The 576,716-nt window shown below is 28.2% G+C and overlaps 35 protein-coding genes, 2 non-coding genes and 1 pseudogene across 77 annotated transcripts in view; 18 read left to right on the forward strand and 20 right to left on the reverse strand.

Moving 5' to 3' along the window:
- Positions 1 to 1,853: 1,853 nt before the first annotated feature.
- Positions 1,854 to 3,966, reverse strand: LOC141528370 (heat shock protein 68-like; annotated as a pseudogene).
- Positions 3,967 to 5,017: 1,051 nt separating this feature from the next.
- On the forward strand, positions 5,018 to 89,737 carry LOC141528372 (guided entry of tail-anchored proteins factor 1). Of its 4 annotated transcripts, XR_012479362.1 has the most exons (6): positions 5,018 to 5,259; positions 5,664 to 5,847; positions 6,074 to 6,126; positions 47,156 to 47,210; positions 85,382 to 85,603; positions 89,602 to 89,737. XR_012479362.1 is itself a non-coding variant. In XM_074244402.1 (4 exons), the coding sequence occupies exons 3-4, from the start codon at positions 6,074 to 6,076 to the stop codon at positions 79,218 to 79,220; spliced, it is 555 nt and encodes a 184-aa protein (XP_074100503.1). In that variant the 5' UTR covers positions 5,028 to 5,259; positions 5,664 to 5,847; the 3' UTR covers positions 79,221 to 79,255. The 4 variants fall into 4 exon arrangements, 3 of the variants coding, with proteins under 3 accessions (XP_074100503.1, XP_074100505.1, XP_074100504.1); XM_074244402.1 differs by lacking the exons at positions 47,156 to 47,210; positions 85,382 to 85,603; positions 89,602 to 89,737 and adding an exon at positions 78,719 to 79,255 and having other exon boundaries at positions 5,028 to 5,259; XM_074244404.1 differs by lacking the exons at positions 47,156 to 47,210; positions 85,382 to 85,603; positions 89,602 to 89,737 and adding an exon at positions 78,719 to 79,255 and having other exon boundaries at positions 5,028 to 5,259; positions 5,718 to 5,847.
- Positions 6,312 to 36,293, reverse strand: LOC141528259 (fibroblast growth factor receptor homolog 1). 4 transcript variants are annotated; one of them, XM_074244211.1, is made up of 10 exons: positions 35,911 to 36,293; positions 19,514 to 19,662; positions 12,434 to 12,787; positions 11,976 to 12,353; positions 10,687 to 10,874; positions 10,314 to 10,446; positions 8,581 to 9,586; positions 7,747 to 7,887; positions 7,565 to 7,670; positions 6,312 to 7,477 (listed from the first exon to the last, which is right to left on the reverse strand). In XM_074244211.1, exons 2-10 carry the CDS (start codon positions 19,599 to 19,601, stop codon positions 7,373 to 7,375), a joined length of 2,499 nt encoding a protein of 832 aa, XP_074100312.1. In that variant the 5' UTR covers positions 19,602 to 19,662; positions 35,911 to 36,293; the 3' UTR covers positions 6,312 to 7,372. The 4 variants fall into 4 exon arrangements, with proteins under 4 accessions (XP_074100312.1, XP_074100315.1, XP_074100314.1 ...); XM_074244214.1 differs by lacking the exon at positions 10,687 to 10,874 and adding an exon at positions 11,670 to 11,851; XM_074244213.1 differs by lacking the exon at positions 35,911 to 36,293 and adding an exon at positions 19,800 to 20,058.
- Positions 60,293 to 60,364, reverse strand: Trnah-gug (transfer RNA histidin (anticodon GUG)). The gene has a single exon. It is a non-coding gene; the product is annotated as a tRNA-His (tRNA).
- Positions 64,088 to 81,386, reverse strand: LOC141528371 (E3 ubiquitin-protein ligase MARCHF2). 4 transcript variants are annotated; one of them, XM_074244400.1, is made up of 7 exons: positions 80,956 to 81,386; positions 65,850 to 65,931; positions 65,696 to 65,767; positions 65,419 to 65,608; positions 64,726 to 64,900; positions 64,444 to 64,646; positions 64,088 to 64,358 (listed from the first exon to the last, which is right to left on the reverse strand). In XM_074244400.1, the coding sequence occupies exons 2-7, from the start codon at positions 65,893 to 65,895 to the stop codon at positions 64,175 to 64,177; spliced, it is 870 nt and encodes a 289-aa protein (XP_074100501.1). In that variant the 5' UTR covers positions 65,896 to 65,931; positions 80,956 to 81,386; the 3' UTR covers positions 64,088 to 64,174. The 4 variants fall into 4 exon arrangements, with proteins under 4 accessions (XP_074100501.1, XP_074100502.1, XP_074100500.1 ...); XM_074244401.1 differs by lacking the exon at positions 80,956 to 81,386 and adding an exon at positions 75,819 to 75,963; XM_074244399.1 differs by lacking the exon at positions 80,956 to 81,386 and adding an exon at positions 72,107 to 72,129 and having other exon boundaries at positions 64,456 to 64,646.
- On the reverse strand, positions 81,788 to 92,448 carry LOC141528369 (uncharacterized). 3 transcript variants are annotated; one of them, XM_074244394.1, is made up of 8 exons: positions 92,314 to 92,448; positions 91,698 to 92,023; positions 91,301 to 91,455; positions 90,968 to 91,144; positions 89,584 to 89,723; positions 85,370 to 88,897; positions 83,733 to 84,557; positions 81,788 to 82,622 (listed from the first exon to the last, which is right to left on the reverse strand). In XM_074244394.1, exons 2-8 carry the CDS (start codon positions 92,019 to 92,021, stop codon positions 82,357 to 82,359), a joined length of 5,415 nt encoding a protein of 1,804 aa, XP_074100495.1. In that variant the 5' UTR covers positions 92,022 to 92,023; positions 92,314 to 92,448; the 3' UTR covers positions 81,788 to 82,356. The 3 variants fall into 3 exon arrangements, with proteins under 3 accessions (XP_074100495.1, XP_074100496.1, XP_074100497.1); XM_074244396.1 differs by lacking the exon at positions 81,788 to 82,622 and adding an exon at positions 82,635 to 83,626; XM_074244395.1 differs by lacking the exon at positions 92,314 to 92,448 and having other exon boundaries at positions 91,698 to 92,256.
- A 1,171-nt stretch (positions 92,449 to 93,619) lies between these two features.
- Positions 93,620 to 227,512, reverse strand: Kdm3 (Lysine demethylase 3). Of its 4 annotated transcripts, none has more exons than XM_074244322.1 (18): positions 226,976 to 227,512; positions 226,194 to 226,904; positions 204,803 to 205,048; positions 204,226 to 204,339; positions 201,135 to 201,332; positions 200,933 to 201,017; positions 200,746 to 200,837; positions 188,164 to 188,248; positions 145,822 to 147,844; positions 116,384 to 116,531; positions 107,535 to 107,987; positions 104,442 to 106,946; positions 102,556 to 102,844; positions 100,268 to 100,716; positions 99,908 to 100,115; positions 99,156 to 99,286; positions 97,259 to 98,934; positions 93,620 to 96,673 (listed from the first exon to the last, which is right to left on the reverse strand). In XM_074244322.1, the coding sequence occupies exons 2-18, from the start codon at positions 226,350 to 226,352 to the stop codon at positions 96,289 to 96,291; spliced, it is 9,246 nt and encodes a 3,081-aa protein (XP_074100423.1). In that variant the 5' UTR covers positions 226,353 to 226,904; positions 226,976 to 227,512; the 3' UTR covers positions 93,620 to 96,288. The 4 variants fall into 4 exon arrangements, with proteins under 4 accessions (XP_074100423.1, XP_074100421.1, XP_074100420.1 ...); XM_074244320.1 differs by having other exon boundaries at positions 99,156 to 99,304; positions 201,135 to 201,329; positions 226,976 to 227,510; XM_074244319.1 differs by having other exon boundaries at positions 99,156 to 99,304; positions 226,976 to 227,510.
- LOC141528492 (small nucleolar RNA SNORD36) lies at positions 99,025 to 99,103 on the reverse strand. The gene has a single exon (XR_012479384.1). It is a non-coding gene; the product is annotated as a small nucleolar RNA SNORD36 (small nucleolar RNA).
- Positions 178,034 to 179,194, forward strand: LOC141528326 (uncharacterized). Its single transcript, XM_074244327.1, has 2 exons — positions 178,034 to 178,979; positions 179,062 to 179,194. Exon 1 carries the CDS (start codon positions 178,067 to 178,069, stop codon positions 178,946 to 178,948), a length of 882 nt encoding a protein of 293 aa, XP_074100428.1. The 5' UTR covers positions 178,034 to 178,066; the 3' UTR covers positions 178,949 to 178,979; positions 179,062 to 179,194.
- A 1,732-nt stretch (positions 227,513 to 229,244) lies between the features above and the next one.
- On the forward strand, positions 229,245 to 250,549 carry LOC141528324 (uncharacterized). Of its 4 annotated transcripts, XM_074244325.1 has the most exons (9): positions 229,245 to 229,419; positions 239,504 to 239,576; positions 239,636 to 239,715; positions 241,149 to 241,383; positions 245,165 to 245,282; positions 246,026 to 246,173; positions 246,249 to 246,411; positions 246,592 to 248,219; positions 249,338 to 250,549. In XM_074244325.1, exons 1-8 carry the CDS (start codon positions 229,388 to 229,390, stop codon positions 248,155 to 248,157), a joined length of 2,415 nt encoding a protein of 804 aa, XP_074100426.1. In that variant the 5' UTR covers positions 229,245 to 229,387; the 3' UTR covers positions 248,158 to 248,219; positions 249,338 to 250,549. The 4 variants fall into 4 exon arrangements, with proteins under 4 accessions (XP_074100426.1, XP_074100424.1, XP_074100427.1 ...); XM_074244323.1 differs by lacking the exon at positions 229,245 to 229,419 and having other exon boundaries at positions 238,785 to 239,576; XM_074244326.1 differs by lacking the exon at positions 229,245 to 229,419 and having other exon boundaries at positions 238,785 to 239,576; positions 246,592 to 247,708.
- A 1,196-nt stretch (positions 250,550 to 251,745) lies between these two features.
- Positions 251,746 to 254,568, forward strand: LOC141528490 (putative cytochrome P450 6a13). The gene is made up of 4 exons (XM_074244564.1): positions 251,746 to 252,896; positions 253,660 to 253,878; positions 253,973 to 254,218; positions 254,319 to 254,568. Exons 1-4 carry the CDS (start codon positions 252,002 to 252,004, stop codon positions 254,483 to 254,485), a joined length of 1,527 nt encoding a protein of 508 aa, XP_074100665.1. The 5' UTR covers positions 251,746 to 252,001; the 3' UTR covers positions 254,486 to 254,568.
- A 137-nt stretch (positions 254,569 to 254,705) lies between these two features.
- On the reverse strand, positions 254,706 to 259,326 carry LOC141528489 (uncharacterized). The gene is made up of 3 exons (XM_074244562.1): positions 259,093 to 259,326; positions 255,540 to 258,589; positions 254,706 to 254,952 (listed from the first exon to the last, which is right to left on the reverse strand). Exons 1-3 carry the CDS (start codon positions 259,222 to 259,224, stop codon positions 254,853 to 254,855), a joined length of 3,282 nt encoding a protein of 1,093 aa, XP_074100663.1. The 5' UTR covers positions 259,225 to 259,326; the 3' UTR covers positions 254,706 to 254,852.
- Positions 259,327 to 259,658: 332 nt separating this feature from the next.
- LOC141528227 (uncharacterized) lies at positions 259,659 to 261,898 on the reverse strand. 2 transcript variants are annotated; one of them, XM_074244164.1, is made up of 5 exons: positions 261,790 to 261,898; positions 261,235 to 261,496; positions 260,954 to 261,057; positions 260,338 to 260,663; positions 259,659 to 260,236 (listed from the first exon to the last, which is right to left on the reverse strand). In XM_074244164.1, the coding sequence occupies exons 2-5, from the start codon at positions 261,475 to 261,477 to the stop codon at positions 260,187 to 260,189; spliced, it is 723 nt and encodes a 240-aa protein (XP_074100265.1). In that variant the 5' UTR covers positions 261,478 to 261,496; positions 261,790 to 261,898; the 3' UTR covers positions 259,659 to 260,186. The 2 variants fall into 2 exon arrangements, with proteins under 2 accessions (XP_074100265.1, XP_074100266.1); XM_074244165.1 differs by lacking the exon at positions 261,790 to 261,898 and having other exon boundaries at positions 261,235 to 261,566.
- Positions 261,899 to 262,125: 227 nt separating this feature from the next.
- LOC141528211 (uncharacterized) lies at positions 262,126 to 264,514 on the forward strand. Of its 2 annotated transcripts, XM_074244143.1 has the most exons (5): positions 262,126 to 262,279; positions 262,378 to 262,653; positions 262,949 to 263,052; positions 263,128 to 263,468; positions 264,019 to 264,514. In XM_074244143.1, exons 2-5 carry the CDS (start codon positions 262,444 to 262,446, stop codon positions 264,450 to 264,452), a joined length of 1,089 nt encoding a protein of 362 aa, XP_074100244.1. In that variant the 5' UTR covers positions 262,126 to 262,279; positions 262,378 to 262,443; the 3' UTR covers positions 264,453 to 264,514. The 2 variants fall into 2 exon arrangements, with proteins under 2 accessions (XP_074100244.1, XP_074100243.1); XM_074244142.1 differs by having other exon boundaries at positions 262,127 to 262,653.
- On the reverse strand, positions 264,441 to 270,741 carry Sra-1 (Cytoplasmic FMR1-interacting protein Sra-1). The gene is made up of 6 exons (XM_074244141.1): positions 270,551 to 270,741; positions 266,252 to 269,455; positions 266,076 to 266,170; positions 265,297 to 265,535; positions 265,009 to 265,156; positions 264,441 to 264,914 (listed from the first exon to the last, which is right to left on the reverse strand). Exons 2-6 carry the CDS (start codon positions 269,430 to 269,432, stop codon positions 264,699 to 264,701), a joined length of 3,879 nt encoding a protein of 1,292 aa, XP_074100242.1. The 5' UTR covers positions 269,433 to 269,455; positions 270,551 to 270,741; the 3' UTR covers positions 264,441 to 264,698.
- Positions 270,742 to 272,234: 1,493 nt separating this feature from the next.
- Spt5 (Transcription elongation factor subunit Spt5) lies at positions 272,235 to 276,132 on the forward strand. The gene is made up of 3 exons (XM_074244406.1): positions 272,235 to 275,177; positions 275,255 to 275,430; positions 275,834 to 276,132. Exons 1-3 carry the CDS (start codon positions 272,243 to 272,245, stop codon positions 276,065 to 276,067), a joined length of 3,345 nt encoding a protein of 1,114 aa, XP_074100507.1. The 5' UTR covers positions 272,235 to 272,242; the 3' UTR covers positions 276,068 to 276,132.
- A 143-nt stretch (positions 276,133 to 276,275) lies between these two features.
- Positions 276,276 to 279,226, forward strand: Coprox (oxygen-dependent coproporphyrinogen-III oxidase). Of its 2 annotated transcripts, XM_074244413.1 has the most exons (3): positions 276,276 to 276,600; positions 277,574 to 277,702; positions 277,757 to 279,226. In XM_074244413.1, the coding sequence occupies exons 1-3, from the start codon at positions 276,486 to 276,488 to the stop codon at positions 278,620 to 278,622; spliced, it is 1,110 nt and encodes a 369-aa protein (XP_074100514.1). In that variant the 5' UTR covers positions 276,276 to 276,485; the 3' UTR covers positions 278,623 to 279,226. The 2 variants fall into 2 exon arrangements, with proteins under 2 accessions (XP_074100514.1, XP_074100513.1); XM_074244412.1 differs by having other exon boundaries at positions 277,574 to 279,226.
- Positions 279,187 to 345,905, reverse strand: LOC141528374 (putative helicase mov-10-B.1). Of its 5 annotated transcripts, none has more exons than XM_074244411.1 (3): positions 345,819 to 345,905; positions 282,617 to 282,697; positions 279,187 to 281,734 (listed from the first exon to the last, which is right to left on the reverse strand). In XM_074244411.1, exons 2-3 carry the CDS (start codon positions 282,682 to 282,684, stop codon positions 279,298 to 279,300), a joined length of 2,505 nt encoding a protein of 834 aa, XP_074100512.1. In that variant the 5' UTR covers positions 282,685 to 282,697; positions 345,819 to 345,905; the 3' UTR covers positions 279,187 to 279,297. The 5 variants fall into 5 exon arrangements, with proteins under 5 accessions (XP_074100512.1, XP_074100510.1, XP_074100508.1 ...); XM_074244409.1 differs by lacking the exon at positions 345,819 to 345,905 and adding an exon at positions 283,170 to 283,188; XM_074244407.1 differs by lacking the exon at positions 345,819 to 345,905 and adding an exon at positions 283,010 to 283,142.
- On the forward strand, positions 283,337 to 293,441 carry Mxd (MAX dimerization protein). 2 transcript variants are annotated; one of them, XM_074244414.1, is made up of 9 exons: positions 283,337 to 283,856; positions 283,947 to 284,038; positions 285,477 to 286,597; positions 286,683 to 286,776; positions 286,917 to 286,946; positions 290,729 to 290,843; positions 290,976 to 291,324; positions 291,798 to 291,934; positions 292,016 to 293,441. In XM_074244414.1, the coding sequence occupies exons 3-8, from the start codon at positions 286,543 to 286,545 to the stop codon at positions 291,932 to 291,934; spliced, it is 780 nt and encodes a 259-aa protein (XP_074100515.1). In that variant the 5' UTR covers positions 283,337 to 283,856; positions 283,947 to 284,038; positions 285,477 to 286,542; the 3' UTR covers positions 292,016 to 293,441. The 2 variants fall into 2 exon arrangements, with proteins under 2 accessions (XP_074100515.1, XP_074100516.1); XM_074244415.1 differs by lacking the exons at positions 283,337 to 283,856; positions 283,947 to 284,038 and adding an exon at positions 284,937 to 285,107.
- On the forward strand, positions 297,633 to 316,766 carry Nmnat (nicotinamide mononucleotide adenylyltransferase). Of its 4 annotated transcripts, XR_012479355.1 has the most exons (6): positions 297,790 to 298,030; positions 298,148 to 298,560; positions 299,328 to 299,429; positions 299,981 to 300,141; positions 309,808 to 309,946; positions 316,631 to 316,766. XR_012479355.1 is itself a non-coding variant. In XM_074244364.1 (5 exons), the coding sequence occupies exons 1-5, from the start codon at positions 297,955 to 297,957 to the stop codon at positions 302,476 to 302,478; spliced, it is 2,943 nt and encodes a 980-aa protein (XP_074100465.1). In that variant the 5' UTR covers positions 297,633 to 297,954; the 3' UTR covers positions 302,479 to 303,104. The 4 variants fall into 4 exon arrangements, 3 of the variants coding, with proteins under 3 accessions (XP_074100465.1, XP_074100466.1, XP_074100467.1); XM_074244364.1 differs by lacking the exons at positions 309,808 to 309,946; positions 316,631 to 316,766 and adding an exon at positions 300,288 to 303,104 and having other exon boundaries at positions 297,633 to 298,030; XM_074244365.1 differs by lacking the exons at positions 309,808 to 309,946; positions 316,631 to 316,766 and adding an exon at positions 305,640 to 305,779.
- On the reverse strand, positions 305,648 to 312,008 carry LOC141528353 (ABC transporter G family member 20). Of its 4 annotated transcripts, XM_074244372.1 has the most exons (4): positions 310,686 to 312,008; positions 308,338 to 308,520; positions 307,800 to 307,935; positions 305,648 to 307,703 (listed from the first exon to the last, which is right to left on the reverse strand). In XM_074244372.1, the coding sequence occupies exons 2-4, from the start codon at positions 308,399 to 308,401 to the stop codon at positions 305,648 to 305,650; spliced, it is 2,256 nt and encodes a 751-aa protein (XP_074100473.1). In that variant the 5' UTR covers positions 308,402 to 308,520; positions 310,686 to 312,008. The 4 variants fall into 4 exon arrangements, with proteins under 4 accessions (XP_074100473.1, XP_074100475.1, XP_074100472.1 ...); XM_074244374.1 differs by lacking the exon at positions 308,338 to 308,520 and having other exon boundaries at positions 310,686 to 312,005; XM_074244371.1 differs by lacking the exon at positions 310,686 to 312,008 and having other exon boundaries at positions 308,338 to 308,851.
- LOC141528352 (ABC transporter G family member 23) lies at positions 306,200 to 320,725 on the forward strand. Of its 3 annotated transcripts, none has more exons than XM_074244367.1 (9): positions 306,200 to 306,291; positions 316,631 to 316,845; positions 316,940 to 317,030; positions 317,675 to 317,854; positions 317,922 to 318,936; positions 319,020 to 319,135; positions 319,837 to 319,907; positions 319,985 to 320,250; positions 320,317 to 320,725. In XM_074244367.1, the coding sequence occupies exons 1-9, from the start codon at positions 306,247 to 306,249 to the stop codon at positions 320,616 to 320,618; spliced, it is 2,301 nt and encodes a 766-aa protein (XP_074100468.1). In that variant the 5' UTR covers positions 306,200 to 306,246; the 3' UTR covers positions 320,619 to 320,725. The 3 variants fall into 3 exon arrangements, with proteins under 3 accessions (XP_074100468.1, XP_074100470.1, XP_074100469.1); XM_074244369.1 differs by lacking the exon at positions 306,200 to 306,291 and adding an exon at positions 315,172 to 315,718 and having other exon boundaries at positions 316,617 to 316,845; XM_074244368.1 differs by lacking the exon at positions 306,200 to 306,291 and adding an exon at positions 315,174 to 315,718.
- On the forward strand, positions 322,337 to 324,225 carry LOC141528149 (speckle-type POZ protein-like). Its single transcript, XM_074244050.1, has 2 exons — positions 322,337 to 322,390; positions 322,468 to 324,225. Exon 2 carries the CDS (start codon positions 322,745 to 322,747, stop codon positions 323,582 to 323,584), a length of 840 nt encoding a protein of 279 aa, XP_074100151.1. The 5' UTR covers positions 322,337 to 322,390; positions 322,468 to 322,744; the 3' UTR covers positions 323,585 to 324,225.
- On the forward strand, positions 324,935 to 329,734 carry LOC141528484 (uncharacterized). 2 transcript variants are annotated; one of them, XM_074244555.1, is made up of 5 exons: positions 324,935 to 325,584; positions 326,340 to 326,769; positions 326,843 to 327,095; positions 327,667 to 327,861; positions 327,941 to 329,734. In XM_074244555.1, exons 1-5 carry the CDS (start codon positions 325,256 to 325,258, stop codon positions 328,789 to 328,791), a joined length of 2,058 nt encoding a protein of 685 aa, XP_074100656.1. In that variant the 5' UTR covers positions 324,935 to 325,255; the 3' UTR covers positions 328,792 to 329,734. The 2 variants fall into 2 exon arrangements, with proteins under 2 accessions (XP_074100656.1, XP_074100658.1); XM_074244557.1 differs by having other exon boundaries at positions 325,397 to 325,584; positions 326,369 to 326,769; positions 327,941 to 329,733.
- Positions 330,613 to 341,836, forward strand: LOC141528486 (alpha-crystallin A chain). 3 transcript variants are annotated; one of them, XM_074244559.1, is made up of 4 exons: positions 330,613 to 331,003; positions 335,456 to 335,575; positions 337,066 to 337,258; positions 341,043 to 341,836. In XM_074244559.1, exons 1-4 carry the CDS (start codon positions 330,816 to 330,818, stop codon positions 341,235 to 341,237), a joined length of 696 nt encoding a protein of 231 aa, XP_074100660.1. In that variant the 5' UTR covers positions 330,613 to 330,815; the 3' UTR covers positions 341,238 to 341,836. The 3 variants fall into 3 exon arrangements, with proteins under 3 accessions (XP_074100660.1, XP_074100661.1, XP_074100662.1); XM_074244561.1 differs by lacking the exon at positions 330,613 to 331,003 and adding an exon at positions 333,302 to 333,372; XM_074244560.1 differs by lacking the exon at positions 335,456 to 335,575 and having other exon boundaries at positions 330,621 to 331,003.
- LOC141528485 (nischarin) lies at positions 341,983 to 345,594 on the reverse strand. The gene is made up of 2 exons (XM_074244558.1): positions 344,862 to 345,594; positions 341,983 to 344,007 (listed from the first exon to the last, which is right to left on the reverse strand). The coding sequence occupies exons 1-2, from the start codon at positions 345,297 to 345,299 to the stop codon at positions 343,042 to 343,044; spliced, it is 1,404 nt and encodes a 467-aa protein (XP_074100659.1). The 5' UTR covers positions 345,300 to 345,594; the 3' UTR covers positions 341,983 to 343,041.
- A 1,677-nt stretch (positions 345,906 to 347,582) lies between the features above and the next one.
- Cpsf6 (cleavage and polyadenylation specificity factor subunit 6) lies at positions 347,583 to 354,167 on the forward strand. Of its 3 annotated transcripts, none has more exons than XM_074244189.1 (10): positions 347,583 to 347,692; positions 348,263 to 348,499; positions 349,295 to 349,522; positions 349,618 to 350,085; positions 350,408 to 350,531; positions 350,588 to 350,955; positions 351,041 to 351,338; positions 351,872 to 352,133; positions 352,650 to 352,730; positions 353,145 to 354,167. In XM_074244189.1, the coding sequence occupies exons 1-10, from the start codon at positions 347,636 to 347,638 to the stop codon at positions 353,311 to 353,313; spliced, it is 2,292 nt and encodes a 763-aa protein (XP_074100290.1). In that variant the 5' UTR covers positions 347,583 to 347,635; the 3' UTR covers positions 353,314 to 354,167. The 3 variants fall into 3 exon arrangements, with proteins under 3 accessions (XP_074100290.1, XP_074100292.1, XP_074100291.1); XM_074244191.1 differs by having other exon boundaries at positions 353,166 to 354,167; XM_074244190.1 differs by having other exon boundaries at positions 350,609 to 350,955.
- A 2,988-nt stretch (positions 354,168 to 357,155) lies between these two features.
- On the reverse strand, positions 357,156 to 361,838 carry Pink (WD40 repeat domain-containing protein pink). The gene is made up of 6 exons (XM_074244036.1): positions 361,606 to 361,838; positions 361,428 to 361,538; positions 361,096 to 361,329; positions 358,738 to 360,575; positions 358,495 to 358,609; positions 357,156 to 357,573 (listed from the first exon to the last, which is right to left on the reverse strand). The coding sequence occupies exons 1-6, from the start codon at positions 361,687 to 361,689 to the stop codon at positions 357,319 to 357,321; spliced, it is 2,637 nt and encodes an 878-aa protein (XP_074100137.1). The 5' UTR covers positions 361,690 to 361,838; the 3' UTR covers positions 357,156 to 357,318.
- Positions 361,839 to 363,055: 1,217 nt separating this feature from the next.
- On the forward strand, positions 363,056 to 364,664 carry Iscu (Iron-sulfur cluster assembly enzyme). The gene is made up of 4 exons (XM_074244554.1): positions 363,056 to 363,213; positions 363,914 to 364,138; positions 364,219 to 364,297; positions 364,388 to 364,664. Exons 1-4 carry the CDS (start codon positions 363,124 to 363,126, stop codon positions 364,459 to 364,461), a joined length of 468 nt encoding a protein of 155 aa, XP_074100655.1. The 5' UTR covers positions 363,056 to 363,123; the 3' UTR covers positions 364,462 to 364,664.
- Positions 364,665 to 373,759: 9,095 nt separating this feature from the next.
- Positions 373,760 to 375,131, forward strand: LOC141528404 (uncharacterized). Its single transcript, XM_074244453.1, has 2 exons — positions 373,760 to 374,141; positions 374,226 to 375,131. Exon 2 carries the CDS (start codon positions 374,454 to 374,456, stop codon positions 375,129 to 375,131), a length of 678 nt encoding a protein of 225 aa, XP_074100554.1. The 5' UTR covers positions 373,760 to 374,141; positions 374,226 to 374,453.
- Positions 375,132 to 376,022: 891 nt separating this feature from the next.
- LOC141528481 (cytotoxic granule associated RNA binding protein TIA1-like) lies at positions 376,023 to 423,933 on the reverse strand. Of its 3 annotated transcripts, none has more exons than XM_074244551.1 (9): positions 423,185 to 423,933; positions 406,662 to 406,749; positions 393,042 to 393,117; positions 389,060 to 389,162; positions 384,556 to 384,736; positions 381,447 to 381,576; positions 379,736 to 379,983; positions 378,840 to 379,020; positions 376,023 to 376,160 (listed from the first exon to the last, which is right to left on the reverse strand). In XM_074244551.1, exons 1-9 carry the CDS (start codon positions 423,339 to 423,341, stop codon positions 376,119 to 376,121), a joined length of 1,206 nt encoding a protein of 401 aa, XP_074100652.1. In that variant the 5' UTR covers positions 423,342 to 423,933; the 3' UTR covers positions 376,023 to 376,118. The 3 variants fall into 3 exon arrangements, with proteins under 3 accessions (XP_074100652.1, XP_074100653.1, XP_074100654.1); XM_074244552.1 differs by having other exon boundaries at positions 376,100 to 376,182; XM_074244553.1 differs by lacking the exon at positions 376,023 to 376,160 and adding an exon at positions 376,425 to 376,512.
- A 20,724-nt stretch (positions 423,934 to 444,657) lies between these two features.
- On the reverse strand, positions 444,658 to 527,102 carry LOC141528405 (uncharacterized). The gene is made up of 6 exons (XM_074244454.1): positions 527,094 to 527,102; positions 525,306 to 525,459; positions 524,638 to 525,037; positions 522,940 to 523,333; positions 467,762 to 467,819; positions 444,658 to 445,043 (listed from the first exon to the last, which is right to left on the reverse strand). Exons 1-6 carry the CDS (start codon positions 527,100 to 527,102, stop codon positions 444,988 to 444,990), a joined length of 1,071 nt encoding a protein of 356 aa, XP_074100555.1. The 3' UTR covers positions 444,658 to 444,987.
- On the reverse strand, positions 446,292 to 447,543 carry LOC141528232 (uncharacterized). The gene is made up of 2 exons (XM_074244171.1): positions 446,791 to 447,543; positions 446,292 to 446,417 (listed from the first exon to the last, which is right to left on the reverse strand). Exons 1-2 carry the CDS (start codon positions 447,537 to 447,539, stop codon positions 446,414 to 446,416), a joined length of 753 nt encoding a protein of 250 aa, XP_074100272.1. The 5' UTR covers positions 447,540 to 447,543; the 3' UTR covers positions 446,292 to 446,413.
- LOC141528144 (torso-like protein) lies at positions 496,072 to 498,124 on the forward strand. Its single transcript, XM_074244041.1, has 2 exons — positions 496,072 to 496,821; positions 497,063 to 498,124. Exons 1-2 carry the CDS (start codon positions 496,135 to 496,137, stop codon positions 497,456 to 497,458), a joined length of 1,083 nt encoding a protein of 360 aa, XP_074100142.1. The 5' UTR covers positions 496,072 to 496,134; the 3' UTR covers positions 497,459 to 498,124.
- Positions 527,103 to 540,670: 13,568 nt separating the features above from the next.
- On the reverse strand, positions 540,671 to 541,296 carry LOC141528310 (peritrophin-1-like). Its single transcript, XM_074244294.1, has 2 exons — positions 541,261 to 541,296; positions 540,671 to 541,118 (listed from the first exon to the last, which is right to left on the reverse strand). The coding sequence occupies exons 1-2, from the start codon at positions 541,265 to 541,267 to the stop codon at positions 540,793 to 540,795; spliced, it is 333 nt and encodes a 110-aa protein (XP_074100395.1). The 5' UTR covers positions 541,268 to 541,296; the 3' UTR covers positions 540,671 to 540,792.
- Positions 541,297 to 557,474: 16,178 nt separating this feature from the next.
- LOC141528406 (uncharacterized) lies at positions 557,475 to 559,822 on the reverse strand. Its single transcript, XM_074244455.1, has 2 exons — positions 559,817 to 559,822; positions 557,475 to 559,758 (listed from the first exon to the last, which is right to left on the reverse strand). The coding sequence occupies exons 1-2, from the start codon at positions 559,820 to 559,822 to the stop codon at positions 557,764 to 557,766; spliced, it is 2,001 nt and encodes a 666-aa protein (XP_074100556.1). The 3' UTR covers positions 557,475 to 557,763.
- Positions 559,823 to 565,865: 6,043 nt separating this feature from the next.
- Positions 565,866 to 576,716, reverse strand: part of LOC141528479 (triacylglycerol hydrolase DDHD2) — a 15,323-nt gene continuing 4,472 nt past the window's right edge. Inside the window, exons 2-9 of the mRNA XM_074244549.1 lie at positions 574,254 to 574,286; positions 573,953 to 574,150; positions 571,385 to 572,697; positions 570,315 to 570,465; positions 569,788 to 570,227; positions 568,358 to 568,727; positions 567,001 to 567,400; positions 565,866 to 566,820 (exon numbers count right to left, since the gene is read on the reverse strand). Coding sequence (XP_074100650.1) covers positions 566,538 to 566,820; positions 567,001 to 567,400; positions 568,358 to 568,727; positions 569,788 to 570,227; positions 570,315 to 570,465; positions 571,385 to 572,697; positions 573,953 to 574,150; positions 574,254 to 574,286 — 3,188 coding nt within the window. The 3' untranslated portion in view covers positions 565,866 to 566,537. The remainder of the gene's footprint in view (positions 566,821 to 567,000; positions 567,401 to 568,357; positions 568,728 to 569,787; positions 570,228 to 570,314; positions 570,466 to 571,384; positions 572,698 to 573,952; positions 574,151 to 574,253; positions 574,287 to 576,716) is intronic.
- Positions 574,922 to 576,716, forward strand: part of LOC141528480 (uncharacterized) — a 5,856-nt gene continuing 4,061 nt past the window's right edge. The window contains exons 1-2 of the mRNA XM_074244550.1: positions 574,922 to 576,044; positions 576,172 to 576,242. Coding sequence (XP_074100651.1) covers positions 575,917 to 576,044; positions 576,172 to 576,242 — 199 coding nt within the window. The 5' untranslated portion in view covers positions 574,922 to 575,916. The remainder of the gene's footprint in view (positions 576,045 to 576,171; positions 576,243 to 576,716) is intronic.

Raw genomic sequence — 576,716 nt, forward strand, 5'->3', positions numbered from 1 at the left:
GTTGACAAATATTTAATTTTTATTAAAAAATTTTTTTTACTTTTATTATCTTATTGTCAATTTTTTTAATCAACAGCAATCCAAAAAATATTACGATGTTCTTCAGAAAATTCAGAATATTATAAAAAAAAATTTTTTTAATTTTTCTTCAAAGACTATTTTTATATTTCTTCTAAATGTTAAAATAAATAAATTAAAAAAAGTTTTCTTTAATTTAATTAATATTTACTGAAATTTGAAATAAATTTATTGTAATTCTTACAAACTAGCGTTTGCATTTCGGAGTGTAGGACTTGAGTATTTCTTCTTATTTCTTCTTCATGATAAATAATTCAGCTTATACTTCTGTAATAAAAAATAATTTTGGTAATTTTTTTTATATAAATAAAAATACAAACCTTCCTCAATTTTTTTTTAAATATAATACAAATCAAGATCAAAGTATGATGCATTGATGTCATAAGCATTTCTCGTACTTTCCGGCATTTTTTACTTATACTGTAGTCTTCCTTAATTATTATTAATTTTTAAGGTAATTTTTTCTAATTAAAATACAATAGACTAAAATGTTGTGACAGTCTAAAAATCATCACTCCAGGTTTCAATATTGACAGATACTTATGGAGAGTTGAGGTAAATTACCTCTAACCTCTACTTTGTATACAAACACTGCCGAGAGGAAGGAGTGTCTCCATCTAGCGGATAAATCTTCAACTACTGCTTACTAGCCATTGATATTGTCAACCTCTATTTTATCTAACTCAATATAGAAAATATTTGATACTACTGAAGTTAGCAGTCAGCTGTCACTTTTAAAAATTTTAATAACAAGTTAATTACAATAAAAAATTTTCACTTGTAATTTTTATTAATTTTCACATGTGAAATTTTTTTATTTAATTTTTTTTTTATGATAATTGTATTATTATAAAATTTTAAAATAATTTTTAATGTCTGCCAACTTCAGTATCATATTTAATTATAATTAAAGTGAAAGTTGGAAAATTTTCTGAAGTTATAAAAATTTTAATAATATTTATTTTGTAAGTTTAAGGTGCTGATTTCGAAGTTGTTATTAAAAAATAACAATAATGTTCATTTACTCCTAATTTATAAACTAAATAAACTTAATGTCACTTATTAAAATAATAACTCAGGAGAGTAGGTTTGTTGTTGTTTTGATAATACTGAAGTTAGCAGTCAGCTGTTAATTTTATATAAAAATTTTTTTAATGAATCAATTACAATAAAAGAATGCTTCTAAAAATTTATGACATTAAAGTTAACTGTCACTTGAAAATTTTTTAATTTTTTATAAACAAATAAATTTAAAGAAATAAATCATACTTACTGTTGAATATTATTGTAAATAACTTATAATAATAGAATTAAGGACTATTGTTAAATTAATTATAATTTTTTATTGAACTATGGAATAGGAGGGATAGGTGGTTTTTTGAAATAATTACTCAGTAATTAAAAAAAAATAAATTAATTTATTTTTATTTTCTTATTATATGAATCAATGATGGTCTTTGATTCTTTTATTCACAACGTACGTTATATTTTAGAAAAATAAAAAAATAAATTTACAAATAAAATTATTAAAAACTAAAAGTAGGGTGAATATGATAACGAGTGAATAATAATTTAATAAAGTGATAATTGAAAACATCTGTACTCACGGATAAATTTGCTGAACAACTATTAAAGTCAAAAATTATTACAGAAACCTGCAATAAATTTTTGACAGAAAACAGCAATCAAACAAATTTACCAATGAATAAAGTAAGATACCCATTCACTTGCTGTCATATTCATCCTAGCACCAGTCTTGGGAGTTTCAATATCACTTTTTGTTTTTTGTTTATTTACATTTGTTTGCTCTGGCTTGGTTTTTTTTTTTTTTTTTTTTTTTTTATTTTGTTCAGGAATGTAGAGATCACGATGTTGTTTAGTCAACTTCTTCAACCGTTGGCCCGGAGTAGCTGTTGTTGTTGTTTCCTGGGCGTACTGTGCTCCACAGTTCTGGAAATCTGCAGGGTTAGCGCCTCCACCACCTTGATGGAGTTTGGTCATGATTGGAGAGCACTGCTTCTGAAGCTCGTCTAACTTGTGTTTGTATTCTTCCTGGTCGGCTAAGGTGTTGTTGTCTAGCCACTGGACGGTTTCGTCGCAAAGCTGAGTGACCCGGTCTTTGTCAGACTGGGTCATTCGTGATCCGTTGTCCTGGACAGCTTGCTTGACCGAGAAGACGTAGCTCTCAAGTTGGTTACGAGCTACTACTTTGTCCCGCTGTTGTTGATCTTGTTCGCGGTACCGTTCAGCATCAGAGAGCATGCGGCTGATTTCCTCCTTGGAAAGACGTCCCTTGTCGTTGGTGATTCGGACGTCACTGCTACGACCACTGGCGGTATCCTTGGCGGTAACGTGCAGAATTCCGTTGGCGTCCATGTCGAAGGTGACATCGATCTTTGGTACACCACGTGGAGCAGGTGCTATTCCACTGAGCTCGAACTTGCCGAGCAGATTGTTGTCCTTGGTCATTGCTCGTTCACCCTCGTAGACTTGGATGGACACGCCGGGCTGGTTGTCAGCGTACGTGGTGAATGTCTGGGATTGTTTGCAGGGAATTCGGGCATTGCGCTCGATGATGTTGGTCATCATTCCACCTGCTGTTTCGATACCCAGAGATAGGGGAGCAACGTCCACAAGGAGAACATCCTGGAGGGCGGAGTTCTTGTCGCCCTCTCCGGTTAGGATGGCGGCTTGCACGGCTGCACCATAAGCCACGGCCTCGTCGGGATTGATGGACAAGTTGAGTGCTTTTCCACAGAAGAAGTTCTGGAGCATCGACTGGATCTTGGGGATGCGAGTAGAACCTCCTACGAGGACGACATCATGAATGGATCTTTTGTCGAGCTTGGCGTCAGCCAGTGCTTTTTCCACAGGCTCCAGAGTCGACCGGAAGAGATCAGCGCAGAGTTCTTCGAAACGTGCCCTCGAGACTTTGGTGTAAAAGTCAATGCCCTCGAAGAGAGCATCGATCTCGATGTTGGCTTCGGTACTGGATGACAAAGTACGTTTGGCACGTTCAGCAGCTGTTCTCAATCTTCGAAGAGCTCTGGGGTTGGTCTTAAGATTCTTCCTGTATTTCCGTTCGAACTCCTTGCAAAGATGGTCAACTAATCTCGAGTCGAAGTCTTCTCCTCCAAGATGTGTGTCACCGGCAGTTGATTTGACCTCGAAGAGTGATCCCTCGTCGATTGACAGGATGGAAACGTCAAAGGTACCACCACCGAGATCAAATATTAGCACATTTTTCTCACCTTTCAGGTTTTTGTCCAGCCCGTAGGCTAGAGCAGCAGCGGTGGGCTCATTGATAATTCTGAGGACGTTCAGTCCAGCAATCGCACCCGCGTCTTTGGTGGCTTGACGCTGCGAATCGTTGAAGTATGCTGGCACTGTGATGACTGCGTCTCTCACTTTTGTCCCAGGTAAGCCTCGGCGGTTTCCTTCATCTTGACGAGGACCATCGAACTGATTTCCTCCGGATTGAACCTCTTGACTTCTCCTTTGAACTCCACCTGGATCTTCGGCTTACCAGCCTCGCTGATGACCTTGAAAGGCCAGTGCTTCATGTCACTTTGAACTTTAGGATCGTCGAACTTTCTGCCGATGAGTCGTTTGGCGTCGAATACTGTGTTGGATGGATTCATCGCCACCTGGTTCTTAGCTGCGTCTCCAATGAGTCGCTCGGTGTCCGTAAAGGCAACATAGCTGGGTGTTGTTCTGTTACCTTGGTCGTTGGCGATGATTTCGACTTTCCCTTGCTGCCACACTCCCACACAGGAGTATGTTGTTCCAAGATCAATACCAATGGCAGGCATTGTGTTTAACTTAACTTTTAACTCCTCACTTAACGTCTTATTAGTTTGCTTTATTTTTGTGTACTGGTACCGGTAGCAGTCAGTGCGACTGCTTATATACTCTCGTCCCCAGTCACCTGAGTGGGGCGTGAATATTCTCGACGGATCGCGCACATTCTCGTTATATCCATGTACTCCAAATAATTTTATTTATCAATTTGATTTCTTTTTCTTATTTTTATCATAATTGATCCCAAAAAAAAGTTTACCTAGCTGATTAAAAATGCCTATCATCAATTGTTTAATTTGTCTGCTCATTTTTAATTATCTAGCACATTCAGAGTAATGTAGAAGAATATTCGAGATCTCATTAAATAATTCCATTATTTATTTAATTTATTATTTATTAATTATTATTTTTAATTTATAATCATAAAATGTTTTTAAAAAAACATTGTCAATATATATATTTTCCAAGATAATTACTGCTATTTTAGATTTTATTGATCTGGGCGTTTTCTCCCAAATATTCGAGACTGTTCTAAATTTATCAGATGTAAAAATATATTTGCTGAATATACGTCATTTTTGCTGAAAATAAACTTTTTTTGGAATAAATTATTATTATCACATGACTCAAACTAAAATCTTGATTAATTAATTCTAAAAAACTTTAAAGTTAACCTTTAATATTTACTTATTACCTTAAAAAAAATATCATAATTACTCTGCAATTTATTGTTATTTTCATAAATCATAACTTCAATTATAAAAACAAAAGATTTTCTCTGTGGAACTCATTGAACGTTTCAAGAAAATTCTCGACGCTGTCATATTTACTAGCTGTTTACTACCTCATACAATCAATACTGTCTCGCGAATATTCTCAGACATTCTCAAATGTCAACGGACTCGAAGTTTCTAGACTGTACACATTACCTACAATTTTCATTATCTTCTCAAGATAAAATCAAAAAATGTTTTTTCATAAGATACTTACATCACAATCTCTGCAGATGTCGCTAGGGTGGCTGTTTTGCAACAATGTGACAAATAGAATTCGAATTTGCCGCGACAACTAAATCTGCGCGCGCATCTAGATCCAGCAGCCAATCAGAGGTCAGTTTAGTACGTTACTAGTTTAGTGCGCATTACGTTTATTTCCCTCGAAAACAGAACGACCTATGTCGGCTCCAACCACCAATTTTTTTTACTTTTCATAATTAAATTGTTTTTATTACCGTTGTAGATATTTTTTGAGTTTTTTCGGGGCTAGAATATTTTTAATTTGTTCGAAAAATAATAATTTTTACTAACAATAGCGTGACACAAAATGGCGGTTATATTTTTTGGAATTTTAGGTTGTAGACGGTTTAGGCATGACATTAAAGTTAGATGAAAATTAATTTACCTGATATTTAATAATTTTTTTATCAAATAAATTATGGCAAAAAAAATGATAAAAAAAAAGTTGTCATCTAAAAATTTTTTATAATAAAAAATGCAATTTTTTTAATATAATTTTTTATAATAAATTTAATTGTTAAAAAAAATTAAAATTGGTCAAATGACAGCTAACTTCAATGTCATAAAAGTTAGCTTTCACTTGACAATTTTTTAATTTTTTTTAACAAAAAAATTTTTTTCTAAAAAATTATTTAAAAAAAAATTGCATTTTTAATTTATTAAAATTTCTACAAGTCCATTTTTTAAATAATTTTTTTTTGCTATAATTTATTTGTTAAAAAGAAATTAAAACAATTTTTAAATTTAATGTCATTGTTTATGCTGCAGTTTTACTAATTAATTTTTCTTGTTAAATAATTAATCGAATGTTATCAACTCAAGTACTGTAGTTAAAATTCAAATACTATTTTGTAGTGTAGTGTTGAAATTATTTTATTTAACCAAAAGTGAAAAAGTGCTTAGTGATTTCTTCTATGACTATCACCTGCTGATGATTCAATAATTCTAAACGGTATTTATCATGAAATAAATTTTTCATCAAAAAAATTAAATTAATTTTAATTTTTTAATGCTTAAGTTAGCCGACATTTTTAATTTTTTTTTATTTATTAAATTGGAACGAAAAAAAATTTTTTTTTAATTGCACTTGAATTTTTTCAAGTTTTCTACAAATGATAATTTTTTTCTTATTTTTTTGTAACAATTTTTTCAATAAAAAAAATTGTAAAAATTTTCAGATGCTCCCGTTGCCGATAAGACTGTCAAGAATGTCAATCCTCCTATCCTGTCGGTGAGTAAATTTATCATCCTATATAACTATTAAAATTTACGAGCTACTTTATGATTAATCGACTGTTAATCTTACAAAAAATAATTGAAGATGTAATATTTAAAAACAAATTTCACTTGTAATTTTTTGCACGCCATTTATTAGGAATAATGTTTGGTCGGGTGATGAATGAAAAAAGCTTTGAATTATTGAGTATATAATTTATTGCATTAGAAAAAATATTACAAATTAATAATGATTAACTTTTAAACTTTATACAATATTAAAATTTTAAAAATTATTTTCTGTCATTTGATATGGTTAATTATATGATGTGATGTAGCTTAAATTAGTAACTAGTCTTGCACGATTATTTTTCAGTTATTTAAATAATATAATCTCATATTTATATTTACAATCTTACTAGAATCATATTTTCTGAAACTTCTAATTTATATTTAATACAATAATTCTACATCTTTTCACTTTTTACACTTATAAATCGTAACATTGAAATACCATTAAAATATTATGAATATTAAAATCATAACTTCATAAAATAATGTTTAAAAAATACATATACGTTATTCACATTCAATAAATTACTTAATTTATCTAGATCTTACAATTTTAAGTAGTATTTAATCCCTTAAAAATTTTTATTTTCAACCCTAAGGCCACCGTGGTATTTAAAATAATTAGCATACACAATTTATCTTACAAATATTTTTAAAAAGTTATTACATTAATAAATTGACTAGTTAAAACACAACATTATGCCCGTGTTTGACATTTTAAAATAATTCGTGTAATATTAACGAACCATAAATATTTTCCTAGAAGTCTTAAAAAAAATATATATATATTTATAAATTTCTAAAATTCAAAAAGCTTTACTGGTTTAAATTTAAATATTCTATAATTTCATTTAAAGGCACTTTGAATGGCACTTTTATTTGTTTCATTAATCTATTTATTAAAAAATAATAAATATTGTAAAAAAATCCTACATCTGAATGTAAAACATTCCTAAATTATTATTAAAAATGATAATAATAATAATCTTAATAATCTACACAAATATACACTCAATACTGATTTATAATATTTATCGTGCATTTATCGTTATCAAATAATTAATTAATTATCAATGATTTTGATAATAATTTGTTCTATGATAAAATCACGCAATAAAAATTTTCTTTATATTCACTTTTATCTAATTGTTTAATTTTATTCGATTAGTTTTTTTAAATTGTCGTTTTTATTAGAGCAGGTACGGAAATTTTTCTTCATCATCATCTTCAGCGTCACTTGATTCTTGACTTGATGGTGGTGTATCTAATTGCGGTAGACCGAGGTCCAAATATTCCTGAATTAAAAAGTAAAAATATTTAGTAAAAAAAATTTACATAAGCGAAATTTTTTTTATTGAATAAATATTTATGAGTCAACATACCTCGTTCGCAGTTATCGTTAGTATCCTATCTAAATCCTCGACAAGTTCTCCAAACATAGGTCGTTCGTTAGGCTGATAACTCCAGCAATCTCGCATAAGCATATATCTAAATAAAGAAATAAATAAAAAATTAGATTTATTTAGGCTATTTGCCAATTTAATTATATCAATATAATATTTACATTTCAATCGAGCAGCAGGGTGGTTTCTCCATTCTGTGTCCAGTTCTCAGAAGTTGGAATAATTTTTCTACTGATGGTACTGACGGATATGGTGTACCCCCTAATGTCATTATTTCCCACAACAGAATTCCGTACGACCATCTAAAAATATATTAAATCTATATTATTAAGAGAATAGGCAAAATTTATTACCGATATTTATTTAGACTGCATTCGAAAATGATTTATCTCTAGATATATAATTAAAAAATGACCTTGTATCTTGTGAACTATTGACATTTTTAAAGATATAAGCTCATCCCGAGATTACATGCATCGAGACCTTTCATTTGAGTACCCACATCAATTTTTCATATATTTATATATGTATATATGAAAAATATATATAAAATGCATGTGGGTACTCAAATGAAAGCTCTTGATGAGTGTAACATCGGGATGAGCTTATATTTTTAAAAACGTCAGTAGTTAAAAAAGTACGGTGCAATTTAACAAAAGTCATTATTAAACAAAGCAAAATTTTATTTATTTATAGTTCACATAGTGACTGCAAAGTTGCTAGTAATTAATTATTTTTCCAAAGTGATAATAATTAATTTTGAAAATTTTTACCAATTAAAAATTTAATTTAATAATTTCTTTAAACATATATAAAAAAATTTTCTGCTTCTTCTCGAGTTTTAAGTTGTTGATTCACGAATTAATTTTTTAAATCAGAGAAAATTATATCTTGCAACAAAAGTGAAATTTTGAAAAAAATATATATTTTTTTTTAATGATTTATACAATTATAAATAAAATAATAAATTTGAAAGTAATAGCTATAAAACTTACACGTCGGACTGAGTGGTGTAAACACGATGAAAGAGTGCTTCAGGAGCCATCCATTTAACAGGTAATCTACCATCTGTTGTTTTTCTGTAATAATCATGACAGTGTATATCTCTAGCAAGACCAAAGTCTGCAATCTTGAGTACATATTCATCGCTAACAAGTACATTTCTCGCAGCTAAATCTCTGTGTATACAACGCCTGCTTGCTAGATACTCCATTCCACGTGCAACTTGATAAGCAAATGACACAAGATCTTTTTGCGTTAACGTTTTCTTTTCTTTGGCATCATTCTCTCCATTACCACCAATTGCTAGTTCATAACCACCGGATGAGGGTCGGTGATCGCGCAAAAAATCGCGTAAATTACCGTGTGGTGCAAACTCGACAACAACATAAAGTGGACCACCTTGTGTGCAAGCTCCGAGTAAATTAATAATGTTAACGTGTTTCCCAATCATCTTCATCATTTCCATTTCCGATACCAAGTCCATCATTTCAGCGTCTGTGTGTCCTTCTTTCAACATTTTCACTGCTACGACATTTGGAATTCCAGGTTTTCCTGTGTTTGTTTGTGCTCTTACTACTTTACCAAATGCACCCTCACCCAGAGTATTACCCAGTGCCAAGTGGTGACGTGATAATTCCCAAGCGCTATCTAGGGGTAACTCGTACTCCGAAATACTTCCGCCATTACTGTCTTCAGAAGTAACTGTTGATTTTTGCTTTTCTATTTTAACCACCGGCAGGAGTAGAGTTTCTTGAACATTTTGATCATTTACTAAATTTTGTTTTTCAACAATTACTTTCTTCGTCCACTGAGTGACAACTGCGGCACGCGCTGTTTCAATTGCCAGTAGTTTTTTCATTTTTTCACGCTTCAAACGTTGGAATATGTAAATTACTACGACAACTCCTACCGCGAAGAAAACGAATAATACCGCAGCGAGTATATTCATTAACAGCAATTGCGGTCGGGCTATTATTGGTACTCGTGGTGGTTCAATACCTGTAATAATAAAATAGTGAAATCAATTAGATAAATCTTTAAGAAATCTTCAATAAGAAACTCATAAATTAATATAAAAGTCAAAAAAATTTTTTATTATGTTTAAAAAATTGATAATTTTTGGTCTGGTGTTCAAATTTAAAAAATCACACTTTGGATGTATCATTTAAAATTTTTTACTAATTTTTGTAACATAAGATAAAGAATAAAATAAAATTTTAATCTTTTGTAAAAAAAATACTTGCAAAAAATTTAAAATCAAAATTGATAAAATATTTAAGTTTAGAAAATTTAGTTTCTTATTGCTTTTCTCTTATTGTAGACAAAGTTCAAGTCAAAAGCTATAAAAAAAAATTTTTATTTCATGATGAGTTAAAAAACATAATTTTTTTAAATTTAAAATAAATATTGTGAACAAACTATGAAAGATATCAAAAATAAGATTTATTTTTAATCGAAAATTTATTTTAAAATAGAAATTAATATTGTGCATACTTAAAATATATTTGCAAGTATGTAATTTTAATTTTAAATTTTATATTGAAGTAATTTTGAACTTTCAAAATATGTCAAATTTATTCTATAAAATTTTTAGAGACCATTGTTGCATAAAAAATTTTTAATCGTAAATTAATTAGAATTTTAGATAATTATTAAAAAAGTTTTTTTTTTATTTGAAATTTTTTATAAATTAAATTAAGAAATCAAAAAAAAAAAAAAAACTTACTTTCAACAACAGAAAGATAAGCACTGCTAAATGTCTCTCCCAAGGTATTTTGGGCAATACATGTGTACCATCCTTCATCTTTCTCCGTAACATTAACAAGTGTCAAAACGTCTGGATGATCAACTCCACTAGCCTGTGAATAAATTTAAAAATTAAATACTTTCCAAAGAAAGATCGTTAAAAAAAACCAGAAACTAAAAAATTAATGTATCTATCAAACTACGTACAAGAGCATGCTGTTATCCACAAATGATATATTCGTAGTTATCGTTCTTAACAAGTTAGTAAACCCAACGAGGTAGATTAGTAGAAGATATTAGCAGTCATGCAAATTTTGGGATGTTTGTATTTGATAAAATACTCCATGGCCCACCTTAACCTCGACCCTTAAGCTTGAATTTGTTACGTTGATAGTTTTAAAAGTTTTATGACGGCCGTGATACCACTCGAGGTGACGATGTGCGTTTGACAGTACTTCGCAGATAAGACTTGCGTTGCTCCCAATCAGGACTGTAGTATTTTCCGGTGCTCGAGTCAGAATTGGACGGTGTTGGACGCTTTCTATATCAGGAAAGATAAACCCAACCACCGATATTACGACATAGTTTACAGAGATAAATAATAATAGAAATTAATAAATATCTAATTAAATTTAACACATAAAAGTAACCCTTATAGAAACCAATTCCGTTCACCAGACACAAATAAAGAAAAACATTTATTTACAAGATATATAATTCGCTTTTTAGACACAGAATATTTTACAGCTGAAAGAACTATTTTTTAAAACATATAATACATTTATATTTTAAATTAGGACAGTCTCAAAAGTATAAGCATATATTCTAAAGTGATTTGGATACTTTCCAGATTAGTTAATCAAGAAATCAATTTTGCTAACTAAAGATAGACATTTTTACATTTATAATATTATTTTTTAGTTTTATTTCATACCTGAATCGAATTATCTAGCATTTATTGAGTTTTAATGACGTTAAATAGGCTTTGATTAAATTTGACTGGGATGAAAAAGCAACAAAAGAGTTTGAATGAGCTTTAAAGGAAACTAATTGACATTAAATGAGTCTTAAATCAAAATAGTTAAGATTAGACCGATTTTTTGAAATTTTTCGATGTTAGAAAAAGTTTGAAAAATTTAATTTGTGTTTATTTATGTAATATTTTTAAAATTTATCATAAACTCGGCAAAAATGAAAAAATTTTGAGACTGTCTAAATTGAGTATCTAACCACCCACCAAGCGATAGAAAATTTGTGCTGGCAAGACATAAAATTTGTGTTTAACAATGAGTTTGATGAGGTACCTCCACCGCGTGGGACATAATTGCGGTAGTACCTGTAATAAGTTTCCTTTTGGTGATTTTTCATGATCATCTGGATACTCGTTGACTTTTAGCCATTGAATAAAAGGTTCCAAGTCGGATACAATTGGGCATCGGAAGGTGATTGAATCGTTTATTGCAACAGTGGCATTTTTCGGAAAGCCTTCGTTGATGTAAGGTTTGTGCGGGAAACGTTCTGAACGCATTTTATTTTATTTCTTAATTTTTTTTGTTACGATAATTTGGATTCTTATATTGTAGATTGTGTTATTTTTCATACTAAAATTAAATTTTGTAAAAATGATGAAAGTTAAGCTTACCGATAACGTCAACTTTGAAGGTATGATTGATGCATCCAAGAATATTGCAAACAATGCACGTGTAATTGCCGCCATCCGAAACAACAAGATCTTCAACTCTGAGTGTCCATTTGTTGATAAGAACAGGTCCAACAGCGCGTTCAGGTGTTTTATTGTCTTTCAACCATGTGATGTTAGGCTGAGGATTTCCAACATAAGGACAACGTAGTCTTAGCATATTTCCAGCTGGTTTCACGATTGAATTATGCATTTCATCGATCTTGTTGAACATCGGGAGACTTGCGGGTACAGTGTGATTATGATCCCCAGCATTTCTGTTCTCGGATTTATCGTTGTCTAGATCGGTGTCCAGATGTAGCGAACGAGTCTCCGGTAAGCCTGCAATTAATTTATTATGTTAATTGAGCAACAGGTGTTGAGAAATAAATACGTTTTATAAGTGAATAGGCTTCAACTACCTCGCGATCGGATTTCTAGTTCATTGGTTTCGTCTTCGGGTCTTAAGGCGCCTAAAACGCTTCCCAATTCCCCGCTGTCACTGGAAAATCCATCGTTTTGAGCAAGTTCAACTTGAATAGTAATGTTTCGCCACTGAATTGTCGACGAATTCTCCAGTCGACATCCATAATTTCCACTGTCGTCCACCTCAACATGCTTGAATTTTATCGATTGCTTTTGAGTACGAATTCGTGGTAAAATACCTCGTAATTCGGTTGCGTCTTTGTACCATTTTACATCGGATTCATAATCCGTTGGGCAACGTAACATCAATTTTTCTCCTTCGGCCACAATTACATCGGAGTTAGTAGATTCTGAAATTATAAAATAAAATGTTAGTTCAAAATTAAGCAGAATTAAATATTTCTATAATCGCAAGACTTTATGCTAATTCATAAATTCTACTTGAATAGTTAAATTTTTTTTAAATTTACTAAAATATCAATTGGCCAAAAATGGTCCAAAGATGACCAAAACCGGTACTTTTACTCTAATTTTTTTAATTGAAAAAACCGAATACTTTAAAACAAAAGTGAAATTTTGCCAAAAATGTTTTCCTTGAAAAACGGTTTTTTTTTTTTTAGTACATCCTCAAAATTCATGGGTTTTCACGCTATTATTATTGTATCGGTCATCAAAATTTATATATTTAACAAATTCTATGAATAATTTGAAATATAACTGTTGTTAGCTTCGGCGCCAGCGAGAGTACAGAATTTAGAATTTATAAGCAATTCTAGTCTATGAAATTCAGCCGCCTACACAATGCTAATAAAAATCAAGCTCCAACGTTAATTTAAACTAACATACTGATTTCATGACACGAGTTACCAATTACAAGGCTAGAGATAAAACCATTTTGTTCGTAAATCTAATTAAAATTGATTAATTATCCAGTAGATCTTGTCCAACAAAAAGTATTTCCTTAAAAATAAAATTTCTCATTTATACAGACAAAATCTCAATCCATCACTCACAGCAATGAACTATTGCTAAATGTCTGAATGATAAATGAGAGGAGTGAAGGTGTCACATGACACATCATAAACATATCTCACTGATCAGCATGACAATTTTCTAATCCCATTGAGTCTCAAGCTTGCCTAAGCTTAATTCACTTGACCGATATGCTATACTGCCGACAAATTCTCCTAATATATCCATCTACACTCCCCGCGTTGGTGTTCATATATAAATATATAATTTATCGTATAAATCATTGAGGAAGTTGTCGAGCATTTTCCGTACTCGAACAATTGGACAGTGCAATAAATAATAAAAATCCATAATAATATAATGAACATACAAGCCAAAACTTTGAAAGTCTCATTCATGAGCAGTAGGACTCGTATATACATGTGGTGTTTGGATTACAGCCAGACCGTTAAATCGCGACACTCCAATGTTCCATTGGACGTCTGTCTCCATTTTTCCCTTGTCACTCTTCATCCCCCTTGCCACCTATTCGATTTATTTTATTTATTTTATTTATTAACTTGCTGTTTTATTTCATTTTATTTAACTTAGCGCTGAAATGTACGACTAATTATAAACCTCGGCCTGCTGTTACCGTCTTCTTGTGTAAGCTATATGATCGCGTGTCTCACCTCCTCGTCAATCTTATTCACATTCGCAATTTTACATCATCAATAAATTTCGCTTTCAATTCAAATTGCCAGAACATTCAATGACTATTGTATTTTATTGTCTTATAAGTGAAAACACTTCTTTGCTATTTTTTACTTTAATGGCTTGGCTGTGTGCTGTACATTGTAACACGTTTATTTATTATTAAACTCTATTCTCTGACTTTGTTACGAAACTTTACAAACATCCTGTGCTTCAGCTTCAGATGCTAAACAGTAAGTTTCGTTGTTAAAAAAGACCCTCGAGTTTCTCAAATCGATTGGGTTTATTTGCTTGTATAGTATTTAGTATATACTACTACTGTTTAACTCTGCGTCTGGATCACATGTGATTTAGAATTTACTCTAGTTTTTTTTTTTTTTTTACGTAATTTTAATTTTTTTTAAACCACCGTAGTATAAATCACTTAGTCGTTTAGTGAGTACTAAAGTATACAATTTTTTTTTTTTTCATATTATTTTTATTTTATGCCCCCGATTCTGATGCCCCCGCTTTTATTTTATTCCATTTATTTTTTTAATTAATTTTTTTGGGTTTTTTTATCGTCATTAGACGCACTATTTTTCTTTAGCTTTTTTAGATAATGATGTCATGAAGCATCTGTAGATGCGAGAATAGACTTTTAAGATACAGACAAGAAAGAAGATTTCTTTTTTTATTTATTTTCTCTAAAATAAAAGGAATTATTGGTAAAAATTTCAGCCATGTAAAATGTTTACAATGTTTTTGTCACGTAAATTAAAAATATCTTGCAAAGAATAATAAAGATATGTTAAATTTACATACGGAGAAAACATTTCTCTGAGAATAGAATTTTTTTTATGACTAAAATGTCATAAATTTGATAACTAAAAGTAATATCGTTTCAAAGTAAGAAATTTTATGTTCGACATTTAAAATTTTTTTGAAACATTATGTAATCATTTACAAGTCTAAAATACTTTAGGTCGTATATTTAATTAAAAAAAAAATAATCTGACTCAAGATAAATATATTTAGCAAAAATTTACTTTACACAGAAAAAAAAAATCCTTGCACCAAGAAAATTTCAAGGAAGTCAAAAGTTATTTTGGAGCAAGAAGAAATTTTCAATCTTCTTTAATATTTTCTTGAGCCAAGAAAATTTATAATTCAGTCTAGAATTTTCTTTTTTAATGGTTTAAGATATTCAGTTTTTTCAATTCAACAAATTTAGAGAAAAATGAAATTTTTTCGTTGTAAAAAAATTTTTTTTGATGAAGAATTTGATTATACCGATCGATGATACACTGAGAAAAAAAATCGTTCGCATTTTTTCTTGACACAAAGACATACTTTCTTTGAAAAGATATTTTCTTTTCTGATAAATTAGTCGAATAATTTGTATTACCTCAAATAAATCTATTTATTTATTTTTTAATTAATAGAAAGGCAAGAATTAATATTTTTTGTTAAAAAAACAATAAATTGAAAGGTTCCTTCAAATAAATTTTTGAGCCAAGAAATCTTCTTTTGGACTATATTTTATTTAATTTTTTTTATTTCGTATAATGTAGTCTTTAATCACGTCAAATTGTATGGATTGATGAAAAGATATTAATCCACGATTCAAGCCAAGAAATTCTTAAAGCAAATTAAAAAAATTTATTAAAAAGATTATTTCTCTCGAATAAAAATTTTTTTTATTAGCATTAGCAGGGTAGAAACAAAAATATAAAGGGTTAGGATTGAAAATAATATAGTGAGTATTAAATGACATTTAGGGTCGTGATATACATAATATGCAGATGAAAGACTGTTTGCTTCTTTATGTCAAGTTCGATCATCATCATCATCATCATCATCATCATCCTTCCATACCATTCTCATTCCTGCGTTAAATTTTAGTCGTTCTACGAAAGCAGCCCAATCGCGACAAAATATTTCTTACTATCATTATATACGAGTCACGACACAACGTGCCACGACAGCTGATTCTAAATTAATGTTTATGCATCATCTTTTCTTTAAACTGTAGAGAAAAAAATAATAAAACATCCGGCTGCTTCAAATTCAATTTCTCTTACAAAGAACCTTAATTTTACGAGCAAGCTCTGATTTTATTTATCAAAATTAGTTACAGTATTAACAAAAATAAGAAACGAGTATTGTATCGGAATCGTGACTATCCGTACATAGAATTGAGGTAGACGTTCTTATATTCACTCTCGCGCAAGTTCTAAATTTAAATCTAAAGCTTTATAACTCTCTGAAGGCACGTGCCGACCGTAAATAAATTTGACGTGTCTTTAGTTTAACTTCTTTGCTATTTTTTATTTTATTATTTACCTTTTTTCAGTGTTTTTAATTGCAAAAGAGAAATCCTACGGTGATAATGTCACAAGCGTTCGTATTATTACTCAAGTTATTGTCTAGCCACAGTCACAAAAAGAACAATCATTGTAGTATATAAAGTATTACGCAACAATTTTTAAAAATGTCAAAGTATTTTTAAAGTTTGTTGAACTCCAAGTTTAATTATTGAAAAAATTCATGTCGCAAGACTTGTTATTATTATCAATATAAAATCTTATTTAATTTAAAAGGCAAGAATTAGGATAATTTAAAACAATAGAATAATAAACAGAATTGTTATTATTTTTTTAAAACTGAGATTAACTTATTAAAGGAGGGTAAAGTAGCAGATGTCTTGGTTAAAAGATTCTTCTCTTGTCTCACATCATTACATATATTTATATAATACATATATACATAGTATATATTTCAAGCTCGTCAAATCGCGTCCCGCCATTTCTTTCATTGTACAATTGACAATATTAACCACCATTACTCCATTGAATACGTTTAATAGACAAAGGATTGTAACAGTGTTTCTCATTCGTACTTTTTTATTTATATTTTTTCGAAAGTAGATTTGGTTTCAAGTCGTGAATCCTTGAAGCTTAATATTTTTACAGCAATAAAATATAAGTGCGATTAAAAATTTATTAAAATCGGCAAATTGATAAAGAACTCAATAGATTTATTTTTTCTTGGGTTTTAAAATCTTGGATTAAAATCTTTGTAACTCCAGTCGGTAAATATTATCTTTTCGTTCAAAAGAATATTATCTTTGATCGATAAGATCAATTTTTTTTTTTTCAAATTTAAAATAATATTTTTTTTTATTTAAAACTCCACACTTTTAAGATAAAAATAAAATTTTCCAACAATTAATTTTATATTTAAAAAAATATCTCACAGTAAAAAAGTAATACATTGAAATAAAATTCTCATAGTTCATAGGATATTTTAATATCAAACGAGAAGACACTCAATGACCGTACAATTGAACAATTGCCATGTAATCACAATAAAAGCTTTAGTACAACTATTTAAGTGAATGTTTTACAACTTGATTATGTAGTTTCAGTATTTAGTTATGTTTATTATTTAAATCCAATAAAAAATTTCTACGAGAGAATTATTTTTTGACGGTATAGAAAAGGTTTTTCGAGTGTAAGATATATTAGGGTGAAGAAATAGACACATGTGAGTCGCAGGCACAGGTTTTGATTTAGTTTGTCTTCAACGAATTTTTCTTAATGCTGTTATATGTATATTTATGTATATATATACATATATTGTGTATATGGGTGACTATGGTATACTGAACCAGGATGACACGTCGATCGTGGGTGGATCTGCGTACCAGATGTCTTGAGGAGCTTTCTAACCGTCCCATCCGAAATGTCAGGGTCTTTGGACAATAAAATCTTTCGAGATTTAAAATAAAAACTGAATCTTATAAGTTGTATTAAATATTAGTTGAAAATTAAAATAATTTAACGACTGGAGTAGATAAGTGGCAGATCATCGGATGATCGATAATTTTGTGTTTTATTAAAATTATCATAATTTTAGCAGAGTAAATTTATTCAGTAAATTAAATATCAATTTTAATAATTTTTGTGCTGTTTTTTTTTTTTTTTTTTTTTTTTTTTTTTTTTTTACGGATCTGTTTAACAAAAATTGATTGGAATCACTTATCGACATTAAATTTATTATAATAAAACACAACCGATGAAAACTATTTTAAATATAAATAATCTGCATTGGAAATTTTTTGATGAACCAACGCGGCTCACGTTCGCGTATACAATATATATAAATTTATTTATAACAGTGTTCGGATTACCGTTGCTTGGGACAAATAATTCTTAGAAGCTTTTGCGCATCTATACGCTAAAGAATGTTGGTTAATTTATAAGACACTGGAGTACACAACACAGTTAAAGAGAGAATGAAAAAGAGATTGTGATGAAGAAAGATAAAATAAACAATAATAATAATAAATAATAAGAGACAGTTGGATTTATTAGTTGCATAAATTCTAATGATTGACCGTGGACTGCAATTTATGATCTATTCAATAGATCTTCGATTAATCTCCATAATAATTTGTTCGTTCATTTATATCATCATCAGTGTATCCATACGTTAACATTTACATACATATGTAGCGTATTAAATGTATTTTATAATTCTTGGTGCTGTGAATGTGATTTATCTCATAGAGAATATCAAGTTAAAGACTTTTATTTTAATACTTTTTGTTTTTGAATTTTTTTTGTGCCCCGCGGGCAAGATTCATCATCCTAATGTTGCTGCTGGTTATAAAATCGCTACTGAAGATCTTCCAGCAGACTGTATCAAGTGCTGGAGGAAATTTGATCGCTTTATGAGATTCAGCTACACGAATCTTCACTAATGTGTATACATGTGACTAGCGTAGAGATATGGGAGGTATTATAATGAAAGAAGTCAAATAATTCATGATTTCTGGGTGGGAATTTTCAGTACTGATGCTCTTGCTTCTTTACAGCCGATGAAAACACGTTATTTATTTTGTATTAGAATTATTACTATCTTAGTAATCAAAGCAAAAAAGTGTTAATGTGTTGGAAGAAAAAAAAATATTATTTATTGCTGTTCACGTTATTAGTTTTTGTAATTTTAAATTATAGATTAAAATAAATTATTTTTACACGCATCAAAACGCAGATTGTTACTAATTTTCTGTTGCATTCAATATGGACAATGAATAAGTGTTGCTATTTTTTAAAATATAAAAAAACAAAGGAAACCTTTATTAATTATGTTCAAGTAATTGGAATTTAAAAAATTAAAAAAAAAAAAACAATTTTTTAAGAAAAATTTTGATTTCTTCAATTAAGAAAATTTTAGATAGCCACTTAGGTTTTGGTTGATGTTAAATTGTTCTTCTCAAACACACCATAGGTCTTTCGAATAATTTTTCTTGGTTCAAGACGGAAATTTTTTAAATTTCTTAATTTTTTAAATTTAAAAAATTTTTTTCGTTTCTTTTTAATTATAATTTATACAAAATAAAAATTAAATAATTGAAAACTTACCAAGACGAATAGTTCGTGAATGGACAGAATAAATTCCAAATAAAAATAAAAAAAGTGTGATGTAAAATCGGTAATTTTGAGTCGCCATCCTGTCTGGATGCACACACACTTTTTAAATTCAACTAAACTGCAACATGAGACTTCTGCGTCTGAAAAAAAAAAAAAAAACAATAACTCAAAATAAACTTCAAGAACGAACAATGAATTATAAATCGTGGGTGCAACTATTCTATTTAAAGATATACCGTAGCAAATGTAATTAAATATATATTTTTCTTCTCAGCACCTTAACTTCTCTCTTTAGTTCCACGGAATAGATACCCCATATAATATTTTCCAGAGCAAGAAATTTTTGGCAAGTATCCAAAAATGAAAATGCACTCATAAAACGCCGTCTACATTATTCCTGTCTTTATTTTCTTGCATCAACTCTTTTCGTCTTTAACTTATTTAAACCTTTTTCTCTTGCTCTCTTTCTCTCCAATATACCTTACGAGGTATTGTATAGAGCAACACGTGCGTAAAAACCCGCACACAACACTCTACTCGAATAAGACAAGACGAGAACTAAAGCATCCTAAATTCAAAGGCTAAGACGAGACACTCACGAGTGTTTACAACCATCAACTAAAATAGTCCCGGTACGGATAAGAGAAGCATTTTATATTATTATTATTCATGATTAACTTTTGCGAGGGAGAAAGTGCATTCCATTATTTTTTCGTTTATTTATTATCATTATCATTATTAAGATTAAGAACAAATGATAATTCATTCGCAATCCTCTTGATCACACGCGAAATATACCAAAAACTTATGCATATTTTTTTTTTTATTTTTTCGAATGATTCCTATCAATTTATTTATAAATTTTACATATTTTATATTTTTTAAATTTACGCTAATTGTCATTTTATCTTTGCGACAAAATATGTCGCGTATATATCAAGCTTAAAAGCTTATATACGTCATCGGCTTTGTAATGTATTCATGAACGTTTTAATGCATTCTGCAAATCCAAAAAAACTTTTTCAAAAAATTTTATTCTTGTCACTATTTTTGTCAACGTAAAAAAAAAAAAAAAAAAAAAAATGAGAATTTTTTTTTTTACGTAAATTTAGTACGTGAGAAAAATCTAACATGTGTTTTTTTAACCCTTCCACGTGGTTATTTAAAATATTTTCTAAGAAAATATTCACTGGGTTTTTAAAAAAATTTTTTTTTCATATATTTTTGTTACTGTTCATCGTAAATAAACGTATCTAATCGAGCATGTAATGGATATCGTTATTCATTATAAATACTCTTAGAATTTTATTCGAATGTTTACATTTACGTTGGCGTGAAAAATATAATAATATAAATAAATGTGTGTACGTATAGTATGAGTTTGTAAAAAAAAAAAAAAAAAAATTATTAACGCGTTACGAATTAATTTTATACCAGATTATAAATGCCATGTGTTGTAATTTGTCATGGTGAAGTTTTCTATTAAACCTCTAACACTAGGAATCAAAATATACTATACTATTTTATACTAAAACTAATAAAATAATAATATTTAAAGAAGTCAATGGCTTCAAAAGGATTAAGGGCTTTCTTTTTTTTATTATTCAGAATCTCTTTAATTCCGACAGATGAAAATCTCATAATAATAACTAATAACCTAAGATAAATATCAGAGATTTAGAATTAAAGGAGTTTAACTCGGATTTATAATACAAAAAAACCTACAGGAAAAAAAACTATTAAATCCTAACCGTATAAATAAAAATAAAATTTTTACGGTAGCGTTTATATTTTTATTCAATTTAAGGATAGCTATAAAATAATTTAAAATTTTTGTTACACAATTAATAAAACGTTTTCACGTACAATAAAACTATGCAATTGGTTTCTTGAACCGGAAATATATTCTTCTGTGTTCGCATGTCCGCTATAGAAATTGCATAATGGATTATAAAAATTACAAATTCTAAGTCTATAAGTGTTTTATAAATGAACAACTGGATTTTTTAAGAACAAATACTCTTTTGAGAGGTCTATTGTAGTTTAATAATTCATCAAATGAAATTATGAATGTAAATTGTTGAAGGAAATTGTGAATCATTAAATTAAATCAAAACAATTCTTAAAATTATAGATAATAATAGGATTAGATTATTTTTATTTTTGTCTAGAGCGTTGAGTCTAGACTTATGGAGATAGACGTCGAATTATAGTTGAATCGAAAGTTTTTTTTTCTTTTTGTTATATATATGCTTCTTTTTCTCGTACACATAATATATATGTTTATTCTTTTTACTAACTTATAACACGAATTAGGATTAGGTTATACTCGTAATTTACCCTAGGGTGGTCTCGGTAATATTTTTATATTGTTATTTTTAGCCTTCTAAAAGATATTATTCAAGTATGTCATTTTTTTCTTCATCAAAAACGATTCTAACTTTGTTTTAAAAACTTTAAAAACATTTTTAATCAACTAAATGCTTAAAAAAAAAATGTTTTTCTAGAAATCGACGGTCTAATTAGCAATTGGTCTAACTCCTTATTTTTTAGATGATTTTTTAACATTTTGATGTAGCAATAGTCCAATTATAAATTATTTAAATGATTCAAATCAAAATATTATATCTTTATTAGATATTAAATGGCTTTTTAAAGTAATAATAAATTTTGAACTGATTATTTTTCCGTATAAATGGAAAATTCTCTAAAATGGAGTTAGAAAATTTGCTAATTAGAACGTCGAAATTTTTATTTTTACTCTCAATTTGATGCTTCAAAAAAAAAAGTTGATAAAATTTTTCGTCTCTTTATTTATAATTTTACATAGAAAAAAAAATTTACTTGAATCATGTAAATAATTTTGAAGAATTTCATCTTCTTGATTTGAATAGAAAAATTCTTAAACTAAGAAATTTTTATTGGCTTAAATAAATTTTACTTGATTCAAGAATTTTTCGTCTTAGTCCGAAACTCTTCAAAATTATTTTCTTGGTTTAAGAATTTTTTTTTCTGTGTACAGAAGCGAAAAATTTTGATCAGTAAGCTCGGAAATTTTTTTCTTCCGATCCCGACACAAAATCTAACACAATTCGCCAGCGTTTAAGCTCCAGAACTTTAGCTCTTCGGCTCGCGCCAAACCATGTGCCGTTTTTTCATAACACTGCACAAGCTTACTAAATCGCACAAGCTTACACTAAAAAAAATGTAGACATAAACAACGAAACTTATGTGCTTCGCTTCCTCAGCCCCTTTTCCGAGTGCATGCGTTGTGCGTTAATGCATATTAGGCGAGTACAAAAAGGAACGCTCACGTCTTTTGTTCCTAAAGTAGGCGTTAGATTGCATTGTCTAACGGTTTACAAATAATTCACATACATTATATGACTTATATATGTATGTGATGCATGTGTATAATGGTAATGTGCATTCCAAATCCATTTTCGTTGTCTAACGCGTACTAAATCATGAGTTAAAACATTCAACAAACCATCTTGGGTCTCGGGCCTTTGCTTGGGCCCTCGCCTACGCTTTACCGACGATAGATAATACCCGTGACCAGCATAAAGAAACCATTTTATATATATAATAATAAAAATATATAAATGTACGTGCGTTGCCTTTTCACACCACATGTATATAACAATCACTATCTGCTGGTTACGCTATTAGAATATATATTTATCATCGGTGCAGTCGAAGAATGCTCATTTAAAAACTCTTTCCCTGCTACTTTTTTCTTTTTAAAAGTTTTCTTTTTGTAAACTCACCTTCTTTTTTTTTTGTCTTTAAACTAAATTTTTTATCTCCTCATTATCGTACGTAAATACGAAGGTACCTAAGGTGTGTATAAATTTATATATATATTTGTGCAGCGATAATTTTGTCTTAGGTTTAATACTTTAAGAGACGCAGCTTTAAGTTTACTCATGAATTTATTTAAAATAAAACTTTCATGGCATCTCACGATTAAACTATCAATTTTATCGCGATACCTCAAGGCTTTTTTTTTAATTCATTCTATGCATATTTACCGTAGCTTAACATGGTTAAAGAAAAGGGGGGGGGGTGACGAAACAAGGCTTGAGATAAATCTACACAGAATTAAAGGTTCACTTGAGCCAAGAAAATATTTTTCTTTCTAATTATTTTCTTGAGCGAAAAAAAATTTTTTTTTTCGACACAAAAAATTTACTCATCCTAACAAAATTAATTCTCTTGTTTTAAGAAACTAGAATTCAAATTTGCGCGCGCAAGCGCGCGCCTTACTATAGCGTTTGCATATATTTTCATGCTCATGATATATTCGACCAATAACGTTACGAATACCTTGATGCCACATACATTTCATCTCAATTTTATTATGGGACTAGAATTTAAATTTGCGCGCGCAAGCGCGCGCCTCATATTTGTTGTCATGATATATTTGTGTCGTTTATGTATATTATATTCACTTTCAACCAATCATAATGAGAATAGTTATTTTCAACCAATCATATCACGAATAAATTGGTTTCACATACATTTCATCTCTATTTTAATATTAAGAAGATACATATCTTGCTCCAAAAAATTTAATTTTTGATAGAAGTAAATTTTCTTGTCTTGTCTCTAAGAATTTTATTCTCCAGTCAAGAAATTTTTCGTTCTGTGTATTTTTGAATTAACAAAGACGCTAAATTTTTTTTTAGTCAAATTTTGGCTTATAAAAAAAAATTTTCTTTTTCCTTTAGAGACAAATTAAAATTCCATAATTAAAAAAAAAGTCCTCGCCATAGATCAGGATTAAATCACAACCTTACGGTATGTGTTTTTGTTATAACAAAAAAAAATTTTTTTAAATAATAAAAAACTGCAAAGCGGCTAATCGCCGGCGCCACAATTTCCGTTTCCAAGAAATAACATCTCCCTACTTCCTACGAGTTTTAAACATCTGGTGGGTCCAGTAAATTTTTTTTAACTCCGGAAAAACATCCCGACAGTCATGGTACGTTTACGAGGGTCAGAAATCCCCAATAACAAATCTAAATAATTGTATTAAGTATTTAGTATTTATAATCACTTGTTTACACTTCTATCGATATGTTATCAATCCAGGTATTAAGGTAACCCAGCCAGCATTGAACTTGATTGTTTTATCTCAAACTTTTATCAAAAATAAAAATACAAACGTAGGCGATCGTGTAAGATAATAAGTGTCGAAAGATTTAGTTTTATTATTATTATTATTATCTTGAAATGGAAATTTAAAAAATTAAGATGAGGATTGAGGATACAAAATGAGGGAAGTGAAGACTTAATGTAACACGTTGCCTCTATACAATATCTACTGGTATCGTAAAAATCGGAGCCTTTGCCCCCACCGATAGCGAAACGAGTGGGCCACGCTCCTCCGCACGCGTACATCGTCTGATCATCGTAATGGACCGTTTCCTGAATAGAACGCCGCAGACAGTAGTGGTCACTCTCTTACTTGTACTCTTTACTCACGAGACTCGATATATTACCACCAGACTCCTTGCTTCCAGTTTGCTTGTGTTATGTGTAATGAGTAATGTACACAGATGAGTTATGGACCATTACACATGCATCTTATACATGTATTATAAGAACGTTGTAATGTAAATGCGATATATAGTATGTAGTGCATTATGAGTCCATTAATAGCTCGCTTGACCCAGGGATATCTCAGACATGTCACATACCGAATTAACGACCTTTAATCATTTTTATAAAATTAAATTTTTTAAAAATTATCTGTTTTTAATTCGGCTAATTTTAATATTCGAAATAATTGAGTCGGTTTGATCTAATTAAAATTTAAAATAAAATACATAATTTTATGTATAATCTACGTCATTAATTTTGTTTTGTTATCTTTAGAATTTTTTTGTTTTGGTTATTTTTATTTTTGTTTCTACTCAAACTTTTTTTCTCAAGTACGTACAAGCGCATCTGCAGTGCATTAAAGGTCTGGTTCATTAGAGAGCTTCCTTCTTAACGAGCGACAACGCTAGCAACAGCAGGACGCTTTTCCATCGGTTAAATTCAATTCTGAGAATCATTTTAGATCATAACAATCATTTGGAAAGAGTAAATTGCTTTAGAATTTTTAACATTCATTCCTGAAAAGTCAATGACACTTAGATAAATTTTTTTTAAATATTTTTAATCAAGAAATTATTTTTGGGGTCCATTTTTTTAAATATTCAACATGAGAAATTGATTTTGAAATTTTAATAATTAAAAATATCATTAATTTTAAAATTTTTTTTTATTATGTTGAAGTAATTTTAAATAGTAAAATAAAATTTAATGAATTATCATAGAAAAAAATTTTGTCTTAGCTGTTTATGAGATCTTGGGCTCCCTATAATGTCCCCTGATTTTTTTCTATAATTTAATGTCAACGAATAAATTGTTTTGTAGCTTCTTAAGCCACACACTTTTAAGTAATTAATGATCGAATATATTTTTAAAAATACTTCTTCTTTCTTCTATACCATCCATCGGACTATTAATGAGTTTTTTTCTCAAAAAACTGTTCCATAGACTTAGAAAAAATTTTTTTACGCTCGTTATCATTCTTACACAATATTTTTTGTGAATTAGAAAAATATTTATGAGAAATATTATTTTTTGAACGTATCTAATGTAAATATTGTTTTTAATCTTGAAAATAGTATCCCATATTTTTCTCCACTCATTGACTTTTTAAAATATCAACCTAGTGATAATCCCAGGCTGCACTTGAAAATATTTGTAAGTAACAAATACTCGAAGATCCGGTAAAAAAAAAAAAAAAAAAAAAAAACACATTCGTAGGTGTTTATGCAAACGATTTATAGTAATAAAGAAAAGTAAAGAAAAGAAAAATAAATGTAAAGAAAAAAATATGTGAAGAGAATGGAAATTGAATATAATATATATTTTTAGAGGACGTTAACCGTCGTGACTCACTGATCCAAAAGTTTTGATTTTTAAATTTATTTGTTTTTCATAAGTTATTGGTTTTTAAAAACCCAAATAAATTTATTTAAATACGGGGTTGAATTTAAATTTATTAATACAAAAAAAACAATTTTTTTATGAGTGTAGACATTGGCAAACAAAGAGTGGGTTTTTGTGGGTACATTTTTACTTCAATTGCCTCTTATTCTACCAACCATACTGATGTATACACCATGAAATACGCGTGCAGACAAACAAGTTTTATTGATAAGAATGAACCCACATGATTCGTACTTTTAACGACTACTCACTACTGACTCCTTACACAATAATCTTTTATACATATATCCTGAGGATTATACATTTTTGACAATTCACAATGTACAATAGCTAATCGAGGGATTGTTAAAATTACGTGAGAATTTTATATTTGAATATAATTTCACAGGCAAACAGATTCTTTGAAAATTTAATTAAAAGTTCCACTAATAGAATAACTATTTTGATTTTTTGATTCAAGAATTTATTGCCTTGAATCTTGTCATCTTGGCTTTAGGTACCAATATCTATAATCGATAATTATTTCAAGGTTATATTATCTTCGATCGGTACAATCAAATATTACATCTAAGAAAAATTTTTTTAAATTGATAATAACGTTTTCTTCTTAGAATTTTATAATCTTGCTTTAAGAACTAGTTTCTTCATACAAAACAACAAAATAATTTTTTAAAAAATAAAAATTTTTATTTCAACATATTTTGAAAAATATTTAATATTCTAAAAATATATTCAAAGTATGTATGAATTTTTTGAAGCTAGATCGAATTTTTACATAAAATATTTTTTATGAGTAATTTATTTTTTTACACAGAGAAAAAATTTATTAAAAAAAAAGAGCGGTTACGATAAAAAATTAATTTGTTGAAAATTTTTAACAATTTTATTTCTTAGGTGAAGAACCCACAAAATTCTCACAATAACGTTTTTATAGAAAAAAATCTTTAAAATTTGTAAAACAATAATTTTGGATGAAAATTCACAAATTGTCTATCTAAAATTGTTTTTTTTTTTAAATCAAATAAATTTTTTCTCAACAAAAAAATTGCTATGAGAAAAATATTGATTTCTTAACCAAAGAAAAAAACATTTTTGAAAATTTTCACCAATTTAATTTCTTGTCACAATGCTCATTTTTTTCAAAAAAATTTTTTCTCTTATTGTAGTCTAAAAAAAATGTAAAAAAAAAAAATCTCCAATACTTAGCAGTTAAATTATAAATTTAAAAATCAAAAATCATTAAATTTCTTCAACTCTGGTAATTATATCATTAATATAAAAGGACTTTTTAAAACTTTTATTTGTGGCGGTCCCTATAGGCGGTCTTGTAAAATCCACCTGCATTAATTCCGCTGTTGTTAAGTGTCTACGACACGCGACTCTTGAAAATAGTATCCATAACGCCTACAGATTTACACACTCTTATATACATAAATATATACACACATTACTTGATTGATGAGCAACATCTTAAAGTAATCTTTCTCGACCACGTGTGTACTTAAGATCAGAGATTTCGATTAAATGCGTACGAGAAATAATACTAGTAATATTGCCAATGAAAAACAAATATTAATAACGATCACCCCAATAATAATTAAGGTGATACTAATAAAAATAAAAATTTAAAGTCAACGAGTAATTGAATAATATAATATTACACATGCTCAGAAATAATATTGCGCATAGGAGTTATTGGAATGGCAATTAAATCGCAGATCATCGTTGTGACTTATATCGAAAATATTCTACATGTTTTATTACTTGCAAGAATATATAAATAATAGTATAAAATATATAGAAGATGCATCTCTAATCACTCGACCCTGGAATAGAGTAAGTGAGTAATTTAAATGACAAATGTAACTTTAAATTGCATATGTGAATTGGAGCACCATTCAATTGCATAAATATATTATTTAATTTTATTAAACTTTTATTGCTAAGGCCCTGATTGTGAATAATCTTAGCAATAATTTATATTTTTATTTTTATTGTTAAAATTATAAATATTGAATGGCAATAAAATAAAATTTTAAATAATTTAAGAGCTTGCGTGTTTGTCGTCTTATCTTCATAATCCTTATTGATTCTTTAGCATGAAAAATAAAGCTACTCGCCAATCACTCGACCTCGTTGCGCTAGTTCCGCCAATTAAACTCATCGTGAGCATATCGTGGTTGGTTATTGCTCTACGCGGTCTCAAGATGATTAAGACTAAATTTAATGAGATTTCTGGGAACAAATCGAGTACCGTGAGAGTACTTATTATTGTTTTTTTTTTTATTTTTATTTTTTTAATTCGCTTTATGTTTTGCGCCTCACAGCGTGAACCGTTTGATTTGTGAATTACTCTCGATTTGTTGAGGTCAAGCTATTTTGTTAATTTTTCATTGAATATTACCAAAGAATTGTCGCGTCATTTTAATTTCAAAGTTTCGCGGAATGTTAAAAATAAAAAAATTTTTAACAACAACAATAAATGATTTTTATAATTACAATGATAACGATAATACTAATAACAGTGTCTTGAGTATCAATTTATTTATATTAATCTACTGTCTGCTATATAAATCCCAGACCTTGTAGGGCTTTCAAGTGGTTGTCGCTAACACGTGAATAATAAGAACATTGAGAGAGAGTAGAGAGTTTTAACCAACGAGTTGAGTCTGTTTAATCTCGATTGGCATCGAATAACATATATATACGTTTTAAATCCACACGGCAACTCATGTATATATAATTTAATATGCTCCATAGATATATACAGTACGTTGAATATAACATTCAAGGGTGGTCGATTGAGTGAACACGAGTAAATAATAATTTAAAAAAGAAATAAAAATTTTTAAAAATCCTTACAAAAAAATTAAAAACTTAAAATTTTTAAGTGTACATGCGACACTTTTATCTTTTATCCCACGGGAATAAAAGCGTGCCTGGGATTCCGTCGTCTCGAGCATGTGAATCAGGAATAGCCGAAGAAGTTACTTTTAAGATTTATATTTACAAAAAAATAACTTGAGAACCGAACCTTGAAGTCTATCTGGAACGCTGAGTGGTTTTTTTTTTTTTTTCTCATTAATGCCCACTGGCTTTTAATTATGACTGGGATTACATATTACATATTATATATTACATATACGCACATAAAAAATATATTTAATAATAAAAACAAAAAATAATCATAACTTCGTACTACTGTAAAAATTTTTTACTAGTTGCTAGTCAAAAAAATTATTTCAATTGCTTCTCACACTTAAACTATTAATTTTAGCACATAAGTCCCATGGCTTTTTTTGTGAGTAATTTAATGGAGAACAAAAGTGTTAGTATATGTCTTACATATATTATATATGTTAATAATTACTAGCAATCATGCAATCACTTTGTGACTGTCGTGACTTGTGAAATATAAATAAATAAAATTTTGCTTTATTAAATAATGACTTTTGTTAAATTGCACTGTATTTTCTTAACTATTGACGTTTTAAAAAATATAAGCTCATCCCGATGTTACACTCATCAAGAGCTTTCATTTGAGTACCCACATGCATTTTTGATATATTTTTCATATATACATATATATAATATATATAAATATATGAAAAATTGATGTGGGTACTCAAACGAAAGGTCTTGATTAGTGTAATGTCGGGATGAGCTTATATCTTTAAAAATGTCAATAGTTCACAAGATACAAGGTCGTTTAATTATTATTATTATTATTATTATTATTATTATTATTAACATTAAATTATAAAAAAGTATAAATATAAAATATTTAAGAAAATATTTTCTATACTTTAACATCAGATATTTTTAAGTAGACATTTAAAATAAATTTTTAGATGGTTTAAAATAACTCAATAAAAAAAATAGTTAGACTGGAGTAAAAAGTGAGTAGGAGTAAAAAGGTGAAAGAAAAATAATAAAAATAACATTACATACATACATACAAAAAAAAATATTTTTTTAAGAAACTAAATAGATTTTAGTAAGCGGTTAGTAATTCGGTAATTCACTGGAAGATTAGTCTATTATATTACAGAGCGGTCTGGAGTTTAACGATGAACTTAACGACCTGACGGTCAAGATTTAGACGGTCGCCAAGCGAAAATAAATTAGCCATAGTCCTGTGACATGTTTAAATATATATTTGAACCACACACAAGTGAACATAACACGACACACGAAACATGACTTTTCAACGAATATAATAATAATATATAAGCGTGTATTAAAATTTATACATGTGTTTTCTGGATAAGTTAAGTACGAGGCAAAATGAGCCGAAACATAATAAAAGGTAAAATGAAAATATTTTGTTAGTTTCAATGTAAAAGACTATTTTAAAAATTCAATTAATAATTTCTTAAACGTATAAAAATATTTAAAAATAGCAGAATTGGCTAGAGTTCAAAATAAGTCTCGATAATAAAATAGATCATGTAAATAATTTTAATTATAAATGGCCCACTTAGTTTAATCTTGAATTTATTAAGAAATAAATTAACAAAATAAACTACTAGTAAATATTTTAAAAATATCCATAATCCGCGGGTAATATTTCTTCGACAATTGTCGTTGATTGCGCAATTAGTTAGCTGATGACAGAAGAATAAGGCGAGTGAGAATGCGTCTCAACAAAATAATATAAAAAAATTTACTAATAAAACAAAATAAAAATATAAGTATGTAACTGGGTGTAAATCAAGCGTAGCCGCTTCACGGAATCCAAATCATCTGTCTTTATCCTTAACACACATACCATCTTAAATAAGTCCGAACATACCCTACGTCCAACTAATGCCGTATTATATATACATTCGTCACTCTAATAATCTGCAATACAATACACTAGTTACGCATTTTCATCTATCTACAATCATCTACATGTCTTAGATGTCAACGATCTCGATCTCGGGACATAAAACCTTAAGACCACATGCTTCGATGCTTCCAATAAAATATAAAACAAAAAAATAAAATTAATAATAAAAACGATAATCATTAAAAACATACGCGCACGAGCCCCACTAATTCGTCCTGATCCATCTTCTGTGTTATTCACATACATGTATCGTCTTTCACGCTAATTATTCGTGCTCGTTGTCCGTATTAACATAACACTGAAAGCTTTCTCAACCGTAAAAGTTCAAGTTCTTCATGCGAGTCATCACTTAAAAAATTTATTCCAACAAAAAATTTTAAAAAATAATTACATTAGAAATAATAGAAAAAAAAAAAACAATAAACTTTTTTTTTTAGACTGCACTTGATGAGATTATTTGTATGACGGATTAGAAATAAAGGATAAAAATAGTTAACGAGACAGATGGAGAACTCAAGACAAGAAAAAGAAGCAAAAATTGTGGTAACAGGTTATTTGCTTAAACTTTTTTTTATTTATATAATATATATATATATATTATATATATATTATATTATAGTATATCAGTGAAGTAGCAACTCAGCAAACCTGAATAGTTTTGGTGTTGTCACCAGGTGGGTCTCGTCAGGCGTCAGTATTTTAAGCTATATACTTTAAACTCGCGGACGTGTATGATACATATATTTATAAATATAAATATACATTGTACATACATAAGAAATTGATGGTGATGGGTTTTGAAGATCATTATTCAACCGCAGAAGCAACCACTGCTCTTATTTGTAATGCCATTGAAATCTACATCTTCACACCGACTTCTGCGGTCAATTGACCAATAAAAATATCGATAATATCTTTCATTATTATTTTTTAAATTTATCGCGTCTGGGAATAAATAATTAAATAAGTAAATAACAATAATATTTTTTTTTTGCATAATTTTATATCGAATTGCAAAATACTTGTCTAATTATTAACGTATCAGTCTCACGAAATAAATAATTCTAAACGTTGAATCTGATCAGGTATAGAATTATCCAAAGAAAAAAAAAAAAAAAAAATTAATAACTTTTAATTTATATGTACTAGTGTGATCTTAAAGATTTATATATCGTCCTTAAGATATAAAAGAATGATTTATAAAGGTAAATTAATTCCCGAGAAAATTGAATCTTTTGCCGTTTAAAATAATCCGTAGTACGAGTATCGACAGTAATTACACGTCTACGATCGGTTGTCTTGCAGAGGATAGTAGTCAAATAAAAATCAAAATAAATTAAACGTTAGGAGTGAAAATGTTGACGCACTTTTATATTAATTAATATTCTTTTTTATTTTTTATTATTATATTTTTTTCTGTTAGTCTTCTGGATCTTAGTCTTGATCATAATAAAGTATATATCATAACTCTTGATATAATACATTTTGTGCAATAACTAACGATGCATTCTACTGACAATTATTACTGCGGGACCGAGGTCAATGACGCTGTTGTTACAGTTTTATATTAATAATTAATAATTTATTATAAGTAAATTATTTTATGATGATTATTTATTAACAAAAAATAAAATGAATAGAGTTGGGTGGCGTGTAATAAGAGAGTACTTCAAGTACTGCTATTATTCCATTCTGACAGAAGTTTAACCGACAATAATCAGCTCTACTCGTATCGTCTTATATACGTTATGTTATATGTATTAAATAAACCACTCCAGTAGCATTAAAAAAAATACAGATCAAAATTGTCTGTGGTGGTGCTCTTTGTGTGTATGAAGAAAAAAAAAAAATAAGAGTATGTAGTATGTAGTATGTAGTTATGGGTTTTGTGGCCCGATGGCTGTGCTGGTGTGATCTGTCAAATAAATCCCAGCCTTCTTCTTGTACTTATGCTTGTCAGACAGATCTGTTGTACTTTCTTGCTCCTATATATACACTCCGAGTATAATATGTCAGTATCACATGAGGGTACTCACTGAATAAGGGAGTTGTACACTTATATATACATCTTATACTTAACTTAGAGCATAGCAGTTTATTCATTAATATAATCCCGGGTTAACAAAGAGATTAGAGGAGAACGCAGTCGAACAATTGTGACACTGTCTCATCTCGGAGTTTAAAAGTCAATTCATTATTTTTTATACTTTTTTATTTTACCAGAGGAAGTCAAATTGCCCTCCAAGAAATCATTTTTGATAATGTTCCTTTTTTTTTTTTGGACACTTCCCAGTAAATCATTCAAAGTAAATTTAATTTTTTTTTCATCCCAAATTGTCAGTCTTCACTTATATTAATTTGTAGAAAGAAATAATTTTGCTCGTAATTAAATAGATTCAATCTTTTTGAATTATAAAAAATGAATTCTAAAAAACGTATTTTTTTTAACTCAAAAATTTATTGCACGCCTCATAAATGAAGCGGGTGAGGTTGTACTCTACTCGCCGCACAAAAATCAAGCGATTTCTTGAACTAAAATTGTCTCTATTTTTTATCGCACTTGTAGAACAATATTTACACGTAAATTTAATGGAAAAATACTAATTTCAACACTTATGAAATTTTTAAAAGACATTTTGATTTTTAAATAAATTAAAAAAATGTTTAAAAAATTATTCTGTGGACATTCGGCTGTCAAATGTCCACTGAAAAAAAAAATTAACTTGAATCAAGAAAAAAATTCTTAAACCAAGAAAATAATTTTGAAGAGTTTCATTGTTTTGATTCAAGACCAAAAATTCTTGAAACTTAAACCAAGAAAAATTTCCAAACTTTTTTAAAAATAAATTTATCTTAAATCAAGTTAATTTTTCTATCATTGTATGTTGTAACAAGTAATAAGTAGTAAGTCTTTATAGAGAAGATATATTATCGTGTCCATGGAATCCGCTTGAGATAAATAAATTGTACAATAGGAGTTCGTTAGTCCGCTAATTGATCTTACAGTACGGCATTAGCTATTACGATTGCATCGATATGGCTCGATTAATCTAAAGAAAGTTTTGTACCATGAGAGAATACCGTCACTGTAAACGATAAAATTTATTTTTAAAAATCAATGACCAGATAATTAAAAACGATACTGCAAAAGAACAAATTAAAAACATAATTAACGATTATTCTAATGGATACCATAGCTAGCAATTGAATTTAATTAATAATGATCTCTTTAAAAGTAAAAACATTTATGTACGTCAATTCAATTAGTCCTTAACTTATTTTCTCAAGCTAATAACCAAGAAAAAAATTATTCTTTTCAATGTGTCGTAAAAATTTTATTAGTCGTAGTTTTTTTTTTTTTTTTTTTTTTTTAAATAACTTACGATTAAAACCTTTAAATAGTTGATTGACGCATTATCAGATATTAAGAAAATATGTATTAATAAACATTGATCCAGTTTCGCGAATAACTGACATCGTAAATTCAATCCGAACGGGTTGAGTCACTCAGTTCAATTGAACTGTAAACTGTAAATGCATTTATAATGTTAGATATTACACACTACTGACCTTATCTACATCATACATGCTTAAAAATTTTTTTTTATTATTTTTATGGCTATTATTAATTTCCCAATTACCTCTTCATAACATCTTATTTAATGGGTGTAATTTCTACGAAAAACAACATCAGAGTAACATCAAAATAAGAGTTGACCTGTAATGAGATTACAACTTGGATATAAATGAGCTTCCGGTTAGTCAATTTTACAGCCAAGTGGTTTTGTCTTCAAATATATTAGGGTACGAGATTATTCCAAATGTAAACAGACCTTGAAATTTAAATTATTTAATTTCTATTAGACTTTTAACTATTTTTATTTTTCTTTATGTCACAAATTACTAAGAAAATTAATTTTTGTAATTTAGAAGAATTTTCTATTAAACTGCTGGTTAAAGATATTTAGTTTTCTTAATTTTAGAAATTACCTCGCGTATTAATAAATTTAGACTCGACGCATAACAGAAAAATAAAGTACTTTATTGTTTTTAAGAGACATACTTTGTTCAAGATTTTTTTTTCTTGAATTAAAAGACACGCGGTAACGTTGGTTTAAGATATTACCGATTTTTAAAAAATGGCGCTAAAATAAAAAAATTTTAAACAAAAAAAAGTTCTGAATTTTTAAACTATAAATATAAAATTCTTGAAAGAAAAAGAATTTGATTGTATCGTTTAAAATAATACCCTCGTAAATCAAGTGACAATAGTTATCGATCGAAGATATTGGGATCTTAAGCCAAGATTATAAAATTCAAGGCAAAAAAAAATTCTTGATGCCAAACAACTGGTTATCTTCAAAATAAATTTCCTAGTTCAAAATTTATCCTTTCAAATCAAATTAATTATTCTATTAGTGTATAAATAATTCAAGTAGCCCATTTGAGGTCAAGATAAAAAATGACTGACCTTATTACCATTAATTTATTTATAAAATATTTTTCCTCTAAAGATAATAAGCTATTTAAAATAAAAACTTACCACTAACTTAATTGAAAAAATCACGTTAAATATAATTTATGTCTTGTTTAATTTAAAATCTTGATTCAATCAGTCTCACAGTCTATAAAGTTATAACTTACGAAAATCCCTACCGGAAGTCTTATTTATTTATTTATTTATTTTTATTATCAAATCACTGACACAAGTAATTTATTTTCCACTGCCAGTCACTTTAATCCCAAAAATGCGATACACATCACTAAAATAATTGTTTTGTGTAAAAGTCAATTTTAATTGAAAAAAAAAAAGAACTTATTTATTATTGATTAGTGTTAATGAAGTTGAAATAAAGTTAGAGCAATTAACGCGGAGCTTCTAAGGTGATTCAAGGAGCGACACTGACCGACGTTTATCCAAGGATGCTCTCAGGAAGCTCGGGGCGAAGTGCCAGAGCGATGCTTGAAATAAACCGCTCTCGCCCACATCTCTCTCCGCCAACCCTCGTTCAACCTTCCCCACCACAATGCACAACAGTAGCTGTATATCTGTATATCTTTATATGTGTACATATATATAATATATACATGAGTGTATAAGAAGCTGAATACAACTTAGACGGTTACTTAAAAAAGTTTTCTCCCCACCAACATCCCCATATGACACCCACCCTCTCTCCTATACTGACGCCGTGTGTCAAGAGTCGGCGCTTTGTCGTACGCACACGTGCGTATAGTAGAACGGCACATAATCTTTGAGTAGACACTCTACTCTACTCTACTCTGCTCAAAACTACACACTACTCACTACACCAGTCGCATCGCGGATGTGATATGTGATGCTCCGCGCTCACATTCGTCTAGATCTCATTTCGAGCTTCATCTCTACTCAGATAATATATGTTATGCAGTAGATATGCTACACATGATACTTTAGTGCTTCCCGCCTTCAATTCATCTTCTTATGACTTCTCATCAATAAGATTCTGATCTAAATGTCTTCTTATACATCACTTTTTATGTATGGCGCATCGTCATTATAGGTATTCATTTCAATCATTATTAATTATTACGAATAAATTTTTTTTTGTAATCATTAATATCACAGAAAAATAAATTAACATTTTTGAGCGGTAAAAAAATTTTTTTTGGCTCAAAATAAATTTTTTTCCATCAAAATTTAGATTCAATAAATTTTTAGGTTGAGAAGATAATTTTTGATCTCAAAAAAATTTATTTCTTGGTCTAATTATGAAATTTTGTGTACTCCAATGGGAAGCTTGAATATCAAGGAATTATTTACGTGGGAAAAGTTATTTTTTAATAGGATATCGAAATCATACTGAGAAATCAATCGATAAGATAAGGATAGGAATCTTACTAAATTTTTGATTAATCGGGTTAGTCGATCAATCGAGGCTAAATGTATTCGGAAAATATGTTAATTTTTCAGGTTCTCGTCTGTGATATCGTTCTAACACAGTGATTGATTAAGATGACGAATCTTGCGGCGTTTGATGATCTAATATTAATATTTACATATAGAATCACTTATGAAAATGCATATTTAATCAAAATATTCGTCAAAATCGATCATTGTTAGTATATTAAAAAAAAAAAAAAAAAAAAAAATACTTATAAAAAATAATCATAAATAATCTGAATTTTATGTTGGAAAAAATTTTAATGATAATAATAAGAGTAGTTCAATATTTATTATTTCATTACATTTAAAGTTATTGTTATAGGCTCGATAGAAAAAAATATTTTAATTCAAGAGAAAATATCTTCAATAAGTTTTTATGTCGTTTAAGAAAATTTTATTTGATTCAAAAATTTTTCTGATTTTTTTAAGACTTTCAAAATAATTTTTTTCTCAAATGAACATTTTTTATCTTGAATCAATTTAATTTTTTTTTCAATGATATATTTCATTGATTTTTTAGCAAGAAGTTAAAAATTGATAATTAATTAAAAAATTGATTTCTATACATGCGATGAAATTTATGTTGACTTTGTAAATACCAGTATGGATGGTAATTTACGCACAATTCCTAAAAATGTAAGAATTATTAGAGAAATCTTATGTTTTATTGACTTGATTTGACGATAATTAGCGATCTCATTCTTAATAATATTTTCAGAACGTATAAACTAGAAGCAAAAATAAATGTAAGGTAAAAGCAATTTATGAGATTCGTATTTAGGATGAAAAATAATGAATGAACTCTTTATAATACATCAATAATTAATTAAGTTTCTCTAATTAACATATATTGTAACTCCTATAATAAACTACAGTTACTAATTAAAGTATAATTCAATAATTGTCGAAACATTTTTTACAAATTCGTAGCGGTAAATCTTTGAAAACTCGAACTTAGAACCATCGAACATGTGCAAACTTTTGAAATCCCATTACAAACGATTATTCAGGTGGTAAGTGCGAGGGATGTGTGCACCACATGACAGTCTAAAATTTTTTGTCTTTTAAAATTAGCATTTGGACGTTTAGATTTAGAGATGAAGTTTCGTCCTCAGGATATTTATAGGCTTTTGAGTATTTCATAGTGGCTTTACACTATTTGGGACGTACAAGAGAAACCACTGGTTTTACTATTGCTGTACTACCATAGTATGCTACATAGGACATGGGAAAAAAAAAAACACGTTTAGGACATGTGTTACCCTCAACCACCTCGGGCCCATCTTTGTCCCTGACATTCAACACGACCAGATTTTACTCTTCTAATTTTTATGTCTCTATTACCAAGTCAAGTTCTCTCACACACTAAAGTTTCATTTGAGTAAAAAAAAAATTTTTTTTTTTATTAGGATTCTTCTATAAATTAAAATATTTATCAAAAGCTATTTTAAAAATCATCTTTATTTTTTTTTCTATCTAAAAAACCGGAAGAAAAGCCGTGAAAATTAGAGCATCCGTTTTTGAATCCTTAAACGGAAGGATCTAAGCTCACGTGTCAGTCAGATTTAATTATGAAGGCGGGTACGATTTTTGAAATTTGGTAAAAAGCGGAAAAAAGTGATCATACACGAGCCGCCAACCAGAAATCTGGAAAATCTATCTATAATATTATATATTGTTTTGCAGTTGTTAAACAAGTTCCAGCTGTTTCAACGGCTACGGTACTTAATACGAGGATACTTTTTCACATCCACTTCCTCTCTTGATTTTCTTATTTCCAAAAAAATGTAACATTCCAAGATCCGGTATGTTATTTTTAAGAATTGAAGTGGAAGTTAAAAATATAATTGTAGTTTATAAATTTATGCAAAAAAAAATTTATTTGAACCGAGAAAACTAACAAGAAAATAGTAAAACTTATTTTGAAGCAAGAAAATTAAAAATGATAAGCAAAAATAAAAAAAATAGATTTAGACGATTTTCAATAGAATTTAAATAATTTAAAAAAAAATTTTTTTTTAGTAAAAAAAAGCATGGTATGCTTTTTAAAAAATATTTTTACTTCTACTCTTACAAATTTCTAGCAATAAAATATTTTTTTTTTTTTTAATTACATTATCTTGCAAACAATAAAAAATGTTCGATTCAAGAAAATTATTTTCTTCAAAATTTCACTCTTGTTAAAAATTTTCTTTTTTTAATCAAATTATTTTTTATCTTGGTAAAATTTTTCTATTTTTAATTAATTCTGTAATTCTTAAAATAATTTTTAATTGATTGATTAATTAATTTAAATAAAATCATCTTCATTTGGGAAACTTTATGAGTTATGAAAAAAAATTTTTTTTTTTGTAAATAAATATTATTTTTAATAAATTGTTCAATCAGTAACAGAATTTAAATAACAATATATCTCAAATTTCACGAGAATACCATTTCTGGGGAAGTGTATAAAATAATTCCGTCATCAGCGTAATGTCCGACTGCGTTTCGAGGGCGAATAATCCTAAAGGATAAAAAAATAATTTCTAAGAATATTTTTTTTTTTCATCCGGTTTAAAAAACCGGAAATATTTTGTTGACTATTTAAAGTATATTTATTTATATATTGTTCATCTAAATTTCCATAAAAATAAAAAATATATTTTTATAATATAAACATAATTTATTACATGCATGCGATCCGTAAACAATATTGCAGCTTAATCTCCATGGAATTATTATCACACATGTATAATTTCCCAAAGTCCAGTTTCGTTTGATAAACTCATACAGTTGTTGATACATAAATTATGAGAGCACGTGCTTGAGACTTGACTTCCGGGCATGCGTTTATATAGATGCACGCTATGGAATATTAGAAAAGCAAAACGTAAAATAATAAAGAGTAAAAAAACTAACTGGGAGTTTATTCTGCAAGGTGGTCGTAAGGAAATCTTAGCAGTTAAATAAATAAAAAATAAAAAATATCCCGTGTCCCCATCGTCTTTTTTATTTTATTATTTTTATGGATACTTTTGAGTTTCTTCTAAAACTAAATCTACTTTACACTTGTGATCGCTCACTCCAGTTGTCAACACTCCGGAACTCATGAATTTTCTGTCGCTTTAAGATATTCAACGCTCCCTTAAACTCTCAGATCATATTCAACTGAATTTGAAGCAAAATATGCCGTTTTTATAGAGAAAAATTTTTGTTTCAATGTTAGCCATATTAATTATCGCTTATAACTAGTTAAATATACTTCCAATTGGAATGAAATTTTTCATTAATACTTATTCTTAAATTATAGGTAATTTTTTAATTAAGAAATGACCTTGTATCTTGTGAAATATTGACATTTTTAAAGATATAAGTTCATCCCGATGTTACACTCATCAAGACCTTTCATTTGAGTACCCACATCAATTTCATATATTTATATATATTATATATATATATGTATATATGAAAAATATATAAAAATGCATGTGGGTACTCAAATGAAAGCTCTTGATGAGTGTAACATCGGGATGAGCTTATATATTTAAAAATGTCAATATTTAAGAAAATACAGTGCAATTTAACAAAAGTCATTTTTTAATAAACCAAAATTGTATTTATTTATAGTTTACAAGTGACGGCAGTTACATAGTGACTGCAAGGTTGCTAATTAAAATAAATCGTTTTCATTTGACAGAAAAATTTATGTTGAATAGTTTTACTGATGATATTAAAAAAAAAAAAAAAAAAAAAATTTGAATTATCTAAAAAATATCTAATAATGGATGGAAAAAATAATAAATACTAATTTTTTTAATTATTGTTAATTACGCTCTAAAATTAACAAAATTTCCTTATATTTTGAAAAACAAAAATATTTATTGTCCAAAAAAATTTTTTTTTCAAATGGAGTTTAAATTAATAGTTCAATTACACAGTAAAAAATTTAGTGTTAAATATTTAACACTTTTATGTGTAAATTTAACATTTATTATGTGAAATGAATACATAAAAGTGTTAAATTAACACAAAAAAGTGTTAAATATTTAACACAAAATTTTTTAACGCATTGACGCAAAATTTTTTACTGTGTACAAAACTAGAGTAACATGTGGTAAAATTTCAAAAAGTATGATTTCGGTTCATTAACTCAAAATTAATTCCTATTGGCTAGTCAGTACTTACTAGTTTATTACATTGAGGAATAATAATATATTTAATGAGGTTCTCAAGATCATGTGTTATCCACCTGAGACAGCTCGACTAGACCAGCACATAATATCTACACATATATGTACAGAAGTAATATAATATAATATAATATAACATAACCGTATAGTAAAACTCAAAGTTAAGTTAGAGAACCTAAACTTGTTGAATCATTAAGGATGGAAGGAAGCAGTGACCGGAAACCACGCACGAAGATGTGACGCGTAACTTTTTATTTTTTGTCTTCGTTTAACTCACGCACCTCACCAACCAACTAGCTTATTAATTCACTCTGAAAAATTAAGATGTAATACTTGAAAATAAAAAAAAATATATATATGGGCACATAACAATCGAGTTTAGTACGTGAATTTTAATTTTTAAATTAAACAATAATATTTATATTTTTATTGCTTGTTAAATATATATTCAGCACAGTTTGGTGCGAAGCTTTTACTACTAAATATTTATTTTCCTTGATAAATATTTTCATTATTTTATGTCATCAGTGAATAACTTTTAAGAGCTTCTGTCAAATAAATAGTCAATAATTTAATCTGTAGAATACATTGGTATTAAATTAGTGAGTTTGTATCCAATTACACTAAAAAGGAAATAGTAATTTGATATTTTTATAAATATCATCTTCTTAACATTTATACAACAAGTTATTTATTTATTGTTAATTTGCAAAAAACTTTTAATTTTATTTTATAAACAGTAAAATATTCATATTTTATTTATTATTTATTCAATATTTATGGTTGTTGCTAACATAAAAAAATTTTTCAATATGTAAGACATAATTTAAAGATGAACTGTCAAAACACAACTCACCCTACCGGATATATTATTTTATTCTTGTTTTTATGATCACTAAAAAAAAATTCCCAGGTCACTTGTTTAGAAAAGCTCATCGTGTATTATATCGAGTTTCCGTATTTTTACTCATTTTAGACTTTCTCTAAAGGACAATCTGTCTGGCTACTTAATGTTGAGTACAGTAAGTAATATATTACCCTGAGAACTCAATACAACACATGGAAAATTTAACATGTGAAGAAAATTCAGTAGTCGGTTGGTCAGTCGCGTTAGTCTGTCAGCAGTCAGCAAATTAAACCGTAGAAATACAAATATATAGTCTCACTTTCACGGACTTAATATTTATCATTTCACAGTTAGATAATTTAACATGCTTAAATAGATATTAGAATAAAAACAAGTCTAAATTAACATGACGGTAAATAAATTAATTAAGAAATGTAATTGATATATATATATATATATATATATATATATATATACGTACAAACTCATAGAAAATAAGTTTGACTTGAGAAAAAAAATTTTGAACCAAAGAAATCATTGTGAAGAATTTGATCTATATTATTAAGAGAATAAGCAAAATTTTCTAGATTCATAATTAAGAAATAACCTTGTATCTTGTGAACTATTGATATTTTTAAAGATATAAGCTCATCCTGGAGTTACACTCATCGAGACCTTTCATTTGAACACCCACATCAATTTTTCATATATTTTATATATTTATATATATGAATATATGAAAAATATATTAAAAATGCATGTGGGTACTCAAATGATAGCTCTTGATGAGTGTAACATCGGGATGAGCTTATATCTTTAAAAATGTCAATATTTAAGAAAATACAGTGCAATTTAACAAAAATCATTATTTAATAAGGCAAAATTTTATTTACTTATAGTTCAATATTTTTTTTTTTTAATTAAGTCAATGCCCATATCTTCTCTTGTAATTATGGACTATGGAACAATTTTTTCCAATATTAATTAGCAAAGTTTTTAAACGATTCCATAAAGGATAAAATTTTGAATGAATATTAAAATAAACTAAGAGTGCGACTGTCGTTATATTATGACTTGTGATAGATATATTTTTGCATACTGTGGATACAAAACCCCCGAGTACCTGGAACCACTGTTTAGTCTGTATTCTCATACACTGAACTTGGTAAATCTTCAAAGGAAAATATATATTGCAATTCAAAAGAGTTAATAATAACTTATATTCTCTCCTTCACATTTAATTTTATAAGTAAAGGTGAAATTTTGCAATTTGTAATCTTATCACTATTTCTAAACACCACAAAAAATGAATTAAACAAATTTTTCTAAAATTTTACCGGCGGTAATGATTTTTTATTTTATTAAAAATACCTGGACAAATTTTTTGTGGAATTCCGAAAATTTCTAGGCATAGACGGACATTTAAAATGGGACGCACATCGTTTGGTACGTGATTTGACTATTTCAAAAGTGCTTTATTTTTTATTCGGATTTTTTAAATCTTTAATATTTTAATAATTAATTTATGGATGTTAAGATGTCCAATAAGGCATGCAAAATAAAATTTTAAGAATTTTACTCTAAAAAGTTCCGTTGTAATATTTTTAAAAAATTAATTAAGGCGATTTAAGTTAAAAAAATGCTTGACCATGTTAAGAATAATGCACACCTCCCAACGCTCTGTGTTATGAGGCGTGCAAAAGTTTAAAAAAAAATTTAATTAATTAAAACTTAATATCAGATAAATATTCATAAAAATTGCTAAAAATTTAAAATTAAATTATGAAGAAATGAATATTAAAAATAAATAAAAAAGAAAAAATGTATAGAGTTCATTCGAATGGTCGGTAAAGTTTGATGGCCTTTTTAAATTACAGCGCACCTGTCTAGCAAAAATGGATTATTAAAGCACGGGTGTTTTCTGTTGAGCACGTGCTATATTATAGAATAAATTCGCTACATATATACATACCTTGTATAATTACGTCTCGAGTTTATATAAATATATTTATATGCGTACTATATACGAGTATTGTGATGATAAGGTCGTAGTATAGTTATATAGTAACATATATAATATACACACAAGAAACGGGGAGATTCCCCCAAGTTTGCTTCAAGTTCAAAGGCGGTAAACAGCGGAAGGAATATATATCTTACGCTTACTCGACTATTTGAAGGTGAAGGGACAATAATTTGCCATTTATAAAGAGTAAACATATTTTATTTATTTTACATTTTAAATAATTAAAATATTCAAGAAAAAATTCTTTTTATTTTAAAAATAAATAAAAAGAACAGTTTTATACATATATGTGCACACTTATCTATGCAAATAAAATAAAATTATATGAAATTAAATGAATATATATTTTTAAACTGATGAGGATGAGTAAAGATGTTAAAATCAATGTCTCAAGTGTCTAAAATATTCTACGGGTCATTAATCAATCTTTTATCGATAAGAGTTGTTGGTTAAATTTATTGCAAACAATTTATAGCTTCTCATGCGGGTTCTTATTGATTATTAATGCTCACCATATTTATCACATTAAAATATCATTATTATTATTTATCATCATCATCATTATTATTATTATATTATTAAAAACTTTTAATCCGAATAATTTAAAACAATACAAATATTTAACCCAAATATTTACTCCGAACAAATAAATAGTTAGCTAAGTTATATTTTTAAAATTCAACGAATTGAAAGCTTCAAATCAATCGGATTAGCTTGCAATTTTGTGCTAAAAATAAATTCAAGGTAAAATTCTAAAAGCCAGATGAAAACTAAACGCGGCGAACTGTGACTCTCATGGACTATAGGCTAATGAATTTTAAAAAATTTTATTCATGCATTTTAATTTTTTTTTTTTTTATGCATATGGGGATTGGCATTATTAAGAAGCATTTATTATGGCAGTTGATTATACGATAGCCGTTTTACTTAGTTAAATTCTCAGCCGAGGTCATGCCATACAAAATCCACTTGACCCGAATAATCTTGCCAACAGACATTGCGTTTCGCTTTTGACGACGTATACGCCAATCTAATTGACTTTCTTACTTTGTCTGTAATGTATACAAATATATGTATTATCTATATTATTAAGAGAATAAGAAAAATTTTGTATTCGAGGAAGTCATATGATAAATCGGTTTTTTTTTTTTTTAGAGAAATTTAGTGTCATTGCAAAGGTCTTAATTTGAATTTTTGCCGTTTCAAAGTTTCATATAATTTTTACAGATAGTCAATTTATTATGATAAGTATTTAAGCTGCATTCGAAAATGTTCTGTCTCTAGATACATAATTAAGAAATTACCTTTTATCTCATGAAATATTGACGTTTTTAAAGATATAAGCTCATCCCGATGTTACACTCATCAAGACCTTTCATTTGAGTACCCACATCAATTTTTCATATATTTATATATTTTATATATATGTATATATGAAAAATATATAAAAATGCATGTGGGTACTCAAATGAAAGCTCTTAATGAGTGTAACATCGGGATTAGCTTATATCTTTAAAAACGTCAATATTTAAGAAATTACACTTAAATTTAACGAAAATTATTATTTAATAAAGCAAAATTTTATTTATTTATAGTTTACAAGTCACGTCAGTCACATAGTGACTGCAAAGTTGGTAGTTTTTATTAATTTCATTTAAAATATAATTTATATAATTATAATTGACCCCTTTACTTTTTGAATTTCTTGAAAACCAAAATTTAAATAAATGTAAATAACAACAAAAGAGTAACAAGGAAACTAAATTATGCTTTATGTGAAATATATTCAAAGTAAAAAAATTGTTTTTTTGACAATACAACTCATTGGTTAAATTGTAAAGTAAGAAACCTCACCTGATTTTTTTAGTGAGTAACTTCATCTTAACCATTATTATAGTCTTTTAAAGCAGAGCAACTTTCTATTGAATAGCACATATTATATATATGCAGTAACATCTCCATAGACGCCCTGTGGGCTCATCGATGGAAAAGAGAAAAAAGAACAGATGTTCTTGCACTGAGACTGGTTTCTCAGTTCAACAAGACACTGGATTATCTTGGTGACAAAAACTTTAAATTTTAAATATGTAATAATAAAACTTAGTAATAGTAATAGTAATTTCGAGCGTGAGAAAATAAATATTAGTCAAATGTATTTGAATTGAGAAGAAAAATTTGTTTTTTGTTGTTGTATTTTTTTATTTTCATTGTCACGCCTACATATGAAAATTATTGTTGTCCTTGATATTACAACTTCAATGCACTTATGCACGCATAAGTATATATATGTTATATATTGATCTTTTTACTATAAATCTTGTTACGCCTACATATTTAATTATTAGGATAAATAATATTCTTGACAATTTATTATACTCATATTTCTTAGATGAATATAAATTCAAATGATACACTTCAAATTTTTCCTGCATCATTTGAATATTTTTATTTTTTATTGATTGTATGGAAAAAAAAATTTATTCTATAGCAGAAATCTAAACACGTGTTTATGTTTGGAAACTATTATATAATTTATATTATGATCCAAAATTTGACATTTTGGTAAAAATTATTTGAAAATAATTTTATAGAATTTAATATTGAGAAAACAGAAATTGCAATCAATTGTATAAATTTCACTTCCCCTTATTTATAAAGAGTAATTTATTTTCATACATTCGAAGTCACAATTAGATTAATAACTTCACAGTAATTAAGAAGTCATCAAAGACGAATGTTAAAAAAAATAAATTGATAAAATTTTGCTCTATATGGCAAAAAAATGAAAAAAAAAAAAAAAATTTTTTTTTGTTGTAGTTTTCTTCTGAATTCAAGGAGCGTAATTCAACTACACTTTGTCATTTCTTCTACTGTAAGTAAAATTTTCTATCCTATATTTTTGTCTCGAAAAAAGTGATTTTGTTTACCTCGAAGTTGCCAATGTTATATTATGATAATAAATTCATAATAATTATGTAAAGTACGCAAGGACTTGTAAAAAACTTTAGACAATAGAGATACAATCGAAAGTGTGGGATCTAAATTCTAAAACATTAAAAAGGGAAATTTAGTGTTTCAAGGAAAAAGCTTGAGAACACTTTTTTCTCTCTCTTTATAATTTTCAAAGTCCTCCATCTCAGTCTTTTTGTATATTAGGGCCTACGAAAATGATGATCACGTGTCCAGAAGCCGAGATTAAGACGTGGTTCCTCCTACTTGAGATTCCGAATGAGCTTTCTCTCTTATTACGGCGGATGTATAGTTTTTTATTCATTTTTATTCTTTCATTAATGCCTTTAAAAATTGCTAATATGCTCAATCTCTATTCAACATGAATTTGAATTTTAATTTCATGATTATTTTATAAACAATACGATTAAAAATGCAGTGAAAATTAGTTGAGTTTAAAACTAGTAGATATTTAATTAATTAATATTCTTGAGAGTTTGCCAACGAGTTCAGAAACGGATAGATTTCCGAAAGCTATACTTACGTTTATAATATATATATATTTATGCGTATGTATATGTATGAAAACTAATCAATTATTCCACGTAGTTAAGTCCTTGCTATAAGCATTGTAAACTCTTAGTTTTGTCCTCGTGGCGATTGTAAACTCGTCAGTTATATATTGAATAAAAATAAACTGCTTGATTAGTTTGTAATTTTACTTTTGACACAATTTTTAGTAAATTATGAAAAAGTGATAGTGAGAATCAATATTTGATTTTTAATTTTAAAGTAGTTCTACTCTATCGATCGTATAAGAAAAAACTTATTTTTTTTTTTTTAAAGAATTTTTCAATTGTCTACAGTTTCGTTGAATAGGTTCGCTACTGATTTTTAATTAATAGCAAACTTTTAATATTTTTATTATCGTAAGTTAAATCTAAAAATATTCTCAACCAAAATTTTAAATCGATTCATTGAATCGTTTTTGAGTGATTAATTTTTTTAATTGTTTCTTTTACATGTCGCGATTTAATGAGCCGATAAAGTTAGGATGAAATCTTTTGGAATTTTTGCTCTGTAAAATAGAAAATAGAAATTTTTTTCTATTAAAAAATAGATATATTTTTTCTCTTAAAAAAGGAAAAAATTACATTTAATAATGTAACGTAGTGCTTTATATAAAAAACTGGAAAAATTAGTTCCAAATTGTAATTTTTACTGATTTTGTAAGAATTATATTGTAAGATGTAAATATTATATTTAAAGGCGCGAAAATTAACATTCAAAATTTGAATTTCAAAAATGTTGTTTCGAACTGCAATTTTTTTAGTTTTTAATTTGAAGCGACACGTATTACTATTTATAATGAGCTTTTTCCTTTTTTTCTTTTTTCTGTAGAGAAATTCGTGAACCAAAAAATTATATTGAAGATTTTTTTAATTTTTATAAAAAAATAAGTACCGCTCGTTTATGTTATTTTTGATAAAAAATACTTGTTATATCTTCAATTAAATATTCACCGTTTAAAAAAAAAGTATGGTTGTCATTTAATAACATGTTCACTTTAACTACGGTCAGAATAGGGAATACATGTCAGATGTACGATTTTTAATTGCTAATATTTCGAAAATTAGCACCGCAAGGATTATTAAAAAAAATTTATTCGTACAGCTATTACATATAGTGTAAATCGATTTAAATGAAGTAAAAAGTCACAGTCTAAAAAAAAAGAAATTTCATTTTAATTACACGAAAAATAATAAATATAACATGATGGGTGGCCTATATTGAAAAAAATTGTATTCATGATTCACGATTTATAAAAAAAAAAAAAAATATTTGATACAATAAATAATTTATTGCCGGATTTGAAAAAAATTATAATAGACATTGTTGAATTGAAACCTCTAATGATATAAATAAATGAAAAAAAAAAATCAAAGATACATGCTTGTTAAAAGTTTTCGGAATAAACAATCACCGGAAGCGCAAGGATGTTCAACGCATTGTCGTATTGAAACAGGTCCTTATCTGAAGCGAAAATCACTTTGAAAATTATAAAAGACACCGCTGTCAATAAAATTATTATTATTTTTGCATAATAATAATATTAGAAGTCAATATAATATAATATAATAAATAAATGAAATAACGAAGTAGATGATAAAGTTATTAAGATATTCTAAGCAATAAACTAAATAATTGTAAAATAAAATTTAATGTTATAGCGATGTTGAGTATCAATTTAAGTCGCAGCGTTCTAAAGACTGCAATTATTAAATGTAACAGGTCCTTTATTACGTTTAAAATTATTAGTCGTTACATATACAAGGTATCAAGGTACTAAAATCACCCATATATTGTATAATATATATATTTTGTATATATTACTGGAAGTGGACTAGCAGTAGTTAATGCAACACCAGCCTGAGGCTAAAACTATCCGGTTAATGATTTCGTTGTAGCTACCATGCATACGTACATGTAAATTACGATGAGTTAATGTAGTATGTGATGTAATGAACTGTGTATAACTCGTCCGAATGCTACGTGCTTTCATATTTAATTACACTACCCGTCGTGAAACTATTCCATTACACTTGTGCGCTGTAGTGATCTGGATGCTCTATTTGAGATTCTTATTTATGGGCAATAGTCATGTGTAATGAGATACATTTTCAACGCCAATGTTTCTTTTATTTTAAATCAAAATGAAGAACTGCATACAAGTTCGACTATTTTTTTACTCGATATTTCTGACATCAATTTTGCTTACAAGTCAGACGTGTTGAGTTCGAATCTCAGTTAATGTCACTTTCGGTTTTTTGCTGATAATTTTTTTCATACATCTTAACGTGGTGAAGTGGATACGCTTTAACACGGACCGAAAAACATGTTATGCTGATCTTAAATCATCGCCATCAATTTTCAACAACATATATAAAGAAAAAATACATGATATTAAGAGGATTTTTTTTTTTTTGTAAATCTGATGTTATCGTGGGCTATTTAATTCACTTGATTTAAAAAAAAAAAAAAAAAAAAAAAGAAAAACACGGATTTATCCTACTGGCTATCCCTGACACTTTCTGCACACCCTATCAAAAAAATCAACATGGGAAACCAGCCTGGATTCCTACATGGCGTTTTTGGATAGATTCCCATATGGTTTCCTATATAGGAATTCAGGATAGGATCCTACATAGATTTTAAAAATTAAAAATTATTATGAAGTAATTGCTGTTAATTAATCATTAATTGAAATTAATTCTGAAAAGGGGATTTTGTAATTCTATTAAATGAAAAAAATTACAAAAAGATTACTCATTATCTGTTTTATGGTCTAACAAAAAATTCAGCGTTAGTTCAAAATATCACAAAGTTTATGCAAGAATGCCGTTGAAACTAGAAATTCTCGAATTTATTCTACATTGTATATCATTGTAAAGTCTCAGAGTTTTCTTTTTTTTTATATTTTGAATGAAGGAACTAGTTCTTGAACAAAAAATATGAAATTTTTAGAAAATAACGAAGTTTTTGTCAATTGTCGAGAATTACCCCAATAGCCAGCCTTTCTTTGAGAAAAGTTGACTCTCAGTAGTTGCGGTTAACATAACGTCAATTGTACAAAAATTTTTCACTGTATTATAAAAATAAAAATCCGGAATTTAAATACAAGTTATAAAACTTAAAGAAAAAAAATTGCAGATAAATCTAAGAAGAATTTGATTGTATCGATCGAAGATAGTATACTCTTGAATCAAAATAATTATCGATCGAAGATATTAGTCTCTTAACCCAAGATAACGAGATTCAAGACAATAAATTCTGAAAGCACGACAAATTTATCTTTAAAATAAATTTCTTGAATCAAGATTATTTTTCTTACAATATTTAATGAATTTTTCTACAAACTGTTAAACGATAAAAAAAATCAATGAGTAAATAAATCAACAGAAAAATTTTATGACAGAACATTAAACAAATTTAAATAAAAAAAAATCCTTGCTTGTTAAATAAGTTACCTTTGAAAACACATAAAAATTTTAATTTTTTTTCCTCAATAAAATTTAAAAAGACAAAAAATTTCAACTATCCACATACCAAGTATTTTTCACTTGTATAATTATATTTGCCCTATATACGAACATAAAACTGTAACCTGACTAAACCAACCGAAAAAAAACAAACGTACAAATATTCACATGTATCTCAAACCAAAAAAATATATACAATTTAAATTCCAGTGTTAAAAAATCAAAAAGTCATTTTATCTTCGTTTCAAATTATATTCGTTACGTGGTTGCTCGCATTATCCACGATTATCTGTTCTCCGACTGTTTATTCTTATTCCTCCTGAAAATATATATATCGCAAATTGCTCACCCCTTTAATTCCAGTCTACACTAGTGTCTTTATTATTATCATTGTTAATACTTAGCAACAATGGATGTCGCATTAAGAAACATTTAAAAAATTTTCAATGCTTGAAAATTATATCTAGTACCAGATAAAATATTTATCCATAATATTATAGGCAGTTATCGTTTAATTTTTTATCTTTTTTTAACTCTTGCATTTAAATTTTATTATAATCAGATTGAGAGTTAAATTTTTAGCAAAACAAATACATCAAAGCTTAAAACTATGCATGTAAACACTCGAATTATTTGATATCAGTTTATACTCATCAAATTCAACTAAAAATGTATTATTTATTCGCATAAAAACAGCTAAAGCTGGATCTTATTCGTTTATTTAATATTTATATTATTTTCTTCCTGAAGTAAAGTCTTATATATCATCAGAATAACAGGTCGTTCTTCGTCGTTTGAGCCAACTCACTGGTCCGAGTCTTTCATTATCTCTCATCCTGATCGCTCGCGTGCATGTTATGTTACATCCCTCTACACCATCTAACAAAACTCTATAATAGTATCATATATATCTACACAGCACACTTGTGCGCTAGTACGTCTTGTAGATGTAGTTTAAGCTTATAAGTGTAGGTTATAGTTTTTTGCCATTTGTACAAGACATAACCTTCGTGCTGTATCTACTGTGCGTTTATCCGACGCCTCACGCCCTCAAGCTACTCTACAAGCTTGCCTTGCACTCGTATATACTTATAACATATATATTTTTCATCATATCAGTCACCCTGGACTGAGCATAGGATCGTATAACTTACCACTTTAATTGTCATTCGGTTCCGCAATATGACTGACCGGTACTGAGTAAATATACACATACTTATTTACATGTTTATAATAATTTATAAATGCTAAGTAAGTAGAACTTGTGAGAGATACAAAAAATGGTATTATATTACTCATACCGTGACTTATTATCCTTCCTAATCCAGACACTACCTGTAATCAAGAATCGCGATTTTATCGAGAATAGTTATTGCATGTAGATTATTATAAGCGCCTATATTACAATATGTATTACACATAAATTGTTTATTATGAAATTTTTTTATCTTATTTATTTTACGGAATTTAGATTTGCTATTATATTGATCAAAAATTAACTTAGTTCAATAGACAAGAAAATCTTTTAAAAAAATTAAGACATTAAAGTTAGCTGTCACTATTATAAATTTTTTTTTTTTTTAATAAATAAATTTGCTCCGAAAAATTATTTCTGAAAAATTGCATTTTTTACTTTCTTAATTTTCTAGATGTCAATTTTTTGCTCTTATTTTTTTTTTGCCATAATTTATTTGTTAAAAAAATTTTTTTAATTAATTATCTGCAAAATTTATTCTCTTAAAAAAATTTTATTATTTTGAATCGAGTTAATAATAAAATGATTTGCTTGAGAATTTTCAGAAAAATTTTAATATATTTAAAACTACTCCGAAAACTTGGAATAGTAAATTTAGTGTCACTGAAAAATTTTTAGGACTGTAAAAAGACATAAATTCAAGTCAAAATCCTTCAAATGATGAAAATTTTAACTTAAAAAGCTTATTTTATCATTCAGAAATGCAAAAAAAATTTTTTTTAATTTATTTATTTAAAGTCATCTTAAAATGTTGGTTATTAGCGACTAAATAATACAGTAATAAAATTTTCTTTACATAAAGATTTTACTGCGAAAATTTTCACTATCACAAGAGTAAATAATAAATAAAATAAAATTTAACAAAAATTCAGAGTGACGGAAAAAATTTTTCTTACAAAAATACAATTTTAATTTTGACTAACATTCTATTTATTTAATAATAATTTTATAACTACATACAATCGGTCAATTTATTGATGCATTTACCCCTTTATTTAAAGCCGGATAAATTTATCAACAAATAATAATCTAGGTAGTAAATAAAAAAAATAAAATTCATCGGTAATAATTCGATTATTTGTTTTATTGTTCATTCAACTGCAGCGTATGATACTTCCGGCTAAAAGTCTTAAGCTTTAATGCTTGAAGAAATATCCGCAGGAAATTAAAACCTACAATTATACATATAACCAGTTATGAATGAATTAATCGCTAATTAAATATTAACGCGATAGTTAAAATCCAATAACATCCTGTCCTTCGCAAACAAAATTTTTTTAATATTAATACGAATTAAAAATTTATAAACTAATTTTTCATTAACCACTCGGAGTAAAATATATCTCTGGATGAGATTATGTTTATTTTTTTGCATAAAAATCAACACCGTTACTAAACCAGTGGACCGAAGGAAACGCATCTGGAAAGAATAAAGTGCACATCGTATGAGACACGGTTTAAATATGAATATATATATATATATATATATATATATATATATATATATATATATATATATATATATATATATAGATATAAATATATAGTATGTCTCAGAGATCTCTGTCGGTTTGTGAATAAGCATAGAGAACTTTACGCAGTCGTACAGACTGCATAAGTAAGCGGCAGGAGTACGAAGAACTAAATGCAAAACCGGAGAAAATCAAGAAGTTAAATAGACCCTGAGGACTGGAGAGACTTACTTAACGTATGTTATACCTATATCTTATATTCTATATCTCAGTTTTAATGTTTGTTATACTCCAAGCACTTTACTATGTACGTGTATATGAGTATATGAATGTATATGCAATGTGCAAGTACCCTGCACAATCTCAGTTGACTTAACTTTAGCTGAACTCGACTCGCCCAGTTCTGAAGAAATCACACTATTACTACACCACACGGGGGATCTTTTTACCTTGCACACGTTTCTTCGACGGCTTTGATGATGATGATCGATACCGTATACAATTGTTTGTGAATTTCAAACGAGATGCTTACAGACGAATGCCAATGAGTTGTCGCGAGACTGATAATGATAATTCGTTAAAATAAGAATAAATCTCAAATCATCTTCATGAATTTTATATTTGTACTTGCTTCTGAATTTATATACGGTGGGATATTTTTTTTACAGTCGACTTTTGTCCGAAGATTCTTCTTCTAAAGGTTCCCGCTGTCTATAGGTTCCAGGATACATTCGTTAAAGGTTAAAAGGAAGTGCTGATGCACAGTAAAAAATTTTGCGTCAAAAAATTTTGTTAAAAATTTTTATGTTAAATATTTTACACTTTCTTCTATTAATTTAATACAATAAATGTTAAATTTACAAATAAAAGTGTTAAATTTTTAGCATAAAAATTTTTAATACAAAAAATTTTTGACGTAAAATTTTTTACTGTGTGGTGAAGAAGAAATTTTCAACGAATGATCCTGTCCCAACCTGGAACCTTTAGACAGAGTCGACTGTATTTTTAAATTATTTGAGATTAAGTTTTTGGTTATAAAACAATAAAAAAATTTTTATTTTTATTAAATTAAATCAGCACTTTTTTCAATATCAATTTATCAAAAAAAAAAAAAAATAAATAAATTGAATATAGCATATTAAATAAAAGAGACACGAGTCAAATATATCCGGATGCAATTGATTGCTATCGTTGCCGGAAGTAACTCGTGTTTACGAGTTAGTTGTGTAGATTATTTGCGCGTGTGCATAAAGAAGAAACGATATAGATGGAAAAAAAGAAAATTTTCATATATATATACATATAATGTAATATGTTATTATGCAAGTCACTGATACTCAATCGATGATCAACTTCATTTCAATTTCTCTCACCTCACTCTCACGCCCATTTACTTTGTTTATCTCTCATTTATTTATCTGTCTGGGTTGTAAATATACTTCAGTTATCATTTTAATTGCTTCAATTAATTTTAGATCTCATTGATTTATTTTGTAACATATTATTTATAAATTCTTTTTTTCTAAAAATACTATTATTACACAGAAAAAAAAATTTATTTGAATCAAGAAAATAATTTTAAAAAGTTTCATTGTCTTAATTTTTTTTAGATTAAATAAATTTTGCTTAATTCAATAATTTTTCGTCTTGATTTAAGACATTGAAACTTTTTAAAATAATTTTCTTGGCTTAAGAATTTTTTTTTATCCGAATTAATTTTTTTTTTTTTTTCAATGGGTTATTATTTATTAATTATTGGCTATATTATAATTAAATCTCATTGATTTTAGTTCTAATCTCAAAATTTTATTACAAAATTATAAATTTTTATTTAGCTAAATAGGAAAAGACGATAAGCACCATAAACGATATAAATATACTAAAACAGTTTGATATGAATGAATAAAGTAAAATATTCAATGACAACCGGATTTAAAATGATTGCTATTACCAGTAAGTACCCACACTTTACTGTCTAGTATCTAGTGCTGCTACTTACTGTCAAATCATGAGTTCAATGTACTTAACAATTTAAATCCATAATCCTGGCAAACGTTAATTTTCTATTTAAATCATACAAAATTTGCATGAATTTATGATTTAAAACTTTCTCTTTTCCATGCAACTTTTACAATAAAGAGTATAAATCTTCCAGATAATTTTCTGCTCTTCCAAAAATTCCAAAAGTTTTTATTTGTTTACTTAAGACAACTGCAGATCTTCAAAAAAGAGTGAAATTTTGAAGATAGTATTTTTTTGAAGCATGTTTTTAGTGTAACCACTTGATTATTGACTTAATTTGAATTTTTTATTTATCATAAAAAATTACTGGTAATAATATTGTCTATTAGTTCAAGAGGCGGGTAATCAGCCATGACAATATATAATGCATTTTTATAATTAAAGAAATAATCATGCATTAGTAGCAAGAATATATCATTAGAAATGTAATGTACAAAATTACAAGTTTCAAAACAAAATTATTGTACAAAAGTATCAACAGAAAAGACCAAAAGGTGTCTAATAGTCCATATTTCTGATCTAATTTCAAATTTTATGAATAAATTAATTTATAAAATAATCAGCATGCTACTTGATAAGCTCAAAAATTGATGTAATTGAAATTTTAAGCTTTTTTTAATTTCCCGCTGTCAACTATTTTCCTAATTTATTAAGCCAAAAAAATGCGCAAAATTTAAAAAATGGCTTGTTCAATACTATTTTTCAGCCCACTTTTTTTTTTTTTTTTTTTTTTTTACATGAATGGTTTTTTGTTTGTTTCCAAAAATGGTAATGTATTTACCTAATTTGTCCTTCAAGTTTGTTATGCTTTTTTTATTATTTTATATTTTTTGGGGTTCGTTCGTATTCGGTGATGTAAAGCGCAAAAGAAAGAGCCAGATATCGTAGCTAGTGCACGTGGTGTTATTATATTTTTCCTGCCGCAAAACCAGATGCCTTTTGGCGTTACTTCTGGTTTCGTATTCCGGCCAATGTTGCCGCGAGACTCATGAATTATTTTTGGAATACACATACATATAAATATATAAATATATGTATGTTATTAATGTGTAGAGAAAATGCGTAGGGAGTTATTTATTAAAAAATTACTGAATAAGTTTCAATTTAACTAAATTTTTATTTAACAACGCTATAAATAAATGAGATTTATTTTACTCGTTAAAATTGTAAATTTAAAAATTTTTTACTATTATGATATCTTCTCTGAAAAATATCAAGATAAATTGCATACGGAAAAACATTTACACAATTAACTAACTCTATTATGTCAAAAAAATTGAGATTAAAATAAATTTATTTACTACAAATATAAATAATCGAAAATATTAAAATAATACATTGCTTGAAGCAATGTACACTTGTTTATTATACTTTTATCTTTAAGCTAGTATGATATTTGTACTCTATTTTAAGGTACTGTCGATTCTGCAGACGAGAATTCGTGTGTATATCGGTGAAATTAATTTTATAAGAATAGAATTGAAATTATGCAACTCTAAAATTTAAAATCTATTCTTTAAAATCTTTTTTAATGGCCTAAATCTAAACAATCAAATCAATAATGTAGGTTATTGTTTTTTACGTGAGTTCTATGATTCCTTGCAATAGCATGAGTCTACAGATTTATTTTATGATCTTTCTACGACGCCTTCTTTTATTATTCGTTCATAAAGTCTCAATAAATTTCTATAGGAAAAAAAAAAAAAAAATGATTTCAATTCCATAATTCAAATTCAAAATTTTGGTTGTAATTCCATAATTCCAAAATTCAAGTCTATAAAATACACACAGAAAGAAAGAAAGTCTTGAGTCAATCGTAAATTTTCTTAAATCAAAAAAATCTTAAGAAAAATTGAAAATTTCTTGAACGAAATTAAAATTTTTTAAGCCAAAAAAAAATTTCTTCTTGCTCCAAAATAACTTTGGTCTTCCTTAAAATTTTCTTGGTTCAAGAAATTTTTTTTTTCTGTGCATGAACGGTTACCAAAGCTATTTGTTTAATCAAAAATTTTTCAACGTTATTTTTAAAAAATTTCTTAATGCTATAAATAATTTTTTCTCACGATGAGAAATTTTAACTGAGAAATTTAGGCATTGAGTGATTTGAAGCACGTGTCACAAGAGAGTAGATTGATGAAAAAAGGGCTTTACCGGAAATAATGTGTACACGATTCTCGTGGACACATAGGGGTGAGTTGGGAAAAATTTGAGTTGACAGTAATACGAGTTTAGCCGAATAATTAACTAGTCCCAGGCGTAAGTCAATCAACTTTTATCAACTCTAACATTTGAAAGCATACGAACGATAAACAATTAATGTCTAATTTACTCTAAATTATAAGCTACCGTATTAAATAAATTTATAAATAAAACGCTATAAAAATAAATTAACGTTCTCTCCAGTATCTATTTTAATCTTTATTATATTTTTTGTTATTCAATTTGACACTTAAATAAAAGGATCTAATAATATACGGAAGCTCGAAAGACGTTATAAATTTCAAAACATAAGCGTGAACACAATATTCCAGATTTTTAGTTCAACGAACGAGCTTACATACAAACGAAATAAATAGATGTGTTTTTTTTAGCCTCTTTAATTATTTTAGTCACTGAAGATAATTAATTAGTTAATTAATTATTTAATTAGCCAATTAATTCTTTTAATTTTTCAATTTATTGTAGGTAATTTAATTAATAAAAAATTGAACTGTGAAATAAATTCGTTAATTATACGTATATAATTTTAATTCAATGTTTATTATTATTCAGAAATAACTTACGGAACTTACGTCGTTGCTACTTAAATGCTAATTTTCTAATTGAAGGAAATGAAGGAAGAAACATCCGGTGGAACTTATATGTATGTATTTAAGCTCGATGCACAACAGAAGAAATTTATTTTATTATTTTTCAATCAGATTATTTTCTTTTCTTCTTTTAATTAGACCAAGTTCTATTTTTATTCTAAGCTTCAGTGATTATTTTATACAATCATTAAAAAATAACAATGTCAATTAATTTAGTAATATTTGATAATTTTTTCGAATAAATTGTCTATTTTGAATAAGTAATAAAGCATTACATTTTAAATTCGGATAATAAATTTTTTATTATGAATTTTATTAATTTAAAATTCAGATTTTTTTTTCAATTATTAGTATAACTATAGAATTTTTCAATATGAATTTTTTTTGTTAAGCATGTCAAATGAAGATCACTTGATTAAATAAAAAAAAAAAAAAAAAAAAAAAAATATTATTTTTACACACGAAATAATCAATCAATCAATTTTATCTCTGACACAAATTGGAAAATAAATTTAAGAATTTTTTGTCTATGCAATACTAAAAATTTATATTCTAAATTTGGGGTGAAAAGGGAAAGAGAAGGCCATACACATTGAATCAAGTAAATAATTTTGAAAAATTTCATTTTCATAATTTGAGTAAAAAAATTCTTAAACTAAGAAATTTTTCTTGGTTTAAGTAAATTTTACTTAATTCAAGAACTTTTGGTCTTTATCCAAGATTATGAAACTCTTTAAAATTATTTTTTTGGTTCAAGAATTTTTCTCTTGATTCAAGTTAATTTTTTATTCAGTGTAGTAATATAAGGGATAATTTAAACTATTGAAACAAGTTTATTTTTTTTTTTCTTGTATGTGAATTACAATAATAATTTTCATTCAAACGATTACGAGAGATATTATTGTTTAGAATTAAAATTAGCAAAACGTTGTCGATAAAAATTTTATTTCCTGAGCTTTCAAGACTCTGATATATTTTTCACCAAGACGAGAAAATTTTGCAAACACATTATTGTCGGAAACATTAAAAAATATTAACTAACTTTAACATTCAAAATTTCCAAGTTAGCTTATCATTGAAGTATTAGTATTCTCTGTACGTAGTACAAAATTTCATTTCAATTTAAAGTGTAGTAAGTATTACTTATAATGAAACAAAAATACAAAAAAACTCTACAGAGATTTATGCAACTATTCCATTTAAAAATGGTAATAGTTGTAAGAACTTTAAAATTGAGTAATAACAAATTCCAATGATGTTTCTTCTTCTTCAATTGAATTATTCGATAGTTCCAGAGACATCTTTCATCCTGACATTGAAAATAATTCCCAAACGATGGCTAATAGTCTGAAAAATTTTTCTGTCGAATTAAAAAAATAAACTTCCTCTGTGATAATGCAAAGCATTGCTGTGACCAGGATTCGAACCTGGGTTGCTACGGCCACAACGTAGAGTCCTAACCGCTGGACGATCACAGCTAATGGAAGTGTTGGAAACTAGACCATTTTATATCAAATACGCTTTTACTCGGTGCTATACTTACTTTCCCCACCGAAACTCTGTTAAATAACGATTGATTTAATAGTATCGGTGAAAGTTCAAGCGTATCACTTATCTCTTTTCGATGACTTAATATTGAGCGACACAAGTTTCAATGATAACTTTTCTTAGAGCCGAGTTACTTTGTTTCATGTTTAGAAGATGCAATTTTGTTGATAAGGTACGATTTAGGTTTTATTAAACAAAAATTGTATATAATCCGTTTTGAAGCTGCGGATCAGCCAATAAGAGAGTGAAAGAACGGAATGAAAGTATTGATTTTGTCTCCTACTGTGTAGAGACTAGAAGACTTATTTCTGTTCGGAGCAATTCTTGTAAAATCGCATTATTTTTTTGTCAACCTGCGTGTAGTCAATCTAATCGATCTAGATGAAACATGGCTCATTAATAATTGAAGAATTTTTTAATCTTCTTAATATTTAAAAATTATTGCAAATTTTTTAGATACACGGAGAAAAGAAAAAAGGAAAAATTACATGGTAAATATTGATAAAAGCCGCGACAAATTTAAAACTAGAAAAATTGCAGTTCAAAATAACATTTCTAAAATTTTAACTTTGAATCTCAATTTTCACAATTTTGAATGTAATATTTACAATTTACAATGTAATTCTTACAGAATTTATAAAAAAAAACGGTGACATTAGCCGAGTGGTCAAAGGCGCAAGGCTTAGAGAGCACTCCAAGATCTAACTCACCGGTCAGGAGCGGGTTCGAATCCCAAGCTGGTTTTAGAAACCGACGCTAAATGAAAATTAAAAAAAAAAGAATCTGTAATTTTTTCCATTTTCTTTTTTCCGTGTATAATTATTTTTTACTTAAAAAAATATTACAGGCAAGTTATTCAGTGCCCTATTTATTGTTAAAGATTGCTAAATTCTATCCTTTATCAAAAAATAAAAGAATCAAATCAACGTAAAAATGATACGAATGATTTTTCAGTATTGATGTAAAGGTAAAAAAAAAATACATATATTATGACATAAAATAAAATAGTGTAGGGAAAAGATAATACTATCATCGACGATAAATTTTAGAAGCCGACATAAACTTTACCTTGAAATAATTGGTAGTATTTTAGAGAGAAGAAATAAAAATCTAAAAGTGTAGGTGTGTAGTAGAAGAGAGGTACCACATATTTTTACCTTCGATTATACTGAAAAAGACGGTTAGGTGTTATCGTCAATGCACTTTAGGCATCGTGCAGGACATCATGTGCAAATTGAGATGTTTACAACGGATTGAAAGAGAAACCTGAAACGTGACAGCGTTGCAGATGCGCTCGAGTTTCTCCCTAATAAATAAATATACAATAAAACGAACCTTTATAAAAAAAAAATAATAAAACTATTATTGGCCAGTGAGAATTAAAACCATCAAATAAATTATAAAGTATTGCATAAGTCGAATTTGTATCTTGTTCCAAAACAAAAAATTTTTAGACACAATATCTGTGAATTTTGTTTGAAAAAAGTAAAATACTTCGTTAGTGTAAATTTTTCAATTCATCTGAGAGTTTTAATTATTTAATTCGCGAGTTGATTTTTTAATATAAAAATCTAAATATTTTTAAATAAAAAATTAAGAAGATCCGATTTTTCTTAAAAGGCAGTTTAATAAAAGTGCAATCTTAAAAATAGCATTTAGAAAAGATTGATTTCTTCCTGAACGCATGCATAAGTGTGCAATACAGCCTTTGATAACGACTCAATAAAATCTTTAAGTAACACATCCTCTTGTAGCTTAAAATTGTTATTTGTTACTTATTTTTTATAATATATAAATGATTATTTTTATTTTTCATCAGCTCGTAGCTACTCTTTTACGAGTTTCTCCAGAGTATTTAGTATATATATGTATAGATATATTTATAGGCAGTTTTATATAAAAATAAAAAAAAAAGGGGTTAGTTGAGAACCCTTATAATCGTTATATAGCTTATACGATGAGCCAGTTTACATTTTAATGCGCGATAATGCCCAGTATCGTGTATTATAGTACTTGGACGGTTGTCAAGCGTATATCATCGGTGTACCATGACGAGAGAGTTCACTTACCAAAGCCAATTTGAATCCTCTATAATACAACTATACTCTACTCCTTTTATTCCTTATTTTCTCCTCATCACTATATATACCGTACTGCATGTGAACATTTAACATTAACATTACACTCACCTCGGAACATTACAATCCAGCTCCAGGCTTCTATTAAATAAAGTCCGAACTCCATATACTCATGCTTAACTTACTCTGCTCTAACTTAATACTCTACATCTACATCTACATTACTAATTCCCAACTTTACTGCCTTAAGACCAAGACGAAGAATGAGGATGAAGAATCCCTAGACCGGCGATTGTTCCACCCGCAATCGCGCCCAGTCTCCGTGACTGTACGTATCAACCGATCGGTTATTAGTTTATACTTACCCATTTGGAATACCCTATCAACGAAATGTATCATGACACGAAGCTCTAGCTATTCAACAGCCTCAACAATCTTATTTGTACTTTTTTTTTTTTTTTATTCTTACTAAGATTCTATCGCCACAATCACGGGGCCATTAATATTTATAGCTTTGTGAATAATGAAAAAATTTTATGCAAGGTAAAGGACCTAGGTGTTGACCCTGGCCCAGTTTCTGACCTTTTCAAGTTTATTCTAAACAAAAACAACTAAAAATTTTTACCACAACAGAGTTTTTAAAAATACAAAATAGCTGATTTTTTATCTGATGGAAATTATTGATAGATATATGATAAAAAAATTTTGAAGATTAAAAGGGATTAGTTCTACAATATCTAGGCCAAATTTTGTAGGTTTTATATGTTGACTCTTAAATTCTTACCTATTCTAAACAAAGTTATCTATTTTTTTTTTTTTTTTAATCAATAAAGCGTTTAAATGTAAATAGTTATTATAATTATTTATTTTTTTTTTGGTTTTTTTTTAAATAGTAAATTGATATTAAATGTATAATTAAAAAAATAAAAAATATATTGATATTCATGATAATTTTTTTTATTAAAATTATCACGATATCAAAAATGAAGCTTATTAAAAATTTTAACTGGCTGACAAAAACACTGATTTTTTTTTTTTTTAAATAGACTCATATTAATTAAAACATAAATTTTTGCACTTGTAGTGTACTGTACTATTTTAGATATTGACTTTTTTAAAGATATAAGCTCATTCTGATGTTAAACTCATCAAGAGCTTTCATTTGAGTACCCACATGCATTTTGATATATTTTTGATATATACATATATATGATATTTATAAAAAATATGAAAAATTGATGTGGGTACTCAAATGAAAGGTCTTGAAGAGTATAACATCAAGATGAGCTTACATCTTAAAAAATGTCAATAGTTCACAAGATACAGGGTCATTTCTTAATTATGTATCTAGAAATAGAGAATTTTGGAATGCAGCCTAAATACTTATCATAATAAATTGACTATTGGTGAGAATGATATGAAACCTTGAAAAGGTACAACTCCAGGTCAAGATTTTTCCAACGATACTAAATTTAACTATAAAAACCCATTTTAACATGTAAATACACTGGCCACAAAATTTTGCTTATTCTCTTAATAGTGTAAATAATTTTTTTTTAATTTTGGATATACTTTCAACAACTCAATTTTATTAAAAAAAATGTTTTGTACAACTCTTAATTTCCCAGTAAATTAATTTTAAAAAAATATATCAGTGACCATTCAAAACGCCAATTGAAGTAAATCCTCCAGATCTTGCTGTTCTTCGATAATTCGTTGTTCTTCCTGCCTTCTTGCATCGACAACTGCTTGATCATTCTCATCGTGTTCTGTATTTGGATCAGTAGGTAGAAGCCGTACCACAAAATTAGTGCGCCAGAACCTGCGCCAACGTCTTCCATGAAGCCTTGGTTAGAAATTATCAGCAACAACATAAAAATGTAAGAGTCAAAAAATATTCAATAATTAATTAACCGTAAATCGTTAGTCACCTGCTAATATACCTGCCGAGTGTAATTATCCAGCTCCAGTAAGCAACTAAAGTTAACGAGCATGTAGGTAACATCGCAACGATCATCCAGGGTACTTCGTAAAAACCGCTATTTAAAACCATTTTTAACGCTAGCGCACAGATATAAATTGAAAAAAGCGCTAGTGGAGTGGTCACGACTAGGTACAACACATCCAGGATCATCTACGGCAAATTTGTCAGTCAACAATAATTTCCATTTATTTAATGACAGAAGATAATTGATAAATTAAAGAGCAAAAACCTGTCGAGTTGCGATGACCGTGTTGAACCAAATCCAAACACTCTGCAACATTCCATGACGCGGAACTCGCTTTGTTAGATATTTGTAGCCGCACAATTCGCAGCAAGAGTGCCCTGATTCGGTTAACCATCGTTCCAAACACTCAATGTGAACTAAACCTACTGTTCCGCGGCATCTGGATTGAAAATGACAAAAATAAATTGATAAATGTGCATTGATAAAATAATTTATTTAAATCAAGATTTTTCACTTTATTCAACAGGGAAAAAGAAAAAGGAAAAAATTATATTATGATTAGTAATAAGTGTCGCATCAAATTTAAAACTAAAAAAATCATAGTAATGAAGTTAGCAAACAACTGTTAATTTTTTTAATTTTTATAACAAATAAATTACACTGAAAAATTTTCACTAATAATTTTTTTCATTTTTCACATGTGCAATTTTTTTATTAAATTTTTTTCATAATAATTTAATTGCTATAAAATTATAAAAAATTTTTAATAGCTGTTAATTTATTATAATAGCTGAAAAATCACAGCAAGAAATAAAATTTTTTAAATTCAAACGAATAAAATAAATTTTTTTATCATTGTGAAAAGGGGTTTGTTGAGGTTTGCACGGAAGTGACGCTAGATGTTATTAAAATAATAACTATTTGTTTACAGTTTGAGTTGACTGTCTAAGAACGTACTTGCAGGCTGATATCAAAGGCCCCAGGTAAGCGTAGGAAGACAACGTTGATATCTGGCTATCAACTTGTCTTACGCTCGGTGGTGATGGTTGCTTGGGCCATTCCCATATCGGAGGTTGTACACTCGCCGCGGGGAATCCGCCCATATGACAAATCCTACATATATCAGTGGTTGATAGATGTGATTCGTCTACAATTTTTTTTTTTTTTTTTTTTTTTAATAATTAACAATAAGAGTCTATAAATCATAAATTATGTTGGATTATTTAATAATTACTGCGTTCTAAACTCGATAAAATTGATCGTGATCTTGGTATTATGGGTTCATTTTCTGATACGTCAAATCGATCTATTAATTATTGATTATTGATTATTAATTATTATTATTTTGTTTTAATTCAATTAAATTTATAAATAAATGTCATTCTCACCAACCGCTGGAGCGTTCTCCGAATTTTCCAGCTCTGCGTTAGACATCAAGACCAAAGCAAATCTTCCATTCCTCGAACTGTACTATTGACAAAATTTTATAACGAATAATTTTGATTAATTTGTGATAACCTACAAAATTAATTAAACAAAAACAAACAAATTACGAAATAAAAAGTATTTTTTTATTGCTTGTCAATCTGAACATTTTAGGTGGTAAAAAAAAAGAAGTTCGTTTTATTTTTATGTAATAAATAGAGAAGTATTAGATACTCTTCAAATAAATTTCAACAGATAGTTAATTTTTATAGACTTGTTCAAATTTAACGAGTGAATTTTTAAATATAAAATAAATTATAAATTTTTTTAATGTTTAGAAGTTTTTAATGACGTTGAATTTTGTCCACTGATGATATTTTTAACGATATAAGCTCATCCTGGAGTTACACTCATCAAGTCCTTTCATTTGAGTACCCACATCAAATTTTCATATATTTTATATATTTATATATATTATATATATGTATATATGAAAAATATATCAAAAATGCATGTGGGTACTCAAATGAAAGCTCTTGATGATCGTAACATCGGGATGAGCTTATATCTTTAAAAGCGTCAATATTTAAGAAAGTACAGTGCAATTTAACAAAAGTTATTATTTAATAAAGCTAAATTTTATTTATTCATAATTCACAAGTTACATAGTGACTGCAAGGTTGCTAGTTTTATTTAATCTCCAGAATAGTACTTTGTTACTCCATGCACAGAAAAAAAAAATTTTAGAAAAAATTACAATTGTCATATCGTAATCCAGGACCAGAACTTTAAATATCGTACGAAAGTAGTAAAAAATTCGAATTTTTACGATGTTATATCGTAAATTATAAAATGTTACAATTATAATTTTTTTCCTACATAGTTTACCCTAGTTAAAATTTAAGATGTATTACATTTCTAGATCGGACTTTTACCCTACTTACAAGCACACTATGTTAAGTAAGTAGCGTAAGTGTATAAAATTTTGAAATATCGTAGAACCGGAAACTGGTTAGCAGTTATATCCAGGAAATGTCGTGTCATCCCAGTTGGATGTTTCGAAACGCAATTTTAGGTACTTGGCACAAGTTTAACTTATCGGGATTCTGTGGGTGGACTTATCCGTACACATAACATACAACATCAGAACATCACACACTGTGTGTTGTATGCACTTGGTACAGGGGTCTTCAGTAAACCACCAGCTAGCTCTATTCCTCGAGCATTTGATGTTAGATAAATGTATCCACCACCTAGCGTCTAACTGTGATACATTAATATAATTTAGAATTTAGAATCTACAAATATAAATTCATATTCCTGTTCTTGAGCGCTATGATATTCCGGCAATCCCTGTGCCGTACGAGAGTTGTTTCCGGTGTAGCTGTTTCTCTGGGAATTAAATCATTAAGATCAGCTACTAGTGCAAATTTATTAATAGGTAAAGAGGAAGAAAAGAGATGGAAGATAGAGAATGGAGAGAGTAAAGAAAGCAAAAGAAATAAAAAAATAAAAAAAAAAAGAATGAATGAATAGAATAAATAAATAGAAATAGAAAAATAAATATTAATGTTATGGCGAAATCCGTCATCGTCGTACCGTGCCGGACGTTAACCGTCACGGTTTATCAGATTAGACAGCTAGTCCATGCCATTTACTCTCATGTGTACAGCCCAAAACATTAAGAGTTAGATGCTAATTACATTTATGAATTATCGAGAGTCTAATAATAGACGAATTAATTCACGATTCCGCGGTGCCAGAGGAACTTTAACCGCCAAACCTTCAAGTCAATCCAAATTTATATATTATATATTTACGCACACTTGTGCTAACAGATACACTTGTGCTTGAGAAATTCGCGTACCGGAGAAAATACTTCACGGAAACTATACTTAGAAAAATAGAAAAACATTTGTATAAGAAATAAGAATGACAGCTACACTTATCACTCTATAACTCAACTTCTATGTTAATTAAATGGCTCATATAAAATACACCACCAGACATTTGCTTTAAATTTACGTTTTTTTAATTTTCTAATTATTTATTTTCAATTACAAATTATAGTTAAAAATACATTGGAGAAGAGAGTCAGGCAAAGTCAAGACCCCTAGGAAAAAATTAACTTTGTAATCTCAAGTGCACTGAATCTTTATTTTTTCACTTCTATTTCGAGAAAATAAACAAAATCATCTGCTATAGGAAAAAATTTTTTTAGTTGACAAAAAAAAAGTGGTCTGGAAAGTAATTCGATTTTTTTTTTTTTTTTTTTTTTTTAAGTTGATGAATTTGAAAATATTGATGACTTACGAGCTGAAAAATTTAACAATTGTTGAAAAAGGCTATTATACTTAAATATTTAAATCGGAAAATCTTTTAGATAAATTAGCCAATTTTAATAAGATTTAGAAAAGTAATTTGATGGTTATTTAAAAAAAATTCTTCTTGCTATTCTTCAATTGTAATATAACGATCCAGAATATCTGTACATAATTAAACTCCGGAACTATTTTCACGTCAGATAAACATAATAGAAAAACAAGAAATATTAAAAAAGTCTACGACAAAAATTTTTATGATTGTAACTAAAATTTTATTATTGCATTCTTTTTATAAAGTGAGAGAAAAAATTTCTTTTGAAAACCAAGCCATGTTGTACTTAGAAATTTTTTTGTTGAAAATTTTTAACAATTTTATTTCTCAGGTGAAAAAATGAAAATTTTTCTTGAAGTAATTTTTTTATTTAAAAGTTTTCTAAATTTCGGAAAAAAACAATTTCTTCTTAATATCTTAATTGTTTTTCATATATCTAAAACTGTTTTTTTCTATTTCGAAAGTTTCTGCGAGAAAAATTGTTATTTCTTCAGCTAAGAATTTAAATTGTTTAAAATCTCCAATAAATTAATTTTTTGTCACAACAAATACCTATTTAAAAAAAAAAAAATTTTTTTTCTGTGTAAATTTTGGCTGCTCTGAGAAGTCTACCTTCATTTCGGCTGCGAAATATTTTTTTTTGCATAAAGCTTCAGTTCTTATTTATTTCTAAAATAATTTTCTACAAGACTTTTTTGTAGCAAGTATAGAATTTTGCACCTAGAATTTCTTCATTGACCACCCCACAAAATTAAAAATACTTAATAACTTTTTTCTCAACTATCATAACCTTCTATAGACGTAAAATACTTATAAATTTCTCAAATGCAAAGCGAATCACAACTTTTAATAAAACAAACAACGTTAACTATATCAAAAAAATTTTTTTAGCTTTTTATAAAAAAAAAACACAATATTATTGCTGAAAGACAGGTGCCAAGACAAATTGAATTTTCTACCTTTCTCTTTAACTCTTAATGCCTATATCTCTTTCTAATTTTACATTAACCCCGCTGAACAGAAGCAGCATCAGCACCGCAGTACTACTGTTGCAAGAGAAGCTATTTATGCCAGGTGGCTTGCCATTTACCCACGACATTTTTGGTTCAAGATTAATTAAACGCAACTGGAAATAGTTACACACTGAAAATACACAGAATAAGCCTGTGGTAACCCTCGTTGATTCTTCAGGTCTCTCTTACCATTCGCAAGAACTTTTGCTGTATATAACTCTCAGAATGGAACTTATACTACATACTATCCTCCTAAATACACACGAGTCACCTAGCACACGTGATGTCGATCTTCGCTCATACATTAACCCTCAAGAACAGTTAAATAAATCAAAACAAAATCAAATCAAAATGCATCGCAGTTGCTGCACCGTAAGAGCTACATTTGTGTGTTGTTAAATTCATTTACACTAAATGATACATCAACTCTACTCCTAGCAAACATTCCACCTAGATCATTCTTAGAATTAAAGTGACCGAGACTAGTCAACCAGTCACAGACACTCTCCAAGGCTTGGGTCACGTTCAACTGAATGGATCTAGGCTCATTCATGATCAATTCAATATAACGTATAATAAACCACTTAGCTCTAAATTACTTTCATACTCGAAACAATAATTAATTTTCTGACACCCTTTTTGGCTTAAATAATTCAAGCCTTCTTTCAAAAAAGGGTTTCTATAAATCAAGCCGAAAAAAATTTTTTTTTAATCATTATGAACTGAAACAAGACTCTAAGTCATATTTGACTGCTGCATAGAGAGGTTTTGAACATGAAAAAAATTCATGGAACATAAAGTCTAAGACAGAAGTTACTAAAAACCCTTAGGGCTGAGACTTTCACTAACAGATTTTTTTTTTTCCATCACTTACACTCGTGTTGGATTTATAGTATATAATACATTCTCAACACCTGTCAACGTTGTCTTTTGTAGCCATTGAGGATATGTCGAGTTTCGTCTTGTCGTTCGATGCACCCGGGTTATCTATAAATAACACTACCGAAAATATAATGAAGGTTTTATGGTTGTCATTGTCGTAAATTTTTAATACTAAGAGAATAAGTAAAAATAGTTGAGAGAATCGTTAAAAAAAAACTTGAAACGTTTATAAACATAAAATAGAGCTGAAAATTTTGGGTTGTAAAATTAGTAATTGTTTAATTAGTTAGAAAAAAAAATTAAGCTTTCTTTAATTAATCCGTGAAAAAAATCAATCTATTTATAAATTAAATTTTTGAATATTAAACAATTGGGAAGGATATAAAAATCTTTATTTTTGAATTTTTATCACATATTTAATGAGAAGCTAAAAATAATTTAGGATGGATACAATTTATACACTTTTACGTAAATCAGAAAAAAAAGAAAATAAGGTAGTTTGATTTTAAGACTTGTTACATGTTAAGTAAATAGTTCCGCGATATTCATTAGGTGGCGAAAGGTAGTTTAACGTTTTCTACGAAATTAAGAAATGACCTTGTATCTTGAGAACTATTGACATTTTTAATAATTTAAGCTCACCCCAACATTGCACTTATTAGGACCTTTCATTTGAGTACCCGTATGCATTTTTGATATATTTTTCATATATACATATATATAATATATATAAATATATGAAAAAATTATGTGGGTACTCAAATGAAAGGTCTTGATGAGTGTAACATCGGGATGAGCTTGAATCTTTAAAAATGTCAATAATTAAGAAATGACCTTGTATTTAAGGAAGAAAAATATTTAAAAATTGTAAGGAGAAAAATATTTTGATTTTAAGAAATTTATTGCTTTTTATATAAATACTTTTATTCCTATCCTATATAAACCATCTATCAATCTAGCATAATCATTAATCTATAAAAAAAAAAATAACAATCTATAAATGGCACATAAGATGAGCATTTAATATAAGCTCGCTCGGTTCCCCTTGGCCCTAAATTTAACCCGCTAAAATCCAAGTTATCTTTTATGACTTTATTTCTTAAAATTTAATAAAAGACCTTGAAATCAGACTTTTTCCCTATGCTGTTGCTGGTGACATCAACACATAGACGGCAGATGTTGGCTAAAAATGTTAACTATAACACACACTCATATTACTAACGTAAATAGTGTTTGAACGACACCGAGACGTCTAACTGTCTGGTAGTTTGCAAAAATAGGATTGTACAGTGTGGGTTTACTTGGGGGCAAAGCGCGACGTAAATTGTACAAACTCCACAACAAGTATATACAAAGGTATCCCCCCGAAATTCCAGAGTCTCAAGATCCGTGAAGATGAAGAGTATGAAACTATATATATTATAAATGTCACTATGACAGTTTATACACTCCTACGTACACTGTTAACGAGTGTAAAATGATAAATAGAATTCATAAAATATATTGTAGAAGATATACGGACAAGAGATTGATCTTACATATGCACGTGCATCTACGAATTGGTTTTTTATTTTTCATTTTATTTTTTTTTTTTTTTGATTTTGATTCACTTTGCGTTAATTTTATTTTATTTTGTTTTTTTATCCATGCGTTAAAATTCTGTGCATTTCTTGCAAGTAAACTTTGTTTCCTCTCGTTAAATTTGAGTAGGTAAAATTTATCATATCAAGGAATGCTTTATACCATGAAAGAATGTTAAGATATTCGCTGATGTATATAATACCTTAGCCACGTGCTCAAAAGCGTTTGACGAATGATTATTGATTATGTGTTTATTTATTTATTTATTTATTTATTAGTATAAACCGTAATTGATTTATATGCAGAATATGAATCGATTCAGTATTCACATATGTATACAAATATATAATATATATTTAATATTGTACCTTAGGGTTTATAAGCATGCTCGATGAACTCTTGAGAACATAGTGAGTTGTCACGTGTATCCATCACTTCCGTTTAGTATCCATTTGTCTCTCGTTGCATGTCCGAGTATAAAACTCGCTTTGCTAATAAAACCTTATACGTTTAGATTAAACTCACCTTACCTTGCCTTGTTTGTTGTATGTTGTGTGTTTGTAAGCATGGGAAGAAAAGGTGAGTTGACGTTGTACATATCGAAATTAAACTGATGCGACCAACAACCGGACGTGTAAATACTATTCCACTACTTCTAGATTCAAATTATTTTATATGTTTGGTTTATATCAAACTAACGATCTCACATGAAAATAAACAAACAATTCATACTAGCAACCTTGCAGTCACTATGTGACTGCTGGGACTTGTGAACTATAAAAAATAAAAATTTTGTTTTGTTAAATAATAAATTTTTTTAAATTGCACTGTAATTTATTAACTAATGATGTTTTTAAGGATATAAGCTCATCTTGATGTTACACTCATCAAGAGCTTTCATTTAAATACCCACATGCATTTTTGATATATATATATATATATATATATATATATATATATATATATATATATATATATATATATATATATATATATATATATATATATATATATATATATATCTTCAAAAATGTCAATAATTAAGAAATGACCTTGTATTTTGAGAACTATTGACATTTTTGAAGATATAAGCTCATCCTGATGTTACACTTATCGAGATCTTTCATTTGAGTACCTACATCAATTTTTCATATATTTTATATATTTATATATATCATATATATGTATATATGAAAAATATATCAAAAATGCATGTGTGTACTCAAATGAAAGCTCTTGATGAGTGTAACATCGGGATGAGCTTATATCTTTAAAAATGGCACCAGACAAAATACAAGGTAATTTCTTAATTATTGGCATTTTTAAAGATACAGACTCATCCCGATATTACACTCATCGAGACCTATTATTTAAGTACCCACATGGCAATTTTCATATATTTTATATATGTGGTATTTGTGAAATATATAAATATATGAAATATATGAAAAATTGATGTGGGTACTCAAATGAAAGGTCTCGATGAGTGTAATGTCAGGGTGAGCTTATATCTTCAAGAATGTCAATATTTTACAAGATACAAGGCCATTTCAGTTTTGGATATAATGAAATTATGAGAAAAATGGATTGACTTGTAGAAATATAACAAATTTTTGGAAAAAAGAATAGTTTCTTACAGCGTATCTGTGTATTAAATTTTACTTTTTTGGATAAAAAAACTTTGACATAGGCTTTAATAAATAAATTTTCTTCGAATATTGAACAAATAACTTTCAAAAAAAATTTTTTACTCTCCATTCGTATAGAAAGTAGCTTTTTAATCGAAATAAACTGTGACGATGTATGTTTCTTCAGCCTAGGACCTTCAAGAGGCAAAGAGATAATCACGCCAGACCACAAGTACGCAACATCTTCCCACGAATAAATTTTTTTCCTCTATTTCCTAAAGGACAAAACTGCTCGGCACTTAAAGATAATAGTACCTGACATATCCCATCTTTAAAATGGTAAAAAATCCCATCTGTTTGTCTAATGAATAAAATAAAAATCAGGAATATTAACTATAATGACGCATCATAAATTATTTTTCAATTCTGTTGAGCACAAATAAAAAAATTAAAGATTTTATTAAAATACACACATTGTTTGTTTGTTTTTGAATTCTAATAGCGAGAAGTGTCATGTCACAATACAAAGAATAATCAACTAGATAAAATAAACTTGACAGCACGCAATCATCACGATGATTACAATAATTACCACGGCGACGTGTCCCGAGGTTACAAGAACGCGTTTAGCAACTTTTCTTGTGTCCAATGAAAAAGAGATTGGATTGGATATATATCTCGGGTCTTGTATAGTAGATACCTACACCGATATAAAAGCGTTTGGCGGTGAGCTACAGAATGCATTCTATATCTGTTTGTATCATCACCCAATGTCCATTTTTCATCAACGGGCGTTTATCTGGATCTTGGCTTTGATTATAGATACCAACTGTACGCCGGATATATCTATACAAACAGGGATTTTGAAACAGGAGAGGCTTGACGAGACAAGACGTGCTATATCTAGGATTAACTTTTTTATTATTTGTTTACCATCAATCTTATCAGTGGGTATGAAAATTAACTGGTTCGAAGATTATAATTCTCTTGATGACATTTATAAAAAAAATTAAAAAAATATACATAACAAATTACTTAATCCAAGATGAATATTTTCTTTTAAATTTTACACTTGTTGAAAGATAATCAGTTTTCTTAATTCTAAAAATTAACTCGGGAATCAATTAATTTAAAAATTAAAAATAAAAATAGAAAAAATGAGAATACATCTTGAAGATATGATATATATTTTCTGTGATAAAAAAAGAATTGATTTTTATTCTTAAATTTAAGAAATGCCGACAAGACATATCCCGTATTATGTGATTTCTATTTCAACTGAACGGGTTCAAATTTTTTTGGCCTCTTTTCAGTTAAATTTTTTTCTAGTCGTCACGCTCGCGATCGCGGACAAATCGATCCCTTTTGGCGTCAGATTTCGCTCCACCTCCTTCACTCATGTTCGCATTCATACGAGGTTTCTTCATGCGCCGAATTGTGTTAAAAAGTGAAATGTAATAAAGAGAAATGAAATGAAGAATACGTTAAATAAGCAACTTAAAATTCTTAGCGGTATGATGACGGCTAGGAAGCAAACGACTAAGTCGTCAATCTATTTTTGAGTTAAAAAAATAAATAATAATTACTAAAGTATAAGAATTTCGAAAATTGTTCAAAAATTTTAAATTAAAATTTATAAAGAAGATTAACAATTTATTTATCATCATCAAAAAATATTTAGATTTATTTTTTTAATTTTAAATTAATAAATTAAGTAGTGAAAAAAAATTTTTTTAAGTTGATAATACAAAACATACTACTAAGAAAGATCAGAGATACCGCGGAAGAAAAAAATTGCGGACGCTTATGGATATGGTAGACGAGACATTTTTTTTTATTGTGACTCGGGATTATGTCTAATGTCATTTGAGGTGCAGTGAGGTTTAATTAATATCATACTTTATTTTTAAAAAAATTTAATTTTAATACAGACTAGGGTGAAACTAATCCTACAAAAAAATCTTGGCTAATAATTTTTTTATTTAAATAATTTAATTTGTGCCAAAGCAACAGATGGTATATTTTACATAAAAAAGAAAAATTTATTCGAATCAAGTAAATAATTTTAAACAAATTCATCTTCTTGATTTGAGTAGAAAAATTTTTATTATGCATTGAAAAATTTTTTAAGCTGATCCTGATGTCTTGCTCATCCAGACCTTTCATTTGAGTACCCACACGATTTTTTTTTCATATATTTTATATATATGATATTCCTCATATTTGTGAAATATATAAAATATATGAAAAAAATCGTATGGGTATTCAAATGAAAGGTCTCGGTCAGTGTAACCCCAAGATGAGCTTATATCGTTAAAAATATCATCAGGAGACAAAATACAACGTCATTTCTTTATTATTAAGATTTTTAAAGATATAATTGACTAATATTTTGTAGTAATATTTATTCCTTGACTCCAAAAGTTTAAATTTAATAAAGTTCTTGTAATACCTTTTTTGTTTGACCCTAAAATTAGATGCACTTATCCCGTAAGAATTTCAGCGGAACATTATTATTGTTATTAGAGCATCGTAGCATCTTTATAAACTGTTAAGAAACAAGAATAGACCTAGATGAAAATAAAGGAGCGTGTAAAGTGAAACAGAGCTTAAGATAGCTAAAACTTATTCTTATTCTTTAATTATTATAATTATATATAAAATAAAATAAAATTTACGGCACAAAGCAACACACTACAGTAGGTGACTGACAAACGTCGCTAATGACACTGGGGATAACTACCTATAATAATAACAACTGTCTCTCCAAGTTATAATTTATAATTCCTAGAAAATTATTGAATTATACCCGAGATAATTATTTAATGTTTTGCGTGAAGCGCACGCAAACTTCACCGTGATAACTTTCGAATGATTTATTATCAATTAAAGCTTTTTTTTTTTTCATTTTATTTGTTATTTTCATCGCTTTTATTTTTAATTCTAATTATTAATCCTTTATTGTTCAAGAAGTTAGTGAAATTTGAATAAAAACTCAATATGTAATTATTTAATTTTAAATTATTTAATTACAAAAATAACTCGAGTAATTTGACGGAAAATGCAACAAAACAAAATAAATGAGTACGTAGGATTCGCATTCCACGAAGTAGATTAGCAGAACGGAATGTCTTTCTCCAGCTTTTGCAGACATAATCTCTCAGATTATTCGTAAAGTTATTCACAGATTTTCAAGCATTTAATGCCTTTTTTAACATTTTGGTTGGTGTAAAAATCGTTCGAATATTTTTAAAAATAAATTAAAAACTTCAAGGTAGACTCATATTTTTATAAATTTCGATTGAAATTAAAAAAAATAAAAATTTATAAAATATTTTATACTTAAATTATAAAACTAATTTTTTTATTAAATAAATTTTCGCTCTATTAAACCTGAAAAAAAAATTTTTGTTGATTATTGGTTACATAGGATTGAATTTGTATACCTGCAATATTTTTATCACTTAAGACTCAAAAATGTAAATTTCAATTGCGATAACTATAAAAATAAAGAATGATAGTGCATATGTACTTCAATTATATTCCGAGTTGAATATAATATGTAAATTAACAATAAATATATTAGTAATTTTCAGGATGTTTGCGAACCTTGAAAGAGCAACAACGTCAAGGCCAAATAAAACTTGTACAATACAATAATCTCGAGTTGGTTTTTTCAGTAAGCCTGTACTTAACTGTGGGCTGTGAAATGTGTAATGTACGTTGGTAAAATAGTTAGACTCTCTTTAAATTCGCAGGCAACGTGCACTGTCATTGCACATTTTACACTGCACATCCAAAGATCTCAGGAATGTAAATAAGAAGTCACAAATAAGCAAAGTGTGCAAATAAGTAAACACACGCGTACTCTTAAACTTTTCTTCAACCGCTTTATTATTATCTTCACTAATTCTTACCTTTTATTATTTTACTTTTTAACTTCTATTTCTATCCCCGAGTAATATATTCTTTCGACTTTAATTGCTTAATAGATTCTTTGGGTGTTTAATTAGCATGAGAATTTTAACGGATATTTACACCGAATTTACAGCATTTATTAAAGTTAACATTCTTCGATTTTGTAAAATAATAAAATTACTTTTATTATTACAATTTTTACGTCATTTTTTTTTATTATTGACATTTTTCAGGATATAAGCTCATCCTGATGGTACGCTCATTGAGAACTTTCATTTGAGTACCCACATGATTTTTTTGATATATTTTACATATATATGATATTTCTCATATTTGTAAAATATATAAAATATATGAAAAAAATCGTGTGGGTATTCAAATGAAAGGTCTTGATAAGTGTAACTCCAGGATGAGCTTACATCGTTAAAAATGTCATCAGGAGACAAAATACAACGTCATTTCTTTATTATTGACATTTTTTACGTCATAAATAAATGAAAATAAATTTAGCAGATATTTAATAATTTTTAGAATTTTTTTTAACAATTAAATTATGGCAAAAAAAATTGACATTTAGAAATTTTAAAAAATTAAAAATCCAATTTTTTAAAAATCATTTTTTGGAATTAATTTATTTGTTTAGTAAAATTTAAAAATTCTCTAGTGACTGCTAACTTTAATGTCAATTTGATTCCACAGAAATTCAAAGTCTTATTTAAACTTTTCCATTAAAAAATATTTCAATTTTTAAAATTCACTTAAAATTTTTAAAATCAGTAATTTGTATATTTAAAACTAGTTGTCTATTTTCACGGGCAATTATTGAACTAATCCATGAAAAATATATAAAGTTTAACCTGTAAATTTTAAGTCAGTCATGTTTAGGTTATAACCTAAAAATGTCAAAATAAACACGACATGTAAATACAAAACATTAAACATTATTTATTTAATTATTTACTCTGAATAAGTTATTTTACTGGTAAATATTCAAACTTTTTATTTATTTATAAATTTATTGAAAAAATATAATTATTAGCTTATAAGATAAGATGTGTATTTAATTTTTTTTTTTTAATTTAATAATACTAAAATTAACAGAAATCAAAAAATTCTTGAAATTTTTATAAAAAATCAATTATTGTAAAAAAAATTTTTTTTAAAATTCGCACTTATAATTTTTTAATTTTTTTAACAAATAAATTATAGCAAAAAAATTTATTTGTAGAAATTTTAATAAATTAAAAATGCAATTTTTTTAAAATAATATTTTTGTTACAAAAAATTAAAAAATTATCAAGTGACAGCTTACTTTAATGGCATGCTAAATTTTTTTTATCATGAAAATTTTTGTTATAAAAATCTATAAAATTTTTAGATGTCTGTTAAATTCAGTATTTATTTAAATTTATAAAATAATTTTATTTGTTCCAGGGAAGTTAAAAAAATGAACAATTTATTAATTATATCAACTGGAATCTGTTTGTTCGCACAAGCAATACCGGTATTAATAAAGTCCATAATATCATGGATGTATGCGGAAAGTCCGAGCGAAGTGGCAATTAGAAATGAAATGCAACAATTAGAGCAAGAAATGGCAAGCATATCGATGGTCGACGAGTTTGCAAAGTACACCAGAGTCCAACGCCGGCACACATTATTGAAAAAAAATTACGCCTATGGTATGATGGCCCGAGTGTCTACTAGAAACAAAATTCAAATATTTTTTATTTATTTTGCAAAATTATTTAATGGAATTGCGGTGGCAATTTTGCTTTATTTCTGGAGAAATGAGCCAGTTATTGTTTTACCTAAAGGTACACTCTGGCCAATTAATATTATTTTAAGCTGGCCAGGAATTTACAATGATTCTATTTCATTATTTATGTGGATGGGTATTACCACTTTTGTATTGTCTAAATCATTTGTTTCTTAAATTAGTAAAATAAAATTTTCAGACGTTTCACCATTTTTAGGATTTTTTTTTAATATTATCAAAATTAGCCGACATTTTTAATTTTTTTAATTATTTTTAATTATTGAATTAAAATTAAATAATATTTTTAAAAAATTCCACTTTTGTGCAATAATTTTTTAAATAAAAAAAATTCTAAAAATTTTTGGATGTCGGCTAACTTAATTTTCATCAAAAAAATTCTTACAAAAAAATAAAAATTCTACATTTAGAAAAGTGCAATTTTTTATAAACATTTTTTTCATCAAAAAAATTGATACAAAAAAAAATAAAAATTCCACATTTATAAAAATGCAATTTTCTTAAAAATATTTTTTTGGTTTTAATGAAAAGAAATTTTAAATGTCTACTGATGTTAGGATCGTTTATTAATTTATTTATTTATTTAAAGAATAATGAAATAAATAAATAAAAAATGCAATTTTTTTAAAAAAATTTTTCTGAAAAAAAATTTTTTTTTTTAATAAAATAAAAAAAAAAAGTGACTGCTAAATTTAATATGAAAATTAATTTAGCAGATATTTGACAAGTCTTAGAACTTCTGATACTTTTCATTTTGATAATTGAATTGAATTTAATTTAAGTTTAAATTTAACTTAATTTAATTCAATTTTATTTTATTATATTTTTCTGGTTCACTTGTTTAAATTTAACTTGTTTAATAAAAACACTCGCAATTGATTATTATAAACAAGTAAATAAAGTGATTGTAAACATTGTAATGTTGTGGAAAACTTGCAGCAGACTTGAATAAATAATTTAAACGACACTAAAAACCGTCGCCGTTGTAAATTCTCGTGTCTTGTATACTGACCAATAATTTTTCCTTTCATCTTACCGTACTTTAGTTTTTGGTTTACTGCTTCTGGAACATATCCAATCATATATACACACAAATATACTGGTGTATATCTTAATGTTAATGAAAAATCAAAAAAAAATTTTTCCTAAATTTAACAAACTTTTTTTTATTTTTTTCAGTTATACCTATATTCTTAATTATTTTTTATAATTTTTTATTTATACTGAGAAAAAAAAAATTTTTCTACTGAAAATAATAAATTTCGAGCGTTTTGACGGGAAGGTACCATTCAAAAACCAGCAGGAAATTATACTGATAGTATAATTGTACATTACACTTATAATTATCATTTATACTTATGTTCAAGTGTTAAAGATTAAAATTACTTCTTCTGTAAGTATCTTCATCCTTGCTATCTATTTTCTTCACTAAAATGGAAAAAATAAAAAATTATATTTATAACATACTAGCAACCTTGCAGTCACTATGTGACTGTTGGGACTTATAAACTTTAAATAAATAAAATTTTGCTTTATTAAATAATAAATTTTGTTAAATTGCACTTTAATTTCTTAACTATTGACATTTTTAAAAATATAAGCTCATCTCGATGTTACACTCATCAAGAGCTTTCATTTGAGTACCCACATGCATTTTTGATATATTTTTCATATATACATATATATAAATATATAAAATATATAAATATATGAAAAATTGATGTGGGTACTCAAATGAAAGGTCTTGATGAGTGTAACATCGGGATGAGCTTATATCTCCAAAAATGTCAATATTTCACAAGATACAAGGTAATTTCTTAACTTTATCATATAAATACACTGCTCACAAAACTCACTTATTTCTCTTAATAATATAAATTATAAAATTTCTTACCTCAATTATAAAATAAAAAAATAATAACCTTAGAGTTCACGAGACTAGAAAATTTATCGAATGCGCCAATCTGGCGCCAATTCATGTTACGCCTTGTCCACATAAGTACACAAATAAAATATGCATATAAACATCCACACACTTGACATATGTATTACGAATAAATAATTATATACACCTATAAAATAAAAATCCACCCTCACGTATCCTAGATGACGATGAATATAAATTGAATTAAATTTTTTATCTTCACCTCATGTCTTAATTGCGACAATCCATTCAACTTTAAATTTATTTCAATTACTCACGTTCCACAGATAAATTATTAATACAAAACAATTACAATAATCAAAGATTAATTAAACACATAATGTAAATATTAATTAAACAATTAGTAGGCGTTATTTTTTTTATAACTTTTATTTAATTAAAAAAACAGCAAAAAAATTTTTAATTTTTTTTTTCTTAATTATTATCTTATATACCTTAAATTTATAATAATAATAATAATAATTATTATTATTTATATTTAAATTCTACTTTCCAGTGATTTAGTTACGTAAAAAAGTTAGCGTGTAAAAATTACAAGAAAAAAAAAAAAAAAACTAACTCTTACGATACTAAATCACCAAATTTTGAGGTAATTATTGTTTATCAAAAACAATTTATTTATAATTATTATTATTTGATAGAACAATTACCTATACTTATAATTATTTTCAATTAACTATACATACAATACATATACAATTATTAAATCTAAAGCTCGTAGTACAAAATGCTTGCCTTGTGACTTAATTTTCGGTCATTTTTTTTTTAATATATATATATATATATTTTTTTTTTTTTAATTTTTTCATTAATTTATTTATGAAATAACTTCAATTAAGATATTAATTATTTATTTTAGATTTTTTTGGAGTACGGACGTATAAGCTTTAACAGCTTGTCTTGATCTCTCTCACAACGTGTCTTATTATTTAATTAATATTTATTTAAAATAAATATATATATATATATATATATATATATATATATATATATATATATATATATATTTATATATTGACACGTGCAAAGTCTCATAATAAATTTATTTAAACTTCTTCAGTCTCCATGCATATCAAATTCAATATGAAATATTTATTAATTTAAATATTATTGACCATTAAATTTAATTAATGAGTCATTAACGACTCAATTGATTTTATACCATGTATAAAATATTAATAATTAATTTTTCAATTGCTTACCACAAAGAAGCAATTATTAATTCACGTTTTTTTTTTTTGTTTCAATTTAACAAAATATTTTACTGATATGGCAGTATTTGTTTTACCGATTAAAAAAAAAAAATAACAAAAAAAAAACAAAAAAATTATGAATGATCAATAAAAAATATTAATTAGCAGCAATTATAGCCGCGGCCGCTGCTGAAGAAGTTGATGACGAAGAAGATGATGAAGATGACGAAGATGATGATGAAGAAGATGAAGATGAAGATGAGGATTTTTTCTTAAGAACAATGTCCTTGATATTAAGCTTAACCTTTTCTTTTCTCGGTGGTGGTACTGACTGCAGACAGAAACGTTTGAATGCCTCCAGTTCACGTTCTACGTCGTCCATCTCTCCGTCCTCGTCTATATCTTTCGGCGTGAATACGCTCTCTGGAAAAGACATCCTCTCTATATACACAACTCCCTCTTGTAGTTATAAAATAATTACAACCAAAATAAATTATACTAAAGTTAGCGATCAGCTGTCAAATTTTGAAAATTTTAATAACAAATTAATTTTTTATTAAAAAGTTGATGTGAAATTTTTATTATTGTTAGTTTTGGTTGCTATGGTGACCACTTTGGCAACGGTTGCCATAACAACGGTTACTATGGAAACAGCTACCATAGCAACGGTTGCTATGGAAATAGTTACCATAGCAACGGTTATTATGGAAATAGTTACCATAGCAACGGTTACTATGGAAATAGTTACCATAGCAACGGTTACTATGGAAACAGTTACCATAGCAACAGTTACTATAGAAACGGTTACCATGGCAATGGTTAAATATTAATGAGTAAAATTAGTAAAAATATTGACTAAATTATCGATAGTAAAAATTTTGACAGAAGCGCGCAAAGCAAGTTCAATTTTCTAGTTACAATAAAAAAATGCTTCTAAAAATTTTCACTTACACGGAAAAAAGTTAACTGTCATAAATAATAGTCGATTTGTAATAAGTAATGATCAACTGCTAAAAATTATCATTTCACAATGCTACAATTTTTTCTTTACATGCAAGACAATACTGTTTCAAACAAAATTTACTTTTTTCCGTCTATAATTTTTATAAATTTTCACATGTAGAATTTTTTAATTAAATTTCTTTATAGTTTAATTGCTATGAAATTCTAAAAAAATTTTTAATGTCTGTCAACTTCAGTGTCATCCAAAATAAATGCATTTACATGATAAAATTTTGGTGATAAGTACTTATACTTATTTGTTTGGTATTGTATTGTATTGTTAATCATTATTATTATTTATCACAAAATCCGTCTAGAAACTATTTTGTACTATTGCATTTAAATAACAATTTACAACTGTTAAGTATAAATTAGAAAAACCTTCATACGCGTAATAAAATTTTTAAATATAAAAATATATTGATCTAAAAAAAAAAAAAAAAAAAAAAAAAAAAAAAAAAAATTAACAATACTTTTCATATTTATAAAAATATATCAATAATCTATTTTATATTTATCTTCTATTCTCACCAACGAGATTCCAGTCATCGCCACATGATCTAGCACCATTTCCTTTCTTTTTCTTTTTTTTTCCTTTCGCTAAAGACTGCTGCTGCTGCTGCTGTTGCTGATCTTGGAGTTGTTGATGGTGCTGATGATGCTGCAACGGCTGATGTTGATTAAAATCATTGGAAATATTATTTGACGAGAGCTCATGTGGAGAATTTGTCGGAGGGATTGTAATATTGGCAACAGTAGAAGAAACACCAACAAAATCACATTTAACATCTGGATTTTTGACCTTTGTTAATGTAACACTGGTTCCTTTTAAATTAATACCATTCTCAGGTATCACTTGTTGCCCACTAGTAACTTTACTTATTTGTATATTAGCAAGACCAGTGATACCAGTACAATCGGGTGTGAGACGACTTCTTAGATCAGCTAAGCTCGAAGATATATTTGCACTTTTTTGTCCCGATGCGGGTTTGCTGTTTTCATTCAAAAATTCACCTTTCACTATAAAATCGGGCTTTGGCGGAGGTGTAAGACCATTGTTCAATGCGTGCTGCAAGGCTGGACTCCGTATTGTTACCATCCCATTGTCAGATAGTTTAATAATAGCTGCTTGTTGCTGAACTGGTTCAACTTTTGGTAGAGATCCGAATGCAGGATTCCGGATAGTCACCATGTTGGATCCGGGATTGTGAACAATACGCGCTAATTCATCATTTTGATAACGCTCCGCGTTGTCGTTAGATTGTGAATTATTTTGCAATGCATTCTTCGCGGCAGCAGCTGCGGCATTCTTCTTCTTCTTCTTTTTACTCGACTTACTTGGCTCTTTGAAAGCTCCTAAAAATATTAATTATTAATATCAATAAATAAAAAATAATTTAATTAATTTAAATCAGAATTTTTTAGACCAAAATGATTTTATGTTTTTTATTTAATTTATTTTAACATGCGACGCTTCGTTAGTTTTATTCTGACATCATTAGGCACCTATGTCTGATAAAAAAAAAAAAAAACTGATAAAAATTATACGCCTTTATGGCACCCAAGAACCATATGGGCGTTTAATAAAAATTCTATTTTTTTTTTAAGTCCAAAAAAAAATTTTTAGTTTAAAAAAAAAATTTTTTTTTGCATTTCTGCACATTTCTTGAAAAAATACGTGGGTTCCAAAAAAATTTTTTTTCGGGAATCAATGTATTTTTGATTGAAACGTGTAGAAATGCAAAAAAAATTTTTTTCTTCAAACTAAAAATTTTTTTGGACTTAAAAAAAATAATAGAATTTTTATTTTATTTATTACAGACTCTAAATAGATAAATAAAAAATAATTTTATCTATAAAAAAATGTCAAATTTAGTAATTTTTATAAATTAAGGACTATGTGTTTTTATATTGCAAAATTTAAAAGTATTTATTAATTTTTTGATATTTGTATTGAGTTTTTAATTTGACATAAAAATTGTTAATTATTTATTTGTTTGTAAACACATAGGCGCCTGATGATAGAATAAAACTGTCGAAATGTCACATGTTAAAATAAATTAAAAAAAAAAACATAACATCATTTTGGTCTAAAACATCCTGATTTAAATTAGAAGAATATTATACCTGATAAGAGCAATAAAAAAACATCATTAAAAAAAATTTACCTTTGTCATTAGGATTGAGATCCTGCTTGAGTTTCCCAGTATCAACAACAATAACATTAGCGCCAGCTTGAGGACCACCATAGCTTCCATGCATTCCCCCAGCAGACATTGGAGATGCAATAATCGTCGCCTGTTTATTTGGCGGAGTATTACTGGTAGCTTTAGCAAGTGGAGTTGATTTTATAGGAAAAGGTTTTACAGGAACATCGACTTTAGTAATCGTAATACCAGGAGGTAATTTAAGATTTTCAATATTTATCCTTGTCATATCTTTAGCTTGACCATGCGTTGAACTTCCACTATTACTATTACTAACATTAATATTATTATTACTATTATTACTCAGATTAGTATTACTACTAACAGCAGGCGTCTTTTGCAGTGATTGTTGTGCTTGCTTAGCTTGCTTATTATTATTCTGATTATCTTTTTTCTTCTTTTGCTGCTGTTGCTGCTGTTGTTTCTTCCCCGCCTCATTAACCTTAATATTAGTATTACTATTAACATTAGTCTGTACCTTAATCTTAGTAAGTGGCTGAGTAACAGTCTTCTGTTTCTTTCCTTTACTACTAACTTCAGATTGACTTTTCTTTGTGCTATTTTGTTGCTGAGAAACATTTTGCTGCGGTTGTTTATTCTCAGCATTCTTCTTATCCTTTTTCTTAGCTTTAATTTCACTGGAGACTTGCACCTGAGCTTGATTAAGTCCTTTATTATTACCTTGATCTTGCTCTTGAATTTTCGCTTGTGCCTGTGCTTTTTTCTTCTCTTCTTTCTTCGTTTTACCCTTATTATCTTTCTCCTTGTTACTCTTAGCTTGAACCTGAGTAACTTGGACTTGAGTTTGAGCTTGTACTTGTGGTTGTGCTTGAGCTTGACCCTTCTTCTTCTTCTTCTTTTTCTTCCCCCCAGTTTCCTTTGATGGCTCCTTGGTTTGTCCATTAATTAGCGTAAATAATACTTTATCTTCCGCAGGTGTTTGACCTTTAAGCGTAATCGTCACTGTAGGCTCGGCGTTGTTAGATTCCATTACCCTTTTAATGGTAACAATTTGTGGCTGATCTTTAGAAACTTTTCCACTATTAACATCAATATTACTATTCTTCTGCAATTCCATCTTCTTCATTTCTTTCTTCAATTTTTTACGCTCCTTTTTAGTCAACGGTACTGGCTCAGGTTCTGGTTCTGGTTCTGGTTCCGGTTCAGGTTCAGGTTCAGATTCAGGTTCAGGTTCAGGTTCTGGTTCTGGTTCTGGTTCTGGTTCTGGTTCTGGCTCGACAATTTTTTGTTTCTTTTTCTTTTTGCTTTTTCCACCAGAAGCAACAACAGTTTCCTTAACCTTCTCCCTGGTTTCACTCTGAACCACCGTTTTCTTCTGTACAGCCGGCAAAATCGACACCTCCGGTAAATTTTTATTCATCAACAATTTTTGCGCAGGTTTTTTCGGATCAACAACCGTTATCGTAATTCCAGGAGTTTTTTTCTGCAACTCAACAATTTTCTGCCGATCAGCTTCTTCTTTCTGCAGCCTCAAAGCTTCTTCAGCTTTTTTCAATTTTTGCCTCGCTTTTTTTTCACTCTTCTTAGTATCTTTCTTCCCACGACTACCAACATCCCCTTCAATAAATTTAATTAACGTATCTAAATCCCTGTCATCCCGCAATTCAGAGGCAGTAGACGGCGTGTCAGACCTCCCACGAGTAACTGAATTATCCGACGGAGTATCAGCTGGACTCACTGGCGGACTACAAGACGAAGAAGTCGCTGCTGTTGATCCAGAACCAACTGTAGTAGCCGTAGTAATTTTATTACACTTTTTAGCTTTTTTCTTCGTCAACAATTGACGCAATCTTTCTCGTGTTTCATTGTAATTACGACTTACTGGCGCAACACTCGGAACACCATGGCCAAATACTTCACAATAACAACAATCGCAATGCCGACCAGCATCGCGTGGCGATGACGAGCCACCAGTTGAACATGAATCTTCAATACTGCCGCTATCCGAGCAATTACCATCAGCACCAGTGTGAAAACTATTGCAAGATACCCTCCGTATCTGTTCAACAGTTTGTTTATGACAATGCGGGTGTCCATGATTGTGCTTGCTAATTCCTTTAATATCAGATCCATGGCCAGAGCATCTAGGATGCGGATTATGTCCAGTGTGTCCAGTGTGTCCATTGTGAGCATGGCCATGATTATGAGGATGCATTCCATTAGGAGTTTGTGTCGTTGAATGCCTCGTTTGAGGAACCACCGGCTTACAATTATTCATCTTGATAGTCTCTCCGCTGTCTGCCGAAGACAACTGCGTGGAAATTTGCTGATCACTTGTCTTATTACAAATACTATTGTTACTACTATTATTATTATTAACATTATTAATATTATTATTACTACAACTACTATTACTATTACTGGTATTGTTATTGCGTCCAGATAAACGTGACGGTTCTTCACGTACACAAGGACAAGTAGACTCCGGTAATTGACGCATGTTGAGCATGCACAAACAAGGTGGAAATAATAACAGTCCTCGAAATGTTGACCCTTGCCATTCACCTAAATGTCTGTATGTACACAAACAGCCTTTGCGTTTTGTATTATCTGTATTGTAATTGGTGTTAACTATTTTAGCGCTATCAGCTGCGGAACAAGTCGATGACGGTGAGCCGGGAAGTGATACTGATGACGATACTGTCGATATATCTCTATTGGCCTTCAAAGTCGGATGAGCACACTGACCGATTTTAGTCCGGCCTCCGACGACCAAATGAGACACCCAGGCTAACTCACCGCAGACTGTGCACTTGGTATCGACTTCTAATGTCGCGTCAGTCGCTCGGCTTAATACTAACCAAGCAGCCGCTTGATACCCGAAATAATATCCAGGATCATCGGGCGTTGTACCGTCCCCGGGGATCTCACGTTCTTTGTGCCAGTAAATTCCTAATGAACTTAGAGCTAACGTTTGGTAGGCTTGTTTACTCCACGCTTCCAACATCTTACGGACTAATTCGGTGTCTGGTGGAGACTCCAGTCGCTCCAGGAGTTTTATGAAATAAGAGTCAAACGGTGTTTCATTCAATCCCAATCCTGGGACATCTAATGGAAACTCGTTTTCAATTTTCGTCGCTTCGTCGACTGTGTGGAGTGTCCAAGGTGTACTGGCTTTGCGTTTGTCTATTATACGACGGGTTTGCACTGCGTTGTACTTGTCGATATTCAATTCTTTGTCCAGCCACAGGTCGGCGATTCGCATCATCTCGTCCACGAAGCCTAGGTACCTTTCTAATAACACTTTGTAGCCTTTTCCTTTTCGCGGTTTACGCAATTGACGAACTAGGGAGGGTAAAATATTTCTTATTGTTGGCTCGTAGAAGTATATGTAATTTTGGTAGAGTTTTTTGTTGAAAAATTCCCAGGTTATCGTGAATTTTGAGAGGTGATTGTCTTCTAGTGGTTTTATTAAATCAGTTACTTGAGCTGCTGTTGCTATTAAAATGTCGTAACCATTCAAAAGTCCTGGGGAATATTTAATATTTATTAGTTTGAGTTTTAATGCAATAAAAAAAAATAAAAGGTAATTATTTACAAGTCGGGTCATATTTTGGGCCATAACTAGATAAAAAATTAACATTTAAAAATTTTTTTCATGTAAAGTATAAATTGAAGTATTTAAATGATAAATATTGCTTAGTGATTATTAAAATCACGATTTCACTGTTTGAAATGGTAATTTTTATCAGTTGGTTATTACTTATTACAAATCAACTATTATTTATTACAGTTTACTTCTTTTCATGTTGTTTAAACGGCGTGTTTATGATAAAAATATAATAAAAATTTCGATAACTTTTTTATCTTTAAAAGTTGGAAAAAATTTTGGCTCTCATTTTTTTTGGATAAAATTTCTATTTTATTTTTTTTTTAAATTATATTTAAAAAAAAAAAAAAGTTGAATTTCACAATTTTCAAAAAAATTTATAAATTTTTTTGAAAATTAAAAAAATTTTTTTAAATTGTAATAATCAACTTTTTTTTTTTAATTGTTTATTTTTTTCTGTATTTAAAAAAAAAAATGTATCAATAAAATCAAATGGAAATTCCGTTCAAAAAAATCACAATTAAAATAGTTGACCCCACTTGTAAATATTTACCAAAAAAAAAAAAAAAAAAAAATTTTATTTTAAGCGAACGTTTTGACTTACTTGTAAGAAATACTTCAGCAATACGCGCTAAATTATCATCCTGAAGTGGACGCATAATACGGATTTTTAACTCAACGACGAATTCTTGTGCCTGTATCACCAGCATCAAGAAAAATTTGTGTGGATGGCTTTTTACAAGACTAGAAAAATTAAATTTATTAATAATATTAAATAAAATCTTTTAAATTAAATTTATCTTACAGAAAAATACTAATTATTATATATGATCATAAATTGTTATTTATTGGAAAATCAGTAGCTATTGTTGTATTAATAAGAACAAATAAAAATTAATAAACAATTATATTTCTCAACGCATATAAATTTGTAATAATATAATAAGCGGTTATTAAACCATGCCTAATATGATTTATTATTTTTTCTTGTTTTGACTCAATGATTTTATTTCTTACTTTAGAGAAATTCGATCAATCTGAAAATTTAATAATATAATTTATTACTTATTGTATTTTACTATAAACAATTATTATGAACTGTATTGTAAATCATTTTAATCTAACTAGTATTGTGTTGTTGCTATTAAGTTCTGTTTGAGAGAGATTAAACTTAGTAATAATATCAGATTGCGATAAGTAAAAAAATTTTAAATTTCCGGAATTCAAGCTGACGCTAAGTTTTCACAATATTTTCATTGAGAGTCTAATTTTATTAATAAGATCACTCAGAACAAAAAATTATAATAAAATAAAAATTGAAGCATAAACTTAGTTCAAATAACAGATAAAGTTTTTACAACTGTAATTATTTTTTATTCTGATTGAAAACTATTTTTAGTATTATGTTTTATCAAAAAAATTTTTATGAAAAATTTACTACGTCAGTGCTTTATTATTGACATTTTTTAAGATTTAAGCTCATCCCGATGTCACACTCATCAAGAGCTTTCATTTGAGTACTCACATGTATTTTTGATATATTTTTCATATATACATATATATAATATATATAAATATATGAAAAAATGATGTGGGTACTTAAATGAAAGGTCTTGATGAGTGTAACATCGGGATGAGCTTATATCTTTAAAAATGTCAATATTTCATTAGATAAAAGGTCATTTCTTAATTATATATCTAGAGATAAAGGATTTTCTAATGCAGCCTTAATATTTATCATCATAAATTGACTATTGGTGAGAATGTTATGAAACCATGAAAAGGCACAACTCCAGATCCAGACTTTTCCAACAATACCAAATTTAACCCATTTTATCGGATAAATAACAAAAATTTCCTTATTCTCTTAATAATATATTTAAATGCAAGCATTATCTCTGAGCAAATTTAATTATTATAAAAATAAAAAAACAGGTACCATGAATTGTCACTAATGATCGTATAGTAAATAAATAAAATAAACATACTTATTAACAATTTCTCGAAGTTGAGCATACTGATTAGGATCACATTCATATTTACGAATATTAGGCACACAAGGCGACTCAACAGCCGCATCAAATACAGCTCGTATATATTCACGTATTTTTAATCCTTGACTCTGCCATTTCCATACTTTTGTTATTTTATCCCGGATAAATGCCCTAGTAATTAAAAACAACAGGATTAAATATAAAAAAATAATACCTAGAAGCCTAAATAATAATAATAATAATAATAATAATAATAATAATAATAATAATAATAATAATAATAATAATAATAATAATAATAATAATAATAATAATAAAAATTCTAACCTTTGTACAACACAGATTTCGCAAGTACAAACGTTATCATGTTTAATAGTTTGAGTTTGCCCAAAATACGAAGACAATTCTTCATCATCATCATCATCATCAAGAGACTTAGATAAATTCCAGATGTCATTGGTAGTTTGGGTTGTCTGGGTGTCCTGTAAATATACAAAAAAAAATAAAGGTATAAAATACATGGATATTATGCAGTTGTATATAATACACACGTATAATATAAGATAGGTGTATTTGTATCAGGGTGAAAGTCACCTTTACAAGGATAACATTAAACGCATCACAATGCGACTATATATATAAATAGCCAGGAAAAAAAAAAAAAAAAAAAAGAAAAAAAAAAGAGTTTGAAAAATTCCAAATAAAATAGCAAAATAAAAAATACCGTAGATGTAGACTCAGGAATGGATTGAGCGACAGGAATTTCCGGAGCAGCATCAGCTTCACATGGTGAAGAATTTCTGAAATTTGATTCGTCTTCAGAGTCTGTTGTTTCATCCTGATTGTCCTGCTGATTGGATTGAGCGTCAATTTGTCTTTCATTATCATTATCAGCATCAGCATCAATTTTTATTTTATTTTCAACATCACCAGCATCAACCGCATCAGCAGAATCTTCTTCAGCTTCTTTAGCAAGGACGTCACCCATGATCTCGTTAGTTGACTCAGTTGTCCTTTCCTCACACTGGCTCTCATCGCTACCACTCATTGCTAATACACACCACGATTTTTTTATTATTATACCAAACTTAATGTTTTATTTTAGCGATTATATATTAATAGTAATTGTAATAATAATTTTAATTGTTGGATAAATAATAGTAATAATTATAATAATTATGGGGATAATTATTATTATTATTATTATTATTATTATTATTATTATTTATTTATTTATGTTTTGTAAACTATACTGACACTATTGATACTACTGTGCTAATCGATACGCTATTTGATTTTAATATTACTTTTTTTTTAATAATACAAGATACGGGTCTTACCGTAAGCGTACCGCGTAAACACCTACACCTCGAGATAATAATGTATTGAGTATAGGTAGAGATAGCAAGATAGAGAGTAAACTGGATGGAGAGTCAACATCAACTCAATATGGCGGCCAACGTGCTTAACTTGCGGTGCACTCTATCTACTTTGTACTCATGCTGATAAATTAGTCACTGTCAGAATTATCAACTTCACGATAATATAGATTAAGAACACTGCGCCAAACAAGTGTTCATTTTATATACTTTTGTAAAAAATTCTATTTTATCAACATCAGTAACACAACTTTACTCCAATGACACTGAAGTTAGCAACGTTTAAAAATTTTTGATTTTTTTTTTTTAACTAGAAATTTGAATTGCGCGCCACGCGCGCGCCTTAATTTTAACCAATAAGGAATCAGGCGCCATTTTTTGGGAGTTTCGATTATTGACTAACTTCACACTCTCATTTATTTTTATTGTAGGGATTAAATTACAACTAAAAAGATATTTTTTTTAAATTGCACTTGTAGTTTTTTTTAATTTTTAAAATGTGATATTTTTTTGTTTTTAATTGATTTAGTTGAAATTTTTTTTAATTAAAAATTTATAAATTTTAAAATATCGGCTAACTTTATTTTCATTTACTCCATGACACTGAAGTTGAGAGAAATCTGGTAATTTTTAGAATTTTTTTTTAAAATTTCATCTTTAGAAGCTCTGAAAAATTGTAAGTGACATTTTTATAAATATTTTTTTATGCCTAGTTCATTTTTCAAGAAAAATCAAAAAATTTTATAACATTAATGTTAACTGTCACTTGACAATTTTTTTAATTTTTTTAACAAAAAAATTTGTTTTAAAAAATTGCATTTTTAATTTATTAAAATTCCTACAAATCCATTTTTTTAATAATTTTTTTTGCTAAGATTTGTTAAAAAAATTTTTAAAATTGACCGCTAACTTCAGTATTATAAATTATTTTGGAATTTTACAGCAATTAAATTATTTAAAAAAAAATTTAATTAAAAAATTTCACATTTGAAAATTAATAAAAATTACAAGTGAAAAATTTTTGAAAAAAAAATTTATAAGAAATTTTGTAATAGTAAATAAAAATTAAACATTTTTTAAAGGAAGAAATAAATTAATCTGAATTGACAGTTCTGTGTTAATAAATAACTGCGATTATGGTAAGATTTATATATATAATTTTAAAAAATATCCTAAGCATGCATTTTTCTTATTTTTTACTTTTAATTATTTTTATCTATTAAATATAAATTAATAACTATAAGTAAAGAAGAAATAAATGAGACAATTTATAATATAAACATTTTTCTTATTCAAACGTATGTTCTTACATTTACACAGTACAAAAAATTATACTCATACCCACCGGCCAGCGGTTTACAACTGCCTTGACTGGGAGGAGTGACCGGTGGTACAGGACACTGGGCTATGGATTCACAATATGATTTTTTAATTAATATTCACCAATTTTAAAAATTCAATTTTTTTTTCCATTTTTCATCCCACCAAATTTTCCATTAAAAATCATTTTGTACATTTTTATTTAATTACTTTTTTTTTTTTTTTTTTAATTTTTTTTATAGTTTAAATCTTATTTACCATAAATTTAATATTCCAAATCGCCACTACTCCAGCTCCAATTATCACTCATTACACGAATATACTCAACATTCATAAATTCAGCAACTTTTACACAAAAAAACTCTTCTTCTGTACAGCCACGCACTTATTTTTTCATTTTTTTCTTAATCTTTTCAACTTACATCCACACATCACAATTGTAATACATTATAATAATAATTACATGTACAAATTTATTACTATATATATATAACGTGCGCATTTACACTGAAACACTTATTTCTCTAATATTATTATTTAATATATTTATTTTTTTTTCGGCATTGTCAGCAACATTTAAATAATGTTTCTAATTAATTAATTATATTAATTAAATTATTTTATTTATAATTATTATTTATGATATTTATTACTAACTGTCTGGTGAAATTTTCGTGCCGTTAATTTAGTTAAACTTAAAAACTAATTTTTTGACATATTTATATATTTATACGTTTTTTTTTTTTTTTTTTTATACTTAAGTGAAATAATTATTAATTATTTAAATATTTATTTACAAAAAAGCAAATTAATATTATTATTAACTTGTTGCAATAATACACATATATTTATTTTTAATTTTTTTTTATACACCGCCCATTAGTAGGTAATTATCTTAATTTTATATTTCAATTATTTAACAACTCTATCGAGAACTTTACATACAAGTTAAATAATTTATAAACTCGTTGTTACTAGACAATTATTGAGATCAAAGAAAATTAATCCGATTTTTTTTTTCTTTTATTTATCTTTGACATTTTAAAATGCGTAAATTAAATGACCATTTAATATAATTATTAATTATTTAAATTAATAAGTGATCATTTTAACGCGTAATTGTACATCAAGTTTAGTCTAATTAAAAATTGAGCCCCGCGATTTTAAAAATATAAATAAATAATTTTAATTGTATTTTTTTTATGCACCTGCGTCGTTACCGTTGGCACTTGGAAAAAAAAAATATATATTTATATATTTATATATTTTATTAAACTTCAGCCTCTGTCTTTATAATTTTTCATAATAAATTAATTATTAATTTATTCAGCTTTTCCATATGAATTTTTTTTTTATTAATTTTATTATATAAAAAAAAAAAAAAAAAAATTAAAGTCCAGTATGTATGAACGGACGGCACTGTAGACTTTCTAAACAAGTGATTAAACTAATTAAAAATTATAATTTGTAAGAGAAAATTTTTGCTAATCCAAAAATTTTAATAAATAAATTCCAAAAATTTTTTTTGGATGTGATTCTATGAGGCAGTGTTAAAAGTCTTAATTATTGAGTCGCAAAAAAAAAATTTTTTTTTTTTTCTATTGCCCAAGGCAAGTAAAAATTTTTTTTTTAAATGACATGAAAAATTGCACAAATAAAATTAAAAAAAAAAAAAAAAAAAAAAAAACATGAAATAATAAATAAACTCCCTTATTTATATTTTATTTGGGAAATCGCCAATAGGAATTTATTATTACAATATTCATTATTCTTATTAATATTAATAATAATAATTATCAATTATCTACATTTTATATATAATAGAATATGGACAAGTATGTATTGGATACAGGCACGGTATAATTAATTACAAATGAATTTTTTTTATTTAATATTTTCAATATTAATTATATCTATATATATATATATATATATGTATTTATACATTGAATATAATATTAAATGTATATACATACATATATATACATATATGGTATGATTTCAAATATTGGTATCACAATTGGTAAAAGAACGCGAAGTCAAGGGGAGACGACTCTTGTATCTACAAAAAAATCTTAGTGTAGAAAATAATCTCACGGATTTCATTTCCGGTGTCAATAGTTAAAAAAAAGAAAAGAAAAAAAACAATATTGTCATTACTAATAATTATAATTATAATTATAAACAATTAAAGAATAGTAGTTCTCTACTTGAACAAGCTGGCTTAGCCACATGACAATATTAAGAAAAAAAAAAAAATAAAAAATAAAGAAAAGAAAAAATTATTTAAAAAAAAACTCATACACTAATCGAATATCACAACAAACTGGAGTATACTCCGTTTAATAAGTCTCTCCTATCTTCTTTACGCCTTTACTCTGTTTCTTACTCATCATCATCATCATCATCATCTTCGTGATTATTACCATTATCGGCATTATTTCAGCACACCCCTCGATTTTAATTGAAACCCATTCAATGAATAATAAATGGATTAGCACCCGAGAGGGAGCAGTAATTACTCGCAACAAGCGAGATTCAAAGTAGTATTGATAATCTGATTAAATCTAGAATTCAATAGACGATTTGATTATCATCGTACATTGCTTAGGATCATCAAGTTTCACGTTTGGGTTCATCTTTAATTTTAATATCGGTGGACTTTGTCTTAGCTGCAGCCTGTTGCTGCTGCTGTTGTTGTTGTTGTTGTTGTTGTTGTTGTTGTTGTTGTTGCAATGCCTCCTCCTTAGCATTAGCTAATACAGTCAATGAATCTTTAACCGCGTGATAAATAATATTTTTTATTTGTAATTTATCCTCGTGATTAGTGTGAGTGTCTGACAGGGCACGGAACTCTTGAGTTAAATGGAAACAGTGAGATACATTTTCAGGTGACACAAAATCTTCAGCAACTTTGATACAGTTGTGGAGGTTACGAACTTGATGTGGTGCACCAGCTGGTACAAATACTGCGTCACCTAGACACTGAACTATTGCGTATCTGAAGAAAAAAAATAATTAAACGATTAATTAACTGTGATGTTTATTTAATCGAAGCACATAGTAAAAAATTTTATGTCATTACGTCAAAAAATTTTGTGTTAAATATTTAACACTTTTATTTAATAAAAATTTTAATTAAAAATTTTTTTTGTGCAAATAAATTTATACAATGCAAAAAAAAAAAAAATTTATACGTCCTTATGGCATTCGGGGTGGGTCCCGGATGCTGTAATGATATATAATAAAAATTCTTTTATTTTTTTTAAATCCAAAAAAATTTTTATTTTGAAGAAAAAATTTTTTTTTGCATTTCTGCACATTTCATGAAAAAAATTTTTTTTTGGAAATCAACATATTTTTGTATGAAACGTGAAGAAATGCAAAAAAAATTTTTTTTCTAAACCCAAAATTTTTTTTTTAACTTAGAAAAAAAAAATAGAATTTTTATTATACGCAATTATTCTGTTAAGTCAATACAAAAAAAAATGTTGCATATTTAACACAAATATTTTTTACGCATTGACGGAAAATTTTTTAGTATGCACACATCCTAAAAATAAATAAATAAATAAATAAAACTTACCCCTCAACACCATATTCACGGTACAATCGTTCACGTAGATTACCATCAAGATAGCAGCTTTGATCGTGAATAGGATCGTGGTGTGGCTCCAAACGTGCGCCACGTTCTAAAGCAACAGCATTGAGCAGATCGCGAATTTTATCAGCATCACGAGCAGCATAAATGTGCCACAGAGCACCAGGTGCTTCACCACGTTCACGTACACGTCGACGAGTCAAAATATCACAGCCTGCTTCATCGACAGCTCTCAGTGCTTCTTTAATATGCTCTTCACTGTCACCATCTTGAGGAATACCCACGTAAACCATAACATTAACAGCGTCAGATATATCAAGATGTAAATTAGTGGTTCCTTTATTCGAGTACAGGGCAGAACCATATGCATTGTACATTTTAGGGCCTAAGTCTGGCCTTACAAAGCAGTCAGGTAATCTACTCGCCAAATTTAAACGTCCATTACGATGAGTGTACTCAGACAAAGGTAATACTTTCATGAGATCAGCGTAGCGTGATGGTAATAATTCAGCAAAATCTTCACCCGGTGGCCAGTCTTTAAGTTTCAAAAGCATTGGATTGCCTTTATCATCTTTAAGACGTTTAGAAAAATGCTCAAAACCTTCCCAAAATTTACGCATAGGTTGATGGGGTACCGTGTGACCCGTCATACAATTTACCAAGTCATTTTTTTCATCACCAAAATCACGCGCAAATGAATCTGGGTGCCATAGATCCATGTTGAGTGATTTAGACACATCTGATACAATAACTGGCTGACCACGTTTCCATTGATCTTGAAATATGCGATAGTTGTTGATATTATGAGGCTCATTCAACCGCAATAATTTACCATTACACAACCAGGAATGCGGTACATTTGGATAAAGACTTTTACTCTCGGTTAATGTCATTATTCTAATTGGCAATGGCTCACGCCCACGCTCGGTCCACTTGTAGCGACGTACGAAATGTTTCAATTCACAAGTCTTTTCGCCAGACTCGTTTCTATCGCGTCCTTCTTTAGCTGTGTGTTCAATTACACTCGATATTACCTCATCAAGTGCGTCCATCTTTGATTTTTTACCCGGCTTAACAATGTTATTGCTCGTAGGTCCAGGTGAATTAACATTAGTCGGAGAATTTGACCGTGAACCGTTACCATTGGGTTTGTGTGTTGGACGGATCAATAATTCACGCAACGTTGAATAATTACCGTCGCGATCCTCGTCTGAGTCTGAACTTGAACCGCTGTCATTTTTATCTTGATTTTGCAGCGCTACGTCGGCTAACCAATTTAATGGCGAATTTTCTTCGCCATTGGCTTTACCGTCAGACGAACCATTCGCGGTGTCATCCGAATTTTTTACTTCTTTTATTTTTTGCTTGATGTTACCATTTGTCGTAACTGTTACCGCGTCACCTTTTATTGAATTACGGAGGATATCATTGGGTGGAGTTGATGATACTAATGAACAATCACAGTGTTGTGGAATTCCCCATTCAGCTCTTACATCATGCAAACGTTGTCCCAATTGAGGTAAACTGTCACCCGCTATTATTTGGGTCAACATTAGACGATCTGGCGCGTGGATTTGGCGATTTGTACAAAGTAACCAGCCACAATCATCACGATCTTTTCCACTTTCACCCCAAATAGTCACGGTTCCATTTTTACGTCCCTGTACAAAAATAAAAATTTTTTTTTTTAATTAAAAAAATTTTTTTTGACAAAAAATTTTTATTTTATTTTATTTTTTTTTCTTTTCATAAATATTCAGTGTTAAAAAGCTCGATAATTGATTTACTTTCATGGATTAATCAATCAAAATATGTATACATCATGTTTATTTTTTTTTTATTGAAAAGACTTTAATTGTGGATAATTTAAAGATTGATTTACCTTAAAACAATCGATGCAAACAGCGAAACCACATTTACCGCAGACCCAATGGTAATTGAAAAGTGTTGTTTCGCAAACGTCGCACATCTCACGTACACCCTGGACCACTCGCTTCCACGCAACTGTACTGTCTACAATTCCATTATCCGCTGTGAGAAACAATGCATATTGATGGCAAAAAAAAAAAAAAAAAAAAAAAAAAAAAAACAGTTAAAACATGCGACCAAAATCATTTTCTTATAATGATAATAATAATAATAATGTTTAAGTAAAAAAAAAAAAAAAAAATGAGAATATTTCAATAGGTTGTGAAGAAAAAAAAAATAAAATTTGGCAAATCCAAAAGTGCACGACTCATAACGCTCATTCGATTGATAATTAAAAAAAAAATTTATGTTCTAAAAAAAGATTATTTTTTTCATTTTTAATACGATTTATTTTTTTATTTTTTCATTTTAAATATCGCGCGGTATTTTAAACTGATCATGCGCACTAAGTGTATTTGTTTAATTGACTTTAATTTTTCGTTGATAACAATTAAACAAAATTAAAAATTAAAATGAAAACTGATTAAATTTTTATGCAAGTTATCGTGTTTTAAACAGAATTTGAGTTGACCGACAGGAATTTTCTTTCAACTATTTTGATATTTTTTTCTTTTGATACTTTGCATAATGAGTCGTGCAAAATTCAAATTATATTGTAAAAAATGATTATTACTATGAATAAATGAGATGAGAAAAAAAAATTACCGTCAGCTATGTGCTCAGAAAGTGCTTCTTTTTCCTGGCGTAAAAGATCACAAAATTGATCGCCAACTTGACGTAACAAGCGGTAAGCCATTTCCTTGTCGAGATCTAATCTATCTGCACCTTTATCCTTGTCACTTTTTTCTGTTTTTTCATCCTTTTCTTTCGAATTTTGATCCATATTACCTGGTAACCATAACTGTACGTCTTCCTGTAATTATAAAATTATTTAATTTAATTAATATAAACAGTAAATTAATGATAACTATTATTCATATGACTTCGATAATATGACAATGAATACGATGCAATGGTGTGAGGATGATGACATGATTAATTGATTATTTGATTAACAATACAAACCTCAGATGCATCTTTGTGTGGATCACTAAATCCGGCAATAGCCAATTGACCATTTTTAGTATATCGGAGCCGACGAAATGCATAAAAACGACAGAAGACTGTTTGTTTTTTAATTCTTGACAATGTGCTTTTGGCGAGGTAACGACATTCACGGCATTTAGCTAATTTTGGTGCAACATCGCAGCACGCGAGGTCTTGAAGCCAACTGTCGCCGGTTTTTTTCAACTGCGATGTAGGTGGTTTACAAAAGGGATTGCTTTTTCCACTACCTCCGCCTTGACCGTTTCCACCGTTACCACCGCCTTCGCCACCGGCACCGCCATTCCCGCTTAAACTGTCATCTTTACGCTCTTTTTTTGGACGAGGTTGATCCTCGCCCCCTCCGGCGTCGTTTCCCTTCGAATTCTTTGGTCGTCTGCCTCTTTTTCGTGGCTCCTTGTTGGTGTTTCCTGATTAAAAGAGAAACTTTATTTACAAAGTTACTTATTAGATGAGTGCTTTTTTTTAATCTTTTTTTTTTTTTCGTTTTTTAAAATTATTGTAACAGTATTTAAAATAATTCCTATCAAAAATATTTTTACATTTTTATTTATTTATTTATTAATCAACATACTTCTATAGGCAATATACATCAATAAAAATTATTTAAAATTAAATAACATTAATTTTACAACATTAATTAAAATTTAATTTAAAAAAAAAAAAAAAACGAGAAATTACTAATAGTTGCAAAAAATAAATTAGTTATTTAATATTAACCCAAACTTTAATTAAAATAGCTAACGTTAATATTATGCTTGGTCTCGACCGCATTGCAAAACAAAATGGCGGATACAAAATCAGGCACATTATCCCGAAAAAATAATAAAAATTAAAAATATTAAATAAAATTACATACAAAAAAATTAAAAGATTTATATTTTGAGTATATAATTTTTAAAACTTAAACATGATAAATTTTAATCGCGAGAAAGAATACTCCGACCACGAGGTCTGCGCTTCGTCGAATTTTTACTTGACAAAACGTGGTCTCTTTAATAAAATTAAATAAAAAATAGTCATATTAATTTATATTTTTTATATACTGCTACAATAATTTATATATAAAAAAAGTAATTATGTAGTTTTGTGATTTTACCTATTTTTTGACACAAGAAATGCTTGACTAATTGTTTCAATTGAATACATTTTCGGTGAATTAATAAAAAAAAATTTATTTTATATTCGTACTAATTTATAATATTCAACACGTGATTAAATTTAAAGCAATAAAATGAGCTATTACACTAAATTTAAATATGAACTTTATCAAGTGTTAGACGAACTGATCATCAGCACCGCGAGAAGTTAAAGACAGTATACGTGGCTTTAAGTATCTCAGGAAGCGTTAAGCATGGCTTATGGTTGTCGAAACAACCCCCACTTCTTGGTACTGATTATCTTTACTACAGTGTATGTATTTTATCAAACTAAGCATATGTGAATACATAATTCAGTGATTGTTTTGATGTGAGACTCCATTATTCTTCGACCATAAAAAATTTTTAAAAGGTTTATTTATAAAGCAATATTATTTTTTTCTATAATTATTTCATGATAATTTTTCTTAAATTTTTTTTTAAGAAAAAAAATAGTATTAAGCTTTACAAACTGATCCCTCAAAAATTAAAAAAAAAAAAAAAAAAAAATGGCAATTATATTCTGTTCTTTTATTTTTTTTTTCTTTATGTAAGCTAAAAATTCTATTGCATTATTATATTATTGTATTGTGTCACTATATCATTATATTTGTAAGATTAGATATTTTTTTTTTAAATTGTAAAAAATGTATATATATGTACACCGCATGTCATTGAACTATGTTGTACAAAATTGTAGCAACCCTGTTATTGGCCTATGAGCTGTTGGGTTGATTTAAAAACAAAGTAAATAAATAAAGCCGACTGGCGTTTGAATAAATAAATAATTAAATTATAATTTAATTGTTATAAAAATTTTAAAAATTGTTAAATGTCTGTTAAATTCATTATCATTTCAATCATGTGTTTATGTCATTGCAAACATAAATATAACTTCTCTTTCTTTGTGATGAAATAAATATTCCAATGACATAACTATTTGCAATGAATTTGCACATTCATAAAGATATTTAAAAAAAAAATTCATATCATTTTTTACTAACCAATAGTTAGAATCGTAAAACTACATAATTACTGATTGATAAAATTTTTTTTTTTTTTTTTTTTCAATTAAATAATCAATAAGTAATTGTAAAAAAAAATACTAACCATTTCCAGTAGAATTGTTGGAACTAGTTGAATTATTGGTAGTGATATTTGTCGTAGTTCTTTTAGGAGTAGGCTGAATAGACGATGAGGAGGTAAGTTGTTCACTGGTGTCGCTAGCTGATCCAGCTTCACTTTCGTTGCTAGAATCACTTCCAGCAGCAACAGCAGCAGCAGCAGTAGAATTTGCCACACTACCGGTATTTCCTGTTACTTGTTTGTCATCTTTTCTGCGCCTTTGTTCTTCAACAGCTGCCTGTTGTCTCCTCGGGGCTCCCTTCTTTCGTTTTACCTACCACAGGGTACATATTATTAAGTAGTCAGGAAGTTCATGCTCTTGTAAAAAATAATTAATAAATCCACGCTTTTAAAACATATAAATGCACTATTTACTCTACTTAATAATTAATCAACATTCTAATTTATTTATTAAAAAATAAATAATAAATAATATTAAACTTAGCCGACATTTGCAATTTTTTATTTATTAAATTATAGCTAAAAAATATTTTTCAAAAATTACACTGAAAATTTTTCAAGTTTTTTACAAGTGAAATTTTTTTTTTGTAATTAAATTTCAATATAAATTAATTCTGAACATTTTTAGATAGCGGCTAATTTAATTTTCATAAATAATTATAATAATAATATTTATGAGGACTAATGTTGATTTATAATATAAACTAAATAATAATAATAATAATAAGCACGCCATTTGGACAAAAGAATTAGGTTAGACCGATGACGAAATTTTAATATACTGTTTAATCATTCAGTTTTGATAAATATACTTTACCAGTTCCATTGTTTCAATGTATGGTTGATTCATTAATGCCTCGATTATATTTATTATTATAAAAGTTTTATTAATCACAATGAAGAATAATTTTTATTATACACAAGCACAGAACGTATGCTCAACTCTAGCTTGCTTACCGGAATGTACGTGCACGCGTAAGACTCGATAATGGCGGCTCTGATTCGAATTTAGCGCGGTAAAATTCAAACTTCGCTAAAATAACTTAATGTCATTTTATTGTTTTTATTTTATTTTTTTTTTGTCAAATAATTTTTTTATGATTTTACTTTAAATTAGAAATTTATTTTCTTAAAAAAAAAAAAATAAAATAAAAAAATTAATGATAATTTTAGGTAAATTTTTTTCAAGTTCAAACTCGTAATAAAATAAAAAATAAACACGAATAAATAAATAAAATTAAATTTATAATGAACAATAAGAAAAAACATAAAGTAAATACATAATTGATAATTTATTTCACTTGAATTTTCACTTTCATTTATTTAAATTATACTAGTCAGCATGCAATAAATTTAAGCAGGCATTCAGATAATTAAAGCATAATTTATACATTAAAATTCAAGCATGAGAGATTGCTATTAAATTTATATTATTACTATAAATATTTAATCTTCTTTAATTAAATTAGTCATCACTTTTTTATGCGAGTACATAAATTATTTAATGAATTAAAAAATATTACAGTTAAGTATCTGTAAATTATTACCCAATAAATAATCTTTTTTTGGCATTAAAAATTTTTAATTAATTTTTGAATAGAATCAGATTTTTAATAATAAATTAAAAAAAAAATTTGTTCCAAAAAAAATTGCATTTTTAATTTTATTAAATTTCTACACGTCCATTTTTTTAATGATTTTTTTTTGCCACAATTTATTTATTAAAAAAAATTTAATGTCATATATAAAAATGATCAAGTGACTGCTAACTAACTTTAATGTCATATAATTACTCCGTAGAAAAAAAAAAAAATATATCAATCTCTCTGAAAAAAACTAACTAAGCAATATCTAGCACCAAAAATAAAAATCAACAAGCGTATAAATGAACAATTTGTATAAATAGATACCTTGGGCGGTTTCCTCTTTGGCGGCGACTTCCTCTCAGGATCGCTGCTCGACGAATCTTCTTGAAGACTTTTAGTTTCATTAGTATGTCCATTTAATGTTTCTTTATTGAGCGGTTTCCTCCCAGCTTTGCCAGTACCTTTAGGTTTATTTATACTATTAACAGCCATACTTCCAATATTATGAATAGAATTAACAGCACTGGGTAGACTAGTCGTCGTATTAGACGTACTATTACTATTACTGGTAGTCGATTCACGTTCTTTGTGTAGCGGCTGAGACGGGGCCTGAGCACTATTTAATGGTAACGTAACACAAGAACCACTACCAACAACACCAGTAGTATCTTCAGTGCCATCCTCACCGGAGTGTCTTTGTAGCCAAGCTTTTTTAAGCTTATGCACCGGATAATTAGTCCTACTAGGGGGCCTGGGTGCTGGACTATTCGACTTTTCACTATCAGTATTATTAGCCGGGGTTTTAGCTGGAGTTCCGGGAGCACTTAGCGGCGAAGGACTGGGTGCTGCCGTTGGTGGAGCAGGACTTGCTGTAGGTGCTGGACTTGGTGCTGTGCTTGTTGTAATTTGATGCAATGAATTAACACTCCCAGTACTTGCAGGCCGGACGGATCCATCAGCACTGGCTGTTCTTGGTGCCGGGCTTACAGAAACAACGACAGCCGGATCTTGAGATAGCTGCTGCTGTTGCTGTGACTGTTGTAGTTGTTGTAGTTGTTGTAGTTGTTGTAGTTGTTGTTGTTGTTGTTGTTGTTGATGTGTTTGAACATTATCAGTATTAATACTAGTATTATCATTATTATTATTATTATTATTATTATTATTATTATTATTATTATTATTATTATTATTATTATTATTATTATTATTATTAGCATTATTATTATTACTATTACTATTACTATTAATAGTAGCAGTAGTTACAGTAGTCGTCGTAGTAGTAGTAGTAGTATTAACAGTAGTATTATTAGTGGTTGACTGTACCAGCAGCGCATTATTGACAACAGTGGTGATTGATGTTGCGGCCGAAGCAATCAGCGGACTTGGTTCACTCACCCTAGACAGTACAGGCGGTCCAACACACTGCAGTGATAAAGGAGTGGGTGGTTCTTCTGTACGTCGTTTTTTAATCTCTAGAGAGACAGGCTGACCCAGATGATCAGTCGGTGTGGAAGCTTTACGCTTCGGTGAGATTGAACGCTCAACACCCAGATCCAACGGTTGGGTTTGAAAAGACGGAACAACCATTGGTGGCTGTTGCTGTTGCAACGACGACGGTAGCGGACCACCAGGTTGATGTGGATTGTTCACGTGGTGCGACGGATGCGTTACCGTGGGACGTGACAAAGGCGCTGACGCTACTGTCGGAGGAGATCCGTGCAACTGCGGCGGCAATTTTGACGAGGGTAACGGAGAGCCAACTGGAAAACCACGTGAATCGTATGGAGAACGACTGTGTGCTGCCGGGGGCTGTAAATTCCTGGCTGATGGTGGCAATCCGGGATAACGAGGCACTGGCTGGTAAGGCGCTTTTGACGTTAGCGGCAACGGGGCTGGCGCTGCTGGCTCAGATGCACGACACACTGGTGTTCCGGTTAAAATACCAGGGTTTCCTGGATTCCCGTAGATGTGAGGCGGCGCAGGGCTGCTCACTTTTGGCTTTGAACCCGGTGGCGCGGCGTAGTGAGAGGTCGGTGAGGCGTTTGGTTGATGGGGGTACGAGTATGAGGGCTTTGAAGATGCGTAGAGCAATCCGGGTTCCGGCCTGCTGAGGTAACGTGGCTCTGGCGGTGATGGATGGGGCGTTTGATGGGGGTGAGGCTGACTGTGAGGCGACTGACGATTGTGCGAATGTGACGACGAATGTCCGTGAGGCGACTGAGTGTGTCCAGCCGGCGAACGGTGGTGACTCGGTAATCCTTTAGCCTGCAAGCTCTCCAAGTGATGCAGATGATGCGGGCTCTGGGTTGGACTCCGGTACTCGTAAGTTACTGGAGTTTTGTGTGACGAGGGCGGTGGTCCTTGGGGTGGCGGGGGTGCCACTGGTTGGACCATGTAAGACATCATTTTTGGACTCGACGAGTGGGGTGGTGGTACTTTTGATAGGTCATTTCCTCCACGACCTTGATCATTTTTTACTATTACCGAGCTCTTGTGGTCTGATAGTAACGAGGGAGGCTGACCTTGCGACAACTCCCGGCCGTGATGATCACGTTCATGACTACCGAGATTTTTACCCGGCAGTGCTTTCAACTGGAGATCATTCTTCACTTTTATGTCGTGGACATAAGACGGCATTTGGGATGTTGTGTACGCTGGGTAGGTGAACAAACTAACATTTGGTTCGGCTTTCGGAAGGCTGTGTGGTGGACCCACTACTTGGTGTTTGTCATGTAAATTTACTACTGACAGTGATGATTTTGAGGTTCGAGAATGCGCTGGCGGAGGTGGATACTCAACTTTGCTCGGTACACTTGACGATCGTAATACCTAAAAATAAATTATTTATTAGTGAGTGATAATTTATTCTCTTGTAAATAAAGGAAGTAGAGACTATTATTATATTTTTAGTCATAAAAAAATTTTTTTTATAAAATGTTAAGTGAAAATTTACGATACTGCAATTAGCAGATATTTGACAATTCTTGGAATTTTTATAACCAATCAACTGTTATAAAAAATTCGCACATATTTTTTTTTTTTTTTTTTTAATTTCCACATGAGCAATTTTTTTCATTTTAATTTAATTGTTATAAAAATTTAAAAAATTATTAAATTCAATATTAAAAAATTTTTTATCAAATTTTTCAACATCAAATAAAAATTATTGTTTTTTTTTTTTTTTTTTTTTTTAAATAAAAAAATGTTTTTCTTTTAATTTCAAATTTTCAAAATTTTATAATTTAAAATAAAATAAGTGAATCTTAAAAAAAATTTAATTATTTTGATTTTATGGCCAAAATAATTAATAATATTTTAATCTTAAAAATCATTTTAACAATTTTTTTTTTAAATCTTAATTATCAAAAAATTTAATCTCTTCATTAACAATAAATAAAATGCATTCAATTTATTTACCTGTTGAGCAGTAGATGGGGCAGTAGCTCCATAATACGCAGCAGCTCTTTGATGCTCACGAGCCTCAGCTTGTCTATGCAGCCGCTCAGCAGCCACCAAATGCTCGCGCTCACGTTCCCGCTGCTCTCTAGCTTGAACATCTCGTTCACGCTCACGTTCACGTTCTCGCGCATCATGCTCCTCACGTTCACGCCTCTGTCGCTCTTGTTGGTGATGCTGCTGCTGCTGTTGCTGCTGCTGCTGCTGCTGCTGCTGCTGCTGCTGCTGTTGAGACGCAACTTGTGAGGGATGCGCGGCTCCACCGGGACCAGGATGATGGTGACCATGTGAAGGCAGCCCCGCATGTGAAGGGGAAGGCGCACCGTGACTTCTGCTTCCTGGTGGTGGCAGTGTTATAAAGTTACTCCACGGCGCCGAGGCCGTCGACATATTTCTCTGCGAAACATAAGGTACCTACTTCAATCAATACTGCCATTATAAAATAATATTGATCTTAATATTAATTTAATTAATGAATAATTCTCTTGTTTAAAATATAAAAAAATTTTTTTAATTAATTTTAAATACTTGCAAAATTAATCAATTAAATTTATTTTATTATTTGCTAAATTTTTATTTGATAATTCCAAGTCAGGATTTTTTGTTCAATAAAAAATGACTCAAGTGATTTTAATTAATTATTTTATAAGTCATTTAAAATCTTTTTAAATTCTTATAAATTTATTGTTTAAAAATTAAAAAAAAATTTTTTTTCAATTTTATATTCAGACAGAGCCTAAATATTTATTTATTAATTATTATAATTGTTATTATTATTACTGTTAATAAATTAATTTAGATTTTCGATAAATCAATTGATTGATTTTATTAACAACAAATTAAAATTTTTTAATCACTTTTTTTAAAAGTTTCTGACAAAAAAAAAATAACAATACTTTTTAAAAAAATTTTTTTTAATTAATTAATTAATATTTTATTTTCAGATGTTATAATTAAAATTTTTTAAAAGTTAGACTATAATTAAATTCTTTTTCTAAGTTATAAAAATTTAATTCCAATCAAAAGTGTAGTTAATTAATAAAAAAACAATAAAAATTAAAAACTACAGATTTATATATTAAATAAATGATATAAATAAAAACCTTCCACGTAAATCTATTTATATTTTTATAACTAAAACGTCATAATAAATTTAAAATAAATTTACAGTATTTAATTGACATTCTCTTCGTAAAGCGTAGGCGAAAAAAAAATTTTTTGGCAAATCAACAAAATCAAGCTAAATGCGATTGGATCCAACAAACACGATGAATAAACATTTAACTAACGTCTCTCTTTCATTTTTATTTACCTTTACACATGACTCAACATACATACGTTATGTGTAACACATATTACATATATGTATATCTATCTATGTAATTACATACAAGAAAAAATTATTATATGTAATATATGTATATAAGTAGCAGTATTATGTACTGGTTTTAACTATCGAGTATTTTATCTATCTGTCTATCTCTGTAGACTCGTTCACGTTATACGTAGTATATTGTATCAGGGGTATCCCACTTAGTAGCCCGTCAAGAGCGACAATCTAATTATAGCCTCATACAACTACTTACTAATACAAACTCTAGACCGTACAAAGATACTGTATGCTAATCAAGCCAAGTTGGTTCGTGCGAATGTCAACCCACATTATTTTGTATTGCCGTTTGACTATTCTCTATCTATAAGAATATACATAATGCATCAACATGTCCGACTGGAATTCAAATCTATATTATTAAGAGAATAAGAAAAATTTTGTGTCTAAGATAGTCAAACGATAAAATCGGTTTTTTTTAGTGAAATTTAATGTCATTGCTTCTTAAATTGTCATTTTTTCTTAAATATTGACATTTTTAAAAATATAAGCTCATCTCGATGTTACACTCATCGAGACCTTTCATTTAAGTACCCACATGCATTTTTATATATTTTTCATATATACATATATATAAATATATAAAATATATGAAAAATTGATGTGGGCACTCAAATGAAAGGTCTCGATGAGTGTAACATCAAGATGAGGTTATATCTTTAAAAATGTCAATAGTTCACGAGATACAAGGTCATTTCTTAATTATTGACATTTTTTAAGATATAAGCTCATTCGGATGTTACACTCATTAAGAGCTTTCATATGAGTACACACGCATTTTTGATATATTTTTCATATATACATATATATATGATATATATATATATATATGATATATATATATATATAAATATATAAAATATATGAAAAATTGATGTGGGTACTCAAATGAAAGCTCTTGATGAGTGTAACATCGGGATGAGCTTATATCTTTAAAAACGTCAATAATTAAAAAAGTACAGTGCAATATAACAAAATTTATTATTTACTAAGGCGAAATTTTATTTATTTATAGTTCATAAGTTACGGCAGTCACATAGTTGCAAGGTTGCTGGTAATTATCAACTAAATAATTTTATCGGCATCAAAGTGTTCATCTATGTACTTTAAATTATTACAAATATATAAGTATCAAGTTTTATTGACTAATAAATCACGTAAAAGATATAAATTACGTATTTAATGACAATGGCTCAATTATAACCATTGCGCAAATGATATTTTTTTCTTTTGGTAATTGTAATAAATAATAATTCAATGTAGGCGTTAAATAACTTGAATTAAATAATCGACAATTATTTATAATGATAATTATAATTATAATAAATGTCAAGTTTTATTGTTGTTGTTTAAAAAAAAATTATTAAGGTTAATGACATCACTATAGAATATGGATAAAATGATTAGTGGGTCTTAAGTGTCCAAGGCCAGTTTAGGTCATCAATGTGATCAGAAAATAAAAAAAAATAATAATAGTAATAGTAATAGTAATAACAAAGAATAAAAAAAAATTTATTATCACTTTATCTTATCGCGTTCGCACGAATGTACAACTTGGAATATTAATGTCAGAAGCAAACAGATAAGTCACAGATAATGTTGAATCAATAAGATAAAGTAAGTAATCATTTAAAAAACACTGCTGCAAATATATATTATATTTATTGTATATGTAGGTGTAGATGTGGAAAAAAAAAGTTATATTCAAGTTTTTTTATTGTCTGTTGACACAACAGTTTACTATCTAATTATGAGATTCATATTGCAGAATCAGGTGATATCAAATACGTATTATATGGAAGTATATAAAGATATATATATGTATAATTTAACGACGATTGTCATTCAAGTTATCACGATCTCGACACGTGACGATTTATTCTAGTGACTCATATAAGTAAAAAGTATTTGTTTTCAGTAAAAATGTTTCCTTTTATACAACTAGGAATTCAAATTGCGCGCATACGCGAACCTTAATTTCGACCAATAAGGAATCGGGGACCATATTTTTTCGATATTTCGATATATTTCGATACTAACCAACTTCAACTCAGTCATGAATTTTATATTATCAAATAATAACTATCGGATGTGGAGGAAAAAATTAGAGTGGAAATTTATTTATAAATAAATTATTGTTATCTTTTGATGAGTAATAATTTGTATGAAAAAATAATTTTGCTGATTGATGTTTTAGAGAATTGGGTCAGCTTGATATGGGATGGCGCATGCGAAGTATATAGATGAAGTTCCTAATATTTAATAGATTGAATTGGTAATTTGAATTATTGATATTTTTAAATTGAATTTATAATTAAATTAACATTCATTGATCGTTTTAAATATTCATTGAAATTTAATAAATTATTTCTAGAATTTTTTTTTAAAAAATTGATTAAAAATTTATTGACTTAAAAAATTTTTTTTTTAATTTCAATTTTTTTTTTAATTATTTGTTTAATAAAAAATATAAAATTGTTAAAAACAAAGTATTGTTTATTTGCCTCAAAAATTTTTCTATCAATTTAATGTTTAATTTTATAAATAAAAAATTCACCATAAAAATAAAATATTTTTAATTACAAAAAAAAAAAAAAAAAAAAAAAATACCAAAATTTTTTTTTAAATAATTGTATTAAATCTATTTGAATTTCTGGATAAATTTTTAAATTGATAAAAAAAATAATAATTACAGTTTAAAGTATAATAAAACATTTAATTAAATTTTTAATTTATTATTTTTTTTTTTTTTTAAATATCAATCGAAGCCAAAATTTTTTTTCATCAATACAATGTATAAAAAAGGTTTTAAAATTTTAAAGATAATTTTTTGACCTTTCAAAAATAGAATAATAGCTGAATAAGCGAAAAAAAAAAATATCACAGTGTAATATTAGAAATAAATAATAAAATAAATATAAACTGAAACGATTAAAAGAATTGCTGAGTTGCAAATTCATTCGGGGAACAATTTATTCCAGAGAAGAGTTGGTGTAGTGTACTGTATAACACACAATACAGCTACGTAAGCAGTAGACACATTTACAAAGAGATACAAAGAAGTAGATAAGACGGTATATATATAATAAAGAATAAGGTGAAGGTAAAGAAATAAGAGAAAAAGATAGACTGATACTGATGATGTTATACTCTTTATGTACTGTAACTTCGTAGAAGTAAACGGAGATTGTTACCGGCTCCAACGACGCGCGAGCTCGTCCAATTACATGGGATCAAAGCTCTTTCGATGGAATTTATAATAATAAAATTTTTATTTACGTTTTTTTACGTGACCCCTGAAAAATCCACTTATGTACTCCAGACACTTTAGTAATGTAAAGATTTTTTTATTTTATTTATTTCTTCTGAATTTAATTTATTTTTAGACAGGAGGGACTCGATTGGGAAGTTAAAAAAATTTAACTGTTTAATTTTTCCTGTTTGCAACAAATTTAATTTTGTTTTACTTCTTAAAGTTATTTTTTTATTGCTTGATAAAATACTCGGAAAATTTTGTGATTTTAATAACAAATTTTGCTAATTAATAAAATTCAATATATTTTTAAATTACCGGACTACGTGTGACAATAAATAAACTGATATTAAAGTACTATAATCATTAAAAGTCATTTAGTTGATTATTATAAGATTATTCTAACTGATAATAATTTTTATTATTTTAAATTAAAATTAAAAATTATTTTTAGAATTTAAAAAAATCATAGTCTAGAATTTAATTATTTTTTTTCTCATTAAGTACCTCCATAAAAATTATCCTTATATAAAATTGAGATGAAATGTATGTGGCATCAAACTATTCGTAACGTGATTGGTTGAATATATCATGAGCATGAAAATATATGCAAACACTATATTTAGGCGCGCGCTTGCGCGCGCAAATTTGAATTCTAGTTTAATAGAAAAAAACAATTTTATTTTTACTTTCTTCATTAATTTTTTTTGCTTCAAGATTTTTTAAGATTTTTTTTTGTATGAATTAGAATATTAAAAAAAATTTCTAGTAAAATTTATCTTTAATGTTTAATAATAAATTTGTATTTAATTTATACTTTTTTTAATGCTTGAGCATTGTTTTAAAAAATATTTGAATACTAAAAGATTAAAGATTAAAAAAATTTGGAAAAATTTGTAAGAAAAAAAGAATTTAAAGATTAAGTAGAATAAAAATGTACATTATATCGTTCCCGTCTGATAAGATAACCCCAACCTACATATTTAATTCTAATTACATAATTTTTTCTAAATTAAGGATCGTCAATTTGAAAGCTTGAACTCGATGTCAGTAACTTATTGACTCAAGGGAATATAGTACGATGAAAGTTAACGAGATTATAAGTTTAGTTTGCGAGTCTAACTTGAACTAATCTGACTAAAGTTCAACCAGAGAGAGTGTTTCAGTCTATTAGTAATAGTTCCTAGTTGGTAGTTTTCAGTAGTTTAGCAATGTAGCCTCTTTATCCCGCATGCCACCCCCAGAAACAGCCCCAATTTTATGGCATCTTATGTCACTGATAAATTCCCGTTATTGTATTATCCCCTACAGCCTAAAATATATCTTACTTTTTTACAATTAAAAATAAATTGTTTTAAAAAAATTTTATGTTTGATTTTTTTAATTTCTCTAAAAGAAAAACGTTTTTTAAAATTTTTACGATAAATTCTATTACAATTTACTGTTAAAAAATTGAAAAACAATTTTTATTTAAAAATAAAATGATTTTAATATTGATATAATTAAATTAAAAAAATAAATTTAGGCATAAACTGACGCGTGAGAAAAAAAAAAGTAAAAACAAGCTGAAAATCCGGGTAGACTGTTAGGTCATCGGAAATTCCTGAAAGAGAGATTTTGACACACCTGTCCCTCTTAAAAAGGACTAGGATAATATAAATTGTTCAGGAGAATTTTTATTAGAAGTAGTAAATTAATTTTTACTGATTTAAATACACATAAAAAAGAGAAGTGGAGAAATAAAACCGAATACAACCTTTTTAGAATAAAAACCGGTCTTTTGTAGAAAGAACTGCAAGTATTACACTTCAGATTGTAATAATTGAAACTATGTCTTGTAATAATGCAAGGACAATTGTAAATATTAAATTTAAAAGCTTTTAATGTATTTTAATAAATAGAATGAATTTTTTTCTTTTAATTCTGCTATTTCCCCACCTAGTACTTGCAATTGTATCGTAGAATTTTAGAATTTTTAATTTTTCTGCTTACTTGATTAAATTTATTAGATTAATTTTATATTTTAAACTAGAAGTTATTTTTTAATTTTTAAAAGTTTTTTATTAATAAATTAATAGTGAATAATTCAAACTTTCATAATTCCCATTTTTTGTTTTATGAGAATTAATATATTCTTCATTGTAAAAATAAAATTGAAAGTGTGAGTAAATAATTACCAATAACAATAAATATACTGTAAATTTCAACAGCTCAACCTGTAATTCTCAAACTCTATCGCTCATTTATCAAAATGCAAAGAATTTATACGAAAAATTACAGGATGAAATATGAAATGTGAGAGTAAAATCTCAAAGTTAAAATCTTTTGCTATTATAAACTGAAAAATATTTCAAATGAAACTGTAATAATTGCTAAATGTCTTGAACATGATTTAATATTTATAATTTCACACTAGAGAAACTTGGCTGTTATTTAAAACTCCAATAAATTAAATTTTTCCGTGTAAACATAAATAACAATAAATCGATAAAAAATAAAAATAAGTATTTTATTTCCGTATTATTGTTTGGTTGTTATTAATATAATAATTAATTAATTTAATGCATAATCAATAATTAATATGAAATATTATTTTTATAAATGCTAATAACAATTAGCATTGCTAATTAACAAGACAGAACTAGAAAGAAGACCGAGCGAGGTTTTACACGTGCATTACGATAATAAACAATGAAAGTTGCGTGATAATTACCGATACATGCATGAATCATTAATATTATTTAGTGTAAAAAAAAATATAAATGTTTTGCTTGTCTGTTTTTTTTTTTTTTTTTTTAAGTAAAAATAATATATTCTACTCACGTTCCAAATAATATTTCCTACTTTTTATCAGTCACATTCACATTTATTTGATATTGAGGGAAAAAGATAAAATAACAAAAAAAAATATTATTTGATTACGTATACATAGAATAACTAATGACTTAGGGGAGAATATATTGCGATTATAATTCAAGGTCACGAGAACACGATCGATCGAAAGAGAATGAAATTAATAAAATAAAAAGAAATAGAAAAAAAAAAAAAACGGTAAACTCAGTATACTCGTATCGGAGGTTCATGAACGACTGAAGGTGCTTTCAAGGGCAGGTATGAAAGTATCACAAATGGGTTTGTAAAAAGATTGACGATCTTGGATTGAGGGTATAGTACCAGGAGAGGGAAAATCTCGAATCGAGAAATGAGAATTGAGGGATGAGGAAGAAGAAGACCAGGTTTATAAGTTTAGTGGTGTGGGATTTGAGGGGAAATATTTTAAACACAAGAATGAGTGAAAGGAACTTTAACGCACGTTATGTATGCATGTATGTATGTATATAAGTACCGATAAATGTATACAATAGCGACTAAAAGTCCACTGACAGGTTTCTCGGGGTATTGATGAAATGGAGTAGAGCCAAGGGATCGCTCAACAAAAGAAGCAGGTGCTGGAATGCATCGATTACTCGACTCAAAGAATTGGAAACGTTTTTTTTATTCTTGTTTTGTAAAACAAGTTTTTAAACGTGAATGCCAGATTATTTAATCGATTTTTATGTTAATTTCAGTTAATTGTCTTGTTTAATTGACCTTCTTGTTGATTTGCACAAAATTTATACGTTTACTGATTAAATAATTAACTTTATTGAACAAGACAATATTTTTGTGTAATTTTATTGACTTTTATAAAAAATATCGTAAAAGAAAAAAATAAAGATTTTGATAACTTTTTTGCTTCCAAAAGTTAGAAAAAAAATTTTTCTATCATGTTTTTGGATAAAATTTCTATTTGATCTTTTTTTGAATTTTTTTTTAAATAAAATATAGAAATTTTTTTTTAAATTTGTAAAACTTGTTAAAATTGTAATAATCAATTTTTTTTTAATTGTTCATTTTTCTGTGTATTTAAAAAAAAAAAATTTCGTAAAAAATTACCAAAATTTTATTAGTTAAAAATTATCTAATTTTTAAAAATTATTTTTTTGGTCTAAAATTTTTTTTCTTAAACCGAGTTAATTTTTTTATGCAAAGTAAGCTATTAAAAATTTAAACATTTTGATCAAGTTTATTTTTTTCATTGTGAATAAATTGAAAAACAAAAAATTTATTTAATTTTTACTTATTTAAATATTGTCTAAGTATATTTAATATAAATTTGAAACTCACCCTTTGATGTGCCAATCTAAAGGACTCTTCAAAATGTTTATGTACTGCCTGCTCGGCAGCTTTTTGTTTCTCCAATTTTTCAAGATCCATTTTAGCTTCTCTTTGCTGCTGCTTTTCCAATTCCCGTGCTTCAGCTTCTCTTCTTTCTCTGCAATAGATAAAAAAAATACAAAACTCATTAAATTACAATTATTTAAATTAAACAAAATTATCAGTTATAAGTTATAAGTTATGATTTATGAACAAACAGAAATTTTGTCAGCGTATAAATAACGAGAGTAAATAACTTTATGGACATTAATATAACTAAAGTACTAATTTAAAGTAACATATCAAAGCAACCACAACTCGTAAGTTTGCAAACAACTTGGAAACTTCCAAGGACGTCAAAGAGTCAACAAGACGATGGAACTTTGGTGCCAGCGCCGATAAACTTGGTCGCAAACTTTCATCTGCCTCCTTTTTCCTCCCTGCCTCTTCTCTCTTCGCCTCCTTTTTTTCTTTTTTTTTTTATCTCTTAAACTTCACATCTCTTATATATTTTTATATATTATACATATACATAAACTTTATTCGCTTTCAGCGCCTCTTTTTCATTTAAAAACTTCTTCAACAGACTTTACGAAATAACACACACGACGTTCTCTGGTAAACTTTGTTCCATCGTTATCAGTAAATTCTCGACATAAAAAAAAAAAAAAAAAAAAAAAAATTGTTATCTTTTTTTTTAATTATATCTCGAGTGACGTCTCTGTTACTTATATGCATTTAATATCTTAATGAAAATCTGTACCGATTAATATCATTAAAATGAGAAAGACCTAGAACTATATTTAGAAAAAAAAATGATAAGTATTCATTATCGTTTGCATAACACGCTCTTCTATTTCCTTCAAAGTGAAAAAAAAAAAAAAATTTAATAAATATTTCCAAGTTCTTTGATTGGCAGATTACATGTCTACAGCAACACATAGAAAGTTTAATAAAATTTTAGTATGGTATACGAAGGTCAGTTATCAACTTTTTGATTACTTAAATTTATGCACGTAATTCGTTCTATTTAATATGATTTTTACGCTTTTCTTTAATGTTACTTTATTTTTTGTGGCGTTGCGTGGTTTGTAGTATGCAATGGAGTATATTGAATTGGACGGGAAACTGAACCGGTTATTAAGAATAAGAGAACGGCATCAACCTTTGAAAAATTAAAAAACTGGATAAACCAGAAGCCTGTGAAAATACTCTGGTGCAAATTACTTAAAGAGGCGTACGCATTTTGCGCATCTCATTTATTTTTTTATGATATTAAATTTATTGTTTATTTTTTTTATAATATTTATAATCAAGCTTATGCAATCAGCTGGTTTGTTTTAAAAATTTATCAGAAATATTTTTAATAGTTTGATAATTTATTTGTTTAATTAAAAAAAAAAAAAAAAAAAAATTTGTTCTCGCAATGAGAACAAATCAACAATTAGATTCTTACGCTTTCTGCACTCGTAAACTGGTTTCCCCGATGATTTCTAAGTGACGCAATTTAACTTTAATACTCGTGTAATATGTTCGCGTGTTTTTACAATCATCTATATATTTATACATCAACTTTTAAATTTAAAAACATAAATATATCATTATATATCGCAATATATCATTCCATAATCAATTAATCATAACAAATAATAAAGGATACTAAATATAGATTTAATAGCAAGTAATAAATAAAATTGTTTTCATCTTTATATCATAGGTGAGTGAGTTCACATTATTGTGGAACATTTTAAATCAAATTTATTATTTTATAGACTTTAAATTAATTATTTTTATTCAAAGTCATGTTTTGATGTAATTTATCATTTTTTTTGTAATTAATTCTATTAAAATTTTTTTAAACTTTCTAAAATATTTTAGAATATCAGAGTATAAAAATTTTTTAAGTTTAAATTAATTACACTTAATTTAAAAAAATTTTAGTGATAAAAAATGACAGTAAAATTAAAAAAAAAATTTTTTTATATTAAATAATTTTTGGAGTAAAAAATTTTTTAATATAAAAATTTTTATAAAAAAAATTAAAAAAAAAAAATTTTTTTTAATTTTAAATGACAAGTGCAATTTTTCAATTTTTTTTTGCGTCAATTTATTTATTAAATAAAACCTTAAATTATCAGACGTCTTTTAATTCTATAATCAAAATTTTTCTATAAATCTTTATATTTATTTTTTTTTTTTATCAATTATATTAAATTTTTTTATTTAACAACACGACATTGACAAATATCAAATATCATTGATCGATGAGTATCCACTTTTTATATAATACATACAAATACATATGTACATGTAAACGAGGGTGGAAAGCTGAATAGGGGAACGTGAGTTAAAATATAATAGCCTAGTAGTTTCATTTTCTTTTCTCCCCCATTGCTTTTTTATATGTGTGTATGTCCATACACGTAGGTATATATTTTGTTTAACTGTATGCCTGAATATCAAAGGGACGAACCAATCGCAATAGCCTGTGAATCCTAAGCTAAAACGGGTAATATCGAACATCCCCCAGTTTGAATTTTTTTTTTCACGCTCCAGACAATAAAATGAGGGTCTAAAACCATAAGAAAGACGAAGAGAAGTGAATTACATATAAAAGAAAATAATGCATATAATAGATAATAGTTTGAAGGGATAAGTCACGAAAAGCTGTTGGTTGAATTCCAGTAGACGAGGCCAATGACCCCCACAGCTATAAGGGAAATCTAATAGAATATTTATAAAATAAATTATAAATTAATCTTATTATAAACTCTATCAGATTAATTGCATTATTCAACTGCTCAATAAATCACCGTGAAAATTGGCTCCAGTTTAAAATATAAAATTGTTTAATAAAATCCAATTCCCTAACGGAGTTTTACAACACAGTTGATTTTTACTGTCTGATGACCCAAAGGAAATCCATGTCAGGTCGTCTACTGTAGACTTTAATACGTCCAACATTAAACTAGATCCTCTATACACTTATTTACTACTCCCACAAAGCTCAAGCTGATAAAATTTGTGAGGAAAATAATGTAAGCGCACAAGATAATATCATTGCGGATATCCAGAGCAAAGAAGAAAGAGATTGTTCACGCTACACCCACGTTAAAAAGTATCGGAGCCAAGTGGGCAACGTGCCAACCAGCTTTCTTTACTATTATGTACACGTTATATACATTAGTTGTTTTTTTTTTTAATTTTTTTCTCAGTAGTTTTTATTTTGTCTGTGATGAGAATTCTGTCAAGCTAAATTCCAACTAAACTTTTATTTTATTTCATATTCAATAAATTTATCGCGTGGACAATAATCGTAATTTTTATATTGATGTCACACAGTCGAGGTCACATATCTCATCTGCATTTTAACTATTGTTGACTAGTTTGCATGACCTACCGTACAAAATATTGAAAAAATTAATTTATGGATAAATAATTAAATTGTTTACAACAATATAAAATTCTTGTTATTTTTCATTTTCATTATCAGCAAGTCATTTAACAGCGGATTAAATAGGTTAATAAAAAAAAAAGCTATTTTTATAATTATAGGATTTTTGCCCGAGGATATTATTACTCTAGGAATTTCCGAATGAGCATGATAGTATTTTGCTTCAGGGGTTATCAAGTTCTCTCATTATCCATCGGAATTCGGAAATGTTTTTAATATTTTTCATAAAATTTTTCATAAAATAATTTTCATAAAACAAGTTTGCAAATTAAAAAAATTTTTTTAATCACAAATTTAAATTTTTAAATAATTGGTTTATCAAAAAAAAAAAAAAAAAAATATTAGTGGAATTTAAAAAAAAATTTCTTTGTAATAATTTAAAAAAAAAAAAAATAATAAATTTACAATGTATGTCATTGATGATAATAATTTTTTAACAGATGTCTACACGAGAAATATAAACAAGAGATAAATTAACAAAGCTATCTAGTAGCAAAATAAAAAAAAGTGATGATCTGAAAAATTTTTAAATTTGATACGTACAAAGATAAAAAAAAAAAAAAAAAATATTTTTTAAATCACTGTAGTAAGAGATAATTTAATTGTTTCTGTAATGAGTAGATTAGTGTGGTATCATTAAATAGTTTTAACGAGAGATATCGTATAATCACTGTTTTAAAAAGCTTTAAGTGAGACACTCACTCGATATGATACGATGCAATAATAGTCTTAAGACATTATTAATCGTTATCTAATTGTCGTTACAGCCGTGGCATTTCCAAGAGTTTATGATGATAAAAATAATAAATATAAGTCACGCAGTCGCTTGTGTTAAATCCATTACAAATATAAATAAATAAATATGTATATATGTATCTAAGTTGTACATAAATAAATTCATTTCTTTATATTACTCGACAATAATTCTTGTCTCAATGCTTGAATAAATTCCAAGCATTAATATCTACAATTGCACGAGTATTGTATGTATAGATAATAATAAATAATAATAAAGAGACAAGAATTTATTCGAATACTTTTTAGTGTTGAGATATACGTCTGTTGACCTAGATCACATCTAAAAGATTCTTTATCACCATTTTACCTCTTACTTTTTTAATAATAATTAATATTCTCTCTATTATTCATAAATAACAAAAGCATGATCAATATCACCAATAAATTATCTTTCACAATAATATTTACAAATGACCTTGAAGTATTATGAATAATATAAAGAAAGGAACAAAAATTCCCAAAAGAAAGAGATTTAATATTTTTGATAATTACAGTGTAATTATTAAATTTAAATAGCCAAATTAAAGCTGACATTGCATGACCTTGGAGAGTTTAAATCACAAGTTTAACGTGTATTAAGTAAAATAGCCTTAAGAAGGGCTAGTCTGGATTTTAAAATTCCCAAAAGGGATATATATTGTCTGTAGTACAGAATAACAGCAGGTAGATATGTATCCCGTAGCGACAAAGAAACCAGTCACTGTTTCTTGTCTGACAATGCTCTCAAGCTACCTGGAGAAAAAAAATCCATTTTTTTTCCTCCCTCTATCTCGGTATTATCCTATCCATCTCTCTTCCAGTATTTCCTCGAGTACTACAGCATGAAAACTTGATTTAAAGATTTAACAATCTTCAATGCAAGTAGCTGACTCGGCTCGCTCGGATAAAGAATTCTCGTACTATATCTGATAGTCATTGTTCCGTTGTTTGAATTTAAATGCCCGTGATAATAACTGACAATAAATCAATACTTGGAGTAGCTCCAAATAAAAACAATTGATGAACAGATAATATAATTTAAGTGACAATAACAACATTAAACAACTTTTACTTTTTCTTTATAAAACAAATGTTAGCCGACGTTTTTAATTTTTTTTTTTTTTATTTATTTATTAAATTAGAAGTAAAAAATTTTTTTTTTAAAATTGCACGTATAATTTTTCAAGAAAATTAAAAAAAAATTTTTTTTGACAATTTTTAAATTTTATTTAGCAAACAAATTTGTTTCCAAAATAAATTTTTAAAAAATAGCATTTTTAATTTTTTTAAATTTCTAAATATCAATTATTTATTTGAAATTTTTTTTTTGCCATAATTAATTTGTCAAAAATATTATTAAAATTATAAAATATCTGCTTGATTAAATTTAATCAATTTTTTCAATAAAAAAAATTCTAAAAATTTTATAAAAATTAAATTAACCATCTAAAATTTTTTTATTATTAAAATTGTTATAAAAAAATGAAAAAAAAAAAAAAAAAAAAAAAAAATTCTACATGTAAAAAATTTGAAAAACTACACGTGCAATTTTTTAAAAATATTTTTTTATTGCTTCAATTAATAAAAAAAAATTTTTTTCGCTATCGGCAAATTTTAGAACTAAAAAATATTTTTAAAAAATTTCTTCAAGTTTTTAACAATTGAAAAATATTTTTTTAATTTTTTAGTAAAAAAATTTTTTTTAATTTTTAGATGTCGACAAACTTAATTTTAATTTTTTTTTTCTTTGATTTAATTAATGACCAGTAATTAAAACTATAACAACGAAACTTACAGATGAGCCGGATCATGTAGAAACTGTTGATGAGGATTATGATGACCGGAAGACGAATGGTGGTGCTGAAACGCACTTGGCTGAGAAGGAGATCCCCCGGGCATTAAATTGTATGGCTGATACAGCAATTGTGATTGGGCTGTTGATTGATTAGCGGCATTAGTAGCCGCGGCAGTCAATAAAAGTTGAGTTTGTCCGGGTGCAGACACATTCTGGTGATGGTGGTTGCTGTGGTGATGATGATGATGGTGACTTGGATGATGATGGTGATGATGGGAATGCGGGTTACCCGAAGTTGCGGCAGCAGTCTGCGGGCTTGCCGGAAGTACCGCCATCGCTGCCGCACCACCACCTCCTAGCACCGGTGGCATTTTTTACTTGCAAATGCTGATCCTGATCTTGATACTATTAACGTTAACGACGATGATAATGACGAGCAATAATTACTCAGTATCATCATTTACTTTAATTAAAGCACCAATTCACCATTCAACACACAGCGCACTGTATCACTCTTAATTACAAAAATATTATTATTATTATTATTATTATTTATAAAATAACAATAATAAAATAAAAACAAAATAAAATAATATTATTCTAGTATTCTCACAGGTTAATGACCTCACTGCTATTAAAACTCCTGTATCACTGTGCCATCTTCACTCACTGTACATTAGTACTCTCACAAGAGGGATAACGGAGAACTCCCCCTCTTTAAATGAAAACAACAATATTCACAGCATTAACTAAAAAATAAAAAACAAAACTTTAGTATTTAATTTATCCAAAAAATAATACTGAAGTTAGCCGTCAGCTGTTAATTTTTTAAATTTTAATAACAAATCAATTACAATAAAAAATTTTCACTTTTAATTTTTATTACTTTTTTTTTTTTTTTATTATTTTCACATGTGAAATTTTTTAATTAATTTTTTTTTTTTAATAATTGCATAATTATAAATTTTTTAAATAATTTTTAATGTCAGCTAACTTCAGTATCATTCCAAAAAATAATCCTGAAGTTAGCGGTCAGCTGTCAATTTTAAAAATTTTAATAACAAATTAATTACAATAAAAAAAAAAAAAAGGCTTCTAAAAATTTTTACATGTGAATTTTTTTTTTTTTTTAACTATTGCATTATTATAAAATATTAAAACAATTTTTTAATGTCAGCCAACTTCAGTGTTATTCCAAAAAACTAAATTTAAAACTCGAAAAAAAAAAACTCACTTGCTGCACCATCACGAAGATTTCCAATTACTTTATTTTATTAATAAAATTAAAAAATCCACTTCACAGTCGTTAATAATAATAAATAAATGAAAGATGAGAGCCTTATTGAAACGTATCCTTTAGCGGAAAGAGAGCGAGGCTAATCGCAGCACGTCTCTTACAATAGTATTCACAAGAACAAAAGACCTTGGACTCTCGGAGTACAATGAAAAATAAACTAAAAAATATATCCGATATTATTTTTCACTTTAATCCAATCACGGATTTAAATACCACGTGTATTAATAATAATATTAATTAATAAATAATAATCCACAGTGTAAGTAACTAAGTATCATTAAATGAGGTCGAAAAGAGAAAAAATTAACGGCGCTTTCACACGTTATAGCCGTATAATCAAACCGCGTCGAAGGCCGCTACTCTACTGCAGCAGCGTTGAGAACGTAGCGCCCCCACCACGGGGGAAATTTAACCCCACCCTTGAGTTGCCGCTTAGACGCCAATATTGTGGTAGCTTCCCCCACCATAGATCCCAGAAGTACTGGGAGTATTCTACCGCTAGTTCATACACATTATGAGCGCTTCTCTTCTCTTCTCTTCTCCTTACTCCCCTGTCCCCCCGCCACGTTGCGCTGCTCGGGCTCGAACTCGAACTCTTACTAGTATAGTCACAGGGTATAGACGGTAATAGGTGTAGTACATAGGTAAAGTACTCTCTGTACCTATGTACTGCACGCTTAGCTCGAGAATCGAGAAAACGTTGGCACACAACTAAACTGAACCAAACACTCGTACTTGTTCGCAACAATTTACATTTATTTCTATATACATATAAATATAACTGTCCGGTGTATAGTACTGTGTGAGTCGCTCTTTCATTTGGCTGTGTAAATGTCTGCACAACTCACAACAGTGACTAGTAGTCACCCGTTACCTCCCCTGGAACAGAACAGAACCCCAGCCCCTTATTTACTGGCACTTGGTCGGTCCTCACTCGCCCCCTCGCAAGCGACTCACACATTTGTTCTAGGTTTGTATGTATGAGACTCGCTCTTCCTCTCTCAGTTGTGTTATGTGTAAGCATTATTAAAAACACAACCCAATTGCTCAAGCCTGCTCTCTCTCCCTCACTCTCTCCGTGACCGATCGCCGAGCGGCCAACTCAGCCACGACTTCTATCCGGTCGCAAAAAATATACTGCATGCGTTCTCACACACACACACACACACACACACACAGACCAGAGATATGTGGATTTTATTTATTTATGTACGCTCTTTCGTGTACATATGTACTGAGACCAGGAAGAGGATAAGAATAAAATAAAAAAATTTTTAGTAAAAACTTAAGAGAAAATTGTTGATGTCCTTGCATTATTATTTCACTTATGGTTGGATCATTCTTGAGTTTTTATTAATTCCTAATAATGTTTTTAAATATGTTTTGGATAGAAGCTAAGGTTAGACACGCGGTTGATTATAGTGTATATTTTTAATGAGAATATTAATGTATTGTTGATGATAATTGTCATATTTTTAAATAACAATTATTAATTCGTTAATCCTTCGTTCAATGGACTTATTGAATAAATTTAATATATCGACCAGATTTTTCTATACAGAAAGAAAAATTTCTTCACGGAAAGAACAAGATGACACTGAATATCATCCAAGATTATACTGAGGGAAAAAAAAATTTCAGATAGTAGCTATTATAATCCAGATTACAACGAGTGTAATTTAGATTATAATGAGTATAACCCAGATATCACTGAGTATAATCTGGGATGATATCCAGTGTCATCTTGTTCTTTTCCTGTGAAGAACAAAATTCTTGGCTCAATAAAATTTTATTAATTTTTTCTTAATTCAAATTATTATATCATCAAATCATCATTTTTGGGATAAATTTTAATTTAATTGGAATTAAAAGAAAATATTTGTTTAAATTCAAAAGTTAATTTTTTTATCAGTATAATTATATTGATATTATCTTAAGAATAAAATTTTTGGATTTTACAAATCAATAATTATAAACAATGAATATAACGTTTATTAAATATTGAAATAAATTTTTTGATCAAATTATACTTGTAAAAAAAAAAAAAATCTCGAATAATTTAATTCTTTTAAACAAAAAAAAAAAAATTTATTAAATTAAAAATTTTTTCCTGGTTTAATTAATTTTTATTTGATTCAATGAAATTCTCTAAAATAATCTTCTTGATTAAAAATGATTACATTAGTATAAATAAATATAATATTCAATAGATAGATTAAATCTTGGATTATAAAGACTAATAACGACGTATTTAATATAAATACATCTGTTCATACATTCCAAAATGACTTTTTTTTTTTTAAAAAGAAAATTCCGAAGCTCACCAGAAAAATTAAATAATTTAGACATTTAAAAGAGTTTGAAGTAAAGTTTACATTTTAATAAAACCTGCAGCTTGTTTTTCGCGAATTTTTCTCGTATACCAGCTAAGTACAAATTATTACAGTCGGTATTGGATAAAATAAAGGTTGAGGGAAAGATGAAAGAGGGAATGATGGAGATAAAGAAAGAGTTCAACGAGAAGACATATATATATATATATATATATATATATATATATATATATATATATATATATATATATATATATTGTATAAGTACGTAGCCTGTCCCTTCGTATCTCCCGCGGTGACAGTTTAATCTCGGAACAACGTGGGAGTTGCGTGTCTTTGTATATCTTGTCTTTGTAGTTGGAGTGTGTATGTATGGACGGGGATAGAGAGGAGTTTATATGTAGAACCCCTCTGCAGATTCCTAGAGGGGAAGTGCGTTCTATCGATCCACGTGCGTTTCATGGAAAGCGAGATTGAAAGAAACCCAAACTGTTATTTTTTGTAACAGTAGACGTAGAGTGTGTGTGTGTGAATGATGTTTTACCGATTATCCAATTTAAACTTTTGAACATTTGTCTCTGTCAGACAAATCATCAGACAGGTTAACAACTTTTTAACTATCTGTGTAAGTGTGCGTCTGAGCCGGTGTTTATCTCTGTCTATGTCTATGTCTGTGTCTGTGTCTGTGTCTGATTATACATGTATTTTGTTTTTAGTGACGGATAATTCAAGGATAGACAATGACGACCTTGCATGTAGAGTAGTCAGGCATTGTGTCGCGAGTTAGTACCTACATATCACTTATACTGTTACATATACAGTAGTGTTTAGTTCTGTTGCTCTCTGTGCTCTGTTACCGGCAAAATAACAGCGTGACTAATACGCGACGATTCTACTATACGGTACACCCGCAGCGGCTGGTTGAACCACCCCCGCCTCCGCCTCCGCCTCCACCTCCACCCCCGGACGCCGCTCCGCATCACTTATTCACTTATTCATACTTATTCAACGCGGTGATAGCCATGGTATAGATAATAATGTAGTCTTAGACGCGGGATAACTTAGTCACTCGGTAATATAAATGCAATCTATTACATTCTTTTAAATTATTATTCTGTTTAATGTTTAATAAAATCAGCCGTATTATATTTAATTAATGATACTTTGTAACTAACCAAGATAAAGATTTTATTACTCAGTAATAAAACAACGCATGTTCGTCATTTATTTTAAATTAAATAAAATATAAAATGTTTTTTTTTTTTTATTCTTGGATTGATTTTATTTTTAAAATTTTATCGAAAATTGTTAAACATCGTCAGTGCTTTTAATTGTACTTAAAAATTTATATGGAAGTTTAAATTTATGCTCATGTAGAAATCTGTGGAGCTTTTAATTTTAGTTTTGGAGTAAATATTTCATTGTTCTGCTAATTGAGGTTTAATTTTTTATTTATAATGAATATTTAGATTTTAATGACAGGATTTATTTTAAAACTTTTTAAAATTATTATTCTATTAATATTAATATTAAAAAAATTTTTTTGAGCCAAGAAAATTTCTTCTTGCTCCAAAATAATTTTTGTCTTTTTTAAAATTTTTTTGTGATTAATAATAATGAATAAATGGAAGAAAATTTTGAAAATAAATTGCTATGAAAAAAATTTTTTAATTTTTTCTTAATTAAAAAAAAAAAAAATTCAGAGCCAAATAATAATTTAAAAAATTAAAATAAAATTCTTTTAGTCATTTTTATTCAAAAAACCTGAAAAAAAAAATTATTTTTGAAAAATTGTACAATTATTTATGCCAATAATATTTAAAGATAAAAACCTTATTAAATAATCAATTAAATATTGAACAATTGATTAAATAATAATTATTTAAATTTTAGATGATTGAATGTAGCTGGTACAATTAGTACTTTAATTAAAATTTTTTTAATATCAAATTTCCTATTAAAGCAATTATTTTCTTAATGATAAAGCTCAATTAAAAACAATGAAAATAATTGTGATTAAAATTTACCGTTTCCCATTAAGATTTCATATCATTTAAACTTCCATTTCATATGTATAAATTTTACCTTTGGTTTATTAATTACATCAATGATTAAATAACTCGTTTATTTGTATTTGACAAAGGCTATTAATGAATACGACATCGTATGTACTCGAATATTCAAATTTCAATTTATATATGTATTACATATATAATATATTTAAAATAATATGAAACGGGTGTATTACATTAACAAGTCAACCACTTGAGGCACTCACCTTTCTGTCAATATATTACACATAAGTATTTGACTTATTTGATTTTATTTAACTTTACGTCAATGATATTTTTATACACGTATAAAATAATATATTTAAATACCTTGTAGAAACTTACTTTGTATTTAAAACCTCGTTAATATTAATATTAATATCATTTTTCACAATACTGGTTATGATCACTTAAATTAACGCTTAATTATCATTATTATAAAAATAAAAAAATGTGTTAGAAATTATTGAAATAGAAGAATTATCAATAACAAAAGTTATTACATTTATCTTATATCATATTTTTTTTTTATCTTTAAAAAATGCCACACGTTTCTTAATTGCAGTTCAATTACGTTTTAAAAATACGTAAAGTACACCTATTACTCAACGAAAAAAAAAAAAAAAATAGAATAAAATTTTTTAAAAAATTTTTCAATTTGAAAAATCCGCCAAAAATTTTTGAGAAAATAATTAATTTTTTTTTCTTAAAATTTTTTTTTAAATATTATAAATTAAGAACAATTTTGGAGTAAAAAAAAATTTTTAAAGAAAATTTAACTCCAATTTTTTTTTGAAAAAAAAAAAAAATTTTTTTTTAGGTTTGTAATTCAGTATTAAAAATTTTGATAGTAAAAACTTGATACGCCAAGTAACTATAGATAATAAAGTATGTATAAAAGACATTGTTAGTATATACGGGGTCACGTGTCGACGAGTAGCAAGACGACGACGTCGGACGGCCATCTTGCGAATAACGATCCGAGCATCTGTCGACTTGCGCGTCATCCAGACGAAGATAAACGTTTTCAATGGTATTTTCATCACATCAGATCGTTCAAACACTGACCTCAGTCCGTGTGTAATTAATCACAAGTAAAAAAATAAAAAGTAATCCCCTAACTGAACCATTTTTTATTGAATAGTATGAATAAAAAAAATTAACTTATTAATTAAAGATTTAAAAATAAATCATTTTAAATTGAGCGTCATAAAGACATTTGTATTTTCTTAAAAAATTAAATCCTCAATATTTTTGACTAAGTTTTATAAAAAAAAATTTAGTCAAAAATATTTAATTTTTTTTTTTTATAAAACTTAGTCAAAAATATTGAATTAAAAAAAAAAAAAAAATGGAGCATGCAAAAAATTTAAAAAGTGATACAGAAGTATTTAAAAATAAATAACGTTTGAATAAATAAAAGAAGAGTAATTTATTGTTAGTGCTTAATAATAAAAACATATATGAAGAAATAAAAAAATAAATAATAAATAAAAAAAATAACGATGAAGTGAGAGCTCGTTAAGGCGTGACCTTTAGCGTCTGTTTGTTGCGTGGGAGGTTATAATACACTTAGTCGTGTGTTTCACGTTTATATATTGTCAGTAGACGACGTGGTATGATATTGTATCGTTATGTACTATATACACAACACTCTAGTCTACACTACACCTACTACTAAACTCTACCAATATATTATATGTACAATAATATATATATGATGTAGCAATGTGTGTTGCACGCTTACACGATGAATGCAGGTCGACAAACGTGTGATCCGTTGGAGAAGGGATACTGAGAGGAGGTCAAAGGCCTACGCCTTGCTCTTCTCGCCAATATATATATATATATATATATATATATATATATATATATATATATATATATATATATATATATTGTATATATAATACATGAGTAACCACCGACTAAACCACTATGTCTTTTACTTCTTCGTTTTTCTTCTTCTTCTTTTCCTCCTCCATCGGCGTATTTTTATTACTTCTTTAAGCACTCCCCTCCAATGCTATTTTTTTAGTTAATTTTTTTATCACTCGACACTTGCTTTACATTACTCATCGATTTGTGCTTCATATATATGTGTCATGATAATATATATATGTGAGTAAACACGTGTACGCCTCTCTTAAGTCTTTTTGATAAAATATATCTATGATGGATATAAATAATTCACTTGATAATCCACTAGTTGAATATTTCTCACGTATGAGTTTGTATTCAATGTAATACATATATAAAATAGTAAATATGTTTACATTGCAATTTAATCTTACATTACTTGTATGTAATAAAGTTTCTATCCAACGATGTAGGACACACTTGAGTATTTTATTAAGTGAAATCTGTTTTTTTATTTCAATTATTTGATAATTAGACTGAAATTATGTAATATTGAAAATTTTTTAGATTATAATAATTATTAGTAGCCTTGCAGACTTGTGAACAATAAATAAATAAAATTTTGCTTTATTAAATAATAAATTTTGTTAAATTGCACTGTACTTTTTTTAACTGTTGATGTTTTTTAAAATATAAGTTCATCCTGACGTTACACTCATTAAGAGTTTTCATTTGAGTACCCAAATCAATTTTTCATATATTTATATATGTATATATATATTTTCGTATATGTATATATGAAAAATATATCAAAAAGGCATGTGGGTACTCAAATGAAAGGTCTTGACAAGTGTAACATCGGGATGAGATTAAAAATTCTATTTGAATAATAAAACATTCGTGGGATTTTATTTTAATTGTTGTAATTATATTTATTATATGATACGGGATCAAGTATGTAAATTTGCTGCTTAGAGATTAGATGTTAGAAAAAAAAACCAACGAAACGTGAATTTATAAACAAACAACCGGATAGAATGATTGATTTTTATCACCTTAGTTTTTTTGTGAATAATTTAAACTTGGATAAATTTTAGAATTTTTCAAAAGGATCTTTTCTCAAAATTTATTTGACGAAAAAATTAATTCTTGGCTTAAGAATAAATATTAGAAAATAATATCTTGTAAGCGGTGTTATTTTTTATTGTATATCAAACACACAGCAAAGAATGTTCATAAAATACCTCAAAGTTTACCGTGATAAATTGCGTCTAAATTTTAAACAACATAAACATAATGAATTTCGTAACTCGCGGTTGAAAATTTAAAAAACACTTTTTAATATGTATCTTTAAATCGCGAGGCTACCTTGAAAGTTAAATAGTGATTCAGGCGTGCCCTCTCTGCATGCATATTGTTTAAAAAAATCCAATGACCTTGAAACCAAACACTATAATTTAAATCTAAAAAAAGGTGGTTACAATTTGATTCAACTGAGTAATAAATTAAATTTACCTAAAAAAAATAAAATTACGGCATTTAAATTTTTTAAAAGAAAAAGAAAAATACCGTGAAAGAATGTTTGTAAATTACAAACAAATTTACGAAAAATATAATAAATTTATCTTCAGTTAATATATACACGAGAAGATAAATGTCTATTGGTTGACAAAATGAAACGAGTGAAAGCACACATGTCGTATCACATCACATTTGGAATACACGTATTTATTGTACAGAAACATTTAAGTTGTGTTGTTATGTTCAGTTGTATAGGAGACAACTAAACGTTGAATTGAAGATAAAGTGGCATTGGCGATAGAAACGAATGGTAACAAACGGACCTGCTTCAACACAAGCTAAACAATCTACGTACATATATATTTATGTATAAATGTGTACGTATAAAAGTGACTCAGCATCTATCTCACAAAACTTTCCCTCTATTCCCTGCTGTTAACATTCTTCCTCAACTCTTATATAATAAATAATGTCATGGTGTTTTTCTTCATTTTTTTTATCACATTTCATTTAATTTAATCAATTCCATTTTTTGCTTCAATTATGCTCTTTATATTTAATTATTTTTATCATTATTATTATCATCATTCTATTCGTTTATTTCAAGATCAATAGATCCAATGAGCTTCAATTAATTTTGATTACCCCTACTTATATATATATATATATATATATATATATATATATATATATATATATATATATATATATATATATATATATATATATATATATATATATTACGAGTTACTATTTATTTCTTCATACAATTTACTAATAAAAAAAAAGTTAAACACGTGATACCGCGTAATATAATAATAATTTTTATTGTAAATTAACAAATAATTTCTTTATGTATTTTTTAATACAGCAAAAGATAAGAATATTTTTTTTTGTATTTATTTATTTTTTCTTTAAATAACAAGCCACGATATGGTTGTAGACAAAAGAGTCGACAAATGTTTATCAGTCTAAAGATAATTATTTATTATTACTTGTCACGTATATACTATTTATTTTGATGAGTTATTTTTTAATTCTTAATGAATTTAGAATTAAAATACATTTTAAAAGTCGATTTTTATTATTATCAGTAAACTATGAACTTCTTATCAGTGTTATTTTAAAACGCGTAGTATAGTGGTGACTGTGTTTCCTTTCGCGATGGATCGTATGACAGTTATTTAGTTATTGAATGCTATTTGTAAGTATGGTTTATATTTTCATAATCGTTAGAGCTAGATAATACCGAGTTTAATAACAAGAGATAATTAGTGATAATAATATGATAAAAAACACTGAATTTTGTATCATAAATTTTGATTCTTTTTGTTGAAATATACACGTGGATAAATATAGGTCAACGCAAATTTTACCGATCCACTAGAATTTGTCTGTGAAAAAAAATATTTTCTTTAATATTCTTCACTCACTCTAATAAATAAATATTGATACTTTTAAAATTATAACAAAATTTTTAAAAGTTTAGAACTATCAGTTATGTTAAATTGATTGAATTTAAACAATTATTATTTCTTAACTCGTCAATTAAACTCACTGAATATTTTATTAATGATTCAAAAATTGGGTTTTTTTTTAGACATTATCGGTTAAATTGCTTCGCACTTTCTTAAATATTGACGTTTTTAAATTTATAAGCTCATCCAGATGTTACACTTAAAGAGCTTTCATTTGAGTACCCACATGCATTTTTGATATATTTTTCATATATACATATATATATATATATATAAAATATATGAAAAATTGATGTGGGTACTCAAATGAAAGGCCTTGATGAGCGTAACATCAGGATGAATTTATATCGTTAAAAATGTCAATAGTTCACAAGATACAAGGTTATTTCGTAATTATTGACATTTTTAAAGATCTAAGCTCATTCCGATGTTACACTCATCAAGACCTTTCATTTGAATACCCACATCAATTTTTCAGATATTTTATATATTTATATATATTATACATATATATGTATATATGAAAAATATATCAAAAATGCATGTGGGTACTCAAATGAAAGCTCTTGATGAGTGTAACGTCAGAATGAGCTTATATCTTTAAAAATTTTGGAGTAAAATTAAATTTTATCTAAATATTACACTCCAAAATTTTTTTAAGATAACTTAAGCTTCAAATCTGAGTGTTTTCTATCGAAAAAAAATTCTACCTCAATTGAAGTACAGTTAATTAGTTAAAACGGAACAAAGATTAAAACCTCTTCGGATTTAAATAGCATAATAAATTATGCTACAATATTTATCGACCGGAGCTACAGAGATTTTAATCCAAGAGTTTAGATACCAAGAGAATAAATTCTCAACACCAGACAGCTGAGTTCCTTCCAAAGATTTCTTGATTTTTATTTTTATATCGTTGCAAATTTTTGTATATCATAAAACATAAATTTTCCTTATTCAACTGTTAATTAGCAAATAAACAATCCTGTAGATAAGTTAAAAAAAAAAATACCTGAGTGACCTTCCATAAAATCAATACTATTTAAACTGAAACTAAACAAATAGTGAATGAGCAACAAATAATTAAAGATCCCGGCATCTATTGTCGGTAATAATTTACGACCAAAGTTTCAATTTAAAAGAATCGAATTTAAAGGTCCTAGGGACTAAAAACCCCTGAGGACATTTACCTCTTGAAAATAATTTAAATCCTGCAGTGTAAGTAAGGGTGAGAGTATATAGTAAAGAATTGGCATGCTGACATTTCATATTTCTAAACACATGGAGGCTAAATTCCACATGTCTCGTCGGGAAAGAAAAAAAAAATACTTTTGAGTCATCGTATTTAGTTGTAAAGTTTAAAGGATCATATTTCGGCTTTAAAAATATAAATCTTTATTTTTTTCTATAACGTCATTTACTTTTTTAACACAACCGTCACACAGCTGACCAAGTGCGTCCAGATTTGTTCTGGTCGTTACTTTTTTTCTTATTTTTTTTTTTTTTTTTTTTTTTTTCGAATTCTAAAGATTGAGCATTAATATACACATCGACATTATTTTTTGACTTTCTGTTCCCCTGTGATCAAATAAAAGCATCGTTGTTATTTACTGAAGTGAATTTATCAGGTTTGACAAGTTTAGTAGCTAAACATGTTACGAAAAATAAAAGTTTACTTGATACATACATACTAGTGGTAATACATAATGTATTCAAAAGTGTAAGTATAAAAATAAATAACAAAATATGAATAAAGTAACGAACGAATGAATAAATAAATGATGATGATGATGATGATATTAAATTTTCTCGTTGGTTTGCAAGACCAGTCTCTACGACCTTTCACAGCGAATCGATTCATACGTGCCAGGAATAGAAAGATCGATCTTTTACCTACGGACTATGATTTTAAAATCAAATTAAAATGTTTCTTATTCAACGTCACTTGCTCACTAACTGTAGTTTTAATATTTAACTTCTACCTCCTGCTTTTAGTACCGATCAATATTTCATTAACTTAAATTTCATATGTACATAATTAAAATATCGGAAAAAAAAAAAACCTATAAGATTTTTACATATCAAGCGTGTGAGGATTTTTATCAATATTAATAACAAATTTATTTGTTATACAGAAAAAAAAAATAGTAGCTAGTATAATCCAGATTGTATTGAGTATAATCCAGATTATAATGAGTATAATCCAGATTATAGTGAGTATACTCCAGATATCACTCAGTATAATTTGGATTACAATGAGTATAATCGAGATAGTAGCCAGTATAATCCAGATTATAATGAGTATAATCCAAATTATAATGAGTATAATCCAAATTATAATGAGTATAATCCAGATATCACGCAGTATAATCTGGATTATACTAGTTACTATCTGAAATTTTTTTTTCACCACAGATATCACGGAGTATAATCTAGGATGATATCCAGTGTCATCTTATTCTTTACGTGTACAGAACAAAATTCTTGGCTCAAGAAAATTTTCGGGTCAAGATACGTATTTTTTAAAGCATTTAACATATTGGATTTTTATCATTAATTTTTTACATTGAATTATTTTCAGGTGAAATAAAAAAAAAAAGAAACAGTAAATAAAATTGTCAAGAGCATGACGAGAAGAGAAAATAAAACAAGATTACAGTGTGATGAAATTTAACAATCAGCAGAAGAAGAAAAAACATGTTCGATTGACCTCGATGGTCTTCCATTACACAAACCCACAAGAGAAGAAAAAAAAAAAAACCTCCAACGACCATAAATAAATATGAAAAAAGTATAAAAACAATTGAATTGAACTAGAATTTTCTTTATGTAAAAAAAAAAAAAAGGAAAGTACATTATACTTTTATGGAGTACAAATTTAAAGAAATAGTTAACAAATGTGATGAGATTCCATCAGTATCTGTATCTGATTAAACAGTTGGTTTGGTAATACAGATAGATATGTATATAAGGAGTAAGGATTGTATCTCAGTTCATAAGCCACTCGCATTTGCATACGATCCGCATCTGACCTATTTGCATGGTAATCGTTAGTACGTTTCTCAAGTGACACAACTGTCACACAATTGTCCCAGCAGGAGATTAAAGGAAGAAATAAATAAAATAAACCGTACGGAGTTTTGGTATTATAAATCTAAAATGAATTACTAACTAAATCTATCTGAATCCAAAAATATAGACACAGAAAAAAAGTACTTGATTACACTGGATATCATCCTAGATTATATTGAGTGAAAAAAAATTTAGATAGTAGCTAGTATAATCCAGATTATAATGAGTATAATCGAGATATCACACAGTATAATCTTGATTATAATGAGTATAATCCAGATGCCACACTGTATAATCTGGATTACAATGAGTATAATCCAGATTATAATGATTATAGTCCAGATATCACACAATATAATCGGGATTATACTAGCTACTATCTGAAATTTTTTTTCACCACAGATATCACTGATTATAATCTGGGATGATTTTCAGTGTCATCTTGTTCTTTCCGTGTATGATCAAAGAAAATAAAATGATCTTAAATTAAACTTCTTTATATATCTTACAGAAAGAATTTTTTAGCTTGAATCAAAGCTTTGGAACTCTTCAAAATAATTTTTTCACTTAAAGAATCTTTCTTTTTAATCAAGTCAGTTTTTATTAAATTAAATGATAATAATTACCGATCGAAGATAAAATTTCTTGAGTTAAGATAACAATATTCAAGAAAAAAATTCTGCAAGACAACAAATAGTCTTAAAAATCACTTTTTTAGATAAATAGTTTTTTTTATCATTGAACATATTATTTTCATTAACCTAAAGTAAACATATTTTTTATAAATATTTATTCAAATTGATATGCAGGCATTAAACTGTATATTTAAAAAAAAAGTGGGCTGTTATGTGTGATTTTATTTACTGAATATTTAAATTGAATGTTTCCGTGAATAAATATCAAGAGAATTTGCTATTTCTTGTGATAAAATAAAGGAAAAATAAAATAAAATAACCAGATGCATCATCCACTAGACACTTAAATATATATTTGTATATTCCCGGACGAATAACTAAACCTTGCGAACCCTCAGTAGCATATTTCCTCGGTCGTTTGTGCATAGCGTGACCGGGAACCATGACGCCAAAGAAGCAAAAAGTATCTCATATAAAAACTCGAAAAAACGTATAAAAATTACATTCGAGATTGGACTAAATTGCTGGAACACGTTTCATACTTAAAATCCCTGGTACATTTAAAACTATCGATTTTATAGAAATAATCTTTAGAATTTTTAGATCTTCAAATTATTTTCTCATTTCCAACTAAATAATTTATAATTACAAATTTTAAATTTCTCAAACTTTAATTAAACCTTGCGAAAAAAAAAAAAAAAAATACTCAAAAAATTTTTTCTATAAATTTATCCGTAAAATTACTCTAAATCCATTTAGGTATCTTTGATCTCTAGCCAGAATTCAAGTTCAAAGTAACCCTGAGAATTCTAAAAAGTGAGCCTCTAAATTACACACTGTATACATTACTTAAAATTCTGGGTAAGCTTATGTAAGAAGGGATAAGAATGCCCATAAACTATCCCAAAAAAAAAGGTTATAAAAAGTTGAACCCTCCAGTCAATAATTTAAACCAAGCGCCATGAGCATTTTTTAATCGCCGGTTGATCCTCTCGTCAACAAAAGTAACGTTAAATAATCTCAAGGTTAGACCGAGATACCCGAGTAATTTTGAGCATACCACACACCTGTTATCCTTGATCCAGTAAAAGAATAATAACAAATCTAAACATAGCTTACTCCAATTTAAAAGTCCACAAATATATAAAACCCAAGTGTTTCTTTTCAGTGTGATTTTTATTGACCATTCATCAAAAATACATCTAAAGATTTTAAATTAGTTATCTGGGCTATTTATTCATATCTGTTAAGTTGCACTGTACTTTCTTAAATATTGACGTTTTTTAAGATATAAGCTCATCCGGATGTTATACTGATCAAGAGCTTTCATTTGAGTACCCACATGCATTTTTTATATATTTTTCATATATCCATATATATGATATATATAATATATATAAATATATGAAAAATTGATGTGGGTACTCAAATGAAAGGTCTTAACGAGTGTAACATCGGGATGAGCTTATTTCTTTAAAAATGTCAATATTTCACAAGATACAAGGTCATTTCTTAATTATGTATCTAGAGATAGAGCATTTTTGAATGCAGCCTAAATACTTAATAAATCATAATAAATTGACTATCGGTGAAAATGATATGAAACGTTGAAAATGCACAAATTCAAGTCAAGACCTTTGCAATGACACTAAATTTTTATAAAAAAATCGATTCTATCATATGATAAATCTTGACACAAAATTTTTCTTATTCTCGTAATAATCTAGATGATCAACAAAACAATTTAAGTTTACCTCCGTAAGGAAACAAAATAAAATGAAGCAATTATTCTTTTGTCTGGAACAATATCGTCCAGTCACTTAATCCTTCCGCTGGATTTTCTCGTCTCACCACATTGCATTGCATTAGCCCGGATATACACGCACATACGTACATAAAATATAATAAATATATAAAAGCGTCTCAATATACAGGATATATATGTAGTACATAACCCAAACGTGGGCAGGCACTACATGGTCAAGTAAATGGTAGCTCCCAACCTGTCGAACCGGTTTTTCCACCGCCCTCCATTGCCCCCGTCTGTTATTTATTTATTTTTATTTTTATTATTTTATTTAATGTCTCCGCTCTTTCCCAGTCGTCTTTAGGCTCATGCACACCTCAACACTACTGTAAATTCCGAGTGTGTAGAGCTGTCTCTCGAAGTCTCGAGTCTTGAATCTAAAGTCTTGAGTCTTGTTTTATATTTATTTCTTGTTCAGCTGCAGTCCATACTATACGGGCAAAGTCTACTACTACTATTACTACTACTACTACTTTTGTTCCATTCTCCTGTCCCTTTTCCCTTCTTTCTCTTTTACAGACACAGACACCGAGATACAAAACACTCATGCATATATTTATGTATTTATGTATTTATGTATTTATATACCCGTTTAAAAGCGACTTGATATGCAACGTATACAAGAGACAAGACCAGGTCGTTTACGTTATGTTGGTATGGTCTCGATCCTCAACAATCCAGTATTTCCTCTCTATCTCTATCTCCTTTATGTTATGTTACTGTTGTGCTGCACCGGGCAACCTTATTTGGGTCTTGGCTCTCATCAGCCAAGGCTCTTAGCCTTGAAAAATATCTTGCTCCTCCTCGAGGTATTATCTTTATCTGTCTGCTCATCATTCATTTTAGTTTATATTTATATGCTGCATATTTATCAATTTTTCAATTAAATATTATTGAGTTAAATATTAATGGTATGTAGTATCTTCTAAAGAAATTATCTGTGTTAGAAATTTATTTTAAAAGCTACTAGTTGTCTAGCTTCAAGAATTTTTTATTTTGATTTATGGGAATAATATTTTCGATCAATATTTTAGTCAATAAAAATTTTTATCAAAAAATAATTGTTTTTAAATTTAGTAAATTATTCTTGATTCAAAACAATAAAATTTTTTTAATTTGGTCTAAAAATTTTTTTCTTTATTTTTGAAAATGTAATTTCGTTTTTTTCTAAAAATTTTTCATTCTTGGTTTAAAAAATAGTTTCTTCTTTAAACTAATGAATAGATCTTATAAAAAAAATGAAATTTAATATTTTAAGTGCCCTTCGAAATTCGTAAAAGAGATAATGAGTTCGTTAGACACATCTGTAGACAAATATTTTCAATAACAGGTCATATACAAAAAGATATTAAAGAAATTAAATAAATAAATTAATGTTTCAAGAGTAAATTAAATATTAAAGGGGAACACCACTGTGACGATCGAAAATAAGAGGTGATTTTTGGGAATTTTTTTGACAGGGAAAATAAAGGAATTTGGGGATCGGATTTTTTTTATTTTATTAAGGATACATTAGAGATTATCACCCTAAATTTTTATTAAGAAATTTTTATTTTAAAGATTTTTTTAGCCGGATTAAAACAAAAAAAAGCAGTAAGAATATCGAAGTGATTATGGAGGGGGACATTTTTTCTAGTGCTCTACGAAATTGTTAATAACTTTGTAATAATTAAATATTTTTTAATAAAAATTTAGGGTAATAATCTTCAATGTACCCTTAATAAAATAAAAAAAATCCGATCCTCAAATTCGTTTATTTTCCCTGTCGAAAAAAATTCCCGAAAATTACCTCTTAAAAATTCAAAAAATACTATTATATTAAACTTTTGAACTCGAAGAGCTCAAAAACGTCATAAGTGCAATTTTGAGCGCTTAGATATGGAATTAGAAGGAAGTTTCAGGGATGGCTTTTAAGGTCAACAGTTTTTCAGGTTTTTTTTCCTTTTTTCGCCTAAAACTAAATTTATTTGATGTAAATTTAATGTATAAAACTAATTGGCGTTTGAATAAATAAATAAATAAATTTTTGGTTGTAATTAAAGAAGAAATTTTGGACTAAATATGAGTGAATCTTGTTTGAAAATAATAAACTGCTGCACTAGAAAAATTCTTAAAAAATAAAATTAAAAATCTTGAAACAGATTGAAAAAATTTTTTTTTGCACCGTAAAAATGACAATAAATGAGGGCCATTGGGACAGGGTCATACGGACATTCACCTCAAATGATAAAAAAGTCTGCATAAAAAATTAATCATGAAACAAACAGAAATGTCTTTCAGTTCAATGACTTATTTAAATGAAAAAAAATACTTTTTACCCAAAAATACATTTAATAATTTTATGAATTCAAAGTTTAAGTATTAAAATACACTAGTAACGATTATTTAAATACTTAGTATGTTTGTGCATTTTATTACATTGTCCAGACTGATGATGATTACAAATACACACACTAAATTATTATTCCAATTGACGACCTTGGTTTTAAGACTCAATTTACTTTGCAAGCACGTTCTTCATATTCTCCCCAAGTGCAAAGTGCTATAATATACACGTGTGTGACGCATATGCGTGTTATACACATATATATGAATTTCTGCGTGTGTTATAATATCAAAAAGGGACGACGACATAAGCTAAACTCTAAAAATAATCAGATTATAGATATATATTTTTATTTGAGATTTGAATTTCAATCGAATGAACACATGATTAAATTGTTGATTTATATAACTACTGTATTTATTCAACAGTAATAAAAACAGTAGTGAAGTCATTGTTACTGATCAGATGGAGCACAATTCGAATCCATCTTTGGGTAAGATTATTTTTCGGCAAAGAAAATATTAATCAGATAAATAAAAATAATCATTGAAGATATGAGTCATGTCAGATATAATATTCAATATTGTTAAGTTAAACAATAATAAGTTATTGTACCATTGAAAAATAATATTGCTTTGAAATAAACAGCTTTGTGCGATTTTTATATTGAATTAAAAAAAAAATTTACTGGGTATTTTTTTAAAAAATTCCTCAATTTTTAAGAATTTTATCTATACAATACAATTTAATAATTTTTTAATGATTGTGTCATTTATAATTAATGAACTACATAAATTCAATTTTTAATGACTTACAAAAAATATTTAGGCTTGAATTAAAGTCTAGCTTTAAGAAAATTTGGATAATAAAATCAAAATATTAGCTAATAAATTGGAAATAATTTTCCAAATAAAAAAAAGAATAATTTTATTTTCTTTTCAGATTTAATGTTTAAAATTTAACAATAGTTTAGGCTCTGTACACGGAAAGAACAAGATGACACTGGATATCATCCCAGATTATACTCTGTGATATCTGTGGTGGAAAAAAATTTCAGATAGTAGCTAAAAATCGAGATTATACTGCGTGATATCTGGATTATACTCATTATAATCCAGATTATACTCATTATAATCCAGATTATACTCAGTATAATCCAGATTATGCTCATTATAATCTTGTTCTTACCGTGTATGTAAATACACTTTTTTAAATTAAAAAAAAAAATTTTTTTTGAAAGATGAATAATGATTTAAGTAACTGAAATAAATTTTTTGACACGCTTAAAAAAAAAAAATTAGCGTTAAAAAATTGGATGATATTAAAAATAAAAAAAATTTTTTATTAGTGAATTAAAAAAATTAAAATAAAATTTTTTGACATAAAAATTTTGTTTTTTAAAATTTAATCAATCAAAAGTTTTGTATAAGAATTAAAATTCATGACGAATAAAAATTCTTATAGAAAAAAAGTTAGAAACTCGAAACAAATTTTCATAATTGCACATTCTTTGTAACACTAAAATATTTAATAACTTAGAATTTTAAAGAGTTAAGAAACTGTAAACAAAAATGTGTTAAATATAAATAAAAGAATTTATTATTATGGCGAGGTTTAAATTTCGGAGTTTGAGAAAAAATGAAATTTGGAGTGTAGTGGTGAATCTATTTAAAACGGAATTTACGAGCGAAGCTCATACGCAAGCAACTCGCTTACAGATGGTTATAAATATAATGAACGGATATATTCTTGTGTGTGTCACGTGCGAGACATGTTCACCTGGCTCGTCTCGTCAATTCTCGTAGTCGAGAACTACAGTATGCGTGCAAGTGTTTTTCGACTTAACTCTTACACGCAATTCTTAGCCTCGTGTTCCAATACTCTCGTAGACTATAATATATTAAGCACTAAAATGTACTAAAGACACGAGGAAGACGTACACGTGTGCAAAATTTTATTCACATACGTGTACATAAATACTTATTTTATTTTTATATTAATAGTTATAGTTATAGTTATAGTTATAACTTAAACGTATAATACTTTGTAGAGTGTATTAAATGTACCAGCTGTATGACAGAGTGATTTATTGGGTTAAGAACCTTTATAAAGTGCGCGGTCTACATAATCATATACGAGAAATCTGCGAACTCTAACGGGAAAAAAATGTACCACGACCTATCTAACATCCGTTCTTTTTTTTCTTTCTTAACCATTAACACGTTACGTTTATCTTGAGCTTGAGGATTTAAAAATATGTGAAACTATGCAGGTGTTGGGGGGATTTTTTGTTTTTTTATTTTTAAAGATCCTTATGTACATGGGGAAATTCGTTTTCGCAGACAGTTTTGTAGAAATAAATTCAAATCCAGCACCTGTCGACCACCTGGCTTTTATTGTCAGTACACAACCGGTTTGTAATTAAATTTTTAAAACCATCGAAATCCAAGAATTTTTTATTTTATCACTACACAGAAAGAAAGGTTTATTTGAGCTAAGAAAATATTTTTCCGAAAGAAAGTATTTATAAAAATTTGAATCAGATTATACTCATTATAATCCAGATTATACTTATTGTAATCTGGATTATACTCATTATAATCTGGATTATACTAACTACTATCTGAAAATTTTTTTTTCCTCAGTATCATCTGGGATGATATTCAGTGTCATCTTTCCGTGTAATCAAAAAATTTTTCTTTCTGTGTAAGATAATATTTATAAATATAATAACAACAAACACATAAATATTGTTATTTTTATTATTGTTATTATCGTTTCTGTTAATGCTGTTATTTCTAAAATAGTAACGTTGATAAAGTACATACGATGTTTAAAGTCTAAGTTAAAGATTACGAAAGTGTTACACTTATCATTAAAAAAAAAAAAAGTAAATAAACAGATAAGTTGTAATTTAAATACATCGTAATTTTCAATGAATTGCATAAAAGAAAAAATAACACGGAAAAAATTAGATTATCATATTTCTTTTTTTTTTTTTTTTTCATTTTATCACGAAAAAATAAAATGATTATCGTAAATAAATTCAATACTTGATTCAAAGAACGGCGTTTGAATTTAAAATAAAAAACTATTAGAATACCAAAAAAATCGTATAATGGAAGAATAAAATAACTAAATATAGAAAACACATGGATGAATAAAATTAGTTGCGTATAACATTTACTATCCGGTCCAGTTACATTCTTGTCGACGTGATATGGATGATAAAGCTGAGTAGAAGACTTGCAAAATCGTTACAGTTGCGCAATTCATGAATAATACACAAGAATGCTAAACCCAACTATTTTATATTTAACTATCAAATACATATATACTTTAAGTAAGTACATACTTGTAGTGTATAAATAGTAACAAGTAGTAACAGCATTCTTCTCTACTTCCTTAAAATGTTTTTGTCTTAAACAATAGAGTACTCGACAGATATACTGAACTTCAATTATATTATTATAAATTACAACTATTATGATAATAAAAATAACAATAACAATAATGACCACAATTATTACCCTTGTTATTATATTTATAAATTTTTTTTCTTAAGAATGTAATGTAATGTACATTAAGATGATGATGGCATATCAATGCGGTGGTTTTATTTTGTCTATCACAAGTAATAATCAAACGGAAGCACTGAGCAAGTCTCTACACGCAGCTGGCGCCCGGAAACACACTCATTCATCCAATATATATATATATATATATATATATATATATATATATATATGTATTTATATGAAAGTTGATGATGTGCACGCACTTACTCACGCAACCTTAACAAAACAACTACCTACAACGACATATTACATCGGTGCTTCTTTATTATTTTTTTGCTGATGTTCTTATTCTGTTTCTCAACTTATTCTTTCATTCTATATTCATTTATATCTATACATACATGTATAAAAATACGGAGAGATGTATTGGTCTGATTCGCATGCGAACCGCGAAGAAAGTGTTAAAAGAGTTGGCAGTCACGCTACGATACTTGTGTATGTATCGATACTGATGGAACAAAGAAAGTCCGAAGGCCTTTAGCTTAGCCATCATGAGTAGTTAAAAATATATTGTATAATATAATACTCTAACAAGTAAGTACACACACTGTACTTTGTAGTTAAAGTTCTGCAGCTGGTTAAATATTATAAATAAAAATAAAAAATATTTTTAAAAAGCCCGCTCGGCCACAGCCGAGATACAAGGTAAATTTATTAAAAAAAAAAAAAAAAAAAAAAAAAAAAAAAAAAAAAAAAAAAAAAAAAAAAACAGTCTAACCATCTACACAGAAAGAAAAAATTACACTGCATATCCTCCCGGATTATAATCAGTATTATCTGTTGTAAAAAAAAAATTTTAGAAAATATCAAATATAATCCAGATTGTAATAAATTATTTTTGTATTATACTCAGTGTAATCTCCGATTTGACCTAGTAATTTTTCTGGTTATACTAATAACCATATGGATATCCCGTATAATTTGAATTATACTCAGTAGAATCTTGGATTATACAATTTTTTCAAAAATTGTGATATTCAACTTTTTTTCTTTATTAATTTATAAATTTTTTTGAAAATGGTCAAAATTTCAATGTTATATACGTCAAATTAAAGGTAATTTTATGAGCTTTCATATGAATTTATCAAAAATTAGTTATCTATTTTCAATCAAATGCTATACATCAATTAAGTCACCAAAAACGTGATTTTCATTATTTTGATAATTTCGAAGAGCTACCATTTCTAAACTTATTGACGGATTTCGTTCATCTTCGAACTCATTCAAGGTTATTATCCAAAGAATATGTGTATTGAGTTTCGTCTAAATCCGTTGAGAATTGTAGACGCAATCGTGTTTACAAGCCGCGTTATATATACATAAATTCATAAACTTTTGAACCAATGCTAATTTAAAGTTTTACTCAACTAAATAAGAGATAAAATAACAAAAGAACAAGAAAAAAAAAATGAGTATAGACTTACCGAATGATTCTGTCATGTCGCTCCCGCTCTACCATCTCCTCAGAAGGCATAGGTTGACCTGGAGCAAGAAGCGAGTGGGGCAAAGGGGGATACCTTGGTGGTCGCCAGAGCATCTCTGCAGAGGAATGATGATGATGATGACTAGCAGGAGCAGGTGGAGTTTGGTAACCAACTGGTGGAGCACTTACTGGGATGGTAGAACCCGAAGATTGTGGGGTATGTGCCATCATAAGTGAGGTATGCTGGACACTGTATACGTGCCGAATGCAGGCGGGTGTTGTCGAAGCACCACCTGAACCAGATGACGGTGGAACTGTTGTAGTTACCGATGTTGTTGCTGGAACTGGAATTATCGTTGGAATAGTGGTAGTCGCTGTGCCAGTAGTTTCTTCAGCGCTCAATGCCGAGCTACGGCTTCCGCTACGTTCATCCCCGGAACCGGCACTTCTCAGCGAACTTATCCCGCTATCTGAACCGCTGTCGCCATAGGTCGTAGCGCCTCGGACGCCACTGGCGACACCTGATACACCGGGAAACCCTCCAACGGCAGCACCGTTCCCACCGGTCTCCATCTCCATGATACTACCGGCATCATCGCCGTGCCGGGTTGAAGACAATTGATGATGATGTTGGACCAAATTATGATTAGACTTATCACTGATATCTAAGACACCTTGATGCTGGTGATGAAGCTGCTGCTGCTGATGGTGGAGATGATGATGATTCTGGTGTGGTGAAGGATGATACGGTGAGCGATGACTGTGCGGACTCACCGAGTCTAGCCGATGGATCACCGGACTGGCAGTGTACCTTGGATGCAAATGCTGGTACTGCTGGAGATGTTGGTGTTCCTGGTGGTGATGAAGCTGCTGCTGTTGTTGCTGCTGCTGCTGCTGCTGCTGGTGAAGGTGATTGTGATTGTGATTGTGATGCGGATTCACCAAGCCGCCAGAAGAGGACACGGGAGGCTTGTTTATCCTTTCGGCAAGAATAACTGGACTCTCGTTGTGCCGGCTACGCTCCTGCTCGTTATGGAGCAGGGTCAGCCTCCCCGGCCCAGCGTTCAATGGACTCAGTCTCTCCAGCACGCTGCCGTCCTTATTCGTACACTCGACCAGTTCACTGGCCTGCTTATGACTAGGACTGCTTGAATTTTCAAACTTCAAAGCACTATCACTGTTAAACTTATAAACAGTCTCCTTCTCTTCCTTTTTACTCGTAACAGCTGGTACAGTTTTAATATTACCACCAGTGGAATTGCTAGTCTCTATTTTACTATCATCACCCCCAGGATCTAGAGTATCAGGAATTCTAGGTGGCGGTTCGGGCTCTCTATCACGCTCACGTGATTCACTTTCGTCTTCTTCAGGTTTAACATCAGCCAAACTAGTCTTGGCAATAACGTTACTGTCAGACTGTTTATTTTGCTGGTAGACTTTTTTCTCAAGATCCTGTTGTTTCTCCTGGTCTTGCTCGAGGTTTAGTTTAAACTCTTTTTTCTCCTCTTGCTCGGTGGTATCTTGGCGTGCGGATCGTAACCGAGTTTTAAGCTTTAAATCAGATTCTTCTGCGCTCTCGTTCTCAGGGTCTTCTTCTTCTCCTCCTTCAACAGGGCAATCTTCTTCTTCAGTTTCAGCCTCGTCCTCGGATCTCAAATGATCTTGATCTTGGGCTGGCTCTTTGTCTTCTGTTGCATTCAAACGATCCCGGTCATTTCGACAAGATTCATCGGTTGGACGACCACGTCTACCGCGCACAGCTCGACGATTTGTCTCTGCGTTTTTTAATCCTCCACTACTGGCGCTCCCAGTTCCTGCACCAGTTACAGTTCCACCGCGTTTACGAAGTTTTGTTAAACTATTGGTCTCCTCAAGTACCGAAGATCGGGGACCACGATTACTAGGTTTAACAGTACTTATCACTGGGCCTTTGTTTTCGCGATCCTCTTGACGTGACTCGGTTTTTTCACGTACCGATCCTTCGTTTACTTTTTGCGCTCCTTTTTTTTTGGCAATTCCTTTATCTATAAACACAAATAATAAATCGATGGTTAATTAATTGTAAATACTATTTACTTAATCAATCAATCAATATATTTATTTATTTATTTTTTATTTCAATCACTGCAAAAAATCGTTCGGTAGCTGTCACCTGTCTACATAAAAAATGAAGAAAAAAAAAAAAAAACTAACAGAGAAGAAAGAGATAAATGGTTTAGTCGTCCATTTGAGAGTCTTGAAAATCGATCCAAATGCATGACCCACACGAAGAGCGTAAAAGGAGAGCCAGAAAAATACAGATGCGGATGTGTTATGTGCTGTGAGCACAGTCTCTACCAAAAGGGAGAGAAGGAGAGAAATAAAGAGGAATCCGGGGGATTTATTGCTAGGGATTTACTGTTATTACCTAGTGGGAGCCATTGCTGATTCTCGTTCATTTCCAGTCTATTCTCTCTTTGTTCCTCATGATACAATGCTACATTCCCTTCTCAAAAGAAGAATATATATATATATATATATATATATATATATATATATATATATATATATATATATATATATATATAAAAAAATTTATCTAAAACCTTAAAACCTCAAACTATCTCTTCACTTCTTCAACTAAACCGTTCTAACCTTTTATATTTACAAATAAAATCGAACGAATAAGGAAATATAAATGTTTGCTAGAATAATATTTGATGAAATTTTTCCAATACGATTATTTTCTTTAAAAGGATCTTTTAAACATTTATTCGGGCCGGGGCTATTTAAATCTAGATTTATACAGAGTATATATTTATATATTAGCCTTGTCTTACGAATAGAAGTTCAAAATCTAGTTCTAACGTTACAATACGGAAGAATCTTGAATCTAGATGGGTATAAGACAGTTTGATCTTAGTTTATGTACTCTATTTACCAACACATCCAGAGTATCTATTTGGCAATGACCTGGCCGACGTTCTCTCGCTATACTTTGTGCTATTTTCTCTCGGTAAGGAATTGAGTTGAGTTTAAAATAAGGGCAAGAAACTCTTCTATTGCTTGGAGATAGAAGATCAAGATATACGTCTATATTTGTGTTTTATTGTGTAAAATGTGGATGAATATGTGGATGTAGTTGCGCTAACCCTTTTGTTAAACTAGGCAGAAACTCAACGTTACCGCAAATACATTCGACCAAGTTTTAGTTTTAGTTAGGGAGTCAGAAGTTCTCTTGCAAAAAGTCACCCTACGGCCTTTAGATTTAGATTCACGGAGTAAACTCACGTCCTTTCATTCTATTCTAGTCTCTGTGTATAATATAATATGTACTGCCGAGCTGGATATGGAGACTATAAAGCTACGAGTGCCACGAGGGCTTCATAACCATTACAATGTTTGATCGTTAGATCTTTACGCTCTATTTCGAGCGATAAAATACAGGGGTACTTTCTTTGTAGCCCAATCGGGTTTTTTTTTTTTTTTTTTTTTTTTAATTCAAACCCATTTTTCATTGTTCTATGGTGTATTGAGTTGACACTTTTGAATTTTAAATTTTTCTAACAAGCTCATTAATCAGGACTGAACAAAATGGCAGATTTCTTGAGCAGATTAAAGAGAAAATTTCTTGACTATAACTCCCATTAAATTTGTTGGTAGAAGTATAGAGTCTCAATTAAATATAATTGGGAATTTATAATTATTGGTCTAGAGAAGACGACTTAAATAATTTAATTTCTTTCCAAATAAATTTTTTTTATAATCAATAATATTTTTTTTTAAAATACTGAAAAAAAAAAAATTCTTGAATGGAGTGTAAATTTTCTTGACTTAAAAAAATATTAAGGAAGATTGAAAATTTCTTGAATTGAGTCAAAGTTTCTTGAGCTAAGAAAATTTCTTCTTGCTCTAAAATAATTTTGGTTTTTCTTAAAATTTTATTGGAGCAAAAAGTTTATTTTTTCTGTGCAGTTATTAATCAAATTGAATATTATTATTAAAAAAAGCAATTGCACGGCAAGAACAAGATTACACTGGATTCCATCCTAGATTATACTGAGTGAAAAAAAATTTCAGATAGAAGATAGTATAATCCAGATTATAATGAATATAATCCAGATTATAATGAATATAATCTGGATTATAATGAATATAATCTGGATTATAATGAGTATAAGCTAGATTATAATGAGTATAATCTAAATTATAATGAGTATAATCTAGATTATAATGAGTATAATCCAGATATCACTCATTATAATCTGGATTTTTTTAGCTACGATCTGAAATTTTTTTTCACCATAGATATCACTGAATATAATCTGACGCATAGCGTTTTAAGGTGTACAATTTTAAAAATTTCTTTTTTTACCAATTGTAAAGTTGATTGTTGAACTAAATTATGAATATTTTCATAAATTGAGATATTTGTTTTGATTTTCTAATTTTTCTTGGCTATTTTTTAGTTTTATTTGAAAAATAAATTTATAAAAATAAAAAAATTGCATCCATAAATTTTTATAATTTCTACAAATGCAACTTCTTAAAAATATTCAACATTTTTATTATTTTTTGATAAATATAATTTTTGTAGAAAAAAAAATATTTTATTTTCCTTACAAATATTTCAACTAACAAGTATTTCAATTATTTTCGTGAACTATTCTCTGTTAAAATTAAATGTATTTCATTATAATCATTAGCATGAATTTTAACCATATTAAATTAAATTTTCAGAAACAATGGTTTAAAATAAAAGCATTCCAGTACTAAAATACAATAGTAATGATATAAATTAATAATTCAGGTGGATTTTATTGGAATTGTATTTTTAACCAGGATCAATAATCGACGAACCCAATTTTTTTTCTTCCCACATGTCATGCAAATGAGGAAACTCCAGTGAAATATTTACACTAGCAGTATTCATAATATAGATTTTTTTTTCTATTTATTTTTTATAATTGAAAATTAAAAACAAAACAAACGAATAATTTAATAGACATGAGCATTGAGGAACTTTAAACAGCTAAAAATAATAAAATTTCTACATCAAAAGTCCATCGGAATTTGAATTTTATATGGACCATTAATCAACTCATTAACGAACCAAATAACAAACGTTGCAAGTGAATAACTCAAGTTTATTTATAAAATAAGTTGAGATAAAACTTATTTTTAAAAACAACAGTTATTTACATAATATATAGTGGATTACAATAATTTAATTAATGAGTTTTATGATAAAGATAACTCAAAAGGAGACATAACAAATTTTTTTATTTAATAGTTTTAACAATGTATATAAATATGTATATAATTTGAATGTTTGAATTGCTATCAGGAAATGAATGAGATTTATTCACAAAATACAACAATCTTTGCCAACTTTGTAATTTTATCTCTATTCCGAATATCGCGACTTATTTCTTTATATAATCGTGAATACTCGTGAATTTTCATTTTTATTGACCTTTTTTTAGTATTTTCTCCTTCTACTTGTACCTTGTTCTTTAACTTAATCTCAAATCCCGTTTATTCTCGAGTGAATCTATTTTCGTGAGGTAATTTTCTGCGTGTTCGCGTATTGATAAACCCCGAAAGAGTAGATGAAGTCGAGGGAATTGGCAGCATGCCAAAGACCTCGGGAAGTTTACTCTCAGTTGTTACTCTTTCGTTTGCCAAAAATTATCAGAAAAAAATCCCGGTAAATAAATAGAATAATTTGAAAACTATTTTACCGATTTAACAAATATTTTGTCGTAAAAAAAAAAAAAAAACAATTAATTTTTTTACTCAATACTCCTGAGGCAGGTTAAGATTTTTAAAGCAAAAGTTAAAATTTAAAAATCGTTAAACAATAAAACATATAATGAGCTTAACAGACCTTTAAAGCTTTATAATTTACAATCTAGACTGTCATAAAAACACAATAATAACACACAGCTGTGCCACAAGGGCTCCAGACATCGACCACCTTGGCGTATTAATTACACAAAATAACTTTATCCCCTATATAACATACATGTGAAATGTTTTTTATTTTTAAATATTTTTGTTTAAACAGCCCAACTTTTAATTATAAAACTTGCTGTTGGTACAATCAATTTTTATTGTCGAGCTTTTCAAATTTTCGTTTATCTAAAAGTTTGAATTTTGAAAAAAAACTAGACGTATATATTAAATTAAAACAAAAGTGAAAAACTTTTCATGAATCGTCAATTTTTTTTCAGTATAAAAAAAACGAAGCCCCAATTATTGACAGGGGTCTAAATATTGACACTCTAAATTATTTTTAAATATATTTAATTATCTGTAATAAGAATAACTATCATATAAATTTTAATTAACAAAAAAATTGAAAAAAATTACTGTCACTTCAAAATATCAAATATTAATTATTAAAAAAAAATAAAGTTCATCAAACCAGCTTACAAGCGTCTATTTTCTTAACGACTTTGGTTAGAAAAGCATTTTTTTTAAATGCCGAGTTTAAATTAATTTCTACATCTAATTATATGATTTTTTTTTTTTTTTTTTAAATTAAAAATATATGAAAAATTTATAAAATCGAAATTAATTGTATGCTTTATAATATTTAAATAATGGGTGTCAATAACTAGTTGATAATTTTTAAATTGAATCTCATATTGATATTCAATAAATTATTTTTAAATTAATTTTTATATTTTTAATAGTCATTAATCATTTATGGAAATTATTATTAATAAACTTTAATAATATTGATTACTTAAAAGTAAGTTTCGATAGATAAGAATAAGCAGATGATTCGACGCTTGCGCAGTATAGGTGTCAATAATTGGGGCTAAGGTATGTCAATAATTAGATCAATCAGTTTTTTAACCTGTCAATAATAGGTGTGTCCGGATAATCTATTTAAAATTAATTAGTAAATTACACAGAGTAAATAATCTAGACAGGTGGATTTTCATTCGCGATAAGCTTTTAATCATTTTTTTTTTTTTTTTTTTTTTTATTAATCACAATATTATAACTTATATGTAACATAACAGAATAAAAAATGTTTCGTTACATCGATTTAGAAGTTTTAATTATACACCAGCGATAACTTGAAAATTATTCAGTAAATACATATTTTTTAACACTTGTATTTCAAAAAGCTGGACCACACGTGTATTTTTATTAACAATAATTTATATCCATGTGATAAAAAATTATAGAAGTATAGACAAGTTTGCCAAGACTTTATCGATCGTAAACACGCGAGTAATTATCACGTGTGTTATCATAACTTCCAGGCGTATATATTATATATTATACACACATAGATATTATATTTAATGAAATGTGTCACATCCGGTCACTGACCATTCAATCGTTAATTCTATAATAATTCAATCTATATTGCATAACTAATTTTTTTTTTTAATACTCACAACTAATAATCAATCACTTAATATTTATAAAGTTATTTCATTCAATAAAATTAATTTTTAACCTCTCAATAATAGGTCACCGGAATACTCTTTCAAAGATAACAATTTCAAAGAGAGGCTTATTTTAATTCAATATTTACTCTTATTTGAATTGTTAATTCTAAGTTTCTGACTTTATAAGTAGTTACAATAAAAGGTCAGATTAATTTGATGAATTTTAATTAGTTCATAGTTTAATAATTTAATTACCAGTGACAATTTTTTTAATTTTTTTAGATGTTAGAGGCATCTTGTGCACGGAAAGAATAAGATGATACTAAATATCATCCCAGATTATATTGTGAAAAAAAAAATTCAGATAGTAGCTAGTATAATTCAGATTATAATGAGTATAATCCAGATTATAATTAGTATAATCTGGATTATAATGAGTATAATCTAGATTATAATGAGTATAATCGAGATTACAATGGGTATAATCCAGATATCACCCAGTATAATCTGGATTATACTAGCTACTATCTGGAAATTTTTTTTTTACCACAGATATCACTGAGTATAATCTGGGATGATATCCAGTGTTATCTTGTTTTTTCCGTGTGTAAGCAACCTTAAATTATTTATACTCAAATCATTTTCATAAAATTAATCAATTTTATTTATTTATCAGAGAAAATTATAAGTTTTTAATTCACTATTAAATTTATAAATATTTTTATTTATTTGTATTTACTAGACAAATAAATAATGTACGCATTAAAATGTTATATTATTTTTGGCCATATCTAAGTGAAAATTTAACATTTTTTAATTTTTTTTATTCTGCTTGTTTTTACGACGGATTTATGGCGGTAATATCGAAAATATTAAAATATTCATATTTCAATAGCTTTTTTCAAAAATAAAAATGACCCCAGTTGCAAATGAATACCAATTTTTTATTTATCATTAATTTTTTGCACAGTAATTTATAACTTTGAAAATTTTTTTATTTATTCTCAAAAAAAAAAAAAAAATTAATATTTTATCCTATCGTCAATTTAAAATGTAAATTTAAAATTATAAAATAAAAAAATTAGGCTTTTTTATAAATAGATAAATTTAAAAAACAATAAATATAAAAATCGAAACTAAATAAAAAGGGATTAATTTAATTCAGTAAATTCAATAAAGAAGCATTTAATTTAAAAAACAATTAATCTATAAAACTTTAAAAAATAGACATCTATAAATATATACCCGAAATTTTATATTTAAAAAAAATCTTATCAACTGAAAATAAATCCAAGATTAAAAATTTGTTTGCATAATTGCTAAAACATCTATTATAATTTAAAATGTATGGTAATGAATGCAATAAGCGCGAACAATTGAATGGATTAATTATAACTGTCATTATAATTTATTATTAGATTATTGCAACCTAATTACCCGATCTTACATTCATTTACTGAGTAATTAATTAATTAAGTAAACAATTTTTAAAATTTTTAGTTTAACCACGTGTTTGTGACGTCATTGCTCGTAATTATTATGTAGCTTAAGCAAAAAAAAAAAAACATAACATAATGATAAAAGAAAAGAGTATGAGAAATACTACGTACAAGAGTAACAAAGAGAAATAATAATTACATCTCATCAAATTGCTGCAACATGCGTATGATCCCAAGTGCGCGAGTCATTAATGCCACTGGTTCATAGAACGTAGAGCTCGTAAACGCGGAAATGAGCCGGCACGTGACTAAGCAAACACCGTGTTTTAGTGTTAGTGTGTATGATATACAGTCCGTGTACATATTATTTATATATGTGTGTATATATAGAGAGTATGTACATATACTGAATGTGTATGATAGGGAAGGACTGAAATCAAGTTTATACCTGACCCGAAGCCCACATGTACAACCCGAACACGATATACAAGTCATTGCAAAAGTTTACTCTCTCTACTCTACTCAACCGAGCAACACATTTACATACAACGTCCATGTACATACTAGTTTAATTTAAATACGATCGATAATTTCCCCTCTTTCATTCCATCTATTGTGTCTCTTCCATTCCACTTGATTCCATTTTCTAACACGCAGGCTCCGAAATTTATCTCTTTGAATTCTAAACCTCATTGCAACACCAAAAATTCACTCTGTTAATTTTCATTTTAATCAATTATTTGTATTTTGTTAATTATTGATAAAATCTTCAAAAAAAAAAAAAGGTCTTCAATTATTTATTGATTCTCGAATTAAAAGTAAAGATTTGATAAAATATTTATTAAAATTTCAATTACTGTATACTAAGTCAAAAATTTAATTCTTTAATGTGACTGTGATAAGGATGAACTCAGTGCAATACATACAATTAAAATTGAACTAATTATAAGTAATAAGTAATAAATCCTTTATTCTGCTCTTAAATAATTATTTACCAAATGAATACCGATGTAATACTAAATCAAATTTATCTAAAATATTCTTACTTATGCACAAAAAAAAAATTTCTTGAACTAAGAAAATTACAAGGAAGACTGAAGTTATTTTGGAGCAAGAACAAATTTTCTTGGCATAAAAAAATTTAACTTCGTTCAAAAAATTTTAACTTCATTCAAAAAATTTTCCTTAAGATTTTCTTGATTTAAAAAAATTTACGCTTGACTCAAGACTTTTTTTTTTCTATGTATCGTTGTTTTATGTACTCACAAATATATTTAGTTATGTAACAAATGTATTTACTACACAGTTAAAAAATTTTCTTGAATCAAGTACATATTTTTGAAAAGCTCAATATTCTTGATTTGAGTAGAAAAATTCTTGATTTAAGGAAATTTTACTTAATTTAAGAATTTTTCTTCTTGATACCCTCTTCAAAATTATATTCTTGGTTCAAGAATTTTTCTCTTAAACCAAGTTAATTTTTTTTTCTGTGTATGTAATGAAATTTGCCATTTGTCCAGAGCCTTGGCATTAATAAACAAAATTCTAAATCCTAAAATAATGTCCATTTAATTACGAAGGTTCAACTGACCTGAAGAAAGAACCGACGAAGGGTCAAAATTAAGAACACGATTGGTATTGAAGGGATAAAAAAAGAAATTAAATGAATAAATTGGAAAATAAAAAAAAGCCCAAAATAAAAATTAAATGATATTGCAAAAAACTTGCACGACCGGTTTGATACGTCCACAAGAAGACCGGATCTGACCGGTTTGGTTTAAAACTACTTCTCTCTATAAACTACTTCTATCATCATCATCATCATTATCATTATCATTATTGTGATCGACTCTTACGGGCGCGGTTATACTCGATCTTCATATACATATCGGTAATTTCAATTTTGTAATGTACTTGTAATGTGTCATATGTTAACTTGTATAAACACTTCATAAATCACAATACTTTAACATATTTTACTCTCGCTAATTTTCAAATTATTGTTTAGATTAATTTTTTAAAAATTATTTAATGCATTAAATTTTTTAATAATTATTTAATACATACAATTTTTTTTTTTAAATTTGATTAAAGATAATTTCTTCTTGATTAAGAAGCAATAGTTATGAGTCAAAGGCATTCGTCTTTTGAATCTAGATGACGATATTCAAGGTACAAAATTTTTTTAACAAGTCATCTTAAATTAAAAATAATTTTATTAGAAAATTATTTCTCTTGAATCAAGACAGTTTGTCTATTGATGTGTTTACTAGCACATATTGTGTCGAGTCATTCCACCGTGACATGGATTTTTGACAAGCTTTATTAATGAAGAATGACATGCATATCGTATTAATTAATTCTGAATCATTACTACCAATTTGCAGAAATAAATATTAAAAAAAAAAAAAAAAAAAAAAAAAAAAAAAAAAACAGAGTTTTCCGCAACACGGAAAGAATAAAATGACACTGGATATCATCCCAGATTATACTCAGTGATATCTGTAGTGAAAAAAAATTTTCAGATAGTAGCTAGTATAATCCAGATTATACTGCGTGATATCTGGATTATTCTCATTATAATCTAGATTATACTCATTATAATTTGGATTATACTCATTATAATCTAAATTATACTCATTATAATCTAGATTATACTCATTATAATCTAAATTATACTCATTGTAATCTGGATTATTCTAGCTACTATCTGAAATTTTTTTTACTCAGTATAATCTGGGATGATATCCAATGTCATCTTATTCTTTCCGTGTATAGAATAATATTTTTGATAAAAAGAAGCTTTTAGAATTATAATTAAGAAAAATAGTTGTATTCATGTCATAACATAATATAACAAAAGATGAGATTATAATGAATAAATAGATTAAAAGGCTGAAAAAAGTCCCTAACCCAAGACAATGAGGAAGTATCGAGCGAGTAACATGAGCCATAAAAAGTTTGAGTTTCATTCTCTCATTTATTCCCTATATCATATAATATCTTTTTTTTTTTCTCCCCTTTTGTATCTTTATATAGTAGTTTAGTATGGTATTAGAGCCTAGACGATCGATCGGCTGTTAAAGGTGATAGCTCAGACTCTTTAACGCTAGCACACTTTCAAGGAAACAATATAAAATATATAATAATAAAATAATAAAATAAAAATAAATAGAGGAATGTAGGATGAAGAAAATTAAAAAAAAAAAAAAAAATGTGGCTGGGGAGCCAGCAAAAATCCAGCGTAGATAAATAATTTATCAGCATAGTGTGTAAGCGAATTGCGCCAGCTGGCTTTATTTGATATTATCGCTGGAATTTTTCCAGAACAACGAACTTGCATGTTGTTTTTTTTTTTTTTTTTTTTTTTTTTTTTTTAATTACAATTCACTCAATTACAAAGCCGTAAAAAAACTTTATTCCAGTTTTTGCAGCGAATTTAAAATGAAATGATAATTAAATTTGATGGAAAAATTGCTGGTGCCTACGGCTGGGCTTGAACGCTGTTCCTTCGCGTTATTAAGCCGTGGAATAAATTGAAGCCTGTTCAAATTTTTTGACCTGATTTTTGATCTATTTACTGTTTAAATAAAATGTAAAATATATTTTTTTAATTTATATGAATTTTTAATTAAATAGTCAATGAATGTTTCTTTAATGTCCAAAAAGCTTTTACATCAAAAAAAAATATTTATTATTTTTACGATGAGCAATAGCGGGATAATTAATAACTTTTTTATTAGAGATTATTTATGCTTTTATTAATTATTTATGCTTTTACAATAAAAGCAAAATAATAATTATTCTTCATTTATTGTGAGAGAAAAATTAAACAGTAAAAAGTTACGCAAAAGATTTAAACGTAACTTGTTGTAAGAAGGATATCAGGATCATTAATCACTTCTAACTGCGTGTAAAAGTACTCGAAGACACGTAAATATATTGAGACATTTATACATCTGTGTATGTTGTAAATATATATATATATATAGAATAAATGAATCTTCTAACTAACGTATTTCATCCGCTTTAAACTTAGAATATGTGTGATATTTTATTGTAAAATAACCCATATATAATTCATATAATATAGCAGTGGTAATAAATGAACCGGGTGTATTTCCCACGACCTTCTTCCTAGCAAGAAGACTACGTGAAAGTTTTAAGCGACACAAGTGCATTAACTTTGATAATTTGCCCAGAGTTAAACTTGTAATCTTGTGCTTGTCTTAATCCGGAATCTGAAAACGATCTTCAAGACAGAAGACTAACAGTGAAAATCGATTCTGAATATTAATCCAAGAACTAACTTTACAGTCTTCAGCTCTAAAAACTGATATGAATTTATATGTTTATACTTATACATTAACTTTTAGAGAACATAGAATTTGAAGATTCAAATTTTACGAAAGATAAAAGTATTACGAGTTAAAGTCTCAATATCCGAGAAATTTACTCTGAAATCAAGCTTAAACTGTTATCTTAAGCTTGAAATAAATTTAGTGGTTTTTTAAGACGCGTTTATTAGTTTGATTTATCTGTATCTGTGACTTAATCTTTCGACGTAATTTTTATTGACTTAAAGATAACTGATTAAAAAAAAATGATTAATTTTACGGGTCAAAAATACGACATCAATGTAATTACCGTAAATATTGTCCTTTTAACGAAACAAAATATTTCAATTTAACGCTTCTGGTTTTTAGTGATGTTAAAAATTTGAATATAATTTAAAAAGTAGACAATGTATCTCTTGATACATAATTAAGAAATTACCTTGTATCTTGTGAATTATTCACATTTTTAAAGATATAAGCTCATCCCGATGTTACACTCAACAAGACCTTTCATTTGAGTACCCACATGCATTTTTGATATATTTTTCATATATACATATATATGATATATGTAATATATATAAATATATGAAAAATTGATGTGGGTACTCAAATGAAAGGTCTCGATGTGTGTAATGTCAGGATGAGCTTATATCTTTAAAGATATCATTAGTTCACAAAATACAATGTAATTTCTTAATTATTGACATTTTTAAAGATATAAGCTCATCCTGATCTTACACTCATCAAGAGCTTTCATTTGAGTACCCACATGCATTTTTGATATATTTTTCATATATACATATATATATATATATATATATATATATATATATATATATATATATATATATATATATATATATATATATATAAATATATAAAATATATGAAAAATTAATGTGGGTACTCAAATGAAAGGTCTCGATGACTGTAACATCGGGATGAGCTTATATCTTTAAAAATATCAATAATTCACAAGATTCAAGGTCATTTCTTAATTATGTATCTAGAAATAAAATATTTTCGAATGCACCCTAAATACTTATAATAAATTGACTATCGGTGAGAATTATATGAAACCTTGAAAAGACACAAATTCAAGACCTTTTCAGTGACTCTAAATTTCTCTAAAAAAAAACCGATTTTATCCTGAATTATTCTGGACACAAAATTCTTCATAATATAGATAATTTGGATAATAAAATTTTATTTAAATTTCCGAATGCCAACAATTCTCAATGAATTGAATAAATTAAAAACTCGAAAGATGTTTAACCGTAAACTGACTCATGAGAATTTTTAGCCCATTCATTTTATAATTTCAAAGCAATTGTATAAATTTTTTCGAACAAAAAGTATAAATCGGGTAGCTAAAATTTAATACGTTTTTTTTTTTTTCTTACGAACTAAACCATTATCGTTACCTGTAATTCCAAACTGTTAGAAAGATAATTATAGTTCCGGTAGTTTATTTTTAATTACGTTAACGACTTCTTGGATACGGAAGACCTGCGTGCAAGTGTGTCTGGCCCACTCGACCTTGAAACTAAATCCTCATTTTTTTTCTGACATAAAAAAAATCCCTTCTTTTTTCTTTTTTTAAATAAAAAGGTCCCCTCGGGTTATTCGGATACAAGTATTACGTGAAGGTTTTCAGGTCAAATTCTTATTTGGTCTTGTATGCATTTTTTAAAATCTTCTGCGGCTATCAAGCCTTTAAATTTATAAACTAACCACGTAATTATACAGTTAAAAAATTTTTTTTCAAAATAAATTCGTAATTAATAAAAATCTAATCGTAGTTATATGATTAAATAATTGAATCTATCTATTGCGCTCGCGAAGCCAAAGAAGATAAAGATAAATAAAAATAAAAAAAAAACACCAATAGATTATCTTTCTCTTTAAAAAAGTTTATACACCATTTATTTTAACAAGTAATTTTAAAACTTTAGTCTACTTTTATAAATTATTCATTAAGAATTTTTCAGCCTCTTCGTGTAATTATAAGTTGTTTATTTTTTTTTCTCTTTAACAACTAAGTTAATGGTTTTTTAAAACACAATTCATAATTAATTCTCCAAATAAATAGATTTATAATAAAATTTTAATTAAAACAATTTTTGAATCAACAGAAAATTTTTTTCTTTTTGTTTAATCATATTTTTATTAGCCAGACAATTTAAATTTACTTTTTTCCATATTATTATATGATCATTATTTTGTTGATAACAATATTAGGTAAAATGTTACGTTAACGTCGTTACTTGAAAAAAATCATTAAATTGATTTATGGATTAACTAAATGGATGAGGTTTTCGGCACTTGTTTCGCTTGTTTAGGCAACTCGCCGCCGGAAATTCCATTACATTACGTAATATGTTAGTATATATCACATTTACAAGAAATTTGTTAATTTTATTTGATAAAATTACTATTTTCGCCTAAAATTTAAACAATTTAAAATCTGTTATGGTAGTTAAAGAGATTGTTAATAGATGGTGTCTTTTATATCCTTTCAACATAGTAAAATTTATTTTTATATTTGAAAAGTAAGGCATACATTGAAAAAAAAAAAAAATTCTTGGCTGCACGGAAAGAACAAGATGACACTGGATATCATCCTAGATTATACTCAGTGATATCTGTAGTGAAAAAAACTTCAAATAGTAGCTAGTATAATCCAGATTATACTGCGTGATATCTGGATTATACTCATTATAATCTGGATTATACTCATTATAATCTGGATTATACTCATTGTTATCTGAAATTTTTTTCACTCAGTATAATCGGGGATGATATTTAAAACTGTAATAAATTTAATTTTTTTTGTAAAATATGGTACAATTTTTTATTGTAATTTTTGAATCAAGTCAGTAAGATTTTGAACTTAAAATTTTTTGCTCATCCAATCAATAAAAATTGTAATCAATCAATTCACAAATTAATTTATCGAATAAAAAAAAATTGAATATCCTAAAATAGAAATTTTAAAAGTAATATTTTTGTTTTATCAATTAGTTTTTTATTAAAGTATATTTACATTATCGATCGTAAATATTACCGTTGAACAGAATCAAAGATTGATTGACTGTGAGATAATTTAATCTGATGAATCTTTCTTGATTTACCACTACTCCTCTCAGATGTTATATCTGTCTGAATTGCTTTCCTGAATAAATTCGACACCGGATTCCGATGAAATAAAAAACAAAACAAAACAAAGCTAAAAAAAAAAAAGTGACTCAATGTTTCAAAGTGACGCAGAACTTCCAACAGGTACAGGTACAAGAGATCAGTACCTGTCGGACTGGTACCGGTTTCCTATCGGGTATCCAATTCCCTTCATTTATTATTTTTTGATTATCTTTTTCTTTCGTATATAATTTTTCCCTCTACTCTCTCTCTCTTTCTCTCTCTCTCTCTCTCTTTCTCTCTCTCTCTCTCTGTCTCATTTCTTTTCTCTTTTCGCTTCTTAAAGAAACCGGTTCAGTCCACCATACCGATCTTCAGTTCACCGACAAGAAAACCGGTCCAGACGCTTTAACGAAAGCATCACTACCATTACATAGGCTGGAGTTACTTTATTTCATGTACACGCATAATATACTAACATACAGGGTGTCTCTGAAGTGGCGGGAGTAATTGTTGGGGTCGATAGAGAAAAAAATACTGAATCGAAAGTTCCTGAGCCAAAAATTTTTTTGGGCCATAGAATTTGAGTTATGAATTAAAAACGATAGCCAATCAGAAGCGCGCTATTCGAGAAATGAAAATGAGCGGGGAAGTAGAGGAGACGCGAGAGTGAGATGCTGCAATAGCAGCTTACTCGCTCACACAAAGCCGAGCATGAGAGGGGATTGTGACGCTATGAGCCGAGTACGTAAGTGTGAATGAGTGGATGTATGAGGTCGCAAGCGGACGGCTTAATGTATGAGTGTGTGTCCGTGTATCGCAGCATTATTGGAGGCGTTGTAACGCTGAATTAAAGCTAACCGGGTACTCTAAGACAGAGGAAAAAATTTTTTTTGCCCTCCGGGCGGAAAGTGGCAACTTTCGTCCCGCTACGCTAAACAAAGTTGCCGCTTTCCGCCTTCGTCGGACAAAAAAATAGTATACAGCCCTTGGAAAGTAAAAAAGAAAACCTCAGATCACATGTTTGTCGACCTCGGCTTCGCCTCGGCCAACAATTACATGTGATCTGAGGCTTTTCTTATTTTCCTTCCCAAGGGGTGTAATATACTATAATTTTTATTTTTATTCGAAAAAATTTAATAAAAAAAAATAAAAAGGCCCAAGATTTAACCAGACCCACAGAAACGGAGAGTAAATTTTTAATTCTCATTTATTTTGCTGGGGATTATTTTCAAATACAAAAAAAAAAAAGGCTAAGATTCAATTTTTAAGTTCAATTTTTTTCTTAATTTATAATTTGACATTCTACCTGTTAATTCACTGATAGATAATTCTATTAAAAATATCAAAATTATTCGGACTTGAGTTCAATTTTTTTTTTTAATTTATCATTTGACATTTCGCTTGTTGATTAAGTGATTAATAATTTTAATAATAATATCAAAATTATCAGGACTCGAGAGCGATTTTTTTTTAGTATATTTTTTTACATTTTACCTGTCAATTAACTGATAAATAATTTCAATTAAAATATCAAAATTATTCGGACTTGAGTTCAATTTTTTTTTTTAATTTATTAGTTGACATTTTACCTGTTAATTAACTGATAAATAATTTTAATAAAAATATCAAAATTATCAGGACTCGAGAGCGATTTTTTTTTCAATTCCTTATTTGACATTTTACCTGTCAATTAATTAAAAAATAATTTTAATTAAAATATCAAAATTATTGGGACTTGAGTTCAATGTTTGTTTTAATTTATTTTTTGACATTTTACCTGACGATTAATTGAAAAATTATTTTACAGAATAATTCCCAGCAAAATAAATGAGAAATGAAAGTTTTCCATCCGTTTGGTTGGGTCCGGTTGAGTCTTGGGCAATTCCTTCTGTTTTCAAAAATTATTCCGAGCATAAGAAATAAGTAATAAAAATTTTCTATCTGTTCGTTTTGGTCCGGTTGAGTCTGGGGCCTATTTTCTTTTTTGAAATAATTTTGTCAATTAATAATTGATAATAAATTTTTCAATCAGTTTTTTATCGTCTTGTCAAGATTAGGCTGATTTTTGTTCAATAAATTTTTGTTTGTTATTGAAAAGAGAAAATAAATTTTTTTGCATTCTTCTATTCTTGGCTCTGGTCGAGTCTTGGGCATTTTTTTCGTTTTTAAAAATAATTCCTAGCAAAATGAATGGGAAATAAAAGTTTTCGATCCGTTTGTTTGGGTCCGATTGAGTCTGGGGCCTATTAATTTTTTTTTAAGAATAATGTTGTTAATTAATAATTGATAATAAAATTTTTCAATCAGTTATTCGAAGTCTGTTTGAGATTGGGCCTTTCTTTTCAAGGAAAATTAATCTTGGTGATCAAGTAATAAAAAATTTCTATCCGTTTATTTGGGTCCTGCTGCGTCTTGGGTCTATTTTTTTTTTTCTTAATAATTTAGTTAATTAATATTTAGAAATAAAATTTTTCGATTTATCTTTTTCGGGTCCGGTCGAGTCTTGGGCAATTTTTTTGTTTCGAAAAATAATTCCCAACAAAAAAACAGGAATAAAAGTTTTCTTTCCGTTTGTTTGGGTCCAGTTAAGTCTGGGGCCTATTTTCTTTTTTAAAAAATTTTGTTGATTAAAAATTCATTATAAAACTTTTCAATTATTTTTTCTTGCTCCAGTCGAGATCAGGCCCTTTTTCAAAAGAAAATAATTTTGCTGATTAAAAATAGAAAAACAAAGATTTTCAATTTATTTTATTTCGGGTCTGGTCGAGTCTAGGGCATTTTTATCGTTTTCAAAAATAATTTCCTGCAAAATAAATAAGTAATAAAAATTATTTATCCGTTTGTTTGGGTCCAGTTGAGTCTAGGGCCTCATTTGTTTTTTTAATTAGTTTTGATGATCAACAATAAAAAATAAAATTTTTGGATCATTTTTTCTGGGTCCGGTCGAAATTGAGCCTTTTATTATAAAAAAGTTAATTATGATGATTAAAAATGAATAGTAAAATTTTTTTATTCATCTCCCTTTCGGTCTGATGGAGTCTTGGGCATTTTTTTCGTTTTTAAAGATAATTTCCAGCAAATTAAGTAAGTAATAAAAATTTTCTATCCGTTTGTTTAAGTCCGGTTAAGTCTGTGGCTTATTTTCTTTTTTAAATAATATTTGATTAATAATAAAAATAAAATTTTTAATTAGTTTCTCTTAGTCTGTTTGAGATTGGGCCTTGTTTCGAAAAGAAATTAATTTGGCTGATTGAAAATGAAAACAAAATTTTTCAATTTATTTTTTTTTTTTTGGGTCCGGTCGAGTCTTGGGCGATTTTCTTCGTTTTTAAAATAATTCCCATCAAAATAAATAAGTAATTAAAACTATCTATCTGTTTGTTTGGGTCCGGTTGAGTCTGCGGACTATTTTTTTTTTAAATAATTTTGTTGATTGAAAATTAATAATAAAATTTTTTAATCATTTTTTTGCTCCAGTCGAGATTGGGCCTTTTTTTAAAAGAAACAATTTTGCTGATTGAAAATAAGGAAAAATTTTTGTACTGTTATTTTTTTGGATCCGATCGAGTCTTGGGCATTTTTTTCGTTTTTAAAGATAATTTCCAGCAAATTAAGTAAGTAATAAAAATTTTTATCCGTTTGTTTGGGTCCGGTTGAGACTTGGGCCCATTTATTTTTTTATAATAATTTTGTTGATTGAAAATTAATAATAAAATTTTTCAATCATTTTTTCTTGCTCCAGTCGAGATTGGGCTCTTTTTTAAAGAAAAATAATTTTGCTGATTAAAAATAAAAAATAAAATTTTTTCATCCATCTCTTTTTGGATTCCAGTTGAATCTTAGCCTTTTTTTTTTTTGTATTTGAAAATAATCCCCAGCAAAATAAATGAGAATTAAAAATTTACTCTCCGTTTCTGTGGGTCTGGTTAAATCTTGGGCCTTTTTATTTTTTTATTAAATTTTTTCGAATAAAAATAAAAATTAAAATTTTTCCTCTGTCTTAGAGTACCCGGTTAGCTTTAATTCAGCGTTACAACGCCTCCAATAATGCTGCGATACACGGACACACACTCATACATTAAGCCGTCCGCTTGCGACCTCATACATCCACTCATTCACACTTACGTACTCGGCTCATAGCGTCACAATCCCCTCTCATGCTCGGCTTTGTGTGAGCGAGTAAGCTGCTATTGCAGCATCTCACTCTCGCGTCTCCTCTACTTCCCCGCTCATTTTCATTTCTCGAATAGCGCGCTTCTGATTGGCTATCGTTTTTAATTCATAACTCAAATTCTATGGCCCAAAAAAATTTTTGGCTCAGGAACTTTCGATTCAGTATTTTTTTCTCTATCGACCCCAACAATTACTCCCGCCACTTCAGAGACACCCTGTATACCCACGTAATACTGTACTTTTTGCTATGAATCATTATTATCCACCGCAATTTTAAGAATGAACAACTAAAATGTCCTAGACTTAACTCCCGAGGGCCTAACTCAAAATAAAAAACCAATCAGTAACATAATCTGCTAAGTTTTTTTTATCTTTTCTTCCTATAAATAGATAAACCATTTCGATAACATTTTTTAAAGGTCATTGCTGATACGTCAGATCATTTTTATCTTACTCTGGTAATTGTTGAGCTTAATTGTATTTACTTTCTTATGTAGTAATTAATAAATCAACGAAAATACATTTAAATATTCGGCTGCTCGATTTTAAAACATACTAGCTTACAATTTTAAGATTAAAAAAGAGTTTGCGCGTAAAATTGATAAAAAATTAATAAAATGTTGCAGTTGCTGTGTTTTAAAATTGGGCAGCCGTATTATATATCTAAAAAAAAAAAAAAAAAAAAATACTAAAAAAAAAACAAACTTCTTACGTCAAGAAAATTTTAAAGAAGACAAAAGTTATTTTGGAGCAAGAAAAAATTTTCTTGGCTCAAGAAACTTTGAATTTATTCAGGAAATTTTCAATCTTTCTTTGGAGATTTCAAATCACCATAAGAGGTGATTTTCCGGAATTTTTTTGACAGGGAAAGTCAAGGAATTTGGGGATAGAATTTTTTTTATTTTATTGAGGGTACATTAAAGATTATTACCCTAAATTTTTATTGAAAAATATTTAATTATTACAAAGTTATTAATAATCTCGCAGAGCACTAGAAAAAATTTCCCCCTCCATAATTACTTCGATAACTCAAAAAAAGATTATCTGAAAATAAAAACCCAAATTGCTTTTTAATCAGTAAGGATGTAGTTATCGTCGCACATACGGAATTTAAAAAAAAATGGCGACTGAGAATTTTCTTACTATTCTTACTGTTTTTTTTTTTAACCCGGTTAAAAAAATCTTTAAAATAAAAATTTTTTAATAAAAATTTAGGGTAATAATTTTTAAAGTATCCTTAAAAAAATCAAAAAAATCCGATCCCCAAATTCCTTTATTTTCCTTGTCAAAAAAATTCCCAAAAATGACCTCTTTTTTTCGATCGTCACAGTGGTGTTCTCCCTTAAAACAAAACTGTAAAATTTAACTTGATAAATTCGTGAATTTCAATAACCCAGTACAATATAAAAATGGTTTGTAACCAGGAGCATTTTAAAATCAACCAAAGAATAACTAAACGAGAATAGTTTTATTTAAATAAAAGTAGAGAGGACAAAAGATAAGTGTTTTAATTATTTTCCGTTTCAATTTATAAAACAATCCAATGGCTTTGACAGACAAAATAAAATAAAATGAAATTAAATAAAAGTTTTTGATAGCTTGTCTCCACAGTTTTATTTCTTTATTTTTCATTATGTACATCACAATACTAAGAATAATAACCATCAAATGTCTCGTTTTTATTATTTTTTATACTTTTAAAATTATTGATCCTATATACTTTTATATTTATATGTACTCAAACTATATATTACATACCTAGAATAAACGGAGTGATATCTCTCGGTCTCTACATTTAATTAACGTCTCTCATGATTGTCACGTCGAGCGTACCGCGGTTCAGTTATCAATCCTCTATCTCTGATTCCACAAAACAAATCCCCTGTTAAATAATCTTTCCAGATAAATAATAGTTGTCAAATTATGTAAATCAAACTGTAGAATAAAAATATAAATTCTTAATGATCGATATAAAAAAAATATAATTAACACGTATCGTACTTAAAATAAAACTATAATTGACATTTTATAATTTGACCTGGATAACTCGTTGATAATAATAATGTATAAATAATAAAAATAAAAATGTGCAAATGGAATGATGAGTTAAATAAAATAATAAAAGGAGAATAAACTTCGGAGAATTTGCTTCGCATAAATTCGTCGCGGAGGCGTTCACATAACATTGTTGAGACAGGAGAGATCAACGATGTTCTCTTCTTCCTCTTTCTCTTATTTCATTTCATCCTTATCTCTTTCTTTTCTTTAAAGTTGTTTAAATTACGTACGCAAGCAGTTGGCTTTGCTTCGAGCGACGTGATTAGATACACCATGGTCTGCTGAAGAACCGGTTTTATTTCCATTTTTCTTTTTTATACCTTTTTTTTTTCATCACTACCACTTCTTCTTCTTCTTCTTGGTCTTGGATCTTTTTTTATCGCTATCTTGGTCTCTTGGCATCACTTCCCCCAACATCCCACAAGACCCAGACATACTGCGCTCTCTCGGTAGGCATAGGTCGCGATGTTTGCGTGTGTACTAAAATTTTCTTTACTTTTACTTTATTTTTTATTATACACTCACATATATATATATATATATATATATTTATTCACACACATCCTTCTTTTTAGCCTTTTTAACTTTAAGAATAAGAAGGGCAATCTGACGTCGATGAAGACCGTTTTATTCCGCCTGAGGTCGAGGCAACTTTCTCCTTGCGTAATTTTATCTATTTTATTTATTCATTTATTATCGATTATTATTATTGACTATGATAAATTTATTTCATCCATTAATTGATAAATTACCACGATTTTTTTTTATTTATAATTTAAAAATTATATTAAGTAGAAAATAGTTTTAAAACAAAAATTAATTTTTTTTTAATAACTCTATTTTTTTAGTCACTTGTGAACTGTAAATAAATAAAATTTTGCTTTATTAAATAATGACTTTTGTTAAATTGCACTATATCTTCTTAACTATTGACGTTTTGAGAGATATAAGCTCATCTCGATGTTACACTTATCAAGAGCTTTTATTTGAGTACCCACATGCATTTTCATATATTTTTCATATATACATATATATAATATATATAAATATATGAAAAATTGATGTGGGTATTCAAATGAAAGGTCTCGATGAGTGTAACATCAGGATGAGCTTATATCCTTAAAAAAGTCAATAGTTAAAAAAATACAGGGCAATTTAACAAAAGTCATTATTTAATAAAGTAAAATTTTATTTACTTACAGTTCACAAGTTACGGCAGTCATATAGTGACTGCAAAGTTGCTAGTAAAAATTAAAATTTTTTTTCTTATCGCAAAGATTCAACGTCATTCTGGTAATTATTTATTTTAACACATTATTTTTAGTTTCAATACCGAGAAGCCTATTTCTCATATTCTTACAAAACATATAGTGGAATTTTTGTGCTGATAAAATAATCTCGTTACTCAGAATAATAAATTGACCTCATTGTTACAGCTAGTATCGGATATTTTTTTATTTCTTTCAATTTGATAGAACTGATGAATCAAAATGTAAGTGATGTAAATACTAGCCATTATAAATTAACAAATAAAAAAAAAATTAGCCAAGTTTTTTTTATCAATATACCATTAAAGAATACAATCGTCGTTTAATGAATCTTAAAAAAATTTTTACTCAACAAAAAAAAATTGTTTTTTTTTTTTTTAATTGGTAAATTAATAAATTTTTTATTGGAAATTAATGGCAAGTGCACTGATAATAAGATTTTTATATTTTATTATCATCATTAACGATGTTATAATTGGAATTGATCGTTATTTTCAAATTAAAGGCGAAAAGTTTTTATAATACTTTTAGGCTTGTGAATGTAAAAAATTCATTTAGTTTTTTTTTTTATCTATATTTATTTTAACTTATGAAACTGATTATTTTGTTACATGGCCTACATGTCATATGGTTTACAATTTTGTTCCCTGAGGGAATAAAAAATTGTTGTGTAAAACAGTCCCTGACGAATATGACCAGTTTGACGTGAAATCACTGAGTGTGAAATTTTCCTGTATGGAATAGTATGCATTAATATTTAACGAAATTGGGTGTTATTCAAAATTACAATAATTTAACAGACAGATGGTACAAATTATACAATTCTTACGTATAACTTCCACAAAATGTACAAACTTTAAATTTCAAGGTTACTTTGTGAAATTTTTTCACTAGATTTTTGGTCAAAATAATTACTGTTATTTAGGGAATTTTTATGATTAAAATTACCGACGAAATTTTAAAAAATTCAAATAATTATTACTAATTTATTTTTTAATTAATTAAGTATTGATGATTAAGGTATTTAATTGCTTTTATTTTCATTAAGTTTACAGAAGAACTTCTAGATAAAATCAACTTTGTTCACTGCTGTGTAAAATTCCTCGTATGGGTGTAAGAAACAAATGTGATACGCATGTTTCTATAAATATAATGGGGAAAATTGAAGGGAGTAGGGGCTTGTTTCTGGTTAAAAACTATAGTTTGTAAAAAAAAAAAAAAAACTATTTGTAAAAAAGGAAAAAAATCCTTAAATTTTCTTTAGTTTTTTAGAAAATCAATCTTTGATAAATTAATAAAATTTAAGTGTAAACTATAAATTTGTTTGAATTAAGTAAATAATTTTGAAGAATTTAATCTTCTTGGTTTGAGTTTAAAAATTTTTAAACTAAGAAATTTCACTTGATTTAAGTACATTTTATTTGATTTAAGAATTTTTTGTCTTGATTCTAGACAATGAGCTTCTTCAAAATTATTTTCTTGGTTCGAGAATTTTACTCTTGATTCAAGTTAATTTTTTTTTCAGTGTAGAACAATATTGATACACAAATGTAATGAAAAAAATACAAGTTTCAACACTTACGATATTTTTAAAAGACATTTTCCTTTTTAAATAAATAAAAAAAATTATTCCGGCTGTCAAATGTATTTATGAAAATTGGTGTGGTCACGATAACAGCCGAAAAACTTGACGGATCAAGTCCATTTATTTTTTATACGCTTCAGTATGATCTAAAACTAAATCCTTTGGAAGATCACGGTCTAATTTTTTGTATTTTATTTTAATCAATTTTACTATGAAAAATTGCATTTTTGAATTTTTCAAACTTTTTTATATTTCTTTTTTTCTTGTTTAAAAAAATAAACAGAAAAATTTTGTTTTAATTTATAAAACAATAAAAAAATCTTCTGCATGTTTGCGTACCGACTTAAAATAAACATTTTATCGGAATAATAAATAATATTATGATTATTGTAAAAAAGAGATTAATGAAAAATACACCGAAGGTATGCAAATAAAATTTTATAATACTTATGCATATTTAACGATAAATAATATTGTAACATTGTAAATGAAAACAGTAGTTCATAAACCTTTATATATATTTTTTTTGTTGCTATAGTTATTATAATTATTATAACTGCAGGGGATTCACCCTCATCCGTATACCCAGAGATAGTAGAGACCCTTATCGACCGGAAGTTACGAAAAGTTTCCATCAGTCTGCCCTCTACTTCACTCAACTCTGTTTTACCCTTACACAACAGGAAAAAAAATATTTAGTCTCAACTTTCATTCCCTATTATGATTAAAAAAATAAACTTTATAAACACGACTAAAGCCCGTAATTTAAAGACCATCTAAAAAAAATTCATTTTATAATTGTGAAAAAAAAAAAAAAAAAATTAATAATGAAATGACTTTAATAAAAGACAAAAAATATCTTTGTAAAAGATTCTTTGCTCCCGGAAATCCGTTATGTTATTTTCGCTCTTCCTACACATGACATGGAAAAAAAATATAATAAAATAAAAATAACTAAATTACCAAGTACAATACACTGGATGAATCATGAGATGCTCAAGTACGTTAATTAAAATATTATTTTATTATCATAGACATTTCAATTTTCACGACGAAATCTTTCTAAATATGTCATTATTATTAGAGTCATGTAATAAAGCATACTTTACTCATTTATATGATTTTCTGATAAATATTGATGGAAAATAAAGTAGGTCATTTTATATAATGATTAGAAAATTTGATAAATTAAAACTTGTCGAAACTTTTAGAATTTAAATCATTCATTTTAGATCAAGATATCTTGATAGATGAAGAGTTTTTTTTTTTTTTTTTTTTTTTTTTTTTTTATCTAAAATCAATTTTTAGTTTCAAATAACTGGAATCCCATAATAAAATTGAGATGAAATGTATGTGGCATCAAACTATTCATAACGTGATTGGTCGAATATATCATGAGCATGAAAATATATGCAAACGCTATAGTAAGGCGCGCGCTTGCACGCGCAAATTTGAATTCTAGTGATATTTAAATAACTGATATCTTCTGTATATTTGATATTACAATTCTCTATAAAGGATTTCTGATTTTATAGCTACACAGAAAAAAAAATTAACTTGAATGAAGTATATAATTTTAAAGATTTTTATCTTCTTGATATTTGAGTAGAAAAATTCTTAAACTAATAAATTTTTCTTGGTTTAAGTAAATTTTATTTGATTTAAGAATTTTTCGTCTTAATACAAGACAATGAAAGTCTTCAGAATTATTTTCTTGGTTCAAGAAATTTTTTTTTGGATAAAGTTAATTTTTTTTTCAGTGTTTGAGCGTACTAGGCACAGCTTTTTGAAAAAATCGGGTTCGAATTTCATTGAGGGTCTTTTTTTGATAATTCTAAATATACTAGAAATTTGTACGCTTAAATCAAAAGAATAATTATTTTTTTTATTTGATTTTTTTTTATTCCTCTACACGGAAAAAACAAGATGACACTGGATATCATCTCAGATTATACTCAGTGATATCTGTGGTGAAAAAAAAAATTTCAGATAGTAGCTAGTATAATCCAGATTATACTGGGTGATATCTGGATTATACCCATTGTAATCTGGATTATAGTAGCTACTATCTGGATTATACTCATTATAATCCAGATTATACTAGCTACTATCTGAATTTTTTTTTTTCACAGTATAATATGGGATGATATTCAGTGTCATCTTATTCTTTCAGTGGTTTCAATTTCTAAACCAGAAAAAAAATTTTTTTCAAGAAAAATGTTATTAGTTTTAATATTTTTAAATACAATTAGAGCAAACAATTTGTTTAAAATCTACATATTGCAAAAAAATACAATTGTTAATTAAAAAAAAAAAAAAAAAAAAAAAAAAAACTAATTACTCAATTTTTTTTTTTTTTTTTTTCAATCATAAAATTTAAAAAGTTTTAAAATTAACTTTTGAACTGGAAATTTTAAAAAAGAATTTTTTATTATATTTTTAGAACAATTATATTAATTTGTATTATATTCAATTATTTTGAGTATCTAAAAATCGTTAAAAATTTTATTTCAATTAAATTAGAGTTTAATTTTGAACACAACAATTTTGCATAAAAACAAACATCCTAAAAAAACTTAATACTCAATATCAAATAAAAATAAACATTTAAAGTACTCAAGGTGTTAGTAAACATAAAAACTTTTATTGATCTTTTCCATATTAATAAATACCACTAAAAGCGTAAAATTAAAAAGAATGATTGTTAAATGTATTTGAAAATGAAGCTCATAAAGATACGTATAAAAGGAAATTCGTAGGATGATATTCCGCGTAGACTTCTAGGCGGGAATAAAATGGCTTAGACCTCGGGGGCGGGCAAGAATAACCGGCTTCTTCCTCTCTTTACTCCTCAAGCTCCTTTTTGATCCGTCTCTCCTCGTTCTTTCACCCTGGTTATTTTTATTTATTTTCATTTTGTTTTATTTAGTACGTCTTATTGGCCTGCTGGCCGTTGTACAACACTGAGAGTACACGGGCAAGCACTAACTATAGAAAACTGGGTCGATTGAGACGTAAAAAACGAGTAAAAAATATTTAAATAAAAAAAAAAAAAAAAAAAAAAAAAAAAAAAAGCTCTTGATCTCTTCAGAAGGAGGCCGTACTCGATACTTCCGGCTTTAAATTAAAATAAATGTCTAACATTTACTTTTTTTTACGCTTATTCAATTAATTTCTCGACTAATTGACGTTTCGGTAGACATTAAATTTTTTTTATTTATACTTTTGTTACAATGTAGAATTTTTAATTGACATTTTTTTAAATTTCAATTGAAATCATTAAAAAATTTTTTTATCCAACTTTTAGCTTGTAAAAAACGGATTTGCTTTGAGAAAATTGAATTAAATGCACGCGCCATAATCAAAAATGAATGAAAAGTTTATATTAAAAAGGAGGTCAATATACAACTCGCTCAGTAGAGCTGAATAGATCTGAATAGAGGTTGACGACGAGATTTAGAAATTTAACTTAAATATGTACATCATTTAATATCTAGATCGTCAACGTCGACGTCAACGTAGTCAAGACTCGGATATACAGAAATAGTTTTAGTGTTTATGGTTGCAACAAACTCTATCCCAAGTAAAAGGGTATATGATTTATATATGTATATTATGTATATATACGAATAGAATGAGAAAAGAGAGAAATAGATAGCTAAAAAGTAAAGAGATTTGTATTTGGCTGACGGCCAGAGTGTGCAGGCGAACGCGAAAGTCAATCTCACTTTCGATATGTGACGCGGCCACCTGTGCAAATTGCACTTTGACGTGTTCAGGAAACTATAACAGGCTATTATAATTATAATTATAACTCATAACTATTATTGCCAACCATTAGAGAGTACTTTATTATCATCATATTTTTTTTATACACTCTTATTGGTGGACAAAACAGAAAATTTAATAAGAATTCGTTATTGTGTCTTTAGATGAATAATATTAAGTTACACAGAAAAAAAAAAATTAACTTGATTCAAGAGAAAAATTCTTGAATTAAGTAAAATTTTCTTAAATCAAGAATTTTTCTACTCAAACCAAAAATATTGAGCTCATCAAAAATATATACTTGATTCAAGAACATTTTTTTTCTGTGTTGAAAAATGAAAATAAAAGTACATTCTACTGAAAAAAAAAAAAAGTACTACTCTTGAAAAAATTTTTTTGTCACAAGAATATATTTTTTGTTGTCTTAAGAATTGATCGAATTAATCGAAGTATTTTTTATTTAGTAAAAAATGAGAATTTTCAATAATTTTTTTTTTTGCTATTAAATCATGTTATTTTACAAAAATAAAAATATGGTATTATTACACAATGTTTTGACTTGAAGTCACGAAAATTTGAAAAAAAAAAATTTATAATTTCCAAAGTTATAGTTATTTGTGTTGACCCAATTAAAAAAAAAAAAGTCATAAAAATTTCGATTTTTTATGACGAATTTATCTGTTGATTTTTTCCCGAAAATCTAGAATAAAATTTCTTGAGGCCGCCATTTTGTTAATTTTTGGAAAAAAAAAAAAATTATCTATTTATAAAACTAAGTTTTTTATCCGATTGATTTTAGATGAATCTCCAAGGACTTACGATCGTCACCGCAAAGACCTTTTTTTTTGGAACTGGGTCAACACAAACAGCAATAACTTTGGGAATTATAAAATTTTTTTTTTTAAATTTTCGTGACTTCAAGTCAAAACATTGTGTAATAATGCCATATTATTACTTTTGTAAAATAACATGATTTAATAACAAAAAAAAAATTATTAAAAATTCACATTTTTTTAATTTAACTTTAAACATCAGCAATTAAATATATTTTTTTATAAAAAATATGAATAAACCTTATCGATTGTGAATTTTCTGAACTTCGTTTCATTGCTATTTATTTTAATGTACCAGCGTTCAGAACAGATAATAAACTTTAGTAATAAGAAATAATGAAAAAGAAAATTAATGATAAAAAAGTAAAATTGTTTCGTTATGAAAAATAGTAATACAAAATTTTTTAATAATTTATTTAAGTTATTTTAAGTTGAATGTAAGGTCGAATAAAAAGGATGAAAAATGTGGCAAGTTCCTCCTCTCTTTTCTCAATTTCCAACTACTCTTTCCTCCTTCTTTAATCCTCTCTTACTACCCACCTCGCCTTCGTCGACAAACTAAACAGAGTTGGGAAAGTTGTTGAAAAGTTTACCGAGATAACACTTTTTTTGTGCTTCCGGGAAACTTTCAATCTAAAATAATACTTTTTAGTTTTATTCAAAAATGAAATTCTTTTTCTTTTCTTACGAAGCGAATTTGAGGGTAGCAAGCGATAAAAGAACTGCGAAAGGTAATAAAGTGATAAAAATAATACTACTGTTAAATACAAATGTATTTACAGTAAAGTTTAATGCTGGGTGAGTAAAGATAAATGGGCTTGAATAATTTTTATTTTTACTCTTCAATGTCCCGGTTTTCTTTTTGTTGTTCAAAAATTAAAGGGACCCGGGAGTTTTTGTTAAATGAAGGCTAAAAAACCGGGTAAGAACTTGTGTGCCACCTGCCAGACATGTGAAAACTAAAGACTGACACTACACCTGCGACCCTTCCAACCGTTTCTACGGAGTATTGAGTTTTTCTCCCCAAATAATTCATGGGTGTCTAGTATGGACTATTGCTTGTTAAGTTTGATTCATTATTTTTTCATTCTTTAATGAAATTCTTAAAAATACTAGACTGAAAAAAAAATTAATTTGAATCAAGAGAAAAATTCTTAAACCTAATAAATAATTTTGAAGAGTTTTATTGTCTAGAATCAAGACGAAAAATTCTTGAATCAAGTAAAATTTACTCAAAGCAAAAAAAAATTCTTACACGGAAAAAACAAGATGACACTGGATATCATCCCAGATTATGGGGTTAGGGGTAGTCAGAATTTTCAAAAAATCGATATTTTTTTTGCATTTTCTTAAAGTATAATATTTTAAAAATATTGTGTGAAAATTTGAAGTGAATCCGACAAATTCTTTTCGAGTTATTTAACAATGACCAAAGGACACTCGGGTGCTACGTGGCATTCGAGAGCAGGTAGCTAGAAACAGCTGCAAGCAACCGACCTTTCGGGTTTCATTGTCATGAATATCTCCCCATTTTAATGTATGTATAATTATATATATATAAATCCTTCTACATATATTCACAATTTGTAGGTAGTACAAGAACTGAAAAATAATTTTTGGTTGCCAGTATACCTGTAGTCGTTGCACTGATCAGTCGATAGTTTTGTGATAAATTATTTCTCAAGTGAATTAAATTATTAACTATGGGACGTGATTCTAGAAAGGTTTCAAGAGAACTTTGGAGTTCTGAAAAAATTAATAAGTCGCGTTCAGTCAAAAGAAAGAATGTTTTTAATCCGAAAACAGCCGAACGTGATGAAAGTATTCAGAATACATCTTCTAAAAAATTAAAACAAAACACTGAAGATGATGTACCTGAAGACAGCAGTACTGAATTTCGAATAATAAATTTTATTCAGGTATTCACTGCAATTTCTGCTCTTATAAAATGTAAAAATGTGATGGAAATGTAGTGTTTCAAACAGCAAGTACACGTGGGCTGGGATTCAAAATTGTAGTTGCATGTAATAACTGTGGAAATGAATATATTCCTTCCTGTTCTTTCGTTGGGCATTCTTATGAAATAAACAGACGTTTCATTTTTGTAATGAGAATACTAGGAATAGGATACGAAGGATTGTGCAAGTTTTGCGGCCTGATGGAAATGCCGTCTTTTTAGATAAATTTACGCATACAATTTTACTGAAACAGATTTTGAATTGTAGTAAAACCGTCGCAGAAACCTTCATGACGAAAGCTGTGAATGAAGAAAAGCAAGCAATGCCAACAACTGAAAATGAAGATATAAATCATCTAACTGTATCGGGAGATGGAACCTGGCAAAAACGGGGATATACATCGTCATTTGGAGTTTCTTCTATAATTGGCTATTTTACTGGAAAGATTCTTGACATAAACATTAAAAGTGCACATTGTAAGCTATGTGAGTATTGGAAAAAAAAACCAAATACTGTCGAGTTCCAGGAATGGTATCAATCACATGAAGATGTGTGTTCTGCTAATCATAAAGGGTCTTCTGGGAAAATGGAGGTGGATGCGATGGTCGAAATGTTTTCGTATTCTGAAACTAAATATGGAGTTAAGTATGCCAACTATATTGGTGATGGTGACTCCAAGACCTATTCAGGAATTATAAAATCAGATCCTTACAAAAATACAACTGTAAATAAAAAGGAATGTATAGGGCATGTCCAAAAGCGGATGGGGAGTCGATTACGTACGCTGAAGAGTAACCAAAAAGGTCTTGGTGGTCGAGGTAAGCTCACAGGAAAAGTAATAGACAAACTAACTGTGTACTATGGTTTAGCAATACGCCGGCATTGTGATTCTATTGAAAATATGAAATCTGCTATAATAGCAACCTTTTATCACTACGGCTCGAGTGATGAAAAACCGAATCATGATATGTGTCCAAAAGGCGAAGAATCTTGGTGCTCTTACCAGCGCGCTGAAGCAAGAGGAGAGCTTGATACCTATTCTCACGATTATTCTCCCTTACCTTCTGATGTTTTAAAAGCTATCAAACCTATATACGAAGATCTTAGTAATGAAAATTTACTTTCAAGATGTGTAGGTGGATTCAATCAGAATAATAATGAAAGCTTTTAACTAACTAGTATGGAAAATATGCCCAAAAACGGTAAATACTAGTTATACTATCGTACAAATAGCTGCATACGTTGCTATGTGTATATTTAATGAGGGTATAAATTCATTATTAGTCTTGATGAATACACTAGGACTTAATTGTGGGCCTAATTCTCATCGGTATGCAGAAAGAATGGATGCTGCACGTATGAAAGTAGCAGATAAGCGCGCTAATGATAACACCCGAGAAGGTCGATTGCAACGTAGGCACCAGCAAATCGATATTTTGGAAGCAGCTATGACGGCTGAAGAGCTATTATATGGTCCAGGAATAGATGACTCAGTGTAAGTTATTAAATAATTCTTATAATTCGACATAAATCCATAGCAAAACTTTAAATGCGTTTTTCTCAAAACTATGTTTTCTGAACTGGTGATCACTGTAACTTAAAAACTGCTCGGTAGATTTCAATAAAATTTATTGTACTTTTGAAAAACATTAAAAACTCGTGCCTGATCGAAGGATTTTTTTTTTTTTTCAAAAATTTCGATTTTTTTTTAACAATAAACTGTCGGTTTTTTCTCGAAAATTTGAAAAAAATTTCCTGAAGCCGCCATTTTGTTAATTTCGAAAAAAAAAAAAAAGCTTCGATCAGGCACAAGATTATCTATTAATAAAACTAATTTTTCTTGTCCGATTGATTTTAGATGAATCTCCAAGGACTTATGATGATCACCGCAAAGGACTTCGGGAGGAATGGGCTCTACAAAAACAGCGATAACTTTTTGAATTATTAATTTTTTTTTTTTTAATTTTCGTGAAGTCAAATCGAAACGTGTTCTAATAAAGCTATGTTTTTATTTTTGTCAAATAAAGTAATTAACTACAAAAAAAAAAAATTATTGAAAATCATCATTTTTTCAGGCCTCTGAGTACCCCTAACCCCTTATAGTCAGTGATATCTGTGGCAAAAAAAAATTTCAGATAGTAGCTAGAAAAATCCCGATTATACTGAGTGATATCTGGATTATACTCATTGTAATCTGAATTATACTCATTATAATCTAAATTATACTCATTATAATCGGGATTATATTCATTATAATCTAGATTATACTCATTATAATCTATATTATACTCATTATAATCTAGATTAATTATATTCATTATAATTTGGATTATACTCATTGTAATCTGGATTATACTCATTATAATCTGAAATTTGTATTCACTCAGTATAATCGGGAATAAAAACACCCTCGATTATTTCTTAGTTAGGACACAAACAATTTTTAAACCTCCAGTGGTAGATAGTGGTCATTAAATTATGTTACCGGTTTATATCAGTTGCCTTTTGATTCAGTGTAAAAAAAATCCGTTAAGCATAAATATGTTAAACGAAGAGAATTCCACTCCTTGCTATTGAATTTTTAACGAGTTTTGTATTTTAATTTTTCACAGTATAAATAAAAATAAAAATAATAATGTGTTTGTTATTATCATTATTATTTTAATCCACGTAATTTTATTAGAATAGGGGCGAACCTGCTGGAGCACAAGAAATTCTTCAATAAATTATTATGTGGGATGATAAAAGTGCAAACTAATAATTAGCAAAAAATAGTACCGTTATAAGTAGCTCCGAAATATTTGCGTGTTTATTTGAACCATATGCAAAAAATAATTGTGATGCGTTAATGCGAGGAATCTTTAAAAAAAAAAAAAAAAAAAAAAAAACGAGATTTTTTGTGAGCATAAAAAGGCCATTAATAAAAACATTAAATGTAAGAAAGCACATGTTCATTTTTATAATTCAAATTAATGTAAATGAACTGGAATTTTCAGCATTTAAAAAAAAAAAAAAAAAGCATTGAATAATATAAATATGTTAACACGTTGTTTGTTTGCGATTTTGTGCATGATTAGATAATTTTGTAAAAGTATATGTTAATGGTTCTATGAAGTATATATAAAACGGTTATGCTTACAATTGTTGAAATGATGTTTTAACAAGAACTCATTATCGTAATTTAGCTTGGTTACTAAAACAAGCATAAGTATTAGTCACAGAAATAACTATGAAAATTGTTTTACTTTTTACTTTTTTGTTGAGTAAAATTATTGATGAAAGTGTGTTGTAAACAATGGTGAGTGATGTTCTCATGTAAAAATTTATTCATTATTCACAAGTTTAAATTTTTAAAAATGAATCTAATAATATAACTGGCCTCAGAAAATTTTATGATTCACATCGCATTGTTTTAGTTTTATTTATTTAAATGTATGCCAGTTAGTCATATTGTTTTCCTATAAAGTAGTAAAACAACAAATGGTTAGATTTTAATTAATTATGGAGCTGTTAACAAAAGAAATAATCTTATTAATTTTTAGATACAAATTTTATAATAAAATTTATTTGTGAGTGAAAATGGACCATTTGACATGTTAATCAACAAAAATTTATTTCTATCGAAATTTTAATTTTTGGAGCAAGAAAAAAATTTTTTTGAGGCAAGAAAATTTATTTCTATCAAAAACTAAATTTTTTGGAGCAAGAGGCTGAATTTTCTTAAAATTTTCTTGACTTAAATAAATTTTTTTGGATCAAGATATGTATTTCTTAAAGCAAGAGAATTAATTTTGTTGAAATAAGTGAAATTTATTGTCAAAAAAATAATTAGAAACAAAAAAAAAATATTTCCTTGGTTCAAATGAACCTTTTTTTCGGTGTGATAATAATTAAATTCACTAAATAAATAAAAGTTTTTTATATTTAAAAATATAAAAGAAAATTATGAGCTGTGATAGAATTTGGTATTTTATAATATAATTAATGCAAATAATTTATAAAGATAATTTTTGTTTATAAAAAATTGCAAGCGAAATAAATTCACTCAACAAAATATTCATTAACTGTTAATAAATATTTTTTAACTATTAATAAATACTTACTCACTTTAAATAAATGTACGTTCTTCCCAAATAAATATTTATTGAGTGTTAAAAAATATTAATTAAAATTGAATAAATTAAATAATTGTCTCCAAATCAATTAAATTACTAATAATTAATAAATCCTTCAATCAGTGTGAATTAAATAAAAAATTGAATAGAAATTTTTTAATAATTAAAAGAGATTTAAAAATTTCTCAAGTGTGAAATAAACTTAAAATTAATTATCAATCAATCAGTTTTTGTTTCTCTATAGTAAAATAATCAGAGAATGAATTTTGAATTTAATAAAATTATAAATTATCATATTAAAAGAATGAAATTTAAATAGTTGATTGTAAATTCAAATATACATGAATATTCAACTGTAGAAATAATTTTTTACATTATACTCAATTTAAATCGGATTAAAAGCCAGAAAAGTAGATTATATTAAAATCAAATGATTGTGACATCCGTGTGAAATGAATATTTAATCTTACTAAAAATTAAATAATAACGAGGGACAAATCCCTTTTCACCCGAAATATCCCAATGAGAGACATAATTGCATTTTATTATGTACAAGGAGTTCCGTATTTATAGAGCCATACATTATTTTCAGGATTTAAAATTTCAATCCATCAAATATTATGCGTCTAATAAACCAGCTAGTGACATGGGTATTATTGACGTTAATTTTTAATTGACAATTTAAAAATTACAAACTCCTAGCCCCTTCTAGCCCATCTAGTACGGATAAGATTGACGTTAAATTACATTTTAAAATACCCTTTAACTGACGTTTTATCCCATGAATTAATAATTATCTCATTCGATGTTTAAAATAATAAATTAAAAATTAATAAAAACTTTTCATTGATAGAATTATTTAAAATTGTACTTTTTGAATAAAAATAAAAATAAATAACAGAAGGACGCGGTAAGTTTTTTAAACTTTTTTTCCATTATTCTGAAGAAATAAAAGACAGAAAAGTATGAAGTACTTATTCACAAGTAAACTTTGCGCCAGTTCACAACAATAATTATCCGAGTTCTGCAACTGTGCTCGTGAAAATATAACGACTTGAAGTAAAGTTGCATTATATGTTATATATATATAGTAAAAGCGGCAATAAAATACAGCTATACAAGACTTTCATGCAACTGTCTGCATATATAATATTATTAAATAACTATCTATGTAAAAAGTAAAAGAGTAAAGACATATATATACAATAGATTATATTTTAATATCAACTGAAAACTTTATTATACGCATGTATATATATTATTGTTGTTTTATTAGAGTCTGCTGATTAAAATTGTATCGCTATGTTATTCTACATATTATAAATAGTTTATACTATTTGTACTGAATAATACAACAGTACATATTCTAAATAGTTTAATGTAAATACACTACTTCTGTGGGTTAGTTCATGGGATTTTATTTCAATATTTTCCAACGATTGAAATGTTGATTTTAAAAAAACTCAATTGATAAATATGTGTCTGTATGACGAGAAAAAAATACTTGATTACAATTGAAATATAAATAATTTTTCAAATAAACACATGGAATTTTAATTTGAAGTTTTATAAAAAAAATAGATAATTTAATAAAGTCAGCTACGTAAATATTTATGTCCACTTTTAAACTTTGAATTTAAATTCTGGGTTAACTATTTAAGTAATGATAAAAATTCACGTCAACAACTTTGTAGGATATTTCAATTTGTGTTTTAAAGTTCTCGATCAACGTGGAACTTTGAATCAATAGTTTAGATTCTCTAGGAATTTTAATTAATACTAACGATATAACTTTCAAATAGTTTTTCATTTTCGATAAAATATAGCACAGTCGAATGAAGTGAGACAGTTATTTTTAAAATCACTCTAATTTTTTGGAATTTATTTTCGTGTGGAAAAAAACTTTAATAATATTTGTAAAAATTTATTTTGGTTTTAAATTAATTAAAAAAATGGAGAACAATAACCAAAAAGTTTTTTAATTTAAATTTGATATTTTTTATTCCCTGTTCAAAATTTTTAATAAAAAAAAATTCTAGGATAATTTATTGATGGATAAAAATATATTGAAAAATCTTTAGTAAATATATAGAAAAATTTTTACCACTTTTTTTTTTAATTTTTTGAATTTTTTGAGACTCTCCCACTTCATCAGCTGCTAATTAAAAAAATTTTTAACTTTAAAAATTTTTTTATTTTTTTTTTGTATTCTTATAATGTTAATAAATAAATGATAAAAAAATGTATGGTAAAAATATTGATTGCTTTTTTTTTTTTATGGCACTTTAAAAGTTACTTGAAATTTCATGCTTCTACACGGAAAGAACAAGATGGCACTGAATATTATCCCAGATTATACTGAGTGAAAAAAAAAAAAATTTAGATAGTAGCTAGTATAATCCAGATTACAATGAGTATAATCTAGATTATAATGAGTATAATCTAGATTATAATGAGTATAATCTGAGATGATATCCAGTGTCATCTTGTTATTTCCGTGTAGACCAAAATACCCCCTTAATAAAAATCTATAAAAAGAAAAATTATGCATTTATAAAACAATTTTTTTTTTTGTATAGAATGAATATTGGATTTTTTGAATATTTTTTAGTGATCGTTAATTTTTTATTGCACTAACTTTTAGGGTATTAAATAACGGATAAAAAAAGAGATAAAACGCAATAAAATAGTGGATGGTATTCACAAGAAGGAGAATGTCCATGAATGATAAACTTCACTAAATTTTTTAAGTGACAAAAAATTTAACACCCAAATCAATAGCTTATCTGCACTATCGACTGGATAAATAATGGAAATTTAAACAAGAGGGTTTAAATCATTTCATTGGAAATTACGTCGTTGTGACGAAAAACGGACATACCACTTAGTCTCAACGGACCAGTCTAAAAATACTCTGTAATTCGAAATCTAGTTTTTTAAGTGTTTTTCAGAAGAAAGCTTCTGAAAATTACGTATTATCATAGTAAATATGTAACTTCTTATTATTTAAATTGTCAAAAATAAAGTTGATTAAAATTTGAAATTTTTGAAATGCGGAACACCCTCTATATTATAAATTTAATATATTATTTCTATGCAAATGAAGAAATATCAATCTACTTGGTGGAGTATTTTAGGCAAATGTGTCACCCGACACGCTGGTTTATATTTGCCTACCAAGAGGATATATCGAGCTAGGGGGCGGCTTTTAGACACATGCAAGTAGTCGAGTAAAAAATACACATATGTATTCACATATATTTAACCGGATGATAAAGAGACGACCAGCTTCAAAGAACATAACCGTAATATTTTATTTTTTTCTCACTAATTACTATATTACAATCTTATATTAAAGAAAGAAAAAACCAAATTAATCAACGTCAATTTTTTTTGCTGATAGAAAAATTGATTTAATTCAAAATAATAAACTGTGAGTCAAGAAAATTAAAATTAAAAAAATTAAAAAAATTCTTTGTATTTTTGAACCAAAAATTTTTCATGTTTGAATTAATTTTATTCGTTTCAAAAAAGGAGATTTTTAGATTCAGATTTAATATCTTGAGTTAAATCAATTTTTTTGATTCAAGTTAATTTTTTTTTTCAAACCAAAAATAATTTTAATTCAACAAAACAAATAATAGTTTAAAAAAACACGCTTTTTATAGAAAACCAAACTAAAAAATAGGAAATAAATTTGAATTAAGAATAGTGTAAAAAATTTCAATAAATATAAATTAATAATAGTGAAAATAAGAAAAAAATGTATTTTATTTTAAAAAAAGCGTGGGATGCTCATATTTGTCAATAAAATATTTATAACTATTGACACAATGAACCCCACACTTTTTTTTATATAAAATACATTTTTTACTTATTCACTTATTTACACTTTAATTAATTTATATTTATTAAAAATTTTTACACTATTTTTATTTCATATTTTTTAGTTTGATCTTCTATAAAAAGCGTCTTTTTTAATTTTTTTAAACTATGATTTATTTAAAATGATAATAAATTTTTAACTCATTGTTTTTTTTGTCCAAATGGAAGATTTTCTAAAATGAAGTTAGATAATTTCCTAATTTGAACGTCAATATAATTATATAATTATAAAAAATTATTTTACTAAAAATTTTGAAATATAAAAAAATACTATTCTCACAGTTTTATCACTTATTTACAGCATTGAAACTTTATTTATATTTTTTTCCTTTTCATCTAAAGCTCATCTGTTATTTACGACGCCTACAATAAACTTTTTCTATCGGATTTAAATATTTATCTACAGCTATTAAACAATCAATCATAAGTGATACATATCAAAGATTACCTTAAATTTCAGTAAAAAAAAAAAAAAAAAAAAAAAAAAAAATTTATCTCTAAAAATAAATGAACAGAAAAACAATTTTAATAACGTTTCATTGGGGCCAAAGAACTTTGACAATTTTGTTTATATTTTTTTAAACGTGTAAGTATTTAAGCTATTTTTTGGAGCTTAGACTAGTCGAGAGTAAAGAAGCGCAAAAGACTAATACAATAGAAAAGAGATGAAGAAGAAATAGAATGAGATATGAGATGATGATGATGATGATGATGAAAAAAAAAAATAAGAAGAAAAAGGTGGAGACTCTCATAGCCTTTTGTTTGTAAAAAGACCGGTTCGCAATTCTTCGAAGCATTCATTCCGGCTGGTCTTGTACTTTTTATTTATTATTGTTTATTATTATTTCATTTTATACTTATTCTGTTGGCCTACTACAGGAGAATCAGGTTCGAAGTCTTATTTTTTTTTTTTACCTCTTTCTACTTGATTCTTATTTTACAAACTCGGCTTTTTTTAATCATACTTATTTTATACTAAGCTCGAGGAGATTCTAAAGCTTTTGGAACATCAATTCGTGAATGTGCGGAATAAATCAATGAATAAAATTTTTGTTATCGAAAAACACTACAATAGATTATAACACATGTAGCATTAAATTAAACTGTCAATTAATATTTTTTTTTTTTTTTTTTTTTCTTTAGATATAATAAACTGTGAGTCGTTAAACTAGCAACGGAAGTAACTATGGGGGTGGAAACGAATATGATGAATCACGTGGTGTTTTATCAAATACAAATGCCGGATAAGCCTTTATTAGTCGATAACAATAAATAGCTGACGTATATATTTGTATAAATGTAGAAATAAATTTATTTCTTTATCATTTTATATTTTTTTTATTCTTTTTTTACTATTTCTCAAGTTTTAAAGTCATCAATTGAGAAAATAATTAAATTTATTGACGTTTCAATTAAATTTATTGTAATACCGAAATTGATTTTTTAATACGTTTTTTTTTATCAAATTATTTTTTAAATAAAATAAAAAAATGATCAGATATCTACACAGAAAGAACGAGATGACACAGGATATCACCTCAGATTATATTGAGTGAAAAAAAAAAATTTCAGATAGTAGCTAGTATAATCTGTATTATAATAATTAGAATCTAGATTATAATGAGTATAATCTAAATTATAATGAGTATAATCCAGATAGTAGCTAGTATAATCCAGATTACAATTAGTATAATCCAGATATCACTCAGTATAATCTGGATTATACTAGCTACTATCTGAAATTTTTTTCACTACAGATATCACTGAGTATAATCTGGGATGATATTCAGTGTCATCTTGTTCTTTCCGTGTACGGATTGAAAAATCATAATTGATTTAGAAATTAAATTTTGAAATTTTTTAATAAATTGAAATATTGCATGTAAAAAAAATTATTGATAATTTTTTAAAATAAAAAATTGAAGTTTAATGATCATTTTAATAAAAATTTTCGTAGCCAATTGACGAGTAAGAAAATTTTTAATTACTTGAAAAATTGAACTTATTTTACGTCTGATTATTGTTTTATTTAAAATTTTTTTATGAATAAAATAAAATCATTAAAACAATTCCTGATTATAAAACTCATTCTGTTGACTTGAAAAATAATTAACAATTATTATTAATTTTCAATTAACTTGATTTTAATTAAACGACCTATCATTTTATAATAAAATAGAACTCATACATCTGAATTCCTTGTAGAAATTTTTTTATGCAACAACCACTTAAAATTCTCCATGATTTAATCAACTACATTTGTATCAAAAGAAGTACATAATTATTTTTTAAAACCATCTAATCGCTAGTTTTTGACGAGAAAATTATAATGATTAAAAAAAAAATGATATACATTAAACGTTAAGAAAAAATTTTTGAAACTCACCTTTTTCTATCTGTTGCGACACTGGTTGTGCGACTGTTAACGATGTGGTTACCGGTCTACCACGGGGTCTTCTCGGCACTCGAGGCTAAAACAAAAATATTTTTCTTCAAGTTAATTTATAAATACCAACAAATTATTTCACAGTAAAATAATAATTGACAAAAAAAAATTTTTATTACAAATTATAAAAATATTTTACATTCAGAATAAATTATTGTTATCTAATCTTTCGAAAAATGATTAATGGCTACTATTTTTTAATTTAATTTAGACCGAAAAAAACAAATGTTTAAAACTGTATTTTAGAACAAAAAAAAAAAAAAAAAAAAAGATTGTCTCAAAAAAAATTTAATAATTTTTTAATAGTTTTATTTTTTTAACCTTTAAAAAAAATTCCGGAGATAACGATTAGAATTATTAAAAGAAAGTAAATCATTAATTACGGGTTTTAAAAAAAATTATTAGTATTGATAGTAAAGATAAAATAAAAATTGTCAATTAACTCTTATTTAATTTTGAAATAATCCAGAGTTCAATAATCTCCAAGTTTATAAAATAAAAAATAAAAAATAAAAATGAAACGCATAATAATTATATCTTTAAAATTCATAATTATACATCCATCCATAAAACGGTGTTTCTGTTAAAAAAATCTCTTTGCATCTATAAAACGTATTTATGTACTTATAAATATACTTTACATTAATGCTTAAGTTAGTACTACCTCTTTACCTTTCCATTTAAAAAACCCTTCTCTTCATCTCTTGTACCTAACAATCCTCTCATTTTCATCTTCCTTTACATTATATACATTCACATTCACACACAACATATTATACAATATACGTATGCCTATACAGTGAATTATATTATATTAATCCGCCTCTCTCACGTCCCCCGTGCAAACCAGACCATGGGCTTTGTTCGACTCGTGCATTCATTAGCGCAAATAAACGGGACGCCGTGTCAGTATTACATATATACTCTATAATACTCTGTATATTCAAGTATATACTTTATACTGTATGTATAAAATTAACATCTCATGGTAATGGTAATGGTATGTGTATGGGTAAGAGTATGTACAAGGAAGACGACCAGGATAAATAAACTAGTGCATGTATATCAGGTCACGTAATGCAATTTCGATATGTAATAAATAAGAAAGATCATACGTCACTTTTACCAAATTTCTTCTTACAATTTAAATGGTATACACTAGGGGGTACCAAAATGCAACTTTCGTGATGGACCTCTTAATTCTTAGACGTGGTGTAAACTATATTATTTTTATATGTATTATATTGTCATTCTTGAGCTCAATGGTTAATTTTCCAGAGCCATCTGTATTTTTTACATGTTAAAAAAAAATGGACTTTTTAAAATTGGAATTTTGAGTTCTGGTTTTAATAAGAGTTGTTTTTGGGCATCACCTGACTTATTTTGAGAGTAAGGGATTTATTTGATTTTCATCAAATTTTTTACATGAGCTTTGTTTGGATACTGTTAAAAAATTCTCTGAAAATCAAATAAATTTCTTAAGCTCAAAATATGTCAGGAAATTCCCAAACACAACTCTTATTAAAACCAGAACTCAAAATTCCAATTTTAACTAGTCCATCACAGAAGTTAAAATTTGGCACACCCTATAGGGTGCACTATAGTACACACACAGAAAAAAAAATTTACTTGAATCAAGTAAATAATTTTGAAAAATTTCATCTTTTTGGTTTGAGTTGAAAAATTTTTAAGCTAAGAAATTTCACTTCGTTTAAGTAAATTTTGCTTGATTCAAGAATTTTTCGTCTTGATTCAAGACAATGAGCTTCTTCAAAATTATTTTCTTGGTTTCAAGAATTTTACTCTTGATTCAAATTAATTTTTTTTCAGTACAGAAAAAAAGGTTCACTTGAGCCAAGAAAATATTTTTCTTCCTAATTATTTTTTTGAGCGAAAAAAAAATTTTTTTTTACAATAAATTTCACTTATTTCAACAAAATTAATTCTCTTGCTTTAAAAAATACGTATCTTGATCCAAGAAAATTTATTTAAGTCAAGAAAATCTTGTTGTTTTGAGAAAATTTAGCCTCTTGCTCCAAAAAAATTTAGTTCTTGATAGAAGTAAATTTTCTTGCCTTGAAAAAATTAAATATCTTGTAGAAATAAATTTTAATTAATATTTTTATTAATTAATATGTCAAATAGCTTCAATTTATTTTTAAAAAAATAGTCACGTAGATTAAAATAAGACTTAATCTCCACAGGAATTGAAGAGTAATAATCCATAAAAGATAAATTGGAGGGTGAATTGAAGATGTGTTTCCGTCCTGAGTTTTATTGCAAATTGGGGTTAAAGTAGTTGGCGATTTACCAAAGAATTATGACCCTTTTTTTTTTTATTGATATTAATATTAATTATTATTATTCCTTTTACTCTCTTTCTGTTTTATACCAACTCGTCTCTTTCATCTCGGTTTTTATTTTTATCTTTATACGCAACTGTCTGGCTCATCCAGTAATACGATTATATATACCAGAAAATGTATGTATGTGTGCATGGATAGATAGATGTATATAAGTGCAGAAGAATAAGAAGAAGAAGAAGAAGAAGAAGAGGCAGTAGAATACTTAGTTGCACTGACTCGTATATCCGCAAACTGCCGTCTGCTGTTCGCATAATTGCAAGTATGTAAATTTATTATAACGAAAGAATACAAAGGAAAAATGTCGTTATCGTTATAAAATATACTATTCAATTCGTTTTATCTCTTTTATTACTGTATTATACTTTATATTAGCTTACGATGATTTACATTTGTTGTTGATGTTACTTTATATAGATGCCAAAAAACAAGTCATTAAATTTTTTTATTTATTTACTTTTAATAATAACAATAATAATAAAAATCAAAATAAAAATATTCTATATTATTAAGAAAATAAGAAAAATTATGTTTCCAGAATATTTATATAATAAAATCGTTTTTTTTTGTTTTTTTTTTTTTTTAGAGAAATTTAGTACCATTGCAAAGGTCTTGATATAAATTTGTGACTTTTCAAAATTTCATATCATTCTCATCAAAATTAAATTTATAATAATAAGTATTTAGACTGCATTAAAAAATACTCTCTCTAGGCACATAATTAAGAAATAACCTTGTATCTTGTGATCTATTGACATTTTTTGAGATATAAGCTCATCCCGACATTACACTCATCTAGACCTTTCATTTGAGTACCCACATCAATTTTTCATATATTTTATATATTTATATATATTATATATATATGTATATATAAAAAATATATCAAAAATGCAAGTGGGTACTCTAATGAAAGCTCTTGATAAGTGTAACATCAGGATGAGCTTATATCTTCAAAAACTTCAATAGTTAAGAAAGTACAGTTCAATTTAACGGAAGTCATTATTTAAGAAAGCAAAATATTATTTATTTATAATTCACAAGTCATGGCAGTCACATAGTGACTGCAAGGTTGCCAGAATAATAATAATAATAATAATAATAATAATAATAATAATAATAATAATAATAATAATAATAATAATAATAATTTTTATTATTATTATTATTATTATTATTATTATTATTATTATTATTATTATTATTATTATTATTATTATTATTATTATTATCATCGTCATCATTATTATTATTATTATTAAACAGTCATTACTTGTTCACTATAATGTTAAATACTTGAAATTCACCGGCGAATTACTCCTCAGTGAGCACTGAATAATTTCGTTGACAAGAGTCTGAAGTGGATTGAGATAGACACATGGGGACTATGTACTTATATACCTATGTACATGAGAGTAAACCCAAAACCAAAGATAAAATGAAACAGATTTGGTTAGACAAAGATATAAATTGTTAAACAGAACTATGTATACGGGGTACTTGTATATATGTCGTAGTACAAAAGATGAGATAAGGATATAAACCGAATGTATAGAACACAGGAAAATGTATGTTTATCCACATATTAATAATTACTGTGTCTCTCATCCGTTTAATTTCAGCATTAACCATAAAGCTTAATTTTTTATGCAAGTAATTTTAACCATTTTTTTTTTTTTAACAAGAAACTTAAAAATAAAAAAAATTTATCGTTATTAATTGGTAGGTTATATGCAAATTAAACTCATAATTCATACTCTGTAATTATGCATGATAAGCTTGAGATTAAAACAGGACATTTTTTTTTTAGAAAAAAATTTTTTTATTCATAAGATAGCTGTATGTAATTTTTTAAATATTTAAATCCATTTTTTTCAAGTGACCTTAAAACACTTTAAATTTATATCTGTCTTTTATTATCGATAATTTTTAGATAAACTATTTTTTTTAATACTCAATCATTTACTCTAAGATTTGATTTATTTACTTTTTTAATCCGATAAAAATACAAGATAATTTTTTTTAACTTTATAATTATCTTTTTTTTTAAGATTTACACTCAATTATTTATTTAATTAAAAGAAAAACCTCATTACAGAGAGCTGAATACTTAATTTCATGAGATCAAACAGACATGAAATACAAAATTCTTTTTAAAAGTTCTTTTTTATAAATTAAATGATATGCAAAAAAAAAGATGACATTTTAATTGAGTACTACTTAATTTTAATTGATATTTTCGAATTACTACTTTGTAAATATAGTCAATGTTCAGGAGGGTTGAATACTAAGAAACTAGTAATCAAGTAATTTACTCTGTTTATCAAGTATGTTCAATCTAAGCAAGAATTCAACCTGTCTTGTTAAATTTGAAAATTTAAACACGGAAAAAAGTAAACTGTAATAAATAATAGTCGATTTATAATAAGCAATGATCAACTGCAAAAATTACCATTTCAAACTATGTAATATTTATCATTTAAATGCTACAATTTATTCTTTATTAAAATAATATTTTTCCTTAAAAAAAAAAAAAAAAAAACCAATTTCTCATAAAACTGGGTTCATTTATTAGGTATTATTGATTTGAAGTAATCAATAGTACTTTATTATCGTTAAAGTGTTCATGAGCGAACTTTATTTAGACCTTTTGTACACTGCGTAAAAACGATGTAATTAACTTAATTAAATTAATCAATTTTTTATTTAATTGTATTAATAATAAAGAAGAAAATATTTACATAAATTTGCAGATTAATAAATTTCTTCACTGTAGATTATCAATACAAACAACGAAAAAATGAATAAACACCCGGAAAATTAACTCCAAAATAATTCCCCAGTGTCCAAAGCCCTACCAAACTTTTCTCAAGACCACTTAAACACAGTTGACAACAAAGTAATATCGATTACCCCTAATCAATACACCCATCTTTATTTCCTGTAACAAAAAACCAAGCTCAAGGATTTCTTCCCGAAAAAATGTATAAATTCAAAAAACTTACTATTATTTCCTTTCTCGTCTGTCTGTCCGTTAAATGGTAATGACTGCACACCCTCTTGTTATCCGTAGAGGGTCAACAAGGGTCACCTGTCACTTATATATATATATACGTACTATCTTCGCTATTCTATCTGTCTATCTCATAAAACACACCATATATATCTTCTTATACATATACACACACTCAACCACCAGCAATATCCGGTTGGCACCACGACACAACTCGCTGTTTGTTACTCTCTTACGTTTTATATCATTATCCAACGTTTAACGACTCACACACTTTACCCGGCCTCAAGTATTCCTAAAATTTCTTCTATTTTATTTTATTTATAAATATTTACATGACCTCTAAAAAAATTCCATGTAAAATAAAATTTATAAAAGCTTATTTAAATTTTTTGAAGACCATGATCTTCATATCAGACAATAATTACAATTAATTATTAATTATTAAGTATTAAAAAATTCAAAAAAAAAAAATCCTCGTGGAAAAACCGCGAGTTGGAGTAGCGTCGACGAGTATCGATCCAGCCAGAAATAATTGCACAAAGACTCCACCACTCAACTATGTACTCTCTGTATATATTTTGCCAACTTTTGAATATTAATAAAATATAAAAACTATTATCGATAATAATAATAATAATAATAATAATAATAATAATATTAATTAATTTTTAAAAACGGAGCATGGAATGAAACGGAAGCTATAAATATTCACACTTGATCAATAAAATAACCACGAATTTTTGTCAATAAAAAAATGAAAAAAGAAAACTTTAAATACACTGTAGCACTTATTCGTTTTTTAAATTACAAATTCACTTGTAATTAATTGCAAATAGAATTACAAATAAATAAACTTGTGTAAACAGTGTGTAGATTGTTAAATCGTGGTTTAATACCTAATCTAATTAAATCTGGGTTTAGAAATACGGGGGTTTTTTTTTTCTTTTTTTGAACGAATCAAAAAAAGTCAACACGTTCCGCGATGCGCACGGGCCGCAGTGCTGCCGTCTACTGGAACCGCATGAGGCTCAGAATCGCGATACCAGGCACCCCACTGCCGACGAGACTCCCCACTATCGCTTCAATGAGAATCCCTACTTTCTAAGAGAAAAATATATAATCTATCCCCACTTTGGGGGTTACTTTACCACCCCTAGGTACCCTTCACTTTTCGACGATACATCCCTATCCCCTCTTGGAATTTTACTTGTATGTGTGCAATATCTTTCGAGATTATGTGTGTGAATTTCGTGATATGACGGCGTGACTGCTACTTCTTATTCTTTGGCTCTCTTGCTATTTTTTATTTCTTCCCAGTACACCCGCGATTCATACTCCGGGCTCTAGAGGTATTCACCTTTTATATCTTTCGTAATTTTTAAATAATATTGAAGTATAAAAATTAAGTTTACCAATATCAAAAAATTTTTAGAATTTTTTTTATTAAAAAAATTATTACAAAAAAAAATTTTTTTTCAATTTAATTTGTAAAAAATTTGAAAAATTATACGTGCAATTTTTTAAAAATATTATTTAGTTCCAATTTAGTTTTTAAAAAATAACTCAAAAAATTTACAATATAGGCTAATTTATGAAAATTAAGTTAGCCGACATTTAAAAATTTTTAGAATTTTTTTTTTATTGAAAAATTATTTTTAAAAAAAATTTCTCAAGTAGAAAATTAAAAAAATTTTTTTAAGAAATCAATTACAATAAAAAAAATTCTAAAAATTTTCACTTGTAATTTTTATTAATTTTTACATCTGGAATTTTTGTAACAATTTTTTTTTTTTTTTTAATAATAATTTAATTGTTATAAAATTCTAAAAAAATTTCTTATATCTGTCAACTTCAGTGTCACAAGTTTAAAAACTAGGGTATTTTTAAAAAAATTTGAATTGTAATTTTAAAATTAGAAAGTTAAAGAAGAAATTTAAATTTGAACTGTTGAGAAAAAATGAAAAAATATTGAGCAGAAGCTGAAGTTTTAAAAGACCCTGAGGCTGCGGAATCGTGCGGGCAAGAGATACCGTCTGGGATGTAAGCCAATCGATTTAGCCAACAAGCATCGTATCTTTGTATATACCATACTATGAGTATCCTTGGTGGTCCGGAGTGTGCAACTTGTAGAAAAATAAAAATAAAGTATAAACTTATCTCTTTCTCGCAAATAATAAATTATCGGTAATATTTCAGGCCCTCTATTCTATTATTTTTTATTCAATAATAAAATTGACCGATTTTTATTATCGGATTTTTTGTTATCAAAAGAGTAAAAACGTAGTAAAGTGGTTTTGTTTTTGTTACAAGTTCAAAGTATTTACTAATAAAAATAAGAGAGATCCATTGGCAAGATAAAAAGAGTTTTTACTTTTTGTTAGATTCAATTCAAGTTTAGTTTTATTATTGAAATAATTTTTTGTTATTAATTTTAATCTTTTTAATTTCTTAAAGTTAATTGAATTAACACAATACTAAAAACAAAAATTATTCAAAATTTATTGACAGATAAAAAAATTTTAAAATGGCAAAAAATTTTAATAACTGGTTAAATTTACGATTTAATTTAAAAATCATTCGATACACGGAAAAAATAAGATGACACTGGATAAAAAATATCCAGATTATACTGCGTGGTATCTGGATTATACTCATTATAATCTAGATTATACTCATTGTAATCTGGAATGATTTAGTTATAAAAGCCGAAAATATTTTTGTTGATAATTTTTTTCAAATTTTCCATCGCAAAATTAATTTAAAAATCATCGAAATTAAATAAATAATAATTTAAATTGATAATAATTACGCGAAGCTTAAAATAAATTTTTTTCGGTAAAATTGACAAAATAAAACATATTTTCTTCAAATTGCGAGATAAGATCGGCTACAATAGCTAGATTTGTAAAGAAATTTACCCAAAAATTAAAAAATAAATTATTATTTTAAAAATTTAAACTGTTTGAAAAGTGTTAAAGCAATAGATTATATCCCAAAAAGATTAATCTTTAACCTTCTAAAATATTGCCCTATTTTAGCTCATTCGAGTGTGAATTTTTTATTACTAACGATTTTTAAATATTTTTGTTTGCGAGAAAGTTATAAATGTTTAGTATGGAAGTTTGTGAATGTAGTTTTGTTGTAGTAAACTTTATTTCAGCTAAAACTCACTACTGTTTACTCTTGCTCTCTCTTCGGCACTCGAAACTGCTGCATAAACAGGTGGGATACTAAAGAGTACATATATACAAGTTTAGTGATGTATGTGAGAGAAAAAGAGCGAGAGAGAGAGAGAGAGAGTATATAGGGGAAATCTCTTGGCGTCGGTCGTTGATACAAACCCTCTACTCTCATTGTGTAGGTTATAGCACAGTAGATTTAGTACAGCCAGTGCACAGACAGTCGAGACATGCCCGTAAGGGTACTGAACCATCCCCTTTAGAATTATATAATATACATATATAAAAACGTATTAATAGCCTTATGCACATATATGCATTGTATATATGTGCATATTCGTACATAGAATTGTTAAAGTAACGTTACCTCGACCCCGACATATTTTATTTAGTATATGCGTTAAATGTGATAATGCACCGGCCTTCACTTGAATGTAAACCGGTTCATGTACACTTTTAATGAAAATTTATTTACTATAGTAGCACCAATAGTTTAAATAATTATTGTCATTACAGTAGCAAAAAATAAATTCTTTTTTTTTATTTTTTTTTTTTTTTAATTTGATCCGCTATGCAATTATTACTGTTATTTTACCGAATTTATTCACCCTTGCGTGCTACATGTATGGATTCACATATGTATGTACAAATGAATAGAATGAAGGGGAACGATGGAATGTTGACTATATAATGCGTTCATAAATTATTTTATGACTAACTAAACAGGTGACTGGAGGGAATGCACTAGAAATATTATTATTATTATTAAAAGAAGATAAAATAAAAATTTTTTTAAACAGAGTTAAAAAAATTCAAAAAAAAATAATGTAGGCTGTTTTAAATATATAAAAATTATTATCATTAATTGATCTTCTATTTAACAAAAAAATTTTAGGTAATAATTTACAAATAAGGTCCACCATTTTAATTTTCATTTTTTGAATGAAATTTTTATTTGATTTTATTGATATAATTTTTTTTTCAAAAATATATAAAAAAAATAAATTAAAAAAAAAAAAAAATTGAGTAGCACGAATTTTACAAATTTTCAAACAATTTAAAAATTTTTTAGAAAATTGAGATATTTAACTTTTTTTTTTTTTTTACTTGTTTGTTTTTTTATATTTAAAAAAAAAATTGATCAAAAAGATCAAATAATAATTTTTTCCAATTTTTAAAGGCAAAAAAACTATCGAAATCTTTATTTTTTTCTTTCACGATATTTTTTATCAAAATGCGACATAAAAAAAAATGGCCAAAAATAGGGTGGACCCTATTTGTAAATAATTATCAAATTTTATTGTAAAACAAATACTAATTTAAATTGTAAATCTCAGCAAATGAACAATAAATATTATTATTATTAAAAATTTTTTAGTATGAAAATAAACAACCTTGAAATAAAGGTTAAATTTTGTTTCCAATAAAATTTATTTCAGAGTAATAAAACCTCTAAAATTAATATTTTTTATTAAAAAAATTAAAAGCTTAAATTTTTCAATTTAATAGCTGTCAGCTTAAAAAAAAAGCTGTACATATATTTAAAAAAACTAATTATCAATTTAACGAGTAATAAAATAAAGGCTGATGATAATGATGTTATTAAAATAATGTATTATGCAATAAAAATAAAAATGCAAGTGAAAAGGAATTACTAATAGCCGAGAGTGATGACTTGGATGGAGCTATTAGTCGGCGGATGTAAACACACGATGCTTTGAAAAAGCAGAGATCGGTGTGTATGTATATATATGTAGAGGTAGTGAGAGTACTGAGGGTGTGGTATCCTCGGAGTGAAAGAGGGTAAAAAGAGACGGGAGCACGTGAATAGAGTTTGGTAGACGTGTACTAGCCGACAATAACCAACAAGCCAGAGGAAGCAAAGCGAGAGAGAAAGAGAGAGAAAGTAAAATATAGAGCTTGGACTAGAATGTTGTACGGGATTGCTAAAGGGGTGAGTTCCATGCACAAACTCCGCTCAGTATATAGTGCTGGGAGAATCGTGTAACCGTGTTGCCGTGTAGCCGTGTTACCCAGGCCAACGGGGGTGTGTCTCGGCTTCCAAATAGAGTCCCCTTTATCCCCGCAAAATCCGCGAGCGAATCAATACAGCTGGAGCCGAGACCGCCGCCCTGATGCTATTCTACCCTCACCTACATCAACGCGATTCTCAACGCTGAACGTATCCACCCCTTTAACGATGCGATTCCCCAGTTTCAAGTTCCTCCAGCTACAGCACCAGCTCTAGCACCAGCACCAGCTTCTCCTACATTCGCTTATATTCTGCTGGCACTGCTGTTGCTGCCACTGCTTGCTCTGCTCCTGCTGGTGGTGATTTCCCTTCATCCTTTTCTATTTCCTCCAACATGATTTACCCTCCATTCACCCTCTACTGATATTCACCCTCCGTCATATTCCTCTTCACGTAGTTTCAACTCCCAACCTCCATCTCTTTCCTCTGCTTCAAGTCTTTAAAACTTTTCATACACATTCAACCCTCGTCGATGGCCTTCTATTCCATTCCATTCCATTCCATTCCACGCTTCTCGTTTATGTACCAAACTCTCCTATGTATTTATTTTGTATATCTGTAGTGAATCTTTCACTTGCCACATATCAATACTCGACTCCACTTCCCTTTCATTTGATGTCTTTTTATCCCTCTCATTTTTTACTCTATCTTGTTATTCATGCCCCTGTTTTTTAACCCTTACACCATTCAATATCTCATTATTTATTACTATCTCTTTTAACAACTTCGCTCAAAAAAAAAAAAAAACTATTTGATTCAAGAAAAATATCCCCTTTTAAATTTTTTAATATTCATTCAAAAAATTTACTTGCGAATCAACATATTAAAACTTTTAAAAGAGCATTCAATTTTTTTTTTTTTTTTTTTTTTTTTTTTTTCCATAATTTTACTTTAATGAAGTACTGTTAGTGTTTTTTTAAACGAAATACATACATTCTTCGTTTAAGGAGTTCTTCTTCTTAGATTAAAATACGAGGTAATATTGATTCAAGATGACACTGGATATCATCCCAGATTATACTCAGTGATATCTGTGGTGAAAAAAAAATTTCAGATAGTAGCTAGTATAATCCAGATTATACTGGGTGATATCTGGATTATACCCATTGTAATCTGGATTATACTAGCTACTATCTGGATTATACTCATTGTAATCTGGATTATACTAGCTACTATCTGAAATTTTTTTTTCACTCAGTATTTTTTTATATATTTTGCAAGAAAAAATGTAAAAATTAAAAAAAAAAAAAAAAAATGAAAATTAAAATAGTGGATCCAACTTGTAAATAATTACCACTTTTTGTATCAAAAAATCCTTGAATACTTTTTAGATTATTTTAGAGTAAAAATTTTACTGGCTATTTTTGAAGAAAAAACTAGTTCTTGAACAAGTTTTAAAAAATTATTGTTAAAGAAAATTACTCTTGAGTTTGTATCGATCAAAACTTGAGATTCAAGACAAGAAATTCTTCAAAAAAGATAACCAGTTGTCTTCAAAATAACTTTCTTGAATCAAGATAGTTCTTCTATCACTTTATTTTTATTTCCTTTATTCTTCTTTTTCATCCAAAATAACCACTGGCATTTTAGTTTTATAAGTAAAGTATTTCCGTTGCTTTATTTGGTTGAACTTGAGTGTGTACTGGATACCGGATAGAAAAAAAAAAAGAAAAAAAAACCACAGTGTCTGGATTACTTGGCAATATTCCAAGTATCCACCAGTTATTCCAAGTTGCCCGATATTTTCGTTCAACAGGATAAGAACAAGTTATACGATTATACTTAACTTACTATTTTGTATTTTAATTATTTGCTTAGATATTTACTCAAGATATGAATTTTTTACAACCACAGTCAACAGATTAATATCCAAGATGTGGATAAATAAACAGATGAGTAAATTTATTGTTTAAAAAATTAAAGTATACTTACGACGACAATTGCGTGCGTCATCAGGCCAGTCGACGACCTCGACCTCCTCGGCGTCATGCCGACAACCTCGCCCCTCATGATACTCTCTACAACTGCATCATAAAATGAGAAAGTGCCAGTGTTAACTTTCAATGTCTTTTAAGTTACATATTTACACTAATACATAATACTTAAATTTATAAATTACCTCCATCGCCAATCAAACGCATCTGAACTAATCGTGGATCTTCATTGTGCTCTTCAAGCACGGTATCATCAGTTACTGTTAAATCCTGGAAGGTAAAATAATTAATTAATAATTATTTTAACAAAAAATAAATTATAACGAGTGTGTCGAGGATATTAATTAATGGAGATGACCATAAATAAAAATATAAAAAGTTGATTACCTTGGTTGATTCGTTGTAACCGACAATGACAGCTGTATACCATTGGGTAGTGCCTTCAGCGCGATAAACCTCGACCCTGAAGCCAACTAGAACACTAGGTGTGGTTAATAAAATCCTTTGACCATCCTGCATCTCTGCCCATCTTCTTATAGCATTTGCCCATGGTAAACTTCCTTTCGTTAGTTCCCAATCTTGCTGCTTAAATCAGTAAATAATAACGAAGTTAGTTTTATTTTATTTCAATTATTATTCACTATGTGACTGCCATCACTTTTTTTAATATTGACGTTTTAAAAGATATAAGCTCATCCCGATGTTACACTCATCAAGACCTTTCATTTGAGTACCCACATGCATTTTTGATATATTTTTCATATATAAATATATATAATATATGTAAATATATAAAATATATGAAAAATTGATGTGGGTACTCAAATGAAAGGTCTTGATGAGTGTAACATCGGGATGAGCTTATATCTTCAAAAACTTCAATATTTAAGAAAGTACAATGCAATTTAAAAAAATTCATTATTTAATAAAGCAAATTATTTTTTTTTATTCTTTTAATAATATAGAGAAAATTTTTAATTAATTAAAAAAAAATTTATATTTATATTTAAGGATAAAAAATAAAAAAGTATTTGAATAAAATTAAACCTTTTATAGTTGATCGATCAAACTCACGTTAAGAAATATTTTTTTATAACTTTTTCTTTGATTTTATTTAAAAACTTTATAAAGAAAGTCAAAACTTTGTGAACAAGTTTCAGAGTTTCGGATACTTTGACTCAACTCAAAGCACTTCGTCTTGATCAGAAAAGTTTAAATCTATCTGTAGTAATTCAAAAGTTAGTTTGAGCTTGTTAAATTTAACTTTTGAATAAAAATAAAATTAAAGAAGAAGAAAATTTTATTGTTTTTTTTTTTAACAATTTAAATTATTTCTATCGATTTTTATCATTTCAATAAATATTGATGTGTTATGATAAAAATATGTCAAAATAGATATGGAATGCCGTATATAAGTGAAGAAGCAACAAGACACGTGACTTGATCCTTTGCCAAGGACCGTTATATAGAAGAAACAAGGATTATGTTGGCGCCTCTGGTCTTGGCCGTTCTCCAGCGTAAGATGCTATGGTATACGTACAAATATAAAGCTGTGCATGTAATGTATATATATACTAGTAGAGAGTATGGTGTACAAGTTGAAAGCAATTGCAGATGAGAAGGCAAAGCAAGCAAAGTAAGAAAGAGGTGGGTCGCACAGCTGCCAGTAAAAAAAAAAAAAAAAAAAAAAAAAAAAGCAAATGATAAAGAATAATAAAAATAAAAAGATATTAAAGCAGTGCTTTTGACTTTTTTATTTGGCTTAGCTTATTTTACCAACGGAGGAAAAATAAAAGTTTTAAAACTCCCTGGGAGCTTGTATGCTTTTCATTCCTATCATATATGAACGATCCAATCGTATGGCGACGGTACATATTACATACAGTGTATGGTAGATAGTGTGCATGTACTACTCTTACTGCCTTGTGCCTTGCTGGTTTGGCTTGGTTTGCTTTGGTAGGAGATGGGAGAGAATGCCGTTTATAGTTCAGGGTCGTCGGACTCGACAACACTCATACCATGTTGTTATTATATTTGTGAAAGTATATCAACCAATTGGCTAATTATTTTTTTTATTTTTACAACTGTCTTTGGTTATTTAATTCAAATTATGTCACTCAATTTATTTTTTATACTTAAAAAAAAAAAAAATAGATTGAAGAATATTTTTACAATTTTATTTTTGCGCCAAGATATTCAATTTTTTTAGTAAAAAAATAAAATTTGAAATTTGAAATTCTTAAACCAAAAATCTAAAATTCAAAAAAAAATGATTGAAGTGACAATTGGTTGGTTGTTTTAAAAATAATTATTTTTCCTAAATCAAAATAGATTCGCTGTAATTATCTATATTATTAAGAGAATAAGAAAAATTTTGTGCCCAGGATAGTCATATAATAAAATCGGTTTTTTTATTTTGTGAAATATTGACATTTTTTAAGATATAAGCTCATCCCGATGTTACACTCATCGAGACCTTTCATTTGAGTACCCACATCAATTTTTCATATATTTTATATATTTATATATATTATATATATGTATATATGAAAAATATATCAAAAATGCATGTGGGTACTCAAATGAAAGCTCTTGATGAGTGTAACATCGGGATGAGCTTATATCTTAAAAAATGTCAATAATAAAGAAATTACGGTGTGTTTTGTCTACCACTAATATTATCAACGATATAAGCTCATCCTGGAGTTACACTCATCAAGACCTTTCATTTGAATACCCACACGATTTTTTTTATATATTTCATATATTCCACAAATATGAGGAATATCATATATATATATATATATATATATATAAAATATATGAAAAATTGATGTGGGTATTCAAATGAAAGGTCTTGATGAGTATAACGTCGGGATGAGCTTACATTTTCAAAAACGTCAATATTTAAGAAAGTTCAGTGCAATTTAACAAAAATCATGAGGCAAAAAATATTTTACTAATTGAAATAATTAATTACAAAAGACTGATAATAATTTTGTTGGCAAGAATCGTTCTTTTTGGAGTAAATAGTAAAATTATCTAAATAGTAAAATTAAAGTACAAGTTGTGATAACAAAAAAAAACGAATAATTATAGCAAATAGCTTAACCACAAGCTCGTAAACTAATAAACTATAATAGCAACTAGCTAGAAACATAAACGACTACTCAAAAGTCCTTCTACACAACTCATTCCCTTTTAGTGGGATCGTTTTGCCAAACCACTTCCATCTGGCTGCTCAATGTGATCAAGTTTTAACGACAAAACTTTTTAGCAGTTTAATTACTTGGAAACAATTCCACGAACAATGTTTGTAAGCTCTAAACTCGTCTGGCATGCAAGTTCAAAACCTCACTCAAGGATTTCCATTAATTTACACAATCCTATTTTTTAAATCATTTAGCTCCTACTTAGACAAACACACATTAACGCCCTTTGTAAACTAAATAAAAATTTTAAAATAAAAATAATTTACCGTAAATGGTTTTAGTTTTGTATAATCGACAAATTCCAATTTTTTATCATTTATAAACTCAACAGGCATCATGTCTTCGTGTAATTCTTCTCTTGCTACAAGTGAATAAAATCCCTGAAACAAAAAATTTTTACACGTGTAAATTATGGTCACAATAAATTGCTCAATAAAATCTAATCAATTATGTACTAAGTGTTGATGTGAAAATAAAATTTATGTAAAAAAAAAAATAATGGCACTTTCGCCCGTGAGAGAGAAAGAGACCTCTTAATGCTGTATTTCGTGAGACAGTACAGTTAATTAAATGTGTCTAATTACGATTAGAGAAAAGCTACCAGCACGTGGGAGCCAGCTGGTTTCTTACACTCCAATATAAAAGCGCATGTATGCTTGGTATTTCCGTTTGTAACTTCCTTCAAAGGCATCAAGACTCTCTCGGATTAATTTATTTGAGAAACGTTTTTTTTTTTTTTTTTTTTTTTAATGTTTACCGAAACAGCATAAAATATTTTTTTCGGTGTTTTAATCTATTTTTATTTTTAAATATAATAACTAAACGTATTTAATTGGCACTTACGATAGCAGGCCAAGGAACGGTATTTGCGGATGTTGATCCTTTAGATTTGCCGTTAATACGGTGATTATTATGTGTATGGTTGCTGTGATTGTATTGATCGATGGCAGTGAGACCATTTTGTCGTGGATCTGGACGCTCTGCCCAAAAAACTCCTTTTTCGATGAGAAAATATGTAAAGGCTGTGTCTCGATGCGGTGATAACCATTCTCGTCTGTGCCATTCCACGTCGTCGTATTCAACAAGAACCTGAAAAATAATTATAATAATTAATTACACATGGGATTTTAAATAGCGTGGTCATTTTTATTTATGGTAATTTTAAGTCTTATTTTTGTAATAGGGTTTTTTGATATTTTTTGTGGGCTTGGGACAGTTATGATCAATAAAATTTTTGATGAAAAAAATTTTTTTTTATTTCAAAATACTTATTCAGCTTTTTTAAACTAAAAAATAGAATAAACTACACGGAAAAAACAAGATGACACTGGATATCATTCCAGATTATACTCAGTGATATCTGTAGTGAAAAAAAAAATTTAAGATAGTTGCTAGTATAATCTGTATTATACTGCGTGATATCTGGATTATACTCATTATAATCTGGATTATACTGCGTGACATCTGGATTATACTAGCTACTATCTGAAATTTTTTTTTACTCAGTACAATCTGGTATGATTTAAAAAAAAATCTTAAATCAAGAAAATTATCTTGATAAATTTAGAAATTTTGAATTAAGTGGAATTTAAAAAAGTTTCTTAGCAAAATTTTAATCATGAAAAAAAATTTTATTCAACAATTTTTCTGTTAAATTTTAGGCTAATTTTAAAAAATCTTGATTCAAAATTTTTTGAACTAAATTTTATAATAAAATTGGATAATAAGTAATTTTCTCTCTCCAAAATTTCTTACTTCAAATCAAATTAATATTTCCAACAGTATATATACTGAAAAAAGCAATTAAAAAAGTTTAGTAAAGTATATAATTCTCATTAAAAAGATATATATTTATAACTATTTCAGTAAAATCAATAGTTGGAATGTGAGAGCTATTTAAAACTCAAGTTATATCAGATTCGATAATTTAAATTTCACGAGCGTACAATTAAATTGAAATAAATATATATTTAAGTTTCAATCATTAAAACATAAGAAAGAAGATGAAGAAGAAAAAGCACAAGATGAAAAAAAAAAAAAAGAAAAAACTGTTTTTATTGTTATTCAGTTAAGGAATTGTATTATTAAATTCCGCCGCCTGGCCGCGTGTTTACATCTATGAATAAGTATGAAGAGCATATAATTGCAATTACAATGCATTATTCATGATCATGAGTTATATGAAGAATAAGCTAAAAAAAGTCTAGTGGTAGAAATGTAAAGGAAGAGGCGTGGGTCGAATAAATCGCACGCTCAGTTTAGTAAGGAGACCTCGTATAACTATCAAGTACTATCATAAGTACAAATTATATAAGTTACATATTTATTGACTAATAATTGAAGTGAAAAAAAAAAAAAAAAAAAAGCGTCATTTTTTTATCAAGTTTACAAAAAAAAATTTATCTTTCCTCAGACAAATTTTTTGTTCAAATTTTGTGGATTTAAAAAATTTTTCAAATTTAAAAAAACCGCGCGAAAATTTAATGAATTTTAGTTTGAATAAAACCCGCGAGATGGCAGGAACTGTTAGGACGGTAATTCATGATGGCTGCCGTGACTCCACCTCCTTAATGTTATGACACACTCAAGTCCCACCCACATTGTCGCCTTGGCAACACTGGCGCAACTAGCGCCTTTTCTTCGGTACTTGTTGCGGCCATCATGAAAATTCCCGACCTATCTCAATGTTTCCCCACTCTGATCGCTAAATTCTCTAACTCCACAAACTAGTTTGAAATCATTTCAGCGCCTACTATGCTACCTAACGATTAAAAAAAAATTTAGTCAATTAAAAAATTTACAATTTAATAATAATTAAATTGTTTATCATTTTTTTTTGTTTTAATTTACAAATTTTTTAAATTAAAATGAAGAAAAAAATTTTTTTAAAGTGAAGATAATTTTTTTCAAAGCAAAAAAATTTATTTTACTTATTTATTATTTAATTCCAATGCTAAGGCAGTATAGCCAAATGGCAAAAGTATAAAAAAAAAAAAATTATAATAAACTCGTAAAAATTTCAAAATTTTAGATGTTAAGAAAAAAAAATTTTTTTTTTTTAATTTGGAATGTAATTTTGATAAATAAAAAAAAAAATTATTAATCTAAATATAAAAATTAAAAAAATAAAATACAAAAAAATGATAATTATTTTGTTTTTTAATTTAAAAATTGGCAATATTTCAAAAAAATTATTGTTTTAATTTTAAATATTATTAAAAATAATCAATATTTAAATTAAAAATTTATTTTACTCAGTCAATAATTAATTTCGAATAAAAAATACATGTGTTAATATTTGGAGGAATAAAATGAATAAATAGAGGAATAAAACTAAAAAATAATACGAGTATTGAAAAAAAAAAAAAAAAATAAATAAATAAATAAAAGTTAGAGGGCATGAACTCAATAAAAAAAAAGGGGTATTGAACTGCGTTAAAGTACGAAAACACTATTTCCGTCCCTTTCGCTTTTCACCAATTCTAGTAAAGTCATTGGAAGTCATTTTTTTTATTTTAGTTAACTTAACTTAATTTGAAGCAACTAACCGAATCAAACACTTTCTAAATAACTACCGATTATATTATATTATTATTTTCCTCTAGGAAAAGATTGGAAATATTTATACAATTACGATTGGAGCATAAATAGTGAGACATTTAAAAAATTTTTGGTCTGTAAGTTTAAGTGAAAAATTTTTAATTTGATTTAAGAGGTAGCTTTTGGGTAAAAATAAAAGAGTCCATTTAATATTCGCGAGAGTGAAAAAATGCAGGGTAGGTGAATTTAATATTTTTTTTTTCTCGACAAAAGAACTTGCATTTCATTTGAAGCCGGCATGAGAGTATTTTTGTATACGAGTATGTCGGTGATAGAGTGCATTTTTGTGAATAAATAGGCCGTAGCGAGTAGAGATGCAGCGTCGAGTGAGTTACGACGAAAACCGTGGACACGGGAGTAAAGGGGATGATAAAGGGATAAAAAAAGGCACAAGAAAAAAAAAAGGGCACAGTACAGCCCTTTTTGGGTCTGATGGCGATTGATGGTTGCTTTTGTACGGGAAATTCAATTTAAATCCCGGAAAATAAATTTAAAATTCCGAATTTTGATTTTTATCATTTTTTAATTGAAAAAAAAATTAATTATAAAATTTTTTATTTTCTAATTAATAAATAAAAAAAAAATAAGTTCGAGTGTTGGATTACGCGGATTGTCCCGCTTACACTCTCCGGTTACCAACACCGGAAGTTGGAGGCCACCGTCTGACCTTGGGTCGGTCGCTCGAGTCTCCCGGCGCGTGGCTCGACATTCGATCCTATCTACAGGGTGTTCCTCAATTACTAATCAATTATTTTAATCAATTTAACGGATCCCCCTCTACAATTGCGCTCATTCCATTCATATAGTTGACACTAACAGTTTTGGTTGTCAACAAATGGATTATCAATGTCATTTATTCGTACTTCTTTATCATCAATTATTTTTTTATTTTAATTGCAATTAAAATTTTTATAAAAATTGAAATTATGTTTTTTTATTTGGATCGTAAAAAAGAGGAGATAATTATGCAAAAGTTTTAATTCGTGATTTATTTTATCGACATTAATGTTATTGATTAATTTTTATTCACTCAATAGCGTGATTTATCAAGAATTATTTTTTTAATTATTGAAATTATACAAATATGAAACCTCACGATAAATAAAGAATTTTACTATTTTGTTAGTTAAATAATGCGACAAGTTAAAATATTAAGTTAAAAATTTTTATCAATTTTAGAAAATAGATTTAATTTTTTTGGCTCAAAATTTTAATTGCAGTAAACGTTAATGAAAGATAAGATTTGAGAATTTATGGAAAAAAAAATTTTAAATTTTTACATGATTATTAATCGAAAAGTTTTACATTCTTTTTTTTATTTTTTATTCAATTAATATACTACAATTAAAAATTAAATTGATTTGAGAAAAAAATTAACCAAGAATATCATTTTGAAGAGTTTGATTATCTTGAATCAAGTGAAAAAATTATTGAACTAAAAAGTTGTTTTTAGTTCAAGTATATGGAAAAAAGATAAGTGAAAAAATGAGAGTTTTTACACAGATAAATAAATTTACTTAAATCAAATCAATAATTTTGAAAAATTTCATCTTGATTTGAATAGAAAAATTCTTAAGCTAAGAAATTTTTCTTGGTTTAAGTAAATTTTAATTAATTCAAATATACTTTTCGTCTTGATTCAAGCTAATGAAACTCTTCAAAATGATTTTCTTGGTTCAAGAATTTTTCTCTCGATTTAAGTTAATTTTTTTTCAGTGTAAAGAGGTTGCTAGGAAAAAAAAATAAATAATAATAATTTTTTGTTAAAAAATTCATGACGTACTTTTACACTGATAATAAAAATTAATTTGATGCAAGAAAAAAAATTTGATTAAAGAAAATGATATAAAATTCAATTTTTCTTGACTTATGTAAATTTAACACACTTTAAAAATTTTTTTCCTCTAATTTACGACAGTGAAATTCATCAAAATAATTTTCTTTAATCAAGATTTTTTTTCTTGAATAGTTAATTGATCTGTCAGTATAAGGACTGAAGTAAAGAATAAATTGTAAGAACATTATTGACGTGCTCAGAAATAGTTCGCCTAGGACAATAAAACTAATGACATTTAATCAAAGTATGGATCCTTTTAATAATAAACTAGATTAATCGTTATAATGCAGACCATTTAAACCGACATGATATCTATCCTTATTACACTCTGTTTATTACCCTAATTTCCAAAATAAAATGTTTCCAAATTCACAATTCAAATATAAATTTAATATATATTAATAAAAAAATTTAAAACGTGACACGAAATATTTTAGTGATAAATTAAAAAAAAAATTCACTATAAAAATAAATAATCGAAATAGTTGAATTATATTTAGATAGTTGAACTCTTAAAGAGGGTATTGTCGTTTCCGTTGGTGAGTACTTGGGAGTAAAGGGGATAATGGCCGTTGGGTGTGCCGTGAGAGTCAGAAGCACGTGATAGTTGAGGGCGCAAGGGGATGAGGGGGTCAGGGAACTGGGGGAGTTAAGTCAAGTCTAGTCCTCGTATAGTCGATGGAATTTAAGGGGAAAACCCGAGGGAACCGAGAGGGTAGAGACACCACCGATATACGGGTTATACTGTCTACTTCTGTGCCATCAAGAGTAGATACTGTTTAGATATCAAAATACTCTTCTTAAGTTAAGATGATCTATAAATAAAGTACATGCTATTTTTTTTATTCATACTTTTATTATTTTATACTTCTGATTAATTATTGATAAATTTCTTTCTACAACAAACGATTCGATAGATGAAAAAATTCTCTCTTAGTAACACCGACATAAATTTTACAGAACCACACCCCTCAGTTGCTTCACGACATTCGTTGACTTGGTAACAAATAATTAAAAAAAAAAAAAAAAAAAAAAAAAAATTATTTGAAAACAATGTTAAAAATACGAAGCGTACTATTTTAAAATTTCTGTTAACTCTGCGGGAGACACCTACTTTGTTTTGTGTGCTGATAAATATTAATATCTTCATGAAAAAATTTATCTTCACGTGAAGTAAAATTTTTCAAAATAAAATTTTTACGCAAATATTTTTTTTTACGATCTACAAAAATTTTGTTTTAACAAAATTAATCAAAAATCAAAAAATTTATAAATAATTTTTTTTTTTTTTTATAATTGTGTCATAAATTTTTCTCGGCATTCTCAAGTAAATGTCAAACAGGTCAAAGAAAAAATGAAAGAAAAAAGCGAAGAGATTTATTGATCACACGGTAGCCCTTCTGCCCTACATACCGGACTGTAAATCCCCCCCCCCCCCTGACGTTTTTTCGATCCCCGTTACACTTCTCTGTGACTCTCAAGTCGGTCGCCCACATACATTTCTCCGTTTTATAACATAAATCTATATACATTCATATTTTTTTCTCTTTCTTTTGTATGTACATTTATAAGTGCATAAAAGAAAACTTTTTTACACACAAAAGTATTTTTCATTTTCATTTTCTTTACATATAATAGCTATGCAAGATCCATCTCCTTTTCTCATTTCTCTATACCGTTAAAATTATTGGATTATTTTTTTTCTTTTGCAGCAGATATGTTTTAGATGAAACAAAAAAAAAAAAGAAGAAAGTATAAATAAATGGACTTTTGTGTAATTTTCAAAGGGTTAAATTTCACAGCGAGTCGTCTTGCATGCGTTTGTTCTTCATCACTGTGCACATGCACCACATATGCACATGTGTATACAAAGGGGACTGAGTAGGGTGGTGCAGTGACGGAAGGGGTTTTTACACACGCGGAGTCGTCGGCACGCTTCGTGCGCACGTCAGGGCCAACGACCTCAACGTGCTCTATCCTACAATATATTTATACCTATATACAAGTATATATGTATATATGACATAACGCATTCAGAGCATATCCCCAAGTCTGCTGATGTTTATCAGCTGATTTGAAAAACCCCAAAAATTTTATATTACCTTTAACTTTACTCTGCTTTATTTTAAAATCTACTCATGTTTCTTGAATTTATGTTATCTTTTCTTTTATTTTTTTTACGTTTTTTTACATCTATTAAATGATTTTTTCTTTTTTTTTTTAAATTGTTCGTGTTTCAAATTTATTATATAAATTTTTGACAAATTTTTAATTTTTATAATTAATAATAGTAACTATCAACCTGCAGTCACTATGTGACTTGTAAATTATAAATAAATAAAATTTTGCTCTATCACATAATAATTTTTGTTAAATTGTATTGTACTTTTTTAAATATTGACATTTCAAAAGATATAAGCTCATCCTGATGTTACACTCATCAAGAGCTTTCATTTGAGTACCCACATGCATTTTTCATATATTTTATATATTTATATATATTATATATATGTATATATGAAAAATATATCAAAAATGCATGTGGATACTCAAATGAAAGGTCTCGATAAGTGGAATGTTGAGGTGAGCTTATACCTTTAAAAATGTCATTTTTTAATTATGCATCTAGAGATAGAGTATCTTCAAATTTTATCATATAAATACACTGACCTGAAAATTTTTCTTATTCCCTTAATAATATAAATAATGATTATTATTTTGTACGGTATTATTATTAAGTATTCGTGAATGAAAAAAATGTTTTTCCGTGAACAAGGAAAACAAAGAGGCTATAGTAATTATTGTGAGTAAATAAGCAACGCAGTGTAGTATGTATGTATAAAAGTAGAGGGTTAACCTTGCGAATCGTAAACCAGTCATGATTACTGTCGTTTTAAGCTTCCTTTTCCCACTTGGTAATATTACATACATATAATACACATACTCACACACTCCACCACATCTTTTTATGTTCTCTCAAGTGTGTGACGTAATAATAGCTGGTGTATAAGACACTAGTGATGATGGTGACGTCAACCGGATCACTCGACACAAGGACACGACGAGCAACAAGAAATTCAAATTATTTTATACAAGATTTTTTACTCAAAAAATTAAACTCTTTTTTATAAAAACGGCCCAATCATTCTTTCTCTTCAATTTTGTTAATTTATATTTTCATAGAAAAATGAATCCCTTAATATACAAATCTAAATATTTTTTTGTAGTTTCAATGCTTATTTTTTAATTGGTGCTCAACGATAGTCATAAAACTCCTATGAAAATAAATTTAAACTCAGAACTTAAAAATGTTTTCCTAAAATAATAAATACAAGGATCTTTTTCCTTTTTCCAACCTAAAGACCCACACCCGTTTGAGTCATAAATTTTTTAAAGGTTTTAAATTTTTTTCCGGAAAGGTTTAGCTCGCCACATGTGGGGTTACTCGATAGTACAATTTTTTTCTGTACTTAAACATCAAATAAAACCATTTTAAACTTCTGGTAGAATTTTTTCGAAAAAACTTTCCACGAACAAATACAGCACACAATCTATATATTTTTTTTTTTGTCAAAAAAATGTAGGTTGCATTTGTACAAATTTTCACAGTGCTTGAAGGATTATGTTGAGCATGAAGAAACTCAAGTTTTTACCGGAACTTTATGTTTCACTAGAAGTACTAAAAAAAAAAAAAAAAAAAAATCGATTAACGCTAGCTCTTGCATTATTACACAAGCAATTAAAACACGTAATTAATAAAATTAAAGTACTTAATAAAATTTTAAGTCATTTAATTATTCAAAATATTTTTTCATTTATCTACTCCAAATTTTATTTCAGGTACCAGAATAATTCATTTTAAATTTTATAATAATTTTACTAGCTCACAAGAATATAATTCTAAAGAAAATTAACTTTTTACAATAAAAACTTGTCAATAACTCGATACTTTTAATTCATAAGTTTAAATAATTTATTTTTTATCCAAACCTATTTTAATTTGTAAATAAATGCCTCAGATAATGCTTAGTATTGAATTTTATTATTTTTAAATAATAAATCAAGTTAAAATTTCAATTTGTTTCATAAAATAATTCATTACTTGTTCAATGCTAAATTTTAATTGACTCATTTGTCCAGTACTGGATTTTCCGACGTCAATAAATAATTATCAAGGAAAAAATTCCGATATTTTGAATTATTAAATTCCAAGGATAAATTAATTGTGATATCTCAATGATAATCGATGTATATTATCGTTATCATTAAAATTAAATATCAAGTACAAAAAAAAATGAAATTAAAAGAATTAAAAGGGGTAGAAGTGATAAAAAAAAAAATTTTTTTTTATCCTCGATCTTTTGCCATAAATTAAAATTATGATTTAAATTGTTGCGGTATTAGATTTGAAAAAATAGATTTTATATTACGAATGAAAAATAATAAATATTAATGAATGTGTTATTTATGTAAGTATTCAATAGTATTCGTAGTAGTCGATACTTTTTGAATTTAAAAACCTAATTTAAATATTTGATTGCATGATAATAAATTAAAGACAGTAAATAACTATATTTAATTTTTTCATAGAAATATTTTTAAAAGATAATATTTTATTAATCGATCTAATTTATTTTAAAAGATGATATTTATTTAAAAGCCTGATTCGGCTTAAATAAGCATAGAGAATTTTTAGCGACTCAAAGGAATAATAAATATGTTATAAATAAAAATATAAGATGTGTATATAGTATATAATATAAGAAATGAGAAAATAAGATGCATGCCTGATGTGTGTAGAATCTGGGTGAGTGACCTGAAGTAGTGAGTTGCTCTGCCAGGAACCTGTTCTCTTCTTATCCCCGGCCCCTCATCCTTGCCACCCACCCTACTACTTTATACCCGTCTCATCCCTCAACATACACGCCTTTTCTTTGAAACAAATCGAGTCGCGATGAGTTTCGTCGGTACGGTGTGTAAAGACAAGACCAAGATTTAAAGAACGAAGATGAGAAAATAAAAAAAAGAAGAAGCATTGTCTTAGGCTAGTACTTGCGAGAAGACAAAAAATTATTTTTTTTCATTTTTCAGTGAAAATTAAAAGAAGTCACCCACAAGTAATTACTTTTAAAAGTTATGATAATCGAGAAAGAAAATTTTTTTATGTGAATTATTAATTTAAAATTGGACAAAAACGCAACCATAATATAAATGATGTAATAAAATTTTAATTAGAATGGTAGATAGGGAGAAAATTTGGGTAATTATTAACAAGTGGGGTCAACCCGTGTTAAATTTTTTTTTGATCAATCATTTGTTATTTTTTTATGTATTTTTCAAAAAAAAAAAAAAAAAAAAAATGTATCAAAAAAAGATTAAATAGAAATTTTATCAAAAAATATGAGCCAAAATTTTTTCCAATTTTTAGACGTTAAAAAGCTATCGAAATCTTAATTTTTTTCTTTCACGAAATCTTTTATCATAAATGCGCCGTAAAAATAAGCAAAATAAAAAAAATTATAAAATATTAATTTTTCACCTAGTAATGCACAGAAAAAAAATTTTCTTGAACCAAGAAGGAAGAAGGAAGACTGAAATTATTTTGGAGCAAGAAGAAATTTTCTAAGCTTAAAAAAATTTTATTTCGTTCAAAAAATTTCAACTTCATTCAAGAAATTTTCAGTTTTCCTTAAGATTTTCTTGATTTAAGAAAATTTAGGCTTGACTCAAGACTTTTTTTCTTTCTGTGTAGGATTGATTTCACTTGTAAATAATTACCAAAACTTGTTTTTAAACTTTAAGCATTTAAAAAAAAAAAAAAAAAAAAAAACAGAAGCCAGAAAAAGTTTCATTCTTTATTTCCAAGTGTGAAATTGAAAGATAATTTTTGAAAACTTTTAACTATATTTAAACTTTGTAATCGTAAAAAAAAAAGAAATAAATAAAAAATTGCCCAAAAAAAATTCCTAAAAATTTTAAAGTTCATTTATTTATCATTACTTCTATTATAATTAAATGAAAAATTTTTATTATCGTCTTCGATAATATTTTTAGCTAGCACTAGACTTCCACATTAATTTGCCATCATACTATACATATATATCTATATCTATATCTATATCTATATATATATATATATATATATGTAAACCACTCAAAAAGTTCTAAAACGGATATAGGACTAGGCTTACATGTGCTTAACTTTTGACTTATACAAACGTGTATATATGTATGTATAAGTACTTGAAATCATACATTGACTGATGTACTACTTACTCCACATATGTAGATCAAAGAAATTCTCAAGATTAGTTTACGGTCAAAAATTTTTCAGTTACTCATTACAACAAACTAGGAATACGAATGCGAATAATAATAAACATAATATACCACGTGTTCAAATAATTTAAATCAAATAAAAATCTCAGCGGAGTTATTCAAATTTAAATGAATTCTCAGAAGATAATTTAATGAAGAAATAAGAAATATTTTTAAGCACATTTCACGGTGGCTATATTTGGGTATATTAAATACCGAATACAGAGTAGAGATGTATGTATATTTATTATGTATGTTTAAGTATTGAGTTTGGAGTTAAGTGGTATGTAGCGGTGTACGGTAGATACACAGTACATAGGAGTTACAAATGGAATAGAGTAAGTATAAGTATAGTTAGAACAAGCACGAGAACAGAGAGAAGGTTATGCAAGTCTCCGCTTTCTACGCGCGAGACTTGGAAACTAGGTCGGGGAGGGCATTGTTTACGGGTCGAGAACGTCGAGAACGTGCACGGCTTCTTTTTCTCCTCTCTCTTCACATAACACACTCACTCACTCTTTGTCTTTGCATACGAATTTTTTTTTATCTTAACGAAATGTCGTATGAGAAGTTCATTCTATGTAAGATAATCTTATTTCCGTGCTTTTTTCATTAATTTTAAATTATGCTTCTTAAAAATTCTAAATTTTTTTTTCAGTTATTTTTCTACTGGATTTACCCAGTAATTTAAGTATGGGGATAGGTTGTTGTACCTTCAAGAATGTTAGTCATCACTAAAGTTGCAAACAAATTATTTTTCATTGAAATAAACCCATGATTCATTATTCTGAGCTATTCATCTTTAGAAATCTGTATGCACTTGTAATTTAAAAAAAAATAGAAGTAGAAAAAGTGTAAAGTTGATTAATACGCGGAGATTTTAGGTTCGATTCCCGACCGTGATTTCGTAATTAATTTTTTCACACTAAAAAAAAAATTTTTGACTAAAGTATAAATTTTCTTGGCTCAAAAAATTATTAAGAAATTGTGATTGAAAATTTATTGTGAAGTCTTTTGAGCCAAGAAAATTTCTTTTTGCTCCAAAATAACTTTTGTCTTCCTTAAAATTTTCTTGGAGCAAGAAATTTTTTTTCTGTCTGGAAAACTAAGTTTCAAACGTCGAAAAGTCAAATTTTCATATGGTGCTGAAATTAGCAAGCATCTAACAACTCTTGGAATTTTTAAAACCAATTAATTATTATAAAAAAATTTGCACTTTAATTTTTTTTAATTTCTGAAAGTGAAATTTTTTGCTAAATATTTTTTCGTTATAATTTTATATTTATAAAAAAATTTTTAGATTTTTGTTAAATTCAGTATCTAACTTTATTCGTAAAATCATATTAAGCATCAGCCGAAAACTCCTGTTGAAAAATCTATGCAAATAATTTATATTTTATGAATATGTGCGCAGAAAAAAAATCTCTTCGCTGTGTAATGAAAAAAATATTCTGAATCTGAGAAAATTGAGCTATCTGGGTTATGATAAAGGAAAATTTATTTAAAAAATCTAATTAGTTAGGAGACATGGATTATTTCGATAATAGATATTACTAATTAAAAAAATGACATTTTCGATAACTAAATATAAATTTTTAGTATTTGAAGATCTATTTTGTCAAAAGAAATATAAAGTGAAATTTACGTGTCTATATTTTCAATCGTAACACTAATATTAATATATTAAAAAAAAAAAAAAATACCTTTTACTTTATTTAAAAATAGCATGAAAAAATACTACACTGCAAACAATCACCAAAAATCATAGTGTACTTTTTAAATAAGCATACAAACTCGAACCGTCAATATATTCATGTAAATTCATATGTTGCTTTACCTTTTCGACTTGAAATGTTATGATTCACTTAATATTTAAATTAAAAACCTCGATATTTAAATATTGTATAAACCTTAACATATGATAAAATATATTAATATAAATAGTTGATTTTTACAATCTGATAGCAAATAATTAACTGATTTTGATAAGAGATAATTTAAAAATTTATCAATAATTCAATCAAGTTTCATATTTAGAATATTTACCACTCGATTAAATTCTGCAATGTATATTATTTAATTTATATAAGGAGCAACATTTTATTAAAATCTACTGAAATTTTTCTGTTAGTTGTACAGTAAAAAAACAACACTATTTAATTTTTGAAATTGTCTTTGAAAAAATTTGACTAAAATTCAAACGGATAATGTGAAAAATAATACCGATAATTTTCTCTTATAATTACACACGGAATTAGAAAAATTTTAACATAAGACAGAGATTTGCTGATTACTGAACAAACATTCATTGTAAAGAATTTCTTAAAAGCGATACCAGGAAGAAAACTAGCAAAGAAAAGAAAATAAATCCCGAATATGGATAATAAGGATTAATTTGTTAAAATCTTTAAGTACATGAATGTTACTGTGGAATTTATTGTAGTAAATTTTATTTAAATATTAACAAGGAAAGATTTCGTTGGTTCGAAAAATACCGTGACAATCGTAACTGGTGTGACTACCTGGATTCCACGAAAGCTGGTTAAAAGTTTTAGAAAATGTTTTACTTATCATAAAAAGAATGATTAATTATTTTTATTTTTCATAAATTTTTAAATTTATTTAAACTAAGAAGCAAAATTAATTTTTAATTCAAAAGTACCTTAAAAAATAAAGCTTGGTATTCTTTTTTTTTTTTTTTTTTATGAAGTTTAACCATAAACTTAGAGAAATTTAAAACTTAAAAAATATCCAGCACAATTTTTTGTAAGCTTCGAGTTCCTGTTTAAGCTTAATACTTCCGTGGTGTATTCGTTTAAAAATGTCTTGATCACGTTAAAAAATTCAAGGTTTTAATGTATTGTATTCTGAGTATTCAAATATTTGAGTTAAATTTCGATGTCACGGTTAAATTTATTCTTAAATTACTGTATTCAATGCTAATCATTCAAGATTATATTTCAGTGGAGCGTAAAACTGATTATCAATGCCTCTAAAATCAATTAATGTATAAAATTTTTTTAATAAAAGGAGTTTTATCAAAAATTGGAGTAACATTTTTCAATATCCTGTCCGGCAATTTTTCTTAAAATGAAATTTTAAAAGTTGTAACACTTCAAAATATTAAATTTTTTTTTAATTAATTTAACGGTCACTTTTTTGGCAAATAATTGTAAATTAAACATTTAAAAAATTTTTTTTAACTATACGGAAAGAATAAGATGACACTGGATATCATCCCAGATTATACTCAATGATATCTATGGTGAAAAATTTTTTCAGATAGTAGCTAATATAATCCAGATTATACTGCGTGATATCTGGATTATACTCATTATAATCTAGATTATACTGTGTGATATCTGGATTATACTCATTATAATCTGGATTATACTGCGTGACATCTGGATTATACTAGCTACTATCTGAAATTTTTTTTTACTCAGTATTTTTACTCATAATTTTTCAAGTATTCAATAAAAAAAAAAAAAAAAAAAAAAAAAAAAAAAAAACAACATCTAGAAAAAAAATTTTTTTTGTCTTAAATCACAATTTCATTCTTTTACAATCTACAAATAAATTTTTTTATGCAAAATTTTAGAGATAATTTATTATGTGTTAAAATATTCTAGACCGTGAAATTAAATAATTTTTTTTATTTTTTTATTAACAATAAAATTTAATATAAAATGATCAAGTTGAAACAATTAATCTCAAGAAATATTTTAAGATAAATGTTTAAAAGTTACATAATGAAAGATAATAAACGTAAAACATATATTGGTCTTAGCAGAACTGATATCAATGTACTACTAGCCAATCAGAAATTTTGACCGTGGAGGCTAGGCTTCAAAATAAATAACACACGTTACATTCTCACATAAGGACTTATAGACGTGGGTGTTGTTACGTAACATTTATCGATGAAGTAACGCAACTAAAGAAATTTATATTTAACTATATATTTGAAAACTTTCTGATAGATTTTAAGCTTATAAACTAAAGATGTATTTTTATTAATTAAATATATTGTAAAAAATGCAAATTTTTCATTCGAGTTAAATCGACTTGAAATACTTAATATTTTAGGATTTTAATTCACTGTCGAGATAACGAGGTCGTTCAACTTGATCTAACAATAATTAATGATAATATGTAAAGAATTTATTTTTTATTTTTGTTCATATTCTGTAACTTTGAAAAATTGTGGTCATTTTTATTTGAATAATTTTAAAAATATCAAAATAGAGATAAAAATTTTATCTGTACTGAGAAAAATACCAAACTCAAGCTGACTTGTTTTTTTTTTTTTTTGGTCAGTAAATTTTAAAGAAAAAATTTGAGGGCATAACCGATCGGTCGATAACCTCGAAGATATTCCCCATTTGGGGACTCACGGACAAGTCCCCACGGATGTACGGAATAAATTCAGTTTCAGAGACAAGAAAAAAAATTTTTTTAAAAAACAGAGAACTGAAACGGAAATCTTGAGATTTATATTGAAATTCCTCGTGTTAAATGGAGCACAAGGTTTAAGTGGATTATGTTTTTTTAAAATAATATTAGAGATGTGTAAGGACGCTGTTATAATTAAAATGTCATCTCTGGTCTTTTGAAGTAGAAAAAAATTTTTTAATGTATGTATGTATGAAGTATGAAAATGGTATATGTTATTCTTTCTCCCTTTTATTTTTCTTTTACCTGTCTACTCTCTCTTCTCTTACTTTTAAAGATGAGGGCACGAAAGTCATGACACGCAGATGTATTTATGCTAGCAGTCGTCCGGACGTCGACGTCAAGAAGCTGTCGGTTCTACTCTCAACTTGGTTAATTTCGCAGGAAATTAATAAGGGTAAAAAAACGCTTGAGAAAATTTTAGTATAAAAAAAAAAAAAAAAATTGAGTTTTTAATTTATTTAATCTTCGGTGGAAATTTAAAATTATTAAGAGATAATTAATGTGTCAACAGAAATTATAATAATTTTAGTAAAATTGTTGTACAACAAAAAAAAAAATATGTATGAATTAAACATTAAATAAAAAAGTATTTGCGGTGTATACGTACAAACCGCGACGACACCTTAAATGGTTTTCGTGACATGCCACAACTTGAGTAACGGTGAACTTGGCAGGTGTATAAGCAGAAAACCTACCACGACACACCGAGGACACAATCGTGTATTCGAGCACGTGGTTCGGTTTGTACTTTAGAAACAAGTAAATAGAACATGTTCTATTATTTAATTATCGATATTTTTCTTGTATCATTGACACATTGTTGGTTTTTTTACTAAATGATTTACAGCTCATAGAAGTGCTGTAATTTGTAAACTTGTGTCAAAAAAATATTCGTTAAATTAAAAATTTTAGCTCCAATTTATTTTACTATAATTGTTTTAAAAAATTTTAATTAAGAACTTGATAATTTAAATTAAAAATACGCGTAAATTTATGATGAGAAAAATAATGAAATTGATCAGAATTTTATTAATTACTTCATTAATTTTTTTTATCGCAGTATTGAAATTTCGTTTAAAAAATGTAATATTACAACTTCAAAATATGAAAGATTATTAAAAATTATTTTTTTTTAGTATAAAAAAAATTCTCAAGCGAATTTTTTGTATTTTTAATATTGAATATTAAAAAATTGTCTGTTTTTTGTTTAATAATTTGGTTTTGAAATTTTGCACCGAAAATTCTTACTCTAAAGTCTAATGAAAAATTTTAATTAATTTCACTAGATTATTATTCAAGAATTTCATTTTAAAATTATTAAAAAAAAATTATGCTAGTTCTTAAGAAAAATCAGAATTATGTCATTGTATTTTAAATTATACCAACAATTTTCAATGAAAAGAGATTATAAAATACTTAAAATAAAATATGAAGAAAAACTTAAAAACTTTCGTTTTACCTAAAATATTTAGTTTACCGTAAATCTTAGTGAGATTAATAAATTAAAAAAAAAAAAAAAAAAAAAAAAAAAACAGTTCTATTATAAGCCCTGTTGACAATTTAGTTTTATCGAAAATTTAATACTCAAGTATTTCTTCTATAAAACTAAATTTTTTGAACTTTTTATTTTTTTCCAATCATATTTTAACATCTCTTGCCAACTATTAAATATTTTTCCTTATTTACCTTATAAGTGAATTTTCTTAACAAATTCGAAGACTTATTTTAATAATGAAGCGATTAAATTCAGAAATGTTAACAAAAGTTAAACTGTAATAAAAAAAAATAAACATTGACAGGAAGTATGACCATACGAAGCGATACTGTGTATCAATGCACGACACAATGTACAATGGACTCACATTCCTGTTTCAATACACGGTTCAATAGATTCGACCTATCGATACACGTCCTGTTGTGTAATTTTATTCCCTCAATATATAATTCATTTTGTGTGATACTAAATTTTCATCTTTAATACATATAAATGTATTTATAATTGTTATTTTTTGTTTTTATAAAAATTCTATTATTACATTAAATGCAAAGTAATTTTTAAAACATTCTCATTTGAAAATTAAAATCAAAAATAAAAATAATATTCCGATGAATAAATAAAAAAAAATTTGATTGCTAATTTTGGAGAAAGAAAATAAACAAATGTAAATTGGAAATATCATCGATTGGTTTTGTGTCCGTGGGGCGCTTGAGAAATCGGAACGCGAGGTTCTTGCATCCGGTTCGTGCTCGAGAAGCCTCGAACGCTCGGTTGCTCTCTGCTTCTCCGCTATATATTTGTCTGTATATGTTATGTGGATGTATGTAATATATGTATATATATTAAGTCTATCTTTTTCTTGTATGTAGATGTATACCTTTCGCCTACCTGACTATGCGGCTATTCAGATTCACATAAAAAAATATAAAATAAAAGAGTGTGTAGACTATTATATAGACCTAGACTGTGTAATGTAATTCTAGTGCAACCTAGTGTGTAGTAGGTGGAGAGCCAGAACAGATAAAGTTGCTTGGAAAAACCGCGGGGCCAGAAAATTTATACCTGACCTTTTGTTGAGATTTTTTACTCTAAAATTTTTTATTCTTCTATTTTATTTCCAGTTTTTTTCTCCAAATGGAACAGACTCGAGTCTTTGAACCCAGAACTATACGATTAGATCTGACGGGAGTATCTGACGTAGGGAACAGAGTCCTGGATGATTACTGGGTCAGACATTCAACAAGTGCGTAAGATTTTATTGTCGTGGATAGGTAAAAAAAATTTTTTTATGTCCAAAAGATAAAATTTTTACAAGTTCAAGTGGTTTTATGTTGTTGTACTAAAGTAATAATTTTACTAACAGAGTCTATAATAAATAAGTATTGTTAACTTTCAAAATATAATAAAATTCAAAAAATTAACATTTCTTATTTTTTCTAGCAATAAAATTTTTTTATGAAGCATGTTCAATGAAAACCATTCGATTGACTACAATCAATTATTGAGATTAATCATTATTCAACCGAAATAATTTCATTTTAGTTCTTTACAATCTTATTGACTTCTTAAGAATTTATTTTTTTTTTAATTGAGAATGAAATTAAAAAAATTGCATGTACAAATAGCGATAAATTCTTTCGATAAATCAATTGAGTAATTCTATTTACGAAAAATAATTTTAGATAGTTACTTGGATTGTACTTATTGTTAAAATTACAAAGAAAAAAAATGCACAGTCAAAAATTTTATTTAAAATCAGTAAAAAAAAATATGTTTAATTATTGAGACAATTTTTGTGTTCATCGTTTAGTTACAAAAAAGTAGTAAATAATTTAATACTTTTTAAATGTTAACTGACACTAATTAGATCAATTTTTTCATCTTAAAAATTTTCTTAAATTTATTTACGATATTTTATGATACTGAAATTGAGAATTTTTCAGACAAATTAATTATAGAAAGAATTTATTTAAAAAAAAAAAAAAACTATCTTCAAAAGCTCTAAAAATTATAAATGCAATTTTTTTTAAATAATTTTCTCAACCTAGTATATTTTTAAAGAATAATAAAAAATTATCAAGTGTCTGATAAATTTTTATTTTTTTAGATATTTATGATTAAAATTTTTTTTAAATATATCCTATTAATTAAATTTAATAAAAAATAGCATCTCAATTAGAAGTGTAGTTAATTGCACGAATAAAAAATTTAGCATTCAAGAAAAAAATCTTGAACTAAGTAAATTGAAGAAAATGATTTTTTTGAGTCAAGAGAAAAAATTCTTGAGACAAGAAAAATTTACCTAAATTAAAAATAATTTCTTGGCTCAAGAATCTTCTTCAAAATGGTATTGTTGGGTCAAGATTTTTTTTCTTGAGTCAAGTTATTTTTTTTCAGTGTAGTTAGAACAAAATAAAGATGAAAAACTCAACAGATTTAAATATGAGTGATAAAGATTATTTTCAAAAGGCAACAATGGTCATTGTGATTTTATTTTTGATCCAAATAATAGATTGGTGAATATTAAATCGATTCATAATATTAATCTATGATAATAATTGTTGTTTTATCAATTCATAAACAGAATTCAATTATTAGTGTCGTTGTTTGCTTGCACTGGTGAAATAATTTAAATTTGTGTGTGTATTTTTCAAATGGATTTAAAAAGTTCTGTGCCGTAGATGTTTATTTATTTATAATTTTGAATAAAAAATAATGAACATCAAAGTAAGAATAACGTAAGCGACTTTGAGTATCATCGTCGTTATCGATTTGACCATCGACCCGTGACGTTTTCGTGCACAAGCGAATCCCCGTTTTTCCTGGCCTCGAGTATTTTACATATGTACATTAAATAACAACGACATAGAATTATATATACGTCCATACTCTACATTCTACATACACATACATCCATAAAAATATATAGCAGAATCCCATTAGCATCGTACGATGACTTGTTCCTTTCCACAAGTTTCTTTCAATCACTTTCCACTGGTCATTTTTGTAACAGTACTTTTTAAGAATATTTTTTTTTCTCTCTATTTATTTCTTAACAAATGACTACTGATGGATAAAAAGCCGTTCTTGCAACATCAATTCATCATAAACTCCAGTCTAGACTATTACTGTGTGTGTAGACAACAGAAAATATAAATTGCACATTACACTATTTCGTGAGTCGTGACTTTTAATTATTTAGCGTTGTAAAATAATTTTTTTTTTTTTTAAATCATCACCACCACCGGCTTTAAGTACCAGTAATTTTGAACGAGTGTTTTACTCTTAACATCCAGGTGTGCGTTATGTCTCGTAATCGCGACCTCCGAGTCTATAATTGGAAAATATCGTTCGCCAGAAGTGCACCGTCAACTTATAAACATTTTCAAATCTCCGAATTACTTTTCATCATCATAAAAAAAAAAAAAAAATATATATATATATATATATATATATATATATATTATTTTTAAACTGTAACCAACTGAGCATTTATAATAACACTCGAAATTATTTCCCAGCACTCACAAGTTCCTAATATATATCAATATTTTTTTTTTTTTTTTAACGTGTCATATAATAGTTTCTAAATAATACGGATTTTTTAATCACTGGTGTCACTAAATTCTGAATAATTTCTAATATTTTTACAATAAAATTTATTAAATTGTTTTAATCATCCCCAAATTTTATAATAATAAAGTTAACCAACTTTTTTGATTTTTTTATTTTGCTCAATTTATTAAATTAGCAATAAAAAATATTTTTAAAAAATTGCACATTGTTTTTAAAGTTTTTTAAAAAAAATAAATTTTTTTTAATAAAAAAATTACAAAAATTTTATATGTCGGCTAACTTTATTTTTTTCAAGTTTTAAATAATTTAAATTTTATTTAATAGAAAAAAATTTTTAGTAAAATTATCTAGCTTGATTTAAAAAATGATTTTTTAAAATTGAAATATTCAAGAGACTTACATAAATATGATGATAAATTCAGCAGATATCTGATAATTTTTTGTTTTTATTTAAAAAATAAATTATTATTAAAAAAAATATTTATTAAAAATTGCATTAATATTTTTTTTAATTACAAAAAATTTTAATTTACAATAATTTATTTATTAAAAAAAATTGTCTGATAATTTTAGCATCATAAATAAATCGTCTTCTTGATTTTCCAAGTAAAAAATTATATAAAATGTGAAAAAAATTATATTAAAAAATTCATGACAAATTTTTTAATTTTTTTGAAATTTTTAAGCTTATACTAATTTATTTATTTACTAAATGAAACGAAAGAGTATTCAGCTGTTTGCTGTCCAGTATAATAATTTTTCAAAAAATAGAAACTCCTTCAAACTTGAGTATAATTAGTTAGAGGTGCATTAAATAAAATGTATCTATAAATAACCACTAGCTCTCTCGAGTTGCATCAATCAACATTTAACAAAGTGTGTGTTCCTTGTGGTTCTCAAAAATTTTCCTAAAATAATTGTAACTATAAAAATAGATAAAAACTTACTTGAAGATCATGGCAATTATTATCCCTGTGACTAGCAGCGCGTATTACCCCCGATCTCCAACCCCACTCACTGATTTTATTCACTTTAGACTTGGAGAAATCACTACTCACTGATAGGAACCTCTTTCCCACGATTTCCTCACGAAACTTGTACGCCATATTACATTTAAGCCACTATTAATATTAATTATTCTAAATTTAATCCACAAGATCAACATTAACATCACTATTAATAAAACTATTGCCAAATAACATTAAATCCAAATAAATCCAGTGTATCTGTACGAAAGTCATCTTCGTCATGATATTTCAAGCACTCAGTATATTCAATTTTAGTAACAACAAATAAACAAAAATTAACCAACTACATTAGCAGATTGGCGTCTCCCGCCAAAAATCTATTTTCTTATTTCGTAATTCGCGCGCATGAAAAACACTGTAAATATTATTACCTCTTAATTTTCAGGTTCTTGAAGAAAAATAATTTAATAATTATTATTTTTCATGTCATGATGTAATCTCAATAGATTAACGGTTGTCATTTATTTAAATATTTATTTTTATTTTAAGAATTCCTTACTCGGCCATCTTTTAAGTCAGTAGTCTTTTTTTTTTTTTTTTAGTTTTAGTTTTCTTTGTTAATTTTTTTTCTGGCCTTGAGTTCAATAAATATTAAAAACTCATACACATTTTTTTTTTTCAAGTAAAAATCTAAAAAAAATACAATTTAGATTAATATAAAGTAAAAAGAAAAAAATAATTAGATTAAAAAAGACACTTACTAAAGATTTAGACACTGAATAATAATAATAAATAATTTTAATTAACAAAAAAACGACAAAGCCCTTATGACGGCTGTAATAACTAAAATGTTACCGTTGTAGAATGTACCACATCACTGTAACATAGACTCGAGGATGATAACGGTAGCACGACACTTGAGAAAACGGTACAGGTGTTAAACGTGAGAGTAACATACACAAATGACCGTCCAGCGATATCGCGTAACGCGCACTGCGGGTCGAACGGCAGGCAGTTAGTTTTAGATACAGCCACACTACACACTGTACATTGGGTTGGTTATTCGCGCTCTGTCTCTCTCGCGCTCGCGTAAAACTTACTATACTTGGCTCGTTCGAGCGAGCGCTCACTTTACGATACCTCGTGCTGGTACTGGTGCTAGTAGCGGGCCGCCAGAAGAGGGAGGCGGAGGAGGGGATACCCACAACGGCCAACAGCAACGACCACGAACCCAACTACATTCTATAGCACACCAGTGTGGTATGTGCGCTGTCCTGGTGGTGGTACTTTGTGTCACGAAGGAGCGCTGGTGGGGGAAAAGATCTCCCGCCATGACACGCGCACCTCACGCTGCCGAACCAGCTAACCATTTCGTACGTATCACTATGTATAACACATTTTAAATTCCCGCGTTTTTTTGTTTATGTTTATTATTATTATTATTATTATTATTTTTTTTTTAGATTGTTATTTAAGTAATGTGTCGTTGGCTTGTACACGGAAAGAACAAGATGACACAGGATATCATCCCAGATTATACTGAGTGAAAAAAAATATAATAATAAATTTAGCAGATATTTAATAATTTTTTTTTATCGAATAAATTGTGGCAAAAAAATTAGGACAAAAAATTGATATTTAGAAATTTAAAAAAATTAAAAATCCAATTTTTTTTAAATCATTTTTTGAAACTAATTTCTTTGTTAAATAAAATTTTAAAATTATCTAATGACTGCTAACTTTAATGTCATTGAAAATAAATTTAGCAGATATTTAATAATTGTTAAAATTTTTTTTAACAAATAAATGATGGCAAAAAAATTGACATTTAGAAATTTTAAAAAATTAAGAATTCAATTTTTTTTAAATAATTTTTTGAAACTAATTTTTTTGTCATAAAAAAAATTTCAGATAGTAGCTAGTATAATCCAGATTACAATGAGTATAATCCAGATATCACGCAGTATAATCTGGATAACACTAGCTACTATCTGAAAATTTTTTTTCATCACAGATATCACTGAGTATAATCTGGGATGATATCCAGTGTCATCTTGTTCTTTCCGTGTACTTTTAGACATCTTGTAATTTTAAGATTATTGAGATACCACTTAAATTGACATACGTTAGAAATTTTTATGATAAATTATGATAAAATGGGTTTTTATAATAATCAAGTGCTTTCATTTAAGTACGCACATGATTTTTTCATATATTTATATATATAAATATTTTTAACAAATAAATTATAGCAAAAAAAAATTATTAAAAAAATAGACTTGTAGAAATTTTAATAAATTAAAAATGCAATTTTTTAAAAATAATTGTTTAGAACAAATTTTTTTGTTAAAGAAAATTAAAAAATTGTCAAGTGACAGCTAACTTTAATGTCAAAATTTAAACTTTAAAGAGATAAAAAATTAATTAAATAAAAACATCTTCAGATTTTGTTTTGATTACAAAATACCAGCAGAAATTGAAGTTAAAAAAAAAAGGAAATGGAAAAAAAAATTAGATGTTCCTTACGAATAAATGTCAGTCATTGAACAAGCAATACAACTGTAATGACGGACTGCCTGAAGGGAAATTAGTACCTACGTCGATTACATTTCAAGCTAGAGATTTCAACCGGGGGCACTCACCTCTGACTTTGACGCTGATCGATACTCGTCTGAATTTAAGTAAACGAAAAACTCAATTGTTGCAATTAACCATATAAATTTTTATTAATCTGGCTTTACTACATTTAAATAAAATTAATACTTTAATTAACTACGCAAAAAAAAATTAGAAAAAAAGAATTTTTACCGCACAAAGAAAGCGCGCGAAAATAAATTTGAATTTGAAATGGCATAAGATGGCGCGTTTTTATGAATACGATTTAGCGGAAGATGGCGGATCACGTGATGAAAACACGGCGTGACGTAAAGGACGTATATACATATATATATATATATATATATATATATATATATGTTATATACTTTATGTGTGTATATGTACAATGCAGCAGTAGCGCTCTAACGTTCTAAGCAGCTAACCAGTAGTTCAATATGGCCGACGAGTGAACATCAGTGTTGAATTCGTTGATAGACTTAATTCGCTCAATTTATTATTATAATTACGTGATTTTAATTTTTATTACATCTTATATTTTAATTATAGAGTTAATAATGATATCATCAATAGTATCTCGTCTTGTCATGTGAGTATTACTTTTAAATAATTATCTAAAAAGCCCAACAATGCCCACGTAACAAAAGTGTCATTTAATTTTTATAAAACTCTTTACCATTTATTTATTATTTATTGTAGCTCCGCTATTTTTAATAATTCGCTACTTTATTATAAGTTTTATCAAACATCAAAAAAATTTACTATAAAAATTAATTTAGCAGATATTTAATAAATAAATTATTGCATTAAAAAGATGAAAAAAAAATGGACATTTAAAAATTTTAATAAATTAAAAATGCAATTTTTTAAAAATAATTTTTCGCAACAAATTTTTTTGTTAAATAAAATAAAAAAATTATCAAGGGACAGATAACTTTAATATCATAAATTTACTCCATTATTTTTCAAGTCTTTGTCAGTGTTGTGCAAGTGAATTTTTTTATTTCTAATAAATTTATTGTGATTAATATTTACAATAAATAATTTATAAAATAATTGGTAAAAAAGTGATAATAAAACCAGTCAGCTGGCAAATTTAATTTTTAAAAACCTACTCTGTTCTATTTTTAGAATTTTCCTTTGTCCTTTTAGCTATAACCCGAGAGACACCACAATAAAATACTATAGATAAAGCAGTAGATAATATACTTATTTATCGAATGAAAAATTAAATCCACAAGCACCCTGGATGACTGGATATTTTTTTTAAAATAAATCCATATATAAAATTTTGTCTAGACAGATTACGTTTACTTGAGTGAAAGTGCAATGAGTTCAAATGCGCATCGCTGATTATAAAATAACAACAATAACGATAATAATAGAGACTAGAAGTATTATTTTTTATTTTTTACACAACTTGCAATTATTGCGATAGTGAATGTTGGATATCGTTTTATTTTATATTCTTCTTTAGGTAAAGTCTTGAGTCTTGATCAAAAGAGTTGAGCTATTGCCACGATATTGAGCTTAAGCCTTGATTTAATTGCAAAATCAAAACATAAAGACGCTATTCATGTTTTAAATGTAATTTTAATGCGCAATGCGCTAAATCATAAATTATTTAATTACTAGTAATTCGTATATAATATTAAAGGGCCGACGTTTTTAATTTTTTTATTTTTTTCAATAATTAAATTAAAACAAAAAATATTTTTAAAAATTTCATTGAAAGTTTTTCAAATTTCTTACAAATGAAATTTTTTTACTTTTTGCAATAATTTTTTCAATAAAAAAAAGTTCTAAAAATTTTTCGATGTCGGCTAATTTAATTTATGACATTAAAGTTAGCTGTCACTCTTATAATTGTTTTATTTTTTTTATTAAATAAATTTGCTCCAAAAAATTAATTCTGAAAAATTTCATTTTTTAATTTTTTAATTTTCTAGATGTCAATTTTTTATTCTTATTTTTTTTTGCCATAATTTATTTGCCAAAAAAATTTTTTAAATGAATTATTATCTGTTAAATTGATTTTCATTTTAATTTTCATAATTCGACAAAAAAATATTTTTAAAAAATTTCACTGAGAGTTTTTCACGGTTTTTACAAATGAAAATTTTTTTCTAATTTTTTTATAACAATTTTTCAATAAAAAAAAGCTCTAAAAAATTTAAGATGTCTGCTAACTTAATTTTGATAATTCGTATAGATAATGTTTTAATTTATATTTGGAGTTGGATTATTTTAGATAGTTTTATTGCCTGGTATAGTAATTCTGTTTAATACGAGCTAGAGTCCGAATAGCTAAAAATAACAGGGCTAGTGCCGACCACTCGGAGTTCAAGTAGCGAATCATGTTGATGTATGTGTAATTGTAATTACACAAAGAAAATTAAGTTAGCCAACATTTAAAAATTTTCAGAGATTTTTTTTCTTGAAAAAATTATTACAAAAAAATAAAAATAAATTTTTATTTGTAAAAAAACTTGAAAAATTATAAATGCAATTTTCTAAAAATATTTTTTAGTTCTAATTTAATAAGAAAAAAAAATTGAAAGCGTCGGCTAACTTCAGTATTATAATTATACATGTTAAATAAAATGAGAATATGTTGTGGTGTATAATCATTGAGAAGAAGGTGAATGTTTGGCTTACGTTTTTCGAAAGTTACCAAAAATGGATTGAGTACTTGATGGCTGTTACTTATAAGGTGATGACCAGGTTTTAACTTTTTTTTTATTAATAATAAAAATACAGATAAAATTATATTTAAATATTAAAAAATAATAATATTGTTATTTTTATTAATAATAAAAAAAAATTTATTTTTTTTAAAAACACAAGTGTTTATAAACAAAATAAGACGGAAGTATATTAAACAATGAGCTGGTTAATAACACGTTATGTATTTTTACATATTTATTGTAATTTTAATCAGTAGATAAGTGACTGGGTATATTATCGTCAGCTGATCGTACGTCACATGCGTACAGCTGAGTTGTGGATTGAATTAAAGTTGGTACGGGTTGCTGCACTCATTTAAAGCTTCTTTCTTCATGTGTTTGTTATCTATCTCGCTCTTTCTTATCTCCGAGTCGGTAATCCAACTCCAACTCTTTGACTTGCGTTTTTCTTGACCCAGCCTTGGCCGGGCTCTGTTATGTGACTCACATATACGTTAAAATGGAATTAAATACAGTAACAGCGAATAGAGCGTATAGATTGACGAGCGCCGGGAGCCAGAAGTAGAACGTAAAACAAAACCGAGGCAACTCAATAGTATTTGCTCGATTTTTAACGTTATTTACTCTTTATTTCAATCATTACTCATCACTAATTACTCATCCGAATGTTAATTTTAAATGTAAATGATACTTGATATTTTTATCAATGGATTTACGGTAAATGATGAATAATTTAGTTGAATTTTTAAACTAATCTATATTATTAAGAGAATAAGAAAAATTTTGTTTCTAGGATAGTCATATGATAAAATCGGTTTTTTTGGTAAAGCTTGGTGTCATTGCAATGTTCTTGACTTGAATTTCAAGGTTTTCTATCATTTTCACTGATAGTCAATTTATTATGATAAGTACTTAGGCTGAATTCGAAAATGCTCTATCTATAGATACATAATTAAGAAATGACCTTGTATTTTGTGAACTATGGACATTATTAAAGATATAAGCTCATTCCGATGTTACACTCATCGAGACCTTTCATTTGAGTACCCACATCAATTTTTATATATTTTATATATTTATATATATTATATATATGTATATATGAAAAATATATCAAAATGCATGTAGGTACTCAAATGAAAGCTCTTGATAAGTGTAATATCAGGATGAGCTTATATTTTAAAAAATGTCAATAGTTAGGAATAAATTTGTATCTTGTGAACTATTAACATTTTTAAAGATATAAGCTCATCTCAACATTACACTCATTGAGACCTTTCATTTAAGTACCCACATCATTTTTCATATATTTATATATATTATATATATAAATATATGAAAAATATATCAAAAAGGCATGTAGGTACTCAAATGAAAGCTTTTGATGAGTGTAACCTCAGGATGAGCTTATATTTTTAACAACGTCAATATTCAAGAAAGCACAGAGCAATTTAACAAAAGTCATTATTTAATAATGCAAAATTTTATTTATTTGTAGTTAACTGCAAGGTTGCTAGTTTTTATTCTTGTATTTTTTGTTATTCAGGATATTTTATATTATCGTGAATAAGAGCAAGATGATTTTACCGTTCATTCCCAGTTTCGAAGAGCTCCTGAGCTGTACTAGTAATGACACGAATAAGTTGGTGCATTTCTGTTCACTTGTTGGATCGATGCCCGGCTGGCAACAAGGGTAAAAACTGAACGAGAAACAGAGTTGTCTTATATTGTATTATCCACCCCTTGTCATTCTTTCAAGGAGCTATACTATTTTACTTTTTCTCTCTATTTGATACTCATTTTTAATGTGTCTGTAATGGAGCGCTTACAATCTTTTGAATAAATGTCAAATATCGTTTTAAATACTCAGCCGATCATTATCTAGTGATTAAAATTTTTCAATCCATTAGAACGTTGATTTTCATGGGAAAAAAAAAAAAAAAAAAAAAAAATTGATTTTAAGAATATCCATGAATTGGCTAAAAATATAATCAAAAACATTTTAAAAAATATTACTTTCTATTTTCAGAATTAAAAAAAAAAAAAAAGAAAAAAATCTTAGTGAATTATTTTAGTGTCAAGAAATTTAGTGAAAATTATTTTGTTTATTTATTATTTAAGTATGTCGTAAAAATTATCTCAATTTTTAATAAATAAAATTTGGAGCTTAAAGCTTCAAATTAATTGAAAAATAAACAATACACATGTTTTTAATTTAAAAACTTAATATTTGAAACATTTTTAGTATTAATATTATTCAATTTATCAATTTAAATATTCAAATACAAAATGAATTGATTACATAATAAATCAAAATTTTAAATAGATTTTTTTAGTGTCAGTCTTTAATGATAGATCTTAAATAATAAAAAAGATAAAAATTAAAATAAAGCAAAAGTGATAATTAAAGATTTATTTTAAGCTGATTTGTATCAATTTCATCGTAATCTGTACAGTAGAGACCAATTAACGCTCATCTATAAATACCTAAAAATCAATAATTAATACGATCATCATTCGAATCCGATAACCATTTTGATATACGTATATAATTAAACGTACATGCACTTGTATATTAAACAATATTTTAAAACGACACTGAATTCTTTGCAATAAATCGATACTTACAATGAGTATCATTTCCTGGCAGTTATAAATATATGTATCTATATAAATTAAAATATTTTTGTAAGTTAAATTTTGTTTTCAAATGTATAAACTGACACTTTGATAGTTTTATATAAGTCCGTTATTGACTTTATAATTTTGAATGTTGAATAATAATTGCGTTAAATTATTGGGTGAATTAAACAAACTTCAAAATGTCACAGTGATGGTTTTATTAATTTTATTTTATTAATAATGCAAAATAATTTTTTTAAAAACTTTATTTATTTTTTTTTTTTTATTAAGAGTTTGAAAAGATTATAAATAAATAATCGTACATATGGTTAGTGTCTACTGTATATTAATTGAAAGATACAACAGTGTATTCAACCACCAAGTGGATAGCAATTACAAAAGTTATGAAGCAGAGTTTACTGTCAATGTTTTAAAAACGAAAATATATATAGTTCAATGACCTTAAGTCATACTCCATCGTGAGTAGGATTGTAAAAGTAAAGTAAAGTGTATTAAATGAAAAAGGATGGAATAGAAGAGAGGACAGGTTACGAGAGATCTCGACATGAATGAGGAAAGTCACGACATCCTTCTAAACATCAATGATAAATCACGCGATGTTAAAAGCGAAGTTAAAACACAAATATATATATGTATTAACTTTTGCGCTCTCGATAACCCCAATTTCATTATATTATTATTCATTCAACATTACTTTTAACTTTTCTTTGTTCTTCGTTCAAGTAATTTATATTTATATTTTTTGACCAAGTGAAATGTGAAATGGTAAACTGATGAAAAATGCATTTAGCTTTGCTTGTACCAGTGCAAAGATCAACAGAGCAGAATTATATATTTAACAACGTATGCGTGCGGTGACCCCCGACAAGAGTGATGACCCTCTTCATGCATCGATTAAATAAGAAAGAGAAAGAAAAGAATAATTTTTATACGTGCGTTGAAAAAAAAATTTACTTGAATTGAGTAAATGATTCTTAAGAAATTAATCTATATTATTAAGAGAATAAGCAAAATTTTTTGGCAAGTGTATTTATATGATAAAATGGGTTTTTATGGGTGATTTGCTCTATCTTTAGATCCATAATTAAGAAATGACCTTTTATCTTGTGATCTATTGATATTTTTAAAGATATAAGCTCATCCCGATGTTACACTCATCAAGAGCTTTCATTTGAGTACCCACATCAATTTTTCATATATTTTATATATATATATATATATATATATATATATATATATATATATATATATATATATATATATATATATATATATATATATATATATATATATATCATATATATGTATATATGAAAAATATATCAAAAAGGTATGTGGGTACTCAAATGAAAGCTCTTGATGAGTATAACATCGAAATGAGTTTATATTTAAAAAAATATCAATAATTAAGAAATGACATTGTATTTTGTCAACAAATGATATTTTTAAAGATATAAGCTCATTTCTACATTACATTCATCGAGACCTTTCATTTAAGTACCCACATCAATTTTTCATATATTTATATATATTATATATATGTATATATGAAAAATATATCAAAAATGCATGTGGGTACTCAAATGAAAGCTCTTGATGAGTGTAACATAGGGATAAGTTTATATCTTTAAAAACGTCAATAGTTAAAAAACTACAGTGCAATTTAACAAAAGTGACCGTAAGGTTACTAAATTTTTTCTTAATTTGAGTAAAAAAATTTTTAAACTGAAAAATTTTTCTTAATACAAGATTTTTTATCTTGATTGAAGTTATTTTTTTTTCAGTGAGTGTTTTATCAGAAAACTTTTTCATATTTTTGTTTAATCTTTATTTTATAAAAAAAAAAGTTAAAACAAAATTCTAAAGTTATAATTTTTATAAAAAAAAAATTCTAACAAGTACCAGTCCCAGAATACTTATAATTTTTTTGGATTAAAAATTAAATGAGGATTTTCCACCGAGTCATGCGTAAAATTCAGTGAAATAACTCTCGCGTTTGAGAATCCAATGACCTCTTTTCTTCGACTCCCCATTACCAGCAAACTAAAAAGGAAAAAGGATTAACTCTGAAAATAACCTTAACTCGTATCGTTATATCCACAAAATTTTCATCATCTTTGTTCTCTTTCTCTAAAAAACTAAAATTATAAAAATAATAAATTCCAAAGAAGAGTTTTTCTTTGATTTATTATTTTTATTTGAAGAAAAAACATTATTTGTTAATTTTTTTACTCTAGCTCACCCACGTTGAAAACCGTGACGCGGTTGTCCGTTTTTCTTTCAAAAGTATCTATATCTATATTAAAAAAAAATCATATATATATATATATATATACAGCATCATCATCTACTACCATTAAACATATCGTGAGTTTAAATATAAATTGAACGTTAAGAGTGAGCCAACCTTTAGTCTTGGCATTGCGACGCAGCGTGAAACACATCCAGTGTATTTTCACTCACATCTTGCATTAAATCTCTTCAAGTGGTCCATTACCTTCGTTACATTACACTTACTTACAATTAAAAATATTCGGGAAGACTATAGTTGTTAAAAAAAATTTAATGTCTGCTCCAGTTCGTCAAGAAATTCGGATAACTATTTTCCTGCACGATGGCATCGTAGTTATTCACATTTGATTTATTTTCTAGTGCAATAATTGTGCGAATAGAATTTAGAAATCCTCGATTGACATAAAAAAACGTTCACAATTTATCATTTCATTATAATGGAGGAATAAGAGTCAATCGAGCATGAAAAATTGACAGAATTGTGAAAAGCATTAAGGAATTATCAAGAGAAAGTGAAATTAAATAAAATATTTAATTGTTTATCATTAAAGTGAAACAACTTTAAAATTCTGAAGCTTTAATTTTCATTAAATTAAATTTATAAAGCCTGAATTTAAGATGACGTGTTTCACACCACCCAATCGTCGTAATGTTCCAGTTATCGTGCCGATTGCTGAACGGTACTCTAGGAATTTTCATGCTCCAGTATTCAAACGGGTTACTGTCGTCAATACTCTATCAATAAGACATCTTCCAACGCCTATAAAAATAATAAAACAATAATATTAATAAATTAAAATTATTATTTAATATAATAATGTATTAATTTAATAAATTTAATGTAAATATAAATTTTTAAAATAATTTAACACTTGAATTTACTTTCCCGTATTTATATTAATATTTATTTACTATCTGTCCTTAACGCTCGAACGAACGATTACACAATAAAGAATAATGACTGTTAGACATTGTAACGTAATGATAATGACTTTTGTTAATTGCCTGTGATCTCTTTTGGATCTATTACAGTTTTAGTTTAATTATATACGGATAAAAATTAATAATATTGTATTGTTGACATTTCACATCTGATTGAAGTGTCATTCACTTCAATTTATTGGAGTCTTTCCAATTTATACATCACTATATTTATTAACTTTATTATTTGTGTACTTTATATTTATAATAAACTGTGTTACATTCAGTATAAATTTATTTTATAAATAATAGATAAATCATTTTGAATAAAGTCTTATTAAATTATCAATCTGATAATTTTTAGATTTTTTTTACCCGAAAATTATTGTAAATAAAAAATTTTTAAAACACCTGTAGAAATAAAAAAAAAAAACTAAGTGCAATTTTTTAATAAGACTGTCGTGACTTATGAACCGTAAATAAATAAAATTTTGCTTTCTTAAATAATAACTTTTGTTAAATTGCACTGTACATTTTTAAATATTCACGTTTTTAAAAATATAAACTCATTCCGATGTTACACTCATCAAGAGCTTTCATTTGAGTACCCACATGCATTTTGATATATTTTTCATATATACATATATATAATATATATAAATATATGAAAAATTGATGTAGGTACTCAAATGAAAGGTCTTGATGAGTGTAACATCAGGATGAGCTTGTATCGTAAAAAATGTCAATAGATCACAAGATACGAGAATAATAAAACTTTCGGAAAATATTTTATAGTTACTTTTACAAAATTTTTTAAAAAACTTTGTTTTAAAAAATTGTGAAACATAAATAATAATAATAATTAAAAATTGATAATAATTACCTGCAATTGTTACAATTATCTATATACAATTATTCATTTGTCTGAATATTAAAAAAAAAATTACAATAATGACTTTTGTTCATGACATACGTCTGCAGATAAAATTGCGTAATGTAACACCCGACATTGACAATAATCATCAAATTACCTGTAACTCTAATGTATAACCTACATGTACATTTATATTTAAAATAAATGTATGAACATCCCAGTTAATGTCTCTCAGTCTTAGAGTTTTGTTAGCTGCGTAGTTCTCACTTGAAAAAATTTTAATTATTTTTATCTTAAAATAGAGTAACAAATAAAAAATTTTTCCTTTTTTCTTCTGAAAACTAAAAAGTAATAAAAATTAAAAAAAAATAATAAAAGCAGTGTGTTTGATCCATTAAATTACAGTATATATATATATATATATATATATATATATATATATATATATATATATATATATATATATATATATATATATATATATATATATATATATATATATATATATATATATATATATATATATATTTTAAATAGTGAGTGAGGGAGCGGCATTTGTGTATACATAAGTACCCCGGAAGGGGTCATTGCTGCTAAAATAGCACGTGCAGTAGGTTTAGTTTCTTGATGACTCTGCCAGCAAGACTAGTTGTGAACTGGAAGCAACCGTGACTGGGACAAAGCAAAATCTTTAAAAGCCAAAAGTAGTACCACGCCAACTAAAGCGAAAGTAAAAGCCAAATATTCAAACTTTAACATACCGCAAAGACATTTTAAACATTGTAATTAAATGATTAATAACAAAATTATAAATAACTATAGCCTATAAAAGACAAGCGACAGTCATTATATATTTTGTCTATAAAATATATTAAATTGAGGCTATATTATTGAGAAGTGATATTTGAAAAGATAACCATAAAAATGGGAAATGAAAAAAGAATAACCAAGACAACTTACACATCAACCAGTGCTAAAAACGATTGTAGATCAATTATTGACGTTAGTGAAGTCGATCATTTTGACTACGATAATTCAGAAATAGATAATTCATCGTCTGTTAATTCTTTATCTCCAAACACCATGCAAACAAGTATAACGCGCTTAATCGCGAGTAAATCAATTGCATTGGCACGATACTCCATTGAAAATTTGTCAATTAAATTGACACTCGGCAATTTGGGCTTTTTGATTATTATCATGGTCATTTTTGTGCCTAAAACTATTACATATTTTCTCATCTATCCGATTTTTAGATTACTCTTCGGCACGCTTTATCCAGCTTATGCTTCTTACAAAGCGGTGAGAACGAAGAACGTTAAAGAATATGTAAGTATTTTTTTTTTTATTTATTTTTATTTTACTATTTATTTATTTTTTATTTACAGGTAAAATGGATGATGTACTGGATTGTTTTTGCCTTGTTCACGTGCGCTGAAACATTTACTGATGTGTTCTTCAGTTTTTGGTAAAATATTTTTTTATTTAAATTAATCATCTAATTTTTTTCATAATATTAAAGTTAGCCAACGTTTTTAATTTTTTCTCAATAATTAAATTAAATTAAAAAAATTGCACTTACAGTTTTTCAATTTTTTTACACGTGCAATTTTTTTTTATTTTTTAAAATTATTTTTTCAATAAAAAAAAATTTTATAAATTTTTAAATGTCGGCTAACTTAATTTTTTTTATTTTTTTTATTTTTCCTAAATAATCATTTAATTTCATTAATTTTAAAAACGACGCATCAATTTTTTTTATTCACACGCAAAAACACGTGGTTAAGGACACGTGGTTTAGGAGTAGAATTTACTACACGTGTTAATCACCCTAAAATAAACTATAGTAAATATATACTTTATTCTACAGTAAATGGTACTCCAAATGTAGTTACCCTTATCCGCATTTTTTTTCCATGGATTTAATTGTTTATTTACTACTTTAAACTAAAAAAAAATTGTCAGCTACTATTTTCAGGATTATAATTTTTAATGACAATATTAATGAAATACTAATGAGTAAGACAGAGTGTGAGTAAAAAAGGAGAAAGATGATAATAATAATAATAAGAGTTACTAATCTGATAACTAGTGTAAATTTACTCAGGAGGCTAATACTCCATTATTGAATTAGATATTGATTCAAGTATCATTTATTCATTCATATATTTTTGTATGTACTTAGTAGATTACAGAGAGTTAAGGTTGATTTATTGTCGTTTAAATAATTTAATTGTTTGTTTTAAAATAGTTTTTTTTTTTTTTTTTAAATAATAAAAAAAATGAGTAGTATTTACCGAAAATTAATTAGAAAAAAAATTAACATAAAAATTTTTTTTTAATTTCTACTTGCAGATTTTTTTTCAAAATTGTTTTTATCAAAAAAAAAATTTATTTTTATTAAAAATTTTCAAAATAATTTTTCATTTTTAATTAACTTAAAAAAAAAACTAATTAAATTTTTTTATTTAAAATTTCGTCGGTTCTAAATATTAAAAAGTAAACTTGACAATTTGATGTATTGTTTAAATAATTTAATTATTTTTTTTTTTTTTTTATAAAAAAAATGAGTAGTATTTACAAAAAAATAAATTAGAGAAAAAAATTAATATTTAAAGTTTTTTTAAATTTCTACTTGTAGATTTTTTTTCAAATTTTTTTTTATAAAAAAAAAAAGTATTTATTTTTATTGAAAATTTTCATTTTTAATTAACTTAAAAAAAAAAACTAATTAATTTTTTTTATTAAAAATTTCATCAATTCTAAATATCAAAAATTAAACTTGACAACTTGATGTACAAAACTAGGCCATGACCCGAAAAACAAAAATTGAAACACGCGTATATTCTTTAAGCTGTGGATTAAAAAAAAATCATTGAAGAATATTTTCTATTTGAATAGGTTCCCGTTCTACTACGAGATCAAAATAATTCTGGTGATCTGGTTATTGAGTCCCGCAACCAAGGGTTCGAGTATCCTCTATCGGCGTTTCGTGCATCCCGCACTCATACGCCGTGAAGCTGAGATCGATGACGCTTTGGCACGTGCCACCGAACAAGGCTACACAGCGGTGCTTCATCTTGGTACTAAGGGTGTCAATTACGCCACCACAGTACTCATGCAAACGGCAATTAAAGTGAGTTAAAATATTTCTTCTTTGATTTTAAACATAAGCAATTTTTCCCCCAACTAAAAAAAAGTATAAATTAATTTTATTTTTATTTTTTGAGTAATTAATTAAATAAATTAGAATGCACTTACGCTTTTATTTATCCATCTAACAATTTTAATTTTTTTAAAAATTTTATTTCATATTTTTTTTTTTTTTTTATCCATCGCTAAAAACTTCATGATCACGCACTAATCATCTGGTAAAACAATAATAAAAAAAAAAAAATAAAAATCCAATGATTAATCAACATCAATTAACATCATCAACGATTGCTTTAAAATTAAAAAAACAATTACAAAAATTAAAAAAATCAAGAACTTCCCAAGTGCCATTCCGAGTTCTGTTCATCAAGACGAACCTAACGATCAAACCGACTCGCCGATTTCTAGCTTAACCAGCAACAAATCACCAATGAAGGAGAAGGACAGCCGGAAAAACAGCTTGGATAATTCATTGTCACCCCAGAGGTCAAGTCCGCATCATCACCACAAACATCATCAAAAGCAGTCGCATCACCAGGGAAATTTAAATGCGGCTGTTGATTTTGAATCACAAACACCGGATATTAAAGTTGAAGTTATTAGCGATGACGAGAGCAGTTTATCAAACTTTGTCATTGATGAAACGTCATCTTCGGTTGATGAGTTTAAGATACCAGCTGTAAAATCACCAAAAAAATTACGCAGGACAACTAGACGTAAAAAAAATTCATCCAATCAAACAAATACGAGCTCGCTACGTAAATATGATGAATACAGTGACGACGCAGATTTGTAGTTGCTAAATTTTTTTTTTTTATTTATATAAATAAAATATGAGATCTCTATAAAATTTTTATTCGTAGCAATTAAAATATTTTTTTTTTTTTATTAAAAAAATATTTTTATTCAAACTGTTGATTTTAAAAAAATAACTGAGGATTTTTTTTTTGGAAAAAATTAATTCTCTTTAAAATACTTTCATGCTTTTAATTTTAAATTAAAGTTCGTAAAAACTTTTGAGTAAAATTGCAAAGTATTGGAATTTTTTTAAAGAAAATTTATTACAAATAATATTTGAAAGTTTTAATATTTAAAATAAATAGTTTTGGTATAAAATGTAAAATTTAAATAAATATTGCTACGTTAATTTAGTTTTATTGGATAAAATTTTTTTTAATTGTAATTTCAAAAAAATTAAGAGTTTTTTTTTACTCAGGGCTTATGTAAAAGAAACATTTAGATAATTAATTAAAATTGTGTGTTATTTTTCAACAATATAATCACCCACCACGATTGCCTTAATTGTTGAACGTATCAATCATGTGCTTTAATGCAATTTGCCGAGTAGCAAATAATTTAATTAGCAACAATCATTTTTATATTGATAAACAAAATTACGCCATAAATCATACTGATAAGCAAGATTAATTATTAAGTTGCTAATTAATAGTTAATATTATTATAGAAAATTGATAAAAGATCCTTCGAAAAATTCTATAAATCATTGTGAGTGTATAATAAGACTGAAAAAAAATTAAAAAAAAAAAAAAAAAAAATTGTAATTCTTTTTTTATGTTTCAATTTAGTGACTGTCTTAGATAATTAAGTCATGTCTTAATTTAAATATTTATAGCTGATAGTTTATAAATAATTACATTTAATATTAATGAATTTGTAACAAAATTGTGTAACGTATCATAAGCCAACGGATAGAAATACCACGTTTTATAATAACTCAATGTGATAAATACATATATATATATATATATATATATATATATATATATATATATATATATATATATATATATATATATATAAAAAAAAAGGAAATTGACTTTTTTTTACATTAAAATTTAACAAGCAATAAATTTTTGGTAATTATTTAGAAATTTTTTGGTAATTATTTAATTATTCATAAAAATATCAAGAAAGAAAAAAATAAAGATTTCGATAGCTTTTTTGCCTTCAAAAGTTGGAAAAAATTTTGGCTCTTATGTTTTTGGATAAAATATGTATTTTATTTTTTTTTATATATTTTTTTATGTATTTAAAGTATACAAAAAAAAACGAACAATTTAAAAAAAAGAAGTTGAATATCACAATTTTCTAAAAAATTTATAAATTTTTTTGAAAATTTATAAAACTTGTTAAAATTGAGAAAATCAATTTTTTTTTTAATTGTTCATTTTTTTATGGATTTTTCAAAAAAAAAAAAATATATAAATAAAATCAAACAGAAATTTTTCAAAAAAATGAAAATTAAAATAGTTGATTTCACTTGTAAATATTTACCAAACTTTTTTTTAATTAATTTAAAGAACTGGTAATTATTTACAAGTGGAGTCAAACCCATTTTTGACCATATCAAGGTAAAAAATGAACATTTAAAAATTTTTTTTATTTTGTTAGTTTGTACAGCGGATTTATGGTGGTCATATCGAAAATATCAAAAAATTAATATTTTTATAGCTTTTGTGCCATCAAAAGTTGGAAAAAATTTTGGCTCATGTTTTTGGATAAAATTTTTATTTTATTTTTTTTTTTTATGTTTTTGGTATATATTTATTTTAAATTACATAAAAAAACGAACAATTTAAAAAAAAAAATTGAATATCTCAATTTTCAAAAAAAATTATAAATTTTTTTTTTAATTTGTAAAATTTGTTAAAATTGTGGTAGTAAAACTTTTTTTTTAATTGTTTATTTTTTTTATGTATTTAAAAAAAAATATCAAAATTTTATAAAAAAAAAAAAAAACGAATTAAAAAAAAAATTGAACATCACAATTTTCAAAAAAATTTATAAATCTTTTTGAAAACTTGTAAAATTGTGGTAGTCAACTTTTTTTTTTTTAATTCATTTTTTTACATATTTTTCAAAAAAAAATATATATCAAGATTTTCAAAAAAATGAAAATTAAAATAGTAGACCCCACATGTAATTAACAACCAAATTTTTACCTCTTAATAAAAATTAGATAATTTTTTTATAAACAAAAATTATCAGAAAAAAAAAAATTTCAATTTCCTTCAATGATAATCAATAAGAATAATTAATCAACATAATCATTAGTATAATGTTTTTTTTGTTACCTCTATTTACATATTATATTTGTTTTTTTTTTTTTTTTTTGTGAATAACATACAAGAGAAAAGTGACAGAGGATTGTTACTAAATAATAAGCAATTTTTTTTATATATATATTAAACTGAATCCAAAGATCCTCGTATCATAATTTTCTTATAATCTATCAATAAATAAATAAATTTTTTAACATTACAAGACTGTTTTACTTAATCATCATGCTTTAAGCTATTTTAATTTATCATAATAAATAAATATTATAATTTTAATACAATATTAATAATAAATTTACGGCTAAAATATTAAGCACTAATTAAATTAAAATTAATGAAGAAACAGCTTTAGACGACGCTGGATATATGATAACGAAGCAAATATAATGATCTCAGTGGTTGCATAACAGTAGTGATGATTAATGATTATATTAATAGAAAATTAAAATAATGGACTTTAGATAAAATTAAACCTTAAAATAATTTACCGAAAATTATCATGGTGATGGCTGATAATTTATTAATATTTTCATTTATTTTTGGTAAGAATCATACTTTTTTTTTTTAATATAATTTTATTTGCAAAATTGTTGCTTTTTTTTTTTTATTATTTTTTTATTTTGTAAAAAAGAACAAAATTATTTATACCACATAAATTCTCTCTTGCATTCTTGCAATTTACAGGGTGGAGGTGGGTTAGTGCAGCAGCTAAAAAAGAGCTACAGTCTGAGTGACCTGACAAGCGAGAAAGAGGATGAAAATAGAAATACATCAATGATGCACGACGAGACAGATATGATAGGTATAATTAAATCTTTACATTACATAAATAATTTAATAATTTCTAATTAATATTACTAGAAAATCGAGCACGCTTTTGCCAGCGTGTTTATTATCGATAATTTAATTAATCAATATTTTAACGAATTTTGTTCATTAATATTGAACCGTTGCCAAAGTGGTTACCATAGGAACAAAAAGCGACAATAATAAATGATCGCATAAGCTTTTTAATTGAAGATTTTATATATATGATATTTTTCATATTTGTAAAATATATAAAAAAATTCGTGTGGGTATTCAAATGAAAAATCTCAATGAGCGTAACATCAGGTTGAGCTTATATTGTTAAAAATATCATTAGTAGACAAAATACAACGTCATTTCTTTATTATTGATATTTTTAAAGATATAAGCTCATCCTGATGTTACTCGCATCAAGACCTTTCATTTGAGTACCCACATCAATTTTTCATATATTTTTCATACATATATATATATATATATATATATATATATATATATATATATATATATATATATATATATATATATATATATATGTGTATATATATGAAAAGTATATAAAAAAGGCATGTGGGTACTCAAATGAGAGCTCTTGATGAGTGTAACATCAGGATGAGCTTAAAACGTTAAAAATATCATTAGTAGACAAAATAAAACGCAATTTCTTTATTATTAACATTTTTTAAGATATAAACTAATAAATAAAAAAACTATTAAATTAAATCATTAAAATAATAGCAGAACCTCGTCGAAGAGAAAATCCAGGACGCAGAGGATACAGCCCACGTAGAACACAATCAAGCTGTAATCGCGTAGATATGTTTTTTTCTGAAGTTGACGTTGATGTAAGACAACCTAGGCCTAGAGAACCCATAAGTAGTTTAAAGTATGTATACTCTTCTTTTTATTTTTTTTTTTTTTTTTTTTTTAACATAGAAAATTAATTATTTATCTCTTGCAGTAATATACGGTCATCAGACGACATATCCAGCGGTTACAGTAGTGGAGAAGCTGTTCAAAATCACCGCATGACGCCACACACGGAAACGCTTTTAAGGACATCGAGTGTTGGAGCAAGAACGAGGTCTTCAAAGCCTCGATCTACTGCTAAAAAATTACCCGAGGTTCGTAATCAATTAAACCCACGCCCAAGTATTATAAAAATACAAAATTACAAATTTTTATAAAAAACTCATACTGTAAAAAAATTAATTATTTATTATCCGGATGATTTTTTTTTTTTTTGAAAAAATCTATTTTATGGATTACTGGCCGATTAATGGTCAAATTTCTCGTATTCAAAGGATGAAGAAAACACGTGTGAGTTAGTGGATCCTCAATTACCAGCTTTGTCTGTAATTACCGCTCACCAAAGTCTACAACTTATGTTGTATTTGTCACAAATGCACGGTAATGCACCGCTAAATTATCCGGGGCTTGATGAAATTTTAAGGAACTCTGGTGATTTATTTTTAAAAAATTTCTCTGGATCAATACAAGACAACGTTAATCCTAATGCTAATGATGATGCTAATGGACTTCAAATTAATGAGGTCGAGTGTGATTATAAAAAAACTGATAGAGAATTTAAGGAGCAAAGTATTGATTTTCAAACTGTTAAAGATATTGAAAAGCTTTCTGTCACTGAAGATTTTTGTAAAATTGATGATAAAAATCAAGAAGAAATAAAAAAAAATTCTAGTTCAGAAAATTCATCAAAATTTTGTTCAGTAGAATTTGAAAAATTAAATAATCTAGAAAAAAATTCTGAAGAAAATTTATCAAAATTAATTCCAACAAAATCTGCAGAAGTAATTAATTTACTTACTGAAGAAGAAATAAAAAAATTATCCAGTGGAGATTCAAAAGATCCGCCAAAATTAATAGAAAAAAATGACTTGATAAATTCTGAAGAACTGAAAAAAAATTCTTCCGTCAATTTTTTACAAAATAATTCATCAGGATTATCAATTCCAAAAGAACTAAAAAAATTATCAAGTTCACATGAAATTTTAAAATCAACTCCATTTACTGAAGAAAAATTGCCTGGTTCCTCGATTTCAAACGTGGACATAACAAAAATAACAGACGAAATATGCCAGGAAAAATTTAAAGAATTAAAAAGACTTTTAAACACAGCCCACGAATCGGTGACAAGTATTGTTCATCCTGCAGAAAATTTACCTCCAAAAGAAGAAATAGACAAACGCTTGGAAGTTAAAGGTAATTCAAAAAGCAGTCTGCGGTCATCACCAAGTGTGTCGCGAAGCAGTTCTGATTGCGATCGTGCTGGTAAATACAATAAAAAACCTGCACCGAGAGTCCCTTCCTCAAAAAGTCAATTAAATTCAGATAATGATCCAGCTGAAGAAGAAACGGATGTCGAACAAGCATTAAAAGCAACACTCGTTATTAAAACTGGTACAGTAAAGACCTTCACCAATGTTAATAACACAAAAAATGTATTTTTTACTCATCCTACTACTTCTCATCGTCATTCATCTCCATCTGTCTCTAAAAATAATAAAAAAAAGAAAAGTTTGTCGAGATTTTTAACAATTCCACGGAATTTATTTGGCAATAAGGACAAAGATACTAAAGATACTAAAGGAGTTAATTTGAGATCTGAATCTTCGAGATCACGTTCGCCCAGTGTTAGCTCACAGGATTATGCAGCTAATAATAGTAGCAATGATAATCAAGATAGTACGAATAATAATAATCCTGATGTCCGAGATATTTTATTTAAAACTGCGATTGGCGACCAGAGTATCACTTCTGATACCTACATTGATTTTCGTACTGACAGTCTTGACCAATGTGATCAAAATAAATTAATTAATGATCCAAATCATTTTGATAAAAAATAAATAAAGGTTTTTAAAAAAAATAATGAAGAGATTTCTTCAGTGGGAAAATTAATAATTATTTGGTTTGTTTGAGTCTTTGTTGAGAGTGAGAGTGAACCACAAACATATTATGTGTTGCATTAATTCATTATTTTTATTTCTCATTAATTAATTAATTCACTTAATTATGCTTGTTTTGATGTTAACACTGTGTATTTTAAGTGTGCAATAGACAAAGACGTTCCCATTGCAATCAAAGTAGAAAGTCTTTGATATTGAGAATAATTTGAGGAATTATTTATAAGTGGGGTTTACCATTTTAATTTTCATTTTTTTGATAAGGTAAAAGACCCAATTATTGACACTTGCAATTTTGTTTTAATAAATTCGTAAATACTAGAAACCTTGCGGCCACTGTGATTGCCGTGAATTGTAAACTATGAAGAAATAAAATTTTGCTTTCTTAAATAATGACTTTTGTTAAATTGCACTGTACTTTCTTAAATATTGACATTTTTTAAGATTTAAACTCATCCCGATGTTAGACTCATCAAGAGCTTTCATTTGAGTATCCACATGCATTTTTGATATATTTTTCATATAGACATATATATAATATATATAAATATATGAAATATATGAAAAATTGATGTGGGTACTCAAATGAAAGGTCTTGACGAGTGTAACATCAGAATGAGCTTATATCTTAAAAAATGTCAATAAATCACAAGATATAATGTAATTTCTTAATTATTGACATTTTTTAAGATTTAAACTCATTTCGATGTTATACTGATTAAGAGCTTTCATTTGAGTACCCACATGCATTTTTGATATATTTTTCATATATATATATATATATAAAATATATGAAAAATTGATGTGGGTACTCAAATGAAAGGTCTCGATGAGTGTAACATCGAGATGAGCTTATATCTTTAAAAATGTCAATAGTTCACGAGATACAATTGAAATATTAATTTTTCTAAATTTTCATTGAAAATATTACCCACCATAAAAATACAAAAAAATAAAAAAATGTTAATTTTTTACTTAGATATCCCCAAAAATAGGTTTGACCCCACTTGTAAATAATTACCATAATTTGTGTTGCTTATAATTTATAAAAAACAAGCAATTTTTTTTTTAATTAACTGACATAAATAATAATGGATTGTTTCTTTTTTTTTTAATTTTCCAGATAACAAGTTTTGCAACTTTACCACGAAGTAAAAAACCAACGAAGAAAAAGGTAGCATGAAATTTAATTGCTGCTGATCACATTAAAGAAGAAGACGGATTAATCGGATCTAAATAAAAGCTATTGCCTTTGCATCTAAAATTTCTATTACATCATCAATCATCATGATCATAATCATTAGTCATTAACAGATAGTATTATCATCCGGTAGGCAATGTGATTAGCAGCATTAAAAGATGAATTAATACGAGAGCCAAAACGCTTAATCAGCGTCTAGCTTAATAGTCTTTACTCGATTGATTATTTTTATTTCAATCGAATTTTTGCAAGGTAAAAGAAAAATAATTTTTTTTTTTTTTTTTATGGAAAGTATTTTGAAAAGTAGAAATTTTATTTGAATTTTTTAATATGAAAATTGATGATTGAATTTATTTTTACATAAATTTTATATTAAAGTTTGCTTTTAAAATTTTAATAGTTAATAAGTCTAATACTTATATAAATATTTTTCGGTTTAATAAATGGCGTTATTAATTGAAGAAAAAAAAGATTATGCAATGAAAATAAATTAAAAAAAAAAATAAACAATTAAAAGCCAAGGAATTTGTTTTTAGATTATAGAATGTTGTCATTATTTAATATATAAACATAACGATATGTTCTTCTGCTTTATAAAGTATTTTTATTATCCGTAAAATTGTAATGATTAAGATGAATATTTGTGATATCGATATATTAATAATTATTGAATTAAATTGAGATTAAAAAAATAAAACTATGACATTTGAATCTAGAAAAAAATTAGATAATCAGGCTCTAGTCATGTAATTATTAACAAACTTCGATTAGATAGACTGTATTGAATTTTTTTTTATAAGTAACATATTTATTATCAATAATTAATAATGAAGATACTCATATAGATGTGTTAAAATCGTGTTATTTTATAAACTAATTGCTGTACGTAAAGTGTATGCTCTCTTGTGCCTGTTGTGCAAAAAAAAATGAACTTTAAATCATTTTTACCCTTTTCAATGAATATTTATTAATAATAACGGCACAAAAACTGCATTATTATTAATTATTAATTATAATTATACTTTTAAGCTATGAATTAACAAATAGAAAATAATGTTGATGTGTGGCTAATTATTGTATTCTACGCACAACTAACATTTTTATCAAATAATTATTTAATAATAAAATAATTCATGTATATACATAACATATATATATATATATATATATATATATATATATATATATATATATATATATATATATATATATATATTATAATCATACATTAAAACGATTAATTAATTAATTTTTATTATTATTTTAAAAAAGTATTTTTAAAAAGCACATATTTTAGTTATTAACAAATGTTTTATTTAATTTTAGCTTTGTTGAAAAAAATTATAGCAAAAAAAATTTTTTTATTAAAAAAAAAAAAATATTATTAGTGGAAAATGATATATTTAAATAAATATCTCACGGTGCTGATTCGCCACTTTTTTTTTGTACTTTTACGGATTTGAATTAATTTTATTTTAATTATTAATAACAATAAACTAAATTTGATGAACTGATTGTATCAATTGTGACAAAACTTGTATTATCAACAAATGCGTGAATTGTTAATTAATAAAAAAATAAACTACTAAAAATTAAATTACAAATTTTTAATTAATTTAAAGGTCCCCCTTTTATCCTTTATTTCCCCAGTTTTAAAAAAAAATTTAATTAAAAAATTCCACGTGTGAAATTTAATAAAAATTGTAAGTGAAAATTTTTAGAAGCATTTTTTTATTATAATTAATTTGTTATTAAAATTTTTTTAAATTGACAGGAGAAAATTTTTGATTTTTTTTTAATTAATTAAATTACAAGTAAAAAAATTTTTTTTAAAATTATTTAATGGAAATTTTTTCAATAAAAAATTTTGAAATGTCGGCTAACTTAATTTTGATTTCATTTTTGGTTTTTATTATTATTATTTTAAGCCTTATTTTATTTATTTATGAAATAGATTGAAACTCTAATTTTCTCTGCTGTCTTTCTTCTTTTTTCTTAGATAAAACAAAATTATCTCTGTCTGGTATTATAATTATTAGTTTTATGAATTTCTGTATTCAAATATACAGGTGTTAACTTATTAATCATTTATATCCCATTATCCATATATTAAACTTTAATCTTTCTTCAATAAATAGAAAACTTAAAGTATCCAGCATGCTTATTATCGGTGAATATTTATTTACCTAAAGAATTATTATCCTCATTGCTATGTTTTAGCTCTTTTGAATTAAATCCATACATTCCTTTCAAATTAATCATCATTATGGTAACTCACAATGTTTTAATGAGTATTATTTTTACAATAATCATTGCAGTCATTGATCATTCGTAATACGGAGCGGACGTATTGTCTTTCTTCTTCATTAAAATAACTCATAAATTAAACAAAATTTATTCCTTCGCTATAAATTATAAATTAATGTTTAAATATTGGCCTTCGTGAATTTTTTTTGTATTTGTAATTAATTTATATCAAAGTCAGTGTAAATTTTTATAAATAATTAATTCAATCCAAGCGCGCTTAATTTTTGTTTCGATAAAAAAAAAAAAAAAAAAAAAAATTGTATTTAAAATTAATTCAAAATGATTGAAACATTTTTTAATTTATTATTTAATGTATATTTTATAAGTTTAGTATTTTTACCAACTTTATTTTATTTATATCTTACAAGTACGTTTAATTATTGGTCCGATCGCGGAGTTTTGTACAAAAAACCAACAATTATATTCGGTAATTTCAAGGATTTATTATTATTTCGGAAATCGCAGCCAGAAATAATAAAAGAAATGTACAATTGGTTCGATTCACCTTTTTTTGGTGTATTTCGTGTCCGTTCGCCGATTTTAGTAATCCGAGATCCTGAATTGATAAAATGCGTGTGTGTAAAAGATTTCAAAAATTTTACAAATCGGGGAATCCCAACAAACTCCCAGGACCCGTTATCCAGCCATCTATTCAATTTGGAGGGAAACAAATGGAAAAATTTAAGATCTAAATTAACTCCAGTATTTACGGCGGGAAGAATTAAAGGAATGGTTCCATTGTTGCTAGAGTGTTCGGGTATTTTGGAAGAAGTAGTTAATAAAGTAGCAATTGGTAATGCTCCGGTAGACGTACGTGAATTGGCGGTAAATTTTACGATTGACGTCATTGGAAGCTGTGCATTTGGAATACAAATTAATGCATTGACTGATAAAGATTCGGAGTTTCATCGTGCGGTCAGGAAGCTTTCTAAGCCAGGATATAGAACTCAGCTTTGGCGGATGCTACGCACGGCTATTCCAAGAGTTTATAAATTTTTGAGAATACAAATTACTGATCCACATGTTACGAAGTTTTTTCAAAATCTTGTTAAGCAAATGATTGCTTTGCGCGAAAGCGGTGGTAATCAGACAAGAAGAAATGATTTTATGGATTTATTGGTTGACTTGAAACGCGATAATCAATCTGATCTTCATTCTAGTGAAGATAATATAGGTAAATTTTTATTTATTTTTTTGTAAAGAAATTTTATAAATATATTTTTATTTATAAAAATTAATAAATTTTTATTTATAAATTTATAAAGAAATTTTACAAATAATTTTTATTTATAAAAATTAAAAAATTTCTATTTAAAAAAATTAAAAAATTTTTATTTGTAAAAATAAATAAATTTTTATTTATTTATTTGTAAATTTGAGTTAATATTTATTAATGATTATAATAATCAAATTAATAGACTTTTGTCAATTTTTAAATTTTCATAAATGAAAATTAAGTTAGCCGAAATTTGAATATAAAAAAATTTTTTTTTTATTCAAAAAATTGTTACAAAAAAAAAAATGTAATTCGTAAAAAACTTAAAAAACTATACACAGTAAAAAATTTTAGGTCATTGCGTCAAAAAATTTTGTGTTAAAAATTTTTATATCAAATATTTAACACTTTTATGTATAAATTTAAAATTTATTGTGTTAAATTGACACAAAAAAAAGTGTTGAATATTTAACATAAAAATTTTTTACTGTGTAAGTGCAATTTTTAAAAAATATTTTTGGGCCATAATTTGGTTAAAAAAAAAAAATTTCTAAAAATTCAAAATATTTTTTTTTAAAAATTGATTTATAAAAGTAATGTCAAATTTCTGCTTATTTCAGTTTAATTAATATTTTTTAAATTAGATAATAAAAAATAATTTACCCTTGAATATAAAATTTTTTCATTTTTTAAATATAAATAAATTTTTTTTACTTTACAGAATTAGATGAAAATATGATAGCCGCTCAAGTGTATGTATTCTTCGCTGCTGCAAATGAGACATCATCTAATACCATAGCATTTTGCCTTCACGAGTTGGCGAAAAATCCAGAAATTCAAAAAAAAGTAAAAGAAGAAATTACCCTAGTGTTGCTAATACACAAAAAATTGACTTATGAGTCACTACAAGAGATGACCTATCTTGAAAAAATTATTCTAGGTAATTTAATTTAAAATTTCTAATAAAACAATACAATAAAAATTTTAATTTTAAAACTACAAGCCTAAATTAAATATATTTAAATAATTTACAGAAACACTCCGTAAATATCCACCGGCTGCAATGATTTCCCGAAGATCTGAGAACAGCTACGAAATTCCCGGTACAAAAATAAAAATACCAGCTGGAATGAGAGTAATAATTCCAATTTACGGAATACATCACGATCCAAATTATTATCCAGAGCCAGAACAGTTCAATCCAGATAGATTTGACGACAAAAATATTACAAGCTCTTACACATTTTTACCATTCGGCGAGGGACCGCGCAATTGTATTGGTATGACCTTCATTATAATCAAACTATTCTTATTCTTAATTGATAATTTATTAATTACAATAAAAACAATAAATTTTTTTTTTTTTTTATTTCATTAAAGGAAAACGATTTGCCATGTTAGTAATGAAAATTGGACTGATATCTTTTTTGAAAAATCATCGAGTTGAAATTTCTCATGAAACGACAATTCCAATAAAATTTAGTACCCGAAGCATGGTAACAACTAGTGCAAATGGTTTCTGGTTAAATATTCACCAGGATAATTAATAAATACCATCTGTAAATTTATTTATACGTACACATTTTTTTTTATAATAAAAAATAAAAAAATTAAAAAAAAAAAAAAAAAACTACTAATATTCATATCTAATATTAAGTATTAATTTATCGAATATAAAAGTACTTGTCTAGTTTAGATATAATAATTATGTACACGATTTTTCTATTATTATTATATATATAATACATTATAAACGTCGAAGAAATTTAATTTATATTAAGCGTAAAAAAATACAAACTCTTAATATTTTTTTTTTCTTCATTCTGCGACGATTAATCAACACATTGAAAGACTACGGTTATTTAAATAATTATGTAAATAAAGTCTCCTCCATGTGTGGCTTCTGAGTAACAGCTATGCTGGATTTGATCTTCTATTTCTTCGTGACGAGCCAACAAATAATGGTCGTGGCTTATATAAATCATCACTTGTATAACGTTGTTTACTTTTCAACCTAAATGAGAAAATTTAATAAATTATTGCTAAAAAAAAAAATAATAAATTTTAATTAAGGGGTTACATGGGTCAATAATTAAGAAATGACCTTGTATCTTGTGAACTATTGACATTTTTAAAGATATAAGCTCATCCCGACATTACACTCATCAAGAGCTTTCATTTGAGTACCCACATGCATTTTTGAGATATTTTTCATATATATATATATATATATATATATATATATATATATATATATATATATATATATATATATATATATATATATATATGAAAAATTGATGTGAGTACTCAAATGAAAGCTCTTGATGAATGTAATATCGGGATGAGCATATATCTTAAAAAATATCAATAATTAAGAAATGACCGTGTATTTTGTAAATTATTGTCATTTTTTAAGATATAAGCTCATCCCGACATTACACTCATAGAGACCTTTTATTTGAGTACCCACATCAATTTTTCATATATTTATATATATATGAAAAATATATCAAAATAATTTACTATTATTTCTATTAAAAAAAAAATTTTTTTCCCTGAGGAAACCCATGTAACCCTTTAATAAATAAAAAACATTACCTTTTATCATCTTTATCTTTATGATTAGCCGAAATTTTGTCACTAGTAGCAGAAACATCGCTTTCTGGACTTAAAGGCATAATAAAATCATCATTAGGACTTGAAGAGCTGACACTAGGTCTCTGTCTCTTGGGTCTTCCTAATTTTTTTTTTCCTATCCCAGTTTCTTTATCTTTCTCACTCTTCTCATCTTTTTCTAGATCACCAACAACAGAATCCAAATCTTTGTGACCATCATTATTATTATCCAAATTTAAAACAATATCCGACAGCGGACTAGTAGAATGCTTACGTTTTAATTGAGGAGGCGCCATAGTATTAGCTAACGCAGATTCTTGATTTTCTTCATTTGGCACCAATTGTTCAATTTTCTCCTCAGTATCATCGACATCATTATCATGATTATCATCCTCATCATTGTTAATAAAATTTTCATCTTCACCATAGTAACTAATACTCTGTGACTTGAGAAACTGCCTAAACCTGATCAATCTTTCACTTTCCTCATCATTCTGGATGAAATACAAGCAATCTTTATCCTCAGAATGACAGATAATTTTTTTCTCTTCAATTTTACAATCATCTACCTCAAAAGTATCTTCATCCGCTGTATCATCAGATTTTTTATTTTCATAACTAACAGTGTCCATTATTTTATCTACAATCATTTCATTCAACGACTCTCTAATCGACATTTCCATTTCCGACAAATTAGATTTACAATTATCCCCAATATTTATTTTAAAAATACTTTCTCCCTCCATAATAACACCCGAAGACTGTTCTAACTTTAAATTAATATCTGCATCATCAGGATAGGGTTCATTTTCATCATCATCATCATCTTGAGGTTCGTAAACTTCAATTATTTGAACCCGATCATTGTCTGGAACTACTGTAATAACTTGATCATTATTATCAGCAGTTTCTTTAGAATTTTTTTCAATCTTGGGCTTCTTAATTTCACCAATCAAATTGTCAGCATCTTCAGTATGCAAGGGCCGCTTTTTTAACGGAAGACTTATTTCACTTTGACCTAAATCAACTCGCTTGGCATTGACGCCCGCAGATCCATTCTCTTGATCGACTTTAATTGCTTCTTGAGCAGCATCAGTATTATGACACTCTTCCATCTGAGACTCATCAACACCATCAGACGTTTCACTACTCGAATTACTTGTATTACCCGTTTCTTTAAGACTTGAATTAGGTTTTGAAGAAGTCGATGAACCAGGGCATGAATTTTTGCTGCTCTTACCGTTAGACCCGCTCGATCCGTCCCGATCAGACGATCTACGATCGTTAGAACTTTTATGAAGACTCGAATGATCATCTTTAGACTTGGACTTTTTTTCCTCACGACGTTTCTTATCTTTATCCTTTTCTTTTTCTGTACAACTTTTATCAGAGCTCTTCCGTGATTCATCGGACTTTGATTCTTTGCGTTTCTGTAAAGACTTAGATAAAGAATCTTTATCCTTATCATCCTTTGAACTTCGCTTAGCATCAGAATCTCCTTGACTGCGACTCTTGTCTCTAGAATGTCTGTCATCGCGTTTTTTATCATGATTAGACTTTGAGTCATCTCTCTTGCTTCTGCTGCTTGACTCATGCCGATGGCTTCTAGAAGACGAGCTAGAGCTCCGATGTTCTTTAGAATCTCTCCGATCTTTCGACTCTTTGCTTGATGAATCCTTAGAATCTTTTTTATCCTTCGAATCTCTCGACCTATCTTTATCCTTATTCAATTTTTCTTTCTCCGTTAACTCTTTTTTTTCCCTCAATTCCCGTATTTTTTCTTTATACATATCTTTCAAATCTTTTCCAGAAGAATTAATTTTCTCATCTTTAATTTTATCCTTTGAATCTTTATTTTTTTCTTTGGATTTATCACTAGAATCTCGACTGCTTCTACTTTTATCCCTGTCGCTCTTAGAATCTGTAGATGATTTTTTTTTATAATCACGATCACGGTGACTACGCGAGTCCCGAGAATCAGAACGTTCTTTAGAAGATTTAGATTTGTGGTCATTTTTTTCTCTGGCAGTTTCGCGTTCTTTTGACGAACTACCGCTACTGCTTTTAGAATTTTTACTCTCCTTAGATTCAATGGCTTTGTCTTTATTTTTATCATCATAATTTTTGTCTGTTGACTTTTCTTCTTTAGAAACATCCGGCACAGGAGTTGATGCTTGATTAGAAGATCCAAAGTCAGTAACAATAGAAAGCCGCGAGTCCGAAGATACTTTTGAAAACTGAGAATCTTGATTGCTAAAATCAAAATGATCACGTGAAAATTCATTAATCTGAAAATCTGGACTGCGCGACCGATGACTTGTTAGCTCAGAAATTCCAGACAAATGTGAATCATTGGAAACATTTGATTCGTGGAAATTTATTACATCAATAGGTTCAAAAACGGGACTGTCTTCTTCCTCTTCTTCAGTTTTTTCGTCAGATTTTATCGAGTCATTTAAACCAATGTCGACCAATGGAGGCGTTGAACAAGTCGGCTTTTCTTCTTCAAGACTCTGAGTTAAATCAGTTCCGTTAACTTCATTTTCCACCAGCTCCTTTGAATCTTTTTCTTCTTTTTCTTCAATGCTTTTTTCATAATCGGTAACGTGAGAACTCTCAGCATTATCAACTTGATCAGTATTGTCTTTATTGCTAAGCTCTAGATCATCTATTGAGTCAAGAGAAACATCTTTTAAACTATTTTTATCAGATTCAGGCGACACTGGGTCTAAATCAATTGGCAGCAAATCTTTTATTGAATTTCCACCATTTTTTTCACGCTTAGGTTTCTCTAAACCTAAATATTTGTAGACCACATCTTCTACTTGTGGTAAAAATACAGAGTATATTTTTGGATTAACTACTTGGTCAACTATACGTTCAACACCAGCGTCCAAGTATGCTGCGTCTGATATATGTTTACGCAGCGTTTCACGCAATTGATTTTTATTTAAATCGGCCTTCCAAATTTGCTTTGAGAGAAATAAATTTACTGAGCCTTCAACACGTGTCCTTAAATTTTGATAAGCTGGCTAGAAATTAAATAATTTTTTTTTAATTATCAATTTTTTGTTTATTTAACAAAATTTTTTATTAAATTAATTTTGCTGACATTTAATAATTTTAAAAATTTTGGTGAAAATAAATTACTGCAAAATTTATTTTAAATTGCAAGAAAAATAATTTTTTGAAAAAATTTCTTTGTCAAAAAAAATTAAAAAATGGTCAAGTGATTGCTAACTTTAATGTCATTAAATATTTATATTGATAAAAAAATTGAAAATTTTAATTTAAAATTCAGACATTAAAGTAAGCTGTCACTTGACAATTTTTTAATTTTCTTTGACAAAAAAATTATTCTTAAAAAATTGCATTTTTTATTTATTAAAATTTTTACGTCCATTTTTTTTTTTTGCTATAATTTATTTGTTAAAGAAAATTAAAACAATTGTGAAGTGACAGCTAAATTTAATGTCATAAATTCAGATGACAATTTTTTAAATTGATAATATATAACAATTAATTAATTTATTACCTTGGTATCGACGTCAGCGAGGGCATCTTTACGAAATTGATCAAATATTCCTTGAGATTTAACCTCACCGACGATATGATCGATTAAACGTGGGTCACCAGGTAAAAGTGTGCTGCCTAATCCCATTTCCATTTTTATGATTTATATTTTTAATTATATTAAATAGAATTTTTTATAAAACTTGTTTTTGTTTTGATTGTTGAAGTTAACCAAACTGATGTAATTCACTAGTAGTTGCCATTACTACTGTTTTTGCTGTCTAAATTTTTGGTGTTACAATTTTTCACCGCAAGGGCGCGCCTTAGTCGAATTAAAAAAAACCGCGAAAATTTAAATTTTTAAATCATTTCTTCCCAAAAAAAAATTTTTTTTTTCATTTTCAGATGACTAAGCGTCACAAAATTTTTTTTGGTAATATTTTGTTGAATTTAAGTTGACAATTATTAATTTTTAACTTCTTGTTAAATAAAATTTACCAAAGTAATTTAATAAATTAATAGTAATCAATGGGACATTAAAAATAAATAATTAAATATTTAAATAATTATTTTTATTATTTCATCAATTACAATAAAAAAAATATAGATACAACAATATCTATAATATATTATTGGTAAAAAAAAATATTACTTAATATTTATACAATACTAAATATAAACTAATAGTTTAAATAATCAATTATACTTGATTGTGTATCATATCATCTTCTATAGATTCAAAATTTGTATCAGATAATTTAATTTTAGTTTCACGATTCATTACCATTTTTTCAACTGAAGGTGGTAATAAAACACCCGCTAATATAGAAGCCATACTGCGTGTTTGTTTACCAATATCCTTTCGTCTTTTTCTTTCTTCACCTTTTTTATAAACCCTCGGTTTACTTAAATTCATATTTAAATGAATTCTCTGTATGTGCTTCCTTAGTGTAATTTTATACGGAAATGTTTGTTTACACAAATCACACTCGAATTTAAGATTTTCATGTTTTGTTTTAATATGAATTCTCAATTGATTTAAATGAGTATATGTTTTATGACAATCTTCGCAAGGACAAGATAAAAGTTTGCCTTCATGTGTTTTCAGATGCCTATTTAATTCGTGATTATTAAAAAATTTTTGTTGCATTTGTCACAAGTACGCTCTGTAAAAAAAAAAAAAAAAAAAAAAAAAATAAAATAAAATAAATTAAAAAAAAAAATTAATCTTTAAAGTTCAAATTTTATAATGCATAATATTATTTACCTTTTGGGTGAGTCTTAGCATGTTTACGAAATTCCATGTAAGTATCAAATATCATTTTGCAATTTTTTGCCGTGCACTCATATTTAACATCATGTATCTTCTCATGTCTTTTTAATTTAAGAAGATTCTTAAACCCTCGATCGCATTGATTACATTTAAATAACTTTCCATCGTGAAAACGAGTCATATGCTCATCATACTTGTATTTTTTACGAAAAGATATGTCACATTCTTTGCAAGAGAGACGATTTTTGTTATCATGAGCACGCCGATGATGTTTTAACAAATTGGAACGATTTTTTAACGTTAACTGACATATTCCACACCTACATAAAATTAACATAAGATTAAGATTGAATTATAATGAAATTAAGCGACATATCGCGTTACTGATGCTATAAGGGCGTATAATAAAAATTCTGTTTTTTTTTTCTAAGTCCAAAAAAATTTTTAGTTTGGAGAAATTTTTTTTTTGTATTTATTCACGTTTTATACAAAAAAACATTGATTCCCGAAAAAAAAATTTTTTATACGCCCTTATGACCTCCGAGGTAATTCCCGGGATTATCAAATATCTGGTAAATTAATTTTCATTGCATTTTGCTTTGATACTCACACAACTGTTTCATGAACAGTTTCATGAACTTTTTGATGTCGTTTTAAATGAGACGAGTTTGTATAGCTTTTATCGCAACCTTGGAAATTACATTTGTGAGGTCTCTGAAATATAAAATATATTATGATTAATTAATGAATTATTTACTAGAGCGCCACAATTTGAAAGCGGATTTTTATAGATCTCGACGAAAGAAAGAATAAAATTCTTCGATATCTCGCTTAGTTTGCGATTAGATTGAAAATTAATTGACTTAGATTGAAAATTATATTGACACTTACGGCTCCTGTATGTTGACGAAGATGCCAAAGTAAACGAGATGGTTTGTTAAAAGATTTCCCACATCCAGGAAAAGTACAATTACGTGAAACATTTGTATCATTTATTTCAGAAGAATGTTCATCATTTTTAGTTTGAGTAATAATATTCTCATCTTTGTTAACAATAATAGGTTCTAAATCGATTTTATCAATTTTTGATTTCATAGACACGCTTTCTGTTTCACTGTCACTGGTTAATCCCATTTTTATTGAAGATACTTTTCTTTAAAATTTGTAATGATGATTATTTTTAGTCAAAAGTAAAAAAATAAATAACAATTAATAATACTGAAATTAGCAGTCAGCTGTTAATTTAAAAAATTTTTTTTAAAAATTAATTACAATAGAAAAATGCTTTTAAAAATTTTCACTTATAATTTTTATTAATTATTACATGTGAAACTTTTTAATTTAATTTTTTTTATAATAATTTAAATGCTATAAATATCTAAAAAAATTTTTATATCTGTCAACTTCAGTGTCATAACAATTATTAATAAATACAAAAAAAGTTACCATGAGGTTATTATTTATTATTTTTAGAGGTTACTTTTGTGGGTTATGTTTTTTAATTTTCAACTGAACTTATAATACTGAAGTTAGCAGTCAGCTGTTAATTTAAAAATTTTTTTTAATAAAAAAATGCTTCTAAAAATTTTAACTTGTAATTTTTATTAATTTTTACATGTGAATTTTTTTTTTTTTAATAATTTAATGGCTATAAATATTTAAAAAAATTTTTATATCTGTCAACTTCAGTGTCATAGAAACTTAATGAAACTGAAGTTAGCTGACAGTTGTAATTATTGTGATTTTTACATGAAAATTAACTTAGCTGATAGTTTATAATTTTAAGAATTTTTGTGACAAATAAATTATGGCAAAAAAAATTGACATTTAGAAATTTTAATAAATTAAAAATGCAATTTTTTAAAAATAATTTTTTGGAGCACATTTATTTGTTAAAAAAATTATCAAGTGACAGCTAACTTTAATGTCATGATTTGTACAGCAAATAACTTACTACGAATTTTTAATAACATTTTTTTTATACTAATTAAATTGCGATAAAATTCTTAAAAAATTTTTAATATCTGTCAACAGTGTCATTTAATAAAAATAGAAACAGCTAGTGATAGTAAGTTATAAAATATAAATATAGAGACTAAAATGAATGAAAGGAGTGCATTAATCAACAATGTCAATAGCAACGATTACGATGAAAGTAATTTTAGTGATAATAACAATGATGATCATGTAAAAGATTTTTCTAAAAAAAAAAACTCAGATTATTTACATAAATGTTCATTTGAGGGTTGTGAGAAAACTTTTGAAAAACCATCTCGATTAACTTGGCATTATCGTCAACATACAGGAGAAGTAAGTATAATATTTATAACTGAAAAATATTTAAAAATATATCGAGAATAAAGTGCAAAAAAAATTACACTGAAGTTAGCAGATGTCTAAAAATTTTTGATTTTTTTTTTATTAATTAAATTATAACTAAAAAGATATTTCTAAAAAATTACACTTATAGTTTTTCAAGTTTTTTACAGGTGAGATTTATTTAATTGAAATTTTTTTAATAAAAAATTTTTAAAAAAATTAAAAATCAATTTTTTCAATAAAAAATTTCAAAAAAAAATTAAAAATCAATTTTCTCATTTTTCAGAGACCTCACAAATGCAATTTCAGAGACTGCGGTAAAAGCTATGTAAGCACTTCTCATCTAAGACGTCACCTAAAAACTCATGTACCTGGTCATGAGGGTATTGAGTAAATATAAATTTTAAATAGTTCAAAATATTTATTATCTGCAAAGATACTGAAAAAAAATTTTTATTTTTGCAGTACAGTTGTGTTATATCAATGTGGCACTTGTCAACTAACGTGTAAAAATCAAACGAATTTAAGAAAACATTATAAGCGTGTTCACGAAACAGAACGACTGTTCTGTGAAGAATGTGAATTTTTATTTCGTAGTAAAAAAAAATATACGGAGCATTTGGCAAAGTATCACAATGGTGAGTTATTCCAATGTGATCTATGTAAGCGTGAATTCAAGAATTTTAACAAATTAAAGAGACATATAAAAGCACATGATATCAAGTATAAATGCACCAAAGAGAATTGTGATGTTGTTTGCAACACTTACTTCGAATTACGAAGACATTCCACCACGCACCCAAAAGGTAAATTACAGCCATTTCATTTATGTAATAATTAAGTTTTAATCTATATTATTAAGAGAATAAGCAGAATTTTGACAAATATCTTGTCAACTATTGACATTTTAAAAGATTTAAGCTCACCCCGACATTACACTTATCGAGACCTTTCATTTGAGTACCCACATCAATTTTTCATATATTTTATATATTTATATATTTCACAAATACCATATATATATATAATATATAAAAATTGTCATGTGGGTACTCAAATGAAAGCTATTGATGAGTGTAACATCGGGATGAGCTTATATCTTTCAAAACATCATTAGTTAAGAAATTACAGTGCAATTTAAAAAAATTCATTATTTAATAAAGCAAAATTTTATTTATTTATAGTTCACAAGTCTTGGCAGTCACATAGTGACTGTAAGGTTGCTAGTTTATATTACTAACTAAAAAATGATTTATTTACAATGAAGTTTGATTGTATACAAAATCGTTATTTCAACTTACTTTTGTACTGACTCAAGATTAATATTTTTTTTTTTTTTTTTTTTTTCTCTTTTAGAGTACAAATGTGGCAAATGTATGAAGATACTGTCTAATTCTAATCGTTTGAAAAGGCATTTAATTACCCATGAAGACAAGCTTATAATTTGTCCATATAATGACTGTGATAAAAAATATCATCATACAAATCAGTTGAAAATTCATATTAGAACTAAACATGAAAAAAGGGTATTTCAATGTAATTTGTGTAAAAAAGAATTTGCATATAAAGTTACACTGGTAAAACATATCTCCCTAATGCACTTAAATGAAAAGTCAAAAATTTGTCAAGAAGATGATAAAGTAAAAATAAAATGTACTGATAAACACACACAAAGTATACTGCCAACGTCGACTGAACTTTTTTCCTTCGAAGATAATAAATCTAGTATTAATTTATCGGAAATAAATTTTGAATTTGTTAAAATAGAAGACATGGAATTAAATATTTAAACTATTTGTTAATATATTTAGTATTATAAGTATATTTACAATAATAAACTTGTATAAAATGATTTGTTCAGGCATTAGATTAATTTATAGATATCTTACTTTTAGTAATTTGTTTTGCAATATAAATTATCAAGCGATAGTTTAAATATTTTTTGTGTACTCGCTTTTTTTTTTTCACTGTCATTCGTTAAATATTTATGTAAAAAAAGATTTGTTTAAATATTAATTTATATATTATTTAATATTCTATTGGTTATTATTCATTTGACGTAAATACTCTGGTGCGTGATAATGCTGCTGTGTATGAGCAAGTGATGGATGAATTGGCGGTGGAAAACATCGAACATGCTCAACACTGGTTGAATCACTGTCACCACTTTTTAAATATTTATTTAATACCGCAAATATTTGTGAATTTAAGACTTGGAACCGTCTTATACGATCAACCATACGTTTAAGATTCTAAAAAAAAAAAGAAAATTTAATAATTAAGTATCACCTATTGGTCAATTATTGTGATATATTGTCATTCATCTTCTTTAGTATAAATACTTACTATTCCTTTGACATTTTCATCTTTTCCATCAACTCTTTGAACTCGTAAAATGTGATAGCAAAAATCTAATGCTTCAAATCGTCTTTGCTGGCCTAATAAAACAATCATAGCACAACCAGCCCAATGCAAACCTTCGCCAAACAATTCTCTGTAAATGAAGTAAATAATAATTGAAGTTTAATGTGATTTTTTTTTTAATTTAAAAAAAATTTTTTTAAAATAAAAAAAAATTAAAAATTAAAAAAAAAATTAAAAAATTAAAAATTAAATAACAAAAACAATATTTACTCTACGGTGAATTCTGTATCTCCAACAGGAATACAATAAACAAACTGCAACGCACTCCACAGTCTATGGAATTCTGTACACTCATCTATGTTCATTACTCCGTTTACAGGAGGTGGTCCAACCCAAATTGGATCATCAAGGAAACTCTTCAATCGACTCAACACAACTTCAAATATTGACAATCCACAACATAAACGTTCCCTTGTTAATAGATCACCTTCTCTAGCAATCATCGCTTGCTGTAATATACAAAAAAAAATATTAAATTATATACAATATAAATAAACGCTGTCTCACACTGAGAAAAAAATTTTTTTTGGAAAAAGTCGACATTTTTTTGACAAAAAATAAATTTGTTGAAAATTTTATTTCTTAGCTGGAGACATCGAAATTTTTATCTCTGTGAAATTCTTGATAATTAAAAGATTTTTTGTTTTAGAAAAAAACAATTTTAGAAAAACAACTTGTGAATTTTCAATTAAAATTTTTTTTTTTTCTAAATCAAAAAATTTGTATTAAGAAGATAACTGAGAAAAATTATTTTTTCTTCAGTTAAGAAATTAAATAGTTAAAAATTTTTAATCAATTAACTTTCTATTACATGGCTCATTTTTTTCAAAAGAAATTTTTCTCCCAGTGTATTAGAGCGTATCGCATAAAAAAGTGCCGTAGTAAAAAATACAATTTAATTTTAATAAAAAAAATTAATAATCGTAAATTAAAAAATTATCTTTACGCTCTCATGATTTTCAAGTAAAATGAATAAATAAAATAATTACTTTAGCAGTTCCAAGTTTGTCAACATTAGGAACAATTTGTAACGCAGCATACTTAGCTTCTAATCTTTTCTGTTTTGTTTCTGGTTTTTCTCCCTCTGTAAAAAAAAAAAAAAAAAAAAAAAAAAAAATGAAATCAATTATTTTTAATAAATATCAAGTAAAAAAATAAAAATTACCTTTACAATACGGTCTGGGTAAAATATTTTGAAAAGGAGCAGCATGAAGTAGATCACAAACTTCTTCTTGCGACAAAGCTTGTTCCATCAATAAGCAAAACAAAATAGTGTTTCCAAACTCTCTAAAATTATGAAATAATTCAGTTTTGGCGTCTGGATATTGAACAATATCATTAAGTTGTGCATGATAGTATCCAAGAACTCCTGGAGATCCATAATCATATCTCGGTAATTTACAAACTTTAGGCATTGCCTCCATCAAGGTCTTAGTAAATTGCAACAAACTTCCTTGAATTAACGATTTAACAATTTTCAATAATTCCTCCATTACAACAGCAATTCCTTGATAGCCCAATAATTTACACATAGTACGAAAATGTTGTGGCCCAACAAACCCCGTGTATTGTCCATACTGTGTACTGTACGCTAAATTTAATTGTTTACTGCCCCATAAATAATGATGCGACATCTGCGGAGGCTTATCGCGGTGGACCGGCTGTACAAACTGTAATCCCCTGCATTTAACAAATCGATTGTAAGCGGCATTGTAGCAGTAATTTGGCAAAAAATCATAATTTAATTCCCAAAAAACGTGTAACGTTATTCTTCCATACGGCGCCAGTACATTGTGATTAGCTTCACGAAACATGGCATCATACTCATCCAAAGCCAGCCACTTACTCAACAATTTATGAGTAAGACGATTAACTTGTAGTAAACCTTCGAGCTCAACGATTCCTGTAATATCTCCAGACTCAAATTTACTAATCGCCAAATCCAGTGATTTTTGCATGTCAGCATTGATGCGCTGAGTTATCAATTTATTCAGGTCAATACTGCGTCCCAGCAATTGTACATGTCGCTGTTTCAGTAAAGTTTGATAACGATTAGCACGCGGATAAGGCAATAAATAAGCACCCAGAGCAACACATTCAACTCGAAAACGTTTATCGAGTAAAATGCTAGCTGCCAATTGCTTGTAATGTGCGAAAATTTGTTCACTTAATTTATAAACAAACTGATCAAAGCATAAATTAACTTCTGCTTCAACTTCATCGTATAAAAATTGTTTTCTGAATATTGTAAGCGCATAAAGTGCACTGTCGTTGTACAAATCTAATGGATAAAGGACATACTCCATCATTGACGGTTCTTTGCTTTTTAAAATATGATCAGTTAATATCCAGGGCATTGACATTTCTATTGGAAATTGAATTCTTTTTTCCATTGTTATTAAATCACTGCACTCTTCATTGTGCTGATGACGAACTTGGCATTTTTGAATTTTACGTCCCATAGTCATTTCTAAATAAAATTCACGATACCATAATTGAGATAAATCACAACAATTCTGAAGTGATTCACTGAAGTTCAATAAATAGCTCCAATAAAAACTGGTCTTGTGAAACTGGTCTATTTGAACAAGATACTGTCCATCAATATCTTTTCTCAGAGTACGTTTTCCTCCACTTTTATCAGCAATAAGTGACTCAAGCATCGTACGTACCATGTACAGTTGTGTTGAAGACGGTCCGACATTTCTACGAGGTACTTTAATACCAAATCCATTTTCAGGATCTTTTTTACCTTTTAATGCTGGATCAGTTGATGGTTCTACGCCAAAATGCCAATCTGCACAAGTTTCACGTACTGACACTATTATACTACGAATTAAATCTTTTTTAATTTTTATTGCTTTACGCAGAGGTTCACGTAAAATCAATTGAACAAAATCTTGAAGTTCAGCGTAAATATTACGACGTATCGCGTCAATAAAAACAGTTTCCATCCTCGCCATCAAAACTTGCAAGCCTTTTATCATCGCAATAACTTCTATTAATGCAAATTTTTCTTCATCTGTATAATTATAACGAGTTGCACGCTCATATTCTTCAGCTTCTGGAGGACATTCTTTGTTCATATGATGATCTGTTGGATGCAATAATTTCCAGCTGTACAATTCAGTAACAACACTCGTCCACTGTGATAATAATTGAAGTCCACGCAGCGCTAATTCCGAAGTATCGTTATTTTCAGAATCAGAACCACATTCTTTGTAAGTTGTCGTTACTTCATTGCTGTACTTGGCTAACTCGCTTATATATTTAACATGATCTTCACGAATTTGCGGTAAATGGACCATCAAATCAGCTTGAGGACTCATTGAATTTATTGACGACGATAGCGGCCACTTGGACGCTTCAAAATGTTTTGAACGTTTTATATAATTAAATGGTGCTATTTGCATATCACCAAACAGCGGTACGACTTCAAGATTTTTAAATATACGGTCAATACGATCCAATTTTAATTTTTTCTTTTGGTCTAATTTATTTATATTACAGAGCTCGCTGTCCATTAAAAAGAGACCAAAGCCCATCACTTTGACAAGCATATGCTTCTCATTTGGTGTCAGATACATTTTTGTTTCAAACATGTGAACACAAATGTTTACAACATCAGCGAGCAATTCTTCATAGCCGGGAATTTTTTCTAAATTTTCTTTTACAGTATCTCGAATTTTATTTTGCGTTGCCAAAAACATAGAGAGGTTTTGTGATTCTTGAAGCGTTTGAGAGTCAGACATTACTTTTAAAAATTGTGCAGCACGACGGTACGTTGAGTAATCATTTTTAACACTAGATTTCATATTTTTCAGCTCATCCAATACCGCAAACATATTTATAAATTTACCGAGAGTTAATAAATAAGCTTCGGAGACAAAATCTTTGCGTTTTTCATGATGACAAAGACGCTTAACTTCTGCAGAAAAACGTTCTATCGCTTTACGCTGGAAGTACATGAAATTTAATAATTTGTTAACTTCTGGTGCTAATACTTCAACGGTTTTTTCATAAATTTCTACACGGTTAGGTTGCTCGTTAGACTTGGGCTGCGGGATTGCTCGTGAGCAACATCTCCACGTGTATAGCATCACCGCGTGCTCAAGACCTTCCTCCAATAGTTCATTCAGACTTGCATGAACTGTCGCTTCTTCGATATATTTAGCTATTCCCGTTACGAATCCATTTCGATCTTCAAAATTTGTGTCAAAATTTGCTTGATACACCACAGAGCACGGTTGCGCTTCGATACACGGCTGTTCATCCGGCAATGTAAATTCATCGAGAACGTCTACGTTTGACAAGGCATCGCCCAGAGTTACCTTGTCGGCTGTCATTTTATCCGAGGGCGATTGATCTTCTAAAAAAAATTACTATTATTAATTATTCATTTCAATAATTATTTTATCTACTAAATTCAGTTTTTTAATTATTAAATGAGAATTTTTATAAAAATTAAGTTAGCCGACATCTAAAAATTTTTAGAATTTTTTTTTATTGAAAAAATTATTACAAAATTTTCATTTGTAAAAAACTTTGTTGAAAAAATGATAAAAAAAATTTTTTTTTTTAAATTCACTTGTAGAAAAATTTAGTAAACTGTAAGTGTAATTGAAAAGAAAAAAAAAAAAAAAGAAAAAATAAAATTCGTTTAAATTTAATAAATTAATCAAAATAAAGAGATTCAAAATGTCTGCTAACTTAATTGTTACAGTTAGCCGACATCTAAAAATTTTTAGAATTTTTTTTTTATTGAAAAAATTATTACAAAACAATTAAAAAAAATTGCATTTGTAAAAAACTTTAAGTGCAATTTTTTAAAAATATTTTTTTTTTCTAATTTAATTTAATTTAAAAAAAAAAAAAAAAAAACCGTCGGCTAACTTTAGTAATATGAATTTTTTTATGAGGGTGAATTCAGCAGACAGCTAATTTTTGAGAATTTTTAGATTAATTTTAACTTAATGGTTGTAAACAAAATATAAAAAATGATGACACTAAAGTTGACAAACATTAAAAATTTGTCTTTTGAAAATTTCCAAATGCATTTTTTATACTACTTCTTCTGTAACAAATAAATTGTTTATAAATTACAAAAAAATTATCAGATGTCTGCTAAATTCACCCTCACATTTTTTTTATTCTCTAAAAATTAACTTTTTGTAAAAACTAAATAAAAAAAATTTTTTTAATTTCATGGAACAAATAATCGGAAGCCTAAGTGCAAAAATAATATCTTTTGCTTGAATAAAAAATTAATTACGAGTAATTACACACTGTCAATACCATTTTTAATAAGACAACTTAAAGACGAAAAAATTAATAATCAACTTTATTAAAAAAAAATGATTTTGTGAAGTAAAATGAACGTTTAAAATGTAAAAAATAAATAAACTGACAATTAGATGATTAATTTAAGAAAAAAAAAAACATTCTTATATAAATAAATATTTACCTTCCGCTCAATAATTATTAAACTTGTTGCCGACGCATGAATTATTACATAGAATAATAAAAATTATTTAATAATATAAATTAGTGAATAATAGATCAATGATGATAATAATTGTTAGGTAAATAAATTTAACACAAAATTTGTATTAATTTTGACATCAAGTCATGCACAGACGCCACATAGACGCCCATTAAAACTCCACCCACAAAGAGTTTGATGAATTTTCAAACGAATACTGAAAATTATAAAGATTAATTTTCACTGATCGATCAATGGGCTGTTTTACAAAGCAAAAAAATTAACGAGTTTGTTTGTGAATTTTTGAATATAGGGGGCAGTGTGTTAGATACAAATATATAGTTGTTATTATGTACTACACTATATATTATAATAATAGTGATATTATTTGCAAGATTAATTGATTTAATGATATTTATTCACTTATTCTTTACATAGAAAAGTACTTAGTGTCTAACTCTACATTAGTCAGGTCACAATCGAGATCCATAATGATAATAATAATAATACCAAATCACGCCACAGCTATGGCGTATGAAAAGGCGGGAGAATTTGAATGTGTACGTGACTGTTTGGTCATAGGAGTGCGAGGATTTCCCGCTCCGATGACTGGCGCTTTGGTTGGTCTAGTTGGACTTCTGGCCGTTGGTGGCGTGACCGAGGCGGCAGGACCGCCACACAAACATCAAACATGGAGGATAATTCTTTTCCTTCTATATAGAAAAAAGATTTTGGTTGCATTGCACGTTATAAAGTGCTCTTAAGTTGTATATTAATTACTTTTATTTATTTTTATGGTGTTTAAATAAAATAAGTAATTTAATTTAAGGTAAGTTGATTAATTATTTATAAATTGTTCATTGCAATTGATTTTATACATTATTTTTTTTAAGACATTGCAAATTAATGTTATTTTGATAAACATATTTTAAGATTGCAAAGATTATGTTTCGATTATAAATTGCTTTTTCTGTAGTTGACCAATTCACATTTTCAGAGGTTTTTTTTTTTTTTTTTTAAATTTAGCAAATTATTATTTTTTTGGTTTTAGGTGAAAAGGTGAAAAAATTGAAAAATATTAACTATGAGCTTTTGAAGGCATTCGACAGTAAAGATAAAATTTTATGAAAATTAATCTAGCAGATTTTTTATAACTTTTAAATGTTTTGTAATGAATAAATTATAACAAAAGAGTAAAAAAAAATAATATGTAGAAATTTAAAAAAATTAAAAATGCAATATTTTAAAAATAATTTTTTAATTCTAATTTAATAAATTAAAAATAATCAAAAAATTAAAAACGTCGGCTAATTTTATTATTATAATTTTTAATTTCTATTAATAATTAAATTAGATCTAAAAAAATATTTTTAAAAAATTGCACGTATAATTTTATAAATTTTTTACATGTGAAAAGTTTTCTTTTAATTTTTTGAAAATTATTTTTCAATAGAATGAATTATAAAAATTTTTAAATGTCGGCTAATTTAATTTTCATTAATATAAATAACAAAAATAAAATAAAAAATATTCAAGTAATTGTTAACTTTAATTTCTTTGAAATTTTTAAGACTTATAAATTGAAGAAAAAAAAAAAAAAAAAATATTTATTAATAATTACAACAAAAATTTTGCATAAAATAATTTAATAAAATATTTTTTCCAGATACAAATATGTCTGACTCAGAGAGCAGTAATTATTCTGACAATGAAAGCGAACGTGGATCAGCTGCTAGTGGTAGTGAACCCGAAGACAATAGATCAGCAAGATCTGGCAGAGGCAGTGGAAGATCCGCTTCAAGAAGCAGAAGCAGATCACGTTCAAAATCCCGCAGCCGTTCACGTTCTCGTTCAGGCTCCGGTTCAGAGAGAGCTAGAGACGACGAGGCTGAAGAGGCGAATTCAGGAGAGGATGAAAATGTTGAGCCGGAGGAAGAGCCGGAAGGAGAAGACTTGGACAGTGAAGAATATGAAGATGAGGAAGACGACAGGCCACGAAAGAAGAAGAAGAAGGATAGATTCTGTGGATTCATTGATGACGAAGCTGAGGTGGACGATGACGTTGAAGATGACGAAGAATGGGAAGAAGGAGCTCAAGAAATAGGAATCGTTGGGAATGAGGTTGATGAGCTGGGACCAACGGCTCGGGAAATCGAGGGACGTAGACGTGGTACCAATCTCTGGGAATCTCAGCGAGAAGATGAAATTGAAGAGTATTTACGTAAAAAGTATGCTGATGAGTCTGTAGCTCACAAACATTTTGGAGATGGAGGTGAAGAGATGAGTGATGAAATTACTCAGCAGACTCTTTTGCCGGGTGTCAAAGATCCTAATTTGTGGATGATTAAATGTCGTATCGGGGAAGAAAAAGCAACGGTACTTCTTTTGATGCGTAAATTTTTGACGTATCTTAATACTGAAAATCCATTGCAAATAAAATCAGTTGTTGCGCCCGAAGGAGTCAAAGGTTACATTTATATTGAAGCTTACAAACAACCACACGTTAAAGCAGCTATTGAAAGCGTGGGCAATCTCAGACACGGTATTTGGAAGCAACAGATGGTACCGATAAAAGAAATGACTGATGTGTTGAGAGTTGTTAAAGAACAAACTGGATTGAGAGCTAAACAATGGGTAAGATTGAAACGTGGTATCAATAAAGACGATATTGCGCAAGTTGATTACGTTGACCTTGCTCAAAATCAAGTATACTTGAAATTATTACCCAGAATAGACTACACTAGACCACGTGGAGCGTTAAGAACTGCTCAAGCTGAAATAGACGCTAAACGCAAAAAGAAGAGAAGACCACCTGCAAAACCATTTGACCCAGAGGCTATTCGAGCTATTGGTGGAGAAGTAACGAGTGACGGAGACTTTTTAATTTTTGAGGGTAATCGTTACAGTCGCAAAGGATTTTTGTATAAAAATTATAATACAAATGCTATTATTGTCGAGGGAGTTAAACCAACATTGTCAGAGCTGGAACGTTTTGAAGAAGCTCCGGAGGGTATTGATATCGAATTGAGTGGAACTCCGACTACTGGTAATGGACGAGAAGATTCATCAATAGCCCATTCGTTCAGTAACGGAGACAATGTTGAAGTTTGTGAGGGTGAATTGATGAATCTCCAAGGTAAAATTGTATCTATCGACGGAAATATAATAATGGTCTTACCCAAACATGAAGAACTGAAAGAACCTCTTGAATTCCAAGCCAATGAATTGAGGAAGTATTTTACAATGGGGGATCACGTAAAAGTTGTTGCAGGAAGATATGAAGGAGATACTGGTTTAATTGTTCGAGTTGAACAGAATCGAGTTGTCTTATTTTCTGACTTGTCGATGCACGAATTAGAAGTTCTTCCCCGTGATCTTCAGTTGTGCTCAGATATGGCGACTGGAGTCGACAGCTTAGGTCAATTCCAATGGGGTGATTTAGTGCACTTAGATGCCCAAACAGTGGGTGTTATTGTACGATTAGAGCGTGAAAATTTCCACGTTTTGTCTATGCACGGTAAAGTTGTAGAAGCAAGACCCCAGGGACTGTCCAAGTTCCGGGAGAATCGTAATCCTGTGGCTTTGGATTCTCAACAGAATACCATCCAGAAAAAGGACATTGTTAAAGTAGTTGATGGACCACACGCTGGGCGTGATGGTGAAATAAAACATTTGTATCGTAGCTTTGCATTTTTACATTCTCGTATGTATGTAGACAATGGTGGAATATTTGTTTGCAAAACACGTCATCTCCAATTAGCTGGTGGTAACAAAACAATAACATCAATATTACCGAGCTTTGGTTTTATGTCACCGCGCATTGCTTCACCAATGCACCCAAGCGGTGGCGGATTTGGCAGAGGAGGAGGTGGTGGTGGTGGACGTGGCCGTGGACGCGGTGGTGGCGCTCGCCGAGACCGAGAATTAATTGGTACAACAATTAAAATCACCGGAGGACCGTACAAAGGAAATGTTGGAATTGTTAAAGATGCAACAGAGACTACAGCTCGTGTTGAGCTGCATTCAACATGCCAAACTATATCTGTCGACAGATCACACATTGCCAATGTTGGAGTGCCAAACAAGGACGGTGGTTTCAGCTCCTACAGCAGAACACCAGCCTACGGAGCAGGCGGTCAGACACCAATGTACGCTCGCGATGGTGCCAAGACACCAATGCACGGCTCTCAAACTCCGATGTACGAAAATGGATCTCGTACTCCTCATTTCGGTTCTATGACGCCATCGCACGATGGATCTCGCACACCTGGACAGTCTGGAGCGTGGGATCCTACGGTTACTAATACTCCGGCTCGGAACAATGACTTTGATAACTACAGCATGGAGGAAGGTGGATCTCCGGGCTATGCTCCGGGGTATCCGTCTACTGGGGGTCCATTCACACCTCAGACACCCGGGACTATGTACGGGTCAGAACAAAGTTACAGTCCTTATCAACCGAGTCCTAGTCCAGCTGCTAGCGCTACTGCTAGTCCTAGCCCTGCTGGATATGTCGCAACTCCTTCACCTTCTGGTACTGGATACACTACAAGTCCACATGGAGCTTTTGCAACTCCTTCACCGATGAGCTACAGTCCAATGACTCCAGGTAATTTATTATTATTATTATTATTATTATTATTTTTTTTTTATTGTACATTATTAACAAAAATATATATTTAATAGGTGTTGCTGGCAGTCCATACAATCCACAGACACCTGGGTCTGGATTAGATACTGGTATTGGATCAGCTATGCTTGGTAATTCTGAGTGGCATACAGTTGACATTGAAGTTAGAGTTAAAGACGCTCATAACGACCCGGCTTTGGCTGGACAACAAGGTGTTGTCAGAGGAATATCGGTATGTTTATCATTACCATTACAATTATTTTGTGTTACTGATTTCATAAGGGCGTATAATAAAAATTCTATTTTTTTTTTTTCAAAGTCCAAAAAAAATTTTTAGTTTGAAGAAAAATTTTTTTTTGCATTTATTCACGTTTCATACAAAAATACGTTAATTACCGAAAAAAAAATTTTTTATACGCCCTTAAGGCATCCGAGGTGAGTCCCAGGAACCGTAAAGGCATATAAAAAAATTATTTTTGAAAATCTACGTATTTTTTCATGAAATGTGCAAAAATGCAAAAAAAATTTTTTCTTCAAATTAAAAATTTTTTGGACTTGGAAAAAAAAAATTTTTTTATTATTTTTTTTTTATAATTATTATTAACTCAATTCTTATTTATTATTTTTTTTTACAGGGAGGAATGTGTTCTGTATTTCTACCCGCTGAAGATCGCGTTGTCAACTTAATTTGCGATCAGTTGGAACCAGTTTTACCGAGCCACGGTGACCGAGTAAAAGTAATTTTAGGAGAAGATCGTGAAAGTGTTGGAAATTTGTTGTCCATCGACAATCAAGAAGGTGTTGTTAAACTCAGCACTGGTGAACTTAAAATGTTGCATCTAAGATTTTTATGTAAAATGAAAGGATAAATTTTACAAACTTTTAAGTGACCTAACACGTTGCTTAATTATCTATTTTTTTTTTTTTTTTTTTTTTTTCATAACTATTAAAAATATGTAATGTCATTAAGGAAAAATATATTACAAGATTATATAATTAAATGGAGGTATTTATGTAAGCGACCAGTGTATTTCTATTTTAGAAATATTGCTTTTAAAATTTGCAATTACTTACGTCATTTATTTTGATATTATTATAAGTTTATCGGGTTTTTTTCTTTTTTTTTCATAGTTATTAATTTAAATTAATAAAAAAATAAATTGAATTTAAAGTACTTACTTGGTGGCGCTGACGTTAGTGAGTTGTTTTTTTCTCACAGCTGTTCATAACCTTACTGATCCAAATAAAGTTATTTATTTTCTAAACATACTTATTTACTCACGCAAAATGTCAAGAATATTTTTAGGCAATTTAAAAGTAATTAATAGTGTAATAACTAGCTGTGGTAAATCAAAAATAACGTCAAGATTGGCGTATTTGGGGGTTGGAGTCATAGCAACAGGTAATACTAATATTTAATTATATTAAAGCTAGCTGACTTTTTTAATTAAAAAAAATTTTTTTTTCATCTAATGAATTAGAACTAAAAAAATATGATGAAAATTAATTTAGCATATATTTGATAATTTTTAGAATTTTTGTTAACAATTAAATTATAGGAAAAAAAATTTTTTTAAAATTGACATTTAGAAATTTAAAAAAATAAAAAATGCAGTTTTTTTTAAATAATTTTTTATGATAAATTTAATTGTTAAATAAAATCAAAAATTACACGCATTTTTTTTCAAATTTTTTACAAATTACACTTAAAGTTTTTTACAAATGAATTTTTCTTTTTTTTTACTTTTTTATAATAATTTTTTCAATAAAAAAAAATATTCTAAAAATTTTTAAATGTCATCACACTGAAGTTGAAAGACATTAAAAGTATTTTTATAATTTTATAGCAATGAAATAATTATGGAAAAACCTTAATAAAAAAAATTTGAAAAACTATACGTGCAATTTTTTTTTAAATTTTTTTATTGCTAATTCAATTAATAAAAAAAAAATGAAAATTTTTCGTTGTCAGCTAATTTAAGTTTCATAAAAAAATCAGGAAAAAAATTGACATGTAGAAACCTAAAAAATTAAAAAATGCAATTTTGAAAAAAATAATTTTTTTTTTAATAAATTTATTTGCTAAAAAAAATTTTTAAAATGGTCAAGTGGCTGGTAACTTTAATGTCATTTAAATATCGGCTATCTTAATTTTCATTCAGTGTCATTAAATGTCATGAAAATTAATTCAGCAGATATTTAATAATTTTAAGAATTTTGGTGACAAGTAAATTATTGAAAAATAATTGACATGTGGAAATCTAAAAAAATAAAAAATTAAATTTTTTTGAACAAATTTGTTTGCTAAAAAATTGTCAAGTAACTGCTAACTTTAATTTTATTTAAATGTCGGCTAACTTAATTTTTATTAACAGGAATTGTAACATACAGTAGTTCAAAAAATGAAGTGTATGCAGCTCAACCACAACTGGATGTATCTAAATTTATGGCAAGCCCAATAACTCCAGTGAAAGAATTAAAAAAACATGGGAGTAGTATGAAAAGTAAAATGGAAATTCTCATTTTAAAAATACAAGCTGACTTTTGTAAATCCTTAGAGTCATTTGAAGATGAAGAACGCTTCAAAGTTGACAGGTGGTTGCGCACAGAGGGTGGTGGTGGTATTACCTGTGTGATGCAAGAAGGTAAAGTTTTCGAGAAAGCCGGCGTTAACATTTCCGTAGTATCTGGTATGTTACCACCAGGTGCTATCCAACAAATGCGAGCACGTGGTAAACGAATGGACGAAGGCAGCTTGCCATTCTTCGCAGCAGGTGTTAGTGCTGTCATTCATCCACGTAATCCAATGATACCCACAATACATTTTAATTATCGTTATTTTGAAGTTGTTAATAACGACGGTACTGTACAATGGTGGTTTGGAGGCGGAACTGATCTGACTCCGTATTATTTAAATGAAGATGATGCTCGTCACTTTCATGAGACTCTTAAAAAAGCCTGCGACCAGCACGATCCATCTTACTACTCAAGATTTAAAAAATGGTGCGATGAATATTTTTTTATTAAACACCGCGGCGAGTGTCGAGGAGTTGGTGGGATATTTTTTGATGATATAGACACACCTAATCAAGATGCGGCGTTTAATTTCGTTAGCTCGTGTGCTGAGTCTGTTATACCGTCTTATGTTCCCTTGGTTGCTAAGCACAAAGACGATGGCTATGGATATGCTGAACGTCAATGGCAACTGCTGAGAAGAGGACGTTACGTTGAATTTAATTTAATTTACGATCGTGGAACCAAGTTTGGACTTTATACTCCCGGTGCCAGGTATGAAAGTATTTTGATGTCGTTGCCGTTAACTGCAAGGTGGGAGTATATGCACGAACCAGCTGTTGGATCTAAAGAAGCTCAACTTATGGAAGTACTCCGTACTCCTAAAAACTGGCTCAATATTAAAGAATAAATTGTTAAGAATGTTAATTTTTAATTACTAAGACTGATGGGGATTTTATTATTCCATGTTAATAGTTATTGAATTTTCGGTGATTATTTACAAGTTGGGTCTAGCATTTTAATTTGCATTTTTTTGAACGAAATTTCTATTTGATTTTATTGATATTTTTTTTTTTTTTTGTTTTGAAAATATATTAAAAAATGAACAATTAAAAAAAAAAGTTGATTACCACAATTTTAACAAATTTATAATTTTTTTTTTAATTGTTGGTTTTTTTTATGTACTTTTCAAAAAAAGATAAAATAGAAATTTTATCCAAAAACATGAGACAAAATTTTTTCTAACTTCGGAAGGCAAAAAAACTATCGAAATCTTTACTTTTTTCTTTCACGATATTTTTTATCATAAATACGCTGTAAAAACAAGCAGAAAAAAAATTAAAAAATGTTAATTTTTGACCTAGATAAGGCCAAAAATCGGGTGGACCCCACTCGTAAATAATCACCGAATTTTATTTCATTTAAAAATGGCATTACGGAAATTAAAATACTTAAATAAATGTTGTAAAAAATATTTTTTCATTTATAAATAAATATACAAATATTTATTTTAATTACTCCGTACAAAATATTTTATTTCAACAACCAACGATAAAATATTGATTAGTTTTTAATTTTAAATATTTTAGTCACTAATCTCTAATCCTTCCATTTGAATTTTAAGTTTAATTTCTTCTTCATACTTTTCTTCTTCAATGGATAATTTTTTTAAGTAACTAGCAAAGAATTCTTTGGCCATGCGACTATTTTCAGCGAACTGTTCTTCTGTATCATTCATTTCTTCATTTTTTTCAGCTGAATACGCAGATGCATCTGATCCGTCGGAAAAAGCATCAACATTATCCATTTGAAATTGTCGATGGTACCCATTATCAAAATTTGAAAGTATTTCATTCAAAGAGTAGCGTTCATTTGAGGATACAGGGCCACTTGGTGTGCGTCTACGACGAGGTAAATCTTTGAAGTCAATTTGTTGGTCTTCCGAAATTTCTTCGTCTTCAACAATTTTTTTCCGTGCATTTTTCATCAATCCTTTACTCAATTTTCTTTCTGTAATTTGCCGAATGTCCAAATTATCAAGTGATTTATCAAGTGTAAAATGATCACCGTGACAAGCTTGATTCTTGACACAGTATTTAACAAATTCTCTCCAGTAATAATCTTGCTGCAAAATATCCGGGTGCCCTACAACAATAAGCAACGATTTGGCACGAGTTAAAGCTACATTGAATCTTTTAGGATTAGACAAAAACCCGATGTGAAAAGTATTTTCTTCGGTCTTGTAAATAACTGACCGCACTGTTGAAATAATAATAATATCTTTTTCTTGACCTTGAAAAACTTCGACGGTTCCAACGGAGATATTATTTAAATGATGATATTCAAAAGCTTTGTGCATTATACTTCTCTGTAATTTATAAGGAGTAATAATTCCAATATCTTCAGGCATAACAATTTTATCACCTAATTTAGAATATAATAATTTTTTGACATAATGAATGACTTGGCTGATTTCGTTATCATTGTAAACACTGGGAGAATATTTTTTACGACCCTCTTTACCTTTGACTGCATGAAAAATCACAGGGAAATTTTTCCTCGGCAGCATTGGCCAATCAACAGCTCGAGTTGTATGCATACTACCCATAGCGACCAATTCACCCTCATAGAATAAATCATTAGGCACGCTCAAGATCGCTTCATGGCAACGATAATTTTGGATTAATTTAGTTACATAACGTGGGTTGTATTTATTATTTTGCTTTGCGTACAAAGACCAACTCATTAAACGCTCTAACATGCTTTTCCCCAGAAGAGGTTCAGCGACTCTGGATTGAATTGTAGGGCCCAGCTGTTTAGGATCTCCAGCAATTACAACTTGTCCGCTAAATTTAGTTGAATTTGTTGAATCTTTTCCACACATCAACACTAATGGAATTAATGTATCAATCTCTGTTGCCTGTCCTGCTTCATCTATGAACAAATATGAAAAATAATTCTCACGTAATTTGTATCCGTGCAGACGAATACAAGTTGCTAAAGTTGTTATGACTATTTTTTTGGTCATGAAGACTTCTTTGTTGACGAAAACGGTTTTACCATCGGCAAAGTTAGAAAATGATTTTAATTCTTGTTTTACATCATCGCTGCTTCTAGAAGAACTGTACATACGGTACATAAAATCATCTTCAACAAATCCTAGATTTTTGAGAAGTCTCTCGGCAATTTCATCAGCTGCGGCGTTTGAAGGCGTACAAATTAAAATTTTAGTTGATGAATTTTTTTTCATTATCTGACAAATTGTCTCGACTAACGTTGAAGTTTTCCCGGTACCTGGTGGTCCAAAAAGAATATAAGGCGCTGTGTGAGACGTCTTGTTTAGAATGTTCAAAACTGCTTGCTGCTGTTCAGGATTTTTCTCGATACTCTTGTTGATCCACTTGATTTTTTTGTTATCACCGATAACATAACTCGAAGATTGTGAAGTTGGAAATAACATCGAGGTGATATTTTCCTTATCAACAGTATCAAGAATATAATTCCAACATTTAGCTGTCCAATCATCAATATGGAAGACAATATTGAATAATTGATCTTGTGTATAAATTTTACGAAATGACAGTGGTACATTGACACTTACATAATCTTGGCCAACATGAGTCACGATACCAACGCAATGATTTTTTCCATTTGCTTGCATAAGATCAATCTGATCGAATTCTTTTAACGACGGGCGATCCTCCAGTAATCCGGGTACTGCAACTAAAAATTCATCCGGCTTTTTCTGTGAACGTTCCAGTCTTTGATTAAATAAAGAATATTTATGCATGTCCTTGAGGCATTGATGATACTCAATGTACAAAAGCAATTTCCAGAAGTACCAGTAATTTTGTTCATTTAGTTTGTTGTAATCAAAACTGGCAATGCCTGATACAATTGCATAATACTGAGCATGGATTTCGGTCATACCCGAAAATGGTTTTATTTTTTTATCAAGCACTTCTGATAGCTGGACTGGTATGAAAGCACCGCCCATAGAAAAAAGTGGTAATCCATCAATGCTGTTTGCAATTAAAAAAAATTTATTATTATTATTATTATTATTATTATTATTATTATTATTATTATTATTATTATTTATATTTATATTATTAAGAGAATAAGCAAATTTTGTGGCCAGTGTATTTATATGATAAAATCGGTTTTTCTTTAAGTGAAATTTAGTGTTATTGCAAAGGTCTTGATTTGAATTTATGCCTTTTCAAGATTTCATATTCTCACCGATAGTCAATTTATATTATAAGTATTTGGGCTGCATTCAAAAATATCTCTAGATGCATAATTAAGAAATTACCTTTTATCGAGTGAAATATTGACATTTTTAAAGATATAAGCTCATCTCGATGTTATACTCATCGAGACCTTTCATTTGAGTACCCACATCAATTTTTCATATATTTATATATATTATGTAAATATGAAAAATATATAAAAATGCATGTGGGTACTCAAATGAAAGCTCTTGATGAGTGTAACATCGGGAGGAGTTTATATCTTGAAAAATGTCAATAATTAAGAAATTACATTGTCATCCGGTTATTTTGTCTACGATTTATTTATTATGACACTAAAGTTAGCCGACGTTTTAAATTTTTTGATTATTTTTCTTTTGTTAAATTAGAACTAAAAAATTGCACTCGTAGTTTTTAAATTTTTTTACAAATGAAATTTAAAAAAAATTTTTTTGCAATAATTTTATCAAGAAAAAATTATAAAAATTTTTGAATGTCGGCTAACTTAATTTTCATTTATTTTGTCTAAGGTTTTTTTGTTAGAATTGGATCGAGTACCTTGGCTGATAATAATAACCATCTCTCTTAATTATTACTATTATGTTTACTAATAAATAAAATTATCAAAATATTTATTTACTAATAGCTTACCAATCTTTAGAACTTTTGGTTTTAATTAAATCTTCAATATTGTTTTGGTCTTGATTCCAGTGTTCCATTATTATTTCTAACCTATAAAAGTAAATAATGTGTTACAAAATGGTTAGAGTAATTTAAAAAGCTAAAATAAATGTACTTATTCTACTGAACCAGCTCAGCGTTAAAAAAAAAAAACACCAGAAAATTAAAGAACGTTGATGAGTTTTTAAAAAAAAAAAAAAAAAAAAAAGATAAATAAACACACAAGCTCGTTATCAAGATTAAAAACCATTAATGGCAACAGATGGTAACAGCGAGTACTTAATATGTACTTGAATTGTTTTCTCAAAATATAAAACAAAAATTAACATAATAATAACGATTATTCAAATGAACATCACTCACAAATTTAAACATTTAAAAAAAAAAATTAAAAGTATCATGTGCGTGTTTTCAGGAAGTAATATTTAGGTTATACTGTGTATGAAAAACCGAGAAGAGGACGAATGAAATAATGGATGATAGAGCCCCAGCTGTTTGTTTTGTTTTCAAGCATGATATTCACGTGATGCCGCTGGTGGCTGATGGCGGCGCGTAAGTGCCAACTGTTTCGCGGTTTTCTATTGGCTGAAATTGTGCACTCGTGAACAGCAACGACCAATGAGGTTAGTCGTAAGAAAGGATGACTGGTCTTGTGCGATGCAGAAACATTTGACATCGATAAATGCGTGAGGGTGCTCGTGAAGTGAGGAAGTGTCAAAACTGTCGTTTATCCATCGACTTTTCGTCGTTTTAATCGTGATTATCTTGAATGTGATCTATTTTGGGTTATTTATCATTTATACTCTTGATTCGTTGTATTTTATGAGTATTTAAAACATTTATTTGTATATTAAAAAATTGTAAAAATAATATATTGTATATATATACATATACACATATATATATATATATATACACACACGTATTGCAAAAAAAAAATACGGGCATTAGAGGCGCTCGTGTTTGTTCGAGACGTAACAAAGGAATCGCACTGCCCAACGGGCTTTCTATATATTTGTACATACATACATATGTATATGTATATTTATAAATATATGTGTTAGTGTATAGGTGAAGAGAAAACGGCGCAGTGAACACAACAAGGCTAGCTAAATAAAGACAGAGTTATTTAACAAACACGCGTTCGAGAAAGAAACAATAATAATAACTGCCACTCAGTTTTTGACGTTTTCCAATTAATTACTAAACGGTATAATAGACGCAATTATTATTTCCAATAGTTTTTTTTTTTTTTTTTTAAGTTTAAATTTTAAAAATAATAAAATTATTTTTATTTCAGGTTTACGGAGTGATAAAAAAATATAACGGGATCATACCAAGTGAGAAAAAGAGAAAAAGAGAGAGAGAGAAAGGTTAAAAATAATAAAATAGGTGGGTAATTAATGATTTAGTGTAATCGTATTGGTTACTGCTAGCCGCTATACTAGCCAAAAACCGAGAGGTAGCAACAGTAGTTTTGGCGAATGCTATTTGCGCATATATACACACATATTATCTATATATATTAAAATTAAATTAATATTAAATGTAGATGATATAAACACACACACACACCTACGCTAGAAGCGCGCCATCGTATGACGTTAACGGCGTAACTTACCCAAAGTCCGTGTACCTCGATTCTTTCTATAGTATTTTTCAATTGGAGTTATTAAAGTTTAGCCGAGGTTCTAAATTTTTTGGATTTTTTTTTAATAATTAAATTAATACAAAAAAATATTTTTTTTAAATTAAAGTTATTAAAAAAATAAACTTGTAGAAATTTTTATAAATTAAAAATCCAATTTTTTAAAACAAATTTTTTTGTTAAAGAAAATTAAAAAATTATCAAGTGACAGCTAACTTTAATATCATATAATTTTTTCAATAAAAAAAAAAATTCTAAAATTTTTTAGACATCAGCTAACTTTATTTTCATTTCAATTGGCCTTCTCTCGTGTAACCCCTCATATGTAATAATAATATATAATGCGTGTGCGCTTGTGGCGAGTGTGTTGTACATACAAGTCATTTTAAGTGTTTATGTGTGTGTGTGCTATATATATATATATATATATATATATATATATATATATATATATATATATATATATATATATATATATATATATATATATATATATATATTCAAAGTTGTATAAAGACTTGGTATGAAAGTCCGTCTGCGTTTTAGTTGGCTCAGCTCTGCTTAATCCAAAATCGTAAGAGTACGATGAATTTATACTTAACTGCTGTACCGTTCAATTGCGTGACTAAAATATGTAGCGAGTGATTTTTAATAAATGTCGAGTTAAATTTAAAAATTTAACCATTTATTATTTTCATTACTCAGTTGTTAAAGTGACATATATATTTATTATTTTTTTTTTTTTTCTATTTAAAGGTCGTTGACGTTTAAATGACAGCTAATGTTATTATTATTTGTTATTTGTTTTGATAGGTAAGATCGAGTTGATATAAAAGGTGTACACGCGGGAACCGTTTTAATGCGCGTCATCGATAGGCTGCGCAGAATGCCACGCCACTTTTGACATTTACTTTGTATACTTTGTATGTGATGCTTGACACGTACACTACTTGTTTACTCGCGGCTCCGATTGCTTTTATCTCCGTGTTCGTGAGAGGATTTAATAAATTATTAGATTAGGCGTATAGTTGTACATTTTACATGTATATTTTACTATAAATTATCTAACAAGCGTAATATATTTTTTTTTCGAATTATAATTATTAAAATTAAAACTAGATATACTTCTTTTAACTTAAAATAAACTCCGTTAATTTTAGCCATTGTTGTTTTGGTCCACAGGATACAACACATGTGTCAAAGTACTCGTGGTCGTCAAACGTGCTGAAAGGAGGAGCTGTTGTTGCTACTGCTGCTGCTGCTGCTGTTGGAACTGGGTCTTGAACTGAAACTCTGGCTATTGAAGACAAAGAAACTTTCTGACTCTGAACTAGAGACTTAATAAAACAGTGTTGCTTGATGGATCAACTGTGATTGGTCGTGAAAGTGAAATCAGTGTGCTGTGACAATCGAGAAGCTGTATATATTACTGAGATTTAATTTGTAAATATTATTATTTTTTTTTATTTTATTTTATTTTATTTTATTTATTTACTCCAAAAAGGGACTGATTAATAAAATTAATTAAATTAAAATGCAACGAAACTAAAAAAAGCTGGAATGATAATTATCTGAGTTTATATAATTTATAAATAATACGTGACCTGCCGAAGTCTTTCTGTTTCTGTCATACATTAATCGTTCACTGATAATATTATCACGCAAACGCAACAAAACTTATATTTACAACTATACTGATCAAGTAACTCAATTCCGTCGACTTTGATACATGAGTTAAGAAAGAATACACGCAACTTTTTAATGTGCGTGTGTTAAACGTGTGGGGAGTTTGTGTTATCTTTGTTTTATATGTATTTGTTTATTGTATTGATGCTTAGTGTGTAGAGTTAGACAGAACAAAAATTTAAATATATGTCTAAGTGTTTTTGTGTGTGACAGGACAGGGGGGGACACTAGAATTGTCAGTATTTCTAAGTTTCAAGTGGCCTAAGTCCCGAGTGCCGGCCGGCCAGCGCGAACGTTTGAAAGACAACAAGAAGAAATAAAAGAAGAAAAGAAGAAGGAAGTGGAGGCGAACGCGAAGGAGGAACAAGAAGATAACTCTTGACAACGAAGTGGACGCCAGGCAGGCCGGCGGGACGGCTTCACGTTAAATAATACTTTGTCAAATAATAATAAATAAACTTTATTAAGCTGACTAAAAAAAAAAATTCGGCGAGTCGTTAAATAAAAATTAAAAAAAAAAAAAAAAAAACAAAGTACAAGATAAATTAAACAACTCGAAAATATGAGCATTGCTGCATTATTGCAAGCCGCTGAGTATATTGAACGAAGAGAAAGAGGTCAATTTAATTTTTTTTTTGTATTTTAATATTTATTTATTAATTATTAAATTAATAAATTATAATTTATTTTTTATTTATTTAGAAGCTGAGCATGGATATGCATCGACTATGCCCATTCCTGATGATCTCAGGGCGCTCGCCAAGAGGTCAAAAACGAAAAAATCTCAGGGTAGTCGGTTAGTATATTTTAAAATTCGTTATGCTAATATCTATTATTATTGTACTCTTTTCAAATAGTTGAAATAATTTTTTTTTTTTTTTTTCTACATAATAAGTATTAAAACATGAAGACTAATGTACCTGTTTTTCATTGCAGGACTACCCACAATGAACTGGAAAAAAATCGGTGAGTATTAATAATTGTAAATTTATTCTTCTTACATTTATGGATTTGTATGCTTCCGTGTATTATTATATTCTGTAAAAGTTTTCTCCACTGTCACTATTTAAAAACTCGGTATCTGGCTACGAGTGACTAGGGACTGGACAGACGAAAAGAAACAAGAAAGGAAGTGGGAGAGTAATAGAGACAAGAAGAAATAAAAAAAAAAAAAATAATAAATAAATAAATAAAAGAGATAAAGAGCGAGAGGAACAGAGAAGGAAAGAAATCAAAGTAAAGGGATATACGTGTATATTGGTTTGGAGTGACGAGTAGAGTATAAAAAAAAGAAAATAAAATAAAAAGGACCACAGGGCTTCAGGGGCTTCCTCTTCTTCGTACCATTTGAAATGCATTGAATTTTTAAGCGAGTCTCTTTGTGTAACGGCATTCAACGCTTTTCACCTTAACAACGACTTACTCCCTGGAGGATTTTCCGGACTGAATCTCCGCTGGCCAGTCGGTATCAAATGTTAAATAAAATAAAAATAAGTTAAGAAAGTTTGCTAAAGCTCTACATCGAATTTATCCGCGTGGATTCTTTTGTTGAATTCACAAGAATTGACCTTGGCATAAACACTTGTTTTATTTTATTATTTTGTATTTTATTTTTCATTACACACTGTATTACTTTAATGCAATTGTGAGTCTCGGATCATTGAATACGGTGGATAGTAGTTGATTCTCAGATTGTAACCGTCTCTATGTTGTTAATGTTGCTATTGCTGTTGCTGGTGCTGGTGCTAGTGCACACCAATCGCTTGTGTTTGCACCGCCATTGCCTGTTGAAGCCCGTTCACCTTGAGCCCTCGAGGACAGTGGAGCTCAATCGTGTACATATATTTGGAGATTTAATTTTCCTGTAATTACTTTGCCATTTTTTATTATCACAACAGACATGCTTTTGTTGATGATCATAAAAACATTTAATTTAAGCAATGTCATATTTTAACAGGTAGTTAAATATATTATTAAATATTTATTCAATATTTGGCAGTCTGCAATCTAGTTTTGTGTCTTTCATAATATTACTGTTATTCTTATTTTTTTTTTACACTTTTTTTAACTGTCATCTTCCTTGTATTGTATAGAGGTCACTGGATATTTCGAATGAACCACATAGCGATTTGGTACAGATGGCAAGTTGCCATCTATCTCACTGAGAATTCAAACAGCATAGTAAAGAAGTAGTAACACCGACAACGAGAGCAAAAGTTGATGCCCTGAGAAAGTAACAAAGATAGTAACAGAGCATCGAGATTTAAGATAATAACAGAGAAGAAAAACTTGGACAAAATTTCTTCGGTGAAAGTTAACAAGGAAATTGTTATGTAAATAAATTCACGTAAACACGGTTATTTATTATTGTGTTTACGTCATCGTAGATGCATCCAGAATATGTTAACATATAAATAGATTGAGGACAGCGAAGAGAAGTTTAAATAAAATTAAAAGAAAAAAAAAATATATATATATATATATATATATGTAAAGTATAAATATCTGCTGCAAACTCACACCATCCTGAGTATTATATATTGTTGTCATTATATATTTAATATCTGATGAGAAATGATGATCAACTACTGTAAAGTATAGAACAAAGGGGTGCGATAAAATCTGCATGATCCTTGAGTGATAGACATGACGTCTGGGCATGCAGTAACGAGCTAGCTTGAATCCTGAGGTGTGTAGAGTGAAGAAATGAAAAAAAAAAAAAAAAAAAATAATGCGGATAACAAAAGAGGAGAATTAAGCGAAGGAAGGAAAGAATGAAGAGGATGATCAAGAAAGACGGGGTCAGGAAATAGAAGAGGGCATGGAAAAGTTATAGCGTGGGCTTGAGATATAACTTTGAGCCAAGGGTGAAGAGGTGAAGAAGGTGAACCAGGAGTAGTACAGTAGAGGAGTAGGTAGAGGAGGAGGAGGAGGAGGAGGAGGAAGAGGAAGCGGGCTTGCACAAGAATCCTGTGGAATGGGGTGTGGGTTATATTAAAAGAAGAGGGATAGTAATCGATACAACGACGAACATTTCGTACGGTCGATACTCGGATACTCTCGCTAACCAAGCGGGTGGGATTATAGTGAATATTATATAGAAAATATATACGTGACATGGGCGCCTCTTTGCCTCTTTCACCTCACCTTCTATCCACTCGTTTCTGTTCACACCGCGTACACTCTATGCGTGACGATACGCTTTTTTTTCCCTTCCATTGCCTTCTATTTCGTTCCCTTCTCCTCCCTCAGCTTTGCTTGGCTTACACTCTCCTCTACTCTACTCTATATACTACACTAGACGTCACTTGCCAACGTGGAAGCGCACTGAAATTGATCTTGTTGATTTCGGGGATAGACCAACCGCCAGACAGGTCTCACTTGTTCCACCTGGCGTATTTCATGTTCGTGAACCATCGCGACACTTGGATTTTTATCGAGCATGGACGGAAAAAAGTTTCCAATAAAAGAGGAGCTAAAAAATATTTCAATATAAAAAATAACTAGCAACCTTGCGGTCACTATGTGACTGCCGTGACTTGTGAACTATAAATAAATTAAAATTTTGCTTTATTAAATAGTGATTTTTGTTAAATTTCTCTGTACTTTTTTAACTATTGACGCTTTTAGAGATATAAGCTTATCTCGATGTTACATTCATCAAGAGCTTTCATTAGAGTACTCACATGCATTTTTGATATATTTTTAATATATTCATATATATAATATATATAAATATATAAAATATATGAAAAATTGATGTGGGTACTCAAATGAAAGGTCTCAATGATTACAATGTCGGGATGAGCTTATATCTTTACAAATGTCATTAGTTCACGAGATACAAGGTCATTTCTTAAGGCACAATTCCAGGTCAAGACTTTTCCAACGATACCAAATTTAACCATAAAAACCCATTTTATCATATAAATCTACTGGCCACAAAATTTTGCTCATTCTCATAACATAGATGAAATGAATTTTTTTTTTTTAATTTTAGGCAATGATAATTCTTCAGCGAATGGATATTGATAATATTATCCTGCGAGTTCTCCAAATGGTATTTATTTATCTGTATACGATGCAGCAAATTTAATAACGTGGATCGGAGCGTAGAGACACTCAATGATCTCGTTGCTGTTGTTGTTGATGTTGATGTTGACTGGCGAGTCTGATTGGAGAACTCGACAGTAATGAAGGAAGAGGAATAGAATAAAAAAAATAAAAAAGAGAGAGAATAAATGAAATAAATAGTTGACTTGCAATTACAGTCTCACGGTGGGATGATATACGAGACAAAGGTTATGCGTGTATCTCCTGTTTCTGGGCCGGGACTGTATAAGGCGTGCGGGTGCTGCTGATGTTTCTGCACTCCTACCGCGTGTGTTGTATCGGTTGCAGTGTAATGCCTTTGCAGCCGCCATCATGTTAGATACAACACACATATTCTGGCCGCGAGACGAACGTCGGCCAAGTGCGCGATTATTATGGCCAAACTTGGCAACGATGCAGAGTGCATTGCTCGGCCATGAGTTAGATCGCTTCGACGCTTGACTGTAAACAACCTCGTAACTTTTGTCTTCTTATTTCTGCTTTACTTCACGTCATTCATCCTTTTTTTCTTATCGGTTTATATCTATATTTATATTTATGTCGAGCATATAATGACTCCAATCATTTTACTTGTAAAAAAAAAAAAAAAAAAAAAAAAATCAGCAACACATTAATTTAAATATGTTTATGTTTAGACGAGCGCACCTCAGAAATTGTTTGGAAAAGTTGAAAGTTCTAGTACCTCTTGATGCTGAAACTTCCAGACACACAACGCTTGGATTATTGACCAAGGCCAAACGATTTATCAAGGTAAGAAACTACTTTTACCGCTGGTACCACCCATCATACGTGGTATAATAATAGTACAATCAAATTTTACGGGTTGACATTAATAGAGTCATTTAAATTAATGGTTAATTTTTTTTTTGTTTTTTTTTTTAGAGCTTAGAAGATCGAGAACGAAAGCATGCCGCGCACAAGGAGCAATTGGCACGAGAGCATCGATACCTGAGGCGACGCTTCGAGCAACTAACTGGTCAACCAAGTACCCTCGCTACACTACGAGGATTTCCTGGCCTTGAGGGCAATACTTATGGTTTGAGCACAAGTGCGCCGTCGACCTCATCATGTAGCTCCGCAGCGGCTGTTGCAGCAGCTGCGGCTGCGGCTTTAATTTCCAAGAGACGCAGCGTCTCTGAATGCTCGGTTACCACTGTATCGTCCACTGGTTCAGCCAGTAGTTCTCGTAATTCTGATAGATCAACGGGCAGCCCGTCTATCTCAGAATCTGGTTTGTATTTTTTTTTAAACATATTTTTCTTTGGTAATTTTTTATCCCAAAGATTTTATTTCTTTATTTAAAAAATTTATAAATTTTTTTGAAATTTTGTAAAATTTGTTTAAATTGTGATAATCAACTTTTTTTTTTTTTTTAATTGTTCATTTTTTATGTATTTTTCAAAAAAAAAATATATATCAACAATATTAAATATAAATTTCATCCAAAAAAATAAAAATTAAAATGATGGACACCACACGGAAAAAATAAGATGACACTGAGGGAAAAAAATTTCAGATTATACTGAGTATAATCCAGATTATAATGAGTATAATCTAGATTATAATGAGTATAATCTGGGATGATATCCAGTATCATCTTGTTTTTTCCGTGCATTTGTAGATATTTACTTTTTTTTTTTTTTTTTTTTTTTGTAAATTTTAAACTTGCTAATTGATTTTTAATATTAATTTTTATTATTTTAGACGAAGTGGATGTAATTGGTTACACGAGTAATCAATCAGATACTGATGATCATAGCAGTGTACAAAGCAGCAGCGACAGTGGTGTTGCTATGTCCACATCACGACTTACTCTTTCGGAAATAATGGACAATCCTTAGGTAATTTTTTTTTTTTTCAATAATTTTTTTTTCTTTTTAAATAAATTAATGCAGGATTAATTAACGTAGAATATTTTTTAGATCGGAAATATAAAAATGAAGAGCTGTGGTAAGGGAGCATTCCGGAATTATTATTATTATCGTTTTGACCATGATAATAATTAATGATTATAATATTTCGCCGAAGAAGTAACCATTAATTGGATAATATTTAACAATTTGGCAAATATCACTGTCACCCCAATATTTGTGATGGTGAGTCAACGTGATTTAGCGGTAATTCCATTGATAGTTTGACAAAAAAAAAGAATTTATAAAACATTGGCGTAATAATAACTAAAAATAATTGAGCTAATTACGTAAACTGTTGTTTACGATATTTGCATAAAATTAATCTAAATAATCAGTGAATTTTTTCATATTATACAATATTTGTTTATGATTTATATAAATTATGACAGTAATAAGTCGGCTCCGTGATAAATTTTAACTGTACATTATAAATGTAACTATTATCAATTAATTATTTAATTAATATTTTACTGTAAATAATACTTCTAAGAAAACGGGGATTGGCAAGTAACAAGATGTGAATTATAATTATAAGCGATACTATATATAATAAGTAGAGGAATGTTGTAACAAGATAATAGAAAAAAAAAAAAAGTTAAAAAAAAATATATATAAAACAAATGATATATATTGTCGAGATATCGGATTACACAAGTTGTGAAATCAACTAAATTAATTGATAGGGAGAAACGTCAGATTATCTTGACTAAAACAAAAAAAAAAAAAAAAAAAATTAAAACAAATAAACGTGAAAAACAAAAACAACAAAAAAAAACCATACGAACGAAAACCAAAAAAAAAATTTATACTGCAATTTTTTTTCAGTAATTCAATTATTTTTATTTCTATATACATAAAAAAATAAAAACAGTGTTTAGTTCACTCTTATAAATTTAGAAACTAATCAAAGCTTTTTAATTAATTGTCAATAAGATTTTATGCGTGATATATTTATTAAATTAATTTTTCTCTTTTAGTCGTCGGTGTTTTACCAAAGGTAAACGCGACAAGCGTATAACGCCAGTGAAAATATTTAAAATAAAAAAAAAAATTTATTTGCTCTTGGAGCTAACGCTATTTATATTTAGATTTATGTTTACATATATATTTATATATATTTTTATTATGATTTGAATAATTTTTCAACATGTAATATGACAAAATTCATAATCGAAGTTTGTAGCCCCTCAAGTGTTGACAAATTGATAAGAGCATTAAAATAATTAACAAAGTTCAAGTGTAACGAGCCAGTAAGTTAAAAAAAAAAAAAAAAATAAACTGAATGATTTAATGAAAGAAAAATAACATATAGCTACCATTAAGCATTACGAAGGACACAGCTGCTATTAAAATTGATAACAATAACAAAGTGTTGATGATTCCTCGTTAAAAATAAAAACATGATAAAAATGTGTTCAACGTCCAATATAACAAATTATTAGAAGAGGATCCATTAAGCTTTTTAAATAATTCAATAATTTGTAATTACGCTTATTTTTGAATTATAAATAAATTGATTTTTGTGTGATGCTTAAGCGCTAAAAAATTAGGGGCGTAAATAGTTTGAACACGTTAATGAATAAGTCATTAAATACATGAGTAGTAATTAAAAAAGAATTATATTATTAAGTATTAATTTAATAAATATATTAAACGAATAACAGAGTAAAATAATTAAAAAAAAAAAATAAATGGTAATATTATTGGCGTAATTTACGTCATTTGATATTATAATTGAAAGAGTACAAATTCTGTAAGAGTCCCTGTATTCATGCGCAACCCGTGATCTAAAAAAATAATGTCACATGTCTGTCTATTATATATATATAATATATATATATATATATATATATATATATATATATATATATATATATATATATATATATATATATATATATATATATATATATATATATATATATATATATATATATATATATATATATATATATATATATATATATATATATATATATATATATATATATATATATATATATATATAAAACTATTGCGGTTCTCCAGTACGAACCTGATGAAACTGATATAAATTTGCATGTAAATTAAATTATCTCATTGTATATATGTGTGAGGAAATGATGTCGATTAACAAAATAAAATTTCATTAATATGATTGTAAAAAAAAAAAAAAAAAAAAAAAAAAAAATTAAGGAGACTGATGAACAAAATTGAATGATCTCGGATTTTGGTTTTAAAATGAGCTGAAGCTACAAGAAAAGAAAAGTAGAGTATATTAATTAATCAATTAATAATTAATCAGTTGTGATTGAATGTAACAGATTGTAGAAAAAGTGTGGGATTAATTGTGGATTTTTTTTTTTTTTTTTTTTGTTTTGTCGCCAATAATAGGGGTGATATTTTTTTTTGTGGAGTGATCGTACATAAGACATTTAATATTGATGTGCAGTGAAAAATAAAATAGTTAACAAAAAGATAAATGGCATTAGTGCGGATTACGCAGCAGCAATACTACGATGCAATGCAAATACGCGTACTATTATTATTATTATGATATCATTATGAATATTTGGGATTAATGTGTGTACTAAGTGATAGATACAGTTGTTACTCGATTTAATTGATAATGATTGCGTATGTAATATGAGGTATATATTTCTGAAGCTGTCCGGTCTAAAGGATCTAAAATAAATATATTAAAAATTGAAGTAAAAAAAAAAAAAAAAAAATTAATTTTAATGGAAATGGGGTGTTATTTTTAGATGTATATTTGGTTATTATAAATTACAATCGAGTAATGGAAAAAGGAAACAATTTAAAATTGTTTCACAAGATTAACAAAAAAAAAAAAAAATAGTTGAAAAGAAAAAAAAAAGAAATATATAGATATATAAAATTAATAGTACTAATTACTATAGTAATTGTAATAAAAAAAAATATGTACATGGATAAATTAACTAAGATGTTTATGTATAATTTTTAAGTGCAACAAGACAATTGATAAATAAATAAAAAGTGTTGTAAACACTTTATTTGTTGATTATCAAAGCACAACTTAATCGTCCAGATAAATTATTTATCAACAGGCTAACTGGAATGAATAAATAATTTAAAAATAAAAAACCAATTTATATCAAAATGTTTGATTGGGCATTGATTTTATTTGTTAATAAAGCTTTGGTATCATTAATTATTTTACATTTTATTATATACATTAATTTTACACGTTATCAGAAGAGAAAAGATTATTTAAATTTCTCATAGTGATTTTACTACAGCTTTCGTTTTTTTAGGTCAGTCTACAGATGGAAATAAATAAAAGAAAAATAAAATAATTTAAATAAAAATATTTGTGTATAAATATAAACCTAAGAACGGATGCCGACAGTGGTATTTATTGTCATAATGTAGAGTGATGCGTTGTCTTCTTCGGCATTAAATTAAATAGATATTGTAAAAGATCAAGATTTACCTCAGTGTAGATTTTAATCAATAGTGGTGATAATAATAATAATTTATTAAGTTAAAAGAAATAAAATTTTGATCAAATTGAAATTATATCTCTCAAAGAGATTTTTTGTACAAAATTTATTACGTGGTGATACTTCTTCTGAGTTAAAGTGCGGTCCTTTTCTCAATTGTTGTTGAACTACGTATAAATAATTAATGATCGAGTCAAATATTATTATTGTGATTTTTAAATTTTTTTTTTTTTTTTTTTTTTTTTTTAATTTTAAACAATCTAAAAATACAAAAGCAAGATCTTACTGAGGTAAATTCGAATTGGGAATGCTCCAAAAAATTTAATTAAAAAAAAAAAAAATTAATAAATAAATAAAAGAAAAATTACGAAATAAAAATTAAAAAAAAAAAATCAAGAGTAATTAGTAAAAGTGATATATTATATATTTAAAAATGCCGTTAAAAATCGGCAATAAAGAGCATTTAATCAATGGTAGAGATCAATGCTTAGAGGGTATTAATTAAAAGCTGGAGAAATAAAAAATTAATCAATATAAACTAAAATTAATTTTACGAAGTGATGTTATTTAGAATTGGATAACAATCATATACAAATTAAAAGAGAGAATTATTATTATTATTTTAATTAATATTATTATTATTATTATTATATGGATGAATATTATAAGTTTGAACGTGTGTATGTTAATATTATGGAGTACGCGTGATGAAGCGCGATATTATAAATACAAGGAAAAAAATGGAAGTGATTAAAATTTAATTAAGGCAAAAAAAAATAATTGGTGGATGAATAAAATTATCTAAATTTACTATTGTCAATTACTACGTTTCCATGGTTGTTCGTCTGGATATTTATAAAATTTAGAGACGTTAATTAACTTAATGACCAATGGAAATGAAGTAAATATAATAAGTATAAATTAATGAAATAATTGTGAAAAATTTGACGACTAATCTTAATGATATAAAATGCCCTTGATCGTTATGTTATTAATTGATTGATTGATTAATTGATTGATTAGTTTAATTATTGAAATGATAAACTTAAGGGAATGAAATAAATAAATAACAAATTAAAACAAAAAATAAATGGTCTTTTTTGTTCATATCAAATAACCAATTTTTGTTTTTATTCAACAGAAAACTTGTACATGCGATTGTTAAAGTTTATCGCAATATACCATCGGGTCTTGTTTTTTTTCAACCTTTATTAGCTTCTACTTTATCATATTTTTTTATTTACAGGATATTATATAAAACGTATGTTTTCAACTAAAATTCAACAGTGTAGAATTATTAATTGGTAGATAAACGGAATTTAAAAAATTTGTATTTTAAAGATTTTTTTAACCGGGTTAAAACAAAAAAAAAAAACAGTAAGAATAATGAGAAAATTTTTAGTTGCCATTTTTTCTTAAAATAAAAATTTTTTAAATAAATAAATTTTCATTCTTAAATTTTAAGTGTTTACACATTTATTATTCTAAAAAAATTGATGTCATTAAAGTAAGCTGTCACTTGATTAATTTTTAATTTTATCTAACAATTTAATTAATTCTAAAAAATTGCATTTTTAATTTTTAAAAAATTTTTACATGTCAATTTTTTTTCTCATTTTATTTGCCAAAAAAAGTTCTAAAAATGATTAAATATTTGCTAAATTAATTTATGACATTAAATTTAGCTGTCACTTCACAATTGTTTTAATTTACTTTAACAAATAAATTATAGCAAAAAAAAAAAAATATTATAAAAATGGATTTGTAGAAATTGTAATAAATTAATAAATTTAATTTTTTAAAACAAATTAAAAAAAAAAAAAAAAGAATGCTTTTAAAAATTTTTACTTGCAATTTTTATTAATTTTTACATGTGAAACTTTTATCAAAATTAACTTAGCTGATAATTGATAATTTTTTAATTTTTTTTAACAAATAAATTATGGCAAAAAAAAATTGACATTTAAAAATTTTTAAAAACTACAAATGCAATTTTTTAAAGATAATTTTTTGGAGGAAATTTATTTGTTAAAAAATTATCAAGTGACAGCTAACTTTAATGTCATTAAAATTATTCTCCATTTTAATTAACTTAATGTCATAATCCATTTAATTTTCACTTGTCATCAAAATAATTACTGCGCATGCTCAAATTTAAAATTATATAATAAAAAAAAAAAAAAGACTGTAAAATTGATAAAAAAGTAAAAAATTTTTTTTCTTCCACAAGAAAAAAATTTAATGGAATTCAGGAACAAAATTTAAATGTAAAAAAAGACTTATTAAAATTTCTAAATACAACTTGACATTTGATTACAGCAGTAGTTTAACAAAGATGGCAGAACCGTCAAGTATCAGGTATAAATGTCGTCGTGTGTTATATTTTTATACGTGAATTTAATTTTATTGTCGAGTGGACAGCAGTTGAAAATGTTAAAAAAGTAAGAGAAATTATCGAATAAACCAATTAATCAAATAATAACAATGACACCAACACGTGTAATATTAATGTCATGTGGAAGTTACAATCCACCAACGAATATGCACTTGAGAATGTTCGGTAACTATATCTATACTTATGAATTATTTAAAAGAGTATAAATACATACATACATGATACGTATTGTATGTTTGATTGATCAATAATATTTAAATAACTTGACTAATTATAATTTAGAAATCGCACGTGATCATTTGCATCGGATGGGCACTCACATGGTTGTGGGTGGTGTCATGTCACCAGTTCATGACAGTTACGCTAAAAAAGACTTAGCTGTTGCTGAACATCGTTGTGCAATGCTAAAACTAGCGTTGCAAAATAATGACTGGATACGTGTTAGTACCTGGGAAACGCGACAAAACTGTTGGACCAGAACCAGAGCCAGCCTTAAACACCATCAAAATTTATTAAATTCCGTTCTTCAAAATTCAGATGGTAGCATTCGAAATCATATTGACATTCAGGATCTCGAATGGATTCCAGAAAATATTCTTAATGGCCAGGATAGAACTCCAATACAGATAAAACTTCTCTGTGGAGCTGACTTGCTGGAGAGTTTTGGAAAGCCTGGTCTTTGGGCTGATCAAGATGTAGGTCTCAAAAATAATTTATTATGTTATTAAAATTATATGACATTCAATTTAGCTGTCACTTCACTATTTTTTTTAACAAATAAATTATTAAAAAAAATGGACTTGTAGAAATTTTAATAAATTAAAAATGCAATTTTTTAAAACAAATTTTTTTGGTTAAAGAAAATAAAAAAATTATTAAGTGACAGCTAATAATAATTCGGCTGTTCAATTTTAAAACAAATTTTTATATATGATATTTTTTAGTATTGCTGCATTTATTATCATTTTTAGACATTAATTTCAAGTAATTTTTCATGAAAATTAATTTAGCAGATATACTATCATTTTAAAAATTTTTTAAACAAACAAATTACGTCAAAGAAAATGGACATTTAGAAGATGAAAAAAATAAATATTGCAATTTTGTATAAATAATTATTCGGAGCGAATATATCTATTAAAAAAAATTAAAAAATGGTCAAGCGACTGCTAATTTAAATGTCATAATTTTTTTTTTTTTTTAAATATTTATATTCAAGTATTTTCTATTCATAAATCAAATTTTTTATCAATTTTGCGCGCAAACTTTTTTTTTAATAAGAAAAATTTTTAAAATTCTTAAAATTGTCAGTGATTGTGTTTTGAAATTGGGCAACTGAATTTATGACACTGAAATTATCAGACATCTGACATGTTATTTTTTTTAATTTACACTTGTAATTTTGTTTTTAATTTTTTTAACTTTAATTTTATGATTAATTTTTAATAATCTTTTATTTCAGATTGACGCTATCGTTGGTGAACATGGTTTAGTTGTAATTACTAGAGAAGGCTCGAATCCAAATAAATTCATTTACGACTCAGATCTTCTTTCAAAATACATGGTAAAATTATTTTAAATATTTTCATTAAATTAAACTAGCAATCTTGCAGTCACTATGTTACTGCGGTGGCTTGTGAACTATAAATAAATAAAATTTGGCTTTATTAAATAATGAATTTTGTTAAATTGGACTGTAATTTCTTAAATATTGACGTTTTTAAAGATACAAGCTCGTCCCGATGTTACATTCATCAAGAGCTTTCATTTAAGTACCCATATGCATTTTTGATATATTTTTCATATATACATATATGTAATATATATATATATATATATATATATATATATATATATATATATAAAATATATGAAAAATTGATGTGGGTACTCAAATGAAAGGTCTTAATGAGTGTAACATTGGGATGAGCTTATATCTTTAAAAATGTCAATAGTTTACAAGATACAAGGTCATTTATTAATTATGTATCTAGAGATAGAGCATTTTCGAATACAGTCTAAACACTTATTTACGATGAATTATTTTATTCTTTATTAATTTTTCAAAATTTTATATCGATATAAATTATTAATATTAAATATTAATGATTTTAGCATAATATTCATATCGTTACCGAATGGATAAACAATGAAGTGAGTTCTACAAAAATAAGACGTGCTTTGAAACGTGGTGAAAGTATTAAATACCTCACTCAGGACGCTGTAATTGATTATATTTACAATTGGGGATTATACGACGTAGTTACTTCAACAACGTGAGTTTTATAGGATTTAATAACATGTTTACTTAATTGACAGTATTTTTTTTATATTTTAATTTATAAAATTTTTACTCTGAAAAAAAATACATAAAAAATAATTTATATGAAAATTTTTTCACGCTGCATACGGATATTTAAAGTAAGTTAATATTGACTACGTCAGAAAGCAATAATTATTTGCACATTGACGATAAATATAAAGGTGCTTTTTTGACACCTTCACCGAGCGATGTTACAATGGAAAGTCTAAGTCCAGTGGAAATAATCTCAATCGATCTTACAGAATCTGTGATAAAGAAAAATATTATTAATTCACCCGTAAAACGTTCAATTGCGATTAATTCAGATGACAATGAATGTATGCGCGAAAAATTTATAAATATTATTACGGAAGAAAATTCAAATAATAAAAATAGTAATATTGTAACTACGGCTAAGCCTTTGTATCCTGGTCTTGCAAAGCAGATTATTGCCACTGAGACTGGAAAATCGCAAATATTTTGGGAGGTAGGTTTAAATGACACCAGCACAAGCGTTAATAATTTAATTTATGACACTGAGAGTGACATTGATAAAACTGAAGTTGATTGTACGACGGAATTAAAGTTAGAAAATCAAATAAAAAATGAACAAGATTATTTAAAGTCTGAGCAAGCTGATGGTCCGTGCATAATTAATGATGAAGCAGTAGAGGCTGATGATAATAATGATGTTGAAATAAATAGCCAAGATGAAGAACAATTTAAACTTGTTGATTCAATGGAAAATAATGATGATCAAAGTGTTCTTACAGATATTATGGAAATGAGAGAAGTATTGTCATCCCCGTCGATTCCAGAAATTCAAGAGAAAAATGAAGCTCAGTATCTAGATCTTGATATTGATGATTTAGTAGATAAAAAAATAGATGAAATTCCTGGATGTAAAATTAATATTGAGTCTAGTTCTCGGGAAAATATTAATAGCAAATGCTTGCAATCTATGGTGAGTTTAAGAAAAATTTCTAAATCTTCAAAAAATTTATCTGAACAAGTCGTACCGATGATTGACGATGAAAGCGAAAGCAGCACTAGTGAAAATACCAGTGAAGAAATAAAGAAAAAAGATACTTGTAATTTTTTAAAACAAGAAACTCGAAAAGCCTTTCAAGGGAGTCTTGAATCAATAGTACGTAAGCCTCAAGCTATGTCTAAAAAATCCAAGAGCTTTGAGTACATAAAGGCTGATTTATTGCCAAAAGAACTGAATTTAGTAGAAATAGGTGATATTAATTTAATAGAAAAATCGGGTAGTTCAAAGTCCGAGACATTTGCTACAATAAATAGCGTAAAAACTATTTTTAATACACAGACTGAAGAATATTGTTCAGTATGTTTTAGTAAAGATCAGTCTTCCGGTAAAAATCTTTATACAGTTCACTCAACAAATAGCTCGCCGGTAGATCCCGATTCTACAGAGTGTGAAATTTGTAGCTCGTGTAACCTTCAAGGTGTCGAGTCACTTCCAGAAGAGCCTCAATGTGAGTTGTGTAAAATTTGCGGAGATGTTGCGATGGAATCAGACGGAGTAGCTTCTTGCAGACCCGAATTAGATGAAATAATAGACTCCAGACTTCCGAATCAATCAACGTCTCTTAATATTAATCGGCAAGTTGCTAAAAAATCTAAAGCCAGCAAGCTTGATAAAAAAACATTTGAAATTGCTGATGAAGAAACGGATGAAGCTAATGATGAGCAAGATGCGATTGGCAAAGAAGAAAGACCTGCTTCTACGTCTATTGAAGAATACTCTGACGATTCAACTCTGGATGACGTGGAATTTGAAATTGAAAATTGTGGGTTGGAAATAGAAGCCAGTAATAACCCTCAAGATGCTGCTCAATTTACTGAACATGCTTCGGAAGAAGAAAAGTTGGAAGAAATTAAAGCTACTGATGATCAGTTTAATGAGTCTAAACGAATTAATCGAGGAAGCTCGCTTATTAATCGCTCCGTGCCAAAACCTGACTCTAAAAAACGATACTCGTCAGTTGACAATCTTCAAGGTTCGAAGAATGTTAATTTAACATCACGCGAGCCTAGAATAGTGAAGAAAGACCGCATTGTCGCTGGATCCGTCGATAATATTCGTGTTGCTCGTGTTAACAAAAGTCCTCACAAACTTCGCATGTCTGCTGATGACGTTGGTCAAGCTATTAAAGAGGCTGAAGACTCTTCTCAAAAATTGACGCGTCAGTCTAGTGAGAAATTACGCGTTGGAACTGATACTGTTAAATTTATTATTGGCAAACATGGTTTGAAGATTGTGAGCGATAGAGAGACGGCTTTGTAGCTAAGGATTTATACTGGAATGCTCTAGTCCCCCTAGTTAATTCCGGTATATTAATAAATTAAAATTAATTTAAAGAAAAACAACAAAGTTTAAGTACATACACTAAACCGACTCTAAATCACTTGATAATACGCGTTATTAATACCAAAAGGGCGTATAAAAAATTTTTTTTTCACTACAATTAATCTAAAAATGTTTGTAACATGTTTTTGCGGGCTCACTTTTCGTACGGTGATCGGAAATTAAAAAAATTAGTTTGTACATGTTCTTAAAATATATATCTTCTAGTTAAACCAATAAAAAAAATCAAAAAAGTCAAAAAATCGTAAATTGGCACACTTCAGAAAAAAAAGTTCGATTTTTTTTAATCTTTTTTATGGTTTTTTTGGTAAAAAGGGTTAATTTTTGAAATTTTTTTTTGGAATGTTAGAGATTTAACTAGAAGCTATTACTATAAAGTAGACGTGTAAAAAATTTCATTGGAATCAGTTAAGAACTTTTTGAGTTATTCCGCCTGCAAATTTAAAAAAAGTCATTTTGAGAAAAACGAACTACTTAAATGAGTTTTTAATATATAAATATATAAATAATGATAATTTTGTTTTGAAAAATTACAGGCATATTTTTGAGATAATATTCTAACGATTGATGAAAAAAAAAAAAATTTTTTTTTTTTTTTTTACATGTATCGTCCCCTTTAATTATAATTAAAAAAAAAAAAAATGATACTCCCTTTTGGCTTTAGAATTTTTTTATCTTAAAGCCAAAAAGTCGTATACAAAAAACCTTTTTTTATTCACTTTTCTTACAGATCTGAACGTTAGAAACATTTTTAGTTTGGTTGGAGGAAAAAATTTTTTTTTATATCTGCAGACCCAAAAGGACGCAGATATTGAGATGCGCCCTTTTGGCATTAGTACCGCAAATAATTTAACTTTCATTTTTTATTGATAAGACAATCGTTATACTTTAAAATACTTTATCAATCCGTTTAATATAATAAATATAAATATTAAAAAATGTTCATAGGTTTAAGAAAAAAAAAATACTATCGGAGTCATTCAATGGAGCTTCCATTATACAATTAATTTAATTAATTACTTAAAACAAATACAAAATAATTTTAAAAAAATTTTCTCTAGTATTTTTAATAGCTTGTACGCTTAAATATTTTGCACGGCTATGCACTTGATAGTTTTAGTTGCTTTTATATTTTTATTAATTATTATTACTACTATTTATTAATTAGTAATTTTATCAGTCCTTTTCGATAAAAAAGTATATTAAAAAAAATATATAGTTAACTAAATAGAAGTATATTTAAATGAGCGTTAAATTTAGCTCAGTATTGGAATTGAATGATGTGAATGATTAGACAATAGATTATGCAAAACTTCTGCGCAATCTGTCCTAAAAAAATGAATAGTTAAATTAAATAAAATAATAGATAATAAAATAAAATAATAAATATATAAAAAAATGATTGCGGAGAAGAATTTTATCTGATTTAGCATGTATGTGTTTTCAGGGTGCAACAAAACCTGCATGCCTTCTGTAAGACAAATAGTTGATCGTCTTGTTCCTGTTGATCTCGTTGGATGTGGCTGTTGTCTTCTTGCTGATAAAAATAATAAACCTTGCGCTATTGATAATTGTAGTGTTGGCGTACCTTACATTAGTAATAAACCTGTCAATGCTATTAATAACATTAACAACAAAAAAAATGATAATAATAACAAGAACAAAAACAACAGTATCCGAAATATGCGTCTAAATCTTACGGACAATACTTCTATTTTAATAAAGAACTGCAGTCGCAATACGTAGCGGTCTATGGCTGATAAATGAGCTAAAAGTAGTCGATTAATTAATTGATTAATTGATAATAATTTTAGTTACTTCATTTATTTTATTAGACTAATTATTTGAATGAATTATTTATTAAGACTGAATGCACATCTATATTTATTAATTTAAACTGTAATATTTATTGCTTGTTATTAATTACTTAAATATTTAGAATTTACTTTCAGATAAATCAAAACTGTCATTAGATTTATTTATTCCATCACCTGCAAGTGTTGCGAAAGCAATTTATTTTTTTATAAAATTTATATCTTATTAAAATTATAATAGATGAATTTTATTTTTTAAATTGTTAATATTTTTAGTAAATTAAAAAAAAAAAATTTAACTGTACATAGAATTAATGATACTGCACTATTAAGGAAGACACACAAAGAAGATGATGAAGAAGAGGATTTTATTTTTTGCGACTGAAGTTTTTACAGTTTCCTGATAACGATTAAGGGGGATAGCCACTGTAAAATTTCAAAAAAAAAAAAAAAAAAAAAAATTTTTTTACGGCTGCTTGAATCCAAAAAAATGAGAAAATTTTTAACATGTCGCCATTTTTTTTTAAATCCAAATTTTTTAAATTTCTCACGTGGAACGATAACCAGATGCATACAGATTACAACGCAGTTTGGTTTTTTTGTTTTAGATAATCCGTTTTTGAGTTAGAGATCACACCGTGGTGGGGTAAATTTTTTTGGTGATCCGCAAAAATGCTTATAACTTTGTAACAACATGAAATTTTTTTAATAAAAATTTAGGATCTTCAATGTATAAGATACCGCCGGATAATAAGTCCTGTTACTTATTTTATTTTGTTTAAGAAATCTTTTTTATTAAATTAATTTTTTTTTTTTTTTTAATTAAAAAGGTAAAAATAAATACCGCGTATCTCCAAATTCCTTTATTATCCCGGTCAAAAAAATTCAGTGGCTATCCCCCTTAATAAAAATAAAATTGCTTTAAAATAGTTACTTGTTGAAATTAAAATAAATTAAATCTAATATTATGTATTACAATTGTTTTTATTATAATATATGCAGCCAAAATAGAATTTAACTTATAATGTCTACACCTAATTAGAATATTTACTATTCAAATAAATAAAATATCATATACATATATGATATAAATTGTATAAATGAATAATAATAATAATAATAATAATAATTAATTGAATATAATTTCCTTATGTTTTATTCTTACCATAATTTAAATAATAAATTTATAAATAAATTAATGTACAACACTTCCTTCGGGCACTGACTAGAAGTTAAATTCAATTAATTGATATAAAAATTTTACAGAAAAACACCTACGATTTTTTTGTGCGCATTCCGAGGAAGCACAAGAGTACAAGAATAGTAATCCAGCCTGCAACAACTAGGAATCCTTGGTAAACTTGTGGGTTACCAATTTCATATCCTTTATCAATGATATTCCTGACCGCGAGACCGGGAATAGTCGTCGGCATAATGAAACTGATCCACTGCAAAAAATTGGGCATTCCTTCAATTGGCCATATACAACCGCACAATAAAATCACTGGATAAAAGCTTCCAGTGGTAATATAATTGGCTACTGTGTGTGATGTACAGAGAACAGATACTAAGAAGCCATAACACATTCCGCACACACCCATGAAGAAAACAAGGAGAATTACTGCAGCAAGTGATCCATGACATTCAAGATGCTGCGTAAAAGCAAAAGAAATTGTCAAAGTTACTTGAATGACAATAAGTGTTATCTGAGTCAGCAAGTGGGATATTAAAATTTCAGATGTGGTGACACCTTGAACGAGACTTCTGTTCCAGACTCCTTCATGGCGATCTGCCAGAATAATTGATGAAGACACCGAAGTAGCCAGAAAAAAAGTAACTGTTAGCAAAAATCCTGGAGCCATAAATTTTGCGTATGACTGATTTTCATCACCAAAAATCGGCTCTTCAAATTTCAAAGGTACATTCATCAATCTTCGTGTTAAATTGCACTCTTGAATAATATCACGGTAAATAATTATAAATTTATCATAAATACTTTTCTCAACAAAGAGACCGATTTGTCGATTTCCCATGTCAAGGGTCAAATCGATTTCTCCGCTATTAACTTCTTTGCCTTCCCAGAACTTAAGACGCTCACGTAAACCCATAGAGAAATTTTTACCTATAAACATAGCACCGACAGTCTCTCCGTGTTTTACAGAGTCCATCGCGGTGTTTATATCACTGTAAAATTTATTTTTAGCAACTGTACGATGAAAGCCATCGAGAAAACGACAACTAATGTCAATTAATTCACAATGCCGTTCTTCGGGTGAGTAATCAACTCTTCCAAGATATTTTCCGGAATGACAGTTTCCAGCTTCGTAATTAACAACAGCCATGCTGAGGTTCTGAGGTTCTCCACCGATAACTGAGAAAAAAATATTTATCTGAAGAATAGGGAAAACCAATGAAAATAAAATTCCACCTGGATGACGGACGAATTGAAGGAAATTTTTAATCATTAGCGCTTGAAATCGACGCCAGCGTAATTTAATATTAAAATCATTATTCTGTATGACGGGATGCAGATTGTGAGGAAGCGGTGAAGCAGGATTTGTTGAGTATCTGTAAGCAGAGTGTCTTCTAGTTCTATTGCCATTTTGATCCAAACTAAATTGTGAAATTTCTTCCAGCTCAGTAAGATACTCAGTACTTGCATTAATTTGCCTTCTTTTTTTTTCTTCTTCACTGTCATTCTGTTTTTGACTTAATCTTAAAAAAGCTTCTTCGAGAGTATCACAGCGACACTTTGCCAACAATTTATGCGGTGACATTTCTGCCAGCATTTTTCCGTGCCTCAAAAGACCGATTTTGTCAGCGAGTTTTGTCTCTTCAATATAGTGGGTGGTTATTATAACAGTTACACTTTTGTACCTTGTTAAATTATAAAGAAAATCCCAAATATTTTCCCTTAAGATAGGATCCAGCCCCACGGTCGGTTCATCGAGAATCAAAAGCTCTGGCTCGTGAATCATCGCACAAGCAAATGATACTCGACGCTGTTGTCCGCCGCTCATTTCCTTTATAAGCCGATTTTTAGGAGGCAGCTGAAGCAACTCTGACAGAAAACCATGGCGCTCGTCAATAACATGATCTTCAACTCCATTTATACGCCCGAAATAATACAGCGCACCAATAACTGTGAATTCCTTTACAAGAGATATTTCCTGCGGCATGTAACCGACTTTAGGACCGGGCACTGATGATGCTTTACTGCCCGGATGCCCACCAAGCGCAAAGATTTCTCCACTATCAAGTGAACTGATTCCCACGATACACGACAGCAATGTTGTCTTTCCGCATCCGCTGGCTCCCAATAATCCGTATCTAAATCGATAAAATTAATAATTATTATTATTATTATCAACGTTTTAATTAAATTAATTATTATTTATAGAAAAAATATTTCCACGTGATACTCACATAGAACCTCGTGACACTGACATATTCAGTCCATCGAAAATTGGTTTGCCACTTCCGTATTTCTTCACTGCGTTTCTCACAACGACTGCTTCATCATATGATACCATTCTTAAATCTCTTATTCTTGTCTGAAACACTTTAATGAAAAAAAAAAAAAAAAAAAAAAAAAAAAAAAAAAATTAAGTTTATATTATTTATTATTATTATGGTGTTTTATTTAAATTACTTATTAGTTATTTTTTTTTTTTTTTTTTTTTTTTTTTAAGATCTTTATAAAAAAATAAACTAGGTCTAGAAAATTATTTTTAAAAAATTGAAAGACATTTTATAATTTTAAATATTAAATAAATTTATTAAATTATTTATTTAAAATTATAAAATGCCTCTCAATTTAATTGTCATTATTAAATTAACCAAATTTAATGTCACCGATTAATTAACTTATAATTGTATACCTACTGTTGAATTAAATTGTAAATAATTGACACGTTTTATTTAAAATAGGTGAATCGGTAAATATATAGGTCAGAAGAAACACCTGTTATGTGGTCCACCAGAGCGATCTGAAAGGGTCGAGTGTGCTCGAAAGACTGCACTGGCATGTCCAGGACCGGATTAGATTTACCGTTAAGAACGCTAGCCTACTCCTGTTATGTTCTTCCCTCAGAAAGACATACATTCATGCATTTATACCCAGCACTTGTACTTGTTATTATTGTTGCTGCATTATAAAAATTATTTTATATGGAAATGAAAGATCTTACTGGTCTATTAAAGCTCCAGATGAAAGAGCCAGTTACAGTTAAATCAATAAGTTAATCACGTTACACTGTCATCAGAAATTTATTTTGTTGTAATTATCATAAGCTTACAAGTAGCATCACGTATTATTGTTTAAACATTTGCTCGGAGAAAATAATACTGAAGTTTGCGGTCAGCTGTCAGTTTTAAAAATTTTTTTCAACAAATTAATTACAATAAAAAAATGCTTCAAAAATTTTCACTTGTAATTTTTATAAATTTTCATGAAATTAAAGTTAGCTGTCACTTGATAATTTTTTAATTTTATTTAAGAAAAAAATTAGTTCTAAAAAATTATTTTTAAAAAATTGGATTTTTGAATTTTTTTAATTTCTAAATGTCAATTTTTTTTCCTAATTTTTTTTGTTAAAAAAAATTATTAAATATCTGCTAAATTTATTTTTAATGAAATTAAAGTTAGCAGTCTCTAGAGAATTTTTAAATTTTAATTAACAAAAAAACTATTAAAAAAAAATTGAATTTTTGATTTTTTTAAATTTCTAAATGTCAATTTTTTTTGCCATAATTTATTTGTTAAAAAAATTTTTAAAAATTATTAAATGTCTGCTAATCTTATGACATTAAATTTAGCTGTCACTTCACAATTGTTTTAATTTTCTTTAACAAATAAATTATAGCAAAAAAAAAAAAATTATTAAAAAAATAGACTTGTAGAAATTTTAATAAATTAAAAATGCAATTTTTTAAAAATAATTTTTTAGCACAAATTTTTTCGTTAAAGAAAATTAAAAAATTGCCAAGTGAGAGCTAACTTTAATGTCATAATTTATTTTCATTAATTTTCACATGTAAAACTTTTTAATAAAATTTTTTTTTAATAATTTATTGCTATGAAATTTCAAAAAAAATTTTAAGATCTATCAATTTCAGTGTTATCGGAGAAATTTTATTGTTTTCTTCACTGAGATATTAATCTTAAGATTGAATGATCTAAAACTAAGCTAAAACACGCGATGGTATGATTTAAGTCGTTGATAAAATAGATGAAATTGATACGAAAATATTTTTACGGTCCAAGAAGATTGAGCGCGAGGAAAGCAATTGTTACTTTTGCTGAAATTCAACCATTTATTTAACCCCACTCCATTACTTTCTACATTCGCCTATTTACTGTCTCTTTTTTTTTATTCAATTTTTTTTATTTATTTATTTATTCATTAATTTCTTTTTTTACAACTTCTTTTAGGAGAGTAATTTAAAAGTTTACGGGCTTAATGGAAATAAAGTTATCGAGGAACATAATGGAGTATCAGAGAAAGTGGATGCAAAAAACATTTTTAAAATAATAACAACAACAACAAATAACAACAAATTGTAAAGTAAGAGTAAGTATAGACAGAGAATCAGTTCGTATGATTTGACAATGCGCGGATACCTTTACAATTAGTTGCGGAAGTGGTAAAAGTCGGTTGGCAGGTCGTTGAATCGCTCTCATCGTGTCTTACAATTCTCTTTTTGTTAGTTTTTTTTTTTTTTTTTAAGCTTAAATTGCTAAGGATATTTTATATCCAGTGTAACGGGATTTTAAATTTGCGTTCCTTTTACGCGCCAAAAATCTCTGTAGTAAATAAATTAATAAATAAACACCCAGATTCTAATGGATGACCTAGTTAAGGTAATGTGTCACTTTTTTACTGTATTACATTAAAGTTAGCTGTCACTTGACAATTTTTTAATTTTTTTTAATGAATATAAAGTTAGCTGATATTTCAAAATTTTTATAAATTTTTTTTTTTTAAATTTCACTTAAAAAATTTAAATAAAAATTTTCACATATAAAAAACTAGAAAAAATATAAGTGCAATTTTTTATAAATTGTAATAAAAAAAATTAAAAATTTTTAGACGTCTGCTAACTTCAATTTCATTTTTTTTAACAAATAAATTTGCTCCAAAAAATTATTTTTAAAAAATTGCATTTTTAATTTATTAAAATTTCTAAATGTCAATTTTTTTTGCCATAATTTATTTGAGACAAAAATGATTAAAATTATCAACTATCTGCTTAGTTAATTTTTTTTTTTATTGTATTTAAATTAGTAATTATAATTAAATTAATACTTACAGAAGATTGTGTATTCAATATCCAATTTTAAATAATTTGAGGTATTTTTAGCTGTCAGCTGTCAATTTTAAAAATTTTTTAAAAAATTAATTATAATAAAAAAATGCTTCAAAAATTTTCACTTGTAATTTTCATTAATTTTCACATGTGGAATTTTTTAATTAATTTTTTCTATAATAATTTAATTGTTATAAAATTAAAAAAAAATTTTTAATGTCTGTCAACTTTAGTGTCATGTATTTTTTGGGAATTTTTTATGTTCACGTAAAGATTAAAATTTACACACACCCTTTTTTGACATATTTAGAGAATTATGTAGAAAAAATTAATGAAAATTAAATTAACCGACTTTTGATAATTTTTATAATTTTTTTTTCATTGTATAAATTATTACAAAAGAAATTCACATGTAGAAGAATTAAAAAAATCATAAGTGCAATTTTTTTAAAGTGTTAATTAAATTATAAATTAATTAATAAAAAAAAAAAAAAATCAAAAATGTTTCGTAAAAAATTAAATAATTTTATGTTGCGCTTAAAATTTCTGACGAACAACTAAAAGACGACTGAGGTATTTGAGCAATTCCCTCTTACTTGAAGAATTTATTGTTGTTGCAGACGTTTTACAGCCAACTTAAACATCTGAATCAGCAAATTATTGAACTGGTCAATTTATACACGTTGATAATCGCTTGCACAATTTTTTATTATTTTATCATTGAAAATGATTTTTATCTTGAAAATTTGTTGATATTTTCGTCAAATTTTCATTTATCTTCAAGATGTTTAGGTAACAAATTATCGATCAAATTATTGTTTTTTGATAAATTTTTGTTTTATTTATACAAGAGTCTTAAGACTCTTTAAATTTAATTATTAGTCCGTAAATTATTTACATAGAATCTGTTAGATGACACCACCAGTTTCAAATGACATTATTTGTTTTCTGTTCGCAAATATCGGTATAGAAATTTTAATCAATTCAATTGATTAATACTTCAACAACGAAGAATAAAGAAAAAAAATTATTTTATGCTGCAAAAATTTTTCTCCAAATTAAATATTGATAAAAGATCAGACATTTGTTATATTTTTTCACATATCAGATATTTTTTATCATTTCATTAAAATTAATTTTTATTTAAGAATTAAAGTAGTTTTAAATAAAAAGTTAATTAATTTTTTTCTATGATAAAATTTTTTAGAATTATTGAAAAAAATATGAAACATTATTTTCTCTCCGTAGATTCCTAACTTATCAGTTTGAATTGCAAGAACTGGTAATATCCTTGTTGCACTCATGATTATAAAGCTATTACAGTTATATATATTTTTTTTAAAATAAATTAGAATTAAAAAAAAAAACTCTCAGCTACGAAATAGATATTTAAAAAATCTATTACGTAGTAGAGCGTTTTTTAATAAAATTCTTCTTTGTCTAGATGGAAAATATAAAGCTGCAATCGTAGGGACCAACTAAGTTAAGTAAATTTTATTTAATTTAAGATTTTTTTCGTCTTGATTCAAGACAATGAAACTCTTAAAAATTATTTTCATGGTTCAAGAATTTTTATCTTGATTCAAGGTAATTTTTTTTTTTTCAGTATACTTTTTACAATTTTTTCAATAATACTGAAATTAACCGTCAGCTGTCAATTTTAAAAATTTTTATAACAAATTAATTATAGTAAAAAAATGTTCACGTGTAATTTTTCTTAATTTTTACACGTGAAATTTTTTAATTAAATTTTTTTTACTTGAATAAATTTTCAAAAAATTAGAGATTGGGCTCAATGATTTTTTGAGATTTTTAACTCTAATAAAAGTAAATTTTAAAAATACTATCGCTATATCATTTAAACATTTATAAAGAATCTTTTGAAGAGCAATTGATAAAACATCTTATGTACAAATAGATTTTTCTATTAAAATTTTATCAACCTTGATCAATAATCCCAAGATACAATTCTCCCATTATAAAAAATGATAATAAGACTTTTTAAATATCAAATGTTACGAAATTAATATTTTAGTGACCTTTTGAAGGTCTAATTAACAGGCCCGCTCCATCAGTAATTTTTTTTAAGTGTTTATTAAAATATTTTTAACATTGAATACAAAGAAAAGATTTCAAAAGTAACAGTTTGATAATTAAATTTACCTCTAGAAAATTAAAAAAATTTCAGTAATTAATTATTTATATATTTTTAAAATTTAAAAATTTTACAAGGATAATTTGTATATTTTTCGGTTATTATTTAAAAGTGTTTAAAAATTAACATTTTTCATTTTTTTTTATTCTACTTGTTTTTACGGCGCATTTATGATAAGAAATTTCGTAAAAAGAAAATAAAGATTTCGATAGCTTTTTTTCCTTTAAAAGTTACAAAAAAAAAATTGGCTTTCATTTTTTTGGATAAAATTTCTATTTTATCTTTTTTTGAAGTTTTTGATATAAAAAATTGATAAAAAAAAAAATTTAACATGCCCCAGCATGGGTTGATCCCTATTGTAAATAATTATCTATTTTTCTCGCATACTTTTAAATTCATCACCTCTGAACAATCCTCATTAAAATTCTTCACTACGACTCTGAATCCATATTTAAAATAAAACAATTTATTCTTCTTCGTAAGAAAAATATCAAGTAGTTAATTATTTTGCGGAAAAATATCCAGAGCTTATTTTCCCGACTTTAACATCAAGTTTAAAATTTATTAAAACAGTTTTAAAATAAATTAAAAAAGAATATAGAACCCAGAGCATAAAACAAATTAAATTCTCAGCTCATGATCTAATTAAAAAATCTTTTGAATTACTCTTTAAAATTAAATAAAATTCATATGTATCCATCGAACGTTGTATAATATAAAATCGAATAAATTGAACATGAAAAAATTATCGATCACTTCACAATACACACGACAGATCGAGGATAGTAGTAAGTAATACCTGATAATTACACATTAGACATAAAAATATAAACATATTAATTAATTTTTTAGGTTGAATTACGTAAATAGCTTAAGACAAACAAAAAGAGATCTCTGTTGGTGTTTGTCGTTCAGTTCGTCAAGGCGAGCTTCTTTTTTACGGAATTTATTCTTTTAGCACACACGTATTTAAACTGCATCATTCATACAACAAAGTCTTTACGAGTTTTTGTTTAAGTTCGTACTTTACATTATCATCTTTCGTTTCTTCATTACTATTATTTTTTTTTCCACATAAAATAATTATTCCCGACGATCCAATTCTCTTCAAGGTAGTTTTCGAGGTCCCGCAAATTCTTAGAAAGGATCGACGGAAATTTACATACTTAAAACTATCATTGATTAGAATATCTTCAGGAAAACGGCCTTCAGAGTAAGTGTGACTCATTACAACAAATACAGCAGTGTTGAACTTTTTAATATTTTAAAGAGCGCCTTCATATATTAATATATTTTATCACGCAGTTACTTTATTTTCATTAGAATAGATTTTTTATACACAAATCAATTATTAATCATCGTATTTGACTCTTTTCTTACAACTGAGGATGTATCTTCTTTTGCGCAACTACTTGGTAAGCAAGGACAGGTCAGGTCAGGGGCTAGTATCCTTGGGTACGGTCCAAAGTCACTCAAACAAGTTTGCAAGTTTTATTTTTCGTACGCGAATGGGGGAGTCCCATCAAGAACGACCGTGTCTCGGATCTACCAGGACCAGTATCTGTTTTTTTTTTTTTTTACTTATTTTATTCTTCTTCATGCCCACTCTCTATCATATATACTCTGTACGTTCTCCGAAAAATTTCTAATATTTTATTCATTTGATTAATGCTAATACATTTTAAAATAAAATATCTTTCTCTATTTGATAAATTTATTTTAGTATTGAATTTTTTTATTTCATTATCGCTTAGTCATTTTTGTGCGATGTTGCAAGCGCTAAAACTTTCTCTTGATGATGCTTCAGATTACTTTTAAAAAGACTCAATATCTCGGGTGTTTTGATATAAGTTTAAAAATATATAGACATCTAATTTTAAAATGGTAATTTGTTGTGAAAAATTTGGGTTTAATTTTTGCACTGTAAAATTTATTGAATTTAATTTTTATTTTAAATTAAAAAAATTTTAAGACATTGTCTTACAGAGGATTAAATTTTTTATAAAAAAGTCTTGCAATTTTTTTATATTTCACTCAAAATTTTGGTAATTTTTTAATTTTAATTTGTAGAAACGATATTTAAAATTTTTTTGAGCAATAAAATTTATTTTTCAAAATTTAATAAAAATCAAATAATTTTTTAAAAATTTTATCAAAAAATTGATTTTTTTTTACATAAATTCCATAAAAATATACTCTAAATCTCTAAACTTATTTGAATAACATTGAATAATTTTCACCCCACCAAGAACCAGAAAAATGTTCTCCACAGTATTTTTTAGTGTATTATTTATTTTCTGAACATCTCAACACTATATCCTGAAAGCAAAATATTTCAAGATCAATCAGTTGTTAAAGTGCATGTTTATAAAAAACTACTAATTAATGTTAACGATAAATGTCAACTCAGCAGAACCCGCGGGATAATCCACCGTTCAACGTTCATGGTCCATGGTTCGCAGAAAGATACAGCCTCCGAAACCCTCCTACGTCTCTGCCCCTTGACGTTTAACTTCTTTTTGCGATCTGCGACATACAGGGCACACGTCATCGGGTCTGTTGGTGAGCGAGCCAGCACAGGTGAGGAGACAGTAAATGTTGCACAACCGGATTGATTCTTGGTTTGAAACTACGGTCCGCATGAGCTTCAGTCTTAGTCAGTTGGTTGTAACTTCCACAAGTTAATTTAACTCCGATCAAACCACTCTCTATTTCAAATTCACCTGGCCACAGTGCTCTCTTACTCCAAATGACCTAATGGTTTCTCAGACCTCGTAATCGAACAATTCTTGTTTTTATTGTTCTTTCTTCATTGTGTTATTATTTTAAAATTTCCTGCTAAATTATTTACTCAACTATTTGGATTGTGATCCAGTGACGGGTAATTTATTTTTCCATCTTTACTTATTAATAATTAAATAAATGTGCAGTGTTAATTTATGTGAGTGTTAATTATTTATAAATTGAGGAATTAGCAACCAAAAATTTTACGCGCTTAAATTTTAAATATTAAATTTGCCGCGCTTTTTTTAATTTTTTAAATATTCAAAACTTCTTCTTCAAAAAATAAAATACATTATTATTTAACATTGGATGAAAATGATGAAATTTCATTGCATCACAAATATCTGACATTTAAAACTTATGAAGCTTTCTCATACATTCTTTGTGTGTATTTTGATTACATTAAACATTTTTTTAGTTTAAGTTTTGATTAGTCAGCATCAATTACTGTACTTTAATCGAGCAATAACAAAAATAATGAAAAAAAAAAAAAAACAAAAAATAAATAAATAAATTTTCCTGTCTCCGATTTTATTATTTTTATACTCTGTGATGTAACTCAGGATTCCCAAATCCAGAGAGAAATTACTTTTACATTCAAACGTAATAATATTCTGTTTTATTATTTAATTAATATTGTGTCGTATTTATGTTTCATAAATTCCTGCGTAGTATTGAAGCGTTTAATGAATAATAATAATAATTAATAAATAAAAATAATGTCAAAAAAAGAATAATAAAAAATAAATGCATTGATTTCACCAGAAATTATCTGGTCGCTAGTCGGGCAATCGGTCCAGCCGAGCATGCTTATGATAGTGAGAGTCTGTTACATCACGGCATGCTAACCCTACTTACATATAAAATATATCGGTATATAACATGAAATCATGTGCGGTAAAAAATAAATAATTCGAAGAGTAAGCGGGAGAATAAATCAAGTTTAAAGTAAAAAAATACTTTTTTTTTAATAAATATTTGGGAATTAATTTTAGAAAAATTTTTTAAGAGAATGGAGCCTACGGAGCCAACGAGTATGAGCTCCAAAGTAACATCTATTGAATTGAAAACTCGAAGAGCACAATTTCAACCTCAGGTGTCGACTTTAGATACCCGGAGGCGGCATGCGATATGTGTAAGAAGAGCCTTTAAAAAATATGGGCCTAAGAGCAATCCGAATATCGTCCTTGATGGACTTAATATGACGGTTCCCAAGGGTTGCATGTGAGTATGCTTATGGAAAAGTCACGCGATGTTGTATAACTTAATAAATCACTTATAATAATAAATGATTTTTCCTATTTTTATGATTACGTAGATACGGACTATTAGGCTCAAGTGGATGCGGTAAAACCACATTGCTTTCATGCATTGTGGGAAGACGCCGATTAAATGCTGGAGAGATTTGGGTTTGGACTAATATACATTTTTTACTTAAGGAGATAAAAATTTTAAGGATATAATTTTATTTTTACTTACACAGTAAATAATTTTGCGTCATTGCTTCAAAAAATTGTGTTAAAAATTTTTATGTTAAATATTTTACACTTTCTTGTGTTAATTTAACACAATAAATGTTAAATTTAGACATTTTAAAATTTTTTAAAAGAGTGATAATTAACTTTTTTTTTTTTTTTTTAATTGTTTATTTTTAAAAAAAATTATATCAATAAAATCAAATAGAAATTTCGTTCAAAATAATGAAAATTAAAATATTTGACCTTTATTTCTTTTTTATAATTTATTAAATAATCAATAGATATTATTTCATTTCAGTTTCATTAAAAAATTTTATCATAAAAGACTTTTAACTTATAGTAATTAATTAATAATCCTTTAACAATTACAAAAAAAAATTAGTCAATTTTTTGACATGTCACACTCAATATTCACTTAAATAAAATCCAATACACAGTAAAAAATTTTCTGTCATCGCATAAAAAAAAATTTGTATTAAATATTTGACATAAAAATTTTTAATACAAAATTTTTTGATGCATTGACGGAAAAATTTTTACTGTGTAAAATTTTTCTAAATATAATTTATTTTCAGGTTCTCGGAGGAAAACCAGGATCTAAAGGATCTGGAGTGCCAGGTCCACGTGTGGGTTACATGCCTCAAGAAATCGCATTGTACGGAGAATTTTCCATCCGTGAAACATTTATCTATTTTGGATGGTGCGCTGGAATGACTACAACTCAAGTCGACGAAAAATTAGAATTTCTAATCAAGGTAAAGTCGTGATAATCTTACAATCCACGAAAATAAAATTGATAATTAATAAAAATATTAATTAAAGCTTCTGGATCTACCAAACGAGAACAGATTTGTTAAGAATTTATCAGGTGGTCAGCAACGGCGAGTATCAATAGCCGCAACTCTGTTAGCAGACCCGGAGCTTTTAATTTTGGATGAACCGACAGTGGGAATAGATCCAGTTCTGCGACAAAGTATCTGGGATCATTTGGTTAAAATCACCAAAGACGGTACAAGAACAATAATCATCACGACTCATTACATCGAAGAAACCCGACAGGCAAGTATAATCGGTTTGATGCGAGGCGGTCGATTCCTCGCTGAAGAATCGCCAACAAGGCTCATGGAGATGCATCGAATGGACACACTCGAGGAAGTCTTTCTCAAGCTGAGCAGACGGCAAAATATGGGATTGAGACGGCGCAGCAGTATCCTCAGCAGTGTAACAGGTGTACCGCCGGATATTGATGTCGATGATGAAATGAGCGGTGAATTCGGTGATAACGTTAGTATCTCTAGTCGTCGACGCAGTATTGCTGTTACTTCAGACGACGATCACATACCAGAGCTGCCGCCTGAAGAGAAAGGCCGTACTACTTTCAAAATGCTTGATCCACAGCACATGAAAGCGCTCATTTGGAAAAATTTTTTGTGGATGTGGCGAAACGTTGGAATGATGCTTTTCATAATCGGACTGCCGGTCCTACAGATAATAATATTTTGTTTGTCAATCGGTAAAGATCCGGTTGGTCTTTCGATTGCCGTTGTTAATAATGAGTTGAATAGAAGTACCGATCTTTGCTTACCAACCATTGGTTGTGACCAAAGAATGCTCAGTTGTCGATTTTTAAAACACTTGAAAAAACGTAAAGTTGTGTTTACTAATTACGAACAAGAAGATGATGCGAGACACGCTGTTAAAAAAGGTTGGGCATGGGCTGCTGTTAGTTTTCCTAAAAATTATTCGGATTCGCTTATTGCAAGATTAGAAAGCTCTACTGATGTTGATGAATTCACTGCTGAAACTGCTAATATGTTTGTCGTTATGGATATGTCTAGTAAGTTTATTTATTTATTTATTTTTTTTTTTTTTTAAGGAAGTCTTTAAAAAATTTACTTTTCTTTTTTTTCTTACTTATAGATCAACAAATTGGTCAGTTACTGCAACGTGATTTTTACTATTCATTTCAAGACTTTGCTAGAGAGATGATGGTCGTTTGTAATAACAGCGAAAAACTCGCGAGCATCCCGATAGATGTAAGTATATAAATGTTCAATGATTATTTATGCTTTAGTCTTAGAAAAAAAGCATCATTTGATCATACTCGGGATGGAAAGGTAGATTTATCAATTTCAGCATATTGTAGTTAAAATAAAATAAAATATTTGATACTAAAACGGACAGAAATGCAAAAAAAAAATATTTTTCGGGAATCAACGTATTTTTACTTTAAATCCTGCATAGAAATGATAAAAAAATTTTTTAATTTAATAAAGAAATTATCACAAATTTCAAATTCCAAAAAATTTTGATCAAAGTTAATTTCAAATTTGAAAAATAAAATTTTTGATTAAATTGATCAATTTTTTTTTTTTAAATTGTTCGTTTTTTTTATATACTTTTAGAAAAAATCTATCAAAAACATCAAAAAAAGATAAAATACAAATTTTATCCAAAAACATGAAAGCCAAAATTTTTACCAACTTTTAAAGGCAAAAATACTATCGAAATCTTTATTTTTTTCTTTTGCGACATTTTTTTTATCATAAATGGGGTTGACCTCACTTGTAAAAACAAATTTTCGATTATAAGGCACTCTCTGATGCTTCGCATAAAAAAATAAAAATAATTTTTCTAAAATTTTATTACAATAAAATTATAAATAAGTTTTTAAAAAAATAAAAATTTTACTAGAAATGAATTAATTAATATTAAAATATTTATTTAATAATTTTAGTTTAAAACACCAATTTATGGACCACAAGAACCAAATTTCACAGATTTTGCAGCTCCAGGCATTATATTAACGTACGTAATAATATTCCAAAATAATAAAGCCATCAATAAAATAATTACTAATTTTTTTTTTTAATATAAATTTACAGGATAATATTTTTCTTATCAGTCGCATTGACATCAGGTGCTATGCTACTGGAACGTAACGAAGGTCTTCTTGAAAGAAGTCTAGTTTCAGGATTAACTGGAACGGAAATATTATTCAGTCAGGTGGTTACACAATTTGTCGTGATGACCGGGCAAACTTTAATGGTTTTAATAGTGACATTTGCTGTATTCAAACTGACATGCGAGGGTGAAATTGCCTGGGTAACTGTTTTGACAATCCTCACTGGTCTCTGTGGGATGTGTTTCGGTAAGACTATCACTAATTTACATAAATATAAATAATCTTGAAATAAATATGATTTATTACTTCCAGGATTCGTGATTGCTTGCGTGTGTGAGACAGAAAGAAGTGCGACATACATGGCGATGGGTTCATTCCTCCCGATCGTTATGCTCTGCGGAATAATATGGCCAGTCGAAGGAATGCATCCTGTTCTACGTGCTATTAGCTATGTACTACCTCTGACAAAAAGTACGGAGTCAATTCGCGCTATGTTAGCCCGGGGTTGGCTTATCTCCAATCCGACTGTTTATGAAGGCTTTCTCGCAACTTTCATTTGGATTATTATTTTCCAAACTCTAGCGATATTATTACTTAAATTTAAAAAAGGCTAAACAGACTTTTAAGTAAATAATTATACATATCTTGGTTTTAGATTTATACATTAGTTAATTAAATATTAAAAATAATAATATAAAATATAGGCTTTAATTTTAATCAATTAAGATTTATTTTAATGCTATCATTTGCTCAATGCATTTAAGATTATTTATTTTGTAAATTCTTATTATATTAAACAAATAATTATATTTTATAAGTACGCAATTAATTTGTAGTAATAAAATAAGAATTGTTTATTTTTTAAGAAATATGATGTATTGTACAGTTTATTTTATTAATAAGTAATTGTCACAATTAAATATGTTTTCTTGTTGTATAAAAAATTTTTAAAAATCATTTGTGACTAGTTGTTTTCTTTTTTACCAACTGAACGATACTTTCATTGGTCTTCGCGGGAAAAAAAGCCTCATCCTATCGAACTTTTGGATTTTTTAAAATTTGGATAATTGGTAGGAGACAATTAAAAATGAAACTATAAAAAAGAGTCAATGCATGTTTTGAAAAAAATTTTTTTTTCAAAACATATTTTCATTACAAAAATATTTCAATGTTCATCAAATCACTCATAGTTAAAATATCAAATAAAGAGCACTTGCTGTTGAAAAAAAATACTACTCAAAGAGTGAATCAAATCGGTGTTTAATTTGAAGTATTACATATACTAGAATTTGAATTTACGCGCGTAAGCGCGCGCTTGAATATAGAGTTTGCATATATTTTCATGCTTATGATATATTCGACCTATCACATCAATTTATTCGTAAATGCCACATACATTTCATCTCAATTTTATATCAAAGGACAAGGACATAAATTAATAAATTTTCTAAATTAATTTTCTAGGTAGGAAAGAATTTTCTAACCATACGCCATCTATTGGAAACTAAGAATACTCAAAGATTCCAATTGGGCGAGTTTGGCCGTAAATTTGTGGACTAAAATATGCTTCGTATCAATAAATACTAGCAGACTTTTAATTTTGAAGACGAATTATTTTATCTATGTCCTTATTGATTATCAATTGCTTTTTCAACAGAATAAATAACCGAAAAAAATCGCATCAAAAATGTCAATGATTTTTATGGAATGCACTATCCAAATTTAAAAACAAAATTTTTTCAATTGTGACACATCTCCAGATTTTTGCATTAATAATTCATACCGAAAAAAATACGATATTCAGATCATGTGATCATCATAAAAACAATCAGAATCAAAAAAAATTAAAAAATATTAATTTTTTATTTAGTTACGGCCCAAAATGGGGTTGACCCGACTTGTTAATAATTACCGATTTGGTACTTAATTTCAAAATGATTTAACTTTATTATGATGAAATAAATTATAACTTTAACAATCTAATTAAGTCATATCTGCGACGAAAAAAAAATTATTCAAATTTCACCAATATGTATTTAAAAAAAAAAAATGCATCTGTTAATTTGTTCAAATACTACACGTGAATTTTTACAATATTAAAATCAGTAGAAATTTTTTAGTTTTTATAACAATTTAATTATGAATAAAAAAAAAAATATTTTAAAAAATTCACCCCAATAATTATTATTTTCAATTTTTACACGTGCATTTTTTTACTCAATTTTTTTTATAATAGTTGAATTGTTATAGAAATTAAAAAAAATTTTTTTTTAATTGTTATACGTAATTGTACGTTGAAAAAAATATAAGCAAAATATTATCAAATTACTCATCATTTCTCCCTCCATTTTCCGGCAGTAACGCGTGCATAGTAAATAAGTAAAATGTAAGTAAATTAACAAATGTTTAAAATAATTAATTATTTAAAATAATAAAATCAATAATGAATTATTTCTGTTCCAGCTAAAAATCTGTGATTAATTACATTTGAGTATTAAAAAGTAAACCCGTACAAATAATTAAATAAAGTATGGAGAGAGGTTATGCAGTTTCGAATAAGCACATCGTTAGATTCGAGTGGAAAATAAAAAATATTAAATCACATGTGAAATTCGAAACTGATAAAGAAAGCAAGGAGATAAAATAACATTCATCGTCATTTTCGGCGAAAGCTAATGGAGATTTGTGGAAGCTGCATATCCAATTTAATAACGCTCATGAGTCTGTTCATAAAGACTACATGTCACTGTGCCTGCAATCTTTGAGAAACGACTTGAAAATAAAAACTAAATTTACTTTGTACATTTTAAACTCCAAAAAAGAAGTGACAAATGACAATGTTTTGTACATGGAATTTGAAAACGACGAAATCGCTTACGGATTACCACAGTTTGTCCGGAAGAAAGATTTGGTGGATCCGAAAAAAAGACTAGTATCTCATAACAGTTTGACTGTTGGTGTGGAATTGATAGTTTATGATAACACTGATTACAATAGCAGTGACACAACTAATGCGTTGATAATAAAGCCAAACAACCAGCTAGTCCAAGATTATAAGCAACTTTTAGATAGCAAAGCTGGAAGTGACGTTACTCTAATAGCGGGTGACCGTAAATTTAAAGCTCACAAATCTATTTTGATTGCCAGAAGTCCTGCTTTCTCGAAAATGTTTTCTGAAAACCAGACCCAGGTCTTGAAAGTACCAATAATGATACATGACATTGAACCTGAAATTTTTGAGAAAGTCCTGGAGTCAATTTACACTGACGAAGTTTCCGACTTAGATGAACACGCTGAAGATTTACTCGAAGCTGCTGATAAATTGCAACTGCAATCGCTCAAGCAAATGTGCGAGCATTCGCTCTCCAAGACTTTGAGGGTTGATAACGCAATTGTGGCGTTGTCTTTAGCTGTTCAGTATAACGCTAAAGAGTTGATTGATTATGTAGCGGATTTCATTGTTAGCAATGCTGAACAAATTGTCACCACGCCCGAGTACAGTATGATGGTAGAAATACAACCTGAGCTAATGTCTATTTTGTTCAAAAAATTCGTTGACCTGAAGAAATCTATTCTTTGAACAACTCTAATTTGGTTAATATTTTTATTTTTAGTTACTAGTTTTTTTTTATGTCTTAAGTACACGGAAATAACAAGATGACACTGGGTATCATCCCAGATTATACTCAGTGATATCTGTAGTGAAAAAATTTTTTTTAGATAGTAGCTAGTATAATCCAGATTACAATGAGTATAATCTAGATTAAAATGAGTATATTCCAGATATAACGCAGTATCATCTGGATTATAATGAGTATAATCACGCAGATATTATCACGCAGTATAATCTGGATTTTTCTAGCTAATATCTGAAATTTTTTTTTTTTTATCATAGATATCACTGAATATAATCTGGGATAATATCCAGTGTCATCTTGTTTTTTTCGTGTATATTTATTTCAGTATTTCTTTTTTTTTTCGACGTATATCATGATAATGGAGTTAGCAAACATCTGTCAATTTAAAAAATTTTTAATAACATTAAAGTTAGCAGTCACTTGAAAATTTTTTTGTCAATTTTTTTTGACATAATTTATTTGTTAAAAAAATTATTGTTGTTTGTATAATAGTTATTTTCAGTGTAATATATTTATAACTTTTCTATTGTAAATTAGTTAAATTTTTTAGTACCAGAATTTTTTAAATAAACTTTATTTTATAATAACTTTCATTTCTTCTTTATAAAATATATCTATAACATATGAGTTGTAATTATTTTTAATTTATAAACTTTTGTTTACTTAATTAAAGAGATCTTTCTGTATATTATACTTTAATTAGATAAATTGTAAAATAATTATATTTTTAAAATATATATATATATATATATATATATATATATATATATATATATATATATATATATATATATATATATATTTTTTTAATTTAAATTTTAACTTTATAAGACCTAGGACGACATTAAAGTTAGCTGTCACTGTTATAATTTTTTTTATTTCTTTTAATAAATAAATTTGCTCTGAAAAATTATTTCTGAAAAATTGCATTTTTTACTTTTTTAATTTTCTAAATTTTAATTTTTTGCCATAATTTATTTGTCAAATTAATTATTATCTGCTAAATTGATTCTTATAGGCTTCGGTAGTCATATAGTGACTTATAAATAAATTATAATAAATAAATAAATATTTAATTCCCTAAATTTTAATGTTAATAAAAATTTATATTTTGTTCAGATAAAATTGTATAAATTTCATGAAAATAATTTTAAAAAAATAATAAAATCTGACCATATTTTTTATGCTGACGGGCACATTGTCGCCGACTCGAGCTCAAGCATACTATACTTAAAAATCTTTTACTGTACACAAAACTGAACTATAGTAAAAAAAATTTGATGAGTTAGCAGCCGTTGTAAATCGGCGGGAATAAATATATAACCATATTTTTAATGCAATAATTATTAACCAACAATAAAGTTTAATCACCTGTGTTTTATAAACAACAAAAACAATAGCTGATTAATTATCTGTGATCTAAATGTGCTGGTTAATTATATTTCGAAAAATCTCTGGGACCTTGAAAACAAAAACGAAATAAAAAACGTCAAGACAATGTTTGGTTAAGTGCTGAATATTTTATTTATATATAAATGAATCTAAATTTCAATAAATATTTACGGAATAATGTGTAAAATTAATCCTTGAACTGATTGGTGACTGAGAAAAAAATGGAGATCGGGAATCGGACACCGGAGAGGAAAATCCTCGGGGAACTGAGCAATACCAAGCCGGAACCTATTTCTCCAACAGCTAATTTGAGATTATTGACATCATTGGCATCTAATTTAAAGAGCGTAACTGACAATAATTATTGTCTTAATAAAGCTCAGAATAATAGCAATAATAATATTATTAATATCTCTAATAGTAATATTAATTTTATTAATAATAACAATAATAATATTAGTGAATTCTCTCCAATTGCATCCGGGTCTATTGGTAATGGATTCAAGATATTACCCAGGAAACAAAAGTCACTGGGATTACTGTGTAATAAGTAAGTAATTTTATAAAAAATGAAATTTTCAATAACACTGAAGTTGACAAATATTAAAAATTTTTTTGGAATTTTATAGCAATTAAATTATTAAAAAAAAATTTAATTAAAAAGTCTCACATGTAAAAATTAATAAAAATTACAAATGAAAATTTTTAGAAGCATTTTTTTATTGTAATTAATTTGTTAAAAAAAATTTTTAAATTGACAGCTGACCGCTAATTTCAGTTTTATTGAAATTAAGAGACATTTAATAATTTTTAGAATTTTTTTAAGAAATAAATTATAGCAAAAAAAATTTATTCAAAAAATTCCATCTTTAGAACTCTAAAAAATAATAAATGTGATTTTTTTAAATGTTTTTCTATACATTGTTTATTTTCGAAGAAAAATAGAAAAATTATCGTTTTTCAAATTTTTTACAAATGAAAATTTTTTTCTTATTTTTTTGTAATAATATTTTCAATAAAAAAAATTATATAAATTTTTAGATGTCAGCTAACTTAATTTTCATTATAATTTTGAATTTTTTATAAAAAATTAATGACATTAAAGTTAGCAGCCACTTGATAATTTTTTAATTTTATTTAACAAATAAATATTTTTCGAAACACTACTTTAAAAAAATTGCATTCATAATTTTTAAAAATTTCTAAATGTCAATTTTTTCTTCTCATATATTTTTGCCATAATTTATTTGTTAAAAAATTCTAAAAATTAATTCTCATAAAAAATAAAAAAAAATAATCTTTCAGATTTTTGAACATGTACCCGCTAAATCTAGACCAAGAAACTCGAGAAATTTCTCTCGACAAAACAGCCAAGGACCTTGGCACCGAGAAGCGGCGTATTTACGACATCATCAATGTCCTGGAGAGCCTGGACATGGCCTCCAAGGCCGGGAAAAATCGGTACTTGTGGCACGGACAGAGTAACCTGACTGCGACGCTGGTCAGACTGAAATCCACGGCAATAAGGCTCGGTCTCAGAGAGCAGATCCAGGAGATCCAGAAAAACTTCCGAGCTTACACTAACGACAATGACGACTCGTGCAATGAGCTGATGATGTCGCTCGAAGAACCTATCGATGAAGAAACTTATTACAGTGACACGGCTATCAAGGAGGATAAAAGTCTCGGGGCGATGTGTCAGAAGTTTGTCATGTTATTTTTGGTCTCTATGAAGGTATTTTATTTTTTACAATAGCTAAAGTTTTTATTTATGATTTTGGAGTACTTGATCGATTATTGTGTTTTAGAATGGAGTTATTAATTTAGAAATAGCTGCTAAGGTGTTGATTCTTGATAACGCGGATAACCAGACTGAAATGATGGGAGACACTGGGTCTAGGTCGAGGTTCAAAACCAAAGTTCGTCGATTGTATGACATTGCTAATGTACTGACGGCTATTGGGTTGATCAAGAAAATATATTTGTTTGATAGAGCGCTGAAAAAACCTATTTTTAAGTATTTTGGGCCTGATGTTGAGTCTACTGAGTCTTTTGATACTGGTAATTATTTTTTTTTGCTGAGATTTAATAATTATTGACACATTTAATTAATCAGCACTAAATTTTATTGAAAAAAAAATTTACTGAGAAAGTATGACTTTTTATTTGCCAAAAAAATTTTTGCTGATGAAGTAAATCAAATGTGTCTGTAATTTTCTTAATTAATAAATATATAAAGTTATTGAGCGTGAATTAAAATTACTTATGTATTTATATGAATTTTTTATCGCATCTTAAGGCATATTTTTAATTACTGGTAATGATTTTTAATCGTATTATGTAATAATTTTTAGAAGTGTCTTTCTTATGTAGATAGACATGTTCATAATTTTTACGTTAATTACCAGATTCATCAATTGTTTCTATTTAGAATAAAAACTTTCTGATATATTCACTGTATATCAAAAAACGTTAATTTCAAACCATTTAACTGAAACAAATGAATCTATTATCATGACTGACGTGACAGTTAAATGTATAGTCTAAATTTCAATCTATTGATAGAAAAAAATTAATTTTCTATTAAAAAAAAAAATATAAATTTTTAAATTAACAATTATATATTTTGCAGACACACCAGTTAGCAAAATACACAGCTCATCAATTGGTATGTCCACGCCAGATAAATGTTTAACACCACATTCTTATCATTCATACGCCGCAACATCTGCCAATTTTGGGACTAGCAAAACGTTTATAAAAAATTGCTACAGTACGCCTACAATAGACAAACGTAAATTGCGCAAAAGAAAATTATTTGATGCAGGTAATTTCAAAAAAATTACTCTATTTTTATTTATAAATTTTTTTTAATGAAAATTTATGATCGATTATTTAATTTTTAGATACTGCGTCGTTTTCCCGAACAAACAGTCTTCCGAACCTCGACAACAAATCGCGGTCCCTCGAACGATTGGACGACTCGATTCTCCGCGTAGCTGAGATGGAGTTGGAGAAACTTAATTCCAGTGAAGAATTGAAACCAAAGGCCTGCACGAAGCTTCTTACCCGCTATAAATCTGACTCGTGCATAAAAAATCCTCCATTGTTGCCAGATAAGTTGATTAAGACTGACTCAGCGCATCCGATCGTTAAACTAGAGCCTGAAGTAAATAACCAAAGTCTAGTCGTACAGAGTGCAAGTGCTGAGAGTGTGCACAAAAATTTTAAAGTATCTCAAATGGCAATCAGAACCGGACAACTAAATAAAATAAATCCAACGGCTTCGACCATCATTAAAGCAAAGCCCGTTCACAAAATAATGAAGCTGATTCCCATTGGAAGTATTTCTTCGCTTCAAGATCCTATCTCTGCGGGTACTACGAAAATTTTAATTCCCAAATCAATGAGCTCTGTCGTTGACAATAATAACACTAAAAGCACGTGTTACAAACTCAGCCAGCCGAAAACTACTCGAGTTATTAATTTGACGAAAATAGATCCTACTAAACTGATTCCTATCAAAAGAAGCGACATCAAGTTTTCGATGGCTGAACAACAAAATTACTCGAAGCCTATTGTGATGCAACAGCAGGTTCAACCTGCAGACAATACTGTAAATTTAGGAAACAATTCAGGGTACGCTATGTTGACGCGCATTCAAGCAGCTACTGTATCACCTGGTGATACCTTTAAAGCTATTAAAGTCGGCAATACTTTGCAACTCGTCCCGATTAATAGCAGCGATGATAAATAAGTAATTTTATTACTTTTGAAAATTATTTTTTATTACTCGACTTGAAGATTTATTTATGTTTATTAAAAATAATTCGATATTGTTTTTTTGAGTTTTGAATTTAATGAATATTTAAAATGTTTAAGATTTAATCATTGATTATTGTGTTTAAAATGAGTTTAAGCAATTATTTACTGTATATAAAAGAACGATTTAATCGTTCATTAATTTTTGTTAATATTGATTTAAATATTATTTTTATTATTATTAGTTAGTACATTATTATTAGAATAATGTGTTATTATAAGGAGGCGTTTATTAAATAAAATTTTTATTGTTTAACGAGTAACTTTTTACGAATTATTGAAGAAAATTATATTTAATAATCAGATTATATATGAAATTATTTTATTAATTGTAATAAATGATATCTATACAACATTTTTGAATAGTTATTTATTCTTATTATTGAACAAAATAATTTTTTTTTTTTAAATATTACATATATGTATTTATGAAAAATATATCAAAAATGCATGTGGGTACTCAAATGAAAGCTCTTGATCAGTATAACATCGAAATGAGTTTAAATCTTAAAAAATGTCAATAATTAAGAAATTACATTATATCTTGTGGTCTATTGACATTTTTCAAGATATAAGCTCATCTCGATGTTACACTCGTCAAGACCTTTCATTCGAGTACCCACATCAATTTTTTATATATTTTATATATTTATATATATTATATATATGTATATATGAAAAATATATCAAAAAGGCATGTGGATACTCAAATGAAAGCTCTTGATGAGTTTAACATCGGGATGAGTTTAAATCTTAAAAAATGTCAATATTTAAGAAAGTACAGTGTAATTTAACAAAAGTCATTATTTAAAAGAGCAAAATTTTATTTATCTATAGTTCACAAGTCACGTCAATCACCTAGTGACTGCAAGGTTACTAGTAAGATATATACCAAAAATTTGCAATGATATTTCATCACTCGATTTGCCATTCTACAAGTGAAAACTCCGTTTTATTTTTCGCCACCTAGTAGCTGTCGCGAAACTATTCATCCGTATTTTATTATAAAATACTATAGATGAACTTTCAGACCTGATAAATTTTTCAACTCAAACCCGACAAACTAAAACTAATTAAAAAAAAAAATTTATGAAAAGTTGCGTCATAAAACTAATTCTAATAATGATATTTCCTAATATTGTCATTGAATACAAAAATAAAACAACTCTTCTTGGGATTAGTCATGCATAAATTGTTTACAAGTATCAAATTAGGAAAATTCTTTTTAATTGTATAAATAAGTATTATCTCACATGTGTCATTTATAAAAATGGAATTAGTTTTCTATTTGAATTCCATTGGTTTAGTCATCATCACAAAATCGTATGTAGAACGCGGCATTGACTGCTTGTATACAAGTGTGTTATATGTATAAACTCGAAATTTTTAAATTCCTTAAAAGTTCGTCGGATATTCCATCCTACGTACTTTGCGTTAGTTTGAATTAAAAAAACATAATTAATAATTTTTTCGAAATTTTGAGGTCTATCATTCGGAAAAATGAATCAGGGACGGAATAAATATATCTATATGTATATTCATATGAATCCTCCTACTACGTTATTAAATATTAAGTATTAAGCCATCGAAAGAATGCTCTTGATAGTATCAAGAAAAAAAAATCCCAGTTTAGTTTTATCCATCCTAGGCCGTGTAATATGAATGTCCAACGAATGAAACCGAGTCGCGGCGATCCGCTCCGAACACCCACATACCCACGTATGATCTCGCGTTACTATTTAAGGAGTAGTAGGTGACGTGCGCCGCTCACTTTTGGATCTCAGTTCGACCAAGTATCTGTTATTTCACTTTCGGTGGTTTCTCATTTTATCTAAGTGACTCTTCGTACGCAGCAGTTAATACTGTAAACTGTGGGTGATAATTAAATTTCAGTGTCGTCGAAGCTTTCGAGGATCTAATATTTTATCCCGTAATTTTTGAATTACTATCAGATTTACGATGGCTGACAGTGGTACTAAGCGCAACATTCCCATTAAACTCGGCGACTTTAGCGTCATTGATAGCGAATTCTCAAATATCCGCGAACGATTCGATGCCGAGATGAGAAAAATGGAGGACGAGATGTCTAGATTCAGAAGCGAACTTATGAATCGGGAGAGTAATAATTTCTTCAAGACTACTTCAAGGTAATTTTTTTACCGGTTTATTTTTAGTAATTAGTTTTTAATTTGGTAATTGTTTTTTTTTTAAGTTAGTTATTTGGAAATTTTAGGTTTTTTTTTTTGGGTAGAAATATTTTTAGATAAAATTTTGATTTTTTCGGAAAAATTTATGTCAAGTTTTAAGTTTTTGAAACTTTTGGAGCTCAAATTTTTCACTTATTTTAAAAGTTGAATTGAAAAAAAAAAATTTTTTAATTTGTAATTGATTAAAATTTAGAGAAGAAATTTTTGGAGTTCAAATTTTTATTTATTTTGAAAGATAAAATTTATAAAAAAAATTTTTTTAATACTTCAAATACTTCAAAATAATTTTTGTCATTAATTTCCAAAAATTTTAAGTTTAAAATTCATTAAAATTTTTATAAGGAATTTTTGGAGTTCAAATTTTTACTTATTTCTGAAGTAGAAATCTTTAAAAAAAAATTTTTCATACACTTTAAATTGTTCAAAATTATCTTTCCTTAATTTTGAATTTCAAAAGTCAAAATTTTGAAAAAAAATTTTTGGAGCTTAAATAATTTCATCTTTTAGAATTGAAATTTTTACGGGAATATTTAAATTTAAGGTTGTTAAAAATAATTTTTTTTATTATAATAAATTATGAATAATAATTTTTGGACCTAAAATTTTTACTTATTTCTTTGAAAGTTCAAATTTCTAATAATTTTTCTCCCAAAAAAAGATGTAATTTCTCAATAATATTAATAATAACCTTCTTCAAAATCTAATTGAAGTAAAAACGTAATTTGAAATAAATGATGAGTAATAGTAATTAAAAAAATAGATGAATTTGACAATTGAAATTTTCTGGCTCCTACTCAAAATGACTCAGGTCCGGAAGTTAAATAGAAGGCCTTCGACTGAGAATGAGAATAAAAATAAATATAAAGGTATTACAACAAATAAAAGTAGGTACAAATAAAAGTAACCGGGCTATGAATAACATGAAGCATCTGCGGAGGCGACTTATTTTACATGTATCGTCGAAGGATCTTTCAGTTTGATTCATCAACAAAACTTGAAAGTAATAATATAAGGAGTTGTGATCCGATCAGATGCATATTTAAATATATAAACACATACTTAATCACATTAAATACTATTACGTCATTAATAACTAAATGTATCCCACTGAACCGGCATTTCAATTCCGAACTCGTTACTTCTTCAAATAACTCTGACGTAATATAATTAGATTAGATGAATTAATAGGCCGACTGATGACTGATTAATTGCATTAGTAGTTGTTTGTAATGCAGTGGTTCATTATTTAGTCACAGCATTGCATTATTTCTCTCATTTAATTATTATAGTTGTTGTTAGTTTGTTAGTTTTGTATTTATGGACGCGCTATTTTTAGAGATTCAGTCACACCGGTCGAAATGCCAGCTGGATCGTGTGTACAGTCCAGAACCTATTACGCTTTACGTTTTAAAATCTACTCCCACGCCCCGCATTTTTTTTTAATTTCCCTAAATGCCGACGAAAAATCACTTTAAGAGGAAGTTTCTAAATTTAAATTATTTTTTTTTCCGTAATTAAATTTAAAAAAAAATTTAACGTAACTTTTGAAGAAAAAAATTTTTTTTATCGATAAAAAAATTTTTATGAATTAAAAAGAATTTTTTCATTAATCTTTAAAGTTTTACCTAAATGAAAAAAAAAAATAAATTATCAAGAAGATATTTCATTTTATGAATTACATTCCTATCTACCAGATTAAAAAAAAATTTTTTTAGATACCTTCGAAAAGTCACTTTTGATTTCGAAGATTTTTTATCGGAGTTTTTTTTGTCAATCACTAATACTAAGCTCTGGATTAGTCGCCGAATTCAGAATGTATTTTAAAAATTTTTCTAACAATCGCATTATTCGTCTCGAGGAATAATTTCAAAGTTTGTCCTCGATTTTTATCGATTTCACATAAAAAATTTTATAGTTGACCTTCTCGGGTAATGTTATATACTACAAACCTACTCTGTTTCATTGAATGCATTGTGTATATCTATGTGACAATAAATTTTGTTGGAATGAAATTTTATCAGTGAGAAGTCTAAAAAAGGAAAGAAATATGAATTGAAATAGAAGACAGCATGCAATCTATAAAAATAGTTAAATTCAAGTAGAGTCCTATCCCCTCTAAATGACAATTTACGTAGCATGTTTTGATCACCTTTTTGCGCAGTCGTTTTTAAAACACCGTCCTGATAGAACGTCTTTTTAATTATTTATTGCGAGTACGAGAGACAGTACTTGTATTATTATTTAAAAATAACCATGATGCTGGATGAAAATTTGTATCCTCCGCGTCACAAGACGGTGATACGATACCGGTATGTAATTTTGTTGCGCAACTATTATATGTTTACAATTATATATTACTTTTGTGTGATATTTGCATATTAACTTTAGTTTATTTAAAAAATTCTGAGTTTTTTGTCGGTAGAAAATTTTTTTAGAAAATTTCTGGGAAATTTTGGAATATTTTTATCAATTTTGAAAAATTGATTTTTTTTTGTCAATTTTCAGTTTTAATGAAATTAAAAAAATTTCCTTGAAAATTTTAGTAAAAAAAAAATTTTACGTCGCTTGGAAAAAATTTTTATGAAATTAAAAAATCAAATAATTTTTTTTCTATTAAAATTTTTTTAATTATTTTTTCTAATGCAAATTAGTAAATCGATCTTTAAATTCTGAATTGTAATGCTTTAATTTACTTTTATAATTACTTCACCGTCGGGTAAATTACCGGAGTATAATTTCTCAGCGAGTGTGAGAACATGAAAACAGTAGCGTGAATGTGAGAATAAAGGGCGGAGTGAAAAAAAGTAGTTGACTGGAGGAAATTGATGTAGCGTTACACAAGAAAGGTAATCAATCAAACGCCCACGTGTATTTTCGTATGACCTTATTATGTATTAACTTTTGAAGTCTGCATATCAAAGATGATACTCAATATCAATTTTTGACATCCAATTAAATTTCTAAAAATAAAAATAACTTTAAGTTTAATTGCATGAAGCTGCTAAATAAATAAAACTGCCTACTTAATACAACAGTATGCACTAATATATAAGGACTGAGAAAATCTTTAAACTGGAATTTTAATGATGAATACATTAAAAATGGATCTTTTTGTTGAACTACTTTAACCAAATCGACAGCCCGTAAAAGCATCCATCCATTCATTTATCCACTCGAACCATAATACGCTTCCGGTAGTGTTTTACTCTTACTGACTTCCTGCACAGGTGAATCTTGAATCTAAGATCTAAGAAAATAAAACTTTTTATTTTACTTTTAAAACGTGCTACGAAAATTAAACGTTTGCTTGAAACTGGACTTTTTTTAAATAAAAATAGTTATTATTTAACATAAGCGTATTTGAATTGTTGCGATGTCTCGAATATGAACGGGAATATAAATAAACAAGTTTTGAGCACGTGAGCTAGCGTGATTTGAACGATTTTATTTAACGCATTGTCATGAATTTTTTAAATCTGCTGCTTAAACGTCGTTTAAAATTACCACGGCTTTCAGAATAGGAACAAAGATTTTTAGATATCATATATATTTATTTTTAAGGTAATGATAATGTTCTCATGACTCATGACCTGCAACCTCCAGGTCATTGATCTTTATCAGTGGACAAGCTTCCGGCTATCTTCTAAACTTTCTTACTACAATTACTGTAATTTATTTTTAAGTATAAGTCATTAAAAATTATTTACGATTGACGGGCTTACGATACAGCCAAAAAATAAATAAAAGTTTGTTACGAAAGTCATTACTGAAATACAGAATTTGTCACGTAACTAAATTTCTTTCTTGGTGGATTTTGTAGAATTTAGGGTTAGATATATTTTATTATTCTGTCTAAGCTACTAGAGATACGATAAAATAGACGAATACTTTTTTTGTAGGAAATTTAATTTCTTAAAAAAAATTATCTAATAATTTTTTTTATCTTCAATTTTTGAACTAAAATTTCAATTTTTAAATTAGTAAGCAAATACTTTAGTCATCAATTTTATTGCTAGTGTTATCAGAACTTTGACCTCGAATTCTGGCTAAAGAATTCAAGATACGAAAAAATTGATAAGAACATTTCTTATCGGGAATTTAATTTTCTACAAAAAAGTTCTCTTGTTATTTTTTCGTATCTTTAATATTTAACCTAGAATTTGAATCTTAAACATTTATAAATAATTTTAACCTAAAAGTTTTGAACTTATTGAAATTTTAGAAGATAAATACCGACAATAACTTTGATATTCCTTTATTTAACAAATGTTTGATAATAATGATATTAAAAGAATTAATATATAATTAATAAGTTAATGTTACCGGCATTTTGGCTATTGGTTGGTAAATTAACAAAAATAATCCGATGTTATGCAAATATGTATACGCCAGCCGCCACCATACGAGCAGCAGTGAGCATCGGACCTCGACGACCTCAAAGACGGAGGGTTGGGAGAAGGTCGATCCTGCCTCACCACCCAAGCGCTCCGCGTTCGACAAGTCTTTCACCAGGTGACACTTAATAAACCAACAAGCAATACTCCACAGCAATAAATTATTGTTTATTTTATAATCAACTCATTAAACTACAAATAAATTTATCGCTCATTTTCTGACATGTATGTTCGACACGCAGAACCTAGACTTAGCCGTAGACTAGATTTAGATTTTATTAATTTATTATCCTGCAAACTTTTTTTCAGTTTTCATCCGTCACTAATATTACGCACGCTAATTTTTTTTTTTTTTTTTTTCAAATATGTATGTTTTTAATTAATGAGTGAGCAAAAGCTGAGCTATACACTGTAAAAAATAGGGAGTGAATACGGAGTAAAGAAATAAAACACTGTGTAAGGAGTAAATCTGAAGGTTTTTTTGACTATGTGACTGCCGTGACTTGTGAACTATAAATAAATAAAATTTTGCTTTATTAAATAATGACTTTTGTTAAATTGCACTGTACTTTCTTAACTATTGATGTTTTTAAAGATATAAACTCATTTCGATGTTACACTCATCAAGAGCTTTCATTTGAGTATCCACATGCATTTTGATATATTTTTCATATATTTATATATATATATATATATATATATATATATATATATATATATATATATATATATAAATATATGAAATATATAAAAAATTGATATGGGTACTCAAATGAAAGGTCTCCATGAGTATAACATTGGAATGAGCTTATATATTTATAAATGTCAATAATTTACAAGGTACAAGGTAATTTCTTATTTATGTATCTAGAGATAGAGCATTTCTGAATGCTTGTAATTTTTTTAAAAATTAAAAATTTGTCGTATCAAACTAAGAAAAAAATTATATATTAATTTAAAAAATATATAATAATGCATTTTGTAATTTTTATACGAGCAACAACTGTTTAATTATTCTTATTCATTAAAAATAAAATAGAAAATCCTCTTTGTGGACTTTTTTTTTTAATAATACAAATAAAATTTTTTCCGGAGTGAATTTCACTCTTGAAGGAATAAATCAATTAAAAATTATTCACTCTGCAAATTTTTTACAGTGTATTAATCAGTAATAAATAACTAATGATAAATGATACTAATAATAATCGATATCAATGGAAACCTAATTAGGAATTTCTTTTAAATTGTTAGGCTTTATTTATCTCAATCGATTCACAACTGGGTCTCAAAAAGTTATTGTTATTATCATCATTAGCTGGCTAATTGTTAATTATAATTTCGCTACATTTAGATCGAAAACATGAATGTTAGTTTAAGGATCAAACGCGCTCGCCAAAAGCGGACGAAGTTTGATTACAAATATTCGTATTTGTTCTCTTATACATGTACTTTCTTAAAAAAATTCTAGATTATATCGCCACGAAACGCAATGATCATCGCACTTCATTTTTTATGTTGACAATTATAGTTTAATAAGTCTGTAAAATTTTCTCCTTTTTTTTTTTTTAATAAAATAGTGGAACTAATTGTTAATTTATTTGATTTTAGTTCAACCACGCAGCAAAGTACTCAGCACAACAGCTCAGTCGCTCCTCAACATGATTCCCGCACCTGGTTGGACGGTCTTAACAGCCCACTCATCCAGGATGAGGGTGACAACAAAATGCTGAAGCTCAGATTTGATGTCTCTCAATACACACCTGAGGAAATAGTTGTCAAGACCGTCGACAACAAGCTCTTGGTATGCACTTGTTGAATTATTGGAATTTCGCCAGATATTTCACTTTGTCCTACTTTAAATTTTTAACATATCACACATCATATTAATTATAATTCAGCGCGCTAAATTTTTACTTTTATAAATAAAATACGTACTAAAAAAAAAAAAAAAAAAAAAAAAAAAAATTAGTTGGATCAAGAAAAATATATTTAATTTAAGTACGTTTTTAATTAAAGACGTTTAAAATTTAAATAATAACAACTTATACATTAAAAAGCTTTCAATTGGTTTTGATAAAAAAAAAAAAATAATTATTTATATTTAAAAAAACAATACTCGAATTATTGAAATTGCAATTTTTTCCTTTTACAACAAAAATATCCAAAAATGTTTTTAATAAATTAAAATTGTAAGTCTTTAGATATTTTTTTTTTTTCTAATAAAATCTCTAAGGACTTAAAAATAATTGATTTTATGCATTTAAATCTTCAAATTTTTATTAACAAAAATAATAAAGGCGGGAATCGAACTCTATGTGTGTCAGACTAATGGTGTTACTTCTGCGCTGCGGTAAAAAATTTAAGTAGTTATTTTTTTGAAAAATTTTGTTTAGAAAATTAAAAAAAAATACATTATTTTTCTTGAATCAAAACTTAAGATTTTCTCAACAATAATAATGTTCTTCTACGAACAACATTTCTCTCGAATCAACAATTTTTTTATGAGCGCACTGATTAACAAAAAAAAAAAATAATTTCTAAAATGACTGAACTTTTTTCGTTTGCATTAAATTTAAATCTCAAGTCTCGCCTAGAAGGTGCCAAGCAAAGAGAATTTACCATGCATATAGTGCCGAACTGAAATAGTATATTCTAAAAATAAGAACAACTCGCCTTGGTTACAGCACTGTAAATACCGTCTTATCCCACATTGTATATTGTATAAATTAGTTTCTCGAAATAACGTTAAAAAAATCCGAGACGCCCTATTATATTCCACATAATTAACAAAGATCACTGTTTGTCTTTCGATAAGACCAATGAAAATGAATAATAAATTAAATGATTATATTATATCTATTTGCTCTCCACAATCACTCTAGAATCAACAAGTGGTAGGTGTAGGAAGTTTCTAAGTTGTTAGTCAGTTATAATGACACCTCGCTCACGATAGTTACATTAGACTGAAAAAAGATCAGAGTTCACCGTTATTTCCAAGGGAATTCAGAATTCAGGTCAACGGACTTTCTTCTCAAAAGATTTTATTCGCAAGCTTTAAATTTTATATTTGCTCTAATTAAATAAAACATATTTTATAAATAAATCATTTATTGCTAATTTAGTAGCTAAGGACGATTATATATAGATCTCCATAAAAGTAATTTATAAAATTGTGGTCAAGGTTTTCGGGTCACACAGTCAGACCTTAAAAAGATCGAAAACTCACTCACGGTCGATAAGTGGTTCGTCATCAAGGCTAAAAGCCAACCCTGAGCTAACGCGTTTATAGACTTTGAAATAAAAATTAATTAAAATATAAGAAGAAAGGAAAAAAAAAACATTTTGCACAATAAGTAAGACGATCTAGACGTTTTAAATTACAAGTTTAAGTACCGAGTGTTTTTATACAATAAACAGAGAGCAATTTTCACTTTTAAGTCTGCGGTTATTCACTGAGTTGTAATTAAAAATTATATTAACTAGATTGATGCTACGGAAATTACTTCTCGCGTGTAAAATTCGCCGATTGGTATCGAATTATAAAAATACATAAAGTAAATTCACGCGGTAATGTGACCTTTAACGAGAACGTGATGAGAGAGTAGGCAGTATCTACCGATAGAGACTTGAGAAAAATTCCCGGCACGATTTGTTGCTTAACTTGTACATGTACATGTTCAGTTTGTTGTTTTATTTAGCAATAAAAATAAGATCGGGAAGAGAGAGTGACACTTTGACTTGTGAAGCGCATTGAGCTTTGTGAGGTCTTTTAGTACACAGTCAGGGTCGAGTTATTTTTGGTAGCGTACAGCAGTTGCTATTTAAGTACTCTAAAATGCCCACGTACAATTAATTGTTACTTAATAATTTGTACTTCAATAAAATTTATTTATTTTTATTCATTCATTAAATTATTAGAAAATTTGAATTTTAACTTTCGCGCGCTTTTCGGATCACAGCTTTGCAGAGTTATAGAGAAGATGGCGGCGAATTACGCTACTGGTTTTAACGCTTTTTCGGTTACTATAAAAAAACTACGGGGAATTGAGTTACGATTTTTAGTAGATTTATGTAAAAAAGGACCCCGGAGGTAGTAAAAAAAGAATCTAGTAAATTGGTAAAGTCTTTCAAAAGATATCGCAAGAAGTAAATTCACTCGAATGGGTAGCGACTTAACCTTTGTTGTAAGCAAAGAAAATAATTTACTAAATAAATTTGTTGTATGAAGAAAAGTAAACGAGGTTGAGAAGAAATAAAATTGACGTTTTAGTTAAAAGTTTCTTATTTCCACCCACGCATATTTGCGTTGACCTGATTTATATCGAGACGAGCTCACCGACTCAGTGAACTACTTAGTTTATTTAAAGATTCAAATAGAGAATTGAAATATCTACAACTAATTTATAATTACATAAAATATTCAAGAAATAATTTGGGCATAACATTATTTTTTGATTATTCCGACGTATGGTCGCCAGAGAAAGAGAATAACCAGCTGTTAAAACATTCATTTATAGCAGACAGTAAGCTAGTAAGCCAATGGTCTCGAAGAACATTTAATCTATAGTATTTTTTTAGTATGAGCAATAAATTTTTAATGCTTTCTCACTGACCTACTCTAAAATTCGATGAATTTAATGTGTACCGAGTTACCGGTGAGTCATAGCACGCAAGACTGCCCACTGGTCGATAGTCCGGTACGCCCTTCAGAATATTTAACGATCAAAATAAAAGACTTTTCTTGGGATTTATTTAGATAATTTATTTAATTAGGAAACATAAATTATACTTTTTAAATTTTATATATAACAAACGGATCAAAAAATTGGTCTATGTTGTGTTAAACTAGACAGATGCGTGCATTTAGGTCACGTCTGATCAGATTACACAGACTTTATATTAATAAGTCACCGGTGATATGATGCGATCACGCAAACTTGTCCAATATATTTAGATAAAAGTTTATCGTACAATCATTACATTCCCCTTTATTTATTTCCCGTTTTTTATGTGAACCCTACTTTCCTTCCTATAAATCGAAATTCCAAGATAAGGATGATAGATAGGCTGTAAAAAATTTATGGAGTACATTTTTAATTGATTCAATCCCTTTGGAGTAAAATTTACTCCAAGGGGGATTTTATTTATAAGATTGATGAAAAAAACTCCGCAAAGAAAATTTTTTATTTTTTTTTTAATTAATAAAATTAAATAAATAAATTCTTATTATTCGTTTAAAAATTACAAATTTCGTATTTAAAGATTTGAAAATTAAAACAATTTTTTCCTTGGCTTGATATGAAAAATTTTTGATATTTAAAAACATTTTTCTGTACAAAAATTTATTTGTTGAGAAATAATAATTAAAGTAATTTAATTTTATTTAATTAAATGTAGTAATATTAATATTTTTTTATTTTTAACTTGAGATAAATGATTTAAAATATTTGTTAGTAATTTTGCATTTGAAATATGTATTAGCTAATTAAAATTTATTTAATATAAAAAACTCCGTAATGAGAGTGAAAATTCACTCCCGATTTTTGACACTACAGATAATAATATAATAAAATTTATGTTTTTAGGTTCACGCAAAGCACGAGGAGAAAACAGAGAGCAAATCGGTGTACAGGGAATACAACCGTGAATTTTTACTCCCAAAAGGAACCAACCCTGAGACTATTAAATCATCCCTCAGCAAAGATGGTGTTTTGACTGTCGAGGCTCCACTTCCAGCGTTGGGCGCCGGAGAAAAATTAATTCCCATCGCCCACAGCTAAATTACTGATTTACTTTCTAAATATATTGTCAATTATAATAATATTAACACATTTGATAAAATTGATTTTTTTTTTTTTGTCATTTTTTGACTTGAACGAACGTCCACTTTCCCTTCAGCCTCTGAATTTTTATAATATTATACACAGATTAAATAAAAAAATTATTGATATTGATATTAGTTGATGCAAATTTATATTTAAAGTGTTGACTATATTCAAATTTGACTATTTGACGGGTTTATATTTTATAGGCCGTTGAATTTAATGATGCTTCGATATTTACATAAATATATAAATATAAATATATATGATATAACTTTATAATAAATATATACAAATATATTTAATAACTGCTAGCTTTAAAAATTTTGCAAGGTAAATCAAAGGGTGAACAATTATTTAGGGGAAAATTTTAAATTACTATCTGTGGCTTTAAAGTTGAGTGGAAAATTTTGATTAATCTGATTATTTGTAATAATTTATGTACGTATTAAATTAGACATGTAAAAGACTAAAAAAATACAACACAATGCCTAGTACATTATAAGCATTATTATGTAATTAATATTATTTATGAATTATATAATTTTCAAAAATAATTACTTGACATATTATTTACTGTCATGCCTCCCCTGTGCATTACTAATTATAATAATCATAAAACTTTTTAAATTTTACGAGCAACCTTGCAGTCGCCGTGTGACTTGTGAACTATCAATAAATAAAATTTTGCTTTATTAAATAATGACTTTTGTTAAATTGCACTGTACTTTCTTAACTATTGACGTTTTGAAAGATATAAGCTCATCTCGATGTAACACTAATCAAGAGCTTTCATTTGAGTACCCACATGTATTTTGATATATTTTTCATATATACATATATATAATATATATAAATATACGATTAAAGAATAAAAAATACATAAGTTGATAATTATCACAGTTTTATTTTATCAAAATAATTTCATAAGATTTTTCGTTACAAAATTCCAAGTACCTGTCGTTAATTCGGTTATTATTTTAATAAAAAAAAAAAAATTTCAATTTGAAAATAAATCATCAACTGCGACAATTAATAATGATTGTCTAGATCTACACTATAAGTATTTATAAATTTATTTACATTTGAATAATTGATACAACGTAAAAAAAATTTTGTGTAAAAAATATTATTTTTATATATTTTACTCATGGTATTAATTTTTTTTGCAATGTTTTCAATTAATGAAAAAAAATTTTTTAATTGTACTGGTTTTTACGGTGTAAATTAAAAAAAAAAAATAATAACGATTACTATATAAAATAACAAAATTTTAATTTAAATTTCAAAATTGATCAAAAAATATTTGCCTTCAAAATATGTAAATATTTGTATAATATATACAATTTGACATCAATTCTGTGAACACGAAATTAATTTTTTTCTTAATTTAGAGATCTCATAAACAAATTATTTTTGGTAACTCTATTGTATAAAAATTATACATAATCTTTAATAAAAAATATAATTATTCATCAGATTGGAGCAAAAAAAAAACTAATACTTTTTTTCATCTAGCTTTCTGTGGAAATATGTTAGTTTGCCATTTGGCCACTGGCTTAGAATTTAAAGTAAATAAATTAAAAAAAAAAAAAAAAAAATATTTGAAAATTTTCAAAAAAATTTTTTATCGAACTGATTCTTGGAGAAAACTTTTAAATCATGATAAACTTCCATACTTTCATAGAAAACTAGAAGAAAAAAAAATTAGTTATTTTTTACGCTACCCTATTATTTATAATTTAAAAATAATAACTATTAATTAAACAATAGGAATTTCAGCAGAAAAAAGCGCTGAGTCCGTGTTACTGAGCGCAATGGACTTTCCCTCGCGAGCAATTCTCAGTGCTTGCAATACAGCAACAGTATCGAGTTCTTTTTGATTCGGACGCTCATTGTCAAGACAAATATCTGCTGCGCGTTTGCCAAAAGGCTCCAGTACTTTAACGCGATAATCGATTATAGTAGACACTGGGTTGCCAGTGAGCCGAAGATTTTCAATGCATGGAAGACACCCGATGTACTTAACTTCATCGATGCTCTCTATGCAATTGCAGCTGACATCCAACCATTCTAAAGAATAAAGCTTAGCAAATGCCGCCAACGAAGTCAATTTATTCTGCGACAAATCCATGTAGACAATGTTACCAAGTTTTGTGTGTAAATTCTCCGGGAGTTTTGTGAAATTATTCGACGCGACATGCAGCTGTGAAAGACGCGGGAGCAGAGTTATATTTGACAACTCGGTCAGACAATTGTTGTTCAGGATAAGAGATTCAATGTGAGGCATCAACTTTATGGACTCGTCGATAACTTCGATGTTGTTGTCACTCAAATCCAATTGACTTATTTTCAGCCAAACGTGGGAGTCATTCGCGTTTTCTATGCAGCGATGCAACTCTTCGCACATCACCAGGTCGACGATGTTCTTTAAATGCGTGTTATGGACTTTTAACACGCGAGTGGTGTCTCGTAAGTTACCCATCGAGTAGATTTTGTTCACCGGGTAGTTGTTTATTTCTAGAGTCTCAATGGTCTTGAATGTCGACAGTTCTATCGGCAGAGTTGATAAATTTATGTTACTGGTGCCGTAGAGTTCGTTGCTGCCTTGTATTGTTAGGGTTTTTAAGTGCGAGTTTACGTCGAGCACGTGACTGAAGTCACATTTTTTATCCGCTACTTCCGATGCGGGACACGGCTGTTTTAGTCTCTTGCTTATTGCATATAACTGGAAGAAGGATTTATTTTGTTTAGTTAATTTTTCTGAAAATTTTAAGAATGGTAATTTTGATAAATTAACAACAACATTAAGCTATGTGATGAATGGACCACATGACAGAATAGTAAACCTTGTAAACAATTTAAATGATGAAGTCGAATTTTACGGTGGCACATTATGTCAAATATTAAAAAACAATTACTCATTTACATATAAACTACACAGAGTTTTTCTCGTTTTTTTCTTTAATTAAATTCTAATTTAATTTTTTTAAGGAGTTACATTGGTTTCACGGTTTCAAAAAATTTATGTTTTTTGTCTTATTAAATTGTATTGATTAATAAATAAAAATAATTGACGTTTTTATAATTAAAAAAAAAATTTTTTTTTTTCAATTATTTGTGATGTAAATTGTCAAAAATAAAAAATAAAAATATGAATAAGAGCAGATAATTATTTAGAGCTTATTTACAGTTATTAAAAATAAAAAAATTTTTTTTCATGTTTCGCTCACCGGCAGATTAATTATAAAATTCAATTCAATTTCAGAAAAATTAAAATTCATAAAAATTCTTAAAATTGACAAAGAGTAGAATAAGTTGATAAAAAAATTAATATGTTAATAAGTATAACTTTCATATAATTACCAAACATTTTTTTTTCAATTATTCACAACTGTAAAAAAAATATTACTCAAGATAAAAATTATCAAGCGAATTTAAAAATAAAATAAAGCATCAAATAAAAGATAATAATTGAGTAATACTAATCAACTGTTTTAAATAAAAATTACAACTCTTAGCACTTAAAATATTAATTATAATATACGAGCAAATAAAATTTTAAGTTGAAAAAGTAATTACCTGAATAGGTGTAAAAGTATAAGACTTGACTTGCAAAATATTAGGACCTTCATTAAAAAATTTAAAGGCCATATTTTGGAGTAAAAAAAATATATCATAGACATGAAGATCCAGAAACATGACAAATTCCCTGGGCATTGTTTTTTTGAGGTAATTGTAAATCGCGTTCAAGTAAATTTCTAAAGCCTGACGGCGCTTGTCAATAAAAGCTTCATTTTTCCGGCCGATTATTTTTTTTGGCGGCAGAATGTCCTTTTCAACGCAGTGCTCTGTCACCAAAATATCATGCAGGATCACGAATTCGCTGTATCTGTGCTTGAGAGTCCAATTAACGTCACCAATACTGACGTTTATTGTGTAAAATGTAACGTTGTCTGTAGTTTCGTATCCGGGTATCTTTATCTGGATATTTTTTTGATTTAACAACGAACAAGCCATTGTCCACTGATCACTTTGATGCTGTGATGGCAATTACACTGATTGTTGATGATTCTGATGTGATGATTAATTATTTAGATTTAAGTACATAAAACTAATCTGTAATCTCTAATTCAATGACAATTAGATAATCCTTAACCACTTAGATATCAATGTTCGTGCATGTTCACAATTTTACTAATTATTTATGACTGTTATCTTGATATTGAATTATTTACTTTGTTATTCAATGTCAATAACATTTTAACTAACCCCAAGTTTTTAAGTATTTAACGTCAAAATTTTTATGTCTGATAATCCGACGTTTCAGAGTAGGAATATTATTAAAAATATTTAGCTAGCAGTTTTATATTCGTAACTTGTGATGGCGCCAGGTTACGGCTGCTTCATCAACAGAATAAAGATAAGCAAAATGGCAGCCAATTTGGCGGCAAAAAATTATTTCAACGCAAAATATAGAGTTATAAATAAAAATACAATTGTTTTAATATAATTATGGTTGAAAAATTATCAACAAACCTCAGCAAAGAAATAATATGCAGAAGGGTGTCCTTATACACTTGGAATATTAAATACCCAAGTGTATACTTGCTATCAATCCAAGCAGCTCAATTATATTTGTCATCTTAATGCTGAACTTGTGTTAATTAACAATTAATTTCATTTATTATGATTTAATTGTTAATTTTGTTTATCAAAAAACTAACAATTTTCTGTGCTGCAAGGAATCATCACTTAACTGCTATTTCTTTACTGGACGATGCCAGATGACGATGATTGGCTCGGGATCAGCTGCAGAAACTTCGTTTTGAGTAATCTTCACCTGGATATCTATCAATTAAATGCCTATTAATTAAATTACAAGTAAAAAAATAACTATACTAAAATTAACCGACGTTTTTAATTTTTTGATTTTTTTTCATTTATTAAATTATAACAAAAAAACATTTTTTAAAAATTGTATGTGTAATTTTTAAAATTTTCTACATGTGAAATTTATTTTTTTAACTTTTATTTTAATAATTTGTCAATAAAACTTTAAAATTAATCAATGCAACTTTTAAAAAATAATTTTTTAGACCTAATTTAGTTTTCAAGAAAAATCAAAAAATTAAAAACGTCGAGTAACTTTAGCATTGTTATTTTCATAAGTAATTTCATTTTTTTTAGGTTATTACCTTGGATTGATTATGGAATTTTGTTCTACGATGGATTGTTAAAACACATACACTACATATTAATTTTTAATTTAAAATATCAATTTGGAATACTATTAATTATACCACCATTTAATTTCACACTACATTTTACTTTGCCGAGCGTCGATGATGCAAGTTACGGCTGCGTTTGGCTGACTACGACTGACTCTATCTTTTTTTAACTTCTTTGTTCTTCTTGTTCTATCTGCACATGCGCAGTTCAACTTTCTAACGTATTTTTTGATATAAAATCTAATTGGTTTAGCAAGATATGATTCTTGATTTCTTATTGGCTGAAATAAAGGCGCGCGCGCGCAGTCTTAATTTGAATCTCTGTAAAATAGAAGAAGTATTTTAATAGAAATTTGAATTGAGCGCGTTAATTTTAACCAATAAGAAATCAGAACGATATTTTTTTCGATAGTTCGATATATATCGATCACTTCGAGACTAAACTAACTTCAATATAGTCATTTAATTTGTTTTGTAAATTAATATTAAATTAAACAATTAATTTAAAAAACTATGGATGAATATAAAAAAAACTTTAGTACTTAAGAAATATTTCAATAAAAAAAAATAATGAAACTTGTGCCTAAATCTATATTTTAATCTATCACATTAAATTTAGCTGTCACTTTTCAATTTTCTAATTTTTTTTTAACAAACAAATTTGTTCCAAAAAATTATTTTTAAAATATTGCACTTTTTATTTTTTACAATTTATATGGAAATTAATTTTATATATTTAATGAGTTTAATAATTTTTTTATCAAATGAATTATAATAAAAAATTAACATGTAGAAATTTAAAAAAATTAAAAATGCATTTTTTTAAAAATAATTTTTTAGAACAAATTTGTTTGTTAAAAAAATTAAAAAATGCTCAAGTGATAACTAACTTTAATATCATATAATTTTTTCAATAAAAAAAAAAAGAGTCCAATTAGTTCTATTTCACTTAAAATAATAATTTCATCTTGCTTCCGGAATATTTTCCGATCACGTCCAAATAACGCTGGGTAGTGCAGAGGCTCGGCGGGCATATGTTCTGGCGCTGATGTCGTATGTCGTAGGTGATCATCGAAGCCCGAAGCCGAAGCCCTGTATAAGCCAGTAAGCGTCGGTGTGCGTAAAATGGCGGATGGTGACATTGATTTGTATGCCGATGATCTCGAGCAAGATTTCGCCCAGGTAAATGAATTAAATTTTACTTTTATTTATTACTTTATTGTTTTATTAATAAATGTTTACATTTTTAATTTTTTTTCCGGTACTGTAAACACGTAGAAACATTTAATTATGTAGTTGAATCTAGGCGTCGTGTATGTGCAGTGATAACGATCGGTTTTACAAGCGGCACTTACTGCATTCATTAGTTTTTTTGTTTTTTTTCACCGGCTACTTTGGTATTTGTGATGCCAGTGTATTGGTGCCGTTTTAAAAGAGCTCTCGATGCTTTAAATTTTCCAGCTATTTTTATTGTTATTTTTTGCTTTTCGATCGATTGGAGTGCGAGTAGTTGATGGAAATAAAAAAAAGCAAAATGGTGATCTAACTGGAAGATGTCGGTTCTATGTCTATCATTGTCGTGATCATTATTTGTATGATTGTTTTTTATTTTAGATTTTTTATCGTTATTTTTTTATATCCAATTTCATTATTTAAGTAAACAATGTTTCGTTAATTTTTTTAATTGATTTAATTTTTGTTTGTTGGCTTAATAATTATTATTTTCAATTAATTTATTTTAATTATTTATAGGATGAATTCGCTGGAGATGGTGTTGATTTATATGACGATGTAATAGCCGCTCCTTCTGGAGGTAACGGCGGAGTTTCTGGTAGCAACAGCACCAGTGGAGGCGGCGGTGATGTTGATACATCCAATGTGTCTAACGAGGAAACTAATGGTAACGCTCCTTACCATCAGCTCGGAAATAACATACAACCTAATCAAATTGGACGCCGTCACCAACTTTACGTTGGTAATTTAACATGGGTATGCTTTCATTATTTTTTTAGTTAAATTTAATCCTTTTATTATTTACTATTTAAGAGACAACAGCTTTGATCGAGGGCAGCAGCTTTTGTATTTATGATTTTTAAATTTATGAGGAACAATGAGAGATTTTATTATTTAGCGGTATTTATTTAATAGACAATTTTCTGTTTATCAGATTCTATACTTTAAATTTATAAATTGAATACCATAACATTTAAATACCAATCAATTTTATAATTAATACTTTAAAAAGTCGAATTATAAATTCATGTGAATATCTTTGTAGGAAGTTATGGATAGTTAAATCGGAAAATAAATAAATAATTTCTTTTATAGCATAAGATATTTAATCTTTATTAAACATCCACAAATTGGAGGAGATTGTCACGATTATTGATTACAATGAATTTCGATTTAAATTTTATAAGTTTTTTGTAGATAAAGATGATTGATAATTGTAATTACTATATATTCAAATTCATATTTTTTCTATTATTTGTTTTATTAGATAAAGTCATTAGATGGTAACTTAGATAGACTTTACTTTGAGACAACGTTACTTTTCTTGCTTTTCTATACTGTCTTTTATTATCATTTCCATTACTGTTTAATTACTATCATTATTACTATGTATTCATTTATATGTAAGGCCCTTTGGGAGCTTACGCTTCAGGGTCTAAAAATTTTGATAAATAAATAAATAAATAAATAAAATAAAATAAGTCACAGCGGTCACATAGTGACTGCAAGGTTGCTAGTCAATATTAAATTAATGAATTTTGTCTGTTATAGTGGACAAGTGATCAAGATATCACAGATTGCGTACAAAGTATTGGAGTATCAGATTTTGTCGAAGTAAAGTTCTTTGAAAACCGTGCCAATGGACAATCGAAAGGATTTTGTGTTATATCGCTTGGTTCAGAGCAGAGTATGCGAATTTGTATGGAACGACTTCCAAAGAAAGAGTTGCATGGTCAAAATCCTATGGTTACATATCCCACAAAGCAAGCTTTAAACCAGGTACTGTTAATAAAATTATTTATACACACTGACTGAAATAAATAAAAGTATTTGATTCATATAAACTATTATTATAATATTTTTATTCTCAACAGTTCGAATCGCAATGTAAAACAAGACCAGCCCCAGCCCCACAACAAAATCAGAATCAGCGTCCTCACAATCCACATCAGCATCAAGCTCCGATGCCGCCTCATCAGCAGCATCCTCAGCACCCCCAACACTCACAACATGCCCAACAAAACCACGGGCCGAGAATGATGATGGGTCCACCCCAAGGACCGAGACCTCAAAGAATGCCGCCTCCTGGCATGGGACCACCAGGTCCCGGAGGACCAGGTCCACAAGGCCCACCACGAATGCATGGTCCACCTATGGGCGGTCCAGGACCTCACCATGGAATGCCTGGACATCCTAACCAAGGCCCACCGCCACCGGGTTACCAGCAAGGGCACTGGAACGGTCCAAGGCCAAATGGACCACCTGGACCCCCTCGGCCTAATGGACCTCCTCAGCAAGGACCACCTGGACCAGGTCCTGGACAACATAGACCTCCTGGAATGGTAAATTTATTATTCTACTCAATTCAAATTTTTATTTTAATTAAATTTTACACGGTAAAAAGTAAACTGTAAAATTCACTCGGATTTCGGTTAATTTTTATCGTTTTAATTTTAACAGTAAAGCGAACTTCGGGGTGGCAAATATATAAATATTACAGAACTTAATGTAGAAAATATAAAAGCTACAATTTATAATTTAATATCGAAAATAAGTGATTAGTAGCTGTCACTATAGTAATTAAATAACGACTCTCTATAGTACCTTAATGCTACTGCTCCTAATTTTATACGAAAAAATTACAACCAGAAAAATATATTACAGCAGTTCCATGGAGGCCCACCTGGACCACCAGGTCAAGGACCTCCTCGACCTCCAGGTCACCCCGGTGGTCCACCCGGAGACCCACGAAGTGCTCCACCTCGTCCAGAATGGAATCGACCTCCTGGTAAGTAAAAATTAATTTTTAAATATCAAAATCAAGTTAACGGTAATAATTATAAGGAATGCATCACGGACAACAAGGACCTCCAGGATTTTCTCAGCACCAGCACATGCAAGGTCCACAGCAAGGGCCACCACAACGCGGACCTCCTCCTGGAGGAATGGGTGGAATGATTCCTGGTCCAGGAGGCGCTCCACCAGGCCACGGCGGTCCACCACAAGGACCACCACCTGGAGGACCAGCTCCTCACGTAAATCCTGCATTTTTCTCACAAGGTCCACCGCATCAGCATCCGGGACAACATGCCGGCGGCCCACCACCCCATGGACCTCCTCACGCACCTCCTCACGGTCCTCATGGTCCTCCGCATTCACAACCTCACGGTCCTCATCCTCCTCCTCACGGCTATGGACCACCACCTGCTCAGGTAAATTTCTTTAAATTAATTGTTGAAAATTTATGAGGTTCATTTTTAATCAGTTGATTTATTAATTACTTATTTATTATCATAGACGCCATACGGAACACCAGGAGCTGATCATCGACCGGAAGATCAACCTCAAATAAGAGAACAGGAGTTTGAAGTAATAATGGATCGTAATAGAACCGTGTCATCATCAGCTATTGCACGTGCTGTGTCTGACGCTGCTGCTGGAGAGTATGCCAGTGCTATTGAGACTCTTGTCACTGCGATATCTCTTATTAAACAGTCTAAGGTCGCGGGTGATGATCGATGCAAAATTCTTATCAGCTCGCTACAAGATACTCTACGGGGTGTCGAGACCAAGAGCTATGGATCTGCACGTCGTGGTAAGTTTTCAGCAAATTATTGGTAATTATTTACAAGTGGGGTTCAATCTATTTTTGGCCATAACTAGGTGAAAAATTAACATTTAAAATTTTTTTTCGATTCTGCTTATTTTTACGGCCCATTTACGATAATAAATGTCGTGAAAAAAAAAATAAACATTTTAATAGCTTTTTTGCCTTAAAAAGTTTGAAAAAATTTTGGTTCTCATATTTTTGGATAAAATTTCTATTTTATTTTTTTTTTAAAGTACATAAAAAAACGAACTTTAAAAAAAATAGTTGAATATCACAATTTTCTAAAAATCAAGAAATTTTTTTGAAAATTTGTAAAATTGTGATAATCAATTTTTTTTTTTAATTGTTCATTTTTATATATATATTTAAAAAAAAATATTAATAAAATCAAATAAAAATTTCGTTCAGAAAAATAAAAATTAAAATGGTTGACCTTACTTGTAGATATTTACCAAATTATTTTCCAAAAATTTTACTAATGGATTTAAAAATTTTTTTTTATACTATTTTTTCAACAGAACGGTCAAGATCACGGGACAGAGAACGAAGCCACAGACGCAGGCGTGAAAGATCAAGGAGCCGTGATCGTGAATACCGTGAACGTTCAAGAGAACGTGATCGTGACCGTGACCGTGAACGTGAACGTGATCGAGATCGTGAACGTGATCGTGAACGTTACTACAATGAAGCTACATATCCACGAGAAAGATCACGCAGTCGTGAGAGAGATCGTGAGCGTGAACGTGATCGCGAGTACCGTGAACGCAGCAGAGAAGAGAGGTAAGTCCCTGTAATTTTACTTTATTTATATTTTATTTATACTGCAAGAGATTTAAAAAAAAAAATATTTTTTAACAATTGATGCTGAAAATGACTATTGATGATTATTTGCGATAGACATTATGAATAAATATTGAGTTAATGTGTTGATGGCTATTGTAAATATTTTCGGAACTGAAATTATTTTGTAATACAATACGCCATGAAGTATTTTTATCTATTTGACCGTGTCTGAAATAATTATAATGAAAATGAATTTTTTTAACAAATTAAACTAAGATAAATGCGGATGTTATAGGTTTGTTACTTTGAAATTATTTAAAATAAAAATGTTATATTTTTTTTTCTTAAGTTGTGTTAACGTTATGAAGAAGATCAAATGAATGTTGTAAATATTTATAAAAATTTTAATGAAAGTTTGTGTAAGAGAATGAGTATGAGAGATGTGCTGATAAATTGTGATAATGATTGACATAATTATAAAATATAAATTGTAAATTTTCTATTATAATATAGTACAACACGTCAATCATCCAGACCAAGAGTTAAAGAAGAACCTGCTGAAGCTGCGCCTGTTTCGTCAGCAAAACCATCTAGGTAATAAAATATTTTTTATATATGTATCTAATGTTAGATATTATAATAATTGTAGTTATAATTTATTAAATCGCGTGCCTAAAGGTGAAAGGGCGTAAAACAATTTATGCACCCTTTTACCTTATTTGCAAAGGTACATACAAAAGGGCGCATATTTTTTTTTTATAAAGGGCGTATGTCTTTAATTAAAAATTTTTTCATACGCCCTTTCAGTACAAATCCCTATTAACCCTTAGCTATACGCCTTATTACCTCTAGGTACGCGAAATATAAATTATAATATTATTTAAAATATGTAAAAAAAACAATAACTGTAAATATTTATTGTAAAAAAAAAAAAAATTACTATTGTAATTGTAATTAGATGTAATTTAATTTTAAGTTAATCATAATTGACTAATCTACATTGTCTAGGTATTACGACGATCGATACAGAGAACGTGATCGTGACAGAGAACGCGAACGTGAGACAGCTCGTCGTCCAGCAGAACGAGAACGTGAACGTGAACCTGAACGAGAACGAGAACGTGAACGAGATCGTCGTGATGAACGTGCTGATTCTTCTCATCGTTCTAGACACTAGTATGAACAACCAAGACAATGACCTGATAACATTCTGCGACTATGTTATATAATAGTTACGTCAAAAATATTAATACAACATTCTTTATTCCATATATATTTTTTTTTTTTTTTTAATAAACAGTAACACTTATTACACAGTCACGTAAGCATACACGGTTTAAATTTAGTGCTCGTTGTGTTTGATATTAAAATTAAAGTGTCATTTTAAAATTTAATATCTTGTAAATCTATATATATATATATATATATATATATATATATATATATATATATATATATATATATATATATATATATATATATATATATATATATATATATATTTACAATATGTTTACGAACATATAATAGATAATTACATGCATCTTTTTGATATCAGATCGCTATTTAAATTATTCCATATAATAATTAAAACGATTGTGTGAACAGTGACAATTTTCAGTAACTTTTTTTTTTATAGTTTTTAACGGAACATGCCACGACATATATTGATATTATTAAACAAAAAAAAATATATATATTCTGAATGCATAGTATATGGAATAATTAAAAAAATAAGTTAAAGTTATTTAAGCGAATGAATGTAGACAACAGAATTGACAACTATCACCAACAGTGAAAAATCAGTCGAAAAAAAAAAAAAAATAAAAATGTTAAGTGTTTTATCTAACGCGTTATATGAGGCAATTTTTGAATATAGAAAAAAAAAAAATTAATAACTAAACGTCACTTGGTAATAAATGTTGAAGATAATTAAATTAATTGATTAAAGGTGACCATTCAAGCTGTATGTTAATCTAATACAAATTATTCGGATTTAAAATATATAATAATGAACATGTCTTTACTTTATTCATCTGTAACACTTAATCCTAGACAATTGTTAATTTATTATTTCTTTTTTTACCATTATTATTATTATTACTATTATTATTATTCTTATTATTATTACCGTTATCATTATTATTATTTTTATATTTAAATGCTTAATTAGATATTGTGGTTTGTCTGTATAAGAAAAAAAATAATTGCTAAATTGTAGCGTTTATTTTTTTTGTGGTAAAAATTTTATTTAAATAATTTAAAAAGATAAAAATAATGTAAAAGATTTTTGTAAGAAAAAAAAATATGTTTATATTTTTTTTTTAATCAAAACTATAAAGACAAACCAATTTTAATTAACAAAAGCTTTAAATAATATTTTATAAGCGATTTTATATTATTGCATATTAAATTGTCAATTAATTGACAAATGTGACAATTTGTGAAAAATAATACGTATGTAGTTTTCACATTATTGTGATATATATACATATATATAATATTTAATTTTGTGAGAAATGTTTGTTGCAATTTATAATCAAAATTTTTTCATTTTGTATGTATATTTTTTATTGCTAAGTAGTTAATATATTTTTTTTTATTTTTTAACAATTTATAAGCTAGATTAGATTAGTGGATCTATATTTAAAAAATACTAACTTACATTTCTCACGGAATATCTTAGTAAAGGTCTTTATATAAACCGAAGAAAATACCGTAGTCTCCCGTAGATAATTCCAACAACCGAAATATTCCTGTCTTTTTTATGTTATACATAAATTTATACATATATTTATATAAATATTTTAATATTGTCGAGTTGTCAAATGCATGCTGCTTTTAAATGGTCTATTACACGAATCATAATTTAAGAATATTTATATATATCCACCTATAGTTTTGTTATTAATTATTCAATGCTGTAATTAATGCTAGCGAATGATTGTTTTTTAAGTTATTTAAATATTTATATTTAAGTATTTATTGATTAATAATAAAACTACAGGTGAAACGTATTAAGAAATATAAAAACAATAATAATTGTTTCTATATTTCGAGAATGAAAGATTGAATTTTTATTAAATTCTTTAACAACGTTTTATTATTTAAACGTTGCTCTTTTGATGTACATTTTCATAAATGAATACTTCTCAACGATAATTGAAGTCTTAAGGCTGTGATAAATTTTATACATAAGATAAATATCCCAATTTTTCAGTTTTATTAATTTTGTTTTTTTAAATAAGTAATTTAGTCATTTTTTTTTTTGTTAAAATCGTTTTAAAAATTAAACTCAATAATTGGAATATTTATCTTAATTTAAATGAAAAAAAAAAAAAAAACTCTTTTTTTCTTTCATAACTGTCGATACTTAGAACAAAGTATTGCAATAAGCAATATTTTACATTATAATATTTTTTTTTCTTTCTCTCTTAAAATTATTATTTTTTTTTAATTTAATCCTTATGTATTGAATTATTTTTTTATTTCACTTTTCACCGTTTATTTCTTTTGTTAATTGTTAATTTTTCAAAATATTTATTTTCATATTATTATTATTAATAATATTAATTATTTACAAAACTGCGATAACACCAATCAACAATACTTCAAAATAATACAGAATAAAGGCTTGCAGGGTAAGTTTGTCATGACGTGAAAAATGCAAATTATATATATATATATATAATTGAAAATGTAAAAACAAATTACTCAATGCAAAAAAAAAAATCTAGTAGTTTATAAGACGCTGAAAAATATCGCATTTTGTTTGGAAAAAAAAAAAAAAGCTCTGATAATTAAACAGTGTCAAATAAAGAATTTTTATCAATCATCAATTGAATTAAAAAAAATTTTCATTTTATAAATGCGACAAAAAATAAATATAAAAATATACAAGCGATATTTTTAAACTATCTCATTAAATAGAATGTATGAAAAATTTATAATTCTATTGAAATTTAATCAGAATTTTTTTTAAATAGAAAATTCTAAAAAATTTATTTTTTTTTGTTTATGTTAAAAATCTTTTATTTATACAAAAAAATTATGAGAATATTATGAATGCAATAGGGTAAAAGTACAGTTTGTGGCCAGTGTATTTTTTCTGGCCACTTTATTTTCAAATTATTGTATAAATATTTCTATAAGCGCAAGACTTAATTAATTCAAATCGTATAAATGTACTAATTTATTAATTCTATAAAAATTTTACATTTTTTAAAATATCAAATGGCTAAAAATGGTCCTAAATGGCTAAAACTGGTACTTCTACCCTAGTCGTAAAAAAAGTGAAAAAAAATTAAAAAGTTGAGGTTGTTATCGTTCAATTTGCATTTAAAAAAAATCAATAAATTTTTGTTCTATAATGAATGAGAAATGAAACAAACGATTGTAATACAGATTGTATTTATTTAAAAGACGAGCATCCTGTATCGGTAGGTATCTTTAAAACGGAAACATGTCAACATAGTCATTACTCTTGCGATATATGCATAAAGACTGTGATAAAATGTAATTATTATAAAAATAATAATAGATGATTTAAGGTAAGTGTTACAATAACCGAGAGATTAAATATAAATTATTATTTTTATATATATATATATATATATATATATATATATATATATATATATATATATATATATATATATATATATATACGTATCTTACAAAGATAGATTTTGTCTCGATGTTACAAATTTGTCTGATATTTTTTAAACTGTTATTTATTGTTGTGTAAACTGTAGATATTTAAATTTAAATAATTAATATTTAAAATTCTGTCAATATTTTTTTATCTTGCCTTGTATCAAGGCTGTTGTTAAATATTTCAAAAGTATTTTTTATATTTTAATATTTAATTAAACTTAAAAATCAATAGTCGACTAGTGTACTCTTGTACTGAATAATTTAAAAATTAAGTACTTAATTAAATTTGTTCTGAGGAATTTAAAAATAAAACAAATTGATTTATAAATATTTTTTGTTAAATATATTGATTAATAAAATTTAACAAATACATTTTTTATTTTATAAGTAGAGAGTATTTTATTTTATTTTTTGGCACAAAAATTGTATCTAAAAATCTTTAATTAACTTTTAAAAGTTTGTAATATATATATATATATATATATTTATTGTTATTATCATTATTATTTAAAATACTTTATTTAAACTAATGAAGAAGACATTTTGTTGATTTTTTTTGTAAGAGACAATTTACGTGATAAACATGACCACATGGGAATATTGATATTCCATTATTTCCTAAAAGTACTGGCGTTTGTAATGACAGGGTACAGGAAGAACATATTGATGATTTTGTTTTGAATTTTATTCCCCAATGATAAACACCACTGCCAAATAAATTTTTATTAACCAGTTGTTTTTCGAGATCTTTTTCCAACGCTTCTTTGAGTATTTTTTTTGCCTTTAAAAAAAAAAAAAAAAAAAAGTCATTTATTATTTAAGATAGATTTTTACGAAGTTAAAATTTTATCATTGATTCATTAAAAGCGTCAATTATTAATTACAAAAATTTTTATTAAATGACGATGTTCATTTTCAACGAAATTTCTTTAATAAATATACTGTTTATAATCAACAAATTATATTTTAGCTAAAAATTTTTCCTCTAGGTGTTTTTATTAACGAGTTAAGGTAAAAGGCCCAGTTATTGACACTTGCAATTTCATTTTAATTAAAAAAAATAAATCAACTCTGATAAATTAATAAATCTAATTTTTTAATTATAAATTTTAAGATAACTAGAAAATCGAACGCGCTTCTGTCAAAAAGTTTGCTATCGACAATTTAATTAATCAATATTTTTATTTATTTATTTTCTTTTATGAAACCCAACAGCCAGAAGGTCAATAACAAGGTCTCTAATTAAGTTCATACAATTTATATAGTATAACTTAAAACGAAGAGCACTGCACTGGTGGTGTTTACAAAAAAAAAAAAAATATTAGTAGAAAAAATAAAAAAAAAAAAAAAATACTGTAATTTTTATGGATATTAGAATAAATATAACATAATATTATATTTATTATACTTAATTGTATTAATTAATTTTTACAAATTTTTCGAATTAATATTCAACTATTGCCATGATAATATGAAGTTTCCATAGGATTAATTTTTGGAGAACATTTACTTTTTTAACTAGAATAAAATTGCAAGTGTCAAACAACTAGGCCAGTGTCAACTGAGCCTCTTACTTTACCTAACACTATACTTTTAAAAAAATCATTTTTTATCTAGCATAAAATATCAAATTAAATTTTATCTAAAATTTGGTACTTTTCTACTAAAAATAACAATAAATTATTCAATAAAAAATACATACTTCTGATGAACATATAGAATTATATTCATTAGTCAGTTTATCCCTATCAAATTCAACTGTATGATCAAGTCCATGGTGATCCAATAATTTTGTAAATATTATCGTCTGATAAACACTGAAAAAAAAGAAAAATTAAATTATCAAATGTACGAAATAAGAAAAAAATTACTTATAAAAATAAATTTCAACTAGAAAAATTTTAAACTTGTATTGACAAAAATAAAAATAATAAAATAAACTTGCCTTTCTTTTAATTTAACATGCGGTAGTAATTGTTCCAGGTGTTTGACAAACTTAACTGCAGCATAAATATTTTTTTTCTTAATAATCAGCCGCGTAATTTCGCTCCAATCGATTATTTCTTGCAGATTATCCCGATCAGCAGACTTTTTGCATATCAAACAAATTCCCTTCTCCATGAATTTATAATTTTCAGCAGCATATTCCCAGAATTCCTCTTCCTCTTTTTCTTCAATAAGTATAAACAAATTAGCAATACCATTATTGTCTCTGCTCTGAAGGCACAGTGGAATAATATCACGTTCTAAGTAATAATAAATCCGAAAATACTCCTCCCACATCCAGGGTACTTTGCTACACAAATAAATACCTTTGTTTTTATCAAATTTAAGTAAATTTATCCCTATTTTCATAAACTTTGGCTCTGTGTCACCCGACGATTCTCTTTCTCTCTCGCAAATGCACCGAGTACCAGAATTAAAGTCAACAAACGCCTGGGTGATTTCATCAATCACAAAATTATTTTCTACAAATAAATCAATCATAACAATACTTTCCAACAAGACAGTAAAATAATGTCGCTCAACTGACCGTATTATCTCATAAATAAATTGCTTTAATTCAACTATATCATACTTTGCTTTGATCCGCGTTATACTATCCAATATCTTCCTAATTATTTCTTCACTCAAGGAGTTTTTCAACGAATTTATCAGCTCGTAAATCGGCTCTACGTCGGTCTGGATACTTGTAAGTTCATTTTTAAATAGAGATTCTAAATTTTCATCCCTGCTTTTTTCATTCTTGTCTCCATTGCTAATTTTCATATTTTCCAGCTGATTCGTGAAGATAATTTCATCTGCATTGTCAGGAAGCTCTAGACATTTTCCATGCTTGTCATTATCATTATCCAGCACATGGTTATTGTAATCGTCGTTCAAAAATCCATGACCGGAATTAACGACAACAATTCCGGAATTCAATCTCTGAGGCGTGAAGTTTGATTGTATTGACGCAATTATTGGAGTTATTACATTAATATCATTATCAGGGCCATTTGTAAAATCACTGCGGTATATTTTACACAATTGCAGACAATCCTCGAGTAACTTGCACTCGTAGAGCTTTAAAATTAAATAATCTGGTGTAGAGAGTAATAAATAATGAAAGGTACCTATAGTTGTCATAATATAAACTCGATCTTCAATAATATCTATCATAAATATATTGTTAAATTCAGTCGATAAAATTGTTGTGCTTACTGGATCTATTATAAATATATTATTTCCAGTGTAAGAGAGCAAGTACTTTTTGTTGATGATTTTCAACCTGGAAAAATTAATTGTTTGAGTTTGAGTATTTGAGCTTGCGTTATCACAATTTGATTTTATGGAAGAAGATTTGAAGATTTTTGAAGGAGGCTGAAGCGCTTCTTTGAACTGGTGAGTCTTCACTACTGTACCAGAGACGTTTACTTCCCACAGCCGACATCCAGGGCGCGTGCAGTAGATTACCAGATTTTCGTCTGGTTCTTCGTTTAATCCTATCATGCTACCGATGGATTTTGGGACTTTTTCGCTAGTGGTGTCTACCTCTGGGCTGTTGCTCATGATTGATGAATTAAACTGAGGTTTTGAGTGCTCGGATTTGAAGAAGCAACCTCCGTACTCGCCATCACGAGATTTGTTCCCGATTTGCTTAAACTGCTCCTGAGATGTGTCGCATATGTAACAGCGGCTCAAGGTTGATACTAGTAAGTAGTGGGATGAGTAGTCCATTTGGACTACTGATGAGTCTAGGTGCATCAGTGCGCATGATGGTGCTGGGAACATTCCATTAACCTGGAATTTTAATTTTTTAATTATTTGTTGATTTTGCATTATGAAAAATTTAGTAATTGTTTTAATTAAAAAAAAAAATTAAAAATTTTTTTTGGTAATGAATTTAAAAAATTACTAATTTTTATTTTAGTTAAATAAATTGAATGTATTTTATTTAATTGAATTGATTGAAATTAAAAAAATTATGAATCATAATTTTAGTAGAGAAATTTTACAAAAATTAATTTTTTAGATTATTAAAAAAATCAGTTTTATAATTTTTTGATTGTAAAATTTTTTATTTTGTTGAATAAAAAATTTTTTTAGTATTATGAAAATTTCTTCAAGTTGAAGAAAAAGTTCAATTTTCTATAATTAAAAATTTCAAAATGAATTACTGAACTAGCAACCTGGCGGTCACTATGTGACTGCCATGACTTGTGAACTATAAATAACAGATTATTGAATTAAAATTTTCCTATAATTAAATATAACTTTAACAATAAATTAACCTAAAATTATAACAAACAATAAAACTTACTGTAAAAATAGACAGTACAATAGTAGAGACTTTTCCATTGTTGTCACCGACATAAATTTCAGAACTTTTGTCATTCCAGCACAAACAAGTAATTACTGTATCAATGTGTTCATTTGAAATAATTGATATCAATTTAATAGGTTTAATATTCATTACACAGACACTGCCCCGTTTTGTAGACAATGCCAGAGTTTTTTCGTCAGGTGACAGTAGAACGTGAGTAACTGGTCCTTCCTTTATTAAAAAAAAAAAAAAAATTTAATTTACATTTTTAATAATAAATATTATTCAAATATAATTTATCTTAAGTAATTAAAATTAAAATAACTTACTGATAGAGGTATCACTTGTTGAAAAGTACATGGCTCGCGTGTAAATAAATAAATACTACCACTAGTTGACCCAAGAGCGATGTAGCTCGCTGATACATTGAAACATGTATACTAAAAAAAAAATTTAATTAATTAATTTGATGATTGAATTTATTATTAATAATTTAATAATAATTACCTTTATTCTCTGCGTTGCAGCGATGGGTTTTAATAACAAAACATTGATATCTTCGTACTCGGATAAAATCAACGCACTCTGCATAATTGTTTTAATTATAAACTACAACAACGGCTTATAAATATTTGCTATTAAATTAAATTTATTTAACTGAGTAAATAATAGTCATTGTATTAACTTAAACAGTAGCTCTTTGTTTTATTTACATTCGATTAAAAAAATATCAGCTGACATTTATTATATTTTTAACACTTCATCCTCGGTAACGAAGAACTTGCGGTTATCAACTTAAAATTTTATTAATTTTTTTTACTAGTTTGAATTTTACCGCCAAATTAAACAGCGCCAGGAGTGGGGAGACTCGCAGCCCCCCACTTCTACTCCCAGCCGGAGCGGTATAAAACAAGGCGTACCACGCAGAAGCGCCGATTTTGCAGCCGATTGTCGGTAAATTATCATCTCTGAAGTTGGTGTGCTAGCTGTTAGTTCTTTCAATGGTGACTTATAAAATAAATTTTAATTTTAATAGTTTTCAGTGTTTCATTTATTTATTTTTTTAATAAATTAATTAAATTCAAGTTTAATAGTAAATTAATTTTATATTTTAAATAAGTTTTATTGTGATATTAAATTTTTTATTTGTCAAAATAACAAGTGCCGGTAATTTTGAAATCGCGTGAGTGTTTTAAAGTGAAATATTTAGTGCAGTGTTAAATTTTTACATGTGAATAGCCATTTTTTAAATTATATTGTGATGTTAAATTTTTTTTTATTTGTGAAAATAACAAGTACCGATAATTTTGGAATCGCGCTAGTATTTTAAAGTGAAATATTTAGTGTAGTGTTCGATTTTTAAGTGTGAATAGAAATTTCTTAAATTTCATAGTGATATTAAATTTTTTATTTGCGAAAATAATAAGTGCCGATAATTTTGAAGTTGCGCTAGTGTTTTAAATTGAAATATTTAGTGTTGTGTTCGATTTTTAAGTGTGAATAAACGTTTTTTCAATTTTATTGTGACATTAGATTTTTTATTTGTGAAAATAACAAGTGCCGATAATTTTGAAATCGCGTTAGTGTTTTAAAGTGAAATATTTAGTGTAGTGTTTGATTTTTATTTTAATTCACGAGTCAGCTTCCATCTAATGCGCAGTACGATTCCAGTTTGGTAAGTCACTAATACTTCAATAATTTAAATCCAATCAATAAATAACGTCATTCTTTATTAATAATGTTACTCTTCATAAATATTTAATTGAATTATCGAATATTTAATTAAAAATCACCCAAAAGTATCTTTTTTATCATACAAGTTTCGAATATTCATTCGACAGAATTGGCGCCAAAACTGGCGGCCATTTTGTGTGTCTCTAGCAGTTACTTCTAACTGCGTAGTTGACAATCTTCTAACTGCGGAGTGATCATTACCTCAGTTCAGTGTTAAAAACGTAACCCTAGTAAGTAGTAATTATTCATCCGGCTGATATCGTTGTGAAAATACTAAAAATTAAATAAATCATGGCTTTGTGCCGTGCATTGCCATTAAAGCTTCTCGAATCTTCAAGATTAGTGTCTCGCAGTGTTCCTTGTGTTTTTTATCACGCGAACGTAAGTATTTTTGTAAATATTCTTCGTAAATTAATAGTATATTACATACCTAGGCCAGTAAAATAAGAAAAGTCTCAGATCACATGTATTGTTGGCCGAGGTTGACAAACATGTGGTTTGAGGCTTTACTTTTTACTGGCCAAGGTGTGTATACTATTTTTCTGCTCGACGTAGCCGGAATGTGTCAACTTCGTTTAGCGCAGCGGCCAGAAAGTTGCCACTTTCCGGCCGGAGGGCAGACAATTTATTTTGTTTCTCAATATTTTGCAATGACAATTCAATGTAATGAATATTAAAGAAATCAATTAGTGTAAAAAAAAAATAATGCAATTTTATGAAAATTAATTCAGCAGATATTTAATAATTTTTAGAACTTTTGTTAACAAATAAATTATGGCTAAAAAAAAAAGAATAAAAAATTAACTTGTAGAAATTTAAAAAATTAAAAATCCAAATTTTTTTTAATAATTTTTTTGAATTAATTTAATAGTTAAATAAAATTAAAAATTAATTAAATGACAGTTAACTTTAATGTCATTGCAATTTTTTTTAAATAATTTTTTAGAACAGATTTTTTTGTTAAATAAAATTAAAAAATAGTCAAGTGATCGCTAACTTTAACATCCTCTCAATATATATTAATAATTATCATTATTATTATCATTTAGTTAAATAAATTATTAAAGAATAATAAATACAGGTATTAGATCATTATGAGAACCCAAGAAATGTCGGGTCGATGGATAAGAATGACAAGCAAGTCGGCACGGGTCTTGTTGGAGCACCAGCATGTGGAGATGTTATGAAGTTGCAGATAAAAGTCGATGATGATGGTAAAATTGTGGATGCTAAATTCAAAACTTTTGGCTGTGGATCAGCTATTGCATCAAGTTCTCTCGCTACCGAGTGGGTTAAAGGAAAAACTGTAAGTAATTTATTAGTAATATATTTTTTACTTATTAGTTCATTATTAATTATTGTAAATAATTATTTATTGTTATTAAGGTTGATGAAGCCCTGGCTTTGAAAAATACTTACATTGCGAAGGAACTTTGCCTTCCACCTGTCAAGCTACACTGTTCGAGTGAGTTAATTATATTTAGTAGATTATTTATTTAAAATTTTTTTTCGATGAATAATAGTCAATAAAATATTAATAACAATTATTGTTTAGTGCTTGCCGAAGACGCAATCAAGGCGGCGCTGTCAGACTACAGGATTAAGCAACAAGAAAAAAACAAGTCATAAAGTTGTTGAATAACAGCGATGATTATTAGTTATATTATTAGTTATCTAATAATGTAACGAAGGAGTAACTGTAATCTCGTTTATTATTAATTTTGTATAGAAAAGTCGTTTTATAGAGTTAAGTTAACTTATCGGATGTCAGTTTTTAATTAATAAATTAAACTGGAGTTTTTTTATTAATAAATTTGATTCCAGACATATAACTTGTTGATTAATTTATTTTAAAAGTCTAGTTCTAGCTAATTTAAGATAAAATTTCATAAACTATTTCAATCAAATAATTAAGGGGTTTCATGGTTTCAAAAAATCGATTTTTTTTGTTCTTATTGAATTCTACAAAATCTCCAGAATATTGTCCTAAAGTTTCAAATCGATCTGAATAATAGTTTTGGAGATTCAGTTTTAAAAAATTGCGGGCTCAAGGCGCTATTGTATTTTCACTCAAAACTTTAAACGCGTTTTTCTCAAAATTATGTTTTCAAAGACGGTGACCAAGATTTCTCGAAAACTACTCAACCAATCTTGATGAAATTTTAGACAGGTGATATAATTTACAAGGTTTGGAACGAAGGATATTTTTTTTCAATTACAAATATTTAAAAAAAAAATGCCGCGAAATTTTTAATTTTTTTGTAAAAATTTCTGCCAAAAATCCAATTTTCATTTTTTTTTCCTTCGTTCAAAACTTAGTTTAAATTCGTAACTAAAGCACAAATTTTTTTTTTTTGTTTCCAATAATCCTGCTAGCAAATTAGCAGAATTTTTAATACTTTTTTTTTAATTTCTTTTTAAAAAAAAGTTTGAATAAAATATTTTATTTTTTCTATTAAAAAAAAAATTGTTGCACATAGGTCATTTTTTCCCGGAGGAAACCCATGTAACCCCTTAACTGAAGCTCTCAATGCTCATTATAAATTTTTTTTTTCATATCAATTATTATTTATTTTTGTAAGAAAGACACGGGAATATTATAATGATTGCACATTAAAAATTACAACGAATATTAACTAGAATGCCAATTCGCTAAAATTTAGAATCTGTGCAAATTAAAACTGTACTCTAATTAAATTTAAAGTCTAGATCTAAAAATGCAATTTTATAAAGCGCGCGAGTAACAGCTAGTATTACAATATTCTAGAAAAAAAATGAAAATATTACGGATAAAAGGATTAAGAAGGATAAAAAATGAAAGTACATTTTCTATAATATATTTTACATTATAAATCAACCATACATTAATATTATCTTATTTTAAATGTGTTATCTGTTATATTTTGTTAGCTTAATCAATATTATATATATATATATATATATATATATATATATATATATATATATATATATATATATTTATTTGTTTATTAATTAATATTTTATTTTATTTCATACATATATGTATTATTTTGTATTCACTTTTATTTATATCGCATATTCTGTTAAATAATGCTATGTTATACATATATATCTTTATATAGATTTACATACTTAATATCATACATGAATTGTTTAGTTTTATTTTTAAATTAAATATTTTCAATATTTAATCACACACCACCTTCTTGGCATTTATCTGCCTATTGCATTTCGGTGTATACAAGTATGTCATACTTTTCTATACATCTCCTATTATGTATATATATAATATATATATACTTTATAATATATATATGAGCATATACATATAGGTACGTTGTGTGGCTAGGTATGGTTACTTTAAATATATATACTTAATAGGGTGATTATGTATCAAATTAGATTGTGATTTTTTTGATTTTTCGAGCTTTTCATTTTTTTATTTTTTTTATTTTTTTATTTATTACTTCAATTCTTGTACGTAATATCTCGCATTGTTTATTTAATATTTAAATGTTTTATTGAATGTATATTTAAATCATACCGATCTTAAACATTTTATTTTAATTTCGCTCATATTGTTTGTTTATTTGTTTATTCATTTATTTAAATCTTCGGTATTAGCCTCGAGTGCATAAAAAAAATTACCTTTTTTTATTTGGCAGACCGGAAGAATATTTAATATCTCACTGATAAGTGCACTCAACTCTATTATTTTCCTTCTGTTTATTCATTCATTTATCATTTTTATTATTCATTTATTTTTATTTATTCCTTTCTTTTTTTTTTTATTTTTTTTTTTCGGGCTTTATTATCATCAGTGATATGCCACAATAAACTCGTCACAATGGGACTCGTCAAAACTCACGTGGTAAAGTCTAAACCAATAATAAAAAACAGGGACTGAAAATTTAATATTAATAATAAATATAATTAATAATATTTAGCTTCAGTATACAAAAATCTAATCCATTAATTACTTAAAAAGATTTTTTTTTTTTTTTTTACATGATTGCTTTTAATTGTTTCCACATTTTTGATAAATTTCATTTAAATTAATTACACATTTACCAGTAACTAATTATTTATTTATTCATTTATTTATATATTTATATATTTAATTATAATTATAATAATAAAATCCTAATAAATATATATTTTAATATTTTTACAATAAAGTAAATAATAACCAAAAAACATTATTCAATTTACAAAAAATACTTTTTACAAATTTAAATAAAATCACTTATTTATCAATTCAATTATTCATAGATATTATTTAAATATAAAAATCTAAACAAGTTCATTAAATATATTAATCAAAAAACATACAAATTAATAAAATGTAACTTGGTGTTTAATTTTTCACTTTATTTTTATTTTTTTTTTTTCAAATCACACCTTGTGTGCGATTTCCACGATTTTACTTATAATTAACTACATATTCACATATGATTAATCATAATTACCCATATTTATTTGTTTCCTAATTATTTCTCGCTAATCATACACTGATGTTTTTTAAAAAAATTTTTTTTGTTCAGAGAAGAGCCGCGCACTGAGACAATTCCAATAATTTAATCCCCGGAAATTAGAATCGGCATTTTTTTTATTTATTTATTTTTTTTTCTAAGTTATTAGATTTGATATCGAAAAAAATACGAGATTTTGACATATGTATTTTTTTTTTAATTGCTGTTAAATGTACGTACCGTAATTAATGTATGTCATAACATTAATCATTTATTATTTTGTTTTGTTTAATTATTTTTATTTATTTATGCATACTTTATATACATATTTAATCTTACCCGTAATATGCATATTTATGCAACAATATAATTACATAAATATTATTTATTAGCTAGTCATTCATTTATTATTATATCAATATTAATAATAATAACAACAATTATAATAATTATAATTACAATATTAATAATAATAATAATTGCTATCATTATTATCAATATCAATGTATTGATTTAATTATTTATAACTATATTTATATATTTATATCATTTCTGTAGGTTGAAGTTATGAAATTTATATTTTTGTTAAATTATTTATTCATTTTTTGCTTTTTTTTATCATAATATTTTTTTCAATTTTTTTTTACACATAGTTACGCTAATTTAATGCAGTGCTCTGTTATCTATCTATATATATATATATATATATATATATATATATATATATATATATATATATATATATATATATATATATATATATATATGTATGCATATGTATATATTTGTATACATACATACATATATATATATTAGTCGGTTTTACACAGGTGTGCGTGCGTTATTTTGATTATTGACTCCATTTAATGTACTGCTATCAAACAATACTAATTAACTATTCTAAATTATCATAATGAAATTATTTTTAACAAATAAATACCATCACTTAAATTAATTCACATATCACATCCTTTATTTGGTCAATAAAAGTCTTAACATGTATCAATTATAAAATAATAATAATAATTCATCATTTCCGAGATCATAGAAAATATTCGACTAGAGGTTTAAATAATAATAAAAATACAATACTTGTTTTGATATAAATTTTTAAGTTAACAAAGGCAGTAGTACATTTATGGAATTTTTATTATGTATGTGCGCATATATGAGTATAATTATTACTCAGTCAGTTTATTTAATGCGCGGCAATGTTTGTCTTAGATTATTAATAAGATTAGGTGCCATTTATCAACATTATGTTATGTTATTTATTATTATTTTTTTTAATATTATTTACCGTCTAAGTTCTAGGGCAATTATTTTTATTTCTATTGCTGTTCCACAATTATTCTACATAGGTGCATAGTGTGGATACTGTGCATATTTATTCATAGTTATTATTATTATTATTATTGTTATTATTATCTTTATCATTATTATTAAAATTATTATATGGGCCCCACATAAGGGTTGATGTATATCATTATTATCACCAGTTAATAGGATATAATTGAATCTTATTTTAAATTTTCCTAGTGTCATTATTATTATTATTTTTTTTTCTTTTCAAGTTTTTTACACAAAGACTATCCTTTATGATTTAATATTGTATATTTTGATCGTTTCTCATTGTTTATTTATTTATTTTTTTTTTTTAAATGTTTTTACATAATAATTATCATAGTAATAATTATAAATTTTTATTATCATAGCTATCATTTTTAGCATATACGGTAATTAAATAATGTACTTACAGATAAACTATCTAGCATTCCGATTAAAACGGCATCAATTTGTTCCTTATCATCGTCTTCACATTCTAATCGCTTTATTCGTTATCTATTTAGTATTACTCTAAAATCAAATTTTGTTGCTCCTCCTTCCTCCACTGCACTTGTGTCACTAATCTATTAAGAGTTTCAATGCTAATTACATTTTATCATATCATACATGTACATATACATATATATATATATATATATATATATATATATATATATATATATATATATATATATATAGCATAATATAGATTTTATCTATATATATTCTATATATATCATATACTCGCTAACTAAAATTGACGCAATTCCGGAATTTAGTCAAGATATTATGGAGATGAAAATACCATTCCCGTTTACGATCAGTTGCTTAAATTTTATTTAATTGGTTCGCATGGTCGCCGCTAGGTGACGGACAATTAGAAATTCTCTCTTATGCAGACCGGATTGCTCAAAGTATTTATTTCGAAATAATTTTTTTGGTTTTTTTATTCGTAAAAACAATACTTCAAGTCTTGGAATTTCGATTGTTGTTAATTTATCCACAAATAAACTTTCGATGTTTTTTATTTTTCGGACTAAAGTTGATCGTCAAAAAAAAAAAAATAAAAATTAACGAATGCGCTTGATCATACACTGGATGGTATTTGTCTTAAGCACCATATATATATATATATATATATATATATATATATATATATTTGATAAATATTGAATTATTGCATAAATATCTCGACTCTATTCCTAAATTGTAGCAATTGAATATTTTATTACTTTTTTTTTTTTTGTTATGTATATATATTTTTTTTTAATTATTTTTTCATTCATTTATTTCAATATATATATATATTTTTTTGGTTGAGTCCTCATCATAATGATACGACAATACCTATGTTTCATTATATATATATGGTAAAAATGGGAGACGGGAAACGAGGTTATAGCCGAGGAAGCTGATCGAAAAAACTGAAATTTTAATTTTAAAAAATTGAACTCATTCTCTAAATCAATACAATAATACAATACAATACAATACCAGGCGAAAATAATTAGAGAGAAAAAAAAATGATTAAAATAATTATCAAGCACACTGGAGATGGGAAGTTGGTGTAAGCGTTAAAAATCCATCAACTAATTAATAATAACAATTAAAAAAAAATGACCTTTTCAAAAGTAATGTACAGGATACGTTAACATCACATCAACGCTTTTAATTAATTTAATTAACTATTGGACTGTTAAAATTTTTATACAATTTAGAGATTGCTCATCATATAAGCTTATTATTATTACTTATTATTATATATTTATAATTTATAATAATAATAATAATTATAATCGTGATCCATTATCTAGACGTGTGTATTAGACAAATAACACACACGTAATTTCATTTTTCAAATTACCAATCTACTAATTTGATATATATGTATACAATGTATACAATGAAATCTCCCGTATCTCTCGACTTGTTCCCATCTCACCGCATTTTTATAAAATTTTTTTTCTATGTATTTTTTAATATTTTTACCTAACTAATAATTTACATCATTTTATTAATTAATTTACTCAATTAATTCATTACTTTTATTTTTAAATATATATATTTATATATATTCACGTCATTATCAATACTTTTTTTTTTCTTTTAATTTTTATCATTTTCGGACGCAGTTTCGCGGTACTCGGATAATAAACCCCTTGTTTTTAACTCGGGACCCAGAAGCACCGTACACTAAACTATTTACCTACATTACACTTAAAACTTACATATTATATCATATTATCAATTAGTTAATTGATATATTAATATATACTTGCATTAATTTTTTAAAATTAATCCTTTGTTTATAATAATAATAATTATAATTATAATAATGCACCCGTATATGCATGCACTTAGCTAATCAATCACTGATTCACTTTATTCCCTTTCTTCTTGTTTTTAATGTTTATCTACTGATAAATTGGATAATAGATATTTATTTTTTTTTCTTTCATTCATTTATTTATCATCATTATTTTAATTTTTAACGACTCATGTTCCACGTTTGTCATGACCTTATTAAGGCTTCTCGGTTTTAGTTTAGTTATGTACGTTTACGATAGAGAGATCTAAATTTAATATTAATATTCGTTGATTCGTATTTTGTTATTTTAGTTTTGATAAAACTAATTAAATATTTTAAAAACAATTTTCGAAACTTAAAATTCAATGAACAATAGCATTATTTACACCTAATCCTCGATCAATTTTTCATATCACATTCATTCGTATAATTCAAAACTTCGAAGCAACACTAATCACCAAAAAATCAACATAACTACCCCCAATGCGGTGATTTTTTTTTTTTTAACAAAAATAAAAAACAAATTAATTTTTTTTTTATAGAATTACAATTGTACGTTTATATTCGATGTACATTGTCAACGTTATTTTTATTATTTAATTAATAGTATTCATTAATTATTTTTATTATTAAAACCCCCGATTGTTTAATGAGTTGTTGTTATTGTTGTTCTATAATTCTGTAAAAAAAAAAAAAAAAAAAAAAAAAAAAAAAAAAAAACTACTCAAATAAATCATAATTCATTGTTATATGTTATATTTATAATATATGTTATGTGTATTATATATATATGCATGGAAATAAAAATCCTCGTCGACGGGAAGTAATAATCCGTGTATACAAAAATGACGTCACTACAGGCAATTTATTAACACGCATACATATACCGCGATGATAAAACGTCATTTGTGATATTAAGATAAATGTTTGTTTAACAATGTTATATACTGTCAATAATTTTTATTTATTTTTTTTTTTTTGACAATATGTGGTTTGACATCTCGATGTATCGATATATCCATCGGTTGGACATTTTTTTATTATTATTATTTTTATTTTTATTTATTATTATTATTTATCGTTATTATTAATTTATTATTATTATTATAATTATTATTATTATTAATATTAATATTATTAATATCCTAGTGCGCATTTTACATACAACAATCTCCAACGATGACTTGTGCGCTATTATTGTTTTGGAATTTTAAAATATCCAAAACAGCTTTGTTGGGAGTTTATCATTATCACCAAATGACAAATTTTTTATTTTATTTTTTTTAAAAATTTTTTAAAACAAACAAATAATTATCTAACACACTAGGTTCTCTAGGTTCTTCACTCTTCAAATAAAAATTTTTTTTATAAGTATTATTATTATTATTATTATTATTATTATTATTATGATTATTATTATTATTATATTTGTTTAAAACTGTATAGTAGGATTCTGTAATCGGGTTTTTATTTTGTCGACGTACAAACTACCGATACAAAAATAATGGAGATATTTAACGTGAATGATCACGTAAATATAAATCCACATTGACTAGTAATCATGATCAAATAATTTACACGCAGCTTCGTCGATTATTTTATTAAGTACAACAGACATCCTCAATATGTTTTGGATGATTCAATAAATATAAATATATATTCATACATACATACATACATACATACATAATATATATATATATATATATATATATATATATATATATATATATATATATATATATATATATATATATATATATGCATCACATCTATCTATTGAATTTTATAATGTATTGATGGATTACCCGTACACGATTGATTGCTAAATTCATGTTTTGGTTGTTGTTATTATGCATTTAAATATCCACATATATATTATATATATATATATTATGCATAAATCATGTTATAAATTAGTTTAATATCACTTACTTAAACAAAGCAGCGGTAGACAACAGGGTCAGATAACTGGGCGATAATTAAAATTTAATTTTGATTACGACACGGTGATTTTTTTTTTAATAAATCCAAAACAATTGGTCAGTGTTGTTCCCTTTTCCTTTAAGGGGGATAGCCACTGTAAAATTTCGGAAAAAAAATTTTTTTTTTTTTTTCATTAAACTGAAGTTTATATATTCAAAATTATGTATTTCAAATTTTATAGAAAAATTCCGAATAGTTTTCGAGTTATAGTCATTTTTATAAGAGCACGTCGATTGACCGTTTTACGCGCGGCGCTTCGACGAAAACGTCGCCTGCTCGCTCCGTCTTTGATTCGTACGGGTTGGCGATTGTTTTCCCTCACGATTGTCAACCGTTACAATTATTTGACTTTTAACGTATATTTTTTCTTATTGTTGAGATACTGTACCTCATAGTTTAGTTGTTTTGTATGAATACACACTCGTTCTTTAATTTATTGAGTTTCTTAGTGTACTCGTTATTGTTTACTTACTTATTTTTTTAAATCTTCTGATCTTTTTTTTTTGTTTATTTAACAAAAAAATTTGTTAAATAATGGATCGTAAACAAAGTAAAGTTATTAAAAACGAAAGAAAACTGCCAAACGACAGGAAAAATTTAATCGACCGCTCAACAGATATGAAACTGAAAAAATACTGGCTCTCAACGACGTGATAGTGCTTCCAAGAGGAAATTATCACAAAAATCTGATTGTATAATTGATTCGAGTATTAGCTACAAAATTATAAATTTTTTTCGATATTTAATTTACTAAGTGGCTGTGTATCGTGTAAAAAGTGTGGTGGTGATGTAAACTTTACTGAGACAAGTATTCGAGGATTAGGTTTTAAACTAGTTGTGAATTGCAAAAATGTGATCCAGTTTTGATAAATTCATGTCCACTCATCAAGAATGCGTATGAAATTAATCGCCGTTTCATCTTTGCAATGCGGATAATTAGTATTGGGTTATCTGGAGCTGAAAGATTTTGTGCTTTCATGGATTTACCACGACCAATGTTCCATAGCTTTTACGATCGTCTGGTCACACAAATCAGAAATGCAGCTAGAAACTGTTGTGATTTAGTGTTGAAAAAAGCTGCTAAAGAAGAAATCCAAGAAACCTGCAAGCATTTAAAATCCAATGACATTCCTGGAATTTCTGTCTCCGGTGACGGTAGTTGGAAGAAAAGAGGGTTTAAATCTTCATTTGGTATATCTTCTCTAATTGGTTACTTCACTGGCAAAATCGTAGATGTAAGTATGAAATCCAGTTATTGTAAGATGTGTGCGCTAATGAGCTCAAAAAAGGAACAGCTGAATACGATCAATTTATGCAAGACCATGCTCTAGACTGTCCAATAAACCATGAAAATTCTTCTGGACAAATGGAGGTAGATGGAATAAAAGAGATGTTTATGCGATCAGAGTTATTACATAACGTTAAGTATGTAAACTATATAGGTGATGGTGACACTAAAACGTATAAAAATATTTGTGATGCTAAACCGTATGGGGACATGGTGAAGATAAAAAAAAAAGGAATGTATTAATCACGTGCAAAAACGAATGGGCAGTCGACTAAGGGCTTTGAAGAAGCAACGAACTAACAAGAAGACAAAAACAGGAAAAGAAGAAAATACACAGAAAAGTTTAGGTGGGAAAGGTCGATTAACGGACAAAGCAATTAATGAATTTACAAAGTATTATGGTTTAGCAATCAGACGTCATTCTAATGATGTTGATGAGATGTATAATGCTATTTGGCAAACATTTTATCACAAGTTTTCATCACCCGAAGATCCGCAGCATTTTCTTTGTCCTGAAGGTGCAAATTCGTGGTGTCAATTTCAAAAAGCTGTGGCAACAAATACTTTGGACTCATTAGTTGAAAAACCACCACTTCCTGCAGATATTGCGGAAGCTTTAATACCGATTTATGAAGATCTATCGAATCCAGAGTTATTGGAACGATGTGTCGGTGGGTTTACACAAAATAATAATGAAAGCTTCAATGCATTAGTGTGGCAGCTCGCCCCAAAAACAAATTCTTCTTGTTCCCTTATTGTTGAAATAGCTTTATATATTTCAACAATTACATTCAATGATGGGGCTCTAGCAACTCTGAAGATATTAGAGAATCTCGATGTTAAAGTAGGACCAACACTCTACTCATACTGCGCTGAGCGCGACGCTACTCGGGTTAAAGCTGCTGAAAGCCGCATGGAAACGGCCAGTAAAAAATAAAAAAGTCAAGGTCAATACTAAAGATAAGGAGGAAGAACCCTCATATGGCCCAGGACTTGATAGTTTGATGTGAGTATGAATATTTTGTGAGACTAGATTTTAAAGTTGCGAGAATCTTCTTAAAACTTTACTCGCGTTTTTCTCAAAACGACTTTTTCAAACTTTCCGGTACTGTAACTTTCGTAAATATGAACCGATTCTCAATTTTTTTGTTTCCCCGTATTCGTCTACTTAGTGGCTATCGTCGCACGTAGGGGATTTTGAAAATTTTAATTTTTAAGATTTTTAAGGCTGTTTGAGTCCAAAAAATGAGGAAAAAGACGAAAAAATTTTCAATATGGCGCCATTTTTTCTCAAATCAAAATTTTCAAAATCCCCTACGTGCGACGATAGCGACATTCCTATAGATTAAAATGCCGTTTGGTTTTTTTGTTTCAGATAATCCGTTTTTGAGTTACAGTACCGGCAATGGAGGGGGAAATTTTTTTGGTGCTCTACAAAAATGTTTATAACTTTGTGATAACAAAATATTTTTGAATAAAAATTTAGGAGAATTATCCTCAACATATACTTTATAAAACAAAAAAAACCCGATCCCCAAATTCCTTTATTATCCTAGTAAAAAAAATTCCCGAAAATTGCCTATTTTTTCCAGCGTCACAGTGGCTATCCCCCTTAATATAATTTTTAAATTTATTAAAACAACGCACAGCAGTTTTAGATTTTAGCTATTGGTATGTCATATGGCATATGGAATATTGGTAATAATTGTTATTTTTTATTTTAATTAGCGGTCGTTGGTAATAACTGAGTAATTGTTAACCGATACTGATAGATACAGATACTGTTACATCCCATAAATTTTAGCTGATCATGGTGTTCTTATTGTTGTGCTTTTGATGCAGACGATGCTAGTGGTAAGAGGATAGTTGTTGCTATAGGTGATTGTTGCTCCTGTTGGTGAATTGCTTGGATGCTTCTTTACCATCACACTAGAAGACTAGGTGTCAGCCAATCCTCATCCGCTAGCTGAACCGCAACCAAGAACACACTTTACCATTTGAACATACAAACGATAATTCAGTTGTTTTAATTTTTTTTCATGATCGTACTGTTAACAGGTCATTATTACATGCTGATAATTTTATGGTAATTTTTTTTTTTTTTTTCATTATATAATTGAATTAAATAGCACGATTTAACAATTCTGAATCCTTCAACCGGTTTAAATCCTTCGTGAACAGTTGAATCGATTTTATAAACCTTTACGTTTCCAGAACTTTGGCGAATAATTTTTTTGGCAACTTGCCTTATCTTTTTGCTCGCGGAGATTATTTTTTTACTTGAAATTAAACTACAGTTCCGAGTGAGCCAGGACCATCTGATTGAAAAATAAAAGAGTGAGCATTAATTGTTTTTTTAGTTTTTTATTTTTTTGGAAATTTCAATCAAGTGATATTTTTAATCAAAAGAATTGAAGGATTGAAATTTTTTGTGGAAAATAACATTTTAGTCAAATTTATTAATAGTTTCGACGGACAAAATTTTTTAATTTAGGTTGCATAATCTCTGAATAGTTATCATACACTGTAAAAAATCGGGAGTGAATTTTTGATTCTATCAAACTTAGAAAAGTGGTTATATTAATTTTTAAAATTCTAAATACGCATAATGTAATTTTCGAATGTATAACAATTATTTTTTTATTTTTATTCGATAAACAAATTAAGAATTTATTCTGCGGAGCATTTTTGAAATTAATCTATATTATTAAGAGATTAAACTCATCGAGACCTTTACTTTGAGTACCCACATCAATTTTTCATATATTTTGTATATTTATATATTTATATATATGTATATATGAAAAATATATTAAAATGCATGTGGGTACTCAAATGAAAGCTCTTGATGATTGTAACGTCGGGATGAGCTTAAATCTTAAAAAATCTCAATATTTAAGAAAATACAGTAAGCTTTAACAAAACTCAATAAGTAATTAAGAAAAATTTTAATTATTATAACTCGCGATTCTCGGCAGTCACATAGTGACTGCAGGCTGCTAGTAGTATAAATAAATTCCTTCTTGGAGTGAATTAAATAAATTAAAAATCATCCACTCCGCAATTTTTTGACAGTGTACGTTCAACTAACTTTTTTCTTCTGAATTGGACCCAGAAATGACAACGGTTAATTGAAAAACTTAAGATAAAAAAAGATAAAAAAAAAGAAAAACAAATTATCGACAATAATAATTACCATGAAATTCTCAGCTTGTGTCTATTCTTTATTCTCGAAGTAAAGTATTTAATGGACTTTTAAAAATAGTACTACTGTGGTTGGTATATTTATGTTGGTAATGAGTTTTCTTTATTAATAATTTTTGGTATGCTAATTTAAAAGTTTAAACAAAGTTCACGTGAGTTCTAAACTCATTTTATCAGGAGGTTAGATTGCTCTGTTTAAAGTTTAATATTTTCTGTTCATATTAACCAGTTTTCTCGAGCTGAGCATATGCCACTAGATAAATTCATAGCTTTGTGTAATTATTTTCTTTTATCACCATTATTAAAATATAGATATCTCTTACGGTAGAATTCTAAAATAGAGTTTAATTACTAATAAAAATAGCGGGTTATTTTTAAAAACATTAAAACAATATTTGTACGGTGAAAATAAAACATTCAACCATTCTAGATATTTTTAAGTCACATTAAAAATAATGTAAAAAATTCTCGGTTATTATTACCAGAACCAGGACATTAATTAACCTTTCTCAACGCTCCCAACCTCTGAACCCGAGTTGAGCAAATAAAATAAAAGAAATTTAATTAAAAACCACTTAAAATTACAACAGCTTGATTTATTAATGTCCGTAAGATTGTTGGCAATAACCAATAGTTTTTTTTTTTTGTTTTTTTTTTAATTCGCACACCAGTTAAGGTATACACACTGAAAAAAAAAATAGTTGATTCAAGAGAAATATTTTTTTAAAAATTTCACTTTTGTTTTAAGATATTAAACTTGAATTAATACAAAAATTTCACGAACAGAATTAAAAAAATAAAGAGCTAAGATAAAAAAATTATATTCCCATTAGAAAAATGTTTTTTTTTTTAAATATATGTTGAGATATAAAAAATGTATAATAAATATATTAAATCAAATAGAAAATATACAATCTACATAAAATATGTATACGATACATGTTTACTAGTCAACTTCTAGCATTTCAACATGATTTTATTTTATGAGAGAAAAACTATATTTTACCCAAAAGTTTCTTTTTCTTGATCAAAGATACGCTTGGATGAAGAAACTTTTACTTGAACCAAAAACATAAAATTCTTAACAGCAAAGAAAAATAATAAATTTAGATCTTAAAAATTTTTAAATAAAAAATACGTAAGATGGGATTCGAATCTTTTTTTTTGTTCAAGATTTGTTTACAACTTTTTTTATGATTTTTGAATAAAATCAAACCTAACTAATTTATTTAATTGTTACAGGCTGTCGTTGGTAGCTCTCGGACATACTTCGATCTTTTCATGTTCAAGATAATTATAGTTTTTTTCAAAATAATTGAAATATTTCTCTAGTATCAACTTGCTTTTTTTTTCAGTGTTTAATTAATCTATATAAATATTTCAAATAATTCAAAATGGAACGAAATGAGGAGAAAACTTGTGAAATAACGAGTTGATTTACCTGGAATTGTTGCATAGGATAGGCCATCATTTGTGCGGGTGGAGGTTGAGGTGGAGGTGCAGCCTGCACTCCTGGGGGTGCCGTCACCGTTGTAGCGTGATGAGGTGGTAGTTGAGGTCCACCAGGTAAACCTTGGCCCCATCCAGGTGCAGTACCTGCCGCGTGTACGCCCATCCCCATTCTGAAATCCAATTTTTTAACATTTTATTTTCTTTCTACGTAAAAAAAAAAATCAATATAGAAGTCAACAATTTTTAAGTTATAATAAATATCTTCTAGTATCATCTAGTGAATGATTTTTAATTAAATTAATCCCGAGAAAATTTCACTTTGATTATTAAAGAAGAAATCTCCGAGGAGTAAATTCTTTATTGTTTTTTATTGAATAACAATTAAAAATAGTAGTTTCATACAACAAATAATTTTTAATATTTTAAAAAAATTGCATTAATATTTTTTTTTTAATTTCTGCAAGGAGTATTTTTAAATAAATTTTCTCTACAATAATTTATTCGTTAAAAAATTATAAAAATTAAAACATTAAAATAATTAATTTTATTTAATTAAAGGAAGTAATGTTGATAATTTATTATTTTTAATTTTTTTCATCAAGATTTATCAACAAAATTTTAAAACAAAAAAAAAAATAATCATTGTAAAAATTCGGTTCAATTTTCTAAAGTCAAATTTTTTGGAAAAATATAATTAATATTTACAGAGTTAAACTTTAAATAAATTATTTGAAGAATTTTTTAGTAATTTGACCTACGAAACTTGTTTCAGTTAATTGAAATTTAATTTAGTTAATTTTTTTTACTGGAATTTTTTAGGTTTACACGTAAAAACAGTAATTAAAAACAAAACAAGTTTAAATACAAAATATGAATAATTCGTACCCCATGTACTGAGCCTGTTGATAACCAGCAAATTGACCGTAAGTGTAGCCCTGCATACCCTGGAGGAATCCACCGGCTTGCATCTGAGTTGCCGCCGTTGTCGGATAAGATTGTGGTGGATACCAATACCCCAGTTGACCTGTGCCTCCTACACCACCAACGTTCCCGACACTTCCCACACCCGCGGCGGCAGCGGCAGCCGCAGCCGCAGCCGCTGCATAATATGGATATGTTGTCGAGGAAAGCGCCTGTGTATATGTAAATGATATTTTATTAGTTAATATGATTGTGGAGGAATATACATATACATTAATGAGCTTGTGAGTGTGTCTGTGTGTCTGTGTCTGAGTGTGGAATAGAAATAAATACATTAGAGCAATCACAATCACAATCACAATCACAATCACAATCGAGCATCAGCAATTATTCTATAGCAATTCTACTTCTCATTACTTAACTTTTGAATATCGATGGCCTAATTAGCGAAACCCCCAATACCTTTGTATGCCATTCTATCGGAGTCATTTGGTATTGGCTTAGTAATTAGGCCATCGATATTGAGATTATACGGTTTTAACTTCCTGCTTTTAAAGTTACCAACTTACGAGATTTTAAATCTATTTTTTTTCGTTTCAAGTTATTTCATTTCTTACGGATAAATTATACTAAGTCTTTTATTATCTTAAACAGATTATAAAAAAGGTTCTTTTTATCAGTCTTTAACGATTAAATTATTTGAAAATTTTTTTTCTGATTTAAAATTTATTTAAAAAATTTTACAAATTGAAAAATTTTTTTTTACTAATTTTTAATCCAAACCCTTTCAAGCCTTGAGTATTTAAACTTTATTTGAAGGTATGAAAAAATGAAGAAAACAATTATTTTTCTTTTTAAAGAGTTATTAGTGCGAGACAAAATAATTTTTAATTGAATTACTAATTCTTTAAAAATGATCTTACGCCACCTGACAAGTTTCTGGAGAAAAATGATACAAAAAGCTGTTAGAAAATTAATCAAGTCACTGAAACTAAACTTTCATTCCCAGAAACATTTATCATTAATCATTTTTAATAATAATAATAATAACCATCATAACAATATTTTTCTCTTCAATCAATATTTTAAGAATTATGGTCACTTCAATTTGGTGATTAAATAATGAACGCTACTTAAAATACTGTATCTCCTAAAACACTGGAGTTAGCTCTATAGTATACAAACGTTTTTTGTAGAAAATTTTATAAGCTACAATTTTGGTCTCTTATGATTTTTCAATAAATTTGATATTTCAGGAGTTATAGCCATTTTTTTGGATTAGAAAATAATTCTACATTTAATTTAAAAATTTTTTTTTTTCAAATAATGACAATAATAATAATAATAATAAAAGTTTTATAAAAGAAAAACTTGTTATTAGCAGTAATAGCAGACATAAAAGTAAATGGAAGCATTGAATATATATAGTTGCAATTAATTTATAAATATTTATACATAAATTTATTTATCTCCGGCTTACATACACATGAATATATAAATAGGGGATATATATTCATATTCATGTTTCAAATGGAATGGAATGCACAAACAGGGTGTTTTTATACATACATATACACGTACACATCCACATACATTTATATATAATATAAAATCTATGTAGGTATGAGTATATGTGTAATAGCGATCTAAAATCAAATGCTACTGTAATATTTACCTGTCCGGTTTGCTGAGCGTTGTTTGGATCCCCGCTCTCTTTGCCCCAACTGCACTTAACAGTCTGCCCGTTGATATCCGCGTTGTGAACCGCAACGATTGCGTGTGTTGCTGATTCTTTCGTGGAGAATCTGGAACAAAAAATCAATCACTTTTATACAATTCTTTTATACAATTTAATATTAACTGCCCTTCACTGTTTTTATATTTTATTTTTATTTTTAAAACAAAAAAATAACCACCTAAATTACGTTCCGCTGCTCGCAAATAAAGAAAACAAAAAATTAACATTTAGATTAAACTGTTGAGCTGTTTTTAACAACAAAACATTTTTCCGAATAGCAACACCGCCTTTTCCAGAATAATAATGTTATATAAACTAAAACTATTGTGAACATTTTATTTAATTCGGTCTATTGATTTTATAAACGTTTGAATATCGATCAGTTAATAATCGAGTACTTGATGGGCTAATTATTTTATAATCATTTCATGTTGATTGATAGTGATTCTGATGATGATGATTATTATTATTATTAATTAAACGATCGGTGCTCGGTGCATTAATTACTTCCCGATTGATCGAGTAATTTTTATTGAGAGCTACTATATAATGACGGCCTCTGTTAAGAGACTAACTTTTGTTTTAAAACTATTCAAAGTATTTTTACAAACTTTCAAGTCCTTATTGATCTGTTTGACGTCAGTTCATTACAGCTGATTGATAATCACTGAAACTCAATTTTACTCGATTCGTCTTAATAGTTTACAAGCCTCGGGTTATTTTGAAATTGCCATATTATAGCCACTTGCTTTAGAGAGTTTGAGATTTTGAACTACCTGAAGTTGAAGTTAACTTTTGGGAGTTTCAATGGAACTTTGAGGGAGAATTTTAATTTAACGTTTGAAATTTTAGGTTTTTCTGACAATCATTTGATCGATCTTTAGTGTCTATACGTTGAAGAAAATTTTTTAATCCAGTGATATTATATGAGTGATAATGATAATTACTCCGACCACTATCATCTGTCAAATATAATTAACAAATTGAGCTTTATTATCTTAACAATACAGATTATTACAATTTATAATCAATCAAACCAAATATTCGAGTGACATTTTCCATTTCCCACATGCGGGCTGTATCTATAGCAATTGATTAAAAGTCGTTACTATTATTACAAACTGATTTATACAATTATCAATTCAGTTATTTAATTATCCCGAACAAAATCATCAACATGTTTTTGAATATTCAAACAAATCAACTCGGGATTATGATATGAATAGAACGGTATGAATTTAATTAGTACATCGGTTTCATTAGTCTATTTTATCGTTTATATTCTAATTTTCGCACTATTGCACAACTCATGATGCAAATTACTAATTATAAACTAATATTTAATCAACTTAAAAAATGAATTCTGTCACAAGAACGAGTTTAAATATCAGTGACAAGTTTTGTGTATGTTATCACTCTTATGCAGAGCATTTTTTAGTAAACTTTAAAATAACTTATTTTTTTTAATTTATTAATTTTTAATTAATATAATGATATCCCATACGCCTGAAAATCCAACTTTCTGGCCTTGGGTTGTAATATACAATTAATTAATTTGAACTGAATACTTTAAAGTGAGAGTAAAATTTTCAGAACAATATTTTACTTGAATCAAATATTTTTTTTTTTTTTTTTTTTTTTTTTTCCAATGTAGACGGCTGTCATAACTTACAAGGTTTCTAATCTAATTGTTCTCATTCTTTCAGAAAACAACCACGGCGTTTAAGCGGTTATCCAAGCGTCTCTCCATTGATCAATGTAAGTGTCTTTATTTTTCCATTTATTTACACTCACTAAATTTTTAAATTCTACAAGCTTTTTTATCCACTCATAAAAATTAAAAACTTTCCAATAAAAACAATTCATCTACAAAACCAGTAGCAGACAAAAAAAACAAGGTTTTGATACAAAATTCACTGAAAAACTTGGAAAGAGTTTCCAAGTTTAAAACCCTCGAAAACTCACTACAAATCTGAACACGAATCACGTATCGACTACGGATTGCTGGCAATTATCAATCTCTTCTAATAATTTTTCTCGGAAATTAGAGCAGTTGTTACTCAATAGTTTGGTGAACTTTTCGTAACTATCCTCCATATCTTCTACTTCCATTCCCTTTTTCTATTTTGCACATTAACAATAAGAAGATACTTTTTTGGTAAAGTTTCAAAAAACTTAAAAAATTACACATTGGTCAGATAAAGTTCCAAGCAATGTATCACATTTAATGCATTACCGTATCCATTAGTCAGTAATTTACAACCCGAAACTCTTGTCTTAAATTTAAATTCAAAAACTCTCTAAAGTATTTAATATGATTATTTGGATTTTTATACATTGCAAAAAAATTGAGTGAATTTTTTAATGAATAAAAATTAAACAAATTAAAATAATTAACTTTGTAAATTTTTTACAGTGTTAAAAGTAATTGTATTAAAGAAACAATTTTAGAGTTGGCATTAAAATTTTTTTTAAATTTATTTTTGTTGAATTTCTTTTTTTTTAATAAATTTTTTAGTTATAAAAATAAAAAAAAACTTTGATACGTCTGTTAATTTCAGTATTATCATAAAGTATCGGTATTGATTCCACGATAGCTAAACAATAATTGTAATTACTCACGATATGATAATCATGATTTATTTGATTAAGCGTCGGAGTAGTTATAGACATAATTAACGTACAATTAACACTTGAAATAATCGACATTAATTAGCACGCTTGATAGGAAATATGTTGCATCTTGTACCTGGATCTAAAATTTCGTTTAAATATATGGTGTGATACTCGATGTAATTAAAATAAACACAGATAGTTAAACAAGAGCTGACTGGTTAATATATACATTGTATTCAGCTGAATTACAATTTAATACAATTTAGATCAGATGTATAAGCACTGAAGAGGGTTTATCTTGGTAAATAACTAAAAGGAAACAATGCCGATGTTTTTATATAACACTTTAAAAAGTTAATTATGTTATTGTATAATATGTAAGGCGTTGCAATGAAAATGATTTAGTAAATTAGTAGATAATGATAATCACCTTACAAAAGCGTAACCTTTATCCTTGAAGACCCGAATTTCTTGAATAGAGCCAAATGGTGAGAAGGTTTTCTGCATCAGCTCCTCTGTAAGGCCATTTGTTAAACCACCACAGTAAACTGTGCAGTTAGTTGGACTGCTCTGATTGTACACCTCGTCAAAGGTTAATGGCTTAGCGTTTGCTAAAATTGTCACAAAATGAACAAGTTTAATCCATTAAAACAGTGTATTATTTTCGGTTTTATACAGAATTTCCGAGGGAGCTCAATTCAGTCACTAATTATATATTTTTATTATTATTATTATTTTAATAATAATAATAATACTTTTATATATTAAAGATATAGTTATTATTTTTAGCCCAAGTACCCGATCCGATTTGAGGACTTTTTAATTTTTTATTATTAATTTTTTCACCACATTTTCGGTATGAGATCTCGGGTCAAAATACAATAATTATAAATTTTTGATTTTAAGACAAATTTATTATAGATGTGTAAAGATATAATTATTTACTCAGTTAAACTTTTTTCGGTAACCGAAAATGTGGTAAAAATATTATTTTTTTTTTCTTAATATAAATTTGTTTTATGAGTTTCAATTAATTGCGTCGATTGATTTGAACGTGAAAAATATGGTGGGATATGATGAAATAAAATTTTTATTTTTTGACCGGGTGCTATTCTTGCTATATTGAATTGTTTTTAATATAGAGTGAATATTATATGAAATGGTTTTTTTTTTTTTTTTTTTTTTTCTATAAAGTTTAGCAAATTTTTCAATTCTGGTGGGAATATTTATCACCGCTCTATTCAAACGTTCGGAATAAATATTTCTAAAGTCAACGTCAGATAATAGAATTCCGATATTGAAAAAAAAAAGTTTTTAAAATAAAATAAAATAAAAGGACAAAGAAAAAAACACACAATGGAAATGGCATATGAAAGAGCACGCGTACGGAGAGTCGTATAGGCGAAAAGCGAGGCAAAGTGACGAGCCACCGCAAAGTGCTCGATAATGCTTTAAACGTTTCGCGGTCGGTACTTAAAGTAATATCAATTTTCTCACAATAGTGATGCAGTACCAGCCAATTTGCTATGTATACACTTTATTCTATAAATATGTGTATAAATATATATATAAGTATAAAAATATACAACAAATATGTTTGTGGTGAAACAGTGATGGAAAAAAATTTACTAACGAAATACTTTATTGATTTCAAGAGAGCTGTTACGGTTTTAAAAGGGGTGAAAAATTATTACTATATCGGAGGATTATGAAAAAATAAAAGGGTTTCACAGCGTTAAGTTTTATAGTTTATGACTTTTAGCTTTGAAAATTTTTTTCGCTATTATTATTTGGAGCAAAGTGGTAAATTTAGTGAAAATGTGAAAAAGCTCTTTGTTAACTTTTTCGTATTTTTTTTTTAAGCGAGTTTGACGTGAAAAAAATAATTTTGGTGTAAAGAATCGCCGATATCTCGGAGAGAATACTTAAAGATTTGAAAGCTCCTTGTTCTGATTTCAGTGAGATCATTAGTCGCTGAATAATCGGTTGTCAAAGTAAACCGTCTGATTTTTTATCCGATAGCCGATAACTCGCCGAAAAATAGTCTTGAGAGTTGAGCAAAAGTTTCCGTCGACAGAACATTACATCTGAATCAATAGACTTTATTTTTTGTATTCTACCTTTATTTATTTATTTTTTTTTTTCAATTTTATTTCCATCAATTTATGCGGCTTGTTTCATCACTCCACTACTGGTTAAATCTTATTCCATGAGTCTCTTCGAGAAGTCTTTAAATTTTGAGCTTGCGATGATTTTTAATCGCAAAACAAGTCGCTGATTATTTAAAGTCCCGCAGTCGGAAAAATAATAAAATTTCCACCTAAATAACTAAAATCGTCTCTAGTATTTTAACAAATAATAAAATTTTATTAAAATTTTTGGAGATTTCCAACCCTTCCCTCAAATAAAAATAATAAACATCAAGCCCTAAAATCCTCTTGCCTCTTAGTAAAACGTTAATTTCCCGTGTAATTTTTTTCTCCGAAACATAACACATTATTTCAAAAAAAGACGTAAAATAGCATACAAACCCCGTGAAGGGTGAAGAGTGAGGTGTGGAAAAAAAACTTTCAGTCCGTCCGCGAACATAATAAGCGTATTAAAACTGAAATGGATAATTAAACGTAGGTGTAGATTAGAGCGTTAGTTTGTAGATGAACACGATACAAAGAAGAGAAGTCTCCATAATTTTTACAGAAAATTAAATTTGCTTTAATTATTTTATATCTCCAATATTTCAGCTAAAAAACTTCTAAAAAAATTCAAACAAACATTATTATGAAAAATTGATACACAGAAGCTTAAATTAAAATCCAGAGATACGGTTCTTTATAAATAATAAAATCAGGAAAAAAATTCAACGACAAAATCAAAAAATTATCTGATTTATAGGATCGATAATAAAGCAAAGAGAATAGCTAACTGGACCGTAAATCTCTTTATTTACCGTCTGGTTTTCTAAACGCACGTACACTCCCGCATATTAGATGCCACCTTGTGCGTGTAAACTACCGTCCACGTTATAGTTATAGTTAACGTCTACGTCCACGTCGACGTCCTCGTGTATGTTTTATTAGCCAGCTACAGATAGTTATTAATTTATTTAAAGACGCATACGTGTACGCGAGTAGAGCATGTAGGTGTATGTTTAACGTAGAGTACCACACCAGAATGGAGCAGCGCAGAGAAGGTTTGTGTGCATTTGTGTGAATTCCCAAGTAGTATTATGATGCAGCCATGCAGCCAATCAAAAACTTGGCGCAACAAGCCAAACCGAGTGCCGTGTAGTGTGTGCCGGTATAGCGTGTTGTCGGCAGGGGAATTGCCGTATATACAGTCAGGCAATCGACAACGCACGTTCAATGCTTCGTTTCCAGTTTTGCTTATTAATATTTCGCAATAGTCTATAGGCTTTAGGCTACTCTGTCTGTATATATATATATATATATATATATATATATATATATATATATATATATATATATATATATCAAAGTGTACATACATATTTGTGCTTCACTAATACTACCACCGGCGAAAACTAAACCAGGAGAATTCACTTCGAAAACACAGACCCCGTGTCGACATTTAGAATTATTTTAAATTCTGCATACTATAATCCTATTGAGTAAATGGCCTTTAGTAAACTGGCCAATTACTAGCCAAAAACTCGATTTCATTTCTACTCGGGTAATTCAAGTTAATTTGTTTTTCTATGTTCAACTTAAAAAATGAGTTTTGAGTTCCTATCTCTTATTTTTTCCATTACTTGCAAAATATTTTATTGTTGATTAAAAAATCAGATCAATTTCGAATAAAAAATTAATCTAAATTATAAGAGTAATAAATTAGTTATATCCAAACAAAGATTGAAAATTCAACAGACATATTCGATAATTTTAATTTGAATTCCTAAATTGAAATTTTAACTCCAGTTTTTTTGGATAAAATTATCGCTTACTCACTCAAAATTTAAGCAAGCTCAGTACACTTTATCAAAAATAAGGGCTTATATTTTCGACAAAACATAATTACCTAAACCTCTAATAGCTTTAATTTCGAGAAATATTTTTTTTTATAAATTTACGGAACAAAGATAAAAATCTCAGCAGTATAAATTAGAGTCACTTGAATCGTACTTATTTTAAATAAAAAAAATGATTGTAACTCGGCAACGTCAGGTACAACAGTCAGTATAAATAAATAAATGAGTAAATAAATAAATAAGAGAACAAAGTGATGCAAGTGTTGGTCTAAATTATAAACTCGGCTTTAACTTTTCGTGTTATGTCGAGTAAGCATTTTCTTTACTTAAGATATTATTATTATTTTTTATATTTTTGTTGTTGTTATTATTTTTTTGCTTTTTAATAAAAAGTTGAAAGTTCTTGGGGAATACTAATTAAAGAGTACGCAAAATGAAATTAGTTGGTCGACTGCATACAAAAATAAGAGGGCAAAAGTGAGCAAGTAAAAAGAAATATAATAATAATAAAGATAAAGAGAGAAAAAGAAAGAGAAGAGAGAGAAAGAGCAACTTTGTCTGGGAACCGCTTAGGATATTATAATAATGCCTTCACTTTCAGTCTACACTTAGCCTTTAAAGTACTGGTACAAAAGTCTATCGAGCTTGTTGCATACATATATCGTTAAATAAAATTAAATTAAACTTTATCAATAACTTCTGTAATTTATAGAGCATCAAATTGATATATTGATTGATAAATATTAATTAAATGGAAGAAAGTTGAATTGATTGGTAATTGGTGACTGGTGATGGGTGATTGGTGATTGCCTGATCAAAATAAGGAGGCAAAAGCAAATATAAAGGAAAAAATATAAAAAAAAATAGAGAAGAAGTAGAATTGAGAATTGAGAATTGAGGGAGGAAAAAGAAAATGAAAGAAAAAAAGGTTTAAAATAAATAAATTTACCTTCGGATTTTGGAGGTGGTGGTTTACGTGTCGCCCAATTTGTTCGGATGCTTCTGCTGCCAAGCCACTGGCCATTCATCGCGCCAATTGCACTCTCCGCCTCCTGGAAAAATAAATAGAGAAAAAATCTACGTAATAAACTTAAATGTACATTGCAGTCTTTACCCTCGGCTGTCAAGAAGTGGGTTTGCCTGTGTGATTGACCGCGTTTATATCTCGGGTGAATTTATTTAAAGATTTTATTCAACAATAAATTTAATTATTTTTTTTTTGTTTTGGTTCGAGCGAATAAAATAATTAGCAGAATATATTTGTTCATTCGAGTTTGAAGGGAGGACAATAAAAAATAATTAGTGACATAGGGCCAATTAAATTTTATTTAATTGATAATTAAAAAATATTGGTATTTATATTTATGAGTTTATTAATTAATAATTTAATTAATTTGATAAACAGCCGAGTGGTAATTGTTATTTTAAATAATAAAATGACAACTTTAAATTTTTTAACATGATGTGAAATATTTTAACGTTATTTCTTTTTTTAAAAAAAAAAAATTTGGGCTAAAAATATTTTAGAAAAATAAATTTTTCTCATCCTAAAAATGGATTCAAATATCTAAATTTTTTGTAGCTCTGAAAAATGCACTTCTATTTTTTCATTCCTTCCGCAATGTATATTGAAATCAATACTTGAAGTTACCCTTGTACTGATGCAAAAAATAATCTATGAAACAAATGACAAAAATTATCAAAAAAAATAAAAATAAGTAATAACAAGTTGACGAGCCTCGAGTGGGCAGTGTCAGCATAAGTACAGGGAAAATGTAAAATGGAAAAGTTGGGCAATCTAGTTGAATGACTAAGTCAAAGCCAACAACAACAGTTACGGTTACGAGTAACTGCTAAACAGTAAGTTGACTTACACGTGGCGTTCAAATAACTTTATTTAGTTAAACATTGAGACCTGGATATAAGCACTCAATTATACACTAGCCGTCCTTATTTATTGAGTTTAAGTTTAAGTTCCCCACTACTTGTCTACACTTCTGTGCGTGTTACTTATACATTATTAACTATTAACGATATTTGTGTCATCACATTTAAAGTTAATAACAAAAAAAAAAGTCGATTTAATATCACGGACAAAAATTGTGCGTGAAAATTACAAAAATGGGCATATAAAAATTACACTATCATTTTGTGTTATATTTAGAAATAATTTTAACATTTTTTCTAATCTAAAATTTTTAATTTACATTTTTAATTTGACAGATTTTAAAATATAAAAATTATTTTTTTAAAAATATAAATTCAACTCTTATATCTTATTTTACTAGAGTAAAATCGTAAATTGAACAGATAACTCTATAATTTTGACAGTACGTTTTTTTTTAGTGTTGTTTTTTCGAGCGTGAAAATGATGTCGTTGTTGGTAAAATGGATTTAATTTACAAAGATGATGAAATCGGAAATTTAAAATTTAAAATATATAATAAGGATGAGTTGATCGGAATAATAGGACCGGGAATAGAAGAGCAACAGCAACAGTTGCAGTATCCGTGAAATTTGTTCGTACGGCATCCCCTTAGCCTTTACTTGGGAATCTAATCTTAACACGTGGGATGCGCCGAAGCTTGGCCGGACGGTTCTGCGAGTAGCTAGTGCTACTGCTGCAGCCCAGATCAATACGGCATTAAAACAGCTGCCTTTGGCCAGTCCCTAGGAAAAGCCGGATACTCCTTCCTCCCCCTCACCCGACTGGGCTCACCCTATTCTCCTCTCACACTATTCTTCACACGTACACCGATCCACATAGACTCTGACAGACAGAGCTTATACACTTACACGTATGTATATACACACAATCATACTTAGCACTTTGGTACTCTGTACTCTCTACGCTCACCAGGATGAGAAAAGCTCCTCAATCACCTGCTCGTAACTATCTGCGTTTGTCGGTAATTTACGTTGCGGATTTTCAGCTCATACTTATACGCCACTATCTATACATATATATATATATATATATATATGGCTCAAACGGGTCTAAAGTTTTATTCTAAAAGTAGATCACTGTAATTTCTTCAATTTACTTTTTTATTTGTTTTTCCACGTTTAAAACATTTTTTAGAGCTTTTTATTTCATCTTTTTTTATTTTTTACTCTCGATATATGCTTTTTATCTTTGAAACTCTTATTGTGGAAAATTATATCAGCTTATTCAGATAAATACACTGGTTTAATTTTTTTTTTTTTACTTTTTATTAAATTTTTCTGTTAATTATTTTTGTGGAAATTTTAATAATTTTTTTTATTAATAATATGAAGTACATTTTATAAAAAAAAATTTTTTTTAGATGATAATTTTTTTTGCAGGTATTTAATTTTTAGATTTTTTTGTTAATTGTATTTGCAGGAATTTAAATAATTTTTCTTTTAATGAATAATACAAAACATATTTTCCTGTGAAAAAAAATTTTTTTTTCTCTAATTTGATTCACAGAAAATTAAATAAATAAAAATATTAGAAATTTTTTATCTCGGGTTTTTATTATTTTTCGATATAATTTTTTTTTTTATTTGAATTAAAAAATAATAACTGAATTTTAAATAAATGAAAAATTTGATAATTAAGAAAAAAAATTAAAAATAAAGTTTGATTAAAATTAGACAAAGACTTAATCACAAAAAGTGTAATTTTCGAAGGAGAAACCCAAAATCAAGCGAACAAAAGGTTGGTAAAAAATGTGAGAACGACCTAAAAAATGTCTGGTTATATTTATGGAATGACCGACATACTGTCATACGCGGTCGTCTATCGGTCGTAGCTATAACTTTGATAGAGAAAGTGTCTGCTTTAAATATAAACATTGATGTCGTATAATATCAGTATAAGTCAGTATTTACTTTAAGTTATTTATTAAATTCGTCGAAGCTAATTCCCTTGGCGCTTATCTGGTAATTTTGAAAATACATAAAAGTTTTAACGACCGGGTCGGTATCGCTAGCAGTGTCTAGGAATCGAAAAAATAACCGAGCTTAAGAGCTTTTAAATCTGCATGTGGAAATTTAAGTAGATGAAATTCAGCAAAGTTTCAGGTCACGGCAGATAAAAAAACTCGTAAATTTTTTAATTTGTCTTTGCTCAAAGTCGTAACTCGCAAGTATCGAACCGCGAGTCCTATTAATTAATTGCATTCGATGGCTGACAGCTTTAGCTTTGCATCAAGTGCTTCTCTTCGAGATAGAACATTTTTTATCTTTCCATAAAACGATAAATTTACATGGAAAAATTAATAAAATATTATTTAAGCTCCAAAACCTCTTTAGAGCTCTTGTGCGACTTTATTATGATTTTTTTTTGTTTAAAGACTCAGGGTTGCAATTTTCAAATTAAGAAATTTCAAATCGAAGATTGAAAGTTTAATTTTTGTTTTGAGTGTTGGAATAAAAAATTAAAAAACTAATTTTTAATGATAAAAAAATTGACCGTAATCCGAGTGAATTTAAAGTTGACTTTTTTCGGTGTAAAGTTACTCACAAAAATAGAATTTTATTAAATAAATTATTTTTTGTCGGAGATAACATTTTTATTTTTCTCCTAATTATATAGATTATAATAAAAATAATAACCGTGACAATCGTATCCGGTTTTTCAATCAATACAACGTTTAAAAAAGTTCAACCGATAAGAAATATAAATTAAATAAATGAAAAGATAAATTTGTCGATATAAAAAAAAAAATAAAAGACCAGACAACCTTTTAAGTGAAAATAAAAGTTTAAAAAGTTTTTTAACCAATTAAAAAAGTGTAAAAGTAAAGTCAAAAGTTTTGTAAAAAGTCGATAGGAAAGTATTAAGAAATAAAAATCGAGTGAAAAACAAAACAAAAATAGTTATTTATTTTTTTGTTCTGTCGGTTGAAGGAAATTTAACAATAAATTTGAAATTCAAAATTTTATTCTTAAAGTCAACTTACCACTTTCTTCACAAAAGATACAAATCCATATCCTTTAGACTTTAGTGTCTGGGGATCTCTGACAACTCTGCAGTCTCTGTAACAAAAAATATAAATTGTTCTATAAGTATCAGTTTATATTTATTTATTTATCGATTCAATAAGCAACTTTTTTTATTTGTTATTTATTGTTATAATTAAATCATTATTATTATTATTTTTAGTTATTGTGAAAGTAAATTAAGTCTCACCATAAATAAAAAGCTCGCGGATTAAATAGGTTCTTTGTTATTTTATCTTTAGTCATAAGACAATGCGTTAATAAAAGTTTAAACAAAGTCTTAGCAATTTAATTTTATGTCGTCTAGTACGTATAGATAGATAGGTATATAGATATATACATGTATAAACACATGTTATCCTTTATTGTTTAATCAATGAATGGAGAAAACTCATGAGGAAAACGAGTACGCGCAAGCAGGATGCGCTGTGATAATAGGATGGCTAAACTGCTCACTTGGCGACTAGCTAACAAATAATCGATCCAGCTGTGTGGCACACGGGACAAGATGCTAACGACCGTCTCTCTGTTTACAGACTTGAATCACCCTTTTTTACCTTTTTTGTTTGTTTATTTTAATATCACAACTCAATCAATCACTACTTATATTTATATGCGATGAAAAGTTTGCTTTACATTTTTTTTTTACTGGGAAAGTAAAATAAAAGTTTTCTCAAATAAAATGTTTCGATTGTTTTGCTTAAAAAATACCGCTATTATAGATTTTGTTTTGAGTTGTTTGGTTGTATTGTTTGCTATTTGTTCCGAGTAAATGTCAGTTGCGAAATTAATATCAGTTTCAGTCTATAGAGGAAAAAAAGAATTTTTATTTTTAGACATACAAACCGGATATTTTTAATTTTAATATTTTTTCAAAACTGGTCTAAATTTTATAATATGAATTTGGGGAATTTTTAGGGTTGTGATGAAATTTTTGTGAAGTTTAGAATTTTTATGAATATAAAAATATTAATCAAATAAATTTTAATATTTGAAAACTTTTGCAAAAATATTTTTTTTATTTTTCGGAAGTAGCATTTTTTGAAAAATGTAAATAAAATTTAGAATATTTGTTAGTAATTTTGCATTTGATATTTGTTTGAGCTAATAAGAATTAATTTTAGTATAGAAACTATGTACTCCAAGGATGAGAGTAAAAAATTCACTCGCATTTTTTTACAGCATATTTTTTATCGGTCCGAAATTTTATTGTATTAAATTTGAACAAAATTTTGCACGGTAATAAAAAATCCATTTTAATGAGCTAAATATCTCAGTAATAAAAAAAAAATATTCGGATTTAAAGCATAAAATTTTATTAGGGTCTAAAAATGCTAGAAAATGGTGAAATTAAAAAAAGTGTGAAAGCGATAAAAAGTAATTTTTGTTTTAATCGTCGGAATATCTTTGGGAGGTAATTTATAAGATGGTTTAGCCGATTGTAATCCGGGATGGTATTAAATAGGGAATAATTAATGGGAGTTAAATCCATGATAAAGGTGTAAATTTTTAAATTCCTCTCATTGATTTCGATGCGTAATTTTAAAAGCCGTATATCCATATGTATATGTATATGTATCCACTGTATGCACACAATATACTAGTCAAAAAGATTAGAAAGGCTATCGAGCCGCGGTGAAAGAGGAATCAAGAGGATGCGAGAGCAAGTAAGATAAAAATTAACAGAGACAGACCGAAAGAGGAAGAGAGTGTTTAATAACCTCTCGTATACGCGTAAAAGTGCGAAAACATTTTCCATCAGGATAATCCTTGTTATGAGAGAAATGTGTGCAATAACAATTTACACTGTGTGTTCGCTCGCTCTCAGTCGCAATATTCACGTGCCTGCTGAAATTTGATTACCCGCGAAATGCGACCAATTAATTCTCTTGTGTCCGTTTATATTTGCATGGTTTGCACGATGCTTAACTACAAACGACATTTCGACAGTATTTTTCGTTATTATCATTATTATTATTATCATCATCATCATCTCCATCTCTAGCTTTTTAATTTTTACTTTTTTACCATAGAAATAATATTTTATAATAAACATTTTATGAAATAATCTATTTACATTATTATTTATTATTGTCATCATTATTTGATTTTAATTATCGTTTTTATTTTATTTCAATGCTGAGAATTATTCGAGCGATTAACATGCAACGAGTAAATAAACACTTCAATTATTTTTTATTTTTAATATTTTATAAATTATCCGATATGGTAATTAATAATTGCTCAGGTGATTCGATGCTTTTAGTTATGAAAGTATGCACTCATTAATTATTCCGTATTCACTTTTTATGTTTATTCAATTATTATTATGATTTCTATTAAATATTTCAAGCTATGTAATTTATGAATGACCAACTCTGCTAAATAAAATTTATTAAAATTGAATTAATTCAAATTAAAATATTTATTTTCAAAAAACTAACAAAAAAAAATTATTATAAAGAATTTCTCTATTTTGAATAAGGCAGAAAATTTTTGGAATAAAGTTTGTATTAGTTAAGTCAATTTTACTTGATTTAAAAATTTTTTCTATTTATTTACTAAGTCTAAGAATTTAAAGACAAAAAATTCTTGAATCAAAATACGAGATTTCTCTTGGAATCATATTTTTTAACCAACGATATTTTTCCTGTCTAAATTTTTGAGCACTCTGTTAATTATTTATTGTAAATTCTATTTTCAATTCAATTAAAAATATTTTAAAAGCATTTAAAAACACCCGATACATTTATAAATAGATTGTTAATCTAAACCACAAACCCGATATATTTATTTATGCTCTTCATCGGATCAAGATCAGTGTATTAATATGACCCGGAAATATTTGCACAGGGAATGGCAGACGAAAAAGTCTTTTATCATCTTGTGATAACTTCACTGTGAAACTAAAACTAAACTTCAAAAGTCACTGAAACCAAAAATTTTAGACATTTATCACCGAAAAATCGACCATTGAAATTTAAGAAAAAATTCTACGCTCGTCTTTGAAATATTTTATTCAGTTCAGGCGACGATAAATTTATATAAATTTGAAATCAATAGGAAAATATAGCCATTTTAAAGCACATTTGTTCGTACAATAGACTTATAAATCATTTTTATTGACGAAAAGATGATCTATAGAAATTCTCTCGCAATATGCTGATCGATATAATCATATGCATACTACAATTTAAAATAAGCGATGGGAATTCAATTTTATGTAACAATGGCTTTATTTTTTAATGTAAACAGCTTGGTAATTTAAAGCCAATTGATTATAAAATAATAAGAGTACCGGTAAAATATGTATCCTGTTTAGCGATTTCTTTATAAGTACCTGATAAATTTGATCATAAAATTGAATGTATCGACTAAATTAAACCACATTACCGCTTAATTAATTATAAAACGACAAAGTGTTCTCAAACTCCTATCATCCGACTTTAAAATGTTTAAACGCCATTGTTCATCTCCCATGAAAAAAATATAGTGAAGTACAAAAAATAAATTAATTGTATGTAAAATAATAATGAAAAAAAAAGCTATGAAATGTATGTAAAAATTTATTATGAACTATATAAAATTTTTAATGAAACATTTACGGAAATTTGACAAAATTGGACAAAAATTATTTATTGTAGTTATAATTTTTAAAACGTATTTTATACACCCGCTAAAAAATATATTGATATGGTCATATATAGTCAGATATATTATCGTAGGCTATGATAAGTATAAAAAAACAATTATACGCTTTATTAAACAAAAATTAGCTCAGTAGTTGATCAGAATAAATAATCAATGTCGGATAAGCTTTTTCGGATAGTAAAAAAATTATTTCATTCTAGAACTAAATATCATTAGTTTAACTTTCCTGTTGGGAGAAAATTTAGCGAGTGTGCGCCATCTGTCGGAAATTTTCAATATTAATTTTGTTCGAAAAATTTAAACATAAATATTGGACAATAATTTTTTCAACAGAATCATAATAATAAATAAAATAAAAACCACTTTAAAAATGCAATCCCCGAAATGAATTTGTTAATAAACCAAAAATGTATTTAGCAAATGTGATTAATTAAATCCAAAATATGAGAATTAAATAATCCATAACAATTTATGATAACCAGTATTTGAGATATTAATATTGCTGTTACAATCAATTTGATTTATAACCGGAATTCAGTATTAATCCCAACAGAAATTGGATATTATGTATAATGTATAATGTTGAATGTGTAGAGTGCAGAGTTTCGAATCGATCGGTGAATTATTTTATTATTTTTTGTCCCATAGTTCTCCATAATAACAGTCACGCCAAATAAACTATATATATAGTACGTGAGCGTCATACACGTACCAGAGTACACATAAACGGCCATGTTTCATTAACGAAAACTTGTGTTCTCTTTCTCTTTCCTCCTAATAAATATCTGGTTTCCTTCTCTCAATCCTATTCCGTTGGTCTTTCTCTCAATTCCCGGTCTCTCTTTAATCAAAAATTAATTTACCGGAAATGCGCGTGCGTAGTAGATGTCGCCCCCAAGGCTTAATCCGCAATGTGTGGTCATTTTAAATCGGTCGAAGCGAAATAATAAAAAGGAAAATTTATATATATATATATATAAAGTTCGATATTTTGAATTCAATATTACACAGTTAAAAAATAATTGTTTCAGGCGATTTATCTCGAATATGCTGTAGTATACTTTACTTGTAATTTTGAATATTTAACAACAGTGGATTCGAGTTCAAGCCCGAGGCAAAATAAATTTAAATTAATATTATATAAACAACTATTTTTATTATTTAAAATAATTTTAGTTGAACAGTTGAATTTATCAGCCGAGATTTATTAAACATTATTACACTGGTGTAAATTTTAATGTATGTTGTTAATTGACTTTTTAAAATTTAAAAACCGGTTCGCCAGAATTAAATAGAATGATAAAGTTCCTACGTAATAAAGTTTGATAACGCTAATAAAAAGTTATAATTCATATCTGTAGTTAATTTTAAAATTATTACTTCATTATGAAGCTCTGAATAAATGGAGTGTAATTACATTTTGTACATACATTTTGATGTTCTATGACATATAACGTGTATAATATAATATGTTAATCAATAGATTAACGGTTGTGAATTACAGTTACAGTTTTCGAAAATAAAATTAGACTGAGTTGAATTTTAAAATCAATTGCATGGATTATGGAGAGGAACTTTGACTGAAAATGATCAAATTATCATTAATGCTTTCTATAATTGATAGGAAATAATGTTATTTTCAAATTTCAAAGTTTTGAATATATTTCATTTAAGTTAATTCATGGAAATTTTAGTATTTGCAAAGTAAACATTTCTTCATTCAAGTAAATGTGTCAAGTAAATGAATAATTGTATAGAGTTATGGAAATAATCTCACCCAAAATACACAAATAATACATATTTGGTCCGTACAAATGTTTGCTTAATTCAATTAAACGTCTGTACAGTAAATATACTGAAAAAAAATTACTTGTTGATTCGAGGGAAATATTGTTGATAAGGAAGAAATTATTTTGAAGAAAATTGATTGTTTTGATTGAAAAATTTTATTAAAAATTGATTTAAAAAAAATTTTTTTTTTTGCTCAAGAAAATAATTAGGAAGAAAAATATTTTCTTGGCTCAAGTGAACCTCTTTTTCTGTGAGAATTTCTTAAATTTATTCAAACTGAGCTTTTTAAAATTTTTAGCACAATATTTTACTTAACTCGAATAGTTTTTTTTTTTTTTTTCAGTGCAGTAAAAGTTTTCCAATAACTAAAAATCCATTTAAAATTGCAAAAATAATTCACTGCACTTAACAATTAAATTTGACCCTATTTTTCCGGTCAATTGGTTAGATCGTTTAAATAAAACGGAAGTAACAGTATAACAGTAGAATCGTTAAATTTAGATGTATTTTTATCGCAAGTAATTGACAGGTGACAGTAGATAAATTTTATTAATTAAAACAATAAAAAATAGAGAGGCATTATCGTCAGTATAATTTTTCTAACGAGTGTTGGTTTTAATTAAAACGTTAGTTTCGGAAATAGTCGGGTACTTGAACAATTAGTTGAACTTTTTGATCAGCTATCGTGGTCATCGATTGACAAAAAAAGCACCGGGGAAAAAAAAAAAGCAGCGACGAGTGAAGGGAATAAAAAGGGAGGTCCAAAGTTAAATCCACGTGTTCGGAATAGGCTGGGGGAATTAGGATCGGCAATCGGAGGTGCACTCGATAACTATCAGATCGTTGAGTACTGCTGGCAGAACCGCAGACCGTTCATTTTCCAACATTCGAGTGTTTCCGTGTGTCCCACGACCTGAATGGACCTACTGAAAATCCACAAATGTGTTTTCGCTTGTTTCCTACGCTCGATTGCTATTGTGTGCATGTTCGCCGAGCTTCGTAAACCGCTCTCTACTTTGGCTAGTCTAACTAATAGCCTGGGTACATGTGTGCTTTATAAATGTATGTTTATTCTCATATATATATGTGACTATATATCTATATATCTAATACACATCTTTTATGTATACAGAGATTCAACTATTCCATATTAACTATAAGTACATGTACTTTTATAATTAAAATGATAATAATAAAAATAATAATAATAATAACACTGCCCAGTATTAACTTTGACATTTTGCATCTTCCAAACGTAGTTAGGAATAAACATGTATCTCCGGTGAAGAAGGGATGGGATTTGGCCACTATATTAAATTATTTAATTTGTTTTGTAATTCTAAAATTTAATTTCTCTATGCTTCATTCACCATCAAAATTATACTTAAAAAAAAAAAAATTGTTTTGTCCATACTTGGCTTGAGGTTCAGCAATTTTAAAAGCCCAGACGGAAGGATGTACATAAAATCCATCGAGGAAGAGTTATGAACTCTAAAATATTGTAATAAATTCGATATTCTACATTTTAGATTTTAGATTTAACATTGCGACTATGAATATCAAGTAGAGCGTCTTCGAGGTGTATAGATACCCGTAAATCAATTTAACTTGATGGTTCTTAATTGTTTTAAACATTCTTGTTTGGTTACCACGATAATTTTTATCCTCTAAAGTTTATATCTCTTTTTCCCTCAGAACTCAACAACTATTTTTATTTCAACAAAACATTTGTTATTTCATTAAAAAATTTGTTTCTTTAGTCTGGATGTTGACTAAAAATGGATGGTTATATGGAACCAAATATGTATTTATATCTAATGAGAGTTGAAAAAAAGCTCAAAGACAAATTTACAAAAAAAAAATAATAATATAACATTAAATGTCCAATATCTAAAAAGGTTGTGGCATTTTTCCGTTTTCCATAATGCGAATAGAAAAATATTAATATAATTATTCGTTTTTATGTCAGCAACACGTTATACTTCATACTCTTGGGAATATTTGAATACATCACTTGAATGTTGAAGCGAATTAAATTATAGCAAATAAAAAAAAGTAAAGAACGTGAGTGAAAAATTTTATAAAGTAAACATACAAGACACTTTCTTTTATCAGTTAACTTTATGTGGTGCTACTTAAAAGTCCTGAATTTAAAATCCTTCTGTATATACATATATATATATGATCTAGATTTTGTATAAATATTAAATACGAATAGAATATAAATAAAAATACTGATGTATAGATGTAGACACGCGTTTATACATAAATAAATATATAATGCACGTGGATAAAAAATAAAGAGATAGACGTGTGGAAGAGAAGGTGGGGGTGGGAAGTACTGAATAGTTTTTATGTCTGTTATGACATCACATCGTTTCTTTTAAAAGTCCCAAGTGCTTGCAAGCCATCGAGCTTTGTACAAGAAAGTAACTAAAGACCGGAAGGTAAGAGAGACACGTATCATTGTGCCGTCGAGTAACTTGAATATTTCAGCTGGACAGCACACCCGCTCTCTACCTTTACTTTTCTAGCTGTTCTCGTCTAATATATATCTATATATACATATATATTTGCTTTACTGCACATATAATACAAACTAAACTTTAAACTTCAACTTGAGTTTCTTCAGCTTTAAATGTAGCTGCACCTTCTTACCCTTTTTCTCTCTCTCTTTTTCTGACGTTAAACTCGTATACTCTAAGACTTTTATATTCAGGGAGTATGAATGGGCGAGCTATACCTAGACAAGTCAAAAGGTCTCACCCTTGTCATTTTTATTTCACATTTACTTTTCGTATTCTCGCATTGTCAGTTTAAGTGCTAATCGGTCTTTTGAAGAAGGTATACATTTCACAATAGAGCTAAATAATAATAATAAAAAAAGTTATAAAAATTTTTTAAAGTCATTACTGTGGAAATAGAAAAATTTTGTTTATTTTTTCCCAGGCTCCATTTATTTTTTCCCGTTAAAAGTACTTTTATTTAAAGTCTAAAGTTTTACGTCTTATTTATTTATTTATTTTTTTCATTCATGGATTGTCTCTTTATGGTTTATTTAGAGTAGATTTTAAAAATTTTTTTTTTAAATTATCAAATTTTAATCTTGTTTCAGCTAATTAAAATTCATTTTAGTCTTAAAAATATTATTATTAAAAACATTTTTATGAAAAATCAACTGATAATTGTTATAAAAGATTGAATTATACTTAAAAAAAAAAAATAAATGGAGCTATGGACGTAAAAAATCAACCAAAGAAAGTGAACAAAGTGAGATAATAAAAAATATGTATAATATAATAATAATAATAAATTATTAAAATGGAGTAAGTGAATAAATATGTATATAATCGTGCAAAAGATATTTATATTGATATTTATTAATATAATAAGTAATAAAAGAACATTTATATCGATAAACATTTTATAACAGAATTTATGCCCCGACAATATGAAAATATATAGGGTGAGTAATGGAGAAGCTTGTATAAATAATAAATTTATATAAATGACAATATTTGTTTAAAAATATTGCTCTTTTGACTTTTTACTCGATCGCTCTATTTTTCATATCTCAGTTTATTTTTAATAGTTTTTTTTTGGTTATCATTTTGTCCCCGTTTGTTCACAAGTACTCTCATTTGTCAGGTATGAGACAAACAGCATCGGTGATGGGTTGCTGGCTCCACTCAGCAGTAAAGAGAATATCCAATGCACTTTACTTTCATCCTAGATCTCGTAGCTCGATATTTCGTGTAATCAACATATGCGCTGTTTGTGCTTAAAAAACATAATAATGATGCCCTCATAATGAAAATGATAATAATAAAAAAAATAATAACAATACAATTGCATCGATAAAATGTACAACGAACGAATGGAAATTGAAATGGCATTGAATTAATTAACTTTAAATATAAAAATAAAAGGTTAATGTTGTACGAATTTATAATGTATGAATGCCGTAAAAACAAATTTTATTTATTTTTTTTATTATTCAATATTCATTATTCATTGTTAAAATAAATTACTTTATTGATTCAACTATTATTGTATGATAAAATACGAATAATTTTCGTATTCAATTATTTTTAACGTTATTTTTAAATAATATGAAAATTAAAATGTTAATATTTAACTCATTTTCTAACTAAAAGTCAAGTCATCATATTTATTCGGGAAAATAAATTTTATTTAGTCTAGAGAATCTCTTCAAATTTTTTGATTTTTTTACATTCAATAAGTTTATTAATTTTATTAATAAAAAATTTCAATTTATGAAAGAAAAAATTTATATATGATCTCTAGGGTGTGTCAAAATGTAACTTCCGTGACAGACCTCTTAAAATTGGAATTTTGAGTTCCGCTTTTAACAGGAGTTGTGTTTGGGCATTTCCGGACATGTTTGAGCGTAAGAGATTAATTTGATTCTCATAGAATTTTTTACATTTGTCACATTTGATTATCTATATTATCATACATGATTATAAATTGTCACACGTGGACATATATGATCACAAAAGATCTTCCTTATCAAAAAAAAAAAAAAAAAGTGATAACAATTTTTAGCCGTCATCAAAAGTTTAATACCATCCCGTATTTTATTTAGCCCAACACAAGGAAAAAAAACAAGGTTTTATCATCACCGGTTACAAAAGCCCATCAATTTAGTATCACATCTTTTACCCTTCCATAAATAATAAAGAAACAAAGAATAATACAATGAAACGGACGAGAAAATTAGGTGAAAAACAGTAAGAGGCGATAAAACAAAAAAATAAACAGGACTGGGCTAATAAAAAAGTTGAGTAAAGTAAAATAAGGTAAAATTTTTCATCTTAAAGTTGACGTGAATTCGGGAGGTAGTGATAAACGAGTAAAACTGAATATTCCAGGCAGTGATGAGCTATATGTATGTATATATGTGAGTATATGTACATATCTGTATATAGAAGTTGAAGACGGTCATAACTATGTCACAGAGCTCCGGTGAAGCGAATTCTCTTGGGCTATTTGGTGCCGGGGAGTTGGGGGGCTGGTTGGGAAGGAAGGATCGAAAGGGGATGAGACCCGTAACGTTCTAGTACTTGCTCTACCGAGTGGTGTAGAGCAAGTACGAGTAGAGCGTCGGTCGACGGGCGATGAAATGGGTGGGTTAAGTTTACGAGGTCAGTTTGTCGAGAGGTGGTCGCGGATGCAGACGCACGGGTGATTCGGTTGGATATATATAGTTATGTAGTTCCAGATCTCCGCCAAAGGCTCTACTCCTGCGAACTATTCCTGGTTTTGCTGGCGAGCAGAAGTCTAACCATCGGTATCTCACTCCTATTCCCGGCCCGAAGCTCAAAATTAAAATTCTGACAACGCTTCCTTTTACCAAGTATTACTGTACCTCGTCTTCGTCTCTCTGACTACACACTCACCTATCTATGTGATGTTCAATGTTCAATGCTGAATTTTATATGTATGTGCATGTGTGGATAAGGTATTCCTACAACGGAAATCAAGACTTCTGGATCACTGGTTTCGATTATCTGTATACATATATACCTATTACACACCTTAAATACGAAATTTTATGGGTGTGCTTCAAATTGTATCTATAGGTCATACGGTACAATAAATCTACTCGTAAAATACTCTCGTTTATTACCGATAGTAGGAAAGTTGCTAAATGAGAATTATGCAGCTTAGAGGTCGAGTTTTGTTTTTTTTTTCTGGGTCAATCACCTTTATTTGCTTGCATTGATAAAAAACTATCTTGTTTTAAGAGATAAAAACTAGGCGATTCAATTATTGCACTTTAGAAAGATATCGAAATTGAATTCCCAATTTATTTTCTCACCAATGAACAGAGTGTATTAAATCGAAATTTTGTGAAAAAAAATTTTTCAAAAAAAAATTATCTCAATTTTTTGCCGTGGCGCTAAGGTAACACCTATAATCTGACACGCGGGGGGCCAGGGTTCGAATCCGGTCGTCGGTATTTTTCATTTTTTTTTTACGTGTTTAAGAGGAAGTTTTAAATTGATTTAAGCAAGTTCTATTTAAAATTCATTCAAAATTGAGAAAAAATTAAAAAAAAAAATTGTTCTTTCAAAAAAGAAATTTTATAAATCTTCAACCATCAACGCTTCGGTCTAATTTTCAACAAGCTTTCAAAAATTAATTACATTTGATATAACTGGCGGATTGATGAAGTAGAAATGTCGAGTGTCAAAAACTAGCGGACTTGACTAAAAAAAAAAAAAAAACGAAATCAAATGAAGAGTGAAATTAATAGTGATTGATATTTTTCTTAGGAGCTTTCAAGCTGACATTTAAATGCACATTTTATAAATGATCGAGAGTTTTGTAAGAATAATATTCTACTCTACTTATTGATTCTTTTTCTACCGAATTTAACACAATTAATAGATTAATAATCTCAACAAAAATAATAATAATAATAATAATAGACCAACTGATTAAGGATGTTAAAAAATTAAGATTAAAAAAAACAATCGACTAAAAATTCTATAAACATTCTGAATGTCAGGCCGTGTGAATAAACGATAATAAAAAATGCAATTTAGTTTCAAAAGTTAGTGGTATTAAAGTCAAGTGACATATTTATAAAATCAATAATAATTGAATATAATTAATTATAATAAAACTTTTGTAGTTGAAATTAGTTTAAAAGTTGTACTATCAAGCATGAGTTAAGTGAGTAATAAAATACCATTAAAAAAATTTTTAATTTATTTACTTGTGCGGGTAAAAATTACAAAAAGATTTCAAAGTAAATAAATGAAAAAATAAAAAATTAAATTATTAGCGAATTTAAAATTCAGAGCTACTTGTTGTGGACTTTGTAACCACGAATAAACTCACCGTGTAAATAAAAATTGATTCTCTTATGGACAGATTCTCTTGATAATGATTCCATGCCCCCGGAAGGATGTACAACAATAATAACAATATAACAAGAATAATAGTAGCTATTATAACATCAGTAGTAATAATAATGATGACAGAAACAGAAACAACAACAAAAACAAAAATAAGAACTCTGCGGGTATCTAATATTTTTATGTAGTTTTTTCAACAGAACCACTCATTACACATTTTTTTGGTCGATTTTTGTTCTAGCGGATGAAATTAAATATTTTTCATCAATCCATTGTTGTTTTTAGTTTTAATAGTTTATTATGATTATAATCATTATCACGATATTTTTTACTCACCTACTTTTATTTAGTTCCAGTTTATATTTTTTTTTTAACTTCAGAATGGTAATTTGATGTTACGAGAAGTAAACAAATAAGTATGGACAGACCAAAACTTAATTAAACTGCGACGAGAGTTTTCCCTGTTATATTATGTAATGTTATATTTTATGAGTGTTATTTCTCGGAATATTGTTCCAGGGAAACCCGGGGTTTAAATAAGAATTTTTTGTTCATATTTTTTGTAGTGACGGAGATGCACACCTCAACGCAAGTCGGTTTCATTTTAAGGGTGTACTTACTTATTTTGGTTGTTAATTTTTTGATGGCTTGTGAAAGTCTATTTCAATTTGTTCTGTGAAATAATTTAAATCATTTAAAGAGTAATTTTACACACGGATAACTCGAAAAATATTAAATTTTTTTCTTCAAAAATTTTACTATGTATTCTTAAAATATTTATAAATAAGCTCTTAAAATTTCAAAACAATTGATTTAGTAGTTTTTTTTATAATTCCAAAAAATCGCCTTTTTTTAGTGTTCACAAAGTGAAAAATAAAAAATCTTTGTCTAATCACTAAAAATAGACATAACTTTTAAAATATTGATTTTAAAAAAAAATTATATGAATTAAAAGTTGTAGCTTAAGAAATTTCTGACACATAATGTTTTTATACCATGGATCTATCTTTAGTATTTTAGGATATACAGTGTCGCAAGATTTAGCACTTAAATAATCAGAATAAAAAATAGTTGTAATTTTGAGGTGTGCGTTTTCAAACTAAATTCATCGCAAAAAACATTGTCTATTCCTAAAACGGTGTATTATCTCATCCGGGTTTTCCTGTATATTTATGTGTACTATTTCACAAAAAGTAGTGTTGAACAGATGGTTGGCATTAGGTGTTAAATAATCCAACAAAAACTTACGAGATTTCCCCAAATGGAGCGAAGGCTTCTCTCAATGTCTGCGTCTCAATCTCCGGGCTCAGGTCCCCGACAAATATGTGATAGTGTTCTGTGACAACAAAAAATATAACAAACAAATCATTATAAGACAGTCTTATTTCAAGGGATTTATTTTTTAAAAATTACAGTCTTTTGTTTCAGTATTCGGTATCATATCCATTATTACATCAAATATATGCCATCAAATATATTCTGGTACACTTCCTCACTCTTACTCTAATGGAATTTTTAATTAGGTCACATTTTTACTTGCATAAAAAAAAAAAACAAATTTTAATAAACCGCTTAAATATTTTATTTTAAAAAGTATCTGTAATTAAAGCGCAAACTTTATTCACTTCTTGAAAAGTTCTTTCGTAAGCTTCTTAACCTTCAAATATTAAATCTATTTTGATACATCCGAAATCCATTTATGATTTACTGTACAGATAAATCGGTTCAAAACTAATAATTTTAAAAATATTAAATATAAAGAAAAATTGATTCGGGAACTAACAAGCACAAGTAATCTAAAAAGTAAGGATCAAGAAGCTTTAACTTTTAAAGTTTCACTGGAAGATTCTGATGGCAACTACGTGTCGACTTAACTTCAAATCCCTGTCTCAACGGAATTAATTACTTGTGTGATTAATATTCTGAATTAATCGATATTTACTTTCATAATTCTTATCACAAACTTGCTATAAAGTATTTTTGTAAATTTTAATTTTAATATTTTCAGCTTATCAACTATTGTTTAAATAATTTTTATTAAAATTTACTCGAAAAATATTTATCAGGATTGCAAAAAATTTATTTTTTAAGTATACTTATGTCACTTAATTTTTAATATCTATAGAATCAGTTAAAAGTTTGGAAAATCCAAAAGTGCACGCCTCATAATCCCATTTTTCATAATACAAGGTTCATTTTATTTAAAAATATTTTTTTATACGTAAAAAGTTGTATGAAGCTGAGAAAAAACAAACTTTATTTTTTCCTCTAACTCTATTATACATCAAACATAAATGAACACTAGTAAGCGGACACGAGAATAAATAAACTCGATATTGGCTCAATTTTTTGATTGATGTTGTCATGTCATAAAGACCGATAAAAATTTTTCGTGGACGTCAATTGGTTTATTTGCGAATGGGTGTAATCACAGTAATTCTTGAAAAACTTGGTCAATCACAATTATTTTTTTTCCCATTTGAAATTCACGAAGGCGTGAATTGAAAATTTTGAAATTATTGTTTCAAAAATAATAAAATAAAGTAGTTTTATTTTTAATTACTTTAATTACAATTTTTTTAATTATCTGAAAAGTAAAAAAAATTTATTGTGGTTTCGTGTGGAAGAAAAAAACGCATATATTTTTATTGTGTTGACGTGATTGAAAACAACGAAGAATAAAAAATCTTACTGACCCGTGAGATATTTTTCATATTGAACAGTGGTGTCATCCGTCAACTCATAAATTGTAATGATTCATGAGAGCTCAATAATTCATATTTTTTAAAAAAAGTCGAGCTGTGTAAAAAGTTAAAACACAAAAACGGAGATATCCAAAAGCTACAATATTTTTTAGTCATTCTGTTCGTACCAACGTAACAGTGCTGGTAATACAAATGTGCTTTAACAGACTCCTATCCGGAGCAACCTGGGTTTCTACCTTCCCTCATACATGTATATGTATATACGCTTTATGTATTTATAATACTCGCATATATATACCTAAAACTAACTACCAAGTCATGTCAGACTTTGACAAGACGGATCGTTTGCATTGATAAGGAGCTTGTTCAACTTGTAATTCTTAAGAAGCTACCTCCAGCTCCGTGCCCTTCTTTCTATTTAAAATAACTTTCAGGCTTTATTCCTGCTAAAATCAAACTACCAACAAATAAAAAAATTTATTTATTCTCAGTCCTTATAATGGAACACTCCCTCGGGTTTTTCATTTCCAGTTAAACTTTAAATAACAACTGATCATTATCAAATAAATGTCTCCAAGCCCAACCAATCCTCATTTTAAATTTTAAATCAACTAAAATTTCTTCTCGTTTTCCAGCAAAAGTTTCTTTTGAATAATTTTTATGCTTAAAAATTGAAACGAACTTTTTTCAAGTGAAATTTAATTTCCTGAAAAAATATCCCTTGAATTTTCATTTGAAATCTCGCTATCCAATAAATCGCAATTCTTAATTAAAATTCCATTCGAACTTCAAAGATACGGTAAACTCAATAAGAACCGTTTGTACAGGAAATATCTCCTGTAATTTTGAACCTGTACTAGACTCAAAATTTTCATTCAAGAAAATACCAAATTTTGAAAAACATTATTAAATCATCAGCAAAGGTCTTGGCTTTAATTTGTGCTTTTTCAAGGTTTCATATCATTCTCACCAATAGTCAATTTATTATTTTTTATTTTTTAAATCAAGTATGTTCTATTGAAAAATTTTCTCACCCTAAAAATAATATCCCATCTTAAAATTCCACATTTAATAAAATTCATCTATTGAATTTATTCCAACGATCCCGCAAGTTTTGGAATCTATAAAAAAATCCACTTCCATTTCGGCTACCGAATGGTCTTTTTAAAAAAGTTTCCTTGGGTCTGTCTGTCTACATCTGGCATTGTACCACACAGAGCTCTCAAATGAAATGAGTGAAGAATGCCTAGCATAGAGAAGAGTCAGCAGCGCATCGTAAATTGGTGGATAGCCGAGCCAAAAGAAACTAAACTAAACCAAACCAAAGATAAAAAAAAATAAAAACAAAGCGTATAAAGCGACTCAAAAACAGTTAGAGAAGCAACGATAGTGGTGTCCGTTTGTAAAAGTTAAACTTTAAAGGCGGCGCCGGCGCGTGCTCTTGTATGATCCACTGTATATAATGGTACATAATGCTGTACTAGTAGTAGACAGATCTGCGTTCGCTCATACACCACAGTACAGTAATAGTAATAGTACACAACACTGTAGACATACTACTGACTACAGAGTACCGAGTGCAGAGCAAAGTGTGTAGTGTATAGTGCGGTGTGCTGTATTATATATGTAGGAGAGACTGAAAAGAGACCGCCTAGAAAGTGGAGGGTGGTTTGTGTATATACATATACACATATATAAATATAACTGAGAGCAGAGCCGTGTACATATATAAACCATTAAAAAAGACTGTTTTTATTTCGGCACGATTCAATGCATTCTATAGTACTGTGCGCTGTGAACGGGATAGAATCCTGTTTGGACTAGTGTATACCTTCCGGCGGTATCCACTCCTCATCACCTCATTCTACCACCCTCTACCCCTCCGCCCTTACCCGGTCAACCCCTTGCCACGTTTATTCATTTTCTCTCCTTTCCACTACTACTCACTACTACGCCACTAACATTTATATCTTGCCTCTTCCCTTGTGCTTTTCCCATCTATATCTCCATTTACCAGCCTTGTACTCTCTCAGCAAAGCTCCACAGCATTCCGCTGTTGAATGGTCTCGGCTATTGATACCTCGATTATTTAATCCATGTTCTATGTATGATCAATTCCGAGTTATAAGTTATCAATAAATTAATATGAAATTGGTTGCCGCGGGAGATTCTCTTGAGAGAATCTATTTTTCAACGGCAGTTAATTGGTTTGTCGGGAAAAAAATTTTTGATTTAGTCAGGCATGATTTTTGATGTGTCCAGATATAGTTTGCATTTGGTATGTCCATTTACAATTTTTTCATCAAAAGTAGGATGAAAAATCTCCGACAGAGGGCGGATGGTCGCTGAATCTTCTCGTTATTAGAGAGTTAAGTTGTTGAATAAGAATTAATCACGATATTTTTCTAAAAAATTTGACTTTAAAACATTAAGCTGAATTTTCATAAAAATTATTTTGTTTTCAAGTTTTGTTGACGAATCCTGACCATATTTAATTCAATAAAATTATCTACATTATTAAAAGAATAAGCAAAATTTTGAAGAAATTTTGAAGAATAAGCACATAGTGACTGCAAGGTTGCTAGTTTATTTTAATATTACTAAAATTAACTTTAACATAGCAATTTTCATGATTTCTTGACAAATAAATAAAGATTGAGAAAATTGATCAAAAAATGCTACTTGTAGAAATTAAAAAAAATATTGATACAATTTTTTTTTAATATTAAAATTTTTTTTTTTTATAAAAATAAGAAAAAAGTTTAGATTGATTTTTAAATCTATAAATAGGCATTTTGTAATTTAAAAAAAAAAAATTAACAACTGTTTTTTTATTTTTATTAAATCTCTGGATTAAATCAATTAAAAATCACTCACTCCGCAAATTTTTTACAGTGTAATATTATCCGATTAACTTTAATTGATAAGCTCATTAAATAGTTTCGGTGTGCTGGAGTAGAACTTAATTTATGCATGTTGAGTCTAGAAGTAAAATAGTTTAATTTTGGGTGTTCATAATAAGAAGATTAAAAGTATTCCTGAAGTATTATATTGAAGCTTCAAGAGTAAGTAAAGACTAAAGACTAGAGATTGAAGATTTACGACAAAAAATCGTTACTGGGGCGTGATAATTAAAAGGGCTTATTTGAATGAAAATTTATTAGTTGTAAGAATGAATCGATAATATTAGAGCGGAGAGATATAATACTGGACCGCGTAGAGGAGAAGCAGAAATAGGAGGAGAGTTATATTCAAGTTTACCCCAGTGTAGTATACACACTCTCTCACTATGAAGGTAAATACGGGTAGTAGGTATACACAGGATTATGTATTAAGTATATGTTATGTTTACCGTTCACTTGTCTGTCCGAAATCCTATGTTTATTTGCGGTTCAACACTCATCCATTCCGCTGGATTTGTTATGTAGTTAACCCGGAGTTCAAGAACCATGTTACATATTTACTGTTAGCTTTATTTTGCCCCGTCTTATCAACAGATTATTATTTTTATTAGCCGTGTCGAAATTATTAATTATTGCGCTTACCAAATTTTTAGTTTTTCAAATAAAATAACCCTTTTATTTAATTGAGCTTGATTTTTAGAAAAAATATAAATTAGTGATTGGGAGTGATGAAATTTATTTATAAGGGTTAGAAAAATTGGTGAATTTATCACCGGTGAGTGAAAAAATATTTGCTGAGCTAGATTTTGTTTACCGTCACCGTTGGGACGCCGAATATTTGGCGGGATTTAATCTAGTTTGCAGAGGATTTTTACGGACGAATTTCTTGGTAATTTTACATAAAATTACATTGTGCAAGCTTGCTTAGTTTCGTACATCCTAGAAATTTCGTGGTAACATTTTTCGACATGTTTTTATAGAATTATTAAATGTATGATGCATGAAGGATAACTTTTTTGATATTAAAATTAACAAAGTTTCAGAAGTTACAAGCAATAAATTTTCAAATCGTATAGTGAAAAAAAAATAGTTCTCGCAAGAAAAATATTCTTGAGAAAATATACTTCACTTTTACTTCAAGATATTCAGGTTGAATTAATTCAAGAAACTTACAAATAGAATCAAGAAAATTAAACTTAAGGATAAAAAGGGAAAATTTCCTAATTGAGCATTTTACTAATTTAGGCAAATAATTTTTTTTATTCACTTAAATTGATTTAAAACATAAGCAAATTTAATTTTACTGTTAGATCTAATCTATACCAGAAGTAAAATAAATAAATAAATAATTTGAAGAGTTTGATCATCTTAAACCAAACAGAAAAATTCTTAAATCAAGAATGATTTCTTAATTAAAGAATTTTCTTATTTGATCCGATATAATCAAACTCTTTAAAATGATGTCCTTGGCTCTAGAATTTTCATCTTTAACCAAAAGTTAATTTTGTATCACTATATTTACTAGGGTGGGTCAAAAAAATCGAATAATTTATTTTTGACTTTATACTCTGAAAAATAGGTTCGTAGACACCTAAAAAGAATTCTCTCCAAGTATAAGCTCTTAATTATAACGGGAAGGTCCTCCGCTTTGCGGGTTTCTATTTTTTTCGAATAATCAGATAAAAAAATTTATATCTCGCTTCCAACTGCTTGGAAAAATATTCCGTGGCATAGATTTTGTGAGAAATTGAATGCTTTACAAAAAAGGTCTCTTATGACTTTTTCAAAAACTCAACCGATTAAAAGATATTCATAGTTGAAGTTTGGCTATTTTAAGGAAAATATTCGTTTTTATTATGAATTTTATAAGTCGATGAAAAAAATTATTTCGGATTGCGGAACTCATGATTTTGTAGGAAATTTACTGCTCTACAAAAATGGTCTCTTATGATTTTTGATTAAGTGAAGCCGTTACGAGATATTCATCGTCAAACATTAACGAATATCAATATTTCCAGTTTTTGATCAATAATTCGATAAATTTTAATTTAAACTATGAGTTTCAGGAAAATTTACATAAATTTGAGTTTCGATCGATAAAGAAATGTTATAATAAGTTAGATAAAGAATTATTGGAATTATCATTGATTTTCCTTGGAGAAATGCCTCAAGAAAAGATTTCTTTCAAACGTCCTGGTGCTGTTCATCATGCTAGATGGATGGCTAAGGCCATTTATAGTTTAAAAATGTATCTATTCAGAGATGAATTCAAACTCTCTCAGAAAGAATTGCATGGTCTTCGTCATTTCTGTATTTTTATAGTCACATTGTATTTAAAAGCTTGGTTTTCATCAACTTCTGCAACAACTGCTGCTTATCATGACTTGCAGTTTATGAAAAATTTATTGGAGTACAAACATATCAATCCTTTGATTTCTTCAGCTACGTGTGAAAAAATGATTTCGCACTTATGGTATTTGAGCGATGAACTTGCCATTTTATCACTGTTTGACGATGGCGTTCCATTAGAAGTAAAAAAACGTATTGTTGAAGCTGTTAATACTCGTGAAGGTACAGATTCTAAAGCTAAAAGATTTGTAATTGCTAAAAAGATTTGAATTCATTGGCGCAGAGAACTCTGAGTGACTTTGTGTCTAAAAAGTCATTAAATCTTTTCAAAATCTTCGATCTACCGTATGACTTTCTTGATGTCGATGTTGAATTATGGCCTACTAATGAGAGTTATCTCGAAAATAAAGAATACTTTCAACAACTAAAAGTTGTCAATGATTCAGCAGAGCGAGCTGTTGCATTAGTCAGTGAATATAATCAATGCTTGACAAAAATGAAGAACAATTCCAGTACTTATTGCAAGTTGTCAAAGAACATCAAAAACATTCCCAAATTGTAATAAAAGAAATTATTTATAGTAATAGCGTACTGTTATGTTAAAAATATAGACAATTATATTGCAATTGATAATTCAATAAAAATTTATCTATAAAAAAGTTAAATACTGGTTGTTTCTCACTTGATTCAATACTTTTCATATTAAATTTGACAAAGAAATATGTCATTCACTTCAAATTAAACTAATCATTGGCTATATGTCGAAAAAATGCTCTAATTTCTTGTTTTAATGCAATCAAACAAGCTCAAGACTGAAAACAATATTAAAAAAATTGTTTATAACATTTCTTTATCGATCGAAACTCAAATTTATGTAAATTTTCCTGAAACTCATAGTTTAAATTAAAATTTATCGAATTATTGATCAAAAACTGGAAATATTGATATTCGTTAATGTTTGACGATGAATATCTCGTAACGGCTTCACTTAATCAAAAATCATAAGAGACCATTTTTGTAGAGCAGTAAATTTCCTACAAAATCATGAGTTCCGCAATCCGAAATAATTTTTTTCATCGACTTATAAAATTCATAATAAAAACGAATATTTTCCTTAAAATAGCCAAACTTCAACTATGAATATCTTTTAATCGGTTGAGTTTTTGAAAAAGTCATAAGAGACCTTTTTTGTAAAGCATTCAATTTCTCACAAAATCTATGCCACGGAATATTTTTCCAAGCAGTTGGAAGCGAGATATAAATTTTTTTATCTGATTATTCGAAAAAAATAGAAACCCGCAAAGCGGAGGACCTTCCCGTTATAATTAAGAGCTTATACTTGGAGAGAATTCTTTTTAGGTGTCTACGAACCTATTTTTCAGAGTATAAAGTCAAAAATAAATTATTCGATTTTTTTGACCCACCCTAATATTTATCTAATTCAACTCCTCCAGCACATCGAAACTATTTAATGAGCTTGACAATAAAAGTAAATCGGATAAATTACTATTTAGTTTTGGATAAAAAGTTGTTTCAAGTACCGTAAATTAACAGAAGTTAAAAAATATAAATGGGTGTTGTGTACTTTTTAGAAATATCACTATGTACTTTGTAACTATTCGCAGTATGTATGCATGTATATTTATAAATATACATGTATGTAATGTGTGCATGAATGTAAATGAGATTGTCCATGTAAATGTTCACGACCTCATCCCCTTTTTAGTACTGTAACGCGTAGCATAAAAGGACATTTAAATTCTTCGACACGTAGCTACGACCCAGCTATTTTTTGTCCTCGAAAAACTCGAATTCCTATTCGGTAATACAATCGAGTTGAGATGTGGACACGAACAGCATGAACAAATCTACCGAACAATCGTGACTGTTGTAAAACAAAAATAAACAAATAAATAAATAAACATATATAGTTCTATAAATGTTTAAAGAATAAGAAAAAAGCTCAATAAAATGTTCCAGCTGTAAATTTAATGCACTTTTTATCTCAATCTTTATACGCAAGGTCTTAGGTCTTGTGTCTTATATTTCACTGATAGGAACGAGATACTATTTCATGAGTCACGTGGTTTAATTTTTTAAAGAATAAAGCGTGAATTTTGAAAAAGAATTTTCTTTTTATTTTTTGGTCTAAATTAAGTAACTCCAAAAAATAAATTCTTACTATTTTCGTGGAATGTTTGTGGAATATGGAAGATGAAGACAATTTGAATAACTGGTTCTAAAAAAAATTTGACTTATTATGAACTCCATCCTTGGTAAATTTATAAGGAATTCATAAAAGGATCATTTTATTTTTATTATAATAATTCAAGTTTTTAGGAGTTTCGAACGAATAACTTGTATTTTAGATGCAAAATTATTTTTAAGGTACTTGTATTTATTATTGATTTTACAGATTTTTTACAGTCGAAATTATTTAAAAAATTATTCATGAAAAAGGAACCAGGAATGCAAGCGGATAATTTTTGCTCTTTATTCTCGACTTCTATTATTTTGATTTAATTAAAGCTGAAGCAAAATTCTGAAGATAATATTTTTTTTTTTTCAGTAGATGATCATAATTTTATAAAGTTTGGAGTACTTAGTAAATTTATTAGAGAAAAATATGTAAAAGCTAGAACTTTTAGTTTGTTATAAAAATTGTTGGGTATTTTTTTTTTTTTTCTATTTCAAACTTCTCTAGGTTTTGTTCGCGAATTTCTTAAATCCTAATAAATCAAAATAAAATCCTAAGTTTGTCCTGCAAACAGCTTAAAATATTTGGGAATGTAAATAGAATAAATTATTAGTGTATATCTAATAATATTAACTATGGTCTGTGTAATATAATTATCATAACGCAATATAATATAATATAATTTAATGCAATAATATATATTTAAATAACGCGTAGAGTTAGCGGAATGAAATAGAATGAAAATTATCTGATGCATAACTTACAGTGTGCCGGTAAATTATTAATTAGCTGAAAATTAGTAAAATGTAGGTCGCCCAGAGGAGAGTCCCAGTAGAGTGTACTATATAGTGTGTAGTATTATACGTAGTATGTAGTCCGTAATGTGTAGTACGAGTATATGAGTTGCTTGCGCGGCAAGTATTTGACGCTAATGCGTAAAGTCCGGGCCAATCGCCAAGCTTTGCACGATGCAGTCCCATACCCGACTCCATTCTCGAGTTATATTTCGCTTTTCTCCACCTAACCGCCTTGTATTTGTATGGCAGCAGGTTATATGGATTTTATCTTGTAGAAATGAGACTAAGACCGAGACTCTGAGAGTAGAAACAAGAATAAGAATAAGAATAAGAATAAGTTTAAATAGAAGTACAAGTGTTGGTGAAACAAGTAGAGCCAGCCTTTCATTTTGTTCTCAGCCTTACAGTGTACTGTACTCCATAATACCTTTGTTTAGTTTTTTTGTTTCACTCTTTTCATTTTTGTTTCTCCGTCTACAATTGTTCGTACAATAATCGAGATGAGAAGTAGACAATGAGAAAACAATGAGACACTTTTGTACTCTAACTAAATGGACAACTTGATCGATAACTTATTATTATTATTATTATTATTTAATGGAATAATCTTCTATCCAGAGTCGTGTCTCTTAAATTTATGAATTACTATTAGTATTAATATTAATATTAATGTTATTGATTTTGTATTGTGCAAATGGGCGTGTATTAATATAATAATGACATAATTGTGAGTCATGAGATTGGTTTTGACAGGAGTAATATTTTTAACAGTAATGAATAAATTAACGAGTCCACTGTCTACCCTACGCTAATTTAATCACACTATTAATAATTTGTTATAAGGTATAAATATTAAATAGACTGGTGAGTGCTGTTTGCGAATTTTCGTCTGGTTCGAGTCAGTTTTATTGTCAATTTTGCTAATTACTAACATAATAATAATAATAATAATAATAATAATAATAATAATAATAATAATAATAATAATAATAATAATAATAATAATAATAATAATAATAATAATAATAATAATAATAATAACAATAACATGTAATATATATATTTTCGGTCATTGTTAACTGACAAGGGTTGATTATTTGTCCCACAAACACCCACAGTTTTGATCGATTGCAATGTAATGGTAAATATTATTATGCTCTGTAAATATGGACATAATTGACTAATTATTGTTGTGGTTATTGATTCAAAATTTTGATGTTGCAGGATTTAATGAACCTGAATTGTATTTTTGTCTGATTTTTTTCCAGTAATTATGTAATTTAAATGTTCATTGGACCAAAAAGTATTTCAGTGGAGAGAAATATTGTTGGTACAAAAACAAAAATTATTTTTACGAGAACTTTCGAAAGATTTTGCAATTGAATTTTTAATTTATTTTGTCATTAATGAAAAGAGTGTTTTTTCTTAAGAATTTTCTAAAAAAAATTAAAAATATTTTATTGTATAATATTTATTGAAATCATTCAAAATCATTCTGGGTTCTAAGGTTTAGATTGAAAGCATCCTGAAATACCGTAGGATGTAATAAAAAATAATTTATTATAAAAAAAAAATAGTAAATCTACACAATCACGATTTTTTAACTCGCGCAACAATTATCAGCATAAAAATCACCTCACGGTGTTCAGGCCGTAAAATCGGTCGTTTAAAGATTTAGCTGGGTCAGGAGTATCGGAAAATTCCTTCAGACACTTAAATAATTTTAACTGCCCTGCAGAATCACCCGGGTTTATTACATCCATAAAAAAAGGATTTAATTACCATCAAATGTTTAATTCCAAGTGACATGTAGGGAAATATTTATTCCCATGTCTCTCTCAGCAATCCGTTGGCTGTCAGCAAAAAAAAATTACAACCGGGATGAGGGGGGTGTCATGTCGGAACAAAGAGGGAATTAAATCTGAGCGAGCTTTTTATTTAGAATAGTTTTTAATTTTTGCTAAAAGTGAGACTGCAAAAGAAAAAAAACATGTAAACATAAATGTAAATATAAATAAAAAAAAAGAAAAAAGTATGTAATGAGTATACAAGAGTAATAGCTACATAGAAGCATATATATTGTAGTGTAAGGCCACACAAAGAATATTAAAGGTCGAGTTGAAACAGTGAGTGCAGAATATGAGACGTTGAGTTTCCTAGTTTTCTCATTTGGTATGCTGCAGACCTTCCGACGGTACCGTTCCTATCTATTATCCTTTCTTGCTTTCCAACTTTCTTCAATCTAATAATTTTGCTCTTATTTTATCAATTTATGGATTTGCCCTCGCTTTACTCACTTTCGAATTAGTCTTATATGAATCATTGAATGCACTTCCACATGTGAAAGATATATACGGCATCCGATCCCCGTTAAATTTTAATAAATCACCCAACCTAAACGCCACGGGCCAAATTGATCGCTCAAATCTATAATTTTCACAAATCATTTAATATGAGAAACTACTTTATTTCTCCAGTTACTTTTTTTACTGATAAAATACTCTGCTGACTTACGATTTCGGCTTTTCTCATTTACTTTATTATTATTATCATTATTATTATTATTATTATTATTATTATTATTATTTTAAGATTTTTTTAAGACGCTCAGTTCTAATGTTACGGAGATCTGACGCTGTGAGCTTATAATTTTTTTCTACACGGGTAGTTTTTATTCGTTTAAAAATTACAAAATCCGTTTTTACATCCTCCAAAATCAACGTTAACGTTTTCCTTAATTTTATGTAACAAATAAATTTTTATATTATAAAGAAATTGCATCAATATTTTTTTTTCAATTTCTACAACTAGCATTTTTTGACAAATTCTCTCTATAATTAATTATTTGTTAAGAAGTCACAAAAATTGACGTATAAAAGTTAATTTCATTAATATTAATTTAATTAATTTAATTTAATCAATAGTAGTGATGTTAATGATTTTTTATTTATACTTTAATGTCAAGGTTTATCAACAAAACTTTGAAACAAAATAATATTTTTAAACATTTAGTTCAATGTTACGAATTTAAATTTGTTTGAATGTATTATTATTATATTTTTTTGTTGACTTAAATAATAATAATAAATTGCCACGAAAAAGTCACACTAATTGCATGCCTGCATTAACTAAAAAACTCACAAAAAAAAGTCTCATGAGTCAAGATGGATTATAATGGGTTATAATGGACAAATGACAAATGTCTAAAGACATTAATTACAACTTATTTTATTTAACGAGCTTTTTTATCCTCGTATAAAAAAAAATTCCTCACTATTTTTATTATCTATTTTTACTATTGAAAATTAAATATTTTTTTTTTTTTTTTCTTCATTTTTCAGAGAACTGTTGTCTGCTACAAATACAAAAAAAAATAAAATGGACTTCCGAAGGATGTGCAGTGAATTTCAGGATGAGGAAGATCCGGATAAAATTGTAAGGATTTAACGATTAAATTTATTTCCCTAGTAATTAAAGTATTTAATTAACTAAGCAGCTTGAAAAAGGTTCATTTATTTTTATTCTATTTAGTTTCTCATAAATTCGGTTGAGAAATTCAAACTAATGATTAAAGAAATAAAATTCAAAAGATAATTTAGATCTTCAAACAGAAATAATTATATCAGCAGTATCTCGCGATCAATTTAAAAAAAATTCTACAAGGACCCTCGGGAGCTTTTACAGTAAATTAAAATGTAATTCAATCGAATATTGAAACAAAACAATAATTATTTAGCCATCGTTTGACGACTGCTCACGAAACAGCAATGGAGCTTGAGTGTTTCTTTGGTACATTATATATATGTATATATTTATTCAGTGCCTTGAAGAAATATAACAACAAAATTAAATTTAATCTAAGCTATTATTTTGCTCCATCACCGACTCAATTTAACGAGCCATTGTTTGTGTAATTATAGCTTCCCCTGCATCGTTCTGAGTATTCATAAATGCTTGTACTTTTGATTAAGATAAAAAGTCTCATGATTGATTACAAAAGTTAACTCATTGTAAAACTTGAAACTGCTGACATTCGTGTCCACCCACACTACATAAGCTTTAGCACAACCAGTCAGTCGATAATAAAAAAAGTCGCATTAATCCCTATCTTCATCCACATGCAGACATACAGACATACCCTGTAAAAAATCAGGAGTCAATTTTGACTCCCATAATTCGTAGTGAATACTCAGTTTTTTTTTTTTTTTTTTTTTTTTTTTTCGAAAATCATTCGAGTACGATGTTTTTAACTTAAAATTAATTTTTGTAACCTGAAAGAAATTTTTTATGTCAAATTACGGAAAAAATTTTCAACTAATGAATTTCGAACTTAAGTTTGTAAATATTAATTGTATTTTTCTAAAAAATTTGACTTTGAAACTTGAACATTGAACTAAATTTTCATAAAGATTATTTTTTTTCTTTTTGATAAATTTTGACGTAAAAAAAAAAAATTAATACATTATTAACATTACTATGTTTAATTAAATGAGACTAGCAACCTTGCAGTCATTATGTGACTGCCGTGACTTGTGAACTATAAATAATTGAAGTTTTACTTTAAAATAAAACTAAAAAAAGGGTTATAATAATTTTTTAAATCTCTAGTTACGCGTTTCGTCATTTTTCAGCGAATAATAACTATATAACTATTTTTATTCAATAAAAAAAATAAATAATTCACTCCGTGGAAGTTTTTCCATCAGTGACATAAATAAAATCTTTCTCGGGATTAAATGAACTGAAAATTATTCACTCCTCCGATTTTTTACAGTGTATAGACAGACATCCACACATTCGATAATTTTCTTCAGCAATGAATTTATTATGACAGGCATGTCTATGACAATTTTATTCGACTTCCGAGGAAGTCGTTGTCGCCGGGACAAATTGATTGATGATGAACAACTGATCATGACCAACGATCGACCGATTGTTAAAGCAACTCGTGGGAAATGGCGGCGAATCAACCATAGGCGTCCACATAACATCAAGGCGACTATTATTTACGCGAGTACGAGGGTCGGGACTCAATTTAACAGAGCAGACCAGACCAGAGGGCTTCCATCACACACACTGTTGTAGTACACCTCGCATTAACTCAGGATACAATATATATACACTCAAACAATTCAATCCTTCTCTCCCCTTCTCTATCTCTTTCGTTCTGTCTCTGTCTCTGTCTCTGTCTCTGTCTCTGTTTCATCCCCTGAAAAGAGGCTTCGTGATAAATTCTTATAAATCAAAACAAACACGCTATCCCATTTTCCATCTTATATATTTTCATGTACTAGCATTAACAAGACCTGTTTCCCTAGTTTATCAAGACTTAATATTTTTAGCATTAATATTTAACTACCTTCTATAAATACAACTGCTCATTAAACTCTAGTTAAGATACTAAATTAATGCTGACAAGAAATAATTATTAATTGCTTAATAATTGAGACGTATTTTTCTTCGTTGGTTACAATTAAAATAAATCCAAGAATATTACAGTTTTTAGGTTTTTAATTAAAGAAATAATTAACGCTATCGCGATCAAGGAAATGATAAATTTGATGCGAGATTTGCGGATGTGATTTAATTGTAGAATTGAAAAAAATTTTGTTATAACAATTTTGCACCGATGAAAAAATTTATTTTGTGTACACTAGGGTGTGCCAAAATGTAATTTGCGCGATGGACTTCTTAAAATTGCAATTTTGAGTTCCGCTTTTAACAGGAGTTGTGTTTGGGCATTTCCTGACATATTTTGAGCATAAGGGATTTATTTGATTCTCATAGAATTTTTTACAGTAGCTTTGTTTGGATACTTCTGGTCAAATTTTGAAATTTCTCTAAAATCAAAATACATCGATTTATGTAGCTTGATATGTCCTGATATGATGTAATCATAAAAAAAATTTGATTTTTAAAAAATTAAATTTCATAAAATTTTTAAGATTTAAAATTCTTCAAAATAAAATTTTGACTATTCTTCAAGAATTTGAAGGAAATGAAATAAAAAAGAAATTTACTGTTACGACAATTTTTCAATTCTCAGCAACTTCATAAAATAAATGACAATATGATAGTTTGTTTTTAATTTCCGGAGTGAAACAAATAAAATAAAATACCTATTAAAGTACCATGAAATTGGATAGACAGATTGTCAGAGAATTGAAGTAATTATAATTGGTTGTTTTTAGTTTTTATTGATGGATCGACTGGCGTAATTATGCGAGGCTGTGTCGCAATAATTTCACAAGGAATAATAGCATTGTTTTGGACTCTGTTTCAATGGGTTTGTCCATCATTATCACAGCGACACGATTAATTATGAGCTTAATAGTGTTAGTCGTTGTTTGTTCGATTTGATGATTAAAATTTTAATTATTTGCGGCAACAAAGTTAGTGTATTCTTTTGAGCATAAATTTGAATTATTTTGTCGGTAGATGTTGGATGAGTTAGCAAATAGAGAGTAAATGCCACATTAATTATTTAAATTACATTCGTTTGCGGTACTTCAATGGAAATTCTTTGAATTCTTTGAGGATTCTAGTTTCAGTTGAAAAATCCAGTGGTTCTATTTTCAACAAGTCTGCTTTTGAACTTGAAGAAATTTTTTGCTTTTTAGCTTTTTGTGGATGTTTATTATAAAATTCCCCGAGAAATAATGATCGAAATACTAAAAATAAAAGAATAAAAAAAATTTTGGCTTAACCAAGTAACTTTTTTTACTAAAATTGATCAAGTGAAATGTAATTTTATTTCTCTGTTTTTGAAAATATAAAATTTTCAAGAAATAAAAATAAAACACTAAATAAATTTACTCACGAGGATTTTGATAATAACCAGTGGAATTAAACCGTGACAATGCAATCGCCTGAGAAATTTTGGTATGCAAGGCAGTGATGTAGGAATCCGCGACGTCGTAAATTAAGTAAGATCCGTAGTACCGTCCCCGGTTGTTCATTTTAGGTTTGCGCTCCATCACAAATCACAGAATTAAAAACAAAAAAAAAATAAAATAAAATAAAAAGCACTTGAAGCAAATGAACAAAATCAAACATTCAAAAAACAGTGGAAATATTCGATCCCCAAGGAGGCAAATTATGACTCATGATTGATGCTATTACTCATGAGTGATGACATTTGATTGGTCTGCGAACAAATGGTAGCAGTTGGCTCCAGTTCTGGGTGCATTGGTGCAGCTCCAGAGTTAGGAGATTAAAAAAACATATGGGAATACTATATGCTATACATAACAGCAGTAAAAGCGGCATAGCTGTAGCAGTAAAAGCAGTAGCGTAAACGGCATCAAGTTTGCCGGTGGCAGGGCGGCATATCGATAGCCTGGTGCACTGTGCACTGTGTAGTGTGGCTTTGTGTCACGGACGAGCGTATTCCTCCTTGGGTACTTCTCGTATATCACTGAAACTAGGACACACCTATTCGATCGATTTACGCGCACGCAATGACCGTCAGTCGCGTCACTGATTGTATTTCACAGTAGAACCATTCTCGCGATCCGCTCGTATATTCCGACATGAAATGCTTAATCGCGTATCTCTAATGTCCTTCAATCTGATCTGCTTTCAAGCTTAAAACTTTATCAACACCAACATATTTCGTTTGAATTGTATTCAATATTCAATATTCAATTTTCGATATTATAATACTGTAATTTCATCCTATGATCATTTATAACACATAACAGATAAATTTAAGGAAAAATCACCCTCACTTGAAGTAATCCATTTATATTGTATAAAACTTTTGATTTACATCAGAGTTTTCGGTATTGGAATGGTCAGACATTGCACCATTTAATTTCCTTCAATTGGTATGAAAGGATCGAACAATCGTCAAAATTGACCTTTTTTTGTGGAAAATTAAATTTTCAACAAGAAAGGTATCACATGATTTTTTTTGTATGTATCTTCAATATTTAACTCACAATTTTTATTTTAACTTTTTATAAACTAACACTAGTTATCCTTTTGACAGTGGATGTTATCTCAGCACTTTCAGTTAGAATTCTGGCCAAAAAATAAAGATACGTCAAAGTTGATAAGGACCTTTTTTTTATGATGTAAAATTTTTTGGAAAAAAAAATTTGACGATTGTTTCGTATTTTCAATATTTAATCCAGAATTTAGATTTTAATTTTATAAACCAACACTTGAGTTATCCTTTTGACTGCGGATGTTATCTCAGAACTTGGGGCTTGAAATCTGACTACAGGATTGAAGATACGTAAAAGTTGATAAGGACCTTTTTTTGCAGAACGTAAAATTTCTAGCATAAAAAGTCTCTTATAATTTTTTCGTATCTTAAATATTTACCCGTTTATTTGAATTTCAAGTATTTAAAAACTTTGGTATTGGATTTTTATTGAAAGCGAATTACGAGACATAGTTGAAGGATCGCGAATAGGAGCAAGACTGTCGAGCGGAGGATCGTGTGTATATAAAACAGTGATTGTGAGTAATGTACAGGCGGTGGACGTGTATGTAGATGCTAAGTTTAAATAAATGTACACTTATAACACGCACGTTGTTATATATGTTATACATAGTTATCTGCGTAGAATTAGCTGCGAGTTACGGGCTGCGAGTGGGCACAGTCCACTTCGAAACGGAAACGGCTCGCTCCCACGAAGCGGAAGCCACGACCGGATATGTTACGAGTCAACGGGTACCTCTGATTATGAACCACTAAATTCCACTAGATAAAATCATACTACGCTAATTACGCTAACACCCGTCGTTATATTTTATTGTCACATTTAATTTCTTTGTTTGTTAAAACACTCTCTTCAGTTTTTAATTAAAATGTAGGTACTCTCTATATTACGACGTAATCATTGTTTGTTTACTTATTTCAATTATCTTGATAATTTTTTCTAATTGTTATTCCTAATTACATAATTACTTTTAATGAGCCAAAATTATTATTAATACTTATTAGTATTATTATTATTATTTGTAAAAGACGAAAAAAATTTTAATCACATACTAAATTATTATCTAGTTACTATAAAAATGGTTATAACTCCTTAAATATTAATTTTATCAAAAAATTATAAGAGACCAAAGTTATAGCTTAGAAAATTTCATACAAAAAATTGTCTTGGTGCTATGAAGCTATCTCCAGTATTTTAGGAGATATAGTAACTTGAGTAGTGCTCAAATAATGAAGAATGAAAAATCATTATTTAATCATTATAAAAATGGCTCTAACTCCTGAAATATTGATTTTGGGAAAAAATCATAAGAGACCAAAATTGTAGCTTACATGATTCCCTACAAAAAATGTTATTATATAATAAGGCTATTTTCAGTATTTTACGAGATACAGTGTCTTGAGTACTGCTCATTATTTAGTTACTATAAAAATGACTATAACTCTTAAAAGATTGATTGAAGAGAAAAATATTATTATTATTCCATTAGAAAATTGATTGATATGAGTCTCGTATTTTTATTAAACTTTTCATAAACGTAATTTAAAGAAGAATTATTTTACGAAATTGACGTATTAATTTATTTCCGTGCCCGAGGGTTTCCTCGATCGTTTAACCTCAACAGAGACAAAGTAAATTGGAAGAGAATAGACTAGCGTAGTAACATTAATTCGAGATATATTTTTCATTTAAATAAAGCGAGGACAATCGAGAGTCGAATTTTTAATTTAACTTGTAAGAGAAGTGAGTTTGTATTTGTTTTGAATTAAAAGTTAGTATTGCCCGTTTATTCTCAGTACAGAGAGTAGAGCACAGAGTACAGGTTCTCTTGAGTTATGTTTGATTGTAGATCGTATAACCAGAATAGAAGAGAACAGTAGTAGAATGTACAGTAGCAGTGCTGACTGTTATTCTTGTGCAATGCTGAATTCAGCTGTAACCTGTTGAGTTTTAACTGTCTACTGAAGCCATAAATACACCAGATACGTCGCTGATAGTCTTTGCCTTTTCACTTAGCTGTCTCAATCTCGTGCACAACAAATGCATATTCACAATACAATTTATCTCACTTCTGACTTATCATTTCTTATTTAATAATTTGTCAACGTCGCTGACGATAAACATTAGGCCTCACAAAACATTATACATATTATATTACTCGAACTTTAACTCTAATTCTAACTCTGACTTTTTTCTTTATTTTCTTTAGTCGTTATAACCGTGTAATGTGTGGAAATGGTATTACTTTTTACTATTGGAAATATCAATCTTGTTATAAAATTATTTATTCTTTTTACGAGCTTTTTTTTTTTTTTTATCTATCTATACACACATCTATTTTTTTAATGAAAAAAGTGACTGACATTTTCAATTAATTTTTCCAAGCTTGTAATTTTTTTAAAAGAAAATTTTTTACTACAACAAAAGTTTAGAAAATTTTAAAGTGCACGACTCATAATACTCGGTGAATTTTTTATTGACACTATGTTAAATTGGTAATTGATAGAGTAAAGAAAGAAATTTTTGTTTGATGGTACATAGAAAAAAGTAAACTGCAATATATTATAGTTGATTTATAATAAGTAATGATCAACTTCTAAAAATTACCATTTCAATCAGTAAAATCGTGATTTTAATAATCATTTTGTAATATTTATCATTTAAATTCTCCGGAATCCTAGTGAATTTTATAGTTTACTTCTTTCCGTGTATACAAATTATTTTGACTCTTTTTACTAACAAGAGTAAAAAAATAAAAATAGTTGCCGAGATATAATTTTTATAAATTTTTTTTTTCCGTTTAAAATAAATATTCTTACCCGAGTATTTATTGTGGATTTATTTTCTTAAAAAATAAATCCACATCAATCTTGGGGTGTATTACAAACATTATTTTTAGTGGCGCATATACGAGGCGATAAAATTTTAAAGCTTACCGAGCAATATCCCAGGGAAATATCTTTTTAAATATTTCTTATTCAGAACTCAATTGAGATAGAGATTTGAAAATTTAAAGATCTTAATCTTTTAATAGTACATACATAACCTGGAACAATGAATAAGATATGAGTACGCCATGCCAATTTTTCTGGGTCATTTTGCTTTGTGCTTTCCGCTGACTCTATTGTATTAATATTGTAATTATTTAAATTTCAATTATTAGAAAAAACAATCAAAAAATTTTTCTCTTAAATATTCTAGGAGTTAGTCATTTTTATAGTGACTAGATAATAAACACTACTTAAGACATTGTATCTCCTAAAATACTGAAGATAGTCTTATAACACAAAAACGTTTTTGGTAGGAAATTTTATAAGCTACAATTTTTGTCTCTTATGATTTTTTTTCCAAGATCAATATTTCAGGAGTTATAGCCATTTTTTACAATGACTAGATTATAATTTTTTTATTCTTCACTATCTGAGCACTACTCAAGTAATTATATCTCCTAAAATACTGGAGATATCTTCATGGTATAGACAATTGTTTATATAAAATTTTCTAAGCTATAATTTTGGTCTCTTATGGTTTTTTGATAAAATTAATATTTAAAGAATTACAGCCATTTTCAGAGTAACTAGATAATGATTCGGTAGTTAATTCAAGAATTTTCTATTTTAATAATGATAATAATAATTATAATTATAATTGGTACTTATCATTCGTCGACTGTATTCAATAAATGTATAATTTTTCTTATTACGGAAGACGATAAATTATTAATGAGCAGATAAGTACTCAAGACAGATAGTGTATACCTTGCTTGTGAATAATTACTTCCCTCGGGTATAAGTATTGTCATTTTTCAGTGTAATTATCTTCGTAGAGAATAGCTCTCTTCACTCACTTGTCGAAAATGATCAGTTGCGATCGATTTATCGGTATCGTCTTCTCAATATTTGGAAATAAATAAAACAAGAAATAAAAAAAAAAAAAAAATTTGTAACTTTTTATTTTTATCGCATAGCGTGGTGAAATATTTTTTATACTTGCAGTAACAGTTAATTTATTTACTATTTCATGCTCGAGTATAAAGAAAAAATAATGACAATGTATTATTAAGATGTCGTATATATTCTCATATTAACATGTTTTAATATTAATATTAATATTAATACGCTCAGAGGGACGTTTTTATGCACACGATTTTTAAAAAAATTGAGTAATTATATATTTTGTTGAGATAAAAAAAATACGGTTGCATGCCTGAAATAGTTTTGTTAATAATTGAGTATATAAGTTTGTAGGTGACACACATTGTTATGCGTAGACAAAATATCCGTGACTGAAAAATTAGCACATTTTAGCTCTAACAAAAGAGTAAAATGCAATTTCGCGTGCTCTGTGCAATACACTGAGAGCTTATATATATACACTAACATTATTTCATGATTCTTGTTCAGATACTTATATTTTATACTTCCAGATAATTATAACATAACTATAACAGTAATAATAATAATAATGAAAGTAGAAGTAGAAGAAGTGGTAAATATAATGAAAATGAAAATAAAAAAATAATAATAATACACGATACCGTTTTTGTAAAAGAAATACATAACAAGTAATCGTAAACCATAATAACGTAAACATTTTTTTTTTTTTTTAGTTACAAATGGCTGAAAACACTATTCGGCTAAATTTATTCAAATTAACTTATCGGGTGAATTTACCGAGCAATTTTACTGAACAAACATTTCTCAAATCGATCATAGGTGACATCTGATGCACTGACATTTTTAAAAGCTACCGAGTGTGAGGAAAACATTTTAGAAATTGCATTGGTATAGATTCAATTTTAATTTTCCATTAAAGTATATTAAAACTGATGGTTAATTTGTTCGTTAAATTTTTAGTAGATTTTATGAAAGTCGAACTATTACATTTATCTTTATGCAACTTAAAAAATTTTGTAATAAATTTTATTACAATTTATTTTATAATAAATTATAATCTCTAAACGGTTCTTCAAAAATTTCATAGTTTAAGTTGTCCTTTTTTTTTGTATTCAATCAGATTAGTACTTTGGGCATAAACAAGTTAATTTTGATGATTAATTGATTAGTGTACCTTTAAAGGATCAGAAACTATGAAATTCAGTGCACACACCGGAATATGTAGTAAAACCACCTGATTCGCTGGAAAACCCTAAAAAGCATCAGCATAGAATGGAAACTCAATGATGGCCAGTGTAAAACATCGAAATGGATCGAAAAATAGTAAAAAGTATGGAAATAAACTGTTTCGAAACTGCCCGCTTTCAAAACCATAAAAAATTATGACATACCATAAAAAAACATATATGTCTTTTGGAAAGTATTGAAAATCATTGAAATTCTCTGAAAAACATTGAATTTCAAAAAATGACACTCTAAAGCCCAAAAATTCTCCAAAAAACAATGAAAAGCTTTTGAGGTATCGAAATCGTCATAAATGTATGTGTAGATGCCACAAACATTATAATACAACTAAAGATTCTCATTCCTTTTTCTCACAGTACGACAAAGTAAAAGAAAATGTCAACACATCACCATTAAAATACATCGAAAACCACTAAAAAGCATTACATTACATTAAGTCTTACATTTCACATCAGAACTGAAAAACATCACACGTGAAGTTAGAATACATTGACGAACATAAAAATTTATGAGCTAAATAATCATACATTAAACATGGATGGAGTTGGTTCGTCAAAGTTTGTTAAAATTTTGCATCGAAATTAGTATTCTTGGTATCAATAATCCTCAAACTTCTTATATATTTCCACAATGATACTTGAAATATTTTCCAACAAAACTTGTAAAGAGCAAATTGAAAGCATAAATATTAATTTTATTTTTATCTTTACTGTGCATTTACTTTTTATGTCTCTCAAAAGTATATATATCTAAGGTATAATTTCATTTTCTTCGAAAGCGTCAAAATATTAGCATATCGATCGTCCAAGACTGCATAGCTATATCCAACTACAAGTACAAGTGCTATATATGTATACACACAGAAGAGAGAAGGGCGGTTAGAGCAGGTTTGTAGGGTGGGGGATCAAAGAGGGTGGATGATATCGGCTGTTTTAAATTCACCAAGAAGTCTTTCCGGGCATCAGACACACAACTCTACTACTCAAGTGTTTCTACTAGTAAATACGATACCTTTGCTCTTATTCCTATTATCCTTCGATCCATATCCATAGGATCTTTCTCTCCGTTTTTTCTCTTCATCTCCTCTTTTTCTACACCCATATCACCCATTACCCTACTTTATCCATATATATATATATATATATATATATATATATATATATATATATATCTTTTTTTTATTCGTTATACTTTCATCTCCTAACTTAACATCCGTTCTACTTATTTCCCTACACTGTCCTCCGGAGGATGAGGATGAGAATGTTGATGCTGATGTCCTATTGTCGTTATCGTTTCTGTCATTTGGTCCTCGTTTTACCGCGTCTTTACGGGAATGATATTTCCTCGTATCAATTTAACCCAACGGCTATTTGAGTCAACAGCATAAAGCTATGTATATATATATATATATATATAAATCGAGATATATACCTTTTTATTTTATACCCTTTATAAAATACGAATATATGGTTTACGTTACACCGTATCATATAAACCCATTTCAATCAATTTTTTAACACATCCATCCGTGGGTAATTGCATTTTTGTTCCTAATGCATTTTGCTGAAACTTCATTTACAAAACAAACACTCAGTTTCAGCTACCCACTTTTTTATTTCTCTCTCTGTAGATTGTACTTTTTAAAAAATTTTTTTTTTTATTATAAACAATCGTATTTATTTTTGTTTTCTACGGAAATTCAATACGCTTTTTTAGACGTTTTTAGGTTATTATTATAAAAGCTTCTGGCAATACGGGGATGAAAAATAAATCCAAGGTAATACGGATTTTTTTTTTCGAGAGACAGGTGAAGGAGGAGGATTTTCAGGTAAATTAAAGGAATATTTTAAAATCAAACATCGTTTTGTAGCGAATGAATATTTGAATATTTAATGTTTGACGAGAAATAATGAAATATTTGCGTTATGATGAAATTTGAAGAGGGTAATTTTTTTTTAACAAACTAGAACTTGTTTTTTTGGAACTAAATTTAACTCTAAAAACCCTTTTTATAATTATCTATCTTAAAAAAGCATACAATACCCTCAAAATACACAATTTTAGATTTAGACTTTTCAAACGATATTAAATTTAACTAAAAAAATTCATTTTATCATTTAAATGATTTTTTTTTAATCTCTCAATTATGTAGATAATTGAGTAGATATAGTATTTTGGAAACAATTTTAGGTTTTTTTTTTGAATTTTTTTATTGTGGAGATTTTTTTCCCTTAAATTTAAAGTAGTAATTTTTCCAGTAGGAAAATTGAATTTTAAACGAAAAATATGATGTCGCGCTTACTCATCCGTTGACAAAATAACCGTATGTTACGATAACCGAGTAGCACAATAACTGAGTTAAAATATCTGAGGGAGAAAATATTTGAATGACAGAATTTAATGGAAAAATTGAAAATTTAAATTTGAATTTCAACATTAATTTTTTGATACGTTTTTATTAGCTTGACCTTATAAGCATGAAGTGGAATCTTCAAAGGTAATTTTTACCGACTGAAAGATGTCTGCAAATATTTACCAATGGAATATTTACAACAGTTTTATTAAGAACTCCTCGTTTTTTTTAGAATTAAATAAATTTTTTTAACTTATTGAAAATTATTTAAAACTTTCCTTTTTTTTGGGATTTTTTTAGCTTACCTAATAGAGATAGATCTAATAGAGGAAAAGTCTTATTATTTGTTTTTGACTTTTCTTAAATAAACTGTCGATGATAGCGTAAAAATTTTAATAGACATTTTTTAGGATATTTAATTTGCTACAAAATTTGATTTTATTTATTTATTTTTTTTTTTTTCTAAGACCAACTTGAGATTCGAACCCACGCCTGGCTGGTGAATTAGTTTGAGTACTCTATTTAATTTTTATTATTTTATTAGTTTTATTATTTTTTATTTAAATTTTACACTATAGTTTATTATCAAAGAACTTCAAAGTTGATAATTGACCTAAAAACTCCTTAGATATAATCAGAAATATTTTATTACACAGCCAAAAAATACAAACAATGATTAAATTACTTGGTGCATTTCGTGAAGAAAAGTAAATTACAAAGTATAGAAATACTAATTAAACGGTACTCAACATTTTGATAAAATGAAATTTTCTCGCTAAAAATAAAAAAGGTTACTATACAAAAGTAAATATCTATATATATTTATATATTAATACATAAGAACAACTTTCAGCTCATCTAATTTTCTTTCTCTTAAACTTTTCTCTGTATAGCATATCCCGCCCTCTTCTCGGCATTTTCTCTCCCATTAGAAGGATTAAATTCATAATTTCATTAATTATAGGAAGTACCCTATCTCGGGGATACTTGACTCGCTGCTGTTACTCCATAAAAAGACAACTTTCATTTTTGAGTAAAGAACAATACGGATATGCCTTTTAATCTTTAGACACATATACATTATTTCTCAAGCACCGTCTTACGCTTCGCATTAAATGAAAAAGCTCGCTCAGAAAAAACAAAAATGTTGTAAAAAACGGGTACCAGCAAGCTGCTAGTCGACTATATTTATTGTTATTATTATTATCTTTGCACTACAGAAAAAAATTACAATTTGAATAGTACACTGTAAATAATTGAGAGTGAATATGGATTTTAATCAGAAAAATATCCGAGTACGAAATTGTTATACTAAAATAATTTTTTATTTAGCTGAAACAAGTTTCATATGCAAAATTATAAACAAATACTTTAAAAAATTTATCTCAAGTTTAAGTTTGAGAATATTTGTTGTATTTTTTTTTAAATTTCAGAAAAAATGCTACTTGTAAAAATTAAAAAAAAAATATTGATGCAATCGTTTTCAATATTAAAATTTATTTCTTACATCAAAGGACGGAGGATATACTAATTTTGAAGTCTCTTTACACGCATTTTGTAATTTTTATTAAAAAAAAAATTTACTTCGCGAAGTTTTTTCTATTAATAATATAAATGAAATCCTCTCGGAGTGAATTTCACTCCGTAGCAAACAAATAGACTTAAAATCATCCACTCCGCATTTTTCTTCTCTCTAAATAATTTCCCCTAAATTATCAAGCAAATTTTTTATTGGTACAAAATAACAGCGTTAAATAATAATAAAAAGAGAGCGTGTTCTTAATTCCAATAAATTTTGTTAGTTTTTTGGTTATCCAAAAATGAGTGGTGGACACAACCGAGATTTCTCTCCAAAAGTGAATTGTCTCAGCTCCGAGAGCTGAGTTAGATACCCGCCGTTCAATGAGAGCCCGAGAGAGAGGGCTGAAATTTATAAGCGAAAGGAACGGAACACCCGTTGAATCATATAGTTATTAGGGGGCTCTGGTTGCCCCCTTCCTTTGGTAGCTTGCCTTCCTTTCCTGGTTGATCGCGCCAAAACTCAGATTTATCCCCGGAGGAAAAGGGGACTGAAATTTCGCAGGGCATCAAGCCAAATCACAGACAGTATATATACATACATACAGTTATTCTCATCTCTCTTGGCCGTTTTTCCCCTAGTTACAGTTAAACATACCCGCGTAGGAGCTATAGCTTTTCAGCAGTTGCAATCCTCGGCGCTCCTTAGTTGACTGGTTAAATTTAGTGGACGCTTAGAAGGGAAAGGGACGGAGGGACTTAGGAAGGAAGTCGCCCGCGTTGGCTCGGACAGTAACCAAAGAGAGAAAGCTAAAGATTTTGATCGGTCACCCAAATGGATCTAGATCTTCATGCTTGTCTTGCTCTTTTATTTGGCTTTCGTGTCCCTTTTCATACATGCACTACATTTGTACTTATATTGTCTATACATACAAATATATACAGATATATACAGGCATGTATCTACATGAAAAGTTTTAGTATATACATAGATAATGCGCATACACCCCAGTGTGCTAACATATTCATAGTATTAACAACTCCTTTCATTGTTTCAACTTTGTTTCAAATATTTATTTCTTTTAACATTCTTTATTTACACGACCTCATTTTTTTTATGTACTTATTCTTGTACTTGGCATTTTCAAAAAGAATTTTTAAAATTTAACACTTTTATTATTATTATCATTATTTGAATTAATATAAATGCAAGAAAACATAATTGAGTTATAAATATGTAATATCCTGAGGCTAAATTAACATTATTATCATTATTTTTACGAATGTTATAATGTCAATGACTTGAATACAAAATTGCATGTAATTTGCAGAGATAAATATATAAATATATAAAAGTATTAATTTGTTTTAACTGCCCGTGAAGAAAATTTTTTATAAGCTCAAATATAATTTTTATATCAAAAGTAGTGTAAAAATTTCCAATAGATGGCGCATGGTCGCTGTATTATCTCCTTAGGAGAGACTTAAGTTTGAGAGGAGTTAAATTCTGAGTAAAAAAATTTTTTTAACTTTTTTAAGGAGCTTTTTTGAAATGAAATTTTTTATTTAATTAACTACTGAACCAATTTTTTTTTTAATAAAATGTGTTAATTGATATACACATTTTTATAAAAAAAAAACATCATTACAACAAATCATTGCTTTTATTCTCACAGCTGTATATTAGCAAATCATGTTCAAAAATCGGCCATATATCACCGAGAAAATTTTTATGAGTGGTTCCCGTTTGTAAATGCTCAGAGATAAATAACCGATTAAATAATAAAATAAATTGGATGTTCTGCTAAAGTTAGCATATTAAAAAAAATGTATCTGCAGTGTAATAATCCAGCTTAATTTAAAAAATTATAATAAAATAATAATAACAATGATGATAATAAAGTATTTTTTTATTAAAAAGTTAATATACTAGAAGTATTAAACTTAAAATCATAAATTTGATGAAACTTTTTTTAATTATCCGAGCTGTAAATAACCCATAAATTTATGGATATGATCAGCTTTCAGAGGAAATGTACTTGTCAGACTCGAATAAAGACCGAGTTTACAACTTTTTGAAAGTCGAGTAAACTTTCCAAGAAATAAATCCGATACGATGAAATATTTGTTGGGATATTAATTCAATACTTGCTCTACTACACTTATACTTATTGTATACATGGACTATTGTTATTTTTTATTCACGCCATCGACAGGCTTGTATTTTTTTCTTAATCTATGATATTTAAAATTTAAACCCGGCCATAAAAGTCATACTTAACTTATTTTATTAAATAACAAAGTTCTGTAACTTTTTAATAATAAATTTTATCGACTATGTATTTACGGTGACCAATGGTTAGTAAAAACAGAACTAGAATCTCGTTCTCCTGTAAAACTTAGGTGCATCCTGAGAGTAATCCGAAGCTAAAGCTATCAATCGGCTCCTCAAACTTTTATTTTTCCCGCTCATCCCTTTTATCTCTTAATTCTGGCTCACGAATATCATTACAAGGTTAAACTGAATTTAACCAGATTAACCGTGCTCAACATAAGAACAACTCACTAACAATTAAGACCAACTTAAACAAAACTATCCTCCCCCTCACACTCGCCATTCCTTTATTCATTTAATCTAACAATTGCTATTCTACATCTTATACTCTTGACCTTTTGACCTGTTCTTACTATCAATTATTACCATTATTATTATTATTATTATTATTATTATTATTATTATTATTATTATTATTATTGTTATCACAATTATTATACAAAAAAACCAGAAAATAAAAATTAAAAAAAATTATGATAATGTTTTTCTCTTAAATCAATATTTTAAGAATTATCATTTTTATAGTGAGTAGATAATGAGAATACTTAAGATACTGTATCTCTTAAAATATTGAAGATAGCTCGATAGTATCGAAACATTTTTTGTAGGAAATTTCTTCAGTTACAACTTTTAACTCTTATAATTTTTTATAAAAACCAATATTTAAAAAGTTATAGTCATTTTTATAGTGAATAGATAATGATTTTTTATTCTCTACTATCGGAACACTATTTATGTTATTATGTCTCTTAAAATATTGATTATAGCCCAAAAGTGTGATAACATTTATTGAAGGAAATTTTTCAAGCTATCTTTGGTCTTTTATGATTTTTTCCAAAAATCAATATTTCAAGAATTATAGCCATTTTTAGAGTAACTAGATAATGATTTATATTAAATCGAGAATTTTTTTTTTTTTGTAAATAATAATAATAACAGTACTTTAATAAATTTTTGGTATCGTTACGTTTAACCAACTCAAGGCAAAAACGTCAAAAAAATTTTTCAAAATTTTTTTTTTATTCCAGTTATAGAAATTGAAAAAATGTAAATTCAATTAGATAAAATTATTTGTTAAATAAAATCTCAAAATTATAATCAATCTCCTGAATTAAGTGTAATAATTACGAGAAAGTTTTTTTTTATTTAAATTCCTGGTATCTCAAAAGTACCCAACCAATTCCGTTAATCTTGAATCCTGACCTCGAAAATTTTTTAAAGAATAAGTAAGCTGAATTTCGTAAAAATAATTAAAGAATCGACACCAATTTTTTTGAACATCATAAAAAATGAACCAATCGATCAACCCAAACCCAAAGTCCAATTTAAATAAATTGGTAATTTAAATTACGTGAGTAAAAAAAATAAAAATTAACCTCACCACGAAAAAACATAAAAATAAAACTAAAAATAAGCACCTGATTTACTGTTGACTGCAGAGGCGGGATGACTTATATTGGCGGTAGTAGTCAACTTATTTTCACTTTTCTGCGGAACACTCGCCGTCGAAATAGGTCCTGGGTTGGTGATGGTCGTGATAGTGGTCGGCATCATAAGAGTTGACATGGTCAGCATCGTCGGGCGATTTATCGCCGCGGCGAGTGTTCTTCGTTACAAAATATTTATAACAATAAACCAGCGGCCAAAAATTCTAATAATTACCAAAAACAAACTAATGACTCTCTTCTGTATTAATTTTCCAACCAAAATTACAAATTTATCCCGATGAATATAAAATAATCACAGAAAATCAGACAGATTTATTTTATTTCTTGAACACCCGCGACAATTCTAATAAAATACAATAGAATAATGATCTCGGCTTAATATTTACAAACACTCACTCATTAGGAACATCACAAAATGATAGTCCGGGCACTGAACGGCGACACTGAAACCGGCTTACCACAGGACCGATTCGTTATTCAGCACTCAAAATAAAAATTAATTAATAATCAATAATAATAATAATAATAATTTTATTTTGAATTAAAATGAGTTCGCGAGTTAAAATAAATAGAGGGGATGTACAACAATATTAATAATATTAATAACGATTAATGACGTTAGGTAGCTGACTAACGTTGAGAAGGAACAACGGCGTCCGAGCGAGGGTAGAGTCGAGACCCTTCTGACGGGGTGAACACGCAAAAAGGACGGCTTTGCTGCTGGGTGACCCCGCTCGACGTCCCTCACACCCTGGATCGCCCGGCGTCGCGACGTCGGGCACAGGCGCCGGTGTTTCCGAGCATCCGCGGAATCACACGAGCTAAGACGTAACGGCAACAGTCGCTTGGAAGCTTCCTAACGCGAATAAGGGGCTGCTTTCTGCTTAAACCTCTATACTTCTGCACTACTTGCTTTACTTTGGTTTGGTTTAGTTGCTTTCTCGATTCGATACGTACCGCGAACATATATGTATGTATGTATGTATATGTATATATAGAGCGCACAGCACAGTACTCCATTTACCAAATCCCTTGACCTTACCACCTTACTCTACTTTTTGAAATCATTATTACTTGTTCGTCTCCGGAGCGCTCGCTCCTATTTCAACTTCTTACTTCTATTTAGCTACGGTTCTTCTGTCCTCTGGCTCCTTGGCTCCTTTATTTATTTTGTCGTCATTTTTTCATAGTTTATGGCTTAATCAATACTCATACCCTTTTTCATCTATGGTTTACGATACTTAATCTTGGTCTGACATCAAATTATCCGAAATTCATAAATAACGGCACCGGAACCAAATGGATGGATCCGAGATTCTATTTTTCAGGAGATTATTGCCCGGAGTCTAGAAAATTTTTCGAGTACTCTCTGCTGAGAAATATGGAGTGGATTTGTCCGAGGTCCAGTTTTTTACTTGTTTTTAAATTTTAATTTAACGATAGATTATTTGATAATTGAAACAAAAAATGCTATTTCCCGGATAGTTGAAATGAATGTGGCTACATTTTATTAAATAGGTGATTTTAATTTATTTTTAAAATGAAAAATTTTTCAATTCAAGATATTTAATTGTTAAATTTATTTTTAGATGAAAACTTATAATCAAAATTTAATTTTTTCATGGAAATTGGAAAATTTAATTGTTATGATTGATAATAATAAAAAGTTGTGAATTTCAATGAGAAATTTTTGAGAATAATTGTTAATTAAGACTAATTAAAAAAATTAAACTTTTTTTGGATTGCTGTAATTTGGATACTACCTGACCGATTTAGTTCGTTTTTGAGCTTAACCTCGGAAATCATTTAAAAAATGAGTATGTTGACTTTCATTAAAATCCATTAAGAATTTTCAATTAGCAATCGCTATTTTTGTAACAGTAATTTTTTTTTTGTAAAAATATTGAAAAACAAATACAGAGGTAGATTAATTAAATAATTGTTCGTAAAAGTTTTGGGTAGTTAATAATTATTCTGGGTCAGTGGTGCGCTGGGTGTTATTAATTTGAAGTTTTAAAAAAGTTTTTAAGGAGGTTGAATCTTTTTAATTATTCCTCTAAAGTAAGCAGCGTTAAATTTTAGTGGTTTTTTGTTTGTACACTTAAATTATTTTATTTTATTTCATTTTATTATATCATAGGATTAAAGTTGAAGTAGAAATTTATTTTGAATTCCGGTAAAGTACAGCGCAGGTGTGATGCTGCTGGAAATTTATACATGCAGTGTATGGATTTGGTTATAAATGATCCATATATGGTCGGTTGTTCCTTTATATGTATATAGATATAATGCCGCTGTAACTTGCTTATTTATATGAATAAATACCTATAAAGCGGGTGGCTGGTTTACGACCACCTTCTCTTCTTTCTGTATGATACTTAAATCAAAAAAATTTTATACCATCAATATATTCCGCTACTTTTGACGTATCTTAAACATTATAATGCACTTTTATTAAATAATATTTATAGATTAATTCTTCCCAAAGATGCTACTTAAGTAATGTTCGAAAAAAATTTTTTTTCTTACCATGAAATGTCTAAAAATTTTTTAATTATTATTGTACATTTAGAATTTTAAATATATATTTAAAAAAATTCTTCTCTAAGAGATCTTTTTCTTTTTAAAGATTCAATATTATTCGTAAAAGGTTTCAGATTATTTTTTTATATTTATTTTAAATATTAATCTCTGTGCATAGAATTTAAGCTTTTAATTATTGGATTTTTGATGGCTAATAAAATTTTGAAATCACAATTATTTTTTATATCCATTGATTTTATTTTGTTCATTTTTAAATTATAATTTAAACTGAATGTCTCGTAGCAAGAGTGGAATTTTCAAATTAATATTTTTTTTAAAAACAAGTGGTTTATTTTTTTTCTTCAGTGTACATGCTCGTCACATAATTCAATAAATTAATTTCGATACAATTATAAATTATAACAACATTAATATTCAACGAAAAAACAATAATTAACAATTTCAAAAACAATTAACGCGCTTCACAATAATGATTAACATGAAATTACACAAATACAAATACAAACTAATTTAATAATTCGTTATCACAATCGCTCGATGAATTATAGTACTCGATTATCTGGGAAAAAATCATATTCCATAATATTAATTAAAATGAAAACAATTATTTCAAATATGAATAAAATAAGGTATAACAATAAAATTTTGGATGCAATATCAGTCATTATAATAAACAACGGATTACTAAGTGTATTTAATTATTATTTATTCATCACAAAAGAATGATAATAATTAATAAATTGGAATGGAAATATAACGATATAAATCCGCGAGTAAATGAATCATAGATGGAACGTTATAAAAACGTTGAATAATGCTCGTACATACAGACGATATATTACAAAAGTAACGTGGATGATGCTGTCCAACGTGAATAGATTGAGTCGAACAATAAATAACGCTTTGATCCGGCGAATAAAAATCTCAAACTGCCTTCAACTTTTTACGACGTAAGCTCCAAATTTAAATCATAAAATTCTTTTTATTCTTTTAATTTTATACTACAGGACCCTTGCTGTTGTATATGTGTGTTGCATTATAAGGGCTATGTTGGTGTGCATGATGTAACATTGATTTTCTGTAAATGCAATACAGCACTGTCGGTCAGAAAATTTTTATTTTTATTTTTATACCCTTAACAATCTCCATGAAAAAAAATTTATCTCAAAAATATAACAAGTATTATTATTATTATTATTTATTGTTTAATGGAAATAAAGTCGGAGCTCCTTACAGTCTTCCAAAAAGTATAAAGTAAAACACAATTAGTGTGCGTAATTAATTTTTTAACAAAAATATATCAAGTACTTTTATAAAAATTAAAATAATAATACATAATTTGTGTATATTTCATTTATTCCAACTACAATTAAAGTAAATTAAAAATATATTAAGAAATACATGTATGAAAATATTAAAAAAATCTGTGAAAAAATAGATTCTATATTTTTACATAAATTTTTTTCATGATTACATGAACGGTTATTAGAATCAAAACCAAACAAAATCTTTCCGGATTACAAAATCGTATTATAGTTCCATTTAAAAACAAAAAAATATTAATAATTTTCCCTAATTAATTTAAAGCCAAACCCCGGTTTAACCTAAATAAACACAACATATAACGCCCGAGCAAACGTTAGGTTCCTTTAAAAATTTTGCGTGACCCAATTTGCCGAAACGCTTTCGCAGACATTGTAAAGCCGTTAAAACACCAGATTGCTTGCTTGCTTAATAAATTATTTAAGGAATAAATCCTGTTAAATCATAAATCACACGCTACTATCTTACTATTATTATTAGTGTTAGTGTTAAAACTCAAGTTATTATAATCATCATTATTATCTGTCCTGTATGGAATAAAAAAATATTTAATTAATAAATAAAGTAAAATTTAGTCTAACGTCAAAAACAATTGTTGAGCAAATAGTTAGTATTCATTTCAGTGAATTAAATAATATTATAAATTACGGTCGGCTTAACACATTACCTTTCTCACAAACAATTTATGTACAAATAGTCTACTAAGATTTAAAGTTTGTACTCATATTTATAAAACAAGACCAGCAATGTATTTAGTTTTGCTTTCGTTTAATTAAATTAAACTCCGGTCATAACTAAAGCTTATGTTATAATTTTTTAATTTCTTTTTTATATTTTATATTTTTATCTCGATCTTTTCGGTTGGATGTGACATATGGTAGGTGGATCGTGGGTATAACATTTTGATTTTAGGAGGCTGATTTGCGTATTGATCTGTCGACAAGCGATTCTCAAGGGTGATTTCAACCTGATGAATAAGATATTAAGTCAATTAGTTACGTATTGAGGATTATGTCGGGTTTGCGCTCGAACCTACCACATTCGGGACTCGATGTTGCCATCAAATATTAATGATCGCCATTTACATTCGCATTATTTATAAGCTTTTTTGCTGTGATTATCCCAGCGCTAACTATTCTGGGTTCATTACTATACATATGTACGAGAGTATTTCTGTGATTTAATTAATGGATTACTCATTGAAAGTCGAACAAATTTATGCAAAGGTTTTTTTCTCATTAAAATTGTTTAAAAATTTTGATATAAAGACTTTTGGTTAATAATGTTTTTTTTTTGTTCCAGCCACCTACTAGACGTTGAATTTTAGCTGAAATTTGAGTAAGTTTTTTTTTTCATTGATGATAAATTTATATTTATTCCGTAAATGATTTTTCGAATTTTTGAGTAAAATTTTAAGCCTTTAACCAATAATTTTTTAATTTATGCTTTTTTTTTTTATCATTAAAATTTTTTTTAATTTATTTATTAATAATTCGTTTGTATCTAGATATTGTGATTTAAAATTCTCTAGCCTATAATTCAAGCCTGAATTTTCTCTGTAGCTAATGTAAAATTTAATTTCAATTAAAAGGGTAGTAAAGTAGTCATAACCAATCATAGATTAAAAATTCAACAGATATATTCGATAATTTCAATTTGAATCCCTGAAAATTAAAATTTAAATTCGAGTTTTTTGAATAAAGTAATTACTAACTCCCTTCAAATTTGAACAAACTAATTACACTTTATCAAAAATTAAGACTTAAATTTCCGACATAAAGCACTTCGACGAACGAAAATTTATTTCAATTAAAAGCGTAAACAATTAGTTTTAAGCAATCAAAACAAATATAAAAACGTCACCACCATCGTTTACAAAACAATTACCTTCTGTGGAATTATTCCTCCAAAAAGCACCTTTAGAATCTCGAGCCAACAATAAGACCCCCCAAAGCATTAGTTTGTATTTAGAATGGTGGTCAAAAAAACTTTAAACGTCGTTCAGACGGATTTGAGACTCAAAAGTAAATTAGCGAAGCAGCAGTAGGTCTCTCAACTAGCATCAGATCGCAATCTCGTGTTCACTTTGCTGTATCCCAGTATGGGAGCAAGAGGAGATCATAGTAGAGCTACACTAGCGGGTGTAGGGCACAGGATGCAAGGTGTAGGGTGCTGGAGCCGCAAGTCGAAAGAGTGAGCTGGAGGATACCGACGGGGAGTATAGTACACTCCTCTGCATAAACGTACAGACATTGTTGGTTGCACATGAATGCCTGGGTACCCAGTGGTTACGGTAATGAAATTGCTACACTCGCCTCCACCTGATATTACTCCGGTTTCCACCAGGAATACCACCGCTACCACCACCGCCATCGCAGTCATCCACCAAGCTAGCATCCTACCACTGCTACTGCTACTGCCATTGCAACGCTTAGTTTAGGGACTCGGAGAGTGATATTTCGACAAGTTTCAGCTCACCCACCGCCTCCTCTTAAAACACCCCCAGCTATTCGCGTTGTATCCATTAACCGGTTTTATCGTGCATACGAAAACTGAATTGTTATTTTGAACATTTTCACGCATGGTTTCGGTGATACAAAATTACTTAATGTCTAACCAATAAAATTTAATTATTTTAGCTGATTTAGATCTTTCTTTTTAGTTTTTATTTTGCTACTCCAATCCCTGGTATAAAATACTGCATAGTACAAGATACTGCAGGAGATTAACTTTTATTTGGGGTTAATTGTTTGAGGCTGTTGTTTGCCTAACAGCTGCATCTGTGCTTCGTTATCACCATGCTGCAAAAAATATACTTGACCTTTTTAAGGATTATTTGTTTTTCCGAACGTTTGAAAAATTTTTTATATTCAATGAATATAAAAAAAGTTTGCAAACCTAGAGCTTAAAAAACTCAAAAATTTAACATTTTTAACTTTTAAGATAAAAAATTTGAGAATTGTTTCATAAGAGCCTTTTTTAGAATATATATAAAAACTAAGATATCTTTTGAAAGAGTCCTTTGATTTTTACTTTCTTGACGACATTCGATGCAGTTTTTCTAGCACTAAAAGTGTCTATAAGGTTTCGAGTCGATTGCTCAAAGAATTTGAAAGTTATCTCAATAACTTGAAATTTTTTTTTTGTTGGTTTTTATTGTTTGGATGTCTTTGTAACAGCTCGACCGATCGACTTCAAAATCTAATCAGATTTAAGTCTCTATAAACCCTTTTAAATGCTGAGTCGAGCGTCTCAATCGATTGATTTCTTTTAAAGATATCGTACGACACAATTTTATTTACAGACATACACACGTTAGGATGTTTAATTTGGAGCGATATTTTTTTCCCACTCCTATTGTTCTTTTATTTGAATGAGGCATTAAATTTTTGGATGAGTGAGAGATTAATTTTTTTTCCAATGGGAATATTTTTTTTCTTGAAGTTAAAAATACGAGTCAACTGTCGACGTTACAGAAATTTAGTTTATTTACCAAACAAGGAAAAATGAAGGGTAATTGTTAACGAAATAAATTTCTTATTACATCGTTGTCGTTCATTTTCCCAACAAGAGTTGTTCCGGAGATTGAGAGGTTCGGTAAAAAAAAAAAAAAATAAATAAAACAAAAGTGTAAATATGAAAAGAGGAGATTTATTAGAGAGTAGAGTTAAATTTTGGGCAATTGGTATATAAAGTGACGAGAGTTAGTGTACAGAGGGTAATAATACTGCTTAAAGACATTAAGTTGAGGGGTTAAATGAGAACGGCTAAAGACTGGAAAGTTAGTTTTGCCTGAGGAAGAATTAGAAACCTCCGTTGATGCTGAGAAGCTCCTGGCCTTGCGGCTATTCTCATTTCTCTTGGTTGGTAAACGTTGCGTAGTGGTGGTTTACGAACCCGTAGTCCATGTTCTTCTGTGCTTTATGCTTCTCTGTCTCTACCCCTCTATCGCAACCTCCCTTGGCTTGAACTCGCTTGGTTGTTCCAACTTTCTCTGGGGTGTCTTTTTTTAGTCTTTGTCTCCCAGATACCAGCTCTTGCTCTTGCTCTTGCTTGGTTTGCCTTCTACAAACGTATACATTATTGAATAATGTTTAAATTATTTTTTTCTCCTGAGCTAAAATATTCAACAAAGGTTAATATTGGGGGTTCAAATTGATTGAATTATTTGTCGTGACCTTTTTATTTCGATACCGGTTTTTGTCAAATGTCATTACTTATAAAAAACTTCAGTTTTATTTAGTGTACTGATAATTTTACTTCGCCAGTATTTTTATTGATTTTTCATTGAAAAAGAATGAAAAATTATTATAGTATCGTAGAATGATGAAAAAAGGGTTTTAGAGCATATCAAGCTTTTAGTTTATGACTTTTAGCTTTGAAAATTTTTTTCGCTGTTATTATTTGGAGTAAAGTGGTAAATTTAGTGAAAAATGTGAAAAAGCTATTTGTTAACTTTCCCGTATTTTTTTTTTAAAGCGAACTTGACGTAAAAAAAAAATAATTTCGGTGAAAAGGATCGCTGAGATCTCGGAGGGAATACTTAAAGATTTGAAAGCTCCTTGTTCTGATTTCAGTGAGATCATTAGTCGCTGAATAATCGGTTGTCAAAGTAAACCGTCTGATTTTTTATCCGATAGCCGATAACTCGCCGAAAAATAGTCTCGAGAGCCGAGCAAAAGTTTCCGCCGACAGAACATTACATCTGAATCAATAGACTTTATTTTTTATATTCTAGCGTCTATTTTTTTTTTTACAATTTTATTTCTATCACTTTATGCAGCTTGTTTCATCACTCCACTACTGGTTAAATCTTATTACAAAAGTCTCTTTGAAAAATCTTTAAATTTTGAGCTTTCGATGATTTTTTAATCGCAAAACAAGTCGCTTATTATTTAAAGTCCCACAGTCGGGAAAATAATAAAATTTCCACCTAAATAACTAAAATAGCTCCAATTATTTTTAAAAATAATCAAATTTTATTAAAATTTTTGGACATCTCCAACCCTTCTCCTAAATAAGAACAAAAAATATCAAACCCTAAAGTTCTCTTCTCTTATTAAAACGTTAATTTCCAGTGTAAGTTTTCCTTCGAAACATAATACATAACCTCAAAAAAGGACGTAAAATAGCATAAAACCCCGAGACGAGTAAAGAGTGAGGAGTGAAAAAAAAATTTTTTCGGTCCGTCCGTGGACATAAGGGGGATAGCCACTGTGACGCTGGAAAAAATAGGCAATTTTCGGGAATTTTTTTTACTAGGATAATAAAGGAATTTGGGGATCGGGTTTTTTTTGTTTTATAAAGTATATGTTGAGGATAATTCTCCTAAATTTTTATTCAAAAATATTTTGTTATCACAAAGTTATAAACATTTTTGTAGAGCACCAAAAAAATTTCCCCCTCCATTGCCGGTACTGTAACTCAAAAACGGATTATCTGAAACAAAAAAACCAAACGGCATTTTAATCTATAGGAATGTCGCTATCGTCGCACGTAGGGGATTTTGAAAATTTTGATTTGAGAAAAAATGGCGCCATATTGAAAATTTTTTCGTCTTTTTCCTCATTTTTTGGACTCAAACAGCCTTAAAAAATCTTAAAAATTAAAATTTTCAAAATCCCCTACGTGCGACGATAGCCACTAAGTAGACGAATACGGGGAAACAAAAAAATTGAGAATCGGTTCATATTTACGAAAGTTACAGTACCGGAAAGTTTGAAAAAAGTCGTTTTGAGAAAAACGCGAGTAAAGTTTTAAGAAGATTCTCGCAACTTTAAAATCTAGTCTTTCACAAAATATTCATACTCACATCAAACTATCAAGTCCTGGGCCATATGAGGGTTCTTCCTCCTTATCTTTAGTATTGACCTTGACTTTTTTTATTTTTTTACTGGCCGTTTCCATGCGGCTTTCAGCAGCTTTAACCCGAGTAGCGTCGCGCTCAGCGCAGTATGAGTAGAGTGTTGGTCCTACTTTAACATCGAGATTCTCTAATATCTTCAGAGTTGCTAGAGCCCCATCATTGAATGTAATTGTTGAAATATATAAAGCTATTTCAACAATAAGGGAACAAGAAGAATTTGTTTTTGGGGCGAGCTGCCACACTAATGCATTGAAGCTTTCATTATTATTTTGTGTAAACCCACCGACACATCGTTCCAATAACTCTGGATTCGATAGATCTTCATAAATCGGTATTAAAGCTTCCGCAATATCTGCAGGAAGTGGTGGTTTTTCAACTAATGAGTCCAAAGTATTTGTTGCCACAGCTTTTTGAAATTGACACCACGAATTTGCACCTTCAGGACAAAGAAAATGCTGCGGATCTTCGGGTGATGAAAACTTGTGATAAAATGTTTGCCAAATAGCATTATACATCTCATCAACATCATTAGAATGACGTCTGATTGCTAAACCATAATACTTTGTAAATTCATTAATTGCTTTGTCCGTTAATCGACCTTTCCCACCTAAACTTTTCTGTGTATTTTCTTCTTTTCCTGTTTTTGTCTTCTTGTTAGTTCGTTGCTTCTTCAAAGCCCTTAGTCGACTGCCCATTCGTTTTTGCACGTGATTAATACATTCTTTTTTTTTTTTATCTTCACCATGTCCCCATACGGTTTAGCATCACAAATATTTTTATACGTTTTAGTGTCACCATCACCTATATAGTTTACATACTTAACGTTATGTAATAACTCTGATCGCATAAACATCTCTTTTATTCCATCTACCTCCATTTGTCCAGAAGAATTTTCATGGTTTATTGGACAGTCTAGAGCATGGTCTTGCATAAATTGATCGTATTCAGCTGTTCCTTTTTTGAGCTCATTAGCGCACACATCTTACAATAACTGGATTTCATACTTACATCTACGATTTTGCCAGTGAAGTAACCAATTAGAGAAGATATACCAAATGAAGATTTAAACCCTCTTTTCTTCCAACTACCGTCACCGGAGACAGAAATTCCAGGAATGTCATTGGATTTTAAATGCTTGCAGGTTTCTTGGATTTCTTCTTTAGCAGCTTTTTCAACACTAAATCACAACAGTTTCTAGCTGCATTTCTGATTTGTGTGACCAGACGATCGTAAAAGCTATGGAACATTGGTCGTGGTAAATCCATGAAAGCACAAAATCTTTCAGGTCCAGATAACCCAATACCAATTATCCGCATTGCAAAGATGAAACGGCGATTAATTTCATACGCATTCTTGATGAGTGGACATGAATTTATCAAAACTGGATCACATTTTTGCAATTCACAACTAGTTTAAAACCTAATCCTCGAATACTTGTCTCAGTAAAGTTTACATCACCACCACACTTTTTACACGATACACAGCCACTTAGTAAATTAAATATCGAAAAAAATTTATAATTTTGTAGCTAATACTCGAATTAATTGTACAATCAGATTTTTGTGATAATTTCCTCTTGGAAGCACTATCACGTCGTTGAGAGCCAGTATTTTTTCAGTTTCATATCTGTTGAGCGGTCGATTAAATTTTTTCCTGTCGTTTGGCAGTTTTCTTTCGTTTTTAATAACTTTACTTTGTTTACGATCCATTATTTAACAAATTTTTTTGTTAAATAAACAAAAAAAAAAAGATCAGAAGATTTAAAAAAATAAGTAAGTAAACAATAACGAGTACACTAAGAAACTCAATAAATTAAAGAACGAGTGTGTATTCATACAAAACAACTAAACTATGAGGTACAGTATCTCAACAATAAGAAAAAATATACGTTAAAAGTCAAATAATTGTAACGGTTGACAATCGTGAGGGAAAACAATCGCCAACCCGTACGAATCAAAGACGGAGCGAGCAGGCGACGTTTTCGTCGAAGCGCCGCGCGTAAAACGGTCAATCGACGCGCTCTTATAAAAATGACTATAACTCGAAAACTATTAGGAATTTTTCTATAAAATTTGAAATACATAATTTTGAATATATAAACTTCAGTTTAATGAAAAAAAAAAAAAAATTTTTTTTCCGAAATTTTACAGTGGCTATCCCCCATAATAGGCATATTAACTGAAATGGATAATTAAACGTAGGTGTAGATTAAAGTGTTAGAATGTAGATGAACACGATACAGAGGAGAGATCTCAGTGTAGCATAGACTTTAGCCTATATAGTACATAGTATAGAGTATAGGGTATAGAGTAACAGAGGTAGAGATTTCGCGGCAATATAAGGATTGAGAGCGTCAAAAGAGCAAGAAGTAAAGAGCCAGAATGAACAAGGGTATAGAAAACGATTTGAATGGGGAAACGCTCGGTTGGAGGATGAAAAAGAAGTAATAAAAAAAGGTGGCATAGCGTGAGCGAATATTGAAGTAGAGAGAAAGGTAATGGTAGCTAAATGTGCTGCCCGAGCCGAAAGAGCGAGGGAGAACCCGGCACCTCGTGCCGAAATGCGAAAGCGAGAAGGAGAAAGAGCACGTACTTGGGCTAGGGGAAGCGGGATTCGCGGGCTCAGGGGAGAATGCGATGCTCGCAACCCAAGTAAAGCAACCAGGGGGTTTTGCGCAATGCGCCCACAGCTCAACTCTGCAGTGGGGTTTATTTCTCCTGATCTCTGCGTATGTTTCTCTCTGTTTGCGGACCACTATGTGTCACGTGGTTTAAGCATTTTACATCTACCCTTTCTTGCCCTTCTTCTTCTTCTTCGTCTACTTCTACTTCTACTTCCATTTCAGCAGTATAAGTACATTTACACGCACACATACAAATATAGGGAGCTGTGTGCACTGGCTTTCTTCACTTCCTGGGTTTTTTTTCCCATAATTTTCCTTGCTGCACTCTTTATTTACATTTTTTTAGTCTACTGGCTGCATGGCTATTTTTATTTTGTTTCATCCTATCTCTATCTGGGGTATATAGAGGAAGTTTTAACTGTGCTCTGTACTCTGTGCTGGTCTTCCTTTTTTAAAACTTTTCCTTGTTAGCGTTCCTGTTTATTTATGTAACTAGGTGTCTGTCTATTTCGTCAAGCTCATTATAATGCCATTTTCTTACTTTTCCCATTTATCTTTCTTTTTCTCAGTGCCCACGGTACAGTGCAGGAAGAAAGGATAAGAGTTAATTTTATTCCACGGCAGATGAAACACGGAATAAAGAATTTGAAGGCATGCTTCAAGGATCCATCGTAGGCGCTGATCCTCATGAAAATAAATACCTTTTTTTCGCCAAACACTCATTCAATTCATTATTTAATATTGCTTTTTTGTGTTTATACACTCAGAACATTATCTTCTGATTGTTTCTGATGTTAGGATTTTAAATTTTAGAGGTGCTATTGTTGTTTTCTTGGGAAATTTATGAGGATTTTTATAAATAAAGTATTATACTGAAGGAAAAAAATAGTCAATTCAAGAGAAACATTGTGAGGCTAAGAATAAAATTATTTTGCAACCAGTATTGATTCAAAAATTTTTTATCTTAAAACTAGTTTTTTAACTAAGAAAAATTCACAATTTGAGGATCAAAAAAATATCATTTGAGTGATATAATCAAATTTGAACAAAAAAAAAACCAAAACCAAAATTTTTCATAACTAAAAATTATTTAGTTTTTTTCTTAATTTTGTATTTTTTGAAAAATAGAAAATTTTAAGGAAGACAAAAGTTATTTTGGAGCAAGAAGAAATTTTCTCGACTCAAGAAATTTTCAATCTTCCTTATTATTTTTTTAAGCCACAGACAATTTACCCTTCAGTCAAGAATTTTTTTTTCTTCAGTTTCATTTTGATGTTTAGCCAGTCAATTTTTTAAATTAATTCAAAGTGCGGTAATAAAAAAATTAAATTAATGGAAGAGAAAATATTTTTAACTAAGACAATCGTTTTGAAAAAATTGCGAGATCATCAAATTATTTTTTTTGTTTAAATTTTTATCAGAGTCAAGTTAATTTATTTTCTCTGTATATCAATCTGGACGCAAAAGTAAAATTGTAAAGATAAGATTTTTCTTGAGCCAAGCATCTTTTTCCAGAGCGGGAAAATTTTCTATTCGAAATTAGACAGATAGCAAGCGGTAAAAAAGTGAGGAATCCAAATAAATACATGCACGTAACTTTTGGAATATATATATATATATATATATATATATATATATATATATATATATATATATATATATATATATATATATATATATATATATATATATATATATATATATATATTTATATACATAAAATATAAGATAAATATATACTTAACGGAAGCAGGAAAGAGGATACTTCTGGTGGCATTTTGAATTATTAAAGTGTATCCTTTTTTGAATAAATTATAATGAAAGAACCCAGTGAAACGAATCCGAGGATAGGTGGACGGGTAGAAGATACGATGGTGTATACATATTTATGATACAGACGTGAAATACAAAGGGTAATATAGTTCCAGGTGTACACATAAAACCGATCGAACATGTACCAAGACAAATTCGGATCGAGCACTGACGGGAATAGGAATAAGTTACCAAAAATTACGTCAACTCTTATCGAGAATACTTTACTTAAGTAAGTGCTTCTGCTTCTACATCGCCTTCCACATCTGCTCATGTCTGCCCGAAGACGCTCCGCAGCCAAAGAGAGCTAATTTATAATTTATAACTTTAATTAATTCAATCCCCCAATTCACTGACTCGTATTTTCATAAACTAAAACGCTTTTTACGAAACTATTAGATAAAGAAAATTTATTTTTGCTTATATTAGTTTTTTCCTTTGTATAAATTTCTTTAAAATGCTTCTTTGTTCTCTATTCGGAGGTATGCCCGCGGGCTTGCTTTCAAATTAACAAATAATTTATTTATTTTTCAATTAATGTTTGTAATTTGTTTTTTTGAATTCAACCGCGTTATGTAGCTTGACTTTTTAGATGCTTTTAGTTTCTTTCGTCAAATTTAATAAATAAAATCATACGTTTATTTTTGTTCAATAAAAAAAAAAAAAAAAAAAAAAATTCACTCTGTGATGTTTCTTACAAAAATTTAAACAAAATATTTCGCGGAGTGAATTTCACTTTTATAGGAAGATAAAAATAGATAGATGAACTTTAAAAAAATAAAATAAATTTATTTCGAATCTCAACAAAATATATCAAGCTTAGAAAATTTACTTGCATATGCAAGTAAATTTTCTTCAAAGAAAAAACTTAATAAAACGGTTTTTGTTTGGAAAATAAATTCAAATGTAACAGGTGTTAAAGGATACTTCTTTATAGACTTAAAAAGGTCGCTTGGTATCCAGTGAACGGTGAACCAGTGACCCGGAGGTTTTACTAAAAAATTAATCATATTTCCTACGATAATAAAAATAATTCCTTCAAAAATAATCTCCCGAATATGCATCTGCTCGAGAACAAAATTTTAAAAGTTATATACGTGCTTATAAAAAAAGGAGCATTTTTCAGTGTTAATTAAACAGTATTCATAACTTAGAAGGATTTAAATCTTTTAAGAGATTTTCGCGTAATAAAAAAATACGGATATCATTTTTCACCCTCTCTTACTGAGAGGGAAAAAATATTTTTATGAAATTTTTGTTAATTTTAATATAAAAAAAAAAAAAAAAAAAAAAAAAAAAATATCATTTGATTTAAGGAAAAAATTTCTTTATAAAAAATTTTATGCATCAAGGATTTTTATCAGTGTGAAAAATTCTATAAAAACATTTTTTTCCAGTTACATACTTAGTGGTTAGTATGAAAACGAGATGAAAGTAGAGAATAAAAACCAATAGATTTGAGTACACATTACAAACATATATCTATTGGTATATATAATATAATATGACATTACTTTACATTACTCAGAATGTGTTCGTATGACTGTTTAAGACCTCGAACATAATACTAATATTCAAATCGTATTTGTACTGACAGAAGCTCTGTTACAATATTATATATTATTATATATCATAGAGTGAAGATGTAGCGAAAAAAGGTTAAATAAAATAAAAGCTATTTTCTTTTATATTGAGTTTGCTATCCTTTGCTCTTCATTTTGCTCTGCTATAAAACTGTTAGTTTATGCCCGCGTATGTAGGCCAATCTCTTATACCCGCACCGAGAAGATACTTAGACATTTACCTTTCAGCGTACCTTCACTGTATAAGAATACTTATCCATCTTTTTTTGTACCTGCATTTTTATATACTTTTCCCCTCGTAAAGCCGCCCCACATGGAAAATTATTGAAATTAATTGTTTTATTATTTATAATCCGTGTTTTACTTAGAAATATTTTTTTTACTCTAATTGTAGACGATTAATCATTTGATTATTTTTTTAGTCAATTATAAAGACTTAAAAAAATATTAAAAAAAAAAAAAATTTTTTTTATGATGTAGCCATTTTAAGTTATATATGATTTAATATGATTATATACGGCCTGATGTGGTTACATTTGCCTATCTATGATTTTTCATCTAAAAGTGGTAGTAAAAATATCCGATAGATGTCGCATAATCGTTTAATCTTCTCCTTACAAGAGAGTTAAGTTTAAAGCTCCAAGTTATAAAACAAAAATTACTTTCTTACTCTTTTAAGTACATTTTATCATACAAATACACTGGCCACAAAATTTTGCTTCTTCTCTTAGTAATAGAGATAGTTTATAGTTCAATTAACTACTAAATTAATTTTCGTTAAATAAAACAGATTAATTGTCGTACTTATTTTGAAAAAAATTACAATAATTTATTTTTTTGCTCTCATTCAGTCTGATATAGTCATGCAGAAAAATTCGCTATTTATGAACACCTGAAAAATTTTTTTTACTCGGAGAATTAAAAAAGTCATAAATTAATTAAATCTTTGCTAATAAATAGTAATTATTATTAATAGTAATAATTATAAATAGTAATAATTATTAACAAGATCTTTGGGGGGTTTATTTTTGGTCTGTTATAACGTAACCTCAAAGTTGCTTAACATTCAAAAGAGCTCTTAATCAGCGGAAACTCATAAATAATAAAAGCCCCTTATTATCATGGTACAAAGAGATAAATATTTAAGAGGGCCGGTATTAACATTTAAGAAGCCGAGTAATAAAATAATCATAACATACTTCTACTTGTGCTTTCTTATTCCGTTTAATTTGGGCATACCAATCGGGAATCCTCAGTAAAGCCCTTGACAACGTTAAGACATCTTTTCTACTTCAGAAAATTCCTCTTTAAAGTTTCACTAACCATCTCAAGTAGAAGTAGTCAATTCAAAAGTATTTCAAGTTCATTCCTTAACTATTTCACCGAGCTTTTTTATTTCTTTGTGAAAAAGTAATGGAATCTTCAAAGTCGGATTATATGGATACTAACGTTAAATTAGATGGAACAGTTTTTTTTTCGAATAAATATTTAATTATTTTGTATCTACCTTATAGAACACTTATAAAACTACTTCATCCTTCTTCTTTCTCATTATTTTTCTTTTAATATTTAACTAACTACAGTATTAAATTTTAATTAACATTTTTAACTTAAAATTTTTTCCCTATTTTAAAATTAAAAATTATACCTTTTACACATCACTGTTTTGAGAAATATTGTTATACTTGGTATAACTTGTAATATGATATTTTTGGAAACATTGTGAGTTTTCAAAAATCGGCTGCCGTTTTAAAAATACTGATTTGAGAATAAAGTATTTGAGACAAAAGTTGTAGTAAAATAAATTTTGAACAATTTTGATCTCATTAAAAATTCTTGTAAGATCAATATTTTGGAAGATACAACGTTTATTGTCCAAGTTCGTTAAGTGTTAATTACTAACCGACTAATCAAAACTAAAAAAGTTACAACATTCCTTGACCCAAATTCCCCTTGAGAACCCCATGAGCCGTTTCATCGATCCCTTAAGCATGTTGATATCTTAACCATTAAAATTTTTCCTCAGTGTCATTATCCCCCAAGGGATGCGTGCCAATCCACTTAAGTACCACCTCAACAAACTTTATCCTGACACAAATCTACTCACTCCTCAGTCGTTTCAAAAACTGAGGCAAATGCAGCTAATTAAAATTAATAATATCATAAGATAATAGGCTGGACTAGAGCCAGGTAAACAGATGTAGCGGTTAGGGTCGAAACCGCCTAGGACAAAGATTCGAGCTTGGATGACGGCGGGAGAACCTCGGAAGATCAAGAGACCAGTCAGCTTAGGTTACTGAAAGGAAGTTGCCGGCGGCCTCTTCAACTCTCATGGAGCTTTCAACTCGTTTTCCCCAAAGGCACTGCTTATACAGCTTCCACTAGACTAGTTTAATGCTACTGGTGGTGGTCTACTTATACTACATCAGTATACCAATCCAGTGTGGAAGTATAAGTAGTAGTAGCTCCTCCTATTTACCCGCAAAAGCCCGAGGAGAGGTTAATTAATTAGTAGTACTAGTAGGTTTTTAGCAGAACCACCACCACCACCACTTCTGGCGCTACTTCCACCATCAGCAGAACCAGACCAGAAGCTGAGAGTCGGAACTGAAAATGGTGTCCTGCCTTCCGGGTTGACGTCTTTGCACCCTGACCTTCCGTCTAATTCGCGGCTCGCTTTTCCTAGTCCTTCTTTCTCGTGCTTAGGAGCCAAAACAGAGAGCAATTGCTAGGAATTATGAAATAGAAGGTAGAATAGAGGCTAGAGCTTTCATCTAGAAGTCGAAAAGCACAGTCAGAGGGCAGAAGGCTCTAACCGGCCTCGGTAGTATGCTGTTCCACATGGCATGTTTTTGTTTGTTGTGGGTTACTCTGAATGTTATAACAGTAATTGGTAGTCATTTATGCAGGTAAGAAGCTCCAGGGAATGTAAAACTAACTGGGATTGAGCCGCGGGCTGTGTGCATTTTCCGGGAACTCAAAAACTACCGATAAACTTTACAGGGTGTTGAGTTTAAGGTTACGGTTCAGTGGATTATTCTCGTGGTACTAAAAACCTAGATGTAGTGCAGCTACGGCTCGCTGTAAGTATCGAGTTGTGTGGTGGGTGCTGTGTACTAACCGGAATACTGATTCCACTGGAAGGGAATAACTTTGCTAGGTTATGACTATGACGCTCTGCATGATCAAGTTGTTTAGATAATAATAAATATATACCCCGAAATTGGTCTGCTGGATTCTGACTCGGAATTCAGAGCCAGAGGTTCGGGATTTCTGTCCTGTTCTGGTTATTGTTAGGGAAGAAAAACTTTTATCTCTTCAAAGTTATAATGGGCAATAGTTTTGATGACCTTTTTTCGGACCATCGATCAATCTTTGGTACTACGACAAGGATATAAGGAAATTTTAGTGTTTTTCGATATGTCAGGTTGGTTTCATGATTCTGACTGCAGTAGCGCCAACAATTTTAAAGGGAGCTCAATGAAACTGAAAAGGGTTGCTCAGGGGGTAACTTTAGGGATCGAGACTGAATAACTAAGGAATCGGTTGATTAGTTTAAAAATGGCGGGTATTAACTATTTTTTTATAGATTATACTTTTGGTGTTTCGTTTGTAGATAACTTTGAAATATCTTCAATAAAAAATAAGCGGTCATAAAAAACAAATCTAAGAAGACAATTTGGCAGTAGAACTGAAAGTCGATATTCCGGAGCAACCTAAAACTTTTACAATGGCTAAAACGAATACAATAGTTAAATTTCATAAAAAAAGTGGATAAAAATTATTAAGACAATTTAATTTATTGTGTAACAAAAAATCCTAATTTTAAAATCTCTTAATAATGTAACAAACAAATTGATCATCAGTTTTAATGAACTTAAATGTTAAATTAAAAATACTTGCTGTGAAAAGTTAAATATTGTTTATTATATAATTAAATACGAAAGTTTGTTGATGACACGCATTGTTTTGTCGCTGACAAAATATCCATGACATAAAATTAGGACATTTTCGGTCCAACAAAACAGTGAAATGCAATTTCCCTGGTTGCATTCACCGACATTATTTCACGATTAATTTCGAGATAGATATTTCCTACGTGCAGATAATTATAATTATAACAATTATACCAACTAATTTTCATTTTAAAACATTCCCTCACCTTCTAAGTATTTTTATTTATTGCTAATTATTTAACATTTATTATGCTATTTTTTTTCACACTATTTTTAACCAGCCATGAATTTAAAAGCGACCATAAATTTACCGTATCTTTTTTTCCATTTAAATTCAATCGATTGTTCGTCTACATTAAATTATTCATGGTTATTATCATTATTATTAAAAAAAAAATGTATCAGTGTTGGCATACAATTACGCGCTACTCTAATGCAAAAGTTATAAAAGTTGTAAAAGTTATTCCAGTTCTGTTATCCGGAGAATTTAATAAAAATTCGTTTTTCGTGTAAAATAAAATAATTTGACCAAATGGAGTTTCATTAAAAATGATAAATAGGTTATTTAAAAGTTGAAAATGCATTTGCAGTAGCAGTCTTTTTTAATATCCATGAAAACAAGTTGAAGAACACTTTCTGGATTCATTTGAAATGCCGAGAAAAACCTCCTTTTCGAAACATGTACTGCGTACATATAGACATATATTACAATAACCAAGAATGTGCGGTTACTAAATTATTTTTCCACATCTGAATTGGAAGCTCCCGTGGAGCTTTCCGATGAGAAAAGTTTCCGTGTAGTATTTCTCGTTGTCTATTCTATTTGGTGTTGCTTTTATTTCTTACCCAAATATCCACAATGTAGAATTACGAGCTAGTGCACATTTTCGACCACACTCACATTGCTAACCGGGTGTCGGGGTGACACCCAACAGAAGAAATAAAAAGGGAAAATAAAACGGCAAATAGAAGTAGAAATAATAAAAATAGATTAATAAAATACTGTACGACACAAGTTCACGCGGTGTAACAGGTTTCTACCCAACTTTTCTAACCAATCGATATTGAAAGTTTGTAGCTTGTACTTTGTGCTTCAACAAATATTTTCTCTGCTCCACACTTATTTTCTACCAACACACGCTCCAAGAACATCTATGTTTCTAATTCCTAATGAAAACCTACTGACGTACGAATAGAAATGTTCAAAGTTACTTAATGCTGGCTTGCGCTCTCGTAATTTACGTTATCTAAGATTTCAATTATCAAATACCATTTTTCTGGGCAAATACTCAAAAAAAAAAAAAAATGTAACAATATAAGTGGAGTTCTACTACTTTTCTGATTATTTTCGGTAATTGCGTAATTAAAAGTAATGAACACATCGGGCCTGGCAGCAGTTTAGTCAATAATACTGGGCATGCCGTGCTAATTTACTATTAACAATTGTTGTTATTCGAAAACACTAACTTTACTGGAAATAAAACTTGTGTCGAAGAAGAGAAAGAGTGAGAGTAAGGGTGTAACCATTCAAACGAATTGTTACAGTATTTTTTTCTCAAGTGCGCTTTCGAAAGCGATTATTGATTCTGTTGCTTGTTATAAGTATGAGGTTATATACATATATATTGATGGTTAATCCATTGGCAATCTTGTAAAAGCTTCAAATATATATGTTTTTAACTTTTTACTTTAAGAACTTTCCGTGTTAAATTCCAAATTTCATCTGTATGGTATTTTCTTAGGAAATCTAATTTTTGGAAATCTAAGGCAACTAATTTATTATTTCTGGTCCTTCTTATATTTATTTTTTATTGAATGTAACATTTATTCTAAAAAAAAAAAAAAATACATTTGAAAGCTGTCAGAAAAAAAAAAATCGTTTATTACGCCGACTTGAAACCAATCAACAGATTCCCTTGATATTTGATGTCAATCCCTAAAGTTATCCCCAGAACAAGTGTCTTCAGCTTTATTAAGTTTTCTTCAAAATTTGGAGCGCTGCTGCGGTCAGTAATTTTTCAATTCTGCATTTTTATCGTAGCTCTGAAAAATTTACTTTCATTTTCGGCTGCTGATTTTTTTTTTTTTTTGGAATGTCATAAATATTTGCGTCATTCTTTACCAAAAATAATTCATCTCACAAACGGAGCCCATAACCTGATAAAAGACGAAAATATTTGGAATTATTTAGCGAAATCCATCTTCTTAGTATTCTAGGATTGGTCCTTGTGATAAATGTAGTAAAGTTAAAGTCTCCTGGCATTCTGGCAACTGATTTCTCGGCAGAGAAACGTAAAATGAAATTCTTGTCAAAGATAATTGTCACATCGAGTCGACGGTGTCACTCACTGCCGACTTTTCTGTTAACATTTTATTTTTTTCTTCTTTTTTTTCCTCTATACTATTTTCAGTTCAATTCTTTACAATATTTTCTTTGTGGTTTATTTTTATTATTTTGTTCAGTAGAGCCTTTAGAGCGGGTTTTCCCCAGCTCACAGCTCACAGTATAGTGTCACACGAAAAATCCGGAACCAGCATCTGTCACGCGACACGTTTGTGAACGCGACGCGTGTGTCCGCGTTACCTATATTGTGCATGTTACCGTACGTGCATACGTGACTGCGGTAGAAAATAGATAAGCATTCGATGCTAGCTGCTCTGTGTATCTATATAATGCGGTATTGTTCATCTATTATTCACACACACACATATATACATGCACATACATCTACACTGTATTAAATATTCCTCCAGTAAATATATCCTATAAATGGACAATGGACAATGGACGGTTACTGGCTGAGGTAGATACCTCCAAAGTACCGCTGCCCGCTACCGGGAATATATTAAATTAATTTTATTACTTATGCAATATAATATACCTGATAATATCGTGACGTAACATTAATATCTCACTTTTTTAAATATTTATACTCGTTGTCTTGCGAGACTAATTATCGCTGGAAAAAATATACAAAAAAAAAAAATAAATAAATAATATCGTGACTGGAAACATTTCATTGCGCACTTTAGATGTCAACTTACTCTGTGTTTATAATTTTTTATCGCCATAATTCTTTCAGAAGTAAGGGATAAAAAACTTGGTGCATTTTTACAAGCAAAATTAATACAACGACTTTTATTAAGCGAATTATTTCATGTAAAATAATTGCAGTGTTGAATTTACAATGACGAGTGGGTAATTGAATTATTAATAAATAATTATCCTTGATTCAATAGAAACTTGTTTTATAATTCTCTGGAGTATAATCCTAATAAGGAATTACTATCTAAATTACCGATTAATTATTATGCAGAAATTAATGGGAACTATACCCGTTTGTCAGTACCTATTACTCATTACTCATTATTATAAGCTTCTCTGGAAGTTACATACCGCGCCATCTGTTCCTCTCTATCAATTTATAATTTATAAATATATTTGTGACAGTTTAGTTTATTACATTTATTAAATTATTTTGAAAAAATCAAGGCGTCTTTTTATCTTCAAATTTTATTTTGTATAATTCTTTACAACTATTCGAAATAAATTTTAAAGTACAAAAAAATTAACGGAACTATTAAAAGTATCAACTTCAATAGATTTAACCCCAATCAATAAAAAAAGCTTTCTATCAACCTTACCCTAACATTAATCCTGTCATCGCCTACAATATCCTTCAAACATAATCTATTAAACAAAGATCTGTCTATCCTTTTATTACACTATCTAAAAATAATTGCAAGCGACAGAAAATCCGTAATTTACAAGTAAAGTAACACGAATGAAATTGTATAATGAAGACAGAACTCCTTGTCTGTCTCAGCTTCCAGGGTTTTCAGCATATCTGTTATATTTTTCTCTGAGCGTCCAGTTGAACCCTAACTCGTAATACGACTCCTTGCTGGTTTCTCTTTCTGACATTCTTGATATAAAATAAATAGTTATAAAAACAGAGTAAGGGGATGAAAAAGAGATAAAGACAGAGAAAGAAAGAAAGAGAAAAGGTTGAGCACCGTGAGTTGGCAACGCATACAAGCCGGGCATAATACACCCTCGGTTTAAGCACAGTCTGTAATTATGAAATAACCCCGGACCCTCTTTACGCCTCTATTATCATAGCTCTTTACGCTCCGACGGCGTAACCACGACACATTTTTCCATCCTACCGCGTCCGCGAGCCTCTACTCGTTCAGCTCGGCTCTTCTCATCATCGTCGGCGCTGTGTCGGCCGCCGGTGGAAGATAAAGAGAAAGAAGAAAGTGCTGCTGCCGATCCATGCTAGCCTTTAGTGTATTAGTATACACCCTTTAATATACTTTATTCCACACTCTCTTCTTTACATTTTACATCTATGAAAAAATAATAATAATAACAATATTAATAATAGCAATAATAATATAATAATGCACATGACCCGCGATCAGCATCCAAGAGTGTTTATACGCTTCACCCCCCTTTAAACTTTTATCAGTAGCTTTGAAATTTTTTATTACTCCTATTATGTGTCCTATGTCCTATGTTATTATTAACCTCGTCAAATATATATACACACATACACACTTACATGTGTTACGTAACATACATCATGTTTATGTTAATGGTGTATGTGTGTCAGTCTAGTAAAATGTTTTGTATTTATATCACATCGTAACCATTACAAAGCAGAATTACGATATTGTACACGCCTCATGAATTATCATACATATATATATATATATATATATATATATATATATATATATATATATATATATATATATATATATATATATATATATATATATATATATATATATATATATATATATATATATATATATGGATGCATGTCACATGACACGTTCGCCATCACTTTATCACCGGGGTTTTTGTCTACCAGATACCATGCTCCATAATTCCAAAAGGACACCATTGAACGCCCTGTATGGTTTTCCGAGAGCACAGACTTTATGATGGTGGTGATCCTTAGCTGAAAAGCTGTCAAAGAGTTTTGTTACATTGTGTCAAAAAGGCAATTGATGCCTGATTTTTGCAATTATTATATTACAAAAAAAAATGCTTATTTATTATGCCTCTTGCTATTTTAATATATAAATTATTAGAAATCGGTAAGCCCTGTCATTCTTTCATTTATTCAAGAGTACACAAAAGCTCTATTGCCGGATAATTTTGTATCTGTGTAGTTGACTAAATATGGAAATACATTCAAGATGAAAAAATAATAAAGATGCACTTACAATATGCTAGTAGTTCGATTTACTTTTCAATAAATTATTCCCCAAAATAATAATTTAAATTTCAAATAAATAAATTTAATATCGAGTAGTTTTGATATACAGTAAATATTTAATAGTAGTATTTACAACAATATTTCATACTGTCTCGTCTCTTTTAGTTTGTTTATTTATTTATCTATTTATTTATTGAACAAACAATGTTGTAATGATTCGTACCGATTCCTACGAAGCGTTGTGATACCGAGTAAACAATGCATAAACCGGAACACAAATATATAGATATATATTTTTATAAATATAAATATGAAGAAAAAATTTTAAAATCTTTATGAATTGTTATTTATTACTATTACGTAAGCTGCTTATATCTACTAGATAAATTCTCCGATTAAAATATTTTAACCTTCTTTACTTTTTTTATCATTTGTTTTCATTTACCATTTACATTTTTTTACAACGTTAAATTAACTGTCGTTTTTAATTCTTAAATCCTGGATTCTTACAAATTAAGCTTATTTTCATTTTTTAAATATTTTTTTTGTGCATTCAAAAAATTTTGTAATTTTTTTACTTTCGAATGAATAATTATTTTCTTAATTTCTGATTGAAATTTATAACTTTTTATTTTCATGAATCTAAATAATAGAATTTTAAAATTTCCGTGAGAAATTTAAATTTTGATCTGAAGCTTTAGTCCAAAAATAAATTAAAGATCTTTCATTTTAAAAATTTTTGATACTTCTAAAAAATTTACTTTCTTCTTTAATTTAATTTAATTTTTTTAATTTGTTTTCAGGTTCTTGAAGTATGCATAGACGGACCAGCAGATTCTTAGAAAAATAGTCCGGGTTAATGTAAGTTCTTTTTTTTTTAAGTTTTCTAAGTTAAAAGAAATTAAGTCCATTAACATTCAAACTTCAAATGCGGTTATATTGACTTGAAAATTTTCTAATTACTTCTTTTCTTCGACTTTTTAATTAAAAATAATGAAATAATATTTTTTTACCTCTCGGTCTTAATATAAATGTAAACTAAAATTTTTTCACGCAATTTATCAAAAAAAAAAAGTCGAGTGGTGGGAAACCAAATAACCTGGGATATTTATAAATTTTGTTCTAATCGATGAGAGTGACAGTAACTGGAATTAAGTTAAATAAATGACGCTTAAGTAAGATTAATCGGTGATGCGGCAATCAGATTAATAATCTGATCACCAGAGAAGGATCGGATTTAAAACCTCCTCTCGCTTTGAATTAAAAGTAACTACAGCGAAACAAAACAAAACAAAAGAAAACAAAAATGGGTAGTACTCTTGTAAGCTCGACAATATTCCGTTCGGCGTACATTATAGTACGGAAATTTTGTATACAAAGAAGTAAAATAGTAAATAGTAAATATAGAAACACAAATAGTGTCGTACATAAGTAATACCCGTACCGGCGCAAAATACAATTGGAGCTAAGTACTCGTAAGACAGCATTGGGAATTCAGTACAAGGTAGTGGCAATATTTAACTCACTCGGAATTTCTCTTTTTATGGACTTATAAAATCGTGACAGGCACATGGGACCCGATTCACCGGCAGCACTCTTGGTCTTACTACTATTTTCTCTCCGTCTACGTCTATACTACTGTACATTTTGTTTTAGCTCCACTATCTTCCTATTTTATTGTTTCTTCCTCGACCCTTTTTTACTCGACACTTTTTCCCTTATCTTTATCTTTATTTTTGTCATTATCATTCTCAATGGTATTTAAACTTTTTCATGCGAGGAATTGCTTTTAACTAGTAAACAATCAATTCATATGCAAACTTTTCTTGATTTTTATTTTTTTATACATAGAATATCTAATACTTTGATCGTAAATAATCGTTACAATTTTGTGTTTTGAAAATTGTCTAGGTAAGTAAATTTCTAGTCAAAATTACTCCAATCTCTAGTCACAAACAGAATTTAAAACATGAATGGTTCTTATTTTTCTCATTTTACAGTTCCGGCCAAAAAAAAAAAAACAATCTACACGAACATCTGAGTACTTTAATTTCGGTGAAAAAAAAAAAAAAAAAAAAAAATTGACTCCAAGATTCGAACTTTGTTCTTCCGCGTACCAAACTAACATTTTTGCCTTTCCGCCACTGCAAAAAATTAAGGTAGCTCTATTCAAAAAATTTTTTTCCTGAAAATTTCTATACAATCTCTCTTTTTACCTGTGAGTACACAACAAGAATTCAATAGCGATACTATTAAAAAATGCATAGCATAACAAAGCCGGTTAATCTGGTTGAGAATTCCCTTTCTCGACCGACAGCGCTTAAGAGGAATCTGAACAGTGTCCCGATAGCTGCATAATCCACTAAGAAACATCCAATTTAGATAATGACAATGACAACGACAACGGTTGATCATATTGTTGATCAGTGGGCACTTAGAGCCGAAAGGGGGAGTTAATCAAATAAACAGAATCCAAGACGATCGTCGACCAAGACATATAGACAGAGCATTATCTTCGGCTGGTAGTCTGGTTCTAGCCCCGATGGATAGAACACATACATAATACAGAACCAGAACCAGAACCAGAACCAGAACATGGAACTCAGAGCAGGTAAGCGTCTGTCTGAATCTCGGATTCTAGTGATCAAGTAGTGAACGTTGTACATACGGAAGACAGAAGATAGAGACAATGATAGGAAGATCTCGCTCTGTCAAAGTGAGGACAAGGATGAGGATGAGGATGAGAAGAGATTTGGAGACAGCAGAGGTAGCCAGTTCTCTGACTAGACTTGAGAAGATGTGTGCAGCCACCCTTGTGCAGTCACCTAGACAGAGCTTGGATAGATCCAGAGAGAGCGGGTAGGCGCGTGGTTTACCGATTCGCCGCGTTCCCACAAATGCTATCGGCAGCTTTCACCGCATCGTGACCACCGCCATTACAACCGCTAGCACCGCTGGCGATGCCACTGCTATGCACCCACCTCGACTCGGTTCTCGGTTCTGTTTATGTGTCTATATATTGTTATGTATCGGTTATATCGATGTGTTGCACGAGAGGGTATCGAGAGGGCTAACCATCCGAGTACAGTGGTACACTGGAGCGAGCACCACTGGATATACAGAGCACAGTCAGAGTAGAGCTACTAGCTACTGCGAACGTTTACGTAACGTGTCCAACACCCGACAGACAATATCCAACAAAGAGAATACACGATTCACTTGGTTCACTCGTGCTTCGATTCCATTTCTCGGTTCGCGAACTCCCCGCTTGCCTACTGTCCCTATTCTATTCCATTGACACCCTTCTATCTCCTCACCCATCTATTTTATATTCACATCTAGATGATGTGTCAGCGCTTCTTTTTTTACACGCTTTTATTAACTTTGTGTAGCTGCATGTATGTATCTATCAGGCGGGTTCAAAATCCCGACTATTTTGTAAGTTCATGTTTTAAGGCCCTCTCCAAAAATCAGTTAGGTAGAAAAATTTTAAGGATAGCTTAAAAGTTATAAAAATTTCGAAGTACCTATAAATAAAATTTTTTATATGCAATATTTGACTATTTATGAGAGTAAAAAATTATTTATGTTCTTTAAAAATTAATTTAGTAGTTGATAAAACTAAACAACAATGTCAGATAAATTTCTTAAAAGAGTCAATACAATAATTTTAATTTCATAATTTAATTTCTGAAACGTAACTTTTTGGTAGCGAGACGATTTATCTGCCATGCGCCATCTGCCGAAAATTTTCAACACTAACTTTTATCGAAAAATTATATATGGGTATATATGACTGTATCAAGGATGGCTGCTTAAATTAGGAAAATTATTAAATTAAGAAATTTTTCTTAATTCTCATTTTTTTATTTGTTTACTTGCTGAATTTTTTGAACTAATTCGAACTGTTAAAAAAAATCAACTTGAGTAATAGGCATTACCAGCGGCTTTCTACTACTTCTACTATTCGTTGATTATATCTTCATTAACCATAGACCCAGGAGTTGAAAGTAACGTTATCCCATTCTAAATTTCATGTCTTTATCTTAATCTTTTGGTCGGTTGTCGCTGTCCGTATTGTAGCTAACCAGTGAAGAATCCAAAGCTTTAATCAACCTAATGTAGTTGCAGTAGCGTAAACCGTACAGTAATGTCCTCTTCCTAATATAAACCGCGGTGGTTGTCGTTGCCGGTACAGCAGAATATACAGAATATATAATAACAGTATAGTTGCTCTTTTCCGTGATAGTGAGCAACGATCGCATGACAAAAATGACAAAGATGTATGTCACAGACATGCTTTTATAATTATGTTAACAATCCCTCGTTTCTCGTTCCTTGTTGCTGTTGTTGTTATTTATTATCATTTTTCTTTTACTTTCTGTTCACATTTAATTATCCACTATAAATAGAGACATTGTTACGGACTATTCATTTAATTACATTTTTAAATACCAACAGCCTTACGACTGTCAATATTACTACATGTGTGGGTGCACTTATCAGAGGTTTATACTTTACATTTTCCGACACCCGTATTTTCTCAACAAACGAATAACATTTTGTTAATTAAATATTTTTTAATACTCTTGGCACTCGATACTTTTCAAATTAACTGTAACAGTAATGGAAATTTACTTTTGAATTATTTTTGTTTAATTTAATTGATAGTTATTGAATTTTATTCAAATTATTCAAAGAAGTAGTTTTTAAAAGTGCAGGAGCTGTTCGAAGAAACGTTAAATTCTTAATCACAACTGCGTGACTTTAGTTCGTGGGAAGGTATTTTTTAATCTGAAAAATGTAAATGTTTTACTTGGCAGGTAATTTACTCAGAGATCAATATTTAAGTATTTTTAATTTATTATTGTTGCTATTTTATTTTATTTATTTTTTTTTTTTTTATTATTTTTCTGTAAAAAATTAAAAATGAATATTAACTATTATCATTTGGAGTGCGGAAATGAAGATATAAAACATACTGTGTACGGAGTGAATATGAGTTTTGATATAATATAAATTTTAATGAGTTGAAAAAAATTTTAGATGCCAAATTAATAACAAATAATTCAAACAATTTATATCAAGTTTAACTTTGTAAATATTAGTTATATTTTTCAAAATAATGAGTTGTTATAGAGAGTATTCATCAAAAAATTTTATTCGTAGAAATTAAGAAAAAAAAATATTGACGCAATTTTTTAAAAATATTTTTATTCACTAAAAGAAATTAAGAATTTCTCTCTGAAAATTTAAATCTATAAAAATCATCTATTTCTTATTACTTATGTCAGAGGTGCTTTACTATTTAAACTACTGGATTTCACATCCTTACGGATCTAGGTTCGACTCCTGGCTTGGTCGAATCCTATTACTTTTTTCAAATTTATGTTTTTATGCGTTTCATTGAATATACAGTATAAAATTTATTGTTAATTTAACAAAATGGCAAAAATTGTTACTAGAACGATGTTATTAAAATTTTTTATAAAAAGATCGTCGAGTTAAAGGATTGAGAAGGCTTTGACATTAAAAAGTTTGCCCTAAAAATTATTCCTGTTATTAAAAAGACTTTATTAGTTAATTTTCTATAAGATAAAAGTTAAAAGTTGAAAAAAATTTCGTAATTTGTCCAAGTTTTAGTAGAGAAAAATAAAATAATTGCTTATAATTTTTTTTATAAAAAGTTAATCCAAGAAGTAAACTTACTGCTTGTGTCTTGCTTCGGTTGATTACCCGCTGATGCTGCCCAGTTGACTTTCATGTCCTGCAAAAAAACAAGACCAGCTGAATTAAATAATTAGAGAACAAAAAAACAAGAAACAAAAAAAATTTAAGCTGTTTGGATTCTTATCAAGTTGTATTAACTCGCGTTGACAAAATGAATAATCTCGAGATACACAAAGTGTTAATTAAAACTGGTTAGAGACAAATTAGAGGGTGAAATATATTAATAATAAATAATTAAAAAATAACAGAGGAGGTTTTGTATAAAAAAAAAGTGGGATAGAGAATACAATCAGTTCACCAGAACGGACCCGCAGCATGTCTGCAGCAATTTGCAACTTTTAATAGTTTGCTCGGACCGTACCAGCGGGTTGTCTAGTTTGCACCCGGACTAACAGAAAAGAAGGAAAGAGAAAGATAGGGGAAGGGAGAGGCGCAACAGAAATAGAAATAGGAATAAAAAACGAGTTGAGGGAATCACCTCATGGCGCATCCATTGCTTTACGTACTTTATGCGACAGTAAAATAACTTTATATTGTATTGTACATTTTGACAGCTGATGTGTACACTAACAAATATTTTTTTTATATTTTTTAATTTTTATTTTCGTTTTGTTTTTTATCGCCAAAGACACGGTACAAACTATTCTATTTTAAAGGTATCTATTTGCTTGAATTACTTTTTTTTTGAATGAATGAATAACGAAATAACGGACAACTTTAAATTTATTTTACTTTGAACCTTTTGACTTGTCATTTTTTATCGCTCTGATAAAAAATTAAATACATCTTTTTTACCGCTGCCTTTAAAACAATAGTTAGGTTCATAAACAAAAATTTTTGGTATTTTGTTTACTTTTCGGTATCCACGTTGAAAGATTCGGTAATTATTTACAAGAGGGGTCCATTCATGCTACCCCATGGTAATTTTTATTTTAAATTGTTAATTTTTTTATGTACTTTTCATAAAAAAAATAAACTAGAAATTTTATCCAAAAACATGGAGCCAAAATTTTTTCCAATTTTTAAAGGCAAAAAAATTATCCAAATCTTTATTTTTTTTTTCTTTCACGACATTTTTTTATCGTAAATTCACTGTAAAAACAAGCAGAATAAAAAAAAAATGTAAATTTTTCACCTAAATCTGGCCAAAAATAAAGTGGACCACACTTGTAAATAATTACCAAAAATTCAACGTCTTTAATTGTCGATTCAGAAAAAAAATTACTTCTTAATTTTTTTTCTTCATATTTAAAAAAAAAAAAAAGAATAAAAAAATAGAAATTACCCGTGAAAATCCCAGAAGCAATATATTCCCTTAACGGCATATTATTTTTATTGATATTATTGGTCCGAGGTTTGTAGAGGCTCTTAATATCTCTTATAATATAAGTACTCTTAATACCCAGAAACAGTTTAGAACCCTTAAAGTTATACTTTTAAAGCTTAACGATGTACATATACTTAAATATATTAGGTTTAAACTATTAAATTTTTCCATCCTCAGCCCCAGCTAGCCTCCACTCATTTCCTGTTTCAACCCCGACTTCTCTTATTTCCACTTGAATCAAGCATCGATACCCAATTGATTTCCCTCGATTGACTCATTTAAATAACTCAGATCAAACTCTACAAAAAGGCATTCTTAAGATAAATATTTCCGTCTGACTAAGGTCAAATAGAATAACCTATTTATGAAGGGGGGTAACTTTTTACGTTACTTGACCCAAATAGAAGCATAAAAAATTCTAGATAGCTTTTAACTTAGAAAACCCATTCAAGAGATTCGTTTATAAAGTAAATGTATTATCATAAAACGAGCAAGAATTTCCACCTGAATTTTATATTTTTAAGTTTAATTCCCTATCTCAGTATCACTAAAATAATATCACTCATGAAATGCAATGTCGGTCAATATCTTCATCATAGCAACTAGATATCTAATTTATCATTATGATTATTACATTATTTTACATTAAAAAAATTCGTAAAACGATTGACCCGACAAGCCATCCCTTCAACTTCCAGTTAATTTCAAATGTAAATCACAAAGATTGGAAATTGTTCACAAACTATCAAAAATCTAATTGAATAATATTCGGCTTCGCCTCGGCCAACAATTACATGTGATCTGAGGCTTTTCTTATTTTCCTTCCCAAGGGGTTTAATATACTATTTTAGACTTACTTTATTTTTAAAGAACAGGCAACAATTTATCAAGTATCTGCTAATTTCAGTGTTATAAGAATTATGCAACCTAAATCAACAGACATACGTCCATTTTTCGGATTTTATTTTAAAAATAAATTATTTTAACAAATTCAAAATAAAATTTCATTTCAAACTTTTTATTACTTCTTCATTTGGAACTCTTTGTCAAAATTTATTCCCAAATTCTATAAGATGTCTCTTAGTATCAATGTCACCCTTGAAATCTGCCCAGATCTTATCACTATCTCCTCGCAGCAGTTCCAAATTATATCTGAGCTATAATATATCAAAGCATAATGGACATACATCCACTTACGATAGGCAAATCCACGACATGGGAAACGGGGACACAAGGAGCCCAAGGGCATCACAATATCAAACATGACGTTTCTGCAATCCTCATGTTGAAAGACAACAATAACAATTATAACCATAACAAAAAATAATAATACCTTGCAGCGACAATAACATAAAAATTTAAAACAAATGAACCAGGCAGTTCGTACAGATTTTAAAAAGAGGCATTGCGATTATTGGTCTACCCTGGAGGCTGCGCGACCAGGCCTGTTCCATATTGGCCGCACATCACAAGACAACCGATTCTGAAAGCTTTGCCATTGGTAAGGGGCGGAGCTATTCTCTCTTAAGCTCTCGCAGTATCACTGTATTCTTAACTCTATCGCTTATATTTATTCTCACATCATACTTATTCTCGTTATCATACTCACAAACAAAAAAATAAAAAAATCAACAAAACACACGATTGACCCTTGCTCCTTAGTCTTTGTCTTTCGGGCACCGCGGAGCAATCTTTCCGCATCTTATTCACTGACCAACTTGGAACCGCAATTCTCGGTCTGGTGTCCAGGGGATGAATGTGCAGGTTTAAAATGCACACCATTCGTCCTTGCCACCCTGACCGGTCCCGGTCACTTCTTTTTCTCAGCCCCCGCTGAAATACTGACCTAGTGGGTTTCGGTGCCGAGACAAAGTGACCGTCATGTAGATTTATGCACTAAAATTTAACTGTTCTTTTAGAGCTAGTTTTGCTGGGAGGGTGAAAAATTTTATAGTCACTTTTTAAATTTTATTGCGTACCTTAATGTCATGTGTGCTAGTACTAGGGCTCTGAATTATACTGTACTTTGCATTATTTTTACGAGTTATGCTGCCACACTAATTTTTATCCTAACCCTTTTAGATTCCTGTCTGAGTAGGCTGTAAATCTGAGGGATTTCATTTTTTATTGTTATTTTATGGTTAAGGGGAGATATTTTGATAAATATTTTGCATGTAATCGAATTTGAATAGAAAGTAATTAATTTTACCGGCCGATGGTAATTGTTAAGGAGTCTAGTAGTTACCAATTGGAGATCGCTTTTAGAATTTTAAAATTGAATTTTCAAACTGTATCCCGACCGGTGAGAAGAGAGGGTGATGTAAAAATTTTCTGAAAAAAATTTTCCAAATAAAGCTACCTTAAATTTTTGTCGCGGTGAAGAGGGAAAGCTTTTAATCTAGAATACGTGAAAACAGGGTTCAAATCTCGGAGTCAGTATTTTTTTTTTTTTTGTCAAAATTAAAGTATACATTTTTATTCCCTAAAAAATTTTTTTAAATTGTATAGTTATATTGATAATGTTCGAAAAAAAATTCAATTTTCGAATCATCAATAAAATATTTTACAAGTGAAGAGAAAAATAAGAAATAGTTATTTTTAATTTCAGTTTAACGTAACATATATTTATAAAAAATTTTTTCAATATTTTAAAAGCATTAATATTGATTTATAGATTACAAAATTAATTTTTACTAAATATAAAAAATTTTGTCACGTATTTAAAAATACACCAGTGTCAGAAGTAATAAAAAATATTTAATATTTAATAAAATAAATATGATACAATATAAAAGCATAACGTAAAAAAAAAAAAAAAAAAAAAAAACTTAAAAATATATTTATGAATAAACTAGTGCTTGAATAATTTTTTTGTCATTGTAAAGCACCAAAGAAAAGATCTTTCAGTAGAAAAAAAAGTCGTAAAAAAATAACAAAATATTGAAGTTTCAATTTTTTATTACACCTACAAGTTATTGATTACCGTGACAAATTATGTCATTGAACGATTTAGATCTATTTTTACCCATGATCTTTACAAAGAGAACCCGATGTCCCTTGACACACAATATAATAATTAAAAAAAGAAGGGTTTGTTCGCCCTCGGTGTCTATCATCCCGCGCATCCGACTATAAATAAAAATACAGTGAAATAAATAATAGTTTATCGAACATGACATATTTCTCTCACGACAAAACTATCCAAACAATCCAGCTTCCATATAATACAATAAAAAAACTAAAACAAAAAAAAAGTAATAAAATAAAATAACATTTCGATTGATCTCGAAAATATCCGTGGGATTATTTCTCTTCGATTGTCTCTTGCATGTGAATGCTTCCATTACTTCTCTGCTGTCTTTACTTTTCATGAATGTATATAATATTATATTATATTAAAGAAAATAATCCACGTCAAAAACTGCTGGATATTTTGATCGAACTTTTTTTAAACTTCGTGATTTAAGAAAAAGGTTTGAAAATAAAAAATTTAATTGTTAAAAAACAACAAAAACTTCGTCACATGGATTAAATGGTTAAAAAACAAATGAATAATTATAGAGAGAATTTATTAAATATAATGCTTGTAAAAATAAATAAAAATATTGATGCAATTTTTTTTAAATATTAAAACTTATTCGTTATATCAAAGTAAGGAAAAAAGTTACATTTATTTCAAAATCTCTAAATACGTATTTTGTAATTTTTACACGGATAATTACTTTTTTATTTTTATTCAATGAAGGAAGAAAAAAATATACGGAGTTTTTTTTTTTAAATACAAATAAAATCCTCGTTGGAGAGAATTTTACTCCGGAGGGATTTAATCAATCAAAAATCATCCACTCAGCGAATTTTTCAGTGTATTTTTAAGAAAAAAAAATGAAATGAAAAAAAAAAACGTTTTGCTGGAACTTATCCTTGGTTGAGTATTCCAATTATTTATTTATATATATATATATATATATATATATATATATATATATATATATATATATATATAGAAATCGGAAGTTCATGTATGAACTGTATAAAGGTAGTAGCGCGCAAAGTAACAAACTGGCGAAACGGGAGAGGGGAGGGGGAGAATGAAGTTCCCGCCGACCGGAAGTCTTAACCGGAAGCCACCAGATGAGCCGACGGCACGTGACTTACCCGAACAACGGCAAATTGACTTTCTATCGAGGTTCGTCTCAGGGTATCTCTCTGTTGGCACCACCGCAGACCCTAAACCTCTGAGTCTCCGAGGTGGGTTGACCCTTGCTCCTTGCTTTCTAACTCGTCGTTAATAACCCGGACTTAACTTCCCAGAAACTATTTCATATTTTAAGTCTAACTAAATGCCAACATTTATGGCTCAAGAATTTATATTTACCTTTTTTCAATTTACTTTTATCGCCTTTGCCTTGCTCAACTTTATATATGTGTTATATACATGTATACTGTGTGTAGTATGTATATATGATATCGATCAAATTCAACATTTTATCGCTTATTTTATTTTTTAAATTTATTTATTTATTTATTTTTTTTGGTGGTGGTGGGCAAATCGTCATATTTGTTGTCATTATGTATTGATGACTTTTTTATCCGTTGTTGAAATTAATCGTAATTTATAAACCGCGTATTGAAGCTTTTCAGTTCCGGCTTGGAGCTTTCGGTACATGTAAAATGTACATAAATAATGTTTTGTTTTAAATTTATGAGTTTTCAATATTTTTTTTTAATAAATAAATATATTCAAAAATTAACTACTATTTGAAAAAGTAAAAAATACGGTTTAATGACAAACTAAATTAATTAACTTACCACTTTTCTTCATTTTCAATGAAAAAATTGTTAAGTGAAATTTAATTTTAATGGTTTTTAGTAAAATAAAATTGAAAAAAAATTCAAATTGGCTCAAGAAAATATTCAGGAAGATTAAAAATTTCTTGAATGAAGTCAAATTTTCTTGAGCCAACACAATTAAAAATTTTGCGTCAATGCGTCAAAAAATTTTGTGTTAAAAATATTTGATACAAAATTTTTTACTGTTAAGATAATTTTCTTGAGCCAAGAAAATTTCTTCTTGCTCAAAAATAACTTTTGTTTTCCTTAAAATTTTCTTATCAGAATTTTTCGAGTGTGAATAAACATGTTCTTTCTTAAACTACAATTTTAGTCTCTTATGATTTTTCAATAAAATTGATATTTCAGGAGTTATAAGAATTTTTATTAATTAGATAACCATGTCGCATTAAATTAAAAAATTTCCTTTTTAAATAATAATAAAATTCTTGTATTAATAAACTAACGGCCAACTCTGATGATTAAATCATAACCACGTAATGATAACGTTGATCTTGATCTACTAAATCAATTAGACAAGAGGCAACGAGCCCAGGAGTATGTGCCAGTGCACTGAAACATCGCGAGTCCCATTTCCCAGAGCAGAAGCTCTTAAATCATATCTCCCGACTGAGAACGTCCATTTAATTCATTACGACTGTATCTTATTAACTTAACTACATATACTTATTATCGCCCGACCACATCATGCAGTACATCACCTACCATACATTCTCTATTTCATACCTTAACACCCTGAACATCTACTCGGTTACCAGGACTCCCGCAGACCCATCCAACTTGGAAATAATATTTTTTATTTTCACGGCCTGGCATTTTCCTTTTATCCTGCGGTGTAATAAACCTCCCCTATTGATAAATTATACCGACATTGCCGTACTGCACCACTATTACTGCACAAATAATAACAACAAATAGTCGAGTTTTAGTAGTAGAAGTAGAGTATGGTCAGACGTATGAGGAACTATTTTCATTACTAAAATTTTTCAGCAGGCATTTGCGGGCTGTTTGCGCTTACAGCATGTCCCATGTTTTATTCTTAGTCCATTTTGTTCCTGTTTCTATTTTTGTTTTCTTTTATTGTTCTAACACGTACATATAATATTATAACTGTGTAGAGAGATAGCTACGGCCAGTACTGAGACCGAGACCGAGACCAGAGACCAGAATGTTCAGTTTAGAGTTTGGAGTACGCGTGCACGACGACAAAGAGTGATTTGTCGCAACGGATATGAGAGTGGCGAATGCCCCTCTGGACGCAATATTATTTTAAACGATGATATAGTACTAGTGCGTGGTACCGCAGAAACCGCACGATGCCTATTACTCCTGCTCGAGTCCACATTCTGCGAAATGAAAATCACAAAATATGTAGCTATTGTTGTCTATATACATCCTTTTGTATTTATTTATTTCGCGTTACTAATGTCAAATGGGCGGAGAAAACATTTTTTTTCTCCAATCAACTTTAAAATGTGTAATACATAACTTTTTTTTTTTTTTTTTTTTTCCATATAAAATTTTTAAAGCCAAAATAACGTATATAAAAAAAATTTTAGTAATATTTTCTGACTTGATGCTTAAAAAATTTAGTGTTTAGAACTTCTAGTTGTAAAAATTGAAAATTTTCGAGAATTAGAAAAATCGTCGAAGAATCACTTAATATCAGACATTCTGAGAGATTGGCTGCTAAACAAACCAATGTCGCATTCAAAATTCCTAATTTTTCAACTGTCTCCTATGAAAATTCATTCCTAATTTCATCAATACGCTTTTGACAAGAATTACCACCTGTCGTCATTAATGCACTTAGCATTGACACTTTTAAGACAAAAGCCTATGAATTTCTCCGCGATCTTGAGCTAAAGGAGCGCTGGATACCTGATATCACTGATGATGATCCAACTCATTAAAATTGGTGTTATATGCAGTGCTTTAAATTTAAATTTAAATTCAAAATTAATTCTTCGTCATTCGGTCGTTGTTTTGGAATTTAAATTAAATAAATAACTTATTGAATTCAATTAAATTTTTATAAATGGAATTTTTTTTTAATTGCGACTTTTTGACATCATTTTTTTTTTTTTTTTTTTCAATTTTTACCGCAAATTGTTCAAAGCGTTCAATTTCTAAAGTAAAAAGTTAAAGAACAAAATTAGAATAATTTTTTATAAATGTTCTTTTGACTTCAAGAATTTTTTTTCTTAAAGTCAAAAGAGCGTATCTAGAAATAATTTTTTTTCTCGTTTTTTCAGCGAATTTCCACGATCTTAACATTCTTAGAGTGATTTTAGTGAAAAGTTTTTTTTTATTCGCTTTTTTGGCATTAATAATACAATATACAGACAAATAGAAGTATAAAAAATTGTACACAGATTTATAAACATTGAATTTTCTAATATCGTCGTCAAAAATTTTTTCGAAGGATTTCTAATGAATTTTATAAAATAGAAAAATTAATTATTTAAGAAAAACTTTAAATAACATCAATATCTAAAAGAGCTGACAAAAATTCTTCAACGTTACTTTCTTTATTCCTTAGCTATCGAATTAATAAAATATTTATTATTGAGCTTATCCATAAATTTACTGTTTTAAAAATTCTTCTAGATAAGAATTTACATTTTTTTTAATTGAATGGCAAGTATTCAATATTAAATATTAAATACTAGGTCACGTACAGTGTCTTTGCCGAAAATCAATAAGTAAATAAATAATAATAATTTTTGCAACATAAAAAAAATATCGTAATTGATATTTCAAACATATACACGAACATTCAAAACAACTAATTAAGATAGTCAACAAAAAAAAATCAATAAAAATAAATAAACAGACAAGAATCGTTAAAACTAATAATGCATCTATATTCGTAGAAACAACTTAATTAACTCAAATAAACGAACTTTAAAATATCACATTAAAAAAATAAAAAAATAAAATAAAAAATAGGAATGAAAGCAACATGCAGTCATCAGTAGCAGTAGATACGGGAGCAATTGGTCAGGCAAATAAGATCTAATCATCGCTGTATAATATACGGAATGGTTAGAGACATAACACATAACACACAACAATGTTGATTTGATCGCTCAAGTAGATACGATACAGCTGCAGTCCGGCAGCAATACATTTTTTTCCGTGCGTGCATCGCATGATAACTTTTTTCTGACTAAACACAGAGCCCTTACTCCCGATCCCGCACAACATAACTATTTACTTTGTTACAATTATTTAGATAGTCTCCTGTACGTAAAAACAAAAAACGTATTCTTTTATATCAAGTTAAATATTCTCAAGAAACTACTATATATATTTTTACTTTGAAGCATCACGTGTAGAGATACCCGTCGTGAATTGAGTGCAATTTAATGTTTTTTTAACCGTATACATTACCACAATGTTTACTTTGAATTCGCTCGATTAATTCTTGTTTATTTTCCCAAGTATCTTTTTTTTAAATCACTATACTTTTGTGTTGTTTAGTATTTTGTAAGTTTACATAAACAATGATAATATTGATATTGATAGGTTTTTCTTCTTACTGTATGATTGATAAAATAAAATCGGTCTAGATATGTAACGCAGTAATTACTTTGCCGACAGATAAAAAAACGTTCCCGCCTTACCAACGCCAGAAACTGAGGGTGGAAAAGCTGTCACGGAAAAATAAAGCTTTTCATTGAAAATCTCGTGCCACTGCCATCTAACGAAGCTTTTGTGAAACCGAGAGATTACCGAGTCAAGGTAAGATTTATTATTAATTCCCTGATAGCCAGCGCTTTCTCAGTAAGTGTTGACTCCCAGCAGTTACGGTTAACTTATACATCAAGTTGGCGGTAATTCTTCACTCAACAACAGTTGTAAGCAAATTGACAGAAATCTACGGCCGCAACTTGAATACAAGTTAACAATCAAACTTGTAGTTAAATTTCCTTTCAACTTTACTACAATTTGAAGGAAATACTTGTACAGCAAGTTTTGACGTCTATTTGCAGAGTAAGTTATAGGTAACTAATAGTTAATCGCTTGCTTTGCCAACTCTTTCCGTCAAGTTTGCTTCAAATTGCGGACGTAGATTGACAGTAAGTTATAGGTAAGGTGGCTATCAGGGTTATTAATTATGCACGATAAAAATTAAGAAAAAAAATTTTTGTTTTGAAAAATATTTTGAGACATTTATTCAGAAATTAGATAAAAGTAGTTGTCTTCATTGTATATTTTTAACTGAAAGAAAATCTTTCAAAATACAAAAAACTTTTTAACATTTTTATTTCAATTAAAATTAAATTTTTTTAAATGAAGAAAACTATTTTTATAGATAAAATTTGATTCAAAAAAATTTTTTTTTGTTTCTAAAATTCTTCCTAAAAATTTAATTTTCGAGTTTTGATGTTAGAATAATTTATAAAAAAGACTGAAAAACTATTTTTGTAGTTCAAATTTCATCTAAAAAAATTTTTAACATTTTTCAATTTTGAAATTCCTCCCAAAAATTCTATTATCAAACCTATCTAAAAATTTTGCCAAAAATCAAAAAAAAAAAAAGAATCCCTAAAATAGCAGCATCGTTCGAGTGAGATAACCACTAACAGGATAGCACAGCAAAGACGATATAGTCGGAATAGCATAGTAGGAGGATATGAATACGAAATTTGACAATTGACGAAGGATGAACTCAAGCGTACTTAATCCCCCAAGATCTTAATACCTCTATTTACGCTGTCACAGACGTCATAATTCATAATAGTCAATTAATTATTTAAAAATATCCGTCTGCTTACATTACGAGTCTCTCCGAATTAACAAATTCAACATTTATTAACCATCCAGCCTTCATGAATTAATACCTCCTATTACTATTATCTTTAATTTTACAATGTTAATTTGGCATTATTAACGCTTTGAATTGTCCCGAGTAATTCACCCAGAAAGCCAACACGTTACACCTTCCCACTGAGAAAAATCGCGGTCCGAAGTTTATCAAAATAAAAACCGTAATTCCTCTTCTCTTCTCTTCTCTCCTTTCCACAACTTTCCTTACCCCTTCTGTGTCCGTAATGACTATTGCGAGGATCCGGGACTAGCTGAACCTGTAGAGGGGATGAATCGATACAGCGACGATACAACGACGAGCGATGTCTCGAAACTCGAAACAGGACTGCGCAACCGCATCAGCCAACACATCGCTGTATCGAGCTATTCAGACTAATGCATTATTTTTAATACAATACAAAATATACATGAATATATACACGCAATATGTATAGATGATAAACAATATCAAATGACAAATACGATGAATTTTATTCACTAATCTGTAATCCGTGCATGTTCATATGATGTGGTATATCTTCACATATATATGGTTGTATGCGGCTCAAGAATAAAGGAGCTAATTTTTCAGGGTTGTGTACAAATAGAGGAGGAGGAAGAGGAGGACTGTTTACAAATAGAAATAGTATGAATGGACAGATGCGTGAGACAAACGGGAAGCGGGGTATGAAGTGGGCGAAAAATTCAAATGCAAATCCTAATGTGTATTGTTACTATACATGTAGAATGCAGAATCATTGTTCGGAAGGTGGATTTGTAAGTGTAAATGATTTTGTTGGTCTTAGCTCTTAAATGGAGGCAAACAATACCAGTAGAGGTTATTTAACTTCCGGGATTTATTTAAACACACACTTGCACAGTGGGTAAACGCGCTTAAATCGTAAACACTGCTAATCTGGGACAAATCCTTTTCCGACTTATAAGTACTCAAGTTAGCTGGGATTGTTAACTCAAAATTTTAGACCGAGTACACTAATTCTTATATTGGCTGGTTTAATTGTGTTTTGCTGGCAAAAGTTTTTGGATATAAGCTTTATTGGAAATACTCAAGAATAATTGTATACAGTTGAAATATTAGTAAATTGCGGATTTGGATTTTAGGTTTAAGTTTAGTTGTGATAACTGTTTACTAACTGATATACTAGTCCGTGAAATAATTAAATTTTATTTAAAATCGGATTATGGATCTGATTGTATGTAGTCAATTCGCATCGGATGTAAATATATACATTTGGACTTAAAACAACGTCGAAAACTTTGAAATCTGATTATATCTGGCCACATTTAACCATTATTACAATCCACTCATAGTCAACATTCAGACAGTAGAATAAATTGTTAGTATCATAGCTATAAGAGGAAATTTTCGAGGTCAATGAATAATTTATTCATTTCTGATTCTCAAAAGTTTTATCGATATTTGTCGATACGTTATCAACCACTCAAAAGTAATATAATAATAGATTACATAAATTGTTGTTGTCATTATTATAATAAAAGATTAATGTCGTAGATGTTGAATGAGATTTATGCAAATCAACAATGGTTGTCGTGTTTATCGAGCAAAAAAATTTTAAAGTACCTGTCACTCTACTGATTCATCCATACAATCTTTTTTATTTTCCTATTTATTTATTTGTCCAATTGTATCTGGTTGAAATTAAATCACGGTCATAAAAATTAACTATAGATTAATTTATTTTTACAATCCGATAAATTAAAATATTGTATCTGGTCAGACAAGCAATTTAAATATCTGACAGAATTCCGGGATTTTGTATTGTAAAAAATATAAAAATATAATGTTTTTGTTGAAATAAAAATAGTTGTTGAGTTCTGAGGGAAAAAGGGATATAAACTTTGGCGGGTAAAAATTAGCGTAGTAACCAAACAAGGGGAGTGTTTAAAACAATCAAGAAGCATCGGGTAAAATTGATTTACGGGTATCTATCCACATCTAAGACGCTCTACTTGATATTCATAGTTGCAATGTTAAATCTAAAATCTAAAATGTAGAATGTCGAATTTATTATAATGTTGTAGAGTTTATAACTCTTCCTCGATGGATTTTATGCACATCCATCGACCTAGGCTCTTAAAGTTGTTGCACCTCAGCCAAGTATGCAGGAAACAATTGATTTTTTTTTAAAAGCAGCCTGCTGTCGTGATGGCCACCGGCACCCTTTTAAATTAACCATATTCCTCACGATTACGGCACACGCGATAAATTTAATGCAAATAGTGAACCTGGGAAAATAATAAAAAATACGAGAATGTAACTCGAATAACTGGCATATGTATATGTATATGTATATAAAATATATTACCGGCGTTCATGCACGTGTAGGAGTCTTATATACACATAACGACAGTGGATTGGTGTATACATAGGCAGATGGTATATCACGTAAAAGAAGATGACGGTGGAAAGAGACGGGGGTGGAAAACGAGACGAGACGAGAACGAAACAGCTTGAGGGAAAAGTGTAGTTATAATTTTCAACGACGTTTTCGCGTTACCTATTTTATATTTTAATTGAAAAATGCTTTCTCGTAAAAAATCTTTTAAATATATCAATCGTTAAATTATTTAACTGCCTTTTTTATTTCTTTATTTTAAATTTAAATCATCTTGAAAATATAAACTGTAGCTATTTCACTTTTTATTACCTTCAATTATTTTTACGAAATTTTATTTTTAGGTATTGAATCGTTACTTTAAAATAGTTATTTTTTTTTTATTTGTTAAAAAGATGATTAAAATTTTGGGAAAAAATCCAATGAATTTTAACACTCAAGTCTTTAATGCAAAAAAAATCTTGAAAGTTGTTCTTAAGAGCATAAAAACGTGAACTAGTTCAAAGAAACCATAATACAAAATGACTTTGAAAAGTGCACTTGTGTTGTTCTTTTTTGTTCTGACTCGAATGTATTGCTCACTTAACTCCTCGTTTTGTTTTTAACTTCGATAGTCTAGTAAACACTCGATAAACTCCGCACACAGGTGGCAAAAAATATATACTCTGCTATACCGATTTGTTTCTCCGCAACCGATATATAATATACTCGTAAAAAATTTATGGCAAAAATCCTACACAGTCATTAGAAAAAAAAAAAAAAAAAAAAAAATTCTTGAATTTTTTTTTTTAATTTTGGACATTGTAAAACAATTATTTTTTAATTTGTCACCAATTTCAAAAAATTGGCTATCAAAAAAAAATTTTTTTTTTTTCTAAAAGTTCTTTTTTTTAATGCGCAATAAAAAAAAAAAGAATATAAAGAATTTTTCAGCCCAAAAATCTTTCCAAAATTAAATTTTAGTTTTCAAAAAAATATTTTTAAAAAAACATTTATTAATATCTTCTTTTTTCTATTTTTTATTACTGAAAATAGGTGAAACCCCACTTTCATATAATTGCCCCCTAATTATTTGATGTAAGCCTTAAAAGTAAGTCTTAATTGAAAAATGAAATATTCCGTCTTAAAACTCTTCTTTGCTAATTAACTTTTAACTTGGTGCTCTAGTGACGGGAAAGGGAAACGGGAAAACGATTTTCCTTAATGAATATTAGGATAAAAGTTTTTAAAAAATAATTTAAGTAAAATGTTCCGAATAATAATTTTAAAATAAATACTAAAACATTTTTCCTTCATGCTGTGACTTATAGCTCAGTAATTATTTTTTAATGAAAGCTATCACGAATCCTTAGTAGCTTTTTTTTATTTTATTTTTTTATTAACGCACATTAAATGCTAATTTTAAAAAGTATTTATTTACAAGAAATAAAAAGGAGCGAACAAATTTATGCTACAGCTCGTATTTGTATAATATGAAAGTGGACTGCTAAATAATTACGCTGCTTATCGATCCGTTCATTATCATAAACATTAACATATTAAATAGAATGTATACATAGATATTTGCTATCAATCGTCCACTTTGCTAGGTGACAAATTAGTGAATCAAAAATGAAAATTTTGCTTTTATTTGCTTAATAAAAATAAAAGAAGAACCGCTTTTAAAGTAAAACGTATCAGTTACTATTGTAAATCGACGTATGAAAAACTACTTGAACATTTGTACATGTATTTATTATCACGTTAATAGAATCTTGAGCATTAACATGTTTTAAAATATTGCGTCTTTCAATTGAAAAGCAAACATCATCGATATTAAATGTCAACAACTGCCGTGATAGCGCAAGAGATAAGTGCCTAGATTCACACACATGTCGTATAGATATCGCGAAAATACTTTTTCATGCGTGTGTAAGTGTTCGATGATGTGTGTATACATGTATGAGGTTGTTGAGAAAATAAAATTTCACAACGGGCTCCGGAAATTGAACGTCTCGCACTTGGAAGATCTGATCACTCAAAATCACTTTCTGAAATAGCATCCATACGCGATTTCTTTCCTCCTATGACTTGATATATATACATATACTTTTCTGAGAAGATTTTTGCCTCGAGCCTTTACGTATATGACAGACTTGGATGTCAATGTTAAAAGAACATATTTTACAGTATAAGATATTATGCAGATGACATTTTTCAAATTTTATTGTAGAGAAAAAATTTTATCAAATTATACACTTTTATTTGGAGTTAATCATGTGTAATGTATCATATTCACATATAAGATCGATACAATATTGTGGAATAAGCCTTTGAAAAATTTTTTTTCCACGAGTGTAGATAATTAAGTTTTTTTTTTTTTTTTATTTTACCGACACTAATTAAAATATTTGTAATTGAACAAAAATCGATAAAATATCTGAAGGATAAAATATAATCGAGAAAGACATTCCACGTATTTTATTACCAACTAAATTACTAATTTATAAGACCGTACGTAGAATGACATTTTGAAGTTGCTCTTGACTAATCGATTCACAAGGAATGTCTTATATTTCCAATTACTAAGTTAATTATTCATGTATATAAAAGAAAAAATTCCATCAATTCCAACTCAATTATCACACCATAAAAATTTCACAAAGAATAAAAAATTATCTTTTTGATGGTGTTCAAATTATTTTCATTATATGCACTAACAGGAGCATACATAAAGAACTAATCTATCAAACAAAATTTGGACCAATTTTTTGTTTTTAATGATTTAAGAGTTATAACTACCTAAAGATTAATACTGAATTTTCAAAAATTCAAAGTTATGATTCAATTTGGTATCATTGGAAAGATTTTGATCTAGAGTTGTGCCTATTCAAGGTTTCATATCATTCTTACTAATAATTAATTTATAATTATAACTATTTAGGCTGCATTCGAAAATTCTCTATCTCTAGATACATAATTAAGAAATGATCATGTATCTTGAGAATTATTGACATTTTTTAAGATATAAGCCCACCCCAACATTACACTCATCAAGACCTTTCATTTGAGTACCCACATCAATTTTTCATATATTTATATATATATTAGATATATGTATATATGAAAAATATATTAAAATGCATGTGGGTACTCAAATGAAAGCTCTTGATGAGTATAACATCCGGATGAACTCATATCTTTAAAAACCTCAATAGTTAAAAAAGTACAGTGCAATTAAACTAAAGTCATTATTTAATAAAGTAAAACTTTATTAATTTATAGTTCACAATTCACGGTAGTCGCACATAGTGATTGCAAGGTTGCTTATTTTTATTATTTCTAAAAATAAAGATATCTCGAAAAACGAATGTGAAACTACTATAAAATACGTATTAAAATGTGAAAGAGAATGTCATACATAAAAAAAAAAAAAAAAATAGAATAGAGTGTGGAGAAGTTTATAAGTCGGTAATTTGAAGAACGACGCACGTACGCTGGGCCAGATCTTTGCGGCGCCGAAATAAATCAAGTATACCTTCTAGTTTCTCCACCCCAACTCGCTCTTCAGTTTTCTTCCTTACCATCCTCGGTGCTTGACGCTCCTTTCTCTGAATTTTTTTTTATTTTTTTTTTTTGTCATATCTATTCACGGAGCCGACACTCGCACGTTAATATACTGCACGGGTATCTTTGGGTACTATACCTCGCTCACACCAACTTTCACTCTCACTTTCTCTCTCTCAGCCTCTTGGTGTCCCCATGCTGGCTCTTTCACTTCCTTGCTTCCTTTAAAACTCAGGATGCCTCTCAATCTTAGTACACCTCGTGGACGCTGTTATTTATTCGGGAATTATCGTCGCTTATTATAAGCTCCTCTTTATTCTCCTCTCCTGACCCCTATCACGGAACAGATTTAATCTTGATTTAATGAAATTCCTTTCAAGTATGTTTTGAATAAAAAACACCAGCATCTGGATTAACAACTTATTTTTATTTATTACTATAAAGAAAATTCTACGGTCTGTACTACGAAAAAGAAAATCACTAGTTCATTTAAGAAATGAATTGTCTTGAAAATTTTGAGAGTATCAGTTTGAATTAACTTGAGAAATTTACGAACGAAATCAAGGAAAATTTTAATTTTTTAATTAAATAAATTTCAAATAAAAAAATTAAAAAGCTCCGAATTAATTTTAATTAAATAAATTAATAATTTATATTCAAGATAATGAAAGTTACATTATGAAATTTCTGATTTTTTATGAAGATCTTTCTAAGATTATTTGACACTTTTCTGCTGGTTCGAAATCACTTAAAAATGTCTGTCATTAAAATTAAAATTTTATTCAATAAATCATAAATGATTTTTTAAATAAAATTACATATTTTTGATTTTTAATTAAGATTCGATAAAATAAAACATAATTAGAATAAATACCATACTAACTATGCAAAGTTAATCCCTTCAACGTCTTGTAAAAAACAAAAAGAGTTTAAAAAATGTTAGTAAAAATAAACCTAGAAAAAAAAAGAGAAGGAAGAAATGATAAGGAAGAGCTGGAGGCTCGAATTGAATTTTTCGTGCTTAAAGGTCGATTAATTTAACTATGAAGCGGTAGCTCGACTGTCGGGTTAGCTCCCTGTCAGGAGCACTGATTGAAATATAGGGCGGAAAAGCCTCGGGCCACGAGTTCCCGAGTTTAGTTTGAACGCGACGACGCTCGGTCTCGCAGCTCCTAGCTCCCAACTGTACACTCTCTCTGTACATATAGCGAGACCCAAGCTGAGGATGATAGAAGAGAGAAAGAAAGAGAGAGACGCTCGATTCAAATCACCCTGGAGCGGAACACCCTTTAGGCGATCCCTGAATAATTCACTATCGAAATTGTGGCGGTACCTCCAATAATCAGAAACAACATTTTGTCTCTTGTCACTCTTCTCCGGCCATTACAGGCCACACCGACCTCACCGACTTGGACTTATCCTTACACCGCAATTTATTTGTACTTGTATTGTACGACTATATATTTCTATGTATATACTATACGGATCCTTCCCCAAATCGTTTTCGTTTTCATTTATTATTTAACAGCAATAAACGTCACATTCAACATTTTATCCGTCTACATCCCCATTATCATTTACTTACGTTAATACAACCATTTCGTTGGCTTTAATAAAATCTATTTGTCCATAATAAATAAGTAAATAAGGAAAAAGTTTATTACTATTTCGTTTGATAAATAAATAAATCACTTGTGTGATCAAACTTTGAGATTTAATTTAATAGGAAAATTTTTAACTTTTGGTTCAAATTGGAGATTAATGTTTTTTAATAATTGAATTTTAAATTAAATAAAAGTATTTAGACTGTTGATCAAAATTTTGGCATTTTGGAAAATAAAATTTTTGTTCTTTATTTTATAAAAATTTTACTTTTTGAATTCAATTATAAACCAATTTTTTTGAACTAGAAAAAATTACGATGAAGTAAAAAATTTTATTTTAATTAAAAATTTAATATTAAATCAAAATATTCAGAGATGATCAAAATTTTACATTTTTCAGATGAAAAATTTCAAAATTTGAAGTCGTTATTTTCGAAAAAATTTGACTATTTAAATTTAATTCTGAATTCAAGTTTTAAAAAAAAATTTCTTATTATTTGAATATTTGATAAAAACTTAAATTTAAAAATTATAGTTTTTTCTACCAACAAAAAATAGTTCTAACATAACAAAAACTATAAACTATTTGTCTCCTTTCATATCTCTGTATTAAAAAAAAAAAAAAAAAAAAAAAAAAAAAAATTCTTTACGCACGATAAAAGTATCCTTTTAAAAAAATTCAAAAGAGTGAATTTTTTCAACGGAAATATGAAATTGTCAAGTGTAATCGTCAACAGATATAAAAGTGCATTTTTGTCGCCCGTCAGTCATGAGTCGTGAGTCGTCAGAGGGATGATGAGCGACTTCTATTCCCATTTGCTCGGAATGAGAATAGAAGCTGCTAAAATATGCTGACTTTTACAAGCAAAGAGTGAATTCGCGAAATGTGAAGCGAACAGGGAGGTGTCGAGGTGCAGAGGATGCCAAACCGCGTAGACAGCATTTGGAGACACGCCGGAAGCCGGGCGAAGCTCACTGCTTGGGAAAAAGAATGAGACGACCCGACAGAAGCACAAAGAGAGAAAAAAAGAGAGGATGAGAAAGAAATTGGCAGATTGGGCATTGGGAGGAGGGCCAGTGGTCGAGGTTGCCACCGGGTGCTGGAGAGCTCGACCACAAAGGCTGAGGCTGGCTGGACTCGGTGTGGTCGGCTCGATTTTGTCGGCGCGACGTGTTCTCGGCAATTATCCGGCCTTTTAAATTTTAAAACTTTACTGGAGCTTTATATATATATATATTTATACACATGTGTAAAATATACTATAAAATCCAGAGTACCCAGTACTGAGTTCGGTTTTTCTCCTCGCCACTATTTAGCGATATATTTTCCCTGTAAACCCCTTTTTCGTTATATTGTTTCTCTCTAGTTTTTTAATTAACCCGCTATTGTTTTTAGGGTGTGTATGTCTAACGAAAATAGACGCCCGACCTCAATTACACACTCACACGCTATTGTACAATAATGAGGTTTAGATACACTGGAAAAATACTATAGTTGAGTCGAGGAAGATATTATCTTGAAAATTTTTAAATATTCAATGTGAATGAATTTCAATAATTCACCAACAGAAAAATATTAAATTTCAAGGAAAAAGTCGACAATTTATTTTGATAGTCGAAATTAATAGATAAATTTTTGAATTGAAAAATTTAGCATTTTTTCGTTTTATAACAAGATATCGAACTATTTTTTGATAAATAAAACTTAGAGTTTCTGAATAATTTTTTCTAATAAATTTACTAAAAATTGTAAGTTTTTAAAATTTTTTTATCTTGTTCAAAATTTTTTTTGAGGATTAAAAAATCTCAAAGGAAAAAATTATAAATTTTAAAAAACAATTTTTTTGATGTAAAATTTAATGACAAAAATATTCTTAAATCAAGACATACAAGAGAGTCTTCAAAATAGTTTTGTTTTCAGATTAACAATGTTATTTCTTTATAATCGTGCTCTTTTTTTTTTATTCTATGTAGAAAAACAGAAATTGAGATAGTGAAATATGAATATTTTAGTAATTAAAATAGGTTAAAAAATGTAAAAAAAGAAAAGAAGCGTAAAAGAGTAAAATAATATATGTAGAGATAGTAGATAGAGCAGAATAGAGTAGAGTGTGTAAAATGGGTGAGGAATGAGAAACAAGTCTGACGACGTGGTTTTTACTGCGCTTAGATGAGGGGCGCGCAGAACAATCTAATGAATATATTTGCATATCTGGGCCGTAACCGAAGTGTTACCAGTATACACAAGTGAAGTTGGAGGGGGAGGTGGAGGTACGAGTAAAGGTTGGAAACTGCTCAGCTGCCAAATATTCATGCATCTCGCCTTGGAGCCATCCACTACAACTACAACTACAACTACTGTTACTACCCCTAGTTTTCTTCTTCTATCTCTTCTTCTTCGTCTTCTTCTTCTTCTCTCTTTACTCTGGCAGTCTGTTCCGATATGCATAAAACACTTTTACAAGCGAGGAAGATCCAACCGAGAGATCCTAGAATCCTAGAATTGTATTGTATATGTTGCATGCATGGTTATAAAAAAAAAAAAAAGAATATATGTGAAGACAAAGATCGATTAGTCGGTGGAATTTTCTGCTCAACTGTCTCTATTTTGTCTTCATTTTCATGCAATATTTTTTTTTCTTTCTAAATTAAAAATCTGATAATTTGTAGAAAAAAAAATAAACATAAATATTCCCTTTGAAAAAAAAAAAAAAAAAAATTGAATTAAGAGTCTCGTTCATTCAAAAATTCGATTATCCATTGAAATGACATAGGAAAAATTTTATTTAAGTTTCAACACAATTTTTTGGGATAAAATTTTTTTTTTAGAAAAAATTAGTGACTTTTGTTAAATTGCACTAAACTGTTGACGTTTTTGAAGATATAAGTTCATCCCGATATTATACTCATCAAGAGCTTTCATTTAAGTACCCACATACATTTTGATATATTTTTCATATATACATAATATATGAAAAATAATTAAACATAATTTACATATATCTATAATATATATAAATATATGAAAAATTGATGTGGGTACTCAAATGAAAGGTCTCGATGAGTGTAATGTCGGAATGAGCTTATATCTTTAAATATGTCAATAGTTCACAAGATACAAGGTCATATCTCTAACAGGCTCAAAAATAAATATAATTGCTAAGTTTTTGAATTTTTTAAGCTCAAAGTTTCAATCTTAGCCCGCAGGGTTTATGATTTTTTAAGTTCTCCTTTTCCCTTTGTTAGTTTTATATATTTGGTCAGATGAAAACTTTTTCCCCCAGAAAACGATTTGTTTACACATAAAGATACAAAAGTCAAAAATGAGTTTACGTAGCGGGTAAAATACTCGGGATAAAAATATCAATTAGCATAATTTAGTTGGCCGTCGTATCCTGAGCAAAGACTCAGCAAACCCTCAGCTGAGTAAAGTCCCAGGAATGAATAAAACAAGCAAAATAACTGGCAAGTTGAAGTGAAAGTGACAAAGTTTACAAACACGAAAAGCGTCGAGTGGTTAGCAGAAGTATTATACCTATAGACAAACTAAACGCGGAAGAAGTACTTGGGATAGAAGTAAATCACTCAAAGCCGGATCATTCGGGCTCTTAACTGGTTGCGTGGTAGCCCCACGCCCATTTCCTTCTCAATCAAAAGGGTCGAATCGATGTAATGCCAGGGGAAGTGCCCAATTTTCTCTAACCTACTAAACTTTACACGACAATCAACTCTCGTTATAATTATACTTACGTCTTCATATTACCACTCTAATTAGACAACGCGGCACAGACCTTCGGTATTTATCACATCCTCCATCATCACTTGTCTTTATCAATTCATTTATTCAAACTTCCGAGTTTTAAGTACCTACTTGAAAATTTCATTTATTTCTAATTAGTTTTAAGATCGAAGACTTAATTAATTTTGACGTATTTAATTGTGCTTTAAATTGAATAAATATAATTATTTTTCAAGAAATAAATAAAATATTTAAAAAAATAACGATTTTTCAGAGCAAACAATTATGCGTAATTTTTAAGATGAAATTTAATTTAAAGTCTAGTTATTTTGGAAGACAATCTAATTTTGGACTAAAGCTTTCAATCAAAATTAAAATTTTTTACTAAAATATAAAAATTTAAATCTTACAATTCATAAAAATAAATTTGAATAAGAAGTTTTGTATAAATGATTTTTAATTGGGACGAATGGAAAAAATTAAATATTTTTTCGATTTATAACTACATGTTGGTTTGCAAAATTTGATGAAAATTTTTTATGAAAAAAATCTACAAAAATAGGATGTATCCCAATTATAATTAATTACCGAAAATTTTATAGAAATCTAATAAAAATATTAATTCAAGCAATTTAATATAAAATTTATTTATTCAATTTGAAAAACCGCTTTGTTTTCTCTTTTGATATACAATAGAGCTCACATGTACATTTATACACTTACATTTAAATGTTTCTATCAGAAATGAATTATTCAAAAAAATGAAGCAGTTCTGACAAAAAGTATTCATCAAAATTCAAAACAAGCACTAAATGTTTTATTTGTTTTTTTTTTTTTTTTTTTTTTTTTTTTTTTTTTTTTTTTAGTGGTGTTTATTGTTATTGTTCGGTTTTATGTTATGTAAATGTACCAATGTGAATGTATTTGTGGATATATTTGTACCCATATCATTAAATACTCACTCGAGAAAAGTATCGAGACAGTTTTATTTTATTTGTAACAAAAAATAACAGTCCGCGTAAATAGACCGTGTGTATACTTTATACTTCATACTCTACATGTATAATACTTGTCTCTAAAGGTATCAAAGTACCGAGTACTCAGTACTCAGTACTTGGTACTCGTAGCAGAGATAAACAGAGATGGAGATGGAGAAGGAGATACTATTTTATTCGGTAGAAAGTTATAGGCGTGAGCATGTAAAACAAAGATGGGCCATATAATAATGCCATGATGAGTGACACCGATGGCGCAGGAAAGATGCATCCATCTCGGTATAGTACTTTTAGTATCGTGTACTTTTATGGACAATATATATACCGTACTTTAGATAATACTTTTAACGCTTTACAAGCTCTGGGATCTAAACTTTACTTTAATAATCTACATATAACTGAATTCGCTTAATACTACCTACAACATACACCAAACAACAAATATAAACTGGGTATCTGAATCTATCCACTAAAAAATACTTTTTATCGTTATCCCTTTTTATTCGGCTCTTATTTTTATGCACTACTTTACAAACATTTTATTTTTTTTTTTTAATTTATGGATCAACTTAATAAAAATTTATTATCAAATTTATCTGTAACTTGGCTGGTGCAAAATTTTTTTTATAAAAGTTATTATTATTATAAATTTATATTATGAATTCATGAAGAGTAAACTAATTAGTTCTAGTCAAAAATCGAAATAAGGAAAGACGAGACTCCTTTAGGAATTATAACTTTCCGATACAAGTTTATATAACTTTAATAAGGTAGAAAATGAATTACCTCTTATAGATTGAATTTAACCAACATATTCAATTTTTTTATCAATAATAACTTATAATTAATTTATCCGAAACTTAGAGCTTCTTTACAGTATAATTATTATCTTATATATCAAAATTCACGATAGGATAGATAGAACTTGAAGTCAATTAATAAAAGTAAAAAAATTGTTTTCTTGCAAATTATTAAGGTGTAATTCGACAAGAAATTTGTGATGTTTAATTAAAAGATCACAATAGTTAGTTTTAATAAATGATACCATGTTTTATAACGTATTTGTACAAGTTCTGTCCAATATTTTAAAAACATGAGTAAACTTAAAAAAATTTTACAATTTTCTCAAAAACTTACAAGACTACGATACATAACTGAACAAAAAAGTTTCTACAAAACCTTTATATAGATTTTAAATTATTTTTAGTTAAATTAAAAAAATCTATTATTCAAATAACATAAAATTCATTTTGTACATTTGTGTCGTTAAAAAAAATTTGATTACAGAAATAAAAGAATAAAAAACTATTTACATTTTTGGCATATATAAAATTAATAGAATCAAAAATTCAATCGTTTTTTTTTTTTATAAAAAAATTTTTTCTCTAAAATTTGATTACACAAATAAAATGATAAAAATTATTCATATTTTTGGCATTAATAGAAAATAATTGCGATAAAAATTCAATTGTTTTACTTTGTAGAAAAGTGAAAAAAAAAATAAAAATGAAAAATCACGTAGACCTGATTTGTAACAATTGAGAAAAATAACAGTGGATAGAATGAATTGGAGAATTTAAAATTCAAATAAAATAAAAGGTTGATAACAGTGTAGTCTAGTGTTATGAATATTTATTTATAGATGATGATAAAGAATTGATTTGAAACAAAGGGAGGGTGATAATAAAACAAGAGGAGAAACAAAAGAATGCGAGAGATCATTTGACGTTCCTGAGTGCTTAGCGCGGAGGTGAGAGAGCATAGAGAGTTAACGAGTGCTCTCTGTAAGACAAAGAATGACGAATGGACAGCGTGCATAATATAAAACGGAAGTTGAAGAAGAGAATAAGGGAAAGTGACAAGAGCCAACGGAACGGGTTTTCCGAGGGTTTAAAAGGGGTAGAAGAGAATTCAGAGAAAGAAAATTAGAGAGGCCGAGAGAGAGGACTCCGCCCCGCGAAATATGGCGAGCTTTCCCAGAGCGTGATTGGATGACGGGAGGACCCGCGGTTTCCAATCCCAAGACATTGGTCCTCCGCCACGTCTCCCTGCCAACCGCTATTGTGCTCATCTTTTTGTTAACTTATTTTTATCCTTTTTTCGTATCACTTACTACGGAATTTCGTATTGGACCCCAAATATTAAAACCTACCTCGTAATTTGGATCTATGTGTCTATCGAGAGCTGTCCTCTATTTCTTTAGCTGGTAACTCAACCCAACGGCGATATAAAATTTATACTCATTTTTTGCTCGTCCTATCCGTTAATTTCATCCTGATGCTCTCACGAAATTTTTTCAAAGCTTAAACTCGTTTTTTGGCTCAAGGCTCAGAGATACGATAAAATTAATTAAGACCTTTTTTGTTGGAAATTCATTTTTATACAAAAAAGTTCTCTAATAATTTTTTTTTATTTTCAATAGTTCAGCCAGAATTTTGAATTTAATTTTTCGTAAATAATTTCTCTAGTTTTATTCTTGTAATTGTCAGTATTTTTAGACCTTTGTTAAATTTTGGCTAAAATATCGAAGATAAGATAGAGAAGTTTGGAAAATCCAAAAGTACACGTCTCAACGCTTATTTATCAAAAAAAAAAAAAAAAAAAAACGATAAAACTGAGATGATCAGAAGCGCCCATGTGTGGCTAAAGATTTAATATTTTTTAATTAAAGTACATAGAATTAGCCAGTAATTTTGAATAGGCTGTTACTTAGAATGATACTGAAGCTAATAAAAAAAAAAAATAGACTCAAAAAATGAAGTTTTTTGGGCGTTATCGTGATCACATACATCATCACATACAGACAACCCGACGTCTGCTTGACCTTGAGAGAGTCATAGTAAAGCACTACTTACGTTTCGCGTTGAGACGTCCAATTGATAAGAATATTTCTTATAAAAAATTAAACTTAGTATAAGATTGGTCACATGTGATTTTTTCATATCTCCTATATTTAATCCACAATTCGACTTTCCAAAAATGAAAAGTTATTTAAAGTCGTAATATCACTAATAACAATCTCAAAAATATTACATCATTGGTTACATATTAGCTAATTGAAAATACAATGGCGCATCGAACTCCATTAGAAGTTTAATTAAAAATAAAAATTAATTAGAAACATTAACCTCGTAATATTTAATGAAAGATTAAAATCTCCAATCACATATTTTAAATGAAAATAAAATTTAACAGCGATCCCTCGGGGCTTAATAACCTCGCAAATTGATTTTTAAAAATAAATATCCCCCACTAATATATAGACCGTAAAGTTAACAAAAAAAAAAAAAAAAAAAAAAAAAATCTAGACACACATTATAATGGCAATTAAACACGCTCTTGCAAATTTATCAGGATCCCTTCCTCTCCATCGATACATAACTTGAACATAAACTAAATAAACCAGGAGGTTGTCAACTTATAATTGGCCGTTCTTAATTATCTCGAATTACGCAAGCTCCCTCTTACACTTGACGCGAACCCCTCAGCCATCTGTTTGATTGGTCTTATACTCAGTATTTCCTTGAAATTTCTTACAATCGAAATAAATTAAACAGCAATAAATATGATGATGATTATGATGCTTATGAGAGGAGGATTTATTGATGCAACAATGCAGTGTATCAGATTGTGTGAGGGGAGCGAATCAAGCTGAACAAACATCTAACTTGGCGATACGAATTTACCCCTCTCGTGTTTCTGTGGGATGTGCTGTACCAGGGATATGATATTATTACACGGGTGTACGGTGGCGTTTGTCGTTTCCCGCTTACCGCTTTACTGAAAAGCTCTGGTTTCCCTCGTGTGTCAGTAACAACCTCCTTGTTTATCACTTATCGTGTGCGAAACGTGCTCCGGAATTTTTCTAATGTACTTACGTCCACTATTCACGCACTTTTATATGAACTAGGGACTAATTTATCACTTTTTTAGAATCCCTAATATCAAACTTATTTACTTTTCTTTAGAATTTGCCAAATTCAATTAATATGCTGTCGGAAAATAATAGTTTATTTTTTTTTTTAATTTGATAATTAGTATTAAAAATTGGAAATCAAAAATTACTTAAAAAAAATGTTAGATAAATTTTTACGATACTGTGTTATTAAATTTACTATCTATCTATTGTAATTTTTATTTGTAAGAAAATATATCAGGCCGTGAAAATTTTTTATATTTATTCTTTATTATTTATTCAGATTATCATTATCAATATGATAGATTATAAATGATAGCATAAATAGAATTACTCATAAATTTGAGCAATAAAGTTTTAAACTTATCAGTTTATCCTATAAATTTTGTAGAATTTATTGCAGACTCTGATTTCTAGTCCTCCCTGAATTCAAGGTCGTAGAAGAATTCCAAGGCTCTGGATTTGAATGTTTAAATGTTTCTATTACATTACTAGGTATTTTGCGCCAGAGGCGTATTTTGTATAGAGTTGTTACAAATGTCAAAATTTTTCAAAATTCAGTGCAATAGAAAAATATTTTTTAGATTGATAAAAATTTCAAAAACCCAACTTAATTCTAAATAATTTAAAACAAAAATTTTTTTATTTAAGTTCTGAAATTACCAAAAAATCAAAAATTCAATAAGTATTATCAATTTATTAAATTCTAAACAATTTGGAATGGAAATTTTCTTCATCGAATTTCTGAAAAATACCAACATTGAAATTTTAATTTATTAGAAAAAAAATAAAAATAATATTTAGCTTAAATTAAAAAAAAATTTTATTTTCAATTTCAAAAACTATCTAGTCGCCCAAAATTCGTCAGATTAGAATATTTTTCCAGAAAAAAAAATGATAACAGTTACCTTTAAATATAAGTAAACATTCGATAACTACCAGTACAAAGTATTCCATATTTTCGACAATAGAAATAATAATTCATTAGTTATAAGCCATAAATAACCAGAATTTCCACATTCATCCGCATGCAATAAATCTTACCAATAATTCTTATTATTCTCTATTGTACACTCTATAATATGTACAAAGTATAATCTCGAAACTAAAACCAGGCGTTTGTTCCAAAAATAAAACCGAGTTGTGCGTACACAACACCTGTCCCGCCTCTTCCACTAATCATGCATTTGACAAGTAAAGATACAAGTATAGAATACACGTGTGTATCTAAATCTAACCTCAAAATGTTTAAGCATAAAAGTGTTGTGTTATTAACAATAACTCTAATGATTGTTTTTGCAACGTCTGAACCCGATGAAGTGCCAATAATCGGGAACTCCGTAAATATTCTAAAATTCCACGGTATGTTAAGTTTTACCATGCGCGTTTTTTCGAGTGACTCCGAGTGGATTTTTAGACACCCCTCTGCTAAGGTCTTCAAACAAGTTACAACTGCATCCCGTGTTATCAAAAATTCACCAGTGTTCTCTGGAGATTTCCACATGGAGATGTGTGACAACTACGAGCAATTGTTTCAAGCTTACTTTCGAAACTTCACCATAGAAGGGGTCGATAAACACTGGCGTCCTTTCATGGCCAGCTGGAGAAAGAACCAAATTGCTAAATATTTTGGAATCAGAGAATCGCTACTCTCTGAAGAGTACAAGTACATCTTTATCAGGATAGCCAGGGTTAGGGATAATTTGAAAATGGCCACTCCATCGGAAAGTTTGGAGATTGAAGAATCACTTTTGGATGAAGCTGATAATGTTGAAATCAAGGATAGTGCAAGCACTGTCAATTTTATCTCTAAGTTCAGTGGTACACATTATATTGAGTCTTTTACTTCCGGAGATTCACTGTTTCAAGTAAGTATTCGTGTATTAATTTAATTCTTTATAACTTGAACAGTTTTAGAATTTGTCAAAATTTAATATTTATTTTTTATTCAATTTCCAGCAACTAAGATCAAAAATTGTTTGAAAAAAAAAAAAATAAATAAAAATAATGCAATTCTTAAATCAGAGACATTTTCTGGTGATTTTAATGCACGTCACTTTGCCCTATTTTAAACATTTGCTAATTTAATATAATATCTTAATTTTTTAGGTTTTCGTTTACAGACCAGAACCTTTTAAATTCATAAAACACGCCTTCACAACCCGCGGAATCAACATACTCTTCGAAAAATCAGTAACCAACTACTTCTCATCGGACTTTGCGGAATATGTCGGCAAATTGAAGACAGGAAGCGGGAATCAGACCGTTGAAGAATGGGCTTCCATAAATTTGTTCTTTGCTCACCAAGACCCAGAAAGTCAAAATATCCTGAGACTCTACGGCAATGAAAGACTACTGGCGAGGCTTGGTAATCTGCTCTGGAACGAAGCTCTAATTCAGTTGAATCTGAAGTATGTTTCACCTTTCTTTCCAAATAAGGAACTCAGTAGATGGCTTCTAGAATTTATTTCTAATAATCTTAAGCTCTGGGATGCCAATTTATAATTAAGTGATTATTTACAAGATTATTATTATGTATAATCTTAAGTTTGTGTTATGAAAGTTTTTATGTTTTATTATATTTTGTTATCCATAATAATTTTGAATAAAAATTTACTAATATATAATATATAAATATTTAGATTTTTGGGCAATTTTGAAGTAAATTTTTTTAGGAGAATTTTCTAATCGATTAAGAATTTTGATTCATTAATCTACGAATTAATTTCTTAAAGCAAGAGTCAAATTTTTAAGAAAAAACAAAGATTGCAAATTTGAAAAACATCGCAATTGAATTTCAAATTAATTTTCTCATGGATTAAAATAGTGTATTTTGTAGAAATTTTCTAAAAAAAAATTTTTCGGAAAAGCTCTTCTTCAAATTTTTGGCTTGGTGCAGCGTGAAAGCGGTTAGTCTGGCACACGAGAGATCAGAGTTCGAATCCTGTCGTAGGTTTTTTTTCTTTTTCTGATAATTTTATATTTTCAATTCAATAATGAATTTATTAATTGGAAATACCAAATAAATAAATATTGAACTTACTTTTGATAAAATAAAAATAAAAAAAATTAAACGATCATTGGTAATCTTGATAAAAAAAATTCTTAAATAAAATGAATTGTATCTTCATTGTATCAAAAATAATAAATTGGTTAATTCAATAAGTAAAATTCTACAGTAGAAAATTTTTTCTCTTTATCCTTGACTTTAACTTTCTTAATTCCATTCTTAACTTTCCAGAATCAATTCAAGCTGAATATCTCAAAATTTTCCTGAGAACATTTTTCTCAAACCAAGTAATTCTCTTCCCGAGTAGCAAACCCTCTGTAAAATTTATTAGCGTTGACAAATGTTCGGGGATATTTACAATTGATAAAAATGTTAAAAATAATATAAAGAATTCCGCGGAGAAAAATGTTTAAAGAAAATAGTTGGACAAGATTCGCAGAGAACAAGCTTACGGTTCGGCGAGCCGAATAAGCGGGGTGTCTGTGCGCGCAAATGGGGACGTGCAGTAGACGTAGTTTATTCAAACGAGCCAAGGCAAGAAAGCTATTGAAATAAGTAGGGTCGAGTGGATGGGCTTGAAATGAGAGAGCAAGAGAGACAAAGCCCAAATAAAAAACTAACGCAAAATAGAAAGAAAGAACAGAAAACAGAGAGCCGGTGGGTTAAAGGACGAGGCCAGTTGTCTTCTTTTCTTTTTCTTCTTCTTCTTCTTCTTCTTCTTCTTATCCTTGTGTGCTTCTTGGGGTTGTATTTCTTTTTATTTAAAAACATTTTTTCTTCCAGTCCATTGGTCGATCCTTGTTGCCCTTTTGTTCCTGTCATGATTTAATCCTGCGTTTTGCTTTCGTAATAGGAGATTCCGTATCAGAATATGTGTAGGGAGGTCGGTGATTCGTTTTTGATCTCTCTCTCTCTCTCTCTCTTCTTCTTCTTGCTCTATATATAATCGTGTATAGATATAGCCGAGCTTTGCCGGTGGAGCAAAGTAAAAATTTATGAACATAACTGAACACTTGACTGGACAAATGTTCTTGTTTCCAGGTTTTTTATAGTCCAATGAACGTATTTATAAACTATCTACTATAAACTTATTCACTCTCCGCGAGTTGAGTACTTTAATACACTCGATAACTCAACTGCCAGTTAACCTTTTGGAAATTTATAAGCGCTTCAGCTTTAATATTATTTTTACATTTTATATTATAAACTTTATATTTTATCTCGAGCCTCATTCATCACCTCAGTTTTTTCTCCGCATCTAGCCTAGTAGTGCTTGAGGACTGGTAGTATAGTCTATGTTATTGTCTAATATATGTCGTGAATCATCTCAGATTTTTTCTAATTTAATAAATTCGACATTCTACATTTTAGATTTTAGATTTAACATTGCGACTATGAATATCAAGTAGAGCGTCTTTGATGTAGATAGATACCCGTAAATCAATTTTGTCCGATGCTTCTTAATTGTTTTAAACACTCCCCTTATTTGGTTACTACGCTAATTTTTACCCTCCAAAATTTATATCCCTTTTTTCCTCAGAACTCAACAACTATTTTTATTTCAACAAAAACATTATATTTTTATATTTTTTACAATACAGAATCCCGGAATTCTGTCAGATATTTAAATTGCTTGTCTGACCAGATACAATATTTTAATTTATCGGACTGTAAAAATAAATTAATCTATAGTTAATTTTTATGACCGTGATTTAATTTCAACCAGATACAATTGGACAAATAAATAAATAGGAAAATAAAAAAGATTGTATGGATGAATCAGTAGAGTGACAGGTACTTTAAAATTTTTTTGCTCGATAAACAAGACAACCATTGTTGATTTGCATCAATCTCATTCAACATCTACGATATTAATCTTTTATTATAATAATGACTACAACAATTTATATTATTTATTATTGTATTACTTTTGCGTGGTTGATAACGCATCGACAAATATCGATGAAACTTTTGAGAATCAGAAATGAATAAATTGTTCATTGACCTCGAAAATTTCCTCTTATAGCTATGATACTAACAATTTATTTTACTGTCTGAATGTTGACTATGAGTGGATTGTAATAATGGTTAATTGTGGCCAGATATAATCAGATTTCAAAGTTTTCGACGTTGTTTTTAGTCCAAATGTATATTTACATCCGATGCAAATTGACTACATATAATCAGATCCATAATCCAATTTTAAATAAAATTTAATAATTTCACAAACTAGTACATCAGTTAATAAACAGTTAAACGGGCGGAAACTATATAATAACGATGAACTAAATTAGATCTTAAAGTGTTTTATCAATCGTCTAGCAAATTTCTTTTCTCTGGCAAAGCTAAAGATTTTTATTCTTAAAGCCTAATCAAGAAGAGCAAACTTAAACTCAAACTCCAGAGCTGTAGTGAGTGGAGCGGGAGCTGTCGAAAGTGGAGGCAGAGGAAGAGGATGAAGGGGATGAACGTATGAGAATGAGTAGGAAGATCGCGAGTAAAGCTCTGTCGTAAATGAGACGCCGGGAATCGATGTACAGTATAGATATAAGAGCTGGAAAAATGAGTGGAATTGGAAGAGAAAAAAAAGAAAGAGGGAGAAAAGAAAGCAAGCTTTGGAAGGTAGAAGGTGGAGGTAGAATGTATCCTGCATGTGTGTAATGAATATAAATTTACATGTGGAACTCGAGTACACAGAGCCGTAAAATGGACGAAGGTAAACGGGAGAAGACTACGGAGTAGTTAACCAATCGTGTAGTAGCGTCACATCGGATGAATATCAATGAGCACCTACTGTTTTACAATTTTACTTTTTTTCCGTTTTAGTTTTTCTTTTTTTCTTTTTATTTTTTTATTTCTCTTTTCCTGCGGCTCATTCTCTTACTCTTTAAACTCTGGCGGGTCGCAGTCGTTTGTTTGCGCAAGGAGTCTGATTGACAATGTACTCGAGGATTTTAGTTTGATTGAGCCTCTTGATGTCTATATTTATCCAGCGCAAGAGTAAGAGCTGGCAATCCTATTTTATTCTGAGATTTTTTTTTATTGTTTGTTTATTTTTTATTTATTTTTTTTTTTTTAGAATAAATTCATCAATTAAATTATAGTTCGAAAATAATTTTTAATGAATTTTAAATAAAAATATAGTAGAGTTTTCAAAAAAAATATATCAAAATTAAAAAAAAAATTTCTTTCAAAAAAATGAAAATTTAAATGGTGGACCCAATTGTAAATAATTACCGAAAAATTTTCAAAGCAATGAAAAATTTGGGAAATCATTAAAACTAATAAAAATTTGTCAAATAAGTGGAGAAATAGATCACTTTTGAAAGTCCTAAAAAAAGTAGATTAAAAGTAGATTTATTAGGAAAGTCCTAATTGATTTTGAAAATTTTTTAAAAATCCCGTAATTAGGATTAATGAAATAGCTTATTAGTTTGCTATGAAATCTACTAAAAACATTAAATTATTCGGTAAAAACACGATAAATCTAAAGTTATGGCATTAAAGTTTTAGGTAAAAAAAATAGACTTCTCGGCCAATTGACGATGCAAGTTACGGTCATAAATAAATACAAAATTAAAATAAAAATAAGAAATAAGGAGTAAAAAATAAAAAATAGTAGCAAGACAGGATGACTAGCAATAACCGCCTACTGGGAGATAAGAACTGCACGGTGTAGAAAGCGGAGAGCGTAGAGCGTAGAGCGTATAGCATTTCATCCCCGGGGATATCAGAAGAGAGTGGTCTCCTTCCCTCCGGTGCTTTAGTCAACCCCAACGCCGGACTAGACCTGAATATCTTAAATGGCAAGGACCGTTTTTAAGCTAAAAAAAGTTTATGCTCGAACCCTTGAAATCCTCTGGCAACTCCGTCGAGGAGAAAGAAGAGGAGGAGAAGAAGTAGTAGTCTGACAAAGAATTCATGGATTTTATTCTTTAATTTTTTTCATGTACATCCCCTATAAATTCATCGACTTTAAACTCTGACTAAACTCTAACTAACTTTCGCTAATTCACTTTGTCCTTTCCAAGACTTGGAACCAGGTGAAATATTCCATTTCTTCTTATAGAAACTACTTCTCCTTTCTTATCCAAATACGGGGTAATTGAGCCAATTAAAAATATTTTTTTCCAAAAATTACGTGGCTTGAATTAGTATTAAAAGGTTGAAAAATCGAAAGTGCATGACTCATAATCCTCGGTGAATTATTAATAAAAAATATATTATTGTACTAGCAGAAATTTATCTAATTAGATTATTGTTTGGTAAGATATTAATCCTGAAACTATGTGAGAATTTTCGCAGTGATTAGAAGAGATAACTTTCACTTAATATATCAGGGTCTAATCTATTGAACAAACTTTGGACTGATTTTCTATCTTCAATGATTCAAAAGTTATAGCTATTTAAAGATTAATAAAGAAGTTCTAAAAATTCGTATACAAAAAGAAATTAAAAAAAAAATTTTTTTCAAAATTCTGTATCTCGAAAACTATTAATTGAAAGTTGATGATTACAAAAATGAAATTGAAGCTAAAGAACTAATCTACCGAAAAAAATTTAGATAAATTTTTTATCTTCGATAGTTCAAAAGTTACGCCAATTCAAATTTTAATAACGAGTTTCCAAAATTTCATACCTCGGGAAACAATAATCAAAAAAAAGTTTTTTTAATATAAAATTGTTTCTAAACATCTAAAGAAACAAATTTAAAAAAACTGCAAAATTAATCTTTATTAAATTATCTGCATGATGAGATCCAAATTATGTGTGTGTCCGTGGACTAACAAGAGTATAGCAATAAAAACAGTTGCAAAAAGAAGGCGAAAAAAATTTTTCTCTGTAGAGCACTCCAGTGCTTTGTATTATGAGTCGTGGAAAAAAAAAAAAGCGGCAATTAACAATAAACCAGTTAAATGGTTTGGAAAAAGATTGATGATATTATAAGAAATAAATTACATGAGAACAGTAGAAAGCGAACGTGTAGGTGTTAATGAGGAGCAGATTGGGTTCCGCCGGGTGTAAAATGCCTCGAAAGGGTTAAAACCTCTACTCAGTTTGGATCCGATTTAGCTTGTGATGCCAAATGCTGGTGGGAAAAATAAAGGGGAAAGTATCAGCAGACTACACTAGTACAGAAGTTCCCAGTGTACTACCAGAAGCTTTCGCTAAACCTGGGAAAGAGTCAAGAGCAAAAGGGTGAAGGGTAAAGGGTTCCAAAGAGGACAACCGGGGAGAGGGTGAGAAACCCGAGAAAATACGGGCCAAGTAATTAAGGAATTGGTTAATTTTAGGGTCATATTTTACAGTAAATTTTACTACAGCGCCCGCCTGAATTTCAATGGAAGAAATGGGAGCGCTGATGAACAAAAAACGGCTCTAATAGCCGCACAAATTCATTTAAAAAAAATTATTTCAAAAGTTATGTATTTTTTTTTACACCTTTTTGTTTATGGACAAATGGACAAGTGCAATTAACTTCCGGTGATTCTCGGATAATTGTTGGAAAGTAATTCGTCCTTTGTAATTTTATATTTAATGGTTAATGTGTGATGCAATTTTTTTTTTCTTTTTTTTGAAGAAACTAAAGTGACTATTTAATGCTTTATATTTTATTCAAATAATAATGGTAATGGAAAAGTGGATTAATAAATACAGCAATGCAGGAAGACATTATTTCCCACATATTTATTCAAGAGTGAAAGGTCGAAAATTATGTGCATATATTTCTCGAGATAAAAGTTAATTTATATTGCATAGTTTATTACTGTTATTATCTAACTCAAATATCCTTGCGGTATGATGTTTTCGGTATTTCAATTATTTAATAATGTTCTGCTCGCTTTATTCTCCTCGGAAGGACCTCTATGTTTACACAATTGACAATTTAGAAATTGTACAGCTGAGAGGAAATATCGTAGTTTTATTGCAGTGAATTTCAATCTCATTTGATGATTCAGTACAAAGTTCAAAATTTTGTTTGAAAAATTTTAAAAATATCAATTAATTACTGCATATACACAAGTGACTTTTGAAATTAAAATTATGAACGTGTCATAGTATTTTCTACTTAAAATAAATAAATAAATTAAACATGAAAAAAGATTTTATCTTAGTTCTTGTTCAGATTTATCTTTAAAGCTCCATAACTTGGAAATAATTGATCACAGAACTTTAACTCATAGGAATTCTTTCGTAGCTAATTTGAAAAACTATTGAAGCTTTGCAATTATTTTTTCTAAAAAAATTGTTTCAATGCCAAAAAATCTAATTAAAATCCAAAAAAAATTCTTCCTGTGTTATTTAAATGGAAAACTGAATTTTTGGACGAGAGAAACTTTAAATTTTTTTTCTCCATAAAATATCACACTGAAAAAAAAGTATTTTTTTTTTCTACTCAGAATATTTTTTTTGATAACCAAAAAATAAAAATCAAAAGTGTAACAATAAATTTTTTTGAATCTAACATCAAGAATAATCGTTGAATTCTATTTTTATCAGTGCGTAAATCAAATGAACTGATTAACAGTGATAAAACGTTTTTTTTTAGTGCAGATTTTTAAATAAGACAGAAATAAAAATATCTCATAAATAAAACACTCTAATACACACACACACACACACACACACACACACACACACACACACACACACACACACACACACACACACACACACACACACAAATACGGACGTTCTAAAACTTTCCGAATTTCAAAGCTGGAAGTTAAAAATTGATTGAGAGAACGAGTTATCATGAAAATCAACATCAGCATCAGCACGAACATGAAAACCGGGAGCAGCAGGATCACCGGCGTGACAGCCTATCGCGAGCTCTTCTACCCTTGGCGCCTGGTGTGCCTCCCCGTCAGAATTGTAGCGGTAGCTATGGCGAATTATTTGCTCCGACGGAGCATGAATTCCAACCGTAATTACATTTCGCTTGATATTCAATTAGAATTATCGGTCCGCCTCGGTTCGTTCAGACAAGATAAAAATTTATAGTTTCAAAGGGGATCATCATCGAGGACATTTCCAGGTGAAGTACCGTCAAAGTGGAGAGACATAAACGCCCATTGAGTTTTTCCACTGTTAAAGAATACAATCGCACGGCATTGTCTGCTGACTGATACTACGCCCGTTCAATGCCAAAGGAGGAACAAGAAACCGTTGTTGCTGTTCTGCTGTTCTACTGTTCTCATTCTCGGTCTCGTTCTGGGTCTCCTTTCTGCTACCGGTTTTTATTTGTCCGTTGTTAAATCGCTTGACATTTTACAGACGATGCTATTTTTGCTTGCTTTCTTTATTTCTTTAAACTTGAGCTAACGACCGCCCCAACAAAAGGTTACATTTACCTATTTTGTCCAAACAAACAGCCAGTTTATCACTCTTTATAATTTGACATTCGACAAATAAAATTAAACGGCTGCAATTACTACCGGTCTTTTTTTGTAATCAAAAAAAATTTATCGTTTATTTTTTTTTTTAATTATAATAGACTGATTTTTTTCTTTAATTCCAAAAGTTAAACTATTCAAATTTTTAAAGTTATCGATATCGATAAATATTGAATTTTTTTTCAAGGATTTTCTAAAAAAATTTTTTTTGGAAAAAAGCCACCTCAATTTTTTATCGTAGCAACGAGAAAATCTTTAATTTTCGGAGGGCCAGCCTTCGAATCCCGTAGTCAGTATTTTTTTTTATTTAAGAGTTTTAAGAACCTAAATGTATTGAAATAATTTTGATAATTTCAATGAAAAAATTTTCTTGATTTAAAGGATGTTTTTCTTGAATCGAGCATTTTTTTTCAGTCTAATTAGCAAAACTGATAAAAAAATTCAACAAACTCGAGCATCTTTCAATACAAAACAAACCCGATTAAAATTATCATAAATTCATAAAAAATATCATTTAATTATTAAGTAAAAGTAAAAAAGTACAATAATTAGATTAGTAGCAGCAAAATGTATCGCAGTACACTAGATACACGTAGTTATAAAAAAGTTTACCGTTTATTCACCATTCAAGTGTCTGAGTTTCATTTCTCTTATAATTAAATTTAAAATTTTCCGTAAAAGTTTTTTCGTTGTTGCGTCGTATCTACTTTTAAACATTTTAGTTATTTATCTTTTTCTTTTTATTTTTTATTTTATTTTATTTATTCTTTTTCCGAGCACCATCAATCTTGAGAATTATCTTTCTTGAGAAAAAAACCTCCTCGGTATAGTACTGCAGTATAATTTAAATAAACGAGGTGATGTCAACTTTTTCAAAATAAATAATAATAATAATAATAATAATAATAATAATAATAAATAACAATAATAATTGTCATCACATCGCTTCTAGTTTTAGTATTATTGTCATTTTAATTGTAATTATTTAGTGTCAGTTACACAACACGTGTTAAGAGACATGTACATATATACACATAGATATACAGTTATTTAACATGAGATAAGTAGTAACTTCCGAGACATGCAGTCGTAAGTTAGAGCTTTTGATGATAAGGTAGTCTAGATTATAGTCAAAGTAGTGAAGTGTACCCATCTGAAAATAAGACGCCGAAGGTACGGAGGCACACCCACACACACTAACACAAAGTTCAAGTGCCACGGAAGATTCGGATATGATGATGGGAGATATATTGTAAGAGTATGGCCCTTAAAAGTTTTAGTGAAACTCTTTTCCATAAAGCTACTTCTTCTTATTTTTTATTTTTTACTCCCATTCTTCTTATTCTTCACCTCCTACTGGGGTCTACACTCTGGCAGTACCATCCAAGGGGGTTGTTATCTAATTTTACTCTCAGCGCTCCTTCGATTTATTCGCTAACTTCTCCTTGCATTACAATATGCCGCTTTAAAAATATGCTACTCCCCACAATTTGCTCTCCAATTGTCATTGATTTTGACAATCATCAAGATAATAACAGATTTTATTTGGCTTCATTTTATTCTCTTTCCTCTTTATGAAAGAGGGACAAGAAAAATTTTTTTACTCTCCAAATTGCGTGATATGGCCATATATGACCAGATCAGGTCATAAATGAAAATTGACCATACATGACAATATATAAAAATTTTTCCGCAGATAATTATAACTCAGCTCAATTTCCAGCGTTCCAGCAATTAAAAGTTAATTAGAAAAAAAACAAAGACCGGTTGGGGCAAAAAGTTATCACGGTCGGACTAAAAAAGATAAATTCGTTGAGAATGAATATTTATTCATGCGGCGTAAATCATGCTTAAAATAATAATAAAGACAACAACGAAAGAGGAGATAAATAAAAATGCGTCCATCTTTTTTTTTTTTTTTTTTATTTTTATTACAAGTGATGTCCGTATGAATGTTTATTTAGATTTTATTACTCTCACAAAATATTTAACAGAATCCCAACACAGTCTAGATAAAGTGAGATTACGTTTCCCGGGTACTGTACAATGCCGTCATTACTCCAGCTTATTCGAGTGATAGACGTCTGCCGTACACCTCTGCAATTCCCTCCCTCTCTTCTTTTTTAAACAATATTTATACGGATTTTATTTCTTATTTATTGTCATAAAACTGTGAAAACTTCAATTATAATTCTAATTAATATAAATTTTTTAGTTTTCGGAAGTCTAATTTTAAATTCATTTTTTTGGCGGAAGAATCAGAGATATGATAAAATTGAATTTTCTATCAAAAAAGTCTATTGCAACTTTTTCATATTTTCAATATTTCAACCAGAATTCCTATTTTAAATTTTTGCACGCGATTTCTTTAGTTATTTTTGTAATTGCGAGTATTATCAGAACTTTGATCTCAAATTCTGACTAAGAGGTTGAAGATACGGTAAAATTGATAAGTGCTTTTCTTGTAGAAAATTCAATTTCCTAGAAAAAAAATCTCATGATTTTTTCGTATCTTGAATATTTTAGACAGTATTTTCCGTAAATAATAACCCCTCTATTCTTTCTTTTGATTGCAAATATTGTCAGAAGTTATAGAATTTATGGGAGTTTTTCTTGAAAGTAAACCGATAAGTACTTAAATTATAAATAATGAAAGTATTGAAAAAGATGGACTTTATCAGCACTGAAGTTGTATCACAATATCCTTTAGTCTAAAATAAGTAAAAAATGTAAATGCTCGAGCTTTTTTTTTTTTTTTTTTTGGTAAAAGTTTAAGTAAAAAAAAGTTAGAAAAATAATAGCCATACTTTTGTAGCTGTATAAATAAAGAAGAAAACGTAGGAAAGGTGGAAAGTTCCACTTTAGAGGGACAGAATCGGAAAGGAGAAAACAAAGAGAGGAGATGAAAAAAATAGGAGAGACTAAAAAAATAAGAGCTGAAGGGAAGGAAAAGGAATGAAGAGAGCTTTCCAGTAAAAGTACTAGTGATAAAGGGATATTGTTCCCTCTAAAAAGAAAAACTGAGAATAGTAGTTGAAGGAAGGTAAAAAATAAGTTAAGTAAAAACCGGGAAAGAAGTGTAAGCGAAATAAGAATGGAAAAAGATATATAATCGGATATATTCGAGGATGCGAATGCCATAGGTGTACACACTGCTCCGCTACTTTCACCCTTCACTCTCCACCCTTCTTCCTCTGTACTGGCAATTGCATGTGAAAGAAGTTTAATGGACGGATAAGCTTCGGATACCTTTCTTGTTATTTTTTTAAAACGCTTCAGCTTTTTTGAGCCCCTATCGCTCTTTTTTCTTAAATTCTTAACCCATTCGACCTCTCAGTGGAATTATTTTTTCAAGCCATTAAGCATCCGGATAATTAGTTTATATTTGGCTTACTAAAAAAATACAACGAATACATTTGATTACTTTACCTTAAATATATATTTTGATAGTTATTTTAGCCTCATATGTGTAGTTGAAATTTTTTTCAATTTTTATGGAACTAAAACTTGTGAAATAAATTTAATTATAGAATTTTAACTAAAATTTTTAACCCTAAAATTCTTAAGAACATTTTTTTGTTCTAGAGAAATATTTCAGAATTGATTTTTGGATTCAAGAAAAATTTAATTCATTCAAAGTATTAAAAAGACAATAAAAACGAAAATATTTTTCTCAAACCTATTTTGAAAAGTATTTGAAGATTATTTTTATTGAAGTAGAAAATTTATCCTCTTTTACATCTAAAATAATTTTTTTTTTTTTTATTTTAAACTTCTCTCAGTTTAAAAATAAAATATTCCGTCACTCTGTACACAAATCGTGTGTAACGATACATGACAAATACACATTTTATATAGCTTTAAGGTAAACACTTAATCTATGTACATAAAACATTTGCATACAATTTTTGACGCAGTAACGGAAAATTTTATATTGCACAAAATCTACAAATTTTCTCAATTTTGTTCGGGAATCCTCAAGTGAATTCATACTGAATATCTGAAACTAGATTAAAATGATCCTAGAATTATTTTCTTGAACCAAGTAATTTTATTTCCACGTACAGCTTTATTACAACCTGAAGATTTAAAGGTGACGGGTTTAATCCTTAGTGAATTAGAGAATATGATAGCTTAGCATAAAACTTTTCCTCAGTGCATTCACAAGAGACTACTATTCGACTTATGGTATAAATGTGTTCGCATTTTGTTGTTGTTTCCAATTCTCTTTCTCTCTCTTCTTATTCTTATTCCTTTACTCTTTCAAAACTCCCTTGTTGTTTAAAATGTCTCGTGTACATTTTTTCTTTGTCTGTTATGCCGTTTGCCCGGATCGTGGAAGCTAATCTGCCCCTCAGGAATAGCTCGAAAAGCGAAACAAAGCTTCGACCTTCTTGAGCGCCCATTTTTTCCCTTTTCCCCCTTTTCCACCTCTTCTCTCTTTTTTTTCATCATTGCTTTCTACATCTGAAGTAACAACGAAGAAAACGCAAACCTTGCCACTACACAAGCGTATATCTTTTCTTCCGAGCGAACTCTTGTTGCTATTTTTACTCGTCCCAACCCACCTAGCGTTGCACTAACCAAACCTTTTTTTATTCTTTCATTAAACTTTTATTTTTATTCATCTATTCGTTGTTCACTTTAGGGCTCTCGATTTATTTTATTTCACACTTGAGACTACCGCGTAATCGTTTCACATTGATTCGCCTCTTTGCATTTTACCCTTTCTGTTTTTGGGGACAATTATCCGACAATTCGACTGGCTGTCAATTTTTAATAAATAATTGCAGTAGTAATAATAATAATAACAACGGAATGGAACATTTATATTAAAAAGAGATGGTTTTAAATTGGTTACATAATATTTTCCTGTCTCTAGGCTTATTTCGAGCATGTCCATGAGACGATCATACATTTATTTATGAAGTACCATGAATAAATGAATGCTAACTATCCGCACCGACATTGTTGCCATCGGCCTTGGCTACGTTGTAAATAATCCGTATCTAAATTTAAACTCATAATTTACTATTGTACAAATTTGCTGTATTTTTATACATTTTTTTCCGGTTTTCATTCATTTGAAAACGCGTAATTATGTAGAGTAGCACTCTGCAATTTTGAATACATATATCTACGATGAAAAAATAGTACTTGAGTCAAGAAAAATGTTATCTTAAAAATTTTGAGGCATTCATATAATTCTTTGAACTAATTAATTGACAAAATTCACGGATAGAAGCAAGAAAATTTTAGGTTTTTTAAATTAAAGAATTTTGAAATCAAAAATATGAAATTTACAATTGATTTAGATAATTGATATTAATTATTTGGGGTTGACAAAATAAAATTCAAATCAATAAATTTTTATACTCTTTCTTACTGATTCTGAATCGCTCTCAAGTTTATGAATTAAATATTTTTTTCTTTTTTTAACAAAAAAGACATCTAACAAATTTTTTTGATGAACTAAAACTTCAAATTAATAGATCTTTTTCTTAATAAATTCAAAAAGCATTCTATGAAGTTTTGAACATACAGTTAAAAAATAATGCAAGGATAAAAAATCTGAACCAAGGACATAATTTTAAGAGTTTAATCATCTTGAATTAAGAAGGAAAAATTCTTGAACTAAAAAATTGTTCTTCAAGATTTTTATACATTATGAAAAATAAGTTTCAAAATAGATTAAAATAAAATATTGTTTTTTCCAGTAGATAAATTTTTACAAAAAATTTGAATAAAAAGCTCAAAAAAATAATTATGAAAAAAAGTAGTCGTTAAAGTGGTACTCCAAAGCCGACTGATGTCAACGAAAACAACTTAAGATTGATAAATGACAGTTATAAACTAAAAATCTCAGCAAAAGTTTGCTCGAGCGAATGTATAAACTAAACTGGGTGTGTATAAACTTGGATGATGGCAAATCCTGACAAGACGTATATACATCTGTCATAAATCCAGCTTTATCTTATTTGAATAACTTTTGACGAACTTGTGATTAAGATCTGTCATCCGTCTTCATCATTAATCTTGTTTTTGACTCCCTGCGAAAAGGGATACGCTTCAGGAAATTACATTCATAATTTCAATCATTTACAGTTTATATTAGTTGTGTCTAATCAAATCATATTATTCTATGATTACAAATGCCATGAGAGTGTATAACCACAAAAGTTAAAATTTAACAATTATTTGATTGCACATAGAGAGAATTAAATCCTAAAAACATCATCAATTTACTGTCAAGTTTTATGATTTTCAATGGCGGAAAAATTGACATTTAATTATGCTTTCAGCTTTTTGTTATATAACTTGAAAATAAATATTTATTGTTGTAAACTTTGAGAACTTAATTAATTAAAGGTATATTAATTATTGCTGTGGTAGATATGAGAAATTTATTAATTAAGGAGAATGAGCAATGCGTAATGAGATCCGTATAAAATTTTCGGTGTTGTTGGTAAGCTACTTAAAACTTTCGGAGAACCCTCTTTCCGTCAAAAACTATGTATTCAAAACACATACTTGAAATAAACTCGATAACTTCTTCAATAATGAAACGAGTTGAGTTACTCCGGTCGGTTGTATGACTTTTCTATCATTATATTTTGTGAACTCGATGAATAGTTATGCTAGGTATGTCATAGCCATGACCAATAAATGAAGTAATGGATTTATGCACAAAAGAAGCTATGGAAAGTTCTGAGCACTGTAATTATTGAGTTAACTTAGTCCAAATCTGATGTAATGTTACGAAGTTTAATTACTTGGTGCAAATCACTGTATACCGGTCAGTCAATAATAATAATCATTATAATAATAGTAATTAATAGTTATTATGTTCAAGATTGGTAATTTTCAAATTTGTAATATTAACTTTTTAAAGCTATTCAAATTCTTTAATTCAACGTTATTTTTGTTAGCAAAAGAGCTCTGGAAAATTATTATACAGTGTTTTTAAAGAGTCTTAAAATTATCTTAAATTAGTCTTAAAAAAAATTTTAAAACTATTTTAAGATGAGCTCACAACGATAGAGCCTCGGAACATTAAAACGGAGCGTCTTAAAAAAGTTTTAAAATTGTCGAATAATAATTTTTCAAAAATTTCAAAAGAGCGTACTCAAAAATGATACGGTTAAAAACTTGCAAATGCGTCTAAAAAATGTCTAATATTTAATTTTCATAACAAATTCAAGAACCAAATTTAAAAAATCTGCTCTCGGAATTTTTTTTTGCGTCTTAAAAGAGTCTTAACATAGTCTTGGTTTGTGTCACGTTTAAGATCTTAAAGAAACGACATTTCTAAGATACTTTTAAGACAATTCTTTTTACACGGGATATTGATAAAAAAAAAATTTTTTTTTAATTCAAAATTTTGAAAAAATTTCTCTTCTTTATTTTAATTCCGTTAATTTCCCATTTATTTATCGATGTCATTCAATTTAGCTCAATAATAGCTAAACAACGTAATTTAAAGACCACTATTTGGTAAGAAAATTTCAATGATTGTCTAATTTTATTATTATTAAATTTAGTCGAAAAAAAGCATTGCTCAAATTCAATATTAAAAAAAAAAATTATTTTCGTCGTACGTCAACGTTGTGCAATAAAAATCAAGCTTCTGAAAGTGTTTGGCTTAATTTTTTTTCTTCAAATTACATTAAATTACCAATATTGTACAATAAGATTGTGGTTAATAATAACAATATCCTCACATAATAATAACAACAAAATTGAGTAATGACTGTACGGAAAAAATGATAGAAAACAAAAGTGATGTTAACTTTTTTTTTTTTTATTTTTTTTTAGTAAGAAAATTGCGTGGGCAAACGAATAAAATGACCGCAGAGTATATATTATAGACATATAGGTATACATAGTAAGAATGGATGTAATGTTATGGTCCGTTGACTGCTACGGACCATGTGATTCCCTCGTATCCAAGTCTTGAGGCCTTCCACGCTAGGCTGAGTTTACTTCTATCCTTTGATATACCTTTTATCCTACACTATCTATTTTCTTTTACCTCTCATCAATCACCCCCACAAAAGAAGGAGGGGGAGAAGAGGGGGCCTGATGTTGTAACTTTAATATATTTTTTGTTCATTCTCATTTATTAAATTCCGAAATGAAAATGAAAAGAAAGGACTGAGCTCCTTTGGTGAATTTCAGCGAGTTGTTTTTGAGACTGAACCACAGACGCTCGATACAGATACGACTACCATAGAGACAGACTGTCTAAGGGATGGAGAGGGGGATGAAGGATATATCTAGTTGACCGTAAGCCATAAGCCTAAAAAAATAGATTGAATAAACTAAAACGGCGACAAAGGTTGTTTTTATAGCGGGCTGGTCAACGAGAGTCTTAGCCGGCACATTGCCACTGACCCTGTCATCTATATATGTAGATCTATATATAGGTTCAATTCAATCTAACTCCTGATCAAATTATCACCCTGATAAAATTCTCCTTCCGTTTTATTCGCTATTCACGCGTGTCAAACGTTTTATACAAACATTTAGATCACAAACAATGGTTTTAAATTTAATTAAACGTAGGGACTGACAATTCATTTATTTTCATTTATTTTGAGGAATTCATTTTCATTTCTATTTGTCGAAATTAAAGTACTCAGAGTTTTGTGTAGATTGGTTTTTTGTTGGAAATATAAGACCTCGTTTTTGATAAAGTGTACTTAGTTTGTTCAAATTTAGAGGGAGTTAGTTATAATTTTACTAAAAAAACTCGAGTATAAATTTTAAATTGAAATTATCAAATAGATCTGTTGAAATTTTTATCTCTTGGTTACAACTAATTTATTGCACTTTTAATTAAGATTAAATTATGAATTGCCTATAGAAAAAAACTCTGAATTAAATGATAGGATAACTTTTGGGAATTTTGAATCATAATATGTAGATACAGACAAAATACTAATTAATAAATTAAAAGAAATTTTGACGGTAAAAAAAGCAATTCTATTGTTTTAAAAATAACAATACTTATTTATCTATAAAAGATTGATGAAAAATCAACTTGAATCAACAGCAATAATTTTAAATTAAAAAATTTATCTCCAAAAGAGTAATGAAAAATTAATTTGCGTTAAGAGCAAAAATTTTGAATTGAACATTTTTTTTATTTTCAATAAATTTAACTCGATTCAAAAATTTCTCTGAATAAGAGCGGTGGATAGTTAATTTTCAAATTAAATTATCTGTCAAAAAGCAAAGTGCTTTTTTTGAAAAATTTTTTATTTATTTAAGCATAAAATACGTTTTAAGACTCCATTTGTTGTACAAGTATGACAAAGATACTTTCTTAATTCAAAAATTTTTCCAGTGAAGATTCTACTTATTTTTTTTGTCAATATAAATTCCAAAACCATCTCCAATAAAGTTTCTATCAAAAACCATAAAATTACAATAGACGATTCAAAAAGAACAAAAGCGACATAGGAATTATTGAAAAGCGTGTAAATCTAGAGTGGAAACAAAAAGCGATTATTCTACTTGAATAAAATAATCAGATTGAATAAAGCGGTAAAAAACGATAGCACCTTGCTCGCCGGACATGACAAGCAAATTCTTGGCGCTCAAAGGGACTGGGTAGTGTTGGGAGTGTGGAGGTGGAGAACATCAAGCACAGAAGAGGGTTCTCTTCCGAGAAAGGGAAAGGGGATGGAAAGGAAGACTGGTGGATCGTCCCCGGAGGCGAGGAAGGGTACAATTGAGACAAAGGGTGCCACGAGAACAATGCTATGTAATCTCAAGCCCTTGAAATAGCCCTGTCCTGCTTGAGCCCGAAATAGCCCGTCTGTGTGTTGCTGTAGGAGTAAGTATAGTAGCTTCAACCATCAGACGTACCGGTGCTCGAGCTCTTGTACCCCTACGGCCTCCCATCGGAATCCACCCCCTCGTCTATTCTCATTCTCTTTATACCTTACGCAAATTTTCACCTTACCCATTCGTTTGTATCACCCAATGAGCTCGGGTCTTTGCCCAGACGGCGGTCACTAAAAAATTTCTGACCCATGGGGTTAATAAAATTTACCCGAAATTCTGTGTCTTGGTTTAAGTTTTACATTTTTTCACGGGATTTTTTTTTTTTTAAGCTGAGGTTTTTCTTTTTAACTGTCTGCTTTTGAAACTTTTAAATGTTGACTTTTATCAGAAACACACAGAAAAAAAAATTGTTCTTGAATCAAGTATATAATTTTGAAGAGCTTAATATTCTTTATTCAGTAGAAAAATTCTTGATTTAAGGAAATTTTACTTGATTCAAGAATTTTTCGTCTTGATTCAAGACAATTGAAAATTTAGAAAAAATAAACAATTAGAAACAATTAAAAATTTTTAATTATAAAAAAAAAATTTCCGATTTCTAGCTTTTTTAGCTCAAAAAGAAGTCAAGTTTCAGGTTTAAGTTACAAGGTCAACCTTTTTAAAATTCTTTTTTTTTTGCAATAAAAAAATGAATTGTTATTACTTATTACTTGTTACACTATTCCTAGTACTCAATTTTTATTTATCTATTTCTAAAAATAATCTTCCAGCAATTTAAAACTTATTAACATAAATAGATTCAAACAATGATTGCGTGACTTAATATTACCTAGGCAACATAAAATGCCCGTAATCTAATAAAGGAAACATGAAACTCACGCATGTGGCATTTCGAGTTAAGTGTACTGTGCATTATAATGTACAGCCCAGAAATCCTAGATCATTTCACAGCCAAGTAATCATCGTACAGCGTAAAGAAGCTAATCAACTGATTATTTCAATGTAACAGGATATTTTGATGAAAAAGTTTTTCGGTTCAAAAAAATTTCAATTTTTTTTTGTGATAAAAGCTTTTGACTGCGGAACGGGTGATAACTGATAACTACAACAGACAACTATTTGTTAAGTAAATAACAATGTCTTATATGACATTGTTATCTTTGAATATTATTTTTTATTGTCTTATTTAAAAGTTTCTTTTGAAAAAAAAAGAGAAGAAAAGTTGGATTACCATCTCGCTGGTACGTAACTCGTTAATATTTATTAGTTGCGTCGCGTACTCCCAACTTAGCACGAAGAAACAGTGAACAAAGAAATATAATAATAATAATATTAACAATAATAATAATAATAGTAGCAGTAGTTAGACGAAGTAAGTAAAGGAGTAAGAAAAAAGAGAAATTATTAGGCTATTCTATAAAACTTTCACTCTCTAATTTGAGGTTCGCGAAGAAGTGAGTCGTTTTAAGCAGAGGGAAATGAGTTTAAAAGAATGAAAAGTGATATAAAAAAAATAGTTATAAAATAATGAGAAGGGTATGTGTGTGTGTGTGTGTGTGTGTGTGTGTGTGTGTGTGTTCAAATAACCGGTGTAATTGTAATGTATATATAATATAATATAATAATGTATATAAGCTGGCTTTACATGACTGGCACTGCAAGTTCTTGTGTATCACGAAGCTATTTTTAAGTCTCGGAGTTTCAAAGAGATTACCACTTTTATTCACGTAGCGTGTTTCATACGACCGACATAAATAAATTACTTGTAACAAAGACGATAGTTAGATAACTTTAACGAAAAAAAATCGTGCATATACCTACTGCAGGGGCAGAATGGACACTTGGGGGCTGGACGGGATTCTAGGTTGTAAAGTTGTGAAGTTGGTGGTTTTAGGGCTTCAAGACTAAGATAGTGATTTAAGAAATTTTACAAACTTTAGATTTTATTTTGAGAGAAAAATTTTACCGGTCATATGTGGTCAGAAAATCTGATCATGTGTGATTTGTGATCATATGTGATAAAAAGATCTGATCATATGTGGCCAAGTGTTACCATATATGATCAAAGGTGACTATTTCTGGCTAAGTCAAACTATGTGTGATCAGATCTGACCATGAATGACCATATATAATTAGATCTGATTATATCTGGCCATATATGACCATGTGTGATCATATAATCTTACCATATATGGTTATATGTAGCCATACGTGATGAAACTTGCGATATCTGGATAAATGAGACTATATCTGATCAGATTTGACCATATGTGATCAGTTATGACTATATCTAGCTATATGTGACTGCATATGACCATATTTAATCAGAAAATCTGATTATTTGTGATCAAAATTGACTATATTTGGTCAAATGAAACCATATGTAATCGGATCTAAAAATGTGTGACTATGATCTGATCATATATGATCATGTTCCGTCACTTGTAATTAAACCTGACTATACTATACCGAACTACATATGATCATAAACTTTATCCTTGTCCCCAAATTGTTAGTAATGAAGATTCATATAATGTTACCAACACGACAATATTAAACGAAATTTTATTAAATAAAGTAATTATCCCAAAGTTGTAATGCTCAGATAATATTGTGGCTTGAATCCGGTTATAAAATTTTGAATTTAAACTCTCGACATCTTCCACTCCGATGTCCCGCCAATCAACGTTAACATTAATTACGGTACTAATTAAGATATTCACCAATTTGTGCAGCCACTATGTATATATAGAGATACATCCATTACATTACGTACATAGCGCACATAGCATAGGAATGTACGAGAGGTATATTACCGTAGATGTAATGAGTGTAGAGGAATAGACCCGCAAATTCAAGAGGTATTTACACATTTATGTGATCACATGTGTGTGTTTAAATGACAAACACTCGGCGGTTATTGTAATGCTTTATATATCTATATTGACATTTACTGCACATATAATTGTAATTGTATTAAAATGTGTATGAGGATGCGTGGATGCGTATTTTCAGCGAGTAACAACGCTAATAATCGCGTCAATTCCGTTAATTAATTTATTGATTGTGTTAAATAATTATTGATTTATTAGTTTTGTTGTTAAGAATTAGCGATGGATATTTCCCGGGTCTCTGCACTTCGCGTTGTTTAATTTAAACTGTTAGCTGTTATTCCTGTAATTGGTGACTACCAACTAGTAACTGTTACGAGTGAGTATTTTTATAATCGGATTGCAATATAATCTCTGGGCTTCCAATAAAAGTTACCGGCAGGGTATTGTACAGTGAATTTATCGGATTTATGGTGATTAGTTTTTTTTTATGTAACACTGTTAATGTTAAAGCGTTTAAAATAAATAAAATAAAAAATAAACATAATCAATGTCGGGAAAATAAATGTTATCATTGATTTATTTGGATTTGTTTATTTAGCAATCTCAAGAGCGATTTTAGGTGCACTTATCCGTATCACTATTCGCGTTCTCGGTGTGTAAAACCACTGTAGTAAAGTATAGTATCGTATAACATAGTATAGTATAGTATAGTTCAGTACAGTGTAGTGTAGTATACAGTCGACGGTGATTGTGATCCTCGTAAACGTCTCGTATAAAAAAAGAGACGACGTTGGCTGCTGATATTTATGTCGGTATCTACCGTTTGGCAATAGCCAACTCGTTGTGGAATTGAAATGCAAATCATGGATTCAGGATGCAAATCTCATTCCACGGACTAACGCCAGCTCGCCTCAACTGCTCGCAAAACTTTAGGGAGCTAAGAGATGAACTTAGAGATAAAGATACTGCTAGACTTTGGGCTTTTATTTATGTTTTCTGTTATTGTTATTATTATACTGTAAAATTCGGAGTAAATTTTCACTCCCATTACTTGGAATACTGGAGTGAAGAAATAAAACACAATGAGTTCTTTACGGTGGAGTTAATATTGATGTTAATAAGAAAAACATCAGAGTTTGGAGTTTTTAGACTAAAATAAATATTCATTAGCTAAAACAAGTTTCATTTGCAAAATTACGAACAAATATTTCAAACAATTTATGTCAACCTTAAGTTTGAAAATATTAATTATATTTTTCCTAAAATTTGACTTTCAAACAACACTGAACCAAATTTTCATAGAGATTTTTTTTTTTTTAATCTTGTTGATATATCCTGACGTAAAAAGTAAAAAATAATAAATTTTCAATTTTACTACGTTCAATTAAAGAAAATTAAATATTTTATATTACTGAAATTAACTTTTATAGGGAAGTTTTTAGAATTTCTTAACAAATAAATTATTATAGAGAGAATTTATCAAAAAATGCTACTTGTAGAAATTTAATTAAAAAAATTGATACATTTTTTTTTAATTATGAAAATTTATTTGTTGCATCAAACTATGGAAAAAGTTTCTAAATCTCTCAGGGCCAGTTTTTTAATTCGAGATAAAATTTTATCTGATGCCAATATATATCTATATATTTGATGTTTATAGATATACTGGCAATAATAATTTTATCCTGGATAAAATTTTATTTCGGATTTAAAAACTGACCCCAAATATGCATTTTGCAATTTTGAAATTAAAAACAACGAACTAAATTTACTGAAACGTATAAAAACATTAAAATATTATTTAGATCGTTCTAAATAGAGCCAGGACTTGAATCTCGGTTTCCACGATTACAATTCGGGTTCTCTGGCATTTAAACTACCAAATTTCACGTCCGCAGAGATCCAGGTTTTCAGTGAATTTATATTATGATTTTTATTGTTAATTTGACAAAATGCTAAAAATTTAGTAATTAAAATTTTAATTAAAAATCAAGTCGAATTAAAGGGTTGGGAACGATTCAATATTAAAAAATTAATATCACAAATTTAAAATTTACCAATCTCAAACATAATAACTACTAATTAGTATTAGCATGATTATTAAATTTATTTATTTTTTTTTTTTTTTTGTTAAAAAAAGTTATTTAAATTAAAAAACGTTTTTAAAATAATGAAAGTATGAATAAGTAATAAGTAGCAATGAATGTAAAATTTTAATTATATGATGGAATTAAAAAAAAGCAGAAGCTGATGGGTGATGCGAGGGTGAATTATTTGTAGGGGCATTAAATAAAAATACGGAATAAGGGTGAAAAAATATGGATAAGATCAAAGTACGTTGGATGATTTAATTACGACACGGTACTCATCGCTCGTCTAGTTGGTAGTGTTGCTAAAATATCAAAAGAGTGCCGGATTATTTGTTGTGAGCGAGCGAGGGTGTGTGGGTGTGTGGGTGGGTGGATGGAAGGACGGATGGAAGCGGAGGGTGTACGGCTTAGTATACTTGCAGGGCATTTGTTGGGTCTGGGGATGCTTTTTCAAGTAACGGTGTCGGAAAAGAAGATACGGGATGACGGAAGGAGAGGAAAGTTAAAAAAATATAGTTAAAGAGTAAAGAGAATGTAAGTAAAAACCGAGGGAGATAAAGATGGAGATGTCAATAGCAATACCAAGTAATGAAAAAATAACTTTTTAACGTTATAGGGTGCTTTGAGTGCAAGTTTATTCACCCGTGCTTACACTTTGTAAATTATATTTTAATGAGCTTTCGCTGTACTGGGTTAATTTAAACATTGACTATTTTTGACTAGAGATGTGAGCGAGCTTTTTTTATAAGATTAGTAAAAGCTCATGTTTAGATTCTAATTGAGGTTAATAGGGTAAACGTTTGTTACTCAAAAAAGTGTGAATTCAAGTGCGGAAAATTTGTTTGAAGTTTTAGTTGAATTTAAATGAGTGGTAAATTGATTTAGTTAATTTTTATTTTAAATATACATACGATGATCATACCTATTTCTTTTTGAGACTCTGTTATTGGCCGTCTGGCTATTGAGTTTATAATAACGTAAATAATGAGAATAAATTTAAAAGACATTTAAAAATTTTCTAAATTTTTATAACAATTAAATTGTAATAAAAAAAATTAAGCAAAAAATTTCTACATATAGAAAATTTTTAAAATTATAACTGCGAATTTTTTAAATTATATTTTTTATAAAAATTGGTTGATTTTAAAAATTTCAAGAATTTTCAGATGTTTGCTAATTTCAGTTTCATAGTGAATAAATAAACGAAAAAAATCGTTAGAACTAATGTTATATTTAAAATTTATTAAGTAGATAATTTTGAAATTAATATTTATTTTTTAGATGAGAAATTTTTTATTTATATTCTAGTTATTTTGGGAATAATTTATTTTTTGATTAAATATCTATTCAAAATTTGAATTTTTAAAGAAAATTGAATTGTTAGAATTCATAAAAATCGAAAGTTATAAATTTTGATGAGAAATTTTTAGAAGAATTATTCAAACTAATGAAAAAGTAAAATTTTATCAAATAAATAAGAAATTTGATAGACATTCGAGTACATTTTTCAGTTGATAAATTTTTTATCTGAAAAATTTATTCCTGAGCGAAAGTTTCTAACCAAAATTTGAATTGAGAATGAGAAATTTTTTGACTGAACATTATTTTACAAAAATTTGGTATTTTCAAAATTTAAAAAAAAAAAGCTACACCTGCTTTAACTAATGTATTTGAAATGAAAGACTTAGTGAGATATCTATCTATAGAAATTAAAAATTTCTGAAACGGGAGTAGATTTGTCAGAGCTTCCACGAGTTTCAATGAGATCTATTTAAAAAATTGAAGGACGAAAGATAAAAATTCTTAGCAGAGTAGCGAGCGATTGCGATTGAAAATAATTTTAAAATTCAATAGATATAAAGCTGACTGGAGGAACTGAGTAAATTGAAGCAGAGAGAGTAACCACGAACATGGACGATACATAACACAAAGAGTCTGTAGAGTAGTGAGAGATGGGCTCAAAAAAATTGATTGCAATTCGGCGCCACTCTCAACGCGTAGTCCAGCATGCTATAAAAGTAATGCATTTCGTGCATAACGAGCCAGTCCACCCCGTTCTTCCCCTGGTGTACTGTGACTGGAGCTGGATAAGAGCGATGCGGGAAGGAGGAGAGAGGGTGGATAGGGAAATCTACCCTCACGAACCTGGTCCACGTCTATGATAAACGGTTCTGTCTTTTATTTTATTTCTTTATTTTTTTCCGGTGCCTCGTTTGCTTCCTCTTCATCATTTTTTCCTCAGCTCGAACACGAAAATCACGAAATTGCCTAGGCCATCCGGCACATCGCGTTTGGAAAAAAAATACGGTTCCAACAGCCAACAGTCAACTGGACTTACAATAAACTCTAGTTGGGGAAAATGTGCTCAAATCTTATCTTTTTACTGTTTAAATTGGAAATTAATGAAAATTTTCGACCAATGCCTTGACATCAAATAATTTAGATAAATAAAAGTCGAAATTTCATTTTGGAGACTTTCAAATGTGAAAAAATTCATGAAATTCAACTTTTTGGGAATCAAATTTTTATCTATGCAAAAAAAAACACTTTTACCTAATTACCTTTTTTTACGATAAAAATCTTTTATCAGTAAAGTTTGAATTTAATTTTTTTTTTTCAATGATTAAGATAAGTATCTTGATAATATCTATTTTTGCAGACACTTACGTCAAAGTAAAAAATTAATTTAATTTATTAAAATTATTTACTCTAAAAAAAAAAAAAAAAAATAAAAATACTTCTTAAAAATAGTCGAAGCCTCACTTATATATAACTTCAATTACCATTAAACCTGTCAATATGCAAAATGAAAGAAAAAATAGAACTATACTAAAAAATAATTTGAAAAAGGTTTAAAGTTTACCTTATTGGGTGTAATAACTTGCAATAATTGTGGGTCTTCTGGGTGAGCTCTTTGGTGGTGTTGTTGTTCTTTCTGGTGCTCAAGGGTACTCTGGGGTGAGGAGTTGTCGATGTTAACCTGATTATCCGCGGTGGACGTGGTCGTGCTGTTGGTTCTCTGGCGCCCGAAATTGGGGTGACTCTGGGAATTGAAACGAGCGGGTTGTTGCTGTACGGAATTCGGAACAGACAGACCGCGCTGCTCCAGAGGCTGATGATGCGGTTGATGAGCTGGACGGGATGCTGCTGGCTGCAGTGTCGCGGGGAACGTCGGCACCGCCAGCGGGACGAATAGCATCGGGCTGCCGAGAATGGGCGCACTACCTCCAGTCACTCCGCCCGTCTCTTCTCTACACCTGCATCCAAACACAAACAGTTGTTATTTTTTTTATTTTTATTTACTTTTTTATTCAATTGTTCACTCACCGTCATTAAAATTTTAATTATTATTATTATTATTTTAATTTTTTTGTTGCGATTTATATTTTTACACTGAAAAAAAAATTTAAGTTGAAACAAGAGAAAAAATTTTGAACGAAAAAAATAATTAAAAAAAATTTTTTTGACTTGAATCAAGATGAAAAATTTTTAAATCAAGTAAAATTTAATTAAATCATGAAAAATTTCTTAATTTAAGAATTTTTCTAGTCAAATTAAGACAATGAAGTTCTTCCAAATTATTTACTAGATTCAAGTAAATTTTTTTTTCTGTGTAGTATATAAATAAGGTTCTTGAGAATTTTTGATAAAAGTGTATCGATAAAAAAATATAAGAACCCATGACGTGAGAAAAGTTGATCCAATACATTGTTATTGTTATTGTATCGCAAAGTGATAAATGGACCGTTAATACACCCTACAATTTATAGATATTTTCGAAAATAAAAGGTTATAAATCAATTTTTAAGAAAAGTAATCTTATTTTAATGATTTCATACTCAGAAAAAAAAATTACTTGATTCGGGAAAAATATCATTTTTAAAAGAGAAACCAAAAATATAAAATTTAAGACTTAAAATTCTTCAATCCAAAACAACAAATTCACTACAAAACAATTTTTTTCTCCGATCAACAATATTTCTTTAGAATCTTTATAAAGTCACATATTTTTTTAGTTATGATATTCTTGATGGAGCGTTCGACATTTAGATAGAAAATTGAAATTCTTTAGTAATTTTTCGCTGTTGATAATTTAATTTAATTAAATTATCGATAAAAAAATTCCAATGAAGAACATAAGCCAGCAACTAATTAAAAAATTCTATAAAAGTATTTATCGAAAAAACAATGAACATACAAAAAAAACTTTGTTGAAGAAAAATATTTCTTCAAAATTTTCCAATCATTAACTAGCGAACTAATAAATTAAAATTCAGCTTTTAGATGATCAAAAAATATTTAAATATTTTCAAATTAAAATCCACTGAAATAAAAATTTCTTTAAAACATTACCACCAATAAAAATTGAAAATTCTTAAATTTCTTTTTCACAAAAATTTATAAAAAATTCTACTTACTAAATACTTCTTCCTCATTTTAAATAAAAAAAAATAAATAAACTTATTTTTCCCAAAAAAATACTAAAATTTCTCCAAAAAGATTAAAAAAAAATTTCGCGATCTGAAAACATCCTTATTTTATCCAAAAACAAAAAAATTACCTGCACTCCTGAGTCAAAGGTTGATGATGAGGATGGGTGTAGGGGGCAGCTCTAACGGAGGTAATAGACGCCACCCTCGCGACCCTCAGCGACAACCCGGACCGGTGCGCGTTATGCAAGACCGGTTGGGAGTTTTGAGCGTTGTTGTTGTTGTTGTTGCTGTTATGAATGCAGCAGCAGGAGCGGCAACCGGGGGCCTGAGTGGGCTGCCCGCTCTGGAGGAGGTGGGAGATGGCTCCAGGGCCCCTGGGTCTCGTGGAGGATGAGCACGGGTAGACCCCAACCAGGCAACCCACCACCGCAGCCCCGGGGCCCGATGCGCTCCGAGCCAAATTGCTCGGTGCCGAGGCCACTTCTTTCCGACACACCTCTTCCTTTGTTTTTTCCCTTTCTTCTTTCACTTTTCAATCTCTATCCAACTTTATCACTAATTTTGCTATTTATTACACTCACCGTAAGTTGTTATTAATTTAATTAAATATTATCGCACACTTGCACGCACAGTTGTAACATACTGCCCTCACAATTCAAAAACTTGCATTTATTTTCAATAAATATTTATAATTATTTTTTATTTTAAAATTCAAAAATCATCAATTATCAATTAAAACAAATAATTTATTTTTTAATCAAGAAACAAACAATTGATGCGTTTTTTCAACAAGTACACGTGCCGGCGCGCCAGTGTCTGATCAAACGAAGGTTGTTCCACTTATTCCGTGGATTAGTCAGCTTGTTGCTTCTTCCTTCACTTATTCGGGTCCTACCGGCTTTTTTTACGCTCAGATATTGATATCGAGGAACTTCAAAACTCAATCGACTCTGCAATTTTACGTATTAATTTTTATAATTTTATTTATGACAATTTTTGTTGAGGAAAATTGTAAGGAAAAATTTATAATACTTTTGGTTGTTATTAGAGGTGATATAGGTGTTAATTTTATCAGCCCGGTACAGGGTTAAGCTAACCCGTGATGTCGGAAGGTCGCTCGCCGACTGACTAGTACTTCCGTTTAGCTGTTGTGGATTCAGATATAGTGGGGGTGTCGGTTGGTTGTTGTGTGTATGGGTGGCAACTACCGCGACGGCAAAACACCGACAAATTTTTTTTTTTTTTTTTTTTAAATTAATTCTTGATTATATTTATTAGAATTTTAATTTATTTCAATAATTTATTGTTAATTATTGTTTTATTGATTTATTGTTAATTATTGTTTTATTGATTTATTGTTAATTAATTTTTTATCAATTTATAATCAATCAATTTTGGATTCATTTATAATTAATTTATTTTGTATTATTTTATACCTAAAAAATTTTTTATTTGTCTATAGTTATTTTTGTCGAAAAACTCAACACTAAATATTGAAGAAAAAAAATTTTTTTTTTTAATAGAATGATTTAGTTATAAACTTTTCTTTTTAAATCAATTATTTTTTATTTGTAACTTTGTCAATAATTTTTATAATAAATTTTTTAATTAAATTTTTAGAATTGACTAAAAGCAAAAATTTTTAAATATAACAGCACAATTTTTTAATGATTCTTCTTTTTAGTCACCACAAAAAACTCCACGAGATTAATTCACACTCTTAATTTCTTCGGATGGATAAAATTGTGTGTCAAAAAAAGGAAAAAAAAAATTGATAAAATTATCAAAATAATTAATTAATAATAAATAGTTTAAACGAAAAATGACTTGGCAGGAGTAAACTTGTGAGCACTGCACAGCACAGCACTGTTGTTTTGTTTATTTATCTGGATAATAACGAGGCCGGTAGCGGTAGGTGGGTGCGGGGGAGTAAGTGAGGTACCGGCGAGCACTGTAAGTAGTGTAAAGACAGAATAAGAATGTATGAAACGGTCGTAACGGTAGTGCAGCGCCGACTGGAACGTAAAGATGAGGAAGCTTGCGTGTATCGCTATGTATCGTGGAGACTGAGTGGAGCTCCACAGTCTGCTCTATATAATATTAGTAGTATAGTAGTAGTACCAGTACTGTAGTGGTAGTTTAAAGATGGTGGTATTGCGATGAGGGCCGAGTGAGAGTGAGGGGCGACGTCGGCTCTGGTGGGAGAAATTCTACGAGCTTGCGATCTCTATGTATACGTATATTCACAGATTTTTTAATTATTTTCTTCAGCTTTACTTGGGAGAGGTGGGTTTTAATCACGATCGATAAGGGTTTTTAATTTAGGAAATTATTTTCTTGTTTTGGAAAAAATTTAGAAATTTTTTTAAAGATTTTTAGTAGAAATATTTTACACAGGACTTTTTAATTTTTAAGCTCAATAAATTATTTTTTAATATTAGGTGACTTAGAAAATATTAAGTAATAATTAAGAAGGATCTTTAGAACTGAATGTGTCTTACTTACAATTTTTAATTAATATTACCCGTACTCTATATTATTTATTTTATTATTTATAATTTTTTACACAAAAACGACCACTTACCTGATCCATTGGATTTTTTTACATATTCAAAAGCTATAACATTATAAAAAATGTTTAAAAAAAATTTTAACAGTTATGTTTTGTTCGAAAGTCTAAATAAATGTTTCTTAACCGTTAATAAATAATTATTAATAGTTAATATATAGTGTATTAATGAATTGCGATATTAATGCCAAAAAGACGTCCCTAAAATTAGACGCCTTTTTAATTCTATATAGTATCTATAAAATATTGCCGATGAGACACTTTAAATTCAATGATTATTTATTAATTATATGATAAATTAATAAGTAAATTTTTCTCTCCAAAAATCTTCATCTAAAGTTAATGATTAATTTCTTACGGTTAATAAATCAACAAATTCTTTCTTGATGAATAAATAAAATGATTTATTATAAGTCAATATGTTTCAAATTATTCTCCCTTTTAGCTTTAGAAACTTAAAAATTTGAAAATCTAATGTCAAAAGGTCGTAAAAAAATCTTCAAAAAATTTTTTTCTACTGATATTGAAATTTTGAACGATTTTGAGTTGAATGAGAAAGAAAATTTTTTATACATTTTTTAAATTTATCACGTGAACAATTAATGAATTCTTCTATTAGTATAACCCGCTAAAAATGAACAACCACACTGAAAAACTTGTTCGTAATACTCGGTGAGCTTTAATATCTTGAGTAGCGAAATGGAAACAATTATTACAATAGAAGTTATAACAGTAAATTGGCAATTGAATGCCTTTTATTCGGATCGATGTATGCATACGTGGGTATAGGATCGAGATGTATTCATATGTACAATACATGCGTGGTCTCATCATTGGAGCCCTCTGTCGCACGTACGGCCAGGATACGTTTGTACGATATGCAGCCATTTGCATACATATAGGATCATTATAAATATAGTGGAGTTCGTACAACTCGTCTCTCCATCGGGCAGACCATCAGACCATCAGACCCAGAGAACCGTATCACGATCCAACAACCTACAACCTACAACCTACAACCTACCGATGCTTTCGTTTATCCTCTATTGCCATAGTTTCCCATCTTACAATATTTCCCCTTTCCACTTTCAGTCTTATTTTTTAGATTGTCCGTTTTCTACTTAAAATTTTTCTTTTCTTCTCTATTAGCTATTTTGTTACCACTTTGTAAAGGATTTTTGAAGTAAATAAGTGATCAATTTTTAATTGATTTAATCCCTCTGGAGTTGAACTCACTCTAAGAAGAATTTTATTTATATTATTAATAAAGGATAAAAATAAAAAAATTGTCATTTGTTAAAAAATTAAAAAATTTTTTAATTGATATAAAATTTGTCTCAGTTTGATATAACAAATTTTTGATATTTAAAAAAATTGCATCAATTTTTTTTTTAATTTTTACAAGTAGCATTTTTTTAAAAAATGTATTATTTTTGAAAAAATACGTCAGCATATATCAATAAAATTAAAAAAAAAAAAATCTTTATAAAAATTTGATTCAATTTTCTAAAGTCAAATTATTGAAAAAATTGGAATTAATATTTTCAAACTTGAGCTTGAGAAAAATAGTTAAAAAAAGTATTTTCTAGTAATTTGACATATGAAGGATGTTTTAGCTAATTAAAATTTACCAGCAACCTCGCAGTCACTATGTAACTACCGTGACTTGTGAACTATAAATAAATATAGATTTAAGTATAAAAACTACGAACTCAGATATTTTTCTTATTAAAATTAATATTCAATCCGCTGAAAAAAAAAACTCCAGATTTACTCCGTACTCAAACTGATGGAAGTGAAAATTCACTCCCGATTTTTTCCAATGCAAAAGCTTGCATCATCCCCCGTTTCCCTTCAACAGGATTATTTCCTCGAATTGAGATATTTTCCATTAGTTTTATTTTTCTGAGACTCTAAAAATATGAAGTAGGTGGATAAATACACAAGTTGGAATTTAACGAGTATAGATTTTGGATTTTAGTTAAATATCTGGCATTCCGCCTGGAGTATGCTTTGTTGTGAAATCCAGGATGTCGTTCTCATCTCTACTCGGCGTTCTCTGGCAGGCACACACCGTCAGAGAATCTAGAATCTCTGCACACAACTCTTGTGTGTTTTGTGCTGTGTGTTGTGATGTATTATAATGCGCAAGCGCTCTAACAGTTAATACTCTTGATGTTTATGGTGTATATACAGCATCACATAATATATTATACATATAGCGGTACAGTAACAGGGAAAATGAGATTTTACTTGTGTGGTGCCGTGCTGCCATGCGGGTTCACACAAAATTCCTCATGACTCGTATACTGCTCGTATACCGTGCCAGGAATGTCCAAGAGCTCTGTCATCTACCCTTTTGCTTTCTCCTTTCTTCGCTTATATTTTATTCCTCGATATTTTTTGTCATTTCATGGAGCCGCCCTCTATCTCAGCTGTAACATTTACGTGCATATTTTTTACCTAATGCCACTCTACATTCATCTATATAAATTCACTGACTGTATGTATGTATGTGTATGATTATGGTATGAAATAATACTTATGAATCTCGACATAAAAGGCATTTCACTCAAAAACGCCAAGGAATTCCACTCCCGAGGTTTCGATTTCAATAATATTTTCTTTTTAAATTCATTATTATTATTTGTTAATATTTTTATAAATTTAAATGTTCGGTAAAAAAACTAAAAATAGGGAAAAATCATAGGACACATTTTTTATAGAAAATTTGATTTTCTATAAAAAAAGTTCTCATCAATTTTGTCATATTTTTTATCACGTTTTTAAATTTAAAAATAAAAAATTATAATAAATCTTTATAAAAAATTTTTGATCAAAATTTCAAAAAAATCTTGAGAAACCACGTGTTCAAATTTAAAAATCAAAATTGTCAGTTAAATACAAAATTATTATTATTACGACTATTTCTGTAAAAAAATTTTTTCATTTAGCCATATTAAAAAAATTTTTCCCTGGGTATAAAAAAAAAAAAAAATTCTAAGAGAAAATTTACCTTGAGTAATTTTATAAAATTCAATAGTAGAATTTTTTTTTCCACACAAGAGAAGACAAAAGTTATCCTTGAAACAAAACCACGACAATTTCAATTTCTAACCCCAAGAGCATCGTTGCCAAATGAATATAATTATACAAAATAATTTTGATGCACAGTACGATAGTCTTATTCACCCTCAACTCGCAAATGAGGAAAAGTAAGCTGTAAGACTCGGATCCTCGTTACGCCGTCACTACTACACGCATTCATACTCACACATTTACATACACTTATTTACATTCAATTGAAATTTTAATCTCGGAATAAAAATTAAAGACCTTTAATTATGAATTAAAGTATTTGAATTTCCGCGAAATAATTTTATTTTGGATTTTTGGCATTTATAAAATAAAAAGAAATCTTATTTTTATTTTTGGAGGATAATATTCCTCTATATACTAGAAAGGAAATTTATAAACGCAGCGATGTATGCGTTTACGTAGTTGGTTAGTCAAATTCACATAATTTTGAATCAAGCCGTTGAAGCACGTACCGGATAAGAACCCACTCGACATAAATATTAATTGCGGAAAATGTCATGGAAATACTGCTAGTAGGAATAAAGCCAAGTAAAGTAAAGGCTGCGGAGGAAAAGAGACAGAAATCCTACAGGAGTAGAGAAGGGGAAGGGGTGAAATAAAGAGAGACACCGGAGTGAGGTGGAAGTAACAGTAGGGGATTGAGAGAAAAGTGGAAGGATTCAATAACAGCACGTGCATTCAAAATAGACCATTATTCCATCAGTGATACAGACAACTGTACTTAAATCCGATGTGAAATATAAACGTTTAGTTATTAATAAAATTATTTTTTATAATTACAGGGTGTAAAAAAAATTAAATCGGAGCTTATGTTACACGGCCTAAAACAAAAGAAAAAAAGTGAAAATAATTCGAAGTGGATGAATTTGGTGAGTTGATTTATAATTTAACAGTAAATAAATTTTGAAAACCGGAAAAAAAAATAATTACAAGGATGAAAAGAATAAAAATGTTTTAAAGTTCTGCCATTGTGAATTTAAAACAGACGGTGAAACGCGCTTTGAATCGCGAAACTACAAAGATAAGCCGCCAGCTAATTTGTCTGATGAATGAACAACCTCAGTGAAGGGTACGAACATTTCGATGTATTAAAATATCGGGGAATCAGAGATCCTAACCGCGAAAAAGTAGATTCTAAAATTGTAAAGGATAAAAGATAAAACATGTACGTTGAAGATTTTTTTATCTGGGCATATATAGTCTAATATGGAAATCAGCCATATTAGGCCATATATATAACTGGATTACAGCATACATGGCCATGTTAAGCCATATTACGCCACATATAGTCATATCAGATCATACATTACAATATTGGGCTATATCAGGTCATATATGACCGTATCAAACTAAATTCAGATCATATATGGCATTTAAAATTATATATGACAATTCTGGAACATATCATGTCGTATTATCCCATGCAGAGTCATATTATGTCATGTATGACCAAATCAGATCATATCAAAGCCAGGTCAGGTCATATACGTTTCTTCAGGTAATATTAGGCCATATATGACCTTACAAGGATCCATATATTACCATAAAAAATTTCCAATGAATTTTATTATGGGTGCATAGTAACACCGGACTATAAGAAAATTTTTCACAGTGCAGATCAGGTCATATATGGCTACATATGAAAATTTTTTCACGGAAATTGACGTACACATTCCTATAAAAATTGATAAATTATTTTCTCATGCCAATATATGATTTAATATAGCAAAATATGATTAAGCTATATGTAGCTAGATCAGAAAATTTTTTTCATACATAAAGATGATTAATAAAAGTCTGGTTAAGTAATATAGAATATAGAATATATAATATAAGGCGAGATTATTTTATTTAGGTACACAGCTAGGTGGTAGCTGTATATTTATCATGTCACGGCTAAGTGGAAAAACTTAATGAAACTTACCTGTGACAAATTAACCAGCTAATTGTTTCAGAGAAAAATTATTAAAAGCGCTGACGGGTAGCGAGTTGCCACGATTGATCGTGTTAGGACCATTTATTTTTATTTTTAAAGACCCTGTCACTCTTTTGCTTTAAATTTGTGGGAGATTAAACCCTTTTAGTCTGTGAGCACATTCAACGCTTTTCACTTTTCTTCCTCGGCTCTTCCTTCACCCAAAAAGACAACGTCGCGTCCTTTATTTGTCAACGTAATTTTAATTTTAATATTTATTTTATAAATACCTCTTTGACTTTTGGCTTTATTTTTTTCTTTTTACTAATTAATTTGTACACGAAACAAAAAATAATTGATTAAATTTATAGAGAAAAAATCTTTAAGAATTTTTGAATTCAAAATATTTCATAATTTGAAACAGGAGTTAAATTTTGAAGAAAATATTTATTTTTAAGTCGGATAATTTTTTTAGTTTATTTTTTAAATTATCCAAAAAAAAGTTGGACTTGTATCGCGTCTTAAGTACTGATGGCTTCTGCATCCAGACATGTAATTCATCGAAAAAAGTAAATTTGTAATGCAATAAATAGAAAGCTATTTTTTAGTTGATAAAAATTCCAGTTGAAAAGCTGCCAAGTAACTCGGTGGTTATCCAAAAAATTCAATAATTTCCTCGGTTGACTCGGATCGGGTTTATTTGCATATTAAATACCTCACTCGTTACAATGAGCGCCGAATTTCCTCTGTCGAGAATTTTCTTTCTTCATTCTTAGAAAAAAAAAAACAAAAACGGCTAGACAAACGTCTTTCGGTAGTCGAAAAAATAATTAAAATATCCTTGGCTGAAAATCTCCTTACCGGTTTATCCCGAGCAATACAATCATACCCTATATCGTCATCCGAAAAATAAATTCCCAGTTTAAGTTTCATTCAAATCAGATGAAAAGGTCTCAGGAAATCGCTACGCGTGATATCCCAACTGCGAGAGGAGGAGTTGAGCTGAGCGGCGAGAGGAAATAGGGATAAGTCTTCCATTTCCTCAGACAAATATTGAAAAGATGTGATTGAGTAATCTGAGATACAATGAATAGAAAAAATTATATATACATATATAAAAATAAAAATTACAAAAATGAAATGAATAAGACACTGATACTCAAGTAATCCTGAAAATGTTTAGTTTTGATTTTTTTTTCGAGTGATTTAAATCGTAAATTTATTAAGAGCTAACAGAATTTGTCTAGCTTGTAAAAAATAAGTACTGCTACTATTAAAATAGTAAAAAAATTTTTTTTATTTCTATACTGTGATATTAATAAAAGTTGTTAAACTGAAATTCAAAAAATAATTATTTTTTAGTGTTTCCATCACTTGCAAAATATTTTATTTTTATTCTAATATTATCAAAGACGAGGTCTTATATTTTTGACAAAAAATCAATCTCTAAATTTCATCACAAAAAATTTCATCTAAATTAGTTATACAGATAAAAAAAACTCTGCAGATTTATATACATTAGCTCAGATAAACATAACATCGATCCAAAAATATATGACGAATAGAAACAAAAGAAGCACCTAATAAATTCTTGAATCAATTGTCCTTGAAAAAGCAATACATATCGTCGGCAATTAAAAATAATTTAGCATTAAAAGATTTAGAGGAATAAATAACGGAAACAATAAAATAACAAACGAAGCCTGAAAGTCGCCCAGAGAATATACAGAGAGATAATCGTTCTATTTTAGATTTATCGTAAGTCTGTGGCATTGTATTGTGTTGTGATCGAGTGTACCTATAATGCACTCTGTATAACTAGTGAGACAGCAGAGAGATTGCCGATTTATGTATCTAACAACGTATATATTACAACTATCTGCGCACACACACTTACACATTTCCGTATGATAGTGCAGGTAATAATTACAGTGCTATTATTATAATATGCACACACAGATATGAATATCTGAACAATATCGGCATATATCTGTATCTGTATCTGTACACATGTATGTGCATTTAGTACTTAGACATAATCAGCACAAATGAAGTATGAGCGCTCCGGGGGCACATTTAGCAGTGCAGCCGATCCGTGGCGGGAATCCCATATGCACTACAGCACTACTGCAATGTTGTTGTCTGCTGGCTGCTGCAGTGTGTAGTACAGTCTATCTACTACAGTGGAGCTTCAATGTGTAATTTTCCTCCACATCCACATCTATATCTATATATGTTTATATATATGTGCTATAAATGCCTGGAACCGTGGGTGCAGTTTCGAGTTGTTGGTAGTCGTGTACCATCCAGTTTAGTTGTAGCTTCACTTCTCATGCTTTGCCAACGCGGCTCTGTCCCAGGGGAGCAATGTGTTCTGGTTAATTACTATGTCTAGCACTATCCACTGCCATTCAACAATATTTCCCTCATATAAATACAAACATTGACACACTAATGCCTCTATGGTTTATTGTCATCTTAAGGCTTTATTTATTTTCGCTACTTTTACTGTTTACTCATTTATTCAGGATTTTGTCTGATTAACCGAAAATTTATCAAAAAATTGAGTAAATCGAGATTAAAATAAAAAAAATTATCTTGACTTGGATATCACGTCTTTGTTGATAAAAGAAAAAAATTTGTTATTGGCTTTAAGAAAGTGTAAATTTAAAGAAATTAATAATTCAGGACCATCTTATGAACTCCGCCGTCCATCTTAGGGCATAAAACAAATTTTATTTTGTTTAAGAAATTTTTCATGAAAATTATTTTTATTCCGAATAATTTTTTTCTGAAATTATAATAATAATAATAATAATTATAAATAACAGAAAAATTTTTTACCTCAATCGTCAATTTACAGGCATTTATAAATTTTATCATGTTTTTTCTAGAGAAAAACTACCCGTATATTTTAAATTTTTATTTGCATGTTTGAAGAACATCGCTACTGAATTTCCAATCTATTTTCTGACCGGTAAAAAGAGTGTATTTTATAGAAATTTTCTGAAAAAAAAATTTCAAAATAAAGCTACCTCAATTTTTTGCTGTGGCGCAGAGAAAAACTCTTTGGTCTAGCACGCGGGAGTTCAGGGTTCAAATCCCATCGTCGGTATATTTTTTTCTTTTTATTTAAGAGGCTGGAAACTCTAAAGAAATATAAATTTCAAGGCTAAATACATTAATAATCCAAGATTGCACTTTTATAAATTCTATCACATTTTTATCAAAAGTTATTTTTTAATTTTCCAGAACGCTTCAGAAGTCTTTGCGGGGTTTTAAAATTGTATATGCCGGTAATCTTGATAAACACACGTTGAAATATGCGTAGGATGTTAAAACAAGCTTCGGCGTTGAGGGGAGGAAGAAACGGAGTCGAGCCTCCTAGGAAAGGGCACGGAGGGAAGTTACGATTGAAATTTAAGTTATTGACAAGCAACTTTGGTGCCGGAGGATCCGGTATAGAACTTAGCCGTCTGTCTCCCTCGGTTTATCCTGCGATGTATAGCGTAGTTTACTGTATGGCGTATGGTGTATAATATATAGTATATAGTATACAGAGCAGTTAGGGTGATGGAGGGTGGGCCCACTCTGCCTCGCACTGATTTCCCTCAGGACGTAACCCTTATTCGGAATCTATTCTTTCGGCCGCAATGACTACCCCTGTTGCGCCGAGTTTACGAACCTCTTCTCAAGTCTCCGGCCTCCAGTCTCAAGTCTACAGTACTTTATGTATAGTAGACGGTAGACGGACTTGCAAAATGTTTCACAGTCAATTACTACTTGTGTTGATGTTTTAACACTGAAAAAAAAAAAAAAAAAAAAATATTCGTTGAAAATTTCACTCTTCATTTGAGATATTAAGTTTGAATTAATTCGAAAAATTAAATAACAGTATTATTTAATTAACACTCAATTTATCTCAACGAATTTAGATTAAAAAAAAAAACTGATGATAGGATTCGAACCCTGACCTCTTGCTTGTCAATTTAACAGTTTTCTCTCTACGCCAATACAAAAATTTGAGGTAGCTCTTTTTTGAAAAAAATTTTTTTAGAAAATTTCTGTAAAATATACTCTTTTCACCGATGAGAAAATGAATTGAAAATTCAATCGTGATATTTTTGAAAATTGTAATTGAAATCAATTTAAATGAATAACAACTTTTCTAAAATATACGGGGCAATTTTTCTGTGCGTTCTAGAAGAAGAAAAAAAATACTTTTGTTAAAAATATAATAAAATTTATAACACTATTGCGATGAATTATTAAAGCCTTTAAATTTATATTCCCTTAAGGCCAATAAAAAATTTCGACAGAATAATCTGTTTCGATAAAATTCAAATTTTTGAAGACAAAATTTCTCAATAAATAGAACAAAAATTTTAATTTAAAATTTAACACTTTATCAAATTAAATACTAGAAAAAAACATAGTAAAAAAAGTTTACGTAGTTTTAATTTGTAAATTCCTATAATTATAAACGTTTGACAAAAATTCTCGCATTTTTATCCAAAAAAATACTAATTTTTTAAACCACAATATAGCCTCGATAGTTTTTCGAACATTTCACCTGTCGATCCCAGGAGCAATATTTCACTTGCCGTATTATCAGATGATCAATAAATAAACTAGAACAATGTTCGGTCGGATCAGCAAATCTTAGTTGTCAAAAAAAACCATTATTTCTCCATTATATGAACAACCGCGATAGCATTCGCCAACTGGCATTTTCGTTTAGCAGTTCTTCTTCAAATTTACTGCGCTCGTCTTTTATTTATACCTTTTTCCACACACCTATCTGTATTTATATAAAATATTAAATATATATAATATTTACACAGTATATACTCACCCTCACACACATACACACACACCACATTATATAATATGTATCACGAGAGCATTTCGGTCATAACTCATCAATCGGAATTTATCGGCCCCCTGATCGCGACCAAAAAAGGCCTCACTACATAACTATAACTATAGCAAAAAAAATAATCATCAGCAGCATCACCAGGGTCTACCTACAGCCTACAGTACTTAAAATCTCATTTATATTGCCTGCTATCTACTCTGCTCCTGGTACATAAATTCACCAAGTGCCTCGTCCAGGTTCGCACCGAGCCACCCGTCGAGAGCATATCCATTGCGAAGATAACCGAACCAATACGCGATCGCTCGATCCTCCATTATAAGTCTCTCCAGCTCCAGCTTCCCTCCGCTATTAATAATTGCTAATTATACCCAATAAAGTACAATAGAGGATAAATAATAGCCACTTGCTAGCATTGATAGTTCTAAAAATAACTCTCATCGCATTATATATATATATATATATATATATATATATATATATATATATATATATATATATATATATATATCTGTAAACATATTATATGATACCCGACCTATTATCGGTCAATAAGCGCTCCACTTCGGACGATTAATGTCTTGATAACACCCACGTGATGATTCATTTTATCTCCGCTCTAGTATATCTGATACAGAATCGTATCGACGGTTATTAATAACTCATTAGTCATTTTGAGCTACTTGGTTGCTTCCTTTGGGAGCTTACGTTGAAAACAAAAAGTACTTGGTTGGAGGAAAATTTTCTCGAAAATTTTGAGGCATAAGGTTTCAATTAATTCAAGAAATTTAAGAATAGAATAAAAAAAAAATTTGTTTTTTATATTAAAGCGGTTTAAAATTAAAAAACAAAATTTAGATGAACTTAAAAATTAATCCGACGACGGGATTCGAACCCTGACCTCTTCCTTGTCAATCTAACAGCTTGCTCTCTGCGCCAATGCAAAAAATTGAGGTAGTTCTATTTAGAAAAATTTTTTTTTAGAAAATTTCTATAAAATACACCCTTTTTACCATTGTCAAAATAAACTGGAAATCCAATAGTCATGTCCTTCAAAAATGCAATAGTGTGTTTAAATTTTAAATTTGACAGTATGTCACTCTGGTAATATTTTCTTGATCTTTAAATTTCAAATTACTCGCGCTAAAAAAAAGTTTTAATATTTCAAATTCTCGAATTAAGACAACCCTATTAAAAAAATACATGTGAGAAACCAACCTAGATTCCCATATAGCGTTTTCGAATAGATTCCCATATAATTTCCCATATAGGAATTCAGGGTAGGATTCTACATAGATTCCCATATTTTTTTTTCTCAATAATATCTTCTTAAATCAATTTTTTTTTCCAGCATATATTTCTACTAGGTTTTAATGAAAAATAAACCGAAAAAGCAATTAACTCAACCATTTAAAATTAATTAGTTAAATTAATTAATTAAATTGAAATTGAAAACATCTATATGTATGTATATATGCGCCTATATATAATATGACTTATACGTTTTTGTCATTTACGATTTTTCGGGCTGTACATATAGGGAATGCCAATTAGTCGAGTAGCCGTTTTACTCTGTGGTGGCCAATTATTCCACTAAATATTCACAAGTTCATTACGCGCTGAGTTGGACGCGTCTCGAGTCTCGACAATGTTCCCAGTAAGTTTGTGTGTGTTTATCCGTGTGTCTATTCTACATTACCCATGTACTACATCCATCCATATACATCATATACATCTCTATATATACAAGCCTATATCTATTTATCCACGGCTATGTTTCTGTGTGTCCGCTGCCCAGGTATATGGAATAGTTTAAGCTTGACTGATTCACTCATTGCCTTCACAATGTTCTATAGTTACACACTAGCCCTCAATATTTTTTTACCGCCATTGAATTTCAAAGTGTCCAAAACTAGCACTAAGGTGTCCAATACTTTTGAAAAACTGTTAGAAAAGTATTTAAATGATAAAAAGTAAATAAAGATTTTTTATACGTCGGTTGATAAAGAGTAAATTCCAATAAGTTTTCAATTTGGCACAAAATTAAATACCATTAACATTTTCCGATCGGATCTAACTCTGAGAAAGCGCCGAGTATTCGTTCAGCTGCTCATCGGACGAAAAATGTTCCACGTGTTACTGCTGCTGGCGAGCAACACTCGGACTAGACGATTCACGTGAAAAAGGATAAATAAGAGTACCCAGTACAGAGATCTGGTATTATACGGAGCAAGGCGGAATTAAATTGGAAAAAAAAAAAAAAAAAAAGTAAGAGTGAGGATGAAAGGGAGCGACAAGTGAAAAGACAAGGAATCGAAAAAAGATACCAGAAAAATGAAAGAAAAGGAGAAAATTGAAAAAAGTGAGTGACTTGCGCCTTGATAACAAGTTCGATACGTTTTTAACGGGGTGCCGTTATTTTCTCTTCCCCCGTTCCATTTGCCCCCAAGAATGCGACATTAAGCGGCTTTACGAGGGAAAAAGAGGAACCAGAAGAAGAAGGAGAGTTAAAAGTGTGACGGTATCGATGCAACAAATACAACAAATGCAAGACTCAAGGTACAGCGATATTGAGGCAAACGAAATAACTAATTTAAGTGTTGCCTCTTCTCTAATAAAATTTTATCCAGCTCTGTTCATTCATTGCTTTTCATCAAAGCTTCCGTCTTTTTTTCATTAAATATTCCTTTTCCTGGGTTATATATTATTTATTGACATCTCTTTACTTCTCTGTCGTTCATTGATTTATTTTTAAAAAACTAACCTCACAATCAACTCCACAAAAATTTAATTAAATTTTTTTTCATTGGTTTCTAAATAAAATACTCTGGTTAATTGATTCTTTTCTATTTCATATACTTCTGTACAGTCTGCAGAAAAATTCAGGGTTTAGTTTTATTAACCAATTTTTAACACACCGAAAAAAAATTACATGGTTCAAAAGAATTATTGTTGATCCAAGAGCAAATTTATTTTCAAGAGAACCGGTTTTCTTGATTCAATAATTTCTTGTCTTTAAACTCGTTTTCTTTGCAAAGAGAAATTCGAAATCTTCAAGATCAAGATAATATTATAAGAGTAAAATGCAATTGAGATCGACATTGGAAAATACTATTACATTTTTGAAGGACGTAGCAATTGAATTTCTAATTTATTTTCTCACCAGTGAAAAGAGAGTATTTTATAGAAATTTTCGAAAAAAAAATCTTTTTGAAAAAGAGCTACCTCAATTTTTTACAGCAGCGTCGAGAGAAAACCGCTAGTATTACACGCGGAGGGATCAGGGTTCGAATCACGTCGTCAGTTCTTTTTTCTTAAAAATCTAAATTTATTGCATCAATTTAAATTTTATTTTGATAATTTTATTTATAAATTTCTCGTATAAATTCAAACTTAATTTTTCGAAGCAAGAATGAAATTTTCAACAAACTTTTTTACTGAATCAAATAATTTTCAATAAATATTTAAATTAATTATTTTAGTCATTTTTTCCTGCACCAATACATCTAATTCCCCATTTATTTTCTTGATTCACTTTCTAAGATTCCAAAAGAATTATTTCAACTACAAACTTCTTAATTACGTTTTACAGAAGTCGCGAAACGATTAAGCGCAGTTTATTGATTAAATTCACTAATATAATGGCAGATGGCGGTAGTTATAAATTCTGAAGAACAAAACTTAACTTTGAAGGGTCTTTATTGCTCATGATAATGTTAAATACATTTAAACAGCAAATAGAAACAGTAAATAGTAAATATTAAGCAAAACATAACTAAATAACCGCCAACAAACATTAAACTCTCTTGAGCAAAGAGAAACAATTAAAACTGATAAGTGCAGTTAGCAACGTCGGGCCAATCGCAGACTTTCAATTTAGGATTGAAGTGAAGACCATCAGGGCAAGGCATTAAAATCGGATCTAATCCAACGCAGACGTAGTAACTCTCGCAATTCACGGGATTGGGCAACAGGATTGCCTCGTCTTCGTTATCGGGCTGAGCATCGCAGTCAACCGGTGGCTTTGGGGTTGAGCTAGTAGTAGTTGTAGTAGTTGGTTTAGGAGTTTCCTCCGTAGCTCTTATCAACAGATTTCGGTTCAGGCAATTTACCGTTCCGATCAATCCAACAATAAATACAGCAATTATCACTGAAAAAACAAAAAACCACCAACTGTTAGTGTTAGTTAAACATTTTACGCCAATTTAAGTTTCAGGCTTTAATTCAATGCAGCAATAAGTTTTGCAATAAAAAATAAGTAATAAGTGACCAATAAATTGGAAGAAACTCACCCTTCATTTTTTTTTTTGTCACTTCACTTCTTCTAATTTTCCTGAGTTATTCTTAAAGTTTGTTTATGACTTTCTGTAGCTTGAGCCGTCACTTATATATTCAATTTTTCTCTTCTTTATCGTTCATCAATTGTTATCTGTTCTTATAAATTTAATTATCGTTGGTCTTTGTTAATGAGCTCATTTTACTTATCAACTTATCGAACGATCGGAAAGTTTTACATATCGTTAAATTTTTCTTATTCTTGGAATTAAAAAAAATGAGTGTTTATTTTAGCCGGAATGGCATTTGCAAAACAAAACTGAAATGAAAGAAAAAAAAAAAAAAAAGACAAATATCCAACGGCGAGATTCGAACTCGAAACTTTTAAGGTAGTTTGTCAAGTCAAGGAACCGCGGGCAATACAAACTAACTGCTCGGTAACTGTGATAGATATAACAACATCCAATTTAATTTCTGAGTTTTCATATTAATAATTATTCAAGTATTTTTTGTAAGATATTTTAGTATAGTTGTATAATAAAAGGCTTACGTTAAACCAAAATTAAATAGTTTGCAATATAGTTTAGACATTTTAGTATTGTTTTCACAATTAGCATTATAATTCATCTTCAATACCGAAAGGATGTCAACTATAGCTTAATTATTTCAATGATCATTCTAAACTCTTGGGCCTTATTACCTCCAATAAAAAATTATAAATTTCTAAAAAAATAATAAACTAATCAACTGTTTGGCCCGAAAACCTTGTAGGAAATAAAAAAAGGAATCGATTCTTATATAACAATCATTAGAAATAAATTTATTGACAATTAATCTGAAGCCTAGCACTCTGCAGCACGAAAACGCCATCATGTAAAATGAATAATTCTAAATCTCTAAAAATTTAATAAACTAATCTATAGTTTGGCCTAAAAACCTTATAGGAAATAAAAAAACAAATAGATTTCCAACAAAAAATTCTCAAAAATCACTTCTTTTTTTTTATCGTCACAGTGGTGTTCCCCCTTAACTACGCGCTTTTTTAACAAAAATTTTTGTACATAATAACGTAAAATTTTTTACTGTATGGATGACGATGATGATGATAACAATGAAGTGAATCTAGTTGTTGTGTTCTTAGAATAACACGGTATTTATGATAGGACGGGAAGAGATGACCAGGCTAAGTGAACACGATTTGGCGAATAAAGCAAGGCAGACCCTGACACTTTGACAATGCCGTTGTGGGTACTGGGCTGTCGTATTCGGTGCCTGCTTATGGCGTCTATACAATACCCATTGTTGAGCTTACAACCGTACGTGGAGCTATACTCAACTTCAACCCTAACCCTATACGATATACAATACTATACAAAGTTCTTCTTGTTTAAATATAGATAAAAATAATATGACTAGACATAGACATAAATATAGATAAATTAATTAAAAAATATTCTCCTGGTCTGTTGATTTTTTATTTATACTTAAAAGTATATTTTATTCAGCGAATTTCGGGTAATTCGATAAATTGAATGCCCTTACTACTGAGGACCGGTAAAATAATAATAACAATGGAAATGAAAATAAAAATAAAAATAAGTAAAGTAAAGTATAGGCATCATCCATAAAAGAAGATGAGAAAAGTATAATAAATTTTCGCGGTTCGCCAGAGTGGGAAAAGTTTCCAGTTACCAAGACGATGAATATTTTAACGTCGTGGCTGTGAACGTCCCACCACCGAGCCAGACCAGGACGATCGTATAATTAGCGGTTAAATTCAAATTTTTGATATTACGGAAAAAGTTTAAAAGCCGAAAGGAAGACGAGACGGCCATGCGCCCGGACCAGACACACTCAACACTTTCCCTCGCTGATAACTTTTTTTAATCCTTATCTTTGTTAGGAAAAAGGGCCAAACTAAATATTACGAATACTAAAAGGATCAGGATGAGTTTTTCTTTTATTTAATAATAATTAAGGATGATTTTTTATTTTTCGCCACTGATAGCATTTGTTAATATATAATTTAATAGTGACCAAGATTCATTTTTGATAAATCATTTTTTAATATCAGATTATTTAATAAGTATTTATCAATGAGTTTTTTTATCAGCAAAATTAATATGGATTTAATAAGAAAAGCATAATTAAAAAATGGCCTTGTATCGTGTGAACTATTGACATTTTTTAAGATATAAGCTCATCCAGACATTACAATCATCAAAAGCTTTCATTTAAGTACCCACATCAATTTTTCATATATTTATATATATTATATATATATATATATATATATATATATATATATATATATATATATATATATATATATATATATATATATATATATATGAAAAATATATCAAAAATGCATGTGGGTACTCAAATGAAAGCCCTTGATAAGTGTAACATCGAATTGAGCTTATATAGATAAATTTTTTACTTCAATAAATTAAAAACTCATGGAATGTTTTCCTCCACCTTTAGTATAAGCTTTCCATAAAAAATACAACGTTTCTTGCCGAAAAATTAAAAAAAAAAACTTAATTAAAGTTTAAAACATTAAAAAAAAAGTATAAATTTTCATGAGAGTTATTTTGAATAATTTTCCGCTTCTAATACGCCTACTTTTAGTCGAATGAATTGATAAAATATGACGCACATCTGTTGCCAAATTATTTTGTCTGTAGGGCGGCAAAAAAAAATTCCTCGAGGCTTTTCTCGTAACCGATTGTTTCACTACACGCCGGTGAATATGTACGGATAAAAATTAAATTGGATTTCTCCTTCTATCCATATAAATACATATATATTTATATATAAACGCGTATATCCCATGATACTTTTTACATTATTTGGCAATTTATTTTTCAACTCAGCATTGACGGTACAAGTAAATCAAACAAAATATTTTGAATAAATAAACTAAACCGATACGAACAAAAATACATATAGACATAAATATAATAATAACGCAAAAAAAAAAAAATAACTAAAGTATTCAATTAATTTGAACAATTGAAAAAACAAAAAGAAATTTTTTTTAAAATAAAAGTTGGTGTTTTCCTATCCATAAGTACATTGATTATGATTTATTGTCGTTGTTCGTGTTATGTGACTATTTTACATAGAATTTAGATAGCACTAATTCTATCGCAAACATGACAGTCGATCGATAAGCTGATTGATCGGAATTACCGGTAATACCGATAGCATCATGATATTTTTTGTTATCGTATTTTAGCCTCTTGTACCTTTTTTTTTTATCTGTATTTATTTCTTTTTATTCATGCAGTTTGGCTATGTTTTATTTCATTTTATTTTTACTCTCCGATAGATTCGTTGACGCTAACGTAGACGGTGACACAGACATCCAAATTGATCCTAAAAACTCCCGAACAAGTAATTCCTGTCGGGTTCATATTAACATAAAAATGCTGAATAAGCAGCCGTTAAGTGCAGATGGCTCCGATATCACCGAAATATCCCATAATCTATTTGCTACCATTTTTGTCAACGGGTTTTTTAAATTTTTCACTAAATTTATTTTGTTAATTCTTTGTGATAATATAGACGAGGATCGAATCTGGAAGAGAATTTATTTTTATTTTAAACTCGTTTTTTTTAACACAGCTATATGTATCAGTAAAATTTATTCCGAGAGAATAAATTTTTTATTTTATTTAATAAAAACTAGCAACCTTGCAGTCACTATGTGACTGCCATGACTTGTAAACTGTAAAAAATTAATATTTTACTTCATTAAATAATTACTTTTGTTAAATTGCACTGTTTTTTTTTTAACTATTGACGTTTTTAAAGATATAAGCTCATCCCGATGTTACACTCATCGAGACCTTTCATTTAAGTACCCACATGCATTTTTGATATATTTTTCATATATACATATATATATAATATATATAAATATATGAAAAATTGATGTGGGTACTCAAATGAAAGGTCTCGATGAGTGTAATGTCGGGATGAGCTTATATCTTTTAAAATGTCCGTAGTTCACAAGGTACAATGTCATTTGATTTTTTTAAGTACAATAAAATTGATTTTTTTCAAAATCTCTTTGGCCGAGACAAAAATTTTTTAAATATTTTAATTGTACAGATTATTATTATTGTTATTTATTAAACAAAAAATTCGGGAAATGTACAAAAAAAATATCATAAATGGTAAAAATGTTTTAAAAAATTTTACAAACCCACTTTAACATTTTTATCATGATGCTCCATTAATTTTTATCATAGCGTGCTCTGATGCGCTCGCATGCAAACTACACTTACAATATATGTACCTGTATATATTTGTACATATATATGAATATAAATATTTAATAAAGATGAAATATAACGCAAACTTTTTTGCACGCTTTGCTTTTACAACATCGTCGATAATATTTTATATTTTTTATTTTATTATTCCGGCTGAATAAATTTGTTACGAAAAATGCGTGACTATAATTGCTTGCATTACTATTCTTTTTAATATGAATTTATTTTATTGCAGTTGATTTCGGAGCGAGAAACATTCCGGGTGCAATTTAAAGCCGATTTTATTAAAAATTTTTAGGGCTTCACAGAATTAAAATTTATACTTTTTACTCTGGTTAATTTTGTTTCTCAGTAATTAAAGTGATAAAATTAAAGAAATTAATTTTTTTTTAAATTCAATTTAAAAATTAGAGAATAATTATAATGCGAAAAATTGTAAGCCTTTCAAATAGCTTTTGAGATTTCTTGACAAATAAATTATTACCGAGAGAATTTGTCAAAAAATGTTACTCGTGAAAATTAAAAAAAAAAATTGATGGAATTTAAAAAAAAAAATAAATTAAAAATTTGTTATATCAAACCAAGGAAAATGTTACATTAACTGTTTTTTAGTGAAATTTAGAGTCATTGCAAAGGTCTTCACTTGAATTTGTGCCTTCTCAAGGTTTCATATTATTCTCACCAATAGTCAATTTATTATGATAAGTATTTAGGCTGCATTCGAAAATGCTCTATCTCTACACGGAAAGAAAAATATGGGAACTATTCCTATAATTTTATGGGAACAGTTCCCAGCTAATTATAGGAACTGTTCCCATGAATTATGGGAACTGTTCCCATAATTATTGGAAATTTTCCCAAAATTATGGAAACATTTCCTATAACAATGGGAATGGTTCCCATAATGGTATAGGAATGGTATCTATAATTATAGGAATGATTCCTATACTATTATAGGAACTATTCCTATAATATTATAGGAGATATTCCTATAATGATATAGTAATGGTTCCTATATCATTATGGGAAAAATTCTTATAATGATATAGTAATGGTTCCTATATCATTATGGGAATATTTCCCATAATATTATGGAAATAGTTCCTATATGATTATGGGAACTATTCTCATAATGGTATAGGAAAAATTCCTAGAATATCATAGGAAAAAACATTTCTCTTAAATTTCTTTCATTTTCTGATGCACACAAATTATTATATGTTTATTAATATTATTATTATTATTATTATTATTATTATTATTATTTTTTATTTTTATTACTAGCAGACCCGACAGACGTTGTCCTGGACTCACGTCTTAAATTTAGAAATTTTAGGAATGAGCTCGTATAGTTAAAAAGATCATTAGTTAACAATATGCAATGGGCATTCCTCAATAATTAACATTTTCGTAAATATAAGCTCATTCTAATTTTATACTCATCGAGACCTTTCGTTTTAGTACCCACATAAATTTTTTTATATATCTTATATATATATATATATATATATATATATATATATATATATATATATATATATATAGGGGAATGAGCTTATATCGTTAAAAACATCATTAGTTAACAAAATACATTATCATTCGTTAATTTGTAACATTTTTGTAAATATAAGTCCATTATGACTTTATACTCATCGAGACCTTTATTTTGAGTACCCACATTAATTTTTCATACATTTATATATATTATGTATATGAATATATGAAAAATATATGAAAATGCATGTGGGTACTCAAATGAAAGCTCTTGATGAGGGTAACGTAGGAATGAGCTTATATCTTTAAAAATTTCAATAATTAAGAAATGACCTTGTATCTTGTGAACTATTGACATTTTTAAAGATATTAGCTCATCCCGATGTTACACTCATCGAGACCTTTCATTTAAGTACTCACTTGCATTTTTCATATATTTTATATATTTCATAAATATTATATATATAAGATATATAAAAAAATTTATGTGGGTACTCAAATGAAAGGTCTCGTTGAGTATAAAATTAGAATGAGCTTATATTTACGAAAATGTTAATAATAATAATAATAATAATAATAATAATAATAATAATAATAATTTTAATAATAATAATAATAATAATAGACATTCAATAATTTGTGTGCATAAGAAAATGAGAGAAATTAAAAAGAAATGTTTCTTCCTATAATATTCTAGGAATTTTTCCTATACCATTATGGGAATAGTTCCCATAATGATATAGGAACTATTCCCATAAATTATAGAAACCATTCCTATAATAGTATAGGAATCATTCCTATAATAGTATAGGAATCATTCCTATAATAGGATAGGAATCATTCCTATAGCATTATGGGAACCATTCCCATAATTGTATAGGAAAAGTTCCTATAATAGTATAGGAATTATTCCTATAGCATTATGGGAACCATTCCCATAATGGTATAGGAAAAGTTCCCATAATTTTCTTTCCGTGTAGATACATAATTAAAAAATAACCTTGTATCTCGTGAACTATTGACATTTTTAAAGATATAAAATCATCCCGATGTTACACTCATCAAGACCTTTCATTTAAGTACCCACACCAATTTTTCATATATTTATACATTATATATATGTATATATGAAAAATGTATCAAAATGCATGTGAGTACTCAAATGAAAGCTTTTGGTGAGTGTGACATCGGGATGAGCTTATATCTTTAAAAATGTCAATATTTAAGAAAGTACAGTGCAATTTAACAAAAGTCATTATTTATTAAAGCAAAATTTAAGTTATTTATAGTTTACAAGTCACGGCAGTCACATTGTGACTGCAAGGTTGCTAGTAATAATAATAATAATTATTATTATTATTATTATAAACAAATAATTAAATTCCATATCAAATACCAATTTGAAAGTTTAAATAGAACTCATCATTTTATTCATTGATTTATGAAATATATATGCAATGGCATGGATCAAATGGCAAAAATAAATAGTTTCAACATAACAACTACAAATACATGGAAATAATATATCAATTTAATAAACAAGTAATTTAATAAATTTACAATAAAAGCCATGTTAAACATTTACTATAACATGGAAGCTTTAACGAAATTATAATTTCACTTAATCAAATGAGGCTGAAGGCAGTACTAATAATAATTAAAAAACAGTAAGTTCACTACATTTAAAGTCTCTTGATCAATCTTTTGATTTTTGAGCAAAAGCAAGTTTTTAAAAGTACAGCAAACTATATGGTTACAACTACCAGGCTCTGGTCTTTGAAACGATCGTGTCGTCTAACAGACTTGTTCTGATTTATAAAGGCTTTTAGTCGACACACGCGACAAAAAGTACCCCCGCGAACCGAATATACATGCTCAACGAAACGGGCTGAGCGACGCCAGAACGCCAGCAACCTCGAGATAAGCTTTCACGCTGTGATATCTACAGTCTAGTATGGTAGTATGGTATATAACACCCACGAACACCACAGCACACCCTCGTTCTCGTTCGCCAGCACCATCGCCCATGGATACACATTCATAATTCATATTTTTCATAGGACGTAAAAAATGCATAAACACGCTTTTTTCCTATTCCCTCTTCATTTCATGTGTAATCAAGATACATTGAATAAAAAATATTAAAATCATTATTTTTTTTACTCTATCTCAAAAACACAACAACCTACCGAGGATTTTTAACCGACAACAACTCTGTAATTTTATTCTGCATACCTTCTATTCATTTGTTTATTTATTTATTTATTTATTTATTTACTTATTTACTTTGTTTCAACTTTAGCTTTAGCTTCAATTTTTTTATCTCTAATCCCCGTTAAATCAAATCCATAAATATTTCACTAGTTATTCACAAATTACTCTCCTCTGAATATTTATGCTTGTCTCTTTGTCTCTTTGTTCGCTTCTTCTTCATACACCAATTTTTTATTGTTCTGTATTATGTGGATATTATATAAATCTATTCAGATTGTTATTAAATAGTCTTTTTTTACTCTGAATGATTTATGCCCAAGTAAACTTACGCGGGAACATAATTAATATTCTTGGTAACACTAAGTACTTGATAATCCTCGGGGAGATTTAAAGCAACTTGTTGGCAAAAAGTTATTGGTGAGTGAATAGAAAATTTGAGGAGATTGTTTTTTTTTTTTTTTTTTAAGTCTAAGGATTTTATTTTGTAAATAATTGAGGGTTTGACGATGGAAAGTTTAAATAACTGGAATTTAATTATGGATGATGGGTATTGTGATAGAAATGATCAATTTTATACTGAAAAATAACTAGTTGGTTAAAGAAAAATATTGTTTATTTAGGAACGGAATTATTTACGTTCTGATTCAAGAATTTAAAACTTGTTTTGTTGGGGAAAAAATTAAAATCCTAAAATTATCAGTATCGAAAAAAACTATTGCATATTTTGAGAATGTCACAATTTAATTTTGAATTTATTTTTTCATCGGTAAAAAGAGTGTATTTTATAGAAATTTTCTAAAAAAAATTTTTTTGAAAAGGACCTACCTCAACTTTTTACAGTAGCGCAGAGAGAGAATCATTATTCTGGCATGCAGGAAGCCAGGGTTCGAATCCCACGGTCAGTTTTTGAAAAAAAAAAAAAAAAAAAAAAAAATTTCTTCATTCAAAATATAAAAAAACATTTCACAATCAAAATAATAACTAGTATGAACAATAAGTACAATTATTGCCGTAATGAAACCGTCAATATGAAAAAAACCAAATGAAAAAACTGAAGTAGATGGAATATAATCTTGAGGTTGATAGTTTTGGGGGTTTTTCCGTCTGACATAATGAAGACAGTGGGTTTTTATGGGCACTAAAAATGTCGACGAAGGGGTTAACGAGTTTCGACAGTCGACAGTCTCCTCTAGCTTCCATCATTGTTCGTTGTTCATTGTGCATATTATATATATATATATATATATATATATATATATATATATATATATATATATATATATATATATATATATATATATATATATATACATACACATAGAAGATATTTCTCCTGGATATTTACACCACGCCTCTGCATTACTTAGCATAAAGTATATTTATATATTTATATATTATGCATGTATATATTTAAGCTGTCGCGTTGTGGTATTGCTAATACTTGAAGCTCATAAAATTTTGAATAGCACGCAATTTCAGTCACTATGCAACCCTTTCTGACATGAAAAAGTGGATAGTTGAAAAGTATACTCTGGATTATATAAAATTTTTTTTTGCTGTAATGTGCTCTATAATATTTTTCTAAAATAATAAAAATTTATAATTTTCTTTTTTCAAATTTTTTTTAACTTTGTAAACAGTTAATTATACTTGAATTATATAATATAAATTATCTATATTATTAAGAGGATAATTGAATTTTTTGTGAATAACAAAAATTGTTTAATAATTGAAAATATTTCTTAAAATTAAATAAATTACTTATTGATATTAAATTAAATATTTTAAATTCTAACAAAGCCTTGTTGTATTGGAATAGATGTATATTTGTTACTATCAAAGAAGATTAATAATTAATAAATATTTATTAGGAGAACTAATCGATACATGGCTGCACAATAGCCTGCAGTTATGTATGTGCATTAGTAAGACCAAGAGCGACACCTGTACAAATATCAATGTTTGTGGCTGTCGCCATATTGTTTGTTTACTCCGTGTTAAATTACATTGTAGGTTAAACATTACAGAACAGCTCAACCTTTCTCTTTGAAGAATACACTAATAGAAACAGTTAACTTGATAATAGATAAAAAATCTTGAACCAAGAATATCATTTTAAAGAAAAAAATTATTGTACGTCCAGAGTAGAAATTCTTGAAGCAAGAAAAATTTATTTAAATTGGAATTCAATCAGTTTTTTTTTTTTATTAGCTAGGCATTCACTTTTTGGAGATTACCATTGGAGATAGTCATCTTATTTAATGTTGTTTAATTCTTATTTAAGAAAAACTATAATCAATGAAAAAAAACACCGCGCGATATTTAAAATAGAAAAATAAAAAAAAGAAATCGTATTCAAAAGTAAAAAAAAAAAAAAAAAAAACGAAAATTCAAAAAGTAATATTTAAATAAAATAAAAAAAAATGATTTTTTTTTCATTTATCCATCGAATGGGCATTATGAGTCGTGCACTTTTGGATTTGCCAAACTTTCTATTTCTACATAGAAAAAAAATGTATTTCAATCTAGTAAATAATTTTGAAGAACTTCATCTTCTTGATTTGAGTAGAAAAAATCTTAAACTAAGAAATTTTACTTGATTCAAGTTAATTTTTTTTCAGTGTATGTATTTTTATAATTTTTATTAAACTTTAGAACTGTACACCTTTTTTATGTGGGTTTATTTGATGCGCAGTATTCACAATATCTACGTATTTCTGTTTATATGAATAGTATCCATCATATTCATTGCATATACACATTATACTGTAATTTAAGTATTTTTGGCCTCCGCTTTCGCAACCACTGCGAAGCATTCGCGAACCAGAGCGTGGAACGGAATAGGATGCAGAGGAGAGGACAGAGGATTCATAGAAGGGAAACACTCTGGAACACCGTAAGTACAGAGTGTGCAGAGCTCCTGCAGCAAAAGGATATAAGAGGCAAGAGGGAGAGGGGGAGGGTGTAGGGTGACTCTGATTTTAATGCGGGCGCGAGCGGTTCTTAAATTTAACGTTCAGTCCCTCGTTTCGGGCACAGCGTTGACAGCGAGGTCGTTCTGATGTAACCCTAGGGAGTACCCCTCAAGGGAAGCCGGAAGGAGGGAAGTAGAAAAGGAGGGTGCAGTAGAAGGGGTGAAGAGGGCTAAATAGAAGTATAAGGGTGCTACGCTGTGCTTTCTAGGGGCATTTATCCTGCTTCAAGGATCAGAGGCGCAGACGCTTCTGCTGTTCCTATGCCGGAGCTATACATTGGGGGATTAAGCTGTTGTTTCAACATCGCGGAGTTAACTCGGTTATGCAACCACTTGCCTAACCCTTATTTTTACTTTCAATTTCTGGCCTAGACGTTTTTTCAGTTTTAAGAAACTTGATGGAAAATGGAATAAGAAATCAAGGCTGTACTAATGATTGGGGCTTAGATCTGGTTTTTATTACGATTTATCCCGACTTTTTTTATTATTTTATTTTTTTATTGGCAGGTGATCGGTGAAGTATTTAGAAGAGGTTCATATTGTGATTAATTGAAAGGGTAAGGCTTTATTTGCTTGGGTTAAGAGAAATTTAGAAGAGAGATTTTTCTGCACTGTTTAAAAATTTTACTTCATTAAAGATAAAAAATCTTCAACTAAGTATATAATTTCCTTTTTTGTTAATTCACATTGCGAATTTTATAAATTATATTTTAAAATGATATTTAAAACAATAAAATTTAAATAGTCAGAGTTGTCATTTATTATTATTATTATTGTTATATTTACTGTTTACTTTTTTTCGTGTACTTCAAATCCATCGCAGTTTTATTTTGATTCTATGTTGATTTTACCTTGAATTTATTTTTATTGTACTTCAATCTTAAGTTGATCTCACTCTTATTAGATTTTGATTTTTTTCCCGGGTCCAAATTGGATCCATTCTAATTACATTTTGGTTCCTTTATGTTTCCATTTTATTTTTTCTTTGATTCCACTTTCATTCTATTCTGATTTTATTTTGAATCCAATTCGATTTTATTTTTATTAAAAAGCTATCCAAAAATTTTTCTATTAAATTAAAATTTTTTCATTCAAATTCATTAAGAACTTTGAATTCAATGAATTTTTTTTCATACACTGAAAAAAACTATTTTAAATAAAGAAATTTTTTTCTGTCTAAAAAGACTGACAGCGGGATTTGAACCCTAACTTCCTGCGTGCCAGACTAATGATTTTCCCTCTGCGCCACTACAAAAAGTTGAGGTAACTCTTTTTCAAAAAATTTTTTTTCCCCAAGAAAACAAGTTTCAAGGCTTAAATATCTTGAATGAAAACAACCTATTCTCTTTAGAACTAAATAATATTTCTCTGGAATCAACTAGTTTCTTTTCATCGTAGGAAGAAATAATAAAAACAAAACACTTGTAGTTTTAATGGGAAATAAGAAACGAGTCCTTTTATTTTCAAGTCCTTAAATATCATATCTTTCATGTTAAATTCAATGGTTGAACATCATAGAATCTGTCATCACCATCCTTCTTCCCTCATTATTTTTAAAGTAATGCATATTTTATAAAAGTCATTAGAATTTTATATAAACTTTACCGTCCAGACCCTTGATATCTTTCCACTTATTTTTCTTCTTTCTATCTCTCACCTTTTTATTCCCGTTGATAATACATTTTCTCCTCAATGCTTGTATCCACATCCAAATCTATATATATATATATATATATATATATATATATATATATATATATATATATATATATATATATATATATATATATATAATTCTGCCAATACTATAATGTAATCTTCGAACGGGGATTCACTAATTAACACCGTTTAATCAAGTGAGATACGGGTGAACGAGTAGGAGATATAACCAAAAGAGAAAACTAACTAATGAGAATAAAATTCAAATTGTTGAAGATAATTCCCGAGAAATTTCTCTTCTACTAATCTTTTTTTTTTTATTTTTTTTTTTTTTTTATTAAAACTATACTATATATTTTTTAATCAAAAGTTCATATAACTAAACTTTTAATATATTTATACACTTAAATAAAGTTGAATAAATTTATATATATATTTATAATTTTTTATCTTTATTTTTTTTTTATGTATATATATTTCAGTGTAGGTCATAGTATTGTATTTTCAATAATGAGACTCGGAATTTGCATTGCAGAATACGAGCTGGCAAGAGCAAACCTAACGCCTGTGTGATACGATTCGCTGGCACTTGATTTGCATAACTCTAATCCTACTTAAAGGCAACCGGCTAATTCCCCTCATACATTTTCCTTTGTATCCCATCTCTGTAAATATATACCTTGACCAATGTATTATTTTCATTATTATTAATAATCATGCTACATTTTACCACATAGTTTTTTAGAATATTAAAGTTTATTATGAAAATCATTTTATTTAGCTTCCAGTCCTTTTTTAACTTTAATATATATTACTAATTTAATCAAACTAAACTACCTAAAATATTATTTTAGTTAAATCATAAATATTACACAGAAAAAAAAATTTACTTGAATTAAGTAAATAATTTTGAAGAATTTTTTGAAGATCTTCTTGATTTGAGTAGAAAAATTTTTACACTAAAAAATTTCTGTCTGTTCAAGTAAATTTTACTTGGTTCAAAAATTTTGTAATTATTTACATGTGGGGTCCGTCATATTTTTGGCCATATCGAAGTGAAAAATTATCATTTAAAATTTTTTTTTATTCTGCTTATTTTTACGGCACATTCGTGATAAAAAATACCGTGAAAGAAAAAAATAAGAATTTCGATATAGCTTTTTTGCCTTTAAAAGTTGGAAAAAATTTTGGCTCTCATGTTTTTGGATAAAATTTATATTTTATTATTTTTTTATGTTTTTGATACATTTTTTTTGAATAGTACAAAAAAAAACGAACAATTTAAAAAAAAAAGTTAAATGTCACAGTTTTCTAAAAAATTCATACATTTTTTTGAAAATTGTAGTAATCAACTTTTTTTTTTAATTGTTTATTTTTTATGTATTAAAAAAAAAATATATATATATATCAAAATTTATTTTTCATTATTTATTTTTTTAAATAACCAAAAATTTTTCTTTTGACTCAAATTAATTTTTTTTTTTTTTTTTTTTCCCAGTGTATGATTGAATTTCAGTAATTTTTTTGACCGGGAAAGTAAACAAATATCTTGATTATTTTTAATTGATTTCATTAAAAATAGACCCCACAATATTTTCATAAATTTTTATTGAAAAATTTTAAATATTCTTAAAGATATAAGCGTTAAAAAAAATCCTTCCCCCCTTTATATTTTTCCAGATTTTTATTTTATTTTGATTCTTGACAAAATGACGAAAGTAAGATTATTCCTAAAATTCAGTTCCGGTCAATGTTTTTAATTGTAAGTCCTGTCATTAAAATTCAACTCATTTTTTTGCACACCTCTAGCGAGAATGGTGCTTTTAAAAAAATTAGAAAACTCATTTTTACTTTCTTCTCAATATAAAGGCGTAAAAATATAAAATTTTATTTTGTAGTTTAAAAGAAGTTGTAAGTTATTCTCGGAATAATAAGACAATTGTTTTTGTTTTCTCGGATAAAAACATTAAAAGAAGGCACAAGGTTATTTAACGACACATATTTTATGTGCTCTATAAACAGTTGTAAGGTAATTATTTATTACGATCAGAAAGCAAATAATAATATATCTAGTGTAACTAAGTCTACCATTTTGGTAAAATTTAATACGGCGTATGCTCTTGTTATTGCTCTCTTTAGGGTATTGTAATTTAGTTGTATTGAGACACATAAGGCGCTGTTGGATAACAAGACCTAACTAAGGGATATTTAGTGATAAAATAAACAATATCTAATTTAATCTACAAGTTTTCTTGTCAATTATTTTTTAAGTACTTTTTCTGTAAAATTTAAACAATATAAAGAATTAACAATTTTGAAACTTTACTTTTAAGGCTAAATATTCTTTCGCCAAAAACAAATCTAACAAAATTAAACGAAACTCATCAAACTTACTCTCAATAGAGCCCTTAGTTAATCTCGTAGCTTTTTATCCCGTCTTTAAAAAAAAAAAAAAAAAAAAAAAAAAAAATATCTCCTACTTAAATCCTGGAATTTTCCATTCACGATTAAATCCTGGCTTTCTTTTTTTTTTTTTTATTAATATTAATTTTTAAAACTTAGAAACTAAAATAAAATAAAACTAGCCCACAATTTTAACATAAAAAATTAAAGATTTATTCGAGACACAAATTACAAAAATATTCAAATTACCAAAAACAGACATTAAGTTTTTTTTTTAAATAAAAAAAAATACACTAAGTCTTTTGAAATTTGCTATATTTAATACAATTTTTTTTATTTCTATAAAACACTTTAAATATAATTTTAGAATTCATAAAAACTTGCTCCTAAAAATATATTAGTTCTTTTATAAAACACCAGACTTCTATAAAAAGTCTGCTATTATTGCCATAAATACACTATTTAATATCATTCAATAATACAAAAAAAAAAAAAAAACTAAAATAAATAAATAAAAAACAAGTTTTAAATACAGAACCAAGAATTGCTGCGATAAGAAAGGCAGTAACGACAATTCACATCAAGGTTTTATTTACAATTAAAGTGCGTAGAAGAAAGTGGTATTATTTTTACTCAGTTGACTGAACTTTCACCTTGGCTATCATACATACAAACCCATCTACATCTTTAATATGGCATAGGGGACAGCGTCACCAGTTAACTTCCATTCCTCGAATATATATGTATATAATGCCACCGGCGATTAAGCGTATGTCCCATTGACCTGGATCGGTTCTCTTTCTCCGTTTGAAAATTACCATATTTAAAAATTTTCATTATTAAATAAAATAAAATTAAATTAATACATAATCTAAACAATGATCCTTCGCACAACAAAATTACACACATATAAATTATAAATTATAAATTATTACAATCAATACACTATAAAAAATTTTTGGAGTAAATTTAAATTAATAAAAAAATAATCCGCGAAGTGAATTATTTATTTCTGTTATTGAATAAAAATAAATAAATAATTTTTCGCTTAAAATAAGTTTTCTTAAGTTTGATATAAAAAATTTTTAATAGTTAAAAAAAAATTTAATTAATATTTTTTTTTTTAATTTTTGTAAGTCGCATTTTTTGATAAATTTTTTCGATAATAATTTATTTTTTAAGAAGTCTATTTTTTTTACGTTTTACGTCAGAATTTATCAAAAAGACTTGAAAACAAAATAATCTTTATGAAAATTGTTTCAGCTAATTAAAATTTATTTTAGTTTAAAAATCTTTTACTCGCAATAGAATTCACATTCACTCAGCTGAAAAAATCCTCCAAATTTTTCAAGTATATAATTTCTTCACTTGAAATAATAAACTCTCAATTTTTTACAGTGCAATTTTTCCCTATCAATAATCATAACAATAATACTTTCTTAAAATTGAAAAATTAAATAAAAAAAATTCATAAAAGTCCACAAAACACTCTAATTGTGTGATTCACCAAAGAGCGCTTGTTCACTTTTATCATTAAGCGGAAGACTATCTTGATTATCACCGGCCGATAACGCCAACTGTGATGACGCAGCACTGAGATCGAAGCTAGCCGCAATTTGTGGCTGATAAGCCGACTGGTCATTGGCATTCTCACTTCCTGGCTGCTCAATCGCAGCCAGAATATTCTGCAAAAGTCCATCAGACAGTAGCTGCTCGTGTCTAATCGAGCTGTCAGAGTCCTCAGTTCCCTGGCTTCCATCCGCCGGTTGGATTTGAAAAGAATAAACTCCCTTAGTTCCCTGAATTTGATACCCATCATCATTTCCATTTTGCGAAATAGCGATGGCTTCCTGCTTAAACTGCTGATTTACGGGCTCTGGGTTCCCGTAATCCTGCGCTGATTGTCCTTGTTGAACTTTGTTATTTGCTTCATCCGCGTCGCTTAATCCCGCGTAGTTGTTTTCCGATGGTAACCCCGGCAGGGGATCACCGGAGATTTTGTTAGCCCGCGAGTCCTCGCTCACAACGATCTGGTTATAACTCATCGACACGTCCGAATCCAAGTGATTATGGGGCTTATCATTGCAGTTGTCTTTCTCGAGAGGCAGACTCTCCGAAGGAACATTGTAGTTTTCGAAATACTCCGAAGCGGCGCTGTGAGACCCATAATTTTGATCTTGTTGCCGAAACTGGACTGGCGCCAAAGTCCTCGGAGGAGTTAAGCTCACTGGGAAGAGCATTTGGGGATGGTTAGCAGGTCTGGAAGGTGCTCGGAAGTTCGGAGTCCGGATGAACCCGAAGTCGGGTCCCGGAGGTCCTGAAAAGGGCTTCCTGGCAGAGGGATAAGGCCCGTCGGACGCGAAAGAAGAAGGCGGAGGCGACAAGTAAGAGTCTTCTTGAACTGGGTACGGATTGATGGGACCTTGACCTGGTCCAGCTGGTCCTGCATGTTTTACTTGTTCTTGAGGGTTAGGCAAGCTTGGAACGCCCGTGTCTGGCTGTCCTTGCACGTGGAATGGCTCTTGTTCGGGCAATGGTGGTGGTGGTAAGGCAGTTTCGTCTCTCGATCGCACAGACTGCTTCAAATTGTGGTCCTCGGGGTTAAAAATTGGTTCGCCGTAGGAATCACTTGGCGCTGAGCCGAATTCAGGATTAAGGAGGCTTGAAGGCCCGTTGTTGGTCGGCGAAGATCCGGTGTCGTGGAAGACTTGCTGGGGGATGTTATCTTGGAAATTTTGGGGAACATTTCCGGAATCTGGGTAAGGAGGAACGTTTGTGTCGAAATTAAGAACTGCTGCGTTAGAATCGTGGAAAATAGGCTGAGGAACGTTGTCTTGGAAAGCAGGAGCTTGCTCGAGACTGGGCGCCACTATGTTGCCGGCGATTGGCTGCCATCCGTCGTACTTGATGTCAGGTTGAGTAGGCGGCGCTAGTGCGTTGTTCTGCAGCGGCGAATGCGACAGTTCATTGTTGAAGAAGCCATTTTGTGGGAAGCCGTGGTTGTGGTTAGGATTCTGGACGAAAGGCGAAGATCCTGAAGAAAATGAAGGCAACGCCGGCTTATTCGGCGGACCGTAGGCTTCCAAAGAGATTGGAATCACTGATGTGTGGGACTTGAATCCTGTTCGCCAGTTATTCAGTCCTGGGTGACGTGTTCCTAGAGAGAAACTCGGGTGTAGGAAGGACGGCTTGCGGAAAAAGTTGAGTCCGTTGCCTGACGCATAAGGCAAGCTGTTCAGTGACGGCAGTTCTATTTTTGGAGCGAATTTTTTTGGGCGATAGTGGTACTCCGACAGGCTAAAACTGTCGAAGTTAAACTTTGGAAGACCGAATTTTCCGTGAGGAAAGCTGCTTATTCTGTCCTGAGCGTGTTTCAGAGGTTTCAAGGGCGGGTTTTTTATCTTGAGATCCACTTCCGCGGTTTTCTTGTTCAAGACCCCCCGGGCGCTGTCCACCGCCAATAGGACTGCCAGGAGAATTGTTATCTGTAATTTGTGAATAGGTAGTGTTAATTATGGAGGTGTTCACTTTCACCACGCTTACTTTCATCACCCTCTGATCTATCTTTTGTACTTTTATCGAGAGATCGGTAATTTGCTATGTGATTCTAGAGACCAATTGTCATGATTTATTTATCAAACTTGTTTTTAATTGTAAACTTGTTTCAACTTTCAGTACTTATAATTTTTTAAATTTTTTTTTTTTTCTTGTATGAATCTCGAACAACAATCTTTCTCTGACATGATTTCTGACCTTTACATTTTTAATTCTTTTGCGGTGAAAGTTTTTATCATTAAAAATGGTGGAAAAAATTTTTTAGAAATTTTTTTTTATCTTGATACAAGATTTAGTTTTATTGGCAATAAAAAGTTTTTTTTTTTTAATTAATTTGAAATTTAAAAATTATTTTTAACTTCATTTAAAGAAAAAATAATATTTTTTAAGAATCTTACAAATCTATATTATTAAGAGAATCATAACATTCGAAAATGCTTTATTTCTAGATACATAATTAACAAATAACCTTGTATCTTGTTAATTATTGACATTTTTAAAGATATAAGCTCATCCCGATGTTACACTCATCAAGACCTTTCATTTGAGTACCCACATCAATTTTTCATATATTTTATATATTTATATATATTATATATATGTATATATGAAAAATATATCAAAAATGCATGTGGGTACTCAAATGAAAGCTCTTGATGAGTATGACATCAGGATGAGTTTATATCTTTAAAAAAGTCAATATTTAAAAAAGTACAGTGCAATTTAACAAAATTAATTATTTAATAAAGCAAAATTTTATGTACTTATAATTCACGGCAGTCACATAATTATTATTAAAAAAAAATTCTTCAAAGTTTTATATTTAAATGAAAATAATTTTTTCTTTTTACTAAAAAATGATCTCTAACAACTTTAAAAAAATTTTGACCACTTAATAGAAAAAACTTTTAATTCAGAATAAAAAAAAATAACTTTTGCTGTTCCATGAAATTAAATTAAATCATAGAAGTAATAGCAACTATTAGAGTTAATGATCTGTGAAATGACTCCGAGACTATCTTCATACAAATTACCATACATTAAAACCAATAAAACAAAACGAGCACTTGGTTTGGGAAAAAAATGCAAATAAATAAAACAAACTCCTCACCTTGTAATTATCCATAATAAATGCGCGGTAATATTAAAACAAAATTCACACACCAAATTTTTCAATAAAAACTGATTCGGTAGACCGGAAGCATTCCTCGATTTATAAACTAAAAAAAGTCCGATCTTTGAGAGCACACGATCGTCACTAATGGTCACCCTCGGATTTACACTTGCTTTTATAGATTCTAATGGACAGCGACGAGTAATGTCCCGGTTAGCCGGATACTTGTATTGTGAACCGGAGGAAGAATGCGCCTGGAGAAAAAGAGAATCGGAGACGAGGATGAGCACTTCGGGTTACCGAAGCAGAGAGGGAACATAAGATGAACCGGGTAAGGGGAAGAGTGGGAAACATTCACCGATCTTTACTATATATATTTTATTTTGAAAACCAGTAGAAAGAAAACGATTAAAAAAACCTCGATCTGGAGAAAGTAGGCTGACTATCACATCCAATCGCTTACCGATACGATCATCTTCACAAAACCTCACCTTGATCTTCCTTCTATTGTCAATCACCGACTCGCTTAATTGTAATTACACTGTTGGTTTTTCTTTTTTTTGGTTCTCACGGTGGTATTATTAATTACTATTACACCTAATCGCAACTTGTTACGTAAATACTTTATTTTTTAATCGACTTTGGTTTCTTTTCCGTGAACAAAAAATTAAAAACCCACGTCGCAATCAAAAAAGTTAAATAACAATTATTTTTAAGCATGTATTAGATACATTATTTAGTAGTTCAGTCCAATAAATTTCTTTTTTCGTCTTGAGAAAATAAATATTCATTTGGATAAAAATATAATAGTTAAATTTCTTTTTTTAATTGGAATGGATTTATAAAATTATCTGGGAATATTATGATTAGTTTTTTGGGTTTTGGAATTTTATTTAAGTGAAAAGAATTATATTAATAATTAGTTTTTTTTTAATGAGCGCTATGGAAATTTTTGATATGATTTTTTCATTAGAGTTTTATTTCTTCTTTATTATTTTTTTTTAATTCATATAATAATAATAATAAATAATTTGCTGAATAAATAAATAAATTTCAAAACTCAACATTCCTTTTTTTTTGTATTCAGAATTTTATTGACGTTAAAACTATAATTTATTCGAGAATTGAGTTTTCTAAAAATTCCAACTTTAATTTTCGGCTGATTTAACAATTTATAAAAAAAAGAACTTATACTATTATATTGTATTCTTAAATTAAATACGTCTAATTTTCACTATTGCGAAGTTTTTTACACGGTATTTCATAATAAATTGTTACCTATTAAAAATTTACACACGTTGCTATAATCCGCTAGATTCTCCGATAAAATTTTTACAAGTAGAAATTTTTACAGTAGAAATCTTCTTTATATATCTCTCTATCGCGTTTGCTTTGGATTTTAAAAAATTTCAAGTTTCAAATTTGAGTATTTTTAAAAAATTCAAAAAGGTCAAAAAAAAAATTAATATTTCATGTCGGCGCAATTTTGTAATTTTTTTTCTTTTTGGCTATGATCAACGCGATAGCGACATCTTTACTGGCCTGTAATTTTTCAAATTTATAATTTTTTTTTTTTTTTCAATTTTTTTTTATATTCTTGAAATGTCAATAAACATCATATAAAAAAACGGATGGTAAAAATGTTTTTCATTTTTTTTTATGTTAGTTAAAAAAAATGCCTAAAATTTAAGCTTCTAAATTAGAATTTAATAGTTATTTTTCTGACAATTATTTCTAATTTTGAATTTCTTTCTCTAAAAATTAATAACTTTTCATACTTATCATCTCTTTGCATTGTATTATCGGCATAAATTTTGTAAAAAATTCTATGCATTATAAAACTGTTATTTTTGTCCTGTTTTTATATCTCGATAGAATTTTTTATCAGATAAGTAAATAAATAAAAAATATCCGTATTTTTTTTACATCATAAAAATTCGGTCCTTGAAAATTGAACGAATTATTGATTAAGCTTATCGCAAAATAAACTTAATTTTTTTTACCAAAATTGGCAGATTAGATTACATTATTTTAGATTAGATACACATCCTCGAATAAAATAAAAGCAGGTTGGTGAAACGGAAAAGATGACGCCAAGTACGGTCAAGGTGAACCACCGCCCATACTAATATTTAACAGATACAACAACTTTTTAAGGTCATACGCATTTGCTTTAAATATCGTATCGAATGGGCAAAAAACTTTTAAATTACGAAAGACTGAAAAATATTTAACTAAAAATTCTAAACGAATAAAAGTGAATTTATAAATTAATCAATATAAATTCATGCGCATATAAGAAAGATTAATAATGCTGATTAATTAAAAGCCAATAAATTAAATCCTTAAACAGAAAAGAATTGAATAGTTGAATACTTGTTTTTAATTGTAAATAAAAATATTAAAATAATTAATTATTAAAGTCTATTAGGGTCATGTGATTTATATTAATACTTTGTTGACTAATTATCTGTGGCCTTTCGTCACGAACCATAAATCCGAATTGTTTGTTCGATAAAGCATGAGCAAAAAAAGAAGAAATGTATAAATTAAATGACTTAAGGAAATAGTTGTTATTGATAATGATAATAACATTAAAAAAAAAATTTATTGTTACAAAACGAGTTAGCTTCGATGAAAATAAAACCAAAAAATAAAACATTGGTCTTAAACTCGTCATCACGTGACGGGAGACGAGTCACGAGTAACGATCTCTCCGCACTTTCGCTGCGCTTCGCAAGAACACTTTAGTTATATCCCCATTCTCTTCTCACTAATGCATTTCCGCTTCCAGCTTAAAGTTCTCTTCCATTCACAAATAACTCGATACTCATTTTTTATGTTTGTCTCTACAAGAGGTTTTTTACTCTTCAGATTAAATTATCTTAGTTGTTATTAAATTATCTTTAGTTTTTTTTTCTTCTTCTTCTTCGACTAGGAGGATTATTTATCCTATGATACGTCAATCCTGTCTCCTGACATTTATTGATTACTTTCTCGCAATCGTTTCTTAATATTTTATTATTATTACTGTTATTAAATATTGAAATTACTGAAAATCTTGAGAAACATTTTTTGTAGGAAATTTTAGAGTTTATAAAAAAAGGTCGGAAATAATTTTTTTATATTTTTTTTAATTTTGGGCAAAATTTTTGAAAAATTCTTAAGAAATTAGAAAATCAAGTGTTTAAATTTTAAAATAAAAAATTTGGGTTAAATTTTAAAAAATCCAAAAAAATTATAAAAAATATTATTTGTAGAAAATTTTATTTTTTACCAAAAAAATTCTTGTCAATTTTATGATAATTTTAATATTTTGGTTAAAATAAAAAAAAAAAAATTGCAAAAAATCAGGGAATCAAGCGTTTAAATTTAAAAATCAAAAATTTGGGTCAAATATCAAAAAAATTATAAAAAATTTTATTTGTAGAAATTTTAATTTTCTACCAAAAAAATTAATTGTCAATTCTATGATATTTTTAAAATGTTAGTCAAAATTTTTAAAAAATCCCCAAAAAAATAGGGAATCAAGCTTTTAAATTTCAAAATAAAAAAATTAGGTCAAAAATAAAAAATACGAAAAAATTATAAAAAATCTTATTTGTAAAAAATTTAATTTTCTACAAAAAGGTCCTTTATAAAATAATCAAATTTCTAAAAAAAAATCAAAATTCTAAAATAAACGATTCAATTTTTAGTTAAAATAAAAAAAAATTTTTTGAGAAACAAGAAAAGCACTTGTTAAAAATAAAAAATAAAAATTCTAAATAAATATCAAATTATCATTATTATTTTCGCGTAATAACGATAATTACTTACAATAACAAGGTTATTAACATTTAGCAAAAACATCACCAGTATTTCATTTCTATTTTATACTTTTTTTTTTCTATAACGCAACAGCGCGAGTTTTAAGTAAACAATTTTTTTCATCCTGACATTTATAGTTTGCTAATTTTCCATAAATTAACAATATTTAATTTTTCTTTAATTTATTATCTCATTTACTTATTTATTATTTTTATTTCTCGGTATTATGTAGGCTGTTCAATTCCCTTTTTATTGAGTCCAAAAATGCGGACTTTTATTTATTTATTCAAAAATTAACATACATTCAATCTTTAGATTTGAAAAGTAATTCGACCTTTTATTAATATTATTTAATATAAAAAAAAAAAAAAGTGAAGAATAAAAAAAGTATTTAGAGTATGAAAAATTTTTATGTAAATAATTTAATTTGATAAATTAGGCATTAAACATAAATAATTTATATAACCAATTAAAGTAAAAAATTATTGATAAATAGAAGTATATTATTAGATATTTATACCAAGTGAAAGTTTAAGAATAAAACAGTTATAGTGAATTGTACAAACTATTATTATACGCTATGGTGTATTATATTATTCATAGAAAAATATTCCATTGACGAATAAAGTCAGACGTAATAATCAAAGGTAGGCACTTGTCCTTGTAAAGTTCACCATGTGAGTTGTTGTATAATTACCATAAATTCCATGGATTATTCTTAATTCGGAGAAAGAAGAGAATGTGAAGCGATGAGTCGACACAAATAAATGTTTAACTTTCTCTGATGGAATCCAAAATATCGTGGAAACGGAACACATGGTCATCGTAATAATCCTGATTATTAACTCAACCTCACCAGCTCTTATTACTCATAAAATAAAATATAAATTATCTATAAAAAATAATACAGTAGTAGTCTTACTAAACAATGTAATTTAACGTAATGTAGAATTATCCTGAACTGAAAGTAAAATTTATGGAAACAAATTGCTAAATCATTCATGTAAGTACATGAGAATAATTGTGTGTTAATAATTAAATAATAATAATAACAATAATGGTATGTGAATTTTAAAATAAATTGTGTAGTAAAAAAAGATTTTAACAACAATATATAAATGTTTAAACATTACAAAATATATATTTATATATTATTTATAATTAACAATTTTAAACATCGTACTTATAAATTTATCTATTTGATTTTAGGAAAAAAAAATTAATAAGTGATATTTTTTTTGATAAAAATAAACTATGAAAAATAAGTATAACATAATACATTCAATTTAAATAACTAGAAAATCGAACGCGCTTGGCGCGCTTCTTTTAAAATATTTATTATTGATAATTTAATTAATCGATATTTTTACAAATTTTACTCAGTAATATTTAACTGTTGCCACAGTAACCGTTGCTATGGCAACGATGGCATAGTAACCGTTGCTAAGTTAACTGTTTTTATGGTAACTGTTGCCATAGTAACCGTTGCCATAGTAACCGTTGCTATGTTGACCGTTGTTATGGTAACCGTTGCCATAGTAATGGTTGCCATTGTAACCGTTGCCAAAGTGGTCACCATAGCAACGAAAAGTGACAACAATAAAAACATCACATCAATTTTTTAATAAAGTATAACAGTAATTATTATTAAAATTGACCTATCAAATAATTTACTAGTAATTTAAAAAAAAAAAAAAAGGAAAAAAATTTAACATGAATTAGCATGTCTCATAAATCACGCAATAAATTTGATTTTTAGTTTAGTAAAAAAGTGAATGACATAATCTACGACTTTCGCACAAAACCAGAGATCGGAGGCGGCCCGACGGACTTCTGGGTGATTGGAGCCGTGGGATCGACACCCTGGAGTGCGGGTGGGGTTGAAAGCGGATGAGGATGAGACGCCGAGGTAGACGGGAGCTCGTGTGACGGCGAAGACAGAGAATCTGATGATGAAAAAGACACGCTGGTCGGTGTCAACAGCTGTTGTGGTAACTGGGCATCAGCTTGGATTCCGTTGCTTCCATATATCTCTTTTAATATCAGCAACATCGTGTCTTCGGATTCCCTGGAAATATATGTCAAGTTGATTAAACTTTTACTCATGTTACATTTTAGTATTTCAATCAAACTACAGGCTAATTATTTTTATTTATTTGAATTAAAATTATTACACACAAAAAATACCTGAATAAATTGAAAGAAAAAAAAAAAAAAATTTATCATTAAATAGAAAGTTAAAACTTACCAATAACACACATGACTCGTTAAGGCAAATATATACTCATTAATATATTCAAATGGTGCTTCTTGTAACACATAATCAATACGCCGGCCTCCATTGAGTTTGCCCATCTTAATATTTATTTCACCAGCATCACTTAGCTGATCGTCGTGATAATAACGACCAGCCTCGCTGCTATCATTATCTTCATTCTTATCATTATTACTATTGGCTGATGATTCAGCAAGTCTTGATGATTTTTTAAATTCCTCCTCGACGACTTTGTCAATCTCCTGCTCGAGAGCTTTATTGTCTGGTTGGTAGAATGAAGTCAACTGAAAGACCGAGTTCCAAGTGACTTTCATTGAATTTAGGATTCTTTGTTTCAAATCAGCTCCAACTCTCGCCATCGTTTCTTTTAATTCTGCAATCATTAAAATTTAACATTTCATTTAATAAATTGTAAATTATTACTTTTATTCTATTAATTTATATTATATAATAATAAAATTAACCTTCATCTGAATTTTTTTTATTTTTATAACAAATAATTAAAAATTTCACATGGAGACATTTAAAAAGCTATAAATATTATTTTTGTTTTTTTAACAATTTTTGAATTTTTATAACTAAATTATAATCAAAAAAATTTTCTGGATGTAGAAATTATAAATATTATTTTTTTAACTATATTATTGAGAGAATAAGCAAAAGTTTGTAATCATTAAAAATCATTATAATGAAAAGTATTTAGGATGCATTCGAAAATGCTCTATCTTTAGATATATAATTAAGAAATGACCTTGTATCTTGTGAACTATTGTCATTTTTAATGATATAAGCTCATCCCGATGTTACACTCATCAAGACCTTTCATTTGAGTACCCACATCAATTTTTCATATATTTATATATATTATATATATATAATATATATAAATATATCAAAAATGCATGTGGATACTCAAATGAAAGGTCTTGATGAGTGTAATGTCGAGATGAGCTTATATCTTTAAAAATATCAATAATTAAGAAATAACTTTGTATTTTGTGAAATATTGCCATTGTTAATGATATAAGCTCATCCCGACATTACAATCATCAAGACCTTTCATTTGAGTACCCACATCAATTTTTCATATATTTATATATATATATATATATATATATATATATATATATATATATATATATATATATATATATATATATATATATATATATATATATGTATATATGTATATTTGAAAAATATATCAAAAATGCATGTGGGTACTCAAATGAAAGCTCTTGATTAATGTAACATCAGGATGAGTTTAAATTTCTAAGAATGTAAATTTCAATATAATTTAATTAATTAAAAAAAAAAAAATATAAATTACCTAAATGCATTCGTTTTCTTCCTTTATGATGCGGAATTAACTGAGGCGGATATTTGTGGGCCTCTGGATTAACCATAGGCTCAATTCTGTAGGCCACTGGATCGAACGGATGAAAAATATTGAAAAACGCCGGACAAGTTGGCAATCTAAAATCAGACCCTAGATTATCGATACCGCGAGTCGTCACGAACATTCCAACGGGGCTACCAAACGCAAAAAATGCCTTTGGGTAGAAATTAAGATGTGGATAAACAATAAAAGGCTGTCCCGTTCCAGCGCTACCCATTACGTAACTTATTCTTCGGCTGGTACGTCGCTCGAATTTAGCTCGCGGTATTGTCTGCATTTCACCGACGGTATCTTCATCTTCCTGCAATAAAGTAAATTAATTAAAATTTTTCTGCCTTCAAAAGTACACAACTCGAACGCTTATGAAATAGGAACAATCAGAGAAGAAAAATCACTTGAATACAAAAAAACAATACAAAAAAAAAAAAAAAAATAACAATGGTGCAATTTTTAAAAAACTATTGATGTCAGCTTTTTTTGTATGTAACGCTACCTGGCGGCCTTCATCATAAAAATTATTGTTTCAAAATATTCAATATGGTTGCGGCTCTCTGTTACCGTATTTGGACTTATTTCTTTTATTACAATTAAACTAAAAGGGCTACAATGATAATTTGCAATAATAATCTGGGTTTCGGTAATTAAAATCGATTGCAAAAAAAGTTTCACTTATTTAATGTATTTTTATAAAGATTTCGGTTGTATTAACATCATGATGTACGTACACCTAACCTACATGAAGAATATTGAAAACAAAGCAATTTTTTCGTAACCCCGGCATTACACTCATCGAGACCTTTTATTTGAGTACCCACATCATTTTTTCATATATTTTATATATATTATATATATGTAAATTTATCAAAATGCATGTGGGTACTCAAATGAAAGGCCTCGATGAGTGTAATGTTGAGATGAGCTTATATCTTCAAAAACGTCATTATTTAAGAAAGTACATTGCAATTTAACAAAATTTATTATTTAATAAAACAAAATTTTAATTTTTTATAGTTCACAAAGTGACTGCAAGGTTGCTAGTGAACCATTATAAGATTATTGATATACTTAAAAATTTTTCCCAAGACTCCAATAAATTTCATAAAAAGTTAGTACTCATTTAACTCTAGCGTAGCGTATGAACGTCCTTAATTGTTAGAAATATTTATGAGACTTTCCTTGCATATAATACTTTTATCGTATTTAAATGAAGTGTGAAGCCTGTAAATGTGAATTTATAAGCATGAGTGAATGAAATGACTTGAGAAAATAGACCCCATTGTCGGCGCTTCGAGTTGTGCAATAAATTAATTAGTTAAATAACAAAACTTGCATAACAAATATTAGAAATAAATGAAACTTACAGACTTGTCATTTTCAGAGGTAACATCTTCTCTGGGTTTATCAACAATCGGTTTCTGGTGGCAGAGCAAATCGAATAAAATTAAACTACCCAGCGAATGACCACCCAAATAAACACTCCCATTAAACATCGGATTGCGTTCTTTAAATAAAGCGTACTGTTTGTTCATCTCATTCCCAACAGCTTGCATAATGGTCTGACAGTAAACAGGACTGGTATAAAAAAGTATGTCAAGCAGTGTATCATTGGTGAAGTGCCTTAGCTTGGGTATGCTCTCTAATGTTATTGTTTTCAGTTTATTGTCTATTCCCGTGTCTTCTGAGTGGAGCGTCGAGTGCCATGATATTGGCAGCACTTCTATTCTGTGTACTCTACCCTGGTCGGTTGCTGTACGGTAATGAGTCTGGACCAATTGCAGAGATATACTTCGGAACTCGTCGACTGCAATAAAACATTCATTTATATCTGGTTAATATTAATAATAATAATAATAATATAAATACAGAGAAGAAATTTTCATAAACTTACCAACTTCTTCAACGCTACGGAACTTTAAATCACAGGCACTGCCTATACCGTGAACAAGGAACAGCAAGTGGTCTATTGCTTCAGGCTCTCCGTCGTCGATATTTAATTCGTCTAAGCCACGTTTAACGAGTTTTGGTCGATTTGCAACATTCTTAAAAAAAAAAAAAATCATAATTAAATTAATAGAAAGAACAATATACAAAAAAAAAAAAAAAAAAAGTATTTTAAAAATTTTTTTTTAAATAATTTTTTAAAAATAAATTATTTTGGTTTTTGTAACTTAAAATTAATAGCAATCCAAATAGGATACCTTAGTGTTAGTTTTGGACACTTTGAAATTCAATGATTGTACAGAAAATTGTAATGTTAAAATAATATTTTCATAGAATTTTAAACGCTTCCATTTATACAAACAGAATTTATGATTCTATTACGTTTATAAATTATTTATACAATTATTTGAATATCAAATGTCCAAAACGGTACAGTCTTCACAAACAGTATCTATGCCCTATACATTTTTAGTGCTTGAAAAGCTGCATCGAATGCCGTTAAGAAAATTAAAATCGAAGGACAGGTTCAAAAGATATCTTATTTTAAAAATATTCTAAAAAGAGCTCTTGAGAAACAATTCTCAGATTTCTTACCTCAAGGGCTCAAAAATAAACTCATTGGTAAATTTTTGAGTTTTTTGAACTAAAAAAATGTGGAAGTTTCAGGATAGTAAGGACACCCTTTCAGATATTTTTTCGGTCTATACAAACATGATATTTTTTATCAGAAGCTCAACATTTAGAAATGAAATGAAATTATCAAGAAAAAATTCCAGTAAGTCAACAAAAGCCAACAATATTAATGAAAAAATTCGGTAAAAAAATATTTATTAAAGAAAGAATGGGACTTGGTATTCTTGACGAGAAATTAATAACCACAACTACTTTAAAACCTTATAAGGTAGAACCACCGGTTTTTGACACCTTAGTGCTAGTTTTGGATACTTTAAAAATCAACTGGAGTAGAAAAAAATAAAAAAAAAATTCATCAAAAAAAGTTAAAATAAAACTGCTTACATAGCTATTGCTCCACGAAGAATTGAATTCAAGTGAAGTAGCAGGTGTATAATGAACTTGAACAGTATCGTTATGAAAAATGATGTGTTCATTATTATTAAGTTCAACCCGACGATTCCAAGAGTTACTCAAGCAAGCCTGCTTATACTCTTCTTCAAGCCTCGCTGCAATCTGTTCTTCATAAGGCGTGTACCGGGACTCAGTGGGGCCTTTGAAGAACCAAGAACACCTTCTGACCTGAGTGGGTGTAGCAGACCAGTAAACCGGCCTTCGTTGTCGCTTTATTATTTCCACATCATACCTGCCGCCGTCAGTAGCAATCACCGTCTCAGCGCTAATTTCCGTAGAATTGAAAGCCTGCTCCAAGTTGAGACTATCGTGCATGGAGAACGGCTGCCAGATGATCTTGGTCTCTATCTCGCGGCAGTGGAACCAGTGGTAGTAGACTGGACGGTACATTATTTTATTAGCAGACGCTAAATTTTCCAGACTTGCAGGAATAATTGTTTCAGTATGAACTCTTCCAGGCGCCAATTGACTGACGGATATCTGAGTGGGATTCAACGTAGCAGAGCCCGTAGACTCAGGCATCATACAGTTGACAAACGCAGGCTGCTGCAGTCCAGGACTCGCTGAGTCGAATGAAAAGCTTGGAGGTGTTGGCACCTGGCAAGGAGGATTGTAATTAGCTGGATTGTAAAAAGTACTTTGTACAGGAGAATTTAATTGAGTTGCTGATGAATCCTCAAGTTTTATTGAATCTTGAGACGCTCGGTGGTTAACAGTAACTAGATCACGTTTCTCGTTGTCGCTTTCATCTCTTGTAAAAGGAGAATTTATGTTACTGGAATAAAAATTGGTACTTTGTACGTCGACGCTTGAGTTCTTTGATTGGTTCCTGGAAAATGCTTCATTTGCTGCATTGAAATTGCTCAATAAATTCTGAGGCGGTGCATAGCAACTGCTGAAGATGTCGTTGTTCTGGCTGGGAGCCGAAAAGTAATTCGACAGCCCGCTAGGTGCCGCGTTGACTGAAGGAACTTGAGGGAGATTAGGTTGAGCTAAAGGAATTCGTTCTTGTACATGCGCAGGCGGAGCAAATTCTGCTGGAACTGGCGGAGCTGCAGCCACGTGTTGCACTTGAGGCAGTTGATTTACTGTTGGTGTAAAAATTTCCTGAGATACTACTGGAGCTGGATTGAATGGCTGGGTTATTGGTGGCTGCAATGGCGCTTGGTGGGATGATGTCAGGTTCGGTGGTGGCACATATCTTAGGCGTCTTTGATTTCCGAGGCGGTAACTTGAATTTTGTACTGCAAGAAATTTTTCTAATTAGTTTAGTTGATTCTAGATGTTTATTTATTAATTGATTGATATAATTGATAGTTGTGGTTTAGGAAAGTATGTACAAATTTTCCCAGTGATTAGAAGAGATAACTTTCTCTTAGTAAGTTTTCGTGAGGAATTTACATTTAATTTGATTATCGTAAATGTATGTTGACTTTTTTGTTTAAAGACCTCCCAGGCTTGGGAGAAATTTTTTTAGCGTTAAATTACTTTATGTAAATTTTAACAATTTTTTTTTTATTAACGTAGCACCTCGTTAGACTCGTTTTCTTAGGATTTTTTTTTAATTTGGTAGATTAATATTCATATAATTCTGCATCGATTGGCGCCATTTGAAAATTTTTGGTCATCTACCCGTGTAAAAAAAAAATGTCTTAAAATTGTCGTTTGTTTAAGATCTTAAACGTGACACAAACCAAAACTTTTTTAAGATGTCAAAAAAAAAAATTCTGAGAGCAGATTTTTAAATTTTGGCTCTCGAATTTGTTATAAAATAAGACGATATCACAGCGACAACTCCAGAAAATTATTATAGATTCTTAAAATAGTCTTAAAATAATCCAAAAATCGTCTTAAAAAAATCTTAAAATAGTTTTAAAAAAATTAAGAAGAAAATTTATTATTGTAAATTATTGAAGCAACTTATATTTCAAATATTTTGCGGTATTTTTCTTAACTCAGCTCTAGCTGTTATTATAACGCATATGCGGTTAGGAAAAAAAAAATTTACCGTGCATATTTGTGAAAGTAAAGTTAGCCGACATTTAAAAATTTAAATAATTTTTTCATAGAAAAATTACAAAAATTAAAAATTTAACTTTTAAAAAATTTGAAAAACTGAAAGTGAAATTTCTAAATAAAATTTTTTAATTTAATTAATAAAAAAAAAATTGTTAAACGCCGGCTGATTTTTGTATCATTGTATATTTAACGTATAACGACAAAGAAAATGTATTTAAAAAAAAAAAATGACGTAAATAATAAATTTTTTGTAAAGTTATCGTGTTTCAAAACTATGAATATTTTTCTATTGCTTGACGGGAACAAATATTTATTTAAATCATTTTCTCGTTTCTATAACATAAAATAAATTTTTGAAAATTACAAAATTAACCTTGATTAAATTATCCGTTTAATAAAAATTATTCCGGTTCCGTGCACTCATAAGAGTATAACAATAAACAAAATTACAAAAATTTTTTTTAAAATAAATTAACTCACTGGTATTTGTAATTGGAAATGACAATGGTGGAGTTGTTGGATTACTAGTTAAATTTAAACTATCAATACTCTCGGTTAAACTTCTACTAGAAGACTCATCGTAGCATTGATCATTCAGCGATATTTCCGATAAAGTTTCTGTTTTTGTTATTGTACCATTTGATCCATCTCTGTTATCAAGTTCAATGGTAGATAACACTGAAAGGAAGAAAATTATTAATAACAAACGCTTCTATGAATAATACGTACTAATAGTAACAATAACAATAACAAAAATAGATACAAAGAAGTTGACGCTTACCATCATTTCCACTCAGAAACGGCGTAGGATTCGCTAAAACAAAAAAAATAATCTTTATTATTAAGAGAGTAAGTGAAATTTTGTGGCCAGGATATTTTTATGATAAAATGGCTTTTTATGGTTAAATTTGGTATCTTTGAAAAGGTCTTGATCTGAAATTGGACCTTTTTAATGTTTCATACACAGTAAAAAATTTTGTGTTAAATATTTAACACTTGTATGTGTAAATTTATGACACTGAAGTTAGGAGATGTCTAAAAATTTTTTTTTATTAATTGAATTTAAATTAAAAAGATGTATAAAAAATTGCATTTATAGTTTTTCAAATTTTTTACATGTGAAAAATTTTTTAAAATTGTTTAAGTGAAATTTTTACAAAAAAAAAAAAATTCTAAAAATTTTGAAATGTCGGCTAACTTCATTTTCATGTAAATTTAACATTTATTGTGTTAAATTAACACGAAAAAGTGTTAAATATTTAACACAAAAATTTTTAATATAAAAAATTTTAATACAAAAATTTTTTAACGCAATGACGCAAAATTATTTACTGTGTATGCTTTTCTAAAATAGTTTATTTATTATGATAAATTTTCGAAGTAGTTATAAATAGATTCGAATTTTGCGATAAACAACATTTATTTATTTATTTATTTATTTATTTTGTTTTGTACACGTGGATGTATTTATAAGTCAAAAATTAATTTATTAAATTAAAAGACTAAGAAAAATTTAGTAACGGGTATATCTTCATCGTAAATTGTGTTAAATGTATTTTAGGGATAGTTATTTATGATTTAAATAGTTGAGAAAGAAAGGAAAATTTTGTGACGAGAATATTATTATTTGCAAAGAAATTTTTATAGTTTAATTTGGTATTATCAGAAAGGTTAAGACAAGAATTACTGCTTTTTTAGGGTTCTATATATTTTTCAGTGATAGTTAATTTTTTATGTTAAGTTTTTGGAGTTTTTAATAGTTTTTGGTTCTATAAATTTGTCCGGACAAATTTTACCATTAAATTATTTGTAAGTGATCCTGTGATAGCACTATTATTTTTTTAATTTGTCTATAAGTATCTAAATTATGTACAGTGTGATTAATGATTATAAATATGAAAAAATCATTATGAATAAGTTTTCTTATTCATAATTTGTAAATTTCAGCAGTCGCATATTGATTGCAGGGTTGCTAGTAATTAATTAAACAAACATTATTTTACAGACACAGGTGGGTATTTTTAACTATCGTAATAAATCGTTATCATTGTCATAGACTTGAGTTATCTTTAACCTGGATTTCCCATAAAATAATATCTGACGAATAATGTTAACAGGATGCTGTCCCACGGATTTATCTATAAATTTTTCTTACATTCAAAGTAGATCCACACCCACTAAATATATGACTAACATTCGACAATTGTGTAATCATTTACTTATGCTTTCATCATCGCGTGTCATCGTAAGAAGTAAATATATAAAATAAAAATACGGCAAAGTAAATAAAGAAAAAAAAAATGACAATACCGAACTGACTTTTCTTCTTTTAATGTAATCAGTAATCTTTTGTAAACCGGAAACTATTCGCTTATAAGTACAACCGAGGGTTTTTACTTGCCAGTTATAGTTTTTTACTCGAACGTTTAGTGTCTAGAGTTATTATGAATTACTATAAGCTTATTTTATTTCTGTGGTTTGTGACTGTGCTACAGATTATGGGCCAGCATGAGGATCATTTTAATGAAAAATGGATTGTTGTTAATAGAACTAATTTTTATAGGTGCTTGAGGTTCGTATTTTTTGTTTTGGTGAATTATTTAGTAATTATTTGGTGAACTATTTTTAATGTTTTTTTTTTTTTTTTTTTTTTTTTTTTTTTTTTTTTTTTTTTTTTTTTTTTTATTATTTGTGCTTAGGTACTGTATTGATGATTTTGAATCCCAGGCTGAGTATTTAAATATTTTGTGGAGTGATAATCAATTTCTTGGTAAATTTAACAATTTTTTTATTTCAAAATTTAATGCAAATTTTTTTTTTTTTTTTTTTTTTTTTTTTTTTAAATAAAAATTATCATTTTTTTAAATTTTAGATCATAAATTTATTGAAAATTTATTTGTAGTTAATTATTAAGTAAAAATTATGATTTTACAAAATTTAAGATCATAAATTTATTGCAAATTAATTTATATTTTATTTTTGAAAAAAAATTATAATTTTAAAAAAATTTGAGATCGAAAATTTATTGCAAATTTATTTATAGTAAATTATTAAGTAAAAATTATAGTTTTACAAAATTTAAGATCATAAATTTATTGCAAATTAATTTATAGTTTATTGTTGAGTAAAAATAATAATTTTATAAAATTAAAGATTGATTTTATAAAAATTAAATTTTATATAATATTAAAAAAAAATTAATTTAAAAATGCAATAAAGTCTAGTAATATACTCTTATGTCATT

The sequence above is a fragment of the Cotesia typhae genome, unplaced genomic scaffold (assembly GCF_013202065.1).
Source record: "Cotesia typhae breed Kobodo isofemale line unplaced genomic scaffold, CoteBio_Ctyphae contig_43, whole genome shotgun sequence".
Lineage (NCBI taxonomy): Eukaryota > Metazoa > Arthropoda > Insecta > Hymenoptera > Braconidae > Cotesia > Cotesia typhae.

Coding starts and splice junctions, on each gene's coding strand:
- LOC141528371 (XM_074244398.1), bottom strand. Junction 65,609..65,695: donor TTTATCGAGTTTAGAACGCA/GTAATTATTAAA, acceptor AAAAAATTGTAG/ACGAATCACATCTATCAACC. Junction 64,359..64,443: donor CTCGGCAGGTATATTAGCAG/GTGACTAACGAT, acceptor TTTCTAACCAAG/GCTTCATGGAAGACGTTGGC.
- Cpsf6 (XM_074244189.1), top strand. CDS start 347,636: ATGGCGGATGGTGACATTGATTTGTATGCCGATGATCTCGAGCAAGAT. Junction 350,086..350,407: donor AACATAGACCTCCTGGAATG/GTAAATTTATTA, acceptor AATATATTACAG/CAGTTCCATGGAGGCCCACC. Junction 352,134..352,649: donor GAACGCAGCAGAGAAGAGAG/GTAAGTCCCTGT, acceptor ATTATAATATAG/TACAACACGTCAATCATCCA.
- Coprox (XM_074244412.1), top strand. CDS start 276,486: ATGTCAAGAATATTTTTAGGCAATTTAAAAGTAATTAATAGTGTAATA. Junction 276,601..277,573: donor GGTTGGAGTCATAGCAACAG/GTAATACTAATA, acceptor TTTTATTAACAG/GAATTGTAACATACAGTAGT.
- LOC141528149 (XM_074244050.1), top strand. CDS start 322,745: ATGTCACTGTGCCTGCAATCTTTGAGAAACGACTTGAAAATAAAAACT.
- LOC141528490 (XM_074244564.1), top strand. CDS start 252,002: ATGATTGAAACATTTTTTAATTTATTATTTAATGTATATTTTATAAGT. Junction 253,879..253,972: donor TCTTGAAAAAATTATTCTAG/GTAATTTAATTT, acceptor AATAATTTACAG/AAACACTCCGTAAATATCCA. Junction 254,219..254,318: donor GGGACCGCGCAATTGTATTG/GTATGACCTTCA, acceptor ATTTCATTAAAG/GAAAACGATTTGCCATGTTA.
- Iscu (XM_074244554.1), top strand. CDS start 363,124: ATGGCTTTGTGCCGTGCATTGCCATTAAAGCTTCTCGAATCTTCAAGA. Junction 363,214..363,913: donor GTGTTTTTTATCACGCGAAC/GTAAGTATTTTT, acceptor TAATAAATACAG/GTATTAGATCATTATGAGAA. Junction 364,298..364,387: donor TGTCAAGCTACACTGTTCGA/GTGAGTTAATTA, acceptor ATTATTGTTTAG/TGCTTGCCGAAGACGCAATC.
- LOC141528404 (XM_074244453.1), top strand. CDS start 374,454: ATGGGCAGTCGACTAAGGGCTTTGAAGAAGCAACGAACTAACAAGAAG.
- LOC141528481 (XM_074244551.1), bottom strand. CDS start 423,341: ATGGAGCGCAAACCTAAAATGAACAACCGGGGACGGTACTACGGATCT. Junction 389,163..393,041: donor TATCTTTTGTGAAGAAAGTG/GTAAGTTGACTT, acceptor TTATTTTTCCAG/GAGGCGGAGAGTGCAATTGG. Junction 379,021..379,735: donor CAACAGGCTCAGTACATGGG/GTACGAATTATT, acceptor ATTGGATTTCAG/AATGGGGATGGGCGTACACG.
- LOC141528489 (XM_074244562.1), bottom strand. CDS start 259,224: ATGGAAATGGGATTAGGCAGCACACTTTTACCTGGTGACCCACGTTTA. Junction 258,590..259,092: donor TCGCTGACGTCGATACCAAG/GTAATAAATTAA, acceptor TTTAATTTCTAG/CCAGCTTATCAAAATTTAAG. Junction 254,953..255,539: donor AAAGATAAAGATGATAAAAG/GTAATGTTTTTT, acceptor TTTCTCATTTAG/GTTGAAAAGTAAACAACGTT.
- LOC141528484 (XM_074244555.1), top strand. CDS start 325,256: ATGGAGATCGGGAATCGGACACCGGAGAGGAAAATCCTCGGGGAACTG. Junction 326,770..326,842: donor TATTTTTGGTCTCTATGAAG/GTATTTTATTTT, acceptor ATTGTGTTTTAG/AATGGAGTTATTAATTTAGA. Junction 327,096..327,666: donor TACTGAGTCTTTTGATACTG/GTAATTATTTTT, acceptor TATATTTTGCAG/ACACACCAGTTAGCAAAATA.
- LOC141528326 (XM_074244327.1), top strand. CDS start 178,067: ATGACGAAAGCTGTGAATGAAGAAAAGCAAGCAATGCCAACAACTGAA.
- LOC141528374 (XM_074244407.1), bottom strand. CDS start 283,047: ATGATACTTTTAATTTTTTTTTTTAAATGTTTAAATTT. Junction 282,698..283,009: donor TTTTTTAAATGTTTAAATTT/GTGAGTGATGTT, acceptor TTACTTTTATAG/GTTAGAAATAATAATGGAAC. Junction 281,735..282,616: donor ACCAAAAGTTCTAAAGATTG/GTAAGCTATTAG, acceptor AATTGCAAACAG/CATTGATGGATTACCACTTT.
- LOC141528369 (XM_074244394.1), bottom strand. CDS start 92,021: ATGAGTGGTAGCGATGAGAGCCAGTGTGAGGAAAGGACAACTGAGTCA. Junction 91,456..91,697: donor TTCCTGAGTCTACATCTACG/GTATTTTTTATT, acceptor GTATATTTACAG/GACACCCAGACAACCCAAAC. Junction 84,558..85,369: donor TCTCAATCCTAATGACAAAG/GTAAATTTTTTT, acceptor TAATATTTTTAG/GAGCTTTCAAAGAGCCAAGT.
- LOC141528324 (XM_074244323.1), top strand. CDS start 239,172: ATGGGAAATGAAAAAAGAATAACCAAGACAACTTACACATCAACCAGT. Junction 245,283..246,025: donor CGACGAGACAGATATGATAG/GTATAATTAAAT, acceptor TTAAAATAATAG/CAGAACCTCGTCGAAGAGAA. Junction 246,174..246,248: donor GAACCCATAAGTAGTTTAAA/GTATGTATACTC, acceptor TATCTCTTGCAG/TAATATACGGTCATCAGACG.
- Pink (XM_074244036.1), bottom strand. CDS start 361,689: ATGCAGAGTGCGTTGATTTTATCCGAGTACGAAGATATCAATGTTTTG. Junction 360,576..361,095: donor TTGTACTGTCTATTTTTACA/GTAAGTTTTATT, acceptor TTAAAATTCCAG/GTTAATGGAATGTTCCCAGC. Junction 358,610..358,737: donor CATGTTAAATTAAAAGAAAG/GCAAGTTTATTT, acceptor CTTTTTTTTCAG/TGTTTATCAGACGATAATAT.
- LOC141528353 (XM_074244372.1), bottom strand. CDS start 308,401: ATGCCAGTGCAGTCTTTCGAGCACACTCGACCCTTTCAGATCGCTCTG. Junction 307,936..308,337: donor TCTGGTGGACCACATAACAG/GTGTTTCTTCTG, acceptor TTTTCATTAAAG/TGTTTCAGACAAGAATAAGA. Junction 307,704..307,799: donor TCAGTGTCACGAGGTTCTAT/GTGAGTATCACG, acceptor TTATCGATTTAG/ATACGGATTATTGGGAGCCA.
- Kdm3 (XM_074244319.1), bottom strand. CDS start 226,352: ATGGCGTACAAGTTTCGTGAGGAAATCGTGGGAAAGAGGTTCCTATCA. Junction 147,845..188,163: donor GTCGCAACAGATAGAAAAAG/GTGAGTTTCAAA, acceptor TTGTGTTTATAG/ATAAAGGAATTGCCAAAAAA. Junction 96,674..97,258: donor CGTGAATATGGTGTTGAGGG/GTAAGTTTTATT, acceptor TTTTTTCTTCAG/ATACGCAATAGTTCAGTGTC.
- Nmnat (XM_074244364.1), top strand. CDS start 297,955: ATGACACCAACACGTGTAATATTAATGTCATGTGGAAGTTACAATCCA. Junction 298,031..298,147: donor TATGCACTTGAGAATGTTCG/GTAACTATATCT, acceptor ATTATAATTTAG/AAATCGCACGTGATCATTTG. Junction 299,430..299,980: donor ATCTTCTTTCAAAATACATG/GTAAAATTATTT, acceptor TAATGATTTTAG/CATAATATTCATATCGTTAC.
- LOC141528352 (XM_074244367.1), top strand. CDS start 306,247: ATGACTGATTTTCATCACCAAAAATCGGCTCTTCAAATTTCAAAG. Junction 306,292..316,630: donor CGGCTCTTCAAATTTCAAAG/GTACATTCATCA, acceptor AAATTTTTTAAG/AGAATGGAGCCTACGGAGCC. Junction 320,251..320,316: donor TCTCTGTGGGATGTGTTTCG/GTAAGACTATCA, acceptor TATTACTTCCAG/GATTCGTGATTGCTTGCGTG.
- LOC141528405 (XM_074244454.1), bottom strand. Junction 467,820..522,939: donor AAGTTATTACACCCAATAAG/GTAAACTTTAAA, acceptor GTTTTTTTGCAG/GACATGAAAGTCAACTGGGC. Junction 445,044..467,761: donor ACCGAAGCAAGACACAAGCA/GTAAGTTTACTT, acceptor ATACGTTTGTAG/AAGGCAAACCAAGCAAGAGC.
- LOC141528485 (XM_074244558.1), bottom strand. CDS start 345,299: ATGGCTTGTTCGTTGTTAAATCAAAAAAATATCCAGATAAAGATACCC. Junction 344,008..344,861: donor ATACTTTTACACCTATTCAG/GTAATTACTTTT, acceptor TCCTTCTTCCAG/TTATATGCAATAAGCAAGAG.
- LOC141528372 (XM_074244402.1), top strand. CDS start 6,074: ATGCTCCCGTTGCCGATAAGACTGTCAAGAATGTCAATCCTCCTATCC. Junction 6,127..78,718: donor TCAATCCTCCTATCCTGTCG/GTGAGTAAATTT, acceptor TATTTGTTCCAG/GGAAGTTAAAAAAATGAACA.
- Mxd (XM_074244414.1), top strand. CDS start 286,543: ATGAGCATTGCTGCATTATTGCAAGCCGCTGAGTATATTGAACGAAGA. Junction 286,947..290,728: donor AATGAACTGGAAAAAAATCG/GTGAGTATTAAT, acceptor GTTTATGTTTAG/ACGAGCGCACCTCAGAAATT. Junction 291,325..291,797: donor CCCGTCTATCTCAGAATCTG/GTTTGTATTTTT, acceptor TTATTATTTTAG/ACGAAGTGGATGTAATTGGT.
- LOC141528486 (XM_074244559.1), top strand. CDS start 330,816: ATGGCTGACAGTGGTACTAAGCGCAACATTCCCATTAAACTCGGCGAC. Junction 331,004..335,455: donor TTCTTCAAGACTACTTCAAG/GTAATTTTTTTA, acceptor TGTATACGCCAG/CCGCCACCATACGAGCAGCA. Junction 337,259..341,042: donor CCGTCGACAACAAGCTCTTG/GTATGCACTTGT, acceptor TTATGTTTTTAG/GTTCACGCAAAGCACGAGGA.
- LOC141528259 (XM_074244211.1), bottom strand. CDS start 19,601: ATGGCGACTCAAAATTACCGATTTTACATCACACTTTTTTTATTTTTA. Junction 12,788..19,513: donor TTCACGAACTATTCGTCTTG/GTAAGTTTTCAA, acceptor TTATAATTTCAG/AATCTACTAACTCCGATGTA. Junction 7,671..7,746: donor CCCTGCTGCTCGATTGAAAT/GTAAATATTATA, acceptor TTCTTTATTTAG/ATATATGCTTATGCGAGATT.
- LOC141528144 (XM_074244041.1), top strand. CDS start 496,135: ATGCATTTGACAAGTAAAGATACAAGTATAGAATACACGTGTGTATCT. Junction 496,822..497,062: donor CCGGAGATTCACTGTTTCAA/GTAAGTATTCGT, acceptor TTAATTTTTTAG/GTTTTCGTTTACAGACCAGA.
- Spt5 (XM_074244406.1), top strand. CDS start 272,243: ATGTCTGACTCAGAGAGCAGTAATTATTCTGACAATGAAAGCGAACGT. Junction 275,178..275,254: donor CTACAGTCCAATGACTCCAG/GTAATTTATTAT, acceptor TATATTTAATAG/GTGTTGCTGGCAGTCCATAC. Junction 275,431..275,833: donor GTGTTGTCAGAGGAATATCG/GTATGTTTATCA, acceptor TTTTTTTTACAG/GGAGGAATGTGTTCTGTATT.
- LOC141528227 (XM_074244164.1), bottom strand. CDS start 261,477: ATGGGATTAACCAGTGACAGTGAAACAGAAAGCGTGTCTATGAAATCA. Junction 260,664..260,953: donor ACTGTTCATGAAACAGTTGT/GTGAGTATCAAA, acceptor AATTTTATGTAG/GTGTGGAATATGTCAGTTAA. Junction 260,237..260,337: donor TGCTAAGACTCACCCAAAAG/GTAAATAATATT, acceptor TTTTTTTTACAG/AGCGTACTTGTGACAAATGC.
- LOC141528211 (XM_074244143.1), top strand. CDS start 262,444: ATGAATGAAAGGAGTGCATTAATCAACAATGTCAATAGCAACGATTAC. Junction 262,654..262,948: donor ATCGTCAACATACAGGAGAA/GTAAGTATAATA, acceptor CTCATTTTTCAG/AGACCTCACAAATGCAATTT. Junction 263,053..263,127: donor CCTGGTCATGAGGGTATTGA/GTAAATATAAAT, acceptor TTATTTTTGCAG/TACAGTTGTGTTATATCAAT.
- LOC141528232 (XM_074244171.1), bottom strand. CDS start 447,539: ATGGGCAGTCGACTAAGGGCTTTGAAGAAGCAACGAACTAACAAGAAG.
- Sra-1 (XM_074244141.1), bottom strand. CDS start 269,432: ATGACAGCCGACAAGGTAACTCTGGGCGATGCCTTGTCAAACGTAGAC. Junction 266,171..266,251: donor ACCCAGACCGTATTGTAAAG/GTAATTTTTATT, acceptor TTTTTTTTACAG/AGGGAGAAAAACCAGAAACA. Junction 265,157..265,296: donor GATACAGAATTCACCGTAGA/GTAAATATTGTT, acceptor CTTCATTTACAG/AGAATTGTTTGGCGAAGGTT.